This window comes from Caretta caretta, chromosome 27 (assembly GCF_965140235.1).
Source record: "Caretta caretta isolate rCarCar2 chromosome 27, rCarCar1.hap1, whole genome shotgun sequence".
In the NCBI taxonomy this organism is placed as follows: domain Eukaryota; kingdom Metazoa; phylum Chordata; order Testudines; family Cheloniidae; genus Caretta; species Caretta caretta.
Genome location: NC_134232.1, coordinates 7,941,519 through 8,484,037, shown reverse-complemented (window position 1 = coordinate 8,484,037; position 542,519 = coordinate 7,941,519). Strand labels below are relative to the sequence as shown.

Genomic DNA, 542,519 nt, shown 5'->3' with positions numbered 1-542,519 from the left:
TTATCTTCTTTGTTGTTGCCTGTGGACAGCAGGGAACTAAACTACCAAAACTTAGTCTTTGCGTAGTGGGAAAGCGATTCTTACTACAGGGAGAAAAGGACCTCAGAGTATAGATTGGGGAATTATTTAATATTTGAACAGTGCTTTGAGAATGCAAAGTCCTATATAAGTACTGCAGTTACCGGGGAAACAAAGAGCTGAAATTACATGAGCAGAGATTGTGTATTGTGGCCCAGGACCCCACTGTGCTAGGCACTGTACAAACATAGAACAAAAAGATGCACCAAGAGAAAATCATGCAAACACTTATGTGTTTGCTTAAAATCTGTAACATGGTAAGAAAGTTTCGGAAGCTCATCGCCATGGGTCTCTTTTGATGATATAGGCCTAGTGTTCCTAGCCCATTTGATTAGTGTGGGTATTAGGGTAACTGTTCTCTGTGAAACGCGACTGCTTTTCTTAATTAAATGTGAGGGCAGCATGGCCTAGTGGGTAGTGCAGTGAACTAGGAGGCTACCTGGCTTCTATTTAGAACTGCCACTTTCCCTACTATGCGGCCTTGGGCATGTTATGTCCTTTTGCCTCTCTTTCCCCTTCCGCTCCTAGCCTGTCTTGTCTATTGAGACGGGAGCTCTTCGAAGCAGGTGTTGTCTCTGACTATGTGTTTATTTGGTGCACAGCCTCCCGGAGAGAAAACCTGGATTTGTGCTGGAAATGGCCCAACTTGATTATCATACACATTGTAAGGAGAGTGATCACTTTAGATAAGCTATTACCAGCAGGAGAGTGGGGTGGGGGGAGGTATTTTTTCATGCTTTGTGTGTATAAAAAGATCTTCTACACTTTCCACAGTATGCATCCGATGAAGTGAGCTGTAGCTCACGAAATTTTATGCTCAAATAAATTGGTTAGTCTCTAAGGGGCCACAAGTACTCCTTTTCCGTTTGTATACACTCAATAGTAGAACATAAGAACGGCCACGCTGGGTCAGACCAATGATCCCGCTAGCCCAGTGTCCTGTCTTCTGACAGTGGCCAATGCCAGGTGCTTAAGAGGGAAAGAACAGAACAGACAAACACTGAGTGATCCACCCCTGTGGTCCACTCCCAGCTGCTGGCAATCAGAGGTTAGGGACACTCAGACCATGGGGTTGCATGCCAGCCCACCCTGGCTAATAGCCATGACGGACCTATCCTCCATGACCTTATCTAGTTCTTTTTTGAACCCTGTTACAGTTTTGCCCTTCACAACATCCCCAGGCAATGAGTTCCACAGGTTCACTTTGTGTTGTGTGAAGAAATACTTCCTTTTGCTTGTTTTAAACCTCCTGCCTATTCATTTTATGGGGTGACACCTAAGTTCTTGTGCTATGTGAAGGAGTAAATAACACTTCCCTATTCACTTTCGCCACACCAGTCAATATTTTATAGACCTCTATCATATCCCTCCTTAGCCATCTCTTTTCCAAGCTGAAAAGTCCCAGTCTTATTAATCTCTCCTCATACGGAAGCCATTTTCATACCCCAATCATTTTTGTTACCCTTCACCGCACCTTTCCCAATTCTAATATATCCAATTCTAAGGGTTCCTATAAAAAGAACAGGAGGACTTGTGGCACCTTAGAGACTAACAAATTTATTTGAACATAAGCTTTCGCGAGCTACAGCTTACTTCATCGGATGATGAAGTAATGTAGGGTTCTTACATTACTCATATATTATATTACCCATGTATTGTACTGTTCCCCCACATTGTAAACAAAGGACTGCTCCTGCAATCAGATCCATGCTATTGGACCCCAGCACCCATGTGGCGTTCTGTTGACTTCTCGGGGGCTGCCTGTAGGCCCCAGGCACCGCCCATTTGGGTCCATTTGTAGGATCAGGGCCAAAATTTGGCCAGAACTACCATCCAAGGCACCAGTTCTGCAACCATGTATGCACATGGCTAACTTTATTTATGTGAGCTGTTCCACGGGGTTCACTGGCACTGTTCATGTGTGTAAATTTACTCCTATGCGTATGTGTTTGCATGTTGGAGGCCTCTGGGTTCAAAACACTACTCACCTAACGTCGCCCTATTTCAGTCTTTGGGGAAACAGCTCGTTAAACGTCACATCGGGGCCAACTTCAGCATTGTTTTATGGCAACCCCCAACTCCTTGGATTTCAGCTCTGTGTTTCATTGAACATTAGACCAGCCACACTGAGTCAGCCCAAAGGTCCATCTAGCCCAGTGTCCTGTCTTCCAACAGTGGCCGATGCCAGGTGCTTCAGAGGGAATGAACAGAACAGGTCATCACCAAGTGATCCGTAGTGATTGAGTATCAGCAGAGGTCATGCCAGTGAGTACAAAATCAATACTGTATATGTTTTATGGCCTGATTTCCCTTTGCCCTTTAAATTCCGCTGCGAGCACCACAAATCTGGGCCCTGCGTAGTTGTTACATTTTGCATTGTTTGCTTTCCGTTTGGTTCGATGCCATAACACTGCTAGAGCAGAGAGATGCCTACAGTTTGCCCAGCTGTGGGTACATCAGTAGCTCCTCAAATCCAAAGCATAAACCAGGGCAGGCTGCAGTCACCCTGCTATTTAATGTGAGAGCGTTTGGTGCAAGATGGAGCAGCATATGCTTGGAATGGAGGCCTATAGTCACAGCAACAAAGGTCACACAGCGGTTTATCCTGTGACATTACATCGCAGTGACTTGATCGCTTCCCTTTATACTCGAGGGAACCCCCTAAAGCTGGACAGATTGCTGGGTGGCGAGGCCCCAATTTACAGATGAAATTTAAAAAAATCTGAAGCGAGTGGATTTATAAAAACATACCACGTCTCAAATCCGCTGCCTGTTTGTGAACAAGCTGCTTTCTGACTGAGTGAAGCAGGGGAATGAACTGATTTTCCAAGCCATTCAGAGAGCGGCTTGATTCTACAACAAATGAAGCAAGCACTCTGGCTCACTACGGAACCAGTGGGCATCAGACGAAAGGACAGGGCCTGCATCATGAATTGCTTGGTACAAGGGAGAGCAAATGCTGGAAAAGAGAACATTGTCACGGGGGCGGGCGTGTGAAATGGCTTTTGGAAACGCATGGCAAGGGGCAGGATGGCAGCTGAACTCACTGCTCTGGTGTTAGGGATGCCAGGAAGCTGGCAAAGGCACTGTAAATCCGAGTGTAAATGACGATGATGAACACCGGCGGCTACTTCAAAACGCTCTCTCTGTTCACACAATTGCTTTGTCGGGTAATTACAACCCCTCACGGCTAATTCCTGCAAGACTTCCTGCTTCTAAAGAAGGAGGGGCTTGTGGTTAGGACACTGGACTGTGACTCAGAATTTGCAGCACAATATCTTTCTGGGACTCAGTTCTATAAAATGGAGAGGCTAATACTTCCACTGGCTGTCTCCGTCTAATTCGATTGTAAGCCCTTCGGGGCAACGGGCTGTCTCTTACCACAGGGATGTGCGGCATCTAGCACAGTGGGCTCTGAATTTGGTTGGGGCCTCCCGCTGGGCTACTAAATGATCATTCATAAAACATGTGACCTAGCAGGCCAATCACACCTCAGAAGACCTCGGAGCTGCTCATTTGCAAATCATTCATTGGCTAATTATTTTTTTTTCTTTTTATGGCGAGATACTAGGGGCCCGATTCATCGTTGCTCAGCACCGTTGTGTGGTCACGTCCAGCAGGGCAAAATTAGTGTCAAATGGAACGTAGGACTGGAAGGGACCTCCTGGGTCATAGGGTCTGATCTGGTAACATTTCGCACTTGCTTTGTCCTGCTAGAAATTACAAGGGGGAGTATGGCAGACAGAGCCCATTACAAATAGACTAAAGGCGGGGCGGGGGGGGGGGGGGAACAATTTGAGTGTAAAAAAGAGAAAAGTCCGCGGGCTTGACTGTACTAGAAAGTTGTACCTTTTGAGGACAATGCCTGTGCTTTCACCAGGAACCCCACGGCTCTTCTACAGCCGAGTACATTTATTGGAAGGACAATTAAGCACACAGAGAAAACATGCACAAAACAAGTTCCTAGAGGCATGCTGCAGCCTTAGCCAGGTTGGCATCAGTCTAGCAAGCCAAAGGCTTTCAAACTCTTCTGCAGGGGTTGGGGCCCCTCCTGGGACAGAGAGTCCTGCCCGTCTGCTGCATCAAAAGGGAAGCCCCCTGCTCAAGCCAGCTTTTTAGACTCAAAGCCCTTTCTTTGTTGGAGTCTCTGGAAAACCTAGTGTAGGCCAGTTTAGGAGTGGTGCTTCTCCAGAGCTGTTTACACTCCCCAAGCTAACTGTAAGGCCCCACAGATCTAGAGCCTGTGGCCTGCTGTGGATACTGACCATGGGAAGTCCTGCCCCAAAGGGTCTGACAGGCAGCAGCCACATGGTTCCTGATTGGCTCCCTGACCTATATAAACCCAAGGGGCATGCCAGGAAGTGTCCAGGCAATAGTGTGGATCTCTTGTAGTGGCCATGACTGCTCCTGAACTCCTGGCTTGGACCTCAGCTTGTTCTGGACTTTGCATCCTGACCCGGACCCTGAAATCTGACTTGGACTCTGACCGTTGGTACCAACCCCAGCCTGGAACCTGACTATGAACTTCTCTGCTACTGCTAGCCTTGGGTTTGACCCTCCTCTGACCCTTGGTCCTGACTGCCCTTGTTGGGATCCTGATCGTAATCTCCCCGCCCCTTGTATTTAGTTCCTGGAAGAGCTGTGAAAGCCCTCCCCTGTGGAGTAGAACACAGTCACTGTATTTTTCACTCCATGCATCTGATGAAGTGGGTTTTAGCCCACGAAAGCTTATGCCCAAATAAATTTGTTAGTCTCTAAGGTGCTACAAGGACTCCTTGTTGTTTTAGTCAGACCGAAACCATTCCTAAATGTCATACAGCGATCCCCAAAGATATGCCATGGGATTGCAATAGTTGACACAGCAGTTGTATTGGCTTAAAGGTGCTTTATACTGGTATTGCCCTTTCCCACAGGGAATAACTTCACCAGTACAAGTCACCTTTTATATCAGTATCACGGCTTCCAGGCGGGGGGCTGAAATAACTGTTCTGTATTTTTTTTTTAAAAATGCCCGAACTAAAATAGTTATACTGGTAAAACTTAAGTGTAAACCAAGCCTTTATCTAATCTCTTCTGGAATTTGATTGTAAGCTTTCTAAATTCCTGAATTTAACAGAGAATAATATCCCTTCTGCCAGAGGTTAAAAAGAAGCGAGGACATTATTTATTTGTATTACTGTAGGCTCTAGAAGCCCTAGTCACGGACCAGAACCCCACTGTGCTAGTCGCTGTACAAATACAGAACAAAAATGCATACAGGGCCGGATTCTCTGCTCCCCTGCATCAGATGTGGTCAGTTTCACTAGTCTAAAAACCTCACTGTCCTTTTTTACACCTACTTGACACCAGAACTAATAACTGCCCACGGTGCTGGGCAATGAAGAATTGGGCCCTATACGATTGTGATGCAAATTTCGTAGAGCCCTTTTGGTTGCATCATTAGTAAAGCTCTTTTCTATAAGAGAAGTTGGATCAATGATAAACTAAAGAGACCAGCAGATCATTGGCTGAAAAACACCAGTCATGATGCCAAGTGATTTGTCCAACAGTGTTGAATAACAAAGTAGTAAAAATCCTGCCCTGTTTGTGGATAGTCTGGTAACAAGAAAAAAGCTAAATACACCTAATGGATTAACAGGAAGATTTAATCTCAGGGGAATGCCAAGTAGCACCAGGCAGATCCAAACCCTATTGTGCAAGGCTCTGTTTAAATGAAGTCCCCGCCTGAAAAGCTTACAATCTAAAAATGTGAATTGCGTAGAAGGGGTTGAAGAGAATAAATGATTTCCTGCTAATAATTCACCCTGCTTGAGTGACAAAGTGGTGAGGCAAGACATGGTGCTCGCTGTGGGAACTGCGACACGGGGAGGAGACTTTTCCTGGCCCAGGGTAAAGGAGTTCTGGCTGTTATGATTAATTATTTATCTGCCAAGCAACCATTCTCCCCACTCCTCTTGCTGGGCTCCTTTCTACCTTCCCCTCCTTGCCAGTCATCTCTCCACCACCCACCTCCCTTTCTCTAGAGGATTGTCCCAACTCGCCTCTCGTAGGCATTGCCTCTTGTCCCACTCACAGCCCCATCCCTGCAACCTGATCTGCTCCTGCTAGCCTGGACTAGGGGCTAGGGTCCATGGTAGTGGATTGGATAACGGGATCAGCGCTGGGGCCAGGGCTTGATCTAAAGTCTTTTCAGGCGCCCTGGGCATCAATGGCACTGGGCAAGGATATGAAATGTTAATGGGCGAAGGTAAAGAACCAGCAGGCGGTTTCAGACGCCCCCCATCAAAGGGCTGGAAGTTTCCTGTCTTGCTCATGGCAGTGGCAGTTGCATGACTTCGCTCTTCTGGCACTGTTGACCACTGTACTCCTCCCTGTTCTGCACAGAGAAGCAGCGTCCGCCTCCCCCTTTCTTGCCCCAGTTGCTTCCCTCCCTACTCTGGTTCCCTTACTGACAGCACTAGAGAGATCCTCCTACTCCCTGCCTGGCTGCTCTTCTCCGTCAGCTGGCCTGCAGGGCTCTATGCCAACTTCTCCCCGGCCTCTGCCGCACATGCGTGCCACCCACCCTCCCACTGGGCCCCAATGGGAGGGCTGGGGCGGGACCTGGCAGCAGACAGGAGGTGGAGCACAGAGCCAGGAGGCAGGGGCATTCTGGTCTGGCTGGCAGAGCCAGCACTAGGCATGAGCAGATTAAGCAATTGCTTAGGGCTCCGAGCAGCTCAAGGGGGCCCCCTATTAATTATTAGTATGTGTTGTGTTGTGGTGGGGTGGGGGAATATTCCTGCTAGGGTCCCCAGTGGGCTAGCCCCATATCTGATGCTTGCTGCAGGCAAACCTCCCCCCGCAGCCTCATGTCCCAGATCTTCTCTGTCAAGGTGCCCTCTGGAGGATCAGGAAACCCCCAGGAACCTCGGTGACCTACAGCTTGGCATGAGCTGGCCTCTGAAGGGTGGATTGGCTTCTGCTGCTGGCAAGGATCTTAGAGACATCACTTCCCGGGAAAGGCAGCTGGCGAGTCTGACTCTTAGGAGGAGAGAGAGAAGCAGGGATTTCTGGGTGGGAGGAAGGGGGGAGGGAGACACTGACAAGTGTCTGAATTGATACAGAGTGGTCTCGATGGGGAACAGCACACTGGGCAGCCTGGCTCTCTGGTCACAGACCGGGTCCGACCCGAGGTCCATTTAGCCTTGCAATATCCAGGCTCTGAGAGTGGCCAGCAGCAGCTGCTTCAGAGGAAGGTGCCAGAACCCAGCGTGTGGGAGAGTCCGCCCCCCCACCTTAGATTTCATCTTGCTCTCTACTAGTTAGAGATCGGCTTTAGCCCTGATGCCCAAGGTTCAATACCCCTTCCAGAATTGTTATCGTTAAAGTGACGGGTGTAGGGCCATGTCAGCTCCGGGACAAGAAAGGAGATAATTTAAAAAAAAACCCAAAACCCTCTCTGAAAAGACAATTGGACAGTTGCAGGGTGTAGAGATGGAAAAGTTCTACTTCATGATGATCATTACAATAGCGTCTAGAGGTCCCAGTCAAAATCAGGAGCTCCGTGGTGCTCGGCACTGTACAGGCACCTAGCAGTCGCCCCTGCCTTGATGATCTTACAGTCTAAATAGTCAAGACAGACAAAGGCAGTAGCATTATCCCTGTTCGACACAGGGGGAACTGAGGCACAGAGACCGCAAGATCCTGCTCCTGCCAAGAGGCTCGTGCGGCTGGACCCCAAGCACTGAGGGTGACTTCATGGTAACAAAGGCAGGGTCTGTGCTGACCAGCTGCCCGCTTGACTCTGCATCTGCTCTTCTCTGCTGATTAATCCGGACTCCAGAGGGCCGCCCCTGCATAGCCCAGGTGGCGGGGCCTGCAGGCCGGTGCAGGGGTTTGGCAGAGAGGCTGAGGCATGGGGGATCCCGCAGGCAGAGCCCCTGGCCCCAAGGGGGATGGAACGCAGCAGCCGGAGCTGGAGGCAGCCCCAGATGCAGGCTGACCTCCTTGGGCTTTGGCGGGAGTCCAGCGTTGAGCCCCTGAGCGCTGGACATAATTAAGCAAAGCCTGTGCAGTAGAGAGGCCCAGGGCTGTGCACGGGGGCTGCACGAGCTCCCAGTGCAGGGGAGAGAGGCGCACGCTCGCTCGCTCTTTCTAGGTCAAGGTTGAAGGAAATAGTTGGAGCTGTGGAGAGGGTGGGGGACAGCTCCGAGCGCATCTGTCGGCTGTATGCAAGCCGGCCTCCGCCTCCGCCACCCACGGGGAGTTGCCAAACCCCAGCCAGGACCCGCCACCCTCCCGCCGGCCCTTGACGCCTGCCACAATGACTTAGAGGCCACAGTGAGGGGTGCAGTAGGAAACACAGAGCAGCACAAAAGGGTCCGATCCGGAGAGGTGCTGAGCTGCTGTGTCTCCTGTTGAAGTTAGGGGGAGCTCAGCACTTTTCAGGATGAAGCCAGGCCTATTAAAACTCCAGGGTCTCTCCCCTCTTCCCTCCCCCCTCTAAAACATGCAACCGTCCCTCAACTCCTTGATTTGTTTTGTTTTTTTTTCCTGCTCTGAAACCTCCCTTCCTTAGATTCCCCCCACCCCTGCACCAGTGGAGCCTTTGATCTTCTCAGGTCCCCCCTCATGTAGCTAGACTCCTTCCCTCCCTTGCACCAACAGTGGACCCGACTTCCCCCGACTCTCCGCATCTCTGTGCTGTGTCCCCTCCCCCCCCCCACCCCCGGGCTCTAGGCCTCAGGCCACCTCGGCCCTGGGGGCACTGCTGGATGTGTAAATAGCCATGGGTGGGTGTCCTTCCCTCCAGCCAGGGGGAGCCCCACAGGAGGTGAGGAGCGTTAAGCGGCTGGGCTGGGATAAAGGCAGACCTGAGTTTGGCAACCCAGTCCTGTCTGACTTTGGACAAGTCACCAAAGGTCACGTGTTCCCAAAACGACCTTGGCATTTAGGGCTTGATTTAGTCTCCTAAGTCACTTATGGCAATGGGAAAATCACTTAGCCCTTGTCTACGCTACAGATGCTTTGCCGGTTTAGCTGTCTTGGCAGAGCCGCCTGATGCAGACACACTTGTATGCGGACAGAAGGAGTTTTTCTGCTGGCAGAGTAACACCCCCGCGATGTTAAGCTATGTTGCCAGAAGCATTCTTCTGCAGCATAGCTGTGTCTGCCCCCGGGTTTCTGCTGGGTTGGCTGTGGGGGGGTTGCACACTGGAGTGTAGATGGGGCCTTAGGCATTTTTGACCATTTTATCCTTAATTTGTCTGTGCCTAAGCTCCTTGTTTGAAAGATTTGGGGTAACAAACTCCGTCTCTCCTGCTCTTTGTCTGGTCACACACAGAGTTTGTCCTGGTATAACTATCTCTGTGAGGCACATGATGGCTTTTTTTTAACCACTGTAGTTAAACTGGTGTAACCCCTGGTGTGGATGGAGCTAATTTGGTATAAAGGAGTCCTATACCAGTGTAGCTCATTCCCATTCCTGTATGGGAAGGGGAATAGCGATCCCGATGTAAGCACCTTTATACCACAATAACTTCGGCCACACGAGGAGTGTTGTGTGGCTTAAACGAAACTGGAATAGTTAAAGCTGTTCATGTTTGGTGTGTTGACAAGCTGTAACCGGGTCGGCCGCCATCTGTGCTCCCCTCACGGCCTGGAGTCACTACTGGCAGCCTGCCTCAGTTTCCCCTCTTGGACTGTTCAAATAAACTTCATCCAGCATTTTTTTTTTTTTTGGGTAGTCAGAAATACCCTTCCTTGGGAACTGGGTTTAATAAAAATAAAATAAACTCCAGACAAAGCTCACAATCCCAGAACAAACCCCAGCCAAAAGGCCACATGAAGCAAAGGTTTCTCTCCCTCCTTCCTGCCTGAGGCCTTTCCTGCTTTGGCAGGCCTCGGTCCTGCTCGGCTGGAGTCTCTATCCGAACTCCCAGGACTCTCTGCTACAGCATGCTCACCCCTAGCAATCTGAGCCCTGAGCATCCCTCCCCTCTTCTTGTGTTTCACGGCGAAGCAGGCTCCCTTGATGCGGCTCTGACCGCCAAGCACAGGCCCCCATAATTCAAGAATTACAATCTTTCACCTTTCCCATTATTCTTAAAGACTTGCAGTGTTGCTCCATTTCCGGCCGCTCTTACTAGGCCTTACAGCAAACGTTTTACAAGGTGAAGGCCTCTACATTTTACATATAAACAGCCCCTTTGAATGGGTACACTCTGCATTCCCTCAGGAGACGACCAACTGTTTCTTGGACCCACATAATCTTAATGTTTGTTTATTAGAAACAAATGATTATTTGAGCCACAATGGCTGGTTGCAATTTTAAATAAACCCACTTTGCTCCGTCTCTCGTGGCCTGGGAGTAGATCAGCATTTTCCCTTCCCTTGCAGCGTCCAGCTGCTTCCAGATCACTGTATGACAGAACATACCCCTGTGTTCACACTTGACAAGCTATTTTAATAATCTTTGTACAGAATAAGCCTTGTAAGCTATCATTTGAAAACTCATAACTGACTGGTCTGTATTGTCCTGGTCAGTGAAATGTGTGGCAACAGTGTATGGGAAGACATAGGCGCCAACTCCGTGAGTGCTCCGGGGCTGGAGCACCCACAGGGAAAAAATGGTCCCCCTATCAGAACCTTTTCCCTCACCCCAGCACCTCCTGCCCGCCGGTGAGCCCCGCCGATCAGCGCCTCCCCCCTCTCCCTGTGCCTCCTGCCTGCCACAATCAGCTGCTTCACGGTGTGCAGGAGGCTGCGGGGCGTGGGGGATCAAGGATGCACCATGCTTGGGAGAGGGGCAGGAAGAGGTGGGGTGCGGGTGGAGCAGGGGCAGGAAGAGGCGGGGTGGGTGTAGGGCCTTCGGGGAAGGGTGGGGGGGGCAGGGTCTGGGGCAGAGCCAGAAGACGAGCACCGTCCAGCACATTGTAAAGTCAGCACCTGTGTGGGAAGATATAAGGTCCCACTGTAGGATATTAACACACCCCACAGCCCTGCCCAGGCAGAAGTGGGGGTCTGTGCTAGACAAAGGAAGGAATGTGTGCTTGCCTTAATTTGCATTTAAGCAGTAAACAGAGTCCTTAAACAGGAAGGGAAAACACAGGAAATTCAAACCAGTGAAAAAAACCCAGCAGGGAACATCCTTCCATGTAGACGTTGTCTTATGGGTCTCAGCTGGAAATGTTTTTCAAGAGGGGGCCTGAAACTGAAAAAGGAGGGACAAACACCCCACAATGCCCTTCCCTCTCTTCCTGCCTATCACATTCTCTGCCCCTGAGAAGACAAAGAAAACAGCTGTTGAACGCTGGGGGCAGGGTCCTGATCTTGAGAATTCGGTCAGTAATCTGCTGGAGCATGTGGGAGAGAATTTTCTTTGCAACTAAGATAGTTTCTTAAGTAGATACTAGTAAATGTTTTATCTTTATTGTTCTGACTTTTATGCCTCATTCCTTATACTCACTTCAGATCTCTTTGCAGTTAATAAATTTGTTTGACTGTTTTATCTAATCCAGTGTGTCTAAATTGGAGTGTCTGGGTACTGTATTTAAAATAATAAACTGGCATATTATTCCCTTAAAGGAATAATGGACGTAATATCTTTGTACTGTCCAGGAGAGGGCTGGGCAGCACAGATGTACATTGCTGGGGGAAGTTCTGGGACTGGGGCCATGCTGGGGTTACTCTGCAGCATAACCCAGGCTGGTAAGAGCCAACGTGTGGCTCTTGCATGCTGGAGGCTGTGTGTGAGCAGTCCCAGTTGGAGGTTCTGCAGGAAGGTACTGTAAAGGGGTTACAGGGCAGGGGTGACCCAGCTACTCGTTAGTCTGGATTGTGCCCTGGTATGTGTCACGCTCGAAGGTATGACTCCTTAGTAATCAGGGTTGGCTGGCCCCAGGCCTTTCAGCCTCTAGGGGCAAGACACCCTGTTATACAAGCCCATGGGCTCAAAGTCCCATGGAAGTTAGGCATCTAAATACCTTTGAGGATCTGAGCTAAGCATTTCAGGACAGGGACTATCTCTCACTAACACCACCTTTATACTAGGAGCCCTTTACCATGACAGGAATACCAGCATACCGTACTGACCAATGACTCCTAATGTCACAACAGCTATATCAGTAGAACTGTGCTCTGTACGTAGGGTGACCAGATGTCCCGATTTTATAGAGACAGTCCCAATATTTGGGTTTTTTTCTTATATAGATGCCTACTACCCCCCCCCCCCCCCACCCGTCCTGATTTTTCACACTTGATATCTGGTCACCCAATCTGTACAGGTCTAGTTAAGCCCACCCCCATAAGCAAAACAAGCTAAACTAATAAAATACCAGCTTTGCCGGTACTGCTGCGTCTACACTAGAGGGTCTAGCCAACACTGCTCTGTTGGTTAGGGATCATCCCTCTGCACTGAGGTACACTGGCAGAAGTCTGTAATGTAGACGTAACCTAAGTCTGTGAACAGTGCCCAGCACACCAGGGCCTTGATCTCATTTGGAGGCTGCACGTGCTACTATCACATAAATAACATTGTGGTGGAGAAAATCCTACGATGGAGGGTCTGCAGCCCTAGAGACAGAGAGCTGCCAGGGCCCCTGGAAGTTAGGAATTAAAGCAGGTGATGATCTTTTTGCATGTATTAAACTGTTTTATTTGCACAGAATAAGCTCCTTGAGAATGAACTGTTTTTGTTCTGTGTTTTGTACAACACCTGGCATTACAGGGGCCTGATCCATGGCTGGGGTTTCTCGGAGCTATTGCAATTCTCTTAATTCTTATTATAAATAAGAGAATCTGCTGGTAAATGCAAAAAAATAATTTCTCCAGGTGGTTTTTTTCATTCAAATGTATTTTTTATTTTTTTCGAAGCATCATACAGAGGTGCATTATTTTTAATTTCATGAAAAACCAAAGCACACAACATTCTGTTTAGTTCTGACATACAGGTGACAAGGCTACAGAATAATCCTAACACAATATATCTCAAGGTAGGTTTGGTTTGGGCCACACGGGCCAGACAACAATGGTCCGAGTGAGGTACAGTGCAGGCCGGATTCTCACACTAAAGTCAGCTTTGTCCTACGGTCCCTTTCTATCCTTTTTTCTCACAAGGGGAAAAGCCTCTGCTCATGGTCTAATCAATAGTTAAGTAGACAGAATTCTGCCATGTGCACAGACACACAATCTCTTTCGCACACACAAATACATTCCCACACGTGATCACCGTTTCCTCTCTCTCTCTCACACACACAGTGCTCAGTTCCAGATCTGGCTTGCACACTGCCACTTAAACATCTGAGCCAACTGGGCTCACTTGGCACCTTACAGGGGTGTTTAGGCAACTAACTGCCTGTTCAAGAGGCCAAATGTAGAACTGAGTGCCTTAGCTGAGCGTATCCAGTTTGAAAATTGGACTTACGCTTAGTATCTCTTGCTACCAGCACCAGGCAGCAACAAATCCTGCAAAACCACCTTCCCCATGTGGAAAAGACTGTAACATGCACACACTCTAAGCCCTTTAGTGAGTTCCATTCACATCATTTATTGCTCAGCTCTGGGATCTTTGGGCCTGACTCCGGTTCCAAGCCAGTGTGACTCTTGATTTCAGTGGCATTACACAGGGTAAAGCTGGAGTTACACAGAGCAGAATCAGTCCATTCTCTTTCTTTCTTTTTTTTTTTTAAACACCATTCAATTCATGTTCAAGTCTATCTTTTAAAAAACTTGCCAAAGATCCAGAATCCTTAGTGAATCCAGCATTTAATAAACGAGGTAGGTGGTGCTGCCTCATTCACCTCACACCCTTACTTGCCCCCATTCATTCTTCCAGTGCATGGAGGGGCTTCTCCTCCAAAGAAGACAGTCCCCCCAGAGGCCACCTAAACACAAGGAGCCTGAGTCTCCATCTCCTTACCCAGTTTTATGCTTACGCAGCTCTGCTGACTTCAGGGGGAGTTACTCCTGCTTTAAACCAGAGTAAGGGAGAGGAGTGTCAGGACTAAGAACTATCAGCTGGAGTCCGCAAGGTGCTATCAGGAGCTGCTCAGCACTTTGCATGGTCCGGCCCTATAAAGGAGGCATCATCTGGTTTAAAAAAAACCCAACAAATCATAGAGGATGCGATCCAACACCCATCAGAGTCAATGGAGAGACTCCTATTGGCTTCAGTGGGCTTTGAGGCAGGCTCATAATTTCTAAAGCACAAATTTCTTCTTTACGTTCTCAATAACCCCTGAGATGATTCTACCTGAAAGAATTTCTACCACTTATCTCTATTTATGCTCTTTGTTTGTTTGTTTTCGCATTTCACTCATTTTAGAGACAATGCGGCGAGGGAAACAACCAACTAGTTGGTTTAACCTTATTTCTTCTAGTCAATTTCAATTCCTGGTTCTCATGCCCTAGCAGCTGGGCTGTGGGGTCAGCTTCTAATCTCACTTGCCCTGGTAAGAATCCAGATCATCTCTACTGATGTCAAAGGAGTTGCTCCAGATTTGTATGGGTCTAACAGATCAGAATCTGGCTGGGTGGCAGCCACAGCAGGGGAATGTTTCAATGAAAACAAAATGGATTTAAAAAAAAAAAAGTATATTAATATTAGTTTAAAAACACTAAAGTGGACATGGTGGTCCCTAAATCTGTCTCTACAACTATCCTTTAAAAAAGCCTTCCTAGACTGGCACACACAGCCTCCAGCATGCAAGAGCCACACGTTGGCTCTTCCTAGACTATCAAATGGTCCCCCCAACTTTCTGCAAGGGGGATTCTTTCAAGCATGCACATATACCCTTCCTCATCCCCTAGCATTCTTTTACAAGGCAGAAGCACAATCAGAATATTTTTAAATACATTTTTTAAAAAATAAATTACAAACATCCTTTATCACTAGTGTAAAATATACAGGTCATTTCACCCGCTCTTTTTTTTTTTTTTTTTTTTTGCTTTTTACATAGACTCTAACTACAAAAGCATTATAAAACTCTTTTTTTAAGATCCATTTTATCATTATTTTCTTAATGCCAAATATATAAATTTATCCTCTTCCTATTTACATATTGAATTCCCCGGGACAGATGATAAGTTAATACAAACAAAAGAAAACCAGCTGGGTTCCTTGAAGTCAGTGAAGCGCTGATTATTTAGATCTGCTGAAGATTTGGCCTGAAGTCTTTATTCTACACTAACTAAATCATACAAACAAAGATTGTGAAGCTCGTGATGTTTCACAGACTGAGGGCCTGATTCAGATCTGCCTTAGTCTGGTCTGATTGGCAGAGTTACATGGATGCAGAATTGCATGGGCTCTTAGATCGTTGGAGGGCTTGACTCGAGGAGGGATGCTGAGAAAGGGCAGAGCAGGTGCAATCCTCTGCACAGCTGGAAAAGGATCTGAACACGGGCTGGATCCCGTAAGGTGCTGAGCACCCTCCACTCTCATTGTGCTTGTTGGAGGCTCTGAGCCCTTCTTGGGACGTCCCACCCATGCCACTGTCCAGATGAAATTGCTGCAGTAAGGAAAAGCAGCACCCGTGTCAGGTTATATAAGGGATCCAATCCAGCGCTGGTGTAAGTGAACACGACCCTAGCGGGGCTCAGCGGCAGCTGCACCTGCTTACACCACTCAGCACTTGGCCCAAGGTCAGCGATGCTGTATTGTGTTAGTCAGAGGGAGCCACATTCTGGGGGAAATCCTGCCCGAGCGGGATTCGAACACAGCTTAGTAACATGGCCAGGCTGAGGATACAGCATCTGCCTGGAGCTAGTGCTCCCTTCCCTTCCCTTCCCTGGGAGATCTATGGGGACTGGGGGTGAGGATGTTGGAGCATCTGGGGTTGGCCACGGTTTCTACCCAGCCCTTTATTGACTGCAAAGGGGTTTGTTAAAGTAACTTGTTATAGGCGCTAATTACATGTCATCCGTGATGAGAGCGCAGAATTCTAACCCCCATCCTCTCGTCCTGAGCTGGACATGGTGCCAGCCACAGCCACACTTTGCCTGCACACAGGAGATCCCAGGGCCATCAGCGAACGCTTTGTCCCCCTCCGGTAACATTTTTTTTCAGGCCTGGCTGCAACGTGAGCCCCGAACCAGGGGAGCCCGGTTCAGTTCCCAAGCAAGTGCCCCAGAGGCCCTGGAAATAAGTATAAAGGAGCAACATGTACAGCTTAGGGTCCTGTCTGAGCAGAGTCCTCAGACCGGTTAGCACCAAAGTTTGTCCGGGAAAGGGCTCGGAAGCTGGTGGGAGGGGAGGTCGGGGAGAATTCACCCCAGCCTCAGGCTCCTGGGCAAAACCTGCCTGACTTCCCCTCTCACCCTGCCCTCCCTGTGCAGAAGGCTGCAGGATGGATCCCTCGGCTAGCCCCATCCCTCCACCGTGGCAACCTGGATTCTGTTAGCCCGAGGCCACCCCGGATTGACGGGCACTTGGTGCTCCCTTGGTTCCATGGCCACAAGGTGATTCTAAAGGCTGCCTCTCCACCTTGGCTTTTCCTCACTTGCCTTCTTCCTTGCTCTCTTTTGGAGCCGCCTTCTTCATCTGGGAGGAGAAGCAGCCCTTCCAAGCCATCTCCTCGGACTCTGGCTGAGTGCTTACTGTTTTGCTTTGTATGCCCTGGGCTACATACACCAGGGCCAGGGTCTGCAAAGAGCCCTGCCAGTGGGATTAACTCTTTAACGGTCTGTAGAAAAATGAAATCTGGCAGGAATCATTACTACCCAGGGGCTGAGGCAAAAGGGAGCACCAGACCACATGCCCGTCTGTGTAGCGGTACATACACGGCCGGGCAAGCAGATGAGAGCCAAGATTCCCTCTTCCCCGGAGAGCTGGCCCTTTATCCCAGCAGGTGGGTACAACAGATCAAGCCATAAAAAGAAAACAAAAAAAGAGAAATATATTCCCGGGTCACTTAGCTGCTGAACCAGCGCTGAACGGAGTCCACGTCTTGGGTGCCCATCTCTAGCAGTCTGGATGCAGCTTGGAAGCACTATTTGTCCTCCAGGTCAGGTTTTGAAGTCTTGTAAAGTTGCTTTGTGGTGCTACAGAATCGGAAGCGCATGTAATGCGTGTGTGTGTGTGTGTGTGTGTGTGTAGCTACATAGATTCCTTGGCGTGTGTGTGTGTCTGTGTGTCACACACACACACACACACATTTCTTTGAACCCAGACTCTGGGCTCTCTGAAAAGCCTGGGAAAGGAACCCTCTGTTCCTTATATGGAGGACACAAGAAAGCAGGGGCTCAGATCGGCATCTGCACTTCATGGTACACATCACGGCCTTCTGTCTCATCAAAGGTCACGTCGGCATCGTCTGCGTCCAGCTGGAAGGAAGCGAGGATACCATTAGGGCTCTCGTGGGATGGGGGGTAGGAGCAGAGAGAACCAGGAAGCCCTGAGGGCCTGCCCTGCCCAGTCGTGTGGCTCTCTTCTCAGGGCACGGCAATGGGACTCACATCTTGGGTGCTGGAGGATGGGGATGGAAGATCAAATGCTGTCCAGAAAGGAATTGGGAAGCGCCCTCCTCTCTGATGATTCTCTATCAGGGAGCTGCTCCCCACCTCCTCCATGTCCTCCCCTCCCACCTCTTGGAGCAAAGGCTTGGGATGTGGGGCAATGGATACCTACACACTTGAGTTCGATGTCCTTGAAGATCTTGGGGAGCAGGAAGCGGCGCAGGGGCACCGTCAGGATGAGGAGGAACGGCAACGCCAAGGAGGCCGGGGTGGACTTCACCACCCACAGGGTGGCCAGGCACATGATCTGGGTGAACGTGAAGATGTGCATCCGCCAGGTCTTCACCTTTAAGGCAAAAGCCGGGGAGATTCAGAGCTGCCCCGGTGGCCCCCACCCCTGAGACAGCACCCCCCCGTACCCCGCTTGGGCAGAGCTGCAACCCACTTGATGCACAGGATCCCATGAACCAGCAGGAGAGTCTAGCACCAAGAGCAAGCACCTCCCCTCTCTGCATGCCCCACACTTCAGATCCGTGCCAGGGAGAGGAATGGGGTGTCTCCCCGCTGCTCCCCAGACCTGGGGAAGCAGGGGGCATCTGCAGCCTGGGACTGGGGAGGTGAGGGTCTCTGGGGACAGGAGAGAGGAAGGGTTTCCGTGCAGGTGATCTGGGCAGTGGATGGTCCATGCCGAGTCTGCCCTGGCCCTGCCCCTCCAGGCCCCAAGTGGGAGCGGGATGATCTTTCCTCCTTTCTGATAAGACTGGTGCTGAGTGCTGTGATCCCAGCGGCCTCAGGGCTGGGCTGGCCAATGCGCTGCCCCTGCTCCCCCAGCACTGTGAGTTAGCACATGAGGGGCTGGCTTAGATCATGCCCCCTGCAAGACTTCTATTCGACATTGGTGAGGCCTCATCTGGAGTACTGTGTCCAGTTTTGGGCCCCACACTTCAAGAAGGATGTGGATAAATTGGAGAGAGTCCAGTGAAGGGCAACAAAAATGATTAGGGGTCTGGAACACATGAGTTATGAGGAGAGGCTGAGGGAGCTGGGATTGTTTAGCCTGCAGAAGAGAAGAATGAGGGGGGATTTGATAGCTGCTTTCAACTACCTGAAAGGGGGTTCCAAAGAGGATGGCTCTAGACTGTTCTCAATGGTAGCAGATGACAGAACGAGGAGTAATGGTCTCAAGTTGCAGTGGGGGAGGTTTAGATTGGATATTAGGAAAAACTTTTTCACTAAGAGGGTGGTGAAACACTGGAATGCGTTACCTAGGGAGGTGGTAGAATCTCCTTCCTTAGAGGTTTTTAAGGTCAGGCTTGACAAAGCCCTGGCTGGGATGATTTAACTGGGATTTGGTCCTGCTTCGAGCAGGGGATTGGACTAGATGACCTTCTGGGGTCCCTTCCAATCCTTATATTCTATGATTCTATGATTCTATGATTCTCCAGCCGCCAGACCCTGTGTGGGGAGCTAGGTTCCGTCGGGCCCTGTGGCCCCTGCCAGTTCAGGACTCAGACGGGATCTGTGCACAGTTTGCTGTGGCTCAGAGGGGCCATTAGGGTCCCCCAAGTCCTGGGGCCTCCTGGGAAATTTTCCCTGTAGCCACGTAAGTCTGAGGAGCTGCAACCAAATGTGAGTTCTGGACCAAACAGGCCAGAGCTGTGCGGTACCGACACCCATCTTGTCTGCAACACACCTGATAGCGGAGAGCGTGGGAGGACCTGTCCCCTTTGCCCTTCCTCAGCTGGGAGAGCCTGTTGCCACCCCACCCAGCCAAGGAAAACCCCCCACAACGAAGCAGAGAGGAGCAGCGCCCTCACCCGTTTGACGTAGGGCTCGTCGGGGTGGTACTTGGGTGGCTTCAGCAGGAGGAGGATGCGGTCATAAAGCTGGATCCCGTTCAAGGAGGTGACCCCCATGTAGAGGAAGATCCCGAAGAGCACAGCCAGCGGGATCAGCTTCAGGATGGGCTCCATGAGGATCGAGAGACCTGCCGGGGAGAGAGGCGTCCCTGTGAGAATGGAGTGGCCTAGAAACGCCAGCTTGGCTGGAGGGTGAGCCTTCCCTTCACGGGCCAGCTGGAGAGCTGCCAAGAGCCCAGCCCGGACCTCCGTGCCAGCACCGGGCCAGCATTCCTCTGCATTGTCCCATTTCTCACGTGCGCAGGGAAAGGTCCCAAGAGACGCCTTGTTAGCCACAGAAGAGGCTGCAGGAAAGCACGTCTCCTTTGTCCCCTCAGCACCATCTTCATCCCCGCCCTGGCAAGTTCTCACCGCAGCCAATCTGTCCTTGGCTGCTTGCTTGAGAGGGAAGCCATCCATGGCTGTAGTTTTTGCACCACAGATGCTGGTCCTGCTAGGAACTGGGCCACGACCATCTCCGCAAACACAGCCATGCTCACTGCCCACAGGGACTGAATCTGAACTAGCCACCTAGAGGGGCCGTGCTCCATCATCCTATTCCCAGCCCACTTGAGCCATCCAGGCTGCTGGGATGGTGCCCTCCTGAAAGCCCGTTTAGAAAGACTCACCTACAAGGATGGACACCAGGAGCCCACTGATCCTCTGCTCCTTGACCTCCTGGACATGGACCTTCTCCCCAGGGGTGGTGGCCTTGGCCATCACTGTCAGGGCGTTGGCGTGAGTGATGGTCCTCACCGTGGTGGCACTGAGCCAGGGCATGCCAAAGAGCGCGGCTATGCCTCCCATGCCGACAATCAGCAGCAGGTCCAGATGGAAACCCGAACCCTTCACCAGCTTCCTCTCGGGCTTGCTCACAATCAGCCTGGGGGAGAGGGTGAAATAGCATCCGCTGTAATCCAAGGATTGTGCCCATCCATCCCTCCTCACCCCATCAGCCTCCCTGCTCTCACCCCCCTGAAGCAGCAGAAGAGAGGACAGCCCTTCCAATCCTCAGATCTGCAGAGGGATGGAGCCCCCAGGATCTCTTCAGCAGTAAGGTCGGAGCTCTTCTCTTTCTTCTTCTGCCTCTCCATCCCTCCTTTTCTTCCTCTTTTCTATCCCTTCCTCCTCTTCTTCTCGCTTGCTCTGCTGTGTCTCCATCTCTCCACCACTCCTTTTCGCAGCCCCAATCTCCAGGTCTCCCTCTCCCTCTCCCCCACCCTCCAGTCCCTTACGTCAGGGGTTCTCACCCTTTTTCTTTCAGAGGCCCCCCCCAACATGCTATAAAAACTCCATGGCCCACCTATGCCACAACAACTGGCTTTCTGCATATAAAAGCCAGAGCCAGCATTAGGTCAGCTGCAAGCAGGGCAGTTGCCCAGGGCCCCACACCGCAGGAGACCCCGCAAAGCTAAGTTGCTCAGGCTTCGGCTTCAGCCCTGGGTGGCGGGTCTTGGGGCACCGGGCTTCAGCCCTATGTGGTTGGGCTTCGCCTTTCTGCCTTTGGCCCCAAGAAGTCTAATGCTGGCTCTGCCCGGCGGACCTCCTGAAACCTGCTCGCAGCCCCCCGGGGGCCCCGGAGCCCTGGTTGAGAACCACGGCCTTACGTTGTGATCTGCGACTCCAGGAAAATGAGGATAAAGACCAAGACGGCAGGAAGGGCAGCACCAAACATCATCCAGATTGGGAAGTCTTTGTTTTTCCCCAGCGGATGGATGAACCATCCCCGGGCAGTTGTATTGGAGACCTGGAGGCCTTTAGGAACGCTAAGTTTCTGGAAGAGAGACCGAGAGAGATGAATGATCCAAATGCCCGAATCCAGAGCCAGGCAGTGGCAGAAGGGACAGAGCACCCGGGAGTCTGCAGCAGAGGGTGAGCATGGGCGTGGGGCCCTGAGAGGTCACCAGCATGGAGCGCTCCAAAATGGAGACTGGCCCTTCTCTAATGCCTTTCATCTGAGCACTCTGCAGAGCAGTTAATTAATGCAACCTCATTATCTCTGCCCTTGGAGGTTGGTACCAAGAGGTGAAATGACTCACGGATGATCACATGGCCAGTTGGCTGCAGACATAGGAATAGAACCCAGGAGTCCTGATGCCCCGTCTCCAGCTCTAATCATTCGACAACACTCCATGCCCAGAGTAAGGAACAGAACCCAGGAGTCCTGATGCCCCATCCCCTGCTGTAGCCCGTGAGGGCCTGGTCTACACTAAACATTTAGGTCAACATAGATCTGCCAGTCAGGGGCTTGAAAAATCTACCCCCCTGGGCACCGTAGCTATGTTGACCTATGTGGACACAGCAAGGTTGACAGAAAACCGCTTCTGTTGATCTACCTATCATTGTTCAGCGAGGTCTTGTTCCTTCAGCACTGGAGAAAAACCTTTTGTTCCTGTAGGCTGGGTCTACACAACGGGAGTATCCCAGCATAGCCCCCCCTTAATCACGTTCCTTTCTCAGATACAGGCTTAGAAACCAGGAGTCCTGAGGGCCAGTCTCCTAGTCAAACCACTAGCCCGCACCCTGTCCACCGTCAGTGAAGTCTGCAAAGTGGATGGAAGGAGCGACACACACAGACATGAGATCGTGAGCATTCTCAGGCCAATACCGACCGCTCATGCCGAATCTGGCCCCTGCAAAAAGCTGGGGCCACATGCATCAATGCACCCTTCCCCTTCTCCACTCACTCACCTGGGTGTATGTGTTGTCCTTCATGAAGAAGTCAGCCAGCGCCATGATGAAGATGGAAATGGGGACCCCAAAGTCACCAATCACGCGCCGGAGCTAGGGAAAAACAGCTGTGTGAATCAAACAGCCACTGTGTTAATGCTGGGGGCAGGGTCTGGGATACAGGCCATTTCACCTGGAGGGGGCACTGGTTCCAATCTGGCCCCAGGTGTGGGGGGACTGGCTCACCCGGTGGGGCCTAGGAGATGGTACACAGGGCTTCTCACCTCCTTGCGTCTAATCTGGGAGCAGGTCAAGGGGACTGGCTGGCTCACAGTGGGTTTAGGAAGGGGACTCGAGGGGCTTTTGCCTGTAGGTTCAGCCCAAGTTGGTGAACTGGCAGCAAGAGGGAATGGAATAATGAGCCTTTCACCCTGAGGTCAGCAGTTCAGATCTAATAACTCTTCCTTTGCCTGCACCTGTCTGGTGGGGGACCCCGGCAGCTCCCCCCAAGCCTTGGCCATGACTTGCTGGGAAAGCGGCCTGCATGTCCCTGCTGGTGAAAGCCAGGCAGGAGGGAAGTACTGGGTGTGAGAGGGGTCTGTGGGTGGAGTCCCTCAGAAAGGAGGTCAGAGAGCTACAGGAGGAAGCGGCTTGTCTGCGTAGCATCCAGGAGCGTGAGGACCGTGGAGATGTCTGGGGTGGAGGATGCTGGCCAACTACAGATGAGTGCAGAAGCCCCAGAAGAGAGAGGGGAACTGGCTGCTCTGGGAGGGAGAGGCAGAGGCTGGCTGCTCTCGGGTACAAGGCTCCCACCCAGCTCCTTTGTCCATCGAGGTGAAGAACCAGCCCATGCTGTACTGCGACAGGAGGCGAGGAGCAGACCCCGTGGGCGGAGGAGGAGCCATTCGCCCCCAAGGGCAGTGGACGCCTCCATCTGCAGACCTGACCCAGGGCCTCTGTGACCTTTTAAGCATCTTTGCCTCTCTGGCGGCCTGGGTGAAAGGGGTTTGGCGGGTCTCAGGGCCGGGCCCCGATCCCAGGACATACCCCTGGCTGGCAGGCTGAGCAGAGAGGCTGAGGACCGAACGGGGCCTGGGCTGCGACTCGCGGGTGGAGGAAACGCACGGCTGGGGAGGCCCGCAGGTGGCAAGCTGGCATGGCTGCCCTAGGGAGAGACCTGACTTCGCTAACGCCCATCCCCCAGCCACTTTAAACCCAAACCAACAAGTTTAGTCCCAAATCCTGCCCCCTCCCAAGCAGCTGGGCTGGGCACTGCACGGACCGTGGGGTGAGGGGGGATCCTCCCGCTCTGGTGATGGAGCCGCTCCGCAAACCCTACCCTAGAAGTGCAGAGGAGGTAACCCGCTGCTCAGGTTAAAAAGTCCCAGCTGAGGCCTTGGCCTTCAGCCCAAGTCGCAGTGACTTTTAGTGCTGGGAGTCCCAGGTTCCAGCCCCACGGTCGGACAACGGGGCGAGTGGGGCCCCAGCAATGTGGTTCCCCCGGGGGCTGTATGAAGGAGCCACAGCAGGAGGCCGGGCCTGGCGCTGAGACCCACCTTGCCGGGCAGGAAAGCGCTGTTCTTGAACTTGCGCAGGAAGAAGGCGATGAAGAAGGTGCCGGCCATGAGGACCAGGGAGAGCAGGGCTGTGTTGGGTTGCGGGTCTCTGGACCCGTAACTCTTCTGCAGGGGGTGCTTCTGGAAGATCTGGGGAGGAAGCCAGCGGGTCAGGGAGGCAGGATGGAGGGCAGGTGGCAATCGCAGGATGGTCCTGAGTCCATTTCTCTAGAGCCCCACCCACCCCGAGCCCTGCTCCTGCTTCAGCCCATTCATAGGGGCAGCGGTACCCTCCCCTTCCGGGGCTTTGTGCCACCCTCCTCACAGGGCCACCCAGTGGCGGGGTTGGGTTAATCTTAGAGCATGATCCCTTTGGGACAAAAACCCCAGCCCCTCTTTCCTGCCTAGAGCAGACACTGTCAGCCCCCCCCCCCCCCCGCACAGTTTCTGGGCATCCCTGGGGGATGGCTCACAGGCTACAATTTCTATTGATCCCCGTGGGATTGAGATTCAGTGGAGGGGAGCTGTCCCAGACAGGGGGCGTGGGAAGGGCTTGACTGGGGAAAGAAGGGGAAGTGAAATCCCACAGGAAAGGCAAGAGACAGATTGGACTCTCCCCACTTGACCTGTCTTCACTGCCCCCCATGGCAGGGGTGTGACCCCGTAGCCTCCAAGGAGACAGAAGGCTGCTATGGCATGGGGGTGGGGAGGGGACTGCGAAAAGAGAGAGGGTTTAGACTCGGGTCCCATTCCCATGCCTCCCACGCACCTGCCACCCCTGGCTACCTCTCCCCTGCCCCAGCCCTTTACGGGGTTTTATTCCAGGAGCCCATTCCTCCCACAGCGTTAAAGGAGACCAACGAAGCAGAGCGTGGATCAGGGCCCAGTTGCACTGTACTGGGTTCAGTGCCGCTGCTGGCATCCCCTGATACCCCTCGTGGGCTGGCCACCTGCCCGCTGTCTGTGTTCGTGATCCGATCCGTGTCCGCGCCCAAATGCAGCACGGGCAGCCGCAGACAGGACCAACCAAATGGAAAAACCAAATGCCCGGATGGGGTTTTCAAACAACCCCCCTCCTCCAAATGCTATTGAAATTCAATTGGAGCTGGGCACCTAACTCCCCTGGGCCCACTGTTACATACACCTGGCATAGCTAAGTGGTGACCAAGAGAGGGGGCTGAATAACTGTCCCCATGCACCTGCAGGGCCAGAGCGCACGGAGGGGAGGCTCTGGTGGGGAGGTGGGGTAACTAGGAAGGATGGGGTGAAACCCAGCAATGTACCCAGGAAACCCTGACAGTGAGCTCCCTAAGTCTGTGGCATTGCCCCCTTCTGGGAAGGGGGGGAGCCCCATTGCATGGGCTGATTAAAGCCAGCCCTGGAGAATGCAGGGCCAGAGATAATCCTGTCCCAGTAAGGAGGGTGGCCTAGCTGCGTCCCTCTGTATCTTCCCCCTCGCCCGTCCGTAGGGCACTCTGACGCACAGCTGCATTGTGCTGCAGCTTGTGTTTTAGGAGCACACCTCTCTGCGTGTCTGGTGCGCTATCCCTGCTCTGGCAGGAGGGACCGGCATGTCAGGGTGTGGGCCATGGGAACGCCGAGGGAACGGCAGCAGCTGGCAGCTGCTGTGAAGGATGGGAAAGGGGCGTTATTTTTAGCATCAATATCCTCCTTGTTTCATTTGAAACAAAGCTCCAGTGAGTGGGAAACCAATGGGGCAGCTGACTGCCGTGAGTGAGTCTGTGTGTGGGTTTGTGTGTGTCATTGTGTGTCCATGTGCTCCGTGTGCGTGTGTGTCCATGTGTTGCGTGACTGTGACTGTGCCCGTCTGAATGTCTGAGCGTGGTGAGTATCTGGGTGACTTGTCTGTGTGTGTCCAGGTGATGTGTGTGTCTCTCTGTGTCCAGGTGTGTGCGTGTGTCCATCTGTCTGTGAGTTGTGCGATTTCCCTGTGTGATATGTGTGTGTGTACATCTGAAAAGAGCCTCCTCTCTGGGAATCAGCCAGGGGCACCCAACAATGACAAGCTGCCACAGCTGGATTCCTCTCTTCCCCAGCCCGCCGTGGTTTCCAGCCATCCCTGGCTCTGCCCAAACAGACCGAGAAGCCCGATCTCAGGCCTGACGGCAGTGCAGAACCAGCAAAGCCTGTGCCATGCTGCTGTGGGCTGGGGGGTTCGGAGACACGGGGGGTGCGGTCTCCCAGTGCATAAACTGGAGCTGGGATTTGCATGTTGCAGCCTAGAATTAGCATCCCTGGGTGAAACTGAGGCACAGAATGGCGGCGGAGGAGGAAAAGCAGCTTATCAGATGGGCTCCATTTCCATCTCTCTCCCTGTTCTCCCTCCTGTATCTTTCTCTCTCCCCCATTCGCTCACTCTTGCACTCACTCGCTCGCTCTCAGTTTCTATGGAAACCGTGTCTCTGTGACCTCACTTCCTGCGACCAAATTATTTTTTTTAACGGGTCAGTGAAATGTGGCAAAGATGCCAGCAAAGCTTCAGGGGCAGGGTTTCCAAAGGGGCTTGTCTAGAGCAGGAACACGAGCGGTCACTTCGCGCGTGCAGCCGGCAAGGACCGTCCCGGTTAACGACGTGCCCGAGAGGCTAGGGTTGATCGCGGCCAGTGGACGTGGTTAAACACGACTAGCACTGTCTACACAAGGCAGTAACCTGTTTTGGTGCTACCATGTTATCTGGCATGTGTAAAAAAGCCCCTTACTTTCCTAATTTAGACATCCCCCCCACGCGTGCTGCATGAAATGACAGGCAAACATATGCATATATGCCGCACAGACACCGTCCACGTGATGCTCTGTTACACACCCATACGCCCACGCCTTATACGTGAACGCATTACGTACTCACGCATGCAATCTGCAAACACTCTATACACGTACCCGCACAGCCATAGGGACCCACAGCCATGTGTATCCACACGATCACATCCGGGTCCGTTACACATCCCTAGAGACGGGCATCCCGCCGTGTAGTGGGGCAGTTTCCCCACTCCGGTGGGAAAAGCCTAGTCTGATTGGGGAAGCAGCCACAGCTGGGGCCACGCCCAAGCAGGCCACAGCGGGCCCTTTAAAAGGGCTGAGAGCCAGGATCTGAGTCAGTCTCTCTCCAGCCCTGGAGGGAGAAGGATCTGGCTGCCTGGGAGCACAGGGTACCGGAAGCGGAGCAGGGCTGGGGAAGGGCAAGAGGAGCTGGGGAGCTCCAGCCTGGTAAACCCCCAGGCTGAGGCCTGGTTAAAGGCCCAAGGCAGGTACTGGGGCTGCAGAGGTGCAGCCCGGGCATAGGCAGATGGTCCAACCCCCTTGCCAGTGATGAGTGGCCATTACACTGCAGTTTGCCCCAGTGAGAGGGGGCTGGATGACGACTGGCAGTAGCCACTGAGGCAAGGTGGGCATAGAGGGCCCTATGGAGAGGAGACCCAGAGTGTGGGGGTACTGCTGGGGGCAGAACCCCAAGGAAAGGGGCAATGGCTCCGGGAGGGACACGGGGACCTGAGGCAGGTGAGACACCGGCCATTAGAGGGCGCTCCGAGGCTGGAAAGAGCTAATTCCCAGACAACCAGCAGGAGGTGCTGTGCCGGTGAGTCATCACTCTGCTGCACTCCACCTACCCACCCATTGACAGACCCAACAATCACAAGTAATCCCGTCCACCAACACAATTGTTACAAGGAGGAGGGAGAAGAATTGTTCTCCTTAACCTCTCAGGATAGGACAAGAAGCAATGGGCTTAAATTGCAGCAAGGGAGGTTTAGGTTGGACAGTAGGAAAAAATTCCTAACTGTCAGAGTAGTTAAATTGCCCAGGGAGGTTGTGGAATCTCCATCATTGGGGATATTTAAGAGCAGGTTGGACAAACCCCTGTCAGGGATGATCTAGATAATACTTAGTCCTGCCTTGAGTGCAGGGGAGTGGACTAGATGACCTCCTGGGGTCCCTTCCAGTCCTACGATGCTATGAATTATATCCACACATGTGTGAAACTCCACCCCAAATCACACAACCATGCACCCCCACCCCATACTTCATATGTGCACAATCACCCACTCACCTATGCACATGCGCAGAACATTACAAGAGTAGCACTACGGAGCAACCTGCCACCAGGCCGGGGATGGACACAGTGGACAAAGGGACCCAACCCGCTCAAGGGACCCACCCTGGGCAGGTCAGATACCAGCCGGGTCTGTCTCTTGGGCAACCTGCACTGTGACAGCAATAAAGCCTCTTTGAACCGAGCCGCGGGGTGGCCCTCCCCGCCCCGGCATTACCGCAATGAGCTTGGCGAAGGTCTCGTAGATGAAGATGAGGGAGATGAGGAAGGAGAAGATCTCCTGGGTGTAGCGTGAGATGTAGCGCACCAGGAAGCTGCCCTCGAAGGCCACCACCAGCAGCACCAGGATGATGAGCCAGAAGCCGATCCAGACCCGGCCCACGATGTACTCCATGCCGTAGCTCTCACAGAACTGGGGGCGAGAGGGAAGCAAAGCAGGGCTTGAGTCTCCTGTGGTCCTTTTCCTTCTCCTCCGGTGGCCTCTCAGCTGGTCTCATCTCCACTTCTACCTTGGACCAGACAGGGCCCGGACCCACCAAGCTCCCCCTAAAACCCTTCACACTCTTCTTCCCAACCCCAACTCCGCCCCCCAAGAGACTCTATCCCGCCTCCCCTCCTAACCAACCCCTGCCTCCCCCCACCACCTCTTCACCCCAGCTCCCCCAGCTCCTGCTCCTAGCAGCCCAGCTCAGCCTGGACAGATCAGTCCTTCCTGCACATCTGTGACAAAGCGGGACTGTTCTTAATGTTTCCTCTGAATAGTGTGGGGGTGCATCAGTTTCCCCTCTGCAGTTCTTAAGTATCTAGGTGGTGGGGTAAGGGTGTATGATCGTTGCAGAGCCCTAGAGGACAGGTGTGTGCAGGGGTCTGGACACAGAGAATGGCCGACACCCTGTTTTCTGGCAACTGATGGCCTGGGGCCTTCACCCCTGCAAGGTGAGAGCTAAAGGGTTGGAGAACAAAGGAATCAGGTGACCTCCTGGCCCAGGAAAGGGACAAAGCCCAGAGAAGGAGGGGCTGGAGAGAGTTTCAGTTTGGGGCTGGCTGGGGACAAGGAATGAAGTGCAGACGTGGTTGTCTGGCTCACTGCCCCCCAAAATGGACCCGGCTGAGGGGTCCTGTTCTTTGCACCTACAAGCTCTGTGTTAGACCATGTTCCTGTTGTCTAATAAAAACCTGTTCTGTTTTACTGGCTGGCTGAGAGTCACGTCTGACTGCAGAGTTGGGGGGCAGGACCCTCTGGCTTCCCCAGGACCCTGCCTGGGCGGACTCGCTGGGGGAAGCGCACGGAGGGGCAGAGGATGCTGAATGCTCCGAGGTCAGACCCAGGAAGGTGGAAGCTGGGTGAGCTGTGTGTCCTGAAGACAGTCTGCTCCCAGAAAGGAGACTTCCCCAGAGTCCTGCCTGGCTTCATGGGGAGCAGTTCCAGAGCATCGCCCGGGGACTCCGTGACAACATTCTCCCCACCACTACCCCACGCCCTCCTGCCATCCAGCCTGGGACCCCGCAGCTCCATCAACCCCGGCTTGGCCTCCTTCCCAATGGCTGGGGATGCTGTGGCCTGGCAGCATGGCCCTGGGCACTGCTGGGCTTTGCTCTGTCCATGGGCTCATGGCTCCGGTGGTCCCAGGGGGTGGGGGCTGCCCCAGAGAAGGAGGGGGCAGCGCCTCCTACTGGGAAGGATGGGTTTGTGGGCTGGAGTGATCCTCAGGCAGGGGGAGCGGGTATGAAGCTGGGAAGTGGAGTCATGGGTCTCCCGCTCCCCAGGTGCTGGGGGCCTGGGCTCCGGGAAGGTTTCTGCCCCAGGGGATGGGCTGTGTAAGGCAGCCAGGGGGGCCTTATGGGAGGGAGAGCTGGACCTGCCACACCTTTCCCTGCAAAGCCACACGGGGGATCAAGCTGCGGGGCAGGTGGGGGGGGGGACAATGGGCATATGCGGGGCTAGAGGAGGGAACCAGGGCACCTACCTTAAAAAAGGCTTCTTCAAAGACCAGCAGGGGACCCGAAAAGCCAACCACCAGCAGGGGCTGAGCGCCGAGGAGGCAGAAGATGATGCCCTGTGCGGCTGTGGAGACCAGCAGCTCCGAGACCCCTATCATGTTGCTTGTCTTTTCCCCTAGAAACAACAGTGCAAGTCAGCAGAGAGGGGCGGGGACCCCCGTGGGCCAGGGACCCTCCTGATCCCACCAGGGCACTCTCCAGAGCGGGTCTGGGGTTGCCTGAAGGGGCAGGGGCCCCAGGGAGTCACCCTGGTTCCCTGGGGGCCAGCAACTGGGTCCCACTTACCCAGCAGGCCCCCGAAGGTGATGGCCGGGGAGAGGGCTGCGAAATAAATGAAGATGACGGCAGCCAGGCACTGGGCACTGAGGGCGTCCTTGATGTCGCTGAGGTATTTGGGGTAGCGGCGCTTGACGTCCCTCACCAGGCCCCCGAAGGGCCGGCCAGTCCGCCGCAGGGGGTCATCCTCCTCCTCGAGGGCCTTGTCTGCCAGGCCTAGATCTGCAGGGAGACAAAGGCACCCGTGGCCAGGCTGGGGAGGTAATGCCAGGAGTGAGGGGGAAATTCAGCCTCTGTCTTCACTCTCTCCTGGGCTTTCTCCCCACACCTGGCCCCAAGGGGCCACCGTCTCCAGAGCAATCGGGGCTCAGCTCCATGTCCACGCAGCACCAGCCTGCAAACCCTGATCTCCAGGTGCTGTCCTCTCCTCGGTGGAGAGTGGGGCTCCCCGCAATGTACTCAGTGTCAGGCTCTCCCCCAACCCCTGCAATGAGCCACCAAACCTGACCCTGACCCCCGCCCCGGGGGGCATTGGAATTCAACATCCATGCTCCCTCTGCCCTGGGTTTCTTCCACACTGCTCCCCAATAAACCTCTACCCGCCCCCAGCGCTGCCCCATTCATGCATCGCCCTCCCAAAGGATCCTTCCCATGGTGGGCAGGGACCATTGTGGGCAGGGACCAGGGGTGGTGGCTTTGGTCTGCAGGAGGTAGAAGAACCTCCATTGTCCTACTCAGGGGTCCCGCTGCTTTGATTTTCAAGGCTGTCCACCAGCCATCTACCGGCCATCTACCAAGCTGGGGGCCTCTAGGGCTAGGACAAGAAGCTTCTCCAGAACCTACATGCTGCCCCCAGACTGGGCCCTACATACCCTTTAAGATCTTCATTTCCGGCTTCTTCTCGTCTGGCAGGTACCTCTTCCGCAGCAGCTCCTTCTGCATGGGCACCAGGCTCCTGAGGAGCTGCTCGTTCTGGATCTCGCAGGGCGGGAGGACAATGCTGCAATCCAGAAACTCCTCCACACCCTTTATCAGGTCCTGGCGCTCCTCCGCCAGGTAGGCGTCCCTACGGAACCCCTGCCAGGGGAGAGGGAGGCTCAGGAGGGCAGCGAGACTCCCTGCACGGGCACTGCCATGGCTTACCCCTGGGACCCCTGGGACCGCTCCATCACAGTGGGGCACTAGTGAGCTAAGGCCCGTCTAAACCATCCGGCCAGCTGGGCTCCCTGTTGCCCTATATCCTGTTCCAGCAGCTCAGGGCAGGTCTACACTGAAAACGCTGGGCCGGTGCAGCTAACACTTCAGGGAAAACTCTGCTACACCAACGGGAGAGCTTTTCCAGTCGGTTAACCCGCCCCTGCGAGGGGCAGCAGCTGAGTCCGCAGGAGGAGCCCGCCCATGACAGAGCACTGTCTACACCAGGGGACAGGCTGGAGAAGAGGCCCAGAGAGGGGGGAAAGGTTTTTGGTTGTGTTTAAAGACATTTCTGAGGCTTTTCATTTTGCTGGCTGGGCCCCCCCCGGAAGGGCAAGTCTGAAGCTAGTGACCCAGCCGGAGGGCTGAGTTACGGACAGAGAGATGACCACAATGCCAGCGTGCCCATCGTCCGGGGGCGCTAGCCCAGTGAGAGAGCTGCTACCCCACGGCCGGCCACGAGGGAGTGCCTCGCGGTGAGCAAACTGGGTCACGGCACCCAGCACCGCCCGGTGGCGCTGTCCCAGAGTCTATTGGAGTAGATGGAAAGACCCCCGTTGACTTCCATGAGCTTGGGATCAGGCCCTTAGAACGTGGGCTCCTCACTCCAACCCCGAAAGGGCAGGAGGCAAAGTCTTTTCCCTCCAGCTCTGCAATGCCTCCCCCTGGCTACGATGGAGGTATTATCCTTAGCGGGAAGGCCAGAGGCCTTTAACGTGTGTGTTTGAGACAGGGCCAGAGGTGGCTGTCAGGGAGTGGGATGTAGGGCCCTGATATCCTATTCTGTATGTAGGCGGGGAAGGAGCCGCTGCCTGGGGGTGTCATGGGCACAGATCCCCAGTCTTCGGGAGGCCGCCGTACCCTTTCTGCCATCATGGTGGAGACGGCCCGTCCGATCTCATGGTAACTGATGTGCGGGGAGTCGGGTCCCAGCACCATGAAGAGGAACCTCACGGGGACGGACACCTGCAGGACCAAGTCCAGCTCCACCGCTTCCCTCAGGCGCACGAAGGCCAAGGTGGGGTGATCCAGGAAGGCGGCACGGCCTAGAGAGAGGACGGGATGGCAGGGAGGTCACTGGCGGGGCTCGGCACAGAGGGCAGGCGGAGGGGGACGGGTTCCAAGCACCGGCAAAGGGCTGGAGGGTGGGGGCAGGGAAAGGGAACAAAACGGAGAGGATGAAAGAGAGCAGGAGGGGAAAGAGAGGGAGAGAGAGATGGAGCAAAGTGAGCGAGGTTACATCAAGCCAGACACGCAAGCAAAACAGTGTTTCAGCTGGGCACAGAGAAAGCTGCCCAAGTGCACGAGACAACAAAAGCCAGAACGTGGGGCCTCCCCTCCCGCCCAGGCCAGCCTCTGCTGTGCGCCGAGTGGCATCTCCCCTCCAACAACTGGTCTTGCTCAGCTGGATCCTGGTGCCCAGCTCCAAGCAAAGCTGGTTCCAGAGCAGCCACCTGGATCTGGCCTCCTGCCCAGCCCCTTCCCCGTGGTGGAGGCATGTGGCATGGCTCAGGAGCCCCAGGGGACGCAGGAGAGGGTCACGCTCACCTACGAGGACCAGCGTGGCCTCGGCATCCTCCGGGATCTTCTCGAGGAGCTGCTTCCTGGGGGCGTGCCCCCGGGGCCCTTCCTGCAGAGACGCAAATTCAGAGATTCTCATCGTGCGGGGGGCCACCCTCCCCTCCTCCCCCCCCGCCAGGGCACAGGTGTGTCATCAGCCGCGTTTCTCTCCATTGCGCTGCTAAGCCCACCTGTGGCCATGCCCACGGCTCACATCCCCAGCTGGACCAGCCCCAGCGCTGAGAGCAACCCCCCTTGAGATGCCCTCACTCCAGAAGCTGCAACCTCTGTGTGCACATGCTGGGCTCCTACTGTGCTTGGATTTCAGCCTCAGGTTCTTGGTGTCCCTTGCTGCTCATTCACTCAACAGACCCAGGTCCCGCCTGGTGGGACTCCACCGGCTGCCACCTGGCATGATGCAGGAGGCCCCGCAGATGCGAGCTCTTGGTGGGTCCCTCTGCCACCTGCTGCTCCCCACCCCCCCATAAATGGCTGTCCTGAGGTTCTCAAGCTGGGGGCCTGTTCCCACCATCTCCTTGCCTGTTCTGTGCTCGTGAGCGTCTGCATCTCGATCTGGTGATATTCCTGCATGAGCGGCTGGGAGGTGACCTCGTCCTTGGTGCCCTCTCGTTCCAGTTGGCCTGGGAAAAGGGTCCCCATGGATTCAGACTCATCTGGGTGGCTGCAGAAAGGGGGAGGAAAAAACCCAGACCATATCACTCTGCGGGAGACACTGCCCAAGCAGATGGACGGGTTTGTTCTACCCGCCCCCCCCCCACACCCCACATCCCATTGACCAAATAATTGTTAATTATCCCTAATTAATAAATTAATATTGATTGAGCATTTCGTTGCAAAGGAACCTCCAGTATTACAAACACCTCTTGGGATTTGGCCGCAGGAATCACTTCACCAGCTACTGCAATGCGGCCACCTCTGGGATGGGACATGGTGGCTGATTAACTGCACCCAGTAATGCTGCGCGGTTTAGCAAAGGAAGCAGAAGACTGTTGTATCTGGGGGGGGGGGGGTGAGCAGGCAAAGCTCTCCCAATTCCTCTACTCCCTCCCTCCCCCCGCCACCTTCCCACAATCTTGCACATTGCATCGTCATTTGCACCTGCGTAAATGGGACTGGCACTTGTGCAAAGGGGCCTGCAGGATGAAACACTCCCAATCGGAATAGCCAGGATGCTGGGATTCCCCTAGCGCCCCTCCTCTCCTCGGACTCCCCCTTTCCCAGCTCCCCCAGAAAGAAGTCAAGGCCACAGCACATCCCCTCGCTGCCCTCCGGGCGGGTGGCAGAGGACCGGTACCTGTGCTGTAGCAGCAGGGTTCTCAGGATCGTCTCTCTGTCCTGTGGTTTGAGCTGCCCTTCATAGATCATTTGGTCGATCAGCTGATTGGTGATGCCTGCCAGGAACTTCTCAGGCAGGTCCAGAAGGACAGTGCCTGGGGGAGACGGGCGGAGGTCACTAGGGCTGAAGTCCTCCCTCCCTGCTCAAGCCATTAGTCATTGGCTCACCCAGGGCATGGGATCCCCCTTCTCTGTCCATCCACCCTGAACTCCTCCTTCCCTTCCCACTTTGTTCCGCGTCTCACGTGCTCTCTGTTCCCTCTGGCTCCGATTCTGCCCTGGGAGCAAAGGAGATGCGAGGCCGGGGTGCCTCCAGCAGCGCTTTGCCTGGGAGTAGGTGAGGGCAGAGGTGCCGGGAGCGACAGCATCAAGCCCTCTGGGTCTTGGCTCTGTTCTCTTCTTTCACTCCATCGTCTGTCTTTCTTTTCCAGTTCCCACCCCTCTCCGACCTACCAAACCGTTGAATCTATTCTCCCCGTGCAACGTGTTCCACCCGCCTGCTTCAGGGCACAAGCCAATTACTGGCCAATGAGGGTCAGGAAGGAATTTCCCAGCTTATTCCAGATTCCGTGACTGGAGCCTTTGCACTTCCCTTGGAAGCAGTTGGCGCTAGCCCCTGGTGGAGGCAGGATATTGGGCTCAATGGCCAATTGGGTGCAGCATTTCCTATCAATAGGGCCAAACTGGCTGCTGGTGTAAGCATGTGCCTCTCCAGTGCAATAGGTGTCGCGCTCCTCACTTACGCCACTGACAAATATCATCCGGATGCTACCCATAAAATTAAACTGAAGGGCCAAGATCTGGCTCACTCTTCCTAGGTCACCCCTGCTCCATTCACTCTCTTCTTCCCTTGTTCCTGACTCTTTATTATCTTTCTCTGACTGGCTCACTGTCCATTTCTCCCCTTCCCCCCTGACCCTCTGTAGCATTGTTTCTGATCACCGCTGCCCCCTCCTCACCTTTCGTGAAGGCCCTGCGCACCTCCAGCAGGCTGCGGAATGTCAGGTATGAGAGGTGCGGCCTCCCCCAGTGCCCTGCCTCCTCAAAGTCCTCCTCCAGCTTGATCCAGTGGCCGGCCTCCATCCAGCGCAGCTCGTTGTTTCTATCCATGACCAGTTCTTGTAACTCCACATATGCCTGGGAAGGGAAGAGCGGATGGGACAGAGCCCTTGGAGAGCAGGCTGGGATTCTCTCCTGGGGTGGGCAGCCAAAGAGGTGGCCACAGCATCCCCAATAATCCAGTGGCGATGCATGTGAGTGTGGTGATTGATGCCTGCCTGAGTATGCAGAGAGCCTGAACCTATAGCTCTGAGAGGGAGGATTGCAAACTTCCTCCAGGCTCCGCCCACAACCCAATCTCCACCCACTAAAGCTGCCAAAATGAGAGGTCAGATTTGGGGTCCCACACACGGGCTGCCACTCCACCCCTGCCCCGCTCCGCAACAGGAGCAGAGCAAAGGGGATTGTTCCAAAGGAGAGTCAGATGCCCGATTCCCATGGGTGGCCAAGGGGAGTTGGGTGCCTTCAGGCAGGTGCATCAAGGGGATGCAATGATCCAACTCCCTTCCCCCTGCCCTAGGAACTCGAGTCCCCATGAACCTCTAAGCTGCAGCGAGGTCTAGCTGTAGGGGTGTGGGGCAGGGAGGTTAGCACCGCATGGAAATGGACCAGACAGTAAAACGTCCTCTAAACGAGGGGACAAGTTTCCAAAGACCCTAATCCTGCCCCCACCCCCCGCAGTGCTGGGAAGTGCCCAGGGCTACACATCCACCCCAATCTGAGCCCACCTAGACCTTGGGAGGTGATCAACTTCCCTAAACTCCAGGGCACCCCTCGCCTCGGAGTCCACAGCAAATTAGCCCCAGGAACCCGATGCCTTCTGGGCTCATCGCATTATTCCAGTGTATGGATTCACTTGCCACGGGAGGCTGCGGGACGTGTCAGCCTGGACTTACCTATGCCCCCTTTGCTCCCAGTATCAAGCCAGAAAGGTGGAAGGCACAGAGCCCTCCTTAGAATTCAATCCCTGGCTGATTTGAGCCCTCAGAAGATCAAAACTTGGAGAGAGCAACTCACCAGGTATTAAAAATAACCCAGGGTCCAGCTTTCCCTCAGCTGGGTTTAGGCAAGTGACAGTGGGTGATTTAATTGATGGCTCCGGAGGGCGGGAACTAGCAATGCAATAAGGCTGGGGTGGAAATTCTGAATGAGATGGACCCATGAAGAGCCCATGGGGAGACAAGACAAGTCTGGCTAATGATTATGTTACGTAGGCTTTGGTGGCTTTGACAGATCCGGCGGGATAGCCAGGGTGGATCTGTCTAGGAGCCAGTGTTAGTGGCTTCAGGCAAAGGTGCAAGAAACTCCCTAGTTGACTGTCATGGGATAACCTGCCCAGGGTTCTTCCCAATCCCCAGGTGGTTCGGGCCAGATTTTCAAATCATCTGAGCACAGGTGCATGCTGGGTGGTGAGAACTTTGTAAACTTTGGCTCTTATTTAGGTGCCTATACGGGAATGGAGCTCTTAGGGAAGTCCGGCCCTGAGCTCTGTGGAAAATCTGGCCTTAGCGGCTGGCTCTGGCCTGAAGCAGGAGTGTTAGCACCCTCTGTCCATGTGTAACATAAGGGTGCATGCTCATGTTATCCACAGAAATGGCTGATCCCTTTGGAACTGCTGGGGAGTTCTTGGCCTCAGTGACATCTGGTGGCAGTGAGTTCCACAGGAGAGTTAGGCTTTGGGTAAACAAGTATGGCCTTGTATCAATTTAAAATGTGTTGCCTTCCAGCTTCGTTGGAAGGCAGAGATGGAGCTAGGTGGGGAAACACCGCCCTGGACACATGGTGGGGAGAAAGATCTGCTGCTTATTTCGGCAAGAGCAACAGGAACAGACATGACTGAAGCAGGAGGAAGGCTCAGCAGCAGTGGTATCATCTCTCCTTTCTGCCCCATCTTCCCCTTCTCCCCAGGCCTGATGCAAATTCTCTGGACCTGATCCTCAGCTTGGCTAAATGAGCGGCGCCCTTTTGACTTCAGAGGAGCGGCGCCAGCAGAGAATCAGGCTGTGAACTCCTGCAGCCACTCGGAGGCGCTCCGACCCCTCTGCTGTCGGGTGGGACCCAGAGTACGTGGCCCCCCACCGGACGCCTCGGAAAGCAAGAGTGGTATTACCGGTCTATTCCCAGCATGCTCCCTGCCTCCCAGCAGCCGGCTGGCGTCACCGAATCTTCGTTGTTCTACGTCTTTCTCTCCCTAAGGCCCTTCCTGTTTCTTTCCCCTTTTTTCCCCCCTTGGGGAGGGGGTTAGATGTGATTACAAGCTGGGCTCTGCTGAATATAAAGGGGATTTTTTTATGCAGCTGCTGGACGGCCTGGCCTGGCCTGGCCTGGTGTCCACACTTCTGGAAGGGGTGGCTGAGTGTACTAAACCCCCGTGATGAGCCTCCCAAGTCTGATCAGAACTCTTGGTTCGGCAGAACAGGCACAGAAATGGAAGGAGAAAAAGGGGAGAGAAAGGGGTGAAATCTCCCCATCGCCAACCCGGTTCACCTGCCCTCCCCTGCCCCCCAAGTGCTGGAAGAGCTCTACCCTGCTGGCCGTCGCATAAGCAAAGCGGTGCCCGTTCCAGGCAGGGCATGAGCCCCCATCGCCGGCACCCACCGAGCAAAACCAGCATGGGCAGTCAGTCAAACTGGGGGAACTGGGTGCTGCCTCTCCCCTCCCCAGACCGGCTGCCTCCAGCTTCGCGCACACAGGGGCAGTTCAGACCAGTCTGAAATTGCCTCAGTAACTGGAAATGAACTGTCCCAGCTGCCCAGGAAAAAAGGGCTTTGAACTGTCATTAAGCGGCTGAGTGATGGCTGGGAAAGCAGCTGTCCCCGAACTGCACCCCGTGTGTTTATAAAGCAAACAAGACTTACTGCCTTGGACGCCTTCCTGCTCCGCCTGCTCCCCGGGGAGGGTCTCCCTCCTGCTGGGACAATTCCCTGAGGAGGGTCTCTCCCCTGCTCCCCGGGGAGGGTCTCCCTCCTGCTGGGACAATTCCCTGAGGAGGGTCTCTCCCCTGCTCCCCGGGGAGGGTCTCCTCCCGGCTCCGCCTGTTCCCTTGGGAGAGTCTTCCTCCTGCTCCACCTGTTCCCCCAGGGAGGGTCTCCCTCCTGCTCTGACTGTTTCTGGGGAGGGTCTCCCCGTGCTCCTCCTGTTCCCCGGGGAGGGTCTCCTCCCTGCTCCACCTGTTCCCTTGGGAGAGTCTCCCTCCTGCTCCGCCTGTTCCCCCAGGGAGGGTCTCCCTCCTGCTCTGACGGTTCCTCTGGGGAGGGTCTCCCTCCTGCTCTGATGGTTCTCTGGGAAGGTCTCTCTCTCTCTTCCCACACCAATCTAACCCTCTCCTCTCCCTCCTTCTCCCTGGCTCCCGGAGCATCCTTCCCATTGGGTTCAGATCAGAGCAGGGTCTAACCTCTCCCCATGGGGCCAGACTGGGCCATGGCCTTGCACCCCGAAGGAGCAGCGCTGCACAGGGTCCCAGCATGGCAGGCCACTCACCTCATGTGTACCCCGGCTGGAGGTGGATGGGTGGGCGAACCCCGCGCTCCCTGATGCCTCCTGGGTCTGATCCAATGAGGAGGAACCTGAGTATGGAACAACCTCACTGTTAGCCAGGCCCCGGAGCCACTCACCCAGCCAGCCCCTTGACCCCCGTGGGGGGGCTAGTCCGGCACTGGAGCCATGGGGAGGGCTCCATCCCAGCCACAGCCACCTTCCCACAGCTCCTGCTCCCAGCCCCAGAGACACAGCCCAGATGCTGGGGAGGGGTGGAGATAGCACCCTCCCAGTGTGGGGCAGGGCGGGCTTGGGGGGGAAGGGCAGAGACAACCCACCAGAGGGACTCTATTCAACATACAGATAGAGCCCAGGGGCTGCCCAGACCCAGGTCCCAGCCATACATACAGGGCACGTGCCTGCTCCTGGCTTTGCAGACGGGCCCCCCATTCCATGAGGAGGGGTGTTTAGACACCTGGGCTTTCTGGGGCTCTTCTAGCAGAGGGTCAGGCGGGAGGTGGTGTCACCCCACGTTGGTCCCCCCGCCCCACCACAGGGGGCCTGTTCTCCTGTCTCTGGTGCCTCCGGTTTCCCACTCCTGCCGGGCAGACAGAACCAGAGCAGGTGTGAACGCCGCCCTGTGCTCTCCCGGTCCCGGCAGCGACTGGGCACTGGGGAGCGGGCTGAGGGGAGAGGGCTTTGGTGCGGAGGCACGTCCGAGGAGCGCCCAGGACACGCGCTCCCCCAGCCCACGCCTGCACCCCGAGGGGGATGCCCCTAGCTTGCGGCTGGGGAGATCCAACATCGCAGCAAGCTGAGGAGAGGGAAGGTTGGAGGTGCCCCAGCAGGACCACAGCGTGTTCTCCAGCGCCCCGGTGAGCTCCAAGCCAGGGGACTCTCCCTCCGTTCTTTTTGGGGGAGACAATGCCAGAGCCTCACAGATCTCCCCAAACTACATCTCCCCTGGCTTGGTTCCCTCCCTTAGACCAGACCCCATGGGCACCCTGGGCGCTCCTTCCACACCTTCTCCCCGTCCCTGAGATGTGCCGGGCCAGTTCCCGCGTCCCCCTGAGTCGCCGCCCCAGGTGTGTACGGGTGAGAGGAGGCCTGGCAGCGAGTCCGGTAGATCCCACCTACCTGAGATCTCAGCGCCCCCCCGGCCACCATCCAGGCGGAGAGAAGGGACAGGTTCCCAGCGCTTCCGTTCTATAAACCTCTGGCCCCAGGGACTCCCTCTGGCCCCACCCCCGAATTCCTGTCCCAAGTGACTCTTGTGTTCAGAGTAAATTGAAAAGCACTCGGGCTGTGCTGACAGTAAACACGGGGCCCCGTGGCGCCCTCCTGGGGCAGGGGACCGGCCCCCAGGCCTGGAGCAGTTTAACCCTCAATGGGAGCTCTTCGTGCCCGAGGGACCTGTGGGGCCAGGACCGAGGTCGACGTACATCTCCCGTTTACCCTCCCTGGTCCTGCTCTGGCCGGCTTTGGAGCCCTTCCCCCAGCAGACAATAGGGGGCTCTGTGGAATGACACCCGGGCTATCCTGGTCACGCCTCAGCCAAGCTGCCGTCGCCCCCCGCCCCGTGGGAAGCCCTGAGTTCGAGTCTCGGCCCGGATCCCGGCGAGGCAGGGCCACACGCACTAGGTCAGCCCCGCAGGAGAGCTGCTGAGGCCTGCTAGATGGCTGTACACCCTGCCCTCACTCCCCCCCCGCTCCCATTTATATCCCTGCCCCCAAGTTGGTAGAGGTTCTCGCACGGCAGGGTGACTGTACAGGCTGGGAACCGAGAGGGAAGCTGCTGACAGCTGCAAGTCCACCCTGCTCCCCTCCTGCGGTGAGTCCAGAGCAGGGGGTGCGACATGAACCCCCAGGACAAACCCTCCGTGCGAGGAGCCCTCTCTCCCCCGTGCGAGGGGATTCACGGCACTTGCCCAGTGGGGCTGGCTGGGATTCCACTGGCACTGCTGGCTGCCCGTCGGGATGCCACGAGCCACAGCCAGTGGCTGGCACATCACAGACTCCAGCCTGGGGCTGCCCACTGTACCAGCTGTGTGGGTGGAAGGAAGGGGTTAGGGAGACAGAGCCCTGACCAGCCACCCCCACCCTCTCTTCAGGACCCCCTTGGGCAATAATGCAATTGCTCGGCAGGGCTAGCAGGCTCCCTATAAATACACTGCAGTCACACACGGCTCACACCAACACACACCTCACACAGCTCACACCCACACACACAGGTCACATCCACACAGAGACACACGGCTCACACACGCACACAGCTCACATCCACACAGAGAGAGACACACAGCTCACACCCACACACAGCTCACACAGACACACAGCTCACACCCGCACACAACTCACACACACCTCACACAGCTCACATCCACACAGAGACACACAGCTCACACACACAGCTCACACCCTCACACAGCTCACACCCACACAGCTCACAGCCACACCCAACTCATACCCACACAGAGACACACAGTTCACAACCAGACACACACCTCACACCCACACAGAGACATGCAGTTCACACGCACGCACACGTCACACAGAGAGACAAACACAGCTCACACCCACACACAGTTCACACCCACACAGGGACACACAGTTCACAACCACACACACCTCCCACACAGGGACACACATGCCAAGACACACAGCTCACACACAGCTTACATCCCCACACCTTACACACAGCTCACACCCACACACGCCTCACTGAGACCGAGAGACTGGGATGGGCATCCACACGGGCACACGCACAATCACACAACTCCAACAGAGACACACAGCTGGCAGCCGCACAAATATTCTCAACGCAGAGACATGCACCCACACAGCTCCCACGGACGCGTACAGGCATTCTCACATCCTTCCTACAAAGGGAGACACGTAGTTCGCCACCCGAAACACACGGCTCCTAACACACAGAGGACACACAGATACACTCCTAAAGAGGTGCACACTTGCATAATCTAACACACCGATCAACCTGGAAGCTGCCTCTCGCTGGCTGGTGACAGTAACAGGTCAGCCACAAGTGGCTTCTGTCTTTAGTCAAAACAAACCCTTTATTTATCATCAATAACCAGGCAATTAGAGGGAAACTGGTAGCAATACCTCCGTGGGTCATTGCCTGGCAGGGACAAACTCACACCAGGCGGTTCCAGGAGCCACCGAAAGGTCCCTCGGGACGTTTTCATGCTTTGCGAGATCAGCTCAGGGGCTGGGAGGGGAGATCGAGCTGTTGCACTTGGAAAACTGGGTGCTAAAGGAGACACAAACTCCTGCAGGCCAGGGTGCAGAGTGGGGATGAGCGAGGAGGTCACGAAGGTACCGAGTGGCGATGGATGGGGATGGTGTTAGAACAGTGCCACCCTGGTGCAAAACGGCGAGGGATGGGGCTGGCACTAGGATGCCAGCAGCCGGGTGCAGAGTGGCAATGGAAGGGGACGGTGCCAGGGTGGGCATTCTGTTAGTACTGGGCATGGCCCTTTCAAGACCTAACAAATGCAGAATAAGCGACTGCATTAGCTAATCTCCCTCTTTCCTGCCATACGGGTTCCGCACCATTTTCAGGCCCATGAGCCTCTGCCGCTCTGGGAAGATACCAGCCCGTGTGAGCTTTATTTAATCCAGAGCGCAGAGTTCGGCTCCAGATTCGAACTTCCGCAGAGCAAGCGGGAGGTTTTCGCTCCATTAGAGTTGGTGATAGCGGGTCTGTCGCAAAGTCTGGATGTGGCTCAAGATCAGTGGCTTCCCCACAGGTCTGGGTCGATCAAATCCAGGCCATCTCTAGTCTTAATCAGTGCCTGGATCTGCCGGCAAACCCTCTCCTAGATGGCATGATCCTCTGCTAGGACTGCCGTCATGTCTCTGACATCACCCTGCCTTGCCCAGGGGCACCGTCTCCATTCTCCTTCCCTACTCAGGGCATAGACCGCTGCTGACCCAGCCAGGAGCGGCTGAAAAACACACCCTGGCGTCCCCGGGACACACTGGTTGGTGCCCACCATGCCTGTGCCCCACACACCTGTCCCATACACAATTCTACACCCATTCAGGCATCTTGCTCACACACCCACACACGCAAGGGAGCTTTCGAGGCCGTCTTGGTGCACCCCCAGCTGCTGTGGAGGGAGTCGGAGGAGACGCCTCCCATCAGTGCAGGATCTGAAAATGTTCCAGGCCCAGCCCGGACTTTACCAACGGCTTTGATATCTGGCTCCCTTTTGTTTCACGGTCTGGGATTCAGACAGTGGCCCTGCTTGTGTGACCCACTGGTGAGGTTGGGTTGCAGGTCCCGCTCCGTCTCGTCCTCACAGGGCGTGAGTTGGTTACAGCTGTAGCAGCTCATGCTTTTAGCTTTGGAGAGCCCTGGTGTGTCTGCACTGATGGCAGATATCCTACTTATAAACGGTCAGGCCCTGTCCCTGTTCTCTGGATCCCTTTGCCCATGGCTGAGTGACTGCTTCCGGATGGGCAACTTTATCATCAGGGACAGTGGCAAGCACCTGCGAACGTGGTCTAGTGATCTGAGCTCGGAGCTGCAACCAAAAGCTTCTCTCTGGTCTAAGCTTGTCTCTGCCACTGACTTGCTTGGTGCCCTTGGGCAAATCACTTCACCTCTCTGCCGCAGCCTGCAGAATGACAACCGGCCTCTGTCAGAAGACCTTTGAGGGTTAATTATACCTGACCCTGGGCAGTTCACTTCCTCTTGCTGTGCCTGTGTCCCTTCCCACCCTTTCTCTTGTTGATAGACAATAAATGCTGACTCTTACTCCACGTATGTACAGTGCCTAGCACAATGGGGCCCAGAGCTGCTGCAGCGAGCCCCCAACAGATGGCACTGTGGAGACTTAACCGGTGGGGCTGGTTCAGCCACAAAGCCCTGTCTAGGCAAAGCTTGCTGGGCCCTGCCTTTGAGTGTATGTGGGGAGGAGGAGTGCTTGGCGGTGAAGATGCAAAACCTAGTGGCAGCTAGGCTTCCTCCGTGACACCCCCAGCGTTGTCTGGCACCCAGGAGAGAGCCGGAGAGAGTAGCGGGAGAGGTGTCAATCATTCAGGCTCTGAACTGCCCACGTTATCACAGGGCCAGCAGAGCTCAGACTGCAGCCCCGGCCCACTAGATCGCCTTCCTTCTTGTGGCTAGCTGAATTACTGTCCTCCCAAGACGGGAGCGCCCTCTGAAGCTCGTAAATCCTGTCCGAGTGAGTAAACGAGGCCTGCACCCAGCACATCATAACAGATATTTATCGGCCAAAGGGGCTGCTGAGAGATGATTCGAGCTGGCTGACCTGAAGAAGGCTCAGGGCATTAATCCTTTGGAAATGGCCTGGACGGAGCAATGGAATTGTATCATCTGTTCAAAAGGACTGCATGCACCCACGGTTTCTTTCATTGCAGCCTCATTACAACCCTAAGAAGCGTTGTGCTGGGGATTTAATCATTCTCAAATTAGAATTAGAATTGGAAAAAGGGCAGAGAGTAAAAAACGTGGGACTGTTCAGATCAGAAAAGAGAGGACTAAGGGGGGGCATAGGCACCAGCTCCGGGGGTGCTCCAAAAAAAAAAAAGTGGGTGCTCAGCACCCAGCAGCTGCCCGCCGATCCGCTGTTTGGTGGCGGGTGGGAGATGCTGGGGTGGGGGCAGGAAGAGGTGAGGCAGGGGCGGGGCAGGGGCAGGAAGAGGTGGAGCAAAGGTGGGGCCTTGGGGGAAGGGTTAAAGTGGGGGCGGGGCAGAAGAGGGTGGAGCACCCAGCCGGAGAGAAGAAAGTCGGTGCCTGTGAAGGGAGGGGGATGTGATAGAGGACTATAAAATTGTGACTGGTGTGGAAATAGTGAATAGGGAAGTGTTATTTACCCCTTCACCTACCACAAGAACAAGGGGTCACCTGATGACATTCACAGGCAGCAGGATTAAAACAAACATTAAGCAAGTACTTCACACAACGCACAGTCAACCTGTGGAACTCCTCGCCAGGGGATGTTGTGAAAGCCAAAAGTATAACGGGTTTCAAAAATGAACTAGATAAACTCACAGTGGCTAGGCCCATCAATGGCTCTTAGCCAAGACAGTCAGGGACCCAACCCATGCTCCAAGTGTCCCTAAGCCTCCAACTGTCAGAAGCTGGGGCTGGACGACAGGGGATGGATCACTCAAAATTGCCCTGTTCTGTTCATTCCTTCTGAAGCATCTGGCACTGGCCAGTCAGATCCAGGATACTGGGCTAGTGGGCCATTAGTATGGCCACTTGTCTGTAACACTGTGCCCTTCTCCTTTCATTGAAGGACCACAATCTGCTTTACAGATGTTAATTAATTATAAACCTTCTGACATTCCTAGGCATCTTTCCCCCTGCCACAAGAGTGCAACCGCCTCTGGGGTGGAACACAGCCACTGATGAGCTCTGCACAACGGTTGAGGACCAGAAGTGATGACGAACCCCGTACCCAACAGCAAGCAGCTGCAGGAAATGTTGGTGAGTCAATGTAATCACCCAGGCTAGCATTTAGTGCGGGCATCAGTGCAGAATATGCCTTAAGGAAGGTGCCAGGGAACCACAAAGGGGCAGGAGTCCAGTTTTACGTCTCATATAAAAGATGGCCCCTCCAGCAGCACTATACACGCTGACCTCACGCTCGGGTGTTGGCTCCAGCCCTGCCCACTGACTCATCAAGCCACTTCCTGCAGATCTCCCATCCAAGGACTAAGCCAGCCTGGCTCGACTTATCCTGGGAGACCGGACTCGATGACAGCAAAGGGAGGAATAGCAACACAGCTAAGAGGCAGAGCAAGCAGCTGGAGTTGCTGGCAGCATCACTTCTGCCCAGAGGGTACATCCCAGGACCTGCCTAGCACAGAGCTTGTTGCTGCTCCAGGAGCAATTCAGCTACCAAGTTCATAGGCTGAAAGGAAGGAGCCTGGCAGCTCTGCAGAGTAAAAGCCACTGACCCTGGGAAGAGCGTCAGAGCTGCAAACAGAATATGGGAATTACAGCTTTCCCATGTCATGCAACTAGTCCAAATATATAACTTTCTCTAGGGATGCGTAGGACCCGCCTCAACCCAGGATCTGAGCATCCCTGATGGATTCCACCTTCCCAGTTCTCCTGTGAAATTGGGGAATATTATCCCCACTTTTCAGCTGGGGAACAGTGTAGGTTAAGTTGCTTGCCAAGGGTGCACAGGAAGTCTGTGACGGGCCTGGAAAGTCTCCTGAGCCCTAATCTAGGCTCTGTCCACTAGAGTAGGCTATCCTGCCTTCCTCTCCCTCTCTGTTTGTACACACACACCCAGATGTAGTAACCATCTCCTGATCGACTGCATTAATCACGCCCCTGTGATCGCTTCCCCTGCACTCTGCCCACCCATTCCGCTCTGCCTTGGCTATTTCTAACCCCCCTCTCTTTACACCCATCTATATGGTTCCTAGATATTCGTACAAGGGAGTTATTATCCACAGGACTTTAATAAATCTATCGCACAGCTAGAGCTGGCCAAATTCTTCTTTGTGGATTTGTGCAACATTCCTTGTGAATGCAACACTTTTTTCTGCAATATATCTATATCAGGGACTATGTCAGACAGGGGGAGCAGCAAACTGCAATGGGGGGACCACTTGAGACTGCAGGGGTAGCAAACCGCAAGGCAGGGAGGCTGGTTGAAGGGCAGGCAAAGGGAGGAGAGAGAGGACCACCAGCCCTGCATAGCCAGGCACCCCAGGTCCAGCAGTGGCCATGAGGACATCAGAACCCTTCATAGTGCACCGAGCTAATGGGGTGACATGGGAGGGCTGGGAATTCCTTCCTGATCTCACCCCCAGGCAGGCAGGGGGTGCCCTGAAGCATGTGCTCTGACAACCCTACCTTACATCACGACCTCAAGCTGCATTGCTACAAACAGGTGTCAATGGTGAAGAGAATGTCCCATTGCAAGGGAACCCTAACCCCCCTGTTAACCCTTAATGAACTACGAGCGTTCGGGTTACTCACTGCCTTGTTCATCGAGTGACATCTCTGATTGTTTCAGTTTGGGGTCCCTGAAGCCCTCTTCATCCAGCCTGCTCCTCATTTCAGCTTCATAATCCTCCTAAGGTGGGGAAGGAGAACACCCTTCATGATCATTAACCCTGCCTGTGTTGGGCAGCACAGCCTGGGCAGCTGTATCCCAGGGCACCAGCTCTGAGACACAGTGTGGGGCCCAGTGCCATCTCTACTCTGGGATACAGAGGGATGCTCTGATGTGATTCCCCATAGGGACTGTAGCCCAGTGTGAAGCAGGATGTCCATGCAGGCATTCCCCGTGGGGGATGGTAGCGCAGTGTGAAGCAGGGTCTCTGTGCAGGGATTCCCCGTGGGGGATGGTAACCCAGTGTGAAGCAGGGTGTCCGTGCAGGGATTCCCTGTGGGGGATGGTAACCCAGTGTGAAGCAGGGGGTCCGTGCAGGGATTCCCTGTGGGGGATGGTAACCCAGTGTGAAGCAGGGGGTCCGTGCAGGGATTCCCTGTGGGGGATGGTAACCCAGTGTGAAGCAGGGTGTCCGTGCAGGGATTCCCCGTGGGGGATGGTAACCCAGTGTGAAGCAGGGGGTCCGTGCAGGGATTCCCTGTGGGGGATGGTAACCCAGTGTGAAGCAGGGGGTCCGTGCAGGGATTCCCTGTGGGGGATGGTAACCCAGTGTGAAGCAGGGGGTCCGTGCAGGGATTCCCTGTGGGGGATGGTAGCCCAGTGTGAAGCAGGGTGTCCGTGAAGGGATTCCCAGTGGGGAATGGTAACCCAGTGTAAAGCAGGGTGTCTGTGCAGGGATTCCCCATGGGGGATGGTAGCCCAGTGTGAAGCAGGGTGTCTGTGCAGGGATTCCCTGTGGGGGATGGTAACCCAGTGTGAAGCAGGGTGTCCGCACAGGGATTCCCCGTGGGGGATGGTAACCCAGTGTGAAGCCAGGTGTCCGTGAAGGGATTCCCTGTGGGGGATGGTAGCGAAGCTCTGCAGGGATTGCCCTGAGGAAAGCAGGGAGCAGCGGGGGCCGGATGGACTGAGTGGGGCAGTGATCTAGTCTGGCTCTGAGTTTCCACTACCTGGCCTGGATCCTCCATGGGTTTTTTGCTCATTGCTCCTCTCCCCGCGTCTCTTGCTCTGTCCCAGCAATCAGCCCGGAGGCAGCATCACCCGATGGGCCCAAATCGCTGAAAAGGCAAAGGGAAGAAATGTATGTCAGGAAAGGCAGGGATAGCGTGAGGTAGGCCTGGCGTGGTAGCTCATGCCGGGATCCCCACGCCCCCCCTGCAGAATACTGGATTGCAGGCATCATTTATGGCAGCCCCTGCTCCTCCTTAGACCTGGCTTACCCCAGGAGCTCCTGGCCCTCTCTGCAGCATCCCAGAGCATAGGCACAGAAGTGGATCCATGCCTATTCTGCATGTGCACGGCTGGCTTTGGGAGGAGGGATCAGGCACTGAGCTGGGACTCAGGAGAGTGGGGGTCAGTTCCCAGCGCTACCATGGCTTCCAGTGTGACACTGGGCCAAACTCCAAGGGCCAGGTTTTCCAAAAGTGCTGTGTCCCCCGACCCAGTGGAAATCCGGCCGTTCATCTCCCTGGGCCTCCATTCCCCATCTGTACAGTGATAACCCATTATCTGCTTGGCCTCGTTAGACCGTCAAGCCCAGATCTTCAAAGCTATTGAGGTGCCTAATTCCCAGTGATATCTATGGGAGTTAGGCACCTCAATACTTTTGAGGATCTGAGCCTAAGCTCTGTCTCTCAGTCGGCCTGTGCAGCGCCTGGCACGTCGGGCCCTGGTCTCAGCTGGAGCCTCAAGGGACTCATGTAATAAAGCTCTGAATCCTTTGTCAGGGCTGGCGGTGAGTGCCGTAGGAAACGTATCAATCCCTGGTGCCAGCTGTCCATCCCTGCTGACTGCCACCCACGTGCAGATGGTGTTTGCGTTTCCATCTGAGCTTTCTGGGCTTCTGGAAACTGTTTATTTTGAGGTTTGCGATGAGCACATTTGGGGGTGTCATGTCCCTATGCCCCCCTCCCCCTTAGCACAGAGCCACACGCAGGAGTCATTCACTTCTGCGACACAGCCCCGCTCCCAAATGCCAGGAGTTTGCTACGCGGACGTTTAAGGTAGTAACAGGGGAAATGAGGTGTAGAGGGTTGCTCAGGGTCACTCAGTGAGTCCCCAGTAGAGGTGAGAGCGGCGTACCAACCCACAGCTCCCCAGCGTGTAACCCACCTTCATTGAGTGCACCCAGGCAACAGGTTTAGGCCGTGTCTGCATTGACCTCCGAACCAGGGTCAAACGAGGGCTTGGTTAGATGCAGAGTGGCTCTGGTTTAACTTAAGATGGGGTGGGAAACCAAGTTCGAAACCCAAAGGCTGTGTGGACACTCCAACTTTGGTTTAAACCAGGCTTATTTGATTTTATTTAAGCTGATCAGGAACAGGTTCAAGCTAAACCAAAATAAGCCACACGTAAACCAATACGGGAATGTGCCAGTTTTTAAAAGTGTTTAAATTAAACTGGTGCAACTTCTGTGTGTTGAGGAAGCCTTCGAGACCCACCCAAACCAGCCTATGGAACCACAAACCCTGAACTGCAGGGGAGTCTGGATTCAAAGCCAACTCCTTCATTCCCCACAAGAACCCCTGTAATAGAAGGGGGAGGAGAGCCACAGCATGGGGCCAGTTCAGACCCAGATTCAGTCGCAAATATCAGGACTCCAGCTCATTTTTCTAACAGATCATACTGGAACCCCAGATGCAGCCCACCCACAGGCCTCCCCCCCCAAAAAAAACCAAGCAAACTGGGAGAGTGCATATCCCAAATCCTGATCTAACCTGGGGTCCTCAGCACATCATAATCCCAGCTAAACTGGTTTGCAGCAGGTTTTAGCCAGCCAGCAAGCACCAAGGCTAAAGCAAACAGTGAGGGTCTCTTTCTATGCACTACATAGGGTGTGTCTGTTTCCTTGCTGATCAATGCATTTTGTGAATTTAGGTTCGAATGCAGCTTTGACTCCGTGCAAACTGGCCGCCTGACCTGTCTTTGAAGCCAGTTTCTTGGGAGCCCCGTTTCAACACAGCCACACCTGGTTTAGCAAACAAGCTGCAGCCAGGCACGCACTGTACAGACACCCTGCTCATCAGTGAGAATCAAACCTGGGACCATCCAGCACCAGGCGTACAGGACAGCCCTCTGACGCCTGAGCAAAAAGCAGATTTTCCAGAAGTGGCAGGCTAGTGCAGTAGCAGGGTCAGCCACTAGAAGGCGACACAATCACATGCTAACCCACTGTCTCCCACTGAAGGCAGAATCTTGCCTCGCCTTTTGACCTCGGACTTGGGGCATCCTTTGCCAGATGTACTTAGGCCATTTTCAGAGCTGGCTGGGCCCGGTCCTGCAGCCCTGTGAGCGGCCTCTGGGGCGCTAAGGGTCTGGACCCCAGCTAGCCTGGCGTTAGCCCATTAGGATCGTTAGTTGCTCCTGCCTGCCTCAGAGACGTCTCTGGGATGAATTTTCAGAGCCCCCTGCCCCTCCCCGGCACTGCAAGGGCCCATCGATTCCCTGTATGGCAGTGCCTGGCTCTGGGAAACCCCGAGCATATGGCCAATAGGAGGTTCTGGGTCAGATAACTGGGCTTCCCTGCCCTGGCCACGAATCATAGACTATCGGGGTTGGAAGAGACCTCAGGAGGTCATCTAGTCCAACCCTCTGCTCAAAGCTTGACCAATCCCCAGTTTTTGCCCCAGATCCTTAAATGGCCCCCCTCAAGGACTGAACTCACAACCCTGGGCTTAGCAGGCCAATGCTCAAACCACTGAGCTATCCCTCCCCCCAGGAAGGAGTTGCCCATGAGAGCAGGGGGTGGAGGGAGAGCTGGAGGGTCCCTGTCACAGGATACTGCAGAGAACTAGCAAGCTCGCTGCAGCCTCGTAGGGGATGGGGCACACGCAGAGAAAACGTAGGATGAATATCCCGGGGAATTCACTGAAGACGTGGCCAGCCTGGTAGGTGGGTGATGGGCTAGAGGGGGAATGGGGTAGCGAAGCATTCGGGGTCCAGCCCTGTATTGCCTGCCTGGTGGCATGACTGATACCGGGAGAACCATAAGCTCAGCAGCTCCGTGTGCGGCTGGGGATCTGTCATGTGTGTGCAGCCAGGACCTGGGTCACAGTGCGTGGCCATGAGACGTGAGCTCACACGGGGACACACGGTCTGCACCCGGAGAGCCCGTCAGCTCATGAGCGCTGCAGGGCCGGCAGGGCGAGGCAGCATCCCTCTTGGGGCGCGCTTTGTGGCTAAGCTTGGAAATCCCCAGGGGCTGCAGGGAGTCACACAGCCGACGGCACTTTGCCAGCACTGAGCCAACGCCCCATCTGGCCTTGCGTGATCGTTGACGATGTCACGACGCATTTTCTTTTCGCGAGAGCGGGCGGTTTTAGCCCACTGCCCCACTTCTGGCTGTGCCGCTCCAGACTCCCACAGAGCCTTCTGTCTTTGCCCAGAAGCTCTCGCGTGGCCTGGCTGTGCACAGTAGAACAGCTCCACGCCCCTCCCCAGAGCTGGCTGCATTTCAGCAGTGGGCAAAGCGAGCTCTGTTTGCAAAATGCTTTGGAGTAAAGGGCGTTCCCGGCACTTAGAGGAGGAGGGAGGAGGGGGCAGATATTGCATCAGCACCTGGCTGCTGTGTTCTGCACCATGCTGATAGTCCATGGGCTGAGCCCCTCTGTGCAGCCAACCCCCACCCCCTGCCTTCCCCTCCTTGATTCCGAGCTGGGGGGTCAGTAGGGAACGTCCCTCTTAGTAGCCCAGCTCCAGGAATCCCCAAAAGAGGGGCAGCTCCGTGCCTCCCCTGGGAGACACGCCAGTTAAACTGCAGCATGAGCCGGGCCCAGCCAGAGCCCAGAGGGGGGCAGGGGTGAAACGGCACAAAAAGAACCGACAGTGGGAAAGGGCTGGGGGGGTAGGGAAGGGGGGAGATGGGGGAGGGGCTATCTCTCCCCCTCAGCAGGGCTCAGGTGCTGGAACGATTGACATCCCTTGACCCAGCAAATGACAATGAGGCCACTGTGTATAGCAGTGATCCGCAGTACAGAATCTGTACCCCCCTGCCCCAAATATGGCCCTGAGACCCACGGTATAGAATCTATACCCCCAGTGCCACAGTATAGAGCCCTGAGACCCACGGTATAGAATCTATACCCCCCAGTGCCACAGTATAGAGCCCTGAGACCCACAGTATAGAATCTATACCCCCAGTGCCACAGTATAGAGCCCTGAGACTGACGGTATAGAATCTATACCCCCAGTGTCACAGTATAGAGCCCTGAGACCCACAGTATAGAATCTATACCCCCAGTGCCACAGTATAGAGCCCTGAGACTGACGGTATAGAATCTATACCCCCAGTGTCACAGTATAGAGCCCTGAGACCCACGGTATAGAATCTATACCCCCAGTGCCACAGTATAGAGCCCTGTGACCCACAGTATAGAATCTATACCCCCAGTGCCACAGTATAGAGCCCTGAGACCCACGGTATAGAATCTATACCCCCCAGTGCCACAGTATAGAGCCCTGAGACCCACGGTATAGAATCTATACCCCCAGTGCCACAGTATAGAGCCCTGAGACTGACGGTATAGAATCTATACCCCCAGTGTCACAGTATAGAGCCCTGAGACCCACGGTATAGAATCTATACCCCCAGTGCCACAGTATAGAGCCCTGTGACCCACGGTATAGAATCTATACCCCCAGTGTCACAGTATAGAGCCCTGTGACCCACAGTATAGAATCTATACCCCCCAGTGCCACAGTATAGAGCCCTGTGACCCACAGTATAGAATCTATACCCCCCAGTGCCACAGTATAGAGCCCTGCAGCCCATCATATGGAATCTATACCCCCCAGTGCCACAGTATGGAGCCCTGAGATGGCTCCTGCCTCTCAGCCTGTGCCCTTCTGGGCACCTCACAAGCAACAGCCGTTAAACAATCAACATCCCCATGGAGAAAACTCACCAAGGTGACCGCTTCCCCCTACCCCCAAGCCCTGGCTGGGGTGCCTGCCAGAGAACCAGGTCTCCATGCAAGCTAAGCCGAGCTGGGGTGATTCGCAGCTTCCCCCCAGCTCTGGGCTTCAAAGGCAGGGCCACGAGCTGTGTCAGCCAGCCCTGGAGAGACAACCAGCCCCTCCGATCCCCAGGCCTACGGGGGAAGGCCAAGCCACAGGAGCTCAGCAGTCGGTTGGGTTTGGATGGGGGCAACAGCAAGCCGCTGGGCGTGCTCAGCTTCCCCTTTCTCCTGCAGAACCCCACTCCCGGCCCTGCAACTCCAGCAGGACCCTCCGTCAGCCCCAGGAAGGTCCTCGGGGCCTCCGTGAACAGCCAACTCCACTTCTGTGGCTACCCTCCCTCCTCTGCTGGCCTGAGCTCTTCACAGCCCCTTTCACGCCAAGCTCTGTGACCAGCCCCCCAATTTCTTTACACGCCAAGGGGCAGACTCTGGTCTCAGTGACCCGGGCACAGTGCCCATGTCCATAAAGTCACAGCGAGGGTGAGCAGTCAGCACGTGTGAAAAATCGGGACCGGGGTGGGGAGTAATAGTCCTCTATATAAAAAAAAGCTCCAACTATCGGGACAGTCCCTATAAAATCGGGACATCTGGTCACCCGAGTCGCAGCCAGCACCGTCACCGAAAGGCAGCTGCCCAAACGATACACCAGCTGAGCACAGGAAATGGCAGGGAGCCCCGTATCCAACAGGAAATATGGGGAGGGATCTGAGAGGGGGGAATGGTTCTGCTTGGCCTCCGGCTAGGATTGGGGGCTAACACTCGCCAGACTTCCGAGCAGCCTCCAAACCCCGCAGCGTTCCCGGGGCGGGGGGGGGGAAGGAGCCACACAGCTTTCCGACCTCCGAGCAGATCATCTCCTTAGCCGATCTCGAACCCCATTGCATTAGAGTGTCTGCCAGTCCAACTCCCTCCAGAGATACCAGTGAGCTGCCCTCATGGCCCTTCTCCCCCCTAAGCTCCCCCAGGTGAAGACACCAACACCCCTCTCCGCCCCCTCCCCCCCCAGACTCCACCCACTCAGCCACACTCCCCGTGCAGCTCCATCCCAAGGGCGAGCGAATGAGCGAACTGACCTACCAGTGCCCGGTGGGATCCCGAGAAGCCTCCCAAGCCTGCCAGCTGGGTTCTCCTCCTGGAGCCCCTGGCTCAGCTGTGGTAGCCTGCCACCCGGGGAGATGGTAAAGAGACCCGCGATCGAGCCGGAGGCGCTTCAAACTCCTGAGTCATGCTCACCTTCCTAATCTCTCTGGCCCACCAGCCCGGCGCGCTCCCCTGCCGCTTAGAGATTCACCCTTACTGCAGCCCCGTAAACAGCGCTATCTGGAGAGACCATCTTGCAGAACCTAGCCTTCCCCTCCCTGCCCATGGCCATGGCCGCCACCTTGCCCAGCCCCCATCTCTCTTGCCTCCATCTCTCTCGCCCGCTACTAACTTCATTGACTTTTGCAAATTAGGTTTAATGCACTTTTTTTTTTTTTTTTTTTTGTTGGTGGGTCGTGTGGATGGCCCAGCTCCTGTCCTTGCAATATCTTGTTTACCAATTTCTGGGGATTCCCTTTGGGGAAAGCCCTGGGCGGACGTGAGGCGGGGAACCCTTCTCGAATTTTGTTGATTTTTTTAAAAAGTGCTTCTGGTGAGGCATCTCCCTGGCGGACATTACGTGAGGCATTTGAAGCAAGGGCTCAACTCCTGCCGATCTCACTGCAAGCGTGCCTGTATTTGCTAACATGTCCATACCACGGTTATCCGTGAATAGCCCAGGGGCATAGCACGCGCCCAGTGCGCTGGGCATCACACCAGGTGTTTGGACCTGCTGTGCTCAGTAGTCCACCGAGGGCCTGATGCCTGGCCCGCTAACGTTGAAGGAAACGCTCCCATTGACTTCACTGGGCTTCGGGGGCAGGTTCCAGGCACATTCTGCATGGATGCATTTGAAACTTTCACCGGCTCAACAGGGTTGTTCTACCTAGATGTACCGGTGGTGCAGCCACAGGTTCTAGGTATGTCAAGGCAGAACGTACCCAGTGTATTGCCAAATAGCAGCTCCAGGTAGAGCTCACCTGTCATGCTGCTGAATGGCCCAGCCGCATGCAGGTAGGACACACCTGCCACGCTGCCAAGCATTCTAGATGTGTTTTACCTCCATGTATGCACAGCACGCCTGATCTACCAGGATGTGCCTGGACTGTCCAACATCCTGGCCGGCGTGTTCTACCCGGGTGGATCTAGAACCAGAGCCCTTTGTCATCTCTGATTTTTGCAGCCTGGAATCTGCCATGGGAGCCACCCTACACTGCAGGTATAGGCTGGGAGCTTTCATTTCTTCTTTCTGAATTACCTTTCTAGCCCTTGTGGTTGTAAAAAACTCGAGAGCAACCCGTGTAGAGATGGCCAAGCTGCCAGCTCTCCCCACAGTGCAGTCATGGGTGGTTAACTACAAAATCGGTGGCATGCTCACAATGTCGGGGAAGACCAATGGGAACTGTATTGAATCTGAAGATAAATAACAAGAGATCAGGCTGCTGATCGCATCCTTTATTTGCACATTCAGTTCTGCAGAAACCTGCGCAGTGAGAGCAGAACGTCCAGCCTGCTGCAAAATCCAGGTCCCTCACCACAGTCAGCAGGGCCTTGTTGCTGCAGAGAGCTCTGGGCACTGCTGAGACCATTAGGTAGCATGGCAGGGGCGTTACATTTTGATGTAGCCAGAATGCTCAGCTGCACAGCCGGTGTGGGCTGCCCGGAGGTACCCAGAATGCTCAGCTGCACAGCCGGTGTAGGCTGCCCACACGTACCCAGCATGCTCAGCTGCACAGCCGGTGTGGGCTGCCCAGAGGTACCCAGCATGCTCAGCTGCGCATGCAGTGTGGGCTGCCTGGAGGTACCCAGCATGCTCAGCTGCGCAGCCGGTGTGGGCTGCCCGGAGGTACCTAGCATGCTCAGCTGCGCAGCCGGTGTGGGCTGCCCAGAGATACCCAGCATGCTCAGCTGCGCATCCAGTGTGGGCTGCCCGGCCATACCCAGCATGCTCAGCTGCACAGCTGGTGTGGGCTGCCCAGAGGTACCCAGCATGCTCAGCTGCGCAGCCGGCGTGGGCTGCCCGGAGGTACCCAGCATGCTCAGCTGCGCAGTCGGTGTGGGCTGCCCGGCCGTACCCAGCATGCTCAGCTGCACAGCCGGTGTGGGCTGCCCGGAGGTACCCAGCATGCTCAGCTGTGCAGTCGGTGTGGGCTGCCTGGTCGTACCCAGCATGCTCAGCTGCACAGCCGGTGTGGGCTGCCTGGAGGTACCCAGCATGCTCAGCTGCGCAGCCGGTGTGGGCTGCCCGGAGGTACCCAGCATGCTCAGCTGCAGAGCAGGTGTGGGCTGCCCGGACGCACCCAGCATGCTCAGCGGCAGCCCTCCAACTGGCATCTCAGCAGAGACCTTGTGGACCCCAAATGGCCAGAGCATCAATGCTCCTTACCGCTCATTCCCAGCGCCTGCCTTTTTGACCCTTCTCGCATCAATAGCAGAGTGATACAAACCCCACCCAGCCCTGCTCACCTAACCAGCCCCACTCCCCAGTAAAGCCAACCCAACCACTAGGTTCTCTCCATGCCACCATGCCCAGGGGACATGGCATTATAGGCAGAGGAAGAGGCTTCTCCAACTCTGGTACTGACTGACTCGGGAACCTTGGGCTGCTTCCCAGAGGGATCAAGTATTTGCCTTTTCTGTTGATTCCAGGCTATTAGCCTCCCTGTTTGTCCATTTCCTGATGTCTGGGGCTGGTGTGTGGTCCATGCTTGGTCATCCGACTATGGATCATGCCTAGGGTGAGAGAGGCAACCTGATGGTCTGGACAGGGCGCTGGCCTAGGATTCCATTCCCAGCCATGCCCTGCGTAACCTTGGGAAAATCACATTCCCCTCTTTTCCGTGCCTCAGTTTCCCCACCTGTAAAACAGTATCAGCCCCTCCCCACCTCTGCACAGCCCTTTGAGGTCGGTGGTTGAAAAGCATGGGAGCACATCAGTGCAAATTGTTCTAGATTTCACAGGCTGCCCTGGACGCACCTCGGAGGCACAAGAGACAGCAGGAAAAACGCATTTCAGCCACCTGGCCGATCGGCAGCTGGCACCAAATCGAACAAAACCTGGCCAGCGTGATGCTGCTCTGCACATATTGGTTTTGCACCATCCACTTATTTTAAGCCGCATGGATGACCTGTGTCTGCGATGTGGGAGATTGTGAGCTAGCCTGTGGGCACACCTCTGGGGACTGGCCCATGCTTCAGGCTACGGGGACCCGTGACTCGTGAGTGTGAGTGGCCTGGTGTGAGTGTGTGTGTCGGGGGCGTCCACGTGTGGGTGTGTGCGTGGCTGTGGGTGGGTGGGTGCCGGGGGTAAACGAATGGGAGTGAGTGAACAGACCTCCCTGGAGCTTGGAAAGTGACCGAGGCCCGCCCCTCTCTGACTCAGGGCCTCCAAGTGCCAGGTTCCCCATTGCACATGCTCAGTCCTCACCGGGTACAGATGCTTTCAAAGCAAAATATGCAACTAGAGATGGGGGGGTCCAGCCCACCCACCTGCCTCTTTCCACCTGCTTCCCCTCCCCCCACCTGCCTCTCTTCCCTTTGCCCTCCACCAACCCCCCTCCCCTCCCCACCTCTCGCCCGTCCCTCATTTCAGATCAGCATTTCCCCCCAGCCCACCCACGTTTGCCAGTTACAGCAGAGACGCCGAGCCAGCAGGCTGGCTCCTGCTCTCAGCCCCCTTGGTGTGAACCCAGAGTAACCCCCCTCAAATCAAGGGAGCCCCATTGCACCCCGATGTCACTGAGCTTATCGCCAGCCCCAGCCCAGCCCCCTGCCACTGCAGTTCTCTGGCACCCCCTCAAAGCGGGTTTTATTGCACATCAGCAAAAGCCGGGGCTAGGCATAAGCAGACTAAGCAACTGCTCAGGGCCTCAAGCAGCTCCAGGGGGCCCGCATTTGCTTTTGTTGTATGTGCGGGGGACCCCCCAAATATTCCTGCTTAGGGCCCCCAATGGGCTAGCACCACCTCTGCATCAGCGACTGGCTGTCACCTTGTAAACCATCCCGATGAGTCAAAAGAATAGTAAATATGGCAGGCGACCAGCTTGGCTTAATGGTGAAATCCTAGCGGATCTTAAACATAAAAAAGAGGCTTACAAGAAGTGGAAGGTTGGACATATGACCAGGGAAGAGTATAAAAATATTGCTCGGGCATGTAGGAATGATATCAGGAGGGCCAAATCGCACCTAGAGCTGCAGCTAGCCAGAGATGTCAAGAGTAACAAGAAGGGTTTCTTCAGGTATGTTGGCAACAAGAAGAAAGCCAAGGAAAGTGTGGGCCCCTTACTGAATGAGGGAGGCAACCTAGTGACAGAGGATGTGGAAAAAGCTAATGTACTCAATGCTTTTTTTGCCTCTGTCTTCACTAACAAGGTCAGCTCCCAGACTGCTGCGCTAGGCATCGCAAAATGGGGAAGAGATGGCCAGCCCTCTGTGGAGATAGAGGTGGTTAGGGACTATTTAGAAAAGCTGGACGTGCACAAGTCCATGGGGCCGGACGAGTTGCATCCGAGAGTGCTGAAGGAATTGGTGGCTGTGATTGCAGAGCCATTATTGGCCATTATCTTTGAAAACTCGTGGCGAACGGGGGAAGTCCCGGATGACTGGAAAAAGGCTAATGTAGTGCCAATCTTTAAAAAAGGGAAGAAGGAGGATCCTGGGAACTACAGGCCAGTCAGCCTCACCTCAGTCCCTGGAAAAATCATGGAGCAGGTCCTCAAAGAATCAATCCTGAAGCACTTGCATGAGAGGAAAGTGATCAGGAACAGCCAGCATGGATTCACCAAGGGAAGGTCATGCCTGACTAATCTAATCGCCTTTTATGATGAGATTACTGGTTCTGTGGATGAAGGGAAAGCAGTGGATGTATTGTTTCTTGACTTTAGCAAAGCTTTTGACACGGTCTCCCACAGTATTCTTGTCAGCAAGTTAAGGAAGTATGGGCTGGAAGAATGCACTATAAGGTGGGTAGAAAGCTGGCTAGATTGTCGGGCTCAACGGGTAGTTATCAATGGCTCCATGTCTAGTTGGCAGCCGGTATCAAGTGGAGTGCCCCAAGGGTCGGTCCTGGGGCTGGTTTTGTTCAATATCTTCATAAATGATCTGGAGGATGGTGTGGATTGCACTCTCAGCAAATTTGCGGATGATACTAAACTGGGAGGAGTGGTAGATACGCTGGAGGGGAGGGATAGGATACAGAAGGACCTAGACAAATTGGAGGATTGGGCCAAAAGAAATCTGATGAGGTTCAATAAGAATAAGTGCAGGGTCCTGCACTTAGGACAGAAGAACCCAATGCACAGCTACAGACTAGGGACCGAATGGCTAGGCAGCAGTTCTGCGGAAAAGGACCTAGGGGTGACAGTGGACGAGAAGCTGGATATGAGTCAGCAGTGTGCCCTTGTTGCCAAGAAGGCCAATGGCATTTTGGGATGTATAAGTAGGGGCATAGCGAGCAGATCGAGGGACGTGATCGTTCCCCTCTATTTGACATTGGTGAGGCCTCATCTGGAGTACTGTGTCCAGTTTTGGGCCCCACACTTCAAGAAGGATGTGGATAAATTGGAGGGAGTCCAGCGAAGGGCAACAAAAATGATTAGGGGTCTGGAACACATGAGTTATGAGGAGAGGCTGAGGGAGCTGGGATTGTTTAGCCTGCAGAAGAGAAGAATGAGGGGGGATTTGATAGCTGCTTTCAACTACCTGAAAGGGAGTTCCAAAGAGGATGGCTCTAGACTGTTCTCAATGGTAGCAGATGACAGAACGAGGAGTAATGGTCTCAAGCTGCAGTGGGGGAGGTTTAGATTGGATATTAGGAAAAACTTTTTCACTAAGAGGGTGGTGAAACACTGGAATGCGTTACCTAGGGAGGTGGTAGAATCTCCTTCCTTAGAGGTTTTTAAGGTCAGGCTTGACAAAGCCCTGGCTGGGATGATTTAACTGGGAATTAGTCCTGCTTCGAGCAGGGGGTTGGACTAGATGACCTTCTGGGGTCCCTTCCAACCCTGATATTCTATGATTCTATGATTAGTCCGGTGCCCTGTGCCTCTCTGCCCTGGCTTTAGTCTGAGGAGGAGAGCACGGGGTGGATGGCTCCCAACTCAATGGGCAGCGCTCAGGAAACAGAGAGGAGCAGAGATCGGACACAGAGGGACAGCAGCAGGAGAACCCCTGTGCTGACCTGGCCACAAAATCATACAGGAAACAGCTCCGAGCCATTTTAAAGCCCTGCATGTTACAACCCGCACCTCAGTGCATAGGAATAGGGTCTGGCTCTCACACATGGGTCTTTGGCACCCACTTGCTTTCTTTCCATTCGATCGGTGTGCAAAGGATGGGAGAGACGACATGCCCACAAAGGGTTAAGACAGTGCAGACACCCGATCAGGCACGCCAATGTCGCCCTGGCCCATTTGGCCCCAGAGGTTATCAATACACAGGGTCACACCAAAGTGTGTCAGGGTGACCAGCTGGCTGGTCAAAGGTTATCAGAGGCTTGTCTGCTCTCAGCACGGATACCACGGGTGTGCCTGAGTGGGCATGCGATGGCCGGGATAGTCGCAGGAAATACCCCACAGAGACAAGGCACCAGACACACAGAGGGAGGGGTGCTCTGTCTGCAGGATCCACCCCTGCCTAGGGAGGTTTGCCCCAGTGTAAATACCATCTCTGTGGTACTGTGGCAACTGCCACAGGCTGGCTGGCCCTTTAAGGGGAGATGACTCAACCCCACCTGTAGTAGATACTTCCCTGGCCTCCCCAGGTAGAGCAGATAGGCCATGTGACTCAATCAGGCCTCTGGGATAAATAAGAGAGAGAGGGCAGGGCTGGGGGCCTGGGAGAAGCTTGCTGAAAAGAGGAAGGTTCCTGTAGGATTGTCTATGTCACAGCTAGCATAAGCCCTGAGAGCCTGAGTCTGTTGAAGTGGGCTGGGAGGTTTGCTCCTGGATGCCGTGTAAACACACCCTGCAACATTAGGACCGCAGCAGATTGGGTTTGCCTGTTGACCGCTCTGAGCCAGAGAGAAGGGGGCCCTGGGGCAAGGCAAGATTCCAGGCAGGCCAGAGGACAGACTGTAAGAAGGAATGGGTAGAAAAGCTGTTATTTTGTGTTCCCTTTTGGACTTGGTTACTCTAGAAGGTGGGACCTTCTCAGTAATGACTCTGGTGATGGGCCAAGCTGCTGCAAGTCTCTAGCTGAGGAAGGGTGGTGGAGTAAAGACAGGGCTGGTGAGGAAGGCTGGGCTGGTGATTAGGGCATTAGTCTAGGATCTCAGAAACCTAGGTTCAACTCCCTGTTCTGCCACAGACTCACAGTGTGACCCTGGGTTGATCCCTTGGCTTTAGCCTGGGTTATGTAGGAGGTGAGACTGGATGATTACAAATGGTCCTGTCCGGTTTTGCAATCTATAAAGCTGGCTGAAAAGTGGAAACTGAGGCAGAGCTTGTATGGCATTCCCACTTGGCCCCAAAGGAATACTCTGGAGCGAGCAGCCCTTTCACAGATATGGATGTTTGTGCTGATGTAATCTACTGTGGTGAGCTTAATGATCAGATGGCTCTGTGATGGCTGCCAATTTAATTCTGGGAAGTCCTATGGCCTGTGTCGTGCAGGGTCACAGTGGTCCCTTTTGGCTTTGTAACCTCTGAACTTCCATGAGTTGTGTTTTTTGGGGGTTTCTTAAAGCCCCCAACCTCTGAGTCATGTTGTTTATGTGAGAATCTCAGCCATCCCTTTTTTTTCTTTACAAAATAATATTGTCGGCCCCCCCACCCCGGCTACGGCGAAAAGCTTGAAAAATGAGACCCCAAAAGGTTCCAACACCCTGATGCAAAAAATCTGAGCTTGCTCATCACTTAAAATGTCATGACTTTTAAGCCAATCTTGTGCTTTTTGGAGGGCTGACTCCGGACTTTTTTTTTAATGCTTGGGGTGAGGATGCTGGATGTCTGCAGCAGAGACTTGCATCCATGTCACAAGCCTGCAGCTACTTGATCTAGGCTGGAAAGAAAGATAGAGGGAGGGGGCAGGAGAGAGGATCTCTGAGCCCCAGCCCTCTCAGTTTGGCAGCTCAGATGGACACCGGGGAAGGTGGGGGGTGTACACGCACTCAGTGCCCATCTGACTATTTCACTGCTGGGCTTGGAGGATGCATCAGGAAATCGAGGGGGGAAGAGAAATGCAGAAACCAGCCTGCAGTGTGGGAGAAGCAGTCACTGAGCTCAAGGGAGGTGGGGAGGGGTGTGTGTGTGTGTGACACATGAAATGGATGCAGAGGAAGAGACCGATCTGGTCACATGGGACATGTGCATTCTAAGGCCTGTTCCCCTACTTGTGCCATGGGAGGGGAGCCCTGTGCTTGCAGGGTCAGGGGAATGACTGGGGAGGTGAGGGAGGGGGCAGGTGGCACTAGGGAAAGGGGGCCCATGTTACCACAGAGGAAAGTGCTCTAGCAAATCAAGGTTGTTTCTGGGCTTTCTAAAAATGCAGTTCTGGGGCGGGGAATGCTTCTGTGTCTTTAACCACTAGACCACACTTCCTTGAAAAGGAAGCTCCGATGAAGTGAGCTGTAGCTCACGAAAGCTTATGCTCAGATAAATTGGTTCGTCTCTAAGGTGCCACAAGTCCTCCTTTTCTTTTTGCGAATACAGACTAACATGGCTGTTACTCTGAAACTTCCTTCCCAGAGACAGATATAGAACCCAGGAGGCCTGACCCTGCTTCTAACCACTAGACCCCACTCTCTGTAGTCTCTCCAGACCCCATTACATGGCAGGTGTAAGAAACCGCTGCCAGGCCCTTCTGGAGCCCTGGGTTTCAAATGACTGGCATCTGGATCCAGTCCCTGATCTCCAGGCTAAACCAAGGGCTGCCACTGGATAGCTTCATTGGCTGAGCCTGGCTGCAGGAAATTGGAACTTTCCTGGGGTGAAGGAGACAAAACCCTGCCCATGGGGTGCTGGGGCAGGTGGCCAGGCCAGGCTGTGAGGATGGTGGGGTGCCGGGGGGGAGGACTGATTGCCTTCTGCTGCAGATACAGACAGACAAAGCTGTGTGATTAGCCTTATCTATGGAGAGAGCCTAGGGATCCTATGTTATCTCAGCGTGACCAACTTCACCACTCCCTCCAGTCACCAGAGACTCTCTGCCAGGTCTTTAAAAAGGCCGGGGAGACCTGGCAAGTGCTTCTAGGGATGGTGACACTCCATTAACCCTTGCTGTGCCGTGCTGCCCTCCCACACCCAGCCAGGAACATCCCTTCAAAAACTTGAGCCAGCAAAACCCTTAAGCACCTGGCTACATCCCATTAACTAAGGCCCTTGTTCAGCATCCCACTAGAAACAGGCACCACAAAAGGAGCCCAGCAACTAGATTTGAATTTGGATAGGGGTGGGGGGATGAAGAACCCTCTGTGCCCCCTGTTTCTCTCGGCAAAGTGATCGCCGCACCCTGTCTAGCTCCAAGGGGCTTTGGAGCGTTGATCCCCACCCTAGGGTGCTACTGGCTGCTCCGAAAGCTGAGCCCCACCCAAGTTCTAATGCGCCGATCCTCCTGACATCCCCGTGACGTAGGGAAAGCAGCGCTGCTATCCCCATGTTACAGATGGGAAACTGAGGCACAAATAGACAAAGACTTGCCCAAGGGGTTGCAGGCAGAATCAGTAGCAGAACACCCCGTCCAAGCTTCTCCCCGAAAAAACCCATAAAGAGATGCACCCATTTGATTTCTCTTCAGCGAATGGCAGCCACGAGCCCTCTGCCTGGCATGCCCTCGCTCCCACTAGGCAAACCTCCCTGGGAGTCAAGTGGTACCAGAATCCGGCCCATCACACACAATGTGCTGTACCCACTCGGAGCAGCAGGGGGCAGAAGCTTCTAGGTTGCTGTTATATTCACAGGCCCTGACTGAGATCGGCGCTCCAGTGTGCTGGGTGCAGTAAGTACACAGTGAAAGACCCTGCTCTGAAGAGTTTCCACAGAAAGACCTGGAGAAGGAGTATTAAGAGCAGGGACTGTCTTTTTTTGTTCCATTTCTACCACACCTAGCACAATGGGACCTGGTCCAGGACTGGGGCTCCTAGGGGCTAGAATATTTCATAACTGTCTCTATTTCACAGACTGGGAAGAGACCGTCCCAAGGAGCTTGGCATTGAACCCAGGCCCTGTGGGTGCCAGGCTAGTGCTGAATGGCAGTTCATTTTCTCTTGGCCTGAAAAGCTTTGGGTGACTTAATCAAAGCTTGGGAACTGGAGTCTGCGTCCTATCCATACTGTGTGTGAGTGAGTAACCCTTGGGTGTAATCCACACATCCTCTGTGTGAAGGGCGAGGGAAGTGGAGGGTGAGCGGAGAGGCCATTTCCAGCTGCTACAGCTTAATTTCCACCTCAGCCGTCCCTGTGTGGAGTAGCCCCTGTTCTCCACATCACGCAGACTGCCAGAGCTCTCTCATTCATGTTGTCTGACTTAAATTATGCCTGGAATCCTTATTCAGCCACGTGCATGTCAAAACCTGGGATTTTCCCCTTGCGGAATTTGGATTCTTCAGTCATCCCCTCCATGGTTGAAAGTGGGACAAGGCTCCAGACTCTGGACTCCTTATTCAACTCCCCTAGGAGTCGAGAACTGGGCCTGCCGGGTCCTGGCTCCGAAATGAATGGCTCAGGCCGTTGGTCTGGAGAACAGACGGATGGGCTTTGTTTACCCACCTCCCACGCCCCATTCATGAATAAACTCTCTCCCTGAGCAACAAAAGTGCCACATTCCCATTCCTTTGACCCCAACATCCCCAGCCTTCTGGAGAGAGGATTCTGCTCTCCGGAAAGGCTGGGCTCCGGGGGGCGCTGATCCCTTCCATCCTGGGAAAAGGGCATGATGGACCCTGGAATCATAGAATCATAGAATATCAGGGTTGGAAGGTACCTCAGGAGGTCATCTAGTCCAACCCCCTACTCAAAGCAGGACCAATCCCCAACTAAATCATCCCAGCCGGGGCTTTGTCAAGCCTGACCTTAAAAACTTCTAAGGAAGGAGATTCCACCACCTCCCTCGGTAACTCATTCCAGTGTTTCACCACCCTCCTAGTGAAAAAGTTTTTCCTAATATCCAACCTAAACCTCCCCCACTGCAACTTGAGACCATTACTCCACGTTCTGTCATCTGCTATGACTGAGAACAGTCTAGATCCATCCTCTTTGGAACTCCCTTTCAGGTAGTTGAAAGCAGCTACCAAATCCCACCTCATTCTTCTCTTCCTCAGACTAAACAATCCCAGTTCCCTCAGCCTCTCCTCATAAGTCATGTGTTCCAGTCCCCTAATCATTTTTGTTGCCCTTCGTTGGACTCTCTCCAATTTATCCACATCCTTCTTGTAGTGTGGGGCCCAAAACTGGACACAGTACTCCAGATGAGGCCTCACCAATGTTGAATAGAAGGGAATGATCACGTCCCTTGATCTGCTGGCTATGCCCCTACTTATACATCCCAAAATGCCATTGGCCTTCTTGGCAACAAGGGCACACTGCTGACTCATATCCAGCTTCTCATCCACTGTAACCCCTAGGTCCATCTCTGCAGAACTGCTGCCTAGCCATTCGGTCCCTAGTCTGCAGTGGTGCATGGGATTCTTCTGTCCTAAGTGCAGGACTCTGCCCTTGTCCTTGTTGAACCTCATCAGATTTCTTTTGGCCCAGTCCTCTAATTTGTCTAGGTCCCTCTGTATCCTATCCCTGCCCTCCAGCATATCTACCTCTCCTCCCAGTTTAGTGTCATCTGCAAACTTGCTGAGGGTGCAATCCACACCAGCCTCCAGATCATTTATGAAGATATTGAACAAAACCGGCCCGAGGACCGACCCCTGGGGCACTCCACTTGACACCGGCTGCCAGCTAGACATGGAGCCATGGCTCACTACCCGTTGAGCCCGACAATCTAGCCAACTTTCTATCCTCCTTATGGTCCAGAGACCTTCTCTCCTCTTCCCCCAGCACCCCATCCTCTCCCCAGCCCTGCCTGTGGGCTGTCCCTTCCTGCGAGCGCGTCATGGGAAGGGGGCTGGCCTCCCTACAGGGGGGAGGGCTGCTTCGAGCATCAGCACCAGGGAGAGCTCCCTTTCCGTGGGTTTGCTGAGCCACCATCAGCAGGGGGAAGAGCTGGGGGTGGAGCGGATTTTCGGGAGGAGGAGGTGGGGGGGGGCGCACCGAGCTTGTGATCTGGGGGGCAGAGGAGGGGGCTCGGCTGGCGGATCCCGTCGCCCCCGGCTCTGGATGGAATCGAGCTGTATCCAGTCTGCCATGGCTCTCGGGCTCTCCTCCAAGAAAGCCTCTTCCAGGAACATCGCCGTGGAGAGGAAGAATCTCATCACGGTCTGCAGGTGAGGGGGGGGGGGGGCTGCGGGAGGGGAGGGACGTGGGACCCCCCCCCCCCCCGGGCAGCTTCAGGGGTGGGGGGAGAAGGGGAGGAGGGAATGAGATGCAGCTGGGGGGGGGGGGATCATCCTAGGTGCAGCTTGGAAGCAGAAATATGCTCCCTGGATAACTGATTGGGGGGGGAGAGGGGCTATGGGGGGGGGGGCTGAAAAGAGAACTGGAGAGAAGGGAGGGTCTGAGGAGGATGCAGACGACTGGCTGGAAGGGGGGGTGAGGCTGGCATCGGTGTGTTACTGAGCAGTATTACTGGGGGAGGGGGGGGGCTGTTGAAATGGGGGGGCTGCAGCTGGGGGGAGGTGATAGGGTGCAGTGCTGTGTATTAAGCTGTTGACTCTTGGGCCCTGGGGGGGTGTGATGATGATTGATGACTAATTATGGGGGGAGGGGATGATCCAGGATGAACAAGGGAGAAAAGCAGCTTGTAGGCTGAATGGGGGGGCACTTGCTGTTTTGTACCCCACACCCCAAGAGCCGGGTTGGGTGAAGCCGGGACCCGGGTTGGCCAGGTGTGGGCTCCAGGAAGTGACGTCATGGCAGGCCTGGCTCAAGCATGTGGGGGAGGGGAGGGGGTTGTCATAGCAACACCCTTTCTGGAGCAAGGACTCTGGGCTGAGCCCTGCCCGGTGTGGGGCAGTGCCCCCCTTGGCCCCGTGTGTCACTGCCCTGCAGCCCTGGCTCTGCCGGCTATTCCCTGAGCATGAAGGAAATAGCGTGGGAAAGAGGGAGGGATGGGGCCTGCTAATGGGCCGCACCCTGGGCTGGCCTCTTTCTCCCCCCCTCGCCCCCCCCAGCTGGGCCCTGGGCTATGATCGGGTCTGTACCGGGTCCCAGTGGGGTTTCAGGGTGAAGTGACCCGCCTCTATGCCAGAAGGAGGAGGGGGTACAATTTTCTCCACTCAGAGCCTCCTGGAAGTGCCTCCTGCCCTATGCATGGTGCTGGGTGACCCTAAAGACCTTCATTGGCCTCCATCGCCAGTACCCCCCACACACACACACCCCGCTGCGGGAGGTCGCAGCTGGCGCTCCGGGTCAGCAGCCGGTCAGCCCTGGAGAGCAGGATGGTCCCTGCTGGTCTTACCACAGGCCCCTGCCCTGCTCCGGCTGCTGCACTGGAAATGGCTAGCCCCTCAGAGGCCATTCCCGAGGCCAGGCTCCCCTTGTCTTCATCAGGAGCTCTGGGCCCGCAGTTATTCCCCCAACATAGTGAGGGGCTTGACTCAATGCTGTGGAGGCCAGTCCCTGGGGGAGAGATGGGGCCCGGAAGATGTGGGGTCCAATCGCACCGTTTCACACTGGACCCCTTCCCCCAGGCTTGGTAAAGGGGACAGGAAAAGCTTTGAAGCAGTCCAGGCCCCACTGATTCAAGCACTTATTTGGTGGGGGGAGCCCCCTGAAGAAGGGATGGCTTTGTGAGCAGCAAGGGGGGCGCTTTTTCTCCCCCCCCCCAGCAGTGCTGCTGGTATCTGGCCTTGTCTTTTTCCAGGAGCAGAACCACCCAACCCTTCTCTGGGAGTCTGCGTGGGCAGTTTCTCTGTTACTGGGGAGCGGTTCTGCCTGTCTCAGCAGAGCTCAGCACTGCGGTAGCTGAGCCCCTCACAAGCTTTACTGGTCCCTGTGAGGCTGGGCAGTGCTGTTCTCCTCCTCGTAAAGATGGGGGCACTGAGGCAGTGAGCAGTTAAGTGACATGCCCAAGGCACAGGCAGGCTGCAGCAAGAGCCAAGAAATGAACCCAGCTCTCCCAAGTCCCAGGTTAGTCCCCTCAAACAGGACAATCTTCCTTGCTCCCTCCCTGCGAACCCCCCCAGATTTTCAAGCTGGGCCTCACACCTAACTGGCAGCTGCTTTTGACAGGGGCAGTTGCTCGTTGTTAATACCGTGAATGGCACAACTGCTGGACTGAGAAACGTCTTGCCTGGGGAATGCTGCAGTCACTAATGAATGAAGCACCAAGGTGGATGCTCCTGAATTCCAATCCAGGCTCTGGCTCTGCTGTGCTGGGGGACCTTGACTTTTCCTTGCCTTTGTTTACTCATCTGTAAAATTGGGATAATAAAACCTGTCTCCGAGGGCTACAGATCACAACGCTTGGGTCCAAGTGCAACAGGAGGCATCAGGGTTAGAGTCCAGCCGGGTGTGATCCTTGCGGTTTGATGGATTTCCCAGGTAGTTCCCTCTTTGCAAAACGTGTACATCTGGTGGTAGAATTTGTCTTAAATGATCATCTGATGGCTGCTGAAGAGGGGAGTATCCGTCTAGTTCCTACTGAGCAAGGGACCATGGCCAAGACACAGCCACTGCGTTGGCTTTTAATGGATCCTCATGCGGGCCATGGGTTGAATTGGTCACCAGGCTGAGCCATGCTTTCTTACTGGGGTTCCTTGTGGTCACATGGGCAGGTGGCCGGTGGTGTACCCTACTGGGCTCAATAGAGGAGGGCACTGAATTAACTGATGACATATGAGAAAGGAGAGAGAACCCATCTGGCTCCCACAAGCCATGTGACTCAGGAGTAGGTTCTTGCTCTGGGATGCTCGAAAGGCTGTGTTTGAGATCTGCTTGGATCAGTACTGAGTGTGCTACTCATGGTGAACAGCGTGGAGAGGCTACCAAGCAAACCTAGATAGGATCTGTAAAAAATAGTGTAGCTCATTGAAGAAGAGACTAGGAGCCCATATAATGGACATGATAGCAACATCAGTGTGGTCAGGTGAATGGGATGCTGGCCTGCTGGGAGCCAGAAGGACTGGCATCTAATCCCAGCTCCACTACTGTCTGTGTGACCTTGGGCAAGTCACTCCCGCCCTGTGTCTGTAAACTCCCTGGGGCCAGGGAATGGCCTCTCTCAACAACCCCGTGCACTGGGATTCCAGTTAAGGTCTCCCAATGCTGTGTGTGTGTGTGTGTGTGTGTGTGTGTGTGTGTGTGTGTACACATACTGTGACAAGGTAGGGCCAGATGGCTACAGGAGAGGGATCCTAGTGGGATCCAGGAAGTGGGTGGACAAAGCCCGCCCACTGCTAAAGGATCTCACACACACCCCAGCTTAAGAGGGGGATCCACAGGACCTGGACACCATATGAGTATGGGGGACAACTAATGGAATAACAGGGCCAGGAGTGTGGTCAAAGGGTCAAACGAAGGGAACCAGATGGGGATACTGAGCAGAGAAACCCGGACAGCACCCACTGCTCCTCAAAGGCATCAAGGGAGTCAGTGGACGCCGCCCAGAGGAACTCTGCCCGGATAAGTGAACGGACAGTGGATCAGAAATACAGGAGAGTGATAGAAGGCAGATATATTAGCCCCAGGTTAAGTAGGTCCCTTTTCTGTGGGTAAGGTAACAGGGAAGGTTCCAGAACAATCAGGAACTTTCTGGAACCAATCAAGACAGACAGGCTGATGAGAACACCTGCAGCCAATCAAGAAGCTGCTAGAATCAATTAAGGCAGGCTAATCAGGGCACCTTGGTTTAAAAAGGCGCTCACTTCAGTTTGTGGTGCATATGTGAGGAGCTAGGATCAAGAGGCACTAGGAACTGAGAGTGAGAACACGCACTGTTGGAGGACTGAGGTGTACAAGCATTATCAGACACCAGGAGGAAGGTCCTGTGGTGAGGCTAAAGAAGGTGTTGGGAGGAGGCCATGGGGAAGTAGCCCAGGGAGTTGTAGCTGTCACACAGCTGTTCCAGGAGGCACTCTAGACAGCTGCATTCCACAGGGCCCTGGGCTGGAACCCGGAGTAGAGGGCAGGCCTGGGTTCCCCCCAAATCCTCCTAACTCCTGGTCAGTCCAGGTCAACTCCTCCTGTGTCTGTGGGTTCATGAAAACGGCCAAACTGAGGGCTGCCATGAATCTCGGAGGCGAGCAAATCTGCCAATAAGCGCAAGACCCACCACGGTAGAGGAGGAATTTTGTCACAATACGTACTGCTGTTGAATGTTTGAGTTCAACAGCACAGGACCCAGGCCAGAATCTCCAGGTTGCCACTGTTAACCTTTGCCCAGGATGAAAATTGGCCCCTTATTCCTGTTCTGCTTTCTGCCTCTGTGGCAGTGTGGGAACAATGATAATACCTTGCCTCTCACTCCACGACACCCCATTGACGGTCCTTGTCCAAGACCTTTTGAAAGCCTACATCAGTTAGGGGCAACCAGTTCTCCTCTCTCCACTGCTTTTATTAAGTTGGGGATTGGTCCTGCTTTTGACTTAGTTGGGGATTGGTCCTGTTTTGAGCAGGGGGTCGGACTAGATGACCTCCTGAGGTCCCTTCCAACCCTGATCTTCTATGATTCACAAAGTCAAAGGATTCTAAGATGTCAGACCCACTTTTCTTTTGCAGAAACGGAGCTGGTGAGATCCGGCAAAGCACTTCCCTCTACTCGTGCAGACTGTCCCATTGGCATCAAGGGGGCTACTCGCATGCTAGACATTAAGTGCCTACTTAAGTACTTTGCTGGGTCAGGGCCTAAATCACTCATCCTGCAACTAGATCTCTGCAGATGGCTCAGTGGCACCCCACTGGCACCAACGGAGCCCATGCGGGCGCAGGTGTCTAAATTACAGGAATGGCAGGCTGTTCTCTGCAGGGCTGTGCGCTCCCACGGCGCTGACGTGTAATTACAGGATATCGCTACCAGTCACTTAACGTTGCACCCAGCTTCTTGGAGAAGTGGCACCTTATTTTGCTGCTTTTACGAATGTCAGTTTCTCTCTGAGTACCATTTCTCCCCCCCCTTCCTCCCCCACCATGAGCACTAGAGAAATTGGTTTGATCAGCTCAGGCATGGGCTCCTTGGGGGGCTAGTGTCACAAAGGATGCCCTGATTCAGCAACACAAGCGGCTGCCTCCGGCAGCGTGGCCAAGCAGACCGAGATGAAAAGCTCCATTGTCCAATCCTGTTAGCGTCTTTATTTCCCCCCGATGTATTCTAGCTCTGGTGAAAGGTTGCCTGACATCCTCAAGCTGGAGTGGGGGTGGGGGAGAGATAGGAGGGGGATCTCGTGGGGTGGGAAAGCCCAGCCCCCATGTGAGATCAGGATGACACTAAGCAGCACCCTGAGGAAAAGCACAGGGCCATGAGACTCAGAAAAGGGTCGGTCAAGTGCGCTGGGCTAAAGAGAGCTAGGTTCAGGTCCCAGCTCTGCCACAGCCTCCTTGGGGCAGTCACTCCAGCTCTGTGCCTCAGTTTCTCCATCTGTAAAATGGGGATTAAAAATACTCCCCTCTTCTGCCTTCTGTCGGACTAGTTAGGCTGTGAGCTCGTTAGGGCAGGGCCTGTCTTTCACTTATGTCTCTGCAACACCTAGGACAACACAGCCCTGATCTCCCCTGGAGCTGCCAGGTGCTACCATAATATAAATAATCATTTTCCATAGGAAACTGTGTCTGAAGGGGAGGGGCTGGGCTGGGTGGTAGGTTACTTATTTGCATTTTACAAACTACAGATTTCCAGTAGGTAAAATGGCCAAGTTTAACATGTTGCATGATTAGCCTTTGGAACTCACTGCTACAGGATGTCAGCTAGGTCAGTGACTTAGTAAGATGGGCTTTTAAATGTGTGAGAGTTGCAGCAGCAGGACAGTAGCTAAAGTAAAAATGGCAGTAAGGGCACCCTGTGCAGCCCTTAGAGAGCACAAGAGAGAGCCTAAAGCATGAAATAAGCCTCAAGCTCCTCAGCAGGTGGGTCACTTTTACTGTCCCCATCTGCAAATGGGGAAACTGAGGCACAGAGCGAGGAAGTGACTTGCCTAGGTTCATACAGGGGCAGAACAGAGAATAGAACCCAGGAGTCCTGATCCCAGTCCCCTATTCTCCCCACCAAAGCATATTTTTCCCAGAGCTGGAAACCAAACCTAAATCGCTTGACTTTCAGTCTGTCTCTGATCACTAGACCATGCTCCCTTCCAAAGCTAGGACTAGACCCTCGGAGCCCCAAGTTCCAGTCCCCTGCTCTATTTCAACCTCCCACACACACACACTGTCTGTGCCCCCAAACCAGTCAGTCTCTCCCTTACAATATCCCTTTGATTCAGTGCCTAATTGACACCTGTCTAGCAAAAACCCTTTGCGGGGTTTGAAATGTCAATGATGCCATCTGAAACCAGGAATAACAACTCCCAGTCTTGCTCCTCCGCTCCCGCCAGGGGCCTCAGGCCTGATTCCACTTGCTCTGTGCTGAAAAACAAGGCCCTGAGAAGGCCTGAGGTCCGCTGGGTGCGTAGGTGTCTGAAGAGCCCCTTGCACCTGGCAGATGTCTCAGTGTGGCGAGAAGAGGCAAACAGCGTGGTGGGGAAGGAGAGAGCGCTTCTGCTGGCAGAGCTGCGTTTGCAGCCACTGGTTCCATTTGCAGGTGCCCATCAAGAGTGGGCTAATAGTGTGATTCACAATAATCATAGATGTGAGTGAAAACAACAAGGAGTCCTTGTGGCACCTTAGAGACTAACACGTGTATTTGGGCATAAGCTTTCGTGGGCTAAAACCCACTTCGAAAGCAAACATCTTGGATGCAGGACTCCTGGGGTTCTAGTCTGGGCCCTGAAGGGGAGCATGACATAGTGATGGGGGAGAGAGGGGTGCAGCATTCCTGAGTTACCTTCTTCACCCCCACTGACTCTCCCCCCCCCCCTTCTGTGCTTCAGTTTCCCTATCTGTTAAATAGGCCTCTTTATTCGGAGGCCTAATTCATTCGTGACTGTAAAGCACTTTCCTGCGTGATCCTGAGCTGGAGACGGGCATGGGCTTACCGTATCTGTCCACGGGAGAGCATGCTGCCTCTGTCCATGTGCAGATGCTGTTTAACGGCTTCCTCACCAGGGAATTGCACCACAGATCATGAAATCGCATCATGGCAACAATGGATACGCAAGGAGGAGGGTGTGTGGGGTTGGTGTCTCAGGGCGGATGCTCCCCGATGGAGACGGTGAATCAGTGTTCTGCAGGGCTCCATTGTGCCAGGAGCTGTACGTGCACATAGTGAGAGAGACCCACCCTCAAAGGGCTTTCAGGCTAAATAGACAAGGTAAAGGGGAGGAGTTCCACCTCCTCATCTGGAGTACTGTGTCCAGTTTTGGGCCCCACACTACAAGAAGGATGTGGAAAAACTGGAAAGAATCCAGTAGAGGGCAAGAAAAATTATTTGGGGGCTGGAGCACCTGATTTATGAGGAGAGGCTGAGGGAACTGGGATTGTTTAGTCTGCAGAAGGGAAGAATGAAGGGGGATTTGATAGCTGCTTTCAACTACCTGAAAGGGGGTTCCAAAGAGGATGGATCTAGGCTGTTCTCAATGGTAGCAGATGACAGAACGAGGAGTAATGGTCTCAAGTTGCAGTGGGGGAGGTTTAGGTTGGATATTAGGAAAAACTTTTTCACTAGGAGGGTGGTGAAGCCCTGGAATGGGTTACCTAGGGACGTGGTGGAGTCTCCATCCTTAGAAGTTTTTAAGGTCAGGCTTGACAAAGCCCATGCTGGGATGATTTAGTTGGGGATTGGTCCTGCTTGGAGCAGGGGGTTGGACTAGATGACCTCCTGAGGTCCCTTCCAACCCTGATCTTCTATGATATTCTAGAGGGAAGCAATAGTAGTCCCTAGTTCTCTATTGATGAAAAGTGTGATATAAGCTCCAAGTGCTTTACAGAGGAGGTCAGTATCATTACCCCCATTTCACAGATGGGGACACTGAGGCACAGAGAGCAACTTGCCCAAGCTCACCCAATAGCCCTGGGATTGAACCCAGCTCCCACGAACCCCAGTGGGGTGTTTTATCCACTAGGCCACACTGCCTCACCCAAGGCCATGCAATCGGCTCAGTGGCAAAACTAGGAATAGCGCCCAACTCTCCTGAGTCCCAGTGCGGTGCTGGAGCCACCAGATCATGCTGCAGAGCTGCTTCTCCTTACTACCTTTCAGAGATTCTCCCTGAGGGTCCTCAACAGGAAACTCCTGTCTGCCTCCCCTGCACACCTGTCTGTGATTTTTTTTCTCTGCGGTAGATTTTCCGTGAAGACCCTGCTGGAGAAATACACCACGGAGCCCATTGACGATTCGTCAGAGGAGTTCATCAACTTTGCTGCCATTCTAGAGCAGATCCTGAGTCACCGCTTCAAAGGTAAGGGTGCGTGTGCTCGTGTGGCCTGGCTGGGCTCCCCGGATGTGTGTGTTCTGTGCATGCATACACGTTAACGCACTTCTGCAATAGGAGACCTGCCTATGGACGCACCGACCGTAAGCACAAGTTTGTACATGTCCGCTTCCGTGAGTGTTTGTGCACATCGGTTGCATGCACCTGTGTGTAACTGTTGGATGCATATTTCTGTGCAATTGTCTGCATCCAGGTGTGCAGAAGTTTACTCCTATTGACTGTGTGTGTGTGTGCAACTGTTGTATGCACGCATCTGCTACCGAGGACGTCTGGGGCCTCCAGCATTGGCCACCGTTTAAGGCCGGCTGGCCCCCTGGACTGCAGGGACCTCTCCTGGTCACAGCCCAGCCTTCTCCTCCTCTCTGCCCCAGGTCCCGTCAGTTGGTTCAGCTCCGATGGGCAGCGCGGCTTCTGGGATTACATCCGCCTGGCCTGCAGCAAGGTCCCCAACAACTGCGTCAGCAGCATTGAGAACATGGAGAACATCAGCACCTCTAGGGCGAAGGTCAGGCAGGGCCCCAGGCGGCTGCTCCCCCGCTGTCTAAGCCAACAAGCTGGGCGGGTCCCATCAGCGGAGTGGGGAAAGCAGCAGACACCTAGGAAGGGCAGAGAGCCCGTCTCAGTGGGGCTAGCAGGGTCGCTGGGCCAGTGGGCCCCTGCCACTCCTAGGCAACCTGGAAACGGACACCAGCTAATGGGGCAAACCCTGTGTCCATCCTTCCCAGCAGGGTCTCGGTCTGCTGCATTTGAAGGGGATGGCCGCAAGACACTAGCTTGTGCCCAGAGACTACAGTGATGGGCACCCTGTGCTGGCTGGGTGTCAGTGGGAATAGATAGAGTGGGTGGATGTTGACACTAGAGGCAGGTCCTCCTGACCACCCAGTGCCTTGGGCTCATCTGTCACAGGGCCGGGCCTGGATCCGCGTGGCGCTGATGGAGAAACGCATGTCGGAATACATCACCACTGCCCTGAGGGACACCAGAACCACCAGGTGAGCAGCGCGATGCCCCGCTGGCGGGGTGCAGAGAGGCCGTTTCTCCCACAGCCAGGGCGAGCCCGAGGGAGCCCAGTGTTTGCCCGTCTTGGGGCTGCATTGATAGGAAGAGCCTACGGGCCCCATCCACAGAAGACTATGGCAGGATGGGCTTCCTGTGGAGGCTACAAATCCCCATCACACGTTGCTGGCCCTTGGTCTGAGCAGTAGGGTTGCTGCGTGACTCACGTTTCCCAGCCTTGGGGTAAAGGAGGACCCCATCCCCGCTCCTCCTTGCCCCTCACTGGCTCAGTCCGCTCGCTTCCTGAATGGGAGCACGGGAGCTCATGAAAATGCTCAGGTGAGAGGCAGGCACCTTGCCCTGTGGCATGCAGCACAGGGCTGCCTGGGGGCACGGCGTAGTAAGAACAGCACCTTTTGCATTTACGATGGATTTCACGGGCCAGCGCAAGGGCACGGGCATGAGTGAGATCACTGGGGGTCGTGTCGCACCGCTTGGCTGGGTCTCCAGGGCGAGGCCGCGTGTGAGTGGACCGATGCCAGCGAGACCCTGGGGAGCTCGTAGCCGTGGGCAGGCCCGTCTGTGTGGTAAGGCTGTGTGGGGGCATGTGCGGTGTTGCTGGGTGTGCTGCGGCCCCCTCCCCAGGGGTAAAGGTGTCTGTCCTTCTGCGCAGAAGGTTTTACGATGACGGGGCTATCATGCTGCGAGAGGAGTCCACCGTGCTCACCGGGATGCTGATCGGCCTCAGCGCCATTGACTTCAGGTAGGAGGCGCCTGAGAACAGTTCCTCTTGAAGGGGGGTATGATGGCAGGCCCTAAAATCATGACTGGTGTGGAGACAGTGAATAAGGAAGTGCCATGCAACACAAGAACAAGGGGTCACCCAGTGAAATGAATGGGCAGCAGATTTAAAACAAACATAGGGAAGTACTTCTTCACACAACACACAGCCAACCTATGGAACTCCTTGCCAGGGGATGTTGTGAAGGCCAAAAGTATAACTGGGTTCAAAAAAGAATTTGCCATCAAAGGACCTATCCTCCATGAGCTTATTAGCCAAGATGGTCAGGGACACAACCCCATGCTCTGGGTGTCCCTTAACCTCAACTGTTGGAAGCTGGGATTGGACAACAGGGGACGGATCACTCAGTTGGCTGCTCTGTTCATTCCCTCTAAAGCATCTGGCACCGGCCACTGTCAGAAGACAAGATACTGGGCTAGATGGACCATTGATCTGACTCAGCATAGCCATTTTCACATTGAATCAAAATCTCAGAGGTATTTTTAAAGCACCCATTGTGCAATACCTAGAGCAGTGCTGAATGACCACCTTAGAAAACCCAGAGGGAGACAGACCGACCGACAGGGACAATGCATATTTCTCATATTGAGATCCAAGCACTCTGTGCTCGGAGCCAACCGGGGCTCCTCTGTCAGGGCTAAAGAATCACACACAGACCCACTTTCTACAAACACCGAACAAAGGACTTCATTAGAATTACAAAAACCACTCAGCCCAAAACCTACATTAAAAGAACGCTATTAAGGTGGCAAAAAAGTTAGGAAATGCCAGAATTAAGATTGCCAGTTCAACCTTAATTCAGCCCCTTTGTGTGTACGTATTAGGATAGTCTTTAATGATGTGATTTCAAGCTATTTTTCCCACAGGACCCCTGGCTCATTCAGTGCACAGGCTCACTCAGTGGGTGACATCCATGTACTGCATCCTATTCAAACCCCGCTCTGAAGACCGCATTATTCATTTCCTCCTGGGTGTTTTGCCACTAAGGCATCCGAGTGCTTCACTAGTGTTATGCTCCCAACACCCAGGTGGGATGAAGGGTGTTGTTATCCCCTTTTTACAGATGAGGAACTGAGTCTCGCACATCTTCCAGTCGTTTTGGGTGCCTACTTTGAGAGGCCCACGTTGTGATTCTTTTTGGAGTATTTGGCATTAGATAGCACATTACATATTCAAAGCGCAGCTCCCACTGCCTTCCATCGCAGCTGATAACGTTCAGCACTTCTGCAAATCGAGCCCCAGAGTTCCAAGTCAGGCCCCTGCAAAAACACAATCTCATAATCAGTGAAAAGCTGGGCTTAAGTAACTTGCTCAGCATCACACCAGGAACAGGGCAGAGGGAGGGACAGAATCTAATTCTCCAGAGCAACATTCAACTGCCTTTAACCAGACCATCTTTTCCCTTCCTGCAATCCCTTGTCTCCTTCACTACACACCTTCCGACTTCTGCAACCAATGAGGGAGGGCCTCTGTACACCACAACTGCAAAACCCTGGTTCAACCCCAGAGCAAGTCCAGTGTACTGGAAAAAATAACATGATCATGTAATTTAAAGACTGTATCATCATTCGTGCTCCTAAGTGGGCTGAAGGGAGGTTGCACAGACAACCTTAATTCTGGCATTGCCTAATATTTGAGAGCTTGACTGTGTAACTTTAATAATGGTCCTCCTGGTGGGAAGAGAGAAATCGGGAGTGGAAGTTGGCATGGGGGACAGAGACCGGGACTGGGAGCCAAAGGAGGGAGACGGGGACTGCTTGGGAAAGGGATTGGGAACCACTGGTGCAGATGGAAGGAATTGATGGGGAGGAGACAGATCTGACACCCCCATGGGTCATCAGCAAGTGGGGACCGTTAGATGCACCACACAGATCTCTGCAACTTGAGCTAACAGAGTAGCTGACAGCAGTAGTAGATTGTTATCGTCTCTGTGGATCCACACTATAGTGAGATGGGAGAATTTCCCAGTGGGGTTCACAGATATTTGCTGACAATGGAGGAATGGTGGGACTCCGGGATCTTGGGTTCCATTCCAGGACCTGCAGGGCAGTGTGCTCTAATGGGCACAGACTCTTCTGCCTGTCCTCCCCCCGATTACCCCCCAGCATGACCCCATCTGCCCTGACATGTCCCTGTCCTGCCTGTTCCCCACCCAGGCTCCTTCTCTCTGTCCCATTCTCCTGACCTAGCCAATCTGCCTCCACTCCTCAGGCTTTCCATCCCAGTCCCAATCTTCCTGCCTAGCACGTCCTAGTCTCACCCCTCCAGGTTCTTCATCCCAGTCTCCCCCCAACTCCCAGTACCTGTCTCCCTGCCCAGCCATTCCCAGTTTCCTCCCCCAGTTCCTTCTGTGCAGTGTGTTTTGCCTAGCCAGTCCTAATTCCCTCTCTCCCAGCACCTCATCCTGTATAATACCTCTCTCTTTCCACCCACCCACCCACCCCACCCTGGCCTCCAATCACCGCCACCCTCCCCCATATTCCCAGTCCCCACTGGCTCCCAGCCTTCCTCTCTGAGCTCCTTGTCTAATCTCAGTGTCCTGCCCTTCCCCCCACAGCTCCTTGGCCCAGTCTCTTTGCCCAGCCAGTCCTAGTTCTCCCCCTTCACCTCAGAGCCTTGACAGATCAATCCCCCCCACCCCACCTCCTTCCCACTGGTTCCTAGCCTCTTTCCCAAGCAGTCCCAGTCTCCCTCTTCTTGCTCCCAGTCTCTGTCCCTGACTCCAACTTCCACTCCCGGCTTCTCTCTTTCCCCCCCCCCCACACCCAGACTGCCGTCCCAGCCAGGTTCCTCATCTCCCCCTCACAGCCCCCATCCCAATCCTCCCCGCCCATCCCCTCCCTGCAGGTCTGGCTCTTGTCCCCTAACATGCTCCTTTATGCTTCGGGCAAAGCAGAAGGGTCTCTGAGAGCACAAGAGAGCCTGGCTCCATGTCTCAGTTCAGAGATTCCAAGGCCAGAAGGGACCATTTCGTCTGACCCCCTGCATAACACAAGCCAGGGAGCTTCCCCCAGATAATCCCTAGAGCATAGCAATGGCCTGGAACCACAGCTGCAATTGTGAGGAAAGTCTTGCAGCCCTGCCTGGCCCGGGGCTGGAGCCTGGCCCGGGGCTGGAGCCTGGCCCGGGGCTGGAGCATGCCCAGCGCCGATGGAATCTCTATGGAATTTAGCTGCTCGGATCTAATCAATCTGTACGCCGCATGCACAAATGGCACTTTGTCAAAGGCTTATCACCGGGCCAAATCTGGATGGATTTTCATCAAAGCAGCAAAAGGTCCTTCCCTGCCACCGGGGCCATGGCCCGGCCACATTTCATGTCCCTGCTCCAAAGTACAGGGTTGCAAGAGCTTTTCAAAGAGGTCACCAGAATTTTTTAACAGGGGGCAAAACCAGTATATTTTCCCCTGGCCTCATTCTTGGAACGGGCTGAACTGGTCTGCCGAGAACCTTCCAGCCCCACTCCTGTCTGGCTTCCTGCTCCGGACTGAGAAAAGAGTATGCGTGTCCTCAGACCTACGCTGTCTCCTATTGCATAGCCTGCTAGCGAATGTTGGGACTGAAGCAGCCGTAATCTTGCCCCGCAGCCGGCATTCCTGCACCACCACCCCCATAGCGCCCCCTGCAGGGAGAGACTGAGACTGGAGCAGCAGGGATCTCCCCCCACTGCCAGCGCTCCTGCCCCACCCCTACAGCACCCTCCTGCTGGGAGAGGCTGGTACTGCAGTAGCTGGGAGCTCCCCCCTCATTCAGTGTTCTTGCACCGTCCTCTACACGGGGAGAGGTTTGGGTGTGTTGCACAGGGGCCTGTTGGTGTCAGTGAGCAAAAGCTCTCCACTGTTCTCTACAAACAGTTCCTGTCTCAGACCTGACACACTCACTACACCTAATACACCACTTTCATGGTATCGAAGGGTAGTGTGTGAGGTCTCCCCTGAAAGCCTGTGATTTGCCAAGACTCCTAATCCTTGTGAGTTGTGTGTACGGGTGCCACCCTCCAGGAATGATGTAACTTCATTGAAAACTATGCCTTATGGGCTTGGAGTAGAAGTTAGTCAGCGGGGAATCCAGTGATGGCCTATTCAAGCAGGAGGGGGTTGTCCCTCATCCCTGGTCAGCCAGAGACCTAATGCAAGGTTCAGTTGTCTACCCTTGCCTAGAGCAATCAATGGAAAACCACCAAAGCCAAATGCAAACAATCCAGACCCCCATGGAGGTAAAAAGAAATATTAGAGCAGATGGGATCACACTGCCTGTCAGTAAAGACAAAAGGCTGGCTTGGTGGATCACAGGGTGGACAAGCACCCTTTGCATCCATTCACTGAGGAGACCTCTTCTTGAGCGGAGTGTTTCACAGAAGATTGCATCGTGGGCCCTGGGAAGCCAGTCAGCTCTGCGGGACGAGGGGGAGGAACCTACTGTATTAACTAGGAAAGGGAGCTATTCGTAAGTGTAGGCCCTAGTGCGTGTTCTGTGATATTTTGTTTTATGTATTGTAACCATTTGTTTCTCTCTCTCTCTCTCGTTCCCTGGTGGAACCTCTATTCTTTCTTAAATAAACCTTCTTTTGTTTTATTATAAGTGCTCCATGACGCTCAGGAGCAGCGATCTAAGGTTAAACTGGGGTGCACTGTTCCCTTGGGGGCAGAACTGGGATTTCTGTGAGTTACCAGGGGCTGGGTGTCCCAGGAACGCATCAAGAGGGCTCAGAGACTTGGGTGCACTTCTTGTGACAGGGCTGGGATACACCAGAGGAGAGGGCTTGAGTGGCTGACTGGCTGGTGATATTAGGCAGCTGATGTCCAGGCGTCAGAGAAAAAGGGGGTGACTCTCACTCCTGGGTACCCCAAGAACCGTGTCAGGATAGAGTTAGAGCCACAGGAAAATGTTTCCAGCTCTGACTCCAGGAGCTGTGGGGCAGTGTTGATCAATTGGTTTTGCCTGAACTCCTCTTTCTCATTGTGTCTTTCAGTTTCTGTTTGAAAGGGGAAGTGATGGATGGGAAAACCCCTGTGGTCATTGACTACACCCCGTACCTGAAGTTTACACAGAGGTAACAACTACTGTATCATCCACCCAATGAGCCATCCACTGTCAGTGTCGGGGGCACAGCACTCAGCTCCCATTAGTGGCACCGACAGACCCCAACCGGGGTCAGGGCCCCATGATGCTGGGTGCTGACAGATGCCTGCTAAGAGACAGTCCCTGCCCCAAGGAGCTCACAATCAAACAGACAAATGGTGGGAGGGGAAAGTGGAGGCCCAGTGAGTGGAACTGACTTGCCCACAGCAGAGCTGGTAACAGCACCCAGGTCTCCCGAGTCTCGGACGATGGTGGTAGGCACTGGACCATGCTAAGACCAGCCTCCCTCTCCTGTTGACTCCAGGTGGCTTTGTTGTTATGTAGATGGATCTGTACAGCCCTTTGCCCTCCCACTGTGCATCATTGCACACAGAGGGGATGCTGCGTCCTGACGCCTGTAGTTATCAAAGCCGAAAACCCCCGTCGGGGGGGGGTCTGCAATTGCGTAACTGCATCATGCAACTAAGAACCCCCAGACTTGTATTTACAACCCGAGACCTACCCTGTCACTAAGGATTCTGGGTAACGTAGTCCAGTTTCCTGTACCAAGCAGCACAAACGCTCTCGCTAGGGGGCCGTGAGAAGACACGGTGCCCATTGCTACAGCGCTGTCACGTACATCTACCCAGCACCTAGGAGAGGCGCTGAAGAGCAGGTCGGTGAGAATTGCAAACTGAGAGAGGGTGCAGAGAAATAGTCCCAAGGGGTCGAGAGAGAACAGCTGGATTTCAGCTTGGAAAAATGAGAGCTGGCATGTTCCAGGGGGAAATGATCCAAGACTGACATTCAGCGGCCAGGAGAACCATGGGAAAGAGTGATGCAGAGAGAGCACTAGGGGGCGACAGAGAGCAAAGGGCAAATTAGGAGATTCAAAGCACTGTGACAGCCAATACGCTTAGGGTGACCAGACAGCAAGTGTGAAAAAAACGGGATGGGGAGAGGCGTAATAGGAGCCTATTTAAGAAAAAACCCCAAATATCAGGATTGTTCCTATAAAATCAGGACATCTGGTCACCCTAAATACTCTCGTTGGGACAGGGACTTACACTGTGTTTGTACAGCGCCTAACACAAGGGGCCCCATCACAGCTGGTCCTTAGGCACAATGTGATTAATAATCAGGCCAATGCTATTTTGGGGTGTCTGGAGGCAGGAAGGTGATAGTCCCTTGCTGGAGTGTGCTGGGGTGATGTCGCTGGGCACATAGCTCTGAGCACTCCATAAACTAGAGCCACGGCAGGGATGACGGGCCAGAGGGAGTGACTTAGGGGCAAGGCTGACCTACAGGATTTACATTTCTATCTCTCGAGAGCTCCCAGAGCAGCACCTCTGGGGTGAGGGAACCTGCCCACCACTCAGCACAGGCCAAGGGGAGGAAGGAAGCAAAAATGCCACCAGGGACAATGAGGCAAACCATTCGGAAAAAGTGCCACAAGTTCTTTCCCATGCGTGCCGAGCCGTATGGATGCGCTGGACAGCTCCCCGCGCAGCACGCTGAAGGGAGCTCAGTCCGGCCCTTGCAGGATGGCAAAGTGCCAGGCTCTGACCCTGTTGCCATGATTCCATTTACTGCGCCAACCTGCCCAGAAGAGGCACATCGGGGCTAGAACCCAGGGGTCCGGAGGTTTGGCTCCAAAACCCAGCTCTGATCTGCTTGCCACAGAGGAGACCTCTTATTAGCTGGCAACAGTGCTCTGTTCTTTAGTGTCTCTTTGGGCCCCTCAACACTCTCACTCCCTCTCCAGTCCTTGCCAAGCTGTCAATTCTCCTGCTGCCCAGGGGAGGAAATCAGCCCAGACAACAATGAGTCGGAGCCATGCTGTTCTCTGGGTTTCGTGCCCCCTCCACTCGCTGAGCCTCGCTCCTGCTCCCAAGACACCCCTGGCCCTCCCACCCCAAATTGGGGCGGGCAGGGAGCTGCCTTCTCCCTCTGAGCCCCTGGTTCTCTGGGCAGCTATGATTACCTGAGCGACGAGGAGGACCGGAGGAGCGTGGAGAGCAGCACGAGCGAGGAGAGCTCCCCTGAGCACCCCTACCAGCTGCTGGTCACTGACGAGGACAGCTGGTACAATAAGTGGCGCAAGATGGAGCAGAAGTTCCGCATCGTGTATGCGCAGAAGGTACCCGGGCATCAGGCTGGGGCGGGGCCCCCGCTGCTCCCTGGCGGTGAGGATTGGGGGGGGGGTTGGTTTTGAGCCTCCCTCCTAGATATGGGGGGCTGGCAGGGACCTCGAGAGGTCGTCTCGTCCAGCCCCCTGCGCTGAGGCAGGGCCAAGTACCCCTGGGGGAGCCCTGGTGATTCCTGCATGGCAGATCCTAGGCCCAGCAGCACCAGTGACCTTGACCACCCCCCGCACCCACCTGCTCCCTCCCCATCCAAATGGTGCTCACCCTTCCCTTCCGTGCATGGTGCTGGGGGGGTACGGCTCCAGCCCTGCTGCCTGGGGTGGGGGCTGCTGCCCCAGGAATGCTGCAGCCTCCACTGGGGTGGTCCTGGCATGCATCCTCTATCTGTCCCTGCTGCCAGATCCCTCTCCTGGCAGAGCTGGGCTGGGCACAGTGTGCCACACCCATGGGTGTGCATCCCCAGGCCCTGCCCCCACCTGCAAGCTCACTCCTGCTCCGCCGGGCCTGATCCCTGCCTGTGCCCCAGGGGTACCTGGAGGAGCTGGTGCGGCTCCGGGAATCCCAGCTGAAGGACCTGGAGGCGGAGAACAAACGTCTACAGATGAGGCTGGAGGAGGTGAAGGTGCAGAATCAGCTGGAGAAGAGGGAGCTGGAGGGCGTCATCCTGGAACTGCAGGAGCAGCTGTGAGTCCATCAAAAAAACCCTGCCCCATGCAGGGAGGAGCTCTCTCCTCCCCTTTCTCCCCCCAAGCTCCCTCTACCCCACACTGGGAAGGGCTCTCTCCTCCCCTTCTCCCCCCCCCCATCAGCTCCCTCTGCCCCACACCAGGAGGGGCTCTCTCCTCCTCTCCCCCTGCATCAGTTCCCTCTGCCCCAGAGTTCCCACCACGCCCTGCATGCCACGTTGTATGTGGCTGCTAGCCCTGCTGGGAGTCATGTAGGGCTCTGTTGTGTTCCTGGCGCCATCTCTCGTGGCAGGCCCTGGCCCGCTAAGCATCACAGCCTCCCCTCCTCCTACTCTGCCTCCAGGACGGGCCTGATCCCCTGTGAGAACACCCAGCTCTCCAAGGAGATGGCCACGCCGCTGGTGAACCAGTGGCCGTCGCTGGGGACCCTCAATGGGAACAAGAGCGGGTCGGACGCCAAGCTGTTCAGGAGGTGAATCCCCAGGGAGGAGACACAGCGGAGCCGGGTCCGGGTGGGGGCAGCGGGCAGTGCAGCTAGAGGAGAAGCTCGGGGAGGCAGGGGCTGGCCCGTACGAACCTCCCACCTTCAGCTGCTGCTCTGAGCCTTCTGCCAAGGCTGCATGGGTGTGCAGGGTTCTCGAGGAGATGGGGCGGTTGGGGCTTCTCTTTCCAGCCCTGTGGGGCCAAAGTGCATGGTGTGTGTGTGTGTGTGTGTGTGTGTAAGATCCGACTCCATGGCCCTGAAGCTTGTGTAAAACCCTGCTCCCCCGGGGAGGAATAGGGGAGTTGGGTGGGGAGTGGGGCCCAGAGCCAGCAACGCCATCTCCTGCCAGCAGAGGGGAAAAGTGGCATCCCAAACCAGAGGCCTGGCTGGTTTGTTCCAAAATCCTTCCTAACCTGGGGGTAACTCAGGGGCTGGTTTAGTCATCCACGGATGGAGGCTGAGGGGCTTGGGGCCTGACAAACACCAGAGACCTCCAAGTCTGTTAGGCCAGATGGAACCATTATGACCATTTAGCCTGACCTCCTGCAGGACCCTCGCCCTGTGAGTGGTCTTCAAGCCCATATCTGGTGGCTGAGCTGGAGCCGAGCTCTTAGAAAGATTTCCAGGTTTGATTGAATGACTTCAAGCAATGGAGAATCCACCATGTCCCCTGATAAGTTGTTCCAGTGGTTAATTAACCCGTTAAAAATGTGTGTGCGAGAGAGAGGATCTAGATGGTTAGACAATGAGAAGCCTAGACGGATGAAAGGATGGATGGTCAGACGGCGGGAGGGAGGAGCCTAGACGGATGGAAGGATGGATGGTCAGATAGGGAGGGGGAGAGGAGCCTAAACAGAGGTGTGGTTGGATGGACAGATGTGGGGTGAATAGGATAAGATACTCAGCTCGGGATGTCTCTCTTCCAGAACTGGGGGCCATCCTCCCCACCCCAGCTGTGTGTGGCACATGGCCCTTGCCTCTCTGGGAAGCTGTGACTGTTTGCTGGGGGCGGTGGGGTTGGGAGATTGATAATCTCACCCTCTGGACATAAGTGCTTCCGCTTCTGCTAGTTAACAGGGATTGGGCAACAGGGCCCAGCTGCGCTATGGTGACTTACTGCCTGAGAGCCGCCCCACTGCAGCCTATGGGATTACAGCCATGCGTAAAGTTAGAGCATGTGCTTGTCTGGATCAGGTTCCCAGACCAATGCAACCCCGCCAGGCGCAGTGGGGCCCCACCAGCCAGTGGCCGGAGGGACTCCAGAGGCATCTAGCCCACACGGCTCCCAGCGCACAGGGCTCCGGGAGAATTTGCAGCGCACGGTGGGAACCGAAAGGCCCTCTGACACGGTCACCAGCAGCAGCAGGAACTCCTGCGGGGGGATGTGCCGGTGGCAGGGTTTTGAATGCTGCTCGGGCTCCGCCAGGCCGGGAGTAACAGGGCGCTGTCTTCTCACAGGCACAGCTTCATGAGCACGGATCAGCTGTCGGCGGAGATCAGCCTGAGCTCAGATTCCCAGAAGCTGGGGGAGGGCAAGCAAGAAGGAGAGCCCTGGGGGCCATTGGGTAAGCCCACGGGCCCGGGGAGTGGGTTGGGTGGTTGGAAAGGCCAGCCACCTTTGGGAGGGCTGGGAGGCAGAAGTTATCTATTAGTAGATGCCTGGGGTAGGAGAAAGACCCTAGCACCTGTGCAAGAGTGTACAGCTGGGGAGGGGCAAGTAAGAGAGGCCTGGGAATTTAGAGGTGAACCTGGAAATGGAACCCAGGCTCCTTGATCTAACCTCCAGGCTACATTCTGCGGTGATCAGCCACCATGGAGCTAGACAAATTTAGATGGGAAACAAGGTGTACATTTAGGGTAATTGGAACAACTTACCGAGGGTGGTGGCGGATTCTCCATCCCTGGCAATACTTAAATCCAGACTGGATGTGGTTCTAAACCATCTGCTCTTGGAATTCCTTGGGAGGAGTTCTCTGGCCTGCGTCACGCAGCTCAGAAAAGGTGATCACGATGGTCCCTTCTGGCCTTGGACTCTATGAATTTGTGTTACTTTAGGAGGCTGGCTTGGGGCAGTTCCTGTAGGATGTAGAGGTTAGAGCTAGGGGAACTAGGAGTCAGGCCTTGGGGGAGCACTCCCTGGCTTTCAGAGGGAGTGGAGTCTAGTGGTGAGAGCAGGAGACTGGGAATCGGGGCTCCTGGGTTCTAGTCCTGGCTTTGCTACTGACTTCCAGTAGGATTTTGGACAAGTCACTTAGCACCTTGTCCAATCTCCCCCAAGAAAAGTGCACAGGGATTTTTGAATGGCCTGGGTTGGGCAGGGCCCCTGCTCTGACCTGCCCTCTTTCCATTCCCCTCCACCCTGCAGGGAAGGACCCCACCCCATCCATGCTGGGGCTCTGTGGCTCCCTGGCCTCCCTCCCAAGCTGCAGGTCCCTGGCCAGCCTGAAATCTAACGAGTTCCTGGTGAGTGACAGCAACGAAGCCAGCCCCGCCCACAGCCCCAGTTGAGATGCGGTGGGGCGCCGCTCGTCCTGGGATCGGCGTGTCCCACCGGGGAGCCAAGAGGCAAACCAAGGAGCCGCCACCATCTCGAACCAACGGGACCAATGCTACAGGCGCATGAACCTTACTGAACCTCTTGAGGGGCTGGGGCAGCCAGCCCCACCCCTGGCTGATTCGCTGCATCCTTACAGATGTGGGCCCCATTCCTACCGAGGGACGCTTAACCGAGTACATGATATCCTAAGCTCGCACGGAGCTGGAAGGATCCCAACGCACTTTGTGAAATGTGCCGCATAGAGCGGGTCACTGCACCTGACTGCAGAAAGGCAGCCACCTCTGGGATGGACCAAGGCAGCTGTTTAACCACCGTGCTGCACAGCAGCTGACGGACAGCGAGTGAAGAAGGATCCTGCACCTGACTGAAACTGCAAAGAGCGGGGAGGAGTTGAGGGGGGACCAGGACATAAATCCTGCATCTGGAGCTTTTGCTTGGCTGGAAAGGGTGAGGAGTGGAGGCAGGGTGGGGCACTGTTACAGGGCCATGGCCTCCCCCTGGGGCACGCCCTTGACAGTATCCCACCCTGGGGACTTTATCGCTGCTGCGGAACCAGCTGATTGGGACCGAGATGCCTCCTCCCATCAGGACACTGTATGGCCCCCTAAGCGCATGAGAAGCTCAGGGCAGGTAGCTTGGGGGCTGGGGAGCGGGACTGTGGGGCAGCGGAAGGGCTGTCAGCTCTCACCTGCTTCCTCAGCCCCTGCACCGCAGCCTTGGACTCTAGCGCCCTTCTGCCACGGGCCGGATGCTTTGACAAAGTGGCTTTGCAGCCCGAGGGGCTGTCTGCCCTGCGGAGGAGAGACACCCCCCCCCCCCAACCGCTCCCTCCTCCAGTTTTGCGGGCCCCGTCATGCCCAGCTATTATCCCCGCCTCGGTGGGTGGGTGGGTGGGATTCTGCCTCCTCCGTCACCCACGTCCTGCTGCTGCCCCGCGTGTCTCGCTCCTGAGCGCCCCCATCTGGGGCGTGTTGTGCACCCTTGGCCGGGGAGAATACCCCCACCGCACCCCTGACATTTTCTAGCCCCGGCTGTGGGGAGGCCCTGTCGAAGCAAACAGACAATTAAATGCAGATATGAGCTGGGTCTGATCTGGAGTGAGGGGGGGCTAGGACGGGGGTGGGGGGGCTGATCACAGGTTCCACAGTCAGTCTCCCGTTGTTTTCAATGCCGATGTGACCCACCGGTCAGCGCCCCCCGGTACCTGGGCGTCTCTTACAGTCCCAGAGAGACGCGTTCTTTAGCTCAAGCTCAGAGCATGGGCGTGGAGCGCAGCAGGGCTGGTTCAATCGCTGGGCGGTTGGCCAGCTGGCGGTCATCACAGATAGAGTTCGACGCCCACACCCAATGCCCTGGCACCGTGGGCCCGCCGAGGCTCCTGTAGCTGCTGGAAACTGGCTCCATAACGAGAGAGTTGCGGGAGGAACGTTACAGTGAGAATTTGAGTCGTGACCGCTCAGGCGGGGTGCTCCAGGGGTCACGGAGGTAGGTGCATGCACCCACCCTTCGAGCCTGGCGCAAGGGAGCCCAGCGCCTCAGCCCCTAGCCACCGCGCCCCTCTCCAGCACAGCCAGGCCATTCAGCTACAGCTCCTGATTTTGGGAGCCCCCCCCCCCCCCCCACAAGGTGCCTTGTGGCCTGATTTTCAGAGGGTGCTGAGCCCCCGTGCCACTGCTCGCAAAGGCCTGTACGGTCAATGGGAGCTAGCGGTGCTGAGCACCAATGCAAGTCGGGCTCCTAACGAGCTCGCACGGTGGGCACCTGCAGTTAGCAGCCATTTGGGGGCCACGTTGCCGCAGCCTGCGGAGGCCCAGGTGCAGCTGCCCTCCTGCCTAGAGCTACGCCTCTGGGTGCCACCCTCCTGGGGTTCAGCTGACAGCGGCCAGCCCGGCGAGCCCGGCTCTGCACCGCAGCCTGCCGCAAACGGAACCTGCAGGACGCGCCAGCTACGGGCATGTCCGAGCCTGGTGCCGTTGGAGCAAAGGGGAAGTCGGGCGGGCCCGGGCGCTGTCCCTGTTAGTGTGTGAAGGCAAGGAGCTGAGGCGCTCTCCCTGCATGAGGTGCAGGGCTTCACCAACCTCCCTCTCTGGGGTTTTCTCTGATCCACCCCAGCCTTACGGGGGGGGGGGCTCCTGCCTGCCCCCCTCTGGTGCCCATGGCATACAGGTAAGGGGTGTTTTGGCTCATCTGCCTCCTAGCGCAGGTGGAAGGAAATGAAGGAGCTGAGCGGCTGGGGGCGCAATGGAGGCTCTGCAGTGGAGGATGCTTCTGGGAGTCAGACGGGGTGCGGGAATGACCCCCGGAGGCTCCAGGACCGTTAGCCGTGGCCACTGCCAGCTGGCTGCCCGCAGGTGCAACCGATGCTATAGCTCAGCACTGGAGCAGCATTCCTGTAAGGGGGCAACAAGCTGCGAGGGACAACCCTGGGGCAACAGCCTTCATTAGCCAGGGCCCGGCAGGGAGCTGCTGAGAGGAAGACATTTGCAGAGAGCCAGGATTCCTCGTGCTTTGTGCAGGGTGCTCATATTCTTGCAGGCTGGGGGTGCGAGCCCCTTGCATTGCTCTCCAAGCTCAGGCAGGAAGTAATGGAGATGGGGTCCATGTAGATACAGCAGAGCTGCAGGTCAGGATGCCAATGACCAGGCATCGCAGGGATAATAACCATGGGCAAGGTAGGGGCTTCACGGCTCCACGTTCCCCCATGCCAGCTGCAACCAAGCAGGCGGCACTGGGGGGACACAACTGGAAAACACCACGGGCAGAGAGCAGCCCAACTCTGGGCTTGGGAATCCTGCTTTTCGGCCAAGCGCTCCCACATCCTAGCCCCTTCCCCTCCAGGGTTGCAAGGCCCTTCCCAGCGAGCTGGTGATCGGCACAGTCTCTCATGTGAGACAAGACAGTAGCACCCCAATCACTACAGCAGGGAAACTGAGGCACACAGGGAGGCTGGGGCAGAGCAGAGATTACAAGCAAGATCCCCTGAATCCCATCCCAGTGCCTTAACCACAAGCTGGGCCACCTTCTCCTATGGATGTCCGTATGCAAAGGGCCTGGTGTGCGTTTGCCTTAGAAAGCAGCCAGCCCCCAGCACCAGCAGGATTCTGTGGCCCCTCCAAGCCTGAACCCCACCATCACAGGAGTGGGGGCTGACAGCATCACAGCTTTGCCGCTGAACCTCATTTGGCTGGAGCCAGGATAGGGCAAGGCCGGGGGAAGCAAGCCCTGGAAAAGGGGAGGGGCTTGATCTGCTGAAGGTAGAAAGCCCTGCCCCATGGAGAACCAAGGGGTGGGGTGTTGGTTTATTCAGCCCTCCCGGATTTCCCCATAGCTCATAGGCAGGGAAGGGCATGGCATTGCCACCCCCACAAGTGGGGCTATCTTGCAGGACACACACACCCCTCTCATACATCATGGCAGAGGTGGTGCTGGGTTGTGCCCTTCCCCCCCACCAGCTCAGACACAAACACGCCTCATGTCTCTCCCGAACCTTTGGGGTTTCTTACAAAAATGCTTTCTCAGCCCCCACCAGCTGAGCTGGCTGGAGGATGGGATCGTCCCCAAGTACCACAGCGCAGCCTTTGCAGAAGGGTGTTCTGGGCCCCAAGTGCAGACCGGGGGGGGGGGGGGGGAGAGGGGCAGGGGGGCTTTGGAGTTCCCCTCTTTGGGGCCTAGGGCACAGGCAGGGCACAGAGACCCTAGCAGGGATCCCCTTGGCTAATGAAGGGCCAAGAGATTAACCAACCAATTCCCACCCTGCAAAGACACCGTGACAGGAAGTACCACCCGCCCCCACCCTCACACCGTGATGCACACAAGCCCTCCCCAGCAGAGATCCATGGCTGCTCATTGCAGGAGGCCAAATCCTAGCCCCTTGCCAGCAGCTGCCAGGGCAGCACTTAGCCCCCCCTCCACAGCAGCTGAGGGGATGGAGGGAGAACAGGCAGGTGGGGAAGGGAGGGGTGGGGTGAGTGTTTTCAGGTGCAAATTTCACATAAAATGTCTTTTATTGAAGGAAGTCGGAGCGAATCCCCACTCCTGCAACCAGCCCGCAGGCCTGTCGGTAACACACATGCAGGAGGATGGCTACTTGTCCAGCTACTGACCCTAAGAGAGCTACTCAAGGAGGGGAGCGCTTTGGCATGGAATCTCTGCCCCGGAGATTTCACACCTTTGTCAAGAGCAGGGAGGAGGTGGCACCCGAGAGGGGCCCAGTGGGTGGTGTCCATTACCAGCAGCAAGGTGTCTTGTGTGAGCATGGGCCACCTGGGGGGCTGAGCCCCGGAGCTCTGCCTTCCAGGGGGCAGATAGGAATGGGGAAGTCCTGAGTGGAAGAAACGATGGTGCTACCTAGGGAGGACTGGCCTGGAGTCCGGGGTACAACGGTCCTTTGTATCACTGCCTCGCAGGAGGAGGGCTAGGGGAACGGGGTGTGCGGAGAGGGCATGGGGTGGGTTAAGACCTCATCCCAGGGCTAAACCCAGCCACCAGCAGGGAGAGATGCGGAGAGACTCCGAGCAGGAGGGTCAGTTGCTCTTTGTGCTCCAGTCGTCTAAGTCTTCGGAAGAGAAAGGCTCTTGGTCCACGGCAGGACGTGGCCCAGGGAGGTAGTCAATTCATGCAGGGGATCCCCGCGCATGGAATGCCAGGGCTGTCCTGCTCCCCGCCCAGGCTGGGCAGGGAGGGGGCCCTCTGCATTTGCCAGAGGACAACTCAGTCACTCCCACTACAGCGGCACAGCCAGATGCCAGGAGCAGGGCACCCACCGCTGGGGGGCTCTTCACAGGCTGGAGAGCGCCCCCCCCAGCCCCGAGGCCCCAGCAGGCAGCCTCCAAGCAGTGCAAACCAGGAATGTGCCCGCTGGGAAGGGAGGGCGGAGGTGAGATGTCGTCAAAGGCAAACAGGGGCCTGACCCTTCCCCCTGGGAAGCACCACGGTGTCCACGCTGCTCTGACAGCCTCTCTAGCTCGCCCTGCGGGGAGGCAGAAGGGAAACCCGCGGAAACACAAGGAGAGAGCGAGACTAGAAGGCACTTGGACGTTGCATATCCTGGCCCAGGGCACATCGGGGAAGAAGCTGTTGCTAGCAGGGAGGTCTGTTCCCAGTGGATCTCAGCAGGAGCTGAGCAGCACAGGGGCAGAATCGCCGCTGCCCCCACCCCCGGCGAGGAGGCTGGATGAAATGCAAGGCCCTGGCTTTGGCAGCTGAATCCCAGCACTGATCTCTGCAGTCACCTCCCGCTTGCTACCTCCGGAGAACTCCCCCACCAGCCAGGCCCTGGCCCACAGCGTGGCGAGTTTGGAGGCTGTGCTAGGGGGGCTCTGCCCGCCCTGGCGCTCACAGGCCGCTGAGCTGTCGCTCCTGGTTCAGCTTCTGGAAGAAGGTCTTGCCGAACTCGTAGGTGCTAATCATGATGGCGCAGGCCGGGGCCACCTTGATGACGCGGGGCAGGAAGCCTGCGGGAGGCAGAGAGGGCAACGTTACCTGCTCCTGCAAGCTGGCCCTGCTCAGGCACCCCGGCACCCACCCCTCGTCCTACAGCCGGCCCAGGCTGCCGTTCTAGTTACCTGCGAAGAGCCCACGGGTGCCAGACTCCGCTCGGATCCTCCTCAGCAGCAGCCAGGTGGATGAGGACTTGGAGGCAGCCACTGCGGGGCGAAGGCAAAGCCGGGGCATGAGGGGCAGGGGATGCTGGTGCCGCCACCGCCCGCCGGCTGCGCTGGGACCCGCCCCGCACCCTAGTGAGGGGTCCGTCCCGCCTTCCAGGGCTTCCCCCCGGGGCGCGGGCGGCGGCAGGACGCTCGGTGTCTGCTCCAGAGGAGCCACCGCTCCCTCCCGCCCCTGTCCCGTGTGCGCGGAACCGCAGCTCCCCCTCCGGGCAGCGAAAGGAGCCAGCCCCCCCGCCGGGCCGTTCCAGACGGATGGATTCGCCATTGGAGCCACAGGCGGAAGCCGACCCCTCGCTCTGCTCAGAGTCCCACGTTCCCCGTGAGCCCCTCACCTCGGAGCGTCTCCAGGTCCCCCAGCTCAATCTGTCGCTGGGTCTTCACCACATCGAAGGGCAGGGTCAGCACAGCAGCCACCTGGGGGAAGGGGAGAAACTGCCCGTCACTCCCAAGCCACAGCTGGGGACCCCAGTGCCTCCCCGTACAGCACTTCTCCCTCAGGCCAAGAGAGGCGGTGAACTTCAGCCCCTACCATCTGCCCCCCGAGCGCTCAGCCCTCCTCCGCCCATTGTCCTAGGCAGGTTAGAACCTCCGCCCAGGAGGGGCCGAGTCTCCTGGCCCCTAGTGTAACAACAAACCCCCGGCTCCCACTGCACCCCCCTGCTCCAGGCTGCTCCCTGCGCAGACATTGCTCTGGGGCAGGTACGGCCTGTGTCTCGCGCAGGGGCAGGCAAAGGCATCTGAAAACCAGGCATAGTCTATCCAGCACCCAAGCTGGTCAAGGCTGCTGGATTCGAGGTCCCAGCCTTTCAAGGAGAACAGTTGGCCCCCAAATAAACTGCACCCAAATAAAATGCCACGAAACCCTTCTGATTCCCAGCAGGGCTCTTTCCCCTGGTTAGAAGCCCAACGTTCTGGGGGTGGAGGTAACCTGACGGGCTCCCTTCAGACCCAGGCAGAAACTCAGCTCCCCGGGGACGGAACAGAAGCTCGCATACTCACAGTCCCCGAGATGGCCCCAGCTGCGAAGCTGACCATGAACGTGGCTTCGTCGAGCCGGGACTGACGGCAGAGCCATTCCTTCACCAGCTCGTAGTTAAACCAGTAGAGAGCTGAGACAGACAGACCAGGGCCATGGGTTAGAAGCATCAGCAGCCACCTCCACTGCTCTGCTCCTGGGGCATTGCCCTTTGGCACTGAGCCCCAGCCCTGGGGACTGCCCTCTTCAATCTATCGGCCCCAGAGCAGATAGGGCAAAAGGCAAACAGCCCCCTGCCCTGGCCAGCCCAGCCCTGACTGGGAGTGAGCACAGGGGAGAGATGCAAGGGCCTTGGCCGTTGAGCTGACACCAAGAATTGGCAGGCCTATTAGTACCCATCGAGAGGCTGCTTTTCCTGGCATGAAGGGCCCTGGAATTGGGCTGAGACCCACCAAACTGGTATCCCAGCTCAGGTGGGGACTGGGTCTGAAAATCCTTCACTCTGGAGTCACCACTGTCAGGTAAAAACCTTTGCACCAAACAAGAGATGCACAGAAGGGATAGGGACTGGAGTGTGGCCCGTCAGCGCCTTCTGTAGGCAGCCCCAAGCTATCAGTGTGGCACCGAGGGCTCTCTGCAGATGGCAAGAAGAGAATTCTTGTCCTGGGCCAAACCTTTCCCTATGGCCCCAGCCCCAAGTGGGGGAGACCGGCCCCAGTGTGGCCCACAGCCCCCTCACCTGTCCCCAGCACCCCTTTTCTGTGTGGTATACCTGAGAAGGGAACATCCCGCAGCACAGTGGGTCCCCAGCCCCTCCAGAGGGACAGCCAGCCGTCCTGGGCCACCGAGGACTGGATGCAGACACGCAGCTCACGGTAGCTCAACGGCCGGGACTGCATCTTGGTTCGGATGAGTTCCAAGGGGCTGATCACCGTCACCGCGCCCACTGAGGGAGGGAGTCATAGAATCATAGAAGATCAGGGTTGGAAGGGACCTCAGAAGGTCATCTAGTCCAACCCCCTGCTCAAAGCAGGACCAATCCCCAACTAAATCATCCCAGCCAGGGCTTTGTCAAGCCTGACCTTAAAAATATCTAAGGAAGGAGATTCCAGAACATCAGCTACCGACAAGCCAGCAGCAAGTGAGATACCAAAGCCCAGCGACAGGGCAAGGCCAGGCCCCTCTCACTCCCATGTGCAAACAGGGCAGTCATCTGCAATTCCTAGAATGGTGAGAGCACATGGTGCAGGAGTCCAGAGGGGCCAGCCCTGGCACCGGCCCATCGGGTTTGGCAAGGAGCTGTCTGCTAGGATTGCTGCTTGTTTACAGCAAATTACACCTGGAACAGCAGCTTAAGGCTCATCCCAGCATAAGGATCTCACTGTGCTTCAGAGGGAGACCCTCTGTGCAGCAGGGGGTCGGTTCAGCCTTCCCACAGCGGGGAGATGGGGAAATGAAAGCCCAGGGCTGTGTGTGAGGTCACCCAGGGAGTCTGTGACTGAGCAGAGAATTGATCCAGGAGTGCTCGAACCATGGCCACAGGGATTCATAGATTTCCAGGCCAGAAAGGACCCATGCAATCATCTCGTTGGACCCCCTGCATAACACAGGCCACAATTGCTAGAGCAGAGCTTTTAGAAAAGCATCCGATCTTGATTTACAAACAGCCAGGGACGGAGAATCCAGCCTCACCACCACCTCGGGCCAGCTGTGCCAAAGGTTAATGACCCTTGCTGCTAAAAACCAAGGCAGGTCATTGTTCATTTGGAATGATTCTTTACCCCTGGGCCACAGGAGCAGGTCAAGGGATTGGGGGGGGGGGGGGGGGGAGAGGATGCAAGGTATATGGACCCTGAACGCAGAGGAGAGCGCTACTCACGCCTGGCGAGGGCACCAGCCACCAGGGGAACATGGGCCCCTTGGCTGCCCATCCGGCAGCGCAGATAATCTCGCAGCTGGTCGTAGCTGGTGAAATAGATCACCGTGGCAGGCACCGCCATCACCCTGCCAAGGAGAGGGGCTCATTAGCATCACCTGCCAACTCACATCACGCTCCCTGCCAAAGAGGGGGGTCAGATTGCTCCAGGCATAATCTTCACCCCCCATATCCCAGCTGGGCCTTGACACTGCGCCTCCCATTCTCCAGCGAAGCAGTGGGACCCATCTCCCAGAGAGCAATGGGGGGGAAGGGGGGGGTTCCCATTCGTCTGCACAGGCTCCACACACACAGAGGAGCCTACCAAAATGCCACATGCACACAGCTCCGCCCGAAAGGTCAGAGGGCGAAGGGTGGTGTCTGGGGGAGGCTTACGGGGGAGCAGGGGAGGGGAGGCCAGTGCACCTGGGACTACTTACCTGCTGCCTGGCTGGGCTGAAGGGAAGGCACCTGCATCTTATAAAGGGGAGACAGCAGCAGAGGAAGGTTGATCCCCAGCCAGCTCTCAACCCAGCTAAGATCAGAGCGCTGCTACAGGGAGCAGGAAGACCCCGCTAGTGACCCTGAGTAGCCAGGAGAAGGCAAGGAGAGCAGCAGAGAGGGTTTCCCTGCTAACCTCTCTGAGCCTGGGAGGGCTGAAAACAGCTGAGCTCTGGCTAGGAAGGGCCTGGACAGGTGATGAGCTCCAGGACTGGCTGAGTATGCCAGAGCTGGGTATGAACTTTTGTGTTGTGGTGACGGGCTTTGTTTGAGGATCGTTTCGCACTGTTTCTGTTGTCGAACCAGCCCCAGACAGCGGTAGCATTCGCCATGACACAGCCTTTGTGGGGTTTATGAAGGAGCCCGAGAGGAAACTGAGGCAGGCCTCTGCAGAGTCACGCTTGGCCAGCTGGGGGTGATACAGGGCAGGCACACCCTCTTGCAGAGAAGGAGAGGAAAAGGCGGGAAGGGGGCCTGGGGAAGCAGACCGTCTCTGCAGTCCTAGGATCTCCCATGGATAACCAAGGATTCTGGGTCAGTGCAGGAGAGACACCACCACCTCCTCCCCCTGCAGTCAGAGGCCCCAAGGCAAAGGCAGAGACCCCTGGGCCCAGGCCAGGAGCTACCAGTAGCACCAGCGCCCGGGATGTGTGGGCCCTGCAGGAAACCTGGGAGTGCACGCCTGGCTAGCCCCACAGGCAGGGGGGGCCTAGGTGTTTGCATTTGACCTCCCTTAGCAGGCGTGCAGTGGGGAAGGGCTGTAACGCTCGGCGCCCAGACTCACAAGGTGGGTGGCAGGCCGCTCCACAGAGACCGAATGCCCTCGTAACGCGTGATCTTCACGAAGGCATCCTGAAAGGAAGAGGAGAGCACAAGGGGGTTAGAGAGGAGGGGGAGGAGGCTTCCCCAATGCTAGGGGCAGCCCCGTGGCCCGAAAGGGAGACCAGATGCCCACTCCAAAGCTAGCCAGGGGCTGCGTCTTTCCCTCCCATGCCGAGCTCTGCCGCTTCTCCAGCCTAACCCTCATCACAGGGTGACTGGCCCCTTAAGGGAGGAGGGCAGTACAGCTGATTGGTTACCTGCTCCCCAACTGGGCCTTATAAAGGGGGAGACAGCAGCAGGGACTGGAAGGCTACCCAGTGAGCTCTCTCAACCACAGGCAGGTACAGGTGCTTCTAGAGGAAGCCGTGGCAGGGGCTGCAGAGAGCAGGAGACCCTGGGTAACCAGGGGTGGGCCAGGAGAGCAGGGGGCACAAGGCTGAGCTCTGGCTAGGAAGGGCTGGGACAGAAGACGAGCTCCAGGACTGGTTGGGGATGTCCGAGCCAAGTGTGAACTGGTGTCGTGGTGACGGACTATGTTTTGGGGCTTTGAGGACTGTTTTGAACTGTCTGGTTACACCAGGCGTAGCATTAGCCACGAGAAAGCCAGTGCGGCATTTATTAAGGAGCACTGAGACAAGGGGAAACTGAGTCAGGCCTCTGCAGAGCTATGCTTGGCCTGCAAGGGCGCTACAGGATGGCACGCCCTCTTACATGTCCCCCTTGCAAACGAACCCTTTCCCGTCCACAGAGCTATAGCCACCTAGGAGTGGGGTTGGTGAAGTTGCTCCAAACGCTGGTGCACCTGGCCCTCTCTCCTCCCTCACGCCTCCAATCACCCTGCCAGGCAGCCCAGCTGGTCCCAGACCAGGGTGCCCGAACTGCCGCACGCAGCCTGGCCATCAAGCCAAAGGCCTGACCCTGCACTGACTTTGGCTGCCAGAGCGCGGTGGCCTTCCCTCTGCCCCGCCAAGGCAGCCAGGTACCCGGCAGGAGAAAAGCCTCACCAAGGTGCCGGTGAAGCGGGTGGGGGCCTTGTACCAGGCGGTGCAGCTGCTCCCGTTCTGGCACACGTACAAGTGGTCCATGAGCCCATTGCAGTACACGAAGCACTTCCCTGTGGGAAGGGGCAGGGGAGACAGAGTGGGGTTAAACTCGTGCCCAGCCCAGCCCGCTTCAGGCTCTTCCCTTCCTCACCCCCAAAGCCCTCCCTGCTCCAGGCTCTGCCCTTTCCTTCTGTAAGGACCCTCAGCAGGGGGGCAGGGCTTTACCGCTCAGGACCCTGCCAGCTCCTCTCTGCCCCATTCCCTGCCACCCCCAGAACTCTGCTCCTCTTTCAATCTTCCTGAGCCCTATGGGGCGCTGCCCCTGCTCTCCCAAAGGGCAGCCGGCAAGGAGTGGGAGAGCTGCTGGGCAGACAGGGCAGCCGTGGAGAGAGGAGCCAGCAGCCATGGGGAGGGAGAGCTTGTGGGGAGCTAGACAGGTCAGCGGGGGTGTAGACCACTGGAGCAGCCAGGCCAAGGTCATCTCAGCCAGAGCACCCTGGGGTGGCCAGGCCTCCCACAGGCCTGGGACACAGGCATGTTTACTGGGGGTGGGGGGCAGGCAGGGACTTGCTCCAGTCCTGTCATGCAGAATAAAGGCATAAGAGCAGAAGTGCGGCGAGACAGAAAGGGAGAGTCCTGGGAAACTGTCCGAATCCATCACACTCCCCTCATCCCCAAGATGCGCTCGCCCTAAAGCCGTCCTGTCAGCCTGGACTAACCGCCTGTGCTGGCAGGAGGCCACCTGCCTACGCGAGTCAGCATCAGCCCTGTCACCCTGATGGATTGGATGAGGCTGCCCGGGGTTTGCCTGGCTCCCTTCCCCAGGATCCCATTCAAATCCCTTTCCCTGCCTAGTGGCCGTTGGAGAGCCAGACGTCCACATAAAGCAGCTCTCTGCCAAACACCGGAGACAGACGCCGCAGGGATGGGCCTCAGAGCAAGCCCAGCAGAGATGGGAGCCTAGAGGGGAGAGAGGCAGCAATGGGCACAAGAGCCTGGTGTGGGAAGCTGACAAATGGGCAGACGAAAGGCAGGGTGGGGACAAGGTAGCCAACCCCGCTAGAGCCACCCCCCACCACCAAATCAGCATCCCCAGATGGCAGCACAACCAGCATCAGCCACCTCTACGGGCCAGTCTTCTTCCCATGCCCAGGGCATGACTGCGGGCGGCAGGTTAGGCTTAGCAGGGATCCAAGCAGGCGGCAGGGCAGCCAGAGGGGAGGACACACAAGAGACGGACAGAACAAGGACAGAGAGGCCCACGTGTGCTCCTGCGGGGGAATCGGCTAGTGTTGAACCCCCAAGTAGCCTGGGACAGCCAGCTTCCAGCACGTGTTTCTGACAGAGCACTAGTAACCCTGCAGTGTGGGGGGGAAACGGGGGACAGACTGCCTCCTGCATTCTATCCAGGACATTTGGGGAAGGGCATGTGAGGGACTTCTGCGAGGCATCCTCGGGCAGAGGAGGCTCCCCTCGAATCAGCAGAGGCTGGATATGTCCCGCATAGCTGTGCCAGGAGGGAGGTGGTTGCAGAATGGGTCGTGGGGTAGGAGAGGGAAAGAGTAACATCCAGAGGCCCCTAACACAGCCACGACTCGGCAAGCCAACAACTCCCAGGCCCCACCTGCCTGATGACAAACAGCCTGCGGGGTCAGTCTCACAACTGCCTCCATGCTCAGGAGGCACAGAGGTGAGAAAAAGGGAGGCACAGAAGCGAGGGGACTTACCCAAGGCCATGCAGTGAGTCAGTGGCAGGGCTGAGAACTGAACCCAAGGTTGCAGCTCCCAGTGCCCCCTCCTCTAACCACCAGACAGCATCTGACCCCCAGAGGACTCTGAACTAGACTCCATTGCAGTAGGGATGGAAGGAAGATGGTGTGTGGTGAGCAAGGGTGCATGGAGCCCTGTACTGCCCCACTCTGGAGACTGCAGCTATGGGGAATAGGTTCTCCCTCGGGGGAATGGCGCTGTCAAGGGTCAGCAGCCACGGGAGGCTGTTAGCAGGAAAAGGGTGAAAGGATAATACCCAGAGATACTCACATTTGGACTGGTGAACGCTCCAGGGCGTACACTCTACTGACAACACTGAAACACACAACAGGGACACATTTAGCGACAGGCGGAGGGGTGCTGAGGAGACACCCTCCCTGCTGGTAGCAGCAAAGCTCTCAGGGGCCAGGCGGGTGCTAAGAGTGCATGGTCTGGGAAGGCAGGGACCCCCGTGCCCTGCTGTCAGCAGAGAGCTGGGATGTGGGGGCTGTTCGGGGGCAAGCCACTCGGGTTTGGAAAGGTGGAGGCTGCTGGCTTGAGCTGGGACAAGATCCGAGGATGCCCCCCTCTCCCCCCCCAATAACAAGTCACTTCCGCCTGCCGGCAACAGGGAGGTGTCTCAACATCTGTTCCATAGCCCCCCACAGCTGAGCAGTCGCAGAAACATCAGGATCTATTCAGCAGCATGACTCTGGCAGTCAAGTCACCTGAATCCAGCCCCATACAGCTTCCAAGGGACCCCGTTCCACCAGGCTAGCCCACTGTCTCTCTAGTCCCTTCCGCATGAGACTTCCAAAGTGCTTCACAAACCAACAGACGTTCTGCTCCCAAGTTTTATAGATTGCGGGGGAGGGACTGAGGCACAGGAAGGGGAAGTGACTCCCAGAGGGAGGCAGTGGGAACAGAACCCAGGAGTCCTGACCCTCAGGCCCCTGCTCTAACCCTTACAGAAATCCCTCTGATGATCAGATTAGCCCTGGGGCACAGTCAGCGCAGGTGTCCCAGGCCTGGCTCACTACTGAAAAGAGAACCGGGAGGCAAGAGGCTGGGCTAGGGATTCTCACGCAGTCTGTGAGCTACTTAAACTCCTGCTGAGGCTTGAAAGGGCTTGGCTGCTCCTGGAACGTCAAACAGGGTTAGTTCAGGCTGGTTGGGATTATTGCAGAACAGCCCTGCAGGGCAGCGGCCAGCACAAGCCAAAGCCTGGGACATGCTCCTTCCTGTCAGGCAGCACCAGATCCTGGAAGGGAGGGCAGAGCTAGGAGAAGGGAGCTCGATTTCCTGCTTTCACTAGAGGCCTACAGATGATGACCAGGCCCTGGCTCTGTGGAGCCCTTTACGTGTGCCAGGCATCCCACCAACCCACCCACTTCAGGGCCATACAGGACATCTAAGCCCAGCTCCCCCAGACACACTGGCTCCGAGGCCCTATAGGACACCTAAGCCCATATTCCCTCTCCCCTAAGGCCACACAGATGTAAGCCCAGCTCCCACCCCAGAGGCAGGGTGCTCTTAGCCCCCCGTGGGTGGTACACTACTGGGGTGCTGCTTGTGGGAATGGTAATCCCACTCAAGCCAGATGTACAGGTTCCGTGTATGGGGGAAGGGGTGAGGACCTAAGCGGGGATGCAGCCTGATGGTGCCATGCCAGACCCCCTCTGCTGAACCTGTGTCCCCATCAGAGGGGCACAAACCCCAGGTGACCATCTTCACTGCTCTGCTGCCTGCAGGCAGTCCCTGCCCAGACTGAGTAGCCAAATATCACAGAACCTGATAAGCTCTTCGCTAACCAGGCAGAGGCTCCTCCTCACAACTGCCCTTGGGGCCTGTATAGGGGACAGGGATTGCTGTGGTTCACAGACACCTGCCAGGCAAAGCCGGGGAGAGAAACCACCCAGGATCTGAGCTACCGCGTTCTGGGCTCACTGCTGCAGAGGTAGCAGGCTCGGAGACAACCCACCTGGCCTCCAGCTGCGGAGAGAAGGCAAGATTTCTGCCCTGAGCACTTAGTTACCTTTAGAGAAAGGCGTCCTCTGTGCCTGCAGTCGGATCTTCACCACATCCAGGGGAGTCACTGAAAGAGAAGGAGCCTACTTAGACCTGGGGCCAGTGTAGGGCAGTTGGCAAAAGGGTGGCGTAGAGTGCTTTATCAATGAGTGGGCAAATACACCTCAGTGCCTCCCCCCGAAAGGTAGATCCGGAAAATGGATTTAATATGGACAGGGAAACAGCGGCTCAAAGAAGGGAAGGGACATGGCCAAGCTCACAGCATGAGCAGAGCTGAGACTAGAAGCCAGGAGTCCAAGCTCCTCTCCCTCTTGCTCTAACCACCAGAGCCCACCCTTCTTCCCAGAGCTGGGAACAGAACCTGCTCTTCCTCACACCTCCTTCTGGAGCTTGGGGTCACCAGAGCCCATGGTGCACAGCAAACAGCCAGAGTCCAGCACTCCAAGGAGTTTTAAGGCTCTTAATGACCAGGCCAGATTTGCTGGGAGAAACTTTAATCAGAGAATGAGCCACAAGGAGTCAAGCTGGGATTCCAGGAAGAGGGTTGCTAGGAAGGGGAAGTTAAGAGGTGGAAGAGGCCACAGTCCCAAGTTCAGAACAGTGAGCTCACCTGCTCTTTGCACACACGCCCCTGTCCCCTTACACACGTGCACACACCCCGACCTCCCTACGCTCATCTGTGCATACCCTGAACTCACGTGGAAATCCTTGCACCCACCCACCCTGTCTCTCCAGCCCCACTCCTCGCTCAACCATCCCCATGCTGACCCCTTACCGAAGAGAGATGTGAAGAGGGCCCCAGTCCCAGATGCCAGCATCTGCTGCAGGGGGGTAATGCCCCCTGCGGGGCTCACTGATGTGTTCTCACCCATCATGCTGCCCACCTGCAAAACACAAAGGAGGCAGCGGTGCGGTTACAGGCAATGCTGTCTCCAGGCGCCGAGCTTCATCCCAGAAGCCTCCAGCTAGAGCCATCGGCTCCCTTGGTACGCTGGCTGGGTGAGCCCCAAGGAGACGGCATTTCAGAGCAGACTGACTACCACCTGCCCCTGAGAGGGAGATACTTGCTCAAGGGGCACTAGAGACCAGGTTCTGCCCGTTTCCTGGTCTGAGAGGTCCCAACATCCCTGCATTCCCGATAGCCCTCTTGCCACTGTGCAGCTGCCTCGGCATGCTGGCTGAATCCCCACCCCTCGCTGGCAGCGTTATCCATGCACGGCAGAAGGGGTGGGGCTCCTTCTCGTGTATGCTGCTTACACAATCGTCCGCGCAATGGGGAGAGACAGCACCAGGTGCAGCGCCGATAAAATCCTGCCAGCAGCATAGCTGGGTCCAGACCTGAGGCAATGAACCTAAGCCAGTATCGGGAGCTACTGCAGGGGAAACCCAGAAAGGGCTGGGAGGGGAGCAGAGTCAAATGCTCCAAGCTCTCCCATTCCCCTAGCAGTCCTGCCGCCCTGTGAGGAGGAGCCTTGCCCCCCCCCCCCAAACGCAGGAAGGAGGGGCGGGGTGGTGCAAAGTCAACCGAAGGGGAGAAGCAAGGTGCAGTAACCAGGAACCCTCCTGCAGTCCCAGGGAACCGATCACAGGGGTACATCCACCTAATCCAAACAGCCGATTCCCTCCTAGCCCAGTCCAGATGTGCTAAGGAGAGGGGGCAGGAGTCTTTCTTCAGACACGGGGACCAGTTCAACCTTGTGTATGTTAGCAGGACTCGCAGCACTTAGTACGTTGGAACAGCAAAGCCCTCTACAGCAGCAGTTTTCAACCAGGGGTACGTGTATCCCTGCGGGTACATCAACTCCTCTCGATATTTGCTTGATTTTACAACAGGCTACAAGGAAAGCTCTAGTGAGGCCGGTACAAACTAAAATTTCATACAGACAATGACTTGTTTATACTGCTCTATATACTAGACACTGAAATGGAAGGACACTAGTTATATTCCAATTGGTTTATTTTATAATGATATGTCAGAATGAGAGTCAGCAATTTCAGTAACAGTGTGCTGACAGGCTTTTTTGTATTTTTAAGTCTGATTTTTGTAAGCAAGTCTTTTTTAGGTGAGGTGAAAGTTGGGGTACGCAAGACAAATCAGACTCCTGAAAGGGGTACAGTCGTCTGGGAAGGTTCAGAGCCACTGCTCTACAGCCCCTAATTAACCCTCCCACCGGCCCCACACCCGGCAAGGCACTAGCCTGCTGCTTCTGTGATCAAGATGATGAAGCATGGAGAGGGGAAATGACTTGCCTAACACCTTAGAGGAAGCTAGTGTCAGAGCCAGCAATGGAAGCCTGGAGTCCTAACTCCCAGTCCTCCGCTCAGACTACATTGATCTCTCACTGCTCTTCAGGATCTAACCCCATTTAGCCACCATGAGCTCCAGCTACTAGCTCTGAAACACAGCAACATGGAGTCAGCCCGTGCTTTCGGATTCCAAATTCCACCACACTCCAAGGGAAATATACCTTGGTGTGTTATTTAACCTGAACGTTCGTTCTCATTTCATTTCCTGTACTCTCCATACCTTTTCCTAGGACTATTTAGTTCCAGGTCTTTGTGTGTTCCTTTTGAATGCTATCCCCACCCTGCTCAGCACAGCCACATGCTGCCTATAACCCAAACATGTCCCTTTCCTGGGGGTTGGTTTTACTGGTAACTCAAATCACGATTCCAGATCATAAACCTCTGCTCGGCTGTTCTTAGGGCTTCCCTACAGGGGAGCTCCCCAATCCTGGGCCCTAGTTCCCTCTGCCGGAGACAAGGGCATGCTACCACCTCTCTTATGCTCCTGGACTGTGTATACATTAGGGAACTGTAGAAAGAAATTCCCACTGGGGGGGAGCCTTGGTGCAAACAAGGTGTCAGCAGCTTCCAGCATTTTTACCCTCATGTAATTTAAACCAGATGAACCGATGGTGGTGCCAGTGGGGAGTTTCTAAGCTTCTGTCTTGAGCCCCATCTGCACTAACAGGGCACAGCTGATGCAACCTCACAGTGACTCAGTGATAATTACACTGCACTTTTGCACAGGGCTCAAGCACCTGAAAATGAGAGAATTCCACAGAGGAGCCCTCGATCCCTAAGTAAGGTCCTAGCATCTGCCATCCTATTACAAGTACCACACAGACTGTGAGAGTCGCACATAGCTCCTCACCCCCTGGATTTGTAGGATTAAAGGGAGTAATGTCCTAGGACCGCCACTTAGATGGGAGAATACGCTAGAATCTCATCACAGTACTTGGAATGAGGGGCCACTGGGGAGCGTGCAACACCTAAACTGCTTAATCACCTGCTATTCATATATGCCACAACCCAGCACCCTCCATCCACGTAGCAAGGGAGCAGACCGGGATACAGGGCTTCTCCAGGACAGAGGGAGGCTTCCCCACCTGTCATCCTGATAAAATCCAGATTTTATGCCCCCTGCCTTGGGCCTATATAATCAGTCCTTACTCACACATAGCCTCCTGCTTCCCTCCCGCTAGGGTCTGACGTGCTACCTTTTACAGTGGCCTTAACTCAGGAAAAAGTGCCTCGAGCGAGCATGACCGCGGCCAGCTGTTTACTCTTAGAAAGGCACTGATGTGTCTGTAAAAGCTGGTGCAGCAGTCAGTGCAAACAGTGACATGGCCGGGCACAGCAGGGCTAAGATTTTAAATGTAGGAGATTCCACCGACAGGACGTGGACAGTTTCCGTGCAGATTGTTCCTTCTTCCTCATTGCCGTTCCCTGCGTGTCACAGTAACAACCTGCTGATGTTACTGACAAACAAACAAGGTCTCGCTCCCATTGGTCCTGTAGGAGCCAGTCCAGCTACAGCAGCCAAGTGTCACTGCAGGATCAGGATCACCCACATGGAAGTCAGAGGCAGGAAGAAATCAGCTGGATTCTCATATCCCAGGCATCTCCGGAGAGAACAAAACAGGGAAACTCAGACTAACAGCCGTCATCGAGTGGCTCTCCAGTGGAGCTCCACAGATTACTGCCAGCCTGCCCAGGAAGGCTCTTCTGTGGCAATAAGTGAAATCAGGCAGCGCCACCACCCTATGTAGCTTCACCTGCACCTCTGTGTCCAATCAGAGCTCCCCCCAGCTATGCATGTTATTTGTCTCTGTCGTGCCCACAAGGCGCTAGGTGTTTCCCAAACATGACACAGGGCTCACAACATGACAGCCCAGGCATGGGATAAAGCAGCACTACATATAACTAAAGAGGATGCTGTGGAGATCTTAACTGTGGGATTTTCTGCCTTTTGTGTATTTCGGGCCTGATGCAAAGCCAGCTAAACCATTGCAAGGTCTCCCACTGACTTCCATGAGTTTGGGATCAGGAACTTAAAATCTCAGCCCCTGTGATGGCAGTGAAGTGGGTTTTTTTTTTTTAAATAAAGGTTTCTTTTCTTTTTTTAAGTGAGGGGAAGGGGAAAAAAAGGTGGCAGTGTGGGGGCAGTGATGCTTCCCACCAATCCCTGGCTCACAGAGAAGTCCCAGTATTCCCTCTGGCCTAGCCCCAGCTCTAGAGGGGTCAGAAAGATTCGTGGCAAGGCTTTATTTGCTTCTGCTTGAACTACAGGGCTTTGGAGCGCCCACGTACATGACCTGCGGACACCCATGTGTAACTGGGGCTACATTTCGCTATCCTGGCAAAGCAGCTCCCCCGTGAGAGCAACATACAGGGAACAATCGTCTTTTGGACTCTGAGTTCTCGGGCCAGACACAGGCATTGCTAAGTGTGTGCACAATGATTAGGGCTGTGGTTATAGGCGTTTCTATTACAGACCAACCAGGTCAGAGCCCCATTGCAATAGGCACCGAACGAACCGACCGTAAATTATAGTCCCTGCCGCAAAGGCTTATAAGGGAGCCTGGAGGCAACTACTCTAACAATAAATAATAATTAATTAATAGATTGAACTTTGAAAACCAGCTGGTCTGAACTAAGAGCATAAGAAGAAGTAACCAGAGAACATTAAATGCTTACTCCATAGTCAGCATAGCTCAGATCACAGAGCAAATCTGCCCCCTTATCTCCAGCTGGACACCACATGCCACCCCCTCCCTTCCTCCTCTGAACTGGCTTCTCTCCTGTGGTCTAGCATCAACAGGTCTCTTCCTGGATCCCAGCTCCTCACACTACCGCACTGGACTCTTCTCTTAGGGGGTTAAGAGAAAATCCACCTCGCTCCTTGCTCCAGGGCTGGTCCTTGCTGTCTCCCCATCCCACCGCACCACCTCCTCACTGCTGTCTCCTCCCATCCCACGACACCACCTGGAGTCTGGAAAGGGATACTCCTGGCTCCCAGCTCCAGGGTCCCTGGGCTACTGCAGCCTTTCCACTCCCAGCCCCCAGCAGCTGAGCTGCTGTAACTCTCCCACCCCCTTTCCACTGTCCTTGGGTCCTGTCCTAGGGTCTAGGACCCCTCCCCCTACATTGTCCCAGGCTCAGAGCCCCCATTCTGTGCCGTCCTCCTCTCCTGGGGCCTAGGAGACAGTCTCCCCTCTTCTAGCCCGCAGTTCCCCAGGCTAACATACACCCCACCCCACAGAACAGGCTCCTCACCTGGGGTCTAGGAGCCAAAGCATCCCCTCCAGCCCCCCCGCGCTGTGGAGCTGGGCATGGAGCTACTGCAGTCCCAGCTCCGACTATTCAGCTCTTCTGGGCACACAAACACACCAATCAGCAGCAGGAGCTGGGCCAAGCAGAGGGCAGGGCAGGGCGGAGCTGAGCCCGCACAGGGACAGCCAACCCAGCGCTCCCACAAGTGGCACTGGCAGCCTCCCGTGCCCACCGGGGTCAGTGCCCCAGCCTGGCTGGCACGCTTGGGGCTCAGCAGCCTTTGCAGACAGAAATGAATTAACACTTTCCCCCCTCCGGGCAATGTCATCCTTAACCAACAGATGGGGAAACTGAGGCACAGAGCAGGGAAGTGACTCAGCCCAGCTTACGCAGGGAGCCAGGAGTAGAACCCAGGCATCCTGGCCCCCAGCACCCCCCTAATCTAACATTGCAGCCACTCCCCCCCACCCCGCTTCTGTGCGCATTTCACGCTGCCCTCAGGGGTTACCCTCTCCCAGCTCCTGTGTGTGTCCGTCCGCGCGTCCCCAGGAGTTACCCCCCTGCTCCTGCCTGTGTGTCCCCCCCTCCTCTCCTCTGCTGTGTGTCTCCCCCTCCCCACCCCCCCGGGGGTCCCCCCTCCTCTCCTCTGCTGTGTGTCTCCCCCTCCCCACCCCCCCGGGGGTCCCCCCCTCCTCTCCTCTGCTGTGTGTCTCCCCCTCCCCACCCCCCCGGAGGTCCCCCCCTCCTCTCCTCTGCTGTGTATCTCCCCCTCCCCACCCCCCCGGGGGTCCCCCCTCCTCTCCTCTGCTGTGTGTCTCCCCCTCCCCACCCCCCCGGGGGTCCCCCCCCTCCTCTCCTCTGCTGTGTGTCTCCCCCTCCCCACCCCCCCGGGGGTCCCCCCTCCTCTCCTCTGCTGTGTGTCTCCCCCTCCCCACCCCCCGGGGGTCCCCCCCTCCTCTCCTCTGCTGTGTGTCTCCCCCTCCCCACCCCCCCCGGGGTCTCCCCACCCCCACGGGGTCCCCCCCTCCTCTCCTCTGCTGTGTCTCCCCCCCGGGGGTCCCCCCCTCCTCTCCTCTGCTGTGTGTCTCCCCCTCCCCACCCCCCCGGGGGTCCCCCCCTCCTCTCCTCTGCTGTGGCTCCCCCCCGGGGGTCCCCCACTCCTCTCCTCTGCTGTGTATCTCCCCCTCCACACCCCGGGGGTCCCCCCTCCTCTCTTCTGCTGTGTGTCTCCCTCTCCCCCTCCCCTCTACCCCCCGAGGGCCCCCCCATCTCTCCTGTGTGTCTCCCTCCCCCCCCCCCGGGCCCCCCACCACTGACCGGCCCATTTCAGCCGCACGTGATTTTTTCATCCGCCGACGAATACAGAGAGGCCGGTGCCTGCGCCTTTAAGGAGCCCCATCGGCCGCCCGGCGGGAGGGGGCCCGGGCCGGGATCGCCGCCCCGCGGGGTGGCTGGATTGGGCCGGACCCGCTGGGCCGCAGCGAGCGGCGCTTCCGCTCCGGCCTGCGGGAAGGGGCGGGGCGAGGCCCTGCGCGGCCGGGGGCGGGGCTTACACACGCCTCCCTGCCCCGGCCCCCCCCCGCCCGCGTGTGCAGACAGCGGGGCGGGACTTGCACACACGGCTGAGTGTTCCACAGACGGTGGGCCTTACACACGCGTGCAGGGCCAGAGATCGTGAGGCTTGCACACTCCCCCCAAGGCTTGCAAATAGAGCCGTGCTTACACACCTACACACACCAATGCTGCTGAGTGTGCAGACACAGCATGGCTTGCACACACTCCAGGGGCACTGGGACAGTTTTTATAGTGGGGGGGCTGAGAGCCATTGAACCAAAGTGCAAACCCTGTATATAATGGAAACCATTTTAAGCCAGGGGGTGCAGCAGCACCCCTCCTTCCAGCAGCTATGACACACCCTGCTGAGTGTGCCCGAGACAGAGCGATTTACACACCCACCCTGCTGAGTGTGCCCGAGATAGAGGGGGTTTACACGGAGATCTTTATGTCCCTGCTCGCACCCATGCTGTAGAGAAAGGGGTTTACACACATATGCCCCCTCGTCCACATGTGTATCACAGTGTGATGCAGACAGGTTTACCACACACCACGCCACGGAGGAGAGGAATTCACTCCTCCTGAACACACAACAGGCCACAGGGTCTGCCCGAGCCAGCAGGATTTACGCACAAACTCCAGACACGTACTCCACAGCGTGCCAGCCGACGAGGGAGTTATGGCCTATGCAAACCCAGGCCGCATCCCCCAGGGCAAGGCAGAAGCAGAGCGACTTCCACACACCCTGTGTACACATGCACCACAGGCAGCCAAGTAAACCAGCCCCACCGAGTCTCCGTGCCCACTCCTCGCTCCCCTTCCTGCCCCTCCACACCAACCCCATTCACAGGGAGCTTCTGCCTCCTGGGAAGGGGGGAGGTAGAGTGTCAGGGAGCTGGTGTTCTTCCACGGTGGAGCGCTAGGCTGAAGGGGCTGCAAGAAGAGAGAGCTTCTAGTCTCATCTCCTCTACTGACTGACTCCTGTTAATATTTCTGTGGAGGCCACAACCCTTCTTACTGGTAAGGCCTGGCATCCCAGCTCCAGGAGGGAGACAAGTATCATTTCCCCATTTTACAAATAAAGTAACTGAGAGGCTGCATAAGGTCACTTCAGGCAGCTTCCTAATATGCCGGCACCAAGTCTCATCCACTGACTTATACTGCCTTTCAGAATGAATGTGCCAAATCTTGACACTCCTGTTAGTCACTGTCCTAACCACTAATCCGGGGGTTCTCAAACTTCATTGCAGCGCGACCCCCTTCTGACAACAAAAATGACTGTATGACCCCAGGAAGGGGGACCAAAGCTTGAGCCTACCCGAGTCCCGCCGCCCATGGGCTTCAGCCCCACTGCTCAGGGCTGAAACTGAAGCTTGAGCTCTGCTGCCCAGTGCTGAAGCTCTTGGGCTTTGGTCCGAGGCAATGGGGCTCTGGCTTCGGCCCCAGGCCCCAGCAAGTCTAATGCCTGAACTGGCGACCCCTGACCCTCTGGGGTCCTGACCCACCGTTTGAGAACTGCTGAAGTAGACCATACTTTTGGCCTCTCTTAAGTGACTGTGAGGCCCTTGGAATGATTGTAATTGTTTAAATGATTTGTATTGGAAAACACCATATTAAGACATAGAATATCAGGGTTGGAAGGGACTTAGGAGGTCATCTAGTCCAACCCCCTGCTCAAAGCAGAACCAATCCCCAATTTTTGCCCCAGATCCCTAAATGGCCCCACTCAAGGATTGAACTCACAATCCTGGGTTTAGCAGGCCAATGCTCAAACCATTGAGCTATCCCTCCTCTGCAATGAATGAATTTGGATGTTGTGTGTATACTTGTTTTATTGTTTATATTTTGATTAATGGGAATTGTCCCTTCAGAGCAGGGTGCAGCACTTGATTGTCTGAAGGATACTTGAAAACAACACATGGAGGAGATTGCCAGTGTGTCCAGAGAGGGGAAGCTTCAGAGTAACAGCCGTGTTAGTCTGTATTCACAAAAAGAAAAGGAGTATTTGTGGCACCTTAGAGACTAACCAATTTATTTGAGCATAAGCTTTTGTGAGCTACAGCTCACTTCATCGGATGCATACTGTGGAAAGTGTAGAAGATCTTTTTATACACACAAAGCATGAAAAAATACCTCCCCCCACCCCACTCTCCTGTTGGTAATAGCTTATCTAAAGTGACCACTCTCCTTACGTGTGTGATAATCAAGGTGGGCCATTTCCAGCACAAATCCAGCATTTAACAAGAACGTCTGTGAGGGGGGTAGGAAAAAACAGGGGGAAATAGGTTACCTTGCATAATGACTTAGCCACTCCCAGTCTCTATTCAAGCCTAAATTAATTGTATCCAATTTGCAAATGAATTCCAATTCAACAATCTCTCGCTGGAGTCTGGATTTGAAGTTTTTTTGTTGTGATATCGCAACTTTCATGTCTGCAATTGCGTGACCAGAGAGATTGAAGTGTTCTCTGACTGGTTTATGAATGTTATAATTCTTGACATCTGATTTGTGTCCATTTATTCTTTTACATAGAGACTGTCCAGTTTGGCCAATGTACATGGCAGAGGGGCATTGCTGGCACATGATGGCATATATCACATTGGTGGATGTGCAGGTGAACGAGCCTCTGAAAGACCCTGCTTGTGTGAGCTCCCAAGTGCTCAGAACTTGATTGAATAAACTGAACACTGAGAAGGTAAGACTCATTCCTGAAGGAAAGGAGTACTTGTGGCACCTTAGAGACTAACCAATTTATTTGAGCATGAGCTTTCGTGAGCTACAGCTCACTTCATCAGATGTTTACCGTGGAAACTGAGTTTCCACGGTAAACATCTGATGAAGTGAGCTGTAGCTCACGAAAGCTCATGCTCAAATAAATTGGTTAGTCTCTAAGGTGCCACAAGTACTCCTTTTCTTTTTGCGAATACAGACTAACACGGCTGTTCCTCTGAAACCTAAAGCTAGAAGATGTTTGCTGTTTTGATTTCTGTTAGTTGCTGCATTGGGGATGGTCCTTAGGATGTATGTTGCTTTTCATTTGGAGTTCTGGAGTGCACGTTAGTTATGCTTATGTCTCACAGGCTGACATGTTCTTTGGTTTGAAGGAAAATCCCTTTAGCCTTTCTTCTCCTAGGGTCTAGTGCTTCCATAGATGTGCTGCTCAGATCATGGCCCAGTATGGCCTACAAGCAAAAGCAGTAGGGGAGTGGAAGTCAGGACTCCTGGGTTCCTTTCCTGGTTCTGGGAGCAGAGTGTGATCTGCTGATTGGACTGGGGGGAAACTGAAGCCCTGAGAAATATTGCCCATACAGCGTAAGCAACTGTTTGGTCTTGTTGATATTGACTGTGAGTATAAACCCAATCCAAGGGGATTTCCTTGGAACCCCTTCCTACTTGGGCATGGTGCTCCTGTAAGAACCTTCTCAATCTACCTATAGGCTCACCTTTGTGTGCCTCAGTAGGGAGCTACATCCTCCTTTAAGCACAGGTGCTTTAGAGCCATTCTTTCTGCAGAGACATGAATGCATCCGATGAAGTGAGCTGTAGCTCATGAAAGCTTATGCTCTAATAAATAAATAATAACAAGTCCTCCTTTTCTTTTTGCGGATACAAACAAACATGGTTGCTACTCTGCAACCTGCTTTCCAAGGGTTCAGCATTTCCTACTCCAGTCAGAGAATTCAGGGTATGGGGCCCAAAGAGCTAGGCTCGTAGAAACTGACTCATTCTGGTCAATGACCTGGTCTAGAGAGATGTGGACCAGAGGCCTAGTCCCTTCTCTCTGTAGTACCTCCCACATGTGTGTATGTAACTGTGGGGAAACTGCCTGCAGCATCTGCCTGAATTGTCCTGGTGCTTGTGTGTATCTCTGACTTATAGAAAGTGCTTTGCTGAGACTGCTGCTCTGTTTGGATATGCAGATTGTAGCTGCCATTGGTAAGTTGGAGAGGATCAGCAAGCTCCAGAGGTTTGGAGCTATCTTTGAGCTGGAGGGCCTGGGAAGGGGAAAGCTTGTGCGCCCTAGAGGTCTGATGTGTTGTGACTGGCTGGGGGTGAGCTCTGCAAAAGCCCCAACTCCTAGCTTCCCAGTGGAGTCAGGCACGCAGTTAGGCTGGAGGGTTCATATGGAGTGGGAAGTGGAAATGTTCACTGATTCTTCAGCCTCATGCCGCTTTTTTTGGCCTTGGGTCTAGGCCTGGGACCCAATGTGCTCCGGGCAGTCCTGTTGAACAGCTGGTGGATAAGCGATGCAGTAACACTCACTCTATCCTCTGAGTGGTGCCCAGGTGATCTCAGGACCCCCCTCTGTCTATGGAGCAGGATGTCTTCATGGTGTGTCCTCCTGAGATGCTCCTCCCAGCTGCCTGAGCTGGCCAGAGTCCTCTGTGAACCAAGTCCCTCATCTCCTGTTTCTCAAATTTAGTTAGGATCATGTGGGTCTGGGTGGGGTGGTGTAGCAAGTGGCTTGGTCACACATGGGTGAGGAATGGAGGACTACGTGCGCCTATCTCCTGCTAGGGGTTTGTGGTTGCTGTGTCCAGCCAATGCACCTTCCCCTGCCTTGGAGGAGCCCTTTCTAAGCGGGGGTGGAGAGGGAAGGCCGCTCTTTGTGAGCCATTCAGCCCTTGGTGCGTCAGCTGAGGCTGCAAGTGAGGGGTAGCTAATGCCAATTGTCAGTCTGCAGCTGTGGGATCACTTCCTCTGGGACGTGGAGTGAGATGGCATCAGATGGGAATGTGACTCTCCCCAGGGTCACATTTGGCCCTGGCATTTAGAGGTGAAAGGTCCTGTGTCCTATTCCCTGACCGAGCCGGGCCCCTGGAGTCTTGGTATTGCAGCCCAATCTGGGACTCAGCTGTGTGCGTCCCCTCCTAGAGAAGGGGTTGAACAAACTGTCAGGGCTGTTTCCACTCCAATCTCAGAAGGAAAAACAAACAGAATGAACCCCTAAGATTAGTTCTGAATCTGAAATCTTAAAGTGCATGTCTCAGGTCACCCCCACCCCAAAAACATTCCTACTTTGCATGATGCACAGCCTAGCGAGAGCAGGAAAACACCCCAGGTTGGAGATGGCTTATTCTGCACTCTGTGTTCCTTAGTCAGAAAGTGTAGCATGATGCTTGGCCACGTGCCTCCTTGCCAACAACTAAACCCCCCAGGACTCCTTGAGAGGGGTCTGTGACTCCAGGCTGCCCAGCCTACCTTAAGCCTTGATAACTGGTAAAGGTCTCACCTCCATGTTTCTCTTCCTGTTAGATGCTAATTTTTCCAGCACACACGATCTGCACCCCACCGTTCTCTATAATGGACACCATCTATTATTACCTGCTGTCTTGCCACTTAATACTTTTTACAACACATATTAGGACACTATTTGTATGTAATGTAACAATGCATTGTGCTATAGCCATTCACCAGGTGGACATTGTAGCTTTGAGAGTACACACAGCAAGTGCTCTAGAACTAGCGAGACAAACTAATCTCCAGCATCGCTCCATTGGTATAGTTTCGGTGGAGTCGGGGATACATTTGGCATCGTGTAACTCTGAAGTGGCAGATGGTGCGTATGTCTCTGTAGAAAGCGAAGGGCTGGTTTGATAGCCACTTCAGAGTTGCATTATTTAGGGATGACAGCAGATGGTGCTCAAAACCATTTTAAGGCTTGATGTACAGACGCTTCTAACCGCTTCTTCACTGCAAAACCTACCCCTTGGTAGTACTAGGTTATGAGCTTGCTTGGTTTATTTAAGAGCCAGATTTAACTCCTCTCCCTAGGACTTGTGCACACTTGATAAATATAGAAAATACACTAAGAAAATACCTGTTTTCCTATCATTAGTTTCTACTGCAAGCAGGAAACCGACCTCCAAATCTGCTACCACTTGGCCAAGGGACAACAATATGAAGCCAGAGGATTCATCAGGTTGGTAGTGGAAGAACCTGTTACAAGGTAAGCATTACCAGTGTGGGGCTTTGTGTCTTTGTAATGAATCTCATTTTGGTAAGAGGTGCTCGCCTATTTGAATCCTGGAGAATGAAGTCCTGTGTCTAACCACAAAACAGGTAACTCCATGCAGGCTTTCTCCATAGTGCCCTCTTATCTCTAGGGATAAGTGGGCCCTGTCGGTCACTGGCCTCCCTGTGGAGGCTGTCAGCAAAGGGAATAACTCATGCCACCTGTGATGGACAGGTTTACAAACCCAAAAACCACCACCAGGAATTAGACTGAGAGGCCGCAAACTTGCTTCCTATAGGCCACTGAACAGCAGTGAGAAAAATTGTCCGATGCTACCAAGTTGGGTAAATGAAAATTAATGGGATTTTGCAAACTATCTAAACTCATGATACGTTTACTTTACCCTTCTGTAGCATCTTCCCTAAGAGGGTCTCATTTTGGTGTTTTTTGGTTGTGGTTTGTTTGTTTTTTTGTTGCATTCTTCAATTACATAACTCTCACAACACCTCTGTGTGGCAGGAAGATATTATCCACATTACATACATGGGGAAACTGAGGCAAAGAGGCTAAAGGACTTGCCCAGGCTCTCCCAGTGATGGCCAAGCCTAGGAACTTGTAAACCCCAACCCTGTAGTGTAACCACTAGATACTGCTTCCTCTAGATATGCAAGTGCTAGATGCATTGAAGAGCACTATGCAACAAAACACTTAGAAGTGCAGTGTTTATTTTAAAAAGAGCCACACGGGCCCTTCTAGCTTCTGTTTTCAACTGGCAGGCTTAATATTGTCTCTACAGTGCCCCTTGCCCTTTTTTTTTTTTTAAAGGTAATATTTCGCTAAAAGGTCTTGTCTCAGCATATAAAACAGAGTGCAAAGGAATGACCTGGCTTTTGGTGAACAACAGGTTAACTCCAACTCAACTGCTGTCTTCTCCCTTATACAGGTGCTCAGAAAAAAGAGCAATCAATTGGCACTTCTTGTTATCCTTATCCCTTGAGGAAAAGACCTTGTGATGCTCTTGTTTTCTGCTGAGTCATCCTGCCTGCTCAGCCTGTGTGTTGAAAGGGAACCAGGTTTTACCCCTTGACTTCCAGCAGGGTAATCCCTTTAGCTTCAGTGCGGTTTCTAGAGGTATAATGCAGATTTGCCTCTTTGTTCCATTTGCCTTTCTCTGAAAATGCTGTGCAAATTGATTCTGTGAGTTCAAGAAAGCAGTGTCTGGGCTGCAAATATGATATGCCCAGTTCCGAGCTGATGGAAATGAAGCCTGCTAAATTTGAAATCCCTCTGTGGAAGTATTGTGCATTAAGCTTCAGAACTGAAGCTTTAGAATTGGAAAGCTTCAGAATTAGTAGGGGAAGCTAAAGTGGATGGGAACCTGGGAGGCAGTGACCATGAGATGGTCAAGTTCAGGATCCTGACACAGGGAAGAAAGGAGAGCAGCAGAATACGGACCCTGGACTTCAGAAAAGCAGACTCCCTCAGGGAACTGATGGGCAGGATCCCCTGGGAGAATAACACGAGGGGGAAAGGAGTCCAGGAGAGCTGGCTGTATTTTAAAGAATCCTTATTAAGGTTACAGGGACAAACCATCCCGATGTGTAGAAAGCATAGCAAATATGGCAGGCGACCAGCTTGACTTAACAGTGAAATCCTTGCTGATCTTGAACACAAAAAAGAAGCTTACAAGAAGTGGAAGATTGGACAAATGACCAGGGAAGAGTATAAAAATATTGCTCGGGGATGCAGGAGTGAAATCAGGAAGGCCAAATCACACCTGGAGTTGCAGCTAGCAAGAGATGTTAAGAGTAACAAGAAGGGTTTCTTCAGGTATGTTAGCGAAAAGAAGAAAGTCAAGGAAAGTGTGGGCCCCTTACTGAATGAGGGAGGCAACCTAGTGACAGAGGATGTGGAAAAAACTAATGTACTCAATGCTTTTTTTGCCTCTGTCTTCACAAACAAGGTCAGCTCCCAGACTACTGCACTGGGCAGCACAGCATGGGGAGGAGGTGACCAGCCCTCTGTGGAGAAAGACGTGGTTCGGGACTATTTAGAAAAGCTGGACGAGCACAAGTCCAGAGCTGCATCCGAGAGTGCTAAAGGAGTTAGCGGATATGATTGCAGAGCCATTGGCCATTATCTTTGAAAACTCATGGCGATCCGGGGAAGTCCCGGACGACTGGAAAAAGGCTAATTTAGTGCCCATCTTTAAAAAAGGGAAGAGGGAGGATCCTGGGAACTACAGGCCAGTCAGCCTCACCTCAGTCCCTGGAAAAATCATGGAGCAGGTCTTCAAGGAATCCATTCTGAAACTCTTAGAGGAGAGGAAAGTGATCAGGAACAGTCAGCATGGATTCACCAAGGGCAAGTCATGCCTGACTAATCTAATTGCCTTCTACGACGAGATAACTGGCTCTGTGGATGAGGGGAAAGCAGTGGATGTGTTGTTCCTTGACTTTAGCAAAGCTTTTGACAAGGTCTCCCACAGTATTCTTGCCAGCAAGTTAAAGAAGTATGGGCTAGATGAATGGACTATAAGGTGCATAGAAAGTTGGCTAGATTGTTGGGCTCAACGGGTAGTGATCAATGGCTCCATGTCTAGTTGGCAGCCAGTATCAAGTGGAGTGCCCCAGGGGTCGGTCCTCGGGCCGGTTTTGTTCAATATCTTTATAAATGATCTGGAGGCTGGTGTGGATTGCACCCTCAGCAAGTTTGCAGATGACACTAAACTGGGAGGAGAGGTAGATATGCTGGAGGGTAGGGATAGGATACAGAGGCCCTAGACAAATTAGAGGATTGGGCCAAAAGAAATCTGATGAGGTTCAACAAGGACAAGTGCAGAGGTCCTGCACTTAGAACGGAAGAATCCCATGCACCGCTACAGACTAGGGACCGAATGGCTAGGCAGCAGTTCTGCAGAAAAGGACCTAGGGGTGACAGTGGACGAGAAACTGGATATGAGTCAACAGTGTGCCCTTGTTGCCAAGAAGGCCAATGGCATTTTGGGATGTATATGTAGAGGCATTGCCAGCAGATCGAGGGACGTGATTATTCTATTCTATCTCTATTCGACATTGGTGAGACCTCATCTGGAGTACTGTGTCCAGTGTTGGGCCCCACACTACAAGAAGGATGTGGAAAAATTGGAAAGAGTCCAGCGGAGGGCAACAAAAATGATTAGGGGTCTGGAACACATGACTTATGAGGAGAGGCTGAGGGAACTGGGATTGTTTAGTCTGCGGAAGAGAAGAATGAGGGGGGATTTGATAGCTGCTTTCAACTACCTGAAAGGGGGTTCCAAAGAGGATGGATCTAGGTTGTTCTCAGTGGTAGCTGATGACAGAACAAGGAGTAATGGTCTCAAGTTGCAGTGGGGGAGGTTTAGGTTGGATATTAGGAAAATCTTTTTCACTAGGAGGGTGGTGAAACACTGGAATGCGTTGCCTAGGGAGGTGGTGGAATCTCCTTCCTTAGATATTTTTAAGGTCAGGCTTGACAAAGCCCTGGCTGGGATGATTTAGCTGGGGATTGGTCCTGCTTTGAGCCAGGAGTTGGACTAGATGACCTCCTGAGGTCCCTTCCAACCCTGATATTCTATGATTCTATGGTACTCAGCACAGTGTGAAATCCCCAGCCTGGTTTTGCCCTGCTCAGAGCAGGTCTAGGCAACCTGGGATGAACGCTAGCATTCCAACCATCGCTAGTGGTAGCAGAACAGTGGGAGACTTGGTGCAAATTGTCAATGTGGTCCTGGGGCTAGACTTCTGAAAGAGTGCAGCTCCCACTGTGACACTTGTGACCGGATTTCAAAGCACCACGTGCTGAACTCTTATGAAAATCTGGCCTGTTCGTTGTCTTTGACAGCATATGCACATTACTTGGGTGCATTCTTTTTAAATAAGTTACATGGAGATCGTCTGCTATCCCCTGTTAGGGAAAGGATTCTGGCAGGGAGTGTCAAGGGGCAGTCACAGAAGATGGAAGTGTTTCAGAAACCTCTATCTTGCTTCCCCTTGCTAAAAACTCTTGAAAGAGCTTATTCGCATTGTGGCTAACATGAGGCCTCTTTAGACAAGCTGCGAGTGACTTCTAGCAGCATTGCAGTGGTTTAACTTAGTTTAAACTGTTGAAAAATGTCGGGTGGATGGGATGCTCTTAGACCTGATCTGCCCTAGAAAGGGTTTGCCAGTGTAGCTATACCAGCAAACCCTCCTAGTGTAGATGCAGCTTTTTATACTGGCTAAAGAACTCTTTTGCTGGTGTAGCTTATACCAGTTCCCTGAACAAAATAAGCTGTACTAACAAAACAACTGTTGCCAGTATAACCTTGCCTATTTCTGTCAGCACAGCTCTCAGTTGAGGATATTTTGATTTTCAGGCTGTGTGTGTGTTTGGTCGTGGTTTGTTTTGTTTTTCGCCTAAAGAGTCCTCGCCAAATGGCTATGCTGGCAAAATTTTTAAAGGTAGACCAGGCCTTGCTTTGGTTTCAGCTGGGTTTATTTTGATTTAGCTTAGATTGGTTAGCAACAGGCCTTAACTAAACCTAAAACCCACCCTTCGACTGAAATAAGAGTGTCCACACAGATTATACTAAACTAGTACAAGTTTGTATGTGGACAAGGCCCAACATACAGTGCAGTGTCAGGATATGAAGCTTACATTAAAAAAAAAAACTGAGAAATTATTACAAAAATGTTTGTATCATAGTTGCATTTAAACAGCCTTTTATCCTGAAGGCTCCCAAACCATTTTACATACTACTTTGTATAGAGGGATCACTTCGCATACCCATTCCCCCGCACTGAAATGGCCACATCACAAAAACATCATTTGTCCTCTAGGCAGAGGACTGAGACTCACCAAATTAATTTAACAAAGGCTATAGACTGGCTATCAGAGGACAACTTTGAGATCCTGCTGAACTAGGCTAAAAATAAAGAGAATTATGTAGAAATCAATGGTAATTTTTCCTACTATTCAAAGTAAACAAGTCATTCTAATAAAAAGAAAAGGAGGACTTGTGGCACCTTAGAGACTAACCAATTTATCTGAGCATAAGTTTTCGTGAGCTACAGCTTATGCTCAAATAAATTGGTTAGTCTCTAAGGTGCCACAAGTACTCCTTTTCTTTTTGCGAATACAGACTAACACGGCTGTTACTCTGAAACCTGTCATTCTAATAAGTCAATCTTTGCCTTTCTGTAGTACCTATAGCAAGATCTCAAAGCAGTTTCAAAACATTAAGCTGCACAACTTCTCCATGAGATAGGTCGGCATGATCGTCCCCACTTCGTGGATGGGGAACCTGAGATACAGAAGCAAAGATCCTGGTGAATGGTTTTCTCTAACGCTTGACTTCTAGGGTGAAACTTCATGGCTTTTTAACAGCACACAGCTATGCTCGTCACAGTTCCAGCAAAAACAACAACAATAAAAACCTAAAAATCCCATTTTCAGTTCGAAATGTAGGGGCAATTTAGAGAGGCAGAGTAGAATTACCCAAGTTGGAATTTGGCCAGCACACCAGAGTTAACAGCCATATGGTTACAATACATGTCCTAGGCCCTTTAATGACAAGTCATTATGAACTTATTTTTGTGTCTCACGTGAAAGATGGCACTCTGAGCAGCACAGTATCCCCTACTGCCATGTAGAGTCAGTGGCTCAGTACTGAGGCCGAGGAAACTGTTCCCAGAATGTGGGCATTTCCTAGAGGTCTTCCTTACAGGTACTAACTCAGCTCTGCTTAGCTTTTGAAATCTGACCATCGCAGTAAAAATGACTTCCCTCTTGGTGCCCAGATATCCGTAAGGGGAAGGAATAACCGTTTGTCATTTGACCTGCTTCTATCAAAGTGAATTGCCAAACTACAGTTGACTTCACTATCTCATTTCTCTATCTGAGTGAAAAGATGATTGGGGCTGCTCAGAACAGGGGGAGACTGAGGCAAGGAAATATTTGTAGCTGTTCTAGTGGCAACTTGCCTCCTCCTCCACCCCCCGCCACCCTTTTTTTTTAAAGAGGAATTTTATCTATCTTTGACATTCCAGTAGTTGTCTGGACACTCTTGCCTCTTAGATTTGCCCAGTTGTATTTCCACTTTCCTGTCAGTGGATGCAGAGCTAGGCTTTCTTGAGTGGGACCCAATAGGACTTCTAGAGGGGTTCAGAAGTACATGCTTATCCTTTTCACGCAAAGTTTAGAGCATGATTAACTGTATTGTGCAACAGGTTTCAGAGGGGTAGCTGTGTTAGTCTGTATCAGCAAAAATAACGAGGAGTCCTTGTGGCACCTTAGAGACATAGGTGCTGACTCTGTGGGTGCTCCAGGGCTGGAGCGCCCATGGGGAAAAAATTAGTGGGTGCTCTGCACCCACCGGCAGCCAAGCTTGCCCTCCTCCTCCTCTTCCCCCTCCTAAGCGCGCCGCATCCCTGCTCCTCCGCCTACCTCCCAGCGTTTCCCACCTGGCTGCTGCCAAACAGCTGTTTGCATACTCCGGGGGCAGGGGGAGGAGAAGTGGGAATGTCAAGTGCTCAGAGGAGGAGGTGAGGAAGAGGCGGGGCGGGGATTTGGGGAAGGAGTTGGAATAGGGGCAAGGAGGGGTGGAGTTGGGGCAGGGACTTTGGGGAAGGAGTTGGAATGGGGGTGGGGAAGGGATGGGAAGAGGTGGGCAGGAGCGTGGGGGGGGTCAAGCACCCACGGAAAAGAGGTGAAGTTGGCACCTATGCTTAGAGACTAACAAATTTATTTGGGCATAAGCTTTCGTGGGCTAGAACCCACCTGATGAAGTGGATTCTAGCCCACGAAAGCTTATGCCCAAATAAATGTGTTAGTCTCTAAGGTGCCACAAGGACTCCTCATTGTTTTTGTACTGTGTGAATCACCCACGATCCAGAAAAGGAAAGACATTGTCATATCCCTGCTTTAGGGGAAGTGGAAAGAGGGATCCTTGGGCCTGGGTCTTGTATTTCCTGACAGGAGGAAATAGAAGGCCTTCCAGGTCCCCCTTCTGCCCCGAAGGCTGGCAGTACCCTGTTCAAGTGCTGGGGTATAAAGCGAGACTCTGCCACTCCTTTTGGGGATGAAGAGATAGGTATCTTTAACCAACCCACTTTTTTAGTGTAAAAAGACCCTTCACTAGAATAGTCTCCACCGAAGTAATTAAAATATACCTTTAACTAAGAACATGCGGTTTTGTGCCTTTAAGAAATCTGTTTCCACTGAATGCCTCTGATGAAGTGAGCTGTAGCTCACGAAAGCTCATGCTCAAATAAATTTGTTAGTCTCTAAGATGCCACAAGTACTCCTTTTCTTTTTGTTTTGAGAGTGTTTATATGTTGTACCTATTGGGCAGTGCCAGGAGATGTGCTGATTAACATGAGTTCATTCCACCGGGAGATCAGAAGCACTCTGGGACTTGCACTGCTCCTGCGGTTCTCCAAACATCACCAGAACTCCCTCCCGCTGCTTTAGTGCTGCAGCAGGGTCCTTGAGTGTTGCCAGGTCTTTGATACATTCCCTAACTTGCCCTAGTGTTTGATCTGTGGTGCTCTCATAGCATGCTTCCAGTTCCAGAGATGTCTGGACTAGTGATGAAGGTTTATGGTATACCAGCTAGAGAAGTGGTGCAAACATATTGCCTGGATAGCCTCACTATTATCACACAATGAATTTTCCAAATAAAAATTAAGGGGACTGTTTAGAGCCATGTGTTTTGCAGAGCATTATTGACATATGTGTGACACTGTGGGTAGACAGGACAGGTAGTTCAGTCATCTCCCAACTGCTACATATCTAGGAAATTGCCTGTTGACAACAGTGATATGATTACTTCATTTTTCTAAGCACTCTTCCACTGTAAATTGCTCTTGGTAGCAGCTCTGCGTAGCAGATGGAATGCTAAGCTCACAGCAATGATGATCTGTACTTCATAGGCTCAGTCTTGCCCCTACTATAAGGAATCATAGACTTTATAAATGGGAAAGACCTATTAAATCCACCAGTCCATCTCCCAATACAAGAGTCCAAAGGTCAGAATTAAGCCCAGTGTCCGTAGGAAAGAAACCTCTTTGCTGGGGAATACATTTTTGTGCAACTGCACTTCAAAAAGCCAAGGTGCTCTCTGATGCAAATATGTAGTTCTCATGAAAACCTTGTGTAAGTATACAAGGGCTGAATTTTGGCTTTGAGCAGTGCACTTATTTCAATGATGTGTAAGTTTAAGATGTGCATCATAGTTGTACACTGAGGAAGAAAATCAGAAGTCTTTATTGTGGATCTTCTACAATATGCAAAGCAAGATCACTATCTTCAAGTTAATGTCCTTGATTCAGAGCAAGATTGCTTCCCCCCTCCCCCAATATTATAGATCAATGTCACTGAAATGTCTTACTCTGAAACCTGTCATTTAAGAACAACAGCCGTGTTAGTCTGTATTCGCAAAAAGAAAAGGAGTACTTGTGGCACCTTAGAGACTAACCAATTTATTTGAGCATGAGCTTTCGTGAGCTACAGCTCACTTCATCAGATGCTGAATGACAGATGAAACCTGTCATTATGCAAGGCACTGCATTTAGCCGTATGGAGTGGAAATCTATCAGGCAGTTTCCACGGTATGCATCTGATGAAGTGAGCTGTAGCTCACGAAAGCTCATGCTCAAATAAATTGGTTAGTCTCTAAGGTGCCACAAGTACTTCTTTTCTTTTTAGGAAGCATCTGACACAGGAAACTGGAAGATTATAAATGACAGAAACTGTTCTATTTGACAGGTTTCAGAGGAACAGCCGTGTTAGTCTGTATTTGCAAAAAGAAAAGGAGTACTTGTGGCACCTTAGAGACTAACCAATTTATTTGAGCATGAGCACATCTGATGAAGTGAGCTGTAGCTCACGAAAGCTCATGCTCAAATAAATTGGTTAGTCTCTAAGGTGCCACAAGTACTCCTTTTCTTTTTGTTCTATTTGGTCTCTCTCCTTTGCCCTTTTTTCACCAGCTTAAGATGAAGGAAGTCTTGCAGGAGCTAGATGAACTGGGGAAGGGGGACCCTGAACACAGATGGTCCTTCAAGGACCCCCAAAGGAACGGTGAACTAGAGTGAGGGGAAATTTGTGTGCAGGGTGTATTTTTTTCTTTCTAATGGATCTGTATAACTCTCATGTGATTAAATACAGAATCAATAATGTATTAGACTTCTGAGTACAGTGTCTCTATGTGTAATGCTACACTACCACATGGCCACTGGAAGGGGTAAACCAGAAGGCTTGTGCCTTTGTGTCGAGTTCTGTGAGAGGGTGTATTTAAGCCCCGGGGGGTGTCTTACACTGGACCTGGGGGTTGTGAAAGTAGAATGAATTATATTGAAATTATAATTCATTAAAGAAATGCTGCTTGAAGGGTTTGTTGAAATATAGTTGTCAGGAAGAGAAACATTAAGGAGTGTGAGACAATGGGTCCTCAAACTAATTAACTTAGCAAAAAGAAAAGGAGTACTTGTGGCACCTTAGAGACTAACCAATTTATTTGAGCATGAGCTTTCGTGAGCTACAGCTCACTTCATCAGATGTTTACCGTGGAAACTGCAGCAGACTTTATATACACACAGAAATCATGAAACAATACCTCCTCCCACCCCACTGTCCTGCTGGTAATAGCTTATCTAAAGTGATCAACAGGTGGGCCATTTCCAGCACAAATCCAGGTTTTCTCACCCTCCACCCCCCCACACAAATTCACTCTCCTGCTGGTGCTAGCCCATCCAAAGTGACAACTCTTTACATAATCAAGTCGGGCTATTTCCTGCATAGATCAAGGTTTTCTCACATCCCCCCCACCCCCATACACACACAAACTCACTCTCCTGCTGGTAATAGCTCATCTAAACTGACCATTCTCCAGGTTTAAATCCAAGTTAAACCAGAACATCTGGGGGGGGGGGGTAGGAAAAAACAAGAGGAAACAGGCTACCTTGCATAATGACTTAGCCACTCCCAGTCTCTATTTAAGCCTAAATTAATAGTATCCAATTTGCAAATGAATTCCAATTCAGCAGTTTCTCGCTGGAGTCTGGATTTGAAGTTTTTTTGTTTTAAGATAGCGACCTTCATGTCTGTGATTGCGTGACCAGAGAGATTGAAGTGTTCTCCGACTGGTTTATGAATGTTATAATTCTTGACATCTGATTTGTGTCCATTTATTCTTTTACGTAGAGACTGTCCAGTTTGACCAATGTACATGGCAGAGGGGCATTGCTGGCACATGATGGCATATATCACATTGGTGGATGTGCAGGTGAACGAGCCTCTGATAGTGTGGCTGATGTTATTAGGCCCTGTGATGGTGTCCCCTGAATAGATATGTGGGCACAATTGGCAACGGGCTTTGTTGCAAGGATAAGTTCCTGGGTTAGTGGTTCTGGGAGTGGCTAAGTCATTATGCAAGGTAGCCTGTTTCCTCTTGTTTTTTCCTACCCCCCCCCCCCCCCAGATGTTCTGGTTTAACTTGGATTTAAACCTGGAGAATGGTCAGTTTAGATGAGCTATTACCAGCAGGAGAGTGAGTTTGTGTGTGTATGGGGGTGGGGGGGATGTGAGAAAACCTTGATCTATGCAGGAAATAGCCCGACTTGATTATGTAAAGAGTTGTCACTTTGGATGGGCTAGCACCAGCAGGAGAGTGAATTTGTGTGGGGGGGTGGAGGGTGAGAAAACCTGGATTTGTGCTGGAAATGGCCCACCTGTTGATCACTTTAGATAAGCTATTACCAGCAGGACAGTGGGGTGGGAGGAGGTATTGTTTCATGATTTCTGTGTGTATATAAAGTCTGCTGCAGTTTCCACGGTAAACATCTGATGAAGTGAGCTGTAGCTCACGAAAGCTCATGCTCAAATAAATTGGTTAGTCTCTAAGGTGCCACAAGTACTCCTTTTCTTTTTGCGAATACAGACTAACACGGCTGTTCCTCTGAAACCTGTAATTAACTTAGAGCTCCTACTGAGCTAGGAGATTGGTAAAGGTTAGTATGCAAATAAGATATGTATGTATATTTGTCAGTTTCTGCTTTCTTTTGTCTCTTATGTTAAATTGGCTTTGGCTTAGCTGTATAAATAAGTTATCTTGGGCCTCAGAGAGGGGCTCACATCTGGGTGCATTAGCAAGGCGCTTTGCTAATAAACAGAATGGTCTGAAAAATTATGTGAGCCCTGAATCTGACTTTGACAGGGTCTAAGATAGAGGGGCTCCATTTCTGCAAAGGGTTAACAGATTGAGAGTCAGTGACTCGGACATGTGCCAGAGATGCAACGGGGAAACCATGTGGGCCTGTGGAGACCCTGGGAAACGTAAAACACCTGAGGATCCAGAGTCTGGGATTTCCTCCACAACAATCTGGTGAGCAGCCAACAGGGAGGGGGTGTGCTTAACTAGAGAAACCTGTGGTCTAGATTGAGACTCATCACTTTGCAGGCTTGACCCCATGGTACCTGCCCCTGCAGAGAGGAAGGCTCCTGAGAAACATAAAGGTGCAGTATTGAGAAAACAAAAGTGATAAGTTACGTAGCTAGCTACGTACATCACACAAACACACTGGCCTCTGCTGCTTTTGTTGGCCCCATCCTTTGCTTTCTCCACACTCCCCAGTAGTTCATGGACTTGTGGGATAAGGAAAACTCTAACTCTCACGCTTTACAAAGCTTTAGTGTTTTGCATGGTTGTGTTCAGGAAAGGATCTTTATGATGATGATTATTCAATTTTTATTTTTTATTTTTTTACAAATAGGTATCAAGCAAATTCCACTGTATGGTCTAGAGACAATTCACTCAGGTTCTTGCTCTTGAATTTAACAGAGATCCCACAGTAGAATTATTGCCTTTTATTATATGGTTACTTATCCTTTGTCATTGGATTTAGTGGAGAAGCTGTAGGGGGATTCTTTTGTGAGAATGGCCCAAGGTGTTGACTGATTATCAAAAATAATAAATAAAGTTAGGTGCAAATCAAGAGAGAGTATGTGATCTAGGAGCAGATTTCTGATAGAGGTACTAAAGGGAGAAAAGAGAAGGTATAATGAGAAATAGCAGTGGAAAATGCCCCAAAAGTTGTCACATCATGGTCAGATTATTTTCTTAACCATAGCCCATTTTATTATAGATATTTAATTGAGGAGGAATACTCTAGTAGCTAACTAAAGGCTGAGACCCTGAACCCTGGGTTCTGTTCCCCACTTTGCCTTCACTTCAGTGGGGGAATGTGAGATTGTTTTGCCAAATTGGTAAAAATGGGTAGTTACCTAAAACCCAGTCTACGCTATGGCTGTGCCTGGTTTTAAAAGGGCAAGAAGTTTCTTAGGTCTGGTGATCGGAGGAATTGAGGGGCATCTAGTACAGTGAGGAGCGGTGTTTTGGGACACTTAGAGGAGGGAAGCGGGCAGATAATTATGGTTGGGGGTGCCCCTTGGGGCACCTCGGAGGGGGGAGGGGGCAGATAGTTGGGGGGGCGCCTCGGAGAGGGGAGGGGCAGATAATTGCGGTTGGGGGCGCCTCGGAGGGGGGAGGGGCAGATAATTGCGGTTGCGGGGGCGCCTCGGAGGGGGGAGGGGGCAGATAGTTGTGGGGGCGCCTCGGAGGGGGGAGGGGGCAGATAATTGCGGTTGCGGGGGCGCCTCGGAGGGGGAGGGGCAGATAATTGCGGTTGGGGGCGCCTCGGAGAGGGGAGGGGGCAGATAATTGCGGTGAGGGGGCACTTGGGGGGGGCGCCGGCAGTGGGGGGTGTCTGAGGGAAAGCGGCAGGCGGATGACTGGCAGGTCCCCCTCTGTTGGGTAACAAGGGGGCGGGGTTGCTGACTAGGCCCCGCCCCCTCAGGCCAGGCCCGTCCCCCAGGACTCTCAGCCCCTCCCCCCTCGGGGCGCGTGTTCCCTCAGGAGAAACATTCTCTTCCCTCAAAGGAGCCGGACGACGACGACGACGAAGGCGGCCTCGCGCATGCGCTTCTGAAGGGCGGGGGGGGGAGCGGTCAGTGAGTGGCGCTCGGGTCGTTGTACGCTTGCGCCCTGGTGCTCCCGCGGGCGGCGACTCGGCGCATGCGCCTCCCCCTGCGAGAGGAGGCTGTGGTCGTTGTCCGCTTGCGCGCGCGCCGCTGCTCCCTCTGGCGGCGCCCCAGGAGCCGGGCACTCGCTCGGCGAAGGTTCCGGAGCCTGCGCTCGCCCCCGCCCCCGCCCGCGCGCGGCCCCCGCCCGCCCGCGCGCGCGCTCTCTCCTGTCCCTCCCCCGCTCCCCCCCCTCCCCCTTCCAGCCGGCTTCGCTGCGCGTCTCCAGCGAGCTCCCCCTGCAGCAGCCGCGGCGGCAGGTAGGCGCCCGGGACTCCCCACCCAGTGCAAACCCCGCCCGGGGGGAGCGGGGGCACGGGCAGACCTTGGGGCAGGGCACAGGTGCATGCAACGGGGTGTGAGGTGTCTGCAGGGCACTGCACGGGTTTGGAGCGGGGGGGGGGGGAGTTGCATGCAGTGCAATGCAGTGCAATGCAGGGGGCTGCGTGTGCGCACTGCAAAGGTCTTGGAGGGGGGGAGGCAGGGAGTGGAGGGCGTGCAGTGCCGTGGCTATGTGGGGATGCACTCTCTGCATTATTCACTTTGCATTCACCTTAGTGTTTATAAAAAGAGAGAGAGAGGGAGGGAGGGAACCTGTGCAGGGTGTTTTTTTTTTTTTTTTAAATTTGCAGAATCCAGCTTGCAGAATAATGAGATTTGCGGCCCCCCCCCCGCCTCCGAAAAATCCCAACACGCGCACCTATCTAATAACAAAAAAAATCTATTTGTTTCGATTTCCAGTGAGGGTGTTTTTCTGTTGTTGTACCTCCTTTCCACCCCCCAGCATTCAGTGGAGACTTTTTGCATTATAAAATGGGGTAGGGGTGTGTCTCTGCTGGAACCTAAAGGGTGGGTTTGGTGGCGTGAGCTGTTCAGGGAATGGAGGTTTCTGTCACTGTTTCCTTTGCTTGTGTATTAAAACTCAGCTGCAACGTTATTTGGGGATAAATGTGTGTACCGGTCCAGCTTGGCTTTTTAAATTGCAAAGGGATTTTTCTTAAAAGCAGTCTTCTATTTCATGTAATTCACACGGATGCTTTATTCCCATCCTGCTGCAAGTTGCAACCACTGTTGCGGCTCTAGGGTTGCAGGTGCATTTTATAGGGGAATTTTTATTTTTTCCCCTCCTTCCCACTTTTCTCTACATTCCCCCTCCCCCCCCATCTCATTCCTGCTGCCAGGTTTGGTTTCCTGTTTGGAAGACTGCTTTTGATTGTGGGGGTGATGGCAAATCATAGGTTGTCTGTGGGTACTGCAGTAGGTGTGGATCTGGAGAGAGAAAGGGTGGGCTTTTTTTCCTTTTCACATCTGAGGTGCCATATTTTGCAGTTCATCATATCTTCAACATTACAGAGAGGATCCTGTTTAATGTGGGGGCACTTTTAAAAAAAATTGTCATTTTAAGAAGTAAAAGGTATTCTGTGCATGGTCACTATCTCCTTTAATCATAAAATTGGGGATAGAAGGAGAGCTATTTGGGTCATGTAGTCTAAGAGTTACGCTGCTTTGTTACACAGCACAGGTCACTATTATGTGATTTTTACGTTTCATTATTCTAAAATCTTGGTATTACTGGAGCATGGGGGAAAATGCACTTTATCTGCCCCCCTGTATTTTAAGTGTCTGAGTCACCTTGTTTGATGTAATTGATAACCATAGTAACAGCCATGAGCAGGGACACAATAGACAGACAAATCCCTCCTTGGTATTGCAGTTCTGTCTGCTTTCTCCTGGAGATAAAGAGACATTAGCCTCACTAGGATTTTCTGCATAATTATTTTGTATCTTTATGGGCTTTTTCTTAGGAGCTGTCTGAAATGGGTCTTGTAAAAATTTTAGTATATTATATGGCATCTGGTCACGCCCCTGCTATGGCAGCATATATGGATGCATAATACAATTCTTGTTGATTGGGTGAAGACTGTGGTATATCCCTATAGTTAAGGTGGGGAAAAAACCTTTTGTCTACCAGTATTTGCATTCTTAGCCTTTAATTTCTGTAGCATGCTGAAATTGACATGCCATCTCCTTTATTACTTATTTTATTTTTACACTGCAAATTCCTTTTGATCATTCAGAGTGCACAGAATTACCCTCGACAGGGACATGATTCTGCCCCATTTCTGGACATTGTGCCATACAAGGTTGTTTTCCATCACGCACTGAGCATCCCCCTGTTCTGAATTTTCAGCCCATAAACAGGAAAACCCTTGACAGAGATTGGCACAGACTTTGCTGTAGTAAATATAATGTGTTACACCTAGTCTCCTAGATTTGAACCATTAAGATGGCTCTCCTTTCAATGAGTTTATTTGATCAAGGAATGACCAATTCTAATTGTATTCTGTTCCCTAAGAGAGAGTGGGTGTATGCATGGGAGGGTTGAGGTAGGGAAGAGGAGTGTTTCTAGATACATTAGTTGCATTATAAAAATACAGCGGTCCAGCCTTTCCTCTCTGGGAGGGCAGCTGCCATCATTCCAAAGGGGGTTTCTCCTTCCATTTGCTTACCTTGTGTGGGGCACAACTCCATTTGCAACCAAGACTGATCCTTCTTTATGAACTGACTAGAAGAATGTGCCGTAAGACTGAGCTACGCAGTCTTTACTCTAGCAGTCTGTATGGAGCATGCTTCATAGCAGCTCTAATTTATCTACTTGTGCAATATACAAATTGAATGTTTAAAGACTCTTCAAATGGAATGAAAAGAAACTCACTAAAGAGATTCACTTTGTTCCATTTAAAAGCACTCTATCCATTTGAAAAACACACAAAGAATTTTTTTTTACCTTTGTTACTAATAATTTAGATGGTAAAAGCTCAGAATCTTACGTCTAATTTATTTTTCACTATGCAGCTGTACTCTTTGCATTTTTTCCTCCTGGTGGACACTGTATTTTCCACTGAATGCATCCGATGAAGTGAGCTGTAGCTCACGAAAGCTTATGCTTAAATAAATTTGTTAACCTCTAAGGTGCCACAAGTCCTCCTTTTCTCTTTGCGAATACAGACTAACACGGCTGCTCCTCTGAAAAATGAAAATGAACTTGTCAATTTTAACTCCTATTTATGGCCAGCTTCATTTTCGAGTTCTAAGTGTTGCAATAATCACAGGAGGAATGTTTGTTTAAAAACCCATGGAAACACTTTGTAAAATCCTTCTCTCCCTCTCCCCTCCCCAAATCTGTATGTAAGGACAAATTTGAGTTGGCAGTTCAATTGTCTGTACGTTACATGGAGTTTTTCTAGATGAGCTATTGGGTAGCTGGGAAGGAAATCCATGCCATTTACAAATATAAATGTTGGATTGGGTTTTCTTACACATACTTGTCCTTGGTGGGTTAGTGATGCATGAAAGCTGGTGTTTGGAAAGAAAGATGCATGTGAAGGTGGCTTTTGCATTTCCTCCCATGCAGGGGCCAAGGGATTTTTGTTACCTAGCTGCAGCATAGGTGGTTTTCACCCTTATTGAACTCCCTTTGTCTCGTCGCTCTTAAATTAGTTTAGCCTTCAGGGTTTAAATTTCGATGGGACGCAATGTTTGTCATTCATTGTGAGTGCTGATCCCACAACACACTGCTCTGTCCAGATATACAGTGAGCATGGTTGATAAAGGTTCCATCTTTTTGTAAGGTATTATTTGTAGTATATCAGGGCACGTCGATCCCAAACAGGCTTAGATAGTTCAGTCTATTCCTTTTACTGAAGTGAAGGTTAAGGAGTGACTTGATCACTGGACATAATACCTACATAAGGAGCAAGATATACGATACTACAGGACTCCTTAATCTTTCAGACAAAGGCATAGCAAAATCCAATGGCTGGAAACTGAGGCTAGAAAAATTCAGGTTAGAAACAGTGAGGGTAATTAATCCTTGGAATAGTTTGCTATGGAATATGGTGTATTTTTTTCATCACTTGAGGTCTTTAAATTAGGACTGGATGTCTTCATAAAAGAGGTGATCTGGTTCAACCACAGGTTACTAGGCTCTGTGCAGGAATTTCTGAGTGTTGACCTATGGCCTTTATTATGCAGGAAGTCAGACAAAAGGATTATAAGGTCCTATCTGAAGTTAAAACCCATAATGCATAAGAAGGCATGGTGGTTGCTCACAGAGAGTTGACAAAAAGAAAAGGAGTACTTGTGGCACCTTAGAGACTAACCAATTTATTTGAGCATGAGCTTTCGTGAGCCACAGCTCACTTCATCAGATGTGTACCGTGGAAACTGCAGTTTCCACGGTACACATCTGATGAAGTGAGCTGTGGCTCACGAAAGCTCATGCTCAAATAAATTGGTTAGTCTCTAAGGTGCCACAAGTACTCCTTTGCAGTTTCCACGGTACACATCTGATGAAGTGAGCTGTGGCTCACGAAAGCTCATGCTCAAATAAATTGGTTAGTCTCTAAGGTGCCACAAGTACTCCTTTTCTTTTTGCGAATACAGACTAACACGGCTGTTCCTCTGAAACCAGAGAGTTGACAGTCCAAGTGTCACGGAGTCCCTGGGCGATGCTCTGGAACTGCTCCCCATGAAGCCAGTCAGGACTCTGGGGCAGTCGCCTTTCTGTGAGCAGCCTGTCTTCAGGACACGCAGCTCACACAGCTTCCACCTTCCTGGGTCTGACCTCGGAGCATTCAGCATCCTCTGCCCCTCCGTGCGCTTCCCACAGCGAGTCCGCTCAGGCGGGGCTCCTGGGGAAGCCAGAGGGTCCTGCACCCCAACTTCGCAGTCAGACGTGACTCTCAGCCAGCCAGTAAAACAGAAGGTTTATTAGACGACAGGAACATGGTCTAAAACAGAGCTTGCAGGTGCAGAGAACGGGACCCCTCAGCTGGGTCCATTTTGGGGGGCAGTGAGCCAGACAACCACGTCTGCACTTCACTCCATGTCCCAGCCAGCCCCAAACTGAAAACCCCCTCCAGCCCCTCCTCCTCTGGGCTTTGTTCCTTTCCCGGGCCAGGTGGTCACCTGATTCCTTTGTTCTCCAACCCTTCAGCTCTCACCTTGCAGGGGGGGAAGGGCCCAGGCCATTAGTTGCCAGGAAACAGGGTGTCGGCCATTCTCTGTGTCCAGACTCCTGCACACACATGCCCTCTAGGGCTCTGCAATGATCATACACCCTTACTCCACCCCCTAGATACTTAAGAACTGCCTAGGGGAAACTGAGGCACCCCCACACTATTCAGAGGAAACATTAAGAACAGTCCCACTTCGTCACATCTCTCCCCCCTTCGAGATCGAACTGAGCGGGGTCACTTTAGCCGGTGACCTGGGGAAGTTCGAAGCCACCAACGTTCCCATGGATGCCCCAGCATCTCTCCCATTCCTTGGTAGGAGTTACACCAGGCCCTTCCAGTTTCACGCCCTCCCTTAGGTCAGGGGTGGTCGATAGCACTCGCAGGCCGCATGTGGGAAGGTTTATGCAGCCCATGCCCTTTGGCCACCCCAAGAATGTCTCCCCATTGACCATCACCTTCTGCTCCCACTGGAGGTCCGGGGGGCCTGGCCCCAGGAAACTCCACACAGACATATAGGTTGGGGTCAGGAGTGGGAGCCTGTCCACATCCCCAACCATCTGGCTGACAGAGTCTATGGCCTTGGGACCCAGCAAGGGAGCTAGACACCGGGGCTTTTCCGCAGGGTCCCCTTGGTTCAAATCGCCAGCCTGCTCAAAGGCAGTGAGGTGGCATCCACACACACACCCCCCTTAACCAGGGGCAGCAATTTAGTCTCGAGGTTCCCTGCGGAACTGGCCCCCCGGGGTCTATCCCCACTCACCCCTGGGAGGTCCCCTAGGCCTCTCCGCTCCCCCACCGCCAGTTCATGCTGCTGCTGCTTCTGCAGCTCTTTCTCGGGCTCTCGCTGTCTCTCACAGTCCTCTTGCTCTCTCAGACTCAGCTCCAATCCCGTCCGTCTTGATCCCCCAATGGGGAACCCGATCGTGAAGACCCCCGTCTGGTCGGGGACAGGAGTCTTGGGGATGCCTGGCTCCCGCTTCAGCTGCTCCCAGATCCTGCTATAGCCCCAGTTGGGGTCAGGAATCTGTTCCTTAGAGCGGTCATCCTCCTCCAGCTGCACGATTAACTCTGCTTTGGTGAACTTTCCAATGCTCAACCCTCTCTTTTTGCACAGGGTTACAATGTCCTTCTTAAGGAGACGGTGACAGGCCGTCACTCCGCTCCTCCCAAGTTGTTGTGGACTCACAGGCCCGTGTGTTCTCAGCTCCCCACGGTTTCCAGGGAGAACCCCTAGTGTGTCAGCCCTTCTCGAGGTCACCACCTCTTTGCCAGGGTCGAGCTGCAGACTCCTCCGCCCCTTGGACTGCTCGCTGCAATCCCCAGGGGAACCCTGTTACTGCACAGTCCTTCTCGCTGGTCACACACTCCCAGGGGTTAACCGCCCCCCGAAACCGCTCCTCTCTGAGCCTTCAGCAGGCCTGGTCCTCGGCAATCCCCCTTCGTGTTACTGCTCCCCAGTCACTTACTGCAGGAAGCACCATCCACGGGGTGCAGTACATCCCACCGCTGCCACCAGTTGTCACGGAGTCCCTGGGCGATGCTCTGGAACTGCTCCCCATGAAGCCAGTCAGGACTCTGGGGCAGTCGCCTTTCTGTGAGCAGCCTGTCTTCAGGACACGCAGCTCACACAGCTTCCACCTTCCTGGGTCTGACCTCGGAGCATTCAGCATCCTCTGCCCCTCCGTGCGCTTCCCACAGCGAGTCCGCTCAGGCGGGGCTCCTGGGGAAGCCAGAGGGTCCTGCACCCCAACTTCGCAGTCAGACGTGACTCTCAGCCAGCCAGTAAAACAGAAGGTTTATTAGACGACAGGAACATGGTCTAAAACAGAGCTTGCAGGTGCAGAGAACGGGACCCCTCAGCTGGGTCCATTTTGGGGGGCAGTGAGCCAGACAACCACGTCTGCACTTCACTCCATGTCCCAGCCAGCCCCAAACTGAAAACCCCCTCCAGCCCCTCCTCCTCTGGGCTTTGTTCCTTTCCCGGGCCAGGTGGTCACCTGATTCCTTTGTTCTCCAACCCTTCAGCTCTCACCTTGCAGGGGGGGAAGGGCCCAGGCCATTAGTTGCCAGGAAACAGGGTGTCGGCCATTCTCTGTGTCCAGACTCCTGCACACACATGCCCTCTAGGGCTCTGCAATGATCATACACCCTTACTCCACCCCCTAGATACTTAAGAACTGCCTAGGGGAAACTGAGGCACCCCCACACTATTCAGAGGAAACATTAAGAACAGTCCCACTTCGTCACACCAAGACCTTAGTTACACTAGAAAAATCAGGACCCGTAATTCTCAATGGGGGCAACACCACTCTTGGTAGCAAAGGTGGAGACTGTAGCGTAGGCAGGACTCAAGCATTTATACCACTAGGTCCTCTAACCTCAATCAGAAGTGGTTTAGATGAGAGAGTGGTAAAAATGCTAGAATCCTTTCTGTCCTACTGCCACTGTTACTGGCTTGGAGCAGCACCCCGGGAAATTAAAGTTCCCAGTTTTGTTAGTGTGGGTGCTGCCTAAATGTGCAGTAGTCGTTGTCACTTGTGTTGTGGTAGCTCCTAGGAGCCCCAGTTATGGACCAGGCTCTGCGTTGTGTTAGGTGCTAAACCAACACACAATAAAAAAAGGATCCCTGCCCCAAAGAGCTTACAGTCAAAGTAATAGTTCTGGTAGCATCAGCTCTCTTGGTCCTTATTAGGATTATTTTTAAAAAAACCCCAAGTGTCATAGACCAAGTTTGTGAGTTAGCAAAGAATAGTTTAAAAAATGAAAGCATGAAATGGAGATGGGGGAGTAATGACCAGAGTAGGTTTTTTCACTTCATCATTTTACTTTTTTTTTTAGAAATCCTTTTGCATTGGGGAATTTAAACATGTAATGCAGGGAGAACTCTAGTGGCACAGCGAAGCATGAATACAGCCATGTGAAAAGCCATTGGTGCCGATGAAACTTCCTGAACTTTTTGACTAATTACCAACACGAACCTCAAATTCTCGTGTTGAAAATATGTAGTAATGGTGTGGAATTTTGCGTTGGAGCTGCTGGGAAGGTGTGTTCAATGCCTCCTGCCAGCCCTTCTCCTGAAAGGGCCCTCTCAGTTCTGACATTCCCCTTCCATTGTGCCCTCCCCCCCTCACCCCCCCCGGGTCTTTCCATCTCTCCCCAGTTGTCTCTTGGAGGAGAGAAGGAAAGAAGAGGCCTTTGAAGGCTGCCGGAACCCTGTGTCTCCTGCAAATGTGTGTGGTCCATGCCCCTTCCAAGCTGACATGGGGCTTGAGGTGGGAGTGGAGGGGAAATTTGGTGTTGCCTGCAATTGTGCTGTGGTGCCATACCTGTGAATTGCCTTGACCTTCCTGTGGCTGAAGGCTGACTTGACAGCTCAGTGCAGGAGCTCTGGGCAGCTTAGGGAGGTGGTGGAATCTCCTTCCTTAGAAGTTTTTAAGGTCAGGCTTGACAAAGCCCTGGCTGGGATGATTTGGCTGGGGATTGGTCCTGCTTTGAGCAGGGGGTTGCACTAGATGACCTCTTGAGGTCCCTTCCATCCCTGATCTTCTATGATTCTATGAACTGGCTGCTGGGAGGTGGGAATTAATGGTGTCCATGCATGGCACTGTGTTGGGTGGATGTATTTTTCCTGGGACTGGGCTTTGCAGATTTTAAAAGAGGTTGTTCTCAGCCTCTCTTCTGTCTACCCATATGCTTCTGGCACTAAACCCACACTTCTCATTATCCCCTGAAGAGAGAGAAATAACCAACCTCACTATTCAACCCCAGTACACTACCTCTGTGACAAAGGTTGGCTTCGTTTTCCACCTCTATTCTCCATCTCCTAAGGTACCTTTTGCTCCCAGTATTCCATCCCTCCTTCTGGCAAAGGTGTATTGACCAAACCATACTATGCCCTGTTTGAGTGTGTAAAATGCAAGTTCAGCAGTTCTTACTCTTAAACTATTTTTGAACAAGTGATACTCTGGCTTCCTCTTCAGCTGTGGCTTTTGGGAAGGGGAGTGGGCACGGATTTGCTCATCTCATCGTGTGGATTGCTGTCAGGTTAGAAATGAATAAAATAAATAGCTGCAGTGAAGGCTCTTTTGAAGCTGGTCAAGAGGCCCAGCCTTGTTCCCATTAAGGTGAATTTGGAGCAGACTCAGGCCAGCTGCTTGTGGTTGTCGCTCTCTCTGTCTCGCCTGCCTGCTTTGACACTCTCCTCCCCAAGTCTTTGCTTCATGTTTACAAAACCAAATGGCAGATCCTTATATTATCATTCATCCAGGTCTCATCAGTCCTGCTTTTGGAAATGTTTGAATACTTCCTACCTGTCTTGGAAGACTCTGTCCTCCTGTGGCCACTGGCAGCCCTGTTTTTATGCTCTGGTTTAACTTGGTGGCTTTCCCTTTCTTCAGATGCATTTGGTACTTTGTCATATCCGAGGGGAGAGCAAATTGCTAAACTGTGGTAATTAAATCTACCCTTAGAAGTCTGGGCTTCCTTCAGGATTGCGGTCTGCTGCGTGCTGATAGAAGTGCCATTAAAGGAGTGGGGGAGGGGCTGCTATTTACAATATTGTTGAGCTGGGTTGTGGGTTGCTATCATCATGGGCCTGTTTTGCACTTTTCTTCTGAAAGCCTGTATTCATTGACGGTAACGCTAGCGTAACAGATCTGCTGGGCTTTTTCAGCTACATGCAAGTATTACTGAGTTGTCTGATGGAGGATTGTGTGTGTGCGCCCGTCTGTATGTATGCGTTGATCACCCCTCTTCGTTACTCTGGTGAAATGCTGCTAAGAAACATCCAGGGCCAAATCTTAGAACAAAATCTCCTTTCATTTACTAATGGCTGAAAATTAGATCATGAGGCTAAGAGGTACAATAATGTCTTGGGAGGGTGGATGGGAGTGCTAACCGTATTCTTCAAATGGGCATTTCCTTGTTCTCTTCGCTCCCTGCTCCCATTTAAACACAGGTTGGAAACATTGTAGATTATTACTCTGTACCTCTTTTATCAGAATATATGTATTTATTTGAAGGTTAGTTTCACAAACAACAAAGAGTCCAGTGGCACCTTAAAGATGAACAAATTTATTTGAGCATCAGCTTTTGTGGGTAAAAACCGGTTAGTCTTTAAGGTGCCACCGGACTCCTTGTTGTTTTTGTGGATACAGACTAACGTGTCTACCCCCTGATACTTTTCACAAACTAGTTCGTTGAGTGGGCTTGGCTGCCCACCCTCAGAGATTTTTTTGAAGAGCTGTTAGTCGTAGCTGTGACAAAACCTGGCACTGTTTTTTCCATTAGATAACTGTTGAGGGTTTTGCATGACTTCTGTGCTGGATTATCTTTATCTAATGTACTGTAAAGGTAGATTTCATAGGAGCAGCCGTGTTAGTCTGTATTTGCAAAAAGAAAAGGAGGACTTGTGGCACCTTAGAGACTAACAAATTTATTTGAGCAAAAGCTTTCGTGATGAAGCGAGCTGTAGCTCACGAAAGCTTATGCTCAAATAAATTTGTTAGTCTCTAAGGTGCCACAAGTCCTCCTTTTCTTTTTGTAAAGGTAGAGAGTCCTTGGGCAAGTGCTGCTTACTTTCATGAATGTTGTTGAGGCAGACACTGTCAATTTGCTACAGTATGTCTATGTATGTACATAGCGGGACCCTGATCTTGGATGGGACCTCTAATTGCTACTGTAATATAAAAATACAAACCTAGGTGCCATCTCGGTTCCCATGGCTCTTGTATTTTGACAGATTTTATTTTTTGTCACCTGTTTTAGTACATTCACGAGCCCATGTTTCAACACAGGACTACTGTGTTGAAACATGGGCTAGTGAATGTGTTAAAACTCTGCAGGTATATAAAAATGTTTTCATTCAAAGATCTTGAGGTCCTTCGAAATCCTAAAAAGGGAGATTATTGGGCTAATCCCACAAAACAAACTTCCTTACCTGCGTTACTAATGAAACCCAAGATTGTTAACACAAGAATAATTTTAAAACTCTCCAATTTATTCCCCTCTGTTTAACTATTTGCATTTCATTTAGCTCAATGGAAAGGCACTGGTCAATTTAATCATGTACAGTCAATTTCACTTTGTGCAGTGTTCTAACATTCAGGCTGAAACCCTGCAGGGGAATGTTTTAAATCTCAACAACCCGTTGTCATTAAAACATAAAACAAAACAACCAACCCCCAAACCCATGAAAATGTTTCTTTTTAAGCTTGTTAACCGACCTCTTCTCTCTTTCTCCCTCCACCCCAGCTTGATCCTAGGCTGGGTCTCCCAGTGATATGAGCTCTCTTCTGTAGATTGGAACTTCAGAGCAGAGCCTGCTGTCATTGCTGGGTAGAAACTTCCTCGTTTGGGCTTAATTAAGCCTTCCTGAGTCCTACCAACAGTCCTCTCTGGCTTCCTCTGGCCCCTTAACCATGTCCCCCAGGGACTTCCTTGTGGTGCTGTCTGCTTTTCCTGAGCCGTATTTTATTGGTCTCCCCACTCCCAACCCCACCCCGTCCCCATCCCTTCCCATCCTCAAAGTGTAAGATTCTTCCCAGGTGTCTTTCTCTGCTCCATAGTTGAATTCCTAGTCAGAGAGCTGCTTTTCTCTCTCCTCTCTGCTCATCCAAGATTGCTCCCTGCCACAGTTCTACCCCCGAAATAATCTGATTGGGAGGGAGGGACTCGGTTTCCACAACGCCCCCTGTCCAATCCCAAAGACGTCCCTTACATTTTAAAATATTTAAAACTACGTTTACAACTTTAATGTATTTTCTCTGCAGTGCACTCTCTAAAACGAGACCTGCATGTGCATCGGCACTCAATCCACCGATCTTTTTCCCAACAGTCTGACATGGCCGTTAAGAATGAAGACTAGTATCCGTGATGCTGTCTTGCTTCCAGTTTCTGATGCAGAGTATTTAAAGAATGCGGAGGAAGCATAAGTAGATGTGGTGGCTGTGGGACTTACAGCAAAGCTAAAGGAGCCCCCCCCCCCCCGTGTAGTTGGTGCTAAATGATCTCTTCAATGGTAACTTCAGTGGCCATGGAGGCTGACTTCCTCCCCCAGTGCCCGCAGTTGCAAGTGTTTAGGCTAAAAGTAGCTTACAAAAGATGATAAACAGAAATGTTTGTCTTTTTTCATTTAATTTTTAAAAAAGATGTCGAGTTTAAGGCTGGAAGGGACCACCAGACCTTCTAATCTGACCACCTGTGTATCACAGGCCACACCCCACCCAGCAGCCATACAGTAAACCCAGCAATGGAAATGAGACCCACAGGAGACTAGGCTAGTATGTGCGTGACAGTCTATACCTTGGGGGAGCACTCTGTAACCCCCATATTCATCATTTATATATAATTGCTATATTTCATCTAAAGCATGCCATGTAAGGTATCATGGGAAAGGTTATGATCTTCTGAAAGCCATTGTTCTATCTAAATATGTACATCATCAGTGCATATGAAGTTATGAGATTGTGTTGTATGGTTGTCCCTAAAATATGCTGTGAGTTGGGGAATCGCCCAGATATTAGATCCCCGGAGTCAACAACAAAAAACCAATGCCCAGGCAGGTGTCAAACAACCATCAACAGCCATTGTCCAGCCAGCGAGTTGCAATTCAATGACTCACCGGCATGAGGCCACACCAGGGGAATTGCTCACCCTTGCCTGGGGACTCAGCAATGCTCACCAGACATGCCTGGATTTATGTTCTGTTTTACACCCTTGTTCCATGTGCTTGGAGCACACAATGGCCCCATGCTTGATCCTGTCTCTTCCCCCACCTATGCTGAAGACAACAAGAATGCTGGAGCTGAAGAGACTGGTCTTCAGGCTAACAGGGAGAGCCTCATGAAAGACTGTACCCAACCTGAAGTAACTAGTGGGGTGAGAGAAACTGCTTAGTCTAGATATTGCTTAGTGTAATAAGGTTGAGAATTTAGACTGCATGCTTATCTTTTATTTTATTTTGGTAACTACCCTAACTTTTGCCTAGCACTTACAATCACTTAAAATCCATCTTTTGTAATCAATAAACTTTTATTCTAATGTTTATCCTTACCAGCGAGTTTGACTGAAGTGCTTGGTAAATCTGCTCTGGTTACACTTTCCATTGATGAAGTGGTGAACCAATTAATAAACTTGCATTGCTCAAGAAAGGGTCTTGAGCAGTGCAAGACGAGATATTCCTGAGGCACAAGGCTGTGAGCTGTGAGGATAAACTAGTGCCTTTCTCTGTGTGATTCGTTAATGGCTCTGTGAGCATTCATGCAATCTAGCTGGGTGTGGGCCTCCACATGCAGTTGTACTGAGTGGAAACTGGCACCTGGGGGTGGTTGCTGCTTGTCACCAGTAAGCCATTGTGAGAGACTACCCAGATTAGTGAGTTAAGCAGGCACAGTGGTCCCACAGTCCCAGGTTGCAACCCAGGGATCCCATCACAATGTGCCACAGGCAGAGAGTAGGAGGGACCAAGGTGCACCAGTGCCCTAGGGCCCTATAGTGACAGGGAAATAATTAAGTGAGATATACCCAGATAATCTTGGCAAGTGACCTGCATGTGAATGCTGCAAAGGAAGGTGAAAAAACCCCAAGGTCGTTACCAATCTGGACCTGGGGAGAAATTCCTTCTTGACATCAAATATGTCAATCAGCCAGACCTTGAGCATGTAAGCAAGAATCAGCCTGATGCCTGGTGCCACCTCAGAGCCTTGGCCCACACTGCCCAGTGTCCCATCTCCAGTCCAGTTGTGGCCATCCCTGATGCATCAGAAGAGATTTAAAAAAAAAAAAAATCCCTCCCAGAATACGTGTGGGGTGTGTGTGTGTGTAAATCCCTTTGTGAGCCTTGCTGGTGGCTGGCTGAAACCCTGACACATGAGCTTTAGGTACACAAGATCTATACCAGAAGTGAGCCCCTGCTGTTGAGCCGTGCCTCCCACCATCACAAGTAACCCTGTCGTACAGTTGCACTCATAAACTCATCAAGTTCGTTCTCTCTCTCTCTCTCCAAAACTAATTAAGTTGTTTGCCCCCCACCGCTCGGAGTGGGAACCTGTTCCAGAACCTCACCCCTCGGATGGTTAGAACCTTCTTCTAACTTCCAGTCTGAGATTGTTCATGGCCAATTTATGTCCATTTGTTCTTGTGCCACCCTTATCCTTTAGCTTCAATAGCTCTTCACCCTTCCTGGTATTTACTTCCTTAATGAGAGCGATCACATCCTCTATTGCTGCCCTTTTGCAAGACTAAACAAGCCAAGCTCTTCCCTTCTCCTCTCGTACGACAGGCCCTCCATTCCCCTGATCATCCTATAGCTCTTCTCAGCACCTATGCCGGTTTAAATTCATCTTTCTTGAACATGGGTGACCAGAATTGTACAGTGTTCCAAGTGAGGTCTTACCAATGCCTTGTTCAGTGGCATTAATACTTCCCTATCTCCACTGGAAATGCCTTGCCTGACACATCCCAGGATCACATTGACCTTTTTGACAGCCATATCACATTGGTGGCTCATAGTCATTGTGTGTTCAACCCACATGCCCAGGTCTCTCCCCTTCTCTGTTGCTTCTAGCTGGTGAGCCCCCAGCTTGTAACAGAAGTTCTTTAGATCCTAAGTGTCTGACCTTACACTCTCTACTGTTGAATTTCATTCCATTTCTGTCACTCCAGTCATCAAAGTCACTCAGATCTTCCTGTGTAACAATCTGATCTTCCTCTGTACTGATGATGCCTCCCACCGTGAATCATCAGCAGATTATTAGCGCACTCCTACTTTTTGTGCCATGGTCATTAATAAAAATATTGAATAAGACGAAGATTGGTCTCAAGACCAGTCGTTGAGGAACTCTGCCAGTAACCTCTCTCCAGGCTGAGAATTCACCTTTCAGCACAACCTGTTGCCTTCTCCCCTTTAGCCAATTCCTTGTCCACTCACAATGCTGTTACTTTTCAGAGTAGCAGCCGTGTTAGTCTGTATTCTCATACTGATTCCCTAATTTAACAAATAATTCCCCATATGGTATTGTGACCAATTTGTTGAAGTATGAATATATTAGATTTGCTGCACTTCCCTTACCTAAAAAAATCAGTTATTTTCTCAAAGAAGAAAGAAGGTTAGTCTGGCATGATCTACCTTTGGTAAGTCCATGTTGGACTACATCCCCTTTAGGATTAACCTCTCTGAAACTTTTAACTCTTCTTTCCTTCACAATTTGCTCTAAAACCTTGTGTACTACTGAGCTCAGACTAATAGGTCTGTAATTGCCCGGATCACTTTGTTTGCCCCTTTCTTAAATATCAGTGTGGTGATAGCTGTTCTCCGATCATTGCACATTTTCCTAGTGTGTTTGAAACTCAAAGACAAATGTGCTGTACTCCTTCATGAGAATGAAACTGGCAATATGCAGAAGAGAAACTGACTTCTCAGTTTTCATTATCCAATGTGAGTGAAATGCAAAGAGCAAATCAATAGCATAAATAGGGAAAAGTAAATTTTAGGCTTTTTAAAATGATTTCCGCTTGAAAATTTGATGGTGGCAGCTGTCACGCCAGGTAGAGAAATAAAATATATATATTTTTAAAACTTTATCGGACAGGGTTCCTTTTAAATGGCATCCCTTCTCCCGCCAAAGTTGAGTTGTCTTTAATGAGTGTAAAGTGTGTATCTGCCCTGCGTGCTCTATATCGTTTGGATGAGATTTAAAAGTAGAGGTCCTGACTACTTGGAATTGTTAAAAGATCCCATCTCTCTTTTTGTAAGAGAAGAGCCCTGGCTTTGTTCCAAAACAATATTCCACCCACCCTCATTTCTCACTGGGATTCTTCTTCACTTCCTGTCCCAAATAGTTGTGTAGTGTTATGTCCTGTTAAACAGCTGATGCTGTTTCCTATGCATGTCAGTGGTAGCTAATGTGACCCTCTGGAAAATGTGGTTCGTACGCAGTATCTATTTGTAAATTACTCTGAGATTTGTTGGGGTGAAGGTTACATAAAATGTAAATTGTTGGGTCTTTCATGCAGTGTAGTTCAACTACATACACACTTTGATATCAGTCTGGGAAACTCTCTTTTTAAGGTTTCAGAGTAGCAGCTGTGTTAGGCTGTATTCGCAAAATGAAAAGGAGGACTTGCGGCACCTTAGAGACTAACCCATTTATTTGAGCATAAGCTTTCGTGAGCTACAGCTCACTTCATCGGATGCATTCAGTCTCCCCACTGTATTTTCCACTGAATGCATCCGATGAAGTGAGCTGTAGCTCACGAAAGCTTATGTTCAAATAAATTGGTTAGTCTCTAAGGTGCCACAAGTCCTCCTTTTCTCTTTTTAAGGTTAATTGAATCTTGGTCTTCTGTATTTGAAAAGGATGTGTTTGTCAGCTAGAATGAGTTGGGCTTGTTAAACATTGAAGTAGTTGTATGGAAGAAAAGCTGTGTCTCTGATTTTAGTCAATCCAGACTTAAAAGATCCTGAGCACGCTGGTTCACTGACACATTTGGCCTGAGGTAGTGGGGAGGTTTTTCTATTACAGATTTCTTTCGAAATATCACTGTGTAACAGTCCTGTCTTCTGTGGGGCACACATAATTAGCCATGCACACTGCTCCTGAAGTGCAATGTGGAGTGCAGCTGGTAAAGTCAAAGTAGAAGAAGCCAGCAAAGTAATGGACAGGGCAAGCAAACCTATGGCCTTCTCTAGTCGCTGTCACTTCTCTGTACACTCAGGCAGGAGGCCAGCTCTCACTTTTGTCCTCCAGCCAACTAATTACATGTGAAGTGAGTCTCTCCCTCTTTCCTATTCAGAGAGTGAGGAAAGATGCGTTGGGCGACCCTCTGACAGGCGGGGCGAGATGTTGGGGACAGGAAGGTTCTGGGGCAGATGGGCTCTGAAGGTTCTGGAATGTTCTGTGGCTACCGGGAAGCAGGGGGCTGGAGAGAGGCGCGGGATTGAACTGCAGCAGCCATGGGCAGCTGCCTTCCCAGGAGGAGATGGGTGGGGAGAAAGGGTTAAACAGGGCGCTGGGTAAAGTCTGAGAGAAGGTGCGTCAGGGATTGGAGCCTCTGGTGCAGAGGAGGAAAGGGAAGAGAATTTAAAGCTCACTTAGCTTTATCTGTCTTGCTGTCCTAAAGAATATGTAAAAATACGTCCCTTCTCCTGCCATCCCCATTTGAATCAATTCTTGTCCAACAGACCGTAGGAACTTCTGTGGAAGGGCTCAGTCTGTTTTGGGGCGGCAGGGTGTGATGTTCCTAGCACTGAGGTGTTTTGCGTAGGGGTCTACAGCTACCAGAATAAGGGAATCTGGGTTAAGTACAGATGCAGCCAGGAGTTTTTGGAGTGCAGATCAGCAACTTGCCTGCAAGGCGGTGAGTAGCAAAATTATGCTTGTCTAGGCTGTGAATTTGCTTGGCTTGGGTTTCTTGACAACAGGATGTTCCTGGCCTGAGTTGCATATCTCAAAGTGAGTGTGTCCTTTGTACGTGTATGTTTTGGAAGCTAAATGGTGACAGGTGAAATATAATGTTGGATGGGTTTAAAAGGACACAAGTTCCTGCTGTGGTTTCTGTATCATGAACCCTCATGATCGTGCATCTGGACATTACAGTTAAAAGAGCACCCTCAATTTAAAAATCATACTTCTGTCTGTCTTTAAGTGTCACAAGTAGCCAGAGATTAATACAGCTCAGATTAGAGCAAAACTAATATTTCTATGTATCTCCATTTATATTGTGCATGATAGCCCTCTGTGAATAGTCCATATCACTTCTTCCCCCCCTTTATAAAGTTATCCCTTTGCTGAAAAGACCTTGTGTGCATCAGTAGAGCAGCAAAAAAACCTTTTTTTTTATCTTTTAAAAAGGAATTATTTAAATATTTCAGAGTATATTCTTTAACTGATGCTCTATTGGGAACATAAATTTTTAAAAATGCATAAAAATTAGGTGGAGAATGTTCCTTCAATAATGTTGATCAATCTTTGTAAAACACTGAGATCTGTAGATAAAAAGCACCATATTCGTGCTAAGTATTTTGTTACCTTCGGCTCTGGATTGTGGGCATGACCGGATGAGTTAAGAGTATTCCTGCTGGTCTAGACTTTTGTGCTCTTGCTCTGAATTTCTTTTGTGGATTTAAGAGTCTGACCCTGACTCTTAAAACACAGGTTTTGTGGTTTTATAATGAGAGAACTGTAAATCGCATGCTGAAGGTGGTGGTCGTTTTTGATGCAAGTGAGCTCAGGGCTGGGATTCACTCATGGCCAAATTCCACCTTTGGATGTGCATTTACCGTTCCAACTGATTTCATCGCTTCCAAGGGCAGAATTTAGCTCCAAGTACTGTAGTTTTTTGTCCTCTTTTAAAGTTTTTTTTGGAACATGATTTCACCCACTGTCTGAATATCCTGGTGATTTATTGTGCTCCTTAGCTACTTTAGATTGTATAGAAGTAGCTTCAATAATAAGCATCTCAAAACGTGTATTAAATTACATGGATCTTGCACACTTTTCCCTGCGTACCCTCTTCCACTTTTTTCACACTCAGCTACGCAAGAGAATCCTGCATGATGATCTAGTGACATGATCACTTGCAGTTCTGAACAAAAGGGCTTCCCTGATGGTGGTGGCAGAGTGGTTTGAAGTAGATTAGTATTGGGCAATCCTCATTAGCAGGTAAAAGCCATATGTGTACCCTGCCTAGATGAAACTGTAGCCATATTGTCTGATGGCTGTTCAGTGCCATTTGGTGTATCTCACTCCATTCCTAGTTTACAGGCATCTTCATCATGAAAACTGCTGTCACAGTTGGTTCTGAAAGATCCCGTTATCGGCCGTCTCAGCAGAGAGGCCAAGAACTCACTCTCTTCATCCCGTAGAATTGGTCCTTCGATAACCTGTGTAAAGCACGCTTTCAGAGCAGAGTCTGGGGACTGCTGCTCATCCCATGTCTGTTCTGAGGATAGAACCTGGCATCTTTCACCAGCACTAAATTTACCCCTTGTTTCTTATGTCAGGAAACAAAACTCCATGGCTATGGTCCAAGCACTTTCTGACACTGAGAATTAAACAGTCTGCATCTATGCTGCTGTGGTATAACCAATAGAGGAACCCTTTCTGAAGCCTCAAAGAACCAGTTTATTTCAGCCATTGCTTACTGATACTAGGAAGAATCTGTGATCCTATACACACAGCATGAATGGATCCTTTGTAACCTGAGAGGTGGGGAAAACAGGATTTTAAAGCTTCAAATAAGACTCTAAAGCAGGCTGCTCTTTCATACATATAAAATGCATGACAGCAGAGCTGAATTTAGTGCTTACAGGGCTAAAAATCCTCAAAGAGCCTGATTGCAGTGTTTATATATAGCTATTTTAAATAGCTACCCGAAGAAGAACTCTGTGGAATTAAAAATCTTGTCTTTCACCAACAGAAGCTGATCAAATAAATTTCCTCACCCACCTTGTCTCACATTTAAAATATGTGCATCTAAGTAATATTGAGGGTCTGGCTTGAATATACAAGCACAGGGAAGTTCTAAATTCACTCTGACCATATTCGCTATTGCTTTAGTAAACACTTGCATTCAAAAGAAGAGACAGAAGCTCTGGGGGATATAATTTTCATTGTACCAACTGCAGCTAATTCGCGTGCTGAATGAATTGCATGCACAAAATTTTAGCTGAAAATTTTTGTTCTTGTAAATACAAACCCATTGTCGGTGTTTTTTTTGTTTTGTTTGTGGGGGTTTTTTTTTGGTAAGGTCAACATTAAAATGGCCAGTTTTTATTTAATAATAATAATAATAATAAATAATAAAAAAGGAAAGCAGTTTGGTCTAAAACCTCATCTGTCAAGTTTCTTTTCAAAGTTAAGAAGCCCCCTAATACCTTCTGTGTGAACAGCACATGTGACTTCAGACATCTTCAGGTGGGAGTCTCAAAATGTGCATAGCCTAAGTTGTCTCCAGGTAACAGGATTCGTGGCTGAATCACTGAAATATTTAATACGTCAGCTAGACTTCACACACATGTCTGTATTACGAAGGAAGGTGCCCTGGGAGGTGGGGCTGAGAGGGTTGAGGTTATTGAACTGACCACATTTCTAGATTGTCCAGTGTTTAGGGACACTTAACTTTGAATTGCATGTTTTCTGGAGTTTCATTTTTAAAAATTGCATTATTTTAAGATGTCTTCCCTTTGGTATCTCTAGTTACAACGTTAACACCATCTTAACAAAGGTGAAGTTTTATGTCTGAGGCGACAGTATACAGTGAAACTTGCCTTAAGGAACCAGCAGGTTGCCGAGTAGAAATTAGTGTGTACAAAAAAAAATCCTAAAAAGCTTTAGGACATTTTAAAGTTGTTGATTAATATGGGTGTGCCTTTTGTTTAATATGGGTGTGTAGTTACGGAATGCTTCTTTCTCCTAAGACATTTACCATTCTCCCACACACCTGCACAACAGGTCTCGGGATCTCCTATTATGATATTTATCAATTGTAGTTAAACATGGGTGTTTGGGGTATGCTGCCTTAACCTGAATTACTACTTGTGTCTGTCTTGTCAAACTTCAGTTAATCAGACCTTTTAATCTAACTCTTAAGGGTCTGATCCTGTAAGGTGCTGTGTTCTCGTCTTGCATTGATTGCAGGGAAAGGTGAGGGTAATCAGCACCTGGGAGCATGGGTCCTGCAATCAAAGAGTAAAGCAGCGGTTCCTTTATTTAGTGAATGGCAGTTTTATTGGCTGAGCTTCTGGTGCGTTACCTTTCCACGTGAATTACTCTGTGGTCCTGCTTTGTAGTAATTCTGCTAGTCAGGATCTATAAAATAGACACCATGCAAGCCAAGGATACTATCTTCAATTGCCTGATCACCTAAATAGCTGAGTCTCAAAGGAAGAACCAGTTGTGAAGATAGGGCATGCTTAATGTTAGATCAGTATGGACATATTGTAAACATAACATTCTTATTGGCTCTGCCCTTCAACCTTAAGTGTGTGAAGGCCTTCTCGTTACTAAAAATAATAAAGGAGGAAATACAGTTTCTGATTCTTATTGAACTAAATTATTAGTTATGCATGCATACCCTAAAGTGTAATCCTATTGTCTCCGTTCTTTGATGCCCCTCCTTACTCATTTATTCCATTGATAAATTGACCCAGTTCCAGTCTAGCTCAGTGACTTTGCCACTGTTATCCTACCTCAGCTTCCACCTCTCAACTAGCACTAAAGAAAAGGAGTACTTGTGGCACCTTAGAGACTAACCAACTTATTTGAGCATGAGCTTTCGTGAGCTACAGCTCACTTCATCAGATGCATCGGATGAAGTGAGCTGTAGCTCACGAAAGCTTATGCTCATATAAATTGGTTAGTCTCTAAGGTGCCCCAAGTACTCCTTTTCTTTTTGCGAATACAGACTAACACGGCTGTTACTCTGAAACCTGTCAACTAGCACTGATCTCTTCTCTACCCCTCCACCCAGTCCCGCTGCTGGTCTCACAGCTTCTGTGCAGCGCCTGCAGCCTGCATTTCTCCAACTCACTAATACCCCATGTAATTAAGCATCAGTTGAAAACCTTATTTTTTTTCTTTACCTTCTACCGCCTGTGTTTTTACTATTCATATTGAACTGTTAATCACCCAAGATGCTTCAGAGCATTTTTCTATGCAATAAGATTGTAGTGAGCGAGTGTGTGTTAAAATGTTGAGAATGACCTGTTAGTGTTTGCACTCCTTTAGAATGTAGATATAAGGCGGGATATCCAGGTTGCATAGTATGGTTTTAGTTCACTCACATCACAGACCCATACTAGACAATTAAATGCCGCAGAAAAGAAACAGAAAGCATCTTATCCAAATTAAGTCTTTGTGAAGTGAGTGGTGGATGTAGGGATAATATTCCATTAGAGCACACAAGGGGTGTTACTGATTGTATTTCTTCCTGGGCTATTCCTACTGTAAAATATGTTATCAATTGTTCTGGTTCTCCCCCTGCCCCATTACTGCATTTGATTAGAGTTTATGTCCTATTTATGAGTCTGTCATTCACTTCTCCGTGGGGGCTGGGCTTACGCTGGATAGAAATGATGGACTTACACTGAAAGCTTAGCTCTAAGTGCTGCTCTTTCTCTTAGGAGAGCCAGCTGAGCCTGCCTACTAAAATATATGTGCAGCCATTTGCTGTTTTGGTTTCCTTCCATTAAGGCAGCCTGCAGACTTGATTTTAGAATCACTTGATCGTCTGTCCTCTGAATGGTTTCAGAGGAACAGCCGTGTTAGTCTGTATTCGCAAAAAGAAAAGGAGTACTTGTGGCACCTTAGAGACTAACCAATTTATTTGAGCATGAGCTTTCGTGAGCTACAGCTCACTTCAAGAGGAAGTCAATTGCAACCTCTGATGTGGTGGGCCAGTTAGAAACTTAGGCTTGGTCTTCAGTAGGAACTTATGTTGATATAACTAAGTTGCTCAGGGGTATGGAAAATTCACGCCCCTGAGTGATATAATTTTACTGACCTAACCACTGGTGTAGACAGCACTATGTCAGCGGGAGGGCTTCTCCTGTCGTCAAAGCTGCCGCCTCTCGGGGAGGTAGAGTACCTGCACTGATGGGAGAAGGCATCACTACCCGGATCGGCGGGTAGCGATCGATCTGTTGGGGATCGATGTATCGCATCTAGTGTAGACGTGATAGATGGATCCCCGATAGCTCTGCAGTCGACTCCGGAACTCCACCACGGTGAGAGGCGGCAGTTGATCCTGCGCCGCGAGGACGCGAAGTAAGTGATTCTAAGTCAATCTAACATCGACTTCAGCTATGCTATTCTCGTAGCTGAAGTTGCGTATCTTAGATTGATCTCCCCCCCCCCCCCCCCCCCCAGTGTAGACCCGGCTTAAGTGTAGACAAGCCCTTAGAATGAAAGTACAGCCACATTTCCAACCTTTGGTAGCACTTCCCTTTATCATTTACTAACCATTAGGGATATTGTTGCATGAGCAGCCAGTGCTAAATCAGGTGTCTGATGGGAGAGGTGTCTTGGTACTTGCCACTACAGGGACTTTTCTGGTGTTTCTGTCTGCCAGCTGGGTTTTGGAGTCCGAAAGTCTGTTGAGTGGGTGCCTCAATATTGTACATTCGATTCCGACTTGAACCTGGTCCGGTGTTCATTCCAAACTTAATACCGTATGTCATTGCTCTTGAGAAATAGTCCTTCCATCTTCCTTCCATGAGCGATCACACTCCAAGGAGGAACTTTAGCATACACCTGACACGTTCAGGGCCCTTAAGGTCAATTTGAGCATATGAAATTTTTGTAAGTCCAAGGCCTGGTTTATATTGGAGCAGTGTGAGGCAAGAAAGCTTCTAAATGTCTGCTCCAAGGTGAGAAATTGCCTAAGAGCCTTACTATTGCTCCTCTGTTTTTCAAGGCCTGTCAAGTCCTTCAGTGCATTAGTGGCATTCTGGTTGGAAAAGCGATACGTTTCCTCTGAGGAGACTTGCACGGTAGCCGTGTGATCAGTGGTACCCAGGCCACCCAATTCTGCACCTAGAGCATCCAGTCACTTGCAAAAGTTGCCTTTGGCAGAACTGCCCCATAGTACCTCAGTATATGACGGGGAGGGAATGTATAGAACCACAGAATTCCTCCCCTACCACCTCTTCGATACACGTGGACAACATCCGACTGTGTGGCCGTAGCCACTCAGTTCAGTGGTCCCTCTAATACTCTTTGAGGTAGTTGCCTCTGTGCTCCCTGCTAAATAAGGAATTGTGGGGGGAGGCGGGGTGCAGCCCCCACTATTAACAGCACTAGCCAGCCCACTTACTCGTATTTGCTCCATCACCCACAACAGCGTTGGCAGCGCAGCTGTTCCTGTAGATTTAGGAAACCGCTGCTGCCCTGGTTAGACTTGACAGGTTGTCTTAGTCTTTACCACTTATGGTTTCAGAGATTCAGATTCCTGCTAGCTCTGGGTGAGTGGTCGAGTAGAGTTTTCATGCCCCTTGGGCTGTAGCTCTTCAGGTATGTGCAACTGCCCATTAGAATTTGGTGCCAGGATGGTGTGACCGTATCTAAGCAGATATATTGTGCGGATTCCTAGCCGTGTTAAAACAGCTCAAAGTATTGTAATTAATATATAATATATAAAAAGCCAACCCTGGGAAGGTGGCTGAAATGCTATAATCCTTGCTCCAAGAATTCACTCACGTAGTTAAACTTTGACATCCCCCTGCCCACCTTACACTTTCCACTCCAGATGGCATCTGAAAACATGCATAATTGCAGTTTTTCTTACATTGTGGCTGTCAGGCTAGGGAATCTGTAATATTTAATATCTTCAAACATTATTGCAGCTGCATTAAATATTAAAGAAATTTTACATAGACTCTTCAGCTACCCTGCCTGCTTCATAAAACAGACGGATCGTTTGTCAGCACAGTGAAATGAAAGAGAGTTAAAATCAAAGTAAATAATAAGCAAACACGAGAACAATGGTGCCCAGACTTTTCCTCTTTACCGGTAACGAAATGTGTCCATGGCCTGCCAGGCCGGGAGCAGAGTTACATCTGGGCTGAGCCAGGGCTGGAGCCGCGGCTGGGAGCGGGGCTGAGAGTAGAATTGAGGCTACTGTGGTGGTGCGGGGTGGGGCCGGAGTGGAGCTGGGGGCAGGGCTGGGTGCGCTCTCTCCCTGCCCCCCATGGGGACTGGCCGTGTCGCCCAGATGTTTGGACGCGCCCCGCTAGTGGGGCATGCCCCACAGTTTGGGGACCACTGCACTAGAGCTAGGTGGGAAACAATTTTCCCATCCTGTGAAAAATTTGAGAATTGCATTCTCTTCCCCCCCCCCCCCCCTTTGCGCATCAGGACAAAACTGAGACCTTTCAAAAAGATGAGGGGAGAGGAGCCCAATCCACCACCAGTAGCCTTGTGGGTAGGGCACTCGTGTGTGATGTGGGAGCCCCAGGTTCTGGTCCCTGCTGTGCCTGATTCAGAACGGGGAGCGGAGTCGGGGCTCCCAGATGAGTGCGCTAATCCCAGGCTATTGTCTGTTCTGGGGCTCTCTCTGATTTTGAGCAGGAATTCTATTCTGGACCCGAGAACCCTTCTTGCTTAAAGTTCAGTGGAAACCAATTCGTGCCCGCCAAGATTCTTTGGCTTTCATGAATCGGCATTTTCCATCAAAAGAAAACATCAATCAAAACATTCCTGGCCTACTCTAGCAAGCAACTTTCATTTCAGTAGCTCGTTCTGTAGCATTTCAGATGTGTTGGGCTACAGCTCCTCCCAACCAGCAGATGGAGATCAACACTAGGACTTCGGATGTCCTAGTCTCGAATAAATGTTGACCTCCCTCCGCCTTCTGTTGTTCATCTCCAGCTGGCGGAGCTGCCTGCATCTGGGCTGGTCTAGAACAGGGGTTGTCAGCCTTTTTCTCTCCCCGCCTCCCCATGCTGTTGTGGCCGCCTGTGCCACAGTAGTTGGGTTTCTGCGTATAAAAGCCAGGGCCGGCGCTCGGGGGCAGCAAGCAGGGCAATTGCCTGGGGCCCCATGCAGACAGGGGCCCCCATGAAGCTACATTGCTGGGGCTTCCGTCCCAGGTGGCGGGGCTCAGGGACCTTGGCTTCAGCCCCATGCGGTGGGGCTTTGGCTTTCTGCCGTGTCCCAGCAAGTCTAATTCTGGCCCTGCTTGGAGGCGCCCCCTCCCCCCCCCCCCCGAAACCTGCTCGAGGCCCCCTTGGGGGTTCCGTACCCATGGTTGAGAACTGCTGGTATAGAAGACTTTGAAGAAAGAGAAGATTCTTCCCTGTGTCCCAGAACGTCTCAAAACTCTTTACAAATTTTACACGGAGTAGCTTTGCCTGTCACAGATGCAGCCTTCTCTGGTGTCTGATGTGGCCAATAGCACACAGCAATGCTGCATATCGGTAGTGTAAAGTGAAGACTAATTACAGGGCTGCTTTTAAGGGGCTAATGCTCACTAAAAAGTCACAAGTTGCATATTCAGTGCTCTGGGCTTTAGCTTATTCCTGCTCTTTATCAAAGCTACACTCCTGATAATTGGGGCATTTGGGCTGCGTCTCAAACCCGCTGCAAACTCTCCCTTGTCAGCTAGCTCCTACGTTTTAACACTTACTTGCTTGGAGTCATCCGTGGGTTGGCTTGTTGGCATCTCATGATGTCTCTAAACAATGTGTTTGGAGGCATTTTTCAGCCTGTCATATGCTGGCCTGCCCTTCAGGAAAAAGGTGCATGACTGATTTTTGTATGGCTACCAAAACCAGGGAAGGGCATTGGAGAGCCAGGTTGTGCTTGACCAAGTCTCTAAGGATATGTCTACATGGCATTTTGGACTGAGCAGGAGTGAGCCTCCGAGCCTGGCTTGACAGACTTGGGCTGGCTGGGCTTGGGCTAGCACTCAAGAATAGTCCAATGAAGGGAGCTGTAGATCACGAAAGCTTATGCTCAAATACATTTTTTAGACTCTAAGGTGCCACAAGTCCTCCTTTTTTTTTTTTAGTGCCAATCCAGTTCTCCTGGTGTGGTGGGTTTTACATCGTGCTACCCCCTCAAGTGTGAAATGAGCACTTGCAGTTCGTTTCTGAACGTAGGTTAACAAGGAAATGGCAATAACCACAAACAAGAAAACCTCTGGTCTTGCCAGATTGCAAATATTGTTAGACCAGATGAGACCTGATGGGACTGCTTTTATTGGTGAATGTTGCTCGGCTACTTATCTTAGAAAGTCATAAGAGGGACATCCTTGATAATGACTCTGCATGACGAATAGGGAAGAAAACAACTATCAGTTTGCCTGGATGGATGTCTGTTTTTGTTTCTTTAGGCAAAATAATCCCTTAGAAAAGCAATTTCTTCCTCCTGCCTGTGTAATTTGCAAGCTAAGGTAAAATGGGCTTTTGCTGAAGCAGAACGCTGTCGTGTCGTTCTGAATGTCTTAAGTCCTGAACATCCCGGAGGCAGGTTGGAAGGATTCCCTTCCCCCCACAATAACATTCATTTTTTTATGATGTTCATGAGCTGTCCTAATGATAGAGATGTTCAGAGCTGGGGAGCTACACGTACTAATCCTAAACAGTGATTTGCATACTCTGGCATTCATAGAATCAGATGTCGGAGGTGAAGACACATTAGCTCCCTTTGAAAACAATAGTTCTACTCACCTGTTTAAACACCTACATAAGAGTTTGCAGGAGCGGAGTGAGTCTGTCTCGACCTGTCTGTCTATCTAGGTTACTTATATGGCATCCCATCACAACAGGGGTCTGAGCAATTTGGTCTGTTTCTCTTCCCTGGTCCGTGTTGGATTGTTCCTTACAGGATATCAGGATATCCGTGTGTAAAGCAGCACTTTCAGGTTTACATTCAGGAGGGCACAAATATACACTATGGTCTACATCTTTGTATTTTGGGAGAAGATTTCTTGTGGCATCTGGCAAAGCCTTTGATTGCCATCTTGCTAGATCTCTGTGTGCTAGATTCATCCTGGTGTAACTCCAATAGAATTACATCTAGGATAAATTTGGCCCTCTATTTAATTGCATCTGTTATAATAGTGATTCTGTCTTATATGCTAATGGCTTTTGCCTGAGGTAGAGATTGGGTTATGAGAGTAACCTGGCCAGGGATGTTGGAAGCAACAGGTTGCTGTGTGTGCGTATTTATGCACACATTACAAATTTAAGTATACTCCCAATGAGTATTGCTTCCAATTTAAAATCTCCTAGTGCTGTCCTTCATTCAAATCTTTCAAGGACACCTACAGATTATAGCTGAAAGATATCACTGCACTTTGACGTTATAGAGTTGCTACGACATTCGGACAGCTAAGTCATGGGGAGCCAAAATGTTCCCACATCTAGTGTCAATTGCAGGTTACCTGGTGGGAGTGATTTGTTTTCTGATAACAAAATCTGTTACTGAGAATGTGTAAGTAGTTGGGTGGAGGCAGCATTGGGCAGTGCTGAATAACGAAACTCTGTTGTGTTCCTCTGCCAGTTCTGAATTCAGGTGTTCAGGATTGCACTGGGGGAAATTATAGACCTACTTCATGTTGTTTGTTACGCAGCAGGATAAGGTAGACATTAAGGTTGGAAGTGAAATGAATGCGAGTGAGAGCTTGGTTTTTATACCCAGGTTTAGAAAGTTGAAGAAATGCCATATGTATATACGATAATACTCAGATGTAAATACTACATGTTGTGGCTAACACAAAGAACTTGCCATGTACTTCTGTGTAGCTAAATTTAAAACAGCTTGGGGGGGGGTTGTCTGTTTTTAACTGAATATGCAAAATGTGGGTGAATTCTAAGATCTTGTCCTTCCACTTCAAATATTTTCAGAACTAGTGAAAATCCTACTCCCTTTGTTTGTGTACAAAGGGGAGATTTTTCCTTACCTGTTAATATTCTTTCTCTGATTTTCTATAGCAGGCCAGAAGCTTGAGTGAAAAATTCTTCCAGGCAACAGGTGGAGCCAGAATACTAAGACTTTGTCATACCCTCACAGCTGTCTCTCAGCCATCAGCTGAATATTTCAAAAGCAGTATCAAAGAAATATTAAACTGACACTGTGCATCAGTGACTGTCACTGAATAACATTAGTGATGATAGCAACCTGAGCATACAGCGACTCTGCGCTGAAATTCGCAGCAGTAAAATAGATACCCACATCTTATAGAGAAGGGGATTTAGACTGCGATAGAGCTTGAAGACAACAGGTAAGGAAAACTGCCTCTCCTTTTGACCTTCTCTGCTAGTCCAATTGCTTTGGGACCTCCCAAAGTAATTGATGATTTTAGTGTGCGTGTGTGGGGACTCACTCACTCACTCCAAAGTTGCCTGCAACGCACCTGTGCAAAGGCCACAACTGCAAACCTGTTCTGTAAAAATGTGGACAGAAGTAGCACATCTCCTCAAAAGGGGCATCCCTTCGTTCTGCTCATGAAAAGCCAACTGAACAAACAGTGAGCTTTAAAAGATTCCAGTTCTTCCTTTTCTGCTGCCAAATAAGCCCTGCTGATCAGTTCCTTAATCCGGAGGCACTTGAAAAGTATGCTTTGGAGGTTTTATCCAGTTGTTTGTTTCATTCCCATTGTAACAATTACCATTAGAACTCTCCTATTAAACACAAAGGAAAAGAAGAAAATAGTTAAAGCATTTGATACATAAGGCAAAGCTTTCATTTTAACAATTTTCCATATTCGTATTCCCTTTATTCCTGCTCGTCATTCTCCTAGATGGTATTAACGGTCCGTCCCCCTTTTTTGGGGGGGGTGGAGTCAGTTTTAGATGGTATTGGATTGTTGTTGAAGTGTAATCTTGTTCCCTTTTAAAACAAGGCAGAACTTATAAAACCCACACAAAGGGGGACTGAAATGGCAGAGGTAGACATTTTTTTTTCTGCCTTTGTTAATTACAACTAACTGCTGGGAAAGTACAGGCATAATACATGGTCTTATTAGCTACTCTGAGACCTGGCAAACTTTCCCAGCCTTTGGCTACAAGCATTGTTTGTTGTTTGCCTTTTTTTTAAATTTCAGCAGTGTTACAAAAGGTGGTTTTGTCTTGGCTGGTTAACCTAGACTCATACAGCAGGGAAAAAGAGGGAGATTTGTATGGGGTGAAATAAAGTCAGAGAAGGAAAATGACACCCTATTTAGGCAGCAAAAGGGACCTGAGGTTCACACTGCAGGATGTTCAGGGTCCAGTTGAGCTTGATACGGTGATGATTTTGTCCAGTTCCCTCTCCAGCCTGATCTGATCAGGACAATAAAGGCCCAACAGGTCATGGCAGCCATGAGTGTGAAGCTTAGCTGAGTTTATTAAGCACATTTCCAACTGAGCCCCTGAAAAGCCGGTGATGACCTAGCCCCTTTAAAACTAACCACACTGAGCAGTTATCCAGTGACTTCAGTTATAGACACTTCCTTCTGTTTCTAACATTATCTCGATTTGTTGCTGTAACAAATTTTTTTTTTTTTTTTACATTACCGGAAAGCTGGAAGATCCCTAATCCGTTCTTTTAGCTTAAATACAGCGAGCAGACCATTCTTTCTATCTCCAGCTTTTGCCTTTGTTAATAAACAGTTTTATTTTGTAGACCATGCTGGACTCCGTGACCTTTCAGATGCTTTTTACGCTGTAGAATACAAATCTTTGCATGGAATTCCTCCTTCCCAGAACCTGACGCCCATTAATTCTGGCTCTGCTAATGCACGGCCCAGTACTTTACAATTAGCTGGCACATCTCATACTCTCAGTCTTGTAGTTGAGGCAAGATACTACACAATTCTGAAGGAGATTAAGGAAGGCTGAGCTGTTTACTCATTTTCATATTTAATTCAATAAAAGCCTCTCTTTTTCAAAAATGTATGTGAAACTCCCTCAGAATTTGTCTGTTGCACTCCAGCCCCTTATTGCAAAATTTAGGTCAGACCTGTGATGGAGCACAAAGGTCCCTTTGGCTTTTTAGAACTTGTAGACTTGGTGACAGCCACATCACTAACTCTTCTAGTCAGAAAATACTCCTTTTCTCAAGGGCTCATCCTGTATTCAGAGCCAAACACACTGAGCTTAGCTGCATGGTTCTTGAACATAAATGCTCAAGTCAAGTAACATTTATTAATCTCTCCAGTCTTTTGGCCTCAAGGAAAATATCTGCAAATAAATCCTACTCCATTCTCTGGCTGCAATTCAAGCACTGGTACCCGGAACGCTGTGTATCACCAAAGATCCCATTGGTACTAGACTTCTTCCAAAATGGCCTCAAAGTGAGTTCCCTGGGAATTATATGCCTTTGCTATAACAGGCGTCATGAGTACTAGTCAAAACTGAAAGTAGTTTTGAAACCCCATTTGAGTAGCTTAGTCTTGAGGAATCTGAGTGTGACAGGTCTACAGGGCCTGCACCCAGAAATTCACTTCTGACTGCACTAACACAAACCTCCCTTTAATAGATGGAAAGAATAGGGAGACTTTTTACAAAGATTTAAAGTGTTGTTCCTTACAGTCGTCACGTTGGCAAGAAGGGTGTCAGAACACAGAGCGCATTCAGTCAAACCCCAGCGTTTCACTCCAGCAGTGTTGTCCTGAGGATAGACCCGGCTTTCATGCTCCATATCAATTCCACCGTTCACATATCATTATTTGCAAATCCCAAATATCCAAAGAGGAAGATTTGGCGTGTGCTAGATATGCACAGAGCATTTCAGATACACATCAGATGCACCACAGCCTTTAGAGGATCCTCCTCCTTATGTTAGTTCTTTGTCTTCTGATAGTATCGGTACAGGGAAGAGGATCAAAATTATCCATTTCTAGACAGTGTATTTCAGAAACCTGCAAGATACAAAGCTGAATCACATTATCCCTGTTAAACACATACTTGCTAAGTGCATTTTGTAGGCTGAGTGATCTTATGCCTTCTGTGAAGAAATACGCAAAGCTGTTACTTGATCATCAGTGTATATGTTTACTGAATACCACCAGATCAATGTTCAATCCATAGGAGAAGAATGGACGGTAAATTATGGTTCAGGTTTGTAACTGGGCATTGGTAGACATTTAATTAACTAATTTAGTAACATTACAAAGACCTGAAATAACAGCATATTTAATTGCTTACCCTGTTAAGGAAGCATGATCTAGTGGATGGAGCACTGGATTGGAACTCAGGAGACCTGGGTTCTTTTTCTGGCTCTGCCCCTGGCTTTCTGGATGACTTCACTGCCCTGTGCCTCAGTTTCCCAACCTGTAAAATGAGGATGATGGGGATCTACTGATAAAGTGCCATATAAGACATAGGTGGTATTATTATTATTATTGTCCTAGTGCAAAGTATCTGAACTATTTGCCTTAAGTAATTTACAACAATTTCTCATTATCTAGAGAGCGCCATATCTGTGGTCTTCTCTTATGTGGAGAGGGAAGAACTTTCAGGGGTGTAATGTTACATTTTCCAGTTTTGCAGTCAGTTTGATGTCTTCTGAGTCCGCCTACGTTTGCTGTCTTGACCCATGGATTGGCAGTCGCGACTGAGCACATCTGGTCCTGAAATAATCGCCATCCTGCTTGGAGGCAGCTGCTGAACCAGGTCTAAGCTGACTGGAAATGGCAAATTCTATTTAGATAATTCTCGAAAATACTGACTACTTCGCACTTCATTGCCATCTAGATCTCTACTCTCTTCCTCCTTCCACTTCATTCCTTCTCTCTCTTCCTTCCACTCTTAGCTATGGGTAAAATTTTCAAAGGCACCTATATCACTTAGGCACCTGAGTCCTGTTGACTCAAGTCACTTAGGTGCTTTTGAAAATGTTACCCTTTGTGCCTCTTTTCACCCCACACCCCTACCTGGAGTGGCCTCTCACCTCCTGGGTGCCAAAGACCTAAAGTTTCCGATGTGGCCAACACTCGTAGGGGAGCTGATCAGAAGGGCTTATGTTGCAGCAGGAAATTAAGTTTTTTAAAGCTTGCTATATCTGTTTAGCAGGTGCAGAAAGAAGGGAAATCTCTTTAGTGGTTTGCAAGGCTACCTCTGAATTTCTGCCCACGCTGCTGTGAAATGTGTTCTAGGCTTGTGGTCGTGCCCTTGGCAGAAGAGTGCGATATGCAGTAATTGAATGATGGGTCCATCCTCGCCTCATCCCCCCAGCGTTAAAATGGGCAACTGCTTTGGGAAGTCCCAACTGTCTTGGGCATGGGTGACCCTAAGATAAGAAATAGGTGCGCACTACACAAGCAGTGCGGCACTAAAGCTGGTTAGTGCAACCCAGCTCTCGCAAGCCAGCAAAACTAAACTGTGGGTATTGCAACGCGTACAGCGCTCCTCAGTGACCAAACCTGTGTGCATTCATCCATGAAAGTTTTGCAGTTCATTGCCAAGGAAAACTAAGTTTCAAACTTCTGAGGGGTTATTAAACAATAATGAGGAAAATTATTTAAAAAAATAAAGAACACCACCATGACAATATCTCTTTAAAGCACTATGGGTTTTCATTTCCCTTTTCAACATCTCTCCCTACTCCTTTGAAATGAATTGATCTTTCTCTGAATCTTCATAGCTGTTCTAGTCCCTTGACAAGATAGATGACAAGGAGTATCAAGATATATGCTCACTGCATTTTAGACAGTGCCTACAATTAATTAGGCAGTCGTTCATATTCACTTATCTGACAGTTCCTCGGAAACACTTTTCTGAAAAGTATACAAAGGAGATGAAAAGGAAGTTGCTTGTGAATTATGAACAGCTTTTCAAGATGACTTTAATTCATGACACTACCATTTCAGTTTAATTTAATAATTCAGATAGAACCTATTCCCTCGGAAATCCTATTTCTGTTTGATTGGTTTTCTGAAACTACTCCTGTCCAGCCCATGCTGGTTTAATTTTCCCTTTTGCATAACAAAATAGGACACATGTAGCATTCACAGATTAAAAACAGAGCATTAATAATCTCCAAGTAGCTTCTTTGTTTGAGTTGGGGCTCAGACCTGTGAATCTGAGCCTGGACACAGGGCAGAATAGGGGAGAGACGCACCCTGTCTCTCTAGTCTGGAGGCTATGGACTTGAGGAGACAGAGAGTGATCCTTCCTTTCCCATACCCAGAGGGGCCTTTGGGGAGTGGACTTTCAAACACTGAAACAAGGTGTCAGACTCTCAGACCCTGTATGGGAGCATAGAGCTCTTTAGCTGAGTTGCCCAGGCTCGGGTATGAAAGCCGGGTGACGGTGTTCAGATTCAACACTACAACTGCTGAGTTATGCTGGGTGGTGGCTCCAAATATATCAATTTGGGATGGAAAGGGGCTGATGAGAGCTTCTCTTTTGGTCAGAAGGAGCTGGGATAGATAAGATCCTGGAGGGGAACCCTAGAAACAGCCAATCTTAGGCACAGGTTTATGCTTCGTTGTATTTGAATTAATAAAACGGGTGGTGATTAGTGGGTTACAAATGAAAGGGTGGGTTTGAACGCTCATAATGAAGTCTGTGCTCTCTCCTGAGGACAGGGTAAGTGCTCTTCCCCTGCACAGCCACATTCATGCCTGTGGCTACTATGGCCATATCTACACTAACACTTATGTTGGCAAAATTTTTGTCACTCGTGGGTGTGGGGAAAAAACATTTCCAAAGGAAAAATTCTGGAGTAAAATAAACTCCTTCATTCCACCCCCCTCCCCCCCAAAAATAAAAATATCACCGACTGCATTTTAATGTACAGTGAAGGCAAGAAAAAGCTTTAATTTTCCTGCTGTTAATTTAGCACTGTACCACAGAGCAGGTAACGGTGGTCGAGGCCAGCGTTGTTGTGGTCCCCTGATAGATTTTACCATAGACAGATGATACTTTTTGGTTGTTTCCATTGTTCAGTAATTGGCCTAGTTACCCAAGAAAAATTACCCTGGCGTGTAAACCTCTGAGGATAAGTTTCTGTATCCCAGTTCTAGGGGAATTCATCAGAAGAAAAAGGTTTTTCTGCCTTGAGTTTTAAAAATTCAAACTGAGTGCTGAGTCAGGATCCTGTAGATAATCTGTTCAAGTGGAAGTGGGTGGGCATGTACTGAACTGCTGAGTTCTTCACTGCAGTGGAGTTTGGAGCTCCTTCCTTGGCTTTTTGTCCCATCTATGATTTTGGTGATGCAACCCCTGGCTTCTAAAATTTTTCACCATCTGCCCTAAAAGGTCAGGGTCTGAGGGGTGTGGGTGTGTAGGTTTTCTTGTTTTGGTTTTTTTTTTCTTCACCATTGGCTAGCTTGTTGAGACGCGCACTACGGGTTGCGGTAGCCTAGTAAAGAAAGGTCGGCTGATTCGTTGTCCAGCCCACTTCTGTAGGCTGCCTTCTCAGTTCACTTCTGTAAAGTGCAGCAAAGAAAAGTCGGCCCGCCTTGCTGAATCAAGGAGGCTGCGCTCCAGCGCACAGTGACGATTCTGTGACTTCTTACAACTGGCCATGACTTATGCATGATTTAACGCTATGCAAGTAACACTGCCTCAGTAAAGGCATCCAGGTGAATAACCACAATGCCAGCTCACATCAAATATTGGCATTGGCAAAAGACGTTTAAAAAATCATCTATGGGAGTATAACATTATTACTAAACGTTAGCCTACATTGTGCAGCACCAAGGGTCAAGTTTTTATTCAGCCTGTTGGGAGTGAAATATATTTTGTCAGAGATTAGAGGCGGCTTTAATGTTGTTATAATGTAGGGATCATTAATCTCCTGTAGATCAATGGTCCAAATTAAGTTTGAAACGGGAAACCAATCTTTCATGTAGTTCATTATATCTTACCAAATGGACATGATGTATTGTCCAGAAAAAGGATATTGTAGTTTCTGTGTCTGAGGCTCATGGATGTGAGTATGGCAATAACACATACATGTATAGTGAATCTGGTTGATTAAATTTGATATGGCAATTGTTACCTGTCTCCATGGACTCTTGAAACATATGTGGTTACTAATTCACCTGTCTTCTGCAGTCTAATTGTGATAGCCTTTATTACAAATAATTTCCTTCTCTCTGGAGTGAATGTAGCAGAGAAAAGTCTATATTTCGTTGTCTTTGTTTTAGTTTTAACTTAAAATCTTAGGCTTGTGAAAATTTTAACTGGTGGTTTCCATCCAATGACTAGTGGACAACTGTCCACATCGTTTGTGGGCAGACTCAGAATACAGAGGTGGAGGGTTAAATGGACCACGGAGACTGAACTCCTTGTTCCCTTATTGTAAATGGGGAATCATCATCAAGTGGGTGTGTTCCTAGTGGGGTCCTGCAGGGATCAATTCTTGGTCCTACGGTATTTATTAATGACCTGGAAGAAAACATAAAATCATCACTGATGTAAAGTTTGGAGATGACACACAAATTGGGGGAATGGTAAATAATGAAGAGGGCAGGTCACTGATTCAGAGCGTTCTGGATCTCTTGGTAAGATGGGTGCAAGCAAGCAATATGCGTTTTAATGTGTCTACTGTAAATGTACACATCTAGGAACAGAGAATATAGGCCATATTTACGTTATGGGAGACTTTATCCTGGGAAGCCATGACTCTGAAAAAGATGTGCGGGTCGTGGATAATCGTCTGAACGTGGGCTCCGTAAACAAGGGCATCTCGAGTAGAAGTAGAGAGGTTATTTGTCTTCTGTATTTGGCACTGGTGCGACTGCTGCTGGAATACTGCGTTCAGTTCTGTTGTGCACAGTTCAAGAGGGATGTTGATAAATGGGAGAGGGTTCAGGGAAAAAGCCATGAGAATGATTAAAGGATTAGAAAAATGCCTCATAGCGATAGACTCAGGGAACTCAAAGTTAAGGAATGATTTGATTACAGTGTGTGAGTACTGACATGTGGAACAAATATTTAATGATGGTCTCTTCAGTCTAGCGGAGAAAGGTATAATATGATCCAATGGTTGGAAGTTGAAACTAGACAAACTCAGACTGGAAATAAGGCATCATTTTTTAATAGTGAGAGTAATTACCCATTGGAACACCTTACCAAGGCAGGTAGTGGATTCTACATCACTGGCCATTTTTAAAATCAAGATTAGATGTTCTAAAGGCTCTGCTCTAGGAATTACTTCGGGGAAGTTCTGTGGCCTGTGTTATAGAGGTCAGACTTGATGATCACAGTGGTCCCTTCTGGCTTTGGAATCTATGAATTTATTAATGCTATATAGGTTTATATCCTGCACTCATCACCGTAGTATCTGATTGCCTTCCAGTAGTGCATTAAGCAACATAACTAACATCTGTCACGTTTGTTCTCTCATCCCCTCCCCAGGGGAAAACTAGGTGCGGTGGAGTGTTCTGTTTTTATCTAGTCACACGACTGAGGTGCTGAGCAGGGCGGGAAAACTTGACCTGCCGCTTCCCAGTCTGTGCCTGCACTGTACGTGGAAAGAACTGATGTTAGTCTCTGGGGCCGTCGCTTAGCACTGCTGTCGGCACAGCATTCTGAAATCGGGTTTTCATGCATGGCTCTTTAATGCCATATTTGCATATTATTACCATGTGTCTGCGTTTAAAATGATTGCTCAGTTGAGACTATTGTGGTACTCTATGGTAGGTAAAATATAATCATAGATGAGTGTAGGGGCCAAATTGCCTGTCAGGTGAAAACTAGGATGATCGTGAACAAGAAGATTTTAAGTTTTTAAAAAAATCCAACTCCTTGCAGTAATTCCCCCAGCCTGACACCCATGGAGATAAACATTCCCATATGTTGGATTATGACTGTTCTTACTTGGTAATGCTTCTCAAGGGTTAGGGTTGATTGCAGGGAGAAGGAAGAGAGAGAGGATTGCTATAGTGGCATCAATCAGTGCTGCAGTAGTGAAGTCTTGGTGTTTGTTGTAACCCCTATTTTCCTATTCATAGAGTCAGTCATTACCGATAGAGAAGATGACAGGCCATTTTGTCCCGCGCAGGATGATCTTGCCAACAGAGTGTACCAGTTGTTAATAAACCTGCATTTTCCAGAAGTGGATAACTGGGTGTGTGGTGATAAAAGAACGTGCTTTCACTTCCCGTAGCTTGCTCTGGTATTAAACACACATTATGTTTCTCTTAACTCAATGAGAACTAATTTAGTGCAGCCTTAGGATAAAACATTATAGCCCAGTCCTACCTGTGCTGATGCTTTGTCTCTACGTAACACAGAAATGTGGGTTTACAGCTCATGAGTGAGTTCAGGGCTATGGAGTCCGTTTTATGATTTGCACGATCTGACACAAGACCCGCAGTTGGGCTCATGCCCAGCGTGATACACTGGACCTGACAGTTGTTGTGGACTCATTTGGTGTTTAGTTTTGTAATCACACCAGTTATTTTTCCAAAAGCTTGATTCCATCATTTGCAGTTTGTTGCCATTTTTACAGCTATAACTTCCCAAATGCTGAAGTGTTTCCATTATAACTCTCTCTTTTCAGTTACTCATAACATTCCGAAAATATAGCCTATTGGGCTGACATATTCCAGGCTGGATCTGTGCCGAAGGGTAATTTTTTGGACAAGTTTCAGCAAAACGATTGGAGCTGGTGGTTGTGAATGAGCGTCTCATAATCTTTAACGTATTTATCCTCACTGCACCCCTTTGAGGCTGGGCAGTGCTGTTGTTCCTATTACACAGATGGGGGAATTGAGGCACAGAGAGGCTAAGTGATGTGCCCAAGGTCACACAGGCAGTCTGTGGCAGAGCAGGGAATTGAACCCACCTCTCTCCAGTCCCAGGCTCGTGCCCTACCCACTGGGCCATCTTCCCCCTCTGAGACTTGTTAGTAGAGAAATTTTTCCACGATGTTGAGAACATTCTGACAGACAACTAAACTATCCATACCTATTGGGTTCTCCACGGTGCATTAATTTTCTTTTGTAATTTCCCCTAGTTATCTTGATGATAAGTTAATGACATAAAACACAACAGAAACTCTGCAGTCCCTTTTGGTTTGCAGACACGGCATCTTGAACTGTAATCCCATGAGATCTCGCAAATTAAGGAAGGTCAGGCCAGGTTCATAGTTGGATAGAAGACCCCAAAGTGTACTGGAAATACTAGTAGTGCTTATTCCATAGTTGGCACTCAAAAGAATGCCCCAGCATGAAGGTATGGTGCCATCTGTCTGACACACAAAATCAAGTACCTGGTGACTTCTAGCCATGATTTCCTGCCACTTTTCACAAGAGCGAGGGGATGTTGATCTTAGAATCCTAGCCAAATTCCACCTTGGCTAATTGTGTTCTGCCTCCTTAAATTTCCTCTGCAGCTTGAATTGGCTGTAGTAGCCTTCGCTTCCTGTCCGGAACATCAGTGATGCTGGGTGCTATTAAAGAATTGCTACAGTCAAGAGGCCTTTCAGTGGTGGACATTTCGTCCCTGTGTGCAGAATGGACATCATGGTTTGGGCTTTTCTGGGGTGAAGGGCACTGTATAAATATATGTTGTTGCTACTTTGGCTTTCAGCACTCAGTGATGCTCGCGCTTTGTATGCGACAAGTCTTCAGTGAATTGTTTAGTGAGACTGGGCCAGGTCCAGCCATAGGGATGCTATTCAAACACTTTGAAAAGAGTTGCTCCTAGTTACAACAGGACTGAATTTAACCCATAGCGCAGTGGACGAGAACGTCATCACTCCCTCGGCAATGTCTGCAGAATCCTTTTAGTAAGCATCTCTCAGCACTCCCCTACACTTTGACTGCTGATTCATCTTCGTTGCCTTTACATAGATCATGCTTCGGTTGCTACAAACGGCTGCCATTTAAACAAAGCAAACAGAGGAAGGTTTGCAAAAAGAAAAGGAGTACTTGTGGCACCTTAGAGACTAACCAATTTATTTGAGCATGAGCTTTCGTGAGCTACAGCTCACTTCATCAGATGCATACCGTGGAAACTGCAGCAGACTTTATATATACACAGAGAATATGAAACAATACCTCCTCCCACCCCACTGTCCTGCTGGTAATAGCTTATCTAAAGTGATCAACAGGTGGGCCATTTCCAGCACAAATCCAGGTTTTCTCACCCTCCAACCCCCCCCACAAATTCACTCTCCTGCTGGTGCTAGCCCATCCAAAGTGACAACTCTTTACATAATCAAGTCGGGCTATTTCCTGCATAGATCCAGGTTTTCTCACATCCCCCCCACCCCCATACACACACAAACTCACTCTCCTGCTGGTAATAGCTCATCTAAACTGACCACTCTCCAAGTTTAAATCCAAGTTAAACCAGAACATCTGGGGGGGGGGGTAGGAAAAAACAAGAGGAAACAGGCTACCTTGCATAATGACGTAGCCACTCCCAGTCTCTATTTAAGCCTAAATTAATAGTATCCAATTTGCAAATGAATTCCAATTCAGCAGTTTCTCGCTGGAGTCTGGATTTGAAGTTTTTTTGTTTTAAGATAGCGACCTTCATGTCTGTGATTGCGTGACCAGAGAGATTGAAGTGTTCTCTGACTGGTTTATGAATGTTATAATTCTTGACATCTGATTTGTGTCCATTGTTTCTGTCCCTTCCAAAATCACTCTGGTCTGATGGGCAGAGTGGGGCAGTCACCTGTCTTAGGCCAGTGACAGATTTCAAGTCTGGTTCTCTTGTAAACCTCTTTTTATTGTTGGGAAGGGGGGGAGTATCCGAAGGCTCTTGGCTGGGAAGTTGTTTATGTACCAGGTCTTAGCGCCGTGATGTGAATGGCTAAGCTATTTAACGTGACTTCTAGAAGTTTCTAAAATGTTATAACTCACTTCTCCCTCAGAAGTTTGTATTCCTGCCACTCAAAGAACCGGCTTTTATCAGCAGAGAAATACTGAAAATAATCAGATGTGTGTTTAAAAAAAAAACAAACCAAAAAACTGAACAAAAACCTCTCCCTCACATTTCAAAAATAACTGTTTATAAAAGTGGCATATACGGAATACATGGCGGGGTGGGGTGGAGTGGAGAGTTTATTGGCACTTGTGCAAATCACTCCAAATAATGCTTCAGCCCTTGTGGGTAACGCCCAGCCATCCCTAACTCAGAGCAATAAGCCCTTGGCACCGCAGCACCTGCACTGTTTTCCATATTCGCTATAACCCGCCAGATGCCTCTTCCCCTGAGAGGATCCTAATTGTGAAGTATGCAAAGTTCTGAAGAACCCTGAAGCGCTGTCAAGGATGGGATAGGCTGTTTGTTTAGATAAAGAGCCTGCTTGGCAGGAGTGGATCTGCTGGAAACAGATAGGCATGCTCTTCAGGGTCTTATCTGTTGCATAGAGGGTGCTGCCAAAGTTTAAACACTCAGAGACATCACTACCCTGATTATTCATTGCAGAAGCCTTTGGGTCAAGGTAGGGCTGCTTTCACTTACTTTTAAAGAAACTTGACTCTCTACAACTTTTATTTATGATTACGTTAGCCGAGACGGAGGTGGTATTGGGAGGCCTTATTTTTCTGCTATTCTCTGTCAAAATCTGCATGGCTTGTGATACGTGAGTGACTTCAGCACCACGTTTGCATAAGGAATCAGTACTGAAATGGGTCGTTTGTAGAGTCAAGTAATTTTTTCCCCAGTAAATTCCATTTAGTCATTGGGACGGTTACTAAATTTGAGAACGATGCTGGAATTTCCCGGTTAGAATGAGATGCATCTTGAACACAGATGAGTTTGGTGTGTTTGATTCTTGTTTTGAACTGAAGGAATGGAAGATCATGGTTACGTTGCAGAAATTTGTAGGCATCAGAAGTGTGTGAGTGACTGTGTGTGTGTGTACGCACGCACGCCAGAGTCCGCAGTGCTTATAGTTAATTAAGTAGAACAAACACAATAGTGAGAGGGGTGGGTGAAATAATCCAGCAGAAGTGTGTAAAATATACCTATACTGCAGGTTATTGCTTTCCATCCTCATGTATATAATTGTACTAGTCTGACCTTCATATTTTAAATTTTGCTGGGAGAACTTCAGCACTTAAAAATCATCCATAGTAGGGGCTCTTCCCTCTTTGTTCACCGAATTGCCGTGTTTCTCTGTTGTTCCGTGTGGTGGCAATGTGGATTTATTTTTCTCTGTTAGATCACAGTGCTGATGAAGTTCCAGACTGAAAATCATGGGGATTGATTTCCCCTGTTATGCATAGAATAGGTGCAGTATCCTAGGGCCTTGTGGAAGTGCAGGTTTCCCTGTACTTTGTTTCCACTGAACAGTTCTCTGCAGGGCAGGCTGGCTTTTGTGACCAGAACACCTGTCCAGTGGGAACAGGGCTAAACCCACTAAACATAACAGCCACATTTGCTCTGGAGCACTTCCTCCCCTGCCCCCCACTTTTTGTTGGCCTGTGGACAATGGGACTAGGCTGTCCTTTCATTCCCTACCATCTGGATGTTGGAAACAGAGGGAGGGTCACACTTTTCCTCCAGTCTTCATGACCATGCCCAGTATTCTTCTCCCTGCTTGACTATGTGGGAGATGCTCCTTCCTTCTCACTAGGTGGGAGGCCAGTTCTACTCTCAGTATTGTCACTCCCCCAGAATTTAAAAAATCATGAGCCAGACCCCTAAAATTACAAGGTTTTAAAAAATGATTTGGGGCTCTTTTTCTTGCTTTCTGGTGTTGGAGCCAAGGAGTTCAAATTAAGTTTTTCTCTGCATCCATTAGGTCTAGAGGCTTTTTTTTAAATAAAACCCTAAGATTCACAAGTAATCACATGATTCCAGCAGCTGGAGCTTTAAGATAAAACTCCTAATAATAAAAGTAACTCTGCTTTCTCCACAACCAAAAAGACAGCATCCAGTGAAGTGAGCTGTATGCTCAAATAAATTTGTTAGTCTCTAAGGTGCCACAAGTACTCCTTTTCTTTTTGCGAATACAGACTAACACGGCTGCTACTCTGAAAAGTATCTCTTCTCTTCTCCCTGAAATGGACAACAAAGGAAAATCTATTCGTCTTTAAATTTTGATGTAACACTCTTTCCAACCCCCCGAACTCAGAAGTTCTCAAGCTGTTCCATGGTGTGAACCTTGTCATTTGAGGGGACTGCTTATGAACACTTCCTCTCCCATTTGGGACTGCATACATCCCTTTCCTCCTTACCTAGCAGGCAGTTAGGCTGGATGCTTCTCCTTCTTTCTAGCGTCTTTGATAGACTCCCAGGCTCTTTTAAGTAATGGGGAGCCTGGACACCTGTAGAAGCTGCTGGAAGCCAGGTGGAGGAGCCAGCACTATGTGATCAGTCATCTCTCTGCAGAGCAAGTGCTCTATTGGCCACCCATGGATGACATCTATAGACTTTCTCTGCTGATACTGATTCCTAGCTTGCAATTGTTGTTTTGCCTTTGCATCTTTGATATTAAATGCTGTATTATGGGTAGAAGATCTTCACTCATAGCAATACTTTCCACAGAAAAAGTATACTAGCCCTCACTCCTGTCTGTCTGACCCCAGCCATGAAGCTTTACCATCCTATAGGCACCCTAATCTGGAAATCCCAAAGGCTTGTTTATACAGGGACACTCAGGAAAATTAATCCAAACAGACTAAGGCTACATCTACACTACAGAGCCTATGTTGGCGTAGACATGCCGTATGCTTACAGAAGGAATTTTTCTGCTGGTGTGGGAACACAAACTCCCTGAACAAATTTAACTCCATGGACTCAAGCAGCCTTCTGCCGGCATAGCTGAGCTGGCATAAATTTAAAGTGCACACCAGACCAAAAGGTGTGAATTCAAAGCAGATTAGCTTTGTGTATCCCTGTGAAGACATGCTCATTCAGAATTAAAATGACATTAATTCAGTTTAACTTAATTCCCTTTGGAAGGCTGAGCTGAGGCCACTAATTTTGAATGAGTGTTCACATGGGGTTTAATGCAGTTTAATTGAGCCCCTTTGAATTAACACCATTAGTTAATTTGGATTAATTTTGCTGAGTGTTCCCATAAAGGCAGACTTTAAGAGAAACTCTTGCCTGGATGCCGTGAAGACCTCACTCAGCGTTTGGGGAAGAGGGACAGTCTGGGGGAAATGTCACTAAGGTTAGCTAGGGAGAACAAAAGGAGAATTAAAAAGAAACGTACAGTTAGTGTTTAGATACAGTACAGCTAATTCATGAGCTTTTCACTTCTGGGTCAACAGTTACGAAATGATGGAAAGGTGATAACACCTGTGGCTGTTCAGTGAAATGAATTGATGGGTCTCAGGTCAAATGCTTGTAGACATGTTTCCTCATCAGAAATGTCTGTCATGGTTGCTATCAATTGATCCTCTAGTTGACATAGAGACCAAGGCCTGGAAGTCAGGCAGAGCTCTGTCCTCAGCTGTAGAGGTGCTCCTTCCAGGGGGCACGATAGCAGGACAGCATGTAGGAAGGTGCCTGCCATATCTTCGTTGGGCCTGTTTGGACAGAAGCTTCCATCTGGCATCGTCCACACCAGAAAATTGGCACAATTTAAAAAAAAATAAATAAAAAAATACCCAATTCAAGTATTGAATTGCAAACCTCATTTTCACCTATGGCAAACTCCAGTTTGGTTTTGTGAACTGCATGGCAGCTTAGTAGTTTCATTTTATCGCTTACATGCTTGCCAGTCCTATAAAAAGCATCAAAATGCAGCCCACTGTGGGCAGGATCTAATCAATATGATTCCCGGAGCTCCAGGAAGAGGCTGGCCATATGGCCAGATAATTAGAACTGTTTGTGTTCGTTTTAGGTGGGCAAAACTCCATTAATGCTTTTAAAATCAAGGACAGAGAACGAATTCTGACGTTTCTGTCCACTTCAAACACCAATTCTTGTGGCTTATCACTTTGTGAGTTTTTGCAGGGCAAGCTCTTGAAGGTTTTCCATGCAGTTCAGCAAGATGATTTTGTAGTTGTTTAAAGCAGAAATTAAATTGCATAGACATCTTCCTAGGAGGAAAGAAAAGTTGGGAGAGTTGAGATCCCTCACTCAGTTCTGAAGATCCAGTTAATTTATTGCCAGCCAACAAAACCATGTGAGCTCACTTCCTTACTGCGGTAACCTGAGCAGCATTGCTGGTTTCAGCTCCCGCCCATCCAGTTGTGGTAAACCTGGGATTATAATAGTAGCTGGTTATTAATCACTACCCTTGGCTGTAATTAGAGCAGCTATCACAGGGGCGGGCAAACTTTTTGGCCTGAGGGCCGCATCAGGTTTTGGAAATTGTATGGAGGGACAGTTAGCCATAGCGTGGCCCAGCCCCCGCTCCCTGCTTCTTGCCCCCTGACGGCACCCCCTGTTCCTGATGACCCCTGCCCCATCCACCGGCCCCCCCGCCACCCCATCCAACCCCCCCCCCTTCCTGACTTCTCCCCCGGACTCCTGCCCCATCCAACCACCCCTTCTCCCTGACTGCCCCCCCGCCCCGTTCCCTGCCCTGTGACAGCCCCGACCCCTATCCACACCCCTGACACCCCCCCGCCCCAGAACTCCCCTGTCCTCTATCCAACCCTCCCACTCCCTGCCCCCTTACCACACTGTCTGGAGCACCGGAGCCAGCCACGTGCTGTGTGGCACAGAGCACCGGTCAGAGAATCATAGAATATCAGGGTTGGAAGGGACCTCAGGAGGTCATCTAGTCCAACCCCCTGCTCAAAAGCAGGACCCATACCCAATTAAATCATCCCAGCCAGGGCTTTCTCAAGCCTGACCTTAAAAACTTCTAAGGAAGGAGATTCTACCACCTCCCTAGGTAACGCATTCCAGTGTTTCACCACCCTCCTAGTGAAAAAGTTTTTCCGAATATCCAACCTAAACCTCCCCCACTGCAACTTGAGACCATTACTCCTTGTCCTGTCCTCTTCTACCACTGAGAATAGTCTAGAACCATCCTCTCTGGAACCCCCTTTCAGGTAGTTGAAAGCAGCTATCAAATCCCCCCTTGTTTTTCTCTTCCGCAGACTAAACAATCCCAGTTCCCTCAGCCTCTCCTCATAAGTCATATGTTCCAGACCCCTAATCATTTTTGTTTCCCTCCGCTGGACTCTTTCCAATTTTTCCACATCCTTCTTGTAGTATGGGGCCCAAAACTGGACACAGTACTCCAGATGAGGCCTCACCAATGTCGAATAGAGGGGAATGATCACATCCCTCGATCTGCTGGCAATGCCCCTACTTATGCTTCCCAAAATGCCATTTGCCTTCTTGGCAACAAGGGCACACTGTTGACTCATATCCAGCTTCTCGTCCACTGTAACCCCTAGGTCCTTTTCTGCAGAACTGCTGCCTAGCCATTCGGTCCCTAGTCTGCAGTGGTGCATGGGATTCTTCCGTTCTAAGTGCAGGACCTCTGCACTTGTCCTTGTTGAACCTCATCAGATTTCTTTTGGCCCAATCCTCTAATTTGTCTAGGGCCCTCTGTATCCTATCCCTACCCTCCAGCATATCTACCTCTCCTCCCAGTTTAGTGTCATCTGCAAACTTGCTGAGGGTGCAATCCACACCATCCTCCAGATCATTAATGAAGATATTGAACAAAACCATCCCGAGGCCCGACTCTTAGAGCACTCAGCTTGATACCGGCTGGCAACTAGACATGGAGCCATTGATCACTACCCGTTGAGCCCGATAATCTAGCTAGCTTTCTACCCACCTTATAGTCCATTCATCCAGCCCATACTTCTTTAACTTACTGGCAAGCATACTGTGGGAGACTGTGTCCAAAGCTTTGCTAAAGTCAAGGAATAACACGTCCACTGCTTTCCCCTCATCCACAGAGCCAGTTATCTTGTCATAGAACGCAATTGGATTAGTCAGCCATGACTTGCCCTTGGTGAATCCATGCTGACTGTTCCTGATCACTTTCCTCTCCTCCAAGTGCTTCAGAATTGATTCCTTGAGGACCTGCTCCATGATTTTTCCAGGGACTGAGGTGAGGCTGACTGGCTTATAGTTCCCAGGATCCTCCTCCTTCCCTTTTTTAAAGATGGGCACTAAATTAGCCTTTTTCCAGTCGTCCAGGACTTCCCCGGATCGCCATGAGTTTTCAAAGGTAATGGCCAATGGCTATGCAATCACATCCACCAACTCCTTTAGCACTCTCAGATGCAGCGCATCCGGCCCCATGGACTTGTGCTCGTCCAGCTTTTCTAAATAGTCCCGAACCACTTCTTTCTTCACAGAGGGCTGGTCACCTCCTCCCCATGCTGTGCTGTCCAGTGCAACAGTCTGGGAGCTGACCTTATTTGTGAAGACAGAGGCCAAAAAAGCATTGAGTACATTAGCTTTTTCCACATCCTCTGTCACTAGGTTGCCTCCCTCGTTCAGTAAGGGGCCCACACTTTCCTTGACTTTCTTCTTTGCTAACATACCTGAAGAAACCCTTCTTGTTACTCTTAACATCTCTTGCAAGCTGCAACTCCAGGTGTGATTTGGCCTTCCTGATTTCACTCCTGCATCCCCGAGCAATATTTTTATATTCTTCCCTGGTCATTTGTCCAGTCTTCCATTTCTTGTAAGCTTCTTTTTTGTGTTTAAGATCAGCAAGGATTTCACTGTTGAGCCAAGCTGGTCGCCTACCATATTTGCTATTCTTTCTACACATCGGGATGGTTTGTCCCTGTAACCTTAATAAGGATTCTTTAAAATACAGCCAGCTCTCCTGGACTCCTTTCCCCCTCGTGTTATTCTCCCAGGGGATCCTTCCGATCAGTTCCCTGAGGGAGTCAAAAGTCTGCTTTTCTGAAGTCCAGGGTCCGTATTCTGCTGCTCTCCTTTCTTCCCTGTGTCAGGATCCTGAACTCGACCATCTCATGGTCACTGCCTCCCAGGTTCCCATCCACTTTTGCTTCCCCTACTAATTCTTCCCGGTTTGTGAGCAGCAGGTCAAGAAGAGCTCTGCCTCGAGTTGGTTCCTCCAGCACTAGTACCAGGAAATTGTCCCCTACACTTCCCAAAAACTTCCTGGATTGTCTGTGCACCGCTGTATTGCTCTCCCAGCAGATATCAGGCTGATTGAAGTCTCCCATAAGAACCAGGGCCTGCGATCTAGTAACTTCCGTTAGTTAGAATCATAGAATATCAGGGTTGGAAGGGACCTCTGGAGGTCATCTAGTCCAACCCCCTGCTCAAAGCAGGACCAATTCCTAATTTTTGCCCCAGGTCCCTAAATGATCCCCTCAAGGATTGAACTCACAACCCTGGGTTTAGCAGGCCAATGCTCAAACCACTGAGCTATCCCTCCCCCCAAGAAGAAAGCCTTGCCCACCTCATCCCCTTGGTCCGGTGGTCTATAGCAGACTCCCACCACGACATCACCCTTGTTGCTCACACTTCTAAACTTAATCCAGAGACACTCAGGTTTTTCTGCAGTTTCAAACCAGAGCTCTGAGCAGTCATACTGCTCTCTTACATACAATACAACTCCCCCACCTTTTCTGCCTTGCCTGTCCTTCCTGAACAGTTTATATCCATCCATGACAGTACTCCAGTCATGTGAGTTATCCCACCAAGTCTCTGTTATTCCAGTCACATCATAATTCCTTGACTGTGCCAGGACTTCCAGTTCTCCCTGCTTGTTTCCCAGGCTTCTTGCATTTGTGTATAGGCACTTGAGATAACTTGCTGTTCGTCCTGCTTTCTTAGTATGAGGCAGGAGCCCTCCCCTTTCGCGCTCTCCTGCTCGTGCTTCCTCCCAGTATCCCACTTCCCCACTTACCTCAGGGCTTTGGTCTCCTTCCCCCAGTGAACCTAGTTTAAAGCCCTCCTCACTAGGTTAGCCAGCCTGCTTGCGAAGATGCTCTTCCCTCTCTTTGTTAGGTGGAGCCCGTCTCTGCCTAGCACTCCTCCTTCTTGGAACACCATCCCATGGTCAAAGAATCCAAAGCCTTCTCTCTGACACCACCTGCGAAGCCATTTGTTGACTTCCACGATTCGACGGTCCCTACCCCGGCCTTTTCCTTCCACGGGGAGGATGGACGAAAACACCACTTGCGCCTCAAACTCCTTTATCCTTCTTCCCAGAGCCACATAGTCCACAGTGATCCACCCAAGGTCATTCTTGGCAGTATCATCGGTGCCCACATGGATAAGCAGGAAGGGGTAGAGATTCAAGGGCTTGATGAGTCTTGGCAGTCTCTCCGTCACACCGTGAATCCTAGCTCCTGGCAAGCAGCAGACTTCTCGGTTTTCCCGGTCGGGGCGGCAGATAGATGACTCATTCCCCCTGAGGAGAGAGTCCCCGACCACCACCCCCCGCCTCCTTCTCTTGGGATCGGTGGTCATGGAACCGCCAACCCTAGGACAGTGCATCTCATGCCTTCCAATCGGCAGAGTCTCCTTCTGTTCCCTTTCCTCAGATGTATCATCTAGTCCACTCTCCGCGTTAGTGCCTGTGGAGAGAACATGAAAGCGGTTGCTTACCTGTATCTGCGCTACTGGTACATGGACGCTCCCCTTTCTTCTTCTGGAGGTCACATGCTGCCAAATTTCTTCACCGTCCTCCTGTCCCCACAGTGCAGCCTGCTCTGAATCTTCAGAACATTGTGTCCGTAGAAGCATATCCTGACGTCTGTCCAGGAAATCTTCAGTTTCTCTTTTGCAACGCAGGGTCAATACTTGTTTCTCCAGACCTTGAACCGTCTCTTCCAATATGGAGACCAGCTTGCACTTTATACAGACTTTGTATAACAAAACAAAGGTCAGGCAGCCCCGCCGCCCGGCTGGAGCCAGCCACGCACCGTGCGGCACGGAGCACCGGATCCGGCCAGGCTCTGCAGCTGCCCCAGGAGCTCACCGCCCCACACCCGGAGCATTGTGCTGGCAGCTGCGGGGGAGGGGCTGGGGACCAGCCTCCCGGGCCAGGAGCTCAGGGGCTGGGTAGGAGGGTCCCGCGGGCCGTAGTTTGCCCACCTCTGAGCTATCATGACATCAACATCACTTTTAGTGGAGAGTTGTTAGCAGACTCATGGTCTCCTCTTAGCAGAACTGGAAAATTTTGTCAGCACCCGTATACCATAAATTAAACGGGATACTTGTTTTCCTTTGCACCTTATTCATGGCTGTAGTATCTCACAAACTGCTTCTTGAGGAGGTACACTTAGTTTCCCTCCTGCTTCCTTACCCCTAAGTACTTTGGAGAGGGAGCTCTCTGGGACTGTAAGGAATCTGGACTTTTCTTGAGAAGAAAAAGAAGATTTTACTTTTCCTGAAGATTTCCTTTCTTCTCACAGGAAGGCCCACAACAAATACTTGAGAATTCCTGCTTCCCAATCCTATGCAAAGACCACTAGACCATTCCTAACTACAAAACAGCTACACAACTAGGAATGTTTGTTGTTAATATTTATTTGTATCGTGGGAGCATTTAGGAGCCATAGACTGGGGCTTCATGGCGCTTAGGTGCTCAGCAAACGCAGAGCAGAAAGATTCCAGTCTAACCTACATTCATACAAGTGCTTTGTTACCACCTTAAATCTTTTTTTTTTTTTAAATCACTTGTACGTTGTTCCAGCTGATTACTCACAGAATGGCAGGCCATTTATCCTGTGCAGCACACATTCGTGAAGACAGTGGTCCTTGCAACAATGTTGTGTCTGGGTGGAAAAGGCTTTTCCACACAAGAGATCCACTTCTGTAGATCTAAGGAGCAAGCATTTGTGAACTGTGTCTCTGAACTGTCTGTAAAGGACGCTGTTTCCTCAGTTACACATAGTAGAATGTGTTTTCCTTTCTTTAAAAAACAAACAAAACCCTAGGAAATAACATTAAGGCTGCAAATTCAAGCACTCAAAAGTTAGGAAATGCCAGAATCAAGCATGCCTGTAAAACTTTGATGTGGCCCCCTTCTGTGTATGCATTATGATACAGTCTTTAATTTATATACATACATACTGTTTTTTCCACAGAATCCCTGCCTCCTTCGGCATACAGGGTGAACTGTGCTCCGTGAATGAATCCGGGTTGTGTATCGAATGAGGCGGTGGTCTGTAGTCCTCTTGTCTCATTCACTGTAGAAATTAGAAGGTGTGTAATGTCAGAGGCCGGAGACTGGAAGAAGAGCCAGAATGATCTTGCGGCTAAGTCATTTGAGCTCAGTTCTGCCACAGACTTCCAATCCATCAAGCAGTTTGCTGCAGAATTAGTCTGTGTTACACCACAGAGTCCCAGTGTACCAGACATAGACTTGTGCAAACTGATAGACCAAATAATGCGCCATGATGGGTCCTTTCCCTTGGAAGTTATTAAATTGCTTTTGTAACTTCAGTGGTGCATTGGGTATGAAGTTGCCTGTGTCCTCTGCATGAAGTTGATGACACAGGCTTGGTATTTTGTCTCCTACATCTTGTGCAAGAATGATTAGCTCTAAACATTGGTCACAAAAATCATATACTTGTCTATTGAGTGTTTTCACAAAATCTTTTCCTTTTCAGCTGCTTTCCACGAATGCAGTTATTGCTCTCCATTGGGATTGCAGTTGCTTTGATCTCTGTGCCTATAACTTGATACAACTGTGGGATTTTTTTTAAAGAGCATTCCCCAGTTGATGTCGGCCATTTCAGAATCTAGGCACCATCTTAATGCTTTTTGCTTTTTTTCTTGCTGTTCTGGTAAAGGTAAAGGCTATGGACAAAATTTGCTTCTGATAGTAGGTTTAGAAGAGCTCGATAGGGATCTGCATTGGAAGGAGGGTCTAGTAGTCAAATCTTTATCAGACATAATTTATATCAATCAGTCAGGGGGACCACTTTCTTCAGCACATACCTTGAGCTGTAACCTGTCTATGATCATGATAGTGTGCTTTTTCAAGTCTCCCTTGAAAGAATTAAATAGCTTGTTGCCATAGCTTAAAAGGCACCTAGTTAATAATGGCCATCTGATTTCCTTCCCTCCCCAAAAAAGAAAAGATTGTGTTCCTGGAATTAGACTGATGAGCACCATAGAGCAATAGGAGATAGTACAGTAATTTGAGTGCAGGGGAAGGTGCATTGCATGAGGTTTTGTGTAATAATGTTAAATTTTTTCCCCTTTAGATAACTTTTGCAACAGGATGGCTGAGCCACGTCAGGATTTCAATATGATGGAAGACCATTCGATGAGCCAAGCTAAGCAGATCCCGTCAGGTGAGCCTTACCAGATGGGGGTAGTCATGGGAGAAAGGGAGGACCTTCCCCCACAGGTAGCTATTTTCTCTCCAGGAGAATGAGGATGACACAAGTGGGAGAGCTCAGTACAAGGAGACTGGGGTGAGGTTGCCCATAGTGTTTACGCCTGGGAATGTATGTGGTTCAATGAAAGGTTAGTCCAAAGTCTAGGAAAAGGGGACTGTTTTGTGAATTACTTAGGTGCCGAGAGATCATCGTGCAGTAAATGAGCTGCTTTGTCTTCTGGGAGATAAACATAAGATACATTCAGATACTTTATAGCTAAAACCGAAGTTTGGGGTTTGGGCTTGGTGACGGAATCACTGCGTGAGATCCTATCACCTGTTACGCCAGAGGCCAGACTTGATCATCATCATCCCCATTTGCCTTGAGTTCTCTTTCCCATTCAGAGGTAAGTTTCAATAGAACAAAAAACACTTGAGTCTGCAGAGCGTGTGAAGTCTGTAAAGGCTGTAGAATCTAGCTGCGCATAGAAAAAGATAAAAGCTGCTTAGGAATTAAAAGGAGGTGAAACAGGCTTTTCCCACATCTGCTATAGAAGGGACCGGGTGATTGATTTTGTTTTTTAAAGGTAGATTAATGGTTTCTTTAATAGACTGAGATACAGGACTGAGATTTCCCATCCCTCCATGTATCACCTCAAATCCTCCCTAGTGTACTAGTTCTTTTTGTTCATACTTAAGACTCATGTCCATGGATATGTAGATGAGCTACCTCCTGTATGTCACTGGCTTCCTTTTACCTCCTCTGAACATGGTTATAAAACCTTTCCCCCTTTACAGGATTCAGAAAATTAAAAAGTCACTAGGGCAAATCTCTCAAACCCACATCTACCCCGTTTATGCATTATGGCAGCCATCTTTTCATCTGTTGGTTGCTGGAAGGGTTCAAGAATCTCTGGATAATAACTTAGATATTGGGACAGTGGCATTTGGGGCGGTGGGGGACAATGAGGAATGGAACGTTGATCATTCTAAGTGAGCTGGCAGGAATGCCGACGGTGCACTCTGAGCATTTGGGTTGGTCTGTTGCAGATAGAGGTGGACGAGCTGGTTTAAGTTTAAAAACAAGAATCTCCTTGCCCCTGAAAGTGAACTCTGACCCATTCTGCAGGTGAGAAATGAGTTCACTGGCTTTCCTTCCCAGATGATGTCCTCAACCCATGGCCCATCATCAAGTGGGCCCCACCTTTACCTTCAAGAGACCCCACACCAACCGCAGCTTGGTGGTGATCGTTGCCATTATAATTGAATGGTCAGTGGGGCCTAGTAAAGGGGGTGCCTGAGATGCCAGGCCCCACTTTTGCCCTTACAGAAGGAGAGGAAGGTTTTAGACTTGTTCTGTCTCTGCCTCTATTCCCTCCGCTCTCCAAAGAAACTACTCTGCTTACCAGAGGGGAAGAGGGAGGGGGCTTCTGCTGGCATGTAAACATGTGAGAAGGTGGAGGTTGGGGTGGGAAGGGAAGGGAAGGCCTGGTCACACCGAGCCTCTGTTTCTCGTGTGTGTGTGTGTGTGAGCGAGTGACTGGAGTCCCCTTTCGGGGCAAGACTGGCCCTGGTAGAAGCTTTGGCTATTTTAATGCGCCTCATTGACAAAAGTGCACTCTCCTGCCCCTCCAGTCTCTAGGCTGAAGCTGGCCCCTCATTTAGAGAGTGGAACTTATGACTTTCTGCCCTTTTGATTTGAGCTGCTGTGGCGAGAGAACCATTTTACAGTGGCTTTCATTGGGCTAAAGGGCATAATCCCCATGTGTGTGCAAGGGATCAGATAGAGCTTTTATCAGAGCCGTTTAAACTAGTAACTCTCGTTGTCGTCTTGTGAAGAGCAGTTTCCCCATTGCGTAGTGAGCGGGGCATTCTCTGAATGCTCTACTTCATCTCTCTGGGGAGGAGGATGTTAAGAGGAAAACATTGCAAAGCCGAGAGACGTATTTTACAAATAAAGCACTTGGCTTGCGTTGAAGTCCAGGGTTCTGGGACGTCACCTAAGCAAGTGCTAGTGGCTGGTCTGGATGTTGTAGGGTGCTGTTCCCAGGGGCCTCTGTTCATGTGTTGGAAATTGGCACGTATTTCTGATGTTAGTAGCATGCATGTGTATGGCGTCCTTTATCAGTGTATCTCGGAGGGCTTTACAGACATTAGGTGATGAATCCTCACCCCCTACTGTGAAATGAGTATTCTCTTTCATATGTGGGGAGACTGACGTACAGGGAGGATAAATGGCAGGCACACACCTCGGAGGTCACACGGTGAGTCATGATAGGAGGAGAATCCTCAATCCTGAATACCAGCCCCCCTGCTCTAACCACTAATCCCTACTCTCCCATCTCGACCTAGGAATAGCCCTCGACTGTCAGGCTTCCGCCTCTCTGCTCTAGCCACTTGTGCCTCCCTGTGTGTTTTTATGAACGTTCACCGAGGGAAGGATGGACTACAGAACGTGTCAGATACAGTGGATGTCTGACCTCACCAAAAATCAGATCCAGAGAGGATTGTCCCTGCCCTCTAGGCATGCACATACCCAATAACAACCAGTGGGTTTTTCTTCTTTTCTCACAGCCTAATTTGCTGTCTCTGTTCCTTCGCTTTGCCCACCCCAACCCTCCTGCTTCTCCCCTACTGCCTGATCCTTGAAGTAGATGGGCTCATCTCTTTCCCTTGTCCTACCCCCTCCAACCTACTGCCTGGCCTGTGTCTCCTTTTCCCTGCCCCCCGTCATGTCTCTAATACACAGATTCTCCCTAATTCCCCTGGAAGTGTTTGTTGCTTTCCTAGTGACTGCAGTTGTAATGATGCAGCAGCATGCATGTGCATTCTGTATTCACGAGTCAGCTCAATTGATGATGATAACATAGCGCCACACAATGCTCCCCAAAGGTTCTGCCAGCAGACAGCTTCCTTCTCTTGGGTAGCGAGCCAGGACAACTGAGGGAAAAGCTGGGAATGTGGAGAAGTGGGGAAGTTTTCTACAAAAGAGCTCCTCTCACCCTGTGTTTTAGGTCTACATTTTCAAGATGTCTTTCCCCACATATTTAACAATCCAGCTCAGAAACCTGTGTAGTCATAAGGACTGATAGTACTCCATTAAAGTGGAGCAACATATTTCTGTCTTGTATCTGCCTCCCGTGCAGTTTGCATCAGGCAAATGGGTTCCCTCTGTTATGGACAGAGCCTTTGGCATGTTCCAAGGACTGTTCTCCCTTCCAGGCCCCTCAAGGTTGTCCCTCTTATCCAGTCAAATCAGCAACCTTCTGTCAGTGCCATAGTTTAAATTCTCATGCACCAAAGAGTCCAAGAGACTTTGCTTGTGTTAGCTTGAATCATTCTTCGTAAATCAATTTCTCCAGTTCTCGTTATTTTATTTTGCTGGAATTCCTTGCAAAGAGCATCCTTGTACTTTTTGCTCTAACAGTCTGATAGCTGACTTCTTGGAACCAAGGCCCAACATAATAATCCATGTGGAGCACTGAGGAGTTCCATGCAAGTGCTTTCCCTTTTTGCATTGGTTTAAAAAACATGAATAACAGAAGAAAATAAACTATCAATTCAACAATCTGCTCTAAGAGAGAGCCTATACTGCACTAGAAACATCAAAGTGAACTTTACAGTGACTCACTCAGATTGATGTAATCCGACATCTGTGGTCTCCAAGGAAAGTTTTATTTTATTTTATTTTATTTATTTACTGACTGTACTTTTTTTCTTACTGTGCTTTGCTGTTTCTAGATGTGCTCTGCATTGGATTGGTTGCTCAGCAGATTTTGCTTTTGGCTTTTTTTGGTGCTATCACTGAATCCGTAACTGGCGCTTTAACACATTGTGAACATCTTATTGTAATTGCCAGCTACAGCCATCCAGCTTTTCAGATAAGGATGGGTGAGGTTAACGTAAGAGCCCGCTAGACGTAACCAAGGACCTGTTCTGAGTGCTCAATGTATGTTTTTTCCAGGCTATCCCCTGCAGATACCGGTTGATGATGGATCAGATGAACCCATTTCCGAGACCTCTGATGCTAAGAGCACTCCAACTATGGAAGGTGGGAGCTCTTCGTCATACTGCTTTTAAACCATAATGGCTGGTGCTGTTTCTAAGCATTGTTTAGAGATGCACCAGACCGTTTTTTGAAGGGCGTTCCTGAAGAGGCATGGCTGTCTTGTGTCTCTGTGCTGCCAGATAAATGCTCTTTGTTAGTTTGGTATTCACGAAGGAGAATTGCCCACACAGACACTCCTGGAGGATCAATTCCAGTTCCATTTCCTCCTTCAAGGATTGCACTCTCATACCAGTGTGCCTATTGATGACTGCTGAGTGTAGCCCATCCTGAAAGGGTAATTTCCTCCAGCGACTTGTGTCTGTAACTCCCCATTAATGTTAATGGGCACTAGCCAGCCTTCAGAAGCCATTATTAAACCACTCACAAGGCAACACAGATTCTAAAGTAGACATGCAGACTCCAAAAAAATCATTAGGAAAAATGTCTGAGCCTCCTGGTTGCCTTTCCCTGATAAACAACCCTGTAGCCTGCCAGGAAGAGTTAGATTTACATCAAACCAATGAGTGTTCTCCGTTTCCAATAGATATTTACACAGAAATGTCAAGAATCGGACAAGAAACCAAGCAGTATTCCAAGCTGTCACACATCAGCTGGGTGTCTAGGCATTCAGTCCAAATCACCTCTCAGGCTAACAAAACCTGGGTTATTTCGGGGGTGTTCATATTAGAACTTTTGGTTGCAAGATGTGTCTCCACTACTCCCAGTGGGAGTTTGGTGCCAAAATACGTTTAAAAATTTGGCCCACAGTCTTTAGTATCCTACAGACATTTAAAGATTGCAGTATCAATGGTGGTGGTGAAGTCTGCAGAGATCTTTCAACTTGAAATTCTGTTTATGGGAGGCTGCTTGGTCGAGTTATTAGCATGGGACCTGGCTTCTAATTCTGACTCTACCAGTGACTTTAGCAAATTACGTAACCTACCTCTGCCTTAGTTTCCTATCTGTAAAATGGGATAATATACTTTAAAAGGTGGGCATAGATCTTTGAGGTCCTTGGATGGGAGGTGCTATACAAAAGCGCAAAGTATTATTCATTACGTAAGTTCCCTGCAGTTTATAGAGATTATTACTACTTATTTTTTTACTAGACCTTGACTGCAGAGAGTGCCATTTCAGATTTTTGTATGGGGGGAGCAACTTTAACCGTGATTTCTGTGCCTACGTAGGCACTTGAAAACTCTAGTTTTTTGGCAGATAAGTTAACAATTAGCTGACAGGAGCCCTGTACCTAATTCCTTTATGAAAGAAAGAAAATGAAATAAATAGACCTATTCAGCTCTAATAACATGTTCTGACATTTTGTGGCAAGTTACTTAAGGGACACTGGTTAGGTTTAAAATGGTAATGTGTATTCTTACTTTATTACTAACTCTGTGGAGAGAGAGAGAGACTCCGTCAGGACTTCTGGGTTCTATCCCAGCTCTGGGAGGAGAGCAGGGTCTAGTGGATTACAGCGGGGAGCATTTACACCTGGGTTCTATATAAGAATATCAGAATGGCCACACTGGGTCAGACCAAAGGTCCATCTAGCCCAGTGTCCTGTCTTCCGACAGTGGCCAATGCGAGGTGCTTCAGAGGGAATGAACAGACCAGGGAATCATCAAGTTGCCCTGTTGCCCACTCCCAGCTTCTGACAAAGAGAGGCAAGGGACATGCAGAACATGGTGTTGGATCCCTGCCCACCCTGGCTAATAGCCATTGCTGGACCTATCCGCCATGAACTTACCTAGTTCTTATTGGAACCCTGTTATAGTTTTGGCCTTCACGACATTCCCTGGCAAAAAGTTCCATATGGTGACTGAAGAAATAATTTTTTTTGTTTTAAATCTGCTGCCTGTTAATTTCATTCGGTGACCTCAAGTTCTTGTATTATGAGAGAGGAGTAAATAACATTTCCTTATTCAATTTTTACGCACCATTCCTGATTTTATAGACCTCTATCATATCCCCCCTTAGTCTCTTTTCCAAGCTGAAAAGTCTGTCTTTTTAATCTCTCCTTATACAGAAGGTGTTCCATACCCCTAATCATTTCTGTTCCCCTTCTCTGTACCTTTTCCAAATCCAATATATCTTTTCTGAGATGGGGTGACCACATCTGCACAAACTATTCAATATGTTGGCGTACCGTGGATTTGTATAGAGGCAATATGATGTTTTTCTCTTATTTTCTATCCCTTTCCTAATGATTCCCAATATTCTGTTAGCTTTTTTAATTGCCACTGCACATGGAGCAGATGTTTTCAGAGAACTAGCCACAATGACTCCACGATCTTTCTTGATGGGTTCAGCTAATTTAGATCCCATCATTTTGTACATATAGTTGGGAGGATATTTTGCCAAGTGCGTTACTTTGCATTTATCAGCATTGAATTTCTTCTGCCATTGTAAAAAGAAAAGGAGGACTTGTGGCACCTTAGAGACTAGCCAATTTATTTGAGCATAAGCTTTCGTGAGCTACAGCTCACTTCATCTGCCACTGTGTTACCCAGTTTTGTGAGGTCCCTTTGTAACTCTTCACAGTCTGCTTTTGACTTAATGACAAATTTCAGAGTAGCAGCCGTGTTAGTCTGTATCCATAAAAAGAAAAGGAGTACTTGTGGCACCTTAGGGACTAATAAATTTATTTGAGCATAAGCTTTCGGGAGCTACAGCTCACTTCATTGGATGCATACCGATGAAGTGAGATGTAGCTCACGAAAGTTTATGCTCTAATAAATTTGTTAGTCTCTAAGGTGCCACAAGTCATCCTTTTCTTTTGACTGAACTATCTTGAGTAATTTTGTATCATCTGTAAATTTTGCCACCCCACTGTGTACCCCTTTTTCCAGATCATTTATGAATATGTTGAACAGCACTGGCCTCAGTACAGACCCTTGAGGGACCCCACGCTTTACCTTTCTCCATTCTCACCTTTTATTCTAACCCTTTGTTTCCGAAGATCTTTTAGCTGAAGTGCGTGGCAGTACTTTCAGGATCATCTAATGATCCCTAATTTACTTTAATGACACGCCTTTTGTTACCTTAATCACCCTGCCTCTGTTTATAAACAAGCTCCCTGCCTGAAAGGCTGTGCTGCTCCCAGCTTCCGAACTCATCACATATCACACTTGGGCTGCTGCAGTTAAGAGCTCTGTCTGGGGCTAGGGTGAGTAGACCTCCCCTAGGAAACTCGGGGCGGGAGGGGCGTTAGAGCCCTCCCCTGTCCGCGTAAATGGTGCCCCTGTTGTTTAACCTGGACATTAGCAATCCCATCATGCATACTCGTGAAGGGCAAGAGTTTGCACTAAAGTACTTGGCCAGAATATTCCCCTTATCCTCCTATGTGGTGCCCTCCATCCCAGAAGTAGCTGCAGTTCACTGGTGTGTTTGCTCCTTTGTACACATTCCAGGCAATACAATTTGGTGTCTGTCAGAATGACCGCCAATGGTGAAATGTAAAATAAAATAGATACATGTGAAATAAAGCCTAATAGGCTGCAGTGGCAGGATGCCCGAGTCGGGTGGATAGTGTGACTCCTGAGTGTATGATGTTGCCACATTTTTTACAGAGAACCTAATCTAGAAATGTTCTAGAGATGTACTAATATTTGTAATTGGTGGTATTTCTGTTCCTCTGCTTGTAATGCCTGGCTACCATGCATGCATCTGTCACAAGCCTTGGAAGGAGAGGAAAATACTAATTTTCTTTAGTTTCTGAGTTTTAACTAACAGCAGCTTTATTCTGAACTGGGCTGTTGTACTTTTAAATGCTGATGTCTAGTGACCTGCCAGAGCTGTACTCCATTGGAAAGGAGAACTGCCAGCACTCCATTGCGATAAAACTCTCATTCCCAGCCTACGTGGTTCAAGAGACTGGCCCGTAAAATTCGAGCTGGTCCGGGACTGGATATTGCTGTCCTGTGCATCAGGACAGTGTTGTCATAAGGAGGCAAACCTCATTTGGTGGGGGAGAAAGAGTCGCCAGAGGTTTGCTGTGTGAGGAAAGTCCCAGCAGGGATGAGTTAGTGGGCACTGTGCAGCTGAGGTGGTTAATGAAAGATGCACGTATGTTATAATAAACATCCTGACTGTGGGCTGTTGTCACCAGCTGAGCTCTGAGCATCACTTCTGCAGGCAGCATTGCTGAATGTGCCAACCAGGCATTCTCGCCATCCTGCTCTGAGCATATTTGAAAAAGACAGTGCTGATAGGCAGACTGTTTTGTTTTTTGGATGGGTAAGTAATACATGGAGGCATGCAGCTTGTGTGACAAAGGAGGTGATGTACAGTGTGTGCATGCACTGTGCTTGCCCTTTTGTTTCCCATGACAAGTATCGACTTCCATTCTGCTCAGCCGATAGGAAGGAAACCTGGTGAGCACGGAGGATGGTTTCCCTTCTGTGATACATCCTTCAGTGCTTTTTTATTTTTAAAGCACTGACATCTGAAGGGGTTTTGTTTCAGTCCGGCTGTGTGAAAGCTGCTTTGTTTTTCAGATGCCACGGCCCCGTTAGTGGAGGAGAGAGCACATGAGGATCGGATTGCAGCTCGGCAGCACGAGGAGATACCCGAGGGAACCACAGGTGAGGCCTCTGCACGCCTTCTGGTGAACGAGGAAGGAGTTTCGAAATGTGACTGGCAGAGTTGGCAATTTCCCGGGAAAAACTAGGTTAGGGCCGGGGACTGGTAAATACCGGTTTAAACCAGGAAACTGGGAAAACGATTGCATCGGTGTCCAGCAAGTTCAGCAAGCGTAGAACAAATCTTTTCAAATACTGGATACAGCTGTTCCAAACTGAATAATCTATCCACTGTTTCAAAGTTGGTCTTCTGCTACAGAATGCTGCCTGGTCAAATGGACCTGGACTGGTAGGTGGCAACTGCATGGTTCTGATTGCTTAATGCTTCAAGCCTACAACTCTGCATTATTATCACTCTCATGTAATCAAATGTTTTAGATGTTTGTTTATACAATATTGAAAACTGAAATGAGTCCTAACATGTATAACTCCGTTGAGAAAATAGCCAACCAAAATAGACATTCTGATGTTCAGTATTTATGATGACATATATTGATATTACGACCAGTGCAGTTTTTCTTTTTATTTGTACAGCCCTAAATTCATCTCCTATCTACCACTGTATGTGATCACAATTTGAATATGTAACTAAAACTCAGCATAATGTGGTGTGCATTGGTGAAAGAGTTTTTAAAATAGAAAATGCTTTAAACTGAGACTAACTAGTTTTTCACAGGGCACTAAAAACCAGGGTTTTACCTGGTAAAAAAACTCTGTTAAATACCATGCCATCCCCGATGGCTGGACAGTCTTTCTGGATGCTTATAGAGCAGGAACGGGCATTGGAGTTACAGCTTAGTAGTAAAAGTACAAACATCTTATAGGCTTGGGTAGGTTCCAGTAAGCACACACAGGTTTGCTGCTTTATCTTCTCCTACTGGAAAATCTGAACTGATCAGGTCTGTCTCTTGTTCTCATCCTGCAGAGCAGCAGGATCTTTTCTCCTCTGCTGGCTCAACAGCATCATCCTCTTTTGTGTGGCACACCCATGAGTTCTGAGGGAACTAATGGATGAAGTGGCTGAGCTGGTAACAAAAGGATGCAGTTTCTCATTTAATCGGTAACTATACCTGAGAGTAGCCCCTGAAGGCACTAGGTTTGATCCTGGGAATTGCAGACTAGTGAGCTTTACTTTGGTACCAGGTAAACTGGTTTGAAAGGTGATTAAAAATAGAAATAAAATTTATAAAAAACACAGGAGAGAAGCAACCCAGCATGGCTGTTGTAGCAGAAAAGCATGCCACTCTAGTCTACTAGAATTCTCTGAATGTCGGCAAAATAATAGATGGATATAGTTTACTTCAGTGGTTCTCAAACTCTTGTACTGGTGACTCCTTTCACATAGCAAGCCTCTGAGTGTGACCACCCCCCCCTTATAAATTAAAAACATTTTTTAATATAGTTAATACCATTATAAATGCTGGATGCAAAGCAGGGTTTGGGGTGGAGGCTGACAACTCGCGACCCCCAGTTTGAGAACCCCTGGTTTACTTGGACTATCGAAATGCCTTTGTCTAAGGTCCTGTCTGCAGGCTTGACATGGGATATGAGGTTAAAGTACTGTCATGCGTCCGAAATTGGTGAAGAGGCCAAAAAAAAAAAAAGCAATAAGTGGTTAGTTTTCAACATTGTAGAAGCTTAACGGGGGTGGTGGTGTGCCCCCAGCTGTACATTAGGACTGATTGTGTAATATATTAACCATCGGGGAAAGGGGTGAGTAGTGAGCAGGCAAAATTTTAAAAGGGGCAAAATTAAGTAGGTCAGTCAAGACTGAAAGAAGACTGAGCTAGTCAAGTTTAGTGACTGGGCATCATGGAATGACAAATGGAATTCAGCACTGATAAATGCAAGGCAGTGCACATCCGAAAGCATAGTTCAAACTGTCCGTTGATGTTGCTGGGTTCTAAGCTAACGGTAGCTCTTCAGGAAACAGACCTAGGCATCATTCTGGGCATCATAAACCTCTGCGCAGCATGCAGCAGCCGGGCAAAAGGTAGACAAGATGTTGTTTTTTTGAGTATTTGTCCACATGGATCCCACTCTAGGTGCTCATACACTCCATGAATGAGAGATTGGATTCTTTTGGTCAGCCGTGTCCTTTGGGGCCACGGATGTGCCCTGCATGATAGAATCACAGGACTAGAAGGGACCTTGAGAGGTCATCTAGTCCAGTCCCATGCACTCATGGCAGGACTAAGTATTATCTACACCATTCCTGACAGGTGTTTGTCTAACCTGCTCTTAAAAATCTCCAATGATGGAGATTCCACAACCTCCCTAGACAATTTATTCCAGTGCTTGACCACCCTGATGGGAAATTTTTCCTAATGTCCAACCTAAACTGCGGCTTACTGCAATTTAAGCTCATTGCTTCTTGTCCTATCCTCAGAGATGAAGGAGATCAGTTTTTCCTCCCTCCTCCTTGTAACAACGTTTTATGTACTTGAAAACGGTTATCATGTCCCCTGTCTTCTTCTCCAGGCTAAACAAGCCCAATTTTTTCAATCTTCCCTCATAGGTCATGTTTTCTAGAACTTTAATAGTTTTTGTTGCTCTTCTCTGGACTTTTTCCAGTTTGTTCACATCTTTCCTGAAATGTGGCGCTCAGAACTGGACGCAGTGCTCCAGTTGAGGCCTAATCAGTGCGGAGTAGAGTAGAAAAATTACTTCTCGTGTCTTGCTTACAACATTCTTCCTAATACATCCCAGAATGTTTGCTTTTTTTGCAACAGTGTTACGCTGTTGACTCATACTTAGCTTGTGATCCACTGTGACCCCAGAGCCCTTTCTGCAATACTCCTTCCTAGACATTCATTTCCCATTTTGCGTATGTGCATCTGATTGTTCCTTCCTAAGTGGAGTACTTTGCGTTTGTACTTATTGAATTTCATCCAGTTTACTTCAGAGCATTTCTGATGCTGTACCCTGCCTCCCCCAAGGGTCCCCAACCACCTCTCTGTTTCTTTCTATTGCCTGGGGTAGTGAGAGGACACTTAACAGTGTCTGCCCGTTTACCCCATTGCTCTCAGCTTTTAGATTTGGGATGAGCATTGGGTTAGTGTTAGAATTAGTCTGAGCTTCGTTATAGTTAGCCCGTTGACAATAATAAAGAATTAGGTATTTTTGTGGATGATAACATCCACCCTTGGGACTGAAAAAGGGATATAAATTCTCATGCTAACCTTGGTAAGGCCATTCCGTAATTGCCCACAGCAGTTTCCTGCACTTGTCTCTGAAGTATCTGGTACCGGTCTATGTCATCCAAGATACCTCTGATGTAGTAGGGCAGTCCCTCAGCTGCAGTTAAAAGGTAGCTGCCTTCAGGTACATTATGGTACTGTTTGTAATGCATTCACACTGGTGGACAGGATCAGTAAGGAAGCAAATTTGTTTCTCGTGGCAGACATTTAAATTTAACTTTTGTAATTTTCCCCCCCCTTTATTTAACTGTGAATCAGCTGAGGAAGCAGGTGTGGGAGCTACTCCTAACCTTGAGGATCAAGCTGCAGAAGATGGTGCTCAAGGTCAGTGGAATATTTGCTGCTGGGAAATAGTAAAATCCAATTGGGACCCAAAACAGAGAGAGCAGTTGCCAGTTGTTTGGGATTTTTCTTCTGCAAGGCTTCCCTTCTTTGCTATACACCCAACTATCTAGTTCTCCTTGCCACTGCCTCTCTCTAGCCAGGAATGGTCAAGATGCTTTAAGTATCCCCCCTACTTTTTCATTTTAGGGGGACACCACCACTTTTCATCCATTGCCCTTCTTCCCTGGAAGGTCACAACCTGAATCCTTGTCCTCTGTCTGGAATAGCGGACGGTTGAGTATCCTCCAAGATATAGAAGGAGGAATCAACTTGCAAAATACACACAGAGAGGACAATATGGGTCAGCCAACGGGAGATGCTCATTATCCTCAAACTAGTCTCATTATGTACTTTGACCGATTCAGAGTAGTCTCCTCCAGCCTCCTTTACACAGAACACAACAAAACTAGCTACTGTGCTGTGTGTGTACGTACCGCATAACTGGGCATCTGCTTAACCGAGTTGAAAAATTACTCCTTTAATAGGGGGAGCTGCTAGCTCACAGGAGTCAGGCTGGAAAGGGTGATTTTGACTATGCTGACTTCAGACATAACTGAAAACTTCAGGGTGGGATTTTCAAAAGCATCCAGAGCGAGGCTAGTGCTCAGAATGTTTTTGAAGATTCCTCCCCAGTCTAATGAAACGGCGAGTGCAGAAAGCTGAATATGCTGAAGATGGTTTTCATGCTCACACTCTCCATCTTGTGCCATTTACATGATGCTTGGTTTTTCAAGCTGAGTAAATTCCATTTTGCAAGATATTTTTCTTGGTGGCATATACATGAAATGAATTTCTTCATCTGTTTGGTGTACATCCTTCCTGCTGCCTGCCTGCTGCTACTGTCAAAATTGCACACAACTTGTCTGGCTGAGAGAAGTACTTTCAAAGTTAGTGATGTTTAAAAAGTACATGGTTTTTTTTTCTGTATCTCTTCAACTTGGTTATTCTTATCCTACTCCCTAGCAGAAGTTTGCCCATAATTGTATCACAGGATCATCATGCAAGTTTTTGTGATTGGCAGTTCTTATGTGCAAGTGGACAAGGCTTAGAATAGCAGAGGGTTCTGTAGGTGTAGCTTGAGGTCATTAGCAGAGATGTGATGGAAGCGTTGCATATCTGCCCATTCTGTCCAGCTCTGGCCACTTCTCTCTTCTCACCAGATGTTTAAACTTCCCCCCCCCGTACTGAGTACCAGGTTTCGGCGCAGTAAATTGTTACTTCTCTAAAAATGGGGAATGATGCTTTAAAAGGGGCACTTCCATTTTATGATCCATTTTCCTCTGGGTCAGATATAATTGTGGTGAGTGCTGCACGCCTGTGGCCAGGTATAAATCATAATTAGTGACCTTGGTTTTGTTTTGCTGCGGACTTTGAAAACTGGCTCTTCAGCATGAAGAGGGAAGAGTAGTGAAGTGAGTCTCAAGTTTCTGTGGGAGGGGCAGCCTTTTAAATCTTCAGTTTTTTAACCGGAACATTTTAAATGTTACCAACTCCTTTGATCACGTGTTGCACGCTGTAGTTAGAACAACAAAGGCATTTTGGAAATGTCGCTAACCAATGTAGTGGGCACGTCTCTACTTTTGTCGTCCTTTCGGTATGTTCCGTTCACCTGCAGTGCGACTCTGAGTGAATGAGCGCGGCTGGTTAGCCTGCTAGCATGTGTGGAATGCCCGCCAGCTGCCAATTGGTATCCAATTTTGGTCTGTCTTGGATCATGAATTTGAGGACTCTGCAGTGATTTCACTTAAGCATTGAGTTCTCTTAGAACTGTGTTGATAAAAGGCTAATTTGGTTGTGATTTTTACTTATCCCATTTTTTTAAAATTTCTCTTTAGAATTTGTTTTTTATTGAAAGGATGCTTTTGATTTTAGTACAAAAGTTTCCCTAACCTAGGCTTTTTGATTTCGCAGGCAAAGTCATGAAAAGAGCTAGTGGCTGGAAGGCTGAAGCTAGACAAATTCAGAATAGAAATAAGTCACGCACTTTTAATTAACCACTGGAACAATTTACCTCAGGGTATGGTGGGTTTTCCATCACTCCAAGGTCTTTTCCTCCCGATCAGATGTCTTTCTAAAAGAGATGCTCTACCTCAACCAGAATGTATGGGCTTGATGCGTGAAATTCTCTGGCCTGTGTTCTGCAGGTGGTCAGACTCGGGGTAGATGATCATAAATGTTCCCTTCTGGCCTTAAAATCTTTGCATCTGTGACTGTGAGTTCTGTTTTGTAACGGTTATACTGTCAGCTGCTCCAGAACGGGTGTGCAATGTTATGGTACTAATTACTCCGCAGAGTGGGCGGAACATACAAAATCAGAGGTTTGCAGTTGCAGGCAGGTGTTCCTGTTGTGTGATCCATCCTCTCCCCCTACACCCTGTGCTGTGATGGCGTAGACAGGCTACTGAAATAAAAAAGAATTAGAATACTTGTATTGCTCTGTCAAGTTTGTGGTAAAGATGTAGCAGAAGAAGAAATGGTCTAGAGAAGTGAAGATGGTTAGAATTCTGGGTGGCTGAGATGTGTCCGCTAAAACTAGCCTTATTTAGTTTGGACAGTTGGAGGGGTTTTAAGTTTTGTGTGTAATCTTAGATTGGGGAGTATATCTATCCCTTTTCATTCTGGCCCACACTGTGTTGTGGTTACACAACACAATTATTGGCAGATTTATTTAGAACAAATGAAAGCAACGCTTCATTTGACACGTGGTCAACCCGTGGCATTCACTGGCACAAGAGCTAATGAATTGTCCAGCACTGTAACTAAATAGAGGCTGGAAGTTGTGGCCTATAAAATTGTGCAGTTATTCCAGCGAAGAGAACGATCATCAAATGTTAGCCTTCATGGCATACTTTGGACCACCTCTGTGGACGGAGGCTGGGATGGAATCCATCCACCATGTACACAGAGCATAACTGATCACACACCAGCATATTACTGGGGTGCAGGAGGGAGGCTCCTTCCTCTGAGGCTTTCAGTATGGGAGACAGGATAAATTGGATAGATCTGGTATGGCAAATCCTGTGTTTGTTTTGGTACTCTACCTCTTCCCAGCAATGGAGCAAGGAGGCAGAGATGATGGATGATTCAATGTGTATCATCAAATCAAAGTGGAGTAGCTCTGATTTTAAGCCTATCTACAGGGACAAGATTCCTTTAAAGCAAAGAGAAACTGCAGAATTGAATTTTCCACTGCAAGTGGCAGTGTAGGACTCGATTGCTTTTATCCGTGTAGAATGGTTATAAAAAGTCTTTTAAGTCTCTTTTGTGTTGCAAGAATGACTTTCTATTGAAATACCTGTGCTAACTCTTTGCCACGCTTGACATCCTACCCTCCCTCTTCGCCCCCCAGAGGAGCTGAGCTCCCCAAGGCTATGGGAGAGTGTGGAACCTGGAGTTCAGGAGCCTGTGGCAAGTGAGATTCAGCCAGAAAAACAAGCAGGTGAGATTTCGGAGACTCTCGTCCCTCTGTGTGAAATGCAGACTGGAGAACAGGTAGCAGCAATGCCTGCCAGAGCTGAGGCCACGATACCAGTCCCCCCAGGCATGTATGAAGGCTTCAGAGCCTTTGAAGAAAGCCAGGAGGCTGTCTCCAGAACTGAGCCCTGGGACTGTGGTGGAAAAGAGGACGTTGGAGTGGGTAAGGCGTTGGCAGATGAAGCAGGTCACAGTGTGTGCACGGAAGAATTTGCCGCATCAGCAGTTTCCAAATCCTCTCAGAGTGCTCCAAGAGCTGAAATGTTCTGTCGTGAGAAACTTGCTGCTCAGTTTGAAAAGTGGTCCCCGGGGGTTGAGGATGCGGGGTATGAGCCAGTTGACAACTCCCTTATTAAAGACGGGCCATCTCCTTTATACAGCAAAGGTAAATTGAAAGAAGAGGCCGCTGGGCATGAAAAAGATGAAGACCGTGACATTGATGAAACTATTCAGCAGGATTCACCTTCCTCATTAGGACAGCAGGACTCTACAATGCTTGAAGCTGTGGAGGTGTATGCCTTTCCAGCAGAAGGCAGACCCAAAGATAATCTGGCAGAAATGTCTAGAGAGACTCCTGTTACTGAAAGCGAAGCTCATAAAGTGGGACAGATCCTAGATGAGAGACGACAGTGGTTGTCAGGGAAAGGGTCTGATGATGTCGCCAAGATGGAGCCCTCTGAAAGTATGTACCAAGTGGAAGTTGAAGCTAATGTAATTAGGGAGGGAGAAATCTCAGGTTCTCCACTCGACGCAACCAAGTTTCCCGATAGGTTAAAAAAGGACGTGGCAGATAGAAGTGTTTCCTTGCAACAGGAGACGGGGGGAATGGTGCAGGCCATGGAAACACAAGAGGCACCCAAAAAGAAACCTGCAACTCGCATGTCAGAGAAAAAAGTCAGTCGGGTTCCTCATTTAAAAGGTGTGTGTGTCATTTTCCTGCCCCACGCTTGTTTCTCCAGTGACTTGCTCGGGGCAAGGCTTCTAAAACCAGAACTGGCACCCCTTGAATCTTGCTGCTTGACAGTTGTCCATGGATGTTCCCTCTGAACAAATCCAGAGTGCTGATGCTGCTTTTCACCCTTGGTTTACTCCTGGCCTTTGATTCATTCGCATCACACTCACGCTTCAGTTGCACGTTCCCTTGCATGGACGCTGACATGCTCCCAGTTGTGCTTTTCTCCCTTTTCATTTCAGTGTCCTTGGATTTATCAAAGTTGCTATGTAGACTCTTCAATTTCATCCATCACTCTAAATATTTATAAAAGAGAAGAAGCGTTTGACTGAAACTTTTTCTGGTCATTACTGAAGTAGCGTTAGCACAGAGCAGGCTATGGTTTCAGAGCTGTCGCTAATAAAGTGTGCAGGGTCTCCCACTCGTATTGCTTTGTGTGTTCCCCGAGAGCCAGTCTTTCATGTCGGCTTTTCTAAAGGTGAGGGAGGAGGAGCACAGTGGGCGAAACTTTGTCCTCAGTTTCCAAGCCCAGTACGGTGTGCACCCCAGACAATTCCAAAGAGATGGCTGAATTTTTGATGTATTATAAGAGAGACCTATGTGAGGGGAAGCCTGGCTGTTAGATACCTAAGAATGTTCGCTGAGAAACCTTGAGTCATTTAACTGCTCATCTGATAGCACTGTGGTCAGGTAGCTTTAACTTTAGATGTTCAAGTTCGTGCAACGGTGTTAGCTTAACTGGCCCGAGTAGGGGCCTAAAGTCATCCTGTTCCGGCACAAATGCCTTTGCTAGTACGCCAGGCACATTTTGTCTATATTCTCCTCACTAAGACCCGCAATCCTAAGGACACCTGTCTGTCCAATGGTGAAATGCGGGTTTTTCACTTAATGGTTTTAATAAGCAATCAGAATGGGATCTGTATGAAAATCAGTTCGCTAATTTACAAGCCTCCTTAGCATCCATGTTTTAGTGCACAGGTGTTAAAACACCAGGTGAATTCTTTGGGGCCATGCCAGCCGTAGACCTCCATAGAGTTCTGACACTCTTCTGCAGGAATCATTTGCCATTGGTACACAGGTTTGCTTGTCTGTACAGGTCCCGTGCCACTTTTGATGCCTACACACTGTCTTGGCACAACGAGCCCAGTCAGCGTGAATATTCAGCCTATAGTCTCTCCCTCACACGAGGCAGGAAATGGAGGATGGAGGCTCCCACCCTACCGACTGTACCATGGGGATCAGCAGCTGCTGTTAATGCTGTTAAACTTAATATGCAATCAGAAAAGCTTCATTCACACCTCATGACATTAGCAGAGGTTGCCATCACTAGTGCCAATAGTTTAATGGGTGGAAGCACACGTCCTTCCTCTCTTTGAAAGGACGTTGACTGCGTTTTCAGAGAGTTTGGGTTACAATATGCTTAAAGACAGGTTTCAGAGTAGCAGCCGTGTTAGTCTGTATTCACAAAAAGACAAGGAGGACTTGTGGCACCTTAGAGACTAACCAATTTATTTGAGCATAAGCTTTCGTGAGCTACAGAAATACAGAATGCATCCGATGAAGTGAGCTGTAGCTCACGAAAGCTTATGCTCAAATAAATTTGCTAGTCTCTAAGGTGCCACAAGTCCTCCTTTTCAGTATGCTTAAGGTTGCCAGCTTCTGATTTAGTAGCAGGAACAGAAAAGGGGCTGGGTATTTCCCTTTTCAGCCAGAAATACCTGGAGTTCTTATCTCTAACGCACAGCACAGCCTTCATTGCACAAGGCACCTTTGCTGTTTTAGGAAAGGGAAAGGCATGAGGCAAGTTATGGAAGTGGATAGTGGGGGAGGTTCAAGGCGACTGCTGGAGCTGTTTATAAATGACCTTGTACATTTCATAACCAGTCAGAATAAATTCCCAAAGTTTAGAGAAGATATAAGAGCTGTTTTAAATTAAGAAGAAATTTAGCTGCTGATGGAAAAAAGTGGGTTTAGTAGTTAGCATCCTAGAGTGTAGTTCACACGTTACTCATTCTATATATCTAATCTCTTTCTTTGCAATACTGCAATGTCTTGTAGTTTGTAGGTTAATGGGGGAAAATAATAGTGTAATGGCCCAAGAAACCCTGCGTGTTCATTATGAATCTAATTTAAATGGCTTTCATTTGGCTGATAAAGCCTCAAGGGATATTACAGGTTCTGAAACGGAATCCTAAGGAGTAATATCTGCCAGTAAGACAGAAAGTAGTACCTTGCGAGAGATGAAGAATACAAATGGATTTCAATAAAATTGCTTTTTGAAGTAATACATTGAAAAGTGATTTCGAAAAACAAGAAGCAGCAGTTCTGTGACTTAAGGTCTTCAGCACTTATCCTCCGTAGGTGTGAGGCATTCATGAGTTTTAGCCTTCAGACGTGATGCTTAAAACCTTATCTGCATTTGTTTTTAAGAGCAAAGGGACAGGCTTAAGCCTGAGAATGGAGCTGTTCAGAAAGTCACCACCAGAACAGTATGTCAATCTTCTTTTCAAGGATGGTCTGGTATAAAACTTGCGGCATGTTTTTGATGCTCCCATGCATCTCTAACGCATCATCTCCTATATTAAGGCTAATCTGTAACACAGCAAGAACACGCTTTAAAAAGAGGAAGTAATTTGATAAGGGCTGTTTTTTAATAGACTTAACTGAAATGAGAAGAAAAGAGAACGTTAATGCATGTTATGATAATGCAGGCATTATAAGCTATTTGGTATTTATTTAGTATCCCCAAGAAGAGGAACATAACTGTCTTTTATTTGCATTTTATCAGCTCGTATTGACAGTAAAGACAAAGATGGAACTGATACTGAAGAGAAAAAGCCTAAGGTAAGATGACAAATGTATGAAATATGATGTAAGCCTTCTGTGTGTGTGCTTGACTCCATCTAGACCCAGCTGCTTTTGACCTAAATCACACATTCGTTAAGAAACCTTGCCATTAATTACCAGTTTTCTTTTCTTTTAGTGTGTGTTTGTTTTTCCCCCTCCTCCTCTTTGGAACGTGCAGCCATTTTAAATCATGAACCTTGGAAGAATCGACTCATAACAAAATTGTGACTTTTTAAAAAAATTAACCTGTTGGGTTTTTTACTAATTCAAAGGAAACCCCAAGGTGCATGGCAGGAGTCCAAAGTGTGTAACTTTCCAAAAACTATTACTCTAAATAATTGGGTCCCAGTCCTGGAATCAGATCCATGCAGCTGCGAGGGTAAGCCTTTGTGAAATACAGTTGCAGATTTGGGGCTTCGGTTGGCGAGCCAGCAGTTCTGAACTTACATAACTGCCCGTTTTGGGAACAAAGAAAGAGCAAGGCTGGGAATTTGGTCTTAGCAACAGTTAAAAAATTGTCCATATCCGACAGAGTGTTGTGTTCTGAATTATACACGCAGTTTAATACTGGGAAATTCCATAAGACTGGAAGAGTGCTTATGTGCCGGTATTCAGAAAGTGCAAAATAGATGACCTGGGTAGGAGGCCAGTTAGCCTGACACCAGTCCCAGACTAAATAATGGAGAAGCTGATCCAGGATTAAATTAATGAAGAATTAAAGGATAGGAATATAGCTAATGCCATTCAATGTGGTTTTATGGAAAGTAGGTCTTGTCAAACAAACCTGACTTCACTCTTCGAGGAGATAACAAATTTGGCTGATAAAGGTAATTGCACAGATGTAATATACTTAGACATTTGTAAGGCATTTGACTTAATACCACATGACATTCTGATTAAAAAATTAGCACTCTAGAATATCAATAAAGCACAGTTTAAACAGATTACTGGCGAAACTGGCAGATCTCAAAAAGTAGTGATCAGCAGGGAATCATCATCAAATGGAGTTGCTCTTTCCCCAGGGATTGGTACTAGGCCTGATGCTATTCGGCATGTTCATCAAATGATCTGTAAGTAAATATAACATCACTGTGGAATAAAATTGGTAGGTCAGAGATTGGCAGAATTGGTAAGTCATGATGACACGGCAGTCATACAGTGTGATCTGATCGCTTGGGAAGCTGGGCCTATTTAAACAAAAAGTGTTTTAATACAGCCAAGTACAAAGTTATACATCTAGAAGCAAGGAATGAGGGCAGTGTCTACCAAATTGAGGACTGTATCCTGGAAACCATGGCTTAGGGCTTGTCTACACAACGCAGCTTTTAGCGACACAGCCTTGTTGGTAAATGTCAGCGTGTGTAAATGCTCTTTGTCGGTACCTGGTCGGCACTTTTGCCAACAAAATACTTGCAGCCCCACGAGCGGCCTTAGCTTTTGTCGGCAAGAGAGCACTCCTGCCAACAAAACCGCGTTCAGGCTGCCACTTGCGTTGGCAAAACTTTTGTCTTTCGCGCGGGGGGGCTTTTAAAAGTACCTGTGAAAGACCAAAGTTTTGTCGACAACTTCTCAGTGTAGACATACCGTTTGAAAAGGATTTTAGAAGTCATAGTGGACAATGAACTCAACGTCATTGCTCAGTACGATGCAGTAGCAAAAAAAAAACACAAAAAAACGCAAATGTGATCCTTGGATGGCTAAATGGGGGAGAGATGAGGAGGAGCAGGGAGGTGATTTTGCCAGTTATACTGTAGTGGTGAGACCGACGTCCCTTTGAGATTTGCCATCATGATGCAGACGATGAGACTAGAATATTACTCTATTTGGTGTCCATATTTTAAAAAAGGGATGTTGGAAAATTGGAGAAGATGCAAAGCAGAGACACAAATTATTTGAGGACTGGGGGAAATGCCTTACAGGGAGAGACTTAAAGAGCTCAATCTGATACCTTGTTTGAGCTTATCACAAAGGAGATTGAGCGATGGCTTGGTTACAGCATACAAATACCACCATGGGGAGAAAATACAGGCTACTAAAGCACTCTTCAATCTAGCAAAGAAAGGCACAACAAGAACCAATGGCTGGAAGCTGAAGCCAGGCAAACTAAATTGGAAATAGGGAATAAATTTTTAACAGTTGGGGGTGATTAAGCATTGGAACAAACTCCCCAGAGTAGGTCGTGTCTTCAGATCAAGGAACAGGGAACAGTCTGCTGCCTGCTCCAAACTCTTCTGTGTTCTCTGAATCTTAAGAACTAGGGAGCCAGGTTCCCAGGACGACTTGTTCTCAGTGGGACCTGCTGGGTGTTGAGCGCGTTAGAAAATCTGACCCTGTTGTGGGCACTGGGCCCTTTTGGAAATTCTGGTCATAGATCTACTAGCTTCTGCCAAATCAGCTTCTTTTTTTCAAATGTATCAAGAAATGTGACAGGGTGACTAATAAGCTTTAAGTGAGACTTCAGTCTGACAAGCCAGACGTCGTCGTGTGATGGAGAACTCCTGATCGCAGGCGCAAGTCTGTCTCTTGTGCCTTGGCGTATTGCACCTCTAACTCCTAGCCATTCATATTTGACTTTAGCCATCATCCCTTTTCAGTTTGTTTGTTCGCATGCTGATCTGTTTTTAATTTTATTTTTATTTTGTTTACTTGTGTGAAGACATCCACACCTTCCTCTGCCAAACCCCTGAAAGGTAGATCCTCCATTACCCCCCAACGACCCTCCTCTGTTAGTACAACCCCTTTGAAAAACCCCTCCAGTCCTGCTGAGTCCTCAGTACCAGCTTCCACTCCTAAACGAGTCTCTTCTATCACATCCCGACCTGCCAGTACAGGAACAAAAGAAACCAAGCCAAAGGTAAGGAAATTGGTGAAAAAGAAACCAAAGCTACCTTTAAAACACTATTAGTTGCCCATTCCTGACTGATTAATTCCTGCCCGTGCTGAGTTATATCAGCCTGTCTCTCCACGCTGCAGTATGTTCTGTGTGTGTAATGTCTCCTGCCTACTTCAAGTTACTTAACGGAGGAGGTAAATTGGACTGAAAATTCTCCCAACCAAGACTGTGAATAGCTTCAGTCAGGAATGGCCAGTCAACCATTCTGCTCATTTATGGGGTGGCTGGAGCACCTGGTGTTTACAGTGTTTATTAAAAAAACCCAAACTAAGTAGCGATGTTACCATGAAATCCTTTACTGTCCTTGGTTAGGGAGTGGCTTTAAGAGTAGCTCTTGTGGAAATTTTATAATTCGGTGGTATTCAGAGCAGTCGCATCTTTCTCATCTGCTCGGAGGCTCCCTTGGTTTGCATTCATTTTAATGCTGTTTTTTAAAACCTCTCCTCCTTGTGCAGAAGGGTTTTGTCTTGTATTTCAATTAGGCATTGAATTCTTTCACATTGCAACAACGTTGTGTTAGCATTTATGGGTGCGTTGACAGAGTCTTGGATATATCTCATATATATTGGAGTCAGATCTTCCATGCTACAAAATTATGCAGAACACACAATACACAGCCCTCTAACAGGGCTCTGGATCATTCTGTGTATATATAAAAAAATGACTCTTAAGAGTTTCCATTCATATAACTTGTTAGAACCTGAAGGAAGGGGGAGAATAGAAATTGTATGTCTTGAATAATAGGATGAGCTTCAGTGCTAAAGAATTTGGAGCTGACCAGTTCTGATCTCCAGCATGCAGGCATGCCTTGTTTCAGGGCTGGTGTACATTTTTTAAAAATGAAAATGTCACATTCACAGTTGGAAATAATGCTCAGCGCACTCTCTACCTGATAGAGAGAGAAACAAACAATAACATACTCCAGCTTTCTTCATTAAAAGCAAGAGCAGTGGTTTGAAATTGTTGAACTCTGACCAATAGCACTTCACCTTTCTTTTTCACACTTTCAGTGGAAGTTTTCATGCCCAGTCCTGCTCAGACAGGGAGTAGATGGTTTTGAACCCAATGTAGGAAGCTGCCTTGCAGGATGAAAGGGGTTAATCAACAATAAAGGAAATGGGGAAGGAGGAGATTTTATTCTGCTTTTGAATTTTTAAACACCAGTGACCAGCCTGAGCAAGCCTTTATGTCTGAATTGGCCAGCAGGTTAATTTTTCATAAACCTTTTAGCCCCCTAAAAGGGCTGTTGAATGAACATAAATGACAGTTGATCAGAAATGGGGAAAGGAAGCTTTTGTTACTGGTGAGGCAAGAGTTTGAGGAAGAGATGAAGGACATGGACTTACTTTTCGCCCAGACCTGCTAATTGGGAAGGGTAGCAAAGCATTTCATGGCACTGCATAACTGAAGTGAACAACTTGCATGGGAAGGTGGCATGGCAGCCATGTGCTTCCCTTTCAGTGTAGGTGCTACCTCAGGGCTTCCAGTCACTGGGGCTGGTGCAGCCGGCACATCATCATGGGGCAGCATGCTAAGGGGCGGTGACTCATTTACAACTAAAATGGCTGTACATGTGGAGGTCATCCTGGAAGTTGCTCATCCTACCCTCCTCACCTTGCGGCAGAGTCCTGGGATGGTGGGGGCAGGAGCCGAGGAGCTCTTTGCAAGCTCTCTGCTATCTGAGTGAAGAGAGAGTAAAAAATCTTGAGAATGTCCCTTCACTGGGCGGTTGGTTGGTTTTTTTTTTTCTCGTGGGTCTGCAAACCACATGGTAAACGTTTTGTCCCGATTCCGCCATCAGGGTCCGGAGATGAAAAGCGGAATGAAGATGGCTGCTCCCAGGTCTGCAGCACAGACTCAAAAAAGCCCAGCCAACGCTACCCGGATCCCGGCAAAAACGCCCACGACCCCCAAGACGCCTCCCAATGCTGGTAGGATGGAGTGTGTGCTGCATGCAGAAATCCCCAGTGGGCGTTCAGCACGTTTCCAGGGAGGCAGGAATCTTCTCTTCCCAGAAAACTCTGGGATTGCCCCTCCCTAAAATCACTGACAGGGTCAGACTTGTTGTGCACATCTATTTTTGTGCATAGTGTGTCACGAAGCAGCCTGTCTGTACTCAGCCTCCGTTCCTCTACTGCAGGAGAAATATTCTCCTTCCTGAGCTACTCTGCCATGTCGGGAGCCCAGACACATGGGGAGATGTGAGATGCAGAAAGATGAGTGTTAGATGTAACGTACTGTGCTTTCTGGGACATTGAGCAGTAGCAAAGTGGGGACGAATAAATCTTGTATTTCATCTAGCTCTTGAACAGTGTGGTGTCCCGTTCAGTGAGAAGAGGTTCCTTTTATACGGGTACAGTTAGGTAGGGTGGGTCTTCCTGTACTTCGGGTAATCCTGTAGACTAGCCCCTAGGGTTCATTCACTAGGGTTGGACAGATTAAGGAGCGTGGGTGTGGTAGCAGTGATCTGTATAACATCCACCACCGGTTTGTGTGTGTTGAGCTGTGAATGGAACTTAGCTATGAATAGTTTTTGTGTAATAAGCCTGGTCGGATACTGGTCTGTCTGCTTCCTTCATATAATCGTCTTGGTTTAGGATGACAACTGCACCTCCTTTATCCTCTGGTTAGTCCCTCTGGGAGTATAATTCATTGGATGCTCTCTGCTCGGATTTGGAAGATTTAAGCTGCTCCGGGATTTTTTACTACCATCTAGTTTTTCTTTTTTATTGATAGAGCTTTCAAAAGGCCAGTCATTCGTTCCTCCACAGGGCTGTATTTGGGGATAGAGGCATCTTTGTACGTCATTTTTATTTAGGATACGTTCTCCTAACCATATGGGTGATTAAGCCAGTGCTCTTGATGCTTTCTGGGCATTCTGCTCCAGAGGTCACAAATTACCTGAAAAGTGGTGTGTCCTGCTGAATATTTCTTCTGTTTATCCAGGCATGGATAAAATCTTTGTTAAAGTTTGAAGCGTAATTGATTTTACTTAAGTTTCTTTAACTTTCTTTCAGCTGGCAGGAAGGAGCAGAGAAAGCCACCTACCACAGCAGCAAAATCTGAGAAAGGTAAAATGTAAGGCTTTTTCCCCCCCTGTTCGATTTTGGAAACCATTTGAGCTGTTTTAAAAAATATTTTGCAATATCAGCGTTTTCCTTTTCCATATTTTTTAATTAAAAATATTTGCATCTGAATGTTTTTGTTTGTAACTTGTCAGGCACTGAGAGGTTAATTTCACAGCCCTGTGAGAAGCTAGTTTTTCATGATCTGTGTTCAGAAAACGAGCGTAATGTTGTGGGTTGGGAACGTGCTCTTATTCACCGTTCAATTGAAATTGAAGAAATGCAGGTACCCAGCACTGTTCCACTCCTGTTGCATGGAGCAAGTCAACAAAAAGTTTTGTTCTCCCGCCTGCTCCCACACTGTTCCTGAGTGAGTGAGATTGAGAGAAAGAGAGTCTGTGTCCTGATTAGTTCAAGAGGCAAATTAGGAGTCAGGTTACCTGGGTTTCATTCCATATAGATGTTGGTAGAATCATCGTGAATATTGCCTAAGAACGCTGGTTGGGTTTTGAGTGTGGGTCAGCTCGCACGTAAAGCTCCAAACAACCATTCTATAATTCCTGCCTCTGCTGTTCATGCTGGGTGGCCATGGGCAAGCTGCTCCCCTGCTGTGTGCCTCAGTTTCCCCATCTGTAAAATGGGGACAGTGCTGTCGACCTCCTTTGTAAAATGCTTTGAGATCTGCTGATGGAAAGGTGTACATAAGAGGAAGGCATTATTAGTAACTAAATGTTTGTAAAGTGCCCTGAAATCCTTAGATACAAATGCAGTTTTATGTATCTTCTTTCCCAACCTGTCTGATCCCCTGCGCTGTGCCTGTCCCCTGCTCCAGGACTCTCCTCTACAGAATCGTTACTCCCTTGCCTCGATTCACTGGTGTTTTTTTCTAGCTAGCGCTGCCCCCCCCACCCCCAATCTAGATACTTCCCATCCACAGTAGGGGGATGGTCAGTACCAATCGGAGCAACTTGTGAATGTTGACTCCGTGGGCATTCCGCATGTCGAATAGCAGGTGGGCATTCTTGGAGCCGATTGATCAATTCGTGCTTCCACCCTGCAGTTACATGTGCGTCTGCGAATTGCAGGTGAACCAGCGAAGTCTGGAGACAGAAGTGGTTACAGCAGCCCTGGCTCACCCGGGACCCCCGGCAGCCGTTCCCGCACGCCCTCCCTGCCAACTCCCCCGAACCGGGAGCCCAAGAAGGTGGCAGTGGTTCGCACACCACCGAAATCCCCTGCTTCTGCCAAGAGCCGCCTGCAGACTTCTACTGCCCCCATGCCTGATCTGAAAAATGTCAGGTCCAAGATTGGTTCCACTGAAAACCTGAAGCACCAGCCAGGAGGTGGAAAGGTAAATCCTAAATCTGCTTTCCAAGTGGATATCGGGCAGATATTGCATGAAGTTTTGGCTTACAGTGGAGAGCTCTCTCTCGATTTATAATAGAAGAGCAGCTTGCAGCCTCTCACGTTGAAGCAGCAGCTGTGGATGACAGTAGCTTGCCTAAATTCCAGCCAGTATCTGGTTTAGAATCTCATAAAGGGAATTGGGTGGTTATGCTGAAATTGCTTGTCTGGCTTAATGAGTCAAGGGAGGGGCGTGGGCTGCAGAGCCTGGGCTCCGGTCCAAGCTGCAGCCTCAAAGCGCTGTCTACACACCTTAGAGCACTAGCGTGAGCCCTAGTAGCCAGGCTTGGAGGCTCCCTCCTGCGGGCTGGGTAGCTGTACCTTTAGACACTTTTTGCACTCAGTATATCGATTTAAGCAATTTGTCCCTGGAGCACCCACGTTATCATCTGATCTGGGAAGGGAACCTGCTCACAAGCTCGGAATCAAGTCTTACGTGACTTTCCCTCCAGTAGTGTGCATGAAAATAGTTTCCTACTATCCTGTCTGAAGGCTCTGCTGTACTTTCCTTTAGGGACCAGGGGAAGCTAAGATGCTATCGAGTAATGGGCAATAGCTGATTTTAAAACACATCCCATCAGCTGTTTTGTGGTGTGCAGAAGGCTCGCGGGGGAAAGGAGCGAGGGCACGGCAGCCTCAGGGGAGGGGGCGGGAAGGGGTGCAGTGGGAGCAGGGCCTGTGGCAGAGCCAGGCGTTGAGCGGTGAGCACCCCCGGGCACATTGGAAAATTGGCACCTGTAGCTCCAGCCCCCGAGTCGGTGCCTATACAGGGAGCCACATATTAACTTCTGAGAGCCGCATGTGGCTCCGAAGTCACAGGTTGGCCACCCCGAGCTAGAGGTTCCCTTGAGATCTCTCCAGACTGTATTCTCAGTATCCCCTTCCACCATCATGCCAACCTCCCGCGTGACACATAAGCCTCCAACCCCATGGCCAAATTCTACCTTCAGCCTTTGCACCTCGCTTCCACCAACCTCAGTGGTAGCTGGGTGTGCATCAGAGGGCAGAGCTTAGACTTGTGTCTGGAGGGGTAAAACAGCTGACGATGGAACACTGAAGGGGAGCAGTGGGAGGGAGTGTGAACATAAATGTCCGAGCTAAGGAGTTGATGGAAATACAAGTAATTAAAACAAAGATGATGAGCCTTCCCGGCTGCATGGCCCCTCTTATAGACTGAACTGTCTCCAGTTTAGAAGGGGAACCCCACAATGATGGGTGTTGTGTAGGTGTGTTGGGGGAAGGGCTATATTAAGACTGAGCTGCCAGTCAAACTAAAAACGGTTCTTTTAAATAACCTTTTGAAAACAAAAAACAATCGTTGACCTGGAGATAGAATCATCTTTAGGAACCAGTCAGCAAAGGAGTTTGTCATCTTCTGAGGGGTCTTGGTTTCACTAGAATTCCAGGCCGCCTACCTTCCGTCTACTTAGATTTCTTCGCATTGCTCTCAGGCTGTTGGATTGGGGTCCTGACCCATCCTGGGCAGATGATTGAGGGACTAGACACCACTGTACATCTCATCAACGTAGGGTAGTAAGAATCCCTTTTCCCCACTTCCGAGGGGTGAATGCACACTGGAGGGCGCTGCTGGCCAAAACCAGACTTGCTCTGTGTCTAACCGATGGTAGGTCCAATGGCAAGAGTTTGCATTTCTCTGAAAGATGGAGCACTATGTACCTCGCGTACTGTCCTCAGCAGCTGCTTGGGAACCATTTTGTGTGACTGTATAGGAGATTTGCTGAGTGACTGGGTAAATGTGTGACATCAGCATTTAGATATGACATTGGTATGTCACCTGAGTGGCTTTTGGCAGTATTTTAGGTAGTATTTTTTTAAAGGAAGCATTCTTTGTTGTAGCTGGTGATTATCAATTAAATAGTTAAGTTCTACTTTTTTATTACAATGTATTAAGTGGCTTTTGGAGTCAGTGCTGGTTTGTCATGCCAGCTAGAATTGCAGTCCTCCTTGACAATACCATTGATACCAACTGTTCATGCAGAGTACTCAGAGCAGAGCTGAAGCGCCATTCTGTAGACATTTCCCCGTTCTTCCAGTTGTACAAGCTGCTTTCCAACCATCTGCATTAGGACACGCAATAAACTGGAACTGGCGGACTTCAAAATTGCAATAGTCCAGTGGTTTCAAAAGTGAAAAGTCAATTTATAGTAAATTGATTAAACTCTATGCTTGTTTTAATAAGCCATTTCCTCTTTGAAGTCAGTTATCTAACCCTCCACCCTCATCCTAATGAGTAAACTTCTGTTTCCTTTTTTTACAGTAAGAATAAGAACAGCTGAACTTCAAGATAGTTTCTGCTATGTATGGGGGAAATGAGTGGTGGTCCTTTTGGGATCTTACTGCTATTAAGTATACTTGGCTTTTATGATCTCCTTAGTAGGATAAACGTAGCTACAGTGTTAGGAACAAATTGAAGAAGTTTGAGCTTTTGAAAGGCAGTGTAATCTAGTGGATGGAGCCCAGGGCTGGGAGTCAGAAGTGGAAAAGGTGTTGAATGACTGCTAAATGTTCCAGGTATTTTCCTTTATCCCTTGATTTCAATGGAATGTTAATGGATAACAGCCGAGTGCACTTGGAGGAAAGGTAGACAGCAGAAGGTTAAGGAGAAATGAATGTAAAGGGAGAGACAGCAACACCTAATTGAATTGGCTGTGTCTGACGTGTTGTGTGTTCGTTGGACTGTCTGTGCATGTGCACTTAATGACATGCTGTTGTTTTAAAAACCCATCCAAACTGATTTGTTTCCAGAATGACTAATCATACTAAGGCTAAAAAAAAATTCCCATAGGAGACTTCATCAGCCCCCACTTTCTACATACCCATCATCAGCCCTTTAAAAATGAAATGGAGAAAGGAACTCTGGGACACAGCCTTAATGGTAGCAGCAATAACTGGCTATAGTAGGCCAGAAGCTTTGCTGAAGTGTGCATCTGCCGTGTGACCAAGGAACAGATAACGCAGTCCACCTGCATTTGTGTTGATTTGTAACTCTTGCCCAGGTAGTGGAGTTAGTGAAGTGGGGATTTCTTCTGCTCTTCGCATGGTTACGTTGCTAAACAATAGCTTTCTCATAAAGTAAACTTTGGGCTTGTCTGCACGCAAAGTCGTACTGGCATGGTTAAAGCAGAACTCCTCCTCTAGTGTGGATGCAGTTACACTGGTATATAGGTGCTTTTCGATTCCTAGATTTCAAAGCCAGAAAATACCATTAGATCACCTAGTTTGACAGTCTTACGGGGAGGGGAATAAACCGTGGTGGTATAAGGTGCCTTTATCCCAGTAGAACTGTGTCTACATCGGGGGCTGCACTAGTATAACCGTAGCTGTAAGAACTCACATTCCAAATTAAAATGGTTATACTGGCATGAAATCTGTCTGTAGATAGGCCTCAGCTAGTGGCAGGCCAGGCCCTCTGAGCATAACCGCATGTAAGTCACCTGTAGATTTATAGTTTGTGTATGTGTGTATTTAGAAACAGTGTATAGCTGTAGATCTGAAATAGAGAGTCAAAGAGGCAAATCCTTTAGCCTCGTTTGTAACGGAGCTATTCTGGCCATTCTGTCTAGAATTTAAGACTTTATAAAGCGCAAAGACTTTGGTCTCCATTCCTTTATAGCTCTTTCCGTCTCAGATGTTTGAATCCCTCTGAACCCATGTGTGGGGTCTGACCGTGTTCCATATTTCTGGTTTGTGCTCTTAGCTGGCTGCGTCTGCCCCTTCCGGTCTCAGTCACGCGGCTCTGAGGGAAAGCGAGTCTACTATGCTCCATCTACCCCAATCTGGCAGGGTTTGGAGCGGGGCGGCCCGGGGGTTGCTTCAGGCCCATCTCTCCTCTCACCCCACCAGATTAGAGCTGGGGAATTTATGCAGAGCCAGCAGAGGTTTCATTTTCCTCACTTGGAATTCCAGAGCACTTTCCGACCCCCTCATTGCTTGGCGTGTTTCCCTCTGAATGTGCTGGAGGAAACGTGGACAGCTGGGGTGCGTGTTTTTCTAGCTTGTAAACTGGGGCTACCTATGCTGGAGACAAGCAATTGTATCTGAGCTCTAACCAGGCGCTGCTCACCTCTGCTGGCCTCTGTAGATCCAGTACCTTGAGCAGACAAAGCAGCATCGAACCAGCCCATTGGCACTGCTCTCTATACTGCGTGGTGCTCTGCCGTTTGCGTTGTTTAACACAGAGTTGATCTCTGGATGATGGTGGTGTTACTCATGCTCTTTTCTGGCTGTCGAAGGTGCAGATAATGAATAAGAAGCTGGATCTTAGCAACGTTCAATCCAAGTGTGGCTCAAAGGATAATATCAAACACAGCCCTGGAGGAGGCAGTGTGAGTACTTTCACACTTTCATGCACGATAAGAGAACTTATTAATAGTGGCGTGATTTTGTACACTAAACCTCCAATGCTATCTTCAGAGACCGCGCGTTCGGATAGCTATTGGTGATGCCCAATAAATTAACCCATTAACACGGAAGGCCTGGTTAGATAAACTCCGCCGAGTCTGGTACATGCATCGCATGAACAGATTTAATTGGAAATTCTTCAAGAAGAAACAGTGTTCCATAAGAAAATCTCCTGTTAATCCAGAGGTTTCTAGCTATCTGGAAGTATAAGTGCCTTATTGTCTGCAGAATGGAATCACTGAGTGTAAGAGGCAGATACTAATGCTCTCTGTGTGCCCGTCTTTGCTATGGACGGGTAGTTTAGGAAGTGCAGGCAAACTGAGGTCCCCTAGTTCTGTAAAGTGCCATCTACAATTGCAACACCATATAAAATGTGAAAGACCCAGTCACTGCCTGAGAGCTACGTTCAAACTCAGGCAGAGGATGATATATGGGTACCATGGTCCTTTTAAAGATCATGCATCTACTTGTTAGTGACAGGTTTCAGAGTAGCAGCCGTGTTAGTCTGTATCCGCAAAAAGAAAAGGACGACTTGTGGCACCTTAGAGACCAGCAAGTCTCTAAGGTGCCACAAGTCCTCCTTTTCTTTTTGTTAATGACAGTGTCTCCAGCGTGCTTTAGGCAGTGGCCTGAGAGGACTGATCAGAGTATTGCTGGACTCGCTGAGATGGACGTGGGGATTCTCCAATTTAAACTGTTAGCTTAAACCCCATATAGTGACACTGCAGCTTGGTAGGGGCCCACTAAGAGTTACAGTGGAGTCGCATCGTACGTGCATTTAACTTATGCGAATTCAACTATACGCGCTCGGCAAAAAATGAGGAACCATAACAATAATTCACGGCGGTGGAGTACTGTACAGGAGTTGACGGGAGAGCACTCGGGGGTCAATTTATCACGTCTAGACTAGAAGCGATCAATCGACCCCCTGCTGGATCGATCGCTGCCCGCTGATTGGGTGAGCATCTCGCCACACTGAGTGTGGTTTTTAGTGTTTAAAGATACATATTTTTTGTACAACATGGCCCCTAAATGCCAGCCAACTTCTTCATCTGGTGCTCAACCGAAGAAACAGCAATCTGTTCCAACGCTGGAGGAAAAACTGGCTGTGTTGGACTTACTGAGAGACGGTATGTCTCCAGTGCGGCATGTAAATATGGCCGCAACGAATCAAGCATCCGTGCTATCAAGATTCGAGAGAGAGAAATTCGTCAAGCTGTGGCATCAGGTGCTCCAATAACTGCTAAGGTGACGAGCCAGGTATGTGATAAGTCTTTTTAGTGAAGACTGAAAAGGCATTAAACTTATGGCTGGAAGACATGAACCATAAACGTGTGCCTGTCGATGGCAACACATTGCGAGGAAAGGCTCTTAGCCTCTACGCGCTGTTCAAACCTCCCGCCGAAGAGGGACAGCCTTCTGATGAGAAGGAATTCAAAGCCACCCAAGGTTGGCTTAACAGTTTTAGGAACCACTTCAACCTCAAAAACGTGCAGACTACTGGTGAAGCTGCATCCGCCAATGAAGAGGCAGCAAAAGCCTACCCCGAACAATTAAAGAAAATCCTAGAAGCAAAGGGCTATCTTCCGGAACCAGTTTTTAATGCTGACGAGACTGGGCTCTTCTGGAAAAAAACGCCTAACTGCACTTACACTTCGAAATCAGAAAGACAGGCCCTGGCTCCAAAGCAGCTAAAGTCCGTGTGACTGTGTTGTTTTGTGGCAATGCGGCTGGGCATTCAATAAAGCCGGGCTTGCTCTGCAGGGCTGCAAATCCCCGTGCCCTACAAGGCAAGAACAAAAGTCTCCTGCCTGTGTTCTGGCAATCAAATAAAAAGGCTTCGGTGACAGCAGCTTTCTTTCTGGATTGTTTCCACAAGTGTTTCATTCCGGAGGTCAAACGGTACCTCCAAGAGAAAGGACTTAACTTTAAAGTGTTGCTGATCGTAGACAATGCTCCTCGCCACCCTGCAGCACTCTGGTTTGCACGGAACGATGTTGACGTTGTCTTTCTCCCTTTTTTGGTTGTCTTTCGTTCTTCCATCTCTCTCTCTTTTTGACTACTCGCGATTTCCGCCTTACGCGCTGACTTTAGAACCTAACCCCCGCGTAAGATGCCACTCCACTGTATATACAGTTTGCAAATACACGCCCAGCCCAAAAATTTTACCTGTACTCGTATGGTACAGGAAAGAGGAACAAAAACTGCGTGTTGAGCGAGTTCACTAGCCGTTAAATCTGTAGGTGATCAGCTGTGTCCTCACACAGCAGTTGGAGTCAGGCTGCCTGTGTGATGAGGTATATGGCTCTGTGAGCCATGCTTTGGGCACTATTGTCTGTAAATATTATGAAATCTGTATAGTACAGGGTTAAAAGCACACAAATAACTAGATTTCATGGGGGGAGACCAGATTTCACAGTTCGTGACACGTTTTTCATGTCTGTGAATTTGGTAGGACCCTACTTATACTTATCAGCAGCCTCAGACCTTTTCACACCAATTGACTTCCTTTTGTTTTCTCCTTTCTGTGGTTCCCCTCCCTCTCCCAGGGGCTGGGCTGGCAGAAGGGCCTGTCCTTTCAGTGTTTGAAAATAAGCAGACAGTGCAACCACAATGTCAGATATTGATGTTACACGTTTATTTAGCGACCGGAAGAACTGGCTCATCAGAAGTCGTCGGCTTCCTTGAAGCAAATTTCCTGCCAACTTTGGAGAAAAAGGGATGGGGGTTGTGCTTTCTCCGCATAGGGCCCTCCCCCCCTGATTTTTGCCCGGGATACATGGTGCTGCTGTGTGTACTTTGTGAGAGGGCAGCAGTCTGTGCTCTTGACACTGATTCACTCTAATATGGGCAAGTGAATTCATCTTTCTTGCCACTCAGAACTCCGTTAGTTAATGGGAAATGATCTGTTGGTATAGCAACGTTCATCTTTTTGTAAGCGTTGGGCACAGCCACTCTAGGCTCTCATCTGGTAATCCAGTGTGATCTTCTTTTTCTTCTCCCCCAGAGAGGTGCATTAGGTGAGGGATGGTCTGAGCATTGCAGTGGGAGCCAGGAACTCCTGAGGTCTAATCTGGGCTCTGGCATGGATCCCCTCTGGCAGCTTGCTTTGTGTCTCTGTATCCTCCTCTTTGAAATAGGGTTGCCTTTTCTCTGCCTCCAGGAGGATTGTGAGGGTTAGGTGATTGATGTCTGTAAAAGGGTTGGGAGAAGGGCAGAGAATTTCTATTTATTATTTGTAAATGGCTTTGAAGATGGAAGGCGCTGTAGGCTTGAGAGCTCAACTATGATTGATTCAAGCTTGTATTCTTTTATTGGTGCCTACTTAATTTAAATGAAAGGTGCTGAAGACTTCTTGGGATGTGTGAGGGAGCTGCGGATACAGAGAGCAGCTGCTGAGGTTCTTTGAGTCATCCTTTTCTGACCTCTTGTGTCGATTACAAGAGCCATTTCCCTGTGTCTTTCTCCATTCCCAGCTCTCTCCTCTGTGACGCCAAACCCTAGGATTCTCTTTCTCCAGTTTTACTCTCCCTTGCATGTAGAATGTGCGCTCTGGTATCTACATGCAAGAACCGCATTAAAATAAAGGAAGGCTTGTTATCACTATGGTATTACCGTCAGATATTTGGCTTTTGAAGTAACTCTGAGGGATATGGGGACGTTTTCCCTTCTGTTTTCTGCTCATGATGTCACTAGGGTGTGTGTGTGTTGTTTGTTCATATGTGTGTATCCCTGGCATGCCTGGGTCTCCCAGGTCTTTCTAGAATATGATCCGTCATCAGATTGTTCAGTATGTTCTTTCTTACAACTATGAACCCAGATTTACTTTAACTGTCCCTGTTGTGTGTATTGCAAAACTTCTGTCTTGTTTAACCAGTTTAAATGTTTCCAAAGGCTGTTACCCTCAAAAAAAATTCCAGGCGCTCAGTGTCATGTGATGAGAAATCTTTGAACTTGCTGGTTTAAATGGCACCATTTAAATGAAATGATGAGATGTACACATTCAGACATGCTAAAAAATTTAAATGCATTGTAAGTAATACTGTATAATGTGGTTTTGTGTATTATCGCTTTGCGACTCGTGTAATTCCATTACAACATTTTTCAGAAACACATGTTTCAGTCACTTATTCTACACACATTGATCATTTCTGTTCTTTCAGTTTTTGTGGACATAAACTTTAAGTTTTACTTCAGAAAAGGTATTTATTTTTTTTACATTTCTCTTTAGTATATCTTTTTTTGGATGATCTGAATATGAAACTTAATTAAACATTCCACTTTTTTCTCTCACTTAAGCACTTTAAACTGCCTTTGCTTCCCCCCCCTTGGAGAACGGATGATAACCTTGTGCATGCTGACATGTTGATTTTAGATTGGCCGCTACACATACGCTTTAATGATTTCACAGTTTCTGGTGGCAAGTTCTTCTGTAATTGCTAGTGTATTAATCTTTCGGGGGTTAACTACATTTTGTCTCAAATCCAGATCAGGTCCCAGTGTATTCAGTGCCATCTTTATCCTTAGTGATGCTAAAAATGGGGTGACCTTTCCCTTTTTCTTTTTGATATGAACAGGTGCAAATTGTTTACAAGCCTGTAGACCTGAGCCATGTGACATCCAAATGTGGTTCCTTGGGCAACATTCATCATAAACCAGGTATTGTCTGACTTCGTAGTGCCTGAGATTTCCAGTGCTTTCTTTGTAACCTACATTTTAGACATACCGTGCCAAGTGAGAGCGATAAAGAGCAGAGAGGTGGGGCTGGGCTGACAATACAGGGACCAGACAGCAAGTGTGAAAAATTGATACGGGATGTGGGTAATAGGTGCCCTAAGACAAAGCCCCAAATATCTGGACTGTCCCTATAAAATCAGGACTTCTGGTCACCCTAGCCGAGGAAGAGAGACTTAGAATGGCTGGTGGGGCTCGGAACACTTAAGGGGCACCATTTAACAATCGTTATTCTGATCATTCCCCATCCATCAGCATATCTTGGTGCCCAGATGTGACAGCTGTTAGCGTGCACAATAGATGCTTGACTCCAGAAACCTGGGTTTCATTCTCTGGCAGCACTTAGCCCCACTCTACTTTCTCTTCCAGGTGGTGGCCAGGTGGAGGTGAAATCGGAGAAACTGGACTTCAAAGAGAAGGTGCAATCGAAAATTGGGTCGTTAGATAACATTAGCCATGTCCCTGGAGGAGGGAATAAAAAGGTAAAAAGCTGTACTGTACCGAGTGTCCCTGCTGCCCTCTCTCAGGTGGGCATGCGCTCTGTGTACGTGTCGGAGAGAGTATAGGGGCAAGCACAGATCAATGTCTGGACACAGCAGCTACAACCGGGTTTATCCAATTCCTGTTTCATACAAGCGTCCTCTTCTCTGAATGCCGGGTGTGTTCTCTGCCACAGCTCCCCCGATTATCCAGCCTTCCCCGTTCTAGAAGCCACTACAGCATCTGGGGGGGAGAGGGCTGCAGTGCAGCTGAAATCAGTCACATCCGAGCGACCCTGTGCTGCTGTCCGCTTGGAGGCAGCTTGTCCAAGGTGTAAATTGTCGCCCAGGCGTAACTTGAAAGTCAGCAGGGCTGAAGCATGTGCTTAAATGCTGCTCTGTGTCGGGGCCTGATCCGTCCGTCTGACTCATTCGTGCTGCTGAGTAACGGGTTTGCTTTCATGCTGGTGACCTGGCAATGGCGCGTGTCGGCAGAGCTGCCTGCCGCGCTCAGGGCAACGCAGCCTTGCAGAGGAAAGTGGGACACAGCTGATCACTCTAGCGCTGTGCAGCTAAATACCAGGGCCCCAGCGAGACGTTCACAGCCTAGCAGAAATTGACCAATCACTTGCTTTTGGGGGCGATCGGGAGAAAACCATGAGAGGTGTGTGGCTTTAATGCAAGTGTGAGTGTTAACTTGCAAGCTACAGTCCGACTCGGCCCAACTTGTGTGGCTGAGATTTCCTCTCAATAGACATTATTCTCCTGTGTGTTTTTAAAAATCCCATGCCTACCCATACTATTGGTGTCTGTGATAACGAGCTACACATTACATGCACACTCTGTGCTCGGTCCATGTTTGTAGACTAATACACATCTAAGTATTTGGGGCATTTTGAGCTGTTAGGGGCCTTTCCTACCAGGGTGGGGTGGAGTGGGTTGTGTGTGTATTTACAGTTCTTTAGCCAATAGGCATTTTAATATAAACAAGACATGAATATGAACAAGTTATTTTAATTATATATTACATGAATATAGAATCGTAGGACTGGAAGGGACCTCGAGCGATCATCTTGTCCGGTCCCCTGCACTCATGGCAGGACTAAGTATTATCATTCTAGACCATCCCTGACGGGTGTTTGTCAAAACAAAACTATATGACCAAGTGATTTCTTTTTATTTGATTTCCTAGTTTTTCTGTTGTTCCCTAAATGTCAGTGTAATCGAATGGGCATACACCCTGGGCTTTCCTATTGTAAGATGTTACAGCTTATAGTTGGGTTTGCATCTTACTTGGTATTTTCAGCCTCAGCTGCAAAGTATGAAGCAGACTGTTGGATTTTGAAGCTGGCATTTCAGGAAAGCACTCTATTAAAGACTTGACTTTAATTAGAAAAGAGCAAGTTGGTTGACATTTCAGAGAGAAGATATTCTCTTCTGGCCTCAAACTTCAGTCTCCCAGCACAGGCTGAACAGCTGGGCTGTAAGTCTGCCGCAGTATTTGACATCTGAAAGTCAGGGAGGTGTGGGGGGGTGTGGTGTGCGCGCGTGCATATTTAATAATTTAAAACTAAATATTTAAAACTAAACTGAACTAAAACCAGGGAACTCTGGTAAGAATAAATATTTAACACTTGGGGTGGGCTTAGTCATTTGTTTGGGGGATGTTGATGTGATTTGAACAGTTAAACCCTTGACTAGGCAGTGTGCTTATGTACAGTCTTCTCTTTAAGCACGCACTAGTTCTGTCAAAGGTATTGAGACGACGACTCCTGCTTAAAGTTAAGCATGTGCATAGTGCTCTGCTGAATCGGCCAACAAACTCTGTAAAACGTGTTAAGTGTAAAAAAATACTTTTGCTGTTAGCACATTGCGTGACTGCTGCAAATACGGTATTTTATAGCTGGTATCTTCATGGTTTAGACATGAATTGAGAAGTTGCTTGGACCGTCTGTGTTGATTTTCTTAGTGCTGAATGCCCTGCTGTGCATTAACCGGGTCCCCACGAGGGGTGATGCGTTGATGTGCGCACACTCCCATGTGGCTGCATATCAAACAGTGAGATTTAATCAGTCGAATAATGATCAAACCTCATGAATAGCCAATAATAACAAATGGCATTTTTTCTTTAGCCCTGCAGTAAATTGTTCATTAAAACAAATATACATTGAAGATACTTCATAATTTGCTGTTTGTTTATTACGTAAAAATTAAAGTCCTGTTTTTAAACACAAGACTTGGATGATAGTGCTTGAAACATTCTCACAGCAAAGTGAATGGTACCAGCGTCTGAAATGAGACACTGAATACAGCACCACTGAGTGGATGAATTAGGCAGGAATCATGCAAGGATGCTGGGGTGGGGGGGTGATACGTGGATTCATTAATCAAATTTGGGGACAGTGGGGCAAAGTATTCAATTTCTCTGCAGTAGGAGTGAAGGTTATTGTTGCCTTGCTGATAGTTCAACTTTTTAATCAAAAACTTAACGAGATGGAAAGGTTCTGTTCAGCTCTGTGTTCCAGCACTTGGTTTTTGGATGCATTTTGTAAATGTCTTGAAAAGCTTTCTAGCTGCCAGCCTCTTCCAGCAAGCACTAGCTTCTCTGACTGAGGAATTACTTGGCTTCCTTATCCTTCTCTCACTGCCATTACACATTGAGCTGTCCTGTGCTGCTCTCTTCCTTGTTCAGCTTGAGCATCTTTTCATTTCTTTTTATCTCCTGGTACAGTCACTGAGCCATAGTTAGAAGCTTTTGCCCTTTGGAGTGGGGCTTTACTTGGACATGTGATATTCAGAAGCTGCAGATTAACAACACAATAACACAGCTTCTCTAATCCCATGTCGTTGTGTATCGCGGTATTGTAATTTAGCCACAGGTCTCATTCAGTCATGTGATCATGATACTGAAATTCACACCTTCTGGATGCATAAATATAACTTTGGGTACATCTACACTGCAAAAAACAAGCCACGGCAGTGAGTCTCCGAGCTCGGGTCAGCTGACTTGGGCTCACACTGCAGGGCTCAAAATCGCAATGGAGATATTCCCGCTGGGGCTGGAGTCCGGGCTCTGAGACCCTTCCCCCTTGCTGGGTTCCAGAGCCCGGGCTCCAGCCCGAGCGGGAATGTCGACACTGCTGTTTTTAGCCCCGTAGCACAAGCCTGAGTTAGTTTGAGCTGAGCTCGGAGACTCAATGCTGCAGGAATTTATTTTCTTTGTTTGAAGAGTTAGATGCACCCCCAAAAGACCACAGAGGGTAACGTGCTGTACAGGCCCGGTGTAGCCTAGAGAGTCCCTCTCATGGCCAGGGGCCATTCTCGCCCTTTAACACAGAGCTGCTGTCTGCCAAATCCCAATATGCCCTCTTAATCCAGGGAGGAGCTGCTTGGGCTAGGATCGAGCAGGACCTGTAGCTTTTTAGGCTGTATCTCCATTCAAGGGACAAGCAGTTGGTTCCATTTTAGACAAATTGGGCATGGCCCTGGCCAACTGCTGGTATGGGTCTTGGCTGGAGCAGTTTGGGAGCCCACTGCTTCATGTGACGGTTTCTCGCCTTAGGGGCTGTTAGGCTAGGAGAGGGTGGGAACGTCAACTGTGTTTTAATATGTACTTGGCCAACAGAGGTGGGAAAATGGGTATTTGGACAATGCAGCTGCTTCCGTCCCTGAAGTCCTCCCCACAGGAGTGACTTGCTGAAGTTACGGGGTGAAACGTATCCAGACAGCTGACATGCTCCCCCAAATAGTCTACATTTGTTTGGTGAGCGTGGGTGTCTCTACACTGGATGGTACACAGTATGATCGCAGCACGGGGAGGAATACCCAAATGCGAGCTCGACTCCTGGGTACGTCCTCAGCTTGTGTGCCCATCTTCACTGTTACCTTTAGCTGAGCTAGCTAGAATCAAGCTAGCCTGGTGTGCGAGCAATCACTTCTCTGGTAGCAGAGTAGACCTCCCCTTAGAGACTGCAGGATGTTTTAGGACCACAGGATGGGTTCGGGATGCTGATTCTTGACAGCTACGTTCAGGTGTGGCAAAACTTTGCAGCGCAGACCAGGCCTCAGTGCTGCTGTTACAGCTGTGGCTCCGATTGCATTTCTCCCTATGAATCTGCTTTGGATCATGTCTCTGGGCATCTCCTTTCTCATAGCAAATGGGATTTCCTTTTCCTACCTAGCTCCAAACCTCCTGGCCCTATCGTCCTCTTTCTCTCTCTGTGGGCTCAGTGAAATTTCCCCCTCTCCTTCGATGCATTTTGCAGACCTGTTCCTTTCCTCGCCCCCCTCTTCCCATTTCTTTGATGTAGGTTTTAATTCAGTTAATTTTGTTGCTGACGTCCTTTTGCGCCCCACTGATTTCTCCACCTATAGAGAGAGAAGGGCAAGGATGATGAGCGCGGTGCACAAAATGGTGTCCCCCAAAGTGCAGGGCCTCAGTCATTGCTCGCTGAGCCCCCCATCCCCGAGGAGAGCCCGCTCCCAGACTTGCAGCCAGATGGTGATGCCAGTAAGTAGCCACTCATCAGCTTCCACCTTAGAGCTTATGCATCCACAAGAGAGGGGGGTTTGGCTATTGCGCAAGCCTTGGGCGTGGTGCAGGAGCCCTGTAAAGGCTCAGTATCGGCACGCTCAGCTGGATCGTGTGTGAGGGATGGTGATGGTAATGTAATAACCAGTGAAAGTAACTGAACATTGCGGGGGAGGTTCTTTTTACAGCTTCCCCTGCACACCTCTGCCACTGTGTCGCGGCCCCCTGCTAGTCCTAGACCGCTAGAAGATCAGGGTTGGAAGGGACCTCAGGAGGTCATCTAGTCCAACCCCCTGCTCAAAGTAGTTAGAGGGTGACCCAGATCCCTAAATGGCCTCCTCAAGGATTTGAACTCACAACCCTGGGTTTAGCAGGCCAATACTCAAATCACTGAGCTATCCCTGCCCCGGGTCCACCCGCCAAACTGCAGCCAATGTGCCATAGGGCTGACGGGCAGCACCCCGTGATGTTCTGGTCCTTCCTCCCCCTTTGAGTTTTGCCTATTTGCCTTAACCTACAGCAGCCCCTGCTGCTAGCCCCAAGACAAAGCTCCCAAAGGGGCAGTTGGGCCCCCTCCCCCCCCAGCTCACTTTGCTGTCAGCTGAACGCAGTGAATGAGAGCAGGTCTGTGGTGATGAAAAGCCAAAAGCATTAGCCCCTGTACTGCCGATCAGTTGTCTCTTGTCCCCTCCTCAGCATTGGGCATAGGGAACTCTGCTCCTTGCCCTGCTAGACCAGGGTTTGAGAAAGTCACTGCTCCATTGAAGTGAGGCCATAGCATGCGCACTGAGGCCCAGGTTCTGCCCTGGTTTTCCTGCAGGCACCTCCCTTTGCCCCTAGCGGCCCATCTGCCTGAGGGCCTTGGTCTGTTACTGGCAAGTGGTTCCTCCAGGCTTCACCCTGCTCCTTATCACAGGGCTGAAAATGGAAGAGAAGGTGTGCTCGGTCCTCCAGTCACCCGCTGCACCCCCTGGGATGGCCCGTGGGGACGGAGCACTAACTCCCCGTTCACCGTTTTTAAAAGCCAGCAAGAGCCTCTCACGTGGGCTTGACTGAACCGCTCTCCCCCCATGTCGGGGCTCACCCTGTGCCTCTTCTTTGTGCAGATCGAGTCTCACAAGCTGACCTTCCGCGAGAATGCCAAAGCCAAGACTGACCACGGAGCCGAAATAGTCTACAAGTCACCCACCGTCTCTGGAGATGCCTCCCCCCGTCGCCTTAGCAACGTCTCCTCCACTGGCAGTATCAACATGGTGGACTCCCCCCAGCTGGCCACGCTAGCTGACGAAGTGTCCGCTTCCCTGGCCAAGCAGGGCTTGTGATCGCCTGGCCGCGGGCGGAGAGAAGAGAAGAGAAATCAATCTGGCCTTCTTCCTCTGTTCCTTTTACAACTACTGCCCCCTCCCCCTGCCCCCCAAATGGGTAATGATTTAACCTACTTTCACTGTCCATTCAGCTCTGGCTCCAGGACTTCAAAATCAGTAACAGCATTAGATATAAACCCTCGCCTTCCCCAGGTGATCTTAGCCCAGTATAAAGGAACGTGATCACACCCACACAAAGGGAGTTTGGTTTCTGGAGAGGGTGGTGCTGCTTAAATTTAACTTAACTTCAAGGTACAAGGCTGTTTCCCCCAGCGCCATTTCAGCCAGACTGATCCCCAGCCCCCCAAGATACAGTGAGCCCGGCACCTCCCCACCTCTAACAACATCCCTGGTTGCTTTCCAGCACCCCCACCCACCCCCAGGCCACTGGTTTGCTTAAAACATGTTTCATTGTCCCAGCAATTTCCTGGGGGCAACCGCCCCCTGCTGGGGAGCATGAGGCACAGCCCTCACCATGGAAATGGAGTCATGACAATGGAAATCTCATGTTTGCAGTGTTGGTCCCAGGATATGAGAGAGACCAAGGTGGGTGAGGTAAAAGCTTTTACTGGACCAGCTCTGGTTGGTGAGAGAGACAAGTTTTCGAGCTACACAGAACTCTTCTCTCCGGTCTGGGAAAGGTACTTGGTGTTACAGCTGAGTAACTGCGAGCACCTTTCCCGGACCTGAGGAAGAGCTCGGTATAGCTGGAAAATGTGTCTCCCACTGCCAGAAGCTGGTCTAGTAAAAGCTGTTACCTCACCCACTTGCCTCTCTGATGAAAATCTCAGACTAGTTAATACGCTGTAGAAACCCAGAGACAGTATGGGAGGCCACCCACCTTCCTGGCCACTGACTTCTTGGGTTGGGATGTGACAGAAACACCCTTTTTTCTCCCCTGGAATTTGGCCCCGAAGCTACTTGGATTCCTGGTCACAGGCTGGGACCCAGGCTCCGACTGTCTCTCCTTTAATTAAAGGGCACCAGCCTTATTCCTTACACCCAGCAAAACTGACTTTCAGGTCCTGGGAGCCCACAGCTTCCCTACACGTGGTGCGAATGCCACACCCTGAAGGGTGTAGGTCTAGTAGCCACGGCAAACTCGCTGTTCTCAGAGCTGGTTGCTTTGTCTAGGCAAGGATCTCGACTGCTCTCTGGTTTCACTAACGTGTGGTTTTGGGGCTCCTCCTTTTAACTCATATTAATGACAACAACTGGTGACTCTTCTCCCAGGCTGTTCCTCTTACAAAAGGATTTCAGCCTTCAACCCGGGCCTCTAGGGGCAAGGCCTGCTCCCACCACTACTCTTCTCCTGGGCTGAGGGTTCTTACCCTGCTCAATTTTATGGCCTTGGGCATCTATCCAGTTCACCGCCCTCTTCCTCCTGTCCCGCTCCCACTCCTGCCAGCGTGTGTCCTGTGCACTGTGTGGTCTGGGGTGCAGGTAACCCCGGAGCACGGTCCCTCTGCAAGGCAACAACATGCTGTAAACACTGGGTGAGTGGGTTGGGGGACCTGCTGCAAGAAAGAGCAGAGTGCTGGGGCTATGCTGACCCATCTGAATTCCTAAGGAATATTGTGAGGACGGGGGGATGGCTGGAATTTGTTTCCCTCACTGCATACCTGTAGGCTTTCTGTTCCTCCCATGGTACGAGGCTACAGCCATGCTTGTCTGTGTCTGTCTGACTGATTGATGTGGGCTTGAATTCTGTGAGGCTGGCCGCACAGATTTCTCAACTTGTGTGTCAGTTTCTGAGAAGCTGCCCTAGCCGTGAGGCCGTTGCAGAGTGAAAGTTCTCTTGCCCTGAGCTGAATTAATAGAGGACTTTCATGTTCTGTGCTGTCTTCCAGTAGAAAAGGGAGTCTCTTGAGTTAGACACGTCTGGGACAGCTAAGAGCTGCGGGATTTGAATTCTCCATCTTGTTAGCATAACAATTACTAGAGTGAAGGCACGTTTCTGTGGTCAGAGCAGTGGATAGAGGGTGACAAAGCAGCAGACAGATGGAAAGAGCATCATTATTTCACCTCGCAATTTTGGAAGGAAATCTTTATGTCCAGGAGATAAGATGTGCCTGAAGATAGAAATTGGGCTTCCCTCTTCTTAAACCCAACTGCCTGCCCATAAATCCCTCCCTTACACCCCCAGGTGGCCCCTGCCTCTTTTAAGCTCCAAAAGCTGGCTCCATGCGGTGGTAATGATGACACTAGGGATTATCACTTCATTTAGCAAAGGGATGCTCTCGACGTGTATCCCTCCCGCCCTAGTTTTGTCGGAGTGGTGCATTTATGCTGGAGCTGTTGAGTAGATGAGTCTAGGATTTTTTCTTTGGCATACCCTAGTGTTGTATAGTGGGATTTGTCTGTATATGCTTGGAAATCACCAGGGTGATGATTGTTCTGTAAAAAGCATGTGTTGTAAAATTCAGTAGGTAGGTTTTGAACTGCCCCGTGCGCTCAGTACTGAGCTAGAATTCAGCCAAAGCGACTCTCGCTGCTGTTCGTTTAATCAGAAAAGAGTGAGAGCAAATCTGGCTAAGTCCAGAGACAAATGCAGTCAGCACTAACCCGGTAGCAGCTCATGATGGGAAATGTGTTTCCAGAAGCTGGAGGGTTCTGGCCCTATGAGCTGTGAGCTGTGTATGTTTTCTGGGAATTTGGCCTGCAAAGGACAGAGAAGACTCTGGAAGTTCATCGCAGAAGGTGATTGCACTGCTTAGCTGCTGAAATTGTCCTGCTAGATAATTGGGTCACTGAGCCCAACCCTTCATCCTGTGCAGGACTAGGCTGTACATGTCCTCTGAGACTTTTTCCAGTCTTCATTAGATGCCCCCAGGTGATGAGGCTGCCTTGGCTTCATAGCCACTGCCCAGGAAAAGCTTTCCCAAAGCCAAGTGCTGTCGTGGCGATGGGAGTTCTGCAGGCCTGGTGATCACTTTTCTCTGGATCACATTTGAACCCTTGAGTGCTATAGATCCCAGCAGCATTTTAATGGACTTCAAACTTTAAAAAGGAGCAAAGCGGATCCCCTCCTGTTACACCCACTGAGCACTTGGTATTTTGTTGCTCAGCCTCCCAGTGATCTCTCTCGTAAGCACTTCCAGTCCCTGACACCCGTGTACTGCCCTCCTTTGCAGATGAGGAAAAGGAGGCAGGCCGGAGGAGTGATTTGCCCAAAGCGTCAGTCATTGAGCTGGGATTAGAATTTGGGGAGCCTAGGGCTCAAACCAGTAAAGCCTTTGATTTCACAGGAGCACTGTTTCCTCCGTTACCCAGTGACCCGCTGGTGGGAGAAGCAGAGGGCAGCTCTGTTGCGTCTTCTGAAGCTCCAGCTGCTAGTTCCCACCCTGTGTAATGTCCAGCTTGAGGCTGGGAGCAAGGCTCACTTCTGTGCCAGTGACTATGGGGACTGTGATCAAAGACCATTAAAGCTGACTCCCCAGGGCAGCCCATTGGCTGCGTAAGGCAGAAGACACTTTAATGTTTGGAAGTGGTGTGTTAGTCACATCCTGTGGCTCCACCATTAACCACCTCAGCTTCTCTGGGGTCTTTGTGAGCTTACCAGACCCCTCATGCCCCCCTGGTGTGAGTGCAGCTATTCGGGAGGTCAGAGGCCAGGGAGTGAGACACTCACTGCTAGACGTGGGGGTGGGGTGTCTGTGATACAGTAACTCCTCACTTAACCTTATGTTCCTGAAAAATGCAACTTAAAGCAAAATGATGTTAAGCGAATCCAGTTTTCCCATAAGAACTAATGTAAATAGGGGAACAAAAGACTGTGTGTGTAAGTTTTAAACAATTTATGATGATGAGTGTGAAGCTTGGTTGAGGTGGTGGGATATTTCCCAAGGAATGCCTTACTGCTAAATGATGAACTAGCAATTGGCTGAGCCCTCAAGGGTTAACTCGTTGTTAATGGAGCCTCACACTCTACAAGGCAGCAGGAATGGAGGGAGGGGAGAGACACACCCTGTGTGTGTGTGAGAGATGTGCATTGCCCCTTTAAGTAACTGACCCACTCTTAAGTACACTGCCTTGTTAAGTTAATCAGCAAGCTGAGATGGCAGCAGCTGCTGCCAGGAAGCTCCCTCTGTCCTGAGCCCTGTTGTGTCTCCCCTGCTCTACGGAGATGGGGTAAGCGGGTTGCCGGAGCAGGGGGACACCCTGACATTAGCCCCTTCTGCCCCCAGCAAGCAGGAGGCTCTGGAGAGCAGGTCCCAGGCAAAGGGCGGGTGCAGCACATGGGCGTTGGGGGAGGGAGAGCTGAACTGCTGGCAATTGATAGCCCAGGGCTGCTGCACAGGGAAGTGGGGAGCTGAGGGTCCACCCCGGTTCCAGGCCCCCAGCAGGCTGCTCTTCCTGCAAGCAGGCGGCTGCACAACTGTAAATGAGCACACTCCCCCCATCGATCGGGTTAAGCAGGACGCCTTTAAGGGAGGAGTTGCTGTACCATGTCCAGGCACTGGGCTTGGGGGCTGTGGGGTGAGAGGGCCACACGCACAGCTGGCAGGATGGGGCTGCCTGAAGGCGAGCTCAGGATTAAATGGCTGCCAGGAACTAGCGCGTTAGTCTGGGGGCAGCGTCTTCCCTGGAGAGAGGCTGATTTCGGAATTGTAAGGGGAAAAGAAAACTCCCGGAAGTTGGGTGGCTTCGTGGGGCTTTCAAGTGTAAATCGTGGGAAAGTAGGTGAGCTGCTCCAGGCCCTTCTGCCACCATTGCACATGCCCCCCGTGGCCGAGCTGCGGAGAAGAGCCTTAAAGGAAAGCTGCCCTTCAAAATAAAAAGAGCGGAGCTGCCAGGGGAGCCCGGAAGTCCAGAGTTGCTTCGGGTTTGCACCATTCGAGCCCTTTGTTTTAGCCGCTTGTTTACGCAACCCTGAGTGCAAATTAAGGTTAAAACAAGAAACTATCCCTCTCTCGCTGCTTTAGTTGCTATGGCAACCTATTCGGACCAAGAAGGAGGTCACTGGCCTTGGCTGATGCTTGCCGGCCCTTGCCCGGCTGCGCATGCAGTTTTGCCTGGCACCTTTTGCCACACCGAAGAGGCTTCGATCTGCTTCTGAGCTAGCTTTCCTTCCCCAAGGGTGGGGCCTTCTGAGGAGGAGATGTCAGTGTTCGGGAAATCGGCGGGGGATACCCCCGCCCCGTTCCCCCACTGCCACAGCCTGGGCGTACCCAGCAAGGTACCTGGCTTGGGCCCCCGCCGTGCTCGGTGGCAGGACTTCAAACAGCCCGACCCTTTCACGGGCCTGCTGTTTTACTGTGTAGACCTGCGTCCAGCAGCCCTTTGCCAGTGCGAGTCGGAACGGCAGGGTGCCAGCAAGTCTGGCTTTGCTCGGGGGCCACGTTTGCAATAGGCTGCTCTGTTTTAGAGGCACAGGGCTATTGCTTCCTAGCTCGTAGTCCAGTAGCGGTGCTTGTTTGCCTGGTTTGTTGCAACCTTATCTCCTGTATGATGAGCAGAGGCAGCCCTGAGTTTAGTATCAAACAGAGATCATCCCGCCCTCTACTAGCATCAGTCTCACCAGAGGTAAGGGCAGGATCTGGAGCAGGCTGCTGCTCTTGTACCAAAACAACTGAGCAAGCAGGAGTCTGAGCCCTGGTGCAGCTGTTGGCTCTGGTGTATGGCCTAACCCCCTGAGGGAATGAGCTACTCCGAAAGCAGCTCAGTGGCAGGTACCAGGACGGGTAAACTGCATTCCAGCTGGCTGGGTGAAGGATGTTGCCACAGTGTTTTCCTTCTTCTAATTACATTGACTGAGCTAAATTTCAGTTTTAGATGTTTAAGGGGGGAGGGATCGCTCAGCGGTTTGAGCATTGGCCTGCTAAAGCCAGGGTTGTGAGTTCAATCCTTGAGGGGGGCCATTTAGGGATCTGGGGCAAAAATTGGGGATTGGTCCTGCTTTGAGCAGGGGGTTGGACTAGATGACCTCCTGAGGTCCCTTCCAACCCTGGTATTCTATGAGCTGTGAATCAGTTCAGCTGGTGTGGTGGGTGGCACAAATTCGAGCCTGGAGTTTCTAGCCCTGAGCAATGGTATGATTTCTCTAGGCTGCCAGTACAGCCAGCTGTCTCTGTTGCTCATTCTGATCAGTCCTTCAGGAACCAAGAGGAGTCTGGGGAGGTTGCCTGAAGGACTGGCTCAGCTTGGAAAGGGGAAAGGGAGATGCTAGCTGGGGTGTTGAGGGCAAGCAAGTCAGCCTGTTGGCCAACACTTATTTCCACTGGGATCTCCCCATTCGCTGTTTGCACTCAGTAGGCAACCAATGCTGTGGCTCGAATGCTTGCTGAGGATGGCAAGGGTCACATGCCAGCCTGCATTCACTGTCAATAGTTCCCCTTCAATGGACTCTGATTGTCAGAGCCTGTCAAGTCTGTGATGATCTTTGTATCATTGTGGGATGATAGGAACCCTAGGATATTTCTGTCCTATGTAAATGAGCAACTGGGAGACCCAGTGAACAAATCAGTTCACCCATTTTAACCCTCTTCTGCTTCAGCCTGGGCACCTGCAGTGCTGTTAATCTAAAACTCTCCTTAGGCCACACTGTACGCAGTGGAAGTTGGCTAAGTCAGGGCTTGCTGCAGGCCCCTGCCACTTCCCAACACCGTTGCAGCCTGGCCTGGGCAGAGGTGCTTGGCTTTGGCAGAGTCAGCACCCAGTTATTTTATAATGTAGATAGCTGGAGTTCAGGAATGGGAGGTTTTAGTTTTATTAACCCTTAGAACCCTGGCCTGAATGTCAGTTGTTGGAAGCTTACAGAGATCTGCGGCCTCAACCCCCTTCCCCGCTGTTCCAACTTCCCACAGTCAGTCCTCGAAGCTGCAGTCATTGCTGTGTCTAGAGCTTCTCTCCCTGACCTTTCCAGCCCCCTGCTATGCTTTACCCTCTCCAGATGGGTCCCAGCCCTTCATTGCAGCACCCAGACACTTATCTTCCAGCAAAGTAGCTAGGCCCAGTTCCCACCCTAACCCTCTATTCTCCAAGAGCCCAAACCTGACCTCCCAGCCCATAGAACATGGTCATTTTATAGACATCACCTACCTGGGCCTTAAGCCAAGGCCTGAGATTTACTGCTAAAGGATGGTTCTGTTCCTTTGCTACAACACCCATCTTGGTCTGAAAAGGGTTAAAACTGGTACTATAGAACCGTATTTCTGAATTGGGGGAAGGGATAGCTCAGTGGTTTGAGCATTGGCCTGCTAAACCCAGGGTTGTGAGTTCAATCCTTGAGGAGGCCATTTAGGGATCTGGGTCACCCTCTAACTACTTTGAGCAGGGGGTTGGACTAGATGACCTCCTGAGGTCCCTTCCAACCCTGGTATTCTATGAACTCCAAAAAATGCTCCCTGCAGGCATTTGAAGTGGCAAAAGGACAATTCTGGTATTTGCAATCCTGTGATTCCCTTTTGAATTTTGCAGGGGGGATGGGGTAGGAGGGCTTAATCTCTGTATGATCATCCTAGCTTAGCTTCCTGTTTGTGACTGTCCCTAGTGTAGTGTGTGTTTTAACAACTGGTTTACACGGATCGTTGCTGTAAACGTGAATTTGGAAATAAAGTCATTACTACAACAAAATGCTGCCTTGGTGCCCCTGCTTGCGGGAGGGGATGGAAAGGGTGGGTCTGTTCACCCCTGTGGGAACACTGCTGGTCCTCTGGACAGCTACTACATACCGCCCCCGTGGAATCAAACATTCCCTCCGAACAGGGCCACGCAGAACGTACTGTGCGAAATCTTCCACCACCCCATATAATGGGCACTGCAGCAAGTGTCGTTCACCTGCACCTACCCGAAGATAAGCCTTAAACTGTAGGCCATGTTAATCCAGTGCTGCCTAGGTGAAAAACAAGCACTTGCCAATGGTGTATGTTCGGTCTCTTAAGAACAAGACTTCATTTAACCTTTCAGGGCTCTGAGCACAGGAAAGGTTTTAGGATGGGAGAGAGCAAAAAACGACAGGCCAGGGCCTGTGAGATTTCCAGCCACCGCAGGCTTGAGATCTCATGGGATTTGGAGTCCTGAGCTCACAGACGCTTTGCCACCTTCCCTTAGCTAGGCTGCTGTGGGCTGTGCTAGTCACAGCTTTGGGGTTTGGAAGGAATCCCCCCCCCCCCCCCATGCCATGGGACTGCACACAGGTGGTTGGGGTTTTGGGGTTTTTTTAGCCTTCCTCAGAGAGAAACCTGGGGTTGGATTCTTGGCTAGGTGCCAGCCGGAATTCTTCACCTCCCAGCTGGAATTCTTCAACTCCCAGAGGTCAGCTTGGGCCTGTGAGAGTCCTTGAGTGGTGTCAACTTTTGGCAAGTGCCTACTGTAGAAACTCACTGATTCAGGCTCCAGATCTACAGCAGGCATACCAAGGACATCTTGTTACAAGATGGGGGCATACAAGAACCAGGGCCTGGGGAACCACCCCAGCCCCACGAAGGGCTGACTGGGGGTCAAGGTGTCCTCTAACCTCATCTCTCCCCTCTCCCCCATGGGTAAGTGGAGGTGCCCAGCAACCCTCCCCCTCATCATTGGCTCTTGCTGTGGGAGCCCCCCCAAGAATTGTGCAGGGCTTCTTAAAATAAAACCCATCCTCCTCCTACCCCAGGAGCACCATCACCAGGGTAACGTTCCTTTTTTGAAAGGGTCTGTGGCTACATAGGACTTGAGGCTCTAGTCACTCATAGGCATCGCAGAATGCTCCCCTCTTGTCTGCTGCTCACAGTGCTCATGCCCTCTCCAGCCCAGTCAAGGTTTGGCCTCAAACGCCTGGGTTGAGATGTTTAGTCATAAGGATGGACAGATCATGCCATGTATACCTCAGTCAGGTAAGGCTTAGCTTGAACACACCTGCTGGAGAGCACAGGGAAGAACGAAGCAGCCAAGGAGGTTTTACTGGGGAGAGAAAGAGGAACGCATGGGGCTCAAACAGCTTCTGGACATGGCTGGAGAGAACATTGTAACAGCAATGTGACCTAATCTGCCATGGCTTTCTGCAGCTGCTGGAGCTCTCCACTGCCAATAAATGGGGCCCTCCTGAGGGAAAGTTCTTCCACAAAGGACACAGATATGGGGTGTGACAGGGTTGATCCAAAAGTGAGAAACACTTGGAAACAAATGTTTAAAAGGTGAACTGCAGAAGCAAACCATGCCCTATGCTGATTGCTCCTTTACCATAACAGCTGCAATCCCTCCCCACCCCCCACTTGCATTTGCTGCATGTTATTTTACCTTAGAAATAAGGGCCTCCAACCAAGCTGGATGTCAATCCTGCCTCTGGTGCAGGATTGGAGAGGAGAGTGACACCATCACTATGAAACCCGAGCTGCTAGAGTAGCTGCCTTTAGTTATTTCTGAGGGGTAGAGGTGAAAGGCAGCAATGTTACTGTGCAGTGAAGGCACCTGGGCACCCTCCAGTGCAGAAAGGGAAGGTGGGACTTGCTCACCCACTTCTGTAAGTAAACACAGAACTTCAGAGCATCAGCAAGACAGCTAGAGCAAGGGCCCTGGGGTCAGGAACCCTAAATTCTATTCCTGGTTGTCATGCTGCTGAGCCCACGCCACCGGGCAGGTCACAAAAGGGGCTTGGCATCGCACACTCCATTTTTTAAATTTTTTTTAATCTTTTCTTTTTTTTTTTTATAAGCACATTTGTGCTTTGCAAACAGAATCAGGACATTAACAAAGATCAGCTTCTCAGAAGAAAAGCGTTTCTATAGAACAAGGACATTACACAGCTCAAAGCAGGAAAAGAAAAATATTTACAAAATACAAGGTGGTTTTTTTGTGGTTTTTTTATAATGCTAAAAGGGTTATTCAGAATTTTCAACCTTATAAATAGAAAAGCACTTATGCAAAGGGATATGGTAGCATTGGTTTTTTTTTTGTTTTTTTTTTTAAAGAAACGATGACAAATCCTTTAAACTAGAACAGAACCAAAGAACACTAGATAATGTTGAAAATTGTGAAAAAACCCCAACCATTAAGCAGTTTAGCTACTATTTCTTTACGATTACAAAATGGAAAAAAAAATTATGTCCTTTGTCTTTTTTTTCCTTTTTTGGTGATGTGATTATACATAAGACAGGCACAATGCTAACAACAGGACAGGGACCAACAGCCACACCGTCAGGGTCAGAAAACATTACAGATGGGAACGGTGTGTGGGATCCAGGAGTCTCTAGAGGAGGAGGGGCCAGCGGTGGTGCCATTTTAAAGTAAAATACCTGTCAAACTTTATGATCATCAGACCAAAAAGTCCTCAAAAATGAAACTGACTAAACATTTGTTTTCAAAATTTGTGTGGAAGTGGAGTTAAGCAGTGGTGAAAAACAAGTCCTGATCTTTTCCTAAGCAAGCAGCCAAGGCTCTACTGAGCTGGACTTCGAGCAGCACACGACACTTGCTTTTTCTTAGGACTTTTTTTTTTTTTTTAAATAGATCAAACCAATTTAAGCGAAACAAACATTAGCGGCCTATGCACTGCAGCCTACAGACTTCACATGGTGAATTGCTGAGTCCTACTCCTGCCAGCTGAACACTCCTGGCATCTGCAGCTCATCATGCTCTCTAAGCAGTAACAGTAACAACAGAAGTGACATTCTGATGGCCAGCTGCTAACCTCGCCTGAAATTTTCTAATTGTGGTGGGTAAAAAACCACAAAGGCAAATTAAAGTGTTGGTGACAGAATCGCATTTCCTGTATCAAAGCGTGTACTGGTGCCAGCAGCAAGTCAGATCTCAGCAGGAGGAGTCCTGAAGGGTGCTGGATAAACTCTGCTCCTGCTGAAGCACCAGAACATGCTGGGCTGGACTCCCACTTCTCTGCCCCCCACCCAGTATAAAAACCACAGGGTGTGAACTGAACAAGACTGCTTCCCAAATCCCACTCTCCCACAGGGAGCTGTGCATTAAGCAGCTAATGAGGGGACCTTCTTTCCCCAAGTGACAGGAAGGCTTGTCCTCCATGAAGCCAACAGCTGCTCTAAAAGCAGGAGTGGAGAAAGGAAGAAATGAAGGGCAATGTAGCCTGGGGGAATCATGGAGAGAATACTTGGAACTACAACCTAGGGAACAAAATGACAGGGAGTGTGTGTGCAGGGACTGCAGATCTCAGCTCTGCACATGGGGAGAGACAGCTAGTGCGGGAGGTTGCATTCCAAAGACATCACTTTTCACCACTAATTTCACTCCACTAAAACTTTTCAGGGAGGAGGCAGCAGGCAACAGAGTGTAAGAGAAAAATACCCTTTCGCTTGAGAAAAAAATCCCCGAAGTCTGCTAGTCAGCTAAATCCTGTGCTCTAGAATCATACACCTAAGGGGGAGGGGCGGAAGGGTGTCTGGCAGGCTGCTCTCCTCCCGAGGCTTCACTCTGCTGGGAGGAAGCTGGGGTGCTCTTATTGTGTGACAAGGAAACATGGAAAAAAAAAACAAAACAAAAAAAACCCAAACAAACAAAAAAAAAACAGTTTCTAAACTCCTTAAATTCACTAAAAACTGTGAAAATTCCCGGCAGGATGTTTGAATATCAAACGCAGATTTCGGAAGCTTTAATGCCAAGAGTTAGTTCTGTGTGTTGGTTTTGTTCATTCCTTCCTGTCCGTCTCTATCTGTGTGCTGGCCGCTGAACTGCTGTCGCTGCTGCTGAGGAGGCCACTGCTGGGTGCCGGCTCTTGGGGCTGGGGAGGGCGGGCAAGGGGAGGGCGCTGTCCATCTCCCGGGATGACTTGCTGCCTGATGTGCGACGGGTGCAGCGCGACAACCGGTCCTGGGGATCAGATTGGTCCTCGCACTCTGTCTTGGGGTTGTAGGAGAGCGGGAAGTAGCGTCGCTCCCAGGGCTGCACAGCCTGAAGGGGAACGAGAAGCGGAGCTGTTCACAGGGAGTGAATACAGACACATGCTCAGAGGCTCTGTCTGGGTAAACTCTATGTGGTTTAGGATATCCTCCCCCCCTCCCCCCGAGTCATCTTCCTGTTTCCCATTCATCCTTGACATATGGCAGCCCTAGCCAATGCTCTGTTTAAAGATGCTTCCCATATTGCGCAGGTTCAGCCATTAGCACGGGGAGGTTCCTCAAGGGACCAGGGCAAAGTCAACTCCCCCCCATGCTGGCACAGAGAGACCACAGCAGAGCCAGCACCCAGCTGTCAGAGGCCCCCTGTGACCCATGAAGCACCTGTACGCCTGTTTTTCTAGCAGGGTCAAGCAACCCACAGCCAGCCAGGACCACAACTAGATTAATTCCCACACATACCATGAAAAAAAAAAAAAAAGTGACCTTTTATTGATGCAAATGGGAAGTATCATTGGATATTAGCCCCCCTTACACATTAAATGGGTCTCATGGACCAAGGAAGGTCTCAATTCAGACCTCCCAACAAGAATTCCCTTCTCCTGGCTGTTCAGCTTGCTGGAGAGTTTTAAAGAGAGAAGAATCACAATGTAGGTGTTAGAAAAACTAAAACACCCATCAAAGATCAATAAGATGAATGCACTTCCTGCAGAAAGCCTCATTAGGGTTCATTTTGTCGTGTAAAGTCTAGCATTGTGTTGATTTGTTCCCATGTTACTACTGTAACATGACAGGGTTCTTAGGGCACACACATGGAGGATGAGTGCCTAAAGGAAAAACTGCCAGAGAGGTCAGATCTTGCCTGCCAAAGCTGAATGAGAATGGATTTTTCCATTCAGTTCAGCAAACTGAATTTCCCATACACAGATTCTCAGCAATTCACCACAGTAAATATATTCCACAGTGAAAAACAAACCAAAAATTTGAATTTCACATTTAGCCTCAAAAATAACACAGCTTCTCAGTAACGTGTATGCATCTGGACCCTTCCACCAGCCAGAGGGGACAAGAAGTCAAAACAGTCACCCACCTGTTCGTCAAGGCCAGCCTCGGGTGTGGAACAACGGGTGTCCTCACTGGACAAGAGCCGCATGGAGTCACGGGAAACAGGTGTGAGAGGGGCAGAGTGCAGTTCAGGGCTGACGGGACTGCGTGGTGAGAATTCAGAATGGGAGTGGCAGTTGCCCACATCGGGTGATGGTGGCTGGGGAGTGGAGGGGTTCCCCAGCTGAGGGGTTGTCCGACCGTCTGCTGATCTGTAAGACCTGGAATTTAAAAAAAAAAAAAAAAAAGGGAAAAAAACTTATTTTTAAGTTCCCATTTTACGTTTCACTACTGCAGTCTGAAAGTCCGCTGTCATTCTGCAAAAACCTCATTCATCGCCAGCTCACCCCCTATAACACTGTTACCACACGATCTATGTCACTACTTGCAAAGCAATCATCAAGATGTGCACGTGCCAATGAGGAGTCACTGTTTGGACTTAGTACTGCAACCTGACCCCTCCATCCAACGATCATTGTTTCGCTGCATCATGTCAAACTCCGAATAATCTCTTTGGGACAACTGTGGGTTTTTTGGGGGGAGGGGCTGTTTCTGTGGCACACGTCTGCTACACTTCTGAGTGCTGTACAATTATAGTAGTAATGATAAGCCACCCCACAGAGTCGGACACTTAGGTAAGTTTTCCCAAGTATTCTCCTGATAACATCTGTACACTAAGTAACAAAGACATTTGTTCAAACAGCTAAATAGTGACCAAAATATAATTAAGCTTGACATTCTTTGGGGGAGGATAGGAGCCAAAACCTAAACTTTGGAAAGGGAACATAAAAATAAGGAAGCTTGTCAAAGACTTAAAAGTCAAAATTGAGGGATTTAAAACCCTTCATTAAAGGTATGCGTACATCTAAACAAAAAGGGAATCAGGAAGCAAGTAAACCAGTGTTTGGCTCACTGGCAAGCTTCAAAAGGGCTGTCTGAGGTAAACACGTCCTTCAGAATATTGAAATCCAACCCTAGTAAAAAAGGAGCATAAGCTATAGCAGGAAGAAAATCAGAAGGGCTAAGAGAGAATTTGAAGACTAAAAAGCCAAACAAAAACAGCCAAGAAATTCTTCAAGTATATCAGAGCCAGGAAGACCATGAGATCATCAATAGGAGGTCTGCTCGAACAATTAAGGATGAGAACAACATTACAAAGAAGCTAGACAATTTATCTGCATCACTCTTCACAACAGAGAATGCTGGGATATTATCTACCCCAGACTTACTCTTCTGGTAGTACAGATGCGGTACTCAGAGTTAGTTGGAGGTATCAGAAAAAGAGGTACTGGAACAAACTGATAAACTAGACAGAATTAGTTATCAAATCCAGAGGGTACACTTAAGTGTTCTGAAGTTACTTAAGAAGGAAGTGGCTTAGCTGGGGAATGAATGTTATACCCAGTACCTTTTAAAAGGTACTGGGTTATGTCTGGAGAATTACAGACCAGTAAGCCTTATTTTTGTATCTGGTAAATAGGTTGAAATGATGGTTAAAATTGAATTATTAACCATCTAGATGATCATAACATAACAGGATCTAACTACCATGGTTTCTGCAAAGTTCCACATGATTTCCTCATACATTTCTGACATCAGATGGGGACAGACTATTTGTATGAGGACATCTCATTGGGAAAGCTCAGCCCCAAAGTTGAAGGCATAATTTTACTCACCATCATCACCACAAATGGTCTGCCCCAACTGATAGCTTATCAGTTCCATGGTCTGTGTTTCTCTACAGAGACACCATTCCTTCCCACAAGTCCAACAACACTCTAACCCTACTGTACAAAGGGCCATCTCAGATTCTCCAATACTACTGCCTTTCAGGATATGAACCTCTGTAGATCAGTCTTTCGCACCCTACTCCCAGATACGCACGCCCCTCTCTGTAGAAAGATGGCACAACTGCAAGAGAAGCTGGAGTGAAGGACAGCCTTCCCACACAAGGCTCATATGGCAGAACTGAGGAGCAGTAGTTGGCACCCACTGAACATATGTTACAGTGGCATTGGAGTGCTGGGACACAACAGCTGCAGAGAACATGCTGCTAGGCTTACCTGCTGCCTCGCCGCTGAGGGGGCAGACTGGTGCTCCAGAGCCACCTTGCCCGCTCCATCTCTTCACACTTGGCATGAAGAGCAGCAAAGGCTGAATCAGACAGGTCCTCAATCTGGAAAGGGATGTCATGTTAGTGTGAAATCTTTTACACTAGGGGCTTGCCTACACAACCAAGTTATACTGGCATAAGCCAACGTGTGAATTTAAACTGATCTACCTGGAGGACTGTAAGAGGATTTTTTTTTTTTCAGTTTAGCTTATTTTGCTTAGGAAGGGACATGAGCTAAACAGAATTCCAGAATTAAGAGTGTCCACACAGGGGCTCATACTGGTATAGCTATATTGGTTTAACTAATATTGATAGAATTATACCAATGAAAGTGGTAAAGCTTTTCTGTGTAGACAAGACCTCAAGTCTCCCTAAAAGGCTAAGAGCCTGCTACCCTGAGGTACCTCATGAAAGAAGCCAGACTCCTGGCTGCAACTGATACACATGCAGTGATATAAACTAGCTTCTTCTACCTCAGCAGCCTCTTCCTTCCCCACCTTTTGCTGAAAAGGAGGATGAACTGATCAAACACTTCCTACTGGTCTCTTACTGCCTAACCAAGATGCCATCCTCCATAAACACAAAAAGGAGACCCCACACCTCTCTTCTGAGGTGGTTCTTGATCCTTCAGCATCTGCTTTCCAGGCACTTCACTCTCTCTTGTGCAGCACATCCTACTTGAAAGAAAGCTCCCAAATTAGTTACAGATATAAAGCGATCATCATTACCTCCTCATTGTCTTCATCAGGGTTCACTTTCAGAGCACTGATATCCACTTCACGCCAGCTGCAATACACCATTGAAATCAAGATCAACCACTGCCGTAGCAAAGCATGTAACACATCCATGTAGTCTTGGGGGGACCGGAGAGGAGTGGTAAACACACCTCGTACATGTGTTAAATTTTGTCCCCTTAGTGAGTGGTGGCCTACAGAAAGGATAAAAACCTACTACTATTAGTGACAAATTCCAATTCAAGCAGTTATAGTCTGTCACCTAAGCTCCCCCTACAGTTTCAAATGCATGTGAAATTTTCCACGTCCAGTACTACACTGCTCCGTGATGACTGAAAGTCATTCCATGCAAGTGACAACCGGTTTCTGAACATGCTCAGTAGGCAGCAGAGGTACAACCATGGGTAAAGCAATGAAGGAGACAGGATCCCCTCCCCCAACTTTGCTCCTCCCAGATGATGTCCTTCCAACTCTCCTTCCAGGTTTTGTCCTTCCAACTCTGCCCTCCCTGTGGGTTTTTGAGGGGTGGGTGGGGAGGAGGGGAATAAAATAAAATAAGGTGGCTTTTTCTAGCCCTTCTCTTAAGACATGCCCCCCGCTGTTGTTCCTCTCCACTAAATGCTCCCCTGGACCAAACCATTCCATCTCCCCAGCCCAACTCCTGTCAGTGCTGGTCAGCTCTTACTGTGCTGCAGCTGGCAGAGCCTGCAGCAGGAGGAGGAAGCATTGTAGTTTAGATTCTGCAGAGCTTCCCCACACCGAGCCAGCACTGGGAAGACGAGGGAACGCCAGGGGTGAAAACAGACCGTCTCTGACACACTGATATAATATTTTTAAAAAGCCAAATGATCTCTCCTGCGGTGCTGACATAACACATTCTAAACTAATTTACTGATCACCATTTTTGCTGTTTGTTCACTTTCTGCACTTCACTCAGCATGGATTTTTGAACAGTCTCAATTTCACTTTTGTTTCGAATCACTTCAGTTGTCACACACTATTGCACAGTGCTGCAGTGTTTAGGTTACAAATACTGCAAGGGAACACCTCACTTGTTTAAAAATGGTTTACACTGGAATTTTTAAAATTTGATAACGTTTCTATTGGTTGTGTGTTCCACAAAAGTTTTATTTTACAAAACGTAATATTGGGTAATGACGAGACAGCATCCTTTTAAAATCAGAAAAAAGAACAGGAGTACTTGTGGCACCTTAGATGCTAATAAATTTATTTGAGCATAAGCTTTTGTGGGCTACAGCTCACTTCATCGGCTGCATGCAGTGGAAAATACAGGACCATTTTATATACACAGAGAACAAGAAACAATGGGTATTACCATGCACACTATAACAAGAGTGATCAGTTAAGGTGAGCTATTACCAGCGGGAGAGAAAAAAAACCTTTTGTAGTGATAATCAAGATGGGCCATTTCCAGCAGTTGACAAGAATGTGTGAGGAACAGGAGGGGGGGAAAAACAAACATGGGGAAATAGTTTTACTTTGTGTAATGACACATCCACTCCCAGTCTTTATTCAAGCCTAATTTAATGGTGTCCATTCCAGTTTGCAAATTAAATTCCAATTGCTGCTGAATTGCAACCATGAACACAGCCTTCCAGGAAAGGAGAAGTAGAGAGCAGGAAGCTAAATGCTCGGGGGGGGTTTGGGGGGCGTCCAGTGAGCTGTGACAACAGAAGATTCAGATCCCACAGGGGGACGGGGTCTCTGACATGTGGGTAGAGGTGCTTGAGGCCCTTGAGGAACCTGGCAGTCATGTCCTAGGGGAAAACCAACCTGCCCTTGAGCAGTGGATGGAAGGCCGAGACAGTGGCCCAGTGGACCTTAACAGATGAAAGGGACAGGCCTTGGAGCTGGAGATGCAGAAGGCAGTCCAGGATCAACTGCAGCAAGGTTCACTCTGGCCGAATGCCTTTTATCCAAGGTCCCATACGTGAACCGCTTCCATGCGGCCAGGTAGGTTGCTCTGGTGTGGGGCTTTCTGCTGCCCAACAGGACCTGCTGGACGCTGGCCGAGCACTCCTGCTCTTGCGCATTTAACAATGCGGCAGCCAAGCCATCAGGTGCAGCGCCGCCAGACTCGGGTACAGAAGCCTGGCCTGGTTTTGGGAGAGCAGGTCTGGCCACAGCGGTAGCTGTAACAGAACAGCCAACGAGACGGCCAGCAGCTGAACCAGAGCTGGCATGGCCCAGTTGGCACTGTGAGGATCACCTTTGCCCTGCCCTGCTTGACCTTCATCAGGACTCTGTGGATCAACGGCACTGGGGGGAAGGCATACGATGGAGCCCCCAACCACAGGAGCAGAAGTGTCCAACAGGGAGCCTCTGTCAATCCCCTAAATGGAGCAGAAAATGTGGCATTTCCTGTTCTGTCTGGATGCGAATGGGTCCACCCGGGTAGTCTCATCTCTGGAAGATGACACTGACCACCTCCGGATGGAGGGACCACTTGTGGTTAGACAAGAAGGTCCTGCTGAGGCAATCTGCCAAAGCGCTCTTGGCCCCAGGGAGGTGTGCAGCTACCAGATGGATGTCATGATGTACACAAAGTCCCAGAGCTTGAGGGCTTCTGGCAAAGGGCAGACGATCTGGCTCCGCCTTGCTTGCTGATATATAACATTGCTGCTGTACTGTCCATCAGGACCTGGACCACCGTTTCGGACTCCTCCGCCAACACTTCAATCTTCAAGTTTAAATTGGCAGCCACTCTTAAGGAGGGCCTGGTGCTCTTTGAAGTCGTTGGGGGGTGGGGGGGTCTGCCCATTTGGGAGGGGCCCGCCACCACTTCGTTTGGAAATGACAACTGCATGGCAGAGGGAGGGGCAGCTTCCCCTTCCCTCTCTGGGGTCAGCTCCTTCAGTGTCGGAGCCTGCCGTGCTGCCTTCGGGTTGGACTCGGCACCGTGTTCAGACTCTGGTGCTTGCGGCGGTTTTTCCAAAGTGGTCAGGGAGGCATGGTGGGAGCACAGGACCGGCATGACAGGCACGCCCCATGGGTTCCAGTATAGCAACTGAGCAAGCCACTAACCCGCTGCCATGCCGCTGTTGTGGACACCGTGCTGGCCTTGTGGGTTGGTGTTGATTCACCCTTCCTTGAGAGGGGCTGAACTCCTGCTCCAACTTGGATCACTGCCCCTCTGGTGACCAGAGCGCAGCCATGGATGCCCGAGTCTGCCAACTGACCCTTGTTGGCAACCGGTAAGAAGAGGGCGAGGATCAGTGCGTGCCTGACGAGCGGTACTGGAGAGGTGGAGACAGGTGCCGTGACTGGGCGTGATCCTGCACCAGTGGGGATCGACGCCTGGGAGATCGTTTAGGCAATGGTGACCTGCGCCGTGGTGATGTCTGGTGGGAGGCTTGCCAGTAACGAGGGTACAGGGACTGATGCCTTGACTCCAGTGTCCCATGCCTCATAGGGGGAGAGCACGTCATCAGCGACCTGGGCCTTCTGACCGAAGACAGAGGTTGTGGTGCTGGGTCCTAGGCCGTGGTGATGGGAATGTACGCCTGCAGTCCAGGGACCAAGGTTGCTCCACTGCCCTATGGGGTGGTCCCATGACCGGCTTGCCCTTGGACATTGAGGTCTTAGCTGCGTCTGGTGCCTGGCATGGCATCTGCAGTGTTGCTACTTGTTCTTTGGCTGCCGGGGCTGCCTCGGGCAACAAGGGCCCTGGGAGCTGGAGGCAGATCCCTGGCTGGGCTAGGGGGTCTGATCACAGTGGTCCCCCTGATCACCCCGTGGGTTGGGCATGTGGCCTGACATAGTCCTTTGCTCCAAGACCCCTTCCTCTCTGGTGCCAGGGAGCCCCTCTTCTTTTGCTGCTTCTTAGGCACCGGTGAGGGGAATGGTGCCAGGCGGTGGAGCCCAGTGCCGGTGGTGAGCTCTGCACTCATGTTGAGGTGCTAGGAGTGGGGTCTGGGCGGAAGGGCTCCGACACAGGACGAAGTGCAGCCTCCATGAGGAGAGCCCTCAAATGGATCTCTGGGCGAAAGTTCTTACAGATCCCACACTTGTCTTTTCTATGGGATTCCCCCACGCACTGAAAACAGCTGTCATGGGGGTCACTAATAGGCATCCGCCTGTTGCATGAGGAGCATGGTTTGAAGCATGTCCGGAGCAGGGACTAACTACCAAACTAACCTAACACTTAACTTATGGCTAACTAAGTATCTACAAATGATATACAAAGAGAGTAAACAATAGGCTGTAAAGAACCGCTAACTCTCTGACCAACCGGGGCGGTAAAAAGGAACCAAGAGGGCACAGGGCCGGGGCGCCTAATATACCAGCGCATGAGCGTGGCACTCAAGGGGGCGGCGCAGCCGACCCTACGGATACCGCTAAGGCAAAATCTCTTATCGCGCATGTGGGCGTGCTCTCACCACCTAGAATGGAATTGACTCATTGTCATTGTCATTGAATCATTGTCCTGAACAGCACTAGCAGCCATGCGGAGAGCTCCAGTGGGGGCAAAGTTTCAGGAGTATTCCGTTTCTGACTATGCTACACTTTCGACAGAGGAAACGGGAACGGGCAGCACTATACATGGAGGCTGGGGACAGACCGAAGCCATACCTCGGTGTGAGGATTTCTTTGTATTGTAGTTTCTCCACACGAGTTGTTGCAGCAACAGACATTGGGATGACAATGTTATTAATATCAAAGGAGCTTTCGCCTCTCCTCCTCCTCGGCTGCTGCAAAACAAAGACAAAAAACAGTGAGGAAAGCGAGGGGGGAACCTCAGGTTTCAACCTGGTGGGACTGCTTCTCTAAGGAGCATCAATCAGTCTCATAACTGAAAAGTTTCTAACGTGAATCGTGCACTAGCGAGGGATGCCAGATTGATGGTCTTGGAGCAATGCTGGGGCATGTCCATGGACCAAGAACAATGCACACTGCAGAAATTTAAGTGTCAATACTTCCCCAGAATGCCTCACCAAAGGCTGCCTTTGGTGTTAGAGGGGAATTGAGTCTCCTTGGTCCATTCAACCTTTCTGCAGAGTGTGCTGACAAGAAGCTCAGCAAGGGCTAAAATGTGGAGAAGGTTTGTACAATGCGGATACCTATCTGCTTTAGTGCCCCCTCCCAATCAGGGAGGAGAGCAGTTAGCAGGAGGCCTGGCCTACGAATAAAGGGGGTTCATTCAGCAGAGCTGTCAATTCCAACACCTTTCACCAGTAGGTTTTTTTATTATTAATATTAAAAAGACAGACAATGCTCCTGCATTTAACAAGAGGAGCCAGAACGGAAATTCTAAACGGGAAAAGCCACAGCTCCCATCTATGTTACTGTTCCTTTAAGATTGCACCTTCCCTGCAGAGAGAATTCCACTCATCATTGAGTTCATGTATTTTGAAGGGAAAAATTTACTCTTTTTACAAAATGATTTTTGAACTATAGCTCTTTACTACACTTTTCAACATGTGCTTCAAGAAATTCTAGTGCTATTTAAACCTGTATCCATCCTGGTTTTAAGAGGAGGTGACTAAGGCACAAACAACAGTTAAGTGCCCAACTCCCACTGAAAGTCAATGGCAGCTGGGTGCTTAATGCCCTTTGTGCCTATGAAAATCTCTCCCAACATTCAGGTACTTGCTATACCACTGAGCAGGTCTTTCACAAACTGGTAAAACACTTGATTCTCAAACTGTTCAACTCAACTTCATATCCCCTTTACGAAGAGGATTTGCAATTTACCCTTTTATCTGTCTCCTCCATTCCCCATTGCATGGAACATGTGGCTTTTACTGTGAAAATTAAGTCATGCAGGCAACTGTAATTACACTGCATAAACAACACAAGAAAATAAGAAAAGTTGGATAATATGTTTTGAGGTGCTTAGATAAAATGTGCTGCAAAAGCACAAGCATTAGGGATTAATGAGCCTCACAGAATCATAGAGGGCAGCTCAACAGTACTGCTACCTACATGAAAAAATTGTCTCCGGATTTGTTTAAAACAGTCATGTGACAAACATCTGGAGGTTTCTATTGTTTACCTCCTCAGAGATCAGTACTGAGGTGTGAAGCAATGCTGACCAATCAGAGAGCATATGCAAATTTAGGTTAACTGACTGGACTAAAAGTCACATTTATCCCCTGGATCTCTCCTGCCCCTTTGGAATTTTAAGTTTAAAAGGTAAAAAGTTTTACACTTTGGATATTTGTAGACAAAATGGAGAGATTTCTATTTCTGATGGAAACATTCAGAATATACTCGAACTAACAGGCAGACTCTAAGTAGTACATCTGAACCCTACAGCTTTTGAGGACAAGATTCCTAGCAAGTCTAAGGATTATTTGTAAGATTCCTAGTAATTCTAAGGACTGGGGGGAGGATCAGCAGTCTAAACGGACATAAATTCACCACTTGTTCTGAAACTTGCAGGTCTTTCCCACACTTTGTTAGTTTAGTTCATGGTACAATTAAAAGAAAACGCCCAGAATTTTCAGCCATGTCAGCTCATCAAGCACTGACATAGTCCCAGGGAACAAATAAAGAATTAAGTGCAACTCTAAAAGAGACCAAAAGCCAGCAGCAGCCAGCATTAGGAACGTTCAGATTAGGCAAGCTACCCCTCAAAAAGCTTTCCCATTCCTCAAGTGCAGCCCAGGATCTGACGAGGGCAAGGGATGGCCTCAGTGAAAAATAAGTAGCCTTCACAGAATCGTATCACAGAAGTTAATGGGTGCTCCCTGCTTCTAGCACACCCCTAAATTATTTTTGGAGGCATAGATGTTTCTTTGGCCGTGACTTTATCCCAGCTGCCAGAGATGGCAGGGGGTAAACCCAAGGGCAGATGGCAATGGTTTGATGTGCAAAAGGGAAAGACAGCTAAATTGAACATAATGCTTCAGACAGACTCCTTGATTGTCTATGGATTCCTTGCCCTGGAATTTATTTGTAGAATACCTTTTTATTGCAGGAGGTATCATAAAACTTACTATTCCACTTTGACTATCAATGAGAAAGACTTGAGTTAGTTCACAGTGAAATAAATGGCTGGGCCTTTGTCCACTTCCTAGTAGACAGGTATCCTCCTCATAGTAATTCCCAAAGCATGCCTTCTCTACAAACTCCCCACAGGTCAACTTGGCTTTAATCAACAATCTGTGACAAATGGAGAGAAGAGACTAGCAATGTCAATGGCTGAGGTGAGCAAGGAATCCAATCACAGGTAACACGAGGAGTTTCTACGCCACTAGGACACAGTTGCAAAAAAAAAAAAAAAAAAAAATCTTTCTTCTCCAACTCCAAAGCATCTACAACATTCTAACCACCCACACTATTCTGGCTGGTAGGATGCTTTATAAACCCATAGCAACTAGTTCTGTCCCAGCAGTGCTACAAGCGGTCCATTCAATCTGAGACCTCTACATGTCCTAGCTAGTGCAAGTTTGTGACAAATGCTTGGAACCTTTATTTAGAGGGGATTTTTACTGCCTCACTTGGAGAGGCAAGCTGCTGGCACCAATCATACAAGCTGGGTCAAACAAACTCTGTTCAGGTCTCTGATTATAAGGATAACCATAGATGCTAAATGTTTTGCTAACTATCATCTGTTCTAGAACATTCCCTGTCTGGGCACAATAAACTGAAGCAGTGAAGGAAAGGCCAATTCCAACACCTCATTCTCAAGTTCCGTGGCCCATTTCCAGTCATGCTTCAGACTGGATCATGGCACCAAAGATGCTAATTACAGAAATGGACAGAGGCCAGCTGTCCTTGCTGATGTTGCTTAACAGTTCAGCAGAATTCAATACTGTTCATCATGAGGTCAATAGGATGTCAAGATCTGGGAATGGCTGGAATCACATGGTTCTAATCTTTCCAGTCAAGCTATTCCAGCAGTTAGTGCTGGGTGAAGGTTCCTCTCTGATGTGAAATCCCCAAAGGACCATATCCTGCTTCCTCTTCAATATTTTTGCAAAACTGAAGATCACAAGGAGATACGGGCTACAGGGGCTGTTGTGGTCTATCTGACTGGGCACAAGGAAAGAGGAAATGCTTTTTTTGCCTCTGTCTTCACTAACAAGGTCAGCTCCCAGACTGCTGCACTGGGCATCACAACATGGAGAATAGATGGCCAGCCCTCTGTGGAGAAAGAGGTGGTTAGGGACTATTTAGAAAAGCTGGACGGGCACAAGTCCATGGGGCCGGACGAGTTACATCCGAGAGTACTAAAGGAATTTGCGGCTGTGATTGCAGAGCCATTGGCCATTATCTTTGAAAACTCGTGGCGAACGGGGGAAGTCCCGGATGACTGGAAAAAGGCTAATGTAGTGCCAATCTTTAAAAAAGGGAAGAAGGAGGATCCTGGGAACTACAGGCCAGTCAGCCTCACCTCAGTCCCCGGAAAAATCATGGAGCAGGTCCTCAAAGAATCAATCCTGAAGCACTTACATGAGAGGAAAGTGATCAGGAACAGTCAGCATGGATTCACCAAAGGAAGGTCATGCCTGACTAATCTAATCGCCTTCTATGATGAGATTATTGGTTCTGTGGATGAAGGGAAAGCAGTGGATGTATTGTTTCTTGACTTTAGCAAAGCTTTTGACACGGTCTCCCACAGTATTCTTGTCAGCAAGTTAAAGAAGTATGGGCTGGATGAATGCACTATAAGGTGGGTAGAAAATTGGCTAGATTGTCGGGCTCAACGGGTAGTGATCAATGGCTCCATGTCTAGTTGGCAGCTGGTGTCAAGTGGAGTGCCCCAGGGGTCGGTCCTGGGGCCGGTTTTGTTCAATGTCTTCATAAATGATCTGGAGGATGGTGTGGATTGCACTCTCAGCAAATTTGCGGATGATACTAAACTGGGAGGAGTGGTAGATACGCTGAAGGGCAGGGATAGGATACAGAGGGACCTAGACAAATTGGAGGATTGGGCCAAAAGAAATCTGATGAGGTTCAATAAGGATAAGTGCAGGGTCCTGCACTTAGGACGGAAGAACCCAATGCACAGCTACAGACTAGGGACCGAATGGCTAGGCAGCAGTTCTGCGGAAAAGGACCTAGGGGTGACAGTGGACGAGAAGCTGGATATGAGTCAGCAGTGTGCCCTTGTTGCCAAGAAGGCCAATGGCATTTTGGGATGTATAAGTAGGGGCATAGCGAGCAGATCGAGGGACGTGATCGTCCCCCTCTATTCGATATTGGTGAAGCCTCATCTGGAGTACTGTGTCCAGTGTTGGGCCCCACACTACAAGAAGGATGTGGATAAATTGGAGAGAGTCCAGCGAAGGGCAACAAAAATGATTAGGGTCTGGAACACATGACTTATGAGGAGAGGCTGAGGGAACTGGGATTTAGTCTGCGGAAGAGAAGAATGAGGGGGGATTTGATAGCTGCTTTCAACTACCTGAGAGGTGGTTCCAGAGAGGATGGTTCTAGACTATTCTCAGTGGTAGAAGATGACAGGACAAGGAGTAATGGTCTCAAGTTGCAGTGGGGGAGGTTTAGGTTGGATATTAGGAAAAAAACTTTTTCACTAGGAGGGTGGTGAAATACTGGAATGCGTTACCTAAGGAGGTGGTAGAATCTCCTTCCTTAGAAGTTTTTAAGGTCAGGCTTGACAAAGCCCTGGCTGGGATGATTTAATTGGGGATTGGTCCTGCTTTGAGCAGGGGGTTGGACTAGATTACCTCCTGAGGTCCCTTCCAACCCTGATATTCTATGAAACCCATGATTCCTGACTCTGCTAGTGATTCACTGTGTGAAGCAGTTCAAGTCTCTTCATCTCTCCGCTTAAGTCTCCCTACCTGTAAAAAATGGAAATAATGGTGGCCCACCTTTGTAAATCAGTTTGAGATCTACAGATGAAAGAGGATCATAAGTGGAAGTATTTTGCTGGCATCAGCATACTGACACCCAACTATGTGCCTCCTTCCCATCAGATTTAATCATGGCCATCCCTAGGCTCTCTCAAAGATTGGCAAAGACTGGGACCTGCACTAAAGCTGAAGCTCAACCTATGGAAGACAATTAAAATTATTTGGCAGAAGGTAGCATTGAGAATATTGAAAAAATCTAATTACTCCACCAGTGGAGAAGGGTCAACCAACCAGGGTCAATCTGAGAATCTTATTAAGATTACAGTTTGCTTTTAGAATCCCAGAATTCACTAGTGGTCAGCAATACTATTAATCTATGGCTGACTCTCAGCCCCAGCACTGGGAAACCACTGAGTAAATTCAGACACTAATACTTGAACTGTTGTTTCTATCCAGAGTAGAGGGAAACCTGGATTGCTGAGAGCCAAGCAATCTCCAGAGCAGGATAGCAGCTCAGCAACCCCTCCAGATGCATGACCATGCCCTGATCAGATACTTACAGACATGCTAGAGGCGCCCTGTGAACTTGTGCTGGCAGGAGCAGAACTGTCAGAAGATGTGGACAGCTGCCGCACTATGGGGCTGTGGGGCATAGAGGCCGCAGTCGCTGATAGGTAACTTGGGCCTCCGACATCTGTGTGATGCTTTAACACTACAGGAGAAGACGACAAATGGACAATGACATTAGCAAAAAAGGTTACACCACATGCTTAAAAGTAACCATCGAGGACCACTGTGCATGAAGTAGAAGCTTCCTCCGACTGCAGCTGCCAGCTTTACAGGCCCTGGGGGAATAAGCTGTTAGAGCACACAGGGGATAGCTGCAGTAGTGACAGCAGCTCCTTTATTCCCAGAAGCAGCACACTCCCCTTCACCAAGGGGAAAGAGGATGGGAATGCAGCAAAGCCCAAGCTCCCCCCTGTGAGACCTGGCTGTGGGAGCCTACCTTCGCTTCTCTCAGGTGAGTAGTCCCACAACTGCTTTTTGTCATGTGCAGGAGGCAGGATAAGTGAGCGCTCTGGCACTCTCTTGGCCTTGGGCACAGCCATTAGATCGTCTAAGGGCTGCCTGTGTGCCTTGTTTGGTTGGATTTTGTGATGTGAGCACTCTGAGGAGGGGAACAGAAACAGAGCTGTGAAATGTCTGCTTTCCCCTCTCTTTCTGTTAGCACAGGAGCTACAGCCAACACTGGAGATCCGGATGGGTCAGGGCTCCAGCACCAGCAGGGACTGGGGCAGATGCAGGTAAAGCAGCGAATCCCTTTATTACTGCCTATGCCAGGAAAACACTGACCTGCGCAGGGAACAGCACCTATGACACTCTGACCCAATTTGGTTCACACCTGCACACACCTCAGCTCCATTTTAGGTTTTGCAATATAATCGCCACAAGCCCAGTCTACAGCGCGCCCTGAAGAGAGCGATCATACACACATTTCTTCTTCACTGCACTCATTTAGGACATTAGCAGGATTAGTTGGGAGTTTACAGACACTCCTGTACTAGTTTGAGGAAAAAAGTGGATACTTACTGGCTGCAGTGAAGAAGGAGTTGACCAGTTTGTGGCGGTCCTTGCGAGCAGGGTCAGACAGGCTACTGGCAGACATGGAGGCTCTATGCTTGAGTGAGAGCTTTTTGGGAGGTTTGATTTTCTCATAGGGCTTGCTCTGCCACTGGGATTTCAGCATATTCTGGAAGTGCAGGCTTGTCGGCACATCTGCAGATAGGTACAATGCAACAACCAAGTCATGCTAGAATTCAAAATGCAGTGTGCTACTACCCAGGAGAGACCACAATACATCTATTCTGAATTATGATTCCAGGCTGTTGACTCCATCCTCATGCTCAAGGGGAGGTTGTGATTTTTGAAGCCAGTGTCTTCAGTCTCAATCTCTTTGAGAGTGAAGCACATTCTTCTGTCCAAGACAAGGAGAGGACCAGGCACCTGCCTATCCCACCGGGACAGGGGTCCAGTGCCTTTCCGCATTCACTCTCACCTGCCCATTGCCCTCTTCCAGCCAAGAAGTTGCAACACAGCAGCAGCAGCAGACCAAAATGTACACTGGGAAGGGCAGGAAGGGGAAGATGTGACTTACATCCTCAGTTCAGGGTCAAGACATAAGAAGGGACACATCCTTTTCAAGGACAAAGGCCTAAAAAGGAACCCACTTGGGAAAGTCATTTAGTTTATTGATTGTCACCAGAGTAGCCAGCCGCTTTAATTCTATAAGCCACCAACAATGAGGGCTACCATGGCTCTCCTAACCCTAACAGTTGAACACAGGAAAAAAAGCAGACCCAAAACAAGTCAACTGGCTAAATGCTAAATAAAATGGATCCGTTTTATGTGCTATCCAGATGATCTATCAATGTTGTAAGTTAACAGAGAGAACACCTTCTAAAGAGGGGCTCTGAGGTTAAAAGTACCCCGATGCTGTTCTCCAGGGAGAGCTTTACAATGGGATAGCTCATCTGCCAAGACACTATACACAGCAACGTCTTCAGCATAGGCATGAGTTGCGTGGAGCAGCTGCCTAATTCAGACAGCAGGTGCTACACTGTGCACCAGCTGGATTTCAAGGACAGCGCAAAGCAAAACTCTTTGCACTCATCTATGTTGGAGGTGCAAAGTCCTGGATGACCATCATGACCTCTGCATTTGAGGAAAAGTCACCTGCTCCTGGTCAGTCCTAATTGAGGGAAGGTAGTGCAGGCCGCTGCTGCAACCTAAGAAGCCCAGAGCAGCTGTGAGGATCCAGCAGGACATAGCCCAGGCACATCAGTCTGGCAAAAGGTGGGCATAAGCCATCAACACATGGTATCCATCCCTAAATGCTGCCCCAATGACATGCAGCAATTTCTTACGTGGCTTGTGGCACAGCTGTCTCTCTCATCCAGATTATATCCTGGTAAACCACTGATCTTAGCCCCTGCCCCAGCTCTGAAATGGAGGCAATAATTTACTTATCCATCTATTGTGGGGTTCCACAAGCCCATGGGGACACAAATGCGCAGGTACTCTCACCCCATTTCCAGCATATTCTTTCTGCTCCACCCCTGGATGTGGACACACACCCCCGTGCATCCACGCCTATACACATGCAGTCTCAACATAAAACACCTGCCTCACAACTATGCACACACACAGTCCTGGCATAAGTCCATTGGCTCAACCCAACACATACTCCAGGCTGCTCTTCTCACAACCTTCTCCTCCCATGGAAGTCACCACCGTAGCGTCTCAGGAGACACTGCCTGAATTAACAGAAGCCACCACTGAGGGAAACACTGATCATAGAATATAAGGGTTGGAAGGGACCCCAGAAGGTCATCTACTCCAACCCCCTGCTCGAAGCAGGACCAATTCCCAGTTAAATCATCCCAGCCAGGGCTTTGTCAAGCCTGACCTTAAAAACCTCTAAGGAAGGAGATTCTACCACCTCCCTAGGTAACGCATTCCAGTGTTTCACCACCCTCTTAGTGAAAAAGTTTTTCCTAATATCCAATCTAAACCTCCCCCACTGCAACTTGAGACCATTACTCCTCGTTCTGTCATCTGCTACCATTGAGAACAGTCTAGAGCCATCCTCTCTGGAACCCTCTTTCAGGTAGTTGAAAGCAGCTATCAAATCCCCCCTCATTCTTCTCTTCTGCAGGCTAAACAATCCCAGCTCCCTCAGCCTCTCCTCATAACTCATGTGTTCCAGACCCCTAATCATTTTTGTTGCCCTTCGCTGGACTCTCTCCAATTTATCCATATCCTTCTTGTAGTGTGGGGATGAGGCCTCCAGATGAGGCCTCACCAACGTCGAATAGAGGGGAACGATCACGTCCCTCGATCTGCTCGCTATGCCCCTACTTATACAAGTTGTATAGCATTTTACTTGCACAGACAAGTTAGGCTTATTAGGAGATCACAGCTGCCCCTCCCCAGCTAGCAGAAAGTCACCACCAGGCTCTGGCTTTGGGATCCCAGGTGACCCAACTTCCCCCTTATCAATGGTTGCTTACGGCCTCAAACTTTGATTTGGTTGCCAAAAACTATGACACATGGTTGCAGAACATCCTGCATGACATGTCTGTTTTGTGCCTCTGGGACACCAGTTATCAGGGTTTCTTTCATCTCACAGCGCAGCAGGAAAAGCCTCAGCCTGAACAAAAGAGAGATGTCTAGGAGGCAGCAACTCGGTGTTATCCGCGAGGAAAGAAGCGTACATCCCAGGCCACTAGGTACTCCCTGACACACACTGTCGGCGTCCCATCCACCTGGGATCTTCCTGTACCAGTGGCAGAACACCTGCACCTTGCTTCAACCAAAAGGGAAACAACAACTGCTAGGTACCTCACTGCCTCAGGGACTAACGCCATCACCACAAGTGACAGTTCAAATACTGAGGCCCAGAGAGGACCCCACTGCAATACTGACAGGAGAGCAGGAAGGGCCAACATCCCTTCCTCAGATCTCAAGGGGACACAGCATTTTCATAATGCCTTTGATGAAGCAGCTAAGATCAGAGCTGAGCCCCCTTCCTAGCGCCCACAGGACTGACCAGCTATTTGAAATCTCCATATTCCATAGATTAATTATTTCAGTGTCTAATTGGGAGAGAGGAGATTTCATGCAGGGCCTGAATCTTGCAGGCCTCTGCTTGAACCCCCATTAGGATTCCCATCATCCCCAATGAGTTGGCATGGTAGCCCAAGCAGAGGCTGCCAATCTGACCCGAGGGCGGGGGCAAACACACACCATGCATGGGTTGGCTGGACAGCAGGACAGAGCCAACTGGCAGCAGGGTGTGGGCTGGAGTTTGCTATTAATAGCAGGAGCTTGGGTTCTAGGGAAAAGCTGCTAGAGTGGTGTTCAAATAACCTGACAGTTAAGGCTTCTGGTTTAGCCTATTTGCTAAGAAGCCAGGGAAATGATGATGTGATGGCAGCTGTCCTGCCGTAACTGACACCGGGGCATACATGTGTTAGCACAGGCATGCCCCATGCAAAATCACAAGGAATAAAAGTAGTCTTAAACAGGTAGCCAAGAAGCTGTATTGTGGATTTACTAAACGGATTTGTCTTCATGGACACAACATGTACTCTCTTCACTTGTCTCTCTCTCCTCCAGATGATTCCACAATTTATTCCAAGGCTTGGAAATTTACTTCAATTTTTAAAAATTGGTCTGCTCCTACAGCGAGTATTTGATTTAACAGGGCTTCACACTGGCTGCACTGCAATCGTATTGCAACTCTATTCTACGCATTTTCTCTTTCACTGAAATCAGTGCTGCAGGTCTCTTGGGGACCAGCAGATGGCAATCACACTGTGCATTTTTAAACCCAAGTTAACATCCTTGTTACCAAGGTTATTACATCATCTGAAAATCCCCAGACTGAAATCCAACGAACCAGAGAAACTGAAAGGACAAAGCACCTATGAAGCAGCACTTCAATGAGTTAAAACCCACCACATATATGCCTGCTTACCAAAAGTGTAACGCGATCCTCCTCCTCCTCCGGAGGTACCTGGCAGTGCAGGCCTCAGCACACTATGCTAGAGAAGCCCAGCTCCAGGTGCCAAGATGTTAAAGATGCCAAAGGGAGTTGGACTCAAAATGAGAGCTTGAAAGAGACAGCCAGTTCAAGTCAAGATGTTGACAAAAAGTTCTCTCTCATGTATACAAATGTACCATATCTATACAGCCAATTCAGGAGGGCTATATCATATTTTTGATGGTGAACACAGTGAAAATTTGACACAGAGAGAGAGAACGAACAAACAACTACCCTGGTTGATGGCACTCGTCTTAATTCTGTGACCTTGAAACCTCTTTCTCAGCTGGGAAACTGTGATGCAGACACAAAGAATATTTAACCAGATTTCTCTGCCCCCAGCAGCCCACCTTCTTTCAGGTTTTGAGAGGATTAAAAAGCCAGCCTCTGGGATAATCAAAGGAGGTCACATGTATCTGAGCACTGAGAGCAATCTAAATTAAGACAAATGCTCATGTTTTAAATGTATTAGTAAACATAGTTTTAAACAAGACTTTGCACCTAGTTTAGACAGGACAAGTCATGTTTAAAAATGTTAACTGGTTTAGGTCAACCCTATAAATACGGGATTTACTGTACTGCATCAGACTGTTGGTGTCTACCTGTGGCAGATGACTGATGCATAATAGTTTTTTCACCTTCTTCTGAAGTATCTGGCCTACTGTGCAATAGAGTAGATGGAGGAAAGAAATTCCTTCATGTTTACACCCTGAAGCATGAAACTTAAGTTACTCTTCTCTTATCACCCATAAATACATAAAAAGGCTTCGGTCGCAAGCTCTTATTACCCAGCTGTACACTAACCTCAAATTCAAAACGTATCACAGATGATTTGCTGCTGGCATAGACAGAAGAGACTCTTCTTCTAACTAAGACAGTCTCTTCTTTTGATATAAATGGTCGAACTCAACTACATCCTCCAACTGGTTTATAAAATATTGTCAGTATAACCCTCAAACTCTGATGCAAGGCTCCCAATTATCAAAACTTTACTTGCTTTGCTCTCTATTCTCACAAAGCCAGGCTTCAGGGCCATGTTCTCACAAGGACTGAGTATACACGTGCATGCTCACCACAGTGTGGATTCAAGGTATACTGCTTTCCTTTCACCTTTCCACTCTGGGGAGTACCATCCCCCATAAGCCACTAACAGCTGCACATACTTCGTTCCAAGCACGTGGACATACCTAGCACATTCCCACTTCCTATGGAAAGTGATGAATATCTGAAGTTCTGCAGCAGAGCAGAGTGGGCACGTTCACAAGTGGCTGGATTATGGTAGCACCAAAGTTACCCAAAGTATTATTCGTTTTACATCCTTTGGTATTTCTCTCCCTATACCTCTCAACTTCACTGTGCGTTTCATTAAGTGGCTGTGCTTACCATCTGGGAATGACAGAACAGGGTGAATACATGAGTCCAGCTGGGAGAGGCGCTCCAGCAAAGGGGCTTCATACTGGATTTCCGGAGATATGGAGCTTCGAGTGCCACAGATGGCACACAACGGGTTCACATCACAGCTACATCGCACCATGCTGTTACGATGAACCTAGACCCCAAGGGGAAAAAGAAAAAGAAATTCAATACTTAACTCAAAGAGGCTGATCTGTCTACACCCACTCATTCCACATGCAACTCTTAGGCAATTTGCTGAAAAATCCTGGAGGCTACATCCTTTTTACATCAAATAAGAGCCACTGGCCTTGCCTAGACTAGGAAAAAAGGCACATCCCCCAACCCTAAATCAAGCTTTAACAACCAAAAATCCTACTGAACACCAATATAAAATACAGTTTCACACTTTTAGCAATAGCTCAATCAGCTAAAATTGGCTAAACATATTTGACATCACTAGACAGTTTAAGGAGGTTTTCAGTCAACTTAAGATAGCTCAATTCAGCTAACTCTATAGGGGGAAAAACACCTTTCTTTTTAGCCTAGACAAGGCCAGCGTGAGAAATGGCTGTGCCAAGTTGACACTTACAGGTAAGTCTTGACAAAGAAAAGGGATGTTTTCAATCATGTTAGCTCAATTAAGCTGGGCATTTCAATTCACAGATGTACAGATTATAATGCCAGAAGGAACCACTATGATCACCTAGTTTGACCTCCTGCATGACACAGGCCACAGAACCTCTCACCCTGAAAGGTCTAAATCAAGCCTATAACTTCTGTGAGTTACATCAGACATTTTAGAAAGATACGCTGTCTTGACTCAGAGTTCAAGTAATGGAGAATCCACCATCTCCCTAGGTATTGTTCCAATTGTTGGTTAACCCCTCTTAAGAATATGCACTTTGTTTCTGATCTCAGATCGGAAGCTGAAGCTAGACAATCATGACCCTGTTATGCTTTTTTCTGCTAGATTAAGGAGCCACATATACTAATCAGAAATCTCCTTCCCACAGATACCTATGGGCAGTGATCAAGTCATCTCTGAACCTTCTCTTCAATAGGCTAAAGAGATTCCGTTTTTTAAATCTCTTACTATAAAAGCATGTTTTCCCAACTTTGAATCATTCTTGCAGCTCATTCCTAAACCCTTTCCAATTTTTCAGCATCACTTTTCAAATATGGACCCCAGCACCAAACAGTACTCGTACAGCGATCTCACTAATGCTGTACCCAGATGTAACACCCCTTGCTCACTTCTACTTGATATTCAACACATACATGTGTTCAAGGGGCGAACTAACACTCTTCGCTACAGCACTGCACTAGCAGCTCCCGTTCAACTGGTTACCCACCATGACCCTTAAGTTCCTTTCAATGTCACTGCATATCAGGTCACAGTCTCCCATCTTGTAAGCATGACCTACATTCTTTGTTCTGAAAGGTGTGTCCTTGCATATGGCTGTATTAAAACATGTAATTAAAATGAACCCACCTCCCCAAGTGAACCAGATTACTCTGTATACCTCATGTGTCCCTATCAGCATTTACCACTTCAATTTCAGCCATCTGCAAGTTTTACCAGCAATGATTTTATTATTTTCTTCCAAACCATTGATAAAGGTATTGAATAGCACGGGGCCAAGAACAGATCTTTGCAGAACCCTCTAGAAATACTCACAACTGGATGACTAATCTCCATTTACACTTGTGTTAAGCTAATCTGATTGCGCTAACAACTGAAACATGCCCTTTTTGCTCATGGAAATAGCACCTAAATGAGCTAGTTCTCTAAATTCTAGCACCCTGAGACTTCCGCTCCCCCGTAGCTCACTAGACTTGTAACCGTATGACAATGCAGTTTGGCTTGAAATCCTTTTTACTTAGCAGCAGTGAGAATGGTTTGTCCTGTCTTTAATCAGGAGAGCAGCACAGAGTCCAACTAAACTTCTGGCAAGACTGAACCCCCAGAGAGAGATTCCCATACCTTCACTGTTAATACAACCCTTTATACTCCAGTCGGAATGGTTTGCTATGACCACAGGAACACGTAGATGGTGATACTGCTTTACAAGATGCCTTTCCATTTTGCTTACCCAGAAGATTACATCTTTTAAAAAAAGTTAGCTATGATATCCTCTCCATACAGAAATGGACTTCACTTCCCATTCTTCTCCAGTCCTACATCCTAGCCATCTTCCCTCCAGGGGAGGGCTAGACATAGCTCTCTCCAGAGTTTGGGTCAGCTACAAGAGAGACTGAAGAGTGAAGCCTTGCTTTCCCCACATCAGCTCATCAGGGAGCAACAGCTCCTTTCACTGCTGTGGTCAGCAGTAGAAACAGGAGCACTGGAGGAGGAACAGGGCGAGGGAAGGCAAGACCATACGGAAGAGAGTATGAAAAAAGAAACAATACAGGAATATAAGACATTCATATGTTTCAGGGCTGAAGGTAACAGTAGTCAACAGTCAGCCCAGCAGCCCATGTGAAATATTATATATATGGAAGACAGAGTGTTGGACACATGGCACAACTTTTAAGAAAGCAGGTAACAATGCTTATAGTTAAGACTGCCTGACTCATTACATTTTAAATTGCTTATAACTTTACCAAACTTCTAATAGTTTGGATTGAAATTTTCCATGTTGGGTATCTGCCTCTGGCTTTTTAAAGTTTCAGCTAACGTTTAATAAAAGGTGCTCATGATAAGATTCCTGCCCAAGTAGTTATTATCTCCTCTTCCCTGACACAAGAGTTGCAATTATCACAATAAATTAACGGAAAGGTTACGTGGTTTCCCTATAGCATCTACAACAGCCTACAGCCTCAATGTCTTCTGTTAAAATTGTTTGTTTTTTTAAATGTCTTAGATCAACCCCCATAAAAGCAGCAAATACTCATACATCGGGGGATAAGGGACTATTTCACCTTTGCTTTCACAGCGGTGGAAGTACACCACTAACTACTGCGTCAAGATTTCAGTTCTCTCTCGGGTCACACACACATCAAATAAAGATGAGCAAGACAACACCAGTACACACTGACCTTTTTGGAGAGGGGTATGATGTTGCTAGGTCGAACGAGCCGTCGCTTCTTGCAGCTTAGTACTGGGCGGGTGCGAGCTGCTACACAGGTTCCATCAGAAGGAGAAGAGACCATGTTCAGTCGCTGCTTTTTATGCAACAGCTCTTCAACATCTGTGCCATCTCCCTGAGCATGTTCTGCCAAGCCAGACTGAAGACTGTCCAAGAGCGGAAGAGATTTAGAATATTACACATTTTTATTCATTTGAACTGTGCAGTGAATAGATGCCACTCAAAGATCCTAACCAGGCCTACAATTCTGACCTCCACTTCAAGTGGCAAAACTGAAGTATTTTAAGAGTGCTCTCAAGCAATTAAAAAAATTAATCACACTGTTAAATAATAATAGAATACCATTTATTTAAATGTTTTCAGATGTTTTCTACATTTTCAAATATATTGATTTCAATTACAACACAGAATACAAAGTGTACAGTGCTCACTTTATATTTATTTTTGATTACAAGTATTTGCACCGTAAAAAACACACAAAATAAATAGTATATTTCAATTCACCTAATACAAGTACTGTAGTGCAATCTCTATCGTGGAAGTTGAACGTACAAATGTAGAATTATGTATAAAAAAACAAAATAAAAACAAACAATGTAAAATTTTAGAGCCTGCAAGTCCACTCAGTCCTACTTTTTGTTCAGCCAATCGCTCAGACAAACGAGTTTGGTTACAATTTTTTACAGGAGATAATGCTGCTCACTTCTTGTTTACAATGTCACCTAAAAGTGAGAACTGGCTTTAGCCTGGCACTGTTGTAGTGGGTGCCACAAGATATTTACATGCCAGATGTGCTAAAGATTCATGTGTCTCTTCATACTTCAACCACCATTCCGGGGGACATGCATCCGTGCTGATGACAGGTTCTGCTCGGTAACAATCCAAAGCAGTGCGAATGGATGCATGTTCATTTTCATTATCCGAATCAGATGCCACCAGCAGAAGGTTGATTTTCTTTTTTGGTGGTTTGGGTTCTGTAATTTCCGCACTGGAGTGTTGCTCTTTTAAGACTTCTGAAAGCATGCTCCACACCTCCTCCCTCTCAGATTTTGGAAGGCACTTCAGATTCTTAAAGCTTGGGTCGAGTGCTGTAGCTATCTTTAGAAATCTCACATTGGTACCTTCTTTGCGTTTTGTGAAATTTGCAGTGAAAGTACTCTCAAAATGAACAACGTGCTGGGTCATCATCTGAGACTACTATAACATGAAATATATGGCAGAATGCAGGTAAAACATAGCAGGGGACATACAATTCTCCCCCAAGGAGTTCAGTCACACGTTTAATTAACGCATACTTTTTTTAATGAACGTCATCAGCATGGAAACCTGTCTTCTGGAATGGTGGCTGAAGCATGAACAGGCATACAAATGTCTAGCATATCTGGCACGTCAATACTTTGCAATGCTGGCTACAAAAGTGCCATGCAAATGCCTGTTCTCACTTTGTAAATAAGAAGAGGGCTGAACAAGTAGGAGGACTGAGTGGACTTCCAGGCTCTGAAGTTTTACATTGTTTAGTTTTTGAGTGCAGTTATGTAACAAACAAAAATCTACATTTGTAAGGTGAACTGAATAACACTTTTTTTTGTTTATCATATTTACAGTGTAAATATTTGTTATCAAAAATAATATACTCTGATTTCAATTACAACACAGAATATATATGAAAATGTAGAAAAACATCCAAAATATTTAATAAAATTTCAAAACTGCGATTAATCACAGTTAATTCTTTTGAGTTAACTGCGTGAGTAAACTGTGATTAATCGACAGCCCTATATTTTAATTGTTTGACATTGTTCCCTTTTCTTTTCTTCCTATCACCTTCCAAACTGAAAAAAAAGAAAAAAGAAAAAAAGAAGTGTTATGAAAGTGCAGAGCAAAGAGTACTAACTAAAATCAATGGTGAGAATTACACACAATTCCACCATGATATTTCAATCCTCAAAAAGTCCTTTTCTATCCAACCCTACTGCTGTAGCAATGTGTTCCTCAATCCTGGCATGCAGGATCCCCTGAAATTCTAGTCCTGAATCTCTTGAAATACTGGCAGATTATCTGTAATGGGCCTAAATGCCACTGGGCACCAGGTTGAGAAACAAATTCATTGGAACTAATGCTGAGAATCTAGACATGAACCCCAAATCTGGTCTCCATTACAGAATTGTACCACTGCAATCTTCACCAGCGTGACTGAAATGGTGCAATGTTGACATTAGCCTTCCTGTTTTAGAGGCATACAGAATACCATGTTCACACATAGCACCCCTGCAGTACACTGTGTGCACTTATCTTCATTCCAACACAACACCCCATCCACTGGCCAGAACAGTTTTCTCCTCATTAGAATATAATGCTTAAGTTTTATAAGTGAAATACACTGCTCTCAAATGTAGAGCTTTGATGACCGAGCTTACTGCAGGCATATCAAGGCATTTTGTTACTGTACAGGGATAATCAATTGCACTAAGCACCTTCTATCCACAGCGTACCGATATAAGAACAAAGGCAATAGTGCTGGAAACACCTATGAACAACTGCAAGCACTTGTGAGTACTGCAGCTCTAATGTAGGATGTATTTGAAGTTTAATTAAGACCTTGGTATGCGATTGCTCAAACCACATAAGTCACAATGGTATACAAAAAAACCTGTTAAACAGTTTTGCCAGGATTGTGTTTTACATCATACTTGTTGTATAGATCAAGGGAGGGAAAGATTATTTTTCTGAGAATAGTGTTACGCCTAACTACACTACGGACCAATTCCATCTAGGTCAGGGGTGGGCAAACTTTTTGGCCCGAGGACCACAGCGGGGTGCGAAAATGTATGGAGGGCTGGGTAGGGAAGGCTGTGCCTCCCCAAACAGCCTGGCCTCCACCCTCATCTGCCCCCTCCCACCTCCCACCCCCCGACTGTCCCCCTCAGAACCTCCAACCCATCCAACCCCCCCTTCTCCTTGTCCCCTGACTGCCCCCTCCTGGGACCCCCCTGTCCCTAACCGCCCCCCAAGATCCCCATCCAACCCCCCGCCCTGTGTGCCGCCGCCCCCTTACCATGCCACTCAGAGTGGCAGGAGCTCGCAGCCCCGCTGCCTGCGTGGTGGCATCACTATGGAGGACGGGGAATAGCGGGGGAGGGGCCAAGGGCAAGCCTCCTAGGCCAGGAGCTCAGGGGCCAGGCAGGACGGTCCTGAGGGCCGGATGTAGCCCGTGGGCTGTAGTTTGCCTACCTCTAATCTAGGTAGTTAGTCTAACGCATTGTTTCTGAGTGCATCTGTAATTAGATTAGGTGTGGGACTTAAGCAATATCAGAACCATGAGAGGCTATAACCATGTCTAAAAAAGGTTTAACTCAGTCACAAACTTTAGAGTGGGCCAGGCCTAGTTCATAATAGGATACCGCCAACCTCACCGGAGGCATAAACCCTCCCCAGGCAGCCCATGCAAGCATCTTACGTGTTAATAACTCCATTGACAGGTCTCAGCGCTCCACAGGGTTTGGAGGGAAGGGATTCTGGAGTATTTCCAACAGATGTACCAAGATTCACTACTGGCTGGGAAATGGAAGCACCCTATAGAGGGAAAAGAAAGGACACAATGGATAAAGGTTTCCCATGTAGCCATGTAAATTTCCCTCATCCCTACCTCTGCACCACCAGCAGAGACCACAACAATGAGCTTCCACACAGAACTTCAATTCCAGGAGGCTTCACAAACCAGCACATTCCACAACATAGAATTAAGACTGAGGAGGAGGATTTTGCAAGGTTTTCCTCCTCCGCCAGAGTTGCTCATCTGCAGTTCCCAGTGTGCAAAGCCGAAAGGATTTCTGGTCTTCTCAGACAGCTATAGGCATGCAAAGACTGCCTTAGTGGCCAGGAGTGAAGCAAAGCAAGAAATAAGGTCCTATTAGGAAGATTTTAACATTATGCCTCACTGTAGTGCAATAACCACTTGTGCAAACTACCCTCACACTCCAGTGATCTGCAAACCTTTGAAGTTCAGAGGCTTTAGATCATGTGAGCTGCCAGAATCACTGTGAGGTCCCTTCTACATTAAGGAAAAAGTACCAAACATACAAAATGTATCTGCATTGTGAGGCTCCTAAACCCCTTTGTAAATCTAGCCCTAAACATGTTTTTAAACACTTTAAAATCTCAGTGTACATAAGGCAGTTGGGTTTTGCACATGCTGGAAGGTTGTCCCACTACAGCTACTACAAATGCCGTGTGTGTACTAGCATTTTAAACGTGTTCGCACACACCATTTTTCTAAGTGCAGTCCAAACAGGATAAAAAGCCGTCAGCCCATGATACCCTGAAGATCCCTAGTAATAGGGCTGAGGAATCCATCTGAAGGTATCAGAAGGAATTCCTCTTGGGAGGGGATGACCCATTTTCCCCATGCTCATCTGGCCCCTCATCTTGAATGTCCTAAAGTCTGTTTTTGTAAGCCCATGAACTCTGAGGCAGAATCTCCACTGAAATTCCCCTGGAAACTCACAGCAGCTCTCTCTCTCTCTGAACTTCTGTGCAACTTGTCCATTCATTCCCAGTAAGGGAAGGGATGAACTGAACATATGGGGGCGGGTGAGAAGGTGGGGAGTTGGCGGGGGGGGGGTCCAGGAGGGAATGTTCCATGAGCCAGAATTGCTCCTTTATACTAAGCAAGGGGAGGAAAAAGAGTTGTTACCAACGTATTTTATTTTCGGTGTGCTGCACCTTGACATTTCTGGCTCTCTCTGAGAGCACAGCAACAGGCTGCCATTTCACTCAGACCTGCTGCTAGCCTGGCATAAAGTCTCACACACTGAGCCCTTGAATGGAGACTATTTTTGTTCTTTGTTGATTTGCTTAGGCCAGGATAAAGGTAATTCAGACTATGGTATGGGTTCTCTCCATGTATGGCACATAAAGGGAGTGGAGTGGAGGTAGCAACAGCAGCCTGCTCTGCACTCTAGGCACAGAGGCAGTGTTGTTCCAAGGGGCCTAGATTGGGAGGAAGCAGAGCTAATCAAGTTGTCCTGATTACAGCTCAGAAAAAAAGTGGACTGGAAACCCTGGAGCAGCTGGGAACCCAGGAGGAGGAGGAGGAGAAGTGCCTAAAAAGCAGGAACAATTCTCTAGCAGTCAGTCCTTAAGGCTGCATTAATCACATATTTGTGTACTTGCGGGGGTGGGGGTGGTGGAATAGCTCTGTTAGGGCTACGGATGATGGACATTCACTGCAGCTGTGGGTATCTAGGGGTGCTGGCCATCTTCTAACACCATGCAACTGCTTTGTATCCTTTCCTAGTCTGTTTTTTAATCTCTTGCTGCTCTACCACCACTAGTAATGGCCCTCTTTGGGTGTGAAAGTCTGGAACCATGGACACTTGCCAGTGCTGGCACCACTCCAAGAGTCAGCCATCCTGTAACCCCTGCAAAGGCCACCTCTTTGCATTCGGCACTGGGAGTTTGCAAGCCACTGGGGCTTCACAGGGTGCTGCAGAGGCTACAAAACATTTCATTCCTATATATCCTTGTAGATCGCAGACCTACTCTAATCTCTTTGTTTAGATCACTCCTCTCAGCCGACCAAGGTTCTGATGCTTCCCCTCTGCTGGGGACAAAGCCCTTCACTGCAGCAAATGCATCACCGAAGTCTTAATGTACCATCTCCTTTGCTGGCAAGGAGGGATCACATTAAGAGCATGTCTACACTGCATCTGAGAGTGAGCCTCCCAGCCCACGTAGACAGACTCCTGTTAGTGGGGTTGCAACTAATGCACTAAAAGTAGCTGTGTAGATATTTGCCCAAAGAACAGGAGGACTTGTGGCACCTTAGAGACTAACCAATGTATTTGAGCATAAGCTTTCGTGGGCTACAGCTCACTTCATCGGATGCAGATGTGCAGATATTGCAGCTCAGGCACCAAAGCCCATTCCTCACTCCCTCAGGCTTGAGAGCCTGAGCACCCATGTCCAAGCGATGTCTACACAGCTACTTTTAGTGCCCAAGCCCCGCTAAAACAAGTCTGTGGACCCAAGCTGGGAGGCTTACTTCCAGATGCAGTGTAGACATACTCCCAAGTGTCTGAACTAGCTAGAAGGGCAGGAGAGACATGGGGCAGAACCATTTCCTCCCTACAATTGTCTTTAGATCCTAACACTATCCTGCAGATCCATTAGGGGCTTAACTGTCACTGATTCAGGATTTCACATCATTCATATTTTCAGACAGCACATTTCCAATCCTGAAGTGGAAGCTAACAGAAGGAATTTCTAGGTCTTGCGTATAAGCCTCCCACTCCGCTGCGAGTATAATGAATTCCTCCTAGGGATTATCATCAGGCAACATTCCACACATCCTGCTCAGTGCCAGAGGACACGTGATCACACACCACACTCTTTCCATTGGTCAACACCAGCTGGAACATCCTGGGGCCCCACACATTGGCCAGAGAGGACGACTTTGAATGAAAGAAGAGACCCAGACACTTCGGAATGATTTGTGATGGATCCACTCTCCCGCCCACTTTTATACACCATCTCCTCCTCATGCAGCTTGCTCTGAAGCAAGGAAACAGATGTAGCCAAAGAGGATGGTATTCCATGCAGCCCTCAGGGTGCAGAGATCGTAATGCAGATCTCTGGGAGCTGGCCTGAACAGAACAGCTACAGTGTACCGTGAAAGAGGACCCTGAGGAGGGGCACCAGATAAAGTTGCTCTTCTGATAGGAGTTCCAGCGTGCTCTAGACTTGTTCTCTAGTTCTGTGCAAGCCAAGCCTCTTCCTGACTCACCACCCCACCCGCTCTGTGAACAAGTGTAGTTAAGCACATGAATAATCCTGCAGGGGGAGCATAACTGCTTGGTGCCTAAAGGCCACATTTCCTGTGGCTGACGCCCTCAGCATTATCTCCAACAGCCAGGCAGTCAGAACTAAACAACAGGTAGGAGGCTGGTAGAGAGTTGCACAAAAGAGCAGAGTGGGGGTGATAAGACAACTTCAAATGGGGCCCCTACATGGAAGTGATAAGGGTGAGTATTTTTACTGCCAGGTAAGAGCCCTCCAGGACAGCAGACTTTGAGGTGTAGGCTCCAACAGTGACCACACGCCTGTTTTATGCAAACAGCAATCTCAGAACATGCTTCATTATTTCTTAGCAGCTATTTTTAGTGCTGCAGCACGCAGGAGGTCCAACCAAGGACCAGGGTTCCATTGTGCCTAACACTGTACAGACAAACACAAATTGATCACCATCCTGAAGAGCTTAAATTCCAAGCAAAAGAAGAGACAGGTGGACACAAAACTGAGAAACAGCAAAACAAGGTAAAAGTGAGAGGATTTTACAACCCGTCTGTTTCAATGGTACCAGCACACCACCGGACTGAAGAGGCCTCACAGCAGAGGTGAGTTTTAAGAAAGGATCTGAAGGACGATAATGAGGTGGCCTTGTCAGCTTGCGGATGTTTATGGAGAGCTCCTCAATAGGGTCAGCACGGGCACCTAAGTTTTCTTTTTCCTTTTGGAAAGCCAAACTGGCATTGGCGTATTCTCAGCAACAATTCCTGATTTAAACAGACAACCTAGAACAAAATGAAGTCTTCCTACCACTATTAAACTTTACTATTTATCTTAGTCTTCAATCTGGCATTGACTGATTCTCTGAAGTAACAGGAAACTCATCACTGCATGGACTTGCCTGCTCTGAAGGGATCACAGAATTCTACTCTATTGTATGTCTGTTGTTCCCCACCTATTACTTGGCAGTCACGAAAGGCGGTAAATAATCACTGGTCAGAGCCAGCCACTGTATGATCTAAAGCACCTTCAGTTATTCAAGTCTCATATCCTTACACTGCTCTGCTAGCGTACCTCAATACCCTGCTATTCTGGTCCTTCGCAACTCCTGTTAACTGTAGCAAATTATGTAGTTAAGTTTTATGATGAGGTGAACTGTCATTCAAGGACTAACAAGAGACCCCAAACAAATGTATTTGAATCCCAGTCTCAAGAGGTGAAAATCTAGTACAAGTTACCTGTAGCACCATGTGTGCTTCATAGATCAGACGGTCAGTAATTTGGTACCCGGAACATTAAGGATTGGTATTGGTAATTTAGTATTGTTGTCCATTATCCGTAGGCTTTGCAATATTAGATTTTTTAAGGAATATTTTTAACAGATGACATCAATGTTTATTTAAGTTTTTAGATTTTTAGCAATTTAAAATTTCACTTTGTGGGAAATTATGCCCCCATGTCAAACAATTATTTAAATGACAGCAGAGACAGAATCAAAATGATAAATCTTTGTAGCCATTAAAACGCAAACTGTCAACATAATATGCCGAAATATATAAAGGAAATAACTTTAATCAAACTAAAATTCTCAAGCTGGATTTTTCTTATTTCACCTATTTATTAACACTAGAAGCTTTCAAAAATATTCCAAAATAATTGGAAGTTGTCTGTTTTGGGAGCCATATTCCAAAACTGTGGCAACAAGAAAACATTGGTTTTATTTAATATTCACCCCCAGAAGGAGCTCGCTAAACTATGGTTGCTTAAAACCCACTGCCTCATGCAGGCAGAAATATTAATCTCTTCTGTGAATTTATAAGTTAAAATAAATTAACAACAACTATTTTGGAGCCACATAGATAGAAACTCTCACCAACTGGAACAAGTGGCAAAATTCATGTATTCCTTGGGTGCCCCTAAATTTTGCTCCAGTTTTAAACTTACCAGCCCCTATCAGCAGGTGCTCTAGGGTAACCACCAGTATGAGGAGCTAGAGGAGGTCAGTCCAAGTGTAGCTCACAGTACTGTAAAGCAGTTTGCAAAACCTCATCTTTAATGTGTAGGTATTTCCATAAATGACTAGAGGATCAAGCTAGACCAACTTACACTGCATGATGAAACCCACAGTTTCTATGGCCTACATTTCTGTATTAAATAATAAATATTAAGCTCTTCATATTGTTCCCATCCATAGATCTCATAGTAACATTTATTCCCATTTTGTGGGTAGTGAAACTGAAGCACAGATTAATAGCCACTTTGTCCAAAAGCATTCACTAGTTTTGTGCCCCTCCATCTCTGGGTGTGCAATCAAGACATTTTTGCTAGATGGAAGAAGGTCTGAGAGAATAAATTTCATGTCTTTAGAGTGCTTTTCACTTATAAATCACTATATAAATGTTAACATTTATTACAAGGGTCTCTCAGGGGAACCCTGTTCAAAAAACATGTCCAAGTCACCATATCTGTTAAACCCAGACCCCCTGAAAAAACCCTCCTCACAAGCATCAATTCTCCAGTAAAGCCTCACTAAGAGGTCTCATTTCAGGAGGCCTATGAAGTGGGAGCTAACCAAACTGTGCACCATGCCTTAAAGAGCTTCCAGACACCATGGTCTAAGGATGTGTCTTCCAGGACACACCCCCAAAACATGCACTACCATTATTTGCAGACATGTATCTGTAGTATCTAGTTGTGTTTCTCTCGATCTTTGGCACGTACCAGTCTGTCAGTCCCAGGCTCCAGCTTAACTTCAGCACTAAGGGGATGGGATGCATCATCTACTGCAGTATCTGGGGACAACGCTTCACCAAGGACTATCAGCCCCTAGAGGAAAGAAAAATATAATTACTGTAGCATGGTGGATGGATTTCTTCGGTCTCATGTCTCTTCCCCTTCTTCACACTCCAAAAACCTAAAGCACCACACCAGGCTTGCGTGTCCACAGCATCATTCAAACAGGATGCCAAACAGAATCCCTGCTGCCTAGATTTTCATGTCATCTAAGCTAAACTGGTGCAGATCCCATGGCTTTGATCCATCCATAGCATACAGTTAGCTCCCTCTCAGGCAAGGCTGCTGAAATGCTGCCCCCTCATATATGCAGTGCATCAGAGAGGAGGAGTCAGCTAGCTGTATGTGAGCAAATACAAAAAGAACATTTCAACGGAGTGGAAAGAGAATTGTTTCTTGTAATAGAGAAAACAAAGTGGAACCTCCATCACAGCAAGACAAAGGGGAGGGCAAAGTCACAACTGTGCCAATGCAAAGGCAAGAAACCCTGGCTAAAAAACCCACAACCAACTAGGAGCTCAGAGCAGATTTTCACCATGGATGCTGCATTCTCAGAGATCAATGCAGGAAAGAAACACACGGATATTTAAATAATCAGCAGCACTACAAATCCAGTAGGGCATGGCAGGGTGGAGAGGGTTGTTTTATCAGGGTTCTAATGATATCTATTCTCTCCTGTTTTTTTCCCCTTTTACCCCGTAACACTTGGGGTTTAATCAAAGGCCAGAACTATTCTACCTCTATGCTTAGCAGATGCTAATCATTCATCATGGCTATACGTGCATTAGGAGTTGACAAGGATGACCTATTTAACATTCACTGAGGGGGGGGAGGGGGGGAAATAACCTTTTGGTAAGATCTAACTGGGAAACAAGAGGGGGAGGTGAGGTGAGGTACAAGGACATTGGCTCCTATATGTGCCACACATACCCCAGGTAAACATAACTTAAAGGTGACAACAAGAAAAAGAAACTGGAAACGAAAGGATAACAGTAGTGAAGGGGCAGTAATAATGAACAGAAGGATGATAAAGCTGGTGACGATGGTGGGAGCACGTGGAGAGCCTTAAAAGCATAAATATACTCTGAGGTAAAGGCAAACTCGGACAATGGTCATCTTTGGTCATGGAGGTGACTGGTCCTTCCTTAAGATGCAGGCAGAGCTACTTGGAATGAAAACATTGGACACAGATCAGCCACTTGAAGGCCCCAGAGGCTGCACTACGTGTTGTCACACAAGCAATCTGAGCTCGTTTTCCAGGGACAAGTCAAGGCCATTAAGGTTCGGGAAAAACAAAAATGCCCCCAAGTCCAAAGAACAACTGTGTGGCCATGAGTATGGTCCCTTATTATTGCTATGTTATTTATTTATTTTTTTAACCACACACTTATACTGGCTGCACTTTTCCACATCAAAACTCAGGCCCAAACTTCACTGCCATCATTCCTCCCTCCCTGCACTCCTGGATCCTGTGCCAACATTTGGATCCTCTCAGACCCCTCCACAAGCCCTAGCAACAACTGCATCTTAGCTGTATTGGTGGCACTGATCCCATATTGAGCCTTTCTGGGAGGCTAATATCATGGCTTGCGGGAATCAGATCTAGAACAGCAGTCCACTGAGTTTCCAGAAAATCATGGTGGCCACTCATAATCCAGTAATTAATGTATGTAAAAAACATGTAACGAGATAAGTATGTTTAAGTAATAGGGGTAGATGGTTTCTCACTAGCAGTTCTGTCTGCTCCATTCTTCCATCTCCCTCCTTCCTTATTACCTCTAACAAAAACTATCCAATGTCCAGGGTGGATGTTAATTTATTAATTTCTATGGTTTTCTGGGAGTCACAGGAGGGTGCTGAGCTGAGAAGGGATGGGGAGATGCTGGCTTCTGGAATTCTAGAAATCATTAAATACTGCTGTGCTTCTTCCAGCCTCCCTAAACGTTGATCTACCCAGAGTGACCCATCACCTTCTGTAACCCGTTCCAAACCCACCCAAGGTTGGGAACCAGCAGCAGGGAGGTAGGTCAGGTAGAGGAAAACTGGCAATGGTGAATGGTGTGTTGGAAATCCAAAGGAAGTCTTTTTCTTCTCCTAGCACTCATGGATTTGTGTGCCCTTTGTTTTGCTCAGGGAAAGCAAAAGTGAGGAGTCAGGGAAAGTCAGAGTTATGAAGGGCTTTACTAATCTTCAGTTCATCCTGAAGACCACCACAGGAGGATGAGCAAAACTGTTCTGTGCATTCCAGGAAAACTGCAGTGCTTTAGCACCTTGGATATTTATTAATAGTAACCGATTTGAAATTTTTTTTTTTTAATATCAATCATTTCATTCTCAGTACCTGAATAGCCTCTCAGTTGAACCTGCCATTGTACTGTTATCATCAGACTGAGCTTCTCTGTCTTATATACAAAAGAGCTTTAAGAATGCAGCTCATCATGTGGAATGTAGGGGAGAGAAAGCCTACTATTTTAAAATAAAATTTGATGTTTTAAAAACCTTCATTTAACACTTTTAAAGTATATCCTGTTTTTTTATGCTTCCATACATGATATTTATTGCCAACTCCGACCTTACATTCACTCTCAGGCACTATATCCTGAATTGGGCTGTGGGAACTGGCTAGATTTCTTTCATCACAAACCTATCTAATTTATCACACTATCAGAAGGGCACCCTTCCTTTAGATGGTTGGGTATTTTATTTTACTTTTTCAAACCTCAATGATTTACTCTTCTTTGTAATAATAGGTAAGGATTAGATCATTAATTGACATTACAGTTCAACTCCTCTTTAAAGCAGGAAAAGTAGAGGGAACCACGTGAGCTCTAACAGGGACTTAGAATTACTTTTTTTTTTAAATAGCACCCAGAAACATGCCAGGCACTTTACAAACAAGAAATTTGATGGCTCCCCCTCACATTTACTAGTTAGTTGGATTACTTCTTCCCTGTGCAGGTTTTATTAATAACTATGGGATTAACTGGCACCCATCCGTACACCCAATCTGAGAACATGACACCTCCCAGAAGCATGGTGCTCCTACGCCTGCAATTATCAGCCAGCCTCAGACAAGATGATATTGGGTGGGAAAGGGGCACTAGAATGCAGAGTTGTATCAGAAGAGCCACAGTCTTAGACTGAGCTCCTCACACGGAGACTGAAGTCACCATCTTCACACCCTAGTATAAATCTGATCCACTGAGCTAGGCCAAGCTTTAATAGGAGATGCGTATGTGGAAACTGCGGCAATCACTTTTTCTAGCAACAAGCTCCTCCCAATAACTGTTTCAGAATGACGCCCTTCCAACCATCATTCATAACAAAATCCCTAGGTTTCTTCCAGATTAGCAACTCCAAATGGGCCACATAACTGTGTGTGTGGGGTGGGGGGTTACAGTACCACTATGAGCACCAAGTAACTAGACTAAGAATAGACATAGTATAATAAACCCATGTGTCTGAACTGAGAAACCATTTGAACACAGAGTGCAGAGGTAAAAATTACTCCAGCCCCTACCTGCTTTCCAAGAGGCAGTTTTACTCAACCTCTTTAGACTTGAGTCAAGCCCGTAAAAGCAGATACTTTCATGCAGAGATCTGAAAAAACTTAAATTATGCCTTACTACCCCCATGTGAGATCTCTTACAATAAGAAAACTTGAGAGAGAGAAAATTCACTGTCTCCCCCCCACACCCCAGCAGAGAGTACTCTGTTATCAGTAGAGCCAGTACACTACAGTTGCAAGGAGGGGCAAATATTTCTGAAAAAGTATTTGCCTGTGTGCCAACAGTTATGTTCACGGGTAGCGTTATCACTTTCTCCAACTGGGAAAACCTAGCAGTGGGAGGGATGCCCAAGAAGGCTTTAGGAAATTAAGACACACACATTATGCAGTTTACTTCTAAGCACATTCACACACACACACACACCCCCACCACCAAACATAATACGCAGACACAATATGTCCAAAAAGAAGATGTGACACTGCAGCCCATATTCTTCACTGCGTGGCACTTGACTCGCTCCTGGATGGCCACCCAAGCGCACAGCTTACAAGGAACACAGGTTGTGACCCCATTTTAATGGGGTCACCAGGACTGACAGACTTTCTGGGGCTCAGGGCTGAAGCCGAGTTGAAGACCAAGCCCCATTGCCCAGACCAAAGCCCACTGCCTGGGGCTGAAGCCCTTGGGCTCAGGCTTCAGTCTCCCATCTTGGGGTCGTGTAGTAATTTTTGTTGTTAGAAGGGGGTCGCAGTGCAATGAAGTTTGAGAACTCCTGACTGTAAACTAGGGCTGTCAAGCGATTAAAAAAAAATTAATTGTACAATTACACTATTAAACGATAGGATACCATTTTTAAATATTTTGGACATTTTCTACATTTTCAAATATATTGATTTCAATTACAACACAGAATGCAAAGTGTACATCTCACTTAATATTTATTTTTGATTACAAATATTTGCAGTGTAAAAAACAAAAGAAATTGTATTTTTCAATTCACCTAATACAAGAACTGTAGTGCAATCTCTTCATCATGAAAGTTGAATTTACAAACATAGAATTATGTACAAAAAAGTAACTGCATTCAAAAATAAAACAATGTAAAATTTTAGAGCCTACAAGTCCACACAGTCCTACCTCTTGTTCAGCCAATTGCTCAGACAAACAAGTTTGGTTACAATTTACAGGTGATAATGCTGCCCACTTCTTGTTTACACCTGAAAGTCACCTGAAAGTGAGAACAGGCTTTAGCCTGGCACAGTTGTAGCCAACGTTGTAAGATATTTACATGCCAGATGCACTAAAGATTCTTATGTCCCTTCATGCTTCAACCACAATTCCAGAGGACATGCATCCATGCTGATGACAGGTTCTGCTCAATAACGATCCAAAGCAGAGTGGACCGACACATGTTCATTTTCATCACCTGAGTCAGATGCCACCAGCAGATGGTTAATTTTCTTTTTCTATAGTTTCCGCATCTGAATATTGCTCTTTTAAGACTTCTGAAAGCATGCTCCACACCTTGTCACTCTCAGATTTTGGACAGCACTTCAGATTCTTAAACCTTGGGTTGAGTGCTGTAGCTATTTTTAGAAATCTCACATTGGTACTTCCTGTGTGTTTTGTCAAATCTGCTGTGAAAAAGTGTTCTTAAAATGAACATGTGCTGGGTCATCATCCGAGATGGCTATAACATGAAATATAGGGCAGAATGCGGGTAAAAGAGAAGAGGAGACACACAATTCTCCCCCAAGGAGTTCAGTCACAAATTTAATTAACACTTTTTTTTTTTTTAAAATGAGCATCATCAGCATGGAAGCCTGTCCTCTGGAATGGTGGCCAAAGTATGAAGGGGCATACAAATGTTTAGCATATCTGGCACGTAAATACCTTGCAATGCTAGCTACAAAAGTGCCATGCGAAAGCCTGTTCTCACTTTCAGGTGACATTGTAAATAAGAAGCAGGCAGCAGTATCTCCCGTAACTGTAAACAAATTTGTCTGTCTTAGTGATTGGCTGAATGAGAAGTAGGACTAAGTGGACTTGTAGGCTTTAAAGTTTTACATTGTTTTGTTTTTGAGTGCAGTTATGTAACAAAAAATCTACAATTGTAAATTACACTTTTGTGATAAAGAGACTGCACTACAGTACTTGTATGAGGTGAATTGAAAAATACTATTTTATCATTTCTACAGTACAAATATTAGTAATCAAAAATAAAAATATAAAGTGAGCACTGTACACTTAATATTCTGTGTTGTAATAGAAATCAGTGTATTTGAAAATGTAGGAAAACATCCAAAAATATTTAATAAATTTCACTTGGTATTCTATTATTTAACAGTGTGATTAATCGCAATTAATTTGAGTTGATTGTGTGAGTTAACTGTGATTAATCAACAGCCTTCCTGTAAACAATTCAGCCAGCCTGTAATGGCTGCTATGACTTAGCAAAGCCATGTGCCCAGACCACATGATACTGAACTCCATTTTGGCTACCTGTATTTTTCCACAAACTGGGCTGGAACAAAGGGTTCCCGGTATATGGTAAAGCTATATAAGGCAGGGTGTGACATCACTGAGGGGCCTCACTGCCCACAGAGAGAACTACTGAAAACACCTGAGGAACAACAAAGACTGAACTGAGGGAAGTGCTGGTCCTGGGCTAAAGCGATTTCTAGCCTGTGTATGGAAACCTGGTGGACTGCTTGTACCATCAGCCAGGGTGAGGAATTGCTAATTCATATCCGATCTTTCTAGTGTTTTAGGCTTAGTTTGTGGTTTTGTTTATTTACTAGGTAATCTGCTTTGATCTGTTTACTATCACTTATGTAATCACTTAAAATCTATCTTTTGTAGTTAATAAACTTGTTTTTTGTTTTATCTAAACCAGTGTGCCTTTAAGTGAAGTGTCTGGAGAAAATCTCAACTTGGTTAACACAAGTTTGCTACTAGCTAGGCCTACAAGCCTTTAAACTTCCCCATAAATACATATAGACTTAATGTTTTTTTTTTTCCCCCCAGCATACAGCTTACTACGAAGTTTCAATTCAACCATCCAAATATGGTGAAAACACACCAGACTGATGCTGGGCTGGCTTGACAGCACTACAAATCTTGTAAAAATTGATATTCTGAATTTAACTGCTCCGTCTTCCACTATTTACTTCACAATTCTGCCCTATTTTGAGACAACAAAATTCTGCAGTTTTCTTTAAAAATTTAGATTTGGAATAGAAATCTGGAAGTACAACTTTAAATGCAAGAGTAAAAAAAGGAATTCAGGACTCCTTCTGCAGCAACCATATTTTAAGCCTCATTCTTGTTCTAGGCTCAACTTATGATCAATATGGAATCAAATTATGTTGGCTAAGTAACCAAAAGATTCTACTGCTGCTCGGAACCATTGTTCAATTTTGTCCTTGTGTGGTTCCAGATCCCCAGATACCATGACGATAGTGTGAGCTGCTTGTAATCTATCAAGTCCATCTGAAATAGTCTTCAATTGTTTTTGTAATCTTGGGCTCTCTTTTTCTGAAGTCTCTCAGTGTGTAAAATGCTTGCTATGTTCTCCTCTTCCCCCCACACCCCTGCAATCAGCTATATAGAGCCTGATGGCGGTTGCAGAATTTTTGACTGAATTGTATTATTTTGACTGGTACCTTTTACACCCACACAAATTTAGGATGGTTTCACCTGAGAAGTTCTTTTGTTGTGTGAACAAATGACAAAAGATTTAGTCACAGTTTGCATTCTCAGATGGAATCTTCAACTTGGACACAATACTGGGAGATGATTTCTCACTGAAAAGAAAATCTTAAGAGCTCAACATTCTTTAAGTCGAAGAGATGAGCTAGCCAGCTTTATATATAGAACCATATTAGATTAGCTGCCCATCTTGCAGAAATTTAACTTACAGAGGGGAGTGGGTAACAGCCAATGATAGTTGATTCCACCCACTAGCCATGCTCTTCGCTTTAATCACTTAGGACTGCATCCAGTAGATCAGCAGTTCTCAAGCTATTTACCATTGTGGGTTGCAATCCACACACTATATTATAAACAACACACACACACACACACTCCCACCCACCCCCGTATGGGCCTAAGGAAGTCATATGGGTTGCAGCTGTATGCTGACTGGGCTGAGAACCACTGCACTAGATCCATCTAGATTTCTAGAGACAGTTCCATAAAGATTTGGGCTGTTTTAAATATGGAGATAGCGCTATGCAGCAAATTCCTACACACTCAAGCAGTGTTTTGAAAGGATTTCCACCAATACAGCATATCTACACTAGGGATTTGCACTACTGATGTACATCAGGACCAAAAGCCTAGTGTAGACAAGCACCCATTCCCTCAAAAGGGACAAGAATCAGTGTTTTCTTTGGACTTTCAGAAGAATTAAGTTTTTCATTCACAGGTTCAAGCTTATACTAGAAACACCAGGCTCTAAAAACCTCCATACATGACATTTTCATGTAAATACTTCCAAAAGACAGACAGCTAAGGGAGGTGAGGGGGGGGAAGGAGAAAAAAAAAAAAAAAAAGACAGGGAAACCCAATAAAATCCAAAAACTCATTGGGTTGCTTTTTTTCCACAGTTCTGTCTGTGGGAGCTCTCTGAATATTGCTGGAGACAACAGACACAAGAGTGGTGGCTACAGAAATCTGGGAGCATCCTGGAAAGATATTCCTTCTCCAAGCCCTGAGTAGCTCCCCAGAACAAAGCACAGAGGCTAGGGCTTTTGCACTAGGGTGAGACTGGAGCTGAAGTTACTTGCTCAAGATCACACAGCAAGTCACTGATGAGACAGTGAGTACTCAATCTGGTGCCCTAGTCCCATGCTCTAACCAATCATTCTCGTTAAAAACAATACGTATTGTGGTTCTGAACACACAACAGGGGTGTTACAAAAACATTAGAAATCGCCATTTTTGAAATAAGCCAAGTTTGACTCATGGGCAAAACTTAAGTTTCTGCAGAACAGACTATTAACATGCCAACAGGTGGATGTATTCAACAGGGCCTGGGCTATGGTTTCCTTCCCTTTAGAGCAGAAAAAGATACTAAAATTGGTCAAATTCAAGAGGGTATATTAGCCACTGCTGGCCAGAAAATCTCTATCTGATACAGAGATTGCAGCTATTCCTAATGAAAAGTTTCCTGTATCACAAGCATAAGTAGCTCCAACTCATGTTCTCTGTGGACAAGAGACCAGGCACAGTCTGTGCTAGTCCTAAGCACTGGGAGCCTCTAGAACAAAAACTGACCAATTGCTCAATGTTGGCTCACCAGGGATCCTACTGAATTACTGCACCTGCAGCACTTAGTACAAGAGGAGAGAGAAGAGGACCTGACAACAGAGCACCTCTTCAGTAAATTACTTCATAGGCACATCCCATTTCCTTCTCATTTCACATCCTCCATTTACCCAGAGAACAAGTTATTCCTGGGGGAATTCTGTACCACTGCACACATGCAGAATTCATGTCCCCCGCAGATTTCTTTACTTCCCTGCAGAAAAATGACTGAGGCGGAAGCAAGACTAAGCTGCAAGATGGTGATGTGCCCTCCCCAGCAGCACGGGTGTGTCATTTTGGGTCCCCGGAGCAGCCAGCGGAGAAGTAAATCACCGGGGGAAGGGGAGGGGGCTGGGGACACCCTGGCTGGTGGCTTCTACCCTGCACTGGGCTCAGCTACTACTCCTGGCTGGGTGGGACAGGCCTTGCTCTTTCTCTGAAGAAGCGGCCAGGACCAGGTCAGACCCACCCCCAGAAGCCTCCCGTCTGCAGGAAGCCCCGCAACCTCCCCCCTCCCCGCTTTTTGCCCCCATCACTCCTCAGACATGTAGGGAATGGTCACTATGGGGAGCTGCTCCCCCATCCACCCAACTCCTATGCATCTGCACCCCCACCGCCCCACTGAGCTGAACGCCCACCCCTCCTGATGAGTCTCACACTCCCTGCATCTGGAAGTATCCTGCACCCACACACACCCCCGCATCCAGACCACCCCACGGAATTTTTTTGGGGGTGTGTGTGGGGGAGGACGACACAGAATTCCCTCAGGAGTATGAGCATAGAAAGTAGCAGTGCATGCAGAAGCTACCTCCTCCTCCTACCCACCGATATATTATAGCTGTGACCTGGAGAGTTCATCTCCATGGTTGAGAAGGGAGTTTAGCTTCCGATGCATCTTTGCTGGGACTGCCATCAAGGTTCCCAGTTGTGATGGTCTGTGACATGACACATGTTCATCCACTGGAAAACGGACTGAAACCGCAAAGTTGCACAGAATGAACAGAAGTAATTGTGACAACTTCGCAATTCAGTTCAGATTTAAATTAGAGCCACTGTCCTAGCGGTGAAAGGCTCAGTATCTTTCACAGTCCCGAATCAGCATGATAAAGGGAACAGAACACAGGGTCAGGAGATCTACTGCCAGCTCTACGCTGATTCATTGTGTCCCTTTAGGGGGAAGAGTCACTGCATCTCTGTGCCTCAGTTTCCCCATGCATAAAATGGAAATGATAATTACCCTCCTTTGTAGAGCATTTTGATATGATTACTACCTCATTTTCCTCATTTGACATTTGAATGAGATCATTTAGAGGCATACTCTTACTAAGCACACTCTTACTAAGCACTATTCCCTAATTCTATGGGCTTGAAAAATTTACCAAACATATGCTAGAGAACTAAACCCCTACCATCTAGAGGCAGATTTTTTTTTTTTTTTTTTTAAAGACACAGGGAGGGGGCATACTGACATAGTCCAGGAGCAAATGTCCTAACAAGAAAACCCAGCCTCCTTGCTACTGCCAGCTATTGAGAAGGGGGAAGTGTTGGCATTTCTGCCACAGAGCCGACTCTGGGCCCTGCCTGAAGGTTCTTCCCCAGCTCTCCTCTTTATCAACTTCCAAGTAGCACTGTATGACTAATCAAAATTTCCATCCCAGTAGCTCCTGCAAGTGAGAGGAGAGGGGAGAAGAATGGGGGATGACGGGGACGGGACAAGTTCTGGCAAGTATAGATAAAAATGTATTTAAAAATAAATCCATTTTTAAATTCGTTTTGATTAAAATTAAATATAGTTTGTATTTTTATAAATTATAGGTTTAATTTTTAACACAACTATTTAAAATTACATTTGACGTTATGACAACCTATGTTAAGGCCTATGCTTACTATAATCTAGTAAAATAATTTAAAATAAATATAAAGCAGTACGTTTGCTGCCAAGATTTTAAGAAAGTCAAATCACTGAATTGATGGAAGTCACTGGCTAAGCACTTGGAACCACAGCATACTGAAGTACTAAACTAGTTTTTGACAGCAGTAGCCTCTTCTGCAGGTAGAGAGAGAACATGTTCTTCATTTCAGTTTATTCAACTAGTTCAGTCCAGTGACTTCTTAACTTTGAATAAGCTAACCACAAAGCTGAAAAGGAAGGAAAGCTTATTTTCCCCTTCCAATCTCTGAATAAGAGAGATGAGAGAAAACAAGAACCAGTTCAATTCACTAACCACAGATATACAACCCCTTGTTTAAAAAATCAATTTTATATGTAAAACATCTTTTGACAAACTTTCAGATCAACTTTTTTCCTTGTGTATCCTGAACATTTGAGTGTGCTTTACTTAAGAAAACATTCTAAAATGCTGCTTTTGCATATTTAATTGAATTTGAATATCCATCCAAATACAGTTTGACACAATAAGAAATGTAACCGTCTAACATAAAAAATGTAAAAATTAAGAATCTAAATAAAAGTTAAGGTCTAGAATTGCTAATAAATATTTGTAAATACATATCCTTCCACTCCACCGCCATTTCTCTCCCCCCATCCTGGTTAGCACAAAAGAAATACCACATTTAGTGTAAACGCTATATTTAGCTGCAAATCAACCTGTCTGAATGGTTACCAACCAATCAGAATCAAATCTTCTTTTGGAAAATAACTAAATACTTATGCTTAGCATAATACGATTAAAATCGATGAGGAAGATTTCCTGCTTGTTGATCTAAAAATCATGATTAAAATTGGTGACAAATCCTTTTGATTTACATCACCCTAGACATGCCAGGCTGTGGGTAAGCTGTCACTTAGTACAGAATGGTTACCACATCTAGAGTCTCTGCACTAAATTTATTTGAGCATAAGCTTTTGTGAGCTACAGCTCACTTCTGTTAAACACTGCAATACTTGGAGCAGGAAAGGCACTTGATTCTAGTCTACACAATTATAGCAGCTGTTTAATGCACCTCCCATATATATGTCCCCCTCACCCGCTAGTCCTTGGAACACCATGTGATTGCAACCAGAAGGATAAGAGATGGATGTAGTTTGTGTCAGACCCACTGAATGGCACTCTAACTAGTAATAACATTAGGTGGCTCCCTTGGCCAGGGGCAAAGTATGTTGCCACTCCAGTAACCCTTGCCCTTGATGCACAGAGAACCTGGGGCCTGAACAGAACAAGTCATCATCAGACCACCAGGCCTGACTGGCTGCCTCCATTTAACCTGCTGTTTGTCAAATGTATAAATGGATGCCCACACAAGCAGCAGCCCACATTATGATGACTGAAAGAATAACTCCAATGCAGCAAGTAACACACTGATGCTCATACTGGGGTTTCCCAATCTAGAGACCTGGGTTTGCATGTGAATGGGTATGAATGTCCACACACACAGAAAAAAAAGAAAGACTTCAACTCACTTGGAACTACTGATCAACATTCAGGAAAAGCCCAGGACTCGAATATCTGTGGGTACATCGTACATTAGGGTCTGAGGTGCACCAGCAGAGGTGGATGTGGGTTTTGGGTTGGAAGAAGAGGAAATGCTACAGATCAGAAGTAATAGTAGAGCTGACAAGAGGCCCTGGACCGGACTACTGGACAGAACTGCATAGGTTTTGGGCAGAATTGGAAGGTGGAAAATTCACTCAGCACTTAAAGTCTGAACCTAGAGTCTCATTTATTTTCCAGGAGTACTAAAATTAGCTCCCAATTTTTTATTTTGGGGGGGGGGGGGGAGATGAAATTGAGGAAGTGGAAGCCCTATGGAAATGCTATCTCAAGCAAAATAGGAAAAGCTGCACCGCCACAGACATTTATGCTGGTCTGCACAGTGTAAAGAATATTAGCTCCACTCCGATCATGCAAAACACACAGCCTGCTCTTCTCTAGGGCAGATGTCTGGAATGGGATGACAAATCCTCCATCTCTCCCATTTACTTCCTGCTTTCAAGTTTAAAATTTTCCATGAACATGGCTCCTAGTTTGCCTCTAAAGTTACATTTCACACAGACCACTAGAGCCTATGTAAAAGCACAGTGGAAGTTTTGTATAAAAGTCAAGTATGACACTATAACCCACAGGAAGCAAACTTATGTCAGTCTGTTTCCAAATAAAAGCAGCTGCACTTAGACCTGAAATATCCCAATTGTAGTATTTTCTTATTAGAGTCTCTTCCTCCCCGTTATCTCTTCTTTCAACAATTATGTAAGAATCTCTCTCTTCTTTTTTGCCTCTTCAACCCCTTGAAATGCTACATATTTCTGCTGGCTTCCCCCAGTGGAATCTTACCCAATTTCCAAAGCCCCATATATTGATGCTATGGTACTTTAAAAGTTTGTGTCATCTGATAAGAGTCTAAAAAAGTCACATCCTTTTGGGCATTAAGTACAGATCAGTTTCTTCTTCCCCAGACTTCTCTTGCTCTGCTGGTCTTTACACTCACCCTCAACTACTCCCACAAGAACTCACTATAACAGCTTTCACACACTGGCTGGGAAGGTAACAACTCTCAGCACCAGCCCTGTTCAACCATTATAATCACTGGCTTTAATGATGCAGCCATCTTTATGCTCTTTGTCACCCCCAGATGAAAGAATTGTTCCTGACACATGTTCAAATTAATTTTAGAACTAACCACATTTGTGCAATATGCCTAGTGGCAGCAGACATATTAAGCCTCAACATCCAGAACAATACGTAATATGCATGCACACCCTGCTCTCTCTCTGAAAGCAAACAGCCATTGACAAAAAAACAAGCATCCCCAAATCCCTCCATTCTTTACCTTATTAGCACGAATCTGCTTGTAAATATCTGTTTGTTGTCGGATTCGGTATTCCAGGTCTGAGACGTGAGCTTGGAGCCAGTTCCAGCGACTGACTATAGCTGCTCTGTCTGCTGCCCATCTCCATTCTGACCGTCTCCTCCTGAAAGAGGGAAACAAATACTTTTGAACACAACTCCAAACACACATTGACAAAGCTTTGTTGGGCGACTCAGAGCAGATGCATCAAAAGCTTAATACTAAAATGGCATGAATACCCTTCTCTCAAACACAATGTTAATCTACTGCAGAATTGCAGAGACCTCCTACTATGATAGATTACATTGTTCATGTCTGATGTTTCTAAAATATGCTTCAGGGCTTCCTGACCTGTAAGGAAAAAAGGAGACTATACTGTTAAGTTTCGTACTTTAACGAGTACAAAAAAAAAATCCAGATTAGAGGTGATGCTCTGTGTTCTTATAATTCCACACCATTCATTCAAACCTTCAAGCATGATATGGATATCTAACCATTACATACTGAAGTGAAGCTAATCGTATTTCACTTAAACCACAGAACAATTAGATGGCAACACCTTTTGGTTACATCCAACACAAGCCGATTTAGAGGTGCCATACAGCGAGTCAAAGCACACCAAACCCGTTTGCCCTTTCGCTAACTCCACTATCCCTGAAATGAACATAATACAGTACTGGAAGGGCATGCACTTCTCTCTACTAGACTGTGTAATCCACCACAGTATTTTATAATTAATTCATTCACAAAACAAAACTATTACTCTGTCACCACTATATACACAAGACAGAAGAGGAAGCTACTTACCTGTAACTGAAGGTTCTTTGACTTGTGTGTTCCCTATTTGTATTCCACTGAGGGGCTATGCATGCGCACTATGTGCCTGGAGTCTGAGAATTTCTGAAGTAGTATTCATTGGTCCACACATGCGCCCTGGCTTGCCTTGTGCTTCCATCAGAGGCAATAAAGGGTAGGGCAGACTGACCAAGTCTCCAGTTCCTTCTCCACTGCGAATCTGGCAGATCTGTAGCAGAGGGAAGTGGAACCAGATAGGGACCACACACCTAAGAACAGGAGGTTCTTCGAGATAAGTAGCCTCCTCCTCCCAGAGATGGTCCCTATTTGCTGTTTACCTGTGAAGCAAACAGGACTCTGACCAGAGTCCCCCAACTTAGTGAAGATGTTGCGTACTACCAAATTGTGACGTTCCCACCAGTGATCCATTGCAAAATGTCTGCTGAGTAAGTCCGTGAGTACATTCTGCGTCCCTGGAAGATTGGCTGCGGACAAGAGGATCGGGTGGTTGATGCACCAATTCCAGATATTGATTGCCTCTGCGCATAGCATGGATGATCTTGTCCCTCCCTGTCTGTTGATATAAAAAACAGCGGTGGGGTGTCTGACATGATGGGAGCAGACGAAGGGAAGGAAGGCTTGGCATGCTGGTCTCACTGCTCCAGGATGTTTAAGTGCATACTGGATTCTCCAGGAGTCCTTGCTCCTTGAGCCACATGGTCATTGAGGTGAGCTCCCCAAGGATGCGTCAGTGATAATCATCTTGTCTGGGAAGAGGAAAGAAAGGGAACTCTCACACAAACGCGATGTGGGTCTGTCCACCATTGAAGAGATAATAGCATCTTGATGGGGATCATCAGCATGGAAGCCCTGGAGTGGCAGTTTGGTAAGTAAACAGACTGGAGCCACGTCTGGAAGCAACAAAGTTGGAGTCATGCGAAGGGGGTCCCATAGGTACACAAAGCCATGTGGCCGAGGAGGGACAGGCAAGTCCTGGCTAGTACAGAGGGAATTGTTCATGAAGCGAGTTATGTCGTCATTAATCTCCGGAACTGTTCGCAGTTTAAGTAAGCTCGTGCTATGACCAAACTTATGGTAGCCCCTATGAAATCCAGAGAGTACATAGGGTCTAGGATCGATTTTTCGAGGTTGACGCTGACTCCAAAGGAAGAAAGAAGATTGAGTAGCATGGAGGTTGATTTGTGGGCTTCCTGCCTGGACCTCACGGCTAGGAACCAACGGTCAATATACAGAAACACAAGGACACCATAAAGTCTGAAATAGGCCACTGTGATGGAAATAACTTTGGTGAAGACTATGGGGAGCAGTGACTACCCCGAAGGGGAGCACTCTGCACTGGAAATGGTGGGTGCTCAGGAAACGTCTGTTGGCCGGATGGATATTGATGTAAAAGTAAACGTCCTTCATATCTAGAGCAGTAAACTGCATGCCTTTCTCCAAGGATGGGATTATTGCTGCCAGCATGACCATATCAATCTTGAACTTGTGGATGAAGCAACTGAAATGCAGGAGACTGAGGACTGGTTTCTACCTGCCTTTCTTCCTAGATATCAGGAAGTGGATAGAACCCCGATCCCTGATATTCTGGGGAGAATGCGTTCTATCACTCCCCATTCTAACAAGGAGTTCACCTCTTAGGTGAGAATGCGGTCATGAATGTGCTCCCTGAAAAGGGACAGGGGTTTTGGAGGAAGTAGTGTGATAAACTGGATCATACAGCCATGGTGGATGACATTCAACATTCACCTGACCGTTGTTATTGCACTCCAACCTCAGGAACAGAGAGCTAAACAATCTCTGAAGAGAGTCGGGGGGGATCACAAGGTGGTAGGCATAGTAGATGGTGGCTCTCAGGCTCACATCAGAAATATCTCACTGCTGGAGATTGCAGCTGTGATGTCACAGCCTGCAAGTGGGACCCTGGGAGGTGAGACGTCTGTGTTTTTTGATGTTTCCTAAGAGGTTTGTAAGGTGTCATAATTAACTTGAGAAGACCTATACCACTGAGTGAGTGGGTGGTTGGTGGTGGAATTTTTGCTTTGGGGCAGGAGTGTAGGTACCCAGAGAATGAATATTGTCCCGGGAATCCTTGAGCATATGCAGCAATTCATCAGTCTTCAAGTTAAAAGACAGGATTTGTCAAAAGGGATATCAATAGCATTCTGTACCCCCCTAGGAAAGCCAAAGAGTGGAGCCAAGACTCCCTACACACGACTATGGCTTTAGCCATCGCCCTGGAGGAGGTATCTGCTGCATCCACTGCCAACTGGAGGGGCATTCTGGCCACCAGCTTCCTTTTCTCAATAAGTGCCTCAAAACGAGCTCATTCAAGTTGTGGCAGGCTATCAGTAAGTTCCTCGAATTTACTGTAATTCAGAAAATCATTTTTGGCTAGTAATGCTTGTGAGTTGTAGGCTAGACGTAGGAATACCTTGCATCCCAAAAGTTCCAGACACTTGCCCTCTTTGCCCATTCAGTTGCAGCCTGGACTTCTAGAGAATTTGGGGGACAGTGAGGAAAAAGGAATTTGGAACCTTTGGCGGGGATGTAGTAGCACTTTTCAGTTCCTTTAAAGGTAGTCGTGCACATAACACAATTCTCACTGGTTCTGAGGTGTGGAGGATATCTAGCAGCTTGTGTTGAGGGTCTTGAATTTTTTTCCAGGGGAATTTAGAGTTCCTCTGCGACTCTGCACAATAATTTCTGAAATTGTCTAAAATCATCCAATGGGCAAGGGGATGCTGTAGTCACCGCTTCTTCCAGAGATGAATGCCCTGCAGAGCCGAATGCCTGCCAGAAGGATCCTGGAAGAGGGAATATAGGCGAAGGTTCCCTCACAGACCATGTAGGTTCTGGGGAAGGGGGGTGTGGGGTGACCAGGGTCCCCACTATGGCCAACAGGCCAGGTCCAAGGGAGATTGTGGGGGGGGGAGGCATACCATAGGGGTACCAATGGCTCCAAGTAGTGGTTGAGGTGGTAGATGCTGCCATGGATGGGACTGTCTCCATGAAAGAGCAGAGAAATGGTACGACCTAGACAGTTCCAATTCATCGGGAGAGAAGATGGACTCTGGTTCCAGTGGCTGCCCCATTGGAGCCTGTAGAAGAGTGCAGAGTATCTGTGGGGAGAGCAAGGGGTCCCGTACCAAAGGCATATCCCATGGTGGAGAGATGATCTCTCTAGAAGTCAAGGGACCTGCTGGAGGGAGTAACTCCGGGTCCAGCAAGGCAAACACATTCTGAGGAACAGCCACTGTTCCAGATCTCCCCGGTGTAGGGGGCATGCTCTATTTTCCCCAATCTCCCCAGTGTAGGAGGCACATACTCTTTTCCAGGTATCAGTGACAGCGCTGTGATATTTCCCAGAACAGGAAGATCCCACGTCTTGTGGGGTGCCGGTAATGGCAGCATCGATTTATTGGAGCTTGAAACCGCAGGATTCTATTGCTTATAGGTCTTTTTTTTTGGGGGGGGGGGGTGTTGGAGGTTGGTGGAACTTAGCATGTGCTCCGTCCCCATGGCTCGAACTCAAGGAAGGAGCATCCACCTTCTTTGATTTGGAGAAAGACTCAGTTCCATGCTTATGGGTGTGCTTCCTTACTTCCCTGGGGTCCACAGAGGTGGTACCACTGGCACTGGATTTGTACATGGTAGCAGTAGGCATGCTCCTTGCTGAGTCAGACCAACGTACTGGGTAAGGGCAAGTATTCCCTCAGCCTGGGTGGGATCTCATGGCGAGCTCCATGGAGGTGCTTCTGGAGGCAAAGAGCCCAACTTTCTTGGGTGCAGCTAGGGAAGGGACTAGCAAATATTGCACCTGGACACGATGTGAGCTTCCCCCAGTAGAGGCAGCACTGGTGGTGGTTGCTGACCAAAAAGGCAGGCAGGCAGAAGTCACAGAGCTTGAAGCCCAGAGTATTCGTGCGTGTGGTCAAAAACCTCCAAAGTCTATCTAAACTAAGTATTAAAAAGTGTGACTAATAAAAGCTACAATAAAACTACTATAAAACTGGTAAACTATGTACAACTATCCTTACTTTAAAAAGTGCATCAGAGATGAGGACAAAGTTCTGATCTGAACCATGCACCAATGAGACGGAACAGGAGACTCAGTCGGTCTGCCCAGACCTTTATCGCTCCGGACAGATGTATGAGGTGAGTCACGGTACATGCACATACCGACAGAGACAACTTTTCAAGTTCTCAGACTCTGGGTGCATGGTGCGCATGCATACCCTGAGGAATATAACAGGGACCATCACTTGAAGAAAATAAAGAATCAAGGAAGGAAAGCTATGCTTTAATACCCAATACGCCAAACCTTGCACAACAGAAACCACAGTAATACATAAGCACATTGATTCTGGTGGGTAAACACCAAATCCACCTCTCCACGGCAAGAACATTAAAGTAAATGCAGCAGAAATGGTGACAGAAATTACCCACACACAAGTAGTCTCTGTATGTTCCATAGCACAGTCCTTGCCACATGTGGACCTCCCAATTGTAGCACAATTGCAAGGCACTTCTTTCCTCTTATTACAGTGTTTTCCCTACACAGAGTAACAGTCAAAAGATGAGAAAAATTATAAAAGCCAGCTTTTTGATGAGGGGGAGTTGGATAGACATATCCATATTTCTCTTTCCCTTTACTCACCTCGAGCAAGGTTATGGATTCAGGACCCCTTCCTATCCACCCCTCTATGGTTGGAGACTAGACTGCTGTCCAGATAATTTTCCAAATGTTCACAAATAACAGTTCAGATTTGAGCTATGATGCTGATGGGTAAGGTGGGAGGGGAGAACTGCAGCACAGATGAGCTTTTTGCCTATCCCAACCTATGCCAAACCTCATGAAAAACGCTCTGCAAAAAAAAAAGTGAAAACCCCAAAAAGATTGTGAAATAAAAGAAGATATATATACTATGCAAGTGTAGTAGTTATTCAAATATAAAAGGCACATTCTGTCAAGAATGAACAGATCACAATTGACTGCAAGCTACCAACATACTTACCTTTTCAGCACCAAGCCTATTACAAGTTTCAAATAAACCAATGAAACATATCATGAAAATACAGATCTAATGTTGAACCCATTGGGCAGCAGTGCTGGTCTTGAGAAACTGATAAAATTCTGAATTCAAATGTCCTGTGTTTTCTATGATTTTACTTCCGCAGTTTTACACTATTTTGCTATAACAAGCTATGACAACCTCCTGCAGAGGTTTGTGTGAGGAGACCTGAACCTCCAATTTTAAATACTAGAACAGAAAGAGAAATTTAGGATAACCTTCCAGCAGCCACAGTTCAGCCTCCTACTGTCTTCTTGTTCTGAGCTTGACCCACGATTGACTTGGAACAAAATTAAGCTGGTAAGCCATCAAAGAACTACATAGTTTCTCCAAATCATTTTTTTGATTGTGTCTTTATGTGGTTCCAGTTCTTCTTCATTAAAGAAAATCAAGACAAATTTCCACAGACTAACAGTGTCAGCGGCTTGTAATCTGTCACGTTCCTTGGAAACCACATTAAATTGCTTTTGTAAATTTAGTCATTCTCCCTGGTGTCCCTCAGTGTAAAATGCATGCTATGTTTGGTCAAAGTTGGCCTCATACTCTGTGCAAATTCAACACTAATGGTAGCTGGATCCAACACAAACAGAAAGAACTTGATCCTCAGCTGCACTCAAAACACACACACCCCATAGCCCTGGAGTCAGAGAAGGATGCAAAGGTGGCCCAATGATAAGGCTGGCCAAAGGTCTAACGAGTCTATGACGTACATCAGAGCAGTCATAGGACTAGTCTGACTACACTGGCTGGAACAGTCCCCTAGAGACTATTCTGCCATCCCAGCATCATAAGATCACAATGAGCACTGGCTCTAATCTCAAGCTCTGTTATGCTCTATCTTGCCCCAGTAGGAGAGGCTGGTAGGGTAACATAGCTGTAAGCCACCAGGGAACTCCTTTACAATAAGGGATTTCCTATCTAACTCCTAATGGCAGCATTAAATTTCCTTTGTACTACTGAAGTGGAGCAAAGGGGAAGTTAATGCGGGCAGAGAATCTGGTCCACTATCTTCCAAGTACACCGGACCCTCGCTAGAGCGTGCGTCTATATAGCGTGAATTCGCATATAATGCGGTCATGGATCCCAAATTTAATTACTTTAATTGGAATTAATTTTAATGTGGTCCCCACTATAACGTGGTCCCCGCGTTAACGCGGTACCATGCATGGATCACAAATCCCACTTTCTAGCGACGGTCTGGTGTACTTGAGAAAAGACTGGCCAATCGAAGTTTTCCAATCAGTTATACATAAGGGCAATGGTCATTGCAGAGTATTTTAATTTTCCACAAGGTAAGTCCTAAAGTATGTATGTTACTTCTTTCCCATCTAGGTTTAAATGGCTTGCTGTATATTTACACATCAGAAGTTTGGGATGCTGTGGGCTGGGGTAATTTTTTGTATTTTTGTTTGAGCAAATGGCAAAGACCTCCTTGTCATACCTCTCTCTGCATTCTTGGATAGCACCTTCAGCACGTAGGGACACAATATTCTGCTCTGTCCACCTTCCAGAAGTTTCTAGATGCTAGTAAGGCAAGCCTTCTTCACAGTTCAATCCGTTGCCCTCAACATCCAAAAGTGGATTACACCCCATAACTTCTCTCCACTATTGACACTATCTATTCCCTTCCCCACGAGGTTTCTAGAAAGCTTTTAGATTTATGATTAATCTTAATATGTTTAGGAATCTTTATGTTATTTTTCTGCTTTTAGAAAAAGTTCTCATTCACTAGAGCCTAAAGTTTCTAGTATTAAAAAGGGATTTCAAATAAGTTATATTTGTGTAAATACTTCTGTGACATAGAAGTTAAATAACCTGACCCATGTTCCATCTCACTGCTCCATCAAGAGGAAAAACAAAGAGGTTTTCACATCCCTGTGCTGAACACAAAGTACACATCACACAGCCATCTCACCCGGATACCTTGCACCACAGATGAAGGCTCAATCACACTTTCTAAAATGGCACTGAAAACAGTCTGGTCCTCTTGCTATTTACAGCAAAACTTTTATCAGCACTGGTTCAACTACACCTGTCGCCAACACTGGTAACTTTCCTAGTGTACAACAACTTTTTGAAAAACAGTAACCTATGTAACTTCAAGTCCCAGTTTCTCTGGTCTTCCTCAATGGTCAATTCCATTTCTCTGACTGGCACTAAAGAGCAAACTTTGTACAACACAATTTATGGAGTAGCTGAGGCAGTTAATATTGTGAGGGGGAGGGGAAACGTTATGTGGAGTCAGTGTGACAAAGTTCTCCAAAAAGGCTAGTTTTTTTTTTTTAATCAAACTTCCTCGCTTCCTAAATATGAGGAAGTAATACTCCTAATTATTTTAAGTGTCCTGTCTACTTTAGCTGCTGATGCAGTTTCAGATTAAGCAGAACACCACAATAAACGAGACAGCCAGATGGCTGGGCAGGATCAGTGTCACTACAGATGGGCTACCTGATCTATTTCTGAAGTGTTTACAGAAGCAACTCTACCAGAGCCAAGGTGGACCAGACAGTGCACACTAGGAAGAGCAGAGGCAATAAGGACCACTGTGGTGGGCAATTCCAGCTTCCTCCACAGCAAATAAATTTGTTAGTCTCTGAAGTGCCACAAGTACTCCTTTTCTTTCTGCGGATACAGACTAACATGGCTGCAACTCTGAAACACAGCAAACTGCTAATCATCTATTATGCTCATGTATGCGTGTGTTTTGTACATTTAATTGTAAGACTGCATGTATTACTGCTTCTACAAGTGTAATATCAAACATTTAAATACAGAATTGAATGGCAATCGCATTCTACAGGAACATAATTTAGTATCAAAGCAGGAAGTCAGTTTACAAGACTGTTCAATAGCTTTCCATTAAGCTTAAATTTTAAAAAAGAGCAGAAGGTGGAGATGATAAATGATGCAGAGGAATTGGAACACATGGAACTCTGTCAAGACTGATGAGGTCCTCTAAGATCAGGATTCCTGTGTACGTCAATCCGCCCTTGTTCACTAGAACAGAGAGAGCGGGCAGACCCAAGAGACAGCAATGTGTGTCATGTGACTGCAAAAAACCAGGCACCCTAGCTGAAACAGGAGCTGGGTCTCACTGTTTTGCAGAGTTAGCTTTGAAAGAAACCTTGATTCTATGACTCCAGAAGAAGTTTTGAAACATTTTAAAAATGTAGGTACAGATTTGGGGCCTGTTCCCTTAAAAGCAGAGTGACACCACTTATCTGGATAGAGATTCTTTCCAGGATGTGCTTTTCCCTTTAACAAGCACCAGACAGAGCAAGCGTGGTTGCACAACACCAAGAGTCCGGAATACAGGACAGGAGTGGGCCAAGAAACGTAGCTACCCGGCATCCTCATGCACCTGTGCATGCACACAGCTGGCAGTACACTCAGCTTGACTGACAAGGACACAGTCCTAGAAACTTAAGTCTATGGTACTCATTGTAAACAGTGTGCATGTGTGCAGAATTAGCAGCCTTAGATCTCCTTGCAGTAGCAGTGTCTGTTCAGCCTGATCATGGGCTCTTCCTCTCACGTTGTGCCTCGAGGCGAATTAGTGCTACTCAGGCAAACCACCCTCAGTTCCTTCTCTACCATAAAGCCTCCATTGAGAGCTCCACTGTAGAGGGTAGATTGTGGAGCACCCATACAGAGACATCGCGAAGAACTATCGTTACTGCACAAGGTAACTTCCTCTTCTTTGAGTAATGCCCCATGAGTGCTCCACCACAGGCGACCCCTGAGCTGTATCCCCAGGGGGAGGCTGGGGCTTCAGAGTCGAGTGTGTTATGGATGACAACACTGTAGAGCCAAAGATAGTGTTAGAAGGAGAGTCTCCAGTAATGGCGCAGTGTTCTACGAAGGTACGAGCAGATGCCTACATCACTGCCGCGCATATTTTCAAGATAGGAACTTTCTTGAGGAAGGTGATGGGGTGGAAACTGATCTCGTGGAATGTGTTCAGATTCCGGATGGAGGTAACACATTGCAAGCATGATGATAATGGTTAATACAGTTTGAGACCCATGTGGAGTGTCTCTGGGCCAATACTGCTGCGCCTTTAGACCTTTCCACAATGGATAGAAAGAGCTTAGGAGATCTCCTAAAGGCCTTCATCCTGTCCAAATAAAACGTCAAGGACCTCTTAATGTCTAGTGTATGTAGTATAGCCTCCCTAGTGTCACGGTGAGGCTTTGGGTAAAAGGTGGGGAGATGACTGAGTGGGTTTACGTGAAAAGATGAAGACACCTTGTGGATGAACTTTGTGGCCTAAGAGTGACCTTATCTTTAAAGAATAGTGTGAAGGGGAGCGTGCCATTGGTGCCACAATCTCCCCTATTCTCCTTACCGAGGCAATAGCCACTAGGAATGCTGTCTTCATCAACAGGTATGTAAGCAAACAAGTGGCCATAAGTTCAAAGGGTGGTTTAGTTAAGCTCTTCAAAAACTAGATTTAGGTCCCACGTTAGGGTTGGGAAAAGAGGATCACTATGCCCTTGAGGAAGCTCTTTGTAGTTGAGTGGGCAAAAAACTAGTATCCCTCTATCTGTTGATGGAAAGCAGTTATGGCCACAAGGCCCATTGTGAGCGAACTGAGGGATAGCCCTGTCCTCTTGAGACTAGTACATAGCGCAAACACTACAGGGAGGGAGCTACGATGACTTGTTTGGAATTGCACCAAACCTGGCCCACTTTTGCAGTAACCACCTTTGTCTCGGCCCGATGGGATCGATCAGTGTAATATTTACTTTTTCCTTTTTATTTTTATCAGGACCTTCAGCAGCAGAGGAAATGGTGGAAAGGTGCATAGGAGGCCCCTGTCCCATGGGAGAAGGAGAGAGTGTAATCTAATTAGTGTTTTCCCACTCCAGCTCTGGAACAATGTAGTGGGCATTTCCTATTCAGGTAAGTAGTGAACAAGTCTATCATTGGGGTCTCCCATTGATAGAATACGTTGTGGAGTACTACTGAGTTAATTTCCCACGTGTGGTTGTGTGAACCTGCGACTGAGACTGTCTGCTGCAATATTCTGTACTCCTGGGTAGATAAGCCACTGATATCAAAACATTGTGGTGAATGCACCAATTCCATAGCTTTAGCACTTCCATGCACAGTGAGGATGACTTGGCACTCCCTTGGTGGTTTATGTAGTATATGCATGCTATGTTGTCTGTCACGATTTTCAGGTGCATGTCCCTATTCAGTGGGAGAAAGTGAGCACAAGCATTCCTGACCGCTCGGAGTTGGAGGAGGTTGATGTGGAGTCTCGCCTCCAGGAGAGATCACTTGCCCTGAGTCTTGAGGTTGTTCAGATGTGCTCCCAGACTATTAGGGATGTGTCTGTAGTTAGAAGCAATGTCTGCCGGGGGCGGAAGGGGGAAGCGGGGGGTTGCGTGAACGAGACCTCTCTACAGACATTTGTTGGATCTTTCCACCACTCCAGGGACTGTATGACCCTGAAAGGCATCAATAGAGGTTTGTCTAATCCAGGACCCCTCAGGGGGTAGTGAGGTTATTACACCGGGGGTGTGTGTGTGTCGTGAGCTGTTAGCTGCCACCCCAAGCCCCGCTTTGCATCCAGCATTTATAATGGTGTTAAATATATAAAAAAGTGTTTTTAATTTAGGGGGGGGGGGGTCGCACTCAGAGGCTTGCTATTTGAAAAGGGTCACCAGTACAAAAAAGTTTGAGAACCACTGGTCTAATCTGTCTTTATTTGGTCTGTAGACAGATCTGAGCCATGCCTGTAAGCATCTTATGTGTAGTCTGGCATGAGATATTATAAACGTGCCTGCCGCCATGTGCCCAAGAAGCTGGAGGCAATGTCTGGTCAATGATTGGGCTGAACTGACAGAGTGGTCAGGCTGTGAAATCTGTGTTGCGGGAGGAGTGCTCTCGCTTGTAGTGAGTCAAGACCAGTCCCTATAAACTCCAAGCACTGTACTGGAGTTAAGGTTGATTTTTGGATGTTGGTTTGTAGACACCCAACTTCATGAATACATCGAAAACTCCTGCAGTGCATTGGTAATTGGTACCATCAGGGCTTGTGGATGTTGACTTGTCGGTATTGAGGAAACTGCGATCTTGCTCGAGATGGATGCTCTGACCAGGGTTATTTAGAAGTTGTTGGTACAGGGGGCTTCTGCGCTTATGTCACCTACGCAGAGATGGTATGGTCTGTGCTCTTGCCTTTCACAGGCAGTGCCACTATTTTGGAGCCTGTGCCCATAGGGTCCTTAGGCTTACTAGCTGTTTGCGCACCGAAAGTGCTTCAGAGCAGACAGTGGGCATGCCCCTGACTAGGGGCAATCAAAGTAGGGGGGCTGAGAGAGGGATAAAATTAAAAAAAAAAAATTTTTTTTTGGACAGGGAAAGAAACTAAATGGAAACCCTGTAACACTAGGAAGAAAAACGAATAAAGGTACTAAGAGGAGCTAAGAGAAAATTCTAAGGGTTGAGAAGGAACGGGGGGGTGGTTCCCCCATTCAGCGCTAATTTGACTTGGGGCACAACATGAGGGAGAGCGCATGCATGGGCCGAAAGGACACTGCTACCAAAGATCCCCGATTAGAAATGCAGGGATGCAGACACACCTACAGTGGAGCACCAAAAGGGACACCACTCAAAGATGAATAAAGTGCAAGTTGTGTTCGTTTAACAGATGGCATTGTTTTGAAAACAAATTCAGGCTGCGGCTATGCAGTTTGTGTGTGGCATAACAATTTTGGTTAGGGATGTGATCTCTCCTTAAAATCAGTAGTTATAGCCACAGTACAAGTCACCCTAGAGTAGGCACAGATACACCAGTAGAGCTTCTTCCCCTTCTTCTATAAAAATAGTTATTCCAGTATAACTGAATCTACACTAGGAGTGTTTTACCGCTTTACTGAGGGGGGTACAACTGGATGTACACATGGCCTCAGTTCATCTAGTGCTTTATCTTAATTCCTTATCAAGCCCAGCTTAAATCAAATTAAGAGCACCCACACAGGATTTTTGCACTGGTTTTACTAAATTCATATTAGGCTGATTTGCTCTACATCTATTTCAGAAAAACATTTAAATTTAAAAAAATACTTTTTTTACCTAAGAGTTCATTCATGTTTTCCTGAATTTGAAGGCAACATGAAACAGCAGAAATATACAAACTGTTTCATTCCATTCTAAATATTGAAAACTTTGGCACTTGGGTAAGCATCCTGGTTTTCAGAGGTGCTGAGCACCCACAAACAATTTCACAGAAGTCAACTTTGAAAATATGAACTAAAGTTAAAGGCCACCCCCACAAACTTCCAGTTCGCTGCATCAACCAGTGCTACACAGCCTGCTGTAGGATTTAAGTTCAACTTGCCACAGTCACGTCTTCATTATAAATCTCTAAATAATGAAGCCTTGTATGTAAAACCAGCAAGAACATGCCTCAAACTACAAATGTGCTAAAACAGCTAATGCAGAACGAAACAGTACTCTAGCAAAAATTAGGACCAACTGCAAAGGATGATGTGGGCCATATAAAACAGGAAGTTCAGAATGGAAACAGTGGAGACCAAAATATAGGACAATAACCCAAGTTAGTAAACAAATGAAAAATTATCTTTCTGCAAGAAATTAATTCCAAGAAGAAAATTATCCAGAAACCTCGGTATTTGAGAGCTGTATGGTTAACTGATTAAACTAAAAGAAAACTCTACTCTCAGTAGAGGTCAGGGGGCTCAGAACAAGATTAGGCCTCTAGCATTCTGCCTGGAGTCTATAAACCATTGCAGGGACCAGGGCAGAGAAGACACATGCATAGGTTTGTCTGTTTTTGTTTTTTTGCGGAGGTCTCCCTCATGCACCAACCAGCTCCAATTCTTCAGAGCTTTTAAACCCAGATGAAAGTGAGGCTATTTGTTTTCTGAGTTATACCATTAGCTTTAAATATAAGCCACTGGACAAAGAAAAAATTTAGCTATTCTTTTATGAAACTGACTAAGGAGCAGAGCTGTAAATGCTGCAGCCTCTAGAAAGTCTATAAACCTATCAGGTAAGCCACTGAACTGTGTGCGCAATGCTAAAGATCTTCAGGTCTGAAGCGAAGATCACTTCATGCCCCTGAAAACCTGGAGCACTGCATCTTGGCATGTTTCCACTCAAACTACTGTACACGCTCTGCATTTCATTTTTCTTTTGCTTTTTTAAAAATTGCTGGTATATTGTTACTTCCAATAGAATTATCTTTAGGAGCAGCAGTGGCTGTGGTGCCCCCTTCAGAATTCATCACGCCAAAAATGGTATAGCCAATCAAATCCATTTGATTTGGAAGCACAGAGAAGAGCCTAGAAATAACGTTTGGAAGTCACTCATGTTCTGATCTCAAAGAGCCAGCTGGGATCCCTTTGACTAAAAATAGTTCCTTCTAAGCTGCGCAGCAGCCTATGAAGCACCACTCAGGCTCTGGTAGGGAGAGACACCTCTCCCCGGCAGCCGCAGCCCAGCCCTGCCGCAGCAGGGAGAGGCACCTCTGACCCCCAGCCTAGGTGCTGCTATGGGGAGAGAGAACTGGCACCTCTCCCCACCATAGCCCCGGGGCAGCCTGTACCCCAACTCCCCGCCCCCCCATCCCTCACCCCAACCCTCTGCCCCAGCCCTGAGACCCCTCCCACACTCCAAAGCCCTCGGCCCCACCCCCGCCGTATGAATTTTGTTATGTACATGAATATGGAGGTAATGTCTCACACATCACCTCCATATTGGTGCACATAAGAAAATTCATTCCGCACACATGTGGGAAAAATGAGAGAACCACCAATAGGTAATGTTATTGGGGGAAGGGAGGGAAGAGCCAGCTAACTTATTATGTACCATGTGCTTTCCTTAGATGAGAAGCTGAAGGCTACATACAGTCCAAGCAAGAAGCAGATAGTAACCATTTATATGCTAAGGGCCACACTCAGAGGGGATATGTAAGATGGGGCAAGCAAGATTTCCCTAGAGCCAATAAGACCCACTAATCAATAAGTAAGTATAAAAGGAGTCTCTTATGGTATAATTTACACACACAGGAGCTGGAAGAAAGTGCAAGCTTAGTTTTGGGGCAGGGGTGGGTTCTCTTATTTTAAAGATACACCTTGCTAGATGCTTTTCTTGCTACATTCATCACTTTTGGCCCCTTAGTCACGAGGGTTGGAACACAGCAGCTGTTTCTGGTCAGGATTCAGGGGCACTCTCAGAGGATAGGAGGAGCAGGGAATTACATAACAGCAACTTGTGCTACGTCTGGCTTGTATAAATGGTGTTAGTCTTTCATGAATAATAAACCATTGGGGAAGGAGGAGAAAAGTGATATTTTAAGACTAGTTTCAGAGGAACAGCCGTGTTAGTCTGTATTCGCAAAAAGAAAAGGAGCACTTGTGGCACCTTAGAGACTAACCAATTTATTTGAGCATGAGCTTTCGTGAGCTACAGCTCACTTCATCAGATGTATACCGTGGAAACTGCAGCAGACTTTATATACACACAGAGAATATGAAACAATACCTCCTCCCACCCCACTGTCCTGCTGGTAATAGCATATCTAAAGTGATCAACAGGTGGGCCATTCCCAGCACAAATCCAGGTTTTCTCACCCTCCACACCCCAAATCAGATGTCAAGAATTATAACATTCATAAACCAGTCGGAGAACACTTCAATCTCTCTGGTCACGCAATCACAGACATGAATGTTGCTATCTTAAAACAAAAAAACTTCAAATCCAGACTCCAGCGAGAAACTGCTGAATTGGAATTCATTTGCAAATTGGATACTATTAATTTAGGCTTAAATAGAGACTGGGAGTGGCTAAGTCATTATGCAAGGTAGCCTGTTTCCTCTTGTTTTTTCCTTCCCCCCCCCAGATGTTCTGGTTTAACTTGGATTTAAACTTGGAGAGTGGTCAGTTTAGATGAGCTATTACCAGCAGGAGAGTGAGTTTGTGTGTGTATGGGGGTGGGGGGGATGTGAGAAAACCTGGATCTATGCAGGAAATAGCCCGACTTGATTATGTAAAGAGTTGTCACTTTGGATGGGCTAGCACCAGCAGGAGAGTGAATTTGTGTGGGGGGGTGGAGGGTGAGAAAACCTGGATTTGTGCTGGAAATGGCCCACCTGTTGATCACTTTAGATAAGCTATTACCAGCAGGACAGTGGGGTGGGAGGAGGTATTGTTTCATATTCTCTGTGTGTATATAAAGTCTGCTGCAGTTTCCACGGTATACATCTGATGAAGTGAGCTGTAGCTCACGAAAGCTCATGCTCAAATAAATTGGTTAGTCTCTAAGGTGCCACAAGTACTCCTTTTCATTTTAAGACTAGTTAATAGTTAAATATTACCCATATTTCTTATGTGAAAATCAAGCATTACCTGTGTGACAACTCACTGGAAGCAGATTCTTCAAAGCAAATTCATTCCTTCCCTCTCCAAACAATGGCATTTTCACTTTATTAAAACTGTTCCTCACAGAGCAGCTTTTACTTCTGTGATATTTTGGAGTAACAATGACAGAATCCAGCCCAGAGCAAAACCCTCTTTTGGACAAGCAACCGAAACAGCCTACACCACCCAAAGCACAACTTTGTCTCGTATCAAGACACCCCAATCACAAGCATGTGTTACGGGTCCCTCACGATACCTTGTCCATGCTTCATTTAGGATATGTGCACAGAGTACCCCCTAAACTTACCTGGTGAGAAAATTATCTATTGAAAGCCCTTCCAGGCTCCTCTAAAGAATTTGTTCAAGTGGAGAGAAGGAACAAGAGAACAGAACCTTAACACATACTTAGCTCAGATTACCCAAGGCAGAGATGTATGAAGTCAAAAACCCAGTTTTACCCTAAAATATTTCAAAGAGACTTCATGGATAAACAGAACTGTTCTCCAATTTCCAAGACAGGACAAAGAAATTTGATACATGAAGTACTAGTAAGGAAGAGATTCCCTGGAGTCTCAAAAGGATCCCTCCATTTCTGACTGTGCACCACCTCCCTCTTCCCACAAAAATAAGAGTTTATACATGCAGCTGTGAAGGAAACCAGAGCTCCATTACCAGAATGGCTTCCTCTTCCCTGCACAATTACACCAAACAATACTGGAGAGCTTGACTAGAAATATATTCTGAAAAAAAATTCAGAAAGATACATCCATTTTGTTTCTTCTGACACTAGAATAGAGGGAGGGGAAGAATTCCCATCTTTTCTTTCCTAAGCATATAAAGAATGGAATCACCCTGGCCTCCCCAGATCATTGACTGGTGCAGAGACAGTCCTTTGGGAACCATCATGTTATTCTTTCATATATCTTAAGCTTGGAACTCTCACTTCATATTCCAAAGGGTTTTGACATTTAAAAGTCCAATATAGAGATTGTAAGGAAGACTAAGTTTGGCCCAAGGAGCCAGAGGCTCATATTTCTCAGACTGTGAACTGTAGACAGTTGCTTACATTGAACAGGCATAAGCATTCTTGTGTGTGAAGAGTCTGGACTAGGCTGGTAAACTTAGATCACAGGAACACACACCATTTTTTAATTACAACCTTGTACCATTGCTCCCTCAACAAGACTGGGGCAAATCCACAAGGTCAAAAACCAAAGCTTCACTAAACAGCAGCCATCCTATGGCTTTCCATTGAGTGCGAGTATGGCGCACATGCCTCCCTGAGCCTGTGTCAATGAGCTTCTAAGGAAGTAACCTCCCTATCAGATTCTTGTCAAAACAAATTTTTGCTGAACCTGGAGGTCTCAGGACCTACCCTTAGCCCCCCTACAGGCATATGCTGTGCAGCTGCAAAACAGGACAGACTCCCCAGCTGTTATTTTTTAAAAACATTGTCCTGAAAACTAGAGAAGTTAATTTCACAATTCTTGGAGTCAAACTTACAATTCACATCCTGGCAGTGAACTACAATGTTTGAGAAAAATGTAAAACAGTGATGTTAGTGAGAAGGAACATTTAGGCTCTAGAAGAAGCCTAAGCCTGAACTTTCTGTCTGACTCTGGCACACTTGAGTAAGACTCTGCATCAGCTGTTACAGGTAGTAGTCCACGCACTTCAAAAAGAGAGGAGGGGTCTGGGGCATGTCGTCAGCGGAATAAAAGGCATACACCAAAGAGAAGCCTGCTACATGCAGACATATGAACACGTGGCAAGCAGCCTGTATGTGTACCCGCTCTCACACACCAATCAAGAAGAGAAGATGCTATGCTGCAATGAAGAAAAGAGAATCCACAATGCACTTGTCTTTACTAGAAAGTTAATATGAGCTAAAGTCAAGCATTCCTTTTAACTTAACACCTGTCCCTGTATCCATTTATATGGAGAGAGGGAGGAGTGCAGTAATATGACCAGAGGTACAGGGCACACCCAGAATGAGCTTACCTCGTCAGCTGCTAGCACAACCTCTATGTAGTGTGGATGAAAGTTAGTGCCAAAACATAACTGATGATCCTCCACTGTTTTCCCAGCATTCTCCTAGGCCCAACATCCAGGGGTCTTTTCTTGTCATCTAACTATTCCATGCTTCCTAATCAGAAGTCAGTCACCTACCACTACATGGCCTGGTCTGCTTGATATTCATTCCCCACGTTCGCAAGCAACTTCCAGTACCAGCAACTGCAGTCACACAACCTCCAGTACAGAGTTTGGAGTTTGATAATGGCACCCAAAAAGATCGAGTCTCAGTGTGCTGCCAGCTTACTAGAGGCTGACGCTATCATATTGCTGGATCTCTGGTTAGAAGCTTGCAGGGGCCACAACTTCATCATCAAGATCCCAAATGCCAAGCTTTAAAATAAGACGGTCAAGCAAGGAATCAGACAAGTGGGGCTTTTCTGCTGGGAGAAGATAAATACAATATATGCTCAAGGCCAAGGACCATTACTTCCAATATGGTGATTCCCTGAGCATGTGTCTGTACTAGAGAGAGACAGATTAGCAGCATTCCAAGCACAAACCCAGATTTCATACTCGACAGTTCAAGGGCTCTGGGCAGGGTTGTGGGTAAAATGGACTGTGGGGAGCACACACAGCCAGAAGATACAGATCTGGAGCAAGAGGAACTGAGTACAATGCTTCTGCATCCAGCCAACCTGACCTCCACCTGGAGTCCTCCCACAGATGAGACAGAAGCACCTGAACCAGCACCTCAGCCTGCTAAGATTCAGAGAATTGTAATGTGTTTGTTATGGATATTACACATTATACAGGGGGCATAAGTCAACCTGCTAATACCCAATGTCTACTGAGGTTATGAGGGATATTATGAAATTGAGGGGGCTGGTGGTTCTGCTGTAATGGCAGTTTTAGCTTCAGTAGAGGGCAGAAAGAAGTTTCTCCATTTTCCCGACACCCCTTCCACACCCCCACCTCCTCCCAGACATGATGTTCAGTTCAAGGTGGATTCCAACCGGACAGGATTTCAATCATACAAGCAGTGATTTATTGCTGCAAACAGTATTGCATGCATAAATAGCAGACTACTACAAGACTATTCTTGCATTTGCAAGGTATGCTTAAGGGTACCACAAGCACAGTTGCAACATGCATAGATATCTGCATTTCAGACACTGGTACTAGCATCACAGAGTGATCAAGGCAGGTAAATTTGTAAAAAAGACCTCGCGTAAGTATCAAGTGCAGAATTCTACTAAAATGTCTCTGTTTTAAAGCTCCAGAGTTTGGTTGCAGGATGGGGGTTTGTAAAGATATATCTGTGGTGATTCTGTGTTGCTGCATGGAAACGCTACCTTAGCATCCCGTTTCTGTAGGTTTGAATTTTGGACCACCCTTGCATAAAATGATGCAGAAGAATTTTTAATTCAACAGAAATGCCAAACAGTCAAGTCAAGAAGGTTTCTAGACAAAGCAAACTCCCCATGCTCCACCTCTCCCTCACACACAAGAGATCACTAGTCCCTGTCAAATCATTAGGATGCTCAGCTACCAGACAACTAAAAGATTTCCATGGCATAGAGGTTTTTCTGCCAGATGCCTGGTACGTGTGCCATGGATGACCCTACCAAAGTCAGGAAGCTTATTCAAAAAAGCCTGCAAATGGTACGTGTGCCATGGATGACCCTACCAAAGTCAGGAAGCTCATGCAAAAAAGCCTGCAAATATTTCAGAGACATTGCCCTCCTTCACTACCCATGGAAGAACCAAAGCAACAATTGCCTGGATAACAACAGAGTCCTACTACTCCATTTTTCCATGTTCCAGAACCAGTTAGCATAAGGAGAGTCATCAACCATTAAAAATTGCATCAGCTGTCTCCATTCCTCCAGCTTCACATGAAGCTTGCACATTCTCCCTAAGCAAGCATGCCACTGTTTTCTCATGGCACCAAGCCACTGCCAACATGTCCACCACTACTTTCTCAAGTTCTGTTTCACCCTCCTCTTGCAAAAATGAGAGTCACATTAGTGCCAACGTTTGATACAAGTCACTGGTCCAAGCTGGATCCATGCCTTGCCACCAGTTAGAAAGAAGGCAGCAGACAGAAGTCTGGAATGGGCCAAGATGGAATTAGTTTACTTAAGTTACTGGGTTTGTTTCATTTCTGCCCAGGATCTCCAGAAAGGAAAGAAAAATTTTGCACAATACACTGAGAAAGCATGAGTAAAGTGGCATGGTTACTGTGTCCCCTTGAAGTGTAGTCTGTGCCCCATCAAGAAGCACTCCTGTTAATGAGGCTGCTGAATTCAAGAGGACAAGGAGGGACAGAGGTAAAGATTTTCCTGGGTCAGAGGTAAAGATTTTAGAAAACTTCAGTACTTCCAGGAATATATTCTGTAGTAACACTACCTACAGCAGGTTACTCGGAACAGAAGCATGCATTATGCTTTTTCAGGGCTTTAGCGCCTAGGAGATTAACTGGATTATTAGAGGGGTCCACTGATTTATGGGTAGGGTGGCTGTTTCTTCTAAAGCCAGTTATAGTTCACTCTCAGACACCACAGAAAGAGCTCTGTTCAAGTGTCTGAAATATAATCACTTCTCCATGTCCCTTTACAGCCTCAAAGCACTGTGCAAATGTTAGTTTTTAAAGACTTCTAATGACCTTTAGATGCGATAATATAGAGAAAAGGATCTGAATCCAGCTCAACTGATATTTTCCAGCTTGCTCCTGTCCTTCCGTATTCCTAAAGGCTGCCTCTTCTACCTACTCTCTAACACAAATAGTCCATTGAGCCTTTTACCCTCTCTTTCAGTGGGTTTTGAAGCATCAGCTCAAAACTGAGTCCCATAGGTGGAAAGAGTGAGCGTTGAGAAACAAGCTGGCATGACAACTCTAGGGAGAAGACCCCACAAGTACTCAGATATTATGATTTGCTAATGAGATCAGCTTCTTCACAGGCAGAAACGAACAATTTGTTCAGCTGAACACCCACCGCACACCCCCTCTGGATGGAAACATCAGGCTCTGAAGAACTCTTCTATTCATAGTCTGTGCTCAATATTGATCTGCACCAACAAAGGGTGTTTTTCTGAAAACTTAAATTTAGTTCAAACCTGAAGCTCAGTTCATACGTTGCAAAAGAAGTCTTCAGGCTGAAAGTTAAGAGCTATTTCCACTGTTCCCCACTGAATAGCCCACTGCTGAAAGGAAGTTAATGCACACAGAGCCTAATGCATTTCAGCTGGTTAGCACTGCTAAGAAAGGGCACCCAAACTTTACCCAATGGCAGGCAGCACTGGCAGCCTGCCAAGACCCCAAAAGCCATGCGTAACTGGCATTAAAATGAAGCCATTCACGAACATCCTCATTTTTAATAGCAAGAAACCCTCCAACAGGAACTACTGGCTCCAGCATACAATAGTCAGTCTTGAAGAGAGGAGCTTCTTCTCAGATCAAATTGGACCACTGCACTCTGGCCACCTGTCGTCTCCTAAAACCTCCTTCGTGTTAAAGAGGAGGTTTGACCTAGGCCAGGTCAGCCACCACAGAGACATTTAACTCCCAGTTAGGGAATTCTGGCAGGTTGCATCCACCTGGCCTGCAGCAAATAAAGCAGAGTAGAATAAAAAAAAATCCAGAGACACCTGAACTAGAAAGAAAGTGGTCTCCAGTCAACAATGCACTTGCACCAATGACTACATACATTCAGGGTTAAGGGGTAAGCTGGTGCAAGCCAATAAATTTGGTAATCCATACCACTGAATTCATACCGGATCACCTGTGGGATGAGTCATGCCACCCCAGCTGAGAGCAACAAAATCCCTGGGTCTCTAAGACCTACTTGGAACAGCTTGCTTCCTGCCCCTATCCTTTTGCTGCTGCAGCCAATGCCCTTGCCCTTGCTCTTTGCCTTACTACCGAATCCTAGGGCAGCTGCTTGCTCCTCACTCCCACAGGAGCTGGCTCCAAGGACGGGTAAGTGGGGCTTCAAGAACTCCATAGCTCCTTGGAGCAACTCTTTCCAATCCTCAAAAGTGATAGCAGTGCAAAGGCAGCAAAGGAAAGGGAGGACTCCTGAACTCCGTACACATATCCATATCCATCATCTTTTTGAATCTGCAACCAATAATATGACTCAAAGTCCATCATCCTGTGATTTAAATCTCACAATCCTTTGCAATTACAACTACATAGGATTTTGGTGAGTCACAGATCTTATTAGTTGTGTGCCAAAATATATTGAAAACTAGTGTCCACGAACTCTACTGGATCATGGGGAAGGACGGAACAGTAGGATAGAAATGCGGGGAGGCTCAGACCTTGAATTTATCATGGGAATTTTTAGTGTGTGCAATCCTCGTATCTCCACATCTGGACACTGGGTTTATCTAGGTAAAAATTACCACTTTTGTAAAGCCCATTTGATAAGGTACCCTCAGAAGAAGAACCAAAACAAATCACACTAGACTGTTATGGGCAGAAAAAAACATTTTCAGTTTTTAAACATATACTAAGTTAGAGGAGGAAGGTTCTGCCTTTAAACCTCTACCAAACCCTAAAATCCTCAGCAAGTGAGCACAGAACAAGCCAACCTTGTTGTTGACTTCCACACAGTTTTAATACATACATACATACATATAGGGAAATACCACCCACCCTCAGGTTTCCTGAAGTTACAACTGAATATGGGACCCTTTTTCACTTCCTGTCCTTTGCTAGCAGTGATGCTGTATATCAATAGAACAGCAGTCATGCTTTTCCCTAGAGGTGATGTTTAATTGGTGGGCAAGCAGTTCTTACATATACAATCTAAAACAGGCTTAAGATCTGCAGGTGCTACATAAAAGGTAGCCAACGGGTAAAGTCCAAGAATAAAGCACGCTAACTGCCACTCTTCTCTTCAAGACTACAACATAACATACATTAGCTCCTGTACTAAAGCAATTTATAACATTTCAAACTCATGTTCCATAATTTAACAAACCTTCAACCTTAAGTACTGCAAGATTCAAAAACAAAAAATGCCACTCAAGGGTAGGCAGCTGTGCAACTCATTCCTCTGTGTCTGAGAGGATGCTGAGTCATTCTACTGCTCGTCTTTACTTGCATCAGTTTTCTATGGCGATTGCATGTAGGGGGGAAAAAAGGGGCATCTGTAGATTAACAGAGAGATCAGCTTTCATGAAAGCTAGGAAGTGGGAGAACTGCCTGTATTCAAAATGCAAAGAACCATGATTAATATACTTATTTTTGAGCACACTGCCAGTATTCATCATCACACAAACCGAAGACACTCCCTGCTCACAGGAGCTTACAAGTCTTACAGTCTTAGGGTATGTTTACACTGCAGCAGCAGTGATAGGAGTTTTTTCCATTTATGCAGTTAATTCACCTCTCCAAGAGGCAGTAGCTAGGGCAACGGAAGAATGCTTCTCTCGACCTAGCCATGTCTACATGGGGGTTAGGTTGATCTAGCTACAGCAAACTTTTTTCCAAAGACCTGACAACACAGTTAGGTCGATCTAATTTCTAAGTGTAGAGCAGGCCTAACTCAGGCCTACCACAAAGCCCCTCCTCTCTTTTCAATACACCATTGTGGCAACTAAGGAAGGTCAGAGCATTTGCAGGTGGTTTATCACCACACTGTTCCTTAACTTGTTCATAAGTAACTTACTTCTTGTCAAGCCACTCCTGTGTCTACAGGCAGGGAAAGCTGGGAGGGAACATGTACAAATGATTATAGCATGTCCAGAAGCTACCCAATGAAAGCAGACACTATTTGGGCATGACTCAACTCTTGTGCCTAACTGCAACGTTCAAACTCTGGATCCCAAATACAGTCTTACAGGGAAGGCTCTGGCTAACTCCCTACCTTTTTGTATATGAGGAATGTATAAGTTTCTTCCTCCATCTACAGCAAAGCCACAGAATGACTTCTGTAACAAACACACATCTCCCATTCACACATACAAATAGGGCACAGTCTGAAAACAGGATACAAGCAACAAGGTGGCAGAGGGAGAGCAGTGTGGAAATGATCAAAGCCTGTCTATATTGAGAAAAAGAAAAGGAGTACTTGTGGCACCTTTTTGCGAATACAGACTAACACGGCTGCTACTCTGAAACCTATCTATATTGGGAGTTATTCCTGATTAACTATTCCTAATTTATTCCAAAATAAAGTCATCCAGAGGAAGTCAGACTGCTTATTTTAAACTAGCTTAATCCACTTCCAAAAAGGATTAAGGCACTCCTATTCTAGGATAGGAGCATCAGAAATGGCTATTCTGCTTTAAAAATTTACACCCTACTTTAATCCAAATTAACTTCCTAATGTAGGCAATTAGGCAGGCCCCGTCTCCCCTCCTGCTGTGTGCCTACCCTGCCTATCAGGGCACAGAATCAACTCTGCAGCACCAGCTCTCAGACTGAGCTGTTTGGGCCATGCCATGGCATAGCAATTTCTTCCAACAGCTGTTAGACACTGTCCTCTCCCTTCTCAGAACATGACGTCCTGTCTGAATTGGTCTGGTGGAAAACTTGGTGACAGCATACTCCTCATTCTTCAGATAGAGAAAGAGCAAGAGCCCAACATGGGCCAAATCAGAACCAAATCAATACATCAGTGTAGATCTTTGGTACAATTAGCCCATAAGTATGTATATACCCTCTTCAGTGTCTGCCACAGCTCAGTTTCCTCCATTAATGGGAGACTCTATGGTGACAAAGGGGGAGGGAAAGAGAGAGAACACGAACACAAACATATGGAGCAACAGGCTTCTAGCCATATGCCCAAGCTACTGGACAAAACTAGTTTTTCCCATTTACATACCACACTTTAAGCAGGACATTAATATACAATGTGAATATGGGTTGGAGAGGGTTTGATCATTTGTACTGCTGACTTATCTTTGCCTCCTTCTTCATTTGCTGCATTTCTACTGACCTTTTCTCTTCATTCACTTACACACATTTTGGGTCCTTGTCTTCTGTAAGTATTTGTATTCTGCCTCAACTTGATTTCTCTGTATCTGAACACATGCGCACAAACACAGCTCTAGACCTGACCCCATAAGCTTACAACCTAGCCTCACTCAGCTCTAATTCTGCTCTACTGCCATATTACTGGCAGTCAGGGTTATTTACATTTTCAAGCTGTTCAGGAGACCCTTGGCCGTAAAAATCCTGCCCTTGCATCAGGTCAGGTGAGAAGTAAACTTCACCAGGGGTCTGATTTGTAACAATTCTTGGTACTGCAGCATGCCTGTTACACTATAACTGGTTCCAATCTAACAATCTTTATAGTCTTACTACACTGGTTCCTTCACCCCTTTCTGTTGGGTCATGACTCATCCACATTCACTTGACAATAAATTGGTCAGAAGGAATGCAACAACCACCAGATCCAGAGCATTTGTCTGGCAACATATCCTGAGCTTATGTTGACTGCTCTCCTCTCTCTCTTGCTACCTGTTGGCAGCTTTAGACCTTATCTCAGGTTCCTCACACTGGTTGCCAGGTTTGGGTTTGTACCCCATGTGATTTCAGGCACCAAACTCCAAGCATGTGTGTTTTACTGACCAAAACATTACAACATAAACAGTAATATGCTGCATGATACTACAGATTAAATCCAGGAATGGAAATGGAATACACTATGTGTGTGAAATTAATTAAATTAATACTGCTGTGGAAGCCTTAAGACATGCATTTCCTGACCTTGTGAATGTAACTGCAGTTCTTTACAATACATGAACATGAAACAAAACCTTAAAAAATTTCAAGTGTCCTGTACTCAATGCCAACATTTCAATTATCTCAATTAAGCTCTGGAATTCTCATCTCACTGAAGGATGGGTCAGATCATCAGCTTCACCTTTTCAACCACGAACCTACAAACACACAAGGGCAGACCTCTGCAGAACCCCACTGAAAACAGTATTCCACTGAAAAGCAAGATCCTCCTGTGCACAGGAACTTGCAAGATTCAGGTCTTTGTTACTATTATAGTTTCGCTGGGGACAGATTTCTTCAGGATTGGTCTAAACAAGGCAGTAGCATGTCCATTAACATTGTTACGCCCATATATTTGCAATGGAAAAAAATATTTTAATGAAAGCTTACTGTGACATTTTCAAAAATATTTTTTCAAAGACTAAAATTATGGAACATTTTTTTGTCCCTAATTTTTTCCTTGTCCTGACATTAAAGCAGAATTTTAAATGGAGGATTTTGCTGAGTCTCTCTCAATGAGAATTTTACAACCTCTCTCAGGCAAACTACTTGCAGCAGCCACAAAGTAACAACCTATGTCTCTGCTGATGCTAGGTAGGAAAAATAGTGAGTAGAAGATAGTAGAACTTCACTGAAATGCTAGAAGTCTTAGAAAAATCCATTGAGCACACACAGTCTTTAATCTATCACACTTTTTCTATTTCTACCCCAGCTCAAGCAAAGCTGGTAGTCCTTGGTAGCAGTGTGCCCAGTCCAAGTTTCAAACATCACAGTGAAACACACATTCTTTTTTTGGTATTGTCAAAAATAGCAAATAATGCGCTTGGGTGTATGAATATGGGAATTATACTGGAAATTGTTTTTGCAACCTTAATTAACTACCTGCATAACAACTGCAACCAGCACCAGCTAGGATAGTCTTAACTCTAGTGCAATTCATTCTGAAGAACCCCAAAGTGCTTTACAAGCTGCAAGACAGCATGCACATCTCTGTGCCTGGTTGCTACCAACTGGCATTACACACCAAATGTGTATGTGTGCATGTGCAAAGATTTTTGGCAAGGGAGACAGGCCAAACCTCAAGCACGCTTGTACAAGACCAGTTTCCCCCACTCAGAAGCTCACTAGAAACAAAAGCTGCTTTGACACACTTAACCACTGACAGATTAAGTAGTTTTTGACATCCATGGCTAATAACTGATTGACTAACCAACCCAAGAGTTTCAAGGAGGTACATATGTCAGCAAGCAGCTCCCTAGCTGCCTTGGTCTCCTCCAGGCGCCAGCAATATAAAGTCACCCCCTCACACTTGACAGCCTGGAAAGAATTTGAGACTGTATAGAGACTGCTACAAACCTGACTTTCCTACAGCCATGTAGTTGAAGCAACAAATAGGACAGGGAGAGGAGATGCAAGAAGAAGATAAATAAATCCTTTAAATTACCAATAACTGCACTCCAGAGAAAAGAGACAACTGCAGCACAAAGTAAACAGTTGTGAAAAGTTGTTATCCTTGTTCAATAGCAGAGTCTTTTGTATTTGTGCAAACAAAACTGTTTGGTGCATGTGCTCCCACTTTGATACTGTAGAACTTCACTGACGGTCCCTGGAGATCAGTGAATGGAGAATATGCAAATCAGGGCTATTGTTAAAGGGGTGAATTTATTCACATTCCTGAGCAGCAGCATTCCCGGAGCATAACAATTCGTGAGGCCCTTCTGCTGAGGCATGCACATTTTAATACGCCACAATAAATCAATATTCCTTGATAAAGACACCATGTTAAATATTGCCAGTGCCAGGATGGCAGCTCAGAACACCATTAAAACACACAAGGGTATTAATGTGGTGCTGCTGTGGAATGGTACTTCCCTGGACTATATCTTTTAAAACAGAAGTTAGTTTGCGGATGGCAGAAGATACAAAACTGAGCTCCCAGGATGCTGAAGCCCTCTGTCTACCCCTGTAATAGGTACAGAACCAGCTTCCCCTATGCAGCCCTTAATTTGTCCTGAGCAAGTTCAACAATAACCTTCATACATGTGCATCACTACACTACAGAATATTGATGCAAACAAAACTAATGTGCCTCAACCCTGAAGGAAGATTCAGTTTCCCTGGCCCTTTTTGCCCAGTTTCCCCAATAAGGGGGTCAAGCAGTCTTCAGTGATCGCTGTCAGGCGGATAGCTGCTCCTAGGCGGCTCTGCGGACTGCCTCCACCCAGGAGCAGCAGGGACATGTCGCTGCTCACAAGGAGCCACCGGAGGAGCACAAGGAGCACTGCCCAGAGCCAGCACCCCACACCCCCTCCTATGCCCCAGCCCTGAGCCCCTTTCCCACACCCAAACTCCCTCCCTCTTACTGAACCGGATTTTTTTTTTAAACTTATGCCCCCCCAAACATGTCAAATACCAAAGCTTTTACTGTATTTCCCCCCCCCCATTTTACTGTATTTCCCCCCCCCCCCCCATCTCCTTCCCCTTTCCACTGGAAGTACTAGGTCCCAATGTGCAGATAATCCCATGAAAGAAAGACAGAATTAAATACGGCCAAGTCTGCCATTAGGATTTGCAATCACTAATATAAAGACTTTCCCCAGAAAAGCAGCAGCTGTTGAAACTTGTCACAATAGAAAAACAGTACAGCTCTACACCCCTGACCTGTCCAAAACAGCTAGAGCAAGAAGGATCCAGAAAGCAGAGGTTTTAATCCAGCACTAAGGCACCTTTTAAGAGGGTGAGAGGAATTGCTTAATGCTACAGTGGTGATAACCGGAGGAATGTCTTTCTTTTTTACATTAAAAATATTTTAAAGTAACTAAGTTACTTAAGTGATAAATACGATCAGTCACTCCACTGTACCAGGCAAGAAAATTTTAAAACTCCACCATCTTTTTAAGGAACAAATGCTAAAGAGGACGAACATCCCAGCTTCCTCCTCATTTTTCATTAAGCACACATAAGATAGAGGTCAGAGTTCAAAAACTGTGAACTCTGCGGGTATTTACAAACAGGGTATTATCAGTCTTAAAATAAAATAGATGCACTACAGCAAGTTTCCTGCAGGACTGTGCGAGTTTCATTCTGAAATACTGAACTGACCTCGCCGCCTCTTTCTCCCACCCAAAAATATATTAACTACGGACTCTGGAGGGAAGCCAAAGACGTTTCAACCAAGTATTTGAATATTCAGGAATATGGCATTTAAATGTAAATCCACAAAGGCAACTCTGAATTGTCAGTGTCATGAATGTGTTTAGATTCTGTGAGAAGGAGTTTATGGAAAGCCTTTGAACTACAGAGCAAGTCTAAAAGGTGCTACTGTCCCTGCTTGCTGCTCCTTACTATATGCAGCTTTCTGGTTAAACCACTCCAATTTAGAAGCCTAGGAGGAGAAAATGAGCTACTAGAAAAACACTGTGAAAGTGCAGGCAGAAACCTGGAAGGATTTTCTGATGAATGAGAAGTATTAATTACTTCAAGTTGCAACCCTATGGAAGTACATGGTTGGGGTGGGGGATTTATAGACCAATTTTATGACGACATGTTAACTGCTCAAATAAATTGGTTAGTCTCTAAGGTGCCACAAGTCCTTTTCTTTTTGCAAACACATGGTTGCTGATGTGAATTCTTCAATGGCACCAATGCCTCCAAACCTTCTGCCCCCAAGGGAAGAGATGAACATTCAAATTGTTTAGTACCAAGTACACATGTTCAAGGGTGTTTCACTGGAGAAGGAGAGGGAGGTAGAAAGCCGCACACATGTGCGGGCTTACATCTTATGCCCACTCAGTCATGAAACTGCCCTGATTTCCATGCCTTCGATCTTCTTGTGTCACTTCAACACTGAAGCAAAAATGAGAACAGAGTTTTAGCTTGAAGCACAGGGAGGTCATTTTCAGTAAGGCTCAATGAAATATTCCAATACTAATCTGTCTAGTACAAAGCCCAAGAAAAACAAAAATTACCGCACAAGTTAACATGGAAGAAGCAGCAAGAAATCTGCCTCGCAAAGGGATATGATGGTGGCGGTGGAGGAAAGGATGGGTTAGGTTATTAAAGATTAGGGTTAGTGAAGGCTATTATTTTGCAAAGGTTCCCTTTAACAGTTAGCAAGAGCTTTCCATCTCAGCTTCGTGTCAGAGTCTGGCTTTAAGATTATATTCCTTCTCCCTCTACCTGCAAACTTTGTTCAAAACAATGGGAGCACCAGATTCTTTAGGATAAAGAGACACAGGAAGGGCTTTCCTAAGAACTATACCCAGATGTACAGACTCTTTTCTTAACCTGTGTATTATATAATTGTTTAACTTTTGACATGCATCTCAGTCCCATGAGGGTCCTTTTCACTCCACCCACCTTTGTACCCAGAACTGTAGGAAGAATGAGAGTTTAAGATACTGTACAAACACACAAAAGAAATCCCACACCACTGCTGTAAGTCACCCAGCAGCCTCTGATCGCCTCCTTCCTTTAAAAAGCCCTAGACAAAGGCTAAAACTACATCATGTTAACAGTGAAGGTCATTTAGTCTAGGAAAAGGGGGAGGCATGCTTTTCTGGCACTGTTCCAAAGAAGCTTTCATTTCCCAGCCCAAAGCATTGTTAAAGCTAACACATTGCAAATATAGTAAATGCTTCTGACTCTCCAGAAAATGGGGTGTAAGTCATGACAGAAAGGTGTAACAGCATTCTTACTAAACCTGCTAGTCAATGCAGCAGTGTAAAGAAGTCCAGAGAGAATGGTGGTAAGGGCAGGAGGAGGAGGGAGGAGATGGGGATGGGATTACATAGAAAAAACAGAAGCTTCTGTGTGAATTGTGCTGTATTCAGTTTTGCCTGAGGCTGGGGAAAAAAAAAAAAAAACACATGGCAGAAAGAAACAGAACATTTAGGAGGTGCTGGTGAAGGGAGCCTGTTTCTGTCACCTAATTGGGGACAAATGATGTTAGAAACAGAAGATCAGAAGACAAATTATGAAATTAGCAATTACACTCCATAGTGAGGGAAGCAGAAAGGCTTCCTGGCACTAGATCAATTACGAGAACTGGATCGGAGAAGCTACATTAGGGTAACTGGAATATTTGCCAGGCTGGTAACCTGGGACACAAAACCAGAGATGAATTTTCGTCAGAGTTTGCTGTCCTAGAACAGACATGGTGGACTGGCATAATATGCCAATGCCCAGTATAGGAGGAGCAGAGGACCAAAAATCTACAAACATGAATGTGTCAGTAGAAAGGAGGGTGAGGGAGAGCTAAGAGCACTAAACCTAGTAAAAAGAGTTTTCCAACAAATAGAGGCATAACTTTTGAAGTGCAAGTCTGTTAGTTAGAATGTGGGACTCAAACATACAAGATTGAAAGACAGACACTGTGATGCCATCTTGTGATGTCCAAGAAAGGAGTAACCCTCACAACTAGGTTGCACAATCTTCAGAAAAAGACACCATTTCTACCAATGATATGTGCCTGTTTTTTTAACTACTGAACCTTGTTTTTCATATGCATCTCCCCTTTGATGTGGGAAACATGGGGCAGATTTGAGGTGTGTCTATTTGCCAACCCTGTATACACCTCTACCCCGATATAACACGACCCGATATAACGCAGGTTCGCATACAATGCAGTAAAGCTCTGACGCGCTGCTCTGAGCAGCATGTTAAGGGTGCCGGGCCAGGGTTTGGATAAGGGGCAGAGGGTCTCAGTGGCTCCCCCCCAGGGTCTGGGAGACAGGAGCTGTGTGTGGGTGGGGAAAAGCCCTGCAGTCCCAGAGTAGCCTGGGGGACTCGCGGGGGGCCAGGAGCAGCCTGCTCTGCTTTCCTCGCCCCAGCCGTGTTGCTCTGGGGAGGGACCCCCACACACACTTACCAGGAGTGGAGCAGCCCAGCCCCAGCCCACTCCACTCTGCCAGCTCCAGCCGTGGCACTCCGCTTCCCGCCACCGGTGAGTGCAGAACCTTTCCCCAACCCCCACCCCCAAGCGACAAGGCTGGGGCCGGGGCAAGGAAAGTGGAGCAGGGTGGGGCCAGGTCATTCCACTTCCTGCCACCGGTGAGTGCAGAGGGCGTCCTTTCCCCGACCTCCCCACACCCACTGGAGGCAGGAAGCGGAGCAGCCTGGCCCCAGCCCACTCCACTCCGCCAGCTCCCAGCCGCAGCGCTCCTCTTCCCGCCGAAGGGGAGTACACGGAGCATCCTTTCCCCAACCTCCCTGCACTCACCGGCGGTGGGAAGCGTAGCACCGCGGCTGGGAGGTGGCAGAGTGGAGTGGGCTGGGGTCACTTTGCTCCGCTTCCTGCCACTGCTGGTGAGTGCCTGTCAGGGGGCGGGGGTGTGTGGACAGGGGTCTGTCAGGGAACAAGGAACAGGGGGGCCAAAGCAAGATCCATATAATGTGGTCTCACCTGTAACAGTGAGTTTTTTGCCTCCTGAGGACCACATTAGATCGGGGTAGAGGCGTATTATTTATCTATCTATCTGTGTATACTGACCTCATCTCCACTGACTCCCTATAATGCATTTTTATCCAAGAGTAGGATGGGGAGAATGAACACTAGGTACTAACAGGTCTTTTCCCATTTCTAAATTTCTATGATTAAGAAAAGTCACTGAAGTCAATGGGAGCTTTTGGGTCATCAAAGTTTCTTAAAACCAAACCACTTCTTTAGATGCTTATATATTAATTTAGGCATCTAACTTTAGGTACCCACTTCTGAAAGTTCTAGATTAAAATCTAGCCCTAGATTAAAAGCTGCACACAGTGCTCTTGCTCAGCCACCCTGGTGGGTGCAAGTAACCAATATGCTTTCTAATATGGCTAAATATAAATGTATACATCTAAGAACAAAGAATGTAGACCATACTTACATGATGGGGAACCCAATTCTGGGAAGCAGCAACTCTGAAAAAGATTCAAAACTCCTGGATAATCAGTTTCACGAGCCCACAAGGTGAGGCTGAGGCCTAGAGGGCGAATGCAATCCTGAGATGCATAAACAGTGGAATCTCAAGTAGAAGTAGAGAGGTTATTTTACCCTGTATATTTGATACTGATGCAGCAGCTACTGTTGCTGAAATACTATGTCTAGTTCTGGTGCCCACAATTAAAGAAGGATGTTGATACACTGAACAGGGTTCATAGAAGATCCATGAGAATGAGTAAAGCAGTCTATCACTATAAGGCATGTTTTCCAGTCAAAGAGCTCAATCTATGTAAGCTTTTTAAAAAGAAGGTTATGGAGTGACTTGACTAAAATTTAAGTATCTACACGGGGAACAAATATTTCCTAATGGGTTCTTCAATCTAGCAGAAAAACGTTTCATGTGCTCCAATGACCGGAAGTTGAAGCTCAACAAATTCAGTCTAGAAATAAGATGTACATTTTTAACAGTAGAGGTAAAAAAACTACTGTAACAATTTACCAAGGGTCATGGTGGATTCTCCATCACTTACTATTTTTAAATCAAAACTGGATGATGTTCTAAAAGATACACTTTAGGAATTACTTTGCGGGAGTTCTATAGCCAGTGTTATGCAGGAAGTCAGACAAGAGGATCACAAAGGTCCCTTCTGGCCTTGGAATTTATTAATCTATGAGAGTGCCCCTCCAAGTGACTGGAATGTTAGGTTCAAACTGCACCCCTCGCTCCCACTGAGTGTTTTCCTTAATGGGACTGCTCATTCAAGTAGGTGTTCACCAATGAGTGTAAGATGTACATGATCCAACCTTTATGGTATGTCTACACTGCAGCTGGGACCTTGCTTCCCATTCAGTGCAAGGCTGAGCTTGTGTTAGCATGTTAAATAAGAATGGAAGCATGGATACTGCTGCATGGACGAGTCACCCAAATACACCCAAGTCACCATGATCCCCTGGGTCTACGCCTGAGTGGCTAGCCTGAGCCAGTGTCCACACAGCTACTCTTCTACCTGGGCTGGGAGGCAAACTCCCTGCTGCAGTGTACACATATCCTAAAAGAAAAGGCAAACATTTCAGGTGAGAAATGGGGTATGGGTGTCTGCCAGGGTGAACATTAATGGAAATAAAATGGAACAGCGGTCACCATTACAAACCAGCCTTCTTGAAGGTAAGGCTCAGCAGCGATAAAGAACTGAATCAGACTGAATTGTTTCCCACACCACCACAAGCAAAGCTGCACTTTGGTACAAGAACAAGACACACTGATCGTGAGAGGGGATAGTGTGTGTCTGGGCATGGCTGAGGAGAGAAATCTTGCCCTGCCATTGCCTGTACTATATCTACCCTTTGGGCAGAGAACATCAGTCTCCGGACATCTTTCAATAGCACTAAATACACTGTAAAACAAGCAAGAAGGAACCCCCAAGTATTCTGGTTCAAAGGAGATCATAGCTATTCACTGTGAGCTGACAGAGACTTAAATGTCTGAACTTAAAGATACTCTCTTCAGCCAAGTAAGTAGAGTATGGGGTAATTCAAATCCATAGAGAATGTCCATGCTTTGGGAGAGGGGGATAGGGCCCAGTTTGAAGAAATCTTCAGAGCTCCCTTGCTTCTTCAGGGCTAAAAGCTATTCCACTGTGTGATAACATCACTAGCTAAACGCAAACTGTCTACATTGCAAACTGCTATCTGCCGAGTGGGGCAATGCTTTGCCAACTACCATCAGAGCCTAAATATTGGGAACTTGTCACCTATCCTGTGTCCCCACCCATACAGTGTCTGCCAAGTCATGTCCCAGCAGTGGCAGTTTATTGGCTACCTGCCTATGCTGCTGCATGTGTTCTGGCAGCAATTTCAAATGCAGCATCAATACCAATAAATGGAAGAGTCCCTGCATGCCAAATACATGCAGCCACAACACTGTACCATTCAGGTGTATGTTGTAAGGAAGTCCTGCAGTGATGTGGATAACATGTTGGCATTTAGGTGGCTGTAAAGTAGGCTTCAAAGATAACACCAACCAAGAAACATGAGTGTGGCAGTTCACACATCTGAGTTTTCCATTTCAGTTTGGCTGCAGATTCAGGACAGAAAGGATTCTTCAGCCAAAGCTACAGCCATAAAGAAACATCAAAAACTTTAAATAAAGATTTAGATTTTAACAGCAAAATGCGTAGCAAGCCTCAACCTCATAATAGATATTATGAAGGTTAAAACTTGAATTCTTGTAAAGCACAGAGATACTTACTTGTGTGATACTGTAAGTTCTGAACAGCGATACTTTGAACAAATATATTTATAGTACTTTACATCTTCTACACTCTGAACATTTTAGCAGTGTTTTTTTTTTAAATCAGCTCTGCTTAATGTTTATATAAAAGAATTTGGAAATTTCAAATTTCCAAAAGAACATTTCAACCAGCTCTTCTGAATAGTCTGCTCTTACAAGTCTCTTTCACACTTAGCTTCCGTTTAGAACAGGTTCCTATAATGCACTAAAAAATGCAATTTTGTTTAATGAATTTATTTTAAAACTATACTGGATAGTTTTCCCAAAATCTTAGGGGACACTTCGCACTTGGCTAGACTGCACCCTAAGTTGGATAGTTAATCTTTCACTCAGCTCTGCTAATGCACCTCAGTTCTTACCGAGACACCCCCTCACCCACAAGGTCCACTCCAGCAGAGGCCCCCAGTGACGTTAGATTGGGTAGACATTTTCAGAAAGGGAACAAATGGTCCACGGGGAATTAATCAGACCAAACTAATTTCACTTGCAGCCTTTGATCCCAGGTTTGCAGCATCAACAATTTTTGCATTATTCTACTGACTCACAGCGGCTACCTCTTTCCCCTCTAATTTTCCACACACACGAGTAAATTTCTCAACCTACAATACAGAAAGGGCACCTCCTATGAGAATTTCAAGACACTGGTTTGAGTTTAAGTGTCAGGTTCCATTTAGTCCTGTTTTATAGTGTAAAATGTAGCCTGAGTGCTGATCTAGAAGTAAATTAAAACCACAATTAGTAAAAATTAATTCAGATCCAGTCTGTAGATTACACAAACACAACAAAAATCTCAAAATGCAGCAACGGGGAGTTCAATTAGCAATCACAATAAGATATGTATACGTAATTTCACTCCACCTTTCCATTTGCCCATATATAGAGTTGAGAATCAGGGCCACCTCTGCAGCAAATTCTATATAGAAGTACAAGACAATGGTTACATCTCCCCCAATCTGATTGAAATTCATCAATAGTGATCATTCTTTACTCTCAAGCCAAAAACAGGCCTGCCGGCAACCGAGCAAAAGCGTGGCCATTTGAAGAGATGTTGGGAACAAAGCATGTGCAGCACCCTCCAAAAAAATGTACTTCAAGAAATTCAAGTTACTGTGAACCTGGAGCATACATAACCTCACCAGAATAATCACCTCACCAGAATAATCACTTGTGGCTTTGTCCACTTCAGAATCCAGTTTAAAAATACATACACACACACACACACACACAAACCACTACTCAATGGACTGCCTACAGGTTAGTTTTCAACCTTTATTTCTCCATTGATAGAGCATCAGCCTCTTCTGTATCCCATCGCACATTTCAAGACATTTGATGCTAGAGTCTCTCCACAGCTCTTGCTGTTCAAAGCAGATTCTCTATATGGGGTCTCCCTCACCCAGTCTGTAGCACAAAGTCTCAGTCTCCCCTACCCAAAAGTATGCCTAACACTAGACATCCCTATCAATCCCTCTCAACAGAAGATCTAAAAATTAACAGGAAAATATTAAATTTAAGGTATAAGAACATTAAGTGAAGGCAGCATATATCAAGGCATCTGTATCACATCCAGCTGGGAGTTTCTGCACTTAGAACTTGCCATAAACTGAAGGATTGTCTTGGCAACCCCTCAATTCTCTGTAATAACTCAGAATGCTCCCCACACCCCATCTAATGTCACACTCTGGCTACCGGTGGTATTTGCTAATAGCTGTTGCAGACAAGACTGCTTACAGCAGCACGTGGCCTATCATACCATCCTCTCAATAAATTTAACACAGTCAGTCTTGAAGTCAGTTAGGATTTTTGCCCCTACTGCTCCCGTTGGAAGACTGCTCCAGAACTGATGGAGAAGAAAACTTAATCTAATTTCAAGTCTTAACATGTTGATGGCCAGAAGCTTCTCTATGGGAGAGCCAAATAGGTAAACCTAAAAGATTAAAAACAGTAGTAATATTCTGCACTTCTATAACATCTTTTTCTTACAGAATAGTAAAAATCATTGAGATGGGGTGAAATTTGGAGCACCCGTAACTACTATACTTTGCGAGAAATAAGCCTTTGGCAGCCCGACCGACACAGGAAACCTTTCTTAAAACCCAAGCCATGCAGGCTACAGGGGTGAACAAGCTGGCAGCCATATTGTGTTATTCTCACGTGACATAAAAACATCAAGATGACCAGGTGCTATACAGCACTGGTATATACCATCTCCTCGTCCTCTTTGGTGGGGGATCCTAATATACTCCCGAGACTTACTTACACGGTTTAACTTTTTTTTAAAAAGATAAAATCTTTCACTTTTGCTTTTCAAAAGGGAAAAGCTCCAGCTAATGAGTATGACGTTAAAGATGGACATCCGAAAAGCTTAATTAAAACTAGAATTCTACAGTCCTTTGAAGCATTAAGAAAATGAATCCAAACCAATTCCAGGATGGCTCTGTGGTTAAGGTGGCACAAGATGAGAAGAGAATTCTAATGCTCTGTTCTGACACTGCTCATTGCATGATCCTGAACATGTCACTTCACCTCTGAATCTTAGGTTCCTCATCAGTAATAAGGGGATAGTAACAATTACTTACTTTGCAGAGGTAACTGTTCTCTACTATCTTTCATCTAGCACTCTAAGGGCTGCTTAAATGTTCATGAATTTAGATCCAAAGTATTTCCATCATTACTATTAATCTAAGTATTGTACGTTACTGAAAGGCTCCCTCCGAGTTGGAGGGTATCCTCACCACTAGAGCTGACGTCAGGCTATGGGACTGAAAACACACAGCAGAGAGGGTTTTCACATCATGTCAGAACTGCTCATAAGGCTGCACTCTCAAACCACAAAGGTCAAAGCTTCAGGTAATTACACTTCTTATGAAGCATAAAATATTAACAGGAACTGAAATAAGGTCCAGAAAATGAATTTTATTTAATCTTGTTACTCCTATCACTCTTTTCTCATCTAGCAAAGTTGAACAGTCCACAGCTAGTAGTAATTGGTAAGCAAAAGCTATTATTTGAGCTTTTATTAGCTCAGCAACAAGAGGCGCCCTCTCCAAAATTTAAAGGGCTAGGAGTGTTCAGGCATTCTTACATTGTGATTGGCTATAGGGTCCCAGTTGCTTTATAATCCCCACCCCGCCCCCTGCTCAGGTTCTTCCAGAGACACTCCAGCCTTCATTAGTCTGCAAAACAAGGGAAGGACACTTTGTTCAGTGCTCTTCATTGTCCCCTTGTGATCCATTTCTTCCTTCCATGTGGTAAGAAAAATCTATAACTAGCCCTCCCCCTTAGTAAGCTTGCATATATATTTGTTAGCATGTCTGATGTGTTACAGAAAATTTATGATCTGAGCTACGATGGCCTCCATCCAACAATTCCATCTCCCCCTCCCCCCAAAAAACCAAACAAACCCTCCCTCCCTACAAACACAACATCTCTAATTTCAGACAGCAACCTTGCCTGCTTGTGCTTCAGAGACTGAACAACCAGCAGTCATAAAAAAGGAAACTACAAAATTCCCTAGATCTCCTTATGGAGACAGCCCTGGTGTAGGAACTCAGATAAGCTTCCTAAAGCCTGCAATCCTTTCAGAACCAGCTGCATTGAAACACTTTAATTATGGGAAGCTGTATTAAATATCCAGGTTGACAGAATACACACACACTAAGAAAAATGGCCCAAAACTCAAATCCAACTTGAACTAAAAAGCCCTGTTCCCCACTGCAAGGTCGGAAGCTTGAAACAGGACTGAATTCTCACCCATTCTTAAACACAGTGTAACCAAGGTGTAATTGTGGTGAAGCAGCTAGAAAGGGGTGAGAGAGAAAAAGTGACTAAGCAGAACTGAAAAATTTAACATTTCAGAGCCAGTCCTAAATCTTACTGCGTTGGTTCTGCAGCATGGTACAATTGGGCCTTAATTATTCTAGTTTTTAAAACTAAAATTATATATGTATAAATTCCCACATTAAAACTGTGAGAAATGCAAGCATGTCTTGACTAACCAAATTCCTCTCTTCCTACTCAAACTGCATCATGCTAAGAAGTCTTCTGGAGCAGTAATGTAGAAGAGCTCCTTGTATATGATTCAACTTCACTTCTTCTACCAAGGTCAACCCAAAGCCATGATCTCTCATTACATCTCCTTTATAGCTACATCAGGTTCCTCAAAGCTGCAGTTAGAAAATTTATAAATAATGAATGAATATTGGGAACGTCCTTGGTCTTACTGGCTAGTCTGCTGCTGCAGACCATAGGGCAGGGGTTCTCACAACAAAATTTTTGGTGGTCTCGAAATGCCGCGCTGACCGTTTTTCCTAAAATATTTAATTGACTTTAGGAAAAACAAATACTTTTTAAATCACTGTAATTTACTGAATCTTTTTGCAGACTCAATAATAAAAATAATATACAGTTGTCTCTCTTCTTTACAGGACCTAAAACGGAATAGAAACGCAAATAAGGTGCTCTGCAGGTTCTTGTCTTTTTTTGTTGTTGCTTTTCCTTTTTTTGGTTGCTTTTTTAAAAGGACTTGCTAGCTAGTAAGTCTGCTGCTGTGAAAAGTGATATTAACAAAACATATAAATATCACTTTGTAAAGCAGCAGACTTACTCAGTCTTGGCAAGCCCAGGGACAAATTAAGCCTTGGATGGGGAGGTCGGTAGCAGGGAAGCGGGGGAATGCATGCCAGGCAACAAGGGCCAGGGGCAATGGAGTGTGAGCCCCGCAGCTGGGAGTTGGAGCCCCATGGCCAGAGCCTGCTGCCCACCACTCCAGGGCTGGAGCTCAACCCTACATCCCCAGGAAAGTGGGGAAACTCACTAGCTGCCTCCTCCTCCAGCATTTGTGTCTCCAAGGGGAGGGGGGGGAGGAAGGGTCCAACCCCTGCTGGTGGACCTCTGGGAGGGACCACTGCTGCTGCAGCTAGCTGAAATTCTGGATCCAAGTGTGAAAAGACAGAGCCAGTAGACCTGTTGAAAGACTGAGGTGATTGGCTTCCTCTGCCTGGCTAACAGGTGTGGACTCTGAATCTGGACTGGTGACAGAACCTCAAACTCTCCCTCACACCACACATTTCTGGGACAATGAAATCACTGTCCAAAGCTTCAAAAATAAAATGCCTCTGTGAAAGCTAAGACCCACAAGCACTGCTACTACAAGTAATCCCTTCCCCCAAAACAGGAACATACAAAGCCCAACCTCCAGGCAGATTGACATCACATCCCCTCTCCACCCCCTCCTAGAAAATGCTGACTCATATGCAGGGCAAAGCCCAAGGTTTAAACTGACACTCCTTGAATTTAGAATGTCACAGAGCATGAAAGCCCCAAATGATTCTGGCTCCACAGCTGATGGCTCTGACAAGCAGAATGAAAGGAAAAGAGGAAGTGGAGTCTGTTCAGAGTTCAGACACTTTTCTGCAATGATTATATAAAAAGGGGTTGTGCAAACGGATTTAATAAATAGGTCACTGAAATGTGCAAGCAAATGAAAAACAGACTACATTAAAAAAGGAGCAGAAAGAGGAAGAGGGAAACAACATCTAGGAAGGCATGTTCAAAGAATTCTGACATGGAATCCCTCATTCAGCTTTATCATCATTAGGGAGACCCCCCCACCCTCTGATAAAATGGATCTTCACCTTTCTTTCCTATCCTCATTTGTCAATTTATTTTGAATTAAAATATTCCCACAGCTCAGCATCCATTACACTGCTTGCTTCAAAAAATCTTCAGTTCAGAAATGTTAAAAGAATTCTATGGAGAGGGAGAAACTGCACATTTAATTATGGTCTGCAGGATATAAATTTAGGACATACTACCCTCAACCCACAGTGGAACTCCCACTGATGAATACAGGAAGTTTGCACAAAGATCAAGGGTAGGAGATGGCCTTTATGTATGAAGCAAACAATTTTTTTCCCCTATACCAGAGTGGCCCATATACCTGGCACTCGGATGTAAAAGTACAGCCGCCACCTTTTGGATCATTATTTCTGCCCTTCAATTCTTAGTTTAACGCACCTCCATTTCCTTCTTTGTAGAAATGGATAATTCCCATCCCCCACTGCTGTTTGCTTTGCTCCCACCCCTTTCCCTACTGCATCCCCCAAAAAGATCAACAACAACAAAACAGTTGCATTGACCTTAGTGTCATCATTAGGCTTTAGCACCAAACATTTCCAGTAGGGGCTGGGGAGTTCAGACCTCTCTGGTCATTGTTTCAGACTGCCTGCAGCCTGAGGAAGGCAACAGTGCAACAATTTAGACTTACTCATATTGAGGGGATTCTTTTTGTAACCATGAGAACTAGATTTTTGTTTTTAATAAAGTGAAAACAGGTTCTAAAGAATCTGACTACAACATCCAGGCCACATGAACAGATCAAGTGGGTCAGGAAGCCTGACAGCCCTACTTTAGTCTCTGCACTTTTCCATGATGCTTCCCCTATGTCTGGAAGAGTCTCCCCATCATTATGCCATACAACTTCCACTCCTCTCTTTCAAATTCACTTATTTTCCTGCTAGCATTTCCACCAAAAGCCACACTCCCCTACTCTTACTTTAGTTCAAGGTAACATAACAATAGCTTGGGAATTATGATATGCCTAATTTAACTGCATGATCACTTTGCTTTTGTGTTGCATCCTTCCTCAAAAAACATTTTGATTGCTAGCTTTCTTCTTACATGCCTTTAAAGTACCTAGCAACACTAATAAACTACATACAAAATACAATTACAATTTTTAGATGAGATTACAAGATTGGCTGATAAAGAAAATAGTGTTGCTGTAATATACTTAGGACTTCTATAAGGCATTGGACTGGTACTACACAACATTTTGACTCAAACTAGAATACAAAGTCAACACAGCATAAATTAAATGGATTTTAAAATTACCAGCTGATTGGTCTCAAAGTAACTGTAAATGGGAAAACACTGAGTAGATGTGTTTCTAATGGGGTCCCACAGAGATTGGCTCTTTGCCCTATGCTATTTAACATTTTTAATCAGTCACCTGGAAGAAAACAAAATAATTACTGATAACACAAAGATCAGGGAAGTGTTAAATACTGAAGAGTCTATGTCACTGACAGAGCAATCTGGACTGCTTGGCAAACTGGATGAAAGCAAACAATATGCACTTTAATATAGCCAAATGTGAAGCCAGACATCTAGGAACAAAGAACATGCACCATATTTAGGGGGGGGGGGTTACACTACCTTGGGAAACAGTGACTCTGAAAAACTTGGGGGTCACAGTGAATAATCAGTTCCACATAAGCTCCCACTGTGGAACAGTGACCAAAAAGACTACTGCGATCATTGGATACATAAACAGCAATCTAGAGTAGGAGTAGAGATGTTATGTTATCTCTGTATTTGCCACTGCTGGAATACGGTGTCCAGTTATAGTGTTCACAATTCAGGAAGGAGGTTGAAAAGCTGGGGAGGGTTCAGAGAAGAGGCACAAGAATAATTAAAGAACTGAAAAACATGGAGTTTATGAGGTTCTCACAAGACCAAATGTTTAACTGATCAAAGAGAAGGTTAAGGGGTGACTTGATAAGTCAGTAAGTACCTACATTGGGAACAGAAATTTGGTAGAGGGACAAACATGATCCATACCTGGAAGCTGAAACTAGACAAATTCAGAATAGAAATAAGGTGTGTGGGGTTTTTTTTTTTGTTTTGTTTGTTTTTAAAAAACAGTGAAGGTAATCAACCATTGGAACCCAGGAGGTTGTAGTGTATTCCTCCATCACTGGCAGTTTTTTAAATCAAAACTGTGTATATACATATATATTTATATTTTCTACAAGAGACCCTCTAGTTCAAACAGGAATTAATTCAGGAAAGTTCTATGGCCTGCTTTATGCAGGTGGTCAGACCAGACCACCACATCAGTCCCTTCTGGCTTTATAATCTATTAATCTAAAACCTAGAATAAATAGAGTTGGTCAGCCCTACAATTGTGTCTTCTGTCCAACAATTTCTTATTCCTGTCTTATTGCCAGCTCTCTCCACATGATAGTGTCTCTCCATGTTGCCCTTGTGCTCTATTTTCTTTACTTTGTAGTGCACCCTGCTCTGTCTGTACCAATTTTATCCTGTTCTCATATTCCCCCTTACTTTTTTCTTCCTCTTCCTTTTTTTGTTTCCGCTGCATTCTTTAGTCAGGCCTCCCTATCAGTGCTCCCATGGAGGTTCTCTCTTACTTCCTTTTGCTCCTAGTACCCTGTATCTTCCCCTCCCACCTTTCTCTGTATGCCCTTTAATTAGTTTTCCAGCTCATACTTTAGAGTCCCCAAACTCTTCCCCCTTTCCAGAGCTCCCCTAAGCACTATTCCTTTCTCAACCTGCCCCCCAACATTTCTAGTCCCATATCAAATTTTAAGTATAGGGTGGATTTACATTAATATTAGCACTTTCCAATCCAGAAAACAAACCAGCCAACCACATATGCATCTCTGTCTCTGAACTCCATACATACACACACAAAAATGTGTGCTCTACTCACAACAGAATGTTGGCTCCCTGCAGGCACCCTTTCTCCTCTGTCCTCTACTCCTCCCAACCTTCCAGTCTGAAGGTCACAAATGCAGAAAGGTTAAGAACCTGTGCTCTAAGATCCCCTGCAAAATAATGGCCTAGCTTTTATTAAGGGGTGCAAGACTAGGTGTCCTGGCCAAATTCTGGTCTAGAGAGCTACATTTTGCATCCCTAAAATTCTCCCTATCAAGCAGCTATGGTATCAACTCACAACAAATCCAATCTACATTAGCCACAAGATGTATCATACTCACTACCTCTACTTTCAATGAGCAGAGTCTAAGGGACAACTGGGGTGGGGGAAGATCAAAAGTTGCTGGACTTCCCAAACCTATAATTATTTTCAGAATTAAAAGATAAACAGGCTAAAAATATTAAGACAAATGAAAACGATTCAATCTCCTCTTTCAGGCTGGCTGCTAACCCAAGAAGGCAGTTCTAAAGTCAAATCAGATGATGGTCACCTCAAATGTTAGAAGTTTTTTGTTTTAAGAAAGCTTACACTCTGCAGAAATAGATTGGTAAACCCCTCCATTACTAAAAGAGTTTCCTACTTGCCCCTGGTACGTGCATTTGTTAAGCGCTATTCTCTAGATCAGGGGTAGTCGCTATTCTCTAGATCAGGGGTAGTCAATAGGCAGACTGCGGGTCAAATCGCCAGACACATTTGACCAGAACCAGACATTTTTTTTGTTTTACTTATCTTTTCATTTTCTTCTTCTCTGGAGTCTGGACCTTGACCAAGAAATTTTGCCAACAAAATAATTGACTACCCTACTCTAGATCCTACTGTCTAGCTAGGTACTTAGTTTAATTTTAAAAAAATTGAGAGAGGTGGATGGCTCAGTCTGACAATGAAACAAGATTTTTCATCTCCAAGTTTCTGATAGAATCCAGTCCACATCAGTAGCGACCAGAGTTGTCACTTGACGCCTGTTTGGCGCCCAGTTTGAAACAATTTGTTCTCAAGTGGGGATGGTATTACAAAGTCTAACAGTACCAGTGCATGATTGTCTGGCACAGCTCGGGATGTGTGTTCTCCAACTATCTGCCTAGATAAGAGGTTCCCAAATTGGGTACTTCATAACAATTTATTTATTTAATTTATTTTTAATAAAGGTGGTAAACCAGTAAAGTTTAGTAGCCGCTGGCCTGGATATCTGTAGCATGCTGATGAGCATGGTATTAGAGCATCTCTAAACATACCTGAGCTGCTTGGATTTGTTGTCTTGTCCACATTACAGCCCCCCATGCTAGAACACTGATATCCCTAACCTCGCCAGTCAATGTTTATTGGCATAGTTAGATTTTAGTCAAGATAAGGTTAGATTTGAGCACACCTGGGGCCTTACTTTGCTAGACAAGCACACATCACAAAAGAGAACAATGAAAACAACACTCATGAGTCTGCTTGGCAGTCTCCACAGAAGAACCAAAGAATGAATGCCTTCACCCCTCTAGAAGTGGTCTCTGCCAGTCAGGGTTTAACAGAGATTGTCAGACAAGAGGGCAGAGTGGGGAAAACTGCAGCAAGTGTTGATACCAGTGCTGTATCTCTTTGGCCGATAAAGAAAAAAAATATCTCCAGAGCACTCAAGCCAACACTTCATCAGCACTAAATCTTTTTTTAAAAGTCTCACTGAAAACCAGATGATCCACACTAATACAGCAGTGAAAAGTGACAACACCCCAGCTCCAATCCATGGGTGAAACTCATGAACTCAAATGTCTTATAGGTATTGGAAGTGCAAATGCAACAATGGAGAGGTGATACAGCAGGAGGGCAGCAATGTTCACACTCATACAGCTAAGAATATGCTCAATTTTTTTCCTCAGGAGTATGAGTAGAAGAGGAACCCTTTCCCCAAGTGCAACATTCGCTTTCATATCTTGTGGGTCTTGTGGAGACCCCACAAAAAGAACGTCTATGTCTCCTGTACACCTCTTAAGAATTCAACAGGCGATGGCTGACACTAGGGGGAAAGTCAGTGCTTTGTATTTCAGAAATTAAGCCTGTTGAAAGATGTAACTGAAGATCATCTAAGAAAAAGGATGTAAAAAAAAAAACACCTTCCAAATCCCTATATGAAGGAGATACTGTACTCCTTTTCTAAAAGGCTAAATGGAGGCCCAGAGAGGTTAAATGACCTGCGTATAGTCACAGTAGCTCAGTGCTCAACAAATATTAGAAATCCAGATTCTCAGCCTCACAGTAAGTAGATCACACTTCTTCCCCAGAGGTAGAGTAAAGGTGAAATTGTGTTAACAAAAGTGAGAAAGTTTCCCTAGCATAAACACCTGCAGCTGGCTTGGGCTACAAGGCTGTGTAACTGTGATGTAGACCTTCAGGCTGGAGCCCAGGCACTGGGACCCTCCCACTTGCAGGGTCCCAGAAGTCAGGCTCCAGCCTGAGCCTGAACATCTGCACCACAATTACAACAGCCCTGTAACTCCAGCCTGTAACTCCTATTTCGATTCCATACAAGAAGGTTTATTCAGAGGTAGCCTGCTGGAATTGACCAAAAAAAAAAAAAAAAAACCAAACAAACAGGATTGCCAGTCCTGCTCAGTGGAGGAATAAGGGACATGACAACAGCCCACTAAAAGAAGGAAGGAGGAAAGGAAGGAAGGAAAAAGGAAGAGAACAGGAGAAAACTGAAAAAGCCCATAACTGAGTTACATATATTCACTTCTCCAACACTTAATACTCAAGGACAAATCATCACCCCTTCCACAGAGAGATCAGCCACTCCAGATACTACCATATTGGAGGCAGTCTACATGGATCCTGACAGAGGCAGAAAAGCTGAAAAACAAATGGATATGTACTTCCAGTTTTTTCACAGTTTTAATCCCAAAACCCAAAAGATGGATTAAGGACTAGTGAAAAAATAATCCAGCACAAAATAGGACAATCATTGTCACCAAAAAGTCTCAGCCCTCTCCCACACCATCCCCAAAATACTCTCAAAGATTAAAAGACAAATATGCCAGAAAAAATAAACCATCATCGTACTTGAGGGCAAAGGAAAGAAATCCCATTGCTCTCCCATCTACTTTACTAGAAAGACCACATTGGTTAGAAGCATGTTAATTTCTAACTGGTGAGAATCTTTTACATTTCCATATCGTTGGCTCAGTTGAAGCCTGAGGTGAAAAACTACAGAAATTTTACCTGGCTACTGGTTTTTCTGCAATTAGTACATAAATTCAAGATTTAGAGACTGAAGTTTCCCACACTGCCTAAGTATTTTCTAGTGCCTTCTACTGGTCCCTCCTTCTGTTTCTAGCCAATACATCCAAATATTAATCTAGAGTCTATGCTGATATGTACAGTTAGCAGCTTGCTTCCAAACTTAAGTAAACTTTAACCAAATTAAAGTTTAAAGCTTAACACTAAGTTAGTTAATGTTTGAAGAATTGTTTCAAGATGAAAGCTCTACATGTGCTAAGCATCATCATCAGGTCTAAGGAGACTAAACTTAGCTCTGTTGTAGATGTATTAAAATTACACACTGTAGCACAAATTAAAAATGACTGGATCCTTTCCAAGCAGATCATTCTGAATCTGTGTATTGACATGAAGACAGTCATAACTTGTCTCAGGTAAAATGTTTGTGCACACTCAATATACAAGTTCAGATAGATGGACTCTGAAAAGCAATCCCAAAATCAAGGTGACTAAAATGGAAAAGTGCTCAAAACAGCACAATACTGGAGACCAAAAACTGAACCTTCAGGGGGAAGTGGGTACTTAAAACTTTTGCATGTAAGACAAAATCAGCTTCAGTATGGCTTTCAGTGCAAGAGGCTTCTAGAGCGCAACTGAGAAAAATGTAGTTATTCCCGTAAAGTATATTAATAAATTCTGACAAACTGGCCAAATTGTTCTTGGCTGATGGATAACCAGATTTCGAACACTTTCACAAAATCAAAACGGGTCTTCAGATTTGCAGAATGTGTTAATCCAGAACAAATCCAGCCCTAAAAACAATTGTCTACACAACAGAATGGACATACTGTCCAACTAAATTCTATAGAACATAGGTGTATATAAATCTCCCCACTGTATTTTCCACTGAATGCATCCGATGAAGTGACCTGTAGCTCACGAAAGCTTATGCTCAAATAAATTGGTTAGTCTCTAAGGTGCCACAAGTCCTCCTTTTCTTTTTGCGAATACAGACTAACATGGCTGCTACTCTGAAACCTTCTATAGAACAGTTTATTTCATTTTTCTGTGTACTACAATCACAGATTATATTCCACCTCTAAAGAAGTCTTCTGAGGTAGACAGTACCTAGTAGGAAAAACTAGAGTTCCTGGAGGACAGGAGCTTCCAAGGCTCAATTCCTGGGGGCTCTCCAGCTTCTATTAAAGCCTATATGTGGGCATATATGGAGTAATGGCAGCAAGGCTAAAAGATTGATGGTCTGGAGAGTAGAGAATAAAACTAAACACAAACCCTCAACTTGACTAGGAATTGCAGAGGTCTACAAATAATGAGATGATCAAATGCACTGCAGTATCCAGGCACAACAGGGTTGGATGGACAAAGAAAGAACCCAGGAAACATCACACTGCATCGGACCAAGTATTCAAGTAGCCCAGTATCCCATCTCAAAAGAGAGGCCAGAAGAAATTCTGCAACAGACAATTACAAGAGCTTGCCCCACAAGGCAAAAACCTTTTCCCAACTACCCCAGCCCCCACTACTTAGAAGCGGGTTTATGCCACAAAAATGAAGGGGGTGCTCTCTTTTCCAAATTTAAAATAATTAGGAGCACTGAAAATTTTTTTACAACGAGTTAAAAGATTGGCACTTTTTTGCTTCAGAGACAAAGAAAGGGAGGTGATAAAAGGCATGCAAAATAACAAACAGCAAAGAAAAGGAAGATTGGGATATCTTGTTCAGCCTCTCTCATACTACAAGAGCAAGGGGCCAGCCAATGAAATTGAAATGCAGCCATTTCAAATTGATAAAAGCAAATACTTTTTCACACAATGCACCATTAGTTTTTGGAACTCTCTGCCACAAGAATGTTGAGAAGAATTTAGCAGGATTAAAAAAGGATTACCCACTTATATGCACAATATCCAAGGTAAGCTTTCTATTCCTCCTATATCTTTTTTGAGAGGGGGGACTAGAACTGAACACACCACATCACTGATGATTTGAAAAAACAAACAAACAATCTCATTCCCTATGCTCCCTAAGCATGTTCTCATGACCACCACCTTTTCTTGACCACTACTGCACAATGGGCAGTAACTGTCTCTTCTCTAAATGTTCTGGTTTATGTGACTTCAGAATCCCCAAACTGCAAGTCTGCATTGTTTTGAAGAGGTGGTTGTGGGGATATTTTCAACTATATAAAAATAGGGAGAAGTTTTTAAACAATTTAAGATGAATGAGTAGAAAAACATTTGGATATAGCAAGATCTGTCAAATCAACCCACAAGGTAACATGTCCGAAGGCCAGAAACTTTACATGGGGTAATTTTCCATTCACCATTAAATGCATCCCCTTGCTTCTGAAGTTTCTAAACAAACCAGTCAAAACAAATTGGTATCCTCTTTCTTCTGCTGGAAGCAGACTCAAGTGTAACAATAATTTGAAAGACAGAAGCCTGATTAAGTAGCCTGGAGGGTTTGTTTAATTTTGATTTTAAAATATTTGCTCATTTAAAAAAACACTTACTGCTACTCCCCCCCTCCCTTCTTTAGGTTTTAAGGAAAGGAACCAACCAAAAGTTAAGTCACAGTAGGTTACTACTACACTAACTTTTCACCTTTAATGACCTCTCTCCAAATTCTCTCTCCAAATTCTCTCTGCTCCCAGAGCAAATGACATGTATTTGGTAGTTCTGCACCTATAACGGATATCTGTTCCATATTATAGCCAGGGCACTGGAATTTGAGTGGACGCTGAACACAAACAAGCCCAAGCTTAGCTAACATTATCAGGAGTGCTGAAGTTATACTAACAATAGTTCACTGCACAAAACCAGACAGACATTTAACAGTTCTATGTTCTTTGAGACGGAGTAAAGCACATTGACATTTCCTCAACAAGGATCAATCCAGCATTGCTTTCACCATACTCTTGTAACATTCATACAGGCATTACTTCCAATGTAACAATTCCATTGACTAAATTTAAATGAATTTTGTTCTTCCTCTGAAAGTCAGTTCTCTTCAAGAAAGATAAATTTCTTTAAACAGAGGGTAAGCGATCCACACCACAGAAGGTGACAAATCTACAAATGTATAAGGTCCTTGACAGACAGCAATTCTTTGGCTTCTGCCTCTGAAAATTCATCATCCTTCTTCACCACTCCTCTGCCCAGATTTAATGGGAGCCTTCATGTGGTTATTTTATGTGACTTGGGGAAAAAGTTTAAATGAAATGGTGCATAGTCCCAATGCTGCTGGTAAGTGAAGCGAGGTCTGAAGTATCTCTTCCAACCCCTTATCTGAGGCCTCTCGGATCCTCCTTTCCACTGTCATGGTAACTATTTAACTTTTCTTACCGAGAGGGATGTGAATGGTTAGTCAATAACGTCTCCATTCCAATGTGCATGATATCCATTTTCCATCTTTTGCCATGTGACCACCTATTGTTCCACTGTCTTAAAAAGTCTTTTCACAGGTCTGTTCTCAGCTACCCATTCCTTCTCCCGGCTCATTTCATGGACTAACTGCTGGACCATGGTATGAAATGTAAGCAAGCAATAACTATTTCAAAAGGAGGTTACAAGGGTCAGAGATACACCTCTACCCCGATATAATGCGACCCAATATAACATGAATTTGGATATAAAGCGGTAAAGCAGCACTCCGCAGGGCGGGGCTGCGCTCTCCACAGGGCAAATGACACACTGCTCTGAGTGACATGTTAAGGGTGCTGGGCCAGGGCACAGGGTCTTGGGAGGGCGGTCAGGGGACGGGGGCGTTGGATAGGGTGTGGGAGTCCCAGGGGGTGGGAAGTGACTATTAACAGAAATGCTCGAGGCCAAAGCAAATTCGATATAACACGGTTTCACCTATAACGCGGTAAGATTTTTTGGCTCCCGAGGACCGCATTATATCAGGGTAGAGGTGTAGACAATTCTGATTTTAAATAAAATTTCCAGGAAGCACAAGGACAGGAGATTAGGGCCTGAGAAAGTGTGAAAGGAGAGAAAACCCTGCATCCCACAGTACTTGAAAGTATATTAAAAGAAAGTCTCTGTAGCAACACTATAGACAGGTTTTCCTTCTCACACTTAAGCTAGGCCTAATAACTTAGACAGTCACAAATACTGCATAATGATGGGTTGTTTTTTTAAAATAACTTTTCAGGTGACAAGTGTTTCATTCATCAATGGATCACTGCAATTCTTTGGGAATGAGTATCTACCTCCAAATAGCATCTGAAGAAGTTCTTCTGAATTAGTTCACCTCTGCTGGAAAGCGATGTGAACAAAGGGTGAAGCACATGCTTGCACCTGCATTTAAAAGACCACACCCTCTTATCTCAAGAAGGGGCAGAGAATTACATTAGACCTCTGTCGGTCAAAAAGGCAAGAAACGGCTTGTGTGTAATGCCCAATTTTTTTTTTATTTAAGCCTTTCAGCAGGGTTAGATTTAGCACTGGAAAACGGCGATATGTGCATGTCCTTATGGCAATTTCCAATCTCAAATTCTAACACCCATAAATCCCAAGCTCACGTTTGGCCCAGGAGGAGAGAGGTTCAAGTTAATATTGCAGCATCTGTCCTATTGACAAAAATAACGACCAATAAACTGATCTTTCAACTTAATGACAAAAGGAGGAGTAAAACACTTTAAATATACTATGACAAAAATAAGCAATAAGTTGTTTGGGCCCACCACACAGAGCATAAACCATAGAAGCAGAAGTTGCTGAGATACTGTTACTATTGACACCAATTTCACTGGGGGTGTCACAAAGCTTGAAAGCTTTATGCATTGTGATGTGTGGCTCAATGAGAGGTGGGGGAAGGAGAGAGAGAACAAACAGGAAGTGGACAGAACCTCAAGACTGGTCACAAGTGCTTCATAATTCACAAGAGAGTCTCTTCCTAAACTACAAGTTCAAGCCACGTGCATCAGTTCCTCTATTCAAGCAACTTTATGTCTGGCACTGTGTGTTTTTACATACTTTTTCTGCAAAGAATAAAACAAGCTGTCCAGAGGCTTGACAAGAGTTTTAAGTAAGTGTCATGGGCATAGGCAAGAATTGCTTTGAAAGAAGTTGTCCTGACCCAGCACAAACTGCTGCACTAGTGGCAGTCAAACTCTACAGAACACCAGATATTCTGAAAGACATGTCTGCTTTTACTAAGTTCCACTCTTTGATGATGGACCATGTCAGAGTACTGAACACAGTACCAGGGGTGGCACTGGCTAGTTGCTATTTAAAAACCCTACTTTTCTGTTCTCATGTAATCTGATTCCAAAAGAGCCTCAAGACCCCGGGGGAAAGAAGTGAACTCTTGATCAGACAAGTTGTTGTTTTTTTCTTCCCCCCCCCCCCCCAAAAAAAAGGATTTTATTTAAAATAAAATGTTCTCAGGGAAATGCCTCCTGTTCAAAAGATCCTCTGTAGGCACATCCAAGGGTGCTATTCTGCAAGAAACAGGCAGCTCCATCAGTGTCAAAAAGGAAGTGACCGATACATGGGAACAACAGCTTAAAAACTGAGTGACAAGCACTGGGTAAATATGCAAAAATATTGTGACTATACCCTAATAAAATAAGGAATTTAGACAGAGTGAAGATGAAGAAAAGAACCGGTATTGTTTTATTTTCTTGCATTTTTTTGAACAACAAAATTATGGTTTCTGATAATTTTGTCATCAGGAAGGTTTGCAGTGAAGGAGATAGGGCCTTCAAATCCTTGTAGAAGAGGGTGTACCACTGCTTGTCATACAAGCATCCTGCTTCAGAGCACCTCCACAAGTAGTCAGATGAGGAGAGTCATGAGTGACCTGCTTACTTTGGGGCAGAAGGGAGCCCAGAAAGAAAGACTAGGTCAAACCACCTCCCTAAATTGGAGTTGATTTTTTTAGTCTAAAGCTGCTTCACCTTCTTTAGAGGGGGAGAAGTAAAGTGGGATGAAGTGTGAAAAGCAAGAGCTTGGCGGGGTGAGAAGAAGGATATACTCAGTCCAAGTCTTCTTTAGAGGCATGGCGTTTGCAAAAGGACTGGTGTCTGAAAGGTGACAAGAAAGAGTCAGAGCTGGAAGCCCCCCAATTACAGAGAGAGCATGCTCTAATATGCATACCCAAGTACTATGAAGGATAGCAATATACCCAAGCTGTCTTCCAACTTTATCACAGATTTCAATTTCTAAGACCCCCTGAATGAAGGGCTTCCCACCAACAAAAATAAAAAAAACCCACCACACACCACACTCTACTGCACTGCTATTTCCACCTTTCCACCAGGATCTCCCATACACAAAGCCCGGCTAAGATATTACGTGAGAGCTTTCCATTACCAATTTCAACCCCATTCATTCATTTAGCTGACAAGCACCACTGAAGAGGTCTCATGAGCCAACAGCAATATCCAACATAAATAGGCGTTTCAGTTTTTCCTCTTCCCACTCCTGCCATAGCTTGTGGCTGCGACAAAGTCCATCTGCCTCAGCTGACTACGTCTCCAAAAGAGAATATTTACGCAATTGTAGTACTAATCCTTTGATTCTGATAAGCAAGTATCTCTCTGCATTAAAAAGATCCTAGCTTCAGTCTTCCAGCCATTATATAAATAAAAAAGCCCATTAAAACTTCTCTACACAAATTAGAGAACAGGTATGTGGCAAAGAAGGCATTCATGGCTGAGAACAGCTAAGACTGTAGTCAGCTTTTGGTTTTGTTTTAAAATAGAAATGGTTAGCCTTCATAAAATTTTTCTGCAACAGATCTGTTTCTCTGAGAAGTCAGTTTCTGGAGGATGACACTTACCAATAAAACAGAGGCTCAAAGGAGGGAAGTAGGCTTAGAACAAGAAGTGAAGTGAGCTGTAGCTCACGAAAGCTTATGCTCAAATAAATTGGTTAGTCTCCAAGGTGCCACAAGTACTCCTTTTCTTTTTGCGAATACAGACTAACACGGCTGTTACTCTGAAACCTGTCACTTGCTAGGAAACACCAATATTCTGGAACCAAAGGGAAGCATTTCAACAATTACTGAGTTGAGCTACACATTCAAAAATACCCAGCTTTGGACCAATAAGGGAGGAGGCTATGCTCTCTCAAAGCAACACTCTGGTACTGGAAGAAGGAAAGCCAGCCAAGATTAATGAAGCAGCATTGCTCCTGACCAGCAGAGAGACCATGCTGGCATACACTTCAAGAGACAGCTTACTTGTTAGTTTAAGTGCCAAATGAACCTCAATTTTAAGAGAAAGTCAACATACATCTTTATCTTTAGTATGGAACACCCCTAAGAACCTCCTCCCAGCTATAGAGACTACAGATCCCTGTGTGCAATGTTCCATTTTGCTCTAAACAGTTGCCGACTCCAAACAAGATGGACCATTCTATACAATGACTTTTATATATGAAGGTAGACACCGAAGTGTTCCCTTCGCTTTTATCCACCAATCCAGGACTAAAGAGTTGTACTCTAACCTGTCTTTCAAAAAGAGGTCAAAGAATTTTGACATCACATGCTCACTTTGCCTTCCAGAGCTTCTACAAACTACAACATGTTATGGACTCAGAACTAGAATAGGTTTTGTGAAGTTTCCCACAAAGTCTGGACATGAACAGTCCTGGAACTGAACTCCTAAGCAAGATTGTAACTGTGTGGGCTCAACATGTTTTAGAAGAGATCACTCACAACCCCAATTTCACGTGAAGGTTTGTTAAGGAAACCCTAATTTGTTTGCTGCTGGTGCTGGCTCAGAAATTCTGCTTTTTAAAAATAGGGGAAGCCATGTGTCCAAGTAGGACTACACTACCATGCCTTTTCCATAAGGATTGCCACAGCAGTAACAAGTTTGAAACAAATATACTCATGGAGCAGAGGCTAAATTTAAGAGCATACTGCATAGAACTATCCCAAAAAACAAGCCAGCAGGACTTCTGATATTTGGGGCTACCTGCTCAAAGAGATATCCAGAGAGTAAAGGAATGAAAAAGCCAACTGACAACAACACAGTCCTAGCAGATTCTACCTTCAGGTGTCCTCAAGTCTGAAACTGTGAAATTAAAATTGGTTATACCAATGAAATTATTCCTTCCTCAAAATCTTTTGAGCCCAAAGTTAACTAAGAGAATGGAGCCCCTCCAAGAAACATTCTTTGAGAGCTCTTCCACAACTGTCTCTAGCGCCTGTAGATTGAAGAGTGCCAGTCATCAGCAGCTTTTGGCAAATGCTGAGCCCCAAGAATCAGGATGAGGGAGACAGACTGCTTGTGAGACTAGTGCAGCTGCAGAATACTGCTTAATACTTAACTTCATGCAAGATCGGACACCAGACATATGACTTCTGGAAGAAGGTTGAGAGCACTTTAGGAGGTGAAAGTCTCCCACCTATACTTCAAGCTCTGGAGTTGCAAACTCTTCACCAGTGAATTTTTTTTTTTTTTAATTAAACTGTACGTCTTGTTCTTCTGTGTCTTCCTAATCTCTCTTTAGCAAGGTTCTGCACTACAGAAGACCCTGGTTCAGGTGCGACTGGGGAAGGAGCAGCAACATGTAAGTGTTTTAGACATTCCTGGTTTTGACTGTCTTACAAAAACACAGTGGCAACATCTCCTAACTCTCTCCCCTAAACCTCATGCCTATTTTTTCTTTCCAGTCTAGATTTGCAAGGTGACTGTGACAGACATGAGAATGTGTTATGCTATTGCTTCCCTGTCTGCAGTTCAAAGTGGGAGGATGCAGCCTGGAGAAGCCAGAATTTTGTAATTTGATGTAGCTACCTGTCACATGGGATGACTGGCATGCAACCTGACCATCCCAGATCTGAAAGGTGAAAAACTAATTTAAAGAAAGTCTGGAAGCCTCTGACTGTTCACTCTGGAAGCAGTGAGAGTTTACAATACAAAAGACAAGAAATAAATCTGCCACTGGGCTGTCTCAATGAAGAATAAAATTAGCAACATATACATTTAGGTATATAAAATGCTGGATTTCTATCACAGTGGGCAGGAATTTCGGGTTCCACAAGTTTTAAGAAATGTTCATAAGGGCTTGTGTCTTCACACAGCAGATTAGAAAGTTAACAGTTGAACAAACTTCACTTCAGCTTTTGAAAATTGCAGATTTAAATCCTGGATTGTAAAGGAAACTAACAACAGGTACTCGGTGACCACCCAAAAATAAGTACAAATAATGAACTCAGTGAAAGATTAAGTACTTTTTCCACACGGTGCACACTGTGGAGCTCACTGCCACAGAGGCCAAGAATTCAGCAATACTCAAGAAGGGATTGGACATCTACATAGGTTACATGAATATCCAGAGCTATAGCAATGTTTTAGAAAGGGTATTAAACCTCTTGCTTCAGGGCTTAAACCAATCTCTATTAGATTGGATGAAACCTAAGTGGAGGGAAAATTATCCCACATGCAGGGTTTTTATACCATCCTCTGAACCATACGGTACTGGCTACTGATAGCTACAGTATACTGACCTCAGGAATTACCATACTGCATCAGAGTTATGCTCCCTAAATGCCCCTAAAGTTGTTGCTGTTATGTTTGGTTTGTTTCTTTAGGGGGGATACGGTTGCAGTGGATTTACAAAAAGTTAATCTTGTTTAATCATGTTTGTTCAAAACCACTTACCCACACCACACACTTTCATGTGCATTAAAAATAGAAAAATAAAAGGTAATTTCAGATGCAAAACAATGCCCATGACTTCTGCCTTTCACAAAACACATGCCACTGCTTTTGCCCAGTACCCCATGACTTTCCTTTATTATTGCCAAAAACAAAATCACAATTCTAATTGCATACTGGGATTCTTCAAAGTTCTCTCTCACTGGCAACTAGTTAAACTATTTCTACCGCCTAGAGAGACTGATGAAGCATCTATTGCAAAGACATATTGCTGGGCCGCTACTAAGTAATATGAGCAATAAGTATGGTGCTTTATTTTTTTAAATAGTTACTTGATGCATACACCAGCTATAATGTCAGGCTAGCTATCAACCTTTCCAAGACTGTAAGTTTATGAAGACTCTGAATGCCCCTTATTTATAAACAAGTGATTAAAGAAAGATTGGAAAAAACAAAGGATTACATATTTTCAACAGAGAAAATAAAAACGATCAGAAATGAGGCTACCATTTTAGGTCACTTCTAGACAAAGTCATCCATAGCTATAACAGTGGGCGGCTTTGGGACTCAGGACTCCTGGGTTGGGTTCTATTTCTGGCTTTAACACTGGCTGTACTGTAATGCTGTACTAACGTTCAGGAAGTCTCATCACCTCTCTGTGGCTCTGTTTACATATATCTGTTTAATAAATACTTATCTACCTTGCAAAGTAACCTGTTGGGAGGTTGTGTTCATTGTTTGAATACTGCTTTCAGAACTTGTATGAAGAGGAGGAAAAAAGAATATTCTGCATTTATATTAGTCTTGTGTAATTGCTTACAGATTCAACAGCAAGACAACTTCCGCATCTGGGGAGCCAGACTGACATCCGAACAAAATAATGGGTATTTGAACCACATTTCTGGGTTTCACATGGAATGAAATTCCACAAAATGGAAAAGTAAGATGCCATAGCAATTCAAGAACAAGTGTTCCCTGCCCCTTAAACAGAAGCAGATTCTCCTCGGAGACAACTGAACTGTTTTAGAGGTTTCAAACAACTCAAGCACTCTCAAAAGTAACTCACTTTTAAAAATTCCTCTTTCCAGCTGGCAAGGTGAATTACAGCAAGAATCTTTCCTTGTCAAGGACAATGCGGAGTTGTGTCCAGCAGATATGGCTGAGCTGACATTGTTGAGCAACTCCTCTCCCTTCTGCTTTTACTAATGGAGTAGTAATGAGGATTCCCTAAATGATAAAACATGGGGGGTTGAGGCGGAGAAAAGTGCGAGGGGAAGAGAAAAAGACTAGATAGATGGTTTACAGGATTGTTAAATAGCCTACAAAGCTTTTTTCACTCTAGAATAATAGTTCAAATCCAGTCCAGAATGGCAATCAAATGACCTGGCCAGAAGTGGCTGTTTCATGGCCACAACTGACTTCAGGCTCTCTGGGCAGGCCTGCAAGAGTTTTGTCTTTGCTCTCCCTACAGAGCATAACAAGTTCCGATCAGCGAGAGGACTGTTTGGAATGCACCCCAGACTAACTCATTTAATCTACAGTGTGTGCATGATGGTAGGGTAACGTTTAATTTCTTTTCCTCAATCCACCCTGACTATAGAAATGGAAAACGGAAGCTTGTCTCTTACTACCCTAGCAATCACTGTTTTCCAGGTCATAGACACCAAAGGCTGGCTATGCGAGTAACCTCTGAAATTAATCAATTCTCTCATGTCCGTTCCTAGTGGACGGGTATCAACATTACACAAAGTGCCTGAACAATTGCTATCCTTCCAGACAGTCTCAACAAATATAGCACAAACTAAACAGTCCTCCTAGACTCTGATCAGAGAAAACACATATCAGACATATTATAAGGAAATTTAGGAAAAGAATTGTACAACCTCGAGGACTGAATGGTGGAAACAGAGACCCCAGAGGAAATGAGAAATTTAAACAGCTGACATTCTCATTAAAAAAAAAAAAAAAAAAAAAGTTATATTTCTATTTTCAGCAGTCAAAAATAAACTAAAATAAAATTTCTTCCTTTCCGTGCTACCAATCAAAATATTCCATTTACCTGCTAGCCCTTCCAAGAGGGTAGTATCCTACTGTGTGTGTTACTGCTTGGGTTCATCTTTGACAAATATTTATTCCTATCTATCAGATTAATTTAGGGAACCTTAGACCAAGCTTTTGGACCTTAAACTAGAGAATTACTTGACTGAGTAAAGAGAGCACATCACAAGAAGAAACTTCTGGTAACAAAATGGAACTAGTTTTCATGCCATTTCAAAAAAACCTTCTATTCTCAGCACTAGACCGTGAAGACATGAGAGTCTGTCGAAAGAAAGCAACCTTATCAGTCCGTTATGTTGTGAATTATAAGCCGTTTTAATTAAAGTGATGTGTCATTTTGCATAGCTTTATTCTTTTAAAGACTAATCTATTTCTTTAACATGGATCCTTCGCATCTAACAAATTGACGTTTAGCGAAAGGGTGAGAATTCTGAAAGATTTCTCCAACAGTGAAGGGAGGGAGAAAGAGGGGAGAGCTGGTAACGGAGAAAATGTTAAGGTGAATGGAGGTTGCTCTGCCTCTGCTGTTATTCACCATTAACAGGTCCCCATGGAGGCAGGAAACTAACTGGAGGGAAGTCCAAGAGGACCAAAATGACCTGGGGGCTACTGAACAGTACAAAATAAGCACAACATGCACTGTTGGCAAATGAGGGTCCCATTTTAAAATAAGTGTCAGGATTGGGAGGGTGAGGGAAGACACTTTTCCAAAAATATGTTTGGGATATATTTAGGACACTGCCTACCCTATATATTCATAAATCATAAGTCAGAGCTCCCCCCCCCCCAAAAAAAGGCATGATATTGGCTTAAAAAGAAAAAAAGATTTTCAAAAATACTACATTTTGGGTTTAATTTGCCTTCTGGTTTCTGAGCTGTGAGGGTACAGTAGGGTCACATTTTTATGCTCCTCTGCAAAAATAAGGGCTAGAAATATACTTTTATTTAAATGAAAGTTGAGAGATTCTCACATTCACATGACTGCAGAAGCTTGGTATTGTCCTTAAAGCCCTATCACCACAAGATTCACAATAAAATCCTGACAGTTGTCAATGATTTATTTGCAAGACTTAATAAACACAGCAGATGGATGGAAAGTAAATTCTACAGTGCTGACTTTATACATCAGGCTTTGTTTTAGGTCATAAAAAAAAAATCCAAAAATATTCTGTATCCATACTTCCAGAGGGACTGCTGAAAATTCAAAGACTGTGAGACTCAAGGCAGCTGCAATCCAAAGTCTGATAGCCTTGTTATGCAATGAATAAGGTGATTGATTGCCATACACATTAGTGAGCTTGGGCCTAAAAGGCATTATGACAGATACCCAAATAACTGGTTCAGACTGATGCTGATACTGTCAAAGTGTTCCCTGCAACATACAGAAATACCAAGAGCATGGAATATTTAAAAATATATTTATACGGCTGAAAGATATAAGCATTGCACAATAAAATGGATACAAAGATATTAAAATCAGAAACAAAGATCAACCAGTCCAAATAGACAGCCACATGGCTCTTCAGATCCTTTGGTTCTAATGTACGAATTCAGGCAAACCACTGTTCGCTGTCGGCAAACTCCCGCAGACACAAAAAATAGGAAAGAACAAGGCTTCCCAACCTTACCAAAAATGAAGCTGCTGAAATAAAGCTTGATTTACAGAAAGATATAAACGACAAAACAGCAAAAGTCTCTTCTGAGGCTCCTCTCGGAAAAACTGAGGGCCCTGGACTGAGCAAGTTCTTTCCCTAAATCTTGCCTACTCTTAGGTGAATCTTGCAACAGGGTAGCACCCCGATCCCAACCAACTCATTTACAAATGGTGGGCATGAACACAGGATGATAGGCAGTCGCTGAAACAGTACAGGCCTACACATTAAGGATGACTACAGCATACAGGTCCAGAACACAAAAAGAGCTGCAACTGATCAGACTAGTAGACTTTCAAGATTGAGGTGACGGTCCAATACCAGATTCAAATGAAGGTGCCAGAAACCCTATGGAATAACCTGTCGATAGGGGGATGGTTTCTTCTTAACGCATGTCAGAAAGTGGCTCTCTCGTGTACTGAAGCAGGAGGGTTCACGTCCCCACTTTTAAAAATCCAGTCTGTTCTAATTATCCAGACAAAATGTTTACTCATGAGGTGAGCGAGATCAGGACTATTACTCCAGACTGACACCAAACATCCTCCACTGTCAGCCCTGCAAAAAAAGCAGTGTAAGATAGCTTGCTTTTTTAAGAACAGCTGCACACCAGTGTAAACATCTGCTTGAAGTCTCCATTGTGTTGCTTATACATGGTTAATCATAGAAGTCTAGGACTGGAAGGGACCTCAAGAAGTCATCTAGTCCAGTCGACTGCACTCATGGCAAAATTGAAGTATTATCTAGACCATCCCTGATAGATTTGTCTAACCTGCTCTTAATCTCTAGTGATGGAGATTCCACAACCTCCCTAGGCAATTTATTCCAGTGCTTAACCTCCCTGACAGTTAGAAAGTTTCTCTTAATGTCCAACCTAAACCTCCATTGCTGCAATTTAAGTCCATTGCCTCTTGTGCAATCCTCGGAGGTTAATGAGAATAATTTTTCCTCCTGCCTCCTTGTAACAACCTTTTATGTACAGTACTTGAAAACAGTTATCCCCCCCTCCCCCCCCCGGTCTTCTCTTTACTTCTCCTGTCTTACTAACACTCCTCCGAATACATCCCAGAATGTTTGCACTTTGGAGAGGGTGGGGGCGGAGGGGACAACTGTTTTACACTGTTGGCTCACATTTAGCTCATGATCCAGTATAACCCCCAGATCCCTTACCACAGTACTCCTTCCTAGGTAGTCATTTCTCATTTTGTATGCGTGCAATTGATTGTTTCTTCCAAAGTGAAGTACTTTGGATTTGTCCTTACTGCATTTCATCCTATTTACGTCAAACCATTTTTCCAGTTTGTCCAGATCATTTTGCATTTTAACGCTATCCTCTCCAAAGCACTTGCAAACCCCTCCCAAGCTCTGTATCGTCCTCAAACTTCGTAAAAGCGTACTCTATGTCATTATCTAAATCATTTATGAAGACATTGAATAGAACTGGACCCAGAACTGATGCCTGACAGACCCCACTCAATATGACCTTCCAGCTTAACTGTGAATCACTGATAATTCTGGGAACAGTTTTCCAACCAGTTATGCACCCAACTTATAATAGCTCCATCTAGGTTGTATTTCCCTAAATTGTTTATGAGAAGGTCTTGCAAGACAGTACCAAAAGCCTTACTAAAGTAAAGATATACCACTTCTACTGCTTCCCTCCACCCACAAGGCTTTTTACTCTGTCAAAGAAAGCTATTAGGTTGGTTTGACACCACACCATTTGTTCTTGACATCGTGTCACTTATCACTAAGGATACAGTTTCATCACAGATTCTGAGACTTAACAGTCCTCCATGACTTCTTTGCCTTCAGCCCCTGCTAACAGCAATGACAGGGCTCCAACTTTCAGCCACTTGGTCCTTTCCCCTCCTCCCTCCCCCCAAGACACACTGCGGGCTTCCATGAATTTTTGTTTATTCCTGGGACCTGTTCACAGACCTTTACTAAAATAAATAACTGACAAAATCTTAACCTTACTTTTCACCTTATTATCTTCTAAGTGTTTGCAATCTGATGGATTATTTGCTCCATTATCTTTCCAGGTACTGACGTTAAGCTGACTAGTCTAATTCCCAGGTTGTCCTTATTCCCCTTTTTATAATGGGCAAATTAGTGGTATTCTCCAGTCCTCTGGAATCTCACCCATCTTCTATGACTTTGTTCAAAGACAATCACAAATGGCTCAGATATCTCCTCAAGCAGCTCCTTGAGAATTCTAGGATGTATTTCATCAGGCACTCATAACATCTAATTTGTTTAAGTAATTTTTAACTTGTTCTTTCTCTGAGCCTCAAATCCTACACCTCATTTTCACTGGCATTTGCTATGTTAGACGTCCAATTGCTAACAAAATTATAGCTGAATTCAAACGAAGTCATTTAGCACTTCTGCCATTTCCACATTTTCTGTCCCCCACACCACTGAGTAATGGGCCTACCCTGTCCTTGGTCTTAGAATCATAGAATATCAGGGTTGGAAGGGACCCCTGAAGGTCATCTAGTCCAACCCCCTGCTCGAAGCAGGACCAATTCCCAGTTAAATCATCCCAGCCAGGGCTTTGTCAAGCCTGACCTTAAAAACCTCTAAGGAAGGGGATTCTACCACCTCCCTAGGTAACGCATTCCAGTGTTTCACCACCCTCTTAGTGAAAAAGTTTTTCCTAATATCCAATCTAAACCTCCCCCACTGCAACTTGAGACCATTACTCCTCGTTCTGTCATCTGCTACCATTGAGAACAGTCTAGAGCCATCCTCTTTGGAACCCCCTTTCAGGTAGTTGAAAGCAGCTATCAAATCCCCCCTCATTCTTCTCTTCTGCAGGCTAAACAATCCCAGCTCCCTCAGCCTCTCCTCATAAGTCATGTGTTCCAGACCCCTAATCATTTTTGTTGCCCTTCGCTGGACTCTCTCCAATTTATCCACATCCTTCTTGAAGTGTGGGGCCCAAAACTGGACACAGTACTCCAGATGAGGCCTCACCAATGTCGAATAGAGGGGAACGATCACGTCCCTCGATCTGCTCGCTATGCCCCTACTTATACATCCCAAAATGCCATTGGCCTTCTTGGCAACAAGGGCACACTGCTGACTCATATCCAGCTTCTCGTCCACTGTCACCCCTAGGTCCTTTTCCGCAGAACTGCTGCCTAGCCATTCGGTCCCTAGTCTGTAGCTGTGCATTGGGTTCTTCCGTCCTAAGTGCAGGACCCTGCACTTATCCTTATTGAACCTCATCAGATTTCTTTTGGCCCAATCCTCCAATTTGTCTAGGTCCTTCTGTATTCTATCCCTCCCCTCCAGCGTATCTACCACTCCTCCCAGTTTAGTATCATCTGCAAATTTGCTGAGAGTGCAATCCACACCATCCTCCAGATCATTTATGAAGATATTGAACAAAACCGGCCCCAGGACCGACCCTTGGGGCACTCCACTTGATACCGGCTGCCAACTAGACATGGAGCCATTGATCACTACCCGTTGAGCCCGACAATCTAGCCAGCTTTCTACCCACCTTATAGTGCATTCTTCCAGCCCATACTTCCTTAACTTGCTGACAAGAATACTGTGGGAGACAGTGTCAAAAGCTTTGCTAAAGTCAAGAAACAATACATCCACTGCTTTCCCTTCATCCACAGAACCAATAATCTCATCATAAAAGGCGATTAGATTAGTCAGGCATGACCTTCCCTTGGTGAATCCATGCTGGCTGTTCCTGATCACTTTCCTCTCATGCAAGTGCTTCAGGATTGATTCTTTGAGGACCTGCTCCATGATTTTTCCAGAGACTGAGGTGAGGCTGACTGGCCTGTAGTTCCTCATGCTTCTAATGTATTTCTAGAGTATTTTCTTGTTACCCTTTATTTCTCTAGCTAGTTTAATCTCATTTTGTGCCTTGGCCTTTCTAATTTTGTCTCGACATGCTTGTATTTATTTATATCAATAGTCTCCAACCATTTTAAGCACAAGATCACTTTCTGAATTTAAGTGCAACCCAGGATCTACCTCACAGAAAACGCAGAAACAGTAATTACACAAACCCAAACATCCTTGTCCCATCCCCTGCCCCTTCCCAGAAGCCACACCCTGCCTGTTCTGAAGCCCCGCCCCCACTCACTCCATCCCCCTACTTCAGTTGCTTGCTCTCCCCCACCCTCCCTCACTTTCACAGGGCTGGGAGAGGTGGTTGGGGTGCAGGAGGTGGTGCTGCCCATGGGCTGGGGGGTTTGGAGTGTGTCTGAGTGGGGGGCTCCAAGCTGAGCCTGGGGCAGAGGATGGGGTGCAGGAGGGGGTTCAGGCAGGAGCACGGGCTCTTGGAAGGAGTTTGGGTTGCAGGACAGAGTGCAGGCTCTGGGAGGGAGTCTGGTGCAGGAGGGCTCAGGGCTGAGGGTGCAGGAGGGGATTATGGGATGGGGGAGGAGTTTGGGGTTCAGGCCCGGACCAGGCAGAGCTTATCTCAGGCAGCTTCCAAGCAGCAGCAGCACAGCAGGGCTAAGGCAGGTTCCCTGCCTGCCCTAGCCCATGTCGGCAACCAGCCGACATGTCCGGCAGCAGCTCCTGGGGAGCGAGGGGCAGGTGGCTCCATGCGCTGCGCCCATCCACAAGCACCAGCCCCACGGTTCCCCGTTCCCCACCAATGGAAAGTGCAGGGGTGATGCCTGCAGGCGAGGGCAGCACATGGAGACCCCCTGCCTCCCCCCTAGGAGCCGCTGCTGAACATGCCAGCCACTTCTGGGAGCGGCACGGGGCCAGAGCAAGTAGGGAGCCTGCCTTAGCTCCAGTGCACTGCCTGACTGTTAGCGTCTGGCTGCACGAGGGTTGGCACCCCTAGATTGTGATCAACTGGCCAATTGTGGAGCCTCTGACAGTCAGTCTCAATCTCAGTGTCTGAGATCAACTGTCAGAGGCTCCATGATGGCCCAGTCGATCGCAATCTACCAGTTGGTGACCACTGCTTTATATTCATCCTTTGTAATTTAACCTAGTTTCCACTTTTTGTAGGATTCTTTTTTGAGTTTCACATCTTTAAAGATCTCCTGATTAAACCAGCATCATCTCTTGCCACACTTCCTATCTTTCCTAGGCAATGGGATAAGTTGCTCTTGTGCCCTAAATAATGTCTTTGAAAAGCAGACAACTCTAATTGTTTTTCCCCTTAGATTTGCTTCCCATGGATCTTACCTACCAACTCCAAGTTTGCCTTCTTGAAGTCCATTATCTTTATTGTGCCATTTTCCCTCCTACCATTCCTTAAAATCATGAACTCTTATTTCATTATCACTTTCACCCAAGCTACCTTCCATTTTCAAATTCTCAATCAGTTTCTGCCTATTTGTCAAAATCAAATCTAGAACAGCCTCTCCCCTAGTAGCTTTCTCCACCTTCTGAAATAGAAAATTGTCTCAAATACATTCCAAGAACTGGTTGGATAATCTGTGCTCTACTGACTGGATATAGTAAAATTTAAATCAAGGTGCACAAGTGTGTAGTTCAAATCGTTCATACCAACATGTATTACTTTACATTACTGAAGGTCATCAGACATCACTTAGACCAGTCTCTTAACTTTGTTAGGTCCTGCTGAAGTTATTCAGTCTCTACCCTCAGTAACTGTGTCATCTACAAACTGACACTTTCAGGACCTTTCCCAGATCATTCTGAAATACTAAAAAAAGATAACCTGAAATCTAGGCAACCTGGAAAAGTTTAAGTTTAAAAAATGTAGTATCTTAATTCCCCCCCACGAATGCATGGTTCTACAATTACAATTCTTGGTTTTGTTTTTTAAATAGTTTCACGCCTCTTCTCTATCAAGAGGCAACAGGGGAACAGAAAGAGGGGAAAAGTTACTCTCTTTCAGTTATATTGTTACTTGTGATAAGAGTAGGTAAAAATTCAAACAGGTGTGATTCTAAAGTGCCCCTTTAAACAACACTGATCATACTAAATATCCTTTTATTTATTAGCCTCCTATCATTTTGATAAACTAATCACTTACACCTTTGTTTTGTCTCATCCTGTGGACTATATCCTTTCCTTAAGAGCCTCCTGTGAGGGACTTCATTTGAACGTTCAAAAAGCCTTTGATTTATAATAAGCCAGTTCTCCTTTATCTTCTACTTGGACTCCCTACTCCAAGAATTCTAACCTTGTTTCCAATCTACTTTCCTTTACAAGAACTCTGCTGGCTTGTTCCCATCACACCATGTTCATCTAGGTGTTTTAGGAAACTAATTGTTAGTTAAAGTAATTCACCTGCTACTGAAGTAACGTTCACTGATCTAATGCCCTTAATCACCACAGTGCCCTTTTAAAGGCTAGTGACGACACCAAGTACTCTTCCATTCAGTAGCCAATTTAAACAGACTATAAAGTTTGAGTTCTGATATCAATATCATTAGGCAAAATATAGAGAGAAGAACAGACCAAAGAGAAGAACTTAGACTGAAAAAATAAAGAGAAAAAAAGCTCAAAAGGGGCATGGATGAAAAGATGGTGCCTGAAATTGACCAAAATGGACCGTGAATTTGGTAGGGTCCTACATCTATTATAGCATCAGTGACTGAAACAGATTTCTTTATTTAAAAAACAGCATCTTCTAAGAAGTGTGTGTGTTCAAGCAGCATCCAGAGGTCAAAAATAAAAAAAAACCTCTTATTAGCATGTAGGATCCATGTCTTCCCAGATCAATTTTTAACAATCAACTACAGGGCTATCAAAGATATTCATCCATTTTCAACTCCATAAAGCTGTAGGATTCTCAGGCTTTTCTAAATTCCATAACTTTTTTCACTTTGTGCATCCTGGCACAGTCGGTAACAACTATAACCAAGATGCAGGCGCTGCCCCTCCTCCCCCCCCGTTGCCTCCAAGGCTGCTATTTTTCCACTGAAATGGTTAAAAATCTCCCCAATAACTAACTGAAACAGAGAAAGTGGCACATTCAAAAGCTAGATTATAATGAGAAGCTGGGCAGGGTGCAGAATTTTCCTTCTCAACTTAAAATCTGTTGCAAATGATACAAAAATAACAGAAGTCACACGTCAGCTGGTCAGCGTTAAGCGAACATCCAAAAAAAAAAAAAAAAAAACACTAAAACAAGAGAAAAATCTAAGTCTAAGTGAAGTTGCTATATGTATTCTTACATTTCATAGCTCTAGGCATACTGTAAAGCAAAACAAGGGTCGAACAAGGACTGGTCCACTCCTTGTTTGTCAGCACTAATCACTGATGAGGATTTCACTGAGGACAACAGGCATCTGATGTTCTTTCCTGTTCTTATGACTGGCCCAAGCTCAATGCACCAAAAGCAGAAGAGAAAAAGATCCTTACCTACTTATTGCACTGCTGCATATCACAGTGCATTGTTTCACTGTGGAGAGGTTGTAGTTCCTCTCACTGCCGCTGAATGCTCGCACCATCCAGTATTAGACTCAACTGCCAAATGCTTTCTTCTCCACCCAATCTCTCTATAGGAAAATAACTATAAGCTATACGTGCAAAAAAACAAACAATGAACTGTAACTCCAACTCCTGCTTTGGTTTTCTAGAATGTATCTAACCTAATGTAGCCAACACTAAAACAGATTTTTTTTTTACAAAAGGGTTTTGTTTTTTTTAAAAACAAACCTATTTGTAAATAAATTTGAGTGTCAATCTGTTACAGTCTAAACTTACTGCCATCTATTAAAATAATTTTAAGAATAATATTAAGAAGTGCATGTTTGCTGCCAAGCTTTAAAGAAAGCCAAACTACTTAATTGGTAAAAAGAAAAGGAGTACAGACTAACACGGCTGTTCCTCTGAAACCTGTCATTACTTAATTGGTGGAAGTCACCCTAAGCATCTGAGGAACCAAGGTTTTTTGAAGTGCTAAACCAGCTCTTGATATCAGTAGCCTCTTCTGCAGATAAAAAGAATATTTTCTTCATTTCAGTTTAGTCACTGGACTGAATGAGTTGAATAGTTTATTCAATGTTAAGTAATCAATGGGAATTGAAAGAGCAGGAAAGCTTGTTTTCCCTCTTTCAATCTCAGAATAAAAAAAACAGGTGTGATAGGATGAGATCTACTACTTCTAAAACCTTGAAGGGAATGGTGACAAGAAACAATCAGTTCAATTCACTAACTACAGATAATGCTTCCCTTGTTTAATAATTCAGTTAGTTCTAAATGCAATATTTTGGTAAAGGAAAAAAGTTTATGTATCAGCATAAAGGTAGTTTTATTTAATTAAAAAAATGTAAAATGCTGGTTTTGTGCACTTAATTGAATCTGAATTACTATCCAAATAGAGCTTGACAAATCACAAGTAAAAAAAATTAATCTAGGACAGAAATGCAGCTTTCACCATTTTCTAACAAAAATATAAAAATTAAGAATGAGTGAGTTAAGATACAATTGTGTCCTGCTGACTAGCAAATAAAGCACCAGATTTAGTGTAAAGGCTATAGATATAGATAGGCCAATCCATGTTTTAATGGTTGTCAACAAATGACAACCAACCTTTCTTTAGGAAAATAACTAACAAGTACAAATGCAAAATGAGATTAAGGTGAATTATTTAAACCTAGGTTTCCTGATTGCGGATTTAAATCATGATTAAAACTGGTGAAATAGATTTGTGGAAATGAATGAGATACTCGAAGACATATTGAGATCCAGAAGTCCTATGAACAGATAAGAATTCCTATTTCTGTTCTTTTGGTAAGCTGATTTGAACACATCACATAAGCAATACAGACAGAGAAGCAACTTCAAAGAGCCCATTATACATCCCTACACATTTTGCCCTCCTTCTCTTAACCTGTAAGAAAGACTATACAGAGTAGTTCTTGCATTCAGTCCTGCCTAGTTTCAGCCAAAGAAGCTGAAACCCTAGTAGAAAGTGATTTCAAGACCCAAAACAGGGAAGTCTGACCCTTCACAAGAACTTAACTGACATGATGGTCAGACCAGGATCCATCTTGCCTTGTATCTTGTCTCCAACAGCATCCATATCAGAGCTCCAGGAGTAGTATGCAGAACAGGGCAATTCTAGAGAGTGATCCACACCATCTTCTACTCCCAGTTTCTGGTAATCAGAGGTTTAGGGTTGTCGCAAGAATGGGGCTGTCCCCCGACCATCTTGGCTAGTAGCCACTGATGGACCTATGAACTTATCCAGTTTTGTTTTTTGTTTTTTTTTAACCCAGTTATACTTTTTGCTATCACAACATTCTAAGGCAATGAGTTCCACAGGTTAATTGTAAATTGTGTGAAGAAGTACTTCCTCTTGTTTGTATTAAGCCTGCTGCCTATTAATTTCATTGTGTGAAAGAGTAAATAATATTTCTCTATTCACTTTTTCCACACCACTCATGCTTTTACAGATCTGCATCATATCCCTCTTTAGTGGTCTTTTTAAGATGAGCAGCCCTATAATCTCTCATATGGAAGTCATTCCACCACACCTTTGATCAGCTGTTAACCTTCTCTGAACCTTTTCCAGTTCCACTATATCCTTTGTGAGGTGGGGCAACCAGAAGCGGACATAGTACTCCAGCTATCGGCTCACCATGGATTTATATAGTAGCATTGTAATATTTTCTCTTTCCTAAAAAAAGGACTAACAGTACGTTAGCTGTTATCACCCAGTTATCAAGAGATCTTGGAGTCACTGTGAAAAGTTCTCAAATGTCTGCTCAATGCGCAGCAGCAGTCAAAAAGGCTATCTCAGAACCCATCATTGTACGTATAGATGGGATTATTTCTTCCAACATGCATTACTTTGCACTTATCAATACTGAAATTAATCTGCCATTTTATTGCGCAGTCACCTAGTTTTGTAAGATCCCATTAACTCCTTGCAGTCTACTTTGGGCTTAATTATCTTGAGTAATTTTAATATCTGCTGCAAACTTTGCCACTTCATTGTTCACCCCCTTTTCCAGATCATTAATAAAAATGTTGAACAGCTCTGGTCCCAGTACAGATCCATGAGACATCCCAACTATTCACCTCTCTCCATGGTGAAAACTGGCCATTTATTCCTACCCTTTGTTTCCCATCTTTTAACCAATTACTGATACATGAGAGGACCTTCCCTCTTATCCTATGGCTACTTAGTTTCCTTAAGAACCTTTGGTGAGGGACCTTGACAAAGGCTCTCTGAAAACCCAAGTATAATATATTAGCTGGAACGCTCTTACCCACATGCTTGAGTGCCTCAAAGAATTCTTGTAGATTAGCGAGGCATAATTCCTTTTACAAAAAGCAGAGTTGGCTCTTTCCCCAACATCCTGTTTGGGAGTCTGCTAATTCTGCTCTTTACCATAGTAAAGAGCACCAAAGTGAGCTAATTCTGCTCTTTACCGACGCACCTTCAATTTGCCCAGTATATTAAAGTTTACTGGCAATAACAGGCTGGAATCTTCTCTGGATCCCTTTTTAAAAATTAGGGTTACATTAGCTAACTTCCAGTCATCTGGCAAAGAGGATTTCAGTGCTAGAAGAAGTACTAATTGAAGAATGTAACCTATTTCATATATGAGTTCCTTCACAACTCTTGACTGAAGACCATCTGGTCCTACTGACTTGTTACTGTTTAGTTTATCAGTTTGTTCTAAGACCTTTTCTATTGAAGCAATTTGGGACAGTACTTCACGTTTGTCGCCCCAAAATAACAGCTTTGATGTGGCTCCCTCTCCCACATCCTCTGCAGAGCAGACTGATGTTAAATGAATCCTTTGCTTCTCTGCCATGGCCTTGTCCTTCCTTCAGTGTTCCTTTAACACTTTGGTCATCTAATGGCCGCAGGCTTATTTGGCATGTTTCCTGCTTCTAATGTACTTACTGATAAACTGTAGCAAGAAAAGTGTAAAAATATAAAGCGGCAGGCCAAATACATGCTCCTCCTTATTTTCCTCATCAGGATTAGACTTCCAAATTTTAAATAATGCCTTTTTGCCTTTAACAGCCTCCATTACTCTGTCACCATGGCTAAATCAACACTCTTTTTGGTCCTCCGCCTATCTTTTTTGTTTTGGCTACAGTGTAATTGTAGCCATGTTGGTCCCAAGATATTAGAGAGAGACAAGGTGGGGGAGATATTACCCAGACAGAAGTTGGTCCAATAAAAGCTATGACACGGGGAGTACCTTTCCCAGACGTGAAGAAGAGCTCTGCGTGGCTCAAAAGCTTGTCTTTCACCAACAGAAGTTGGTCCAATGAAAGATATTATCTCACTCACCTTCTCTTTTTTTGTTTTGGGGTATACATTTAGTCTGAGCTTCTATTCATGTAGGTCCAGGAGCCGCCCCACCTCCTGCTTGAGCAGAGCCTAGTGAGAGGGGTCCCCCAGGAAGGACGGGGGTGGAGGAGATAAACTGAAGGGTGCTGAGGACCCATCGGTCCAAGGTGAGCTGCGACCGTTCCAGGAGTAAATCACACAACTGAATGAAGAAAGGGAGATTTATTGGGGGTAGGTCCCTGCTGAGACCTGGCAGGGTACCCCCGAGCATCCCGTCAAAAAACCTTTTGCTCGCCTGCTTGACCTTAGATGATCCAGGCTGGGGGGCAGACCAGGATTGCCGCTGCAGGCGCTTTCTATAGTCCCGCTGCTTTTTGTGGGCGGACTCATACTTCGGGAGGGCAGCAAGGGCAGGAGCCTGCTGTGGCTCAAACTTGGGTTTTGCCAGAGGAGAGACAGAGGCCCAAGGTCTGGAGGGTCGTGTGGGAGTCTTTCATGCCATGCAGCCTTATGTCTCTTTCCTCAGCAAACAGAGCCTTCCCGTCAAAAGGGAGATCCTACATTGACGACTGCGCTTCACTGGAGAGCCCAGAGAGCAGAAGCCATGACGCCCATCTCTCATGGACACCGCTGAGGCCATGGACCGTGAGGCCATGTCCGCTGCATCTGACACTGACTGCAGGGATGCCCTTGCGGCCGTTGCCCCTTCCTCCATGAGCACCTTAAACTCCTGCTTATCGCGCTCCCGGAAGGAGTCCTCAAACTTGGGGAGAGATTCCCAGAGATTAAACTCGTAGTGACCCGGGAGAACCTGATGGTTTGCTACTCGTAGCTGAAAGCTTGACGACTAATAAACTTTTCTCCCGAAAGTATCCAGCCTCCGAGAGTCTTTGTTCTTGGGGGGTCAGGGTTGGATGCCCCTGCCACTCCCTGTGGTTGAACGACTCGACCACCAAGGAATTGGGCACCGGGTGGGTATACAGATACTCATGTCCCTTCATAGGTACAAAGTACTTGCGCTCCGCCTTTTTAGAGATGGGAGCCAATTAGGCTGGTGTTTGCCACAGGGCGTTTGACATTCTTGCTGCTCCACGAAGTGGTGGCAAGAAAGGCCACCCTGCCCGGTGCTGAAGGGGACAGCACATTGAACAGGGAGTCTGAGGGCTCTTCCATCTCCTCAGCCTGGAGGTGGAGGCTCACTGCCACCCTTTTTAGGGGGGTCTTGGTGGGCCCGGCAGTCCTCCTGCGGGACATAGGGGGGCAGGGCCGCAATCAGCTCCTCCGGACGGGGCGAGGCCGGTGTGATGCTTTGGGTGTCATTCGGCACCAGAGGATCCACCACCTGGTCAGACTCCGGGCATGGTACTGAGGACACAGGTCCCACCGACCTTTTTTCTGGTGGTCTAAAGATGGACTCCGATGGTGCTTCCGAGGCCCCAGCCACTGAGCAAGCCCCCATCAGGGGCTGTGCCGGAGGCCACGGTGCCCACTGGTACCACTGGGCCAGCCACAACACTTGGTGCCATTGCGCTTGCTGAGGCACTGGCAGGGCTGGCTGTTCAGGCTGGCTAGCCTGGCCTATAAACAGGCGGCTATGAAGGGAGGCCAGGCTGGTGCATGATCCGCTACTGCCTCTGGACTGGGAGTATTGGCGGTGCTGGGATCTACATCGGCCACGGGACCGCAATCTCAACGCAGAGGAGCGGAACCGACTGTAGCAGCTGCTCCGTGAATGGCCTTAATGGGTGGACCCGCGCTGGCGAGACACCGGGAATCGACGCCTGGAGCTACGGTGCCTTGGCAGAGACTTGGAACGAGAGTCCAAGCAGGAACGGCGGCGAAGATTGTGCTGCAACTGACTGCGATACCTCCTGCGAGACAAGGACCGTTGGCGACGTCCACCACGGTCCCATGGATATTCGCTTTGCGAAGACAAGCGGTACCAGGAGTCCTGGTCGGACAGCACCCATCCGGACAGTCTGGCCGGCGTCGAGGGCGATCCACATGGACTGAGCCCTGTACGGTCACTGGGCAGTGAGGGGAATGTTCCCTCGACTGAGACCAGTACCGGGCCGGTGTCAACTGCGGTGATCCCAGAGGCAGCTTGCCTCTGGAGAGTGAGGCCAAAATCGGCGGAGCTCCGGGCACCAGCATGGACATGACATCCCTGGCTACCTGGAGGTCTTCAGGCATAGATGGCATCCAGACATCTGGAGAGGCCTGCTCTGAAGGGACCGGGCTACTCTGCTCAACATGAGTGGGAGGCCTAGGGCCCAATGGAGATCCAGGTCTACCCGACATGGGCCTAGCCTCTGTCCCAGACTTCCCTCAGTGCCATTGCGAAGAGGGAGTCTTTCGGTCCTCTTGGCATGCCCCGTCCACGGGGCATGGTGCCAACTGGACAATGGTACCGGAGGGTCTCCACGTACTGACACTGCGGTGCTGGGTAGCGGTTCGGAGAGGCGTGCCAGGGTCCGGTCCAGTTCCGCCTCCATCAGGATGGCCTGGAGCCTAACGTCCCTTTCTTTTTTAGTCCGGGGCTTGAAAGACTTGCAGATCTTGCACCTTTCGCTGATATGGGTTTCTCCCAAGCAGCACGGACAATCCGCATGCGGATCGCTCCTTGGCATAGAGCGCCTACAAGAGCAGCACAATTTAAAGCCTGGGGTGGGAGGCATGCCCCGGCCCGTGCCCCATGACTAACTAAACTAACTGAATTAGCTAACTGACTTCAGGTACTACTGAACAGACAGAGTTCAGGGGAGACGCTGCAGCAAAGCTGGAGCAGAGCAGTTCCGACGCACCTTCACCGGCGGCAAGAAGGAACCGAGGGTGGGGGGAGCGCAGGCCTCCTCATACCGCGCCAGGCAGGCGCCACTCCAGGGTTCATGTGGGGGAGGGGGGGCGCTCCCCCCTACGGGTACTGCTCAGGGAAAAACTTCCGGCACCAGTGCACGTGGTGAGCACGCACACCTACTGTGGAACAGACATAAGCAATCACTCAAAGAAGGAATAGTTACTAAGTTTATTAAAATATGACCTCGCCCACCTCCTCCAAAAACAGAAAGGGGAGGAAATGAGAAGTGAGGTGGGGGGGTGGTAAGGAGAAGGCAAACAGTACATGGCAAAGCGTGATTAGTTTCTGAATCCATTAAAAATCATGCATGGACAGACAGAGCAGATCACCATTTAGCTGAAAGGGCAGTTTTCCCACTAAACCTCAATGTAAACATCATAAAAGGCACAAGCAAATCTGATTTTATTTACCATAGATGACTTAGGATTCACTTACTCAGGCACAAAGAGAGTACGTCGTCTTATTTGGCAAAAGAGACAAGCCAAGCAGGGCTGACAGGCACAATGGAAACTAACTACAGGCAAATTCAAATATAGATCAAAGTATTTTAATCCAAAAACTACAAAATACTTCTGAAACAGAAGCTAGGCACACTGCAAGTTACCCCTAAAACAGACCAAAAACCCATTTGGTTTCACAAGTTTGTTTTGTGTTTGATAATATGCATGTTTTGGTTATACCAGAGAAACAATAAGATTGTATCATGACAACTAGGCCAGGTTATGAAAACTCCTTATTTACTAAGGATACCATTGTGAAAATGGATTCATTACCCACATGCACATGTGCCCAGAAGAAAAAATTATATGAATAACTATGACATCTTATACCACAGAGCCCCAGACATGAACACAGTAAGCCAGCCAACACACAGATTTATGAGACACTAAGGGTGTCTGACAAACCAACCGCCCAAACAAAAAAAGAGAAGGGGGGAAGCGTGGGGGGGAGGGGGGCGAGGAGAGTGTGCACAGATATATAACCACAGCTAGAGAGAGATGCTATTTCAGGTTAATAAAAATTCAGACAGCTGATAATGGAACAGGCCACTGGGGGAAGGGGATTCAAACTGCATCCAGGAAAAAGTTTTTAAAATGATCATATAAAATTAATAAGCCAATTAATAAGACAACTTTTAAAACCTAATACACCAGAAGTATAAAGAGAACATAAAAGTGTTGTAAAGTTCCATCTCAGGATCTCAAACCACACAGGTAAAAATATCATTAAATATAGTTTAAATAAATAATCTAAGAGTTAACTAGTTTTGGGGTCACTGACTATTTCCAGCTGCAAAGAACAAAAAGGGCTGGGTATGGAAAACCTTCTTTAGGCACAATGAGTTGTCATCCTATAGCATTTTCTTTAAGTGGCTGGACAGAACTCAACCCAGTTGAGTTGCTGTATTTAGAATGCTACAGGTTTTGACCAGCACAGGAACAATAAACTTCTGCGAAATCATAAGTGAAGTGCACAAATAGAGAGTTGTCTAGGGTCATCAGGTCTTCACTTGTTTTTAATATTTAATACGGATACAGATTATATTCAAATACCCTTCAGTTTAATCGGTCTTGAAATCGGAAAGATGACCAGTGCATTGAAAGTTTATCTAATTTCATTGCAGTTTAAGTTATTTTCTATTGTGTCCGTTCTAATCCCAATAGCATGTGAACTATTTTCTGTCATTCATCGGTGATGCGAAAAAGAACCGATATCACAAAATGCTGTGTTATGCCACAGCTCTTGCTTCACATATATGATTACAAAACCTACAGAAGACCCAGTGTCTCTTCAGTGCTCCTTCTCCAGAGTAGCCACACCAGTTAGAGCCAGTATCATGTAGTGTAGAAATAATTTTTAAAAACTGAAAAATAATTAAACCACCAGACCCAGGAGGAACCAAGTCCAGCAGCCTGCCCTCAGCAATGGTATTAAAAAACCACCGAACACCACATGTGGAAGAGCAGACTGACAATGCAGACGGAATTAAAAAAAAAACAAAACAAAAAAACGGAGAGAATAACTGGGTGCTCCTTTTTACTCTCATTCATAACAGAGGAACCAAGAGGACATTCAATGAAATTGAATGACACCAAATTTAGAACACTGGATGTTAATTTTCCTTGTGCCACAGAATGTAAAACAAACTTGAACCAGGCAGAGAGATTATCCCTGCACAGAAGGAACTGCCACCAAAGTAAAATTGGCAAAAGCAGCACAGTCACCTCCTATGCTAGCTTATGCAGAATCACAAGCATGAGGAGGGAAAATAGTGGAGAAGAGCATCACTACCCCTCATCCTCCACAATTAAGCTACAGTACACCCCCAATGCGCTTTAGCAGGACCAGGAAACTAGGGATCAAGAAGCCGTAACCAGCTCTTTGTGGCCACCACATCCATGTGGAGAACTGGGTCACAAAGCATAATTAACTAGGGAACTCACTTGTAGTGACATTTTTGTCACAAGTTACCAGCGAGGCCAAGAGCTCAGCAGAGTTCAGGGAATTAAATGTTTAAATGGATAGTCAAACAAGCCACACTTATGTGAGGATTCAAACTCATGCTTCACAGCATCAGCCAACCTCTAAAGGAGGAGGTTGGGAAGAAACTGCTATAGGCCACTAATTCCAAAAGCTGTCTAGTATAGGGTTTCTTGTACTCCCACCTCCCCTCCCCCAAATTATTTGGGTAGTCACTACTGTCAGCCAAGATACTGAACCAAATGGGCCATTGGCTTTGCCCAATTATAACAATTCCAATCTCAATCCCACAGATCAAAAGTTAGTCAGCCAAACTGCTGCAGTTAATAAAGTCATTTTACAATTATGTGCATCCACATACTGCTCTCCAATTCCCATTTCTGTAGGAAACTATCTTTGTGACATTTGTAGGACAAAAAGCTTCTAGACAAAAATCTGAGCTCTTACCCAGATCAGGATTTGATTTGATAATGCAATGTAGTATTGCCAGCACTGTGGCAGCAAAGCTCAATATCGGTCATTACGTCACAACCACCAGAGAGCTCACTAAACCTAGATGGCTTTGAATGCTGTAGGGGCTGCTGTTCCACTTCAAGTAGTTTAGAATAGAACTGTCCATTTTTAAACCCAAATGGGATTCTTGGTTAGACATGATTAACAAAAACTGTACAGGCTGCGTATCTGTTATGGGGTTTGGTCAGAAAAAGTGCACTAAATAATTAAATTTGAAGTGTGAATGGGCTACACTGAAAAGTGCACCTTGATCACATTGGTAAGATTTTAATGGTTTTCACCCAATACTAGAGACTGAATGCAAGAAGCAGCAAAGGTCCACAGTACAAAAACCAACCTGTGAAACCAATTGCAGAAGATTAAAAATATACAGATATTGGCTCCTCTATAAAACTTTGCCATTAGGCTCCCTTAGGCAGTGAAATTAAACATTTGGAGGAGATTTGAAATGCAATTTGAAATGCAAATTGAAGAGGTGAATATATAGCACTAAAAAGCTTGCCACTTTCATCCATCTAGTTTCTTAATTTTTACACGTACCTCCAATTCACATTTCCTTCAATTAATATTTCTGAAAAGCTCTCCTTTATACAAATGAAATATTTAAACTGTAACTTGTTACTTACATCCTTATCTGTTGCTATGCAAACTACTGAAATGTCACAAGTGCAAGACAAAGAGAAAGACTAAGAAAAAAATCAAGAGCAGAAAGACCTAAGAATTTGGTGGTCAGATGTCTTAAGAATATATAAAAAACAAAGCCCACCACTGTATGTGAGTGTATTATGTCAAAATCAGCATATTACACCCATAAAGAAGTGTATGAAGAAACAAATACAAGTCAGATTTCTTTTTAAGTTTCTATATCCAATTCATGCTGAGTCTCTGTCCAGCTTTGGGACACTTTTTTAAAGTACCAGTTTTTAATGTCATATCCAGGCTAGCCTCAAAATTCAAGTGTTGTACTTCTGACCATTTGAAGACATCAGAGACATTTGAAGAAGTTGAATTGACTGTTAACTGGCAATTTAAATGTATGTTCTGTATAAATATAAATGCCAACCAACTCTATGTCAACTAGACAGATTCCATCCACACACTGAATCCAGCACAGAATAATCCACTGCATTTGAGACTCACAACTCCAACAGTTACCCAGAGCAAAGTCTCCAACTACTACATAAACGGAATGACAAAAACTGTGTGAGAAAGAAAAGGAGTACTTGTGGCACCTTAGAGACTAACCAATTTATTTGAGCATGAGCTTTCGTGAGCTACGCTCACGAAAGCTCATGCTCAAATAAATTGGTTAGTCTCTAAGGTGCCACAAGTACTCCTTTTCTTTTTGCGAATACAGACTAACACGGCTGTTCCTCTGAAACCTGTATGAGAAAGGACACTTTTGCACATAGCACCAAGTGACATGTCTCTTAAGAGTTCCATTACATATATGAACATTCTGAAGTTTAGTGGTGGGAAAATAAACGGTTCAGAGTAGGAATTTTGTTCTCATGTCATTTCCATCGGATATATTCACAAGGTGAAGCTGCATAAATTCATCTACTTAAGCAGAAGAGAAGGAATCGGATAGTGGGGACCTCCCCATGAACTACTCCATTACAAGGGAGTCTCCTAACAAGTGTCATACTAATACTGAGTTCTCCCTGTTATATTTGAGCACCACAGACTGAAGAGCCATCTGGCCAAATGCTTCAGCCACAAAACGTTGCTCTGTGACCAGCAGAAGAGCCAAGAGAAACCGCTATCATGATTCTCTCCCTGCTTAATCGCAAGTAGCTAATTGCAAAAACAGACTACGTACTACCACAGTAATTCCACTAACCTACTTTCAGAGCTATCACCTGGAAAAAGCCTCAGATGCCCAATTCCAACTCTTACATGGTCTGCTTGTGACAGAATGTTGGTGACAAAACTACCTTGGTGACATAGGAAACAGAGTTGGGGCATCTGTCCTTCTCCTTTCCACCTATTCAAAACAAACTGCATTCTTACCCCACCCCATTAATAGACCACCATACACTGCTGTCCCCACCCACATCACTAGTCCCATAACAGAGGCTGGGATTCCATTATGTTCAGTTCTTCGGAGGCTCTGCTTGGGGTATCTGCTAATTTTGACAAAAATACACCTGATTATCTATAGTAGGCTTTTGTACAGCAACCACCACCACCATAGGGTGACCACAGCACAAACTATTTACCAGTTATTAAATACTTAGGCAACGTTCCGAAACTAATATTCTCTATGATGAGAAAGGTTAGAGGAAAAAACAGTCTGCTGTTTTTGCAGAATCTCATTAAAGAATGACCAGTATATCAGGAGTAGCTGGCCTTTCCAGTTTACACACAGCTGGAAGAAAAAGCCCATTTATTTCTTCTCAAATTTACCATCATCAGAAGTGATGTCAATGTAATGCTGAAAAAGTGAACAACTCTACAGCCACTTAAATCAACCTCAGTATAAACTCAAATACAGTGCCAGTTTGTGCTTCTACATCCCAGCCAAAATGCTGGTCTGAATGTACACGCTTTCACTTACAAAAAAATTTCTCCATTTCATTCAAAGATGTAGCAAGTGAGACCTAAGTAACATGTGGGGTTTTTTTTGGTTTTGTTTTAAGAAGCCCCATTCTGCACTGCTATGGCATTTTAGCCAAAGATGGCCCAGGAAAGCGGTACTGCCTGCCAAGCTTTTGAAATCAGACTCACCATACTCAGAGTGGGCCCAAAACATACTTTGTGGAAAACTCTGCTGGGGGAGTGCCAGTTTAGCAAGAAAAACCTTTTCCCCCAGCTGGAAGTTGAGTGCAGTACTGCAGCTGAGCTAGTACAACCAAAACATCTGCTGCAGAAAGGGAGAACAAAGGAAAGAGGCAAATATTTTCCACGGAATGCGGCCGATGAAGTGAGCTGTAGCTCACGAAAGCTCATGCTCAAATCAACTGGTTAGTCTCTACGGTGCCACAAGTCCTCCTGTTCTTTTTGCGAATACAGCCTAACACGGCTGCTACTCTGAAACCAAATATAAGAGAGTGGCAAAAGCCAAAGTATTTTAGTATGGAAATGGAATCTCTAGAATATACCTCTGCATTTTTAGAGAAACAGCAAATACAAGCTATATATTTTAAACATTAAGCCCATAAACTGCCAGTTTTCACCTCCTGCCAACAGTACTAGCAGGAAAAGGTTTTTAGCAGGAGAAAAAGAGACAAAGTGCTTCCATGCAATAGGAGAGTCCTGATTCTACCATTAACCTCTCCTCTTACCAGAGGTGGGTGACCTACCATTGTGGCATTTTTATAGCTACCTGCTCCACTAACCTAGTTCCATGCCCAGCAATAAGCAGCAGTGTTACCCAACATTACATCTCCAGTGCTCACCTTCTTGCAAGCTACCCCCGCACCCAAAACAAAGCGGTACATGGCTCCCAGATAAACGGAATTTAACTCATGTGTCAAACTCACTCTATTGAGAGAGCCAACATCATACTTAACTAGAATCTGTGTTAGGGTATATAGTCATGACTAAATACACCACACAAATCAGACTTCCACAGATATTAGAGTGACTTTTGTATACTGAAAAAGGGTAGAATACAGCCTTCATATATATATTATATATACACACACACACACTTTAATCATATCATTCATTGTTCAGTGATAAAGTAGGCTCACCTTCATGGACTTTAAATCAGGCATTCTCTAACTATGGGTTGGGACCCCAAAGTGGGTCATGGCCCCATTTTAATGGGGTCGCTAAGGCTGGTGTTGGCCCTGGGCCCCAGCAAGTCTGAAGCCCACGCCCCCCCGCCCAGAACAAAAGCCCTTGGACTTCAGCTTTCTCACACATACACCCCCCCCCCGGGGCAATGGGGCTCAGCTCAGACCCCTCCTGGGGTTGTGTAGTAATTTTTGTTATCAGAAGGGGGTCACTATGCAATCAGGCTGAACAAAGGGCAGATATAGCAGTTCTTTATTTCTTTTATCTATCTTGAATCTCTCATCACACTCCTGCAGCAACTCAAATCCCATTCATAGATACTAAGGTCAGAAGGGACCATTATGATCATCAAGTCCGACCTCCTACACAACGCAGGCCACAGAATCTCACCCAGCCACTCCTGCGAAAAACCTCTCACCTATGTCTGAGCTATTGAAGTCCTCAAATCGTGGTTTAAAGACAAGATTCATGCTGGCTGCTCTGCAGCAGAGGAAAGCAGACTAGTGGTCTGAGCACAGGATTTGAAACAGGAACTCGTGTTCTGAGCCTCATTCTGAACTCCGCCTTTCTTACCTCAGTCTTGATAACACGTGGCTGATATTAATCTTTACACTGCTCCTAGGAGATGGGTAAATATTTGCAAGGTTCTTTGAAGACATACTAAGTTTTTTATTCTGCAGCATTACAGTTCACTATGCAACAGCATATTCAGTTTACAGCTATTTCATTCGTTTCCAAGTTGGTCCAAATAGGTCAGTCACTCCCACCCTCTTCCCAATCATATTTGTTAAAGTGATCAGGAATGAAATAGTTGTGTCATTAGGCTTTAAAAATTCCAATGATGAACTGGGAGAGTGGTGGGGGGAGGGGAGAAGAGAGTTCACTGGAGTTGTTTCATGCTCCCTACAAGATGCAGCAGATGCCACTGAATCAATTACAACTAGGTCAAATGCTAGGTTTGCAACCATGCAGTCTACAATTTTTTTTTTTTTTTTTTAAACACAATGTAGTTATTATGCAGCTTGAAGGACCCTCCAATTCTCCAAAAAGCTGGATCTAGCCCCCAACCCAGATTTTGACACTTTAGCTCAGGTGCTAACATCACAAATAGCTCTAACCAAACCAAGGGTTCAAAGATTGTGTTGGGGACAACTTCCTGGTACAAGTGCTGGAACAATCAACTTGGGGCCATGCACCTCTTGACCTGCTGCTCACAAACAGGGAAGAACTGGTAAGGGAAGTAGAAGTGGGTGGCAACCTAGGCAGCAGTGACCATGAGATGGTTGAGTTCAGGATCCTCACAAAAGGAAGAAAGGAGAAAAGCAAAATAAGGACCCTGGGACTTCAGAAAATCAGACTCAGACTCCCTTAGGGAACTGATGGGCATGATCCCCTGGGGAGCTAATATGAGGGACAAGGAGTCCAGGAGAGCTGGCTGTATTTTAAAGAAGCCTTACTGAGGGTGGATGAACAAACCATCCCAAAGTGCAGAAAGAATACGCCAAGCTGGTCACCTGCCATATTTGCTAACAGTGAAATCTCCAGTGAGCTTAAACTCAAAAAGGAAGCTTGCAAGAAGTGGAAAATTTGGACAGATGACTAGGTAGGAGTATAAAAATATTGCTAGAGCATGCAGGGGTGTAATCAGGAAGGCCAAGGCACAATTGGAGTTGCAGCTAGCAAGGGATGTGAAGGGAAACAAGAAGTGTTTCTACAGGTATGTTAGCAACAAGGTGGTGGTCAGGGCAAGTGTCGGACCCTTACTGAATGGGGGAGGCAATTTAGTGACAGATGATGTGGAAAAAGCTGAAGTACTCAATGCTTTTTTTGCCTCGGTCTTCACAGACGAGGTCAGCTTCCAGACTGTTGCACTGGGCAACACAGTACAGGGAGGAAGTGAACAGCCCTCAGTGGTGAAAGAACAGGTTAAGGACTATTTACAAAAGCTGGACGTGCACAAGTCCAGGAGGTACAGATCTAATGCATCCAATCATGCTGAGGGAGTTGGCTGATGTGATTGCAGAGCCACTGGCCATTATCTTTGAAAATTCGTGGCTATTAGAAAAAGGCAAATATAGTGCCCATATTTTAGAAAGGGAAGAAAGAGAACCCAGGGAACTACAGACCGATCAGTCTCACTTCAAGTCCCCGGCAAAATCATGGAGCAGGTCCTCAAGGGATCCATTTTGAAGCACCTGAAGGAGAGGAAGGTGATCAGGAACAGTCAACATGGATTCACCAAGGGCAAGTCATGCCTGACCAACCTGCTTGCCTTCTATGATGAGATAACTGGCTCAGTGGATGTAATATAGCTTGACTTTAGCAAAGCTTTTGATACAGTCTCCCACAGTATTCTTGCCAGCAAGTTAAAGAAGTGTAGACTGGATGAATGGACTATACGGTGGATAGAAAGCTGCCTAGATTGTTGGGCTCAATGGGTAGTGATCAACGGCTCGATGTCTAGTTGGCAACCGGTATCAAGCAGAGTGCCCCAAGGGTCAGTCCTGGGCCCGGTTTTGTTCAACATCTTTATCAATGATCTGGATGATCGGATTAATTAGTTTGCAGATGACACGAAGCTGGGGGGGCAGAGAGGTAGATACGCTGGAGGGTAGGGAAATGGTACAGAGTGACCTAGACAAATTGGCGGACTGGGCCAAAAGAAGTCTTTGTTGAACCTCATCAGATAAGTGCAGAGTCCTGTACTTAGGAAGGAAGAATCCCATGCACTGCTTCAGGCTGGGGACCGACTGCCTAAGCAGTAGTTCTGCAGAAAAGGACCTGGGGATTACAGCTTCTCGTCCACTGGATAGGAGTCAGCAGTGTGCCCTAGTTGCCAAGAATGCCAAAGGCATACTGGGCTGTATTAGTAGGAGCATTGCCAGCAGATTGAGGGAAGTGATTATTCCCCTCTACTCGGCATTGGTGAGGCCACACCTGGAGTATTGCGTCAAGTTTTGGTCCCCCCACTACAGAAGGGATGTGGACAAATTGGAGAGAGTCCAGCGGAGGGCAACGAAAATTATTAGGGGGCTGGGGCACATGACTTATGAGGAGAGGCTGCAGGAACTGGGGTTATTTAGTCTGCAGAAGAGAAGAGCGAGGGGGGATTTGATAGCGGCCTTCAATTACCTGAAGGGGGGTTCCAAAGAGGATGGAGCTCAGCTGTTCTGAGTGGCAGCAGATGACAGACCAAGAAGCAATGGTCTCAAGTTGCAGCAGGGGAGGTCTAGGTTGGATATTAGGAAACACTCTTTCACTAGGAAGGTAGTGAAGCACTGAAATGGATTACTTAGGGAGGTGGTGGAATCTCCATCCTTAAAAACCTCTAAGGCCCAGCCTGACAAAGCCGTGGCTGGTCCGGCTTTGAGTAGGGGGTTGGACTAGATGACCTCCTGAGGTCTCTTCCAACTCTAATCTTCTAGGATTCTATTAATGGCCCTACATGCTTGCATGACAACATCCCCTACTGTGGATTTTCTGCCTCCAAAATGATTTCCAACCGACAGATAACAATCCAGCACTGCCAGCTTCCAGATAGTGGAGAAGTAAGTGGTGATCACAGTCAATGCAGGTCTCATTCTGGTGTCCCTGCACGGAGGACTGGAGTAAGCTCAGCACACAGATCCAGGATCCAAAGTTCGGCAGCCACTACTCATTGCCCCAGAACTGCATTACAGTCAGTGCTCATTTCTCAGACCCAGAAGCAGTGCTGCACGGTCTGCAGCTGCTCAGTGACCAACAACAACCTTGAAATCTTCTTCACCGGGTCCTTCAAACTGTCCTTGAAGAAATCATGTCCCCCATTGTTACAGGCACAAGGAGAATATCACCTCCTGTATTTGCAAAGCTCATGAGAACAGCACAGAGTTCTGCAGACTCCATGCTTCCATCAGGGATAGCAGACACTGAAAAGTGCTGCGCTTTTTTTGGGGAATTCCTAAAAAAAGGTGCAAAAATTATGGAAAATGGATGGCTGTATGGAATGAAGAACGTTGCATACTGGAAACCTGACTCCTTAACTCCCGGCAATTCCTGGGCACTAATTTCTATCCCAAAACACATAATGAAAGTTTCCCAAAAGGCATGGTACTGGACAGCAGCATATGGCACACTGGGATACCTACCTTCAGTACACTGTACTTTGCATCAATAAGCACTGCTGGTAATTACACGCAGCACCAATGCAAGCAGCCAAGTATGCATGTGACTGAGCAATGCATAAAATTCAGCAGCAATAGGTGGACATAACTTGAATCAACCAGAGTTTGTAGTGTAGACATGGCTTAAGAGATCCTCACATAGTGCCAGAGCACGGGATTCCAGGCTGTGCACAGCCTTGGTAGATAGTAGTGCTTGTTAGAGATCCTCCTTTAGAAGCTGCACAGACTGGACAGTGACTCCCCAAAAGCTCTGAATGACTAATTTTATTTTGAACTCTGGAAGCAAGAGAAATTGCAGCCCACTGGTTCAGACAGGTGGGCTTCAGCAGAGCAGAAAAGCAGCACAACTTCAGAGTTTAAATTAAAAGCAACTCTGCACTGGGTCTCCCACTCCATATTTACAGCTTTTGACAGGACAAATGAAGACTTGCATAGCTTAAAGAAAATCCAGATATGCATAGGAGATGAGCCATAACCTTAACTTCTTCTAGTAAGCAACATATTTATGAAAATGGCAATCAAGAAACCAATTCTCACCTTGAAAACTAGAACCCTTAGGAAAAGTTAAGCAGTAATTACAGACTGGTAATTTGTACAAGACAAAAAGGGGACATTTCAGTATGTTTGCACCAAACAATCTTTATTCAAGGATCTGTGCAAAGCTCTGCTTGCTTGTATAATTATAATAAGCTTCTTTTGAAGAATATTTTAAGAGTTCTTTTAGACATCCCAGTTTCTGCAGAGACTGAAAAGAAAAAAAAATTCACTTACCTTCCTGCAGGATTCTCACACCTAGGACTCGAGTCTCCAACACAAACAAGGCTCAAGAGCTGTGCCCTACTGATATGCAGTCAGTCACTAGTACCTCAATGACCCCAAACATTCCACCAGTTCCTTTCAAGAGAAGGAAGCAAGAGTTTTGCTAAACATTTCACTACATTTACACTATTTTCATTTAAAAAAAAAAAAAGATAGAGGAGTCCATTATTCCAGATCAGGAATGGCTACGCAAGCACCCTGAAAGCAAACCCAGAACAAACCCCCTCAAACTCTGAAGGGTAGAGAATAGGCAAGTGAGAATCCTATTTGAGAATATTGTCAGAAGCAGTATTATAAGGTCAGCAATTCTCCAGCAAAATCACCATCTGTGCAGGATTCCCCCCCACTACAGAAAAGGGATAGATAAGCTTCAGGGAAGTTCCTAGTAAAGTAATTGCAAACATTTCCACATAGTGATGATATATGAGGCCAGAACCAAAACAGAATAGGTAGGAAGAAACTAAAAACTTTGCAAAAACAGAATGAAAATATGTGGCAGTTTTTAAACTAAGGGCTAGGGAAAGCTGACAGGTGCAGAGGAGCACATGGTACGGACAGAGGCATCCCTTAGGGGAGGATCTACTGATGGAGATTCTCTATGTCCTAGTAAAGAGGAAAGAATGGAAGATGATAAAATAATGATAAGATCTGATGAGAAACAGCCAAATGAAAGAAAGCATCCCATCCAATTACATCATATAATGGCAGACAGCTAAAAAGTGACAAGTTTTTAAAGTGCTTATATACCAATGCCAGAAATCTAAATAATAAGATGGGTGAACTAGAGTGCCTCTTATTAAATGAGGATATTGATATAATAGGCATCACAGAAACTTGGTGGAATGAAGATAATCAATGGGCCACAGTAGTACCAGGGTACAAAATATATCAGGACGACGGAACAGGTCGTGCTGGTGGGTGAGTGGCACTATATGTGAAAGAAAGCGTAAAATCAAATGAAGTAAAAATCTTAAGTGAACCAAACTGTACCACAGAATCTCAATGGACAGTAATTCCATGCTCGAACAATAAGAATATAGCAGTAGGCGATAGATTAGCGACCACCTGACCAGGAGGGCTTTAGCAACCATGAAATGCTCACGGAGATTACAGAGGCTATAAAAATAAAAGACTCAATAATAATACTAGGGAGTTTCCAGCTATCCCCATATTGGCTGGGTTCCTGTCACCTCAGGACGGGATGAAGAGAGAAAGTTTCTTAACACCTTAAATGACGGCTTCTTGGAGCAGCTAGTCCTGGAACCCACCAGAGGCAATTCTTGATTTAGTTCTAAATGCAGCACAGGATCTAGTCCAAAAGGTGAATATAGCTAGAATGCTTGGTAAATTTTAACTATATTATGATCACTATTAACACCCCTGTGGTGGGAAAAACACTACAGCAGTCCAACACTGTAGCATTTAATTTCAGAAGGGGGACTACACAAAAATGAGGTACAGTGCTAAAACTGAAATCCCTGCAAGCTGCATGGAAACTTTTTAAAAAGATACCATAATAGAGGTTCAACTCAAATAAAAAATAATAATAATAATAATAGAAAGAAAAGGAGGACTTGTGGCACAAGGACAGCTGTATCTCACGAAAGCTTATGCTCAAATAAATGTATTAGTCTCTAAGGTGCCACAAGTCCTCCTTTTCTTTTTGCGGATACAGACCAACACGGCTGCTACTCTGAAACCAATAGTAATAGAGTAAGTAGAAAAAAAAAAGAAGCAGCAGCAAGAGGAAAAGAGGCATCCTTTAAAAAGTAGAAGTTAAATCCTAGTGAGGAAAAGAGAAAGGAGCATAAACTCTGCCAAATGAAGTGTAAAAATATAATTAGGAAGGCCAAAAACGAATCTGAAGACCAGCTAGCCAAAAACTCAAAAACCAAAAACAAAAATGTTTAAAGTACATCAGAAACAGGAAGCCTGCGGGCCACTGAACTATCGAGATGTTAAAGGAGCACTCAAAGGACGATAAGGCCATTGCGGAGAAACTAAATTCATTCTTTGCATTGGTCTTCACAGCTGAGGACGTGAGGGAAATTCCCAAACCTGAACCATTCTTTTTACATGACAAATCTGAGGAACTGTCCCAGATTGAGGTGTCATTAGAGGAGGTTTCAGAACAAACTGATAAACTAAACAGTAATAAGACATCAGGACCAGATGGTATTCACCCAAAAGTTCTGAAGAAATTCAAATGTGAAATTGCAGAACTACTAACTGTATCTTGTGTACCAAATGACTGGAGGATAGCTAATGTGATGCCAGGATCGCTTCTTTATAAAAATTGGCAATTACAGGCCAGTAAGTCTGACTTCAGTACCAGGCAAACTGGTTGAAACTATAGTAAAGAAAAAAAAAGTCAGACACTTAGATGAACGTAATTCGTTGGGGAAGAGTTAACCTGGTTTCTGTAAAAGGAAATCATGCCTCACCAATCTACTAGAATTCTCTGAGGGGGATCAACAAGCATGTGGACAAGGGGGATCCAGTAGATATAACATACTTTAATTTTCAGAAAGCCTTTGACTAGGTGCCTCACCAAAGGTTAAGCAAAGTAAGCTGTCACGGGAGAAGAGGGAAGGTCCTTTCGTGGACTGGTAACTGGTTAAAAGTTAGGAAACAAAGGGTAGGAATAAATGGTCAGTTTTTAGAATGGAGAGAGGTATAAATAGTGGGGTCCTCCACGGGTCTGTACTGGGACTAGTCCTAACCAACATATTCATAAATGATCTGGAAAAGGGGGTAAACAGTGAGGTGGCAAAATTTGCAGATGATACAAAACTACTCAAGATAGTTAAGTCCCAAGCAGACCACGAAGAGCTACAAAAAGCTCTCTCAAAACTGGGTGAGACTGGGCAACAAAATGGCAGATGAAATTAAATGTTGATAAATGCGAAGTAATGCATACTGGAAACAATCCCACCTATACATATAAAATGATGGGGTCTAAATCAGCTGTTACCACTCAAGAAAGATCTTGGAATCATTGTGGATAGTTCTCTGGGGAAAAAACACAAAAAAAAAAAAAACACATCCACTCAATGTGCAGCCGCAGTCAAAAAAGCAAGGAGAACGTTGGGAATCTTTAAGAAAGGGATAGATAACAAAACAGAAAATATCATACTGCCTCTATATAAATCTATGGTACACCCACATCTTGAATACTCCATGAAGATGTGGTTGCCCCATCTCAAAAAAAGATATATTGGACTTGGAAAAGAGATTCAGAAAAGGGCAACAAAAATTATTAGGGGTCTGGAATGGCTTCTGTAGGAAGAGATATTAATAAGACTGGGACTTTTCAGCTTGGCAAAGAGACAACTAAGGGGGGGATATGATAGAAGTCTATAAAATCATAACTGGTGTGGAGAAAAAAAATAAAGTGTTATTTATGCTCTCATATAACACAAGAGCCAAAGGTCACCAAGTGAAAAATAATAGGCAGCAGGTTTAAAACAAAACAAAAGGAAGTACTGCTTCACGCTACACACAGTCAATCTGTGGAATTCTTTGCCAGAGGATGTTGTGAAGGCCAAGACTATAGCAGGGTTCAAAAAAGAACTAGATAAATTCATGGAGGATAGGTCCATCAATGGCTATTAGCCAGGATGGGCAGGGATGGTGTCCCTAGCCTTGGTTTTGCCAGAAGCTGGGAATGGGCAACAGGGGATGGATCACTTGATGATTACCTGGTCTGTTCATTCCCTCTGGGGCACCTGGCATTGGCCACTGTCAGAAGACAGGACACTGGGCTAGATGGACCTTTGCTCTGACCCAGTATGGCCGTTCTTATAGATGTCAGCAGAAAGTATGCAGAGACCAGGTTACAATATAGCCTTTGGGAAAAAGAAAAGGAGTACTTGTGATATCTTAGAGACTAACAAATGATGAAGTGAGCTGTAGCTCACGAAAGCTTATGCTCAAATAAATGTGTTAGTCTCTAAGGTGCCACAAGTCCTCCTTTTCTTTTCGCGGACACAGACTAAGACAGCTACTACTCTGAAACCCGTCAATATAGCCTTTGTTATCTGGTTAGTACCTTATTGTTACAATCAGCAATCACTTGATTGGGAAAATGTTAACCTTTAGGAAAACCACTACTTTGCCCCCACTGTCTCTTCCTTCTGTACTCCTTCCCTGTCCCACCCCATTTTTTCCTTCAACAGTTCCCAATCCCTCCCATCTGCTTAAATTGCCAGCAATGACTACAGTTAATGTCCACATTAACTATACAGCCTTACAACATGTTGACAGCCAATGAGATTAACATTGAACAGGTGGAGTTCAGAGCTCTCAAGAGCTATTGTTTCAGGCTGTCTACAACAATGCATCAGTTTATACTTTTCATATATTTTCGGGCTAAATGCTTTCCTTTAAAAAAAGGAAAGCCAAAAAACCAAAACCCAGATTCTGCAGAACCTGAATACACTATGTCAGATACATAAATACATCATCCTGGCTAAGAACGTGAACAGCGAGATCTCCATAGCTACAATAGAACACTTCAGTTTGAAGGGGCAGATCCAACCCAAGAGCAATTTTAGACAAAAAAGTTACACACCAACTGCAGTACTGGATTTGAAGTATCTAGATGCCCTAACTAGTCATAGTTCCCTAACTTCATGAAGGGCCCTTCAAGTAGATCCCAAATGTCAGTAGTTCTCAACCTTCCCAGACTACTGTACCCCTTTCAGGATGCTGATTTGTCTTGCATACTGCAAGTTTCACCTTACTTAACAACTTGCTTACAAAATCAGGCATAAAAATACAAAGAAGTGTCACTGTTACTGAAAAATTGCTTACTGTCTCATTTTTACCATATACTTGTAAAATAAATCATAACCCCCAGGTTGAGAAACACTGATATAGTATATAGAGCAACATAAATAAATCATTGTCTGTATGAAGTTTTAGTTGATACTGACTTTGCTAGTGCTTTTCATGTAGCCTTTTGTAAAATTAGGCTAATATTTAGATGAGCTGATGTACCCCCTGCAAGATCTCTGCATACTTCCACTGGTACGTGTACCCCTGGTTGAGAACCACTGTCATATGTCATGTAATACTGTACATAGAGTTGCACATTATAGAAATTATAAGCTACAATCCCTGTAATAATTAAGACAGGATTATGCAGTTCAAGCAAGCCAAACTTCACGCACACTAATACTGCCTCTTCCTTCTATGAAATGGTCTTAATCAAAGACGATCCTTCAAAATACAGATGGTGCACCTTTCTATCCCCTTCCGTCTTACCCCTCCTCGACCCAAAAGAATTAGGCAAAGTTTCAGCATTACTCACAGTGGTACATGATGCTGTTCTGGTTCTGCTTTGGTCAGTTCCTCCTCCTCAATGTCAGATTCCCCTCCTGAGCTGCTGTCAGTCACATCCGAATCAAATGCTTGCTCACTGGATCTCAAATTGGCCATCCCACTGGCTGTAAACCTCTCCAGTTCCTCTGAAATAGAGTCACTCTTCAGGAAGCTGCTTAGTCCTTCTGACGTACATGTTTCACTTGCAGCTTTCCTCAAGGCCGCTTCTGCCTTGCGGGTGAGCATCAGCTGGCTCCGATGCCTCAGAGAGTCCAAGTTTGGCAGTTTGCTCAGAGTCTCCTCCAAGAAGCCTCCCAGCTGTTGCTGGATGTGTCTCTCTACCTGCTTGGCCTGCACCACCTGCAGGCGTTTCTGCAGCCTGCGAGCACGGTTCTCAATGTCTGCCTGCCGCCGCAGCAGTGCCTTTGTCCTCAAATCAGAGTCCATGGCACTGAAGAGACCAGCCGACAGAGGAGACTTCTGCTCCTCTGTCTTGCCGCTCCCAAAATCAGAATGTGCATCTACATCAGACGACAATCTATTCTCTCCACTGCCTTCTTCAATCACCCGCTGCTGCTCTGCAGAATTAAGGGACAATTTGTTTGCAGTGCTATTATTGCTAAATGGAGTTGTGTGCTCAGCATCAAGGCTTCTGTGTGGAAGAGTGCAATTGGTCAAACCCGTCTTCAAGTCCCCTGATTCAGAACCCCCTGCAGTGTTAGAGTCAACACCCTGGAGGGTGGCTGAGAGGGGAGCACGCTTCCCACCATTAAGTGAACTGGAGTTTTCATGGTCTGAATTGGTACTTTTAGCCAATTTCTTGGCCAAGCCATTCACAGGTGCTTGTGGAAGAGGTGGCTGACCACTAGTACTCATGTTTTTTAGATTTTCCAAAGAAAACTCCAACACTGGTTGTCTCCCCAACAGATCGTTTGTTTTCAAGAAGGACTGAGATAAGAGAGAATGAGGTTTAAGAACAGTCTGCTTGTTGAAGACTCCTTGCAACTTCAAAGGGTCTTTTGAAGAAACAGATGTTACATCCGAGCAGAGATAAGAGGCCACCAGTGGCTGCAGCTTGCTCAGCTCCTCCTTGGTAGGGTTATTACGGAAATCTACACTGGGATCCTCTGCAGCAATGGCTTTCCTTTTGGTGCCGTTGGCAGTGAGAAGAATGTTGTTGGCGTTGCCGTTGTTCTCGGCACTGCCAGGTGACAAGGTGGAGGACGGGGGAGCCAGTTTGAACCGGATGTGGTGAGCTTCAGCTGCTGCGTCAGTGAGAGCGGGCGCCATCGCAGCCATTCAGCACAGAGAGACGGGAAATCCAGCCTCTCCCAGTGCCGAGGCCAGCTCCACTGCCTCTTACTGCCTCGCCTGAGGACAGCCTAAAAAAGAAAGCAAAGTCACTAAATCAGATAAATAAAAATAAACAAACAAAAATGCTGATAAGTCATCTGAGACACAGGCCTAGGCCCACGGTCTGTAATACTGCAATATAACAGAAGCAAGCATGAACTAGTGGACTGAACGCAAAACTAGCGGTCAGAAAAACCAACGTCCCAGTGCTGGTTCTGAAACACCAATTTGCAATAAGAACTTTTTGGCAAGTTACTTTCGTCCAGTGCCTCAGTTTCCACATCTGCAAAAACGAGACAAGACCAGACTTCAGGAGAAGTTACAAGGCCATGCTTTTGTTTTCTAGAACTTTCATCTCTCTCCCTTTGAACATTCAGCAGCTCTCCATGTTTGCCTAACTTTGTTCCTATTCAAATCAATAATACAACTATTGATTTCAGTGAGAGCAAAATCAGGCCAACATTGAGCACTTTTTAAAAATAATTCCAGTAGTGGTCAGTATACTTCAGAAATTCCAAGTCATCATCCTAGGACCTAGAGATTCCCCACAACGCTAGGCATTACACACACACGCACACAGATAATCCGGGCCCAAAGAGTTTCCAGTGTAAACAGACTAGTATCTCAATTTTACACTTTAACTAAGGCACAAAGGTTAAGTAGCTTGCCCCCAAGTTCACACAGGTAGTCTGTGGCAGAGCTGAGAATTGAATCCACATTTCCCACGTCCCAGTCCAGTGCCTTAACCACAAGGCCATACTACTTCTAAATTCCTAAGAGGTCTGCATGGAGAAAATCACACCCAAAGAGTACTGAAACATCCTCCTCTCACCCCAAACAACTTAGCTGCCTTATATACCCCTCTCACCATACATCAGTATCACAAACCCCCAACAGGTTGTTTGTGCTATGTCTACACTACAGCTTCCACCATGACTTCTACTGACGAGGCTGCATCAGTGGTAAATTGCTGCTTAAGTTGGCTAGCAAAGGTGGACATGGCTTTGGGTGGAATAAGTCTCCACCCACCCTGACTCCCAGTGGTTAGAAAAAAGAAGAAGAAAAAAAAAAGACACACATTCCTATCTAGCAAAACAACGCCAGTGGCTTTCTTGGAAACCTTGTAAAGTTAGATCCTTTCAGGTTTCATCCACTTGGGAACTAGCTGTGTTCCAAACTCAAAGATTTAAACGAAATACTAACAATAGTTTAGGCTGTCCAACGTTTTCCCCCGCTACTACAGGATGCATACTGAAACCAGTTGTTTACTTGGTCTCTCCCTTTCCTAAATTCTTGGTGTATGACAGTTTCATCTCTACCCACCTTGATAGAGTATTTCCCCACTTAGCAATAAAAATCACTATCACTGAAACATTCAACTCACAATAGAAAATGAGTTAAGTAAAATGTCAGTCACTCTTTTGTTAATGATCTTGCAGTTTTTCCTAAGACTGAGACAAGTTTCAGATCAACTAGCCATTTACTTAATCATTAAGATTTGTCAGCACTATTACACATTTTTGAAAGTGCAAGACTATTCTCACAACTTGGAAGAGCTATAAAAGATCAACTTTTACCTTCCATTTGTTTTTATGTTGCAGATAAACATGTCACTGCTTTTCTATTGTATTTTATACTTATTAACATTAAGAGCAAAAGTGAAATGTTCAGAGCAATCCTAAATCAAAATATTTGTATCTGATAAACCAATCCCTCAGTTGTACATCAGTTTACACTAAATAATTAATGCTATAATTACAATGGAAGCCACCCATAATGAACAAGGAATAATGATGTTAAAAGTATTTTAAAATCCCCATGTATGTACCTGTTACTGATTTCATTTTAGATTAATATTAAGGTTTTTTGGCATTTGCTTTCCCTCTGCCCCCATTTATGCTTTTTTAGATTTACTCATCTAGAGCTAAAATTAGTTTTGTTAATAGCCTGTTTCTGATTTGCTTTCTAGTTCTACTATATAGAAGAAGAAGTATGCTGCAGTGTTTACATTATACAAACTGCTGGGAAGTTGCCCAAGGACACGCAACTGACCAGTGGCAGAGCTGGGACCAGAATCCAGGCTTCCCGAGTTCCAGTCCACTGCTCTATCCACCTAGAATAAAAAAGTCCTTTAGGATTTGTGTATACAGGGCTTAGTAGTTGTTTCCTGTGTAGTTTGCTTACCTAGTATGAACAGAGCCTATTTCACCTTTTTTTATAAATGTGCAATACAGTATGTGTTGGCAATGCCTAGCTGTGTTCTTAAACCCATACTAAACCATGCTGAAAAACAGATTTCAATAAACATAATTTCACTCCCTACATACAGGGCCAAATGCTTTCAATGCATTCAATGTAGAGATTACAATTCCAGTTGTAGCAAATACTCCACTTGTAGTAAGGATGGCTGTGGATAGAAAAAGCAGCTTCATTACAGAAGGCTTCTTTCTATTAAATTCCCTACCAAGGCTTTCACTGATGAGACTTGAATATTTTAGATCAGCTGTTTATTCATAAGCACTGCTGTCAAAAGCATTCACTCACACTTCTGCTTTTCAGTTTCCCTAAAAAGTAGGTACACTAATCTAATTGGGCCCATTACTGTAGCATCTGAAAGCCTGATCTTGGTATCAACCTATAACATCTTTCAGAGATAAAGATCTCTGAAAGATGTTACCTCTGATGTTTAGTTTATATGGGGGGGAGAAAAGACAACTGGGTCCTAACCTGGGAATCCAAGGCTCTGTGTACACACAAACTTGCACTAGTTTAAGTTCAATAAAGGTAAATGCCTGCATGGATGCTTACTTTGTATTAAGAGTAATCTGACTTTGTACATTTTAAACCTGTTCCTAATCAATTTAATTGAAACCAAAATAAACCTAGTTAACACAGAAATATGAGTGTTCACACATTTAACTAAATCCAATGGGGGGGGGGGGGGAGAGAGAAATCACAAATTAAACCAATGCATATCTGTTTAGACAAGCCCTAGGTTTACTTTAGCTTTACAGGAGGAATGGAAAAGAGGGATGGAACTTTAAAATTTACAAAATGTTTCCAAATTCTCCTTGTTCATTAAATGCTCTTTCCATTCTTTGTTCCACTGATTTAAGAGGCCTCCAATTTCTCTTAAAGGTAATCTGCAAAAGTTTTATTTTAATCCAATTATTCTTTTGCAAAATTTCCAACGAGCAAAAGCAATAGCTAATAGGAGTTATTAGTGATATCTCTGAAACAAAAGTTTCAGGCAACATTTCTCTCCTTAAAGATGACCTTCAAGGGAAAAAAAGGTTGGTTCTGCCTTGAGAGGGGCGGAGCTCCTGCCTCTGAGTTCTGGAATATCAAACCTCTTCTTCCTTGTTCTTGCTGGCTCATGAGAAAACAGAGGTGAGTGCTTTCAGTCCTCAACTAAAGGGGTGAAAGCACTTACATACAGAGATCTTTGCCCCTAACTTTCTCAGATGTTCACACTCCCTCCTCCTGTGCCCAAAAAAAAAAAAAGTAAAACACAGTGACTCGAAGTCCCTCTCCTCAAAATGTTCAAGTTATACTCTTGCAGTATTTGCAATGTCAAATCCTAATAGTTCTCAAGCCCTCCAGTGTCTTCCAGGAAAGACTAGATAAGGCCCAAATTAGCCACATTTTAAAAAACAAAAACAAAACAAAAACAAAAAAAACAACCAAGACCTTTATACATTGCGATCTTCTTGTCTCCTTCAGAAGGCCAATTTTTTGGCCTGTAGAGGGTACAATTCTTAGTAGTCCAGGTTGCAGATATCACGGTTTCTCTGCCACTGAGTCACATTACTAGTATTATATAGACAACTGAAAGAACCATTAAGGAACAAATTCATTTTTAAAAACCAATCTTCATCCACTTTGTTGTCAGCAGAATATACGGCTTAGATTTTGCAATATATCAAAGAATTGTTAAGATACAACCGAGTTAGTGAATTACTTCTCCCAACACAGAGCAGTATGTATTATCTCAGAGCTCTCAAGTATTCCCTCCACACTTTCTCCCTGGACATTATAGCAGCAGCTCTGCTATAGTTAAGGTTGAACGTCACTTTCAGTTTAAAAGTGGACTATTATGTATTAGCAGGAGTGTTGTAAGCAAGACATGAGAAGTAATTATTCCTCTCTACTCCGTGCTGATTAGGCCTCAACTGGAGTATTGTGTCCAGTTCTGGGTGCCACATTTCAGGAACAATGTGAACAAATTGGAGTCAGTCCAGAGAACAACAACAAAAATGATTAAAGGTCTAGAAAACATGACCTACGAGGGAAGATTGAAAAAACTGGGTTTGTTTAGTCTGGAGAAGAGAAGACTGAGGGGGAGGACATGATAAAAGTTTTCAAGTACGTAAAACATTGTTACAAGGAGGAGGGGGGAAAATTGTTCTCCTTAACTTCTGAGGATAGGACAAGAAGCAATGGGCTTAAATTGCAGCAAGGGAGGTTTAGGTTGGACGTTAGGAAAAACTTCCTATCAGGGTGGTTAAGCACTGGAATAAACTGCCTAGGGAGGTCATAGAATCTCCATCATTAGAGATTTTTAAGAGCAGGTTAGACAAACACCCATCAGGAATGGTCTAGATAATACTTAGTCCTGCCTTGAGTGCAGGGGACTGGACTAGATGACCTTTCAAAGTCCCTTCCAGTCCTACGATTCTACACCAAGTACTGTAAAATTCACATGGTGACTCAATATCTTGAAGTTTGCTGTGACTCATGGTGGTGTGGCATAAGTAAGTAGTCCAAGTTCGAGCAGGGGTTCCTGAGTTCCCCTAAAAAGTCAGCTGTTCACAAGACACGGGGAGGTTTTGCATACACCTGGGCTCCAATGTATGGCTCCAATCCTCCCCAAACTGCTATCCCCCTTGACGTTTTTCTAAGTTAGTGCACTGCAGCCACTGACCTTTTGGGGAAGCAATATTGAAAAAGTTTGTAACTCCAGGTTGGCACAACTTGGACTAAAAGAGCAATATGTGCACATGCAGCAAGACTACTGTTGAGGCCCCAGTGGGTATCTGTTGTCACAGAAATTGGGAGGCTCAAAGCAATATGCTGTGGTCATTGAACCTGAGTTGCACTCAAACTCTGTGAATCTGAGCCTTACCCTTTGGCAATTTTCAGAGAGATAATCTGTCCTTGCGTACATACCTTGCTCTCTGCCTGCATTCTGCAGAGGCTCTTTTCGTAAGTTTTGCTCCATGTCTCCACTGCTCCCCAAACAAGGAAAAGGAACCCAGAATACCCCACCTTACCCATGCTGCTACCAGCAGTGGCAAAGGGTCTCCAGCCTCACCTTTTCTCTCAAAGCAGCAGAACTTGGGGGGAAGAAGAGGAGATTAGAGCAGTGCAGGAGAGTGGAGGAGCAAAGGAGGGAGCCACAGCTGTAAAATGGGGAATATAGGGGGACTTCAAGCTCTGCTTCCCCAAACTTCCATATACCTCCCCCACCCCATTTTTGTTCCCCCTTCAAATTATGTCCTTTGTTTCCTGGTTTTCAGAGGTTTATGCTCAGCGGAGCTCAATGTTCTGGAAGGGCATAAGATACCACGGGTCAACTTTAACTCTGTTAATGAAGTTGGGTTTTTTTGGTTACTGATCTTCTCTAATAACTTGAATCACCACCTCTCTCCAATCCTGCAACTATCTTACAAACAACTCTTCCTATATGATCCACCCCAGCCTCAAATCCTACATAGCTGAAACAAATTCCTCTCTCCCCACCCTTCATCATGTAGACGTGAGTGGTATTTTCTACCAAGACTCATAACCTTGGTAAAGTCTTTGACTCCTCCCTCTCTTTGACTGCTCCCTTTGCTCTCCCCCCTCCCATATATCCAGGATCCCACTAAGGCCTGGTCTACACCAGGACATTAAATTGATGTAACAACATCACTTAGGGATGTGACAAATCCACACCCAAAGTGATAAAGTTAAACTGACCTAACCCCCCATGTAGACAGTGCTAGGATGATGGAGGAGTATCTATGCCAGGAGTTCTCAAACTGGGGGTCATTACCCCTCAGGGGTCACGAGGTTATTACATGGGGGGGGGTCACAAGCTGTCAGCCTCCACTACCAAACCATGCTTCACCCTCCAGCATTTATAATACATAGTGTTAAATATTTAACCAAAAAAAAAAAAAAGTGTTTTAAATTTATGGGGGGGCGATTGCACTCAGACTTGCTGTGTGAAAGGGATCACCAATACCAAAGTTTGAGAATCACTGATCTATACCAACAGAACCCCTCCCATTGGCATAGGTAGGTGTCTTCACTAAAAAGTGTGTTTTAAGTGTAGACAAGCCTCAAGTCCTTCCTCTATACATTTCTAAAATCTGCACCTTTCAATTCATCAAGACCCTGATCCACACCTTGGTAACCTGGTATCTAGACTACTGCGACCTCTTCCTACTTGGTTTACTTGATTTTTACTTTACAATCCCTCTCCCATGTATTCAACACTCTGCTGCCAAAGTCATCTTCCTTCCCTGCCATATCCATCATCACACTAGAAGCCCTCAGATGGATTTGCAGCTCCTGTATCAAAATTTTAAACTCAGAGTCTTCACTTGCACCTCTTCCTGCCTGGCCTCATCTTCTGTCCAACCACATGCAAACTCCACTAGCCTTCAGGCTCAGTCTGATGCCTCCTTCCACAAGGTGCCTCCATTTTTTCCCGTATTACTCCCTAACTTCTTCACCAGGAAATCTTCCTCTACCCTTCAAAATCCACTTACTTTACTTGGGAATGGGAGTCAGTGTTGGAAAGCCAAGATTTCCCAGTATGCCCAAACAAAAGCCTAAGCCTAGCAATATCTGTTGACTAAGAAGTTTACATGCACAGGAGCACAACACATACATTATAATCAAATAACCTCACATTCATTAGCTACATAAACTCTCTTGCTTCCCCCCCTACCTCACAACTTCTTGGGGGCCCATGTTATGTACAAGCTAACTGTAGGCTTCTCAGAGCAGGAACCAGTCCTATTTGTCTACAGCAGTCCATATTTATGGCAATGTTTAAATATTAATACTGAAGAAAGTAATTCTGAGAGGGGGAAAATAAACCCATTTTGAGAAGTGATATTAAATGTATCCAGGAAAAAAAACAGATAGGTTAGATTATAGGTACACATAAGGTTGATTGCACTATGTGATTAAAGACTGTAATATTTTGTAAAATAGGCGAATAGAAGAGCTATTCAAACCAGTGACTGCGAGCATACAACCTAAGCCTCAAACTCAAAGGTCTAGAACAGGGGTGGCCGACCTGTGGCTGTGGAGCCACATGCGGTTCCTTGTCTAGGCACTAACTCCGGGGCTAGAGCTACAGGTGCCAACTTTCCAATGTATGGGGGGGGCGGGGTGCTCACTGCTCAATACCTGGCTCTGCCACAGGCCTTGTCTCCACTCCACCCCTTCCACCCCTCCCCTGAGCCTGCCATGCCCTCACTTCTTCCCCCCCAGCCTTCTGCATGCCACGAAGTAGCTGATGGGGGGGGAAGGGGGAGGCACTGATCAGCGGGGCTGCCGGTGGGTGGGAGGCTCTGGGAGTGGAGCTGGGGGTGCTGCTGACATATTACTGTAGCTCTTTGGAAATGTACACTAGTAAATTCTGGCTCCTTCTCAGGCTCAAGTTGGCCACCCTGGCCTAGAAGTAGGCCTTTAAAAAACTTGTATGCTAGGACTTCTTTCCTAAAAGAAGCCCTCAGTCCTGAACTCTGGATATACTTCCCCCCCCCTTTTTTTCCCTGGGGGGAGGGTTCTTTTCTAAAAAGGAGGAAAGAATATCTTGTCATCTTTCAACATTCTTTAATTGGAAAAGAAGATGATTACCAATTTAGAAGCATTTTTCCTACAAGTATAACTCTCAAAAAGCTTTAATTAAGAAAACAATGTGACAAAACATAGGATGATGGACTAGTTGTACCATCACACACAGCATGGCAAGCAGTTTGCCTATAATAAAATGATACAGTTTTAAAAGTCTCAGATCTCCCAAAGATTTATGACAGTCAAGATATTAAAGGATGTAGATATCTATGCATGAACCAAAACACTTAATATGCATACAACATCCCTTATCCACATTTAAAGGACCAGTGTCTTCTAATGACTGTTGAGATTGAGTGTTTTATAACCTTCCATGAAAGAATTTAATATTAAAGAGTGATTAATAATTGGATTGTGGAGCCTCAATGATTCGAGACAGTGTACACTCAGTTTACACATAAAAGGAATCAAGCCTGCAAATGAACTCTTGAATCTGAAAGTCAACCTAGCCTCTTTCCTATTCAAGCATAACTAGTAATACTGATATTAAAAAACAGATTATGTTCTTAATGGCACCTATGACAGCTCCGGTCTTCAAATGGCATCATCTGTTATATCTGTCTAACCCCCTCTGTACTCAACAGGGCTTGCACAGGAGTCACTGATGCCATAATTTGGTCTACACAAAGTTAATTACACAGACAAAAAGACGTACAAAAAGGAAAAAGCAAGCTTGACTACCACTTCCCAGAGGAAGTTTGCAGTCTGGCAGTTATGTACAAGAATTAACTTTTACTTGCAAAATGACCTAGTTTAATATGAAGTCTTTGATATGGAATCCCCAACATTATCCTTTTTAAACAAAAGGGATGAGGGAATCACTCTTCAGAGCAAAGATGCATTCAAATGTCAAATGGAAAAGCAAAATGTGAAATGTAAGCAAACGGAATGTTCATAAAAAATGCTTTAAGTATAAACAAAATATCTGAAAACTCAGCTCTTCTTGTATTTACAAGACTGGAAAGATTGGCATTCCCCCTACCATAGAAGACTCCACCACAAACCCACAATGCACAGAGCTTTCCTGTATTTTAGGTACATCCTGGGCAACTTGCCAAAGAAATACAGTCTTGAACTCAGGACTTAGATAAGGTAACTAGGTGTTAGTCTCTAAGGTGCCACAAGTACTCCTTTTCTTTTTGCGAATACAGACTAACATGGTTGCTACTCTGAAACAAGGAACAAAAAGTCTATTAATGTTTAAAATATATTCAGATTTGTTGTACACATTCTATTGCTGCAGCTAAAGAAACACCCCCTTTAACTCATGCTCTTTTGAGGAAGTGCTAGGGTCACACACAATGTTAACATTAACTTTCAATATTTTGCCAAAATGTGTCACTGTCATAGAACACTGTACAGTGCTTTGAAATGTAAAAACATTAACTAACTAAACCTTGACACCCCTGGGAGGGGGTTCCATATTTTCATCATTTTACCAGTGAGGAAACAGTTTAAGTCACTTACCCTAGGTCACATGGAAAATTAGTGGCAGAGAGACTAGAACACACAAGCTCCTAGCCCCATGCTCAATCCACTGAACAATACAACCTCTCTATGATCATTTAAGTGTCTTATTCTATAATGACTCAATAATCCAGTACACCCATTATCCTAACCATGAGCCAAAAGCTTTAATTTAGCAAACTGCTGCCAGACAATAGGTCTCAGCTTTAATAACTGCTCAGGATCTCACACCAAAGAGAGCAATTCAGGGGGTCATCATCACAGCATCCAACACCACCACGAAGTAAATTCCAGGGCTAGGATGCTGAGCACTTTCTTCTAATAAAAGGAACTTAAGCCAGAGTTACCATGTGGTAACTGGTTTGTCACTTTTCATTTCTAAGGCAGAGAAATAAAAAGACAGTTGAACAGAACTTTTCCATTCATATTCATTGCTTCATTATGTCACTGCAGGGCTCAATAAGAGGGCATAAAAATCATGAAGGGAACTCAATGAAGTTTGGTATAACTTAGCATAGTGTTCATAACAGACTTCATGCTACTAGCTTGTCTAAAGTCTGGATCAGCTTTCAGTAAAGAAACTGATTTCAATAAAGCTATTTTAAACAAAACACTTCACAGAGCTGGTGGAGAGAGAAAAGTAATTCTGCAGCAACAAGTCTAAACTGAGGAGCTGACAAAGATATGGTCAAACAGGTCTGAACAGACCTGTAATAAGTACCCTTTCCTCTCTCTAGATTTGTTTCAGCTATTCTTTTTCCAATCTGTGCTTTTTCTTGTTCATGTAAAAAAGAAAGATGTTTTCATCCTAGATTCACACAGAGCAGTGCCCAAGCTCCACTCTTTAGACTTAGATCTCCTTGACCATCAGAACTTCTATTTTATTTTCTGCTTTCATTCTTTAACTTAAATTATAGCTTGCCGAGAAGCAAGGTACAAGAAGTTATATTTTCCATCTCTTCTTGGAGTCTGAACAGTTTTGCACTAAGCTACTTGCACTGTCCCCCACCCTAAAGTCTCAGTTTGAATGTACCTTGAAGAGAATATACTCATGGCATAAGACACTAAGCAACTGCATCACCAGGACCCTGATGTGTGGCAACTCTTTGTCCAACTGAGAAGAGACAGGAAGCCTTTGTATAACAAAGCAGTTCAAAATTACATCCTTAACCATACAGCCGAAAAATAGTACAGGAGTCTGGAGAGGATTTTCTTTTCGGGGAGGAGAAGAACTCTAATAAAAGTTTTTGGACATGCATTCCAGATACACAGAGTGCATTTGAAGACTTTATGACTGGGGAAATGTTATTTATAAAACACAACAAAGGAAATTGTACTTCACAGATCACCTGCCATTCTGATCATCCAAGTGTTGAGAGACTTTTTAATGAGACTACAAACACTCTGAACATAACGTATTATTTGTTCGAGCCAGCACATTACCTGATATCCAGAAAAAAAGTTAAATTAACGATAGTTTGTCATTTAAGGCCCAGCTGATGCAACAGACTGTCCCAATCGCTTAGCCACATGGGGTTTGATTTTTAAAAAAAAAAAAAAAAGAAGCGTGGAAGATAAGACAGCACTGAAATACATGATAAGAAAACACTTAATTTGCACACCTTTAATAGAAGTTAGTTCTAAATCTCTTCTGAAAACTTTCTAATAAAAGAGAAAAGAGTGCAAGGCATAATCCCTGCAAAATTGATGTGACTTCCATTATCCACCTGCCTTTAGGATGCATGCATGAAAAATGCCTAAATATATTTTTATTCCTTATTTACCTTATTAAAACATCAAGCCTGATCCTCCCGGGCTTCGCTGGTGAACTACTTGGGGACACAAAGCATATGTTTTGTCAGTTCTCTTAACTGAAAGAATAAGGTGTTGAAACTCCAGAGACATGCTTTGAACAAAGTGTTCATTGGGTGTTGGAATTATGTGTGTTAAGAAAACCAGTTTTAAAACGGTGATTAAAGTCACTTCTCCTTCACAAAAATTGTTCAGCTTTTACTCAACTTTTGTGATATTCTCCAGTCACCGTAATCTTCCAGGGTGGACTTCGCTTGCATTTAGTGTTGAAAAAGTGTTACAGAAACCACAACAATAACAAAGCTCTCACCTTTTTGGCATTCTTTATACATAATAAAAGAAGCATGAGAGTACATAAGACTGCCATCCTTCACCCTTTTCCAGGTCACCTTTAACCGCGTTGTGATTAAGTCCACAATATGGACTTAGTTTGCAGCGTAGACAGGGCCTAATATGGATGTACAGTGATCCCACTGAGATGGTACAGTTAAGGAAAAAAATTCCCCCAGCCCCTTCTCCCAAATTAGGCTTTGCCAGTAGTTTACCTTAAGAGGTCCCACAATCAAGTCAGGCAACTATTCTAAGTCGAAGAGGTCAACATCATTTCATATTTAAGTTAATAAATTTGTGGATAAAAATCTAAAAGGCATCTCACTACCCATAATACCTTTCCCATGCTGTATGGGAGAGCTTAAGGGGAGAATATACACAAAGGGTAACTGGCATTATACATTCCCTTCTGAAAACAATGGTGGGTTGTATTTTAAAAACTTTTAAAAAGGTAGTTATTCAGAAGAGAAAAAAAATCAGATTCCCTTCATAATCTGAATTCAAGAAATTAAAGGGTAAGTGGGTGTGTTTAATTTATACTAGTACATCAACTGGATTCTCCAGAAAAAAAAAAAATAGTTTATTACTAGTCAAAGAGTGTTATGACTAAAGTACTTTCCCAATTTCACAACACATTTTAACTTCCCTGAGGATGGGCTTTTTACCTTGTCTTATTTTTAGAAATACACATCATAGCACACATCACATGACATGATGTAACTGCTAGCAAGAAAATGGCCCGAACTGTTCAAAATAAAGTGGTCAAACAAAAAAATCCAAACTAACACACAGCAATTCCTCACGTACCATGGTCAGTTTTATGGAAAATTACAATTCTGTTTGCCACTCAGACTGGTGGCGTATATAGGATCCTATATAAACATACAGGCCAAATTTTAAAACAACAAACTTTATTAGCAGGAGAGACTATGCTCTACAAAAAAAAAAAATATATTTCCTAATTTTTTGTACAAACATGAATGGGAAAATTTGTTACGGAAGATACAAAGATGTGCCTTTAAAAAGATCCTAAGCAAATCTAACGGTAGTCAAATTCTTTGTAACCGAGCACCAGAAATGCTCTAACCTTCTTATCATAAACAGACATGCAAGAACAGAATAGTCTTGAAAAATGTGAACACACTTATATGCTACTACTTAGAGGAAAAAAAAAAAAACATTTTCACCAATCCAAAATTAAAATAACCACACACACACCAAACTTTCAACTGGTTTGGCTGATCAAACCCATGTCAGAACATAGACTGCTGCAGGTCCCAGATGGGTAGAAGGGAAGGCCTGTACACAAAGCTTTTACAAATAAATAAATTACTGCATTTAAAACCATGAGAAGGTGACAGACATTTACACACATGCCCCACTACTACTTTTCATACTTAACGTTGCACTTAGCCCTAAATGTTATTGTGAAGGGGCAAGCGCCTCACGCAAAATTATGCAAGGTGAAGATTATGCAACTTTCTTCTGTTTAAGATCAAAAGGGGGAAACAAAACAAAACAAAAACCGGAATTTTAAAGTAAACACCCATATCACCCTTTGGTCTCTTCCAAATGGGATAGCTTTGGATTGGCTTCTTTGTTTTTGAGAAAACAGACTGCAGATTAAGGCTAGGATAGAGCATTACATACCATACAAGCAGCAACACACCACAATGACTGCCAGCCACGTGACCGAGATGGCAACACACACGGGCGGGGAGTGTGAATGGAACTGGGGGCGGCAATGCAGGACTCGACATTGGAACTTTTGGGTCCGCCGCATTCCAAAAACCGGCCTAGAAACCTTCCATACGCGATCGTTCAAGTTTATAAACAAGCCACAAAAAGCTCCAGCCCTGGCGCAAGATTTCAATTTAAAGTGGCGCCATCAACCCAACCTCCTCCCCAGCGCCCCCACCACCTCCACGCAATGGATCCGCAGTACTTTGCTGGCCACACGCACTCGGGGAGGGAGTCGAAACACACAGAGACATTAGCACAAGGAGAGCTACCTACAGGGGGAGGTTTAACAGGCAGGGCTCAGCCCGAGCAGACCAAAATACAGCCACTTCCCCCAGGAAGGCACCAAGCCCCGCAGCGAAAACAAAGTCAGGCCCCTGCTCTCCCCCACATGCTCCGCTCCTCTCCCCCTGACTGCGAGATCCGCTACCGTGACCCCGAGTACTTTACCCGACACACGCTCCCAGGAGCCCCGGGCCCGGCCGTGCCTGGCACCGGGCGGGCGGGCCGCCAGCAGCCGGGCAGAGAAGTTCGGGCTGAGGCCGGGGCTGGCAGAAACCCACATCAGACACGTTCGGAGGCGGCGGCGCCGGGCACCGAGGCAGCCGCGGTCGCAGATGGTGAAGGTGGAAGCGAGCCCCCCTTTCTCCCCCTCCCCTCCCATGCACGCGGCGGGAGCAGCGCAGAGGGAGCAGGAGCCATTTAAAGTTGCCTGGCTCCGCGGGGCCGGCGGTAGTTGCAGTAACAAAGGGGCAGCGGGAGGGAGGGAGCGCGGGAGGGAGGGAGAAAGGGCAGCGGGCGGAGGGGCGAGGGAGCGGGGCGGCAGCGGCACCTACCACGTGATGGAGCCGAGAGCACAGTCCGGGCGGATTCAGCCCCGCACAAAATGGGCGCAGTTTGCAAACAAGCGCCGACCGAGGGGAGAAGCGGAGCCGCAGCCGGCACAGGCCCCGCCAGCCCCGGCGCCAGCCCCGGCTCCCCCCCCCGGCTCGGGCCCGCTCGGTCTTCCCCGGCGGCGGGGGACGGGGCTCTTCTCTTTCTCCCTTCCCGGGTGCAGAGCGGCGGCGGCGGCGGCTGCAGCCCGGGCTGGGGCGGGGGGAGAAGCTGCCCCCCCACCCCCGGCTCGGGGAGCGCCCTAGAGCCGCCGGCTGCGGGTCCCCGCCGGTCCGCGGGCGCTGGGCCGGGCGCTCGGCGTCGCTCTCCGCCCGCGGGGCGGCGGCGGAGCGAGCGCGGCGGTGCTTCCCCCCCGCTCCGGGTGAGAGCGGCGGCGGCGCTGCTCGGAAAATGGCGGCCAGGCTCCTTCTCTGCCCTCCCCCTCCCTTTAATCGGAGAATGCACCGGGCGGGGGAAGGGAGGGGAGGCGCAGCGCCCCCGCCGGCCGCCCAGCGCACTGCGCCCGCGCCGCCCGCAGCCAGGGGGCCCCGCAGAGCCGCCGGACGGAGGGCGCGGGCAGCGCGCTCCCGAGCGAAGCGGCCGGCGGCCGCCGCGCACAGCACTGCGGCGCCGGCCACGCATCAGCCATGCCGGGCGGGGAGCAGCGGCTCCGGCCCGTGGGGCGGTACTGGCGGGGCTCAAGCGGCTCCCCGGCCCGTGCACCGAGGAACGAACCCGGGGAGTGTTTGCGGATCACAGTACTGGGCCCGGGCCCTGGGTGGCCCCTCTCGCCGGCCCCGGCCCCGGCCCGGGGAGCCAGGCCCTGTACGGCCCGGCCTGGCCCCGGGCCCGCAGAGCCCAGCTGCCTATTGTCCTGCTGGTGCAGTCAGGCGCCACTGACGCCGCAGCGCCAGCAGCTGCTCCCCTGTAGCGCACCCGCTGGCCGCCAGAGGGCGGGCCTCCAACAGGGTTTTGTTATTTTACTCCGCATGCGCCGCATGCCCGCCCTGTTCAGAACAGCAGCCCTAAGCAGGGGCGGGTCTGCAGGTGACGCAGAGCGTGCTGGGAAGTGTAGTCCTCTCGTAACCCCATGCTCTCTTAAGGCATCCGTTCTTTGCAAGCTCAGCTAGAACAGTCCCAGGGTAGCCCACCCTGTAGGTATACACACACAGTCCCAGAGACACACAGCATGCACTCTTGGCACCAGGGACTCTAACGACTCAGTCAAGCATTCACCAAAAGTATGCCCCAACAAGAGTGAGATTTTTAAAGACTCTTAATCCAGCCCAAAAGAAATTCTTCCTCCAAAGGAGGACTGTGGCAAGGCCAATGTGGTACTACTGTAAATACAGTGTTGAGATACTGCTTGGAACAAGAAATTGAACTTGCAGTTTTCAGCTAAGTTCGGGGTCACAGCCTTAATGTTTTAAGAAAAGGAGGACTTGTGGCACCTTAGAGACTAACAAATTTATTAGAGCATAAGCTTTCATGAGCAAAGTGAGCTGTAGCTCACCAAAGCTTATGCTCAAATAAATTTATTAGTCTCTAAGGTGCCACAAGTTCTCCTTTTCTTTTTGCGGATACAGACTAACACGGCTGCTACTCTGAAACCTGTCTTAATGTTTTAAAACACCCTAAACAAATCTACTAGTATGACCACCTGTCTCTGCAGGGATGAACTCCAGGTATCACAACATCATGCTGCTATGCTGGTGCATCAGCATGTAATGACATAACCTTATCAAAATATTCGGACATGGCAACATGTGCCCTGTGACTAAATCATTAAGCATTGTAGAACAGAAGTCATTAAAAAAAAAGCCACCACAGAAGACCTGCAGTGTGTAACAATTGTTTCCTATAGTAATACAGAAGCTCAAAAATAGTGCATCTTATAAATGTTGCTGAGGTGTCTTAGTTCAATACTGTGTTTTCTGTTGGTATAAAAGTGAGCTAAGCAATTTCAAGCAAAGGCTGGTGTGCTGTACAGATGCTAATTCAAATACACATCAGTTGAACCTTAATCACATCAAAATATAGCTACTAAATGATCAGTTTTTATCTTGATTGAAAGTAAACACGTACGATAGGAAACAACACTATACAACTACCTTAAAAATTGCACAGCAGGCAAAAATGCAGCTACTGCAATAAAACCCTTCTTACTTCGTTCTGCAAAAATAAGTGCAGCAGTCCTGAAAGGCATATTAGAGATTTATTTTTTTTTTGGTGAGATATTATTCAAAGCTTATTTAAACAGTTTCCTATTTAAGGGAAGGGAGGGAGATTTCTATAGAACAGAATTTGTACAATATCACTTTGTCACATCAGTGTGTGTGTGTGTGTATATTAGTGGGAGTGAGGGTGATACATTTAAAAAAACAGAAAAGGGCATAATATTAAACTTAGAAGAAAGGCAATAGTTAACAAAAATAGGAAAACAACATTTTCAGAAGGCATGGTTAAAAAATAGAAAAGGGAACAAAAGCTAAAATGAGTAAATATTAAAGAAGTTTATTTTAAAAACAACCTCACTAGAGGGTCAGCTGGGGAGAGTGTTATATAGTTTAAATGACATGTTTCTTAAATACCATATTTATCACCCAGAATATTTTCTTTATGCGTTGTTTCCTCCCCCACACACACCTTTTGTCTGCTCTGTCTTTATAAAAAGTCTATATGCTTCAGGGCAGAGACTCTGGCTTCCTATATTTTTGTACAGCATCTACCACGTCTGATATTTTAATAAAATATTAGGTTCAGAAACTGGCTAATCCTTTGGGCCTTATTATTTTAATCAGATCCACACAGGTGCACACTTCTGCCCGCATGGAGTCCCAATGACTTCATTGAGGCTCCACGTAGGTGCAAGGGCCCATGTGGCTCTGATTGAAGGAATGAGGCCTTTGTGTTTAACTCCTTAAATATGATCCAAGGGGGGGAAAATGGATTTTCCCTCCCATCCCCATCCTTTTACAGGTTATGTCCAAGGAAAGCCTTTTTTATTTTTAAATCCCTGCTTGTTTTTACATGATATTCAGGTCTTGTCCCTATAGTGTTTTCCAGGAAAAAATAGGTAGACAACTGATAAGCTAGTTGTACTATCACAATTATTAAGGAAATGAAAGCTGAGTGTCAGAGGAAATTATTTTTAGTCACTGTTTAAAACTTGGGGCAGGAGGGAGGGGGAGGAGGAGCTGAGCTTGTTTGGTTTTGATACCACTTATTTAGTTTAAATGCATGCCAAACAGTCGGAATTAAGTTCTTTTAAAGATTCAGTACCTCGACCTTTCAATTAAGGAAAGGAAAAGCTCCTCGGGTCTTTGAATTTCCAAGAGATCTCCAGCAGAAACAGGAAAAACAAAGACTTGATATTCCTGAAATCACTATCTGGTGTTCTTTTCATTTCTTAAACACTACAATAATAAAAACATAAAATAATACAATAATCTCTTTTTGGGGGGAAGCAGGAATGGGGGAAGAATAGGTAACTTTTAAAGAATGGCTAGTTTCCTCTGTTTCAGATGAACTGCTGGGGAGGGGAAGGGGTTGGCTGTGTAAAAAGCCTCAGGTTGCTAGGAAACAGGACCGTGATTCTTGGGATGAGCCAATTTTAACCCATCTCTGTTGTCGCTGGAGCCCCCATTCCATCCATGAGCCTGAAGCATCCTGCCACTATTCTTTGTTGGGTCCCATATTGTGCTTCAGGCCAGGAAGTGGCATATATCAGCATCTGAAGCGAGGGGTGGGATCAACCTTTGAAGCGAAGGCTATCAGCGGAGTTAAGTGAGAAGCAGGTATCTACCCTTTGTGGAGTACTTCTTTCAGTATTTAAAAAGTGAGACTAGGGTTCACATAAGAGACATGGAAGGGGGGGTGAGTCAGAGGCTAAGTTTAACTCTGCTTAGAACTTTCAGAATGAATCTGTTCCAGATAAGGATTCTAAGGGCCAACTCCTGTATTTACATCTTTCACACTTTTATGATGAGCTAATCTAGAAGGATCAGACGCTTAGGGGTCCCATTCTCAATTACCCTCCTAGATTATTTGGTCTTCTGTGGGGAAACCCTCTTCTGCTCCTGCTGCAAATGAAATACACACTGCTAGAGCAGTATAGAGGGGCCTTAATGCAAAATGAGAACCAGGTCCTATGTGCTGTATACCTATACTGCAAAATCCACTACCATATGGGTCACTACAACAGCCTCTTGCACTGCACAGATAAGGTACCCTGCTAGTATGCAACTAAACCCTGATACTGAAAACATTTATATACATGCTTAACTTTAATGTGGATCTACAGCCCCTGACTTCAATGGGACTTCTCACATGCTTAACTTTCAACATTAAGTAATCAGAGGATCGGGATCCTAGTGCATATTTACATTTGCAGTGAACCCTGTATCATAATTACCATCCCACTAGCTGAATTGCAGATGGAACTCCAGAACCTGTCAAGAGACAGCAGGTTATACAGAATTAGCTGTATAATCACACTCACTCTGGACTCTACCACTGATTCACTGCACTATCCTACTTTACCTCTCTGCATCTCAGTTTCCCCATCTGTAAGTTGATTATACTGAGCTACCTCACAAGGACATTTGGGAGCGAATGACTATATAGTGCTTGACATGTTCAAAGCACTGTACAAGTGCTAATTATCAATGATGAGTCTTAAATGAGCAGATGGGTCACTAGTGAGCAATCAGAAGCACCCTTTTTCTGAGGCCTGGTCTACACACAGATTTTGTACTGGTAAAACTATTTCAGTTATAGGTGTGATTTTTTTTTTAATATCAAATAGTTATACTAGTGTAACCCCTACCATAGATGCAGTATAAAAAAAAAAGGAACCTTAACATGGGGTTAGTTGTTGAGGACACAGAAAATTACGAGAGAGAAATCAGTGGGAGAATCTACTCAACACTTTAGCTGTCTATACACAAATGCAAGGAGAATGAGGAACAAACAGGAAAACCTGGAAGTATTAGTACATAAGATAAATTATGACTTAATTGGCATCACAGAAGCTTGATGTGTCTCATGACTGGAATACTGGTATAGAGGCACTCAGCTTCTTCAGGAAGGAAAGGCAGGGTAAGAGGGAGGAGGTGTTGCATTATATATCAAGAATATATATACTTGTTTTGAGGTCCAAAAGAAGGTCAGAGGGAGATCAATTGAGAATCTGAGTAAAGAGAAATGGAGTAAAAAAATAGGGGTGATGTCATGGGAGGGGACTACTAAAGGCCACTAAAATCAGGAAAAGGAGGTGGATGAGGCATTTGTAGAACAAACTACAGAAATATCTAAAAACACACAACAGGGTAGTAATGGGGGGGGGGGGGGACGACTTTAACCACCCAGACATCTGTTGGAAAAGTAATATGTCAAAACACAAAATTTCCAGTAAGTTCTTGGAATGGACTGGGGACAGCTTTTTGTTCCAGGAAGTGGAGAAAGGAACCAGGGAGACAGCCATTTGAGACTTGAATGTGACCAATGGGGAGGAATTGGAAGATGGAAGGCAATTTGGGTGAAAGTGATCATGAAATGATATATTTCATGATTCTAAGGAAAGGAAGGAGTGAGAACAGCAGAACAAGGATAATAAATTTAAAAAAAAGCAGACTTTAATACAATCAGGGAGCAGGTAGGTAAGGTCCCATGGGAAGAAAAATCTAAGGAGATAATATTAAAGGCACAACTGCAAACTACCACAATGCAAAGGAAAGATACAAAGAATAATAGTAAGAAGCCAATACGGCTCCATCAGGGGCTCTTTAGGACTTGAAAATCAAAAGTGAATTGTAGCAAAAGTGGAAACATGGACATATTGTTAAGGAAGAGTACAAAAAATAGCACAAACATTCAGGGACAAAAATCAGAAAAGCTATGGCACAATATGAGTTATAACTAGCAAGGGACACAAAAGGCTATAAGAAGTTCTTCAAATACATTAGGAGCAGGACAAAGGAAAGTATAGGTCCTCTACTTAGCTGGGAAGAAGAGCTAATAACTGGTGATATCCATAAAGCGGAGGTGTTTCATGTCTATTTTGCTTCAGTCTTCACTAAAAGGATTAAAGGTGACCAGATGCTTGACATAATTAATACTAACAAGGGGGAAGGAATGTAAACCAAAATAGGGAAAGAACAGGTTAAAGAATATTTAGACAAGTTAGATGTATTCAAGTCTGCAGGGCCTGCTGAAAGTCACCCTACAGTACTTAACGAACGAGCAAAAAACAACCTCAGAACCATTAGCAATTATCTTTGACAACTCCTGGAGGACAGGTGAAGTCCCAAAATACTGGGGAAGGGGAATTTTTAGTCTTGAGAAAAGAAGACTAAAATGGGACCTGATAACAGTCTGCAAATACGTTAAGGGCTGTTAGATGAAAGTGGATCAATTGTTCTCCAGGTCCATTGATGGTAGATGAAGTAGTAACAGGCTTAATCTCCAGCAATGGAGATTTAGTTTAGATATTAGGAAAAACTTTTAACTATAAGTTAAGCTTGGAATAGGCTTCCAAGGGAGGTTGTAGAATTCCCATCATTGGAGGTTTTAAAAAATGAGTAGGACAAACATCTGTAATGGGTTGGTCTAGGTTTACCTGACCTTACACAGTGCTGGACTCCATTACTTCTCAAGGTCCCTTCCAGCCCTACATTTATGTGATTTTATAACCAGTATAAAAGGTTCCTTATAACATTATAGCTTATTCCTGTACAGCAGGGGTGAGGAACCTTTTTTCTAGCAGGGGCCATTGACCCACATCAAAAAAAAAAATCAGTCAGGGGCCACACACAGCCCCACGGGGAGTGGGGTGCAGAGGCTTGGAGCTTCCCCTTGCAGAAGAGTGAGCTGGTGCTCGTGGCTCCAGCCCTGCGGGGGGGCTTGGGGCTTCCCTAGGCTCTGGGGTGGGGCCAGAAATGGGTTATGGGTGTGGGAGGGGCTTGAGGTGCAGGAGTGGGCTCAGGGCTGAGGACTGGGGTGCGGCTCTGACTAGGGGTGCGGAAGGAGGTTCAGGGTGTGGGCTCTGGGTGGGAGATTGGGTGTGGAAGGGGGCTCAGGGCTGGGACAGAGGGTTGGGGTGCATGTGGGGGTGCGGGGTCAGGGAGGCAGTTCCCTCATCATCCTTCCACCTAGGGGCTGTAGGGACATGGTGGCGAGCCAGCGCTCACAGCTCCAGCCCCGCGGGAGGGCGCCGAGGCTCGGGGCGTCCAGCCTGCAGCGCAGAGACTTGCCACGGGCCAGATTAAAAGAAGCAGCGGCCAGATCCAGCCTGTGGGCCAGAGGTTCCTCACCCCTGCTGTACAGGAATAAATGATACCAATATAAGCACTTTTTATACTGGTTAACTGCACCCACACTAAGGGATTGTACCACTTTAACGACACGACAGTACTAATACTCTGCTAACACACTGGTTGTGGTAAAGCAGTACAACCTTCATGTTTTGACAAGGCCTGAATGTACTGCTTCCAGGTAGCAAGGGCAAGAGGCTGGTGATTTTCTTTTTTAAATGAGTCCCACTCTGGGTCTGCCCATCAATGCTGTTAGTTATGGAAGTCATAGATTACATATCTTCCTAATTTTTTCAGGACAACATTTTGCTATCTGATCCAATTGCCAGCCCCAATGCAGGGACTGAAGATCCACTGCTTCTTCTAGTGGCCAAGGTAAGGCCCCGACTCAGCAAAGTGGGAAAGTCAGTGATCTTACTTACCTTATCTGGCTGAGAGCTCCATAGTCTTGGTCCTGATCCTGTGAAGGTACTGTCTCCTGTGGTCATAAGTCCCCCCTTTTGTTTGACAGTTTCATTGTTCCAGTGGAACATATCTATCATTAGAGGTCATTGAGGAAGAGACAGCCTCTCAGGTAGCTAGGACCAGATCCATGCATGACCTTGAAAATCAGTCCAGTGTCCTTGAACTGTACTCTGTATTTAAACAATGGGAAGCCAGTAAAAAGAACAGCTATCAGGGTGATGTGTCCTCAGCAGTGTTGGATCAGGCACATACCTGGACTATGCAAGAGCTATACTGGCTTCCTAAGGGTAATATGAAAAAATTGTTTGTGGGATAGGGTCAGATGATGAAGACCTAGGTAGTAGCAGTGTTCGCACTGAGCTCTGGATCTATTTCCCACTGGTCCAAAAAAACTGCCCTTTAGAACGGCAGGGTACTGAACCAAGATAGGATTTTACAATGGCAGAAGCATCCCTGGCCACTTTATATATTAAAAAAAACAAAAAACCACCACACACACACACACACTATCTGGGATTTAGATCAGCACAAAAGCAGAGAAGGCAGAAGTCTCCTACCAATGATAATGGTTCCAGTAGCAGTATGTGTTCAGACATAAGCACCACGGAAACAGAAAGACATCTTGACAGACGGAATCATTGAATAAACAGGGAAAATTTCTCATAGCAATGAGGAGAAAAACCATGACGGTTTCCAATCCTTTCTACATTCTGTCTTGGAAGAGTTTTTTGCTAAACTGAAAGACCTAACTGAGAATCAAGATTTCTAGTTCCATGCCTCCAGACAGCCTATGTCTAAATCGTGCCCCTTCTTGCTGCACATCTCACCATCTTTCCTCTGTCCACACAGCTAAAACACTTGCTCAGGCCCTCTTCTCCCATAAAGTACTGTAACTTTGGTCTTGACAAATATTTTACCACACCATCACCTCTCCATTATATCCATCCAAAATCCTGCTGCAAAAACCATTTGAATTCAGACCTCGATCCCCTTTGCATCCTCCACCACACAAGCTACTTGTCTTTTCTTTTAAAGCACTTCACAGCTTAGTTCACCTTCCCCATCATCTCATACATGCTATTGGACAGTTGACCCCTGCCCTCATTCAACCAACAATACCAGCCTACATAGCTCATGAGTCCACTTTTAGCTCAAACATCTTCATGTTTTCTCCAATGCCTTCCCTTAAGTACAGGAAGAGCTCCCTGTAAAAATCTGCAGAGCCGCTATATTATCCTCCTTTGAATCTCTTAAAACCCTCCCCTGCTCTGATGCTTACAAAACACTCAACAATGGTTAGGCAACTGGTATGCTGACTGCTGCTTATTACACTAATTATAATTGACAATTACCTTATGTTCCCCATATTAGATTGTTGCCTTCACCTATTCTCATTGTACTTAGATTGTAAATTCATAGGGACAAAGATAGTCTTGTTATATGCATGTACAGTACATAAAGTAATAGAGTCCCCAATTCTGCCTGGGGCCTCTAGGTGCTATTGCAATGCAAGTTATGCTACTATAGGAAACTCAGGTATATGGAGAGACTCCTAACCTTGCAAAGAAAACTAGAAGTTTGAGAAACAAGCAGAAGTTAGTAAGAACAGGGGTCACAGAAGAAAACTGAATTACAGACCTCCCTGGAAACACTCCACTTTCTAATTCAACTTTATTTTTTGCACACTGGCTTCCAGGTTTATTAAATATTCCAACAACAACAAAAAGACATGTTCAAAATAAAAGGGCACACTCTACTCTCTGAGCCCTAAACACAGAACTGTGAGACCTTTGTCTGGTTCCACAACTATAAATAAAGAAACTGGAGCTAAAACAGATCCATCACACAATGGCAAGATCATTGATTTCAAATATTTTTCTATAACATTACAACAGGCTCTCCTTGGGCCGCTCAGATTATTGGATAAGTTTTGAGTTGCTTAATAGAGTCAAGGAGGAAGAATAAATTCCTCATGCAAAAAGCTACATAGTCCAATTAAAAAGTAATACTTTTAGTTAAAAAAAGCAAACACTTTTAGTTACTAAGTTGCTTAATTTGATGCTCAAGTTTATAATTTAAAAAAATCCATTGCTTGTTCCTATATTCAAGGAAAGTCTACAATTTAAAAAATTTGGGAACTTAACTTTTTTTTTTATTATCAAAACATGAGGGGAATGATTTTAACTTCTGTCCCTAGAAACTCTGTGGTATAAAGTACCTAAAATTGAAAATAATCAACTATGAGCCATAGTAGTGTGTCTTTTTGTAAGGGGGGGCGGGAAAATGATAATGAAGGATATTTCACCATGATAGAATAAATTAACTTTGCCACAGAATTTAAGCATTCTATCCACAGAATATGGTCCCATTGTGCCATGAAGTACACGGGTTCTTGATTATAGTAAGCAGGTCAATGGTCTATCTTGTCTAAAAGTCTGTCTGATAGTGGGAAATTTTGCATGTTTCAGAGGAAGGCATAAGCCTCTTTCCAATACTGCACCCATCTGTGGAATATGGATAAGTACATCTTCCTACAGGGGAAGGTACAGGTAGATACAGGAGGTACTATCTATTCATACTCCACAAACTATTGACAACGCTGAAATTATCAGACCAACTGGAACACACAGCGTTGACTTTTACGGCATAGTGTAAGGCTAATGGACACAGTTCACCACTGTCTTGGCCTTGCACCTTGTGTCATAATATACATTGATGCTAAATGGCTGTACAATGCTACCAAATCAAATGGTAGGATTTTACATTAGTTTTGCACAGATGCGACTGCACACAAGGTGAAGGACAATATAGACCAGTGGTTATCAAACTGCGGGTTGCGGCCCAGTACTGGGTTGCGGAATGTAAGGCATTCGGTCGCAGTGGCTCTGGTCAGCACTGCCGACCAGGCCGTTAAAAGTCCCGTTGGCGGTGCTGCCCGGCTAAGGCAGCCTAGTCCCTACCAGTTCTGACACTGAGCTGCACCCGGAAGCGGCCAGCAGCAGGTCAGGCTCCTAGGTGAGGGGGCCACGGGGCTCTGCCTGCTGCCCCCGCCCCGAGCACCAGCTCCGCACTCCCACTGGCTTCCTGCCAGCGGGCTGGCCAATGGGAGCTGCGCAGGATGACGGTGCCTGTGGGTGAGAACCATGCGGAGCTGCTTGCATGCCTCCACCTAGGAGCAAGACCTGCTGCTGGCAGCTTCCGGGGCGCAGCGCAGTCCCAGGACAGGCAGGAAGCCTGCCTTAGCACCCCCGCTGCGCCGCTGACCAGGAACTGCCCAAGGTAAGCCCACGCCACAATCCCCTGCCCCAGTCCTGAGCCCCTCCCCACAACCCAGAGCCCGTTCCTATACCCCAAACCCCTCATCCCCAGCCCCATCCCAGAGCCTGCACTCCCAGCCAGAGCCCTAATGCCCTCCAACACCCCAATCCCCTGCCACAGCCCCCTCCCACACCCTGAACCCCTCATTCCCAGTCCCACCCTGCAGCCCTCACCCTCCACACCCCAACCCTCTGCCCCAGACCTGAGTCCCTCCCAAACCCCTCTGCCCCAGCTCCGTTGGTTCACAAAACAACAATTTTCTTCAACTGGATCACCAGAAAAAAATGTTTGAAAACCACTGGTATAGACTCAGTCCCCATCAATTTACTCAGGCATTTGCCTAAGCAGCATGATGATGGAATGAGTTACAGGAATGTTTCTTAAGAAGCTTAAACTGATGCTGGTCAACAGGTTGATTTTATATTGAGGGCTATACTTGGTCCCCAAGATTGATACAAGTCTTAAAAGGAATAAAATAAAATTTATAAATAAAACTAACATGTTTCATCTTAGCAAAACTGGCATAGCTCAAGCTGTAACTTTATTGCTTTAAATGCTAATTATGAGGAGTTATTTCACTTTTGTGTGATGAAGGGGAAAACACATGGAGGGAAATGTGATTCTGCACCAAATGTAAACCTATTGCCACCTGGAACACCAGAAAGGTGAAGGCTAGCAGTGTTATGGGAGTGATGCTTTCAGTTCTTAAGGGTGGATCTACACTAGGAACTTTTGTATCCTTTCTTTAGAACCAGTAAAAAGAAAAGGAGTACTTGTGGCACCTTAGAGACTAACCAATGAAGTGAGCTGTAGCTCACGAAAGATGATGCTCAAATAAATTGGTTAGTTTCTAAGCTGCCACAAGTACTCCTTTTCTTTTTGCGAATACAGACTAACACGGCTGTTACTTTAGAACCAGTGCAGCTCCACTGATGTTGACAATGGTGGAAGTATTAGCGTAGACATCAGGCAGGCATTTTAACCATGATGTTCCCTAATCCTGTTCTGCAGAGTAAAATGATACCATGGTAAACGTATCTGCATCCATTCTACACAAGTGCTTCCACTCCTGGTAGCAACAGTGGAGCTGCACATGTGCTAGAAAACAGTATAAAGGTTTAGAAGCATTAGCTAGTTGTTAACAGGAATGGGGGTATATTTCATCTGTTAAAAGACAGTACCTGGAATAGCCAGCCCTAAAGGAAAAAGAGTAGCTGAAAGTCTTCCAATACTTCTTTATCCTGACCAAAAGGAGACCACAGCCCCTGCCTCAGGCTCACGGCAACATTTTTTTTAATTGATTGGACTTCCTACAAATATGGCCTTTTGCTTTTTCTCATCTTCTGAGGCAACAGAAAATCTGGGAATTTCAAGACACTGACAGCTTTCAGTGGTTGATAATAAAGATTCATAGGTTAAAAGTCTTCTCTGTTTTACTAGCAACCTCTTAGATTAACAACAATAGTTGTAAAAGTCTGTTACTTTTCACAATTGACGCTGTTGGTTTACTTTTTGCAGGTCACTCGGATTAGACAATAAAACTAGACTGGCCAATTTCACTGTTTTTTATCAGTTTCCACTTCTTAGTCTTCTGCCCTAGAAGAACACTATTAACCTGTTTCTCACACACACACACACACACACACACACACACACACGACATTCAAGTTCTGTGTGACTAAACCTCCCTCCTGCTGGCATGTGCGTGCATGAGCTATAAGAAATCTCATATAAGGAGCTACACTAAACTTGGCGGCTGTGCTTAAGGATGACCTCATCTTCTGCACTCACATTTGCATTATATGCAATGATTTCGCATTAGTCTGTGATATCCCAATACAAGTTTAGGGAAACCTATCATTTATTGAGGGAATAAAGCAATAATGACAAGACATGAAAGCTTTATCAGACACCAACTAGCTGAAAACTAGAACTATTAGCCAGCACCAGCACAAAAGATGAGTGGGTGCAGGGACACCGCTACCCCCAGTAAAGTGCAGGGATATCCCCTCGGTGAAGCCCAGCCCCACTCCAAAAAAAATGCTGGGAATGTGCTGAAAGTCCTAACAAGATGCTGTGCCTCTATCCTTCTTGAAGAGCTATATTTCTCTCATTATCAGATGCTTACTAGCCAGAGGATGTGAACCGCTTGCTTCAAACACATCCTCTCACCCAGACCTTTCGGACTACTGGAAGGCAGAAGAAATTAATTCTCTCCCTCTTACACCTACCCCAGACCCTCCTGATTCTAGTGAAGGGAGGTTGCTTTCATTACTCTACCCTTTCCATAGCCTCCATTTTTTGGTTCTCTCTCAGCCACCAAGAACAGCTCAGGTTACTTAACTCTGGCGCTATTTAACAACTTTTCCAAGCTGCAGCATGAAACCAACATGGTTTGTCCCTTTCACTGAGGCCTACTGGGCCCTGAATATCAGCAATTAAACTGACCAGAATCTTCTCATATTACATCACGCTCAAGACATGAGGCTGACTACATTTAATTTTATAAGGTGTCCCAGGATATCTGTATATAGGCATCAAAGTGCATTATATACCTATGGCAAACTCTTACCTAGTTAATCCATTAATAATTGGCAATTTTAAAATTGGGTAGTCTTTTTCCAACATATTTTTCAAACACATCTAGGCCTGCTTTTCATAGGTGCTGGTCACCTATAGCTCCCATCCACAGAAGTTACAGGAACAGAGCACCTTTGGGGGGGGAAATCACACTGCTAAAATGTAGTGGCAACCTCCAAAACTTGTAGCAGAGAAGTATATTAAATAGTATTAGGGTTTTATGTTGTTGATGTTGCAAATACATACACAGCATAGGTTAGGGTCTATACTTTTATGCTGACCAGCTGCTGATCAATCACTAGTGTAGACTTAGCTAATATATCCATTCATATGGATATTTAGACATTTTACTGTAACATGTTGTAAATTCCACCCTATGCAATCCCACTGAAGGCAGGGTCATTCATTTGCCCTGTATAGTTTTGGGGGAGGGGGGAAGGAAAGTTGGCTTTCATGACAAATAAGAAAAATGCTTAGTATGGAGAAGGATTGTGACCCTTTCTCCTTTTATGACTGTTGTCCTTTATGATTTTTATTAAATGCATACAGCTTGGCCAAAGACAGCTGTAATCCTGACATTATAATAATCACTACTACTAATAGAATGCTTTACTTCTTCAAAGCGGTGTACGAATATCAACTAATCCTCACAACCCCCTTTTCAGGCACATCAGTATTATCCTCATTTTACAGATGGAGAAAACAAGGCACAGAGAGGTGAAGTGACTTATCCATGCCAACAGTGACTCAGCAGAAGACTAAAGATTAGAATTTTAGATTTCCTGGGTCAATGCTGAGTACATTAGATCATGCTGACAGGCATATGCAAAACTCTGTGGGAATTACAAGCACGTATAACAATACCAGGATTCGTGTCAGCAAAGAGAATGTGACAGCCACATACAAGCTTTTGAGGGGCGTACACAACAAGGAAAGACATTATTTTTGGGAGAATCAACTAGGAACCTAGGACCAGTGAGATAAATCTAAAGAGGGGGGAAAAAGGCCAAATATCAGGAAACATTTCCTAACGGTGAAATCAGTCAGACTGAAGCAGTGGAAGCTCAATTTAATGAGTCAATTAAAACTAGGATGAACAAAGTATTAGACAGAATACCTTAAGGATCAATCCTTCACTAAGTGGAGTAATGGAGGCTGCATTAGAGTAAACTAGATGGGACTCAGCAGATGTGCTCCATTCCCCTTCAGTCTTTATTATTTCTAAAATGTTTCGAATGTCCCAGCAATATTCTGCCTTATGTATAAAGTGTTCACTTCATCAAGCCCTATCAAGTGTTTACAAAAGACAAAACCCCAAAGACTTCGTAGTAGCAAGTTATAACTTCATATGGTCGGAGAGGCGTTGACAATATGGAGACACTGTCAATTCTAATGCATTTGGAAATCTCCAGATAGATTTTCTGTCCTGCTTATCAGGTTTTCAGACTGAGCTGATTTACACTCTGGAAAATAATTTCTACTAATTCTGTAAAATTATTAAAAATATTAAGGAAGTTATTGCAAGGATATTTAGGTCCCACATTTTCAGCAGGGATTACCCAACTACTAATTTACAACATACAGTGACCTCCCAAATACGCTATGTCAGAAGGCCTTAGTTCATAGTATCAAAAGCTGATATAGCATTTCTGGTACCATGCTGAGTGATCCTGAAATACTTAACTAAAATTATAGTTATTAATAAAAAAATTTTCAAAGATTAAATTCACACTTAAAAAAATACATACATACACACACTCACAAGAAGCTAAAATAAAATAAAACACCAGAAGTTATTGCATTTTTCCAATTTTAGACAAATGATTTTCTTCCTCAAAAAGAGATCAAATCTAGATATGGAAAGTGAACTTTTGTTTGAGCTATATTCCTGGATCTCCATTTTCTGGTTAGATATGTCTCATGGAAGTGACAGAGGGGTCCTGGTTTTTAAACCTTTCCTGAGAATAAACGGCACCATCAGAATTCTAAACAAAGACTTCAGATACCATGGTGCTTTTCACAGTTCAGGCATTTCTGTATTGAGCAGCACTCTTAAGACAATGTACCAATATAAAAATGAAGAGATGGCAGGTCCTACCTTGCAGGACATTTTGATAGAATCCATAGTGTCTGGAACAGTTCAGAAAAGACTCAGGTTTGAGTTGTGAGGGACTCTTAATCTTTCCAGATCCAACCAAGTTCTAGTAGTTCTGCAAATCTTTCTTATTTGAAGAAGTGGAAATCTGGTATCTGTAACAAAAAAAAAAAAATTAATTAGGGGAAAGAAATATAGCCCACAAACAACTTGCCTTAAGGGGAAAAAAGAGAAAAGAAAACAAAAATCAGGATTTAGGGAGAAATAGATTTATCACCACCACCTTACCCCAGAAAGACAGAATACAGAGCAAACACACAAAGCAAACTGTGTAAAGAATTATTCTGGGAAAACTGGACACAACTCCGTAAACTTCTGGAGGACAAAACAGTTGGAAAGCACAAACAAAAATCTGCACACTATATAGATTAATGATTCAGGTAAAGAGATCAAAGTAATGTAAAAATGGATTGGTATTTAGGCACCTAACTCCCTTAGGCTCTTATGAAAATCCCATTTTAGGAAATTCCCTCCATGTTAATTTACACCTTAATCACTTAATTTCATATTACATTTAGTAACGTCTGCCACCCTAATTTATTTTTCAGGATAAGGACTTTTGCGGTGAGGGAGGGGAATAGTTTACAACAAAAAAAGTCATTTGGTTATTTCTGATGTGGTTTTGTTTGTTTGTTTTAAATCGTTCTAGAAACCCACCTTGAGAGTCTGGAATTTGCCATTTTTAAAAATGTTTGGGTAAAATGGAGGATTGGAAAAATGGGGGGGAGGTTTTCTAAAAATAGTTTCTACCCCATTTCCTAAAATTTAATATCTAAAGTCTTTACAGCCTCTATGCCATGTTTCCTGCTGTGACGCTTTGCCATGTTCATGCCAGAGCCTCCTTCTCGCCTTCTTTTGCTCCTGTAAATTCCTTAGGGATCGTTGGGATTTTGCACGTCTGTGGTCATTTTGTTTCCTTAACACAAGTAAACAAACAAAACCTAAACGCCCGATGAGAAGCCCCAACGGATGAACCGCCTGGAAACTCAAATGCACGGTTCAACCTCGCTGCAGCTCGGGAGTTATAAACTGTCCTTGCGCCAGGCACTTGAAACCCTCTTCAAACACGACGCTACCCCAGCGCCTGTCTAAACCCCCCAGCCCCCTCCTGTGTATCCGACCTGCAAGGTGGCGACCCGGTGGGACCTGCGCTGGCGGCTGGCCCAGGTTAGATCTCATTCCCGGCCCACCTAGGGATGCCCCCCGCCCGACACCCCATCCCTGCTCTAGCGCCTCCCAGCATTTGGCCTGCTCGTTTAGCCATCACCATTGTTGCAAAGGCAACAAAATATCCCTTCGTTTCGTGTGGGACGGAGCCGCTGCAGCTCTCGCCCCTGACACCGGCGTCTAATGTCTAGCGTCGACGTGAGGGCTCTCTCCCACCCTGTATTCCCCCACCCCCAAAACTCACTTTCTGGCTGTGCAATCATCATTCCTCCTCCTTCCCCCTCCCCCCGCCTTGGCCTGGTGAATTAGCTCTCAGCGATCACTCCTCTCTGCGGAGCGGCAGGAATCAGACTCGATCAGAGAAAGTTCTGGCCCTCCCCCCCCCAGCCCCCCCAGCCCAACTGGCTCCTCGCACGAAGTTGCGGGACTGGGGCTCCCAGCACTACTTGGCCTGTTGTCTATGGCAGCACCAGAGGGGGTGATCGGTCCCTCTGCCAGCCACACGCTCCCTCTCTCCGGGCAACGTGCACTTGCAATGCCACAGACCCCCCCGCCTTGCGCCGCAGCCTCGCTGCCGGCCCTGCCACTGACCCCCGGCCCATCGCTTCACGGCTCCCTTTTTCCCCCTTCCCCGATTGCACCAGCTCCAGCTTCGGCTCCCACATCCCAGCACCTACCTGCACAGCTCAACCAGCCTTGAAGTGGGGATCTTCCGCCCTCCTCCCTTCTCATTGGCCGCGGGGAGGGCATGTGCCGGTGTGGTTGGACGAGGGGGTGTCAGTCAGAAGCAGAGGGAGGGGCGGCAGGGGTGATTGATGCTGGTGTCTCGGCTTGTCCCTGCCTCTGCTTGTGTTTCCCGGAGATGTTGGAAGGAGGGGGAGGGCTGCATGGGGCAGCCAGGCAGGGCCCATCACCTGGATCAGGCCCCCCCCTCCCCCAGCTCACTCACCCTCATGCTTGAATGAGATAAGGGGCAAACTGCACAGCTGACCATCACCCCACAGTCCTGTGAACAAAGATACTGTGTGAAATGGGGAGGGGGGAGTAAATGCCCCTGTCATGCAGAAGGAGGGCAAGAAAGGGGGGATCCTGTTGTTCTCAGCATGGTCGGCTTCTGAGGGTACAGGAACCACATTTGCCTCAGAGTCAGAGATCTCTGAAGACAAAATGCCTCTGATATTTTGGAGCTGAGATTGGGTTTGATAAACACAAGTATATGCCATCACACCACTTCAGGGCCCGAAGGGGAAAGGAAAATCTGGGGAGCGCCTGTAATGTTATAGCGCACAGCTCTGCGCTGGGGAACACAGAGAAGAGGGAGATGGAAAAGCAGGAGGATTCCTGCAGTTAGGGTGACCATGTGTCCCTGAATATTTTTCGGCATCTGTCCCTGTTGGTTTTACAAGAAAAACAAAAGTGTTTTTTCCTGTTGTTGGCACATAACCTATTAGCAATTCCCCCGAAGACTGTCCCCCTGAAGAAACTACTAGCTGAGCCAGGGCAATTGTTATTAGGCTAAATGCAAAAGCCCCACAAGGATTGTCCACTACCATATCTGTCACACATTGGAAGCCCTGACACAATACTTTCCAATGATCCCCCACATCCACACAAACCAAGAGTAAGCGAAACCTGGGTGGTGATGTGACACTATGTACCAGGTTGCAATGCCCAGAGAAGAGCTGCTGCTGTAGGATGGGTGTGGGGTGGGTTTGCTTGCTTTCCAGGAACCCCCTCCCCCAACCACCACCACCCGGACCTCCCTTCCTCAAACAGCCTCCACTGCCAGGGCACAAGGTGTAGCTGCGGGTGGTCAGTCCCTCCTCAGCAGTTTAGTATAGTGCACCCATTTAATTGGAGGCACCATCTGCCCCTGGTTTTTAACGTTAAAATCCTAGTGCAGACAAGGCAACTTGCACTTTTAACTCATGAGCCTGATAGGCTCTTCCCTAGGTATTACCTTGATCTGCTGACCTGTTAAAAGTACAAGTTGCCTTATCAACACTAGGATGCTAACACATATTAGAACACACATATTGTTTCCTAGCAAAGGCAAGCCTTTTATGTTGTTTTTCCTGTTATACTGTAAATTTCTTCATTCTCAATGGAGGAAGTGTGGTTACTGCTGCTGCAGCAGTTTATTCAATAATAACATTTCAGATAAAGGGCAAGAATCCATGTCCAGGAGACCCAGGATAGGAAAAGCTGTTTTTTTAGTGCATGTAAAGTGTCTCTCTCACATTTTCTATCCAGAGATTTTTCAGCTGGGGCATAAGTAGCATACAGCTGATAAACTTATAGTTTTCAAGAGGTCTTTACATCTCCAGTTGTTCCCCCCCGCCCCCCCATCCTCCCAGGATCAGAAGACAAAGGCGGCCAACCATTTTTAAGTATGAGACCCTTTCTGAAATGTAAGACTAAAAATGCTAAATTGTTAAGTAATCCGATTTATTTTAGGTTTCAGAGGAACAGCCGTGTTAGTCTGTATTCGCAAAAAGAAAAGGAGGACTTGTGGCACCTTAGAGACTAACCAATTTATTTGAGCATGAGCTTTCGTGAGCTACAGCTCACTTCATCAGAGCTGTAGCTCACGAAAGCTCATGCTCAAATAAATTGGTTAGTCTCTAAGGTGCCACAAGTACTTCTTTTTGCGATTTATTTTAGTCACTTCACAGTGCAATCTTTTGTTCTGTTTATGTTTAATATTCTTTGTACATAAATGGCCAGATTATTATCAAATGTATTGCAGTAGGGAGAATCCTACCCAGGGCCTGAGAGTGATTAAATAATATTACTTGCTACTCTACATTTTCAAGGCACTGTTCAAGCATTAGGTAGTTAAGCCTCACAACCCTGCCATGAGATAGGTATAAATATCCCCATTTGGGAAAACTGAAGCAAAGAGAGGATACGTCATTTATCCAAGGTCGGTCAATGCTAGAGCCAGTATTAGAGCTCAGTTCCTGGTTTCTAGCCCCATTCTCTATCCACTCAATCACATCTAGAAGAGTAATGTTTGTAATCTTTAAAATTGAGGAAAGGTGAGCTATGCCATAAGCTCCACAGGAAACAAGTTCCAAGTCCTTGGGACAGCAACAGAGAAGGTTTGGGCATCCACTGATCCCCTTGCAATGATGGAACTCCAAAAATCAAGATAGTGCCACCCACCAGCTGAGTCTGACAGAGTCTAATATAGCCAGAGGCTTTGAAAAGTGACTAGCTGAACAAACCAAAATGCAACTGATGTGCAAAAAGCCTGAGATTTTTCTTTTGTGTAAAGTCCAAGATGACAATCATGCTGTACAGGATGATATTCCTAAACTTAATAGGGAAACTAGAGAAAGGATACTTGTGCATCAAACATCACTGATGTGGAATTCCCGTTCTGTTCTTACTTAGAATTGGATCCTAATTTTTTAAAATATGTCTTTAATTTTGTAGGTTACTTGGTAAAGCAGACACCCGGACTACAGGGAATTTATGTTCCATCCTCTCCATAAACCATTCTGGAGGAATTCTAGGATAGAATGATGCTAGAATGGTAACAGATCTGAGAAGTGTTTATATGTTTTAAGAACAGTGGGTTTGTTTAATTAGTCAAAGAAGCTGTGTTATTAAACTTCTTAATGGATTATTATAGAAGTGTAGCAATCATGTAACAAAGTAGCTTTTACCTTCTGGATATCATCTTTAAAAAGCGTGACTAAATTCAGGCTGTATGGATTTGTATGTAGAATTGGATCCTGTGCAGAGTAGAGATTCTTCCTTGAGTAGAGATTATTGTTTGCCACAGTGAGTAAAAGTTGTTTTCTTGTGGAGACATGAGGATCGGATGCCCCCCACCTTGTTGAGGTAGGCCAGGACTGTTCTATTGTGAATCATAATAAGGAAGTGCTGATTTTAATCCACAGTACCAGGGCTTTGCAGATTGCTCTGAATTCTGTTAGATTGGTGCTGTTCTGCCTCTCTAAGGAGATCAAAATCCCTGGACCATTTGAGGTGTAGGGTGAAATCCTGACCTCAGTGAGATGGATTTCACCCATAGCATGGACACCCGCAACCTATCGAATTCACCCATGGAACTCTGTGATTGCTGTTTTTCCTGGTCATCAGCCTTCCAGGGTGGGAGTCACATATCATCAGAACATCACATTGCACACTATAGTCTAGCAAAGAAGCAGATTGCATCTATGAAAGCAGCCTAAAAGAAGATGTTTGTTAAGAAACAACTTTTTTTAAGAAGTGCTCCAAGTGTGTTGATTTTTAATACTGTAGGAAAGGACGTCTGACAAGGTGTTCATCCATGCTAGCATGGATTTGGCAAAATCCTTGAGGCCCTTAATGCAGAAGATCTGAATCTCACCCACCTAGGCAAGCCCCATGGAGAAACAGACTAAAGGCTAGAATCCATACAATTATCCTCCTGACCCTGTTCTGAGAGGAAGAAGGTATGGAAGGAGAAGCAGGATGATAATGAATTAAGCCTGCCCTTTTGTTTTGGTTTTTATTATTACTTTCTTCCTGTAAGTTCAATAAAGAGTTTCTACACTTTCTCCTAGTTTTGTTCTTGACTACCAGGGTCTTAAAACATGAGAAATTTTAATCTGAAGAAATATTTTAATCTGAAAGGGAAATGTGGGACTCCTCACTATGTATGGCACCTGTCTGTGTATATTTTTGAGGAAAATTGACCTGGCTTTAGCCTTCTTTTTTCTTTGTCCTGGTGTTACGTGGATTTCTGTGGCTTCCCCTCTTTTGTGATATTAGAAGTATGAGGAGGGTGATTTTGAACCTTGTAAGGAGCTAGTGAACATGGGTAAAGATGTCTGGGCCATAAAAGCGAGCCCCAAATGAGAACAGTCTGTAACATCAAAAGAGAAGAGAGCTGGGAAATGAGACAGCCTCGGCAGCACCATAGTGGAAGTTCTTTTCTCCCAAACAAAACAGTATCCATCCCAAGGGATCCTGAAAACCCTATTGCCTGATTGATGGATTAGGAAACTGAACAGAATGGGAACCATACCCCAAAATGTCTGGCTGCTTGAAAGGAGTCAGAGGCTGGAGCAAGAGTGACATTACACTTGCTATCTGTATCAGGGCTACTCTGAAAGTCTCCAATCCCATTTCTAGCAGAGAGTGAGGGCTGAAGTGGCCTGCAGCTGAGGTACTGTACTCCTGGTGTTTTCTTGGGGAGGCTGGAGGAAGCACTGAATTGGGCCAGACCAGGCCAGATTGTGGGAGTCTGCTCTGCTCCCACTGAGGAGCAGGAAGAGGACAGTGCCCGGGGTGCATTCAGCAGCTGTGGAAGCTGAGGCAGCCCTAGGAAGTAGCTTGGTTGCAGTTAGCGTCAGTATGGAATAATAGAAATGAAGGGCTTGAAGGGACCTTGAGAAGTAATAAAGTCCAGCCCCCTGTGCTGAGGTAGGACCAAGTAGATCTAGACCATCTCTGGCAGGTGTTTGTCCAACCTGTTCTTAAAAACCTCCAATGATGGGGACTCTACAACTTCCCTGGGATAGTTTCCTATTCCAGAGCTTAACTACCCTTATAGTTAGAAAGCTTTTCCTAATATTTAACCTAGATCTCCCTGGCTGCAGATTAAGCCCAGCGCTGTCTTTAGGCATACGCAGCATATGCAGCTGTGTAGGGCACCCGAAAATTTGGGGCACACCTGGGTCTTAGTGTCCACCCACCCGCTTCTTCCTATCCTTGTTCTCACCTTTCCTGCAGGCTCCCACCACAGCTGACTGCTGCAGCCTGGTAAGTCTTCCTCCAGAGGGGATCTAGTACTTAAAAGTGAAAAAGCCTTCCAGCTTGCCAGACATTAGCACAACATTGAAACTGTTAAAGAGCCATTCAATGGTAATGAAGCCATTTAATAGGCATTTACCAACCCTCAGGTATATACTGTCAGTTTCTGAACTTACCGGCAAAAATAGTTGTGCATTACTGTAATATTTACTCAGAACATGTTAACAGTTACATGTTACATTTACTACAGGACCTTAGTTTAAAATCTGCTTTAAAAATATTTCATTAGTGTGTTGCTGAAGATTATAAAATCACATCTCTAAAAAATCCTTGCATAGATTTTTAGATGCACAATCTGAGTATTCATCTTTAGCCTTAAATGCTTGGATCTTCAGACGTATAATTTTTTAAATAAATCCTTCAAAAGACCACCCTTATCTAAAATACACATGCGAGCCGTCGGGCATAGGGGCACCAGTTTAATAATACTGCATAGGGCCCCATAAATCCTAAGGATGGCCCTGATTAAGCCCATCTGTTTTTGACCTATCTTCAGTGAACATGGAGAACAATTTATCACCGTCCTCTTTATAACATCCCATAACATATTTGCAAACTGTTATCTGGTCCCCCTCAGTCTTCTTTTCTCAGGACTAAGCATGCCCATTCCTCCTAGGCAGATTCTCTAAACCGTTCGGATTGTTAATAATGTCTGAGGTGACCACAATTAATGACTAAAATGTCCATTAGGAGTGGTGTGGGCACAGATTTCTAGGCTCCAGGAAGAGGCTTGGAGGCATTGGCAGTGACTTTTTACTGGGTGCTGTTGATTTCCTAGTTCCTTATCCTGAGTGCAAACCAAGTGGCGAAGCCCAGAGGTACCATTATACCACCCAGGGACTCCCTCTACTCTGGATGCCCTGCCTTTATGGCTCTGTGTGCTGGGTTGTAACAACAGGCACTTGGGCCCGAGCTTTTTGATGCCAAATTGAATAAGAAGCATCAAACAGGATATAGAAGAATTTTCAGAGGTCATTTTTTTCAGAAAAGGGATTAAAAAGCTTCAAATCCCCAGTTAATTTTTTTGGGGGTGATGGACTCCAAAATAAAAAAAATTATTGGCTACTGAATAATTTGGGGGACTTTTCATCCTTATTGGTTTAAAAAATACTACAGAAAATGTATGAATCGAATTTGGTACCAAAACATTATTCATTTTATATTGGGGACTTGATGCTTTTAAATTCCTTTTCTGAAAAAAATTACCTCAAAATTCTTGTCAATGCCTGATGGATTTTGGAGGGCCTCCCCCTACCCACCATAAATAAATAGATAAATAAAAGTCAGGCTTTGACAGGAATTTTCCAAGGTGTATTTTTGCAGATTAAGGATTAAAAAGCACAAACTCCTCTAAACCCACAAACTCTTTGGTATCAAATTCAAGTTGGAGCCTCCAATAGCCCTTAAAAGGGATCTCCTGAGGTAATTAAAAAAAAAAAGAGAGAACAAGATGAAAAGGCACACTCCTAGGAGGCCTCCTTAAGAATGATCTTTTTGATAGGGAGAGTGGGCTTCAAAATATTAATGAGGCTGCAAAACCTCAAACAGCCTTTAAAAGCACATTTCGGAGGTAAAGCGTCTTTAGAGGAAGGGTCACAAGGCAGAGGAGGAGGCTTTGTCCGTGTAAGCCGTGCTGGAGGCAGAACAAAACAGGCCGACCATCTGCAGAGCCCAGCCCAGACCAGCGACTCACAGGTTTCATCTTCAGACCCATTGTTTCAAATATGCGCACCTCAGTTTAGCGGGCATTTTCTTTAACACAGGCTCTGTGCTACACAGGCATTGCCCCAGGCGAGGGGAGTCCTCAGCCACCCAGCTCTGCCAACTTTGCAAAGCAACAACAGCCAGGATCTGGGCCCTGCGAGTGCAACTTCTGTTCACAGCAGCTAGAAACAGAATTTATAGGGGTGGGGAAATGGAGTTATTTTTATATGTAAAAAAAGACGGTTGAGGCAGCACTTCAGCCCTCCCCCAGCCAGGGCAATGAGATAACTCAGAGCCCCCTTAGCTTTCAGGGGGGTGGCGATCCTCAGCCCATTTCTCTGTCTCTCTCCTTGCTCCCTCCCTTTCCCTCTCTTCGCCTCATGCTCTTGTCTGCCACAGGGCTCTTCTCACAGACTTTACCCAATGGCCCATTCGCCTCCCTGGCTGCTCACCTTCTATCTCCTCCTTTGCAAGGGCAGGAGAGCATCCTGCTGCTGTCACTGCCCCCATCTGCTTACCAGCAGCTGTGGGACATTCTGAAAGCTTGAACCATCTTGGGCCTTCTGTTCCTGGCCAGCACGGGTTGGAGCCATCTTTGTCCTTCTGCTCCCAATGGCCATGGAACCTTCTGGTCCCAACGGCCACGGCACCTTCTCCGCCCGTCTGCTCCCAACGGCCACGGAACCTGCTGGTCCCAACGGCCACAGAACCTGCTGGTCCCAATGGCCACGACACCTTCTCCACCCATTTGCTCCCAACGGCCACGGCACCTTCTCCGCCCGTCTGCTCCCAACGGCCACGGAACCTGCTGGTCCCAACGGCCACAGAACCTGCTGGTCCCAATGGCCACGACACCTTCTCCACCCATTTGCTCCCAACGGCCACGGCACCTTCTCCGCCCGTCTGCTCCCAACGGCCACGGAACCTTCTGGTCCCAACTGCCACGGAATCTTCTGACTCTAACATTCCATCCCTTCCAACGCCTCCTGGCTGCTTGGAGAGCCAGAGAAAGGAACAGGTTCTCAGTCCCTATGTAACTCGTCCCGTTCTCCCTCATGGAACATAACTGTGGACTCTCACAGCTAGCATCTAAACTTTGCCATCCCGCTATTATATTTGTATCGCTTTCCTTTCTACAAAAAGAAAAGGAGGACTTGTGGCACCTTAGAGACTAACCAATTTATTTGAGCATGAGCTTCCATGAGCTACAGCTCACTTCATCGGATGTGATCACTTTCGATGAAGTGAGCTGTAGCTCACGAAAGCTCATGCTCAAATAAATTGGTTAGTCTCTAAGGTGCCACAAGTCCTCCTGTTCTTTTTGCGGATACAGACTAACACGGCTGTTACTCTGAAACCTTTCCTTTCTACGTTATTTGATACACACATGCATGCTCAAGTGAAGAAGCCAGCTCTGCAGGCTGGAGAAGCCCCATACAATTTTTGGGCACCTATGACAGTGTAGCTGTAGCCTCAGATGTCAGGAAGATTATTCTCCAGAGTTCCTGCAGTTTACCAAGTGTTATCTCTACTTGGATTGTCTCCATCACTGAGTATATATTATGATTTTTGTAATCCAGTGACATTCCCCCCTCCCTCCAGTCCTAAAGGGCTATGGACTGTCAAAGGGATGCCAGTTCTCAATGGGAATAGAATGAAGGTGCTGCAGTGTACACAGTACTATTGTGTACTGTCTCTTTGAGAAAAGGACGACTTAGAGACTAACCAATTTATCTGAGCATAAGCTTTCGCGAGCTACAGCTGTGACGATGTGACACAGCAGGGAGGGGGGAGTGTTGACCTGGGAATGTGCCCTGGGGATGGGAGACCTGAGAGCCTGTCACCTGAGCCAGGGGAGGGGGAGGTAACACCTCTGCCCAGGAATGTGAAGACAGGCTGCAGAAGGGAACCTGCTGGGGGAGTTTTAGTTTCAGTTTGGGGCTGGGTGAAGGAACACAGGGAACCCCAGGGCTGGGGTCTAAGCTCCCTGCTCCCCCAGAAGGACTTGACTGAAGGGTCCTGCTTGTACCCACAAGCTCTGTTTTGGACTGTGTTCCTGTTGTCCAATAAACCTTCTGTTTTACTGGCTGGCTGAGAGTCTCAGTGAATCCCAGAAAGAGGGGTGCAGGGCCTGGACTCCCCCACACTCCGTGACAACAGCTCACTTCATCGGATGCATTCCGTATTTCTGTAGCTCACGAAAGCTTATGCTCAAATAAATTTGTTAGTCTCTAAGGTGCTACAAGTCGTCCTCTTCTTTTTGCGGATACAGACTAACACGGCTGCTACTCTGAAACCTGTCTCTTTAAGATTAGTCATGTGTAATCACAAGGCCTCCCAATGTAAGAGTCTGCTGGTGCAGCAGACACACATGGGGTCTGCATGCTCAGAGGCTGTAGGAGCCTTCTTGTCATTGTACCTAATGGTGTGGTTTTACCTTTATATCCCTGGTCTCACTCAGATCCTGAAGTATAGGAACTGCAGTATACTCACAAGGAAGATGGTCTCAGCTGCCTGCCCAGGTTAGAAAGCACAGCCCCAACATAGCCACCTGCCTCCTGTCATTGTGCATATTGTTCATTATCCACCAAGTGTCTACAGTGACCTGTTCCTGCCAGCTACATGACAGGAGACTTGAGGTAACCTATTTGGATATTCACAGCCAACAAGCTGACTCTCACCCCCCAGTTACATAGACTATGACTGTTACCCTCTGAAGCCTGGGCCCCCTAGGTGTTTTCCTGCTCAGAGTGGCGAAGCAATGTGACACACACACACTCCCACTCCCCCAGAAGCTGGCTGCCAGGGTGACCACCTGATCACCCCCCACAAAGCCAGCCCTGGCAGAAGCCACATACCGCACCTCTCAACACCACTGTCTCAGACAAGAATTAACTCAATGGGGAGGAAAATATACAAGGATATATTTAGAACTACTTACATTGTAAACTCTTTTGGGCAGGGACTGTCTTTTTGTTTTGTGTTTGTACAGCACCTACCACAGTGGGCTGCTGATCCATGAGTAAGGCTCCTAGGCGCTAGAGTGATACAAATAAATCATGGAGACGGATAGGTAAGAGAGTGACCCAGAGCTTGCAACTTTCTGGGTGAATTCTTCTCTCTCACTTTTTCGTTGGCTCATTTGGTTCCTGTCTTCATCTCATACTCCCATCCTTAACTGGAGTTCTTCTGACACATTTCACATCACTTCCCATTAGCCTTCCCTCTCTGCCTCGCTCTCTCCTCATGTTCTGCCGCACAAGCCTCAGTCCCTCTCCCACCACCCAGCCTAACTGCCAGGGGACGTTCCAGAATCATCTGGTCTCAACTGGCACCTGACATTCCAGTTCCAACTTCCCATCCTGTCTAGTGCTTTGGTAAGGCAGCCTGGTTCAGGGCACCAGACCAGGAGACGTGGGGTCTATTCCCAGACCTGCCACTGACCTGCTGGATGACCACAGCCAAGTCACTTCACCTCTCTTGTGCCTGTTTTCTCTCCCCCTCTTTGTCTGGTCTACTTTGCCTGTGAGCTCTTCAGGGAAGAGATGGTCTCTCACTAGCGGTTTGCATAGTACTGATCACAAAGGGGTCTCAATCTAATTTAGAACATCTAGGAACTACCATAATACAAACAAATAGTTTGAACAGCACAGAGGAAAGACTCAGACACCCTGTGTAACATTATCCCTTAAGGCTTAAAGCAACTCTCACTTGGAGTGGATTCACTTCAGCAAAATTACTGCAGATGAGACGACAATGCAGTATCAGAAATTATGCTCAGGAGCAAGAAATCAAGAGGTAGAACCAGGTACAATCTCTTTGTAAAAGGCTGTACAGATTACTGGTCATTTGATGATATTTGTAATCTCATGGATATCAAACAACACATACACCAAAGTCCCAAATTGCACAGTATTTCTGTGGTTGGTTTAAGAGTTAGAATGTTAATTATTCTGTTTTAATAATCCAATTTTATGAATCTTTTACTTTCTTCATAAGTTTCCAGTGGAAACTCTTAACTCACTTTACACACAATGAATAAAATCTTGATAATCAGCCCTAGGGAACATGCAAATAGCTGTCATCCCCCATGTTAGAGCTGAGGAAACTAAGGCGCACAAATTGTGACTTGCCCAAAGTTACACAGCAAGTAACCCAGGGCTAGAATGAACAGCTCCCCACACACTTCTTTTCCCTACTATAGCAGAGTCAGGAATGATAAATTGAGATGGCGGAAGACATTCACATGCATGAGCCTTGAGGTTCAAGTATATGTTAGGAAAGAAATAGAGAGATTAGAGACAAGAGAAACAAATTAAAGGAGGGTATTTATTTATTCAGGGGGAGGACAAGTGTGTGCAGTTATAATTCTGAGGGTCCAATCCTACTTTCATTGCAGATATGGTACAGGATCATGGCTTCGAAACGTAGACCAATACAAACACTAAAAAAAGCCCCTTCTGTTTTTATTTTGTAATCCTTTTCATTGCATGGCTGTGTCTTGAAGCGAATCCCATGACTTACATTACATACCTGTAGTGGTTTCAGAGTAGCAGCCGTGTTAGTCTGTATTCGCAAATAGAACAGGAGGACTTGTGGCACCTTAGAGACTAACAAATTTATTTGAGCATAAGCTTTCGTGAGCTACAGCTCACTTCATCGGATGCATACAGTGGAAAATACAGTGGGGAGATTTATATGCACAGAGAACATGAAACAATGGGTGTTACCATACACACTGTAACAAGAGTAATCAGGTAAGGTGAGCTATTACCAGCAGAGGATCATCTTTACCTCTGACTGTAAACTATGGCAACTATTATTGGTGTAGGGTAGTACCTAACAGCCCCAGCCATGGACCAGGATCCTACTGTGCTGGGTGATGTACATACACAGAACAAAGAGATAGTCCCTGCCCCAAAATACTTATAGGCTCTTTCTTTTAAAGGCTCACTAGGAATGGTTTGGCAGAGTGGGCAGAGAAATGCAAGGTCTCTGTGAAGTAGCTGGATGCAGCTACTGAAAGGCAGAAGTGACGTTGTGGCAAGACCCTAGTAAGTGGGATAGTGAATAGAGCCTGGCTGTGGTCAGTAATATCAGCTGGGAACTTCGCTTGGTATACAAGGAAACATTTTATGCAGTATAGCTGCAGTCAGGTCAGTCCTAGGATAGTCAAGAGCTCTCTGTGCCACTCAAAAGCGTCTCTCTCTCTCACATCAACAGAAGTTATCTTTTATTGGACTATTACCTCACCCACCTTGTCCCAAGGAAAGTGTTAGTTTTGTTTTACAGCTGATTTTTCTTATACCATGATGTCTAATTTTAAGCTCCATTTTAGTTCAGACTTGCTAACAGAACAGAGCAGAAAATGGAGCCAACAGCCAAGGTAGCAGCAGTGATAGATAAAGCTCCTTTGTTTCAATATAAAATCCTCCAATTAAGATGTCTCAACTGCCTTTCCAGTAAAGCTATGTTAAAATAAGGGGCTTGATTCTTTTCTACTGAATTTGTGTTTGAGGCACACAAAGGGTACAATAGTCCTCAGCCACATTTGAGCGGTGGCTGATGTGAAGAGAAAATCCACAGAGTAGCGGGGAAGGTTGATATTGTGCGTTTCATAAAGGATTTTTGTTTTTTTAAAAAGGTCGTGGGCAACGCATGTTAGGTTCCCAAGTTTGTTATGTTTTTGCTGAAAAGGGTATTTTAATATAAATAGTATTTTTAAAGTTTCGTAGGTATCCGTGAAAACCATTGAAATATTATTCCAGGCAGCAAACACCAAAATATTTGAAAAAAAGGAAGTGAAGTTAATCACTCTAGTTTTGTTGTTCAAGATGAGATACAAGTAAGATAACCATTTATGTAAGCTAAAAACCCTATTCAAGTTAGTCTTTTACTAGACAGTCATTATCAACAGAAGTAAGGAAAAAGTAAGTGTTTCCAGTGTTCCTTTAAATTCTGAAATTTGACAAAGTTGCAAATTAAAATCACACTAAAGGAAATTAGAAGGGGAAAAATACTATCACACTGAAATTTAAAAAAATCAGTGCACCTGTGAATTCTCTGCCAGAGGAGAGAGTCCAAGAGCTCAGTGGGATTTTAAAAAAGGATTAGACATTGACATGGATAAAGAGAACATCCTATTACATTAGATAGGACATAAAAAATTAGGCAAATATATCCGCCATTATCTACCTGGGGTTAGAAACAAAACTTCTCGGATAGGAACATAATTGTTCATTATGGTATATTTTTGCACCTTCCTTTGCAGCATTTGTTACTGGCCACTTTTGGTGTACATACTGGTTAGATCCAGTATGCAAATTCTTAGGTTATTACAAGTGAATATGGAAAGCAAAATCTTGCTTTTTTTGCTAAAAAAGTTCAATACTGGTGTTCATTTCATTTCAGCTAGGACTTTTTCCCAGTGCTGCCCAATATGTAGTCTGCTTCAGATCCAAATACTCCTTTGGAAACAAAATCCTTGCTTGTATTATAGGGTTGGTAGCTACAATGCAGTATTTAAACATATTTTGTCTGCAAGCACTAAACAATACTTTTACAGGTTTGCATAGTCGTGTGCCAAAGTCAATATGTAATAGTGTCCGTGGGAGCAGAGTACAGAATTTGTTCCATGTCAACCACAGACAGGTGTAGCGTATCAGGTGGGAAAACAAAGGAGAGGAAGGCTTTTCATTTCTGGCTGTATTTTGCATCAGAACGGAGGTAAAATAAAACCTCCTATACAATTTAAAGTTGCCTCAAATTAAAGGAACACAACCAATTAAAAAAAAGAGAGGACTTGTCTGAAAGTGTTACACATTCTGTTATAACACACCTCAGGTTACCAAAATGGAAAGATGAGAAATATTTCAGGATTTACTTTGTGCATTTGACAGCTCTTAGGGTAGTCACTTCCCCCTTCTCCGTGTGGATCTTTCGCACGGTTTCAAAGCTTGGCATCAGTGAATGGATGGTTTCAGGGGATTATTTGGTATTTTGGTCTGGGCCACCTTTTCTCCTAGATATATTTCTCCTCTTTCCTTACACCAAATGATTGCTACATTAATATTGTGGCTGGAGAAGAAGCCATTGTCAAGGCTTCACCCCACTATTGCTACCCTTTAACTAGTCACCAGAGAATATACAAGCACTGTAAGCAGCACACCCTGGTGTGTCAAGAGCCAAAGGTCTCTCTTGATCTTCTCTCCTGTCATGAAGGCACCTAGAAGTGTCCATTACCCGATGGATCTGATAAGTATAGATTGTATAAATCTCAGTAAACAAGTACATTCACCCTTATGGAAGTTCCACTGCCAAACAAACAAAAACACAAAGACACCACCACCACCTAACTCTTCAGACAGGTCAAGGACTGAATGGACAAGATGATCAACATCCCCCAGTTGATCCTTCTGGGACAGAGCTGAGGAAAGTGCATTCATTTGTGCAGAACTCACAATGCTGCTGGCTGTGTCGTACTGGTTTTGTGCTTAAAGAGGCTGTCACAGAGTGCCAAATCCATCAAGAAGAAAAACAACTCAGTTTCCTTTATTCCAGCCTAGTAGGTCAACCAGCAGCACACAAAAGCAGCCACAGTTAGGCCCCAACCCTGAAAAAACTTCACTTGTGAGAAATCCCACTGAACTCAATAAGGAGAGTGTGCTTATAGGACTGGGTCCTCAGTGAACAACTCATCCACTTCTGGAGGAGCGGAGGGATCCATACATCAAGCACCTGATTATAAAACTGCTTTTAAAAGTAGTTTATTTGGATTTCCACATCCTTTAATGAATTGCAAATATATTAACAGAAAAGACTTTTTTCTAAGACTGTACAATTTCTGAAATAAAAGTCAGGAAAAGCAAAAAAGGAAAAAAGACAAAAATTACATTGTTTCAATGCAAATAGTACACACCACACCCACGCTTTGCATTTTTTCATATTTTTGTATTAATAAATGACAGTCCCCTAATTCAACACATTTGCTCTAGTTTGGGTGTCAGAGCGCCTTCACATTTCACCTCCCTCGCCCCTCAAAGAGCAGATAAGTAGATTGATTAAAATACTGGTTCTCATGTGTTTGTTTTTTTAAAGAAGGTAAAATAGCAGCATGGTTTAAATGTAACTTGCAAATCTTGAGAAAATAAAATGTAGGTGATGACGTACATCTAAAGCAAGGGACAATTTAGTATTTTGAGCACTAATGTTCAGTTTAGAATTTGCATCCTTTTAAAATCTTATCTGAGATAAGAGCCCTTTGCCGGGTATTTAAAAAAATGAATTCCAATATAACAGTTTACAACTTTTAAAGAGCAAAATTGTTAAAAAAATTAAACTGCTATAAAGGAAACTCAAGGTATTTTTTTCCCATATGGGGGGATTGGCTATTTGCCATCTCTGGCCCCCAAATAAACAAGCAGCATTTGTTTTGGGAAAATCCCCAAATTAGCACATGCTCTTTGAAAACAGACAAGGAATAAAACTAAACCAAATTTGGGGCCTAAAACCTTGTCAGCAAGACCTAAGGTCTAAAACCTAAGGTCGGTCTAAAACAGAATTTTCCAGCTCTCAAGGAGATGGGGCCTGGGAAGAGAGAGATTCCTGCTTTTTGTTTAGAGAATGTAAACGTCAAGTACCCAAAGGTAGCCAATTATACTGTCTAGCCAATATTCACACAGATTGTAGCTCCAGACTCTACAATGTGTTGTTTCTTTGTAACTCACTCTTGTGGAAACCCTATTATGGAGGTGCGAATCTTGGAGTGCTGCAGCTGCTTTAAGACTGGGAGGGAAAAGAAAGAAACCATGCAGATACAGGTAACTTAATGGATATTCCATGTGAACAGCAGGTGAGGATACTTTACTATAGTACAATTCCATTGGGGAATTTCAACCTTGGTGTTTTCCTTTTAAGGGATGGTTTATCATGCAAGAGCCTATCTGAAATACTTCTCTAGCACCAAAGAAATCTTGCATCTAGTGCACTCTTTACTTAGCTGAAACACTTGCATGATTTAGAATGAGATTTAGTCTACTTTCAGAAACAAACAGATTTACAGTATTGACAAAAGCACAAAGCTTCATCCAATATCACCTCCCATGGTTTAGAGATTTTCACTATGACTGGAATTCAGCCTAATTTTCCCTGCTTGTCTACCCACTTCAGAATAATGGAAAATGATATTTTTTGTGCAGCTGTTGTGAATTTTTTTTCCTTACGGTAAAAAATGCTTCTCGCAACCAAACAGTAGGCGTGATAGGACATGTTTGTACCTAATCTAGGACAAGGACACTAAAAAAAATATATATATTAAAAAAAAATTAAAGTTCTACTGATGGTAACTAAAGGTCTTCTAAAAACAATATACATTAAAACGAAAGGAACAGAACAAATTTTAAGACTGATCACAACAAATATGTTGCTGTGAAATTTGAATCATTCCCAATTTATTGTGCATAATTTGCTCTTTAAAAAACTGTTATGATATCATACACTTTCTTTACGGTCACTGCATAAAGGGCACCAATCTTTGTTGCAGAGCACTACAGAGAAAGATAATTTTGGATTCTTTAATATAGCCTCACTTTCTTCTCACAGAAACAGCCTCCAGGGCGCTCAATTCCTACAGATATAGAGTGAGAATTTTCTCCAAGAATCTTAAAGAATGGCTTAAAAAAAATAAGATAATTGCACATTTTTGCATCCTGCTCAGACAACACTTTACAAAATAGTTTTAAAAGGATACTGTCTTAGACAAATATTTGATACATCTTACTGTAAGGTTCTGATTGGGTTAAGGCTTACACTGTCTTCCTGGCTTCTTTATCTACTTAGAAACAAGTTGTCACTGTGGCTTATGTTACTTTTATCCTTTCAACATTACAATTTTATCTACATGTCTCTTTATTTTGCTCTTATAATAAACTTTTTATTCTCTGAACATTAGAACCGAATCCAAGGGGCACCTGAAGAAGAGTCAACACGTTAATGACTTGTTTTGCTGAAGTACTAAGTAGACAATAATTGACATTTTGGAAATTAGATGAATAAATTAACTCTTGGCTAGAATATTAAAGCGTTCTGTAATAGTGGCTATGCTGCAATGTGCTCCTCTGGCTAAGAACAAGTTTACACTAAGTAGGGACCCCGGATATAGTCTATATTTTGACACACACCCTGAATCCTGAGCATGTGCATTGTATTTTGTTCACTGGAGACACTGTAGCTTTAAGTTCATTTACATTCCCTGGCATTTAAGTTACACTATAATATGCAAAAGTTTTTAACCTGTCCCATCCTGCACTTAACGCTGTCTTTGAAGAACTTGGAAATGGAAGTTCAGCACTCTGCTTACCAAGAAAGAATCAAACTAAGACACATTTCTGGAGAAAGTACTAAGGAAGCAGTTTCTTGTTCTATTCCCACATCTCTCGGCTCACTTATAGCAAACCACAAGTCTTTCTTCCATGATAGCTTTCCAACAAAGGAGGAGTTGGAAAAAAATATTGTTTTCCTCCTCTAAGAGTCATTTCATAAAGGTGTAAGAGCCACTAGTCAGTCTCAAAAGCAGCTGAACATCGCACTGCCATTAATTCGGTGTATGTTTAAAATCTGATGAGTGGTGCACTCATGGTGTCGGGAGAATAATGACAATGCTGGCTCAGTGATGTGAAGACCCAGTACATGAAGGAAGGGGAGAACACAACAGTACCAATCACACATCCAAGCTCAGATACTGGCTTTTGGAGGTTAAAATTCATCACTTTCAACTGCATGGAGTTGCGTGTCATCTGCATCTGTCATGCTGCTCTCTTGGGATTCATCTGTGCCAACTTTAAAACACAAACAAGGGATTAGGCTCTTTGGTAGAAGACATGCACATTTTACACAAGCAAGTCCACCATATTAGAAAACAGTGGCAACAAGGCTCTATCATAGCCTATAAATATAGAGGGTTCCCCCCTCCACAGTAACCTTTTCCCACACTGCCCCCCATCCCTGGATTGTCTTTTCTAATCCCGTATGCCATGCAACCTCTCTGCTCTTCAAAACCCAGTTCTTTTCACTCTCTCCTCCAGTGACCCATGCCAGCCTAACGAGATCTAAATAAAAGAGCTGAGAAGGGAATCAACAAGACGTGCATCTTGCAAAAACAAGCACCTGCATTATTTTACAGCCTCCTTAACCACCTCCTGTCAGTGAGCTAGGAGGGAGACTGAGTAAGATCTCCTCCCATTATAAAGTGAACACAGAAGGCCAGACTGATATACCTACCAGTCACCTGCCCTGCCCCACAGAAATTGATAGCTTGGATCAATCTTGTTATCCCAAAACCATAATGTTTAAGGACTATTTAGTATTTACAGTGGTAAAGTGTTCAGAGGTAGTGAAATTAAAACAGGATGGAAACAGGTTTTACTGCCATACTCTGACCCCCCATGCTGCAAGTGACAGAGTGAAGTTTACAGCAAAAGAATGGAGGCTAGTAAAAGATTCAGAAATGCCAGTTTATACAGACATTTAAAAAAGTGTAAATCAGTCTGTTTGCAGATACCTACTCTGACCTCATTCAGCTTGTACACAGGCACAGTCCAAAGCACGGTAAGGAAATGCATCTAACCCGCCCCCCATATTCACGGTGATCAGCAAAGCAAAATGAACGTTCATCTGGTGAGAAGCAGCTCTCAACAAGTTCTGTCCTTGTTAAAACTTGCAGTAAAGCAAGATAAATAGCTCAAGGAGATGGTCACTTTCTAAGCAGGTTGATTGTGCCTACCTGTATTGCTTAAAGGTAAATTTTAGATAGCACAGTTTAGACTATAAAAAGTACCTTCACCTTTATCTGAATTTCCAAATTTTTTGATGCCGAGGAAAATTGTAGTCCTTCAGAATACCCAGAAGTAACACATGGTCCCTTTTTGAAAGCTTACTTTAAGGACCTTGCCAAGACTGGGACTTAAAGGTGTGTTAGAATGTGTTAGCCAACATGTTTTAAAAGGTCAACACTGCCTCATCTACAACTGGCTTAACACATGCTAAAATGGTCACTTGGCAATTTAGACCTTTGAGGTATTTTTTCCAGTCTGTCTGCAGAGTCAGGAGGATTGCATTGGTTTACATTTGGAAGACTTTAAGTAATGTCTGGTGAATTCAAGCTTTTATTTTTTTTGTTTTAAAAATACCAAAAATTTAAAAAGGATCCTAGTACAAAATTTCTGTGGTGCTTATTTCCAGAAACTGCAGTCACCTCTCAAAAGATTAAGTGCTCTGTCTCCATCTGCTGGGCGTAGACGAACTATATACTAGAGTGTTTAGACTAGTTTGGACAGAAGAACTAACAAACATTTACCATTTCAGGAAATAAAAAGCATGTTAAAAAACAAGATGCTATGGTTTTACTGGAAGGTGTCACTGATATCAATGGGATACACACCAGCAGTACATCTGATAAAGTTTTCAGCACAATTTTACAATGGACTAGAACAATTTTAAGTTCTGTAGTAACATTTTTGCCTAATGAAGAAAACAAAATGGTTCTTTTGCAACAGTCTATCCATCCATTTTCTAGTTCATGTCAAGCTCATCAATATTTATGACCATCATATTTCTGGATAAAAAATTAGATGAGAAAGATTTAGGCCATTCCCTCTGGTGTATTTTTTCAGTGCTTTATTCTGCCTAGTTTCAAACAACAGGGCTTCCACAACTTTCCTTGAGAGAGAATTCCAAGGTCTAACAGATCTCACTGTTAGGGGTATTTTTCCTTGATATTGAACCCAAGTTTTCCTTTGCTTAAGTTATCTCATTACACTTATGCTGCTCTGAGCCCTTGAACAAACAATTTCATTATTTCCTTGCTCATTACACCCTTCAGATACTTGAAGGATTAGATGCCCCTTTACTGGAAGGTTCAGATTGCAGCGTGTATAATTATCTTGTAAAAAGTATTAACAGTATTTATATAAATTATATAACAATAGTTTATTAGGTCCTGCAAAGATTAGTCCTTGTACTAGGATCAAATACCTAAACTCTCTGAAGAAATCTAACAATCTTTCACTACCAGTTTATTACAAGTAGACCCAGCTAGATCAGCAGTAAGAGAATTGTTGGGAGTCGCCACTTGCTGGGCAAATAGGTAAGCAGTTATAGTCTGGGCTTCTGTTTTACTGAGAAACAAAAAATCTTTCTACTAGGAAACCAGTTAATTTGGATTTTGAGCTGGAAATACAAACCTGACTCATATGGATAACATTCACTGATCTGCTCTTCTTGAGTTATCGGTTCCTCATCATCTGGAAGGTAACGTTTATCAATGGCCTCTTTGATCTGGTTGTTGGCTCCTTTAGGATCTAAATCCATTGCCCACGAGAAATTCATAAGGGCCAGATGAGTTTGACCCAATTTTTTATAAACCTAAAAATAAAAACATTAACACTACATTTTCCATTAAGTTGCTACTCGATATCATTTTATCCAACAGTGGCTTGTAGCCAATAGTTATTTTTAAGTGGTATTCATAATTCCTACTGTAATGTGAAAGACTGCTGGATGAATGGGACGTTAGCATGCATTGTAAGCAGTCATCCGGGAAGGAACTGAATGTCTCAAAGAACTCCTCTGATACAGAGCCTGTCATGCCTCTTGGTGACTGGACAGAATCCATTCCAGATTGGTAATGACCAAAAGACACCGTCATTTAATGGCTATTTGGTGCTCTACATGAAATTAATTTGTCTCAGTCCACTTCCTAGTTCTCACACCAGAAGTGGTCCTCTTAAGGGTCTGCAGAACAGGGCTGAGGCACATTGGTGGGTGGCCTTGCTGCTGCCCATGCTGTATATTCTTCATCAAGGGACGACTTCTGTTACCAGAGCTATCAGCCAGTCATTTTTCACAAGCATCACTTTCTTTTAATTTAAAACAGGTTTGTCCTAGGAACACAAAAAAGTGAATCCCCTTGCCCCAAGGCCTTTAGGTAGCAATCCCTTTATGCTATTGCCATCATTACACCTTTCAGAAGGAAGGTTTCATGCTTTAGTCTATCTGCAGTTAGATCATATGGCACGGAGTGCACGATCTAGCTCTGAACCACAGGAACTGGAAATCTCTGCAGGACAAAACTAACAGCAAGTGTAAAAGAAAGCTGCAGCCATTTAGCTCAGTTCAACATTCTGAATATTAATACGCTGTGAAATGTGATGACACGAGTTTTCATTTAATTAGAAATGTACTAAAAAGGAGATGGAAACGGACTTCTCTCAAACATCCGAGGCCCAGTTAGGGAACACTACAGAAGGTCCAAAATGAGCAACACAAATGCACTGGGTGGGAAGTTGCATGGGGTGGATTTTGTTAGTAGTGTTACTGTGTGGCTCAGTGGTTTAAGCATTAGATTTGAAAACCCCTAGACTCCCAATATCCAGAGGTTCAAATCTCAATAAGGCTGATTCAGCTCTTCATTCTTCCAAAATAACCTGGTTCCATGTAGTTGTTGTGTAGGGATCTTTAGATGAAACAGAAGTCCTGCCTGCCCTGTGTAGGTGTTTTACACCCTATACTATTTTGCAGATGTTTCTTGTTCAGCATTTCTGATATAACAGACTAGCAGAATGTGATTACAAGACGTCTGTAGAAATGCATGTCTAAGATGACAGCATCATGGGTTCTATCCCCAGATGAGGTAGGATTCTATCCATCACACCATTTCTGCACCATTATTGTATTGGCCAAAGTCTTTGTACTTTTAGAGTCACATTTTTGGGGGAAGGTGCAGCAAGTATGCACAGAAAATCATGCATCTGTTTTCATACAGGCATTTTTGTATGAACCTGTTCCATAGTCCTTAGAACACACTGTCCTTCAGTGATGCAGTTATGGTGGGGATAAAGGATGCTGGTGGCATGGTGAAATCAGGCTTCAGGCTTCCACAACAGAAGTAATTCTTTCAGAAATAGAGCTCTACCAGGAGAGCACCCATTTTGATCAAAAACTAATCTCAAATGCAGTTGCCAGTTTATATGTGGTGAGGCATACATGGCACTGTGGGAATTTTCAGAACACTGTCCAAAATGGAAACAACTTAATGATAGATAGAAAACTAGCACCTAGGCTTGTTTCTCTGCAACAATGAAGATCACAGGTACTTATGATCACAGCTATATTTCATAGAACTATGTTCAGTTTTTACCTTTCCTATTAAGAAGTAAACAAGAGACTCTTTGGGAACAATCTGTTTCAGTTCTTCAAGTTCTTGTAAAGCAGACTAAAAGAGGGGGAAAAAATGTTAAATGGTTTTCCCAGTAAGTTTGAGCCAGTTTGAGCATCACTCCACTTTTATTACATCATAATAAACGGGTTAATTAAAAAACAAACAAACAGTTAGTTCATGGCTTTTTTGGAATCCATCTTGTAAACCATATAGAAACCTCAGATGGCTACTTTCCTCTGTGAATAACCATTGCACAATCAAATGTAAATGTAATATTCTAGCAAATGCAGGCTGAATAAGAGTAATGTTTTAAAATGTAAATAATGTTTTTTTCTTCCAATTTAATATGGTTTTAAATCTCTGGAGAGATTGTTTTGGGTGTCTTTAGTTAGTTTCCTACTTGGTAGACAAATTTCAGATTTTCCATTTTTAAACTAAGAAGTTGCACACTTAAAATGTTAAATCTGTGCTGAAAAAAAGGTAACTCCAGGGCTTCATTTACATCCTTACCATGAGAACACAAATGCAAACACCAAATTAATAGGCAAATAGCCCAGACTATATTTGCAACCAACACCCGCCTCCAATATACTGAGCTTCCACAAATCAAGAAAGATAAATGCTTTGACTGGCTACTCTCTGCCATTAGGTTTTACAGTTTGAAGTCAATGAGATTTGTGCTCCTCATCACTTTGGGTGCTTGATGGAAATTCCCCCCTTAGATGTCTAAATATTGGCTTTTAGGCTCGCTTTTTAAATTATGACCTGCTTATATATGAGAGTTCACAATAACGTTGTTAATGTATTCAAAGTTCAGTAACTTTTCACTGTTAACATTGAAGCAGCTTTGTTTTGAAGTGACAAAGTTTTCATGTTACCAAGAAAAAAGCTTAAATAAAAATACAGTTTTAGCTTCTGATCCTGCAAACACTTATGCACACATTTAACTTTACTCACATGAATAATCTATTAACTTCAAAGGGACTACTCATGTGCTTACAGTTATATATTGAGTTAAGTGTTTGCAGGATTATGCCTTAACCCTCAGTATTTTGTTTATTAAAATTCAAATGTAATAAAAAAACTGAGAAGACACCCTACCAGTAGAATTTAAAATCAAGTAGAATTTATAATTTAGTTCCTTATAAATTTTAACATTGCAAGGTATAACTAACTTTTACAAACACTCAGTCTGATTTAAATCAATGATTTTTTTTTTTTTTTTTAAAGTCAAGGGATTTATATCATAATCTTTTAAAAATTGCTACACACTGGGCAAATGATACCTTGTAATGGTAAAGTGACAGCAAAGATAATAAATAAATAAAGATCAGGCAATTCAAGGAAGTGCAAAATCCCTGACACCTGAATAGCAGATCACGGATATGGTCTCTACTGGGATAAGTGCGGAGAGTCTTGGTGTTCTATTGAAGAATATGGGTTAACTGATGCTACTGTCAGACTGCGACCGCATGAAAGTGCAGTTGGTGAGCTCAGACAGTGCAATGTGCTAAATGTCAAGGCATTTCGGTTAAAAACATTAAACATTAAAGAAGTTAAGGGTCTGATCTTTCTAAATCCAGAGATTATTTAAATGCATGTTGCTGCTTGTGCAGCTAAATTTCCTTCTTGTAAAATCTAAGGCTGAACAAGGCTGGGCACTGTCAGCAATTGTATATGTACTTCCATAGGAAAGAAGTGTTTTTGGAACACTTCTTTATCTTTTCTGCATCAGACTACATTTGCTATTTTATCCCCATGGGACATCTTCCTCCAATTCTGGTTGCATTTCTCCCCTTCATCTTATTTAAGAATTTACACCAGGACTTTGTGTTAAAATCCTTAATTTTAGAGAGTGTTTTAAATTATCCTATATTTAGGAACTTCAAAATGGAGGTTCTCACTATCAATGTAATTTCCTCTTGTGTATATATTACAATAAGGTCTCATTATGAACCAGACTGTGGTCCAGTTTCCTCAGCTAAGCAAGACAGGAAGGGGGCATAAGGACCCACCAGCTAGACGTAGGCCATGTCTACACTACCACTTTTGTTGGTATAATTTATGTCACTCAGGGATGTGAAACACACACCCTCATGAGCAACATAAGCTACACCGACAGAAGTGCTGGTGTGGACAGTGCTATGTCAGTGGGAGGGCTTCTCCTGCCAACATAACTACTGCCACTCATGAAGGTGGTTTTATTATGTCGATGGGAGAGCTCTCTCCCGTCGGCATAGAGTGGCTACATAAACTATCTTACAGCAGCGTAGCTGCATCGGTACAGCTCTGCTGCTGTGAGTTTGCTAGTGTAGACCTGGCCTAAGTAGCGGCATGGGAAGGAGAGCACCAAACCCATTCTCACAGGTGTAGTAAGTACCTATATAACAGTGCAAGATAGTAGAAAACCAGGCCCAGACTGTCTAGCTTTCTCTCCTTGGAGAGATAACAAGGCCTTTGAAATATAAGTTTGCTTACTACTTTGGTTGCTTGTGGGACAGTTTTATTGCACTTTTCCTGCGTAACTCCCTTTGTACAAACTCATCAATACCACTAAATTTCAGAAAAGGTTGTAAATAAGGTTCTCTCCATATCATTTGCAAATTCAAATCATCAACAGATTTTACACATCTTGGGCCTCAAGAGGCAGACAATTTTTAAGCCAACCATTACAAAAATATCTACTGCACTGCCTGCTCCTCCCCCCAGTAGAGATGCCTCTGGCTCAACTTTAGTCCCTTTGCCAGATAAAGGGATGTCCCAAATTCTCTGCTCACATCACCAGGCCTGATGCTACCAATGCTACTTTTTGATCCTCCAAGAGTTCTTTACATGAGCATGAGTTACATTGTGAATTATTTTTATTTTTTTTGTACTGCCTAGTCTACTGCTGTGAGTGCTTCTGGCTAGGTTCCTGGAACAAAGATATTCAACACTCTCTCTCCAGTTCAAGTCAAGAAGATCAATAAGCAGGTACTCTGCTGGTTAAGAGCTTGGGGAACATTAGTGTCTGGATGCTCGGACTCATGCTCAGGGCAGAGAGGGGGGAGGTAATATTCTCCAGAAGAACTATGCAAGCAGTTCTACAGTTTGGTCTTGTGAGGGCGTTCTCTGTAATTTCGCATTTAGAGTTATTGTGCCTATCAGTCTACAGGTGTTTTAAGACCATGTGTGGGAAACTAAATTAGTCAGAGATCACCTACAAAAGACCAACCTCAACCCCTAAATTGAAAGCAGCATCCCTAACCCCTGCAGGATTTGAACTCACCCCACAGAAAGATTATCCCTCAAAAAACACCTGTTATTAGGAGGTCTGTCCTTTATACAGTGCTGAAGTGGTTACCAAATACAGATTTGGTTAACTGGAGTCAAGTAGCCCTCCTGATACCAGAAGGCTTCCTTTCAAATAAAGGAGCTATTTGCATTAGTACCAGGATGACTACAACTGCTGCAGTATTACACTGGGAAAAGAGGCAGGTCTTTCAAATAGCCATAGCCAGCATGAAAGATATATTCTTGGAGCCAAGCATAACTTCCATTATGAAGTAATAAGAATCAAGATTTGATTAACTTTTAATTCATCATCATTCAGACAGCTGCAGACCCTACGGAATACAGAGAGACTTCAGTTTCTAGCATCCATGTCTTACCTTATATTTTTCATTTGCAAATAATACAGAGGCTCGATGAAATTTGCATAGTGGGTTCTTCGGATCAATGTTAATGGCTTTGTTTAGAGTATCCAAAGCCTTTTCAGATTTTTTCAGTGCATGCTGGACCTACAACAGAACAGAGATGACGTTAATAGATTTCCTTTTTCAAAGAAAGAGGGGAAGGCAGGATCTGACCTGCCAGACTATGAAAAAATACATTTGACAAAATCCAGTGCCTTTAAAATGCAATATTCAAATACAGTAACTCCTCACTTAAAGTCGTCCCGGTTAACATTGTTACGTTGCTGTGCTTGTTTAAAGTCGTTTGGCAGCTGCCTGCTTTGTCCATTGCTTGCAGGAAGAGCATCCCGTTGCAGCTAGCTGGTGGGGGCTTGGAACCAGGGTGGACTGGCAGCCTCCCTATCAGCTCCCCGCTCCCCTAAGTTCCCTGTGCAGCAGCTGCCCAGCAGGCTATCCGTACAGTTGTCCCTCCCCCCACTGCCATGTGCTGCTCCTGCCCTCTGCCTTGGAGCTGCTCTCCAGAGCCTCCTGCTTGCTTTGGAGAAGGGGAGGGGAAGAGAAAAGGAGAGGTGGGCTAATGTCAGGGTGTCCCCCTCCCCCTGCACCCAGTTTACCCCATCTCCATAGAGCAGGGGGGACACACGACAGGGCTCAGGGACCTTCCTGGCAGCAGCTGCTGCGGTCTCAGCTTGCTGATTAACAAGGCAGTGTACTTAAGAGTGCGTCAGTGTATTTAAAGGGGAAATGTGCATCTCTCTCTCTGTCTCCCATTCTGTCTCCCATGCTGTCTCCCCTCCCTCCATTCCTGCTGACTTGTAGAGTGAGGCTACATTAACAATGAGTTAACCCTTGAGGGCTCAGCCAATTGCTAGTTCATCATTTAGCAGTAAGGCATTCCTTGGGAAATATCCCACCCTCTGACTCCACCACCTCAACCAAGCTTTACAATCATCATCGCTGTGTACAGTATTAAATTGTTTAAAACTTATACTCTGTGTGTGTGTGTGTGTGTGCGCGTGCGCGCGCGCACACAGTGTCTTTTGTCTGGCAAAAAAAAAAAAAAAATTCCCTGGAACCTAACCTCCCCCTATTTACATTAATTCTTACGGGGAAATTGGATTCGCTTAACATCATTTCGCTTAAAGTCGCATTTTTCAGGAACATAACAACGTTAAGTGAGGAGTTACTGTAGAGAGGCTCATTCTGGAGTCAGATAAGATTGCACAATTCACCTCTCACTATTAAGCTTTTTACTCCTAGCTCTCACACTCTAGCAGAACGGTAAGTTGGCCCTCACCACCGAACTAGTTCAATGCCCCTGCCCTAGAACATAAAGTCAATGAACACCCATCAACATAGCAGAATCGGGGGCAGGAAAAGCTTAACCAAGGGCTATAATATACTTTGTTGCCATACTGCAAGTGAGAAAAGGGTCAGCAGATGACCACATAACCAACCGCCATGATACTGGTCTGCCCCACATCACTCAAACAATCATTAAATGTATAAAAAACAGCTTTCTATATTAGAACAGAGCATTTGCTCTAGTTGTACAAATCCCTCACAGGCAGAGGGACAGACCTAAAACAATGGCTCAGTCTTGTCAGGCCTCTATACCAGTTTAACGACAGTAAGATCTTAGAATCAGACTTTAAGGTCAGAAGGGACCTTATTATGATGGTCTAGTCTGATCTCCTGCACAACGCAGGCCACAGAATCTCACCCACCCACTCCTGTAACAAACCCCTAACCCATGTCTGAGCTATTTAAGTCCTCAAATCGTGGTCTAAAGACTTCAAGGTGCAGAGAATCCTCCAGCAAGTGACCCGTATCAGCTGTGCTGACTGCTTCCAATTTAACTGTGCTAGTAGTTGGCACAAGCTGCTTAGAAATCCCTACTCTTAGAATTAAGGGTCATCACGTATATAGATGATTAGGAGGTGGGGACCAAGGATGCACCAAGGCCCAAAATAGAACTTCATTAAAGGTACAGTGGGGGAGCCTCAAGTGCCAGTTCCAGGGTCCAGTTGAGGACCACTGAGCTAGTTACCAGTTATGTTTTTTCTCTGTGAATACTCAGTTCCTTTAAAACTTTCTCATATGAGGACTGATTTTCAGATCCCTACTCTACTTGGGCATGTGCCCACACTGTGAAAGTACAAAAATTGCTCAAGTGTGAACCCAAATGCTATCACCTACATGAGCCCAACTGTCCAGTTTTGAGGGTGTAAATTTTAAACACTTATGGACGCACAGATGATAGCATTGTTCCAGGACAAATACAGGTGTTTATAGCCGCAAAAAAACAGAAATGTGTGCAAAATTGCATTCACACACACAAGTGGAAGAAGGGCAGGGCCTTTGCTAAAAGTCTGGTCCATAATATGCTTTTTCTATTGTGAGCACACACAATAAAAAGCCGATTAAACAGAACAAAGGATAGAATTACCAGTAAATGCAATCTACTTACAACTCCAATGTGACAGAGTAAGACTGAGCTCTGAGGATTGATATCGAGTGCTTTCTGGAAATGCATTTCTGCTAGGCTGAATTTCTCCTGTTTGTAATAAATCATTCCCAACCCATACCTGCAAGGACAAAACAAGTTTGTCAGATAATAATAAAGGTTGGTTTGTGATAAATCAAACTTTAAGTGTAGACTGGCAGAAGAAAATGGTCTTTGGCACATTAATTTGACAGATTAGATCAATGGAAACAAACAATGAAGTTCCTGGGATTCAGATATAGCCATATAAGCCTTTCCACTACAGCAGTTTGGGTAAACGTACACTGTAACCATAGCAGCATCCAACACATTGTTTCAAATTTTGGCATCTGAGTCATGTAAATCTTCTGCTAAATAAGCCCTGGTCTACACTAGGAGTTGACATTGAATTTTGCAGCGTTAAATCGATTTAACCCTGCACCCGTCCACACTACGAAGCCCTTCTTTTCGACTTAAAGGGCTCTTAAAATTGATTTCCTTACTTGACCACCGACAAGGGGATTAGCACTGAAATCAGCCTTGCTGGGTCGAATTTGGGGTACTGTGGACACAATTAGACGGTATTGGCCTCCGGGAGCTATCCCGGAGTGCTCCATTGTGACCGCTTTGGACAGCGCTCAACTCAGATGCACTGGCCAGGTAGACAGGAAAAGGCCTTCAAACTTTTGAATTTCAATTTCCTGTTTGGCCAGCATGGCAAGCTGCAGATGACCATGCAAAGCTCATCAGCAGAGGTGACCATGATCGAGTCCCAGAATCGCAAAAGAGCTCCAGCATGGACTGAACTGGAGGTATGGGATCTGATCGCTGTATGGGGAGAGGAATCCGTGCTATCAGAACTATGTTCCAGTCTTCGAAATGCCAAAAACTTTGTCAAATTCTCCCAGGGCCTGAAGGACAGAGGCCATAACAGGGACCTGAAGCAGTGCCGTGTGAAACCTAAGGAGCTGAGGCAAGCCTACCAGAAAACCAGAGAAGCGAACGGCCGCTCCGGGTCAGAGCCCAAAACGTGCCGCTTCTATGATGAACTGCATGCCATTTTAGGGGGTTCAGCCACCACTACCCCAGCCGTGTTGTTTGACTCCTTCAGTGGAGATGGAGGCAACATGGAAGCAGGTTTTGGGGACGAGGATGATGATGATGATGAGGTTGTAGATAGCTCAGAGCAAGCAAGTGGAGAAACCGGTTTTCCCGACAGCCAGGAACGGTTTCTCACCCTGGACCTGGAGCCAGTACCCCCTGAACCCACCCAAGGCTGCCTCCCGGACGCGCCAGGCGGAGAAGGGACCTCTGGTGAGTGTACCTTTTAAAATACTATACATGGTTTAAAAGCAAGCATGTTTAATGATTAATTTGCCCTGGCATTCGTGGCTCTCCTGGATATACTCCCAAAGCCTTTGCAAAAGGTTTCTGGGGAGGGCAGCCTTATTCCATCCACCATAGTAGGACACTTTACCACTCCAGGCCAGCAGCATGTACTCGGGAATCATTGTACAACAAAGCATTGCAGTGTATGTTTGCTGGCGTTCACACAACATCCATTCTTTATCTCTGTGTTATCCTAAGGAGAGTGAGATATCATTCATGGTCACCTAGTTGAAATAGGGTGCTTTTCTTAAGGGGACATTCAGAGGTGCCCGTTCCTGCTGGGCTGTTTGCCTGTGGCTGAACAGAAATGTTCCCCGCTGTTAGCCATGGGGAGGGGTTAGCAACGTGGTGGGGGGAGGCAAAATGCGACCTTGGAATGAAAGCACGTGCTATGTATGTAATGTTAACAGCAAGGTTTACCGTGAAAGAGCGTACCCATCGTTCTATAAAATGTGTCTTTTTAAATACCACTGTCACTTTTTTTTTTCCTCCACCAGCTGCATGTGTTTCAAGGATCACAGGATCTTCTCCTTCCCAGAGGCTAGCGAAGATTAGAAGGCGAAAAAAACGCACTCGTGACAAAATGTTCTCTGAGCTCATGCTGTCCTCCCACACTGACAGAGCACAGACGAATGCGTGGAGGCAGACAATGTCAAAGTGCAGGAAAGCACAAAAAGACCGGGAGGAGAGGTGGCGGGCTGAAGAGAGGGCTGAAGCTGAAAGGTGGCAGCAGCGTGATGACAGGAGGCAGGATTCAATGCTGAAGCTGCTGGAGGATCAAACTAATATGCTCCAGCGTATGGCTGAGCTGCAGGAAAGGCAGCAGGAGCACAGACCCCCGCTACAGCCCCTGTGTAACCAACCGCCCTCCTCCCCTAGTTCCATAGCCTCCTCACCCAGATGCCCAAGAACATGGTGGGGGGGCCTCCAGCCACCTAGCCACTCCACCCCAGAGGACTGCCCAAGCAACAGAAGGCTGGCATTCAGTAAGTTTTAAAGTTTTAAACTTTTAAAGTGCTGTGTGGCCTTGTCCTTCCCTCCTCCACCACCCCTCCTGGGCTACCTTGGTAGTTATCCTCCTATTTGTGTGATGAATTAATAAAGAATGATGAATTAATAAAGAGCAATGACTTTACTGCCTCTGCAAGTGGTGACTGAAGGGAGGAGGGGAGGGTGGTTAGCTTACAGGGAAGTAGAGAACCAAGGAGCAGGGGGTTTCCTCTAAGAGGAACCAACAGAACTTTCACACTGTAGCCTGGCCAGTCATGAAACTGGTTTTCAAAGCTTCTCTGATGCGCACCGCGCCCTCCTGTGCCCTTCTAACCATCCTGGTGTCTGGCTGTGCGTAACCAGCAGCCAGGCGATTTGCCTCAACCTCCCACCCCGCCATAAACGTCTCCCCCTTACTCTCACAGATGTTGTGGAGCGCACAGCAAGCAGTAATAACAGTGGGAATATTGGTTTCACTGAGGTCTAACCGAGTCAGTAAACTGCGCCAGTGCGCTTTTAAACGTCCAAATGCACATTCTACCACCATTCTGCACTTGCTCAGCCTGTAGTTGAACAGCTCCTGACTTCTTTCCAGGGTGCCTGTGTATGGCTTCATGAGCCATGGCATTAAGGGGTAGGCTGGGTCCCCAAGGATAACTATAGGCATTTCAACATCCCCAACGGGTATTTTCTGGTCTGGGAATAAAGTCCCTTCCTGCAGCTTTTGAAACAGACTAGAGTTCCTGAAGATGCGAGCATCATGTACCTTTCCCGGCCATCCCACGTTGATGTTGGTGAAACGTCCCTTGTGATCCACCAGTGCTTGCAGCACTATTGAAAAAGTACCCCTTGCGGTTTATGTACTCGCCGGCTTGGTGCTCCAGTGCCAAGATAGGGATATGGGTTCCGTCTGTGGCCCCACCACAGTTAGGGAATCCCATTGCAGCAAAGCCATCCACTATGACCTGCACACTTCTCAGGGTCACTACCCTTGATATCAGCAGATCTTTGATTGCGTTGGCTACTTGTATCACAGCAGCCCCCACAGTAGATTTTCCCACTGCAAATTGATTCCCGACTGACCGGTAGCTGTCTGGCGTTACAAGCTTCCACAGGGCTATTGCCACTCGCTTCTCAACTGTGAGGGCTGCTCTCATCTTGGTATTCTTGCGCCTCAGGGCAGGGGAAAGCAAGTCAAAGTTCCATAAAAGTGCCCTTACGCATGCGAAAGTTTTGCAGCCACTGGGAAGCCACTGCAGACACTATGCCGTCCCACCAGTCTGTGCTTGTTTCCCAGGCCCAGAATCGGCGTTCCACCGCATGAGCCTGCCCCATTTTCACCATGATGCCCACATTGCCAGGGTCCGTGCTTTGAGAGAAGTCTGTGTCCATGTCCTCATCACTCTCGTCACCGTGCTGACGTCGCCTACTCGCCTGGTTTCGCTATGCCAGGTTCTGGTGCTGCATATACTGCTGGATAATGCATGTGGTGTTTAATGTGCTCCAAATTGCCAAAGTGATCTGAGCGGGCTCCATGCTTGCCGTGGTATGGCGTCTGCACAGAAAAAAGGCGCAGAACGATTGTCTGCCGTTGCCCTGACAGAGGGAGGGGCGACTGACGACATGGCTTACAGGGTTGGCTTACAGGGAATTAAAATCAACAAAGGGGGCGGCTTTGCGAGAAACTGAATGGCCTCCTCAAGGATAGAGCTCAAAACTGGGTTTAGCAGGCCGTTGATTTCACAGAGGGAGGGAGGGAGGAGAAAATGAATACAAAACAAATCTGGTCTATTTCTTGTTTTGAGCCACTTCATCTATCTTTATACATCTTGCTGGCAGCAGACTGTGCAGTATGACTGCTAGCCATTGTCATCTCCTGGGTGCTCGGCAGAAGACGGTGCAGTATGACTACTGGCCATTGTCTTCTGCTAGCTGCAGATTAAAAGACAGTGCACTGCCGGTAGGACTCAATTGCCATGAGACGAAACTTAAAAGGAAAATGACCTGGCTGAGTCACTCCCATGTTTGCCCAGGCGCCCCTTACCTCATCGAGGTTGGTTAAAAGAGCACCCAGGACTATGTCGATGACGGCTACCAGTCATACTGCACTGACTGCTGCCAAAAGGCAATGAGCTGCTGCTGTGTAGCAATGCAGTACTATGTCTGCCAGCACCCAGGAGACATACGGTGACGGTGAGCTGAGCGGGCTCCATGCTTGCCGTGGTATGGCGTCTGCACAGGTAACTTAAGAAAAGAGGCGCTAAACTATTGTTTCCCCTTGGTTTCACGGAGGAAGGGAGGGAAGGGGGACCTGACGATATGTATCCAGAACCACCCACAACAATGTTTTAGCCCCATCAGGCACTGGGATTTCTACCCAGAATTCAAATGGGCGGCGGAGACTGCGGGAACTGTGGGATAGCTACCCACAGTGCAACGCTCTGGAAGTCAACAGTTGCCTCGGTACTGTGGACACACTCCGCCGACTACATGCACTTAGAGCATTTGTGTGGGGGGACTCACAATCGACTGTATAAAAACACTTTCTACAAAACCAACTTCTATAAATTCGACCTAATTTCGTAGTGTATATATACCCTAAAATAGGCCAGATTCACTGTTTGTGTAAGTGGAAGCAACTCCATGGACTTCAATAGACAGTTTATGCCAGTCATACCTTTAATGTCCCAGGCACTAGTGACTACGTTAGCTCAGAGAGTAACCCCTTCATTCACAAACTAGCTACAACGTCTACTAATTCACAATTGGGTTTTGGCACCAGTTCAGCCTGCCCAGCTGGAAGATGAGTAACTGTAGCTGAAGCATTTTAAACTGATTAGACAAGGAAATTTAATCTGAAGCTAAAGTGTATACAGAGCTACCAAGAGAGAAGCAATAAGTATGCACTCAAGGGTGGAATCTTTTGGCCAGCAGTATCCACTGGCTTGCACCTGAAGTTTACTCCATGTTGGTTAACTAGCCATCCTCCAAGCTGTGAGGTGCAGTGAAGCTGGCCTTGGAGGCAATATTAATGGAGGCTATACAGGGAGAGCTTCATCACATCTGGGTACTGAAACTGCCTGGGCCAAGCGGATGCCATTAGTATCACAGACGCAGTTTCTTGGCTGAATTCTCTAAACACCCTCAAAGTCAGAGGGATTGGTGAGCAAGCACACATCAGTCCAGTAGACCATGGAATAAGGAACACATCCAATTGTTGTATTATATGTTCCTGGGTGGGGGTGACAAGTGACTCAGGAGTATGGCACCTATAACAATATTTGAACCCTGACAAGAGAACTTGGTACCTCCTATCTACTTTCTATGATGTTGGAGGTATGCTGTCTGTCACCATAGCTGTGCCAGTTCTAACAGATCTTCATTAACTGGTTATGTTACTCTCTCCTGTAAAAAAGTACATAAGATGTCTAATAATTTGTAAGATTTTTTGTGTATGATCTCCATCATAACCTAATGTTTCAGCTAGCCGTTCTTCTAAGGAGATCCTGAAAGGTCTTATATGGATGTGATGGCACAGCTAGACCTATAGCTGTATCAGGTGAGAGTGAAGAAATGGCAGCTGGAGTTAGGTTGGCAGAGTGATGTTGCTCCTCAAAGGCCTGCAGTTGCAGTAATGGAGCAGGAGGGACCTGAGGACACTGACAGGGTTGAACTCTTGTAGACTCTACAGGGGAATGTGATCTCACCCTGGAGTAGGTAGAGGAGGTGAGCTTTCTAATGTGTTGAGGACTCCAAAGAGCCCAGTAAGGCTAGGAGTGAGGTCCCTGGACAAAACTGTGTAAGCAGCCTGGGGAGTCCCCAAGAAGAATGTCCCCCCCATTAAACCTGTGCCTACATTGATGTCCATGTGCCCTAGAAGCCTTGTCAGAGGTATGGTAGACTGAAGAGTAATTAGGAGAATCCTCCCTATTCTGGTCTAAAGGTTGATGGGGAGAAGAAATACTCATTCTCTAGAGGTGGAGCAGACCAAGCAGGAGTCCTTAGAATTTCTTTAGAGACATCTCTTGCCAGTGCCATATATACACACTCAGTGCTGAGAGTTTAGCAGAGCTCAATACCAATGTAAGCATTCTAATGGCTAAGGAAAAACAGAAGAGACTCAGGACATTTGGACACTGTCAAATCTCTTGGTACCATGAAGCTCAGTGCAGAGTGAGTTGGTACCTCTGACATTAAATTTAATACCCTCAGTGCCAGGGCTGTGCCTATGAGATTGGTACCGACAAAGCCAACAGCAATACCACGGTTGGTGCCAGGAGACCTGAAGGTCGTACCAGTGTGGGCAACTGCAAGGGGTTGGTTAGTAGCTGGTACCGCTGGAGTCTGTTGGAGTGCCCAGAGGGACAAACACAGGCCTTGTGTTACCCTTAACCTCACTCAGCATTGAATACCTACGCCTTTCTCTTAGGAGATCCCTTGGATGGTGACCCTATTCTAACACTTTTTCAAAGAGTGGTGAGGAGCCCTACCCCTCTCTGATGAAGGCCCAAGAGCAAGAACTGCTGCAGCAGGAAGGGACAGACATCTCACGAAGTCCAAGGCTTAAAAATTGGCGATTTCTGTTCTACCATGAAAACTGAGTACTGGGCAATAGGGAAGAAAAAAAAAAATCTAAAAATCTAAAAGCACTACCTGTAAAGAAACTTAACATACACTGAACTATCAAAACTATTCTAGAAGTTAACTATGCAAGTGTACAAGAGCACAGGACACTGTGTGCAGTTCTGTCTCAGCCATGGGAAGTCAGAAGGAATTGAGAGGAGGGTTGGGTCTCCTTCACCCTTTTATGTCTTCGAAAAGGGGAGGTACCAGGGCATTTAGGAGATAGATTCAGGCATGGGTCAAAGGACACCTCTATTCAAAAGATTCCAATCTCTGGTGCATGTATATCGAGAGTGGAATACATATAGATAAGCACTCAAAGAATTGCTAATTCATTGACTGTTAATTTGGCTTCTCCAAGATCCTTTATGCTAGCCCAGATAGTATGCTTTTCCTACAAAAAGTTGCAGACAGGAAACACATGAAACTTTTGTGACAAAATTCTGCCTATATTGGGGGCTAGCTATGATCAGACTTCCAGCGATTTAAAAAAAACAAACCACACAGACAACTGGATGATGCAGGATACAAGGCAGCTGGAGAGGAGAAGGAGAGAGATGGAAAATGACAAAAAAACAAAAAGCTCTTCACTAAGAATGTATTCTGCTTTAAAATCAGATAATCCTGACAAAGGCAAGAATTAGGGGAAGGAGATCAACAAAAAAAAACAACCAGCCAACCAAACCAAACCAGTAAAGTTGCTTCTCCTTCCATGGAACAAGAAATCAATGGGAATATGGTAAGTAGGTCAGGCGACCTCCTTCTGTAAGGGTAGTCTCACCAAAAACTTTGTTTTTTCCTGTCCCCCATCTGCTACTAGGAGGATTTATAGTCACTGCCTTGGCTGGCATACAGCAGCAGTGAAGAAATGGAGCAGTGCCAGGGAACAAAAATGTTTGACCAAGTGGAAGTGGGACAATGCATCACATGTGACGCCATGAGAACACAAGGCAATGCAGTACATGCATTTTTTTAAACAAAGACTAATTACTATCCAGCAACAATGATGGCAATACCTGTCGTCAGATCTCTCCTTGTAACAGATAGAGTCACTCTTTTATGTGACAGGTTTCAGAGTAGCAGCCGTGTTAGTCTGTATTCGCAACAAGAAAAGGATCACATTTATTTGAGCATAGGCTTTCGTGAATGCATCCGGTGAAGTGAGCTGTAGCTCACAAAAGCTTATGCTCAAATAAAGGTGTTAGTCTCTAAGGTGCCACAAGTCCTCCTTTTCTTATATGCGATGAGTGGCAGAAATAAAGAATTATCTAAGTTGTTATAACAGAGTGCCTACACTGGCAACATGTAAAGGCAGTCAGCAATAAAATACGCTTCCTCCCTTGGTGCTTTCATTAATAAAAAAAAATCCTGAAAACTTACCATGCATTATAATGTCTAGGATTGACTCGGATTGCATTTCGAAAACAGGCTAATGCTTTGTCTAGTTCTTCTGTTAACACAAATTCATGCCCCAGCAGAGTGTAGGCATACGCATAGTTTGGATCAACTTGAATGGCTCTCTGGAAGAACTTGATTGCAATGTCATGCTCCCGTTGCAAGCTGAAACAGTTTCCTGCGGCACACCATGCCTAGTAAAAAGCAATATTGCAAAGTCACGATCAAATCCCCTTTTTACAACATGAGGGTGATAAATAATTGATTTCAACTGGTATTCTTCTACTGAGCTGTGTTTTTAGAGTATTGGCATGCTTCATCCCAGCAATGAGACATGCCAGCCACTGCTAGGATGAAACCCATAATGGTTTATCTACAGCATTATGCATACATGTATATAATAGCTTTCATCCATGGATTTCCATGGATTTCAAAGCACTTTTATAAGAATATTAGTTAAGTCTCATTCCTTGGAGGTAGAGAGGATTGGATGCATTTTATACATAGTGAAAACTGGGATACAGAGGTCAAGAGCTCAAGGAGACACAGCAAGTCAGCAGCAGTTAAATACTACAAGGATTACACGATATGGAGCGTATAAGCAGTCAGCTATTCAGCTCTAGCACTAGCAACAGCAGCGGGCTGGAGGCAGCTACAGTCAAGATTAAGCACCCCTTCACTCTCTCCAGCAGAGCAATGGGAACCCCACCCAGGGACACCAAATTCCAGTAGGAACCTCCCCATCCCATACAGCAGCCTGCATCACGACTTGAGGGATCAGAGCTTAAGACTCCCCAGCAGCAACGTCACCACCTCCTGTTATTGGAGGCTGTATTTCTCTCTGATCTCCAGACTCCTCTAGCTGCCGTGAATGGACATTTTACTTGACATTTACTATTCTCCACTTGAAGAATTGCTTGCTGGCAACGAACATGTTTTCTGTTCTTGTTTTCCTCCTTTCTTCTTCCCAGGCCTCTCCTGTGCACCTCTCCTGTCCTGCTACCCTCCATAACCTTCCACCTTTCTCCCCAGTCTTCTAACACACTAAAAGAACACATGAAAAGGTTCTTACCTTTTCTGAACTCTAATAAATGTAAAGAACAAAAAATTATAAATTCAAATAAAAGAACATGAATAATACATAAAGTGTGCATGTTTATAGGTTACAGGTCTCATTAAAATGTGCAGGACATTTTGCACATAACAGCCTTGCACTACCATGTGTCCATACAGTCACAACTGCCCCCTCTATTGACAGCCTATTGTTTGATTCATCGACAAATTTAAGACTGTAATGCGTTACATGTTTAGAGGATACCCAGCAAATTTTAGGTGGTCAGTTAATTAAATATTATTGCAGGAAAAAGGGTGTTACAGAAAGACATTAAAATAGTAGCAGAGCAAGCAACAAAATCCCTGCAATCCTGGATACCTCTTTTCTACCTAATAGAGAGCACTCCCTCCCATGCATCAGGGTGAATAAATGATAGGGGAATCTTTCTGGATGAAAGGCGCTATGCAAATGAAAGTCATAACTGATGGGTTAACGGATTTCAGCCTGTTCCATGCAGGCGGACATGCCTTTTTTACAATGGTTACAGGCACCATCCTCGATCCACCAGGTAATCCAGTAGCCTTTATATGAGACAGTTCTGTTACACAAATATACCCGAATTAGACTAAACTAGTTTACTGAGTTTGTTCTGACTCATTAATCATCTTTAACCTTGATAAGAAAGTAACTGTAGGCAGCAACATACAGCACCACACTATCTTATACCTCTGGTGAATTTTTATCCATGTCTGTTAAATCTTTTGATAGGACTGAAAGTGCAACATCCTTCTGAAGATGCCATAGCGTTGTAGAGTAAATCTCCATGCCTTCAACTCTGTAGTTTTCAATCCTTCTTACTTCAGAGAATATCCTCTCAGCCTAAAAACAAAAGAATTTGAATGAAATCCTCGAGAAGAGCACTAAGAGGAATAGTAGGAAGTTCCAGAGATATATAAAAGCAATGGGGATGCTTAGTCTACCACCACCTATAAACACAAAAACCAACATGCAAAGCTTCAAATCTTGTGGCATTTCTAGCTTCTTATCCCAATGAAAGGAGAAACATAGTATGTTTACTTGAGACAAGCAGAAATCTGTAATAGCCCCCTGTAACAGTCTGACTCAGATTACGATACTCTTTCCATCCTAGTGCATGAAGAGAAGATAAAGGAGTAACATTGGTAAAATGAGATCAAGACATTATGAATTTCTATTATCAAAGATTTATATTGCATAGGTGGATGGTCTTAACCACATTACCTAGCCATCCAAACACAGCACACTTCAAGGACTGCCTTTATATGGATACTGGAGCATCTTAATGGCTGAAGGCCTTTCCAGCCTCAACCCACCTTGCTGTTGCAGGTGTTCGTTTACTAAGTAAATGAAAGAGAACAGCCTGAGAAAGGTTCCCTACAATGCATAAGAGCGTGTCCATGCCAGAAGTAGTGAGGTTGGTTCACTAGGAAGTAAGGTACCATATGGGACTACTTTTTTCTATAAAAAGTGTTCAAAGGAAATACAACCTCTTTACTCAAAAATTCATTCTTGATTTTATGTTACTATGGCCAACTCAAGTTCCTTTCACAGATTTCAGATAATAGTACTCAGATCAGCAACAAGGGCAAAAATTAGGAAAGAAAAAGCTTTACGAAACTGCTGGGATCCATGGCACGGTCTTTCATGAAATATTAAAAGTGTCTGTACATTCCAAGTGTGTGGACATGATCAGGATGCAAACAAGGTCCAGGAGCAACTGTTTTTCTTTAAAAGAAAAGGAGTACTTGTACCACCTTAGAGACTAACAAATTTATTTGTGCATAAGCTTTTGTGAGCTACAGCTCCGATGAAGTGAGCTGTAGCTCACGAAAGCTTATGCACAAATACATTTGTTAGTCTAAGGTGCCACAAGTCCTCCTTTTCTTTTTGCGAATACAGACTAACACGGCTGCTACTCTGAAACCTGTTTTTCTATAAAACGACATCTTACATAGTGCATAGTTTATAAAACAAAAACTTAACTTCATAAATCTACTGCATTCACCTCTTATAAATCCATTAACAGGTAAGGATTAGGAAACTGGAAATGAAAAGGGATATTGGGCTTTTGAAACAAGAACTCAATTAACTGAAGTGCTAAGTTACATCCCTATTACATGTAAACGTCTATCACATGAGGGAATCAACAGGATTTATTGTAGCTGTTTAAAAATTACAACTGCAATTTCAGAGAATGGAGACCATCCACAATAGAATTCTAACAGATTTGCCGTTTCCACACGTTTGGAAAACAAACTTTCAAGAGGTCAGTTACCATCATAACTTAAAGAATCTTATGGTAATAACTTATATTGTACATATTTTACATATATGTACGTGCACTTTTCATTGGGAAGGACTCCTTTGGGCTTCACAAACTATAGATGCAGCACAGCTGAAATACTGTCACCTCCAGGTTGGAGGGCAATGGTCAACCAGTGGCAGGGACACAACTGTGGTGAGATGGGGAGATTTTGGCCAAAGACACTGGAGCAACCCCAAAAAAAAGTGTCATAGGATCTTCAGTGTCTATGCTGACTAGAAAGAATGCTGGTTTGTCACATCTCATAAGACCGACCCACAACACAATAAATAGCATAGAACTCAATTTCACCACCTCAAAGTGGAAGGGCTGAAGTGATCCAGATTAATCTGAAACTGCTTGAGGGTAGGTATTTCAAACCTGATGCTTACACAGCTATGCTATCCCAACTGCAGACTCTCCTCGGGTTTTACAGGAAGCCAGCAAAATCTGTGCAAAGCTATACAAAACAAAAATTTAAAATAAAAGCATGTATCCGCTCTATGCCTACCTGCATATATTCTGCAAGCTCAAAGTAAGCTCTCCCAATTTGGCACAGTACCCAGCCAGTATTGTAGTGGTGAGAAGGTAAATGGCTTAATATGTTTATCGCTTCTTTACAGTTGTACGAACACAAGGCTAAATAACCTTTCCCCATGTCACGAAGAAGGCTCATCAATCCTTCTAGGAGAAAAATACAATAAATAAAAGAGACAAGAACTAAAGAATTACTTGCCTGGAACTGCTGTTCTCTGAATCTATGCATTATGGTAGACACCCTTCTAAAGTCCCTGTTCTTATGAAAACCATGCAGGGACTCCAAGCAAGAATTATATACTCCTCCTGGTTTTGCGCACCAGCTCCTGCAGTGAAATCTAGGTAACACCATCTGCCATCTCCTTTCAAGCCAAAGGTAGGATACACCTACCTACAAAGTGGTTGCATAGTTAAGGATGAGCTGAGTTTTACACTTAAAGTGGTTGAATCTGTGCTTTATGTATGAAGAATATGGCATATCCTCCCTAAAACTACAGCACTTACTCTGAGCACAAAATGAATTTTCTGATAATATACAAGGAAATCAGTTAACTAGTTTTAAGTTAAGAATTAAAAATGGGTCCTTTAAGAAATTTGGCACCCTAGATCTGATCATTTTTTTGTACTAAATGATTTTTAGAACATGGACTTGAGTGTCTAAGTCTCCCTTATCGTTAAAGCTTGTTGAGTCTCATGCACTGAATACATTTTGAAGAATATTTTTAAAGGGATTAATAGCCATATTTTGCCATTTTCTTCATAACTGTTATCCAGATGCTGTTGAAAATGGAGAAATTTAAAGTTTTGATCAGAGAATTCCATGAAAAACTGCTTTTTTTCAAAGTGGCCGTCACCTCCTGGTCTCAATGTGACTGAAGCAGAGCTCCCTTTAGAAAAGCCAGTGACCCTCTGTGAAGCCAGGCTGCTGGGCCCACCCTCTTCCAGGAAGTCATAAACAAGAACAGCAAAAGTGACCATTTAAATGTTTGTTTTTTTAAAAGCTACTTGTTGCACAAGATCTGTTTGACAGGGTGGGCAGGGGAATGTAGAGGTGAGAAACTGATGGAAACTAGCCAATACATCTCAGCTGCTTTGTGATGGTCCTGAATGGCATAAAGTAGCCACAATGTACTTGTAGATCTGCCTCATAATAGTTAAAATTAAAGAGATTTTTTTTTTAAAAAAAAAGATTTTAAAAGGTTGATACTACAGTAACTTTGTATTTCTCTGGACTATTGCTTGCAATTAAGCTTATCCACTTGTTATCAATAGTATAATTTAATATTTTTAATGTAAATGAAATTTGATGGTTACATATTTATGAAATGGCAGTTTTAGTTACTCAGAGGCTAAAAGGCACTACAATGAAGAGAATGAACACACTTTACAGTGACCAGTAGTTTCCATTAAACCTTAAAATACAATTGGAAAACATTTGGCTCTATTACATTCTGAGAGCTTTCAGACAAACCTGCTGCTGCTTTCTGTAGTGTGAAAGCCTGGATCTGTGGTGCGACAGTGGAGATTTTCCCTTCTGAAATGATGGACGAGTCCAGTTTGGTGATTTCCAGACTATCGTTTATGTTTGTCTGAGTTATTCCTCCCTTATTTGTTTTACTTTTTGTCTTTCTATTTGGAATTTTAGGTGGGAACTTCATTTTCAACTTTTTACTGTTCTCCTATATGGAAAAAGAAAGTCTCAAACCACGGTTTATCTACAGGCAGATGGATTCCAAATCAAAGACTACAGACATGCTTGTTTTCTGTTTTACTAAAGTAATGGTGTCTAACAGATGTACACATACACAAAATAACCAAGTTAACATATATACATTAACTTCAGCCATAACGTTGCAATAAGGTTATTGGTTTGGTTTTACACTGCATCTTTATAAAGTAGCTTGAACGAAAGCAGTAAACTGACTTTGACCAAAAAGACTTCCAAACAAAGTCATTTATCAAATATATGTATATGGACTATACAGAGTCTCTTTACCAAGTGTATTGATGATATTGCACCTCTCATCCAGAGATCTAATTTCATTTTCATCAATCAGGAAAGTAGGCCATCCCTATTTTTTCAAAGGCTGTGCATGGGAGGCCAGGGGAGGGGAAGAAGGGATATTCAAGTATTCTCTCTCACTCTGGAACTTACTATTGAAAGCAAAGGTTCAGCAAAAATAAGGATGCAAGAAATATAAAGAAAAGAAAAGGAAAATAAAGCTAATGCTTTTCTTTTTTTCTTGGTTTCACTGCAAGGTCTCCTCACCCTGATTCGGCTTCCCAGTCTAGTGGCTCAGAGATTATCTGAAGAGGGAAAGGTCATCCCCAAGGATATACTGCTGACAGGTCACAAGATACTTCCTTTGATTCACTTAACATTTTGGTACTTCACTTTTCCTATACATTTCAATTCCCAACTAAAGCTCTCAGCACCATTGACTATTATGGTGATTTTATATCATCAACTACTAGTAGGACCTCTATCTAAACCTCTACCTCTTTCCCTGCCGATAAGCTACCAGATTGTTCTCACACAACAGCACTTTTCCCAAAGGTGCTGGGAGCAGTATGAAACCAGCTAGGAACACTGGTTTCTGGTTAGTTTCTTGCTGCTGCAGAAGCATTACCACACACCGCAGAAGCTGTTGAGCTGCGTAATTACTTTGGTGAATTCTCTCACTTTGAGGAGGAACACACAGCATCATAACTGAATTTTTGCAATCCCAGACTGAAATTTAACCCACCTGAAATATGTTCTGTAGAGCGGTGGTTCTCAAAGCCGGTCCGCTGCTTATTCAGGGAAAGCCCCTGGTGGGGCGGGCCGGGCCGGTTTGTTTTTACCTGCTGCGTCCAAAGGTTCGGCCGATCATGGCTCCCACTGGCCGCGGTTCGCAGCTCCAGACCAATGGGGGCTGTGGGAAGGGAAGCCAACACGTCCCTCGGCCCGCGCCGTTTTCTGCGGCCACCATTGGCCTGGAGCGGTGAACCACGGCCAGTGGGAGCCGCGATCGGCCAAACCTTCGGACGCAGCAGGTAAACAAACCAGCCCGGCTCACCAGGGGCTTTCCCTGAACAAGCGGTGGACCGGCTTTGAGAACCACTGCTGTAGATGACTTATAAAGTTTGTCAGTCACTAATTTGAGCCCAGCAACACTCCAGGATGAGTGTTCACTTGATACAAACACTTAGGTGTTAAGACTTTTGAAAGCATCACACAGATATGCATGCTAACTGAAAAATTCAAATCATGTACTATAAAGTTCATGTTGTGCAGCCAAATGTATTTCACAAAGTCTACACATTATAAGGCCAATTCTTCAGCTGCTCCACACATTACTCAGTGGGAGCTTTGTATTGAGTGGCTGAATAATCAGGTTATTAATTATCATAAGCAGAAAGATAAGAAAATGGATAAATTATTTAGGGTATACATCCTACGTTACCTTTGTTGTTGAGCTATCACTAGTAAATAGGCGAGAACTTCTTCGAGGCAGTGCATTAGGTGGAGCAGCAATGGTTGGGCTCAATACCTGAGGTGTTGTACTATAAATAAACAGCTTATTAGAAGTAAAATGCTTAAAAAAAATAAAAAATATATATTAAATTAGCAGATGCCTTGTACACTGGGGTGAAGGTGCCTCCATCTCCCTGGGGCAGATTTATGTGCTGCTATATAACCCAAATTTTGATTTTAATCACTCCCTCCCCTCCGTTTGTGATCACTGCAGCAGTTTATGTGGTATTTCCTTACCCAGTAAGTTTCTATGCTAAGTAAAATCAAGCTATCCTCTCCTAGATAGAAGTAAGTCCTACAGATGCAACGAGAGCTGAAAGTTTTGGATCTAAGAAAGGGGAAACCTAAACTGGCAGCCAAGAATAAATTAGCTGGCTGTCTCTTACCATACATCAGTCTGGGGACCCTTCTGCCACATAATTTTAGTATGAAGGGCTTGTTTTCTTAACTTCATGCTCATGTGAGTCAAGACTGAATAAACTTTTGGGGCACATTCTGCTTAATGCAAATGCAAGTTAAGCATATGCACACAAGGAAGAGAATACACATTTTACATTGGGCAGTTTTCTGAACTGTTAAAGTGATGCATTTTAAACAAGTTGTTTATCAACATTTATTACTGAAATAAATATTGAGAAATCTACACCTAAGTTAGAAAGTTGAAATCATTCTCTCAAATGGCATAAGGCATAGTTTGGCCTCTGTGTAAGTGAGGTACTCTTGCCACGAGAGCTCTGAGGTACAGTGCAAAATGCAATTAAAAATCCCCTTGTAGAGAGAATTGCCATGTCAGGATCTTCATTCTGAATTGCAATTAGGCCATTCCACCAGGAACTAGCTGAACAATTGCAGAAACCTACTAGTTTAGCAAAAATACTGGTTACTATCCTAAGATTTTGTTTAAATAAGACCCACTTCACATTATCTCTTTCTTCATCCAAACACGAATGATGCTTCATACCATAGGCCAGATTCACTTTGTGCTTATGTCATAAGGACACAAGAAGCAAAACCAGGTGTAAAAGAGGCTACTGAGCTATGTAATTTTTTAATACCTTGTCTGTGGGCCAGAACTCTGTGTTTGTGCAACAAGGACTGGAGTGACTTCCCGGCTATTTCCACTCTGTGAGAAGACAGACTTTGTTCCCGCTTGGCTTATTCTGGTGACAGACTGCATAACACAAAATTTCTACAGGTTTGTTATTATGTCACTAAATGCACTGACTACATCATGGCAGAAAACAACTAATTTATATCTATTTAATAATTACAGTGAGTGGAGGGGAAGGACCAGCAGAATTCTTTTATTAAACAAGAGTGAATATTCAACATTAGAGAATCAGCCAGCAAAGAAACTGCTCTTCCCACCTGCTGGAGAGAGACAACTGAGCTCAGCAAGGCAGCAAGCCCTTTATATACAGGGGTGATATCACCAAAAAGATGTCCAGTCTCCATCTGCTGGCAGGAAGAAGCCCCAGGAATCGGGCCAGGACATGCAAAGTGAAAATATGTATATTTTATTTATTTATAAAGTCTCCCCCACTGGATTAAGACAGACTGCTTGAAGTGCTGTCAAATGCACAAAGTAAACAAACTGGGAAAGGGAAATTTCATCTTTCAGTAATTACTTTATTAGTAGCATTCAAAGGCCCCAATCAGCATCGGAACCTCATTGCGTTAGGCACTGCGCAAACAGCTTCCAATAACCTTAAGTGCTTGTTTATCACTATGTTTAGTACAGAATTAGTATTTCAATTCACATAGCATACTGTTTGCCAATAAGATTTTGCACATTTACTGCATATGCATTTGGGGCAGTTATGATGTTCACCTCGATTAACCAGAAATTGGTACCTGCAATATGATAAACTTGTTTCATTAACTTAGCATAACTGTGCATTCAGAGTGGCCTTTGTTCATACTTTTTCTAGATCTAAGGGACTGAGCATTTACTCTTTTTTTTTTTTTAAAGTTAAAATGGGAAACAAAAGCATATTTAAGAGGAACATCAGTAATTCTACCCAAAATAAGCCTTTCAGATCCACTGAAGCCATTATAAATGGAAAAATAATTCCCACATTATCACATATTTCCAAGTTGTTTGCTGCCTGAAACTGGGATGAGACAGTTGGCTATATTAATTTCTGATGATTTTATTAATAAAGGATCTATCCTACTCTTCCCCTTTAACTAGTTCAATACTGGATGACACACTGCGCACCCAGCAAGTGTGCTTGTCCCTTCAGGCAGGATGTACTTGGATCCATCCTAATGTTTCATTTATTTATTTACATGTTCCTTAGGAAACTCCTGCTACAAGGCACGCAGTCACAGCTATTGAGTTCGCAAATAGTTAAGGGTAATTTGAGGAGCAGAAATGAAACTAGTAAGCAATATTTAGATTTTATAGAACATGCACCAGAATGCTAAGCCGTTTGTTAGAACTATGCTTATCAATGGTTTGTTTAAATAGCAATATTAAATGCAACTCAAAAGCAGTGTGTCCACACGGATTAATGAAATACACCAATGGACTGATGAAATATTATATAGCAAAAGCAAGGGGAAACTAGTCAACTAATAGGGCTTTATCTCCTTAATATTTTAACCTACCACGTGGCTCGAGATGTATAAAGGTTGTTTCACTAGAAAGATATAGTGAACCCAGATCATTTACTACAAAGAAAAAAATCTTAACTCCTGTATTTAAAAATTACAGCACTAACCCCTTTACTTAAAACCACACCTGAACAGCCAATAAGCATTGAAAAAAAGTATTTAAAGAGATGTTACATTCATAAACCTCTAAACACAGCAACAACAACAAAGTGGAAAATGGCATTTGGGAGAATACACATACATAGATATACCCAAATACAATGATGGTTGCCTTTCAATTCTGTTGTGGAAAGCTGGTTAGAAGCCTAGAAATTGATTCTGAGATACATAGAATGGGAATCAGTGAGGCAAGCAGGTTTCCAGAGAACTGCGGTAGCACACAGCAGAAGGTCCCACTCCAACAGAGCGGAGATGGGAATGTAAAACTCAGGGCAGAATGAGCAAGTGAGTTAGTTGGGGGAGAGCATAATGCAAAACAGAGCATAACCGATGGAGGACACTGAAGAAGAGTGTGATTTAGCAGTGATGAAATGCCAGTGGAGGTTTGTCAGGTAAAAGGTAATGCAACTGTGTTTGTACATATTGGTGAAAGTGTGAGTCCAGTGTTCTGAACAAAGTGAAGAGACATCAGGAGGCCGTAGAGGGAGACTTGGTAGCTACACCATTTAAAAGTGACAAATCCATAAACAAGTGATTCAGCAGAGTGAGTGCTGAGTTAGTGGGAGATGATCTAGCTGGTAGTTGGACTTGTAGGTCAGGTTTCCAGTTCAAGGACTCTCAAATTTTGACTGACTAATGGAAATAAAACACAGCAAGCTAAGCGCCAACACTGAATTTGCCCAGACCACTGACTGATAAAGCAAGTTCTACCTGGAGGAATTGGATACCTTATTTGAGACCTCCTTTCAGCATCTTTAAAATACATTCCTTTATAAATGTCTTTGAAAAGAGCAGCTATTAACAATTGCACCAAGAATGCCATAAAATATGTATAATTTACTAAAAATATATGTCTAGAGACCTGCAAATCTGCAGATATCCGCAGACCATGTTTGCAGATCAGATGCAGATACAAATTCTATATTCTCAAGAAAGAAAAGGTGCCCTTAGCAAGTGGGTTAAGTCATTAGATTGTCTCTAACGCAAGGGGTCTTAAACTTTCTACATCGTAGACCATATCTTAGAGAATCATCTTGGACAACCTGCCTCCCATTCATGATTCCTATAACATCTCTGTGGCAACTAAAGCAAATGCTTACAGGGAAAAATGTTTAAAATAGAAACAATAGTTAGCACCATGCTACCAGCCAGCTCTCTGTGGACCACCAGCAAGTATTCTGGGCTGATTCATGAACCAAGCTGAGAACTGCCATTCTCATGCTTCCTTATGTGTGGTAATTTCAATTCACATGCTTCCTGTTAGAATTTTTTTAAAAATTCTATTTAAAGCAACCCCTAAAAAGTAATATAATAAAAGACGATATACAAGTGAACACATGGAGAACTTGATTGAGCGTTTAAGCTCAGCCCTGCACATAGGACAACGCAAAGCTACAATCACCTCAGAGTCAGAATTGTTCCCATGCTCCTCTCTTGCTGTAGGTGATTACAAGATCCATTTTACGGCACGTATTACTGCTCCCTTGTCCCTGGCCAGCTCTGCTAGATTGCCTATGTGAGAGAGCAGAACTATAGCTCTGTCCCCTTTGCAGGCTCTTGTTCTCAAAAGGGATGGGGATGGCTAGGAAGTATGAGGCACCCTGCAACCATGCTGTGTGGATGTGTAAAGCTAAAGCAAGATGCTTGTCCTTACTACCTACTGCAGCCTTACAGCGTGGTACAAGGAATACTGACATTTTTTAAAAGGCTCAAAGTAAAAAATTAAGATCATGTGGGACAAGCTTTTAGGATCTCAGCCCTCATTTGCACCAATAAATAATAGCTTTAACCTTGATACGAAATAGCCACTCAAGCTATAGTTACCGCAAACCGTCCTCTGCAAAGTGCTGATATTTTACAATTTGGTTAATATATAAGGCCATGTTCAATTCGCTTTAAAAACAGATAGCGGTGTTCCTGTTTTGTTTAATTAACAAACACAATTATATCTTGTTTATTAAAATTCCTTTTTGTAGCATTAACAATATTTTTGTATTATTACAAAAAGGTCTCAACATTCACCAGTAATTCATCCAAATCCACTGTAGAGTGTTCTAATGACAGTTCGCGTCCATTAGAAAGACAGGAACCCCAAACAAAAGCATTATCAGTAGATCTGGGCAGGAAATAGTTTTCTGATTCTGCAAAAATTTTCATGGTATCATAAATTTTGCATCCTGATTTAGGATGGGAAAGTCAAAATCTCAAAAATTTTCATGAGCCAAAAATCTGAAAAAAATTACAGTTAGGGTCAAAGTGTTTCATTTTGATGTTTATCATTATTTATTTGGTATTATAATTAGCTTAAATTTTGAAGAAGAAGAAGAAAAAAGTCATTTTGAACTGGAAGACCGGAATTTGTTTTGAAACCTTTTCTATATAAACCCACAGTATGCCCGCAGCTTGAATACTGCACAAAATTCTGCTTGCCTCAAAAAAGATAGATTAGAATTAGAAAAGGTACAGAGGAGGGCAACACAAAACGATTAGTAGTATGGAACAGCTTCCATATGAGGAGAGATCAAAAAGACTGGGACTGTTCATCCTAGAAAAAGAGAGAACTAAGGGGGAATATAACAGAGGTCTATAAAATCATGAATGGTGTTGAGAAAGTGAATAAGGAAATGTTATTTACCCCTTCACATAACACAAGAATCAGGGGTCACCCAATGAAATTAATAGGCAGCAGGCTTAAAAACAAACATAAGGAAGTACTTTAAACAAGGCACAGTCAACTGTGGAACTCATTGCCACGGGATATTGAAGGCCAAAACTATAACGGGGTCAAAAAAATAATTAGATAAGCTCATGGAGGATAGGGCCATCAATTGCTTTTAGCCAAGATGGTAAGGGATGCAATCCCATGCTCTGGGTGTCCCTAAATCTCTGATTGCCAGAAGCTGGGACACGATAACAGGTAGTAAACCACTCAATAAATGTCCTGTTCTGTTCATTCCCTCTAAAGCACCTGGCACTGGCAACTGTCAGAGAAAGGATACTGGGCTAGACGGACACTGGTCTGACCCAGTATGGCCATTTTTATGTTAGCTGAAAAAGTTAATCAAAACCAACCCTTTTCAGTGAAGAGTTTTGATTTAGATAAATTGGCATTTTCTGACAAAAATGTTTTGTGGGAAAATTCCTGATCAGCTCTAGTTATCAACAGAAAGACACAAATTGGTAACTGAGAAAAAGAAAAACGTCAGACCTTGATAAAGGTATTTGGTAACACACCAAATTCAAATATTGACAATTTAAGTGATTTTAGTAAAAGCAATTTTTTAATTTAATATACCCATTTTTATATAGACATTTTTCATTCTCACTGAAGTCACTGAAAACATTTCCACGAATTAGAAGGATGTTATAATTGGTTGGCTGAGGGAGAAAGTGTAATTTCAAATGCAAAAAAGTCTGCAAGGGGAAAAAAATACCCAACTTATCAGAGCAACTGAGCTAATCTGCAATGGTTATATGCTTGCACTAGAGTTTAATTTTACATTCCTTTGTATTTAAGCTCAGACAGAACAGCAAACACATTCTTGAATGCAAGATACCTTCTTTGAAGGTGCTCCTGTAGATGGCACATCAATTACAGAAGATGAATTAGTGTAGTTTTGTAAATATGATCCATCTCCAGGGCTAGGGGTTTCTAGTGGCAAAATTCCAAAACTGAGAAAAGAATGAAATGGAGATGTCAGAACCAGGGCATCCTTGAAAAGCAGTATTATATTAAAAACATTTCAGAGGAAGCTTGATCTTGTTGCAGCACAGGGAGTCAGAAGATCTGCATTCCATTTCCAGCTGTGCCTCTAACTTCCTATGTAAACCTTTGTGCAAGTCTCTCTATGCCTCCATTACCATCTATAAATTAGGGATAATCTTATTTCCTTTTTACTACCCTTTCTCTGTCTTGTCTATTTAAACTGCAAGCTTTTGGGGACAAGGAAGTTCTCTTATGCATATACAGTAGCTAGCACAAGAGGGTTCCGATCTCGGCGGGCGCCAACAGGCTTTGCTGCAATACTATTTAATAATGTTTTTTAAAAGGAAGAAAATGGCAGTCACGATCATGAGACAGAACATATGAAGCTATAAGGGGGGTACCGTCCTCCAAATCAAAAGGCATTACAAATCCCTAATGCAGCTTTTCCTATTAACTGTTGGTTTCAAAGTAGAAAAAAATTCACAATCCTTTTATCTGTGATTTTTCTATCGCAGAAGTTGTACTAAGCAACACGCACAATCAAAATGCTATTTTTCTAAAGTAACAAAATACCGGTGGCTTATTTAATTAGGCCTGGTCTACACTAGGGGTGGGGATCGACCTAAGATACGAAACTTCAGCTATGAGAATAGCGTAGCTGAAGTCGACGTATCTTAGGTCGACTTACCTCATGGGGCTTACCACTGCCGCCGCTCCCCCATCGACTCCGCTTCCACCTCTCACCCCAGTGGAGTACTGTAGTTGACGGCGGAGCGATCGGGGATCGATTTATCGTGTCTACACTAGATGCGATAAATTGATCCCTGATAGATCGATCACTACCTGTCGATCCGGCGGGTAGTGTAGACATACCCTTAGTTACTGAAGTTTGTTCTAAAAGTTTGATTTTTTTGGATGAAAAACTACCACTATTAAAACACGAATGGCTACTTTTTGTAAGTGGTTTGGCTTTTGCCCCAGCAGCATTATTTACCGAGTACTGTCAATATGCTTGGTGCCATACAATATATAGAGAAAGACATGGTTCCTGCCCAAAGACACAAGGAACAGTGGCAATGCAATGGTCACAAAGCAGGATTTTAAATTCCAAGTCTTAGTCTTACCTTGGTGTCAATGGGCTCAGAGCAGCTGGTCCTCCCAGTAAACTCCGACCAGTTTTTGGTTTATTTTGAGCCTGTTTAGACAATATGGCAGTTCCTGATCCAAGAGGGACAGCATCTGGTGAAATTACAGCCGAGTCAATGTAAGACATAGAGGAATCTGTGTTCAAGGAGGAATATTTTGAATTGGAGGATTCCAGGTTGAGTCTGTTCAATTCCTGAAATGGAAGACATTTTTTATAACATTCACTTGCAAGTATTTCTTAAGTCATTCATTCAAAACTGGGGCAACCGTTTTGAAGGTCAGAGGTTTGGGTGAAACTTACAATTGTGTCTTGTGGAGTTTCCATAAGGACAGTCTCAGGCTGTCTGTGGGATATGTTGTGATTAGACACCAATGTTGTGCAAGTGTTGGGCAGGCAACTGCTGAAGTTCTGCAAAGACGTTAATTTAAATGTTTGGTCAGGGTCTGGCTTCTCACCTGTAAGAGTGAAGAAAGATTTAACCAATGTTATTCATTACCAAATATATTTGGTGCTTGGGTGAAAGCAAAACAGAAGGGACACTAGGTATCTTAAGAAAAGTGAGCAAGTTTTTGTGTGTTTGTTTTTAAAGCACTACACCAGGGACCTCAAGTTATTTTGGATTTCAGACATAACTCTACACCTCTATCCATTTCATTTAATCCACTGGAGAATTAGATAAATTCATGGAAGATAGGACCATCAATGATTATTAGCCAAGATGGTCAGGGATGCAACCAAATGCTCTGGGTGTCCAGAAGTCTCTGACTGCCAGAAGCTGGGACAGGGGATGGATGGATGGATGGATCACTTGATAATTGCTCTGTTCTGTTCAATCTGTCTGACTCATGTGGCAATAGCCACTGTCGGAAGACAGGACACTGGGCTAGACTGACCACTGGTCTGACCCAGTCTGGCCGTTCTTATGTTCTTATCCTATGCACAAAATTCCTAAAGATCCAGACAAGAATGTAGGAAGGCTTACTGACACGTCACTGTTCACTCATCTCAAAGAGAATTGGAGAGACTCATCTAGCAGCTGGTCCCTACAAAACTCTCTTAGAAGATAAAAATCTGAGTTGATCAGAGATCCACAACAAAACCTGGAGATTAACCCAAAAATGTGTCTTGGAATAATCTGAATTAAAAAGAATGGTTTAAAAGTGTATGCTCTTAGATGTGGGCAAGTTTCTCCTTTAAGTTCTGCGGAGCTCTTATGACAGGAAAGAGGCTATTAGAGGTAGAACCATAGCACAATCTTTCCTCTTCAAAGGACGATATATTTGGTCCGCTTTGCTTCCCGGCCAGCAGGTCAACCTGTGGCATGTATAGGCCTCTCTCTCCCCTCCCTTCCCCCGCCTCCCCACAAAAGCCAGACAGTCAGGTAGAGAAGAGCAGCTCCAAAATTAAATAGCCCTACAACATATTTACATGTGGATTGCTCCTGTGGCACTATCAAAGAAATTTTAAGAAGCTTTCCAGTCAATTCTTTGCATGAGAAAATACCAACTCCAGAGGGCAATTTTTGTTTAAAAGCACATCTCTTCACACTGAAAGAGTTCTGCAGACCTACCTATTTCACATAGCGATTCAAAAGGGGACCAGAGGAAAGGATTTAAACTAAGGCTCTTTTGGTAACATTCGGATCCTTTGGCAAGCCGGTCTGTCTTGCTGTAAGAGAATTAAAACAAATAGTTGAAGGAAAGTTAAAACAGCATTTATGTTAAGTATAACTTTCAAAAAGAAGTGAGGGGAGAAGGAAACAAGAAACTCTTTAGAGCTACCGCTATATTCTCATTTTGCAGACAAACAATCAGTTAGTTTAAAAGCAATTCAATATTATTTTTGCATCTGAAATATTTAGAGAAAGTTTTCAGTTTAGTCATTTTAATTCGTAATGAACTCTCAAAAACCATCACAGGCTTTAAGAGTTGATGAAAGTACAACTTGATCTCATGTAGAAGACCGGCATCTTGCTGTAATGAGTGTTCTCCACTTCTTGGTAAACAGAAATAAATAGACTGTTTACTAGCCTCTGAGCCATTTTAGGCTGCGCAATGATTATTTGTATTCAGCATATTGGTGTCCAGTTCAGTGTAACTTTGTGCTGGATAAGAATTCTTAATTTTTGGGGGGCTACAAAAAGTAACTTATTTTGAGGTTTCTTTCTTTTCTTGGTAACTATTGATGCTGTGCTTGAATATTAAAAGGAATATGGGTTTTGGATTTGGATTTTTTGGTTCTCTTAGGGAAAGCAGCATGCTGACAATCCAGGTTATATTAAGTTTCAAATAATGCAAACACCAAAAAGAGAAGAAGTTCAATACTAACGAAGCCTGAAATTAACATTTAAGCGTGCTCAGTCACACTGCAGCAATGTTATTAACTATAATTAAGCTAAGAAATTATAAGATGTTTGGTATGTAGGGCAATCAACAGTCTATTGTAGCAGAGGATCTTGCACCCCCCAAAACAAAGAGCATTCAAAATATGCCTAATGCATTTTACAGAGATATTTTTGTTTTTAAACATCTGCACTATGCGTGACGTTGCATCCCACAGTCTTCATAGAAATATGGTTATGATATGAATATGGCACAGCTAAGATATGTTTTATGCAAGAGGGGTCATGTGAGGCATCATTGAAAAGGTTGTGATCTACAGAATGTGCTTATCCAATGTGTATGCATGTATCATTTTTGTATCTGAAGCCAGGAATATTGATCATATATCTGTATTTCAAATATGCTACTTTGGGTGACACCCACAACTAGCCCTTAAGGTACAACAATGAAAAAGTCAGACAGGGCTGATGGCCCATCAGCAGAGACAATGGACTGTGAAAGAGCTTAGTCTTCCTGTGGATGCGCCAAACAGCCTGGAGTAATGACTGCTACAACCCTGCAGACACACGTGACTGAGTCACCTGGCACTGGACCCCACCTTGGAATGCCAGTGTTTTTCCACTGGAAGACAAAGGGTTCCCACCATACAGAAAGGCTACACAAGGCAGGGGAGTGACATCATTGTGGTTCTCCTCTGCCTCCCCACCCGAAGAGACACTGGGAAACACTGGAAAGAAGAACTGAACTGGGGGGAGAAGAGTTGAGCCCAGGCTGGAAGGGTGTCTAGCCTGTGAGTAATAATACCTGAAGTTTCAAGCTGCAGGCCAGTGCAGCTGGCTTTCAAGAACCTTTGCAAACTGCCTGAAACAACATTTAGGGTGAGAAATTACTATTTGTACCCAATTTCTTTAGTGAATCAAGCTTAGTTTGCATGTTTTGTTTTATTTGCTTAGTAATCTGCTTTGTTTTGTTTGCTATCCCTTATAATCACTTAAAATCTGCCTTTTGTAGTTAATAAATTTGTTTTGTTTATTATTAAACCCAGTTTGTGCAATTTCTAACTGGGCAGGGGGAGAAGAAGTTGTGCATCTCTCTCTTCACATTGAGGGAGAGGGCGAACTTTTATGAGCTTGCGCTGTACAAACTTTTCTACACAGTGCAAGACAATATATCTTTTGGTCTGCACTCTAAGGGAGGTGGGCACCTGAGTGCTGAGGCAAGTCCCTTAAACTGAGTCTTCCCAGAGCTAATCTCAGTGTCTGTGTCTTTCTGCAGCTGGGTGTGGCCCTGCTTGTGTGTGTGCTAGAGGAGGCTTAAGAGCCTGGGTCAGCAAGACAGGTTAAAGGGGGCCCAGGCGGGCTCACTGGTATCTCAGTACATCAGGTGGCATCTTGAAGGAGGGCAACCCATCACACTATATTTAGAATATTTTACCCTTCTTTAATGCCTTTCATCAGAGGCCCTCAAAACATTTTACAAATACTAACCCTCCCAATGCACCTGTGAGGTAGCCAGTAGTTTTATGGCCCTCTGTGAAACAAGTATCCAGTTAACATTTGTAATGACTTTCTACTGTGTAAAGACTTGTTAAGTACAAAGGTTTGGGTTTTTTGTTTTTCTTTTTACTATTTTTTTTATTTTAATAAATTTATTGGAATCCTCCTTTGTGTCTATGGATGAAGCACACTACAGGCGAGCGAAGCATTATTGTATAATCAAATTTAATATGGATAGTTCTCCTGAAAAAAATCATTAAAAAGTTAATTGGATGAAAGATTTGGAAGAGAGCCTCCAGAGAAGACAGCAATTCAATACAGAAGTACTTGTGGAGGGTGGGCAGTAGTGATATATTGATCAACAGGTGGCTGCCCAAAACCTCTCTCCAAAGGCGGCTAATATTTCTCCAACCAATAGGACACATATTTTGGGGAGAATGAACACCAAAAAACTTAAAACCAAGTTCCTGGATTGCCAATTTCACCACCCACAAAAAATCCAAAACAAAATAAAATAAACCCACACACCTTCCAGGAAACGCTAATGTGTATTTTCACGCAACTGGCAAGACACAGGAGGAAGGCATCAGACTTCCTCCATAGATTAGCATCACTTGGGCCTGGATCCTGCAATCTTAGCGAACACTTACACTTGCTGTCACAAAGGGGCTCGACAGGTATCTGCCCAAGTGGATCAGATTGCAGGATTGTTGGAGATATTTAACCGGAGAGCAGTTGTGACATGTGGGAAATATTTTCATGGCTAAGAACTGCCTCAGCCAAATCAAAATCCATTACTCAATAACCATCATCAAAAAAAAGGAAACCTTACCAGTATACATGTCCCAGTAATGAGAGGGTGAAGCATGCTGAGTCACCAAACTCTGTTACAACGTCATCATGGCTTTTCTGTTTATTTAACACTCCACCAGATAAGATCTGCTCCCCTTCTGCCAGCCTTATTAAAAAAACAAAACAAAAAGAGGCGTTAAGCGGTTATAAGGCTCACAACATTGGTGGTAGTCCAATATTTCTATCCTGCTGTAAACAAAAACAAGATACGTTGTCAATACTAATGAGTTTCAAATTGGGCACTCTCCTCCCTTACAAGTCTCAAAATGTAGAGTATTGCACCCTCTGCCTTATAGAGACAGCAACAGTTTAAGTGCAGAACGCTTACCCTCTGAAAGTCAGGCACCTTTAAAGGGGTGTCAAGGAAAACAACTGGATTTGGCTTGGTCTCCCAGCTACAGTGTACCTTGTATGGTCTCTGGCAGCTCCATTCTTGTGATTTAACATGGGGCTGTCCAGTGGACTTGGAATTTTGGTGTCTTGCTTACTTACAAGGACAGAACTGACACGAGGGGAGAGGGTGGGTGTCAAAGGCCTGGTACAGCGTACTGCACATACACGTAACAGTACAATCTACCATGGATTGGTTTGTGCAGTCTAAAAGCAGGGGTTTTAACATCACTACAACTCTAATATTTTATTGGAAGAAAGGGACACGACGTCTTATTTTTTTTTTTGCACGTCAGGTTGAGAGGGGGCTGGTCAGACTTGACAGTATCCCTTTGATCTGGTCTGCACACCAAAGATTGTACTGCTTTACCTAAATCAGTACAGTTTAAGTAATACAATCACCATAGTGCAAAGGCAGTTACGTTATTAAGATACTTATTCTGTTTCCTTTATGGGAATAAGCTATACCGGAATAGAACTTTATACAGCTGTGACCGGCAGGGGAGAAACAGAGCAAATCAGCTTACATTGGTCCCTTCCAAGAAGAGCATTAAACTGATTTCTATTTCAACAGAACATTTGGCAATCAGATGTTCCACTTTACTACCGCAGGTATCACATCAAGAAGTGTGTAAGTGGCACTATACCAAACAAAGTCAAAGTCTTAAATAAAAACAAAAATGCAATCATCATTGATTTCCCTCCCCCTATACTTACTTGCCCATTGCTGATGGGCAAGAGTTTTCCCCAGGTCCCTCCACAAAACATCTTTCATGCAGCCTGGTTACACAATGTGGGTGGGATCCCAAGAGATGAGCTTCGTCCCTCGAAAAACATACAGCATGACAGAACCCAGGAAACAAATGTATCAAGTTCAGCCTACTGATTGCACCACAATGAAAGATAAGCTTGTGCTTTATAGCCTGTTATTTAGCAGAAGTAGAGAATTCTCTATGCACCCATAAAAACAGCCTCTAGGATTTGTTCTGTCCAAGACCGCCGTATTTCCTAGGACCCATTGTGGTAACTATGTTCAGCTGAAATACTCTTGCTGTCTGTCCAGTCCCCATGGTCAAGCTCAGGGAGGGCACAGAAGGCAGAGCATTTTTACGGAGGGCCCTCAGTTCTGGAAGTCACTCTTTCCTTTGGTCTGCAGGATCTAGTACGAGCCGCATCTGTTAAGTCTGGCTTTCTTTTGTGAAGGGATGAAGGTCTAATTTTTAAACAGCCATATTGCTTGGTCAGTATTTTAAGAGTCACATTACATGACAGGACATATAAAAAAAACAAAGTTAAAAACATGAAGTTTAAGCACAAGTCCAGTTTCCTACAGAGGCATACCTTCCAGAGGACAGCTCCCTCTAAAATCTATGTTAATATTCTACCCTTGTAACATGCTCTAATTTTCTGTCACAGCCTCCAACAAGTTGTTTTTCAAAAAACAGCCCTGCCTGCTACCGAACCCAGATTGCTATGCTACCCTATTAGCAGGACATGGCAGCTTTCTTCACATTATTGTAGGGATTCTTATTCCCCTTTACAGTTGACTTTTTAGTCTTAAGAGGAATCCAATTCAAATATGAAAAGAAACTTTCAGTCTAAGAGACACTGCTCACAGAGCAGGCAGAAGATAACTAGGGGAATAGACAATAAGCAAGAATCTACTTGATTGGTAGCCACTCTGCTGAAACTACCATTCAGGGTGCCAGTTGCAATGCTGATTTTGTGATGAGGAGAGGAAAGATCTTGATTGCAACAATAAAACTCATTCCACTGGAACAGCAAACAGATAAATATGGATCATCATTGATCCGGACCAGATCTGAATCAACAACTAGAAGCATACTTTGACTACCCCTCATTTTGAGGGAGGTCCCTTATTTCAGTCAGTCAAAGTTCCCTGTGTTCCACACATATTTGGTGTCCTCTTATTTTTATTGTTGAAAATTAATCAGAAATGCAAAGTCGTGAGTCTGAGGTTATACAGTTGCTTACTCTAAAAGGAAGGAATCCCACAGCATTTTAAGTTCCCTACACGAACATTATCTCTTCTCCGCCACCCCCACGTTTGGTCTTTGTCATATGTTGTATCCCACATACATGTTGGATCTCCCAGTAGTTTGAAAGGCCTGCCAAGATGTGAATGGGTAAGGGGACATAGAAGGCATTTACTTTCTCCCCAATAAAGTCTGTAGCCTTACCAGTCTCTAGACTCATCTTATTATAAAAATTAACTCTAAATGGGCTACATTCATCTGTAGAGAGCCAGCTCAAGGCCAATACACCACTTAATGTCTATTTTGAAGACTTAAGTGGTGCATAAGGCTTGGGTGAACTCAAGGTTCTATCTTCTTCCATCTGCACCAACTTGGTGAACGGTGACAGATTTACTGTTTTAAGGGTTGGGATTTTTTTAAATTCTAGATTCACTTTAGCAGCAGTTTAAGAAACGAGCTACAACAAACTGAGGTGGACGCACTGAAGAGCACAGTCCCAAACTGGCTTCATAAGTGACTTTTTACAGCTTCACAACTCCTTTGTAAAGAACTCAATACCTTTTAGCGGTTTCTGCAATATGGGCTATTGTTCTTTAGGTCCAAATCTGAAAGCAAAATGAATTCCACTTGTGATAATCCTGAGAGCTGAAAGAATTACCAGTTTATGTAACAGTTTCCTAAAAAACTACCAAAATACTGCAATACAATATAAACTGATGACTTACTTGCTGAGGTCGACACAACACTTTGCCAGCAGATATTTACATTGTGGGGTGGTACAGCTATGTCCCTTTAGGAGCCTGTATGCTTTATATGCCTTTCCTGAGCGGTAGTAACATGTTGCCAGCAAAAACAGTGCTTCCTCTGAGTGTACTAAACAAACAAAACAAAAATGTTGTTATCCTTTGATCATTTAATATTTTAGTACAAGTGGTTGAGCTCCATAGGACTGCTGGCAACAGGATGCACAAATAATGTGATTCCTTCTGTGAGGGGGGGAAAAAAGGACAGATTAAAGTAATCAAGTGTATTTCCTTTACTAGCCACAACATAAGAGATTTCAGGATCCCAAGATCTTGTAGTAATCATGGTTGCCCCTATCTACTGTAGTGAATGAACACCAACCATTTTGGCCCCCACATCTAACAAATGATTCACTATCTTTCTTAACGAACGTACTTGCAGAAATAAAGTGAAACCGTCATTTCTACTGGAACAGAATTATTGCAACAGCTTCTTGAACATAGTAAGTCAAGGACCAGGAAGATAACTCCATCACAAAAGTACTTATTAGTAATACTTTGCCATCCATATCTAGATGCATCTTAAAACAAGGTGAGCAATTCAATGGGACTTGGGTGCTTTTGCAAAATGTGACTTTGTAGTACTATTTGGGTCTAGTACAATTCTTTGGTTAAGGATTACACATCCACCCTTCAGTAAGTCACACTGAGCTCACAACAGCCACTTTTAAATTTGTTTTAGTACAGTTTCAAAGGACCTTAATTAAATTATATTTTCATTTCTGTCACAAAGTATTTACACGTTGCAAGAATTGTGGCTACAAAGAGAGGATCCAAAGAGACATTTGTAATAAAGAAGGGGATTAGGACTGACAGTTTTTAGAAGGATCATTTACAACAGAGAGAACTTCAAGGATGTCAAGACTTCACTTGCTATCAACTCAAAAAATTTGGACTTTAAAAGAAAATCTTTAGCAAGAAGGAATCGTTTCCTCCCCCAAAGTTGGCTGATGCTGTTGCCTCATTGTAAACCACTTGAACAAAAGGACAGACTGACAAAAGTCATCTGGAAACTTTGCATCCTATGAAGAACCAAAAGTTACCATGAAGTATGGAAAGCAGCAACAGCCAGACAGCCATTTATTTGATGTGCATATGCAACTTTGTTCTTAATATTAAAGAAAATTTAGGCAACAGATTAAAACAAAGATTTATTCATCTCCTCTTGTCATTATTTTGTTTAAGAGAAAATAGGTATGAAATGGTAGGAAGCGAGGAAGGAGAAGGGCTTATAGGAGGTCATGGAGGAGAAAGAAGCATGAAAGAGTGGAGCAGGAAATTTGAGTTGTCCTTAGAAGAATGGACCAAGTTAAATAAGGAGATTCATTGTGCAGCTGAGTGCTATCTGCATGGCATTGGAGAGTCACACCAGGTCTGACTGCATTATACGGAAGGAACAGAAATCCAGATGAGTGTGTGTCTGTTGCATTTTATGTTCTGCTGTAAGCTACACTCAATTTTGGCTTCTAAATATCTGTCTTCTGCCTAGAATAATCTCTTACACCTATCATGGTCTGCTCAGCACATCAGAATAGGAGGAGTAGAAAGAACATTTTTCAGGACCATGAGGGGAGGCAGCAAAAATTAAATTTCACATTTAAGCTGAGCAAGTAGTTTATAAAACTAGAACAGACAAGTGTGGTATGCACCTTGCCCTACATATTTTAGGCGCTAATATTTTTTCCGGCCAAGTTTTAGGAAGTAGAATTTTAGGCACAGGTCTTTCAGGTTACAAAGCAAGAACGTCATTCCCATTCCTGCTTTCAAGCCAATTCAGTACATTCACCATTTCAAACCCTTAGGAAGTTTCACTGCTCAATTTCACAGGTTTAAACAGTTACTGATCAGGTTATTGCCTATAACAAAGCTTCTCATACTCCATTTTACAAGTCTCAGTATTCATACCCAATGGATCCTTGCTTTTTAATTTAAAATTGATTCAATTCAGAACAGAGGTTAAAGAATTATAGCCTAAGTCAGGCACACTTATGAAGTGATACCACAAGTCCTCTTGATTCTCAGGTACTCTTATCCTCCTTCTTCCACCACTGCAGAGTACTAGAATTTATGTGGGAAAACTGAGGCACTGAGAAATTAAGGTCCCGTATTTCCATTAATGTTGTGTATCCAATGTGAGTGGCCTAGGACACAATTTTTCCAGAGTACTTTGCATTACATAGCATTTTATATGTTCAAATCACAACTCCTACTACCTTCAGTTGCAGCTGGGAGTGCTCAGGACTCCTGCAAATCAGACCCCAGAATATCAAGATGGGCACCCAGAAAATAAGAAATACAAAATTAATGATCACCTATAAAAAGTTTGATTTAAGTGACTTGCCCAGCATCTCTCAGGAACTCTGTGGCAGAAGCAGGGATAGAATCCAGTTTTCCAGGGCAGCGTTCAACTACCTTAACCATGAGGCCATCCTTTCTCTTCTTGCAATCCCCTACCTCCCTCACTACAGACCTTCCAAAACCTGCAGCAAATGAAGCAGTGGTCCGACAAACAACAGCCTCCTTCACAACACAGCCCTGATTCAGTCCAGGACAGATACATCCTATGCACTGAATGAGGCTGCGGTAATGTGGAAAAAATAGTATGCAGTCATGTAACGAAGGACTGCTTCATAATATATACACACAAGGGGGTAAATTAAGTTATACAGGCAACCTTAACTCCGGGATTTCCTGCCTTTTGAGTTCTTGACTTTGCAACCTTAATGTTCTTTTAACATTGTATTTGTGTGTAATATATGTAGCCGTATATTGAATAAACTATATGAGGAGATGAATAATGGGGAGAGAGGAGATACAGGCTGTAGGTAAAGTTTTCAAAAGCACCTAACTCACTTGACCTTTCAACAATATATGTAAGCTGTGCATTTAAAGTAAACATATATGCACATTTCTCAGCAAAGGAAAGGAACGCTTAAGTAGAAGCCAGAAAGAAATGAAGCCCAAACAAGTCCCATTTTTTACGGAACTCAGTAAGTTTAGTTTGCTAAACTGGCTTGCTATCTTGGCAAACTGATGATCCTTGGAATCCTTTCAGCAACTTTTAAAAAGTTTTGTGTATAAATCCAAATAATTTAAAAATTATTAACTAATAAAATAAACACACACCACGGTCAGCAAAATTCAGTTATTTAATAGTTTGCTATGTAACAAGATACAGGCCACACATGTGTTTGTAGGAAAGCATTGTGCTGCTATGCTGGAGACCAAGACTCAGAAAAATTTTTGGACAGCAGCTCCTTGATTCAGAGAAGTTTAAACACATGGCAAAAGCAATATGTTTGAGCTCAGAGAAAGGGCATAAGCCAGAGCACTCATTGTTTTTTGCTGACCAATTTGTGTAGCAACATTGATTATGAAAGCCTCTATGTCCAGCAAGAGGTGAGGAGCTGCAACTGGAAACTGAATCTGGGCTAAACAAAAATAGCATAGTGATCCAAGAATAAAAAAAAAAACAAAAAAAAAAAGGTATGTAAATACAAAGTTGCAGCCAGAAGCAAGCTTGGCAAATAAAGGTCGTGAAGGTACCTTCTTCTTCTTTTTTTTTTTTTAAATAAAAGAAGTAAAGGTTTCAAGTTGGTGTCACTATAGAAGTATTTGTCAAATAAGCCATTCTGAAGGGGCACCATCTACCTGAAATCTATTCAGTTACATTAAAACCATATCTACCCCGCCAAACAGATTTTTTTAAAGTCACATTTTAAAAAAAGTTTCTACCCTGTCGCTATATGAAAGACCCACACAAACATAGTAAACTAATATAGTACAGGGGAGAACAGTGAAACCCAGAGTAGTCCAGGGCATATAGCAAATTGAAATGATTAAAAAAAAAATTGTTTTTCTTCTACTCTTATAGTAAGTTTAGGTAATATCTGATATTGTTACAAGTAACATTTGATTTTTATCTTGACTGTGTCTCTTCAATTGCAGGGGAAGTTTTAGAGTAGAAAGAAATAAACTTTTATTATCCAAGTGTAAAAAAGAACAGAAGTCCTAAACATCCTAAGCAAACTTAAACCATGAATTCAATATTAGTGAGGCACATACCTTCTGCATATAGTCTTTCTGCCAGAAACACTGCATCTCGATAAGCATAATGATTAAGTGCTTGCCATATAGCAGCCTGTAGAAGAGAAAAATACATTTTCTGGTGTGTAAATGGATACATGTGATTTTAAATTCACAGGGAAAAACTTTTTTTTAAATCCACATTAAACACAGGAAATACCAAGGACCAGCTTCCATTGCCAAAGACGCAGCAAAATTAAATTGCCTAGTAAATGTTCAATCTTGAAAGGCCACACAATATTAAAAACCTTAAGAATAATTTTAAAATGACTCCCAGAGAGAGATACATACATACAAAGGGGTGGGTCCATAGTGCAGACTTCACTATACTTTAAAACTATGTAAAGAGGCCTAATGTTATAACTTGGCACAAGTATTTCTCTAATATTAGAGATACAACTGTCATGTTCTCCCCACCCCCCAGTGGCTGTTGCTGTAATGTACAACTGTCTATGAACCAGATCCAGTTCTCACTAAACTCAAGTGGAGTCTTTTCCACAGATGAGTGGAAGTGGGACTGTGATCTATATATGATTGAGTATTGTTGTAAGAAGTTATTACCAAAAATTATATATCTAAAGCAAAGGATAAGAACATTCTCAGGACCCTACAGTGACACTGAGCAATCCAGAAGTTACCTACTATAGGACAGGCCCAACAAAGAAAATAACAGAACGCCACTAGCCATCACCCTCAGCCCCCAACTAAAACCTCTCCAACGCATCATCAAGGATCTACAACCTATCCTGAAGGACGACCCATCACTCTCACAGATCTTGGGAGACAGGCCAGTCCTTGCTTACAGACAGCCCCCCAACCTGAAGCAAATACTCACCAGCAACCACACACCACACAACAGAACCACTAAACCAGGAACCTATCCTTGCAGCAAAGCCTGTTGCCAACTGTGTCCACATATCTATTCAGGGGACACCATCACAGGGCCTAATCACATCAGCCACACTATCAGAGGCTCGTTCACCTGCACATCTACCAATGTGATATATGCCATCATGTGCCAGCAATGCCCTCTGCCATGTACATTGGCCAAACCGGACAGTTTCTACGTAAAAGAATAAATGGACACAAATCAGACGTCAAGAATTATAACATTCAAAAACCAGTTGGAGAACACTTCAATCTATCTGGTCACTCGATTACAGACCTAAAAGTGGCAATTCTTCAGACTCCAGCGAGAGACTGCTGAATTGGAATTAATTTGCAAACTGGATACAATTAACTTAGGCTTGAATAAAGACTGGGAGTGCATGGGTCATTACACAAAGTAAAACTATTTCCCCATGTTTATTCCCCCTCCCCGCGCTGTTCCTCAGAGGTTCTTGTCAACTGCTGGAAATGGCCCACCTTGATTATCACTACAAAAGGTCCCCCCCGCACCCCACCCCGCCGCTCTCCTGCTGGTAACAGCTCACCTTACCTGATCACTCTCTTTACAGTGTGTATGGTAACACCCATTGTTTCACGTTCTCTGTGTATATAAATCTCCCCACTGTATTTTCCACTGAATGCATCCGATGAAGTGAGCTGTAGCTCACGAAAGCTTATGCTCAGATAAATTGGTTAGTCTCTAAGGTGCCACAAGTCCTCCTTTTCTTTTTGCGGATACAGACTAACACGGCTGCTACTCTGAAACCTGAGCAATCTAAATGTGTTCTTCTGTTTGAAGCTCTTATATTAAATTAATAAATACTGAACAAAGAAAGTTAATCTGAACCTAGTACATATTAATTAAGTTATAAACAAACCAGTGCAATTCTGTGGGTTTTTACCAACAGCTGATTAGTTCACCACATACTACACTGAGACAGCTTAGAGATCATGCCAATGGCAACATCAAACACTGTATGATTGCTAACTCAACTGCACACGATAGCAGAATGGCATTTTCTGTGAAGGTACAGCTGCACACATTCAACAGTGAGCTAAGATGAACATGATCCATTGTTAGTTGGTGTGTGAAAAACAATGTCTTACTTCCATTGGTTGGAGCACTGAGATTTTATATAGGAATGCACAAACTGCAGTGAGATGTCTAGGGAATTGCTGTATATCACAAAGATTGCACTTATTCATTTGAACACAGACTGAGTAGTTTGTTCAGCAATAGATGAACAGTCACACAGTTATCATCCCTAGACCTTATCATTTTCAATAGTCCTTTGGGTTTTTTTGTTTGTTTCTTTGTTTTTTAAAGTAAGTAATAGCAGAGATCAGAATACCTCAAGTAATTAGTACTTTTCCTGTTTAAAAGTGAAATATTAGCTTTCCTTTTATTTAACCTGGTAAGAAACATTAGTGCAATTTTAGAACACTTAGTGGAGGAAAATCTGTGCCATTTTCTTCAAGTTTTGTGTTTTGAGCCACTTTCAGGGTCAGTTTTGTCTGTGCTGCATGCCTCCACTAACCTGGTTGAGAGAGACTGAGGAGTAATAGGTAGAAGCCAGAACAGCCTGGAAATAAATTCTAAACATTTTTTGTTTTACACAAATGAAAACTGATTTCCCTTCTAATTTCGAAGTGTCCTATGTGCACACAAAGGGCATTCTAGATGTGATATTAATAGTGTTACACAGGTTGCTGCCACTACTTAAATGATGTATTTACTGTGCCAGAGACGGTGGGTTCCTCTAGTTGTCCTCTCAACAGGTAAGCCAGGACTACACTAAAGAGTTTTGTCGGCATAGCTACGTCACACATTACTGACACTGGATGGGGAGGGCCAGGGCTAAGGTGTCACAAAGCATCTTCTGTCTCAGGTGCTTCGCTGCCTGGTTCTTGCTCACAAGCTCAGGGTCTAACTGATTATCATGTGTGGGGTCAGGAAGTAATTTTCTCCCCAAGGTCACTGCCAATCTGACGTGGGTTTTTTTGCCTTCCTCGGTACTGTATGGGAGCAGGTCTAGATAATCCTGGCAAGTAACATTTCTTACATAATCATTTCCCTGCCATTGCAGGGGCCTCAGGTACTTGTGCACCTTCTTTGCCTGTGGCACATAAATGGAGTCTCCTCTGGGCTGTAATACATTGGTCTAATTTCAGTTGTTGGGTTTAGCGTGTGGGTATTGGGTGGTGCTGGTGACCTGTGCTATATAGATGGCCAGACTAGATGATCTGGTAGTCCCGTCTGCCTTTAAACTCTACAACTCTAATAGGCACCAACTATTATTTTATTAACCATAGGGAATCTATTTACAGCCTATGCAGTAGAGTTTTGAATAACTATGTAGATTATTATACAGGAAATTTCTATATGAGATTGCTAATCTTTCACCTGTAGACTCCTACAATACATTTAAAACTCAAAATTTTTTAAATCCTTGTGAAAGCCATGTTTGATTGAGAGTCTTGGTTTGATTGCTACACTGCAAGTACAGTATTTATTTTTCAGTTTAAAAGCCCAATTCACAATAGTATTGCTCTACATCCAAGAGAAGTTTAGTCACAAAGTTTGCCTGAAGTGATCATCTTTTATCCTGAACTAGTTCAAATTTTGTTTTGCACCTTTCAGGAGGTGCAGCACAGAAGGCACAACCCAGAGACCTTCAAGTCACCGCTGCACCTTCTGGACTGTGCACGGGGCAGACATGGCCCCTTGCGTAAGATAGAGCCGCACCAGAGTTCCATTTTCCTCTGGTTACCTGCTGTGCCTCCTCCTTTATTCAATCAAATGCTTATATCTGAATGACAACAGGTCATATCTATTTAGACCTTGCTTACCTTTGATGCTACATAAGTGATTATAGAAGAGTGTTAAGTCAGCATACTTCTGGCAACCTGCTCTTATCTGAGAGTTATAACCTTGCCCAAGTCTGGCATAGGTAGTAAGCAAGTGATTTTTGGTTGTGTTACAGTTATGTCACATCTCCATTATAAAACTGATACCACACACCAGTTCAGCCAACCACTGCTGCTGGTTAGAGGCCCAGGATTGGAACAGCAGGACTTTAGAGTGAGTTAGTGGAGCTCATACTGTACAATGACAGTCATTCTGTAATCAAAAAGAAGCAAGTTTTATGGCCTGAAGCCATGAATGGATGACAGTGAGCTGTAGCTCACGAAAGCTTATGCTCAAATAAATTTGTTAGTCTCTAAGGTGCCACAAGTACTCCTTTTCTTTTAGTCAGATTGGTGACTCACATGTTGCTCTACGGATTAGCGTGAGAGAGGAAAAGAACCACCATGCTGTAACACAGTAGGTTTTACAAAACAAATTTAACTGGTCTTTGGCCTCAGACTGCCAACGAGTGTGAGCAATCGTTGTGGTGATAGTTCACCTTGCAGAAACAAAGCAAGGAAACTGTAACATGGTCATTGAACACTTTAAGGCAGTTGTTACCGAGACTAATGCAACAATTCAGCATGCCCAAACTGCAGCAGTGCCTCGACAGAACCATTTTGGTGCTTCCCCCGAAGCACACCTGACAATTGTGGTTGTATCAGTGGTTACTGGGAGATACAAAGCACCAATCCACAGGGCACAAAACTGCTGCAAGCAGGTGCTTTGGGGTATTTACCCAACAAAAGCTACTCCATTGGCTTTAGAACTGGCTGGACTAGTGCAGCTGAACTGTTTGCGGTTTCTCATCTACAATAGGGATAAGCCTTTTTAGGTGGCACCTGTTCATCCAGACCAGAGGTAGAGATCTCACCACTGTGGCTGCAACCAACATTTAAATGATTCAGACAGCTGATCTGCATGGACACAGGGCACGATACAGGGGTTGCAGGTTCCAAGTGTTCCAGCCAATAGTTTATTGTAACACTTTCCCACACAGTAGACCAAGAATTCTCAAACTTCATTGCACCATGACCCCTTTCTGACAACACAAATTACTACATGACCCTAAGAGGTGGGACTGAAGCCTGAGCCCGTCCGAGCCCTGCTGCCCTGGGTGGGAGGGCCAAAGCCAAAGCCTGAGCCCCACTGCCTCGGGTAGGGGGTCCAAAGCTGAAGGCCAAGGGGTTCTGTAAACCTGAGCCCCCACCACCCACAGCTGAAGCCCTCAGGTGGGGCTCTGGCTTCAGCCCCAGGCCCCAGCAAGTCTAACACCAACCCTGGTGACCCCATTAAAACGGGGTTGTGACCCACTTTGGGGTCCCGACCCAGAGTTTGAGAACTCCTGGGGTAGACAGAGCCCAAGAGCTGGTTCCCGTTCTTCTCTCTTTTTACCCACAAATGTTGTTATAAATCTCATAGAGAAGAACTCCAAAACTATATCAGCTGCTGTGCACTGAGAGAGCTTCTTCAAAGAGGAGACAAATGCTTTTTCATCCAGGGGAAAGTATTTGAAGCCTTCTCATGCCAAGCCCACCTTTTCACCCAGAAAAGCTTATTCAGAGTCTGAATGTTGCACAACAGCTAAACCAAATATCTAGGCGAAGGGACCAGGGGGCTCTGCACGGACCATGCTACCCACATCCGCAGGCTCCCATTGGTTGCGGTTCCTGGCCACTGGGAGCTGGGGCAGCACACGGAGCTTCCCTGATTGCCCCTGCTCCCAGGGGCCGCAGGGACATGCCAGTCACTTCCGGGAGCCAACTGGACTTTTAATGGCCTGGCAACCCTAGATTCCCCCCACAGCAGGGTGAGCCGGCGCTTGCGGCTGCAACCCTGCAGGGGGGTGCCGAGGCTTGGGGCTTCCAGCTCACAGTGTGGACACTTGCCGCAGGTCGGATGAAATGAAGCAGTGGGCTGGATCCGACCTGCGGGCTGTAGGTTCCCCACCTGTCTTAAAGGTTATGTCAAAAGCACTGTACTCTTGTCAACAAGAAGGGCCTGTCCACATTACTGATTCCATGACCAATATAAACAAGGATTTTTTTCCTTTTAAGAAAGGCCATTATAGACGACCCCCAGCCTGAAAATCAGCCTAAAAAGAAATGAAAACCATGGTTTCATAGAATGGTTCTTGGGGGAAGGGAAACAGCCTTACCGGTCAGGGAACCTTTGCTAACGATAACTGTACATGGTTACAGGTTTCAGAGCAGTAGCCGTGTTAGTCTGTATCAGCAAAAAGAATGAGGAGTACTTGTGGCATCTTAGAGACTTCAACCTCCCTGGACACTCGATTACAGATCTTAAAGTGGCAATTCTTCAAGAAAAAAACTTCAGAAACGGACTCCAATGAGAAACTGCAGAATTGGAATTAATTTGCAAACTGGACACCATCAAATTAGGCTTGAATAAAGACTGGGAGTGGATGGGTCATTTCACAAACTAAAAACTATTTCCCCATGCTAATTTTTCTCCCCTACTGTTACTCACACCTTCTTGTAAACTGTTTGAAATGGGCCATTCTGATTATCACTACATAAGTTTTTTTTCCTCCTCTTGATAATAGCCCACCTTAATTGACTTGTCTCATTAGAGTTGTTATGGCAACCCCCATCTTTTCATGTTCTCTGTGTGTGTGTGTATATATATATATATATAAATAAAATCTTCCTACTGTATTTTCCACTCTATGAACCTGATGAAGAGGGTTTTAGCTCACGAAAGCTTATGCCCAAATAAATTTGTTAGTCTCTAAGGTGCCACAAGTATTCCTCGTTCTTTGTACATGGTTATTTCTATCATGTTATCAGTCATAATATTACTCTTGGGGGAAAAAAATAAAAAAAATTAAAAAATTAAAATTTCTGCACCAAAATATTAAAAATTCTGCACACAATATTTTAAAATTCTGCAAAATTCTGCATTTTTGGTCAAAATAAAGCAATATAATCCAGTCAGTTTCAATTATTTTGGTAATTTATTTAAACTACAATTTAATGGATGGAGAATGGGAGTGGGGAGGATTGGAGGAAATCACCAAACCCCCTCCATCTAATAGTAATGTAGCTAGTATTGACTCTTTACTTCTAAGTATTAGTCAACAAATATATGCAGCCATATGTTACATCATAGGCAATTGAAAAGCAAGGGAGGGCTGGGAACTCAAACCCACAATTTATACTGGCTATTGACCATCTCCAATAAGGTCAGTAGAAAACAGTTCATGGAGGACATTTTGATAGGAAATTTTTTCAGTCCAAAAATTTAGACAAGTTCTAATCACTAAAGCACCATAAGCACTTATAAGGCCATACTGTCCTTTACAATAAGGCTCCTTTACACCACTCTGGCAATGTAAAGGAGCCTTAAAATTATTACACCTGTTTTATACTCATGGAGGAATTCACTATGAACAATGCAAACAACTCACTAAGCAGGCAGGCTACTACATTCTCCTCTGCCTGAAGGAACAGAGACTGCCCCAAGCCTACCTTTTCAGAAATACCCCAAAGCCCCCCACACAGAGGGTGCTGCAATAGCAAGCGAGAGGGACAGAGTGTCTGTCTCTCTCTCTCACACACACACAACTACCCAGCCTCCCTCCCCCACCCAGGTGGAGATTTATGTCTCTACTGGCTGCTCTGGGTGCCCAAACCAACCTGTCTGCACTGCCAGGGAGTGGGCACCTGACCGCTCTTGCCGCTTCCCTTTGCTTCCCCGTCAGAAGTCGTTTTTCTGTGGGTAAACAAATAAATCTGCAGGGGCCATGAATTTTGCGCATGCGCAGTGATGCACAATTTCCCCCAGGAGTATAATATGAACAGGGCCTTGGAAATTGTCCATCATTAGATCTGGTCATGGCAGTCAATATCAGCAATTCAATATGATGAAAACACAAGGAATTGACAGGTTTCAGAGTAGCAGCCATGTTAATCTGTATCCGCAAAAAGAAAAGGAGTACTTGTGGCACCTTAGAGACTAACATCTGATGAAGTGAGCTCAAATAAATTTGTTAGTCTCTACGGTGCTACAAGGAATTGAAGCATCCAAGAAAACTGTTAAGAGCTGTATTGCTGAAACTAAAGGTGTTTAGAGATGAAAATTAAAATGCACCTGTGTTATATGATAACACATGGAATACATAATTTATATTTGAAATTTGGAAGTTTTAGCTGTCTTCATTTAGAGGTATAAAATGGTATGTTGTCTATTTAGGACAAGATTCTGCCACCTTTACTCACTGCGAGTAGGGGTGTCAAGATCAGGCCCTCAAACTGGAAGCTCTTCCAGGCAGGCATTTGTCATCTTACATGCTTTTAAAATGCTACATATACAAATGAAACCACTACAAAGCTCTGTCAGGATTGTAAAAGTAACAGTTTTCCAAAAAATAATTTGCTTTTGCAAGGTGGGGAGGGGATAGATGATTAGGGGGAATGAAAGATCTCTTGAATGACCATCAGCATATGCTGTACAAAGATACATGAAAAAAATCTGTTTTTACACACACACACTAGTCACTTGTAATATTGATGAGTCAGAAGCGATGCCTACTCTTTCAGAACATATGCAAGAAGAATGGGATAACTGGGGAGAGAAAAAGTACCAGGAGTCCAGCCAAGCAACAAACACATAATCCAACAGCTTCATTTAAATCTGTACTGCAAAAAAGAGTCTGAATGTCATAGGCTTATTACATTAGTGTCAGAATGCATCATAATCCTGTGGTTTTACTGCATTTATTACAACTGTCAGAATCACTGCACCATTGCGGTTTACTTTTAAGAACTGTGACTACAGATGACCAAAGTAGACTTCTATGAGATCACCAATGGAGGACAGAGTAACTAGGAGCCTAAACAAAGGCTGCATTGAAAATGGCAGTTAGGATCCGCAATTCACACCAGTGCAACTCAGCTGATGGTAGCAATGGTGGAGGCTGTAACTTAATCAGAATTCATGTTTTTACCACCTTGTCATCCAATACTTAAACTGTGCCTACAATACAATCTCCATCATTGCTGCCACCAGTAGGGCTGAGATAGTGGCAAATCGTGAGTCCCACATGTACAAGTGCAGACATAATGATTGTGCATTGATGTCGCACTAACATATCAGCCTCTTTAGATAGCAAAAAAGGAGAAATTTGGTACTTCATCAAGTACAAGAATCCAAGTAGGTCTGTGTGATAACAAAAGCAGACTGCCATTAACAGCACTTCCAAGTTAGAGAAGATAACATTAAAAGCATCTGCCCATTTTACAAACCAAATATACCTCAGATAAAATACTCCACATCTCTGTCATGGAAATGTCAGGATAGCAAATATTTTCTACCTGGTTAGCCATAATTAGGACAGCAGAAAAGATGCTGATTACACGCATTTGTAAAAATGTTAGATATTGTTTGCTGTCATCCACTATGTCAATGGGTGTTTGCTTCCTTTCCACACAGAAACCTACACTCGTCAGTTTTTGCTAGAATTCCCAACTGTTGCTACCACCTGTCCAGCTCCAGAGCTGGCAGCAGTGGGGGAGTATTACTGGAAAAAGGGGTCTAGGTGGCTAGAAGTGTTTTTAGCACCACGTTGTCTAAAGCTGTTTAGAGCAGACCCACAGAATTTGGTGTAAAGAACACCAACTCTTTATCTACAAGGACAGTACCACCATTGCTACCCCTTGTGTAGACCAAGTCAATGGAGTAGGTGTTGTCTCTCACAAACAGCTACATCTTTTTGTGAGAAAAGGAAATAAAATAAATTACTGATACTTCTGTTGTGCTCAATATTGTTATTATGAATAACTGTACAGTATGCTAAGTATCTTTCCAGTGTGGGAGTTGGGAGAGGTTTATAAGTTACCAGGAAAAACATGTTCTATGTGCAGCTATTCAAGACTTTTTAAACCCTATGTCCCCATTTATTTAGAAAGACAGAAACCTAGGAAAGATTGGAGGTCTGGTGGAAGGGAAAAGGGAGGAGATAACATGGGAAAGATTGAAGTGGGAGGGAATATAAAAAGGATGGCTAAGGCAAGGTAGATATGGTAAAGAGTGAAGGATGGATAACTTCTGACAGGGCATCACTTCTGGAAAGACAGACTAAGATAAGAAGGGAAAATATACTGGAAAAACTGAGTTAAAGTTCTTCTTTTTTTTTTAAATCTAAGTTATTCCCTCCTCTGAGTCTCTGAGGCATCCCATCTCTTTTAGACTGCAAGTTCCTTGGGACAAGAAATGTCCTTAATTTGTGTGATATCCATAGAGCTGAGCACATTTAAATAGTAAAACAGCAGATGTGGAGGGTGGCTGAAACAGGAAAGGAGGAAGCAAGGGGTCTCATAAGGGGTCAGGGTGGAGCAGTAGAGATGGGAGGGGTCCCTCTTGGAAGTGGACTCGTCACTATTATGCTGGCCAGTATCAACTCATTGTTTCCTTGTGCACCCCCAGACCCGTCTGTCTGTATCCATCTGTTGTCTATCATCTTATGCTTAGATTGTAGACCTATTGGGGCAGTGATTTTTTTTTTGTCCTGTGAATGTACAGCGCCTAGCACAGTGGGAGGGTCCTGATTCCCCACTAGGGCTGACAAGGGCTAGCCGCTATGGTAATACAAACAGTACTAATCATAGGGCTGCGAGGGGAGAAGGTGAGTCTCCTGGGAGGGAGAACAGTGGTGGGTCCTCCCTGGAAGGGAGAAGAAGGGGGTGCCTCTAGGAGATCTGAGGGGAGCCTGCCCTGGAAGTGGGGAGTGTCTGGGGGGGTGTCTCTGAGCGGGGTGAGGACACTGGGGGGGTCTACCTGGAGCAGCAGGGGCCCATCTCAGGGGAAGGGGTGGCCTCACATCCCGGGGTGGGGGGGGGAAGGGGTTAGGGTCCCACTCTAGAGGAGGGGTCGGGCCAGGGGGGACGAGGGCCCCACCTCTGCGGCGGGCTCCTGCCTTCCAGGAGGGGCCCCACCTCCGGCGGGGGTCGCGGGCCCCTCTGAGCGGGCCGGGGGGACGCGGAGACGGCCGCGGCCCAGCCTCGGGGGGGCAGGGAGGGGGTCCGCCTGGCCCTGGGGTTCAGCCCCCGGCCCGGGTCCGGCTCGGGAGAGGCCGGGCCCCGCTAGGCCGGGCCGAGGCCTCGCTGCGGCGGCGGCCAGCGGCTCGGTACCTGGACGGGTTCCTGCAGCACCGTCATCCTGTCCCCTCAGCGCCCGCAGCGGGGCGGGCCCAGGCTCCGCCTCAGTCCGTGTCCCGGTGGCGGCGGCGGCTCGGGCCCGGCCCGGCCCCTGCTCATTTAAACTCACAGCGACCGTTACCGGGGCAGGCACCAGGGAGGGAAGGAAGGAGGCCGGCCAGGCGCCGAGTCCCTCCGAGCGGGGACGGAAACACCCGAGGGCAGACGGAAATGTCCGAATGGGGACGGAAATACCCGAGGGCGGAGCGGGCCTCTGCCGAGCTGAGACAGAGCGCCGAGCGGATACGGAAACACCCGAGCAGCCGCCTGGGGGCCCGAGCTGACGGAGATAGCCGAGCGGGACCCGAGCGCTGCCCGCCGCACAGACAGAGCTGTGATGACAGCCGGGGCCTCGGAGGGCAGCGACGGCTCTGCCCAGCCCTACTGGTCTGCCTCTCCCTGATCTCCCCTCTCCTCCTCCTCTGCTTCCCCTTCCCTTTCCTCCTCCTCCTCCCTCTCCTCTGCTTCCCCTTCCCTTCCTCTCTTTCCCTTTCACTCTCCTCCTCTGCTTCCCTCTCCTCCTCCTCTCCTTCCTCCCCTGCTTCTCCTTCCCTCTCCTCCTCCTCTGCTTCCCCTTCCCTTCCTCTTCTTCTCTTTCCCTTTCACTCTCCTCCTCTTCTTCCTCCTCTCCTTCCCTCTCCTCCTCCTCTGCTTCTCCTTCCCTTCCTCTTCTTCTCTTTCCCTTTCACTCTCCTCCCCTGCTTCTCCTTCCCTCTCCTCCTCCTCTGCTTCCCCTTCCCTTCCTCCTCCAGATACTAAACTGGGAGGAGTGGTAGATACACTGGAGGGCAGGGATAGGATACAGAGGGACCTAGACAAATTGGAGGATTGAGCCAAAAGAAATCTGATGAGGTTCAATAAGGATAAGTGCAGGGTCCTGCACTTAGGACAGAAGAACCCAATGCACAGCTACAGACTAGGGACCGAATGACTAGGCAGCAGTTCTGCGGAAAAGGACCTAGGGGTGACAGTGGACGAGAAGCTGGATATGAGTCAGCAGTGTGCCCTTGTTGCCAAGAAGGCCAATGGCATTTTGGGATGTATAAGTAGGGGCATAGCGAGCAGATCGAGGGACGTGATCATCCCCCTCTATTCAACATTGGTGAGGCCTCATCTGGAGTACTGTGTCCAGTTTTGGGCCCCACACTACAAGAAGGATGTGGATAAATTGGAGAGAGTCCAGCGAAGGGCAACAAAAATGATTAGGGGTCTGGAACACATGAGTTACGAGGAGAGGCTGAGGGAACTGGGATTGTTTACTCTGCAGAAGAGAAGAATGAGGGGGGATTTGATAGCTGCTTTCAACTACCTGAGAGGTGGTTCCAGAGAGGATGGTTCTAGACTATTCTCAGTGGTGGAAGAGGACAGGACAAGGAGTAATGGTCTCAAGTTGCAGTGGGGGAGGTTTAGGTTGGATATTAGGAAAAACTTTTTCACTAGGAGGGTGGTGAAACACTGGAATGCGTTGCCTAGGGAGGTGGTGGAATCTCCTTCCTTAGAAGTTTTTAAGGTCAGGCTTGACAAAGCCCTGGCTGGGATGATTTAATTGGGGATTGGTCCTGCTTTGAGCAGGGGGTTGGACTAGATGACCTCCTGAGGTCCCTTCCAACCCTGATATTCTATGATTCTATGATTCTTCTTCTCTTCCCCTTTCACTCTCCTACTCTTCTTCCTCCTCTCCTTCCCTCTCCTGCTCCTTTGCTTCCTCCTCTGCTTTTCCTTCCCTTCCTCTTCTTCTCTTTCCCTTTCACTCTCCTCCTCTGCTTCTCCTTCCCCCTCCTCCTCCTCCTCTGCTTCCCCTTCCCTCTCCTCCTCCTCCTCTCTCTCCTCTGCTTCCCCTTCCCTTCCTCTCTTTCCCTTTCACTCTCCTCCTCTGCTTCCCCTTCCCTCTCCTCTGCTTCCCCTTTCACTCTCCTCCTCTGCTTCCCCTTCCCCTTCCCTCTCCTCTTCCTCCTCTGCTTCCCCTTCCCTTCCTCTTCTTCTCTTTCCCTTTCACTCTCTTCCTCTTCTTCCCTCTCCTCCTCCTCTTCCTTCTCTGCTTCCCCTTCCCTTCCTCTTCTTCTCTTTCCCTTTCACTCTCCTCCTCTCCTTCCTCCCCTGCTTCTCCTTCCCTCTCCTCCTCCTCTGCTTCCCCTGCCCTTCCTCTTCCTCCTCCTCCTCTTCTTCCTCCCTTCTCCTCTCGTTCTTCTCCTCCATTCCCTTTCCTCCTCCTATCTTTCTTCTCTTCTTTCCCTTTCTCCTCTTATTCCCCTTCCCTCTCCCCTCCTCCTCCTGCTCCTCCTCCTCCTCTCCTTTCCCTCCCCCTCTTCCTCCTCTCCTTCCCTCTCCTGCTCCTCTGCTTCTCCTTCCCTTCCTCTTCCTCCTCTGCTTCCCCTTCCCTTCCTCCTCCTCTTCCTCCTCTGCTTCCCCTTCCCTTCCTCTCTTTCCCTTTCACTCTCCTCCTCTTCTTCCTCCTCTCCTTCCCTCTCCTCCTCCTCTGCTTCCTCTGCTTCTCCTTCCCTTCCTCTTCCTCCTCTGCTTCCCCTGCCCTTCCTCTCTTTCCCTTTCACTCTCCTCTGCTTCTCCTTCCCCCTCCTATTCCTCCTCTGCTTCCCCTTCCCTTCCCCTTCTTCTCTTTCCCTTTCACTCTCCTCTCCTTCCCTCTCCTCCTCCTCTGCTTCTCCTTCCCCTTCCCTCTCCTCCTCCTCTCCTTACCCCTCTGCTTCTCCTTCCCTCTCCTCCTCCTCTGCTTCCCCTTCCCTTCCTCTTCCTCCTCCCTTCTCCTCACCTTCCCCTCCCCCTCTTCCTCCTCCCTTCTCCTCTCCTTCCCCTCCCCCCTCCCTCCTCCTCCATTCCCTTTCCTCCTCCTCTCCTTCTTGTCTTCTTTCCCTTTCTCCTCTTATTCCCATTCCCTCTCCCCTCCTCCTCCTTCTCCTCTCCTTTCCCTCCCCCTCTTCTTCCTCTCCTTCCCTCTCCTCCTCCTCTGCTTCATCCCTTCCTACTCTCCTTCCCCTCCTCCTCTGCTTCCTCCTTCTCCTCCCCTTCTTCATCCTCTCTTCTCTTGTCCTTCCCCTCCCCCCTCTTCCTCCTCCCTTCTCTCCTTCCTCCTCTCTTTCCCCTTCCCTCTCCCCTTCTCCTCCTCTTCCTCCCTCTCCTCCTCTCCTTCCTCCTCTCCTTCCCCTTCCCTCTCCCCTTCTCCTCCTCTTCCTCCCTCTCCTTCCTCCTCTGCTTCCCCTTCCCTTCCTCTTCCTCTCTTTCCCTTTCACTCTCCTCCTCCTTCCCTCTCTCCCTCCTCTCCATCCTCCCTTCTCCTCTCCTTCCCTTTCCTCCTCCTCTCCTTCTTCTCTTCTTTCCCTTTCCCCTCTTATTCCCCTTTCCTCTCCACTTCCCCCTCTTTCTCGCCTCACCTCCTCTTTTTGCCCCTTCCCTCTCTCCCTTCCCCCCTCCTTCTTTTTTTTCCTCCTCCCCCTCTCTCCCTCCTCCCCTGCTCTTCCTCTCCTATCCCTGCTCTCCCTCTCCTCAATCTCTCTCTCCCACCCCCTTGTTTTCATCCCCACTCCTGCCCCCACTCTTTTGCTTTCTAAGGAATATTGGTAGCGGCATGACCCTTTTCTGTGCAGCAGCAGCGGCCTCTGGTGGCCGCTGGAACCTGATCCATTACTGAATCCTCTCGAGTCTGAAAATATCTCATTCCCCCTAGTCCTGCCCTCGAGCTGGCAGGCCCCAGAGCTGAAAAACTCGCTCTTCCAGCAGCATAGGGACAGCCCAGCAGCGTGAGGAGCTTCTGCAGTTACTGCAAACTTGTCTACACAGGGAAATTGAAAAGCATGGCTATGCCAGAATAACTATCCTACTATAAAAAGAAAAGGAGTACTTGTGGCACCTTAGAGACTAACCAATTTATTTGAGCATGAGCTTTCGTGAGCTACAGCTCACTTCATCAGATGCATACCGTGGAAACTGCAGCAGACTTTATATATACACAGAGAATATGAAACAATACCTCCTCCCACCCCACTGTCCTGCTGGTAATAGCTTATCTAAAGTGATCATCAGGTGGGCCATTTCCAGCACAAATCCAGGTTTTCTCACCCTCCACCCCCCCACACAAATTCACTCTCCTGCTGGTGCTAGCCCATCCAAAGTGACAACTCTTTACATAATCAAGTCGGGCTATTTCCTGCATAGATCCAGGTTTTCTCACATCCCCCCCACCCCCATACACACACAAACTCACTCTCCTGCTGGTAATAGCTCATCTAAACTGACCACTCTCCAAGTTTAAATCCAAGTTAAACCAGAACATCTGGGGGGGGGGGGTAGGAAAAAACAAGAGGAAACAGGCTACCTTGCATAATGACTTAGCCACTCCCAGTCTCTATTTAAGCCTAAATTAATAGTATCCAATTTGCAAATGAATTCCAATTCAGCAGTTTCTCGCTGGAGTCTGGATTTGAAGTTTTTTTGTTTTAAGATAGCGACCTTCATGTCTGTGATTGCGTGACCAGAGAGATTGAAGTGTTCTCCGACTGGTTTATGAATGGTTTCAGAGGAACAGCCGTGTTAGTCTGTATTCGCAAAAAGAAAAGGAGTACTTGTGGCACCTTAGAGACTAACCAATTTATTTGAGCATGAGCTTTCGTGAGCTACAGCTCACGAAAGCTCATGCTCAAATAAATTGGTTAGTCTCTAAGGTGCCACAAGTACTCCTTTTCTTTTTGGTTTATGAATGTTATAATTCTTGACATCTGATTTGTGTCCATTTATTCTTTTACTTAGAGACTGTCCAGTTTGACCAATGTACATGGCAGAGGGGCATTGCTGGCACATGATGGCATATATCACATTGGTGGATGTGCAGGTGAACGAGCCTCTGATAGTGTGGCTGATGTTATTAGGCCCTGTGATGGTGTCCCCCTGAATAGATATGTGGGCACAATTGGCAACGGGCTTTGTTGCAAGGATAAGTTCCTGGGTTAGTGGTTCTGTTGTGTGGTATGTGGTTGTTGGTGAGTATTTGCTTCAGGTTGCGGGGCTGTCTGTAGGCAAGGACTGGCCTGTCTCCCAAGACTTGTGAGGGTGTAGGGTCATCCTTTAGGATAGGTTGTAGATCCTTAATAATGCGTTGGAGGGGTTTTAGTTGGGGGCTGAAGGTGACGGCTAGTGGCGTTCTGTTATTTTCTTTGTTAGGCCTGTCCTGTAGTAGGTAACTTCTGGGAACTCTTCTGGCTCTATCAATCTGTTTCTTTACTTCTGCAGGTGGGTATTGTAGTTGTAAGAAAGCTTGACAGAGATCTTGTAGGTGTTTGTCTCTGTCTGAGGGGTTGGAGCAAATGCGGTTGTATCGCAGAGCTTGGCTGTAGACGATGGATCGTGTGGTGTGGTCAGGGTGAAAGCTGGAGGCATGCAGGTAGGAATAGTGGTCAGTAGGTTTCCGGTATAGGGTGGTGTTTATGTGGCCATTGTTTATTAGCACTGTAGTGTCCAGGAAGTGGATCTCTTGTGTGGACTGGACCAGGCTGAGGTTGGTGGTGGGATGGAAATTGTTGAAATCATGGTGGAATTCCTCAAGGGCTTCTTTTCCATGGGTCCAGATGATGAAGATGTCATCAATATAGCGCAAGTAGAGTAGGGGCTTTAGGGGACGAGAGCTGAGGAAGCGTTGTTCTAAATCAGCCATAAAAATGTTGGCATACTGTGGGGCCATGCGGGTACCCATAGCAGTGCCGCTGATCTGAAGGTATACATTGTCCCCAAATGTGAAATAGTTATGGGTAAGGACAAAGTCACAAAGTTCAGCCACCAGGTTAGCCGTGACTCCCAGCTACCTTCGAGACACCACTGACTTCCTGAGGAAACTTCAATCCATCGGTGATCTTCCTGATAACACCATCCTGGCTACTATGGATGTAGAAGCCCTCTACACCAACATTCCACACAAAGATGGACTACAAGCCGTCAAGAACACTATCCCCGATAATGTCACGGCTAACCTGGTGGCTGAACTTTGTGACTTTGTCCTTACCCATAACTATTTCACATTTGGGGACAATGTATACCTTCAGATCAGCGGCACTGCTATGGGTACCCGCATGGCCCCACAGTATGCCAACATTTTTATGGCTGATTTAGAACAACGCTTCCTCAGCTCTCGTCCCCTAAAGCCCCTACTCTACTTGCGCTATATTGATGACATCTTCATCATCTGGACCCATGGAAAAGAAGCCCTTGAGGAATTCCACCACGATTTCAACAATTTCCATCCCACCACCAACCTCAGCCTGGTCCAGTCCACACAAGAGATCCACTTCCTGGACACTACAGTGCTAATAAACGATGGCCACATAAACACTACCCTATACCGGAAACCTACTGACCACTATTCCTACCTGCATGCCTCCAGCTTTCACCCTGACCACACCACACGATCCATCGTCTACAGCCAAGCTCTGCGATACAACCGCATTTGCTCCAACCCCTCAGACAGAGACAAACACCTACAAGATCTCTGTCAAGCTTTCTTACAACTACAATACCCACCTGCAGAAGTAAAGAAACAGATTGATAGAGCCAGAAGAGTTCCCAGAAGTTACCTACTACAGGACAGGCCTAACAAAGAAAATAACAGAACGCCACTAGCCGTCACCTTCAGCCCCCAACTAAAACCCCTCCAACGCATTATTAAGGATCTACAACCTATCCTAAAGGATGACCCAACACTCTCACAAGTCTTGGGAGACAGGCCAGTCCTTGCCTACAGACAGCCCCGCAACCTGAAGCAAATACTCACCAACAACCACATACCACACAACAGAACCACTAACCCAGGAACTTATCCTTGCAACAAAGCCCGTTGCCAATTGTGCCCACATATCTATTCAGGGGACACCATCACAGGGCCTAATAACATCAGCCACACTATCAGAGGCTCATTCACCTGCACATCCACCAATGTGATATATGCCATCATGTGCCAGCAATGCCCCTCTGCCATGTACATTGGTCAAACTGGACAGTCTCTAAGTAAAAGAATAAATGGACACAAATCAGATGTCAAGAATTATAACATTCATAAACCAGTCGGAGAACACTTCAATCTCTCTGGTCACGCAATCACAGACACTATCTTAAAACAAAAAAACTTCAAATCCAGACTCCAGCGAGAAACTGCTGAATTGGAATTCATTTGCAAATTGGATACTATTAATTTAGGCTTAAATAGAGACTGGGAGTGGCTAAGTCATTATGCAAGGTAGCCTGTTTCCTCTTGTTTTTTCCTACCCCCCCCCCCCCCAGATGTTCTGGTTTAACTTGGATTTAAACTTGAAGAGTGGTCAGTTTAGATGAGCTATTACCAGCAGGAGAGTGAGTTTGTGTGTGTATGGGGGTGGGGGGGATGTGAGAAAACCTGGATTTATGCAGGAAATAGCCCGACTTGATTATGTAAAGAGTTGTCACTTTGGATGGGCTAGCACCAGCAGGAGAGTGAATTTGTGTGGGGGGGTGGAGGGTGAGAAAACCTGGATTTGTGCTGGAAATGGCCCACCTGATGATCACTTTAGATAAGCTATTACCAGCAGGACAGTGGGGTGGGAGGAGGTATTGTTTCATATTCTCTGTGTATATATAAAGTCTGCTGCAGTTTCCACGGTATGCATCTGATGAAGTGAGCTGTAGCTCACGAAAGCTCATGCTCAAATAAATTGGTTAGTCTCTAAGGTGCCACAAGTACTCCTTTTCTTTTTGCGAATACAGACTAACACGGCTGTTACTCTGAAACCTATCCTACTATAGGTTTCAGAGTAGCAGCCGTGTTAGTCTATATTCGCAAAAAGAGAAGGAGTACTTGTGGCACCTTAGGGACTAACCAATTTATTTGAGCATAAGCTTTCGTGAGCTACAGCTCACTTCATCGGATGCATTCAGTGTAAAAGCTCACTTCATCGGATACATTCAGTGGAAAATACACTGAATTTTCCACTGAATGCATCCGATGAAGTGAGCTGTAGCTCACGAAAGCTTATGCTCAAATAAATTGGTTAGTCTCTAAGGTGCCACAAGTCCTCCTTTTCTTTTTATTCTACTATAGCTGTTCTGGAATAATTTCCAGTGTGGACCAGAATAGATTCACACCTACCTTAACCTGGAATAACTTCCCCATCTAGACAAGCTTGGGAAGGGGAAGAGAAGCTGTGAGTGCTGAACTGCTAAGAAGTTTAGGTTCTTGCATGGCAGGAATGTCTCTTTAGTTTGCATTTCAGAGATGTATTCTTTTTCTGTTACGTACAAAGAGAACTGCATTAAAAGAATATTATTAAGGTTGCAACTGGAAGCACTCATTTAGCTTTACCTCTTCCCTTACCCTATTGCTTAGGGCTGTTGATTAATTGCAGTTAACGAACATAATTAACTCCAAAAAATTAATCACGATTAAAAAAATTAATCACAATTAATTGCAGTTTTAATAGCACTGTTAAATAATAGAATATCAACTGAAATTTACTAAATATTTCTGGATGTTTGTCTACATTTTCAAATATATTGATTTCGATTACAACACAGAATATAAAGTGTACAGTGCTCACTTTATTATTTTTAATGACAAATATTTGCACTGTAAAAATGATAAACAAAATACATAGTATTTTTCAATTCACTGCATACAAGTATATAGTGCAATCTCTTTATCATGAAAGCACAACTTACAAATGTAGATTTTTTTTGTTACATAACTTCACTCAAAAACAAAACAATGTAAAACTTTAGAGCCTACAAATCTGCTCAGTCCTATTTCTTGTTCAGACAATCGCTAAGAGAAACTAGTTTTTTTACATTTACTGTCCGCTTCTTATTTACAATGTCACCTGAAAGTGAGAACAGGCATTCGCATGGCACTTTTGTAGCCAGCATTGCAAGGTATTTACACGCCAGATATGCTGAACATTGCTATGCCCCTTCATGCTTTGACCACCATTCCAGAGGACATGCTTCCATGCTGATGACGCTTGTTAGAAAAATAATGCGTTAATTAAATTTGTGACTGAACTCCTGTGTCTCCTGTTCTGTTTTACATGCATTCTGCCATATTTCATGTTATAGCCATCTTGTATGATGACCCAGCACATGTTGTTCGTTTTAAGAACACATTCACTGTAGATTTGGCAAAATGCAAAGCAGGTACCAATGTGAGATTTCTAAAGATAGCTACAGCACTCGGCCCAAGGTTTAAGAATCTGAAGTGCCTTCCAAAATCTGAGGGGGTGAGGTGTGGAGCATGCTTTCAGAAGTCTTAAAAGAACAACACTCCGATGTGGAAACTACAAAACCCAAAACACCAAAAAAGAAAATCAACCTTCAGCTGGTGGCATTTGACTTATATGATGAAAATGAACATGCTTCGGTCTGCACTGCTTTGGATCATTATCGAGCAGAACCCGTCATCAGCATGGACGTGTGTCCTCTGGAATGGTGGTTGAAGCATGAAGGGACATATACATTTTTAGCGCATCTGGCATGTAAATATCTTGCGATGCTCGCTACAACCGTGCCATGCGAATGCCTATTCTCATTTTCAGGTGACATTGTAAACAAGAACTGGGCAGCATTATCTCCTGCAAATGTAACCAAAAGTGTTTGTCTGAGCAATTGGCTGAACAAGAAGTAGGACTGTGTGGACTTGTAGGCTCTAAAGTTTTACATTGTTTTATTTTTGAATGCAATTTTTTGTACATAATTCTAAATTTGTATGTTCAACTTTCATGATAAAGAGATTGCACTACAGTACTTGTATTAGGTGAATTGAAAAATAGTATTTCTTTCGTTTTTTTACAGTGCAAATATTTGTAATAAGAAGAAATATAAAATGAGCACTGTACACTTTGTATTCTGTGTTGTAATTGAAAGCAATATATTTGAAAATATAGAAAACATCCACAAATATTTAAGTAAATGGTATTCTATTGTTAACAGCACGATTAATTGCGCGATTAACTGAGATTAATTTTTTTATCATGTTTCAGAGTAACAGCCGTGTTAGTCTGTATTTGCAAAAAGAAAAGGAGGACTTGTGGCACCTTAGAGACTAACCAATTTATTTGAGCATGAGCTTTTGTGAGCTACAGCTCACTTCATTGGATGCATACCGTGGAAACTGCAGCAGACATTATATACACACAGAGATCATGAAACAATACCTCCTCCCACCCCACTGTCCTGCTGGTAATAGCTTATCTAAAGTGATCATCAAGTTGGGCCATTTCCAGCACAAATCCAGGTTTTCTCACCCTCCCCCCCCCCCCCCCCCCAAACTCACTCTCCTGCTGGTAATAGCCCATCCAAAGTGACAACTCTCTTCACAATGTGCATGATAATCAAGGTGGGCCATTTCCTGCACAAATCCAGGTTCTCTCACCCCCTCACCCCTCTCCAAAAACCACACACACAAACTCACTATCCTGCTGGTAATAGCTCATCCAAAGTGACCACTCTCCCTACAATGTGCATGATAATCAAGGTGGGCCATTTCCTGCACAAATCCAGGTTTTCTCACCCCCCCACCCCCATACACACACAAACTCACTCTCCTGCTGGTAATAGCTCATCCAAAGTGACCACTCTCCCTACAATGTGCATGGTAATCAAGGTGGGCCATGTCCAGCACATTATGTAAAAGAATAAATGGACACAAATCAGATGTCAAGAATTATAACATTCATAAACCAGTCGGAGAACACTTCAATCTCTCTGGTCACGCAATCACAGACATGAAGGTCGCTATCTTAAAACAAAAAAACTTCAAATCCAGACTCCAGCGAGAAACTGCTGAATTGGAATTCATTTGCAAATTGGATACTATTAATTTAGGCTTAAATAGAGACTGGGAGTGGCTAAGTCATTATGCAAGGTAGCCTATTTCCCCTTGTTTTTTCCTACCCCCCCCCCCCCAGATGTTCTGGTTAAACTTGGATTTAAACTTGGAGAGTGGTCAGTTTAGATGAGCTATTGCCAGCAGGAGAGTGAGTTTGTGTGTGTGTGTGTGTCCCCGGGAAAAAGGGCGGGGGTGAGAAAGCCTGGATTTGTGCTGGACATGGCCCACCTTGATTACCATGCACATTGTAGGGAGAGTGGTCACTTTGGATGAGCTATTACCAGCAGAAGAGTGAGTTTGTGTGTGTATGGGGGTGGGGGGGGGGCTGAGAAAACCTGGATTTGTGCTGGAAATGGCCCACCTTGATTATCATGCACATTGTAGGGAGAGTGGTCACTTTGGATGAGCTATTACCAGCAGGATAGTGAGTTTGTGTGTGTGGTTTTTGGAGAGGGGTGAGGGGGTGAGAGAACCTGGATTTGTGCAGGAAATGGCCCACCTTGATTATCATGCACATTGTGAAGAGAGTTGTCACTTTGGATGGGCTATTACCAGCAGGAGAGTGAGTTTGTGTGTGGGGGGGTGGAGGGTGAGAAAACCTGGATTTGTGCTGGAAATGGCCCAACTTGATGATCACTTTAGATAAGCTATTACCAGCAGGACAGTGGGGTGGGAGGAGGTATTGTTTCATGATCTCTGTGTGTATATAATGTCCGCTGCAGTTTCCATGGTATGCATCCGATGAAGTGAGCTGTAGCTCACAAAAGCTCATGCTCAAATAAATTGGTTAGTCTCTAAGGTGCCACAAGTACTCCTTTTCTTTTTTTATCATGCGATTAATTGCGATTAATTTTTTTAATTGCTTGACACCCCTACTATTGATTAAATATTAAATACATGAATACAACAGAACACATTTCATTTACCAGGGAGCCCACACTGTAAATCTGACCACATCAAATGACGATTTTACATTTACAAGGTCCCAGGATTGCCAACCCCAAACTCATGACATTGGCTTGAAATAATGAGATTTTAAAAATAATAATTTTAAGGTTATTTTTATTTGTCTTCTAGTGCTGAAGCATATAGGGGTTCTTATTTCCAAGCTTTTCTTTGCAACCATGAAGGCTAGAAACTTACCTTTTCAAAGAAAGCTGAGCTTCTCGGGGATTAATCTGATTCTGGAAGCTGGGACTTTAAGAGAAACACCAAATATTATGTGACTCATAATAAACTTCACGAAAGTTGTCTCTCCGGGGAATCATCCTGCAAAGTTCTGAGACCTTCAAGTCCCATTGAAATTCCTGTGGGGAGTGTGCGTGGTTGTGCCATGTAATAGGGGGGAATTACTCTGCGGTGCCTTGGTGGGGGGAAGTGCAAGGGAAGGCAGGGGGAAGAGAATTAAATCCTGAGGCCTACCTTTGTCCCCCTCTTCTCTCCCTCTCCCCCACTTTCCATCCCTTCATCTTTCTGTCTCTCTCTTTCTTTTGTGTCTCTCTCTACAGCTGGAAGCAATTTATGCAAACTTATTTACATACATGTGATTTTGCAAATTTGCAATCATTTGACTAAACCAATAGGTGCTTGCTTTGAGAATCCTGGCCGGTATGCATATAAAGGCTTTGGGATGGTATGGTCTCTTCAATTCTTGGGCTCTCTGCTGCACCTGCCAAGAAGATGGCCAATATAACAGTGGTGTTTATAAGGTGGACACCTTTCTACTGGCAGGTGGAATGAGACTCTTCAACTCATTGCACACAGGTCACTGAATGACTGGGCATTGCTTCAAACTGTGTGATACAGAGAAGCAGCTGAAGACCCAAGAAGCCTTTGTCCTCTGCTGCTAAGTGTGAGAGAAGGGAGGTGTCTTAAGGAGCAGGATGTGGGTTAATTTCTCCAGCTTCATCTCAACAGTCTTATCCCCCCACCAAGTGCAAGTGACTCCTCAGAACGAAAGCCAGATCCATCTGCCTCTTCCATTCCATAGGGGATGGTTCTGAGTCTCCCAACATCCAAACCATCTTTGGTATGAAATGCTCTCTTATCTCAGACAGAAAGAGATACTGCCACAGGCTCTCCTTAGAATGGAAACCTATTTTTACCTCTCCTCAGAGCTTCCAGGACATGAGCAAAGCAACCAAGCTATAAAAGGGCACAGCATCAACTATTGTCCTGGGACTCGCTAGGATCGAGTGATGATTTTTATAGCCTCCTCCAGCTGCGAAGTGCAATTCTGCATGAGGGGCGCCGGCTGATGTTGACAGATCCTTTCTATAAATGCTCCTGGCCTTAAGACCACCCACCCTCTGGGAGCCTCAGCATCAGCGGTCGTGGGGACAGGTGGTGGAATGGAGTTACAGGGACCTGGGCCTGGGGGCAGCTGCACAAACAGTTGGGCAATTGACATTCTCATGGTAGTCTCACTTTGCAGTGCTGTTTTGCCCTTCAGGACCTTCCCAAAGACCAACCAGGTGAAGATCATATCAGTAGCAGTCCCTAACCCCCTAAGTCAATGGTAGTTATTTGTGTCCTGCAGAAACAGAATAGAGCCCCATGAAGCTAATGGGGGTGGGGAGAAAACCTGGATTTGTGCTGGAAATGGCCCACCTTGATTATCATACACATTGTAAGGAGAGTGATCGCTTTAGATAAGCTATTACCAGCAAGAGAGTAGGGTGGGGGGAGAGAAAACCTTTTGTAGTGATAAACACCCATTTTTTCATGATTTGTGTGTATAAAAACATCTTCTGTATTTTCCACAGTATGCATCCGATGAAGTGAGCTGTAGCTCACAAAAGCTTATGCTCAGATAAATTGGTTAGTCTCTAAGGTGCCACAAGTCCTCCTTTTCTTTTTATGAAGCTAATGGTGACCCTCTGTATTCCTGAGTGGTTTTCAAAGCCTGGAGTTTGTAATAATTATTTCTCTCCCACAGCTCGCTCTCACTCTCTCCATTGCTGTCATCTTTCTCTCTCTCTCTCTCTTTCTGCCTGGTGCCTATTTCTTTCTCTGCAGTGTGATTTCAGTCCCAAGGGTAGACTGAGTTTCAAGGCTTACTTCACAGAAAGAGTTGATAGAGAGGCCTCTTGAGTTTCTCAGTGCAGGAAATCACAACCAGCAGGGCCTTCTGTCCTGATGTTTACTAGAGCTGGGCAAATTCCTGAGAATTTCCCCACAAATAAACATTTGAATTTTTAAACAAATTTGATTTGGCCATGTCTGCACTGCTTTTGAATTTGCTGTCAGGTTGTTCTGGCTTGGATGCTCACAGAGAGGAAGGCTAATGCAGTGGCTAGGACACAACCTAGGACTTGGGCTGAATGATTCTTGACAGTTTCACTGCTGCCCAGTGTCCTGAATAGCAGCACTGACCGAAGCCAGTCTTGTTAAATTCACCCTGCTGCTACTTGGCAAAGCCAGATTTAAATAGAGTGTGTATGCCTGATCACAGCCCTCACTCCAAATCCTCTACACAGGTGGGTGAAAGCTGAGTTCTTCCTTCTCTGGGATGAACCCCAGTCTGCCTGAATATGGGGCATGATGGTTTGGGGAGGGGAAAGCCTCTAGCCTGCCTACAGTGGGCCCCTGCCAGCTGAGCTGACAGTAGTTATGTGGATGGGTCCCTATTTGTACCACCCCAAGCAGGAGGTGGAGCCACATCTAGCTTTAAACAGAGCATGAGTGAGATTCTTTCCCAACAGCTTCTACAGTTGTAACCAGCCTGCCCACAAATGCATGTGGGAGAATGAAAGGTGAAGGCTGGGTGAGAGAACATTTGAGGATTTGCTGGAGAACTTCTGGAGACTACAGAAAGAAAAAGCAAATCTAAGCACGCACTGCACCTCTCTCCCCCTAGACCCATCTGTCCTTGCAGTGAATGTCAAGGCACAATCAGAAGGAAAAGGAGCATCAAGCTATGGATATGTATCACACATCCATCACTCCACTTCTGGGACACGGTTGGCCTGGAGCTAGAATACCATAGCCATGTGCTAACATCAGCATTCAGTTCCCGGCAAAATAAAACTTGAAATTAGGTTTTTTTTTTTAGCTTTCAAAGCTATAGAAAAAGAACATTAGTTTTTCTCATTATGTTATTTTAGTCTTCAGTGAGTCATTTTTCACCAGTTTCCTTTTTCAGGGCTTCTCAGTCTGACAGGCTTGACTTACTAGCTTTAGATGCTCTTTAGTTTGAAGGATATTTGTCATTGCTTCTTTCAAACACCCACCTCCCCCTTGTATTTTGTAAAATATTTTCCTTCTTGCTTTGGGCTGGGAAATGTTCTTTTATACGGAAACCCTTTCCTTCCAAATCTGAAAAATGTATGCAATCTGTATACAGTATATGAATTCAATATTCCAAACTGAAATGAACATATTTAATCCATTTGTGTTGTGTCAGACCTTACTCAGAGACAGTTATTGATCAATAATACAACACATTTGATTTCTTCGGTTGTATTTCATATTTTGCAATATGCTGTTTGTTTTCCTATGATAGAATGGTTTCCTTTTACACTGCCACACCCCTAGACCAGTGGTTCTCAACCTTTCCAGACTACTGTACCCCTTTCAGGAGTCTGCTTTGTCTTGCGTACCCAAAGTTTCACCTCACTTTAAAACTACTTGCTTACAAAATCAGACATAAAAAACAAAAGTGTCAAAGCACACTAGTACTGGAATATTGTTTACTTTCTCATTTTGTCTGTATAAAATTCTAGTTTGTACTGATTTTGTTAGTGCTTTTTATGTAGCCTGTTGTAAAACTAGACAAATATCTAGATGAATTGATGTACCCGTTAGAAGACCTCCGCGTACCCCCAGGGGTACGCGTGCCCCTGGTTGAGAACCACTGCACTAGACTTCACTGCTATGGAGGGACAATTCTAGGCTTGTGGGGAGAACTCTGCCTCCATGGCTTGGAACTTCAGGTCCCAGGTGGCATTTAGTGGTGGAATAGCCCTTTGACTTGCAAATGGAGCCAATCCAATCTGGAATGACTATGCATGAATCAGTCTGGAAAGGCTCTGGGATACTGACCTTGTGGCCCTGTCTACACTAAGAGAAAAGGTGTGTTTTTAAAACATGGTCACTAACATTTTCAAATCCTAGTGTGGGCAGATCACATTTAGTTTTAACATGTTAGCTTGGTGAGATAAATCAGACTAAAACTACAACTTGCCCTATTTAAAAACATGCCTGTTTTCCTAGTAAAGACAGGGTTCTAATGTCACTATTTCAGAGACATTTTCTGAGTCTAAGCCCATTTGAGCAGCTGTTTCCAGGAGTAATTGTGCAGGAGCTGCAGATGGGATCCTTCTACTCCCTCCTCACAGGATACCTCTCCTGTTCCCCCTACTCCGAAGCAAGACCCCTCCATTCACCCTGCACTCGCCTAGCTCCAAGATGGGACATCCCTCCTACCACCCAAGATGGCATCTCCAGAAGCAGAGAGTTAAATAGACATTCAAGTTACCTCTGAACAGACCCATGGGACTCCCTTACAGAATATCATGGGGAGTCACCAATAGCTAGTGTCCCAAGAACCATGAGTGTGCTGGAAACAAACCCTATGAACCAAATTTTGTTCTCACACACTGTTGTCAATCCAGAGTAACCCCTTCAGTGGAGTGACACTGATTTACACCACTGTAACTGAGCGCAGGGAGTTGGCCCAATAAAAGTTCTTTTAATTTTGGCCATGATGAAAGGTGGTGACTTGACAGCCCCAAAGGCTGACCTCTTATATCCACAGCAGCAGCGCAAGTTCCCCCCCATGACAACGTTCAGCCATGGGGCACACCCCTTTTAAGGGAGAGAGAGAGAGAGAGGAGTTCAGTCTCCACTACTTGCCCTACAGATCTCACCTCCTCCTTCCCATGTAGTTTTCAGGGGTCCCCAAAGCTGGCTCTGCTCCCTTCCTGTACAAACACCTTTTCCATCCTGCCTCCTGGTGAAATCTAACAGCTGACATCTTGCAAGCTGACCAGACCCCCACTCCCACCTTTCCCTCACCCCCGAGTTTACCTTTAGGGAGCATGCCCAGTAAGCAACGATGACATTTGATCTCGCTTTTAAAAGGACCAAAGCAAACAGATGACGTTCAAGATGTGGGTGAAATTTAATGGGTCAAACGATGCAGGGAGAAAAAAAATCAAAAGAATAAATTAAGATTAAAAATGGAAGGGCAGACGTGTCCTTTTATATACAGAGGTGATTGCACACAATAGTGTAGGGTTGGTACATTGTGGCTATGAGGACTCTTTGTTGTGGCTCATGTAAGATACAGCTGTGGACTCAGGACATTTTAGGAAGGAAGGGACATGGGTCAAGAATTCTTGCTGTTGGCAATGCTTAGTTGGATGGAAACATTTCAGAAAACCTGGAAGGCAAAACACAGAGCATTTTAATGTAATGACAATGGATGATGATAATAATGTCTGTGAAATAATAGAACCAACACTCAGATGGAGCCAAAATATTAATAGCAATGCTTTCAAGACATGACAAATTGTATTCCATTAACCTAGTTGTGTTTGGAGTTAAATGTCCCCCTGCAGGGTTTGCCACCTAAACATTGCAGCATTGAGCTAGTGCATGAGAATGCAAGAGAAAATTATTCGAAACTGCGGGGGACATTGTTGACCTAGGAATCAGACTCCTGTGGGCAAGTTTTTGCCTTTTTTTTTTTTTTTTTAATCTATCTTCTGTTGTTTCAAGTAACATTTAATGACTGGAAATGACTGGAGCGGAAAGAAGTATTTCTATCTCGTTAGAATTTGTTCATTGTGTGTATTCGACAGCACTGAGTGCAGCCTCTGTGCGTAAGGGTCTCCGCAAAGCAGCAGGGGGGGCACATTTAAGAACGCAAGGCACTGATCTAGTGAAACCAGAAAAATCAATAGGGGGGATTGAGGGGCAGCCGCAGCCTCTAACATTACTTTCAATTCTTTTTTTTTTTTTTACACTGACTAGATTTCAAGTTGATAATATCCCACTCTGGGAAGTGACTCTTGCTGGTCTGTTTTCCTTGCGCAAACTGAGTGAAATGCAAAATAAACCACATAAATGGTGAATTTTGCATATTTTCAGTTTTAATAAGGGGTTTTTGGTAATACAGGTATGGAATTTTTTTTTAAACAAATGACAGCCCTGGTTCTGGTTTAAAGCACTAGTCACCTGATTAGACCATTATTTACCTGTATTAGAAAGAAGGGCAGCTGAAGGAACAAGACCAGTTGGCAGGGCCTCTCACCCTAGACTGTATTTCACCTAGTGTTCCCCAGCTCTACCTGTTGCTCTTAAGCGCTTTGATGCTTCTGTAGAACAGTCCCTCTGGGGGTTTTGTGTATTTAAAAAATTTGAACCATACTTTTAACATGTCAGCGTCCCTACAGTCATAGATTTTAAGGCTAAAAGGGACCACTATGATAATCTAATTCAGCCTCCTGCATAACAGGCCAAAGAGCCTCACCCAGTAATCTCTGTATCTAGCCCATAATGTCTGTTCAAGCGAGAACATATTTTTGGAAAGAGATCCAGTCTTGATTTCAAGATTTCAGGTGCTGGAGAATTCACCGCATCCCTAGGTGTTTGTTCCTATAGTTAATAATCACCTTCACAGTTAGAAATCTATGCCTTATTTCTAGTCTGAATTTGTCTAGCTTCAGTTTCCAACCACTGGATTTCAGTTTGCCTTTTAGTGCTAGATTAAAGAGCTATCTACTATTAGAAACAACCTTATATCCATATTTGGAGACCATAATCAAATCAGCTCTTAACTGGCCTACAGTTACCTGGGTTATCCTGTTTACTGCTTTTAAATACTGGGACAACATTAGCTTTTTCCCAGTCCTCTAGAACTTCCCCAATAATTCAAGATATGTTAAAAATCAACATTAAGAGTTCAGAGATCTGTTTGGCCAATTCTTTTAATACTTTTGGATATCATGTCCTGCAGATTTAAAGACACTCCCCCTTCTCCAGTTACTGATGGAATAGAAAGTATTTCATTATCACTATAAAATATGAACACATTATCCTGCTTATTTCCAAATACAGAACAGAAACATTTATTGAATACTTCTGCCTTTTCCACATCAAAATTGACAGCCATAGGGCTCATGCTGCTAGAAATCTTTTTTAAAATAACACAATTCTGAATGTAGCTCATCAGTATGCACGTCGAGTTTTTTTTTTTTTTGGTATCTCGATGGTATTTCATTGCAAGGTCACCAGACTGGGTTAGTTCAAACATTTTACGGTAAACAAGGAAAGATCAAGACAAACTCACCCTGAAGAGTCTTGTTTCAACCAGACATGATGTGCTTGACAAAAGCTGAGCAGGAAACAACAAGAAAGGCATTAAAAAATCCACCCAAACCAGAATGCGAGCCCTTGCCCTCTGGTGCAAACAGCACGTCACAGCAGTTCCCAGCCCTTTTGGGTAACTCCACCAGTTAACCAGAGCTGGGGACAAATTTCCCATCGAGCTCGGGGTGAAATTTCCAAGCGCTAGGCACCTCCCACACCCACAGTTGAGGAGAGCTGCTCAAAACCACTCAGCTCTCAGGAGTTCCCACTGTGCCACTTACAGCCAGATTCTCAAAAGACTTCAGCACCCGGCATGCAGTCAACATGCTGAACACTCTTGAAAACCTTGCCCTGATTGTAGGTCTTTTGCAAATTCCACTCTCAGAGATCAGCAGCACCATTTAATACCAATCACCTTTCATTTAATGGAGTGCAAGTCAGTCCTCTGAGGGACTTGGGCTGCTGTAGAACAATCAAGCTACCTGGTGGGTGTAACAAGGTGGCCACCTTCAGAGCGCCCCCTTGTGGCACAGGGTGGCTCTGCAGCATCCTTGCCTCAGTTTCCCTCTCCTCAAGGTTCCTGAGTAATTTAATAAAGGCTGTCTTCTATCCGCTTTACATGGGCTCGTTTAGTGTCATAAACAGTTCCAGAATAAAGTCCTCGAAGTCCAAATCAAGAGTTCATATATTTTAAGGTCTATATAAATATTGTTTCCCACTTTTCATCAAGCCACTCCCAGTATTTGCCACCTGGAACCTTCCCTGCCACTCCCAGCACTACCTAGCTAGAGTCTTTTCCCCCCTGGTGTCTCAGGGTCTCCTACAGGAGCCTTCAAACTCCCTATTGCCCACTCATTCCCAGTTCCACACCTTCCCTGCCTGGATTCTCTCCCAGACCTCCTCCTTATCTACCCCAGAGAGAGGCCTGATTGGATCACATGACCCCCTAGTTACATGACTTGCTTCATTTTCCCCACCTGTGGAGGACAGTAGGTTGTGTCACAGGAAGGGCTGAGACCCTTCTCCCTTTAAAGGGCCAGCCACCCTATAACGGTGGGTTAGAGTACCCACATGTTGGTGAAAGGCAGGCATTGTAATGGTGCACCGGAGCCTAGTACAGAGGTTCATCATTAAAGTGATCCGTGAAAGGAAAGAGGATTAGGCCCCAGTCCTGCAAACGTGTTTAACTTCACACATGCTGAAGTCAAGACTACCAGAAACAAAAGGCTAGAGTACCGGTGCAGGGGCACCCATCTGTGTTTAAGAGTCATGGTTCAACACGTTCCTATGTTCTATGTGGTTCCTTGGGATTATGTACACTGAGAAATCTCCCACAAGCTTCCAGGCTTTCCAGCTCCCCCAGAAGTATGGGACTCCTTGGGATTTAGGGGCCCACAGTAACTGTATCACACTCACACTAGCCCTGTCCACAAGGCTCTAACCCAGGGTGAAGTGGCCATTGTGAGCCGAGTTTGGACAGCAGCTTGAAATCTCATCCCAGCTTCCAGGTTTGGATTTTCACAGAGATCAGAAAAGGGATTTGAAAAACGGGGGAAATGATTTGACTTGCACTTTGGCAGCCATCCCTTAACAGGTCCATTTAGTTCTCATCAGAAATGCCAGATGCATGGTCCGATCACGGCTGGAGCTGCGGGCCCTTGAATCCAGGTCGATACTAGAAACATTTCCTGATATAATTACGTCAGTTAGGAGTGTGGGGTTTTTTTTACAACATTTCTATACTGCCAAAAGCCCTAGCATAGACAAAGTTATACTGACACGGGCTTTTTGCTAGTATAGCTTATTTCATTCAGGGAACTGGTATAAGCTACACCAGCAAAGAGCACTGTTTTGCTGGTTTCAGAGGAACAGCCGTGTTAGTCTGTATTCGCAAAAAGAAAAGGAGTACTTGTGGCACCTTAGAGACTAACCAATTTATTTGAGCATGAGCTTTCGTGAGCTACAGCTCACTTCATCAGATGTTTACCGTGGAAACTGCAGCAGACTTTATATACACACAGAGAATATGAAACAATACCTCCTCCCACCCCACTGTCCTGCTGGTAATAGCTTATCTAAAGTGATCAACAGGTGGGCCATTTCCAGCACAAATCCAGGTTTTCTCACCCTCCAACCCCCCCACACAAATTCACTCTCCTGCTGGTGCTAGCCCATCCAAAGTGACAACTCTTTACATAATCAAGTCGGGCTATTTCCTGCATAGATCAAGGTTTTCTCACATCCCCCCCACCCCCATACACACACAAACTCACTCTCCTGCTGGTAATAGCTCATCTAAACTGACCACTCTCCAAGTTTAAATCCAAGTTAAACCAGAACATCTGGGGGGGGGGGGTAGGAAAAAACAAGAAGAAACAGGCTACCTTGCATAATGACTTAGCCACTCCCAGTCTCTATTTAAGCCTAAATTAATAGTATCCAATTTGCAAATGAATTCCAATTCAGCAGTTTCTCGCTGGAGTCTGGATTTGAAGTTTTTTTGTTTTAAGATAGCGACCTTCATGTCTGTGATTGCGTGACCAGTAACCTAGTCTCCACTAGGCAGGTTTGCGGTTCTGCCTGTACTAGTTCTACTGGCAAACCTTTTCTAGGTTCTAGACAAGGGGTCAGTCTAGAGGAGCATTGCGGAGCATCCCTTTCCCTGCTACAGAAATTGCTCTTGGGGCATTTTGATTGGAAAGCCTGGGAGATCTTGCCCTGCACTTTGAGGTCATATGACACAGCACCAGTGAACTATTGAACACACAGGTACTTCACCTCTGTCCCACACCAAACCACTGTCAGAGTGGGGGCTAGAACTGCCCTCACTCCCCTGCCTTTGCATATGTGACCACTAGGTACATTGCATCCTGGGAACATTTTGTTGGAAATCTCTGGTACATTCTCCCGATTTCAAATTAGTTGAGTAGGATGGGTGTCAGATGGGTTTTCCCCACTCACTGACCCCCAGTTTCTCTTTCCGTGTGGTCAGAAGATACATTTAGCCTCTCAGAGCAGACTGAAATGGCTGGGGTAACCACAAAAGGAATCTTCTCTGCCTACCTTCATAGTTGATGCAGCCGTTGGCATCTTCCTGTCCTGTCATCAATTGCTCCACTTCACTTTCGTTCAGCTTCTCGCCTAGGAGTAGAAGCAGAAGGACAGGTTGGTTAGGATGAGGACTCTGGCACTGCCCCCACCTGGGGCTCATGCTGCTGTGGATTATGTGTCCCGTGGCTACTCCCTGAGAGACATCCAAAGCCTCCCAGATGTCAGGTTAACATCTGGGAGAGGATTTGTCTCTTGGCTAGTTGCTGTATCAAAGGTTGATTAACAGAGCAGACATGAGCCAAGGGGCTACGTATTTGGAACCACTAGAGGAATCCGGAGAAGAGGAGAAAGGAATAAGTGGGCATTATACCTGAGCTAGGCCCCACCCTCAGGACTTCATCCCGAACTGCACAGCCTGGACCTCTGCCACCTGGAACAGACCCTGCCACCCCAAGCTTCACCATTACAGGTCAACCATGTCTAGCTTTGTCTCCAGCCCATACCCAGCGTGGCAAGCACATGGCGCAGTTCTGCACCCATGACTGTGCCATTCCCCTCCTTGTCAAAGACACGCAGGCCTTCCACAAAGTCCTCAAAGGTTCCCTGGTCCTTGGAGCGGGAGATGTGCTGCAGCATTGGGAGGAAGGTCTCGAAGTCGAGCATCTTTGTGTTCATTTCTGATGGAGAAGACAATGGAGGTGGCATTAAGTAAATAGTCTGTGGCACCTTTTATACCAAAGCACTTTACCAGCTATATATATACACACATACAAATAAACACACACACACACACACACACAGCAATCACTTTGCCCATCACTCAAAGGCAGCCACCTTTGAGGTAGAACCAGGCAGCTCTTTAACCATATACGTGGGAAGGAAGTGGAGAAGAATCCTGTGTCCAAACTGAAACTATGGAAGCAAATTGATGGAAGTAGACTGGTAATTAAACACATTAGAATTTGGTTGGGAAAACAGACTTGCCACCTTCTCTTGTGGGAATTGCCATGCACAATTTAATAGCCCCAGATGGGCAGGACTTGGGCTTTAACTCTTATTCAAAAAAGCCCACCACCCGCAAACCCAGGGGTGGGCAAACTACGGCCCGTGGGCCGGATCTGGCCTGTCAGGGCTTTGGATCTGGCCTGAGGGATTGCCCCCCGTGGCACTGCAGGCCCCGCGCTGCTCTTAGAAGCGGCCGGCACCACATCCCTGCTGCTGGGGAGAGTGGGGGGGAAGAGGGCTCTATACGTTGCCCTTGCCTCCAGACACCGCCTCCCGCAGCTCCCATTGGCCATGAACGGGGAACCGTGGGCAATGGGAGCTTCGGGGCAGGTACCTGGAGGCACGGCAAGGGCAGTGTGCGGAGCCCTGTGCTCCCCCCCAAAGGGGCTGCGCAGGGATGTGGTGCCGACCGCTTCCCAGAGCGGCGCTGCATGGGGGCAGGGATGGCAGGCAGGGAGCCTGCCCTAGCCCCGGTGCACACCACTGCCACCCCAGAGCAGCTTGAGGTAAGCAGCGCCGGGCCGGAGCCCAAACCCCTCTGCACCCTGCACCCCAACTCCCTGCCCTAAGCCCCCTGCCTGAACCTCGCACACCAACTCCCTGCCCTGAGCCCCCTGCTGCACCCGGCACCCCTCCTGCACTCCAACTTCCTGCCCTGAACCCCTGCTGCACCCTGCACCCCCGTACACCCCAACCCCCTGCCCTGAGCCCCTTACCACACCCTGCACCCCTCCTGCACCCCAATCCCCTGCCCTGAGCCCCCTGCCGCACCCCACACCCCTCCTGCACCCCAACTCCCTGCCCTGAGCCCCGTTGCACCCTGCACCCCTCCTGCACCAAACCCCTTCCCTGAGCCCTCTCATACACCCCGTACCCCTCCTCTGCACCAATCCCTTGCCCTGAGCCTGTTCCTGCACACCGCACCCCCTCCCACACCGCACACTCCCTCCTGCACCCCAACCCCTGCCCTGGCCCTGCATACAATTTCCCCACCCAGATGTGGCCCTCAGCCCAAAAAGTTTGCCCACCCCTGAGTTAACCCGTTGGTTCCACACTGACCCAGCAGATGAACGTGGGTGATACTGCTTCGGCACCCAGGGTTGTCCTTGGAGTTTCTCCATTCAAGCACTGACCACACCTCCCCACTTCCTTAGCTTGTGAGGGCTGATAAGTGCGAGGGGGTATGGTGGCACAGAAGTCAGGGGATATGGTGGCACGGATGAGGGGATATGGTGGCACGGAAGTCAGATTTAAACTGTCCTAACTATTCAACATTGAAGCCATTCTAAATTCCTTCATCAATGATCTATCCGAATCTGCTATGCATATCCCCTATAGCCTCTGCTATTACGGCCATGGGCTCTGAGCTCCGACTTCCCTTTGCATGTTACCAAGGCAGGGTGATGATGGGGTTTCTTTCACCTGCATCTTCATTCTCGTCCCCTTATGAATCCATCCCTTCTCCCACATCCTCCCTCACAGCACTGAGAGAGCTGCGCAGCGCTCAGTGAAGGAGGGAAACCTGCCCTACTGGTGTAACTCTCTCTCTTCCCAGCCAAGAGGAGGTGTGAAAGAACAGAATATGCTGCATATTCCCTCACCCCGCTCTGAGGTGGACGGTCATGCAGAGACTGGAGCCTTTTAGATTAAACTCTTTAGTCCCATTGACAAAGGCTTTTTTATTTGCCAAAACCCAGGGTCCAGGGACTTCGGAGGGAGTTGGGTTAGATTCGTGAGGCCGAGTAGAACCCAGCAGCTGGTTTCCCTTTGCCCTGCAACATGTGAGTCATGTACACCGTGCAACATGGTATAAACGGCTACTAAATCCAGGCAGTGGAGAATCAGGCCCCAGCTCACTGCTCTGGCTCTGCAGGGCTAACAGAAAGGACAGCTTGTCTGTGTCAGTCAAGCCTGGAGAAGTGACTCAGGAAACACAGTGAGTCAGTCTGCCAGGTCCAAAGGGGCTGTTTTTATGCAGTTACTTCTCTGATCATGGCCGGGTTTAAAAAAAAAGTCGTTTCTAGGCACAGAGGAAAGTCTGGGATATAATCACCCATCTCAGCGTCTTCGATTGAGCGCTGCCAACTCTCGCTATTTTTACGTGGGGGTTTCATCAAAGCCCCAGCTTCTGGAATCAGGAGACTGCATGAGAAGCTCAGCTTTCATTAAAAAAGAAAAAAAAAAAGGATATTTCTAGTCCTCGTCGTCATGGAGAGCAGCTTGAAAAGGTGACTCTCGTGCACCGTAAGGGCTCAGAAATAGAAGGCAAATAAAAAAGCACTCCCCTATTTTTTATTAGAAATGTCATGAATTTTGGGGGCCTGACTCGTGTTTTATGAATGCTCAGGGTTGGTCACAGTGGAGATCAGCTGGGCTGCCTTTGCTAACAGCTTCGAGATTTGAATTTAAGGACAGAATGTTCCCAGCAGAGAGCTCTGGAATTCACTTCCCTTGTCGGTTTGTCAGCATCCCTGTTTTTGCCATCAGGGCATTATACACGGCTCATTACTTTGCTCCGGCTTTCTCCTCGGGGGAAAGGCTGCCTACAGGGGTTGGGGGAATTATTTTGATACTCCTTTGTTAAATTGGTTTTTGGGTATTGCTCAGGCACCCAGACAGTTTCCCATTCAGCAGGTTCTTATTAAGCAAAAAGTAAAATCAAGGAGCCACCTCCCCAGCTGGTGTGAATCCACATAGCTCCCTGAAGTCAATGAAGCTACACCGATTTACACCTGCTGAGGATCTGGCCCAAGAACAATGGAATCAAGGATGAGCCGCCCATGAGGGTAGTGTCCTCTGAGCCAGATCAAGGGTGATATTTGATGGGGGGAGGGGAGGAATTATCCAGGCATGAAGAGTCTCTGAGTCATTTTCTTTAAATTATGAAACTGCCAGAGCTCATTGGTTCTTCTCTCCGGGGGGCTAATTCCACCATGACTCTCCTGTTATGTTACTGGCTACATTTCCCCTTCAGGCCTCCAGGAGGGATCAGAGATGGTCTGTCGACTAAAGCCCTCCTAAGGGCATCGGTGGGGAGATAGCAGCTGCAGAATGGGAGAGTTTTATTCTGGCCCCAGAGACGGTGAGCACCGGCTCTGGAAGAGGGGGTGGGGTGGAGGGTCAAGAAGCAGAGCATTGAAAACATGAGGGACATGGAGCCTGGGTGAGTAAGATGAGGGGCCTCAGGCGCATACTGACCCAGTAGCTCTTGGTGACTCGTGAACTGCAACTAAATGAGCAATGAAAGATTTTGCAGCTGGGGGAGACTGGCTCTGACCTTCCTCGCCTATCGTCCCTGTTTGTCCATGCTCCTGATGCCACAGGGTAGAAATGGGAGGAAGGACTATAACCCATCCCCCCAAATCCAGCAGTGAGGCCAAAGCCCGGCATGTTCCCTGCTCCCTGGGACCTGCCTGGAAGCCCCTCTTGGCCAGCCTGTCTCGTCTCCAGAATGGGTTGCTGGGGGTCCCAAGTAGGAAGCTGCGTGGATCTCCATTCCATCTCCTGCTGCCCCAAAGTATATTCTGCCCTAAAGAGGAGATGGCAATGGAACACCTTGCTCAAGGGGTTTAGGAGCATAGCGCTGTTGCTCTCTTGACAGCCCTAGGGCGGCAGAATCAATTGCACCCTAAGGTGCCTTCAGCAGTCTGGGTAGGGTAGCCAATCCTCCAGGATTCTCCTGGAATCTCCAGGAATTCAAGATTAATCTCTAATTAGAGATTATGTCATGTGATGGAACCTCCAAGGAATAAGTCCAACCAAAATTGGCAACCCTAAGTCTGGGCCTTCAGACACACTCAAGTGTATTATTACATGGGCAGAGTCCACGCACCACAGTGAGCCAGAGATCAGGACTGGGACCTTGGGTGGGACTTTCTGTTGCAGACACAATTGTCTCAGAGGTACAGACGCCTTGTGAATAGAAACTCACTTCCTCTCTGCCCCACTCCCCTGCCCCGATCCTCTTTTCTTCCCTGCTCCTTGTCACTTCATCTATAGAGTGAACTGTGTGCTGGTGAAAGGTGTTAGACTGAAGGCCCGAGTGACCAAAGTCTCCAATCTGTCTACAAAACAATTCAGCACAAGCTTCCCTACCCTGCTGCCCTCCACCTCCGGCCTGCAGGAACTGCATATAAAGGTAGAGCTGGGCAAAAATTTTTGTGAGAAACCTTTTATTTTTTGCCAGAATATGCAAACTCAGGTTGATTTAGGGTGACCGGATGTCCCGATTTTATAGGAACAGTCCGGATTTTTTGGGTCTTTTTTCTTATATAGGCTCCTATTACCCCCCACCTCCTGTCCCGATTTTTCACATTTGCTGTCTGGTCACTCTAGGTTGACCAATACATTTCACCAATACAACCCTTCTGCTGTGTTTCAGTCCCTTTTGTGTTTACTTTCTGCAAACATTTGTGCAATCAGATTTCACTGGCATGGATGCTCAACAGGGTTGTGGTCCTTGACAAGGTCTCATACGTGCTACAACAATATAGTGATCATGATAAGAATACTCACAGAGAGTGAATTTTAAGCTCATGTGAATAAACGCATAGGTAAAGCTCATTTTAAATTTGCTCTGCACGAGCGTTTGCACTGGAAACCTAATGATAAAAGTGACTTTTGTACAATCAATGAACTGAACAGTACCAGATGATTTACACAACCAACTGCAGCTGGAATTATGAATGGCAAGTCACAGAGTAAACAAAATTTGCAAGAAAATGTTGTCCAATAAAGAATAACTTAGAGAAAAATTACAATTTGCTCCCGGATGTTTTGGTAATGGAAGAAGTGAAGTTAGATAACTAAGTTATGAATTATTCGCTCAGCTCTGGCATGGTGGCGAATGGGTATAAATGCCTAAATCAAGAGCAAGAGATGTGTATGGGTATAGATAGATACACAGATGTGTATGGGTATAAATAGGTACACAGATAGGTAGGTAGATATAGATATGCCAGTTCATTTCCATAGAACACTGCACAGCCATAAGATGGGAATAAAGCTGAAGGTCTATCTCCTACATAGTCTACCTTGCAGCTATTAACAAATTAATGCAATGTCTCTCCCCCTTGGCCCGGTTTCTCTTACCTTCTGGTTTGGGCTTGCCCAGCACCTTCAGGACTTCAGCATTGGTTGGGTTCTGCCCAAGAGCCCTCAGGACATCACCACACTGACTGTAGGTGATCTTCATCTCCCCGGTTGGGGTCCTGTCAAACAGCATGAAGGCCTCCTTAAACTCTGCAGAAAGGAAGGAAGAGAATCAGCGGTCATCTTCCTATAATGCCCTCGCATCCTCCTGGTGAGAGGCTGAGCCCTAAAACTGGTCCTGTCACTACTGGATAGGGAGGGTGGGGTTTTGAATGTTGCCTTTTGGGATTTTCAACAGGGATAAAGTTTAACCAGTTCCTCCAGTGAAACCCCTCCAAGACAGAAGCTCCTCCCCTTGGGCAAGAAGAGCATCCTCAAGCACAACCGCATTTCCACGATCTTCCTCCTTGACTCAGCCTTCCCTGGGGCTTCCATGGCCCATAACCTCCACTCAGAACTCCCCGTCTCATCCCACCTCTCTGCCTGAGGCCATTTTAGCAACTTTCCCCATGTACTCCACCATTCCAGCTCCTCCCCTGCTGAAACCCTCCTCCTGGTCTGCATCTTCTCGCGCCTTGGTTTCTACAACTCTCTTCTCTATGACCTCACCAGCTCTCCTTGTCCCCACAGGTTGCAGAATGCTGCTGCCTGACGTCCCTCACATACAAAGAAGGGTGGGCCACGTTCTCCGCGTCCTCACAGATCCTGCCCATGGCTGAGCCCTGGGCATTGTGGGCTACAGGACTGCCCTTTCCAGGTTCTCTATAACAAACTCCCATCAGCCTAGAACCTGGCACCTCCTTTTACCTTGGGGGATGGGGCCTAAATCTGGAAAGATCAGGATCTGCTTCCTCCTATACATAATATTCTTCAGCCTCCTGGCCTGCTGTAATATTCTCTCTCTACCTCGTAAGTCCGCCAAGTGAGCAATAACAGTCCTGCACGCATCCGGCCCGGGCTTCTGCCTCCGGTTTGTTTCCCTGTAGGCTCTCTTCACGACGATGGGGTCCCCGGGTGCATCTAGCCGCAGAACGCTGGGCAGCCATTTCTCCAGGAACGCTATCAAGTCTCTCCCCTCCTCTTTCTCTGGTAACCCAAGAACCCTCAGCGTGCAGGCCTGGGCCTGGCTCTCCAGTTGCTCCACGCGGGTGCCGAGGTGGCTGGTTTCTCGGGCCAAGTGTTCCAAGGCCTGGGTGCACTGTTGGGTTTTCACCTTCTGCTTTTTGACCGAGGAATCAGTCTGAGCGGCTGCCTGGGCCAGGCTGGTGACTTGCCCTTCCAGCACATCCATCCGAGTATTGAGAGCCACGATTTTACCATCAAAGGCTGTCACGATCTCTCGGTTCTTGTCTGTTTTCTTCTTGATTTCGAGCAATAACGCTCTCAAGGAGGCATCGCCGCTGTTTCTGCTGCCATGTGGGATCAGATGCTCAGGGTCTCCATGTGGTGACTGAGGCATAGAGGCCCAAGACGTGGTGTCCTTGGTTTGGTCAAAATCCTTAGGCAGGATTTTTGGTTTGCTTGATTTATTACTTGGCATCTTCACACCAACTGCAGTTCTTTGCCTTGCTTAGGATCTGAACTATAAATGCCCATGGCTTGGTTCTGTCAGCCTAGAAGCCCCTGCCAAACTGTGTGTCAATCCCTGGCAATCCAAATCCTGCACACGTATGAGCTTGATGCTGTTTCTTGATACCATCCACCTTTCCTTTCCTACGTGGTGTGGGGGAGGCAACCCTGGAGCTGCTGCCTCTGGGTGTGACATCACAATAGCTAATTCTCTGCCAGTGGTTTTGAGCTGCACTGGCTTTGTGCATATGAGTGAGAGAGTGATGTCACCCTTTAGTGGCTGGGCCCACAGAGAATATATAAGGGATCTGCTACTAGTGTCAGCTAAGGGCGTTCTCCTTTAGCTCCTGCCGCCAGCACTTGTCTATTGGGAACAGAAGGAGAAGAGTTCTAGTCCTGTCTCCCCAAGATGAGTGTATGATTAATTTAGAAATTGTGTCTTGGATTCATTGTGGTTTGTACCCTCTCTGTGGGCCTCTACAGGGAAAATAATGGCAAACATCTGGTCAGGTTGGATTCCATCCAGAAGAGAACAAGAGAGCGTTGGTACCAGAAGCACATTAGAAGACTGTAAGGCGGTGCATTCCACTATCTCAGTATTGGTGAAACCCACTCTCCGTGGTATTGGTACTTGCTTACTTATTTTTTTACTGTCTTTTTTTTTTTTTTTTTTTTGCATCACAGGGACCATTTGTAGGGCTCAGCCTGAGACCTGATCTTCTTACAGTATTTCCACCAGCCTGAATTTGAACCCAGATCTTGGCTGTATCCAGAGGGGTTAATAAAGCCCATCAGAAGTGTAACAATAACCACAGCCCACCCCTATCACCATGGGGACATCTCTCTATGTGGCTGGGATCTGCTTGTTCAGAGGGAATCCCTGATTTCAAGCCAAGGCTGCATCTTTCAGCATGAACCGAAAATGCTTTTCCTTTGCTAGTACCCACTTGCTTCCCCTCCATTTTTGGTGGCACCCCCATCAACAGAACAGAGCAGGGAACTGGGTTCCATATATTCCTTCTGCTGCTTTAGGAGTTGGCATCCTTACTGAATCCCTGGCCTGGCTCCCAATCATCTTTCTCTCTTGCTTCTATTTATATCTCTGCTCCTGTCTCCATCCCTGCCCACCTCCCCTTGCTCTGCTCAAGCCTCTCTTCTAAGTGCTCCATAGGGCTCGCCCCGTCCCATCCTCTGGTAGGAGGCGTTGGCATGCGCCTCGCCACCTGTAGCGCCGTGTGTGTTGTTCGGGTTACTGCGAGGTACCAGCTTGTGTATTCAATCAATGACTTTGCTTTCTGATTTGATATGCACCTTCTGGCCACTATAAATGGCATGAACCAATGCCTGGATGGAGTGTAATCTAGTGATTAGAGCAGAGGTCTCCAACCTGGGGAGTGGAAGGAATGTTCGGGGTGGCATGTCGGCACCTGGGCCAGCCCCCCCAGGGGGTGAGGAGGGCTCACCACCCAGCCCTGCTCAGCCCCCAGCTCCGCTCCAGCCCTGGTTCCCGGCCCCAGCCCTAGTCTTGCCCCCAGCCTTGGCCTCTGTCCATGGCTCTGTTCCAGCCCCAGACCCTCCCCCAGCTGCGGCCCCAGCCTTGGCTCCCTTACTCCCATCTGCACCCCCATCCCTGGAGCTGTCTCCCGGGGGGGAGGGAGGGGCACAGATAGGGATGAGACTGTGAAAAGTTTGGGGACCACTGGGTTACAGCATGGAGAGCTGGGAATCAGGACTCCTGGGTTCCATTTCTAGCTTTGGGGTCGGGAAGTGGCTTAATGAGAAGGACTAGGAGTCAAGGCTGCTCTTCTAGTCTCCAATCTGCAAGGCAGTGTCATCCAGTGGCGAGTTGACACTTGAGTTGGGCCCCTGAAATTGAGGCCACTCAAAGGGCTAAGAGTCAGGCTTACTGGGCTCTATCCTCCCAACCAGTGGCAATGCGGCAAAGGCAGCAACAGCTGGTTTGAAAAATGCCAGGCACTTACCTTCAATCTGGTCAGCACTGAAGTCAATCTAAAGGAAAAGAAAACAGAGCAGAGCCTTTAGAGCCCAATTCCTGCCCTCTGTGCTGGGATACAGCTGCATGAATGTCACAGCCAGGGCCAGCCACAGGCACTAGCCACACACCCCGCGCCGTGGAGCAGAGCAGTAACTCGGCAAAACAAACCAGTCCCTCCCCCCGCCCCCCAGCAGCAGGAAGAACTCATCCTCTGAGCCCCATTTCCCTGCCTGGTGACAGGACCTGAGAAGCACCCTGTAACATGCTTGGGGCGCCATCCTGGCCAGAAGAAGTCGAGGGCTCTTCGGCACAGCAGCAGGTGAGAGTGGGAGGCAGGACATCATAGTCCCATCTAATCAAACCATTGAATTACTCCTGTATGCAGGTGTATGAGTCAGGGTTGGCAGGTGGCCAGATCTGCTTCTTGTTATTCTTTCAAAATGTCCTGGAAATGTTTCACTGGGCAGAGCAAGATCAGTGCCAGGGCTACCCCATTGGGGGCTGAAAGCAGGAATATTTTGCCCCCCGAACACATACTAATAATTAACAGGGGGGCCCCTGGAGTTGCTCGGGGCCCTAAGTAATTGCTTACTCTGCTTATGCCTAGCTCCAGCTCTGAGCGAGATCACTGGTATGCAGGAAACTGACCCCTGCTGCCTAGCTAGAGTGGGGCTTAATCATGCTATGTCCTAGATAAACCCAGAGGCCTTTTCTGCTCCTTCAGGGATGTGGGAAAGTAAAACACCGTCTCCTGCTGTAATTCTCATGTGAGGTACCTGGTTTATCAGGGTAAACCAGGTGTAATCTGCTACTGGGACCACGGGGCCCAGCCTGGGCACAAATCTCACTACATTGAAACCATCTGTCCAAAACACAATCAAATTCCTCTCCCCAGTGTTCGTTAAATCTGGCACTGCTGGCACCTAGGAACTGGCAAACCAGAGGGTCAGGCTTCTTCTGTGAGAAACCACAGCAGCCAATTGTGGGGAGTCAGAGACCTACATTTTCTAAAGTGACAAGTAAGAGCCTTTGGCTGCTTTCATCTTTGGGGTGCCCAACTGGAGACACCTGAAAGGGGCCCGCTTTTTCAGAAAGTGCAGAGCACGTGTCCTCCAAAAATCAAGCCTCTTTAAAGCATCTCGAGTTGGGCCCCTGAAATTGAGGCCACTCAAAATCATCAGTCCCTTTTGAAAATGTAAGCCAAGGAATTTTTCAAACAAACGTATGAAGATCAGTAGCTACAGTGCTGCCAACGCTTGTGATTTTATAAGAAGTCTTGTGGGAGCTGGTGTTTTCCTTAAAGCCCCAGCTCCTGGAAACACGTGGGCATAGGACAATCTCAGCTTTTATGAAGAAAGGGTGCATTTCTAGCCATCGTGATTGTGGGGAAAAGTCAGAAAATGTGACCTCAGTGTTGCCTTAAGGTCCCCAAATCAGAAAACAAAGAAAAAGACTCTCCTTTTTTATTTTACTTAAATCTCATGATCTTTATGTAAATCTAATTATTTCTGAGGGGGCCTGGCTCAGGATTTTTAAATGGTTGGGAATGGCAATACTAAAGCCACAAGACAGAACATCCAGGAACAGGATGCTGTGCCTGTCCCTCAGGGCAGACCTCCAGAGACCCAGAATCTGTGTACTGTCTGCCAAATTGTTTTGACCAAGAGATTTTTGTATATTACAATACAGTAGCCAGGTTGGGTAATGGGCGAAGGGGAGGCTTTAAAAATTCCTGAGGGCTATTCCTGGTTCTGACCTTGACTTGCTGGGTGACCTTGGGCAAGGCACTTCCCCACTCTGTGTGTCTGCTTCCCCCATCTGTAAAATGCGGATAATAATACCCACAGCCCAGGCTTAAGCAGTTGCAGCCAGAGTTCAGAAGTGACCACAGATTTTGACTTCTTCAGTTGCTGGGTGACCAGCAGGAAATGTGATTTTCATAACAGCTCAGCGGAGTGGGTGGATGTTGGGTGCTGAGCTCTTTTGAAACTCTGGCCCTATGGGTCTCATTTCCAGAGGTGCTAAGGTCCAGCAGCTCCCACTAAAGTCACACCAGGGATTTGGACCCAATAATGTAAACAATATTTGGAAGTCTGTATAGGATCAAACTCAGCCCTGGCACAAACTGGGGCAGCTCCCACTGACCTCAATGGGAATTGTATCAGATTACACCATGGCTGAATTTGGCCTGCGGAATTGAACTCATAAAGGGGATGTTAGCTTGCTGGTGTGCTGTAAGCCACTGACCTGACCTTTCACAGACGAAGTGAGCTGTAGCTCACGAAAGCTTATGCTCAAATAAATTGGTTAGTCTCTAAGGTGCCACAAGTCCTCCTGTTCTTCTACAGACTGCGTTTTCCCCCAGCTCAGATGTGCAATGGTTATTTTGCAGGGGAGTGATTTTACCCCTTCCCCAGCTCACAACTTGGGTACAAAAAGGGAGTGAAAAAGCTTTAAAACTTTTAAGGCCTGATTCTCTGTTGCCCTGCACCTCATCTCGTCCCAGAGACCAGTGCAGAGCAGGCGTAAAATGCCACAATCTCACTTAACGCCCACTTCGCATTGGTTCAAAGAAAGCATGACATAGCTCAAGATAGCAGAGTCTCTGTCCCTTGGAAGGGAAGGGCCCCTGTCTAGCGGCTGATCCTGTACAACAGTATTTACCAGGGCACGTCCACTGAATACATGTCGCTGCTTGGGTCCCAAGAACCTAGGCAGTGCGGTGCGTTCAGGCATAGCCCGCTGCTGAGCTGTTAAGCTCTTTCTAATAAATATTTTATTTTCATAACCCAACAGGCTCAGTCCATCTCAATTAAATCTTTACTAGAGGCGCCCAGTGGGACTCAGTATTTTCACTGGCATCCTTAACAGGCAAACAGCTGGGTTTCTAAAGCCATGAGCAATGGTCAGCCAGCGAGGGTGCTCCATTCCATTCCAGCCATCCATTTGGTTGAAAATCCAGTTTTCCACCCAATAAAAAAAAAAAAAAAGTTTCCATGGAAAGTTTCCGACCAGCCCTAGTCCAAAGCATGTATCCTAGGGCCGCCTCCCCAGGGAAGCTGGTGGTTTACAAACGCTTGCTGTCCTTTCATGAGTATTATCTGAGGTCTAGTGGACTGAGTCCCGGGCTGAGTGAGAGGGAAGTCGGGATTCTATGTCCTGGTCTCTCACGACTCTGTGTAACCTTGGGCATTTCCGCTCTCTCTGCCTCCATGTCTCAGTCTGTAAAAGGGGGATCGTGATGGTTTACCAGTTTTGTGAAGTGTGCTGAGATCTGCGGATGACACATGCTAGTTAGTGCAAGGGATTACCTAGACACTAGTGCAAGGAAGCAGCAGTGCGCTAATGCACATACTGGTGTCCCATGAGCCATGACGCGTTCCTTCATGTCGGCTGATTGACAGCACTGGCCCTGCAATTCTGCACAACCAGTTCCCATCACTAAGGCCTAGGTGCCAATTTCTCTTTCCTGGTTTGCCTTTTCTCCCCTTCTCTAGTTTTAACCTTCAGTGTTTTCTCGCTTTTCCATTTACCTCTCATCCCACCGTTCTCTCTCTCCTTCCCCAAGCTGGAGGATGGTGGGAAGAGGCTGGCATGCAGAACCTTTTCGGCCTGCATGTTTGGCGGGCAAGCAGTTGACAGCACCTTTGCCTGGTATCACCCTGGAAATGCCAGTGAGTCACCACCCCTGCCACCAAGGGGGAATCGATGCACAGGAATGTAGGGTTGCCAAACTGGATCAGACCCCTGCTCCCTCTAGTCCAGCAATGGCCAGAACCAACTGCTTTAGAGGAAGACATAAGGAACCCACCTTGGACAGTTATGGCATAATCTGCCCATAGGTGAAGTTCCTTCCCAAATCCAGGCAGGCAGAGGTCGGCTCATGCTCTGAAGCAGGAAGCTTTAAAAAAACCCCAAACAATCTGATGTAACTGTGGATGCTCTTGTGAGCCATAGCAATGCCTATTTCTTTTCTGAATCCTACTGAACTCCTGCCCTCAATAATATCATGTGGCAACGAGTTCCACAGGTTAGCAGAGTGCTGTTTAAGGGAAAGTACCTCCTTTACTCAGGTTGGAGTACTCATCTCACCTCCCCACCCAAAGGTTCCCAAGGCGATGGCACCAGTTGCAAACTGGTGGCTACGTATTTAACCACAATGAGCAAGAATGTTTGTCCCTTTGGAAGAGGTGGAGCCGCAGTAATGAGCCTCATTCGGTCAACAAGGACCCAGAGGCAGTAGCAAATTCTGGGCGAGATCAGCGGGGTCTGGGAGTTTGCAGGCAGCAGGGGGGCTGGCTGTGCTGACCCTCTTTGGAGAAAGGATGTTATTCCAAGGCTCAGTCCTAAAGTCAGGGGGTCAACTGGTTAAATTGTCTCCATACCGAGCATGCTATTATTAACCCTCTGACTACACCACTGGCTTAGAAATGTAACTGTATCCAGAAGAGCCACGGAAAAAGTGACCTCCCCTCGGAGAACAACGGAGAGAGGAGACTGAATAGAAGATGTTCTCATCCAGGAAATTGACTCAGGATGAGACGCTGCAGGCGCCGAAATACTTTAGGACTGAGACAGCTGGCAGCAGAAAATCTGTTTCATGCTGTCGGGACAGCTGGACAGAACCCCCTCAAGGCTGTGCAGCCATGGCCATCTCACCAAATCCAAATGCCGGCCTATATTCTAGCGAGGACCAGGTTAAGTCATTGGGTACTACCCCTCCACTCCTGGAATTACATCAGAATCTCAGCGTTCATTTGAGGGGGAAAAATAGTTTCCAGCTTTTATGGTTGCAAAGGGAAGCTGGAAACAGTGGCTCGGATGTAGCCACTGCATTGACATCTGCCTGAGTTTGCAGAGTGCCTGGAACAATAGTTCAGAAAGGGGGGAGCTGCCTTATGCATCTCATTGGGGTGTAATTCCAAGACCCACTCACTGCTCTGGGGGATCCTACCAATGCCACCCCAGTGAGGACTCTACGTGAGGCAGAAGGCCAGCCCATCCACTTGTAATGATGCACGCCAGCAGCTGGATTAAGTGTACTGGCCATGCCTCAGTTGCATGAGAAGGGGGGAATCCATCCATTCCTGCACCAGGGCTGTGTCCAGCATGCTGGAGGGGTGCCCCAAACATCACCTCAACTGCAACAGCCCTGTTGAACATCTGGGATAGACTGTCCTGGCTATGCCCACTCATGCTCAGGCCACACCGCCTAGCAGGGAGGAACCCTGTTCTAGGAGGGCTACGGGACTTTATGGCTGCTTTGCATTGCACCAGCGTAAAGAGGACACAGGGCATCACAGCTCATCCACAGGGCTCTATTCCTGCACTCCGCTTCTTCTCACTGGCGCAGCGCTGGCTGGGAACCCTTGGGGGAATTGCCCAAAGGGGGAGCTGAGCAGGGGCAGGTTCTGAGGAGCAGCCTCTTCTTTGGGCATTACACTCAGGTGCTGCACGAGGCTGGGGTTTATAGCAGGGGCGATGTGGGGAGCAGCTGGATTTTGCTGCTAACACAAAAAGAAAAGGAGTACTTGTGGCACCTTAGAGACTAACCAATTTATTTGAGCATGAGCTTTCGTGAGCCACAGCTCACTTCATCAGATGTGTACCGTGGAAACTGCTAACACAGGAGTCAGCAACCTGCTTTGTGTGAGCATGGAACACTCGTCCTTCTGCAAAAAGTGCCATGGGTTCATCACAGGCCACATGTGTCAGGACCCGGCTCTCATCCTCCTCCAAATTGTCCCCCCAGCACCGTACTGGGGTATTGGTTCACTCTGGGCTAAGGGGGAAGAGCGCCACCTCCTGGATCACCAGCATCTCTGCAGCACCTCCTGTTGCTCAGAGGCCTCCCACCCAAGTACCAATCCAGGCTCACTCTGTTTTAGCCCCGATTCAGGAAAACCCTTAACTTTACTCATGTGCCTAAGTCCCACTGACTTCAGTGGGATTTAAGCATGTGTTAAGGTAATGCACCTGCGTAAGTGCAGTGCTAACTAGGGAGGCTTTCCTGAATCAGGGCCGTTGTTTGTTAGATTTGCAGTATAAAGTGCTCATATGTTCCTGTGCACCCGAGAGCCAGATTGCAAGAGTACTCTGTGGTGACATCTTTCCAAGTGACCAAAGAGCCACCCTCAGCGGAAGGAGAAGATGACAAGTTTGTAGTTCCAGTTTTAGCTTGAGGTTGATTCCACTATGGCCCAACAGAGAGGGGTGAAGATTTCCCATTGCAAACACTTCAGCATATCAAGGCTGTACACCACATCAGCCCCTGACCCCGCTGGTTACTAGGGAAATGTAGGGCATAATAATTTGAACTGCAGCTGAGAGTAAAACGTGTACATCTACACACAGGAGGGAAAAATCCCAAAACAACTCCCGCTCTGGTCATGGGCTGCCTTTTCCACACTGGCCTGTGATCACTGAAACATTGGAGGATTGGGCCAAAAGAAATCTGATGAGGTTCAATAAGGATAAGTGCAGGGTCCTGCACTTAGGATGGAAGAATCCAATGCACCGCTACAGACTAGGGACCGAATGGCTCGGCAGCAGTTCTGCAGAAAAGGACCTAGGGGTGACAGTGGACGAGAAGCTGGATATGAGTCAGCAGTGTGCCCTTGTTGCCAAGAAGGCCAATGGCATTTTGGGATGTATAAGTAGGGGCATAGCGAGCAGATCGAGGGACGTGATCGTTCCCCTCTATTCGACATTGGTGAGGCCTCATCTGGAGTACTGTGTCCAGTTTTGGGCCCCACACTACAAGAAGGATGTGGATAAATTGGAGAGAGTCCAGCGGAGGGAAACAAAAATGATTAGGGGTCTAGAACACATGACTTATGAGGAGAGGCTGAGGGAGCAGGGATTGTTTAGCCTGCAGAAGAGAAGAATGAGGGGGGATTTGATAGCTGCTTTCAACTACCTGAAAGGGGGTTCCAAAGAGGATGGCTCTAGACTGTTCTCAATGGTAGCAGATGACAGAACGAGGAGTAATGGTCTCAAGTTGCAGTGGGGGAGGTTTAGATTGGATATTAGGAAAAACTTTTTCACTTAGAGGGTGGTGAAACACTGGAATGCGTTACCTAGGGAGGTGGTAGAATCTCCTTCCTTAGAGGTTTTTAAGGTCAGGCTTGACAAAGCCCTGGCTGGGATGATTTAACTGGGAATTGGTCCTGCTTCAAGCAGGGGGTTGGACTAGATGACCTTCAGGGGTCCCTTCCAACCCTGATATTCTATGATTCTGTGATTCTAAGCCTCTTGCTCACACTGAACTGTACCTTCAGGTGAAGTTTGATGCAAGGAACAGGAGTTGCTACACCAACCTAGTCTGAGCTCCATTTTCCTGAAGTGTCTAAATACCAGATGTTTCAAAGGAAGGTGTAAAAGCCTACAATGCACCCAACTATGCAGTGGTATCCCAGGGGGGGAAATTTCTTTCTGATCAGTTTATGGCCCTGAAGCTTAAGGACTGAGAACTCCTATAGCCTATTCTGTTTTATGTCACAGGGCCTGATCCAGCACCATTGCAGTCAATGGGAATTTGACTTCAATGGGAGCAGGATTGGGCCCACTGGAGGTACAAGTCATGTTCATGTAATGCGTTTTGGCTCTGACCAAGCTATTTGCCTCAAGAAATATCCTGTGGTAGTGAGTTCCACAGGTTAATTATGCAAAGGGCTTCACTTGATCCATTTTAAATTCTTTGCCTTTTTATTCAGCCTGGCCCCGTGAGTGCAAGATGCTGACCACAGCCCTTTTCATCCAGGGAGGCAGAAAAGTGTTTCACAGAGGAAAGTGAGCTCCGGTTTTCTGCCCTGCCTGATGAAGCCTCCCTGGCTTAATCTCTGTTACTCAGAAAAACCTGCCTGCTGCTTCTTAAAAAACAAAATCCAGAAGCACTTATTCTAGTTGAACATTTTCTAAAAATGTCTTAAAAGCGACAGGCAGGCTGCAATCCATAATTTTTCCAAACATTTTTGGCACATTCCTCCCTTCCTCCTAAGATTCTTACGCCCATTTACATTAGGGTAACTTATCGATTATGCAACAGTTTGTGGCTCATCTTCAGTCAGAGGGAGGCACACGGAATAAAGAGATCTGCTGCACTCCCAAAGCAAACGGGTCATTGCATGTGCAAAACTAGGCATCTCGGTGTGCAACATGGGCAACTGAGTGTGCAGATAGATACCTAGTGCACATGTAGCTGCAGGTGCAAAGCACTTTTGTGCATGCAAACGGGGTCCTTGCACTTGCAGACAGGTACTTGTACATTGGAACAGTGTATGCAGGTAAGCCGTTTTGCACATACCAATGCACATTTTGCACATACCAATGCACATTTTGCTCAAAAGCCTGGCCACAAGCATATTTTGCAAGTGGAGCTTAGAGCCCAGATCCTGCATTGCATTCCAGTGACACTCAGTGCAAATCTGCAACAGTGGACTCCAGGGGTGCAGTTGGTTAGCACACAGGCCCTATAAAGCTGTGCTAGGTGGAGTAATGCTGAGGTTATGAGTTCACGTCTCATCTAGAGCACCATCACATTCCTCTGATCCTGGGACTGGCTCAGATCCAGCTGTAAATTAGTTTCAGGGCTGATCTAATTTATGTCAGGCTGCCCATTGCCCCACAGAGCTCTTCTAGCAGCAGGGGACACCCCTTTTACCCTTTATTTTGGAGACTGGGAGTTGGAGTTGCTAGAGTGGCCATATAATGCTAGAGGATTCCCAGGCACGGGAACTCTTCAGGGAGCAGGATCCACTGGCTTTCCAGATGTTTTGAGCGATGTGACCTCTCTCAAGCAGCCAGCTACTGGGCCAGGATCCAGCCCTAGGTGTCTGCAGTTGAAAACAGTTGCCCCATTGGGAATTCTAAAGGGCAGCACCTCCAAATAGTGCAGTTGTTTATCATAAATCACCAGAACCCCTTTGGTCTGGGAATCAGGGATGGAAACCCTGGTACAGGTCCCATGTGAATTCCCGGTTCTGGCAGGACTGGGAGAGAATGGCCAATGGGAATAATGTAGGTGCTAGGAGAATAGGCAGTAGAGTAGGGGATCTGTGTTTCCTGCCCTGGCTGACGCTGGGAAGTCCCTTAGTGGCTGAAGGGAAACACACAGAGGTTGGGCATTACCTGCAGTTCAGCGCCCTGAAAGTCATGGCAGGTGTGTGCCTTATAGGAGTTAGTGGGAAAGCCAGCGCTCTGACAGTCTGGAAAGGGGCAACTACAGAGAGGACAGCACTGTGCACACAGACCCGAACACAACTGATTTGAAACTCCTAGACTCCTTCCTGCCCCAATTTCAAATCCCTCCGGGGTCAGTTCAGACCTTCCTCCCTACTCCATAGCAAGATTGAGTCCTGTTGTGTGAGAGTCCTTCGGATCAGATGATAAAAAAGTAGATCCTGCATGAGAGTGGGGGCTTGACTGTATGTCCTTGCCTGACGTTGCCTCTCCAGCCTGTTGTGTACAAGTTGCTCGTCTGATTGCCATGTTCTGCCCCAGAGGTGGCTGCATCTTTACTCCGTGTGTGTGTGTGTGTGTGTAATCTGCAAAGTGCTTTGGGAAGATCACATGGAGTTTTAAGACTAAAAATCCCAAGCTGTTTTAAAACTCCAAAAGAATGGCTAGGGTTGAATTTTGGGTCAGTTATGTTTCTATACCTCTCCTTGTCAATAAGAAGATGCAGAAGAAGCAACCTGTTTGCCTGGGGTGGAGGGGAGAGACACTCACAAGAGAACTGCTGCAGTAAAGCAGGGATGGAATGAAAGGAATGTTTCCCCCCCACACCTGCTTGCTCCCTCCCTCCTCTCCAGACTCAGCAACAAAACAGAACAGTGAGCTCCAGGGGCTAGCAAGAGAAAAGGAGCCCATTAACTTTGATGGCAGTTCCGGGTGTTAAGCACCTCTCAGGATTTGTCCACTAGTTATTTAGGGATTCCCCCCCTACAGGGCTGAATGGGGGGATACTATCCCCATGGGAAGATTTTAGGGGAGGAATCCATTCCATTGGTACAAGGCATTTGCTCCCCAGAAACAACCTTAAGAACCAGGGATAAAGTGCATCCCTTCTCCAGCAAGACGGTTTAGGGAGTGGCAGGAGATTCCCATCCCCAACTCCCTGCACCAGCATGGACTCCAAACATTTCCCCCTCTAGTTCTGGCTACAAGGGAAGGCAGCGCGGCTGACATGATTCACATGGCACACTGGATTGCCAAGCACTTGGCAGGTCCCTGAGAGGAGGTGGGCAAGAGACTGGCTAATTTCCTTACTTACAGTTACACTCTTGGGATCGAAGGTGGGTTCCTTTGCTGGTTCTGGTGCCGGTGCTGGGGCTGCTGCTGGGGCAGGAGCAGGCTTGGCTGCCTCTTTCTTTGGTTCAGGTTTCTTGGGGGCCATGGTGCCGGGTTCTTTGCAAAGGAGCTGAGAAGGGTCTTCCCACCCCACCAGGCAACAGACTGAGGGACAAAAGGCAAAGTCTGCTCCTTCCCCTTATATACCCAGCCAGTGCTCATACCAGAGGGGCAGGCCAGCTGCAGGAGCAACTGCTACTTACTATAAAAGGAAGAAACTCCAAAGAGAGGGGCCCTGCTCAACAATTGCCCATTGTCATCAGCTCCCGGAGCACACGGAGAAGCCAGCAGCCATCACACCCCCATTGGAAGGGGGCACCTGGTTCTTTGGCTGGGGTGGATCAGGGCTGCCTCCTAAAAGATCATCAAAAAACAAAAATACAAATGGCAGGAAAATAGTAACAGGCCGGCTGATAAACCTGCCCCAGGGGGAAAGTGTCTTTTTATAGGCAAGCCTGTGAGTGCAAATACTGCAGATTCCTTTTAAGCCCAGGATTTGCTAGCTGCCACCTCGCCGCCGCTCGCTGGAATATTTGATCCCTGCCCCTCCGGTTCTGTCCTCTGGTGTTGAGCCTTTTAAATATCCCCTTGGCCCTGAAAGTTGTCTGCAGCCTTTCCCTGTCCTCTTCCTCTGCCCCTAGAGTCTGCTGGTCTGAGAGGGTTTTGCCCGAGCGGGGTTGGGGCAGAAGGATCTGGGCTTGCTGAGAAAGGTATCCTCATTTCTGTCACTTTGCAGGGTACTCAAAGTCAAATTTTCCACAATAAGCAAAATTTTAAACAGAGTGCTGGCCTGACCCTCTATGTTTTATTACAGTAGCACCTAGAGAGCCCGACTGAGATCAGGCGCTGTACATACATAGCGTGGAACAGTCCCTTCCCCAGACAGCTTACACGCCAAATAGACAAGGCAGACAAAAGGTGGGAGGGGAAACTGAGGCACAGAGCTGGGAGGTGACTTGCCCAAGGTTCCCCAGCAGGCCAGTGGGAGAGCCAGGAATGGAACCCATGTATGACATCCAGTGCAGTGCTTTATTTACGATGCCACGTTGCTGCTCTTGACCTGTGCTGTAAGCAGGCATTGTCCCCAAGCCACGAATAGAGCAGGGTCTGGCAGGGTGTAAGAGTTCCATGACTGGATTTTCCTGGTGGCACTCAGTTACAGGGCCCTGGTCAGTAGCGATGCGTGAGTGGGAGTACATCCACCAGTTACGCAGGCAGATGGGAATCTAACGACCATGAGTCCAAGTTGGTGTACTGTTATCTGGCACAGGGCTGGAAGAAAGGGGCCCAGCAGGGAAGCTAACGAGGCAGTGTGAGAAGGTAGTTAAGAGAAAATCCTCCCTCTAGTCCTGTCCCTTGGCATGTACGTTGCACCAGTTTAGATTCCTTTACAGTCCCTTGCCCCCACTGACCAGAGTGCACCACACAGCACCATTAACATCCCTTCCGCATCCCATGTGGCTCATCCCCCGTCCTCCCCTGTTAAAGTCGATAGAGTTTCACTGGATTTAAGTCAATGCAGAATGTGGCCCAGTGTCTTTCAGGCCCTGTCTGCTCAGGGCTGGCACCACCATGCTGGACACCTCTTTCCGGCCCTGGTTGTGGTCAGCACAACGCGGTGACTGTGGGCCTGGATTTGGTTTCAGTGTTCGTGCTGACTGGCCCCATGCTGCTATAAATCAGCCCTCTCCTACAAAGCTGGTGCTGTCTGCGTCAGGCATGGATGCAAAACTGGTGACAACTGTGTTTGGCTGTAATTGTCTCTGTGACCGGGGTGCTCTACTCACCACAGGACAGCGCCTCCTCCTGGCCATTCTGGGGATTAGCCCTTCCAGGCCAATGCGCCTTCCAGCAGGGACACTCGGTCGCTCTCTCGCTCCAGGAACCACAGTGTCCTCTTTGTGACTCGGCCCTTCAGCCAGGTCACTGTCACTTTCCTCTTCCGGGAGCGTGTATCAGAGTCCCGGCTTGTCCTCCCATTCACTGCCCCAGGTGCCGCTCCCGCAGTGGCAGGTAGGGGGAATCTGGGGTTCCGGCTCAGGGACCCTTTAAATAGGGTGACCAGATGTCCCCACGTTTTTTGGGACTTTTTCTTATATAGGCGCCTATTACTCCCCACCCCCTGTCCCAAATCTTCACAGTTGCTATCTGGTAACCCTACCTTTAAACAGCAGCCAAGGTCTGTTCTCTACACCTTGCTGCCTTTCCCTGAGCCTCTTTCTTACTGCCTGGCCCTCCCCACTCCTCCAGGTTTGCCAGCCTCTCAACTCCCTCCTCCCAGGGAGTAACCGTGGACTACTTGTCTCTGTAGCCCCCAAACACACCTCCCTTCTCCCAGGGAACAAACACAGCCAACTTCCCTGCACCCCACTCTGCTGCAGGTTTCTTGTCTTTATATAAGCCCTGCCTGTTCCTTCCCAGGTGAGCTTCCTTCCAATTAGTTTCCTCCAGCCTAAGTCTCCCGTTTGCAGCCAAATCCAGGCTGTCGATGGGACCCAGGAGAGGACACTTTTGAGAGCGGCCTCACCCTAAGCAGAAGTGTGTCAGGGCCCAGGCTGCCTCTGGTTCAGTGCCCCAGGGGTCGATCCTGGGGCCGGTTTTGTTCAATATCTTCATAAATGATCTGGAGGATGGTGTGGATTGCACTCTCAGCAAATTTGCGGATGATACTAAACTGGGAGGAGTGGTAGATACGCTGGAGGGCAGGGATAGGATACAGAGGGCCCTAGACAAATTGGAGGATTGGGCCAAAAGAAATCTGATGAGGTTCAATAAGGATAAGTGCAGGGTCCTGCACTTAGGACGGAAGAACCCATTGCACAGCTACAGACTAGGGACCGAATGGCTCGGCAGCAGTTCTGCGGAAAAGGACCTAGGGGTGACAGTGGACGAGAAGCTGGATATGAGTCAGCAGTGTGCCCTTGTTGCCAAGAAGGCCAATGGCATTTTGGGATGTATAAGTAGGGGCATAGCGAGCAGATCGAGGGACGTGATCGTCCCCCTCTATTCGACATTGGTGAGGCCTCATCTGGAGTACTGTGTCCAGTTTTGGGCCCCACACTACAAGAAGGATGTGGATAAATTGGAGAGAGTCCAGCGAAGGGCAACAAAAATGATTAGGGGTCTGGAACACATGACTTATGAGGAGAGGCTGAGGGAACTGGGATTGTTTAGTCTGCAGAAAAGAAGAATGAGGAGGATTTGATAGCTGCTTTCAACTACGTGAGAGGTAGTTCCAGAGAGGATGGTTCTAGACTATTCTCAGTGGTGGAAGAGGACAGGACAAGGAGTAATGGTCTCAAGTTGCAGTGGGGGAGGTTTAGGTTGGATATTAGGAAAAACTTTTTCACTAGGAGGGTGGTGAAACACTGGAATGCGTTGCCTAGGGAGGTGGTGGAATCTCCTTCCTTAGAAGTTTTTAAGGTCAGGCTTGACAAAGCCCTGGCTGGGATGATTTAATTGGGGATGGGTCCTGCTTTGAGCAGGGGGTTGGACTAGATGACCTCCTGAGGTCCCTTCCAACCCTGATATTCTATGATTTTATGATTCTCTGCCCTGAATCAAGGGACTTGCATTCTCTAGCACCACGAATGGGGATCGGCTATGCTCTCCACACTCTCACTCAACACAGACCAGGCCAACCTGCCCAGAGTCAAGGGGATGGGCTCTGACCCCCTTCTCCAGCCATGGGCTGCAGTAGCCTCTGTGCCACGCACACACAATACACCAGGGGTTCTCAAACTGGGGGCTGGGACCCCTCAGGAGGTTGGGAGGTTATTACATGGGGGGGATCACAAACTGTCAGCCTCCATGCTAAACCCCGCTTTGCCTCCAGCATTTATAATGGTGTTAAATAGTGGTGAGCTGGAGCCCGTTCGCACCGGTTCGCTAGAACCGGTTGTTAAATTTAGAAGCCCTTTTAGAACTGGTTGTTCCACGGGGGAGAACTGGTTCTGAAAGGGCTTCGAAATTTAACTGGCAAAAGTGGCGCCTTAGGGGCCGACTCCAGGGGTGCTCCGGGGCTGGAGCACCCAAGGGGAAAATTTGGTGGGTGCAGAGCACCCACCGGCAGCTCCCCACCCCACCCCCGGCCCCAGCTCACCTCCGCTCCGCCTCCCCTGCTGAATGCGCCGCCCCACCCTGCTTCTCCGCCCCTCCAGGCTTCCCGCTCAGGCCCAGGGAGGCGGAGGGGAACTGGGGCAGGGGGGCGCAAAGAGGGCTGCCCGCGCTGCAGCAGGTAACCCGGGGGGGGGGGGGGGCGCACAGGGGAACCGCTCCCCGCCCCAGCTCACCTCCGCCCCCCTTGGCCTGAGCAGGAAGCCGCCGCCTGCTTCTCAGCCCTCCCCGGCTTCCCGCCGAACAGCTGATTCGCAGGAAGCCGAGGGGGTGGGAGAAGCAGGGCGGGGCAGCGCGTTCAGGGGAGGAGGCAGAGAGGTGGAGCGGAGGTGAGCTGGGGCTGGGTATGGGGAGCTGCCGGTGGGGGCTCTGCACCCACCAAATTTTCCCCCTGGGGGCTCCAGCCCCGGAGCACCCAGGGAGTCGGCGCCTAAGGCGTCACTTTTGATGTGATCAGTGGGGGGAGCCTGCTGCCCCCCTAGCTACGCTCCCCCACCCCTAGGAGCCAGAGGGACCTGCTGGATGCTTCCTGGGAGCTGCCCCAGGTAAGCACCTCCGGGACTCCCCACCTCGCCCCCCGGCAGGTCCCTCTGGCTCTTAGGGGTGGGGTGGGCACCCACTACGGTGGCCCATGAGACCCTCCTGCCCGGTTCTGGGGGCAGTCAGGGAACAGGGGAGGGGGGTGGATGGGGCAGGGGTCCTGGGGGTGGGTGTCAAGAAACACAGGGGGTTGGATGAGGCAGGAGTGCCGGGGGGGGCAATGACCCCCTCGTTGGGTGAGGAGGGAACCCGTTAAGATTTTGGCAACTCATCACTGGGTGTGGGGCGCTTGTGAAAACCTGGCCCTGAGCTCTTTTGAAAAAAATCTCAGTACCACCAACCCCAAACTACAAGGCAGGCCCCCAAAAATCACGAGATTGACTTACAAATAAAGAGATTTTAAGCAAACAGATAAATGTGGATTTTTTAAATTTAAATGTGCTTTCTGGCTCTGAGCCTTTAGTTCACACTCTGGTCACATTTTCAAACTTTTCTCCACAACCAGGAGAGCTAGAAACGTCTTTATTTTCTCAATGAAGGCTGAGGGTCTCATAAGCTCACATGAGCTGGGACTTCAAGAGAAACGCCCAATATCACGAGCTTCGTCATAAAGTCACAAGTGTTGGCAACAGGGAAATTTGGCCCACAAAAGAGCCTTTCTTTAGGATGCAGCATTTGTTACACAACTGAAGAAGCAGAACCACCCCTAGAGGGAGCGCTTTTAGTAACACCATAGAACAGGGGTTCTCAAACTGGTGGTCACGACCCCGCTCAGGGGGTCACGAGGTTATTAAGTGGGGGCCGCGGTTACATGCCTCCCAGCTAGCTATTAAGTCTGCTATGAAAAGTGATATTAACAAACATAGAAGTATCATTTTAAAATTGTGTGAAATTTGTTTTTAATTTATAAGGGGTGGGGGGTCGCACTCAGAGGCTTGCTGTGTGAAAGGGGTCCCCAGTACAAGAAGTTTGAGAACCACCGCCATGGAACATTGCTTTATACAGCTTCTTGCTACAGGAGCTGCTCGGGACAAGTATGTTTGGAGGCTGAAGTGCCTCAAAATGAAGCATGATTTAGTTGGGGTTGGTCCTGCTTTGAGCAGGGGGTTGGACTAGGTGACCTCCTGAGGTCCCTTCCAACCCTGATCTTCTATGATTCTATGAAATAATGCAAATACATGGAGTAGTTTGCAAACCAAAATCCTCATGAGCTCAGAAGCCCCAGCTGCCAGTCAGGTTCCATCGCAACCTCCCCCTCCCCGCCTTTGGTCAGTGTGTGATATTGTCTGAGCAGCCATGCTGAAGTAATCTGATGAGTCTCCTCAGAGGAGCAGATGTGTCAGAAATATCCCAGCCTAATGCCTGAGCTGCCCGGCCACGGAGAGAAACTTCGCTTGTTTTGGAAAGGGCTAAACTGAGACCCACCCCCCTCCTTATACACACACACACACATCCTCTCAGTGCTGGGACCTTGGGTGGATCGGGTTCCTTCCCTCCCAGGCCCGTCGGGGATCTCTGCCAGAATGCGCAGGGTCTCTTGTGCTTTGCTCCCCTCTCCCGCTGTGGGGGGTTGGATGCTGTAAAGGAGAAGAGGGGAGGGGGAGAAAGGCCAGTGTGTGGTCCCCTAGGGGCGGGCAGGCAGCCTTTAGCAGGGACCTGCTTTGACATTTAGGTAGAACCTTTCTCGCCCTTGGGGCGGGGGGTGGGTGACCCCCACAGCCCTTCTCCCCCTGGAGCGAGACGGGCCTTTCACAGAGGCCTTGACGCTGCTTTTTCAGGGGGCAAATCTCATGTCAGATATGGCTCATGGTCCGGGCACTAGCCTGGGCCTTGGGACAGCCAGGTTCAATTCTCTGCTTTACCACAGACTCCCTGTGTGACCTTGGAAAATCGTATAGCTCATGTGTACCTCAGCCGTACAATGGGCTAACAGCACTGCCCTGCCCTCCTGGAATACCTACAGTAAAGAGCGTATGCGCTCTGAAACGGGGGGACACATATGTACCTAAGGCTGGGTGTCTGCTCCAGGCGTCTATCGGCAGAGTGTAGAGAAATGGCCACCTCCTGGTGGCCTCAGGGCAGCCTGGCACACAGTCCGCACCTCAGTTTCCCTTCGTGGATCCCCAAATAAACTCCACACAGGGTTTTTCCAGTCCATTCACAACAGCCCTCGTGAGGGGTCTGATTTATTAACTTAAAGTTCAACGCTAAACACAAACATCTGCCCACCAGCCTTCAGTTTCAAACTCCCCTCTGGTCAGAGTCCTTTGTGGCTCAGCGAGCTACGCCTAGGCCTTCCGAGCTGGAGCAGTTCTTCTGGTCTCAGGGTCTTCCCTGCAGGATCCTCTCTCACTCTCTGCCGTCTCACTACATCTGCCTAAGCTTTCCCCTTAGCAACACTAGATAGCTTAGTGCTCTTCTTTTTCCTTCTCTTTTCCCCCTCCCTCTTCTCGGTGAAGCAGACTCAGCTACTGAGCCGTTTCCCCCTGACTGCACCCACCTTCTGCTCTTGATAGGAAATTGCCTATAGGGTTCGTTCTGTAATCAGGGTTGCCTTGGCCCCATTCTCCCCACCCTGTCACGGCCAGCAAAGCACTGCTCGCATACACCTGACCTAAGAAAGGTCGATGTGCTGGCAGGGGTGGGCAATGTGACCATTTCTGGCCCAGAAGGCGGCACATGGGTGGTTTCTCTTCTGGGATGGTACAGAACAACACACGCAGTCAAATAGCTTTCAAGCAGGGTGCTGTGGGAAGAGGTAGGTTGGGTGGAGAGCATCCAAAGGGAACTATGTTCTGGCTCGGCTTCCCAGACTGAATTGTAGCACAGCTCCATTAAGGCCTTAGGTGAGGCTTTTAAGCCTTATCGTAGAATCATAGAAGACCAGGGTTGGAAGGGACCTAAGGAGGTCATCTAGTCCAACCCCCTGCTCAAAGCAGGACCAATCCCCAACTAAATCATCCCAGCCAGGGCTTTGTCGAGCCTGACCTTTCTTTCTTGGGAGAAAGAAAGGGCTTACACACACAAGAATGCCACGCTCATCTCCGGGCTCCCCAGCGGCGCTTTGGAAACAGAAAGCTCCAGCTATTGCTGCTTGGTTCAAAGGCTCTGCAAGACATTTCTCTTGGAGAAGCTCACAGACTGGACACCAATGGGCCGAAGCGATTTCCACACTGTTCTCTCACCCCGGCCCTTGTTTCAATATGAGCAAAATAATCCTTCAAAAACCCAAATAACCCTAAGCCTAGATACATTTAAATGTTTCTCTATTGTGACACAAGTTCATCCTTACGGCCCATCAGGAGAACTCCTGTTTGTCTCCTGCCTTGCCTCCCGGCGTGCGGCTTGCTGTGCAGAGGCAGCATTGGGTAGCGTTTGACACCCGGTTGGCATTGTAAATAATGCTACGATGCAGGGAATGAGGATCAGGCTGGGAGTGGGGAAATGTCTGTGGGTTGGCTGGTTCCGATCTCTTTTCACTTTTGGGGAGGAGACCGTGGGGGAGTAAGGAAACAAGCTCTGGTTCTGGACCCCTTTGACCACTTGAATAGCTAATTCCTTTTGTGGAAAGGAACTGTCAGTGAGGTACGGGCTCGGTGACTCAGAAGGGAAGGGGTTAAACACCAAGTTACACGACTCAAGTGGAGAGATTACAGTGGCATGGGGATCAGCATACACTTTCTCCCCTGGGAAAGGACAGGGCAAGGCAATGCAAGGGGAGATAAGGTCAGGTGGCAGCATGGGGCCTCGTGGGGGTGAAAGGCAGTTTCAGCCACTGCAGGAAGCATGGGAGCAGAAGTAAAAAGGCATTTAGGATGATTCCCTCCCTTCTAGCCTTTGCAAAAGTCCAGGGTGCTCATTTCTCCCCCGCCCCACCCTGCACCTTGGGTGGTCACTTCCAAAACGGCAAAGCCATCCTCAAGTGCTACCGGCTCAGAATGGCAGTGCTTTGCACCCTGCACTCACTTTATGCATGGATAAATGATCATACAAGGGGCTGGGAAATGGAGAATCAGACCCACAAACTTCCCATCCCAAATAAGCAGGCCAAAGCGGGCTTGGGAGGGGTCAGGAGGAGGCGAGATTGGGGTACCTGGGAGAGAGCCGATTGGAGTGAGGGGGTGGAAGGGGAGAAGGGGGAGGGAAAGACAGGAATGGGAGAGCCGGCAAGTGACTGACACAGATGCTTGAACTGCAAGGTCTTGGCTTGATGAGACTCCACTTTCAGGCATTTCAAGGGCATCAGCTTTGTTACGACACAAGGAGAGGAATGGAGCCAGGGGCGCTGGGACAATTTTTATAGTGGGACTGGGGCTGAGAGCCATTGAACCAAACTGTAAAGCCTGTATATCATGGAAACCACTTCAAGACAGTGGGTGCGGCAGCCCCCCCAGCACCCCTAGTTCCAGCCCCACGCTGAGAAACTGTTATTGACAAATTAGATCCATCTATCAGCAAGGAGGCAGCAAGAGAAGCTGATAATGCACCGGCCACATGCAAGACAGGACAGAGCCTTTCTCATGAATGTGCGTGATTAGAGAGATTAAACCATGTACTCAGTGTGTGTATGTGTGCCTATGAACCAGCATTGACACCTGCATGACACATGTGTGTTTGAGCCTGTGTGCGTGTGTGAGGGGGCTGGATCTGCGTGCATGCCCAAGTCTGAGCACTTGCCTTGCATAGGTCGGAGCTTAAAGAGCAGATCTGACCTGCAGAAACAGCTTATTCCCTGGCAATATTGCCCCAGCCTGGGCAGATGGTCCCTGTCGCTGACAGCCACCTAAGGGTCCTGCTTCTCTCAGACTCTGGGAGCACTCGTACAGCTTGTCATGCCACCAACGTGTTATTAGTAAAGTGAAGTGACTCGGGTGTGAGTGCCTGTCTCTCTGGGGCATAAGCAAGCCTAGGTGAGTTCCTGACCAGATGGCCTGGGTTGGAGGAGATGATCCCAAGGCAGCCACAAGGCAGATTAGCCTGCTGAGTGGCGTCTTGCTCTGGAGACGGCAAACCCTGGCTGTGATCCTGTCTGAACACATTCTATGGAGGGGCCATTGTAGTAACAGGTCTTCCCCATTAAAAGTGTCTGTCAAAGGCCTTGGCATGAAATAAAAGTAATGAACAAACACCTAAATAAATGCTTTGTATGAATACACAGTTCAATCCAGCACCTACACAGGAGCTATTGTTAACATCTGCACGTGGAGGAGGCTGATAGCATCTGACAATATTAAGCTAGCTGTATCTAAAGGAACAGAATAAAACCAGGGAATTTGTTCCAAACTGGATCATTCTTAATTGGCATCACTTGTCGGGGCAGAACTTCAGACTGTCCCAAAAACTCTGTCTCGGCCCTCTAGTAAGTGGGGTGAGTTTGGGGAGGTATTAGGCTGGGTTTTGTGACAAAAAAATCAGAGGAATAAAATAAGTCCCCTCTTGAACGGCTTTGGCTAGCTGCAACTCCATAAGCTGATCACTCTTTGGATGGAAAACTCCCCAGATCTCACTGCCCATGACTCTAGTTCTGTATCTCAGCTGACAGCACCACCTGCTGGTTTTTGTCCCTGTGGGAGTTTTTTGTGGATGGCTGTTTTTTTTTTTTTTTTTTAACATTAAAATCTCCTCTCTTGAAATCTAATCAATTACAAACATGATTTTAAAATAGCTTTAGGTGCCAGTTTCAATGGGGTTTTCTCCAATCACAGGTCCCTCATTTAAAATAAAGTGTTTTCCCCGACTCTGTTGAACACCCACACAAACAGGGGAAATTGACAAAGGCCCGCACCCTGTGAATGCATACACAAGGATGGGTTTTTTAAACAGTGCCCAGTGCTGCGCCCACTGAAGTCAGGCCAACTCATCGCGCATCTGGACACCTGCTTGTGAATAACTTGAGGCATATAACTACGCACAAGAGTAAAGTTACTCAGGGTTGATGGAATCAGGATATACTTTTTTATACCCCAAACTACTCTCAGATGAACAAAGTCAAGCAAACCGGAAAAAAATATAGATCAAGGTTTTCGCCACGCTTTCTCTTTTCTATTAATAGATTCCAAGGCCAGAAGGGATCGTTGTGAGCAGCTAGTCTGAGCACCGGTGTAACACAGGCCATAGGGTTTCCCTGAATTAATGTCACCTCCTCTACCCACCCAAACTGCAAAATCCACCTCCACCTTCCTTCACCTCAGAAAATCTCCGTTCCTCATCCAGTTCCAGAAGCCCATCCCCCACTCCTCTGCACCCCCACAGCACCCACCTGCAGCTCCACACACCTGGGAACTTTCAGCCACGTTTGGAGGGCCCCCCCATTGTTTGCATCAATGGTAGGTAAATGCTTTTCAGACGGTAACCTCATCTTAGGGTTGCTAGTGTCCCCCCTTTCATGCCACTGAACAGAATTTGCTCCAACACTGCGTCTGACTCTTTGGAGCCATCAGGGAGACCCCGACTTTGAGCTGTGCTTTGGCCCCTCTGATCAACCCAGTGGGCCTAGAGTGGTCAGGAAGCAGCAGGATTAACTCACTGGGGAATCCCCCCACAATGTGCAAGGGGGCTCTTAGGGCAATGGGGTATGTTGGAGGTAGGAGGGGTGGTGGTCAAAACACTCTCAGCAGGATAGGCCCCTGGGGCTGCTCTAGTTTACACCAGGGGCTGGATCCAGAATCTTGAATGGCACACAGCCATTTTTGGCCCCTGTCCTTCCACACTACCCAGCTCCAAATTAGGGCCTCAGTCTGGACTGTTAGTATCTGCAAACATTTTCATCCTGGCTGTCACAGTTCAAGGCAACTGCACGTGTATTTCCCCCCTCACGGTCCAGCAAAGGTACCCATGCTCAGGCTCCTAGGTCCCCAGCCATCACCTTGCTTGGACAGAGACACACACCTCTCTCCCTCCTGACTGGGGTATTTCCAGCCTGCACAACTCCCTGCCTACACTGTGAGGTCCCCAGCCATGTAGACTGCCTAAGCAGGCCTGCTTGGCTTTCTCCCCAGTGCGTAATTACCATAGCGACAAGTTCCCACACAGCTCTTTCGAAGCAAGCATTTTAACTCGTACGGTAAAAGCATGACAGAGAAAACATATTAAAGCAACCAAAGAACCTCCATGCCTGTTAATAAACTCACCAGAGACCACCCCAGCTCCAACAAGGGCTCTGGAAACCCCATCCAGAGGTTCTTCTCTGATCACAAGTTCATAACAGCTGGTAGTTCAGAACAAGCATCCCTCCCTGAATCATGTCTTTATCCAGCTTAGTGTCTTTGATCTGCAGAGACTGTGAATAGGTCAGCAGCCAGACAATGGGTTTTCCTCATGGTGTAGCTTCTAAAGGATGAGACCGGAGGTGGGTAATTTGCATCCCCTCCTCCCAAGCATTTCCTACAAAACCCGCTCAACTGAAAATTCAGTCTTGTCTGGCCCATTGTTTTCAAAGAGTCCTGTGAAGCTCATAACAACTTCCCTGGGATTATATTAGTTCTCTCTCCCCCTTAAAGAAGTTCCATGCAATCTCACAACTATACACAAACATGTGCATTAATACAATTAACTCCTAAAATACTCAACCTTAATTCAATAAGGTTTGTTCAGGATGTTGCAGGAAATTGCCATCTCTGTCACACTGGCAGTCTGGGGAGGGGAGGCAGGTCTCCCTTCTTTGTATCTCCCTTGGGCTTTTCCTGGGAGCCCTGTAAACCTGGGAAGCTTGCACTGAGTTAGCAGTGAGTTTTCCAAGCTGCTGGTAATTTTACACTTTCTATCTGTTTTTCGCTAAGTCATCCTCGTTGTAAGAGTTTTTAGCTTTTGCTCATCCCTGAAGACGCTGAAGTGCCCAAATGCTCCAGCCAACATTTTCAAAAGTGGCCAGTGGTTTTGGGTGCCTTCTTTTTTGGTGTCTAACTTGAGACATCTGGAGCTGGATTTTCAGAAAAGCTGAAATTAAGTCAGCAGGAGCTTTGTGTGCTCAACCCTGCCTCAAAAACCATCACACCAAACAGAGGCACCCAGAATCAGTGGCTGATATACATCCCGGCACCAGCATAACAGTGGAAGGGAGGGGAAATTTTAGCCAATGATAGGAGAGCAAATCCCTAGTTTACACAAAACCGCCATGGGATCCCTAATGTTCACACAGAACCTCGGTTTGGAAGGTCTCATCAGAAGGACCCATGCACAAAGTGCCTGGAATTCAGTACATTTCTGTCAGAAGGAGAAAAGCCTGAGCTGCCTTCCATGGGATTTAAACCGGCCCTGAGTATGTCAAACCCAGGGCTTATATGATTCAGCCATTGCCGGCCGCTCTGCTCTGCGCACCTGAATGGAGTCAGCTGTGAACTCTCTGCCTAGCCGACACTGACAGTCAAGTCACTGTTCCTACATTTCCATTCAGGTCTTAGCACCTTTATTTTTGCCTGATTATTCCTGCCACCGAGATCAGAGCTATCACTGGGGCGTTGCTAGAACTTTACTGCAGGGATAAGGACTGGAGTTTACTAATTGCTAGTTCACAGCATGGCATAGCCCGGTTTCCTCGGACAGGACTAGTATAGTTATAGGTTTCAGAGTAGCAGCCGTGTTAGTCTGTATTCACAAAAAGAAAAGGAGGACTTGTGGCACCTTAGAGACTAACCCATTTATTTGAGCATAAGCTTCTGTGAGCTACAGCCCACTTCATCCGATGCATGTTATAGCATGTGTTGCAGAGATATTTGCAGACCACTAGGTGGTGCTGTAGCCCTTATGCACCAGAAGGATGCATTGGGTAGGGTTGATATAGCAGGTGGCCCGGGGGGTTAAAAGATACATGATATTCCCCTCCTCTGTAACATTCAGATCCAAGAGGGAACAAGGTGTGTGTGTGGGGGGGGTATTCTGACCTATGGTCCAATATCTCTCACCTGGCTAGTGGTAACTGCAGGGACATCCCCTTGGGAATTCAGGGATGCTCACAGCCTGAGCAGGATAGATAATGCAAATCTGCCCCCCTCTTCAGAGGCATTCAGTGGGGCCACCCAGCTGCAACACTCCTAAACTGCTCGGTCACAGCGGCCTGCGGGTGGAGAGGGCCCTGTGGGAACGCATCCGGATCATAGTCCCAGAAAGCTTTGGGCAGCTATGGGACCCTTGCACCTGAGCCCTCTCTTTCCTCCACAGCAGGCCCCTGCTCTCGGTTTGCAGACACGCAAGCCCTTGCAGGGCTTAAGAAGGCATTTCCATCAGCCCCTAGGGCTGCCAACTAGGATTGTCCTGGAGTCTCCAGGAACTGACGATTTATCTTTAATTAAAGATGATGTCATCTGATGAAACCTCCAGGAATACGTCCACCCAAAGCGGGCAAACCTATCGGCCCCCTTTGCTGGGTATTTCTCAGAGCTGCATCAGATTCGCTCAAAAATGAAGCGTTCTTTGCTGCTGGGCTTGATGCTCTCACACCAGCAACTGACACGTGGTTCTCTTGCCTTCTGTTCCTGCCTCTGAGCTACTCAGGGCAATATTTACAAAATCAGCTGCCGGGTTCGGACTCCCACAGGGCCAACGTTTTTCCAAAGAGCCCAGGGCCTGATTTTCAAGGTCTCAACGCCCCCAGTTGAATCCACGTTTCCAAAAGAGCTCAGCACCCAGCACGCTGAGCGCCTCTGAAAAATCTGACCACTGGTTTTGGTGCCGTCACAGGTGTGGCTGACCCAGGGCACCCCCTCTATGGCCCAAGTGTGGCACAGCAGAGTGCTTATTGCCTCAGTTTCCCCTTTGCGGAGTCTCCCATCTTTCATCAGTCTTCCCTGCCCTGGGATAAGGCCCGGACTCTCGGCCTGCTTTCTTGGACTGCCCTGCTTCTTCCAGGCCCTCCTAAAGGGCCTTCCACCGACTCCCTGTGGCTCCATTGCCAAACTCACCAAACCGCATTCTCGGCCCTTGGCGAGGCCCAAGCGTTTCAGGCTGTCACTTGGACCCCTGGAATGGGATGCAAACTGTATTACGTTGGTCAGCACCAAGTGGCACCGTGCGTAACATACCTTACCTAAGCTTGGCCACCCCCACCATTCCAGGCCGTGCTTTAAAAGGATCTTGTATTGAACACATCTGGTGCATCTCTCTGGGAAGGAAGCTCTGTGCCCAGGCCATAGCTGGTACAGAAGCCTGGCTTGTCAGTAGCAGCCCTGCAGCCAACCACGTACTAGGTGTACATGACACCCCCTTAAATGGGGAGGCAGCTAATTATTCCACAGTTGGGGCTGGTCCCATTTCCCCTTAAAGGGGTCAGTCACCAGGTGGCAGGACAGGTGCATAAATTGGAGCAGATACACACCTCCTTCTGGGGGTGGGGAAATTGCAGTGCAGAAGGATTAGGCACTAGGGGATCCTTGCAAAATTACCTTCCTCCCAAGCCCCCTCCTATGGCTGCTTCCTGGGAGAGGGTTGTTCTGGGCCTATACAGCTGTATTAGGGACTCCTTGGCTGGTATAGGGCTAAGGCCATTCCAGCCTCAAGCGATCCCAACTCAGAACAGAGAGGACTGAGGAGCACCAGTGCCCGATACCCTTGCAATGGATCGATTACTCAGCTGCTTGCTGTGATTGCCTCCTCCAGCAGGGTCTGCTGCCTCCTACAGGTTCTGTGGGGGTGGCGTGGGACCCTGGCTTCAGGGGTCAAACCCAGTTGCTTTATCCCCGCAGCAAATTAAGGTTCAAATAGCTGCACAGCTGTGATCTATATGAAGCAATCAGAGAATACAGAATGAACCCAGAGAACTTCCTTCATCCTGGGAGAGCACTAAATAACTGGGCTAATGACAAGGATGAGGCTCTAAATGCAAAACAGAGAAGAATGAAAATATACAGAGCTGAACAGGCCCAGGAAGAACTTCCTGGACAAGCTCCTTTCCAAGGCGGCTGCAGGGCTGGAGCTTGGGTCACTTGTTTGTTTAATAATAAATTTGTTCTTCTCTCCAAATATCTCAACTTCATAGATTATTAGTTGAGTCTTCCAAGGCTCTGGGAAAGTACTAGCCCCATCTCGGGAGATTAAAAAAAAAGGCTCAAAAAAGAGCACAGTCCACAGGGTGAGAAACAGAAAGAGAAAGTGAGATTGGAGCAAAGAGCTAATGAAATAGATATCCAATGAAACATCAAGCTTACACACAGCAGAACAAGTTCTGTGGCCTAGCCTGCAAGCTGTGTTCCACCCTTGATGAGATGCTGCATTGTTGTTAGTTTTGTGATGCAATTTCCTTCTGGGGGAGCTGGTGCAAACAGCTGGAGAATTTGCTCTCTGCTTTGATCTAACCAGTCACTTCCTGGGACAGAGTTGCTTCCTGGGCACCAGGCACTGGGATTTGGACTGCGAGTTCTGAACAAGGGGATGCCTGTGTGCTGTTTGTCGCTGCCTCTGTTCCAGGACTGATGTAGATAGCATAAACCAAGCAAGTTAAACTAAGAACCTATGCAGGGTCTGTGTCAGATTTCTCCTCCAATGGGAATCCAATTTGCAGGGCCCTGACATCTGTTATCACTTGGCAGAGGCGTGACAATGCTTATTACAAACACCTACAGGATCCCTCATATGTGCGAGACCAGATTTTTGGGTGGGGCTGGGTGCCTGCTAAAGGTGATATGGAGTGTAGGCTTCACATTAGCCACAAAAAGCTGCTTTAAAATAATCCGGTCACCTTGATTTAAAATTGGTTTTATAGCAGAGGATGAATTGACCAAAAAAAGAAAAAAATAATGGTTCTCTTCCATGCCCCACCCACAAAATAAAATCCACCCACTTGATATGCCAGAATAAGATTGTGTAAATCTTCAAAATATGATCATGTATATTGTCTGGGCTCAGCTTCCCTTCACTGGGGACTTGGATACACCCGTGGTCTCTGCTGGATTACTTTGACTTGGCTTCACCTGGGTGGGGCTCCGATGCCATGGTGGGCTCCGTGGGCAATGTGGCTAGAAGCCATTTAAAAGAAGATGTGACCGGGAAAGGAACAAGTGGCAAAATCCCTCAAGCCCATGCCCTCAGAATATATGGTCTAGATTTTCATAATATGACACTCCCTCTTCTTCCTTCACGGGTTTTGATCAACAGCAGAAGAGTTAGCTATTTTGACATTTAAAGTCTCATCACTGGGCATCTGGGCATTGTGATGAATGGAGCAATTCAAGCCGCTTGGAGTATTGTTTCAGGCTCTCTGTAAATTCAGGCAGACTTGGATTCATAGTGTCATAGAGCATAAGACCAGAAGGGAGAGACAGATCATCTGATCTGACCTCCTGCACATGATGGGCCACTAAAACCCACCCAGTTACCCCTGTATTGGGCCCAATCACTTGGATTAGGCTAAACTGTTACAGCTATCTGGAGACTAAACTATTGTATGCCACAAGCAGAGAACAGAGAGGACTGAGGAGCACCAGTGCCTGATACCCTTGCAATGGATCGATTACACTCAGAGCACATTTGAAAGATTGTCTTTGCAACCATCATAGCCAGAGAGGGAGAAAGAAAGAAAGAAAGCTGAGATTCTGGAGAAGGCAGGTTGAGAGAGGTGCTGGATGGTCAGTACACGTTCAGGTTTCTGCTTTGTCTGTATACCAAGGAGTGTAGACAGACATATTTATACATGCTCCTGTATTTTGACTCCATGCATCCCATGAAGTGGGTTTGAGCCCACGAAAGCTTATGCCCAAATAAATTTGTTAGTCTCTAAGGTGCCACAAGGACTCCTCGTTGTGATCACTGTCCACAGCATCTCCAAAATAAATGTACTGCTGTAAAATGTAACATCCCATATTCCAAAAGCAACAGCCTTGCTCCTGCCCCCCATTCCTGCTCATTTTCAGCCTCCAGACCAGAAATCAGGAAACCCAGTTAAAAAAGAGTGCAGCCATGTAAGTGGATACAATAAAAACATCTGAAACAGCTGGAGGGCGTAACTGTGGGCTGCTAAATAGCTGTCATGCTCCACATCAGCAGGAGTTGCGTTTCAGTGCTCAATGAAGGGATCAGATCTTTCCTAGGAATATGGGTGTAAGACTATTATTATCCTAACAATGGACTGGCAGCACCTTTGGGTGGCATGATGGTATGTTTGGATCTGGAAAGATGGACAGTTAATCCATGTTCCCTGCCTTCTACCCAGATTGCCAGATCAAACCATATTGTAGCAGAAAAAACAAGAGATATGTCTTTTTTCTCTCTGATTTACTCAAAGGTGCAAGGGCCATATCTCCTGAACAGCTGTCATTTAAATTTGACCTCCTCTCGCAACTGGCTAAGAAGCCTTCCCCCAGCATGGCAGACGGGCTACAAGTTCACTCTTGAGGCCTGGCTTGCTATTGCCCCACTGGATATTGTAGGTCAGAGTCTGAATCTCCTTCAAGTATTCGTTCTGGCTTTCTCCAAAGAGAAAAGGAAAATGTCCAGGAAAATGTCAAGAGAAGCTTCAGGGGCTCTGCCCAGGGCAGGATCTGTGCAGACCTGGAGGCAGCCCTAGCTGTGTGTAACGAGAGGCAGCATGGTTTATAGGCCCATCATGGCATTCCTGGCTTTATTTCATGGGCTGTGTATGAGTACAGTGCCTCGCACAATGGGGCCCTGGTCTTGGTTGGGGCTTCTAGGCGCTACTGTAATACATATAATAATGACTATACATACAATATGAGGGGGGCTAATTTAGCTACAACTAATCAGGAGAAAGATCTTGGAGTCATCGTGGATAGTTCTCTGAAGACATCCACGCAGTGTGCAGCGTCAGTCAAAAAAGCAAACAGGATGTTAGGAATCATTAAAAAAGGGACAGAAAATAAGATGGAGAATATCTTATTGCCCTTATATAAATCCATGGTACGCCCACATAGAATCATAGAATCATAGAATATCAGGGTTGGAAGGGACCCCAGAAGGTCATCTAGTCCAACCCCCTGCTCAAATACAGCATACAGGTATGGTCCCCTCATCTCAAAAAAGATATACTGGCATTAGAAAAGGTTCAGAAAAGGGCAACTAAAATGATTAGGGGTTTGGAACGGGTCCCATATGAGGGGAGATTAAAGGGGCTAGGACTTTTCAACTTGGAAAAGAGGAGACTAAGGGGGGATATGAGAGAGTGGTGTGGGGAAAGTGAATAAGGAAAAGTTATTTACTTGTTCCCATAATATAAGAACTAGGGGCCACCAAATGAATTAATGGGCAGCAGGTTTAAAACAAATAAAAGGAAGTTCTTCTTTACACAGCACACAGTCAACCTGTGGAACTCCTTGCCTAAGGAGGTTGTGAAGGCTAGGACTATAACAGGGTTTAAAAGAGAACTGGATAAATTCATGGAGGTTAAGTCCGTTAATGGCTATTAGCCAGGATGGGTAAGGAATGGTGTCCCTAGCCTCTGTTTGTCAGAGGCTGGACATGGATGGCAGGAGAGAGATCACTTGATCATTACCTGTTAGGTTCACTCCCTCTGGGCACCTGGTATTGGCCACTGTCAGTAGACAGGATACTGGGCTGGATGGACCTATGGTCTGACCCAGTATGGCCGTTCTTATGTTCTTGTGACTTGCTGTGTGACACAGGGCAAGTCACTTTGTGCCTCAGTTTCCCTCTGTGGAATGTGGGGATGGTAATAGCCATCTACCTTGCAGAGGACTTATGAAGGAACAAGAAATCCCTTTGATCATGTGAAATCTGGGGGGATATTATTGCAGCAAGGGCCACAGAAAGAAAAGTCTGAGGAGAAAGGAGAGAGACCTGTTGCAAACCAAAGCCTGTATAGAAACAGTAAGGCCCCTTTAAATGGGAGGTAGCAGAATTCAGTCAATAGGGGAAGGCCTGACTTCTCCTCCCAATTCTGTGTCTGGCTTGCTGTGCCAGCCTGCGTCAGTCACGCCCCCTCTCTGGCTGTGATATGGGGCTAAGGCTGCAGAGAACAGTGCGGGAGGAGGGGTGCTCTGTGGAATCAATGGCACAAGAGCCATAGGGATGGAATACTTTTCCCGTTGACCATCAAACTGAGCAGAGCCGCGGTTCAAAGGTCCAAAGAAACTCCAGGTTCTAGTCAAATGACTCCTCCTCCTGCATCCCCCACCTCAATACCCGCTTGGCTTCAGGGGAAACCCACAGCTTCACTTTCCAGACAGGATAACTGGCCTTGGAAGTGACTTGCCAAAGGGTCACATGGGTGCTTTGTGGTAACAGACGTCTAATCTCACAGGCCCATGGTTTATCCCCAAACCATGGGGTCTCTCACGTCAAGGGATTCGAATTTCTGTGCTTAGGCCAGCTATACAATGGGGGACACCAGTGCATGACGCCCATCTGCGTAAAGTGCTTTCAGATCTACAGAGGAAGAAGTGCTGGGTAAGAACAAAGCATTATTTTCAGCCTCATTTTTCACGTGGGGTAGCCAAGGCCTAGAGAGAGGCAGTGAGTTGGTGAGAGGAAGGCTGATCCAGTGGGTTAGGGCTCTCGCCTAGGACTTAGGTGATTTGGAGTCAATTTCCTACTCTGCCTCAGACTTCCTATGTGACCTTGGGCAAGTCACTTAGGCCCAGATCCTCCAAGGTATTTAGGCACCTAATTTCCAGTGGGAGTGAGGCACCTAAATCATTTTGCAGATCCGTGCCTCAGTTCCCCATCTGGACAATAGGAATAATAGCGCTGCCCTGCCTCAGGGGGCAGCTGCGAGG

The 542,519-nt window shown here is 46.8% G+C and overlaps 8 protein-coding genes across 40 annotated transcripts; 3 read left to right on the top strand and 5 right to left on the bottom strand.

Moving 5' to 3' along the window:
* Positions 1-12,895: 12,895 nt before the first annotated feature.
* Positions 12,896-53,950, bottom strand: SLC4A1 (solute carrier family 4 member 1 (Diego blood group)). 3 transcript variants are annotated; one of them, XR_007353847.2, is made up of 21 exons: positions 53,797-53,950; positions 47,713-47,820; positions 46,627-46,723; positions 38,634-38,719; positions 35,054-35,231; positions 34,054-34,189; positions 33,279-33,420; positions 32,727-32,808; positions 32,040-32,224; positions 30,857-31,061; positions 29,994-30,206; positions 29,675-29,823; positions 27,925-28,119; positions 23,639-23,788; positions 22,104-22,196; positions 21,020-21,186; positions 20,042-20,295; positions 19,332-19,501; positions 17,687-17,860; positions 15,974-17,382; positions 12,896-15,569 (listed from the first exon to the last, which is right to left on the bottom strand). XR_007353847.2 is itself a non-coding variant. In XM_048830273.2 (20 exons), the coding sequence occupies exons 2-20, from the start codon at positions 47,743-47,745 to the stop codon at positions 17,302-17,304; spliced, it is 2,790 nt and encodes a 929-aa protein (XP_048686230.1). In that variant the 5' UTR covers positions 47,746-47,820; positions 53,797-53,950; the 3' UTR covers positions 12,896-17,301. The 3 variants fall into 3 exon arrangements, 2 of the variants coding, with proteins under 2 accessions (XP_048686230.1, XP_048686231.1); XM_048830273.2 differs by having other exon boundaries at positions 12,896-17,382; XM_048830274.2 differs by having other exon boundaries at positions 12,896-17,382; positions 53,793-53,947.
* A 12,049-nt stretch (positions 53,951-65,999) lies between these two features.
* Positions 66,000-88,170, top strand: RUNDC3A (RUN domain containing 3A). Of its 5 annotated transcripts, XM_075123586.1 has the most exons (13): positions 66,058-66,165; positions 67,704-67,969; positions 68,072-68,383; positions 74,210-74,325; positions 74,730-74,863; positions 75,265-75,350; positions 76,028-76,117; positions 81,128-81,208; positions 83,191-83,356; positions 83,890-84,047; positions 84,393-84,521; positions 85,992-86,098; positions 86,899-88,170. In XM_075123586.1, the coding sequence occupies exons 5-13, from the start codon at positions 74,834-74,836 to the stop codon at positions 87,039-87,041; spliced, it is 990 nt and encodes a 329-aa protein (XP_074979687.1). In that variant the 5' UTR covers positions 66,058-66,165; positions 67,704-67,969; positions 68,072-68,383; positions 74,210-74,325; positions 74,730-74,833; the 3' UTR covers positions 87,042-88,170. The 5 variants fall into 5 exon arrangements, with proteins under 5 accessions (XP_048685697.1, XP_048685696.1, XP_048685698.1 ...); XM_048829740.2 differs by lacking the exons at positions 67,704-67,969; positions 68,072-68,383 and having other exon boundaries at positions 66,000-66,165; positions 76,031-76,117; XM_048829739.2 differs by lacking the exons at positions 67,704-67,969; positions 68,072-68,383 and having other exon boundaries at positions 66,001-66,165.
* Positions 88,171-91,075: 2,905 nt separating this feature from the next.
* SLC25A39 (solute carrier family 25 member 39) lies at positions 91,076-108,865 on the bottom strand. 3 transcript variants are annotated; one of them, XM_048829743.2, is made up of 12 exons: positions 108,667-108,865; positions 102,566-102,674; positions 101,798-101,857; positions 100,054-100,098; positions 97,975-98,084; positions 96,933-97,000; positions 95,612-95,736; positions 94,505-94,678; positions 93,756-93,865; positions 93,089-93,170; positions 92,655-92,735; positions 91,076-92,543 (listed from the first exon to the last, which is right to left on the bottom strand). In XM_048829743.2, the coding sequence occupies exons 2-12, from the start codon at positions 102,663-102,665 to the stop codon at positions 92,425-92,427; spliced, it is 1,074 nt and encodes a 357-aa protein (XP_048685700.1). In that variant the 5' UTR covers positions 102,666-102,674; positions 108,667-108,865; the 3' UTR covers positions 91,076-92,424. The 3 variants fall into 3 exon arrangements, with proteins under 3 accessions (XP_048685700.1, XP_048685702.1, XP_048685703.1); XM_048829745.2 differs by lacking the exon at positions 108,667-108,865 and adding an exon at positions 102,859-102,969; XM_048829746.2 differs by lacking the exons at positions 100,054-100,098; positions 108,667-108,865 and having other exon boundaries at positions 102,566-102,964.
* A 19,227-nt stretch (positions 108,866-128,092) lies between these two features.
* MAPT (microtubule associated protein tau) lies at positions 128,093-229,501 on the top strand. Of its 15 annotated transcripts, XM_075123570.1 has the most exons (15): positions 128,093-128,199; positions 179,434-179,523; positions 183,514-183,600; positions 188,094-188,180; positions 195,111-195,200; positions 198,976-199,031; positions 201,691-201,888; positions 203,729-203,858; positions 204,945-204,998; positions 206,078-206,343; positions 210,650-210,742; positions 215,396-215,477; positions 215,922-216,034; positions 220,406-220,541; positions 221,669-221,923. In XM_075123570.1, the coding sequence occupies exons 2-15, from the start codon at positions 179,451-179,453 to the stop codon at positions 221,716-221,718; spliced, it is 1,515 nt and encodes a 504-aa protein (XP_074979671.1). In that variant the 5' UTR covers positions 128,093-128,199; positions 179,434-179,450; the 3' UTR covers positions 221,719-221,923. The 15 variants fall into 15 exon arrangements, with proteins under 15 accessions (XP_074979671.1, XP_048686059.2, XP_048686061.2 ...); XM_048830102.2 differs by lacking the exon at positions 220,406-220,541 and having other exon boundaries at positions 221,669-229,501; XM_048830104.2 differs by lacking the exons at positions 195,111-195,200; positions 220,406-220,541 and adding an exon at positions 191,636-191,701 and having other exon boundaries at positions 221,669-229,501.
* Positions 195,209-196,916, top strand: LOC125626747 (uncharacterized). The gene has a single exon (XM_048830120.2). It carries the CDS (start codon positions 195,236-195,238, stop codon positions 196,280-196,282), a length of 1,047 nt encoding a protein of 348 aa, XP_048686077.1. The 5' UTR covers positions 195,209-195,235; the 3' UTR covers positions 196,283-196,916.
* A 2,012-nt stretch (positions 229,502-231,513) lies between the features above and the next one.
* On the bottom strand, positions 231,514-404,619 carry KANSL1 (KAT8 regulatory NSL complex subunit 1). Of its 8 annotated transcripts, XM_075123709.1 has the most exons (16): positions 404,109-404,619; positions 403,395-403,546; positions 372,178-373,570; positions 280,727-280,868; positions 267,048-267,152; positions 260,998-261,113; positions 257,491-257,686; positions 254,437-254,602; positions 249,039-249,224; positions 248,455-248,616; positions 248,009-248,160; positions 242,254-242,372; positions 237,655-237,712; positions 236,877-236,989; positions 234,800-235,034; positions 231,514-233,787 (listed from the first exon to the last, which is right to left on the bottom strand). In XM_075123709.1, exons 3-16 carry the CDS (start codon positions 373,485-373,487, stop codon positions 233,479-233,481), a joined length of 3,369 nt encoding a protein of 1,122 aa, XP_074979810.1. In that variant the 5' UTR covers positions 373,488-373,570; positions 403,395-403,546; positions 404,109-404,619; the 3' UTR covers positions 231,514-233,478. The 8 variants fall into 8 exon arrangements, with proteins under 8 accessions (XP_074979810.1, XP_048686049.2, XP_048686051.2 ...); XM_048830092.2 differs by having other exon boundaries at positions 403,395-404,619; XM_048830094.2 differs by lacking the exons at positions 403,395-403,546; positions 404,109-404,619 and adding an exon at positions 387,584-388,047 and having other exon boundaries at positions 242,254-242,369.
* Positions 404,620-419,883: 15,264 nt separating this feature from the next.
* CDC27 (cell division cycle 27) lies at positions 419,884-480,110 on the bottom strand. 4 transcript variants are annotated; one of them, XM_048830176.2, is made up of 19 exons: positions 479,897-480,110; positions 468,929-469,004; positions 464,786-464,933; positions 461,654-461,779; positions 458,554-458,651; positions 457,284-457,438; positions 456,961-457,175; positions 455,688-455,802; positions 450,408-450,541; positions 449,282-449,381; positions 447,307-447,514; positions 445,810-445,982; positions 443,684-443,836; positions 441,889-442,097; positions 433,492-433,609; positions 430,998-431,126; positions 427,327-427,401; positions 425,372-425,552; positions 419,884-422,968 (listed from the first exon to the last, which is right to left on the bottom strand). In XM_048830176.2, the coding sequence occupies exons 1-19, from the start codon at positions 479,921-479,923 to the stop codon at positions 422,886-422,888; spliced, it is 2,523 nt and encodes an 840-aa protein (XP_048686133.1). In that variant the 5' UTR covers positions 479,924-480,110; the 3' UTR covers positions 419,884-422,885. The 4 variants fall into 4 exon arrangements, with proteins under 4 accessions (XP_048686133.1, XP_048686134.1, XP_048686135.1 ...); XM_048830177.2 differs by having other exon boundaries at positions 445,810-445,979; XM_048830178.2 differs by having other exon boundaries at positions 450,408-450,523; positions 479,897-480,109.
* Positions 480,111-496,908: 16,798 nt separating this feature from the next.
* LOC125626860 (myosin light chain 4) lies at positions 496,909-522,328 on the bottom strand. Its single transcript, XM_048830377.2, has 7 exons — positions 522,110-522,328; positions 511,823-511,850; positions 508,272-508,421; positions 502,679-502,852; positions 502,188-502,265; positions 499,105-499,149; positions 496,909-497,193 (listed from the first exon to the last, which is right to left on the bottom strand). The coding sequence occupies exons 1-6, from the start codon at positions 522,230-522,232 to the stop codon at positions 499,121-499,123; spliced, it is 582 nt and encodes a 193-aa protein (XP_048686334.1). The 5' UTR covers positions 522,233-522,328; the 3' UTR covers positions 496,909-497,193; positions 499,105-499,120.
* Between the last annotated feature and the right edge of the window lie 20,191 nt (positions 522,329-542,519).

What these genes read in the sequence shown, in the direction of transcription:
- SLC4A1 (XM_048830273.2), bottom strand. Translation starts at nt 47,745, where the DNA reads ATGAGCAAAAAACCCATGGAGGATCCAGGCCAG. An exon ending in GTCACTCGATGAACAAGGCA is followed by an intron (nt 38,720 to 46,626) that starts GTGAGTAACCCG and finishes TTCCATACTCAG; the next exon opens with GTTCCTCCTCATTGGATCAG. An exon ending in CTGGAGTCGCAGATCACAAC is followed by an intron (nt 20,296 to 21,019) that starts GTAAGGCCGTGG and finishes CCTCTCCCCCAG; the next exon opens with GCTGATTGTGAGCAAGCCCG.
- RUNDC3A (XM_048829739.2), top strand. Translation starts at nt 66,059, where the DNA reads ATGGAATCGAGCTGTATCCAGTCTGCCATGGCTCTCGGGCTCTCCTCC. An exon ending in TCAGCACCTCTAGGGCGAAG is followed by an intron (nt 74,864 to 75,264) that starts GTCAGGCAGGGC and finishes CATCTGTCACAG; the next exon opens with GGCCGGGCCTGGATCCGCGT. An exon ending in AGGGACACCAGAACCACCAG is followed by an intron (nt 75,351 to 76,027) that starts GTGAGCAGCGCG and finishes CCTTCTGCGCAG; the next exon opens with AAGGTTTTACGATGACGGGG.
- SLC25A39 (XM_048829743.2), bottom strand. Translation starts at nt 102,665, where the DNA reads ATGATGGGTGAGAACACATCAGTGAGCCCCGCAGGGGGCATTACCCCC. An exon ending in CCCGCTTCACCGGCACCTTG is followed by an intron (nt 97,001 to 97,974) that starts GTGAGGCTTTTC and finishes TCTTCCTTTCAG; the next exon opens with GATGCCTTCGTGAAGATCAC. An exon ending in AGCGGCCTGCCACCCACCTT is followed by an intron (nt 95,737 to 96,932) that starts GTGAGTCTGGGC and finishes TCTCCTTGGCAG; the next exon opens with GGTGATGGCGGTGCCTGCCA.
- MAPT (XM_048830102.2), top strand. Translation starts at nt 179,451, where the DNA reads ATGGCTGAGCCACGTCAGGATTTCAATATGATGGAAGACCATTCGATG. An exon ending in AGCTAAGCAGATCCCGTCAG is followed by an intron (nt 179,524 to 183,513) that starts GTGAGCCTTACC and finishes TGTTTTTTCCAG; the next exon opens with GCTATCCCCTGCAGATACCG. An exon ending in ACAGCCCTGGAGGAGGCAGT is followed by an intron (nt 210,743 to 215,395) that starts GTGAGTACTTTC and finishes TGATATGAACAG; the next exon opens with GTGCAAATTGTTTACAAGCC.
- LOC125626747 (XM_048830120.2), top strand. Translation starts at nt 195,236, where the DNA reads ATGCAGACTGGAGAACAGGTAGCAGCAATGCCTGCCAGAGCTGAGGCC.
- KANSL1 (XM_048830092.2), bottom strand. Translation starts at nt 373,487, where the DNA reads ATGGCTGCGATGGCGCCCGCTCTCACTGACGCAGCAGCTGAAGCTCAC. An exon ending in AAAGAAATCCTCACACCGAG is followed by an intron (nt 237,713 to 242,253) that starts GTATGGCTTCGG and finishes GGTGTATTGCAG; the next exon opens with CTGGCGTGAAGTGGATATCA. An exon ending in AGGCTGGCCTTGACGAACAG is followed by an intron (nt 233,788 to 234,799) that starts GTGGGTGACTGT and finishes CCCTGTGAACAG; the next exon opens with CTCCGCTTCTCGTTCCCCTT.
- CDC27 (XM_048830176.2), bottom strand. Translation starts at nt 479,923, where the DNA reads ATGACGGTGCTGCAGGAACCCGTCCAG. An exon ending in CTGAGCCCATTGACACCAAG is followed by an intron (nt 455,803 to 456,960) that starts GTAAGACTAAGA and finishes TTCTTTTCTCAG; the next exon opens with TTTTGGAATTTTGCCACTAG. An exon ending in CAGGAGCACCTTCAAAGAAG is followed by an intron (nt 450,542 to 455,687) that starts GTATCTTGCATT and finishes ACAAACCTGTAG; the next exon opens with AAATTTTGTGTTATGCAGTC.
- LOC125626860 (XM_048830377.2), bottom strand. Translation starts at nt 522,232, where the DNA reads ATGGCCCCCAAGAAACCTGAACCAAAGAAAGAGGCAGCCAAGCCTGCT. An exon ending in CAGTGCTGACCAGATTGAAG is followed by an intron (nt 508,422 to 511,822) that starts GTAAGTGCCTGG and finishes TCCTTTCTGCAG; the next exon opens with AGTTTAAGGAGGCCTTCATG. An exon ending in GGGCAAGCCCAAACCAGAAG is followed by an intron (nt 502,853 to 508,271) that starts GTAAGAGAAACC and finishes CTTCTCCATCAG; the next exon opens with AAATGAACACAAAGATGCTC.